The 548069-nt window shown below is 43.4% G+C and overlaps 4 protein-coding genes across 11 annotated transcripts; 2 read left to right on the forward strand and 2 right to left on the reverse strand.

Annotated features, from left to right (window-relative positions):
* The first annotated feature begins 6032 nt into the window (after positions 1–6032).
* On the forward strand, positions 6033–151956 carry PPEF1 (protein phosphatase with EF-hand domain 1). Its single transcript, XM_074391743.1, has 18 exons — positions 6033–6254; positions 15874–15978; positions 24165–24332; positions 45594–45721; positions 48891–48951; positions 60831–60988; positions 70670–70784; positions 74697–74743; positions 91501–91667; positions 94983–95019; positions 96583–96732; positions 101995–102147; positions 126161–126346; positions 128674–128816; positions 142636–142742; positions 147424–147587; positions 149575–149659; positions 150907–151956. The coding sequence occupies exons 3-18, from the start codon at positions 24287–24289 to the stop codon at positions 151116–151118; spliced, it is 1959 nt and encodes a 652-aa protein (XP_074247844.1). The 5' UTR covers positions 6033–6254; positions 15874–15978; positions 24165–24286; the 3' UTR covers positions 151119–151956.
* Positions 151957–217758: 65802 nt separating this feature from the next.
* PHKA2 (phosphorylase kinase regulatory subunit alpha 2) lies at positions 217759–314027 on the reverse strand. Of its 5 annotated transcripts, none has more exons than XM_003924127.4 (33): positions 313012–314026; positions 282975–283133; positions 281232–281279; positions 279835–280003; positions 276169–276251; positions 271906–271986; positions 270565–270663; positions 267940–268086; positions 266046–266099; positions 265023–265145; positions 262412–262507; positions 257884–257991; positions 255498–255576; positions 252179–252313; positions 251082–251191; positions 249763–249907; positions 249427–249505; positions 244637–244806; positions 243268–243441; positions 235462–235550; positions 233408–233541; positions 232558–232714; positions 231376–231455; positions 230794–230872; positions 230554–230683; positions 229819–229920; positions 226468–226586; positions 225726–225755; positions 223926–223979; positions 221959–222129; positions 219891–219944; positions 218977–219177; positions 217759–218460 (listed from the first exon to the last, which is right to left on the reverse strand). In XM_003924127.4, the coding sequence occupies exons 1-33, from the start codon at positions 313087–313089 to the stop codon at positions 218290–218292; spliced, it is 3708 nt and encodes a 1235-aa protein (XP_003924176.1). In that variant the 5' UTR covers positions 313090–314026; the 3' UTR covers positions 217759–218289. The 5 variants fall into 5 exon arrangements, with proteins under 5 accessions (XP_003924176.1, XP_010333192.1, XP_010333193.1 ...); XM_010334890.3 differs by having other exon boundaries at positions 223902–223979; XM_010334891.2 differs by lacking the exon at positions 223926–223979.
* Positions 314028–319018: 4991 nt separating this feature from the next.
* Positions 319019–448569, reverse strand: ADGRG2 (adhesion G protein-coupled receptor G2). 4 transcript variants are annotated; one of them, XM_074391522.1, is made up of 28 exons: positions 448505–448569; positions 414349–414393; positions 399614–399732; positions 370261–370296; positions 367396–367434; positions 367265–367288; positions 365716–365754; positions 360815–360868; positions 357980–358035; positions 356744–356799; positions 353270–353309; positions 352781–352818; positions 350359–350453; positions 348371–348437; positions 343897–344285; positions 340814–340979; positions 340137–340293; positions 338494–338637; positions 337755–337877; positions 336770–336815; positions 336553–336656; positions 335331–335452; positions 333090–333358; positions 330129–330228; positions 328972–329255; positions 326052–326153; positions 324911–325063; positions 319019–320755 (listed from the first exon to the last, which is right to left on the reverse strand). In XM_074391522.1, exons 3-28 carry the CDS (start codon positions 399729–399731, stop codon positions 320571–320573), a joined length of 3006 nt encoding a protein of 1001 aa, XP_074247623.1. In that variant the 5' UTR covers position 399732; positions 414349–414393; positions 448505–448569; the 3' UTR covers positions 319019–320570. The 4 variants fall into 4 exon arrangements, with proteins under 4 accessions (XP_074247623.1, XP_074247624.1, XP_074247625.1 ...); XM_074391523.1 differs by lacking the exon at positions 414349–414393; XM_074391524.1 differs by lacking the exon at positions 367396–367434.
* Positions 448570–477611: 29042 nt separating this feature from the next.
* On the forward strand, positions 477612–479050 carry LOC120366567 (RNA-binding motif protein, X chromosome-like). Its single transcript, XM_039475452.2, has one exon. The coding sequence runs from the start codon at positions 477776–477778 to the stop codon at positions 478949–478951; it is 1176 nt and encodes a 391-aa protein (XP_039331386.2). The 5' UTR covers positions 477612–477775; the 3' UTR covers positions 478952–479050.
* The last annotated feature ends 69019 nt before the right edge of the window (positions 479051–548069 follow it).

The following is a 548069-nucleotide window of genomic DNA, read 5'->3' on the forward strand; positions in this document are numbered from 1 at the left end:
TTCCACAGCACTTACTGTCTGATTTAGGTTTCCACGTGGATTCAGCTGGGCACACAATGAAGACTTGCCTCTAAGCTGTTCTCCACAGTCTGAGAGAAAGATTTCAAGAGTGGTGCAGGTATTAAACTCCAATCATATTGTGTATTTTTACTAGTGATTTCAAGAATTGGAGATCTTTTAGATACAATTAGGGTAGAATCTGAAGGCCATCTACAATAATGAAAGCAAAACCAATTAGTAGCTAGTTTTACTCATTTAGAGGCTATCTGCAGGCTAGCAGTTTTCCTCTGCTAAATCCTGTTAAGATGCAGTGGGTTCTATTTTGTGCAGAAGGAGCAGGCTGCCATGACAACTGTCTGTGAATATTATTTCAATATTAGTCATACATTTCCAGTGTCTGCCTCTGGGCTCAGCGTTCTAAAGCCTGAATACACATTTATTAATTGACCTCTCCTGGACATGTTTACAAAAAGAACAAAAACCAAACACTTTCAACTGCTGACTTTTTTTTTTCTTTTGGAAGAGAAATTTAAATGAATTCACACAATTGCAAATTGATTGTGGATCTTCTTGTCATTTTTTCTTTTAGAAAGGTGATTTCGATGTGAACTTACATTGTGCCGGACTATAGATTTTATTGAATAGGCATACTACAGCAGGATTTGGAAAGTTCTGCAGGCATGTAGTCCTTACAGAAAAATTATTTTTTTTTTCATCTAACAGTATCAGAAAGAATGTTGTGGTTGCCTGTGGCAGAAGATCCAACCCAAACTGAGTTAGCAAAACCAGTTTCCAACGAATCTGCTTTGAAAATTCCAAAGGTAAGATTTGATCCAGAGACTTAGGATGGAGGGCTTGCGCTCATTTCCGTACCCTTCTCTTGGTTGGCCCTTCTCCATGTATCACTTTTACCCCCTGGACTCCTGGACTGGCTCTTCTCATAGTGACGCCTTGCTCAGACCACCACACTAGGGACAGATGAGTGAGTCTGTCCCAGCACTCTCTCCAGGTACCCCAAGATTCCCTCATATTATCTTTCTTTAGCTGTGTGCCCACCCCAAACACTCTTTTTTGCCAGGAGAAGAGAATGTGCTGTCTTAGGCCTGAGTTATGTGCTTGTTCCTGGAAAGTTGCTGTGGCTTGGGGAGTGGGCTCTGGTAATTGGCTTAAGTCAGCCGGGGCCCACACTTAGAGTTGGGGGCTGCATCAATCCCACACAAACCACATGGTAAAAACAGGGAGCGGGGTTGATTTCAAAAAGGAAAATTGTGCTTCTATTACAAGGCAGTTAGGGGACTATTTGCTAGCCACCTGGTTAGGGAACAGAATGCTGGCCTGATGATAATAACAATAGCTAACATTTACTGAATACTCTGAGCCAGGCACCAAACTGCTTTACAGTTGCATTGCTTAGAGAATGTGTTTGGCTGCCTGGAATAAGGTAAATGGAAGCAGGGGCTTAACACAGAGTGGTTGGTTTTCGTCCCACATGATACAAAGCCAGGAGATACACAGTGTCACATTGTCATCGAGGTCTCAAGCTGGTCCCTCCATCCTCCTGCATCATTATTTTGGTATTCTCAATGTGAGGCTTTCTTCCTAGTGTGTACAAGGTGGCTGCTCCTCCTTCAGGCATTGTATCCTGGTTCCAGGCAAATGGGGGGAAGGACAAAGAGAAGAGGCTTGTGCCAGCTGAGTCTTTTCTTTTTGTATCAGAAAAATAGCTTTTCTGGAAGCCTCAGCCTGTAGATTTCTGCTTATATCTCAAAGGCTAGAGCTGTGTCACATGACTACCCTTAGCTGCAAGGGAGCCTAGCAAATCAAGTTTTGTTGGCTGAACACTGCCACCTAGAACAAAACTGGGGTTTTATTAGGAAGAGGGGGAGAATGGACAGTAATGATCAGTGGCTGCTACAATGTGTATTAACCCATTCATTCGTTACATCAACCCAGTGTGATCAGTGCTATCACTAGCCTGTTTTATAGTTGAAGCAACAGGCACAGAGAGGTTATGTAATTTGCCCAGGCTCACATAGAGCTGTTAAGTGGTGGGGCAAGAACTTGAACCCAAGCAAGCTCCTAGAACCTAATTCTGTTATGTTCCTGGACATATCCTGACCCACTGGGAAGACCACATTTCTTCTCTAGGATGTATATCCACTCAGGAAATGCAGGCTTCTCCTAGAAATGCCAACTAATATTTGTTTAGCACTTTATAGTTTACAAAGAGATTGCCACTTAAATTATTCCCTTTAAATAGTATTCTCTTTCTTTTTTTTTTTTGAGACAGAGTTTCACTCTGTTGCCCAGGCTGGAGTACAGTGGCATGATCTCAGCTCATTACAACCTCTGCCTCCCAGGTTCAAGCAATTCTTGTGCCTTAGCCTCCGGAGTAGCTGAGACTGCAGGCACACACCACCGCACCCTGCTAATTTTTGTATTTTTAGTAGAGATGGGGTTTTACCATGTTGTCCAGGTTGGTCTTGAACTCCTGGCCTCAAGTGATCAGCCTGCCTTGGCCTCCAAAAGAGCTGGGATTACAGGCGTGAGTCACTGCACCCGGCCTATTCTCATTTTTAAAATGAGGAAACTCAGGTTTAAGAGAAGTTATGTAAGTTGCCTGAGTTCCTCAGGTTGAAAGTGGCAGAGCTGATATTCCCTCAAAATTATAAAAACTTACTCCTATTTCCCTTTCTTCATCTTCCTACTCTTCTCTGCACAGAGGAGTTCATGTCTAGTTTTTTAAAATGACAATATTTCACTCTAGGCCCTGTATGAACTTCATAACCTTCTCAGGAAAACCATTTCTCTATGAAAAAGAGAAATCTTGGCCCTCTCACCTGCTTGTTTTCACGTAGCCTGCCAGCAGGAATGTGGTACATCAGTGGGAACTGTGACAGAAGGAACGGAGACCTGGAAAGGGAGGTGGTTTTTCTCTCACATCATGTAAAACCCAGAGCTCCGTCAGAAAATGAAAGTGTTAGTTATAGATAGCTCTTATTGACCTGTTAAAGAGTCATTAAACATATAGACACTTCTTGTCATTAGTTACATCAGATTACTTTGTTACTTTTCTTTAAAACGATTTCATAAATTGAACTTGTCACTAAGAATGACAGCCCACTGCACTGGGATAAATTAGAAGTTTTACTACATTACTGGCACCTCAGTTTGCTTATAACTATTATTTCTCTCATTCTTTGAAATCTTTAGCTTTTGGCATTACTTTATTTACGTATCACAACATTCCTCTGTTTTGGTGTTACTACTGAGTAAACCATAAAAATTGCAAGAACATTGTAGAATTAAAACATTTTAGGGAGGCATGAGACCACAATCAAATACATTTAAGAAATACATTGGTTCACTGGGCACAGTGGCTCACGCCTGTAATCCCAGCACTTTGGAAGGCCAAGGCAGGCAGATCACCTGAGGTCAGGAGTTCGAGACCAGCTTGACCAACATGGAGAAACCCTGTCTCTACTAAAAAAACACAAAATTAGCCAGATATGGTGGTACATTCCTGTAATCCCAGCTACTTGGGAGGCTGAGGCAGGAGAATCACTGGAACCAAGGAAGCAGAATTTTTGGTGAGCTGAGATTGCACCATTGCACTCCAGCCTGGGCAACAAGAGCGAAACTCCGTCTCCAAAAAAAAGAACGAAATATACTGGTTCAGTCCGGAAAGGCGGGACAACTTGAATCAAGTAGGAGGAGGAGGAGTGGCTTCTGGGTTATAGGTAGATTTAAAAATGTTCTAGTTAACAATTGGTTGAGTTTATCCAAAGACCTGGGATCAATAGAAAGGAAATGTCTGGGTTAAGGGACTGTGGAGACCAAAGTTCTTATTGTGCAGATGAAGCCTTCAGGTAGCAGGCTTCAGAGAGAATAGACTGTAAATGTTTCTTTTCTTTCTTTCTTTTTTTCTTTTTTTTAGATGGATTCTTGCTCTGTCGCCCAGGCTGGAGTTCAGTGGCACAATCTCAGCTCACTGCAACCTCTGCCTCCTGGGTTCAAGCAATTTTCCTGCCTCAGCCTTCTGAGTAGCTAGGATTACAGGTACCTGCCACCACACCTGGCTATTTTTTGTATTTTTAGTAGAGACGAGGTTACACCATATTGGTCGGGCTGGTCTCGAACTCCTCACCTCGTGATCTGTTCGCCTTGGCCTCCCAAAGCACTGGGATTACAGGCGTAAGCCACCGCTCCCAGCCCTGTAAATGTTTCTTGTCAGACCTAAGGTCTGTGTTGCTATTAATGCTGGGGAGGTAGAATGAGGCATGTCCGACTCCTGTTTCTCATCATGGCCTGAACCCGTCTTTTAGGTTAAAATTTAAAGTGCCCTGGCCTAGGAAGAAGTCCATTCCAATGGTTGGGGGGCCTAAAAAGGAATAAGACGTAAGTGTGGTGGCTTGCACCTGTAATTCCAGAGCTTTGGGAGCCCAGTAATTTGAGACCAGCCTGGGGTAGATGGTGAAACACCGTCTCCATAGAAAATAAAAAATTAGCTGAGTGTGGTGGAGGATACCTGTAGTCCCAGCTAACTGGGAGGCTGAGCAAGGAGGATTACTTGAGCCCTGGAGGTGGAGGCTGCAGTGAGCTATGATCATGCCACTGCGCTCCAGCTTGGGCACGATCATAGCTCACTCTTGATAGAGTGAGACCCTGTCTCAAACAAATAAAAAATAAAAAACAGTACTGTGTTATAGAGCAGTGCCACTCAAAGTATGCTTTATGGTCATCTAGGAGCTTATTAGAAATGTAGCTTCACAGCCTCACCCCAGACCTACTGAATCAGAGCCTCTAGGAATTGGGCCCAGGAATCTGGGTTTTGACGAGATCGCTAGGTGACTTGTAAGTACATTCAAGTTTGAGAAGTGCTGTTTTAGAGTTTTACACAAGTGAGTTGTAAGACTGACAGATTGTGCACTCTTTGAATGTTGGTGAAAATAAGAGCTTCGGCTTTAGTAAATTCGACCTATATTGAACTCTGGATTCTCCTTTGAAAGTCCCCAAATCCTAGCCTCCAGTTAGCTACTCCAGGTCACAAGCCTTAGCTCAAGTGTTTGTTTGACTCCATCCTTTATCATCACCTTCACCTGATTAATCCATGTTCCACCTTCTGCTGTCAGGTCACAGATGACTTCCTCAGAGAAGCCTTTGCTCGACCTCCCAACTTCCTCCCATAAAATGAATTCCTTTCCTTTGCAATTTCACATTTATTTTTTATGATTTAATTAATATTTACATCTCCTACTAGGCTATAAGCTTTAGGAGGGAAGAGACCTTATCAGTTTTGCTAATTGGCATATCCCCAGGGTGCAGAACAGTACCTCACACATAATAGATACTCAACAAATATTTAGTTAATGAATATGTGAATGAAACCAAGCCAGGAGTAAGTTCACAAAAGAAAATGTTCTACAAGTTTTTTCCGGAGGCTTCTCCGTAAACTCTTAGTCATCTGAGGCAGTAATAGTGAGGGTTTTGAAAATAAAGCCCTGGATATTTTCTAGGCCTTGTTTTTTCTTTTTCTTTTCTTTTTTTTTGGTGGGGGGGGGGGGACAGTGTCTTACTCTGTCGCCCAGACTGGAGTGCAGTGGCACGATCTCAGCTCACTGCAACCGCCGTCTCCCAGGTTCAAGTGATTCTCCAGCCTCAGCCTCCTGAGTAGCTGGGATTACAGGTGCCCACCACCATGCCTGGCTAATTTTTGTATTTTTAGTAGAGACCGGGTTTCACTATGTTGGCCAGGCTGGTCTCGAACTCCTGACCTCAGGTGATCCGCCTGCCTTGACCTCCCAAAGTACTGGGATTACAGGCATGAGCCACCGCACCTGGCCCAGGCCTTGTTTTATCAACATTCCTCCAAGAAACAAACTTTTCTTTGTTTACTGTGTTCATGAACACAAAAATGGTTGACAGGGAGGCAATGGTGGCAAAAAACTGGAATGTGCCTTTCAATAAGCAAGAAGTAGTCCCCTCATCGAGGTCATCTTGTCCACATTCCATTGGCAGGTGTTGTCATATCTGCATCATCCATTGTGGGGTCACCAAGGCAACCTAGTAATCATTCTAGAATCTACCTGTTGACTCCAGATGAGACTGGGCAGCCATCTTCAGTAAGACCTGTGTGATGAAGGTTGTGTCCTGAGCCTGCCGGTCAGGCTGAAAGAGTCAGCAACCAACAAATGAAGATCCAGGAGTCTGCCTCTCTCGAACCTGTGTGGATCTAATCAAACCTCGTGGGAAAGGTAAGAGCACTTAGTGGACCAGACGGATTGAATGTGATCTGGGTAGGCACGGGACAGTGATTGAAAGTTAACCTGTTGCCTCTGTTTAGTTGTTTAGCCCAACTCTTGTGGTCTTTATGTTTTATGTACAAAGTTTGTTATGCTTTAATAGATATGTATAGGGTGGAATTGGGTCACCTTAATATACTGGAAAAAGTATATCAAAGTACTGAGTCACAGGACTGTGACTTTGGGGAGGCCACCTAACTTCTCTGGGCCTGGTTTCTCTCCTATAAAATGAAGATGTCTGAGGGACTTTCTGGATAAGTCCAAAGGATCAGAGTATCTTACCACATTTCAGGCTCACCGGTTCCAGAGCTCTGGACAGAGAACCTCATGATGGTCTTGCAGTGTGACTGCATTCTCTGCCTAGATCAGTTTTGCTCAATTCCCAGTGCTTTGATGTGAGAGGTAGTTGCATAAATGTGTATTCTTTGTTTTACTTTTGTTCTTGGAATGGCAGATCATAGCTCCTGCAGAAGAAAAAGAAGGAAAAATAAGGAATTACCATTGCTTTACATTGACTCGTGCTAGATGTCAATCTGAGATACATGCAAAACACAAGCACATACAAGATAAAGGAACAGATTGTGGCAATATTTAAAAATATCCTAGCTTTCTAAATTAGAAGCAGTTCTGATAAGCCTATTTGGAATTCATGCAAAACATCCATAACTCTGACAGTCTGAACTGTACATGGCCAAGGCAAATTGCTTCTAGGCAGTAATTGTAGGTGCAGGTCTAGGCAGACTATATGGTAGTCTCCATTGCTTTACAGATAGCCCTCAGTCCTTGGCCTCTTACTTTCCAGGTTGCTTCTTTGTTAGCCTCCTTGTTGACTCCTTCATCTTTTCATTCTCTTTAATGTCTCTATTCCCCAGTGTTCTGCTTTTGCCTCTAGAGCCTTACTCTACAAGCTCTCCCTGGCTATTTTATCTTCTGTAATCACTTCAGCTATTGTCAGCAACCTGATGACCTCTTTAATCTGACTCTCCAGTCCCAGATTTATTTCCTGAGTTCCGAACCCAGGCTGTTACTGCCTATGGGATATTTCAACAGTGAGGTCTCCCAAGTACTCAAATTTAGCACACCACTAACTGAACTTACAATTTTTCTCCACCATAAACTCACTTGTCCCGCTTGATGTCTGACTCTTGTACCCTTTAATACCCTATTGCAATGAATAGCATCATCTCCTAGACTGTAAATTACAAGAAGGCAGAGACCATGTCTATCTTGTTCACCCTTGTAACCACAGCGCCTAGCATAGTGCCTGGCTCATGGTAGACACCCTGTCAATATTGTTGAATAAATGTTGAATCCATTTATTCTTCCAAACCAAAAACCTTGGAATCCTCCTTGATGTCTCTGTCTCTCTCACTCTCCACGCGCAGTCTGCGACCTGTAGGGTTTGTTACATAAACCTTTTACATTTGACTCTTCCCTCCTCTTCATCCCTGTTGCCATGACTTTAATTCAGCCCTTACCATGTATCACCTGGATTATTGCAGGAGTCTCATCATTGGTCTTTCTGTTACCTGCTTTTCCCCATTCATCACCATCCGATCCCTAGAGTGATCTTCTTGCAGCTTGAATCTAATCAGCTTACCCTCAGGCTCTCCCCTTGACTTAAACTAAGAGTTTGCAATTTGGCAGCTTTAGGCAGAATCCACGCAGTCTATATGGTGTGTTGAGAAAATGAGAATGGCTGTATTTTGTTGATTCTAAGATGCGTGTTTTTTTCACATTTTATCAGCTCTGATACTGGGATGTGTCTTGAAATGGACAGAATGTCAGAGTTTGATCAGTGGTGGTGTTCTCTCTTATTGGTACATAAAACAGCAGTGCACCCTGTAATCAGTGGCTTCTTAAGTTTACTGAAAAAGACTCATGCTAACATTTAAAGATAAGGAGATCGAACATAGAACTATCTTCAGCTTCTCTTGGAAAATTGCATCAGGCAACACTGGGCTGCAATTTCTGGATAGCAGCCGAAGATGGAGCTACCAGTAAGTAGCAGCTACCTCATTTAGACAAAAACTTGTTACAGCGTCTCATGGTTTCCACCCAGGCTCCTTTAGTCATTTGTATTATCTGCTCCAGCCCATTAAGCATTTGAAAGGACAATCCCTGACTGATAGATCGAAGTCCAGATTCTTTGCTGTAATTTATAAGAACACACAGTTGGCACCAGCCTACCTCCCCCAGGTTAACGTTCCCAACCTTCGCTCTGTACTCCCTCTATCCCCCAACCTCAAGTATAACAAGCTCCCATATTCCCTGGAATGTCTTTCTGCATCTTTTATGCCCTATGAAACATTTCCTGGCGTTTCCAGGTCGAGCTCATTTCTTTCTGGACTGCAGTAGTACATGGGCATATCTCTGCAAAAACCGCAGTTACTTTTGCACCAACCTAAAGTACAGTTCTGTGAATGTTTTGGGGGGATGGGGACAGAGTCTTGTTCTATTGCCCAGGCTAGAGTGCAATGGCACAACCTTAGGTCACTGCAACATCCATCTCCTGGGCTCAAGGGATTCTCCTGCCTCAGCCTCCTGAGTAGCTGGGATTACAGGCGCCTGCCACCATGCCCGCCTAATTTTTTGTATTTTTAGTAGAGACGGGGTTTCACATTTTGGTCAGGCTGGTCTCAGACTCCTGACCTCAGGTAATCCACCTGCCTTGGCCCCCCCAAGTGCTTACAAAGAGATTACAGGCGTGAGCCACCATGCTCAGCCAGTTCTGTGAATTTTAACACATGGATAGATTAGCATGACCACCATCATCATCAGGATATAGAACCTGCCCCTCAAAACTCCCTTTTGCTGGCCCTTTGTAGTCACTCCCCTCCCTCAACCATAAAACCCCTGGTAACCACTGATCAGTTCTCTGTCACTATAGTTTTGTCTTTTTGAGAATGCCACATAACTGTCTGTATCTCTTTCAGCCTGGCTTCTTCCACTCAGTAATGCCTTTGAGACCCATCCAGGTTGTGTGTATTAGCTTCATTCATTTTTATTCCTAAGTAGCGTTTCATTGTATGGATGTCCCACAGTTTGTATATCCATTCACTCATTGAAGGACATTTAAGCTGTTTTCAGTGTTTGACCTTATGAACCTGTATACACGTTTTTGCATGAATAGAAAATTTTATTTCTCTAGAATAACTACCCAGGAGCAGGATTGCTGTCATATGGTAGGTACATGTTCAACTTTATAAGAAACTACCAAACTCTTGTTCAGAGTGGCTGTGCCACTTTGCATTCCTGTCAGCACAATGTTAGAGTTCGAGATGCTCCACATTCTAGCTAGCACTGGATATTGTATTGAAAAAAATTTAGCTGGGCACGGTGGCTCATGCCTATAATACGAATACTTTGGGAGGCTAAAGCAGGTGGATAGCTAGAGACCAGAGGCAGATAGCTAGAGACCAATATGGGCAACATGGCAAAACCCTGTTCCCTACAAAAAATATAAAAATTAGCTAGGCATGGTGGCACGTGCCTGTAATCCCAGCTACTTGGGAGGCTGAGGTGGGAGGATCACTTGAGCCCAGGAAGTCGAAGTTGCATTGAGCTGTGATTGTGTCACTGTGTTCCAGCCTGGTGACAGAGTGAGATACTGTCTCAACGCCCCCACCCGAATTTAGCCATATTCATAGACATATAGTGGTATCTCATGGTGGTTTTAATTTTAATTTCTGCTTCCTTGAATCTGGTCTGGAGGAACTGCTGTACACAAAAGGTAAATTCACTGCCAGTTCAGTGGTACTTCCAACTTTGATCCGTTTCCTTCATCTGTCTTCTGTTATCTGCTTTTCAGAGTCTTCATGTTACTTGTTTGTTACAGTGGAACAGATTACCAAGAAAAACCTAGTGGCTTAAAACAACACATGTTTATGATCTTACAGTTTCTGTGGTGCAGAAACCCGGGTGTGGCTTTACTTGGCCCTCTACTTCAGCATCTGTTGTGAGCTGCTGCACGCAATGTGTTGACTGGGCTGCTGTCATCTGAAGGCTTGACTGGGGAGGGGTCTACTTCCAAGCCCATATGGTTGTTGGCAAGAGTCAGTTCCTCATGGTCTGTTTGATGGAGGGCCTGAGTTCCTTGCTGGCTTTTGGCCAGAGACTTACCCCAGTCCTTTGCCACATGGACTTCTCCCACATGGCAGCTTACTTCATTGAAAGCATGCAAGCTGTGAAGCCAATAGGGTCTGTTAGTAAGACAGAAAGTCATAATCTTTTATAACCTAGTCATAGAAGTGACATCCCAATACTGTTGCCATATTTAATTGATTAGAAGCAAGTTGCTGGAACCAGCTTATGCTGAAGAGGAGGGATGACACAAGGGTGTGAATTTACCAGGAGGAAGGGATTACTGGGGACAGCTTAGAGTCTGTCTGCCATAGTCCTCAAATAGCTGCTCCATGGATTCCGCCCAGGTTTTACAGCTTTGTCCCGTGGGAGAGAAAGAGTAGAGTGGGTAGAATGTCCTTTTTCCATCTTACCTAGACCAGAACCTTCTGTGAAGCTTTTTGATTTGGTTTATGAACATTCAGGGTTAATTTAAGGAATTTCTTTAAACTCAAGCTATCGAGGACCAAATTAGGGTTGGATTAAGCAGTGGTCTGAATTAAAATTCTGAGATATATTAATCTATTTATTAAATCATGACCAAGGAACGCTCAACTTTTGTATCTAAGATGGAGTCTTTTGAAAGCTGAACTTCCATGCCTTAAAACATAACAGGTATTTCAGCCTGTCATTGTGGCTGCTCACCAGGTGACCCCAACAGACACATCTGGCAAGCACTGACCTTTATAAATTTCTTCCATCTGATGGTGACTCCTGACCCACTTTTAATTTCTTTTAATGACTTCCTAATGACTTGTCAGATCCGGCCTCTCTTTTCTCCTACTTAATGTGATTTTTCAGTACCGAGACCTCACCCTTGAAAATATGCTTGATCCTTTCTCTATTTAAGTGAAAAATTACTTGGTATTCCTTTCTTTTCTTCATGAAGGAGCTGGCCCTTTGAATTTGAGTCCCTTGATTTTTTTTTTTTTTTTTTTTTTTTTTGAGACAAGGTCTTGCTTTGTTGCCCAGGCTGGAGTACAGTGGCTCAATCATGGCTTACTGCAGCCTTGATCTTGCAAGCTCAAGTGATCCTCCTGCCTCAGCCTCCTGAGTAGCTGGGACAACAGACATGTCCCACCATACCTGGCTATTTTTTTTTTTTTTTTTTTGAGATGAGGTCTTGCTATGTTGCCCAGGCTGGTCTCCAGCTCATCAGCTCAAGCAATCCTCCCCACTCAGCCTCCCAAAGGGCTAGCATTACAGGTGTGAGCCACCACCCCCAGCCTTTTTGAACTTTGTTGATCATGGAGCCCTCACAGTAAGTTTTGTGAGAATGGACCAGGCATATTTATTTATTTACAGCTAATACTACCAAACTGATCTGTTTCGTACATGATCAAATATACATGGAAATAGAAAAGTTAACAAGACTAAGAAAATAGATAAAAATGTGAGTTCTGATATTTTGCTTTCTGATCTCTAGCAGATCTCTGTGTATCTGCTGTGGGGCAGCTACCCCAGTTTTGGAGACTACTGAGGGTTAGGAAGTGGTGATTGGGTGTGATTGCTTGCCAGTGGCCCCAGCATCAGGAGGATAAATCAGAGCCACCAGAGCTGGGAGGCCAGCCCTGTCTGAGCTTTCTCACTTTGGTGCTATGGGGCACTGAGGTATCAGGAGCCACAAGCAGACACCTTATGTACCTACCACCAAACAGATCTGCACATGCCGCTGTTTTCTTAGTCTCCTCTCCAGTCCGGCTACTTTGCCTCGATTCTAGCATACTCCTCAGGGTGTGTCATGATCCATTATGGGAGCTACCCATTAGAACTACTTTGCCTCTGCAGAAATTGGAACTGTGGCTGGCTCCAGGAAGCTTGTAAAATAGGAGAGACTTGCCTGCAATGCCATCTCTCTCCCTTGAGAGGTAGCCAGGCTTCTCCATTCCCCTCTGTCTTTCCATAGTTTGCTATTGCCATGGACTAGCTAAATGTCGTGGGTTGGGATGTCTCAGAAGAAGAGCCTGAGCTAAACATTTGAGAGCAAGAAGTTTATCTGGAAGGCAGGGAGAAAGGAAGTAGGGCAGTGGGGAAGTGAGAAAGGAAGGGAAGGCAATCAAGAGAGATTAAGTCCAGCCTGATGAGGTGGAGAGGGCAGCCATTTTTCAATCTTAACATCTGGGCGCCTTTCTTTATGTTATTGCAGCATTATCACAAGGAAAGAAGTTCATTTTGATTTCTAGTTCCCCTCTCCCATTTCACACCCTACTTAAGTACTATAGCAAATGCATAGCTCTGGAAGCCCCCTTCCCTCCTCTTTCCTCTGGCTCTGAGTTATCCTCCTGATGCTGGGGCCACTGGCAAGCAATCACACCCAATCACCACTTCCTAACCCTCAGTAGTCTCCAAAACTGGGGTTGCTGCCCCACAGCAGATACACAGAGATCTGCTGGAGATCAGAAAGCAAAACATCAGAACTCACATTTTTATCTATTTTCTTAGTCTTGTTAACTTTTCTATTTCCATGTATATTTGATCATGTACGAAATAGATCAGTTTGGCAGTATTAGCTGTAAATAAATAAATATGCCTGGTCCATTCTCACAAAACTTACTGTGAGGGGTCCATGATCAACAAAGTTCAAAAAGGCTGGGGGTGGTGGCTCACACCTGTAATGCTAGCCCTTTGGGAGGCTGAGTGGGGAGGATTGCTTGAGCTGATGAGCTGGAGACCAGCCTGGGCAACATAGCAAGACCTCATCTCTATTAAAAAAAAAAAAATAGCCAGGTATGGTGGGACATGTCTGTTGTCCCAGCTTCTCAGGAGGCTGAGGCAGGAGGATCACTTGAGCTTGCAAGATCAAGGCTGCAGTAAGCCATGATTGAGCCACTGTACTCCAGCTGTTTGACTCTAGGCTACAGTTCCTAATGGGTGAAGAGGGATCATAATAGTATATACCTCAGAGGATGGGGTGTGGATGAAATAAGGTTAACATATGTCAAATTTAAAAGTGCCTAGAACATGGTCAGTACTTGATAGATGTTATCATTATGGTGATTTATTCACTTACATCAATTTGGTTCATTTAACAATCGGAGGCTGACTGTAAGACCCCTGTGGTGCTCAAAGTAACATTTCAGTGTTCTTTGTACAATAGAAAAATACAGTGAAGTTGTTGATTTAAAGCAAATTCTAAGTTTTCAACAAATCACATAAAGGGCACAGCCAATCCAATTCATGGTCCAGGGGCTGGCCATTAAAATAACCACCTAAATCATGAGCTTTTTCTCTGCTTTCCTTTCTTTCTGTGGTTAAACAAATATTTGGTGAGTACCTCTTTTGCATTCAGTAACGAGTAGGTTTAAAACTGAGGATGTGACCAGGTGCAGTGCTTCATGCCTGTAATCCCAGCACTTTAGGAGGCCAAGGCGGATCACCCGAGGCCAGGAGTTTGAGACCAGCCTGGCCAACATGGTGAAATCCCGTCTCTACTAAAAATACAAAAATTAGCCAAGTGTGCTGGTGTATGCCTGTAATCCCAGCTACTTGGGAGGCTGAGACAGGAGAATCGCTTGAACCTGGGAGGTAGAGGTTGCAGTGAGCCCAGATCGTGTCACTGCACTCCAGCCTGGGCAACAGAGGGAGACTGTGTCTCAAAAAAAAAAAAAAAAAAAGAAAAAGAGAAAAAACACCACACAACTGGGGATGCCAACAGGAATGAAATAGATCCTTTCCCTTTAGGATTTCACATGTATAAAGGGCAAATTATATCACACATTGAGCAGCTCTATAATTGGACACACATATGGCTTTGAGAGCCAGAAGACAGAGTGACTAATTCCCCATTGGTGATTCAGGAAAGGCCTCACACAGAGGAGGTGACATTGGAATAACTGTATCTAGACATAGCCATCATTTAATGGCTGAGGATTGAATAGGCATTTGGCTGGGAGAGCCAGCTGTATAGCTACATTGTCCACTGTTTTTTCGAAGCCTCAGTAATTATGCTATCATTTTACAATTTGTGTGGCAGCCTCATCAGGTCCTACTCTTGGCGTCCCCACCGTGGAAACCTGAATGGTTGTATTGCCTCATAATGAGGCCCTCTGGTGATGTTTAATATACTAATAGGAGGGCAGAAGCCCAGAGCCACCTCACCGGTTATTTTTCAAGTGACTCCATCCGATTAAATGGCAAACTAGGTAACCACTTTACTAGATCTCCTGTGGCTCTCAATTGCAGAAAGGAATCTTGCTAAAGAGCAGCTTGGGTGGGGTTATGAAATGGTTATGGCTAGAGTCCTGTAAATTTTAGCTGGTGAAACCTAAGACCAGTAAGCTTGAAAACGTGGATGCTGTGTCACCAGCTAGGAGGAGTTTGCTAGGGAAAGTGCTGGCGGTGCAGCTGCGGTCAGCATGAGCCTCTGGGAACAAGACCACCGCTAGATTGCCTCGAACATAGCAGAACTGTGGCTGCTGGTGTTCATTACTGCCGGGGCACTTTGAATTTTCAAGTATGTCTTCCTCCTCTCCCAAACCCAGCAGCATTATAGGCCAACTTTCCTTCCCCTCTCTGCTGCAGAAGGGAGGTGATTCTCCCTTCACAGATAGGTCCTCCCACAAGGAGCTATTGAACAGCTGGTAGAGTATGTCTTAAGACCCAGTGGCTGCTCCCTTAAACCCACACCTTTCTAGAACCAAGCAAGAATGTTTAGTTTTTCCAGTTCCTTCTCTTAATTGTACCACGCCACTGTAACGTTTTCTGAAAATTATCCTCAGTTTACCTAAAGAATGCTTTTCTGGGCTGGGGGTGGTGGCTCACGCCTGTAATCCTAGCACTTTGGAAGGCCAAGGTGGGTAGATCACGAGGTCAAGAGATTGAGACCATCCTGGCCAACATGGTGAAACCCCGTCTCTACTAAAATACAAAAATTAGCTGGGCGTGGTGGCGCATGCCTGTAGTCCCAGCTACTCAGGAGGCTGAGGCAGGAGAATTGCTTGAAACTGGGAGCCAAGATTGCGCCACTGCACTCCAGCCTGGTGCCTAGTGACAGAGCAAGACTCTGTCTCAAAAAAAGAAAAAAAAAACAGTGCTTTTCTGCTCTTCTTTACTGAAATTCTCTTTTCTATTTTGTACGGATGGCAGATTATTCATGCAAACAGTAGCCTGGTCCTGCCCATACAGAGCCTGGTCCCTTTGGAAGCAGTCACGTGGCCGCTGACTTTGCAGCCCACTACTTGAGCTCATCTTCAGGCCAGTAACAGAGCAGGGCTGGGGCAGAGAGCTGCACTCACAGCCAGCGCACTGAATCCTAGATTCCTGGCTCTGGGCTTGCCTTCCAGGCTGAAAGGCAGAGCAGCCTGGCCCTGTTCTAATTATTTATTTTTGTATGAGTGTGTATATACGTTTGTTTGTTTGTTTAAGCAAGAGATCTCTCTGCAGAGTGGGGGGTGTGTGTGTGTTGGGGGGTGCTTCAGAGAGAGCTGAAATTGTACCTCTTTTCTTTTAGACCTCTACGTTCCACCATAAAGAAGTTTTCTTTCTCGTCTTCATTTCTTTTGAAACACCCGGGGTGAGAAAAAAAACCTCTGCATTGGCCAAACGGAAGAAACAGGTAATATGTTTGTTTTTTCTTAGGGATTTGGGGCAAGCAGAAGTCTACATCATAAACATATATTGTGTGGCAATGGAACAGGGAATGTGTATTCGTTGGAGTATATCTTACTGCTTTGCAATTTCTCGGAATGATTGTTCTCAGAGATGCTGGTTGTAAATCAATTGCCATCAGTTGAAGAAGATGTACAGATGACTTGGCAATCTGAAGGTTTGTGGCCTATTTCAAATGAACTTGATATTTGGAAAAACTCCATGGTCACTTGGGTTGAGAGCTAGAAAATGAGGGAAGGGATTCTTCCAGAAACCCTTCTAGGTCCCTTCAGGGAGTGTTCTCCAAACTCTACTGCATTCCTTCATATTTAGAAATCTTCCTTTAGCTCCCTTGGCTCCTTGGCACCTTAGAGGTTTCCAGCTATCTGTGAGACTGGAAACAGAATTCCTTACAGTGTCCAAAATTCTCTTTAGTGATTTAGTTATTATGCAAAGTGGTCAGATTAGATCCTGAAACCAAAGCATAGTCTTTTAGTGGGAAGACATTTTTGTTCTTTAATGATTAAACAGAGCGAGTCTTCAGTTCTGCCACTAAGCAGCTATGCCAGGGAGTATGGTATTTACCTCCTGAGTCTCAATTTTGTTCATCTGTAACATGGAGATGACAATACCACCTTGAAAGTTTGCTGTGAGAGTGAACTGAAATAATAGAAATATAAAGCACCCGCTGTGCTGGGTAAATAGTAGTCCCTTAATCAATAGTAGTGATTTTAGCTACCATTATGATTGCTGGTATAGCATTCGTTCAGATCTTAGAGCTCTCAAGGGAAAAGAGCCCATTGCTTTGTGACTCTCAGTTATCCCAGAACTTGTAGGTACCCAAGGGCTTTAGTCTTTGGGAGGCCCCAGACAAAGCATTCTAAAGAAAGAGACTTAAACAAATACAGTGGGTCCCCACCCATGCATGCCCCCTCCTAACTCATCAGCTAAAAAGAGTTGGTCTTTGTTCAAGCCAGTTTTTTCCCCGCCACTAAGTCCTCAGTACAAGTCAGCAAGATATGCATTATTATCTCTGTTTTCTTATGAGGAAACTGAGGTACAGAGGAATTAATGACTAGCTGAGAATTCAAACTCCTGTTGTCTGACTTCTAAACCCAAGGCTCCACTGGGCCAGCATTAGGCAGTTAGGAACAATAGTTCTTGAGATGCCTTACTTCAAAAGGGCTCCTTGCTAGGCTGTTTGGGAAATAGTGATCAGCTCTTTCTGAGAGATTCACAGTGTATGTTCATACATTAAAGGCTCTGAGAAGTGCTGCAATAAAGAAACCTTTTCAACCCTACATACCCTAAACTTATTATGCGATGGTGGGACCTTTATTTTGGCCTTAGTCCTAGAATCATAAACCACATAGAACTACTCTTCCACAAATACACTCTGGAAAACCTGGCACCAGGCCAAGCTGTTTCCTGATTACAGTCATGTCTGATATACCAGCAGATAGTTTCAGACACTTTCTTGTGGTCAGTATAATTCCCTCCATTTTCTTTTCTTTTCTTTTTTTGAGATGGGAGTCTTGCTCTTGTCACCCAGGCTGGAGTGCAATGGCATGATCTCGGCTCACTGCAACCTCTACCTCCTGGGTTCAAGTGATTCTCCTGCCTCAGCTTCCTGAGTAGCTGGGATTACAAGCACCCACCACCACACCTGGGTAATTTTTGTACTTTTAGTAGACACAGGGTTTCGCCACGTTGGCCAGGCTGGTCTTCAACTCCTGACCTCGTGATCTGCCCACCTCAGCCTCCCAAAGTGCTAGGATTACAGGTGTGAGCCATTGTACCCGGCCTCCTCCCTTTTCTTATCCTCTAATCTGGCGAGACCCAGGAAGAATCACCAGCTTAGTCTTATAGACATCCCCTTACTCATTTAATATCCCAGACATAAGCAATTGCTCCAGTATTCTGCTGGAAATGTAGTAGTAGAAGGGACCTCTCTGGTGCAGGCCGCCAGGGACTCCTCTGCCTCACCCTATGCCTCTTCACTATATTTAGGCCACAGATATCAGGCTATAAAACCTCTGTGGCAATGAATACCAAGCAGAATGCAATAGGGAGAGCCTGAGGAGGCATCTGTTCTCTACGCTAGCCCAGTCCAGTGGGGAAGAATTACACCTGCCTACTTCACCCTCACTGTGGTGGTTGGGGGCGAGGGTAGAGAGTATTGGTGTCAATTGAATGGCTATGGTTTCTAGGTTTTAGTTAATCAGGGCTAGAGCTAAAGCCAATTTCTTGCTGAAGCCAACATCTCTAGGAAAAGCTAAATTCTAGCGTGGGAAATTGTGAAGCTGACATCTAGAATGCCAGAGAGGGGTCGTGTCAGGGTGACTGAGCCAAGGTGTGGGAATGGGATAGAGATGAGCTTAGAAATCAAATCACCTTAGGAATGAGCAAGAACAACTCGGGGAGGCTGGGCTAGTGGTTGGAGGGTGCTTGGTGGCAGAGGGAGGTCATGTTGTCTCTGCAGCCTGTCTTTTGTTCTTCCCTTGTATTTTCAGCATTAGAAGTGAAAGATTAGGATGAAAAAAACTGAAAAATTATCAGTTCCACCCACTCACCCCCAACACACACACAGTAAAAACCTTTTAGCGGAAGTCTTTCCTTTTGCAGTTTGTAAGTGCATGCCAGTGATGATCCATTATTGCATACTTACCCTTTAAAACCATCCTTGGTATATATTGGAGGGGACTGCAGCACTTGCCAAGTTTCAAGCTGTTTTGTTTTTTTTGTTTTTTGCCAAGATCCATCCAGGGGCTTGTGTTACCCACTAGGGCCTTTTTGGGCCTTTGTGACCCCTGTGGACGCCCCCCACCTCTTTGGGCCTGAGAATCCTTTTCAGACCTCAGGGAATCACTTCTTCAGAGACTTCTTTAATGCACTAAGAGCTTTCCTAATACTGACAGAGGGTGGGAAATGGAAGAAGCTTAGATTTTATGAAGTCATGGAAAATCCCATCATTTTTATTAGCTTTACAGTCAGAGATGTCCTTAAAGGCACATGCATTGCTTACAAACTCACTTCCCTCGCTCCTGGAAGTCTAGGTGGGGCAGTACATGGGAGGGGTAAGTGGTACCTTGCTTTACCAGCTCATATTTTGGTGAGAATGTAAAAGAACTGACTTTTTTTTGTGACCTATTACCTGAGAGAAAAACAGGTAAAAAATAAATTGATAATAATGTAAAAAATTCTAATAGCCAATTTTTTTCTAATGGATAATAAAATTTTAGAATAATAATCACGTCTTTCCATCATGATTTAAAAGCTTTTTTTAAAAATTGATGTATAAGTACCACCCCTTTCTGATTTAATAAAATGCTTTTGTATAATCAAATAGCACACACCTGTATACAAAATGATGGATTAATAATGACTTTTAGCAACTAAATTTTTAAAGGACTCTGGCCTAGAAATATTGAGTCCTATATTCATTCATTCATTCATTCATTTAGCATTATCCAACATCTGCAATGTGAAGGGCACCATGTGGGTGCCAGAGATTCAAGGGATATTTAGGAAGTTGCCCATGGGGCAAATAGTCTAACAGAAATATACTCAAGTTTGATGCTTTTGAGTTCTTAATGAATCTTTTATATGAAATTGTGTTTGTTGTGTAATTTTGTTTGTTGTGAATTAACTGAGGGGTGACAGAACCAATTGCCTCTGGAGAGACATTGAGACATTGCTTTTTTTGTGTGGAAAAATAAAATTGGAATTGAAATATATCAATCAGTCCAATCAGTGTTTATGGCCTACCGAATGCTCAATTCTTTTTTTTCCCTGTTTTCTTTTTTAAATTAAAAAATATACTTTTTTTTGGGGGGGGGGGTCAGGGTCTCACTCTGTCGCCCAGGCTGGAATGCAGTGGTGTGATCACGGTTCACTGAAGCCTGGACCTCCCAGGCTCGGATGATCCTCCCGCCTCAGCCTCCTGAGTAGTTGGGACTACAGGTGTGTGCCACCATGCCTGGCTAATTGTATTTTTTATAGAGATGGTGTCTCCCTATGTTGCCCAGGCTGGTCTCAAGCTCCTGGGCTCAAAGGATCCGTCTGCTTCAGCCTCCCAAAGTGCCAGGATTATGAGTGACAGCCACTGCACCCAGCCCCAATTCTTATGTCTTCATAAAAAGGTATAGAAAAAATAGCATGAGGATGGAGCAAAGCCCAAGGGAGAGATGCATACTGTTAGAAAGTAGTGTTTCGCCGGGCGCGGTGGCTCAAGCCTGTAATCCCGGCACTTTGGGAGGCCGAGGCGGGTGGATCACGAGGTCGAGAGATCGAGACCATCCTGGTCAACATGGTGAAACCCCGTCTCTACTAAAAAATAGAAAAAATTAGCTGGGCATGGTGGCACGTGCCTGTAATCCCAGCTACTCAGGAGGCTGAGGCAGGAGAATTGCCTGAACCCAGGAGGCGGAGGTTGCACTGAGCCGAGATCGCGCCATTGCACTCCAGCCTAGGTAACAAGAGCGAAACTCCGTCTCAAAAAAAAAGTAGTGTTTCTCCAACTGAGATGTGGGGCTTGCTTACATCAAAGTTCCCGGAAGGGTGCACTTTAAATGCATATTCCAAGGCCCTGGACTTTTGAATCTGAGTATTGTCAGTAGAGCCTGGGAATCTGCATCCCCCTACCCCCAGTAAATCTTGTGAGCACTTGATTTGGAGAGCACTGATCTAGGTACCTGGACAGTGTTGCCACGACTAGATGAATTCCTAGATGAATAGTGCCCCAATTTCAAAAATGAGGAAAGAGTAGATGCTAGAAGCCACAGATTTGGTGGCCTGACATGACCTCTGGAAAAATTCAGCTTGAACTAGATGGAGCCACCAGACGCAGTGGCTCACACCTGTAATCCCAGCACTTTGGAAGGCTGCGGTGGGTGGATTACGAGGTCAGAAGTTCAAGACCAGCCTGGCCAAGATAGTAAAACTTTGTTTCTACTAAAATACAAAAATTAGCCAGGTGTGGTGGTGGGTGCCTGTAATCCCAGCTACTCAGGAGGCTGAGGCACAGAATTGCTTGAACCCGGGAGGCGGAGGTTGCAGAGAGCCGAGATCGTGCTACTGCACTTCAGCCCAGGCAAAGAAGCAAGTCTTCATCTCAAAAAAAAAAAAAAAAAAAAAAAAAAAAAAAAAAAAAAAAAAAAAAGATGGAATCAAAGCAGTTCTAGGAAAATGTGATCATCACTATGCAGCAGCATAGGTTTGCTAAGATATCATCTCTGTTAGAGATTGTCAAACTTTCCTGTGTATTAGAATCTGAAAAACTGAAAAAAATCTTAATGACCAATCCCTGACCCAGTACCAGTTACATCAAATTCTCTGGGGTTGGGACTTGGGCATCAGTATTTTTTAAACCCCAAGAGATTCTGACTTAATGAGGTGCAGGCTGAGTACGGGGAGTTTGAACAGCTCCCCAGGTGATACTAATATGCGACAAAGTATGACAACCACAGTTCCATATGACATGGGACAAGATGCTTAACTTCCATGCCCATTGTGTAAATACTAGGTAATTTTAAAAGTCTCTCTCACCTTAAAACCTCTATGATTTTGTTATTAACAATCTTCCCAAATTGATTTCCTTCCTTTATTCCTCCTCTGCCCTTCCTTTTCTCCTCCTCCTCTCTCTCTTCTTTTGCTGGAATAAGCTGAAATGTCAAAGTATCAAAATATATATCATCATTTTATTAAGATGTTTAGTAAAATTTTCCAGGATGTCTCACAGATAAATGAGAGTTATGATAGGCAAGTTTACCACCTAACTGAACAAATGTGCTCAGAGAGTTTGAAGGTAACAGATCTGTGGTGAACAGGGAGGATGGTTGTTAATTTTCTTTAGACATGATTTAGATAGGGAAGACACAAAAGAAGTGCCTATCAAATTTGGAAATAAGAGCCAAGCACAATGGCTCATGCCTGTAATCCCAGCACTTTGGGAGGCTGAGTTGGGCACGTTGTTTGAGGCCAGGAGTTTGAGACCAACTTGGGCAACATGGTGATGCCTCGTGTCAACAAAAAAAGTACAAAACTTAGCTGGGTATGGTGGCACATTCTTGTAGTTTCAGCTGCTCAGGAGGCTGAGGTGGGAGGATCACTTGAGCCCAGGAGGTGGAGGCTGCAGTGAGTCATGGTTGCACCACTGCACTCCAGCCTGGGTGACAGAGTGAGACTTTGTCTTAAAAAATAAATAAATAAAAATTTGGAAATAACCCAAAGTTTAGGAAGTTTAATTAATTCAATACATGAAATAATCAGGTTTACCTCCGGTCAGAAAATCTGTTTATTAAGCTTATTGTTATTTTCAAAATATTGCCATGGTTCAAATGTTTTGCTTATTTTACTTTCCCCTTTCTTCAGTTGAGTTGAAATTTTTAAGCTTTTAGTGTAGTACTAATGGAAAGATAGATATGTCAGTTGTTCTCCGACTTTGTTCCTGTCAAGAAATCAAACAGAGCTGGGCAAGATGGCTCAGACCTGTAATCCCAGCACTTTGGGAGGATGAGGTCGGAGAGTCACTTGAGCCCAGGAGTTTGAGACCAGCCTCAGTAACATAGGGAGACCCTGTCTTGATAAAAAACTAAATTAGCCGGGTGTCATGGTGCGTGCTTGAGAGATTAAGGCTGCAGTGAGCTGTGATTGTGCCACTACACTCCATCCTGGGTAACAGAGTGAGACCCTGTCTGGAAGAAAAAAACGGAATGCAAATATATTAGATCAGGTTGATTTGGAATATCTCAAAATAAAGGAAACACCACCCTAAAAAGTGACATGATGGTATACTATGGAAAGGAGTTTTGTTGAATACACCCATCAAGTGATTATGGGAGTCAGGGAGCTCATGGAATGACCGCAGAACACAAATTAGACTCCAGAGGGGCCTCGGCAGTGCCTGGAGAGCTTGTTTAAAAGGGCACTCTTGGCCAAGTGCAGTGGCTCATGCCTGTAATCCCAGCACTTTGTGAGGCGGAGGCAGGTGGATCACCTGAGGTCAAGAGTTCGAGACCATCCTGGCCAACCTGGCGAAACTCAGTCTCTACTAAAAATACAAAAAATTAGCCAAGCATGGTGGCGCACACCTGTAGTCCCAGCTACTCAGGAGGCTGAGGCGGGAGTATCATCTGAGCCTGGGAGGTTGAGGCTACAGTGAGCCGTGATCACACCATTGCACTCCAGCCTGGGCGACAGAGCGAGACTGCATCTGAAAAAATAAAAATAAAATAAAATAAAAGGGCATTCTCACAGATAACGATTCCTAAATTTGAGGAGTGGTTTCAAGCCTCCTTTTTTTGGTTGGTGTTTTTTTTTGTTTTGTTTTGTTTTTTTTTCTTTGAGACGGAGTTTTGCTCTTGTTACCCAGGCTGGAGTGCAATGGCACGATCTCGGCTCACCGCAACCTCCGCCTCCTGTGTTCAGGCAATTCTCCTGCCTCAGCCTCCTGAGTAGCTGGGATTATAGGCACGCACCACCATGCCCAGCTAATTTTTTGTATTTTTAGTAGAGATGGGGTTTCACCATGTTGACCAGGGTGGTCTCGATCTCTTGACCTCGTGATCCACCTGCCTCGGCCTCCCAAAGTGCTGGGATTACAGGCTTGAGCCACCACGCCCGGCCTCAAGCCTCCTTTTTTTAAAACAAGTCCCCAACCTATTCTGAGAAATACTGTCAAAGAACTCACTTTGAATTTTAGCGTAATTGTTTAAATATGTTGTTTTTGTCTCATAGTCAGCTTCTAATTTGTGTTTTTAAAAGCCTAGATAGGTTGAATTACTTTGAGCTGAAAACCGAAACAGTTAATTATGCTCCTCCACATCCCATTCCCTGTATTTAAATTAGAAAATCGTGCACTCTCATATTTCCATTTTTCTTTTCATTTTGAATGCTCTATTTTATACAGAGCTGGATGTGACCTAGACATGGTGAAACTCATTTATGTCTAGCAGAGAAGCAGCCTATAGCTGCTCTGTAGCTGCTACTGTGTTTTGGAAAATAAACCAGGATTAGATTATGTCTGATCACTTTCGACATCACATGATGAACAGCGATTCAGAAGAAGCATAAAATGAATCCTGCTGAGCAGCCCCTCAGCTACCATGTGGTTAACTGGCAATTTCCTTCCCTCCCTCCTGTCTTCCTCATTAGAATCTGTGACTGAAGAGGATCGGCTAAGAGTGGTTCCTTGCAGCTTAAAGGGAGGGACTTTTCACACTCTGTCTTAAAATCAGAAGTTGAATTTGTGAACACGTATGATTTAGATAGAAGTCATGGGATGCAACACTTCTTCAACGAGAATCAAGAATTCTCAGACATGTGAGTACTGGGAATGTGCCTGTGTTTATGAATGAAAAGGGGCAAATGAGCTGGTCTCACCCTCTCACCCTTTCTCATTTACTCCCACGATGCTCAAGCTGCCCTGTGTGATTTGCACAAGGCATCATTAGAGGAGCATAGGAAACTACATTTAGGAAGATGTAGCTTTGAATTTATGAAGTACCATAAAGTATTGTCTTAGAGATAGTTTATGATTGATTTAATTTCAGTTCAAAATGTACCAATATAAAATCTCAATTTAAAACTCAGTGGCAGGGAACAAGAAAGACATTGTAATTTATATATGTTTCTTTAATACTTTTACAAATAGCTATATGCATACTTTCGTGACATTTAGTAGCATCATTGAATTTTTATTAGATTTTATAACCCAATGATCACATTACTTCTATATCTGTTCAACACAGAACTTCATGAGATTTGCCTCTTGTTTTAAAAATATTCTAGGAGAATTGGGAGAATGCTAGATCATCTGTTTCCAAAAAAAGGTGTATTGTTTCTAAATAGATGACATGCCTTTCTTTACCCCCATATAATGAGAAGCTTAAATATTCACTTTGTTTATTTTGTACTGAGGTTCTTATGGCTATTGGCATCTAGTTAAAACAAACTTGAGTGTTTAAGGGATAGAGCTTCCAACGAGCAAATTAAAATAAAAACAAATAAGCCGAGACAATTACTGTGAGTAATTTCCTCTTAAACTCCACTTCTTTGATGTCTCAGTTACAGATAATTTCCCCAATTTCTGTTCCAGATCTTGCTTTTGGAAGTTTATTCAGGCTTAAGGTGGAGAGTTTAGGATGTAGAATGTGCTATACTAAATAGCATGGGATGTTTTCCTTTGGGAATCAAATGTTGTTCTCCTACCCAGCTGACTTGCGCTGATGATGTAGGAAACTCATCTCTGAAAGTAGGAAGGGACATAGGAGCTGTACTAACTCTTTCAAATCTTTAAGCATGACATGAAATAAATCTTTCAAAAACTCTGTCTGAACTCTACTACTATAGTAGCCATTTATTAGCAGAGAGTAAAGAGAAATTATCTTTTTATATTTAGGATCACTAGATATAAAAAAGTTCTTTAAATTTAGCCACATTTCTTAGGTTTAAAAAAAAAAGGCCAAGTCCAACTTGTAAAAACAAATTCTCTCTCTTTTTGAAATACTTTTCAACTTATAAGCCATTGCATGTAAATGGAAATATAAGCTTCAATTTCTGGATTGCTTTTTCTTTCAAATACCTGTGATTTATTGAGGGGAAATTCACCTAACATAAAATTAGCCATTGTAAAGTGAACAACTCAGTAGCAGTTGGTATGTTCACAGTGTTGTGCAATCACAACCCCTATCTACTTCTGAAACATTTCCAATACTCCAAAGTAAAATCCCTTATCCATTAAGTACTTTCTCTCTCCTCTCAGACCCTGGCAACCACAAATCTACGTTCAGCCTCTATGGATTTATCTATTATGGACATTTCATGTAAATGGAGTCATACATTACATGACCTTTTGTGTCTGGCTTTGTCCGTGTTGTGGCATGTATCAGTACTTTATTCCTTTTTATTGCAGAATAATATTTCATGGTATGAATAAGCCACATTATGTTTATTCATCAATTGATAGACATTTGGATTGTTTCAGCTTGGCTGTTTTTTGTTTTTTTTTTTTTGAGGCAGAGTCTTGCTCTGTCGCCCAGGCTGGATTACAGTGGGGTGATCTTGGCTCACTGCAACCTCTGCCTCCCAGGTTCAAGTGATTCTCCTGCCTCAGCTTCCAGAGTAGCTGGGATTACAAGCGCCTGCTGCTGCACCCAGCTAATTTTTGGTAGAGATGAGGTTTCGCCACATTGGCCAGGCTAGTCTCAAACTCCTGACCTCAGGTGATCTGCCCGCCTCGGCCTCCCAAAACGCTGAGATTATAGGTATGAGCCACCGTGCCCAGCCTGTTTCAGCTTTTCGACCATTATGAACAATGCTGTTGTGAGCAAATGTTTTCAGTTCTCTTGGGTATATACCTAGAAGTGGAATTGCTGGGTCATATGGTAGCTCTATGTTTAACATTTTTAGAAATTTCCAAGCTATTTTCCCAAGTGACTGTGCCATTCTACATTCCTACCAGCAATGTATAAGGGTTTCAGTTTCTCCACGTTATCGGCAATAGTTGTGACTGTCTATTCTTTTGATGATAGTCATCCTAGTGAGTATGAAGTGGTATCTCACTGTAGCTTTCATTTGGATTCCCTAATGAGTGATGACATTGAACATCTTTTCATGTTCAGATACAAGTTTCTTATCAAATATGTGATTCGTAAATCTTTTTTCCTATTCATTGGATACTCTTCATACTTTGTTGATGGTGTTCTTTGAAGCACAAAAGTTTTTAATTTTGATGAAGTTCACTTTATTTTTTCTTTAGTCACTTGTACTTTTGGTGTCATATCTAAGAATCCATCCCCAAATCCAAAAATATTTATGCTCATATATCTTACTTTAAGAGTTCTCTAATAATTCAACAAGAAAAAAAAATAACCCCATTAAAAAGTGGGCAAAGGTCACGAACAGACATTTTTCAAAAGAAGGCATACAAATGGCCAACAAACATAAGAAAAAAATGCTCAACATCACTAATCATCAGATAAATGCAAACTGAAACCACAGTGAGCTGCCCTCTTATATACCAGTCAGAATGGCTATTACTAAAAAGTCAAAAAACAAGAGATGTAGGCGAGAATGTAGGGAAAAGGGAATGCCTACCACTGCTGGCAGGAGTGTAAATTAGTACAACCTCTATGGAAAACATTACGGAGATTTCTCCAAGAACTAAAAATAGGACTACCAAACTACCGTTTCATCCAGCAATCCCACCATGGACTCTACCCAAAGGAAGTCATTATATCAAATAGATACCTGCACTCTTATGTTTACTGCAGCACTATTCACAATAGCAAAGATATGGAATCACTGTGTCTTTCAATGGGTGACTGGTTAAAGAAAACGTGGGGTTTGTGTGTGTGTGTGTGTGTGTGTGTGTGTTTGCATGTGTGTATGCCATGGAATACTACTCAGCCATAAAAAGGAATGAAATCATGTCTTTTGCAGCAACATGGATGGAACAAGATGCCATTATCCTAAGTGAAATTACTCAAAAACAGAAAGTCAAATACCCCACGTTCTTACATATAAGTGGGAGCTAAATCATGTGTACACATGGGCACAGAGAATAGAATAGAAGACACTGGAGACTCAGAAAGCTGGGAGGCTGGGAGGGGGGTGAGGGATGAGAAATTACTTAATGAGTACAGTGTACACTAAAAGCCCAGGCTTCATTATATGTGTAACAAAATTGCACTTGTACCCCCTAAATATATATATATTTAAAGGCAAAAAAGCCAGTTTTCTGGTTTTAGCTCTTACATTTAAGCTTTTGGACCATTCTGAGTTGTTGATTGTCACATATGGTATGAGGTAGAAGTACAAATTCATTTTTTGCATGTGGTTATCCAGATGTCCTAGCACCGTTTGTTGAAAAGACTGTTCTTTCCCCATTGAATGATCTTAGTACCATTGTCAAAAAATCAATTGACCATAAATGTTGTTTATTTCTGGGCTCTCACTTCTATTCCATTGATCTATACCTTTTTCTTATGCCAGTACCAGTGTCTGCGTTACTATAGCTTATTTTTAAATAAAGTTTCAAAATTGGGAAGTATGAATCCTTCAACTTTCTCTTTTTCAAGATTATTTTGGCTATTCTGGGTCTCTTACATTTCCATATAAATTTTAGAATCAGTGTGTTAATGTCTCAAAAGAAGCCAGCTGGAATGTTGACAGGGGTTGTGTTGAATCTGTAGATGAACTTGGGGAGTATTGCGATCTTAATTAAATAATCTGATCCATGAATATGGGATGCCTTTCCATCTATTTAGGTCTTTCTTTCACCAGTGTCTTGTAGTGTTCAGAGTGTAAGTTTTATACTTCTTTCATTAAATTTAACCTAGGTTTTAAAATTCTTTTTGATGATATACATGGATTTTTGTTAATTTCCTTTTTGAATTGTTTATTGCAAGTGTTTAAAAATCGATTTTTGTATATTGGTCTTGTATCCCAAAACCTTGCTGAACTCATTTATTAGCTCTAATCGATTTTTACTGGATATTTTAGAAATTTTTATTGACAAACCAGGTCATCCGCAAATATAGTTTTACTTGTTTGTTTCCAATGCCTTTTGTTTCATTTTCTTGCCTCCACTACAATGTCAAATAGAAATGCAAGAGTAGCCATCCTTGTCTTGTTACTGATCTTAGGGGAGAAGCATTCAGTCTTTCACCAGTAAGTCTTATTTTGGTTTTATCTTTATCATAGATGCTCTTTATCAGGTTGAGAAAACACACTCCTATTCCTAGTTTATTGATTTTTTAAATTATTACAAAGTGGTATTTAATTTTGTCAAGTACTTTTTCTGCATGTATTGAGATGATCATGTGGTTTTTGTCCTTTATTTTATGATATGGCATATTATGTTAATTGATATTAAACCAGCTTGGCCTTCCTAAGATAAATCCCCTCAGTCTTGGTGTATAATGCTTTTTATGTGTTGCTGAATTCAGTTTGCTGGTATTTTGTAGAGGAATTTTGCATCTATATTCATAAGAGATACTGGTGTCTAGTTTTTTTGTGATATCTTTGTCTAATTTAACTGTCAGGGCAATATTGGCCTTATAGAACAAGTTGGAAAGTGTTCCTTTCCCTTCCATTTTTTGGAAGAGTTTATGAATATTTGGTATTAATTCTTTAAATATTTGGTAGAATTCATAAGTGAAGCTATCTGGGTATGAAATTTTCTTTGTGTGTAGTTTCTTTGATTACGTATTCTGTCTCTTGTTATGTGCCAGTTTAGATTTTCTATTTCTTCTTGAGTCATTTGTGGTAGTTCTAGGAATTTGTCCATTTCATCTGTTATCTAATTTGTTAACATATACTTGTTCAGAGTATTCCCTTAAAATTCTTTTTTTTAACTGCTCCACTGCTCCTTATGGAGCAGGGCTAACCCCTATGGAGTGTGTCCAGAATAGCCTTTTAAAATTCTTTTTATTCTTTTATCTCTTGTTGAATATGCCAATCAAGGTTTATTATGAATTCATAATAATAACTCTGCTGAAAGAAAGCTGATGCAATGATGTTTACTTACATTTATCCATAGACATTTTATGCATAAAATTTTCTCTCATTCAGAAATTTGGAAAAAATATAGAAAAGCAGTTGGGAATAATGAATACTTCCTCATCGTTCCACTACCCAGAGATAATGACAACATCCTGATAATTTCCTTCAAGGTTTTTCTTTTTTTGTCTAGTATAGATTTCTGGTCATCCTAAATATTAGTTTTTTGTAGCCTCATTTTTAGCTCTAAAATATTATTATATAAACATTTCTCAATTTGTTAGACATGCTTTGTAAACATCATTTTAGTCATTACTAAATATTTTATTTGGTGGATATGGCATAATATGCTTAATTATTCTTCAAATATTGGACCTTTTAATGCTAATATAAATAATGCTTTGAAGAATTTCTTTGTGTAAAGCCTTTTCCTTATTTTGAATGAGTTCTATATTCAGGTGATTAGATATGAAATTACTGTGTCAAGGGCTATAAATATTTTGAAAGCAAGCTCTTGATAGAAAATGATAGATATTATTTCCTGATTACTAACCATATTTCAGAGTATTCAACCTAATCTACATATATTTTATTTAATCCTTGTAATAAACCTGAATGAAGTATTGTTATTCGTGTTTGTATAGTGGAAGCAGCTCATGCTCATCGAAGTAGGCACTTGTTAAGTTTATGCAGCTTACAGCTGCCAGAGTTGGGACTTGAACTCAAGGAGTTTTGAGGACAAAGTGTTTTTTGCTGTCACCCATCACACCGTTTTATGCTGCCTCCAAATGTTGCTGCTTCAGAAGCTAGCTTTAATTAAATTTACTTATATACAGTACCTTATATTTGCATAGTGCTTTTCATGGCCAGGACCGGTAACATACATTTGATCCTCACAGCCTTCTGAAGGGTTTTTCTTAATTTGCAGAAAAGGAAATGAGGCCTTGAAAGGCAAAGTAATTTCCTCCAGGTAACACAGCAAGTCGCAGAGCCAAGGCTCCTGCTTGATTCCTTGTTTCTACTGGTCTGACTAGTATTGAGGGTTTTTTGTCTTGCTAGGTCATTCCACCCAACCACAGTACTCTGCCTCCAGAGTATCATGGCAGTTTTGAGAAAGCCTAGCCTACATATAAAATCCAGGCTATTCCCTTTCTGGTGGTCTATCCACCTTCCATGTAGTGAAGTAGCATCAGCCTGGGCACGGTGACTCATGCTTTTAATCCCAGCACTTTGGGAGGTGGGTGGATCACTTGAGCCCAGGAGTTTGAGGTTACAGTGAGCTATGATTATGTGACTGCACTCGAGCCAGGACCACCACTGAATGAGGCCCTGACTCTTAAAAAAAAAAAAAAAATGGCAAGGCACAGTGGCTTACATCTGTAATCCCAGCACTTTGAGAGGCCAAGGTGGGTGGATCACTTGAGGTCAAGAGTTCAAGACCAGCCTGGCCAACATGGTGAGACCCTGTCTCTACTAAAAATATAGAAGTTAGCAGGGCATGATGGTGCACGCCTGTAATCCCAGTTACTTGGGAGGCTGAGGCAGGAGAATTGCTCAAACCCCAGGAGGGGGAGGTTGCAGTGGGCTGAGATCAAGCCACTGCACTCAAGCCTACCAAAAACAAAACAAAACAAAACAAAAAGATAGTGTCAATTTTATATTGTTATTGTTGTCATTTTATTTCTTTCGTGATATGTAACAGGTAAGAGTACTAATAATAGCTATCATATATTAGAGTGCCTACTACTCTCATTTCTCACCAAAATTCTCGGAGAAATCTTTGATTAGTCTCCCTCCTTTTATAAATGAGGAAACTGAGACTTAACTGCCCCAAGTTGCACACTCATGGTGGCAGAGCCTCAATCGGAACCAGATCTGGCAGATTCCAAAGTTCATGCCCCTTCTGATATGCTACCCTACTTGGAGAATTGAAATTTATCCACATAACAGAAATTAAATGTTTTAATTTTATTCTCCTGAATTTTACTTGACACTTAAAATTTTATGATAATGGATTTTCAATTAATAATCTATTGCCTTCGTTTTTTTCTCATGGAGCACTTTGGAAACACTGAGATATTTTATTTCTTCCCTTGAGACCACTTAGAAATGTATTTATTCAATTTCTGTAAGTGCTAAGAGGCTGACAAAGATAATCTGTGCTTTTTTGGCTTTGTGGTTTGATGCTTAAGCTATGACACATAGAAGTTTCCCTAATGGAAATCATTCATTTCAAAAGTACTCGTTCTTTATTTAAAAAGTTAAAAATACTAAATAGCAAACTAAATATTTCTTTAATTCTTGGCAAAACATCTAGTTAATTTAGTTGTTTAAAAATCTAACTATCAAGCCATTCACAGCTGCTTGAGAGCCCCCTTCTGCCACTCCATCCCCATGTCCCCCACCTCCGTCCTCCCAATTTGAAGTCCTTTACTGTGATGTGTATTTCAGTTTGAGACCTTCATGGAAAAATAACAAATGCCATTCTTTCATCTTTGGTGTTCCCTAAAGAATTTTCTCCAAGTTTAGAGGGCCTCTTGTCATTCTTCTTGCTATCGGTTCTCGGTGGGTTCTAGGTTATCATAGCCATCAAGCAGTCTTTACTGGCACTGTAGGGTATGTTGAAAATCCCTGTGAGCTGGGACCGCCCTCATTTTCCTCTTGAATGAGGAATGAACTGCAGACAGAGAAGATGCCCTTTCATGTCCACTGTCCCTCCAAGACTATCTGTATGCTCTGTAGGTGTAGGAAGGGGAGGGAAGGGAGGAAATTGGTTTTCCTTCTGCCTCTCCTGCTCTCTCCCCTAGCTGTTGCCCAGCGGTATCTTGACGTGCTCAGTGACTCTCCTCTTTTTTCCCTTTTTTTTGGTTTGCATATATCTTTTTTTCTCAAGCCATTTTGTTTTGCTTTAGTTTTCCTCCTCAACTATTTTTTAAAATTGCAAACCTACAGAGAATATGAAAGAATAGTACATGAACACCTGTATTGTATATCCGTTGCCTAGATTCACCAGCTGTTAACATTTGGCCATTCTTTCTCTCTCCCCGCCACCTTCTCCATTCAAAAGTAAGCTGTAGACATTATGGAATTAACCTCTATGTACTTTAGCATGCACCTTCTAAAAGAGGGATATTCTCTTATATAACTAGGATACTAGATCACACTGAAGAAACTTAACATTGATAGCGTAACATTATCTAACATATAGTCCATATTCAGAATTTCCCAGTTGTCCAAAATTGCCTTTTGTGACTATTCTTTCCTTCCCTCGAAAATAAGCCTTCTCTGACCCTCTTGTTCGCTCCAGTTCCTCTTGCCTCTTTCCTCCCCTTCAAGCTCACTCCTTAAGGGAGCATTCATACTGCTGTCTCCTACCTCCGCATCTATCCCAGCCCAGGGAAGGTGTTCTGTCAGGTTCTTAAATGATCTCAAAGTCCAATGGAGCATCTTCAGTGCTGATTTTGCTCACTTCCGGGCAGTCCTTGGCACTCCTGCCCACTCCCTTCTTACCACTCATTGCCCTTGGCTTCAGGGGCAACGCATTCTCCTGGTTTTTCTTTTGAGTCTCTGCTTGAACTGTTTATGTGGACTCCGCTTTCTCCTGGCTTTTAAGCGTTGGGGCTCCTCTGGGTTCCCCCTTGGCTCTCTGACCTTGTCACCCAAGCACTCTTCTTGGGGGCTTTATCGACTCCATGGTTTTGAGGTCAGTGTGTCAAAACTCCAAATCTTTATTTTCAGCTCACATTATATATTTTAATCCCTGATTTATTGGAAATCATTTTAAATAAGTACTTTTCTTTGTAAAAGGATACCATCTTCTTCATCTGAAATCATGGTTCCTATAGATAACAATCCTTAGGGAATATTCACCTTTTAATACAATGATGTGTTGACCTGCAGGTTAGTCTAGGATTGGTACTACAAACACATTTAATGCCTGTGCAAAACTGGGAAAACAAACCCATCCCAACAACCTTTTTATTCTTTACACCAATTAAATACATCATCTTTTTATTTGCCGTGTGATTAATTTACCTTTGCTTTAAAAATTTCAAGTATTTTGAGATTCTGATAGGGGCTTTTTAGATATCAGCTTTAGAATCATGAACCTTTAGAAGGCAGAAAAGCCAGGTGTAGTAGCCATGTTGGTAGTCCCAGCACTTTGGAAGGCTGAGGTGGGAGGATCACTTGAGGCTAGGAGTTTGAAACCAGCCTAGACAACATAGCAAGACCTCATTGATACCAAAAAAAAAAAAAAATAGTTGGACACTTGGACCTGTAGTCCCAGCAACACAGGAGGCTAAGGCAGGAGGATTGCTTGAGCCCAGGAGGTGGAGGCTGCAGTGAACCATGATCATACCACTGTACTCCAGCCTGGGCAACAGAGTAAGACCTTGTCTCAAAACAAAACAAACACACATGCACACACACACACACAGAGAACACAACAAAAAACCCCAAGAGAACAGAACCACCTCTTTGCTTAAATGACTTTTACTGGCTTCCAGCCTTACGAGGAAATTCACAAAGAAGCCAGCTTTCTAGTTAGGTCATGTTACTTATTAGAAAGTCTTGTTACAGAGAGACGTATTTCAACTAAGTTCAAGAAAGGACAATGCCTCAGCCCCATTTACCACTTATTTCCCATATTCAGAACACTTTTCTCATATGATTATGGCTTTAGATTTTACTAGCTTTTAGCAGCTGCAAAAGACAAAAATTTAATGCTGATCATATTTGACCTTGGATGAACAAATGTGGCAATGTAACACAGATTAGTAATTAATAACAAGGGAGACATAAAACAGAATTGTAGTCAAGATAGTATTTCCTGAGTGAAGATTAAATTTATTATTATTTAATTATTGAATAGAACACATTTCCTATAAGAGAATATTTTAATAATTAAAAATGATAGGAATTCTTTTATATAGCAAATTTTCTTTTACATACTTAAGAATACAATAGTTTTTAAAAATTAATATCTTCATAATAATAATTCTTTTGGAAAATTGGCAAAACGTAGTATGGTAGCGAGGTAACAGTTACTTGTAAACTATTGTTCTCTTGGTCTGAGTGTTACTGAGTTCACCTGTTATTTTCATTTGGTATAGATGAAGCATCACATTTTCCTGAAGTAGTGGTATAGCCAAGGATTACCACTCTTTTTTTTTTTTTTTTGACATAGGGTCTCACTCTGTTGCCCAGGCTAGAGTGCAGTGGCACCATCAAGGCTCACTGCAGCCTCAACTTCCTGGGCTCAAGTGAGCCTCCCACCTCAGCCTCCCAAGTAGCTGGGACTGCAGGCGGGGGCCACCATGCCCAGTTAATTTTTATAGTTTTGGTAGAGATGGGATTTCGCCATGTTGCCCAGGCTGGTCTTGAACTCCTAGGCTCAAGAGATCTGCCTACTTTGGCCTCCCAAAGTGCTAGAATTATAGACATGAGCCACTGGACCTAGTCTAAGGATCACAACTCTTATGGAACCTTTCATAAGATGACTTTATGTAATCTTTGTGTTGTTCTATTGCCCTGTTGAATAAAACAGGGCTTTAAATGGGCCATTTAAAAATCCTAATCCTAATAAATGTAGAAGGAATAACTTCAAAAATCACTGTTTTGCAACCACCATAGAAATAGTTGATTTAAGTGAAAATCATCAATGGATGTTTTGGAGAACAGAATATATACACAGTCTCAAAGTGTGTTCCTGCAAACTGTTTCTGAATTGTAAAGAGGAAAACACTTTACAGTAGAGAAGTTCACATGGACACCATCTTACCCAAGTGATCCAAGTTCACATCAGCAATAATGAGACAGATGAGCACCACATGCCTCCTGATGTCCCAATGCACTGAGAAAGACATACCACTTATCCTGCCAAAATAACAACCTGAATCTCATCACAAGGAAAGAGCAGACAGATTGAGGGATGTTTTACAATCAACTGGCCTGTACTGTTTGAAAACTTCGGTGTCATTGAAGAGAAAGGCAGAGGAATTATTCTAGAATAAAGGAGACTGAAGAAATGACTATGGTATATGTAGAGAGAGAGACTAATTATTAACAATTATACTATCGTTACTTTTTCATGCATTTGAAAATACTATGGCCGGGCGCAGTGGCTCACACCTGTATTCGCAACACTTTGGGAGGCTGAGGCAGGCAGATCACCTGAGGTCAGGAGTTTGAGACCAGGCTGGACAACATGGTGAAACCCCATCCCTACTAAAAATACATAAATTAGCTGGGCGTGGTGGCATATGCCTGTAATCCCAGCTACTCAGGAGGCTGAGGCAGGAGAATTGCTTAAACCAGGGAGGTGGAGGTTGCAGTGAACTGAGATTGTGCCACTGCACTCCAACCTGGGTGCCAGAGTCAGACTCCATCTCAAAAAATAATAAGAAAAAATATTTCAAAATAAAAGGAAAAAAATCCTAATCCTGTACATTCTGAAATAAGTTTACCAGGTTTGTAATGGTGGCAACCTAGGCTTATGTCCTTTGGTAGTACCATTTTTTAGCTCTTTCTTGTTTTTGCTGTCTGCCAACTTCATTCATTGAAGACTCTCTACCCACTCTCAGCCTCATACTGGATATCTTCACTGTACACTTGAATAAGCCCCAAACACTATGGTGTCTTGAGTTCCTTGATCTCCTGAGCCCCAGCAACTCCCTCATCTCCTCAACTTCAGCTGCTCATTCCCATTTCCTGGCCCCTATGGTCACCTGGAAAAGCCCCGCCTCTGGAATCTTCATGATTATCATCCTGCTCTCTGATTGCTTGGTCTTCTTTGAAACCTCTGAGCCTTAGATATGTCTCTATCACTTCCCATGTGTCTCTATCTCCCAGCCCCTAATTTTATATAGATTTTGGGCATTCAAGTGCATTTTTGTTCTATGGATACACAGCGTAGTGGTGAAGTCTGAGCCAGCCCTCTCTTGTCTTCACTTTCTTCCCATCCATCTTTCCCCATCTTTTGTTGGCTGTCACTTGAACCAGTTAACATATCATACACCTTAGTCATGTTTTAGTCAATTTAAAAAAAATAATATGTGAAATGTCAGTGTTCCCAAACCAATTGCTAACAAACTTTAGCTACAATTCCTTGATGGGAAAGCCAAAGATATTAGTAACTTGTATTTTTCTACAGGGATGATTTTGATTGATTGATTGATTGATTGATTGATTGATTTTCAAGTAGCCTTTAGTATTTGTCTTCTTTGACCAGAAGTTTCTGGTTTGAGTGTTCAGTTTTACACATCATGTTGTGTCCTTGGATGGTTATTTTCGGCTTTTCTATGTACAGTGATAGGTGGGCTGCAGCTATGGCACTAAAAACAAATAGATGGATGAGTTAGAATATTTGGTAACTGGAAAGAATTGTAGAGATCACACAATCCGAAGTTCTCATTGTTTGCATGAGAAACTGGGGAATGCAAAGGTTGAGTGATTTGCCTGAGGTTACATAGCTGGCAACTGGGTAAGTCAGGGCCCAAATGGAAGTATCTCAGTGACAAACTCAGAACTTATTTTTATTAACCCATGTGGATGGGGTTGGTGGGTGGGAGAGTGAATACATACAATGTAGAAATGACCTGGAGTTCTCGCTCTTGTCTCACTGGAAGGCCAGAGGTTTCTGAGAATGATACAATTATAATCTCTTTTGTCAATTAGTGAAAGTGATAGTTTTGTTTGAAATGTCTGGCATTGTTTGGAGACGGGACTTCATGCTTTACTTGCTTGTTTCAGAAAATTGTCTCCCAGGGACAAGGCCTTTGTGTTGTGGCCTTGCTCTGCAGGGATGTCAGAATTTGTGGCTGAGCAAGCCTTATAAGGTGTTTGCCTTGCTTGCTGCCCAAGAATCAGGCTTTGTGACCATTTCATGTTCATTGGGCATGTGCTTTGAGCTGTTTTTCCAATGAAATTAGAAGTCTCACTGGGACAGTAATACATTCTGTAGATGGCAAATATAGAATATCTGTAAACAAAAATAATAATGAAGACTGTGGTCCAAGGCCAGAGTTCAGCCATGCCCTCTCCTCATCATGCTTTGAGTAGCTGAGGTTATAAATGCTTCTCCTCTTTGCTTAAAGCCTTTTGCCATTAGATGATTGATTCCCTTTCTAGTTCATCCGAATTCATTTTAATCAGCTGTGTCACACTTGTGCCTGGCTCTCTTCTTGCCTGGATGCCAGGCCCCTTGAAGGTACATTAAATATTCGCTAATCCTGCTGCTTCCTCAGGAGGCCTCTGCCAGAAGAATTTCAAAAGCAGAGTCTTTACATACCTTATCATTCTGAATATGAAATGTCTTGTTTGAAGAACTGTCAAATAAACTCCTATTTAAAAACCAAAACCAAACCAAACATAAAGACTCTACCAGTCAACACAAAGAGAAATGTAAGACACAAAGTCTTAACTAAACAGTAATTTCATTCATTCAACAAATATTTATTAACCACCTGCTATGTTCCAGGGACTATTCCAGACTCAGGAAATACAACAGCTAAAATCCAGTTTTTTGGGGGATTATATTCTAGTGGGAGGACACAGACAATGACAAAGAAGTAAATAGATACTATGTCACATGGTGATAAGGGCTATGGAGAAAAAATAAGGAAGGAGGTAGGTGATGGGGGCAGGGGAAACCATGTAAGAGGTGGTCAGGAAAGGCCTTCCACAAAGGTGATGTCTGAGCAAAAGCTGGCTCTAACCCCATGCATCCCAGTTGGCCAGGGTCTTCTCGCTCTAGGCTCTTGGGTTCTGAGATGGTAGCCTGTTTGTCCACAGTAATTTGTGAAATTTCTTTTTCTTTCTTTCTTTTTTTTTTTTTTTTTTTTTAAGATGGAGTCTTGGTCTGTCACCCAGGCTGGAGTGCAGTGACGTGATCTTGGCTCACTGCAACCTCTGCCTCCCAGGTTCAAGCGATTCACCTGCCTCAGCCTCCCGAGTAGCTGGGATTATAGGTGCCCGTCACCACACCTGGCTAATTTTTGTATTTTTAGTAGAGATGAGGTTTTGCCATGTTGGCCAGGCTGGTCTCAAACTCCTGATCTCAGGTAATCTACCCACCTTGGCCTCCTGAAGTGCTGGGATTATAGGTGTGAACCACCATGCCTGGCCATAATTTGTGAAATTTTAATGAAATATTCTATATAATTAGGAAGTCTTTGGGACACTAGAATTTGTTAGCTTGGAGAGAGAGAATTTTTTAAAAAAATATCTCACATTTATAGTGCTTCATATATGACAGGCAGTGTGCTAAACATTTTATATTAATATATGAATATATTACTGATACCTGTATCAACAGATTGCTAATACATTATTATTTATTATTACAACACCCCTAGAAAGTGTTCATTCATTCATTCAACAAATATATAATACATTTCCAAGCCTTGCTCCAAGTGCTGGGGATGCAGCAATGAACAAAATGAAGTTCCTATTCCCATGTAGCTTAGCTAATAGGGGAAGATGGACAATAAACCCATACACATGTGACTGTAGAGAATGTCAGATGCTCAAAAGTGCTACAGAGAATAATAGAACAGGTGAAGGGGATAGGGAATGTGAGGTGGGGGAAGGTGTGGGAGGAGATACTATTCTATATACCGTCTTTTTTTTTTTTTTTTTTTTTTTTGAGACAGAGTCTTGCTCTGTCACCCAGGCTGGAGTGCAGTGGTGCAATCTTGGCTCACTGCACTCTCCGCCTCCCAGGTTCAAGCGATTCTCATGCCTCGTACCTCAGCTTCCCAAGTAGCTGGGATAGAGGCATGCACCACCATGCCTGGGTAGTTTTTTGTATTTTTAGTAGAGGCAGGGTTTTGCCATGTTGCCCAGGCTGGTCTCGAACTCCTGAGCTTAGGCAACCTGCCCGTCTCGGCCTACCAAAGTGCTAGGATTAAAGGTGTGAGCCACTGCGCCTGGCCCCATCTCGTTTTCTATGACTGATTCCAAATGCCATGTATAGCAAAAGGAGGATGAGCCCAGGGTCTGGAATTACAGATAATCTGGATTTGACTCTCCATTCTCCCTCTGACAAGTGACATAACCCCAGACATGTTGTTTCTGAGCCTCAGTTTCCTTATCTGTAAAATTAAGGATAGTGACACTTGAGAGGATTGTTGGGGGAGGACGAAATCAAATCAAGTTGAATTAGACGATCCACATAAAGCCCCAGGCCCAATGCCTGGCACCAAGCAATCACTCTGAATTCATTATCTGTCTTGCCCACTTACCCCCTACATGACTATTGAATTTCTTGCAAAATACCGTGATAGTGATTGCCACCAGAGAAAAGAATCTATTAAAACAAAACAAAAAACCAGCTTGGCAATAGAGAAACCACCTGCTGGGCACAGAAAATTGGCCAGGTAACTTACTGAATCTATGCTCTTGCTTCCTTCTAGAAACAAAAATAGAAGACCCTTGGTACACATACTCCTCACTAGCTTTTATTTATTTATTTATTTATTTATTTATTTATTCTGCATGGAATCAAAACAGGGAAGAGAAGCCCTGTTATCTGATGAAGCAGTAGGACCAGAAGTAGATCTAAGTTCTCTAGTAAGTTCATAACTGGATGAGGCAGATCTTCAACAATCTGGGCAGGGTGGGGGATTTTAGGGGCCAGCGACCCCCCTTGGGTAGTGTCTACGTCATGCCTGGGGTCTACCCTTTGCTATTTGGGAGGTTTCTTCTCAGGGGAGGGTCCTCAGCTGGCTAGTGCTGTCCCGTGGTGGAGGGGCCTTAGGAATTAGGTGAGGTTTTGGAGGTCTGATGCTGGTATGCCCAGCCTTTCTGGGCTCCTTCCCTCTCCTGGAAAGGTTTCTGCAGGAAATATATTCCCAACGGACAATAGCAGGATGTGGATCAAAGCCTGCTTTATCAACTGCTGCACAAGTAGCCCAAATCCCAACATAGAGCTCTAGTGAGGGCATGAGTTGGAGCCTACAGGAAGTCGGAGGCTTGAGGTTTTAGCAGGACCTGTTTTTCCCACCCCTCCGAGATGAACTCATCAGGCAGGGTTTAGTCAGGAGGCAGAAACCACAGAGTGATTTGAACAGAGAGAATTAAATGTAAAGAATTATAGCAACTGCAGGGAAGTTACCACCCGAGAGCTGAGAGAACAAAGGGAATAGAGTGGAATTATTCCAGTTTAGAAACTTGCAGGAGGGTCCCACAGAACTGAAGCTCAGACCTTTGAGAAGTGGTGTGCTCAGCCAGTGCTGATGTCTCCAGGGCAGCCATGAGACTGGCTTTGCAAGTGCTGGATGAACTGCAAACTGGATCCAGTGAGTGCTCCCTGGGTGAAGAGCAGTTGCTAGGTTACACTATCAGGAACAGGAAGCAGACAGGAAGGAGTGTGTCCCTTGTCCCTCCTCCAGCCTTGCAGTCTGCCTTTCCCACCCCTATTGGCAGAGCCTCACGGGGGGCAACTGACGAGGCTGAAATGGGGTCTGCAAAGTCCCAGCCTCAGCACCACTGTGCTGACTGGGAAGGGTGGGGTTAAGAGTTGAGACATGATAGCTTAATAAGTGGCATGTGTACTCAGGTACAGGCGTATGAGCATAGACAGAGATGGCTGCTTCCCAAGCTGGGGTGGGGTGGGGCAGTTCCGCTTCCTGACTTGGGAGTAGGAGTGGGAGGAGAAGACAGAGGGGACTGTGGATGTTTATAACCTCCTACAGCACAGCTTCCACACCTGCTAGTGGGACCCAATGAACGTATTGTTTGTTAACCAAACAAAACAGCAGCTCCTCCCTTGGAGAGTAGGGTGGGGATGGAAGCCAGGCAGAGATGGGAGGGGGCCTAGCTTGCCCCTTTCCCATATCAGGCAGGAGGAAAAGTGGTAGTAGATGTCAGGTGTCCAGCTAGTGCCAGCCACTTAGTAGGCATTCAAGAAATGGTGGCTGGCTGGCTGGTGGCTCACACCTGTAATCCCAGCACCTTGGGAGGCTGAGGCGGGTGGATCACAAGGTCAGGAGTTGAAGATCAGCCTAGCCAAGATGGTGAAACCCCATCTCTACTAAAAATACAAAAATTAGCTGGGCGTGATGGTAGTCACCTGTAGTCCCAGCTACTTGGAAGGGTGAGGCAGAGAATTGCCTGAACCCAGGAGGTGGAGGTTGCAGTGAGCCGAGATCTCACCACTGCACTCCAGCCTGGGTGACAGAGCCAGGCTCCGTCTCAAAAAAACAGAAAAGAAAGAAAGAAAGAAATGGTGGCCATTATTATTCAAAGGAAAGGAAGTGTAAATAGGTTAGGGAATGAAGTAACTGACTAGACTGGAGAGAGCCAGGGGACCTGAGTCCATACTAGGCAAGTGACTTGGAGCAAGAGACTCACCTTTCTGAACTCAGAATTTTCTTATGTGTAACATGGAGATGATGGCACTTGTGAGGACTGAATGTCTTATAATAGATCCTTAACATATGATAATTATTTTGTTCTGTTATTAATTAGAGAAATAATAATATGCTCCATTATTTATTTATTTTGAGATGGAGTCTTGCTCTGTCTCCCAGGCTGGAGTACAGTGGCATGATCTTGCCCTACTGTAACTTCTCTCTCCTAGGTTCAAGTGATCCTCCCACCTCATTCTCCCAAGTAGCTGGGATTACAAGCATGTACATACCACCACGCCTGGCTAATTTTTAATGAAGATGGGGTTTCACCACGTTAGCCAGGCTGTTCTCAAACTCCTGACCCAAGTGATTTGCCAACCTCAGCCTCCCAAAGTGTTTGGATTACAGGCGTGAGCCACCACACCTGGCCAAACTTGTTTATTTCTATTGATGTTCCTAATACCTAATGGAAGAGACTTTAGTGATCATTTATTCCACAACATCATTGTGCAGATGAAGAAGCAGAGGCACAGAAACAGATCAGTAGTGCTCTATGGAGGTTAAGAGTTAGGGCTATGGAGTCAGTCAGACCAGGGTTCGAATTCTCACTGTCCATTTCCACTTACCAGCTAAGTGAGCTTTAGTGAGTTCCTCAGTCTCTGTCAGCTTTGCAGTCCTGTGAGGACTGCAGGACTAATCAATGCCTGGCCTTTCATAAATGATCAAGAAGTGGCACTGGAAAGGCACCATTGTGCTTGTGAGTATGAGAACCCCTGAGGCCAGAGGGTGATTCATCGTGATAGCGACTGTCCCACAGAACAGGCCTTTCAGGTGACCCTAGACCCTCCATAATGCTATTGTGAGAACACTTGAGATTTCACCCATGCCACGGCCAGTTATTTGCTTTGCAAGGTTGAACATGTGTGTAGGGAAAAACTCTCTCCTCTAACCGTAATTTTCCTCCACTCTCACACCACAATAATTGTCAACACAGAAGACTTCTGTGACCAAATGTGTGGGGACTTTTCCCCACACACCAAGCAGCAGATACCAGCTGGGTGTCCTCTAGTTCAGATTCTGACACTATCTACCCAGAGATAGTGTCATATCCCACAGGTTGAGGGCTCAGTCCCCAGGACTGCATACCCACCCCATCCCAACACCAGTTGCAAGCCCAGACCTCCAGAACTTCTGACCGACCAGCTTCAAGTTGGGGGTTCCCATGACCCCCTTTTAGGTTCCATTATTTTGCTAGAGCAGCTCACAAAACTCAAAGAAACACTTCCTTACCTGTACTCGTTTATTATAAAGGATATTGTAAAGGAAACAGATAAAGAGATGCATAGGGTGAGGCATGAGGGAAGGGGCACACCACTTTTCCGGAACCTCAAATGTTCAGCTATCTGGAAGCTCACTGAACCAAGTTCTCTTGGGTGTTTATGAAGGCTTCAAGACAACAGTATTTCTTCTCCTAGGGCATAGAGCCTTAAGCCCACAATCAGAGAGTCAGGGGAAGATTAGAGCCTTGGGGCAGGTGAAAAGGGAACAGGAGAAGGTCAGGCTACCCCTGAGGCCTAACATACTGGACATCATAATAAAAGACTGTATCAGGGCTATGGATGAAAACATACACACACACACACACACACACACACACACATACACACGCATATACAGATATATATAGATATATATATATATATATATATATATATGTATTAGTCTATATATCTTGTATTAGTCGTTTTCATGCTGCTGATAAAGACATATCTGAGACTGGATAATTTATAAAGAAAAAGAGGTTTAATGGACTCATGGTTCCACTTGGCTGGGGAGGCCTCACAGTCATGGTGGAAGGCAAAAGGCACGTCTTACATGGTGGCAGACAAGAAAGAATCAGAGCCAAGTGAAAGGGGAAACCCCTTATAAAACCGTCAGATCTCATGAGACTTACTTCCACAAGAACAGTATGGGGGAAACCACCCCCATGATCAGTTATCTCCCACTGGGTCCCTCCCACAACACGTGGGAATTATGGGGGCTACAATTCAAGATGAGATTTGGGTGGAGACACAGCCAAATCATATCATATGTATATTATAACACCACAACACATCATCACTCTATTTCTTCTTCCTGTGGTTTTTCCCTGTAAGGCTCATGATGCGTGACCTTGTATCTGTTTCCTGGGGTTTTCTGGAAGCTGAATAATGGAAAGAGTCCCTGGAACCCAAGAACCTTGGGGAAGCTAATAAATCAACCTTCTCAGATACCAGATCCTGGCATATTCTGTGTACTGCAGCAATACTAACCCAGAGGATGCTGGGACTGGAGGCTGGATCCCTGCTTTCAGAACTCAAATTGTTCCTGTTTTAGTCAACTCCTAATTTTTATGCACCAACTGGGAAAAATGATAACATGAATAAAAGGAGCCAGCTGGTGTTGATTGCTCTTCACTCTAAAACTCCAGGAGGCATAAGAGACTGTATTTTAAATCTCATTACCTCTCACCTGATTTCTTTCTTCAATATGATGAAATTACAAGATGGTTCAAAGGCTACCTGCCTCAGGAGAGGGACAGTCTGCCTGGATACTCCACAAACAAGACAGTACTTCCAATTACTATTTACTTAGCATGTGCTTTTTACCAGGCATTGGGCTAAACTATTCCCTTGTAACATCTCATTTTCATCCTCATAGAAACTCTATGAGGGAGGAGTGTGTGTGTTTTTTCATCCACCTGCATTTTATCAATCGAATCTCAGGTGCAGAAGGTGGTATGAATCATACTTCTCCAACAGCTCATTGTACTTTATCGTAATTGGTCTGTGCAAGACCCATTCTTACGTTAGTTAGTTTATTCCCTTTTATTCATGTACCCCATGTTCATTCATCTCCCTATAAATAAAATAACTGGTCCATTATGTGCAATGTGCATCTTTCCCTCTGTACATGTTCTTATGAAATGTACATTGTGGTTTTGTGTGTATCAATATAGTTGATTGATTAAAGTAGTATTTCATTATGCTTCTGACTTTTTAGTAACCGTTCCAATGGAAGTACTATGTTTTTAAGACCTACTGGATAGGTTGCTATGGGTTTATTTCATCTATTCCTTCCAGTTGTGTTGTGCTACTCCATGGCATGTGCCCACCACGGGTACAGATTCTCTTGCCTCATAATGGGCAGCCAGACTCATTGGTATCAAACTTCCAACGGCCACAAAGAAGCAATTGCATCCCCATATGTCTCCTTGGTGGACTGTGTGAATTGCTTTGGGGTATGTAGTGAAGAGTGAAATTACTACTTCATAGGGTATACATAGATTCATAGATTTACTGTGCCTAAGTCATGCCAAAGGTAGGTGCTGTTATTATTCCCACTTTACAGATGAGGAAACTGAGGCTTTGAGAGTTTTAGTAACTTACCCAAAGTCACATAGACGGTAATTAGCAGAACTAGGATTCAAGTTCAGGCAGTCTTACTCCAAAACTTCTGTTCCTCATGGCTGTGCCATCATTATTCTCTGAGTGTTTGAGATGTGAGGACATTTTGTGAAAAAACATAAAAGTCAATCTCATTGTTTGGTGTTCTAATATTCTTAGAACCTAGAAATCCAGGTGGACTTTTTTTTTTTTTTTTTTTTTTTTTTTCACAAAGCACCTACTTCTCCCAATAGCTGCATAGTAACTTTTTTCTCTGACTTTTGTATTCTGTGGGTCTGCAGCACTAAGAGCTGTTTTGATCATCCAGAACTGGTACCGTGGTTACAAAGCTCGACTGAAGGCCAGGCAACAGTATGCGCTCACCATCTTCCAGTCCATCGAATATGCTGACGAACAAGACCAAATACAGGTCTGTTTTGCAAACTTGTCTCTTCTGTTGGTAAAATGATTCTCTTTACCCCTTGTTATTGAAAGAATGAAAGTTTGAGTCCATTTTAAGCTGAGGAACCTTGGTGAAAGGCTTTAACGGAACATATCATGACATTGTCTTGGAACTAGTTATTAAGAGAGAGTATGCTTTGGGAAAAGTGTTTTTCAGTTTTGAAATTAAGATTTTTGAGAGGGCTGCCCAATATCTGGTTAACTAATAAAAATAGCCTTATTCTACTTTGGGGCAGATGCCCTAATAGGAAATGAAGTTGTCATTTTATGAAAGAAAAAATACTTCAAGGAGTTAAAAAATGGTAGAATTTCCTAGGAACAAATCTCTGGAAGCTCTAGAAGAAAATATACATGGGTGAGGGAGGCCCTTTATTTTTTTTTATTTTGATTTGGAGTTTTGCTCTCGTAGCCCAGGCTGAAGTGCAATGGCATGATCTCGGCTCACTGCAACCTCCGTCTCCCAGGTTCAAGTGATTCTCCTGCCTCAGCCTCCTGAATAGCTGGGATTACAGGTGCCTGTCACCATGCCCAGCTAATTTTTGTATTTTTAGTAGAGACAGGGTTTCACCATGTTGGCCAGAATGGTTTCGAACCCCTGACCTCAGGTGATCCACCTACCTCGGCCTCCCAAAGTGCTGGGATTACAGGCATGAGCTACCACACCTGGCCGAGGAAGGCCTTTTTAAAGAATACGTAAATCTAGTTTTAATGCTCATTAATTTTAAAAAAGTACTTTTAACAATAAAAAGATCTTAGATCTTAGAAAGATCTACAATATAGTTGCTAATGAAAAAATCAGCTTATAAAACAATATGTAGAGTTTATCCCATTTATGTGAAGGAACATGAAACATACAGGAAAAGTCTGGAAAAAGGTACACAACAAATCGTTTACAGTAGTTCTGAGAACAGGAGTGGTATTGGTGGGGGTGGGTTCAGTTGTTAAGAGGGACTTCTCATTTTTATTTGATATTGTTTGTAGTTTTTAGCAATCATACATCTATGTATCACATTATAATCTTTAAAGATAATTAAGAACATTCCAAAAATAATTAAATTCCTGGATTTATTTTTGGCAGCTAGATAAATGAAATACTGTGATTCAATCAGACACTCCCTTTGTCTAGATTAGGAAGCTCAGCATAGGCGATCTTTTTAAGCACTGTAGAATACAGTGATAAATATAAAAGTAGAGTGAACCCCAAATTGGTGTGCTTTAGATACAAACATTCCATCACCAGTACGTCATTTTCTATTGATTTTTTATTGAGATGTAATTCACATACCAAACAATTAAACCATTTAAAGTGTGCAATTCAGTGGTTTTTACTATATGTACAGGGTTGTACAAACATCCCCACAGTCAATTTTAGGACATTTTCATTTTCCCCATCCCAAACTCTATACCCATTAGCAGTCACTCCCCCATTTCCTTCCCCTAGTCCCTGGCAACCACTAATCTCTTTTCTATTTCTATGGATTTGCCTATTCAGGCCATTTCATATAAATGGAATCATATAGTATGTGGTCTTTTGTGTCTGGTTTCTTTCTTTTTTTTGAGACGGAGTCTTGCTCTGTCACCAGGCTGGAGTCCAGTGGTGTGATCTCAGCTCACTGCAACCTCCGCCTCCTGGGTTCAAGCAATTCTCCTGCCTCAGCCTCCCAAGTAGCTGGGACTACAGGTGCATGCCACCACACCCAGCTAATTTTTGTATGTTTAGTAGAGACAGGGTTTCACCATGTTGGCCAGGATGGTCTCCATCTCTTCACCTTGTGATTTACCCGTCTTGGCATCCCAAAGTGCTGGGATTACAGATGTGAGCCACTGCACCCGGCCTGGCTTTACTTAGCATAATGCTTTCAAGCTTCACCTGTGTTGTAGCATGTATCAAGACTTCATTCCTTTTTATGGCTGAATAATATTCCATTGTATAGATGGACCACATTTTGTTAATCTTTTCCTCAGGTGATGGATCATTTGGGTTGTTTCCACCTTTTGACTATTATGAATAGCGCTGCTGTGAACATTTGTATGCAAGTTTTAGTGTGAAGATGTTTACAGTTCTCTTGGTTATAGACCTATGAATGAAATTGCTGTGTAATGTAATAACTTTGAGCTTAACTTTTTGAGGAGCTGCCAAACTGTGTTCTAAAGCAGCTCCATCATTTTGCCTTCCCACCAGCAGTGGATGAGGGCTCCAGTTTCTTTACATCTTTGGCAACCCTTATTATTGTCTCTTTTTGATTATAACTCTCATAGTGGGTGTGAACTGATATCTCATTGTCGTTTCTATTGACTGTTAATTGACAAACTTATCAACAGCATTAAAATCGTACATTTTGATAATTGTATGGAAAATCTTCCTTCTCTCAGTTCCCAACTGCCAGATCTACCCCCAGATTGATAAAGTGTTTACTTTTCATGAGAGGCCAGCCTTGAAAAAGAAGTTATTTGTGTTGTACAAACGCAGCTCTCTGGTGGTCATAGAGCCAGTACCCAGATCATGGCTAGAATGCTGGTGGATTTCCACCTTTCCCTTCCTTTATCTCCAAAACATATTTGATATTTAAAAATATTCCTTAACTCTTAATCTCACCACCAAAAACAAAAGAAGAGATTATAATGAACAAAATTTAGTAGCTGTCTCAGGTTGGCTTTCCTAGAAGCAGAGGCTGAGACAGGGATTCTGGTACAAGTGACTTACTGATGGTGTGTTTTCAGGGAAAGCTTGTAAGGGAGTGAGAAATGCAAGACAGGACGGGGAAGAAGCTAGGCCAAGATGCACTTTTTGAAGTCTGACCTCAGCCTGATCCCATCTGGAGCTGTCAAGTGTGCGATGCACTAGAGTTTGTCCCTGGCAGAGGCAAGGGAGGTGGGGAATGGGCCATTACACCCTTACTTCAGCCAGTGGTGGTCTATGGGCAGCCCCACAGGTGGGGCGTTCATGTGTTATCCTGTGTTGCTTGGGATGCAGGCGGTCCTCTGGAGGCAGGCATAGATGTGACCCTTAGCACCTGCAACAGCTGGGATAGGAATGCTCCAGAAGAGTAAGGGCACTCGGGTGGAACACCAACAGCATTTGCCACAGTGGCTGTTTGGCGTTCATTCATTGATTAATGTATTTTTATTTTGTCCAGTTATGCAACTTCTTTTCCTTCATGTTGGAAAACTACACACATATACGTAAGGAAGAGATAGGTAAGTAAAAAGTCTAGTCTTTTCAAAAGTAGTCATTAAATATTGAATTGTCCTCATCAAGAGCTGTAAATTCTGAAGATGGGAGAACACTAAGAAATTTAAAAGATGCCTTCCTCTTTTGTTTATGTGACACTCAAAAACTGGCACATCGGTTCAAGTGGCCTTTTTCCTTCTCTGGATGGTGTCAACTAAATTGGCCATTTAGTTTTTTCACTTTTCCAAAAACTGAATTCGAATTCATTCAATATTCCACTTGCTAAATGCCTTCTCTGAACTACAGTCTACCAGTGCACAACAGGAGCTTAGCAAAGGGAGCCTTATTTTTCATCCACATTCATGCAGCAGATCTGGGGAAAATGGCAGATTAAGCAGTTGGACCCATCGTGTCTGTTTTCTGTCCTCTCTCTCCTCTCTTTTATCTCTCTCTCTCTCTGTCTGTCTATCCATAATCTAGTCATTCTGAAGCAGAGACAGGCAATGGAGTTGTAGTTCAAAAATGACTTCAAAATTATAATTTTTTATAACCATGTATTTCTCCTGCAAATTAAGATCTGCCTGTTATTATCTCAAGACAGATCCCAGACTTAAAGGCTCATTTTGCTTTAATTGGGCCAACCACTTTTTTTTTTTTTTTTTTTTTTTTTGCTGTCATTAAAATGTGTATGGCATCTAGGAGCATCTTTTAAATAATCTGGTAAATACCCTTCAAAGTGAAGTGGTAAAAGAATGGTGTTTTAATGGGCATGATTTGAGCTAAGTGCATATGTATGAAACTAATTAAAGCATTTAATGATCTTTAGAAGCTTTCTGAATGGTGAAATAGCCAAACCTAAGGAGTGGGGAGTGGGTAGAAGTGGGTACTTTGCCATTTATTCTTTTAGATAACTGCAATTCAAAGACAGTTGTTTATGCTTCATATTCTTTGGCAAAGATGTTTTTGAGAGGAAATATGATAATGATGAAATAAAACAGCACTTTCTGCTAATGACCTAATACTTCAACCCAGGTTTACTTCATCAGAATCACATACGGAGTTTCAGAGCCACAGATGGCTGGGTTCCAGCCCAGAGATGTTTACTCAGACTGTTTTTTTAGTCTGCATTTTTAAAAAATCTGTAGGTGATTTTAAAATACAAGAAAAATACTTTTATTAAAGAAGGGGACAGTGGTTTAATCTTCTTATACAAACTTTTTTTGGAAGTATAACATATAACATATAATTTGTATACATTACAGGAAAGTATACAAATTATATGACTCAGTACATTTTCTCAAAATAAACACATCTGTGTAACTGGCACCTGGAACAAAAAATAATACATGATCAGAGCCACAGAAGCTTCCCATCCTGCCTTCTTGTAGCACTCCCCAACCCCCACTTCATTGCATAACTGCTTTCTTGACTTCTTTTTTTTTTTTTTTTTTTTTTTGAGACGGAGTTTCGCCCTTGTTACCCAGGCTGGAGTGCAATGGCACGATCTCGGCTCACCGCAACCTCCGCCTCCTGGGCTCAGGCAATTCTCCTGCCTCAGCCTCCTGAGTAGCTGGGATTATAGGCACGTGCCACCATGCCCAGCTAATTTTTTGCACTTTTTAGTAAAGACGGGGTTTCACCATGTTGACCAGGATGGTCTCGATCTCTCGACCTCGTGATCCACCCGCCTCGGCCTCCCAAAGTGCTGGGATTACAGGCTTGAGCCACCGCGCCCGGCTGCTTTCTTGACTTCTACACCCTAGATTAGTCTTTGAACTTCTTTATATAAATGGAAGCATATGGTATATACTCAGTTGAGTCTGGCTTTTTTTTTTTTTTAAATGTTTTGTTGTTGTTGTTGTTCTTGTTGTTGAGATGGAGTCTCGCTCTGTTGCCCAGGCTGGAGTACAGTGGCACAATCTCAGCTGGCTGCAACCTCCACCTCCCAGGTTCTAGTGATTCTCCTGCCTCAGCCTCCCAAGTAGCTGGGATTACAGGCATTTGCCACCACACCTGTCTAATTTTTGTATCCTTAGTAGAGGCAGGGTTTCCCCACGATGGCCAGGCTGGTCCCAAACTCCTTACCTCAAGTGATTTCCCGGCCTCAGCCTCCCAAAGTGCTGGGATTACAGGCATCAGTCACTGCACCTGGCCCTGAGTCTGGCTTCTTTTGCTCATCATTACATTTGTGAGAATCATCCTTGTAATTTGGTCATTTTTATTGCTGAATAATATTCCATTTTACTGATATACCATTATTGATCCATTTGATTGTGTATGGGCATTCAGGTTGTGTTCAGATTGGTGATTTAAATGGTGGTACCATGTACATTCTTGTACATGTCCCTTTTGGTAAAATATGTATGCATTTCTTTTGCTGTATACTCATTTTTCGTTATCTATTGCTACCTAACAAACCACCCCCACATTTAGTGGCTTAAAAACAACAGCCATTTTATTGCCTGTGATTCTGTGGGTCAGGCATTTGAACAGGGCTTGCTGGGAGCAACTTCCCTCTGTTCTGTGTGTTATCAGTCGAGCTCACTCATCTAGCTGGACTGGGCAGGAAACATCACATGGTTTTAATCACATGTCTAGGACTTCGGTATTGGCTATTAACGTGGTTACCTCGCAGCCAGGTGCAGTAACTCATGCCTGTACTTCCAGCACTTTGGGAGGCCAAGGCGGGTGGATCACCTGAGGTCAGGAGTTCAAGACCAGCCTGGCCAACATGGTGAAACCCCATCTATAGTAAAAATACAAAAATTAGTTGGGTGTATTGGTACGCACCTGTAATCCCAACTACTCAGGAGACTGGGGCACAAGAATCGCTTGAACCTGAGAGGCAGAGGTTGCAGTGAACCGAGATCGTGCTACTTTACTCCAGCCTGGGTGACAGAGTAAGACTCCATCTCAAAAACAAACAAACAAAAAAACGTGGTTACCTCTCTTCTTTCTCTTCTTTATTTTTTTATTTTTATTTTTTGAGACAGAGTTTCGCTCGTTACCCAGGCTGCAGTGCAATGGCGCGATCTCGGCTCACCGCAACCTCCGCCTCCTGGGCTCAGGGAATTCTCCTGCCTCAGCCTCCTGAGTAGCTGGGATTACAGGCACGCGCCACCATGCCCAGCTAATTTTTTTGGATTTTTTAGTAGAGACGGGGTTTCACCATGTTGACCAGGATGGTCTCGATCTCTTTTTTTTTTTTTTTTTTTTTTTTTTTGAGACGGAGTCTCGCTCTTGTTGCCCAGGCTGGAGTGCAATGGCGCGATCTCGGCTCACCACAACCTCCGCCTCCTGGGTTCAGGCAATTCTTCTGCCTCAGCCTCCTGAGTAGCTGGGATTACAGGCACGCACCACCATGCCCAGCTAATTTTTTTTGTATTTTTAGTAGAGACGGGGTTTCACCATGTTGACCAGGATGGTCTCGATCTCCTGACCTCGTGATCCACCCACCTCGGCCTCCCAAAGTGCTGGGATTACAGGCTTGAGCCACCGCGCCCGGCCCCTGGTCTCGATCTCTTGACCTCATGATCCACCCACCTCCGCCTCCCAAAGTGCTGGGATTACAGGCTTGAGCCACCGTGCCCAGCCTCTTCTTTATTGATGGCTGGGTCCAAGAGGGCAAAAAGCTTCATGGTCTCTTAAGGCCTATGTGCTAGAACTCTGGTAAATCAGTCTGCCATACTCTATTGGTTAAAACAAATCCCAAGGCCAGCCGTGAATTCAGAGGGGTTAAAGAAATATCCATCTCTTGTTGGGAGGAGTGGCAGTATTACAGTAGAAAGGGATGTGGACACAGGGAGGCATGATTCCTTGGGGAGCCATTACCATAAAAATGTACCACAAGCCAGGGGTAGAAGTTTGGGGTTATAAGGTTTATACCTGTTCAGTTTTATTAGATTCTGGCAGACATTTTTACAGGATGGTTGTTAACAACCTATACTCTCACCAGTTCAGTTCTTCCATATCCTCACCAACACTTGCAATAGTAGATTCTTTTCATTTTAGTCATTCTGGAGAGTATGTAGTGGTATTTCAGCTTTAATTTTCATTTCCCTGTGAGCAGTTAAGTTGGTCACCTTTTTTTTCTTTTATTTTTTGAGACAGAGTCTCACTCTGTCCCCCAGGCTGGAGTGCAGTGGTGCAATCTCAGCTTACTACAGCCTCTCTCTCCCAGGTTCAAGTGATTCTCCTGCCTCAGCCTCCTGAGTAGCTGGGACTGCAGGCATGTGCCACCACACCCAGCTAATTTTTGCATTTTTAGTAAAGATGGGGTTTCACCACATTGGCCAGACTGGTCTCAAACTCCTGACTTCAGGTGTTCTGCCTGTCTCAGCCTACCGAAGTGCTGGGATTACAGGTATGAGCCACTGCTCCCAGCGAAGTTGCTCACCTTTTTGTATGTTTGTTGGTCATGTGGAGATCTCATGTAGTGAAGTGCCTGTTCAGGTTTTTTGTCCATTTTTCTATTGGGTTATCTGTCTTTTTCTTATAAATTTGGAAGGGTTTTCTGACTATTCTTATTTTATTTTTTTGAGACAGAGTCTTGTTCTGTTGCCCGGGCTGGAGTGCAGTGGCATGACCTTGGCTCACTGCAACCTCCCCGCTGCCAGGTTCAAGCGATTCTCATGCCTCAGCCTCTCAAGTAGCTGGATTTACAGGCACCTGCCATCATGCCCAGCTAATTTTTGTATTTTTGACAGAGATGGGGTTTCACCAGGTTGGCCAGGCTTGTCTTGAACTCCTAGCCTCAAGTGATCCACCTGCCTTGGCCTCCCAAAGTGCTGGGATTACAGGCATGAGCCACTACGCCCAGCCCTAACTATTCTAAATGCGAGTCTTTGTTAGATAAATGTACTACAAATATCTTCTCCCAGTCTTTGGCTTTGTCCTCCAATCATTAAATGCTATCTTGATGAAGAGACATTCTTACTTTTCATGTAGTACGTTTGTTTTCCTTTATGGTTAGTGCTTTCTGTATTCTGTTTAAGAAATCTTTCCCTGATATGAGATTATATATGTATCTATAAAAGTATATACATATATTATATATATAAACATATATATTTAATATATACACATATATGCATATTCATTTGTGCAAAAATAAATACAGAATAAACCTATAGAATAAACCAGAAATTAATGACATTGTTTACCTGTAGAGAATGGGTGGGAACAGGGCAGAAAGAATAGGAAATGGGATTGGTAGAAGGGATGAGGGAGAAGGACACTTTTCTGAGTACACCTTTTTGTAATTCTGACTCTTAGAACCATGGTAATGTTTCACATTCCACCCACCAAATGATAATTTCGTTGCAAATGAATAACATAATCACCCGAAAGAGGTGAGGAAGAAACATAGTAATTTAAAACATTGGAAAACAGCACTTTCACCCTAATATGTCTTGATGAGATTTCATTTTTACTTATCCTGCTTGGGGTTTGCAGAGCTTCTGTGATATCTAAGTTCATACTTTTCATCAGGCTCAGGAAATTTTCATCCATTAATTAAAATATCTTTTTTTAATAAGTCTAAATATCTTTGTGTGACATGTCCTTCTGCTTTTAGACTTAGAAGGCCCTGAAATTTTTTTAATGTGTATCACTGTATCTGTATTTTTAGATATTTTTCTGGTTTGACTTTAAACCATAAAGTTTGGATTATTTATATTAAATGAAACAGGAAAATTTTAATGCCCAGTAGTTAAGAATAATTAAAAAACGACTACAAAGAAAATTTCATAGTAAGTTAACCAATTATTCTCCCCAATGTTTATTTGATAATAGATCTTTTCAGCAGTGATTTGTAATACTTCCCTCATAACACATTTATTTACAAATGTATCATCAGACATATTCTTGAGCTGTCTATTCTCTCTCTCTCTTTTTTTTTTTTGTCTATTCTTGTATACATCTCTCTGTTATAGAGTTCTAGAATCACACCAGTTTAATTATCGTAGCACAGCAGAAAAAGATTCACAGGTCATTGCTGTAGGTTGATTTCTGAAGGGCCCCTTTGGTGGGAGGATTCCAGACAGCCTCCACCTCTGCCTGTTTAACTGAAGTGCTGTGATCCCTAAATAGGGCATTTTGGGAACCAGAAGGTTATTTAACATTTCCAGATATTGGGGCCACCAGATTAACAGTTTTAACTCTGAGGTGCAGAGGATCTCGAGACACATTGGGTGTTCAGAAGGTAAGAGGTGACCTTGAAGCCATCATACTTGTCTTTGTAATCCTACCATCTCATAACAATCAATTATAACAGTTGATCTTCCTGTGCTACTACTTTAAGTACTCAAAATCAGTGCATAGGATTCCATGGGGAGTAGAGACTCCACAGAATCATTCCCAGTTCACTTTTCACACGTCAGCCTCCTCCCACAGGCAGAAAGCCGAAGCTGCCATACATAGCCATAGGTTTAAACAGACACTGGCGGAAGTGGGGAGTGGGATGGAGTGTGTGGAAGTGTTGTTTTCACTTCACTTTCTGCTTCTCAGATCAGCTAAAATGTCCTGTCAGACCAGGTATTTTATATTTTTGTTGCTATGGTGAATAGAACATTTTCCCCATTATATCCACCATTGGTTATTGGTAGTGTTTAGTAAAGCTTTTGAATTATGTCAATTTATCTTATATTGTGCTACTATTAAGTAATATTATTTTTATTGCTGACATTTGTTACATGTTTACCATGTGAAATGTCTTTAAGTGCTTTAAATAGATCATTTCATTTAGTCTTCATGACAAACCAGAGAGTTTAGTAGTATTATCATCCCCTTTTTGTAGATACGGAATCTGAGGCTTAGAAGGTAATCTCCCAAGGTTATTCATCTTGTTGGTGGAGAAGCTGTAATTTAAACCAGTGTGATTAACATCAGTATTATTTATATATTTATTATGGTATTTTTATATATATTATATATTATATATATTTTATTATTATTATTATTATTTTTTGAGGCGGAGTTTCGCTCTTGTTACCCAGGCTGGAGTGCAATGGCGCGACCTCGGCTCACCGCAGCCTCCGCCTCCTGGATTCAAGCAATTCTCCTGCCTCAGCCTCCTGAGTAGCTGGGATTACAGGCACACGCCGCCATGCCCAGCTAATTTTTAGTATTTTTAGTAGAGACGGGGTTTCACCATGTTGACCAGGATGGTCTTGATCTCTTGACCTCGTGATCCACCCGCTTCGGCCTCCCAAAGTGCTGGGATTACAGGCTTGAGCCACCGCGCCCGGCTATTTTTTATTTTTTTTGAGACAGGGTCTCACTTTGTCACCCAGACCAGAGTACAGTATTGTGATCATGGCTCACTGCAGCCTCGATCTCCTGGGCTCAGATGATCCTCCCACCTCAGCCTCCAGAGTAACTGGGACTAGAGGCACACACCACCACTCCCAGCTAATATTTCACATTTTTTTGTAGAGACAGGGTTTTGCCAAAATGTCTGGACTCAAGAAATTCTCCTGCCTTGGCCTCCCAAAGTGCTGGGATTACACATGTGAGCTACCATGCCCAGTCTCTGTATTATATTTAATTCTCCTATTGCTTCTTGGAGTTTTTCAATTGACTTTCTTGGGTGTAGGTATTTAATCACATTGGCCACAAGTAACTTTATTTTTATATCTTTTTATACAATAATTACTGCTCTTATTTCAGCTTCCTGTCTTATTGCATTGACCGAAGATAGTGGAACAGTGTTAATGAATGAAACAATGAAAGTGGGCATCCTTCTTTTGTTAATGACTTAATGGAAAAACTGTTATTGTTGATTGAATTTTATAAAGCTGTGTTAAGGAAATATCCATCCATTCCTAGTTTCTGAGTTTTTAAAAAATCGGGAACAGATGTTGAATTTCATGAAATGTCATTTTGGCATCTATTGAATTTATTATATGGACACCAATGGTTCTGATCCAGATTCATAATTGAGAAGGGAAAGTAACTATAAATGTAGTTCAATTGGTGCTTTTCTTTTTCCAGCAATATCTGGAGCTTGTTTTCAAAGTGACATGTGGGTGGTAGAGGCAGAAATTGTTTTATAAAAATTTATGGCTTTAAATTTTTCCCTGTCCAGATTTTAAGTCTGTACTGGGTAAAAGAAAAGATTATGTGTAGGGGATATTTTTGAGGTATTTTCTTTAGAACAACTTGTAAAGGTATCATTTGGTTATAATTCAAGATTTTATTATACTTAATTAGTTTAGATTCATGTTGACAAAATTGTAAATCAAATAGGTAAGGATTAATTCTAATTACATGTTGCACAAATCTTTATATATTGTTGGTATTCATTATATTATTGTTATTATGATAGTTATGGCCCACAAGAACAGTATATGCATTAGAAATGTTAAAGCCTTTCATTGTTTTCATACATGACACATTAGCTACTGGAAGAGAACTTATGTTATTCTTTTTTGTGTTGCTAAAATCCAGCAGAAGAATTATGATTTGATACTGACTAGTACTTCGTATTGAGTAGTTTTAACTAAGAATCAGTTTAGGGAACTGGTGTTTTTCATATATTTGTCACTGAACTTTTAGTCAATGAGGGTCATCAGATCTATGGAAGGGAGGGTAGACCAACCTTATCTTCTTCTTAAAAAATGAAAACAATATTTCAATTTTGTTCTTAAGTAACCAGACTAAGTCTTCATAAGTGGAAGGAATGAAATTGATTTGCTGTGTCAGTTAGCCAATGGGAAAGGGAGAGATGACAGAGCACGGGTGGAGGCAATGATTGGGAAAATACAATGATTTTTGGTTTATTGCTCACAGAGTTGGGATTACTAAAGAAACTGGTTATAAGTACATAAATAATACTATAGGTATCATGTAGCATAGTTACATTTTAATATGTAGTAAAAGCGTAATGATTAAGAGTTTGAGCTTGAAGCCAGCTTCTCTGGGATCAAGTTCCATCTCTCCCACTTACATGCTGCACCCCATTTTCCTCATATATAAAATGGGGATACCAACAATATTTATCTCATAGGGTAGTTTCAGTCATTACATGAATACATGTATGTAAGGTGCTTAGAACAGTGCCTGGCACATCAGTAACTGGGAGCTCCCGTCTTTGTCATTATCAGCATAATGCCTTGGAAAAGGTTTGGCCTGGGGTTCAACCTGGGCAGGGGTTGCTGAGTTTTGAAGAATGAGGAGAAATTGTCCAAAGAAGAGAAAGCAAGGGTAGTCCAGGGAGAGGGAAGAGTGGGAACAATGAAGACAGAGTGCTGGGGTGGGAGAGGAAAGCATCCCCAGTGTGGGGCAGATGCAAGGTCCAGGAGTGACATCTTAGATCCGAGGAGTCTCCGACTATGTTTAATTGTGTTACAGATCCTCCTCTGAAGAGAGGATCATGCCGGAGATACAGGCAAGCGAGGGAGTGACTGCTGAAGTTGCCAGGCCTCTCAGGATTTGGAAGGGAGAAAGGGGGCGGGGAAGAGCTCCGTAGGTGATCTTCTGTGCTCATCTACATCCACAGCTGCATCCGCAACTTAATTTTTTCTTTCCCTCCAGCATCTGACCTTTTAAATCAGGCGTGCTTCAAGCTATGCTACCTTTCTTTTTTTCTTTTTGAGGCAGGGTCTTGCTGTGTTGCCCAGGCTGTAGTGCAGTGGCACAATCACGCCTCACTGCAGCCTTGACCTCCTGGGCTCATCCTCCTGCCTCAGCCTCCTGGGTAGCTGGGATTATAGGTGCACACCACTATGCTCACCTAGTTTTTTGTATTTTTTGTAGAGACGGGGTTTCACCATGTTGCACAGGCTGATTTATTGCCTTTCTCTTGAACACTGCAATCATATCATAAATTCCTCCCCCATCTAAAAAACAAAATTCCCTAGTTTTGACCATGTGTTCCATATTCACTTTATTTTTTAGAGTCTATAACAAAAAATAACCTTTATAATTCTGTTAGATGTTGTAGTGAAATGACTGTGGTGTGTGTGTGTGTGTGTGTGTGTGTGTGTGTGTGTTTTGCTGTTATTTGTTTTTTCTAAAAGTTGCTTGGTATTTCAGTTTGTATAGTCAGGAAAAGGAACGTTTTCATTTGGAGCAAGATTTATATCCAAGAATGACTACCAAATTGAAAAGGGTATCCTGAGCACTAAAGACAGTGAATATTTTGGCTTTGCTGCCTACATAATGAATCTGAGATAAAGTTATCAAGATGCTCTGCCTGTCTAGTCTCTAAATATAAATCAAAATAATTAAGTTATTCTTAAATCTCAAACCAAACCCAAATGAGAAAAACAACCACTTCTGGAACATATTAAAGACAGACATTAGAACTCCTAAATTTAACTTCTTATAAAACATCATCAACTACCACCAGAAAATACTGTGGTACACAATAATTTTGAAAATATTTTTTAAAATTGCCAAATAGTATGACTTTAGAAAACATTTTTCACATTTAGTTCTTAACTGTAATCTCTCAGCATAACTGGATCATGAAAAAAATGTTTTCTGTCTGTATCTGCTAACATTATACCTTCTAAACTGACCACTCCAATATTTAAAAAGCTAGAAACTGCAGAGAACTTCTGAAGAACGGCCTTTGTAACAATTCAGTGTTAGTGAGTTGAAGAGTATGTCATCATCCTCTGGGTCATTATCTGCAAGAATATTGTGTATTAAACAACCACCATACCTCAGTGGCATGTAATAAGCATTTCTTTTTGCTAAAAAGTCTACAGATTAACTGAACACTCCTGCTGATCTTGGCAGGCTTGATTTGGCAGTTTTTTGGGTCTTGGCTGGAGTTCACTCATGTATCCGGAGTGAACACTGGTAGCTGCTGGCTAGGGGCTGATCTAGGACAACCTTGGCTAGGATGACTCAGCCCAGTTCCACGTGGTCTTGGATCTTTCTGAAGCCTAGTTTAGGCTTTGTGGTAGTGGTATCATTCCTAAAGAGAGCGTGGAAGCATACAAGGCCTCTAGAGACCTGGGCTTGGAACTGGTACATAGCACTACCATCACATTCTCTGGGTCTATACAAGTCATGAGCCCAGCCCAGTTTGAAGGGATGGGGAAACACACTCTTGACAGGAGTAGCTGCAAAAGCACATTACAAAGACCATGGATAGAAGGTGGGATAGAGAATTGGGATCACTTTTGAAATCAGTCTACCATGTTTCCTTTCATCTTTCTCTATCTGAATTGTCTCAATTTCTGTACTGGGGCTGACTGTTTCATGGGCAATCTAGCAAGCAGGGACCCTGAGTCTCAGTACCCACTAAAATGGACAATGCAGGCCCTCAGTAACGTAGAACTGTCTCTCTGACACTGAGAGGTTCTTTGGGTATTTCTGCCTGTGGTTTGTCATTTAACTTTATCTGTTTTGTTACCAAGAAAGAACAAAAATCATATCAGAAAATTTATTTTTATGTGAAGAGAAAAACAAATCCATTACAGCTAAGTAGAATCCTCTGAAGTGTATAACAGGGGAAAAATTGAATGTTGCAGTTAAATTTTCTGTAGGTTCTGAATAGCAGCAGATGTTTGAACCAAATATAATGTATTGTTCTGTTTTCAGCCCTATTTGTAAAAAACTGAGCTGTAAGAGTGGGCAAAAAACTTAGAGCTAGAGCTTTGATCATCCAAATACCCTAATTGGCCACTTTTTCCTGTGCTTCTCCCTCCCCTTCTCACTGGCCATGGACCCACTGCTGTGGTAAAACATCTGTCCAGAAAGGGATGATGGTGACCCATGTGAATGTACTGGTCACAGGATCAGTCATTCCTCGTGGTTATATGTGGGCTATGTTGGTATGCATACCATTTAGCACAGCGCCTTATATGGGCTAGGTATTCAAGAAGATATTTATTAAATTTAAGTATTGAAATGTTGATTCCCATCCTCCCTTCTGTCCTTCCTTTTCCAGAATTAAGTCAACTTACTGAAAGCAAACAGGACATGAGGGATAAACAGGATTATATACACTTGATAGATGTCCCAGACTCCTATCAAGGTCCTCGGCTACAATTTCCTCTCACTTGTGCTGATATTGATTTACTTCTTGAGGCCTTTAAGGGAAAACAGGTAAGTGGAAGCAGATGCTGCCTTGATTTTTGTACATAACAGGTACATGATAACTGTTGAAAGAATGGATGGACATACTACAGCAGAAATGCATTTCTTTGGGAAAACAGTTTACATTAAGTGAGAGCTACCCTCTGTTACCCGTTCAATAGAAGTCTCCTCAGGTGCCTGGCAAGCTCCTATCTGTAGGCTTACAGCATTTCATTTGCCATTTTCTGAGATATCATTCACACACCATAAAATTTACCACTTAACAGTGGACAACTCAGTGATTTTTTTGTGCATTCATAAGATTGTGCAACCATCACCAATGTCTAATTTCAGAACATTTTCATCACTCCCAATAGAAAGGCCATTTCTATTATCATTTCCTCCTCCCCACCCCTGGCAACCACTATTCTACTTTCTGTCTCTATGGATTTGCCTACTCTAGCTTTTTCATATAAATGAAATCATCTAATCTGTGGCCTTTTGTATTTGGCTTCTTTCACTTAACTTAGTGTTTTAAAGGTTCATTCATGTCATAGCATGTATCATTAATTTCTTTTTATGGCTGATAATATTCCATTGTATATTACATTTTGTTTATCCATTTATCAGTGAATAGACATTCGGATTGTTTCCACCTTTTGGCTATTATGAACAATGCTGCTATGAATTTTCATGTACAAATTTTCATTTACATATGTGTCCTCCATTCTCTTAGGTATATACCTAGGAATGTTTCACTGGGTCTATGGTAACTCTATGCTGGATTATGTGGTAACCCTATGTTTAAATTTTCCAGTAATTGCTAAACCGCTTCCCACAGTAGTGGTACCATTTTGCATTTCTACCAGCAACGTATGAAGGTTCTAATTTCTTCATGTTTTTGCCGTCACTTGTTATTTTGTTTTTATTTTTATTACGGCCATCCTAGTGTGTGTGACATGGTATTTCATTGTTGTTTTCATTTGCATTTCCCTAATGACTAATGATGCTGAGCATCTTTTAGTGTATTTGTTGGCCATTTGTATAGAAATGTCTGTGCAGATTCTTTGCCCATTTAAAATCAGGCTGTCTTTTTTTTTTTTTTTTTTTTTTTTTTTGAGATGGAGTCTCACTCTGTCCCCCAGGCTGGAGTGCAACGGTGCAATCTCAACTCACTGCAACCTCCACCTCCCAGGTTCAAGTGATTCTCCTGCCTCAGCCTCCCGAGTAGCTGGGATTACAGGCACGTGCCACCATGCCCTGCTAATTTTTGTATTTTTAGTAGAGGGGGGGTTTCACCATCTTGTCCAGGCTGGTCTTGAACTCCTGACCTCATGATCCACCCACCTCAGCCTCTCAAAGTGCTGGGATTATAGGCATGAGCCACTGAATCTGGCCCAGACTTTTTATTATTGAATTATAAGAGTTCTTTCTGGATATAAATTCCTTATCAGATACATGATTTGCAAATATTTGCTCCCATTCTGTAGATTGTCTTATCATTTTCTTGTTAATGTACTTTGATGCATAAGAGCATTAAATTTTGATAAAGTCCAGTTTATCCATGTTTTTTCTTGGTTGCTTGTGCTTTTGATGTCATATCTAAGAATGCATTGTCAAATCTAAGGTCATGAAGACTTGTCTCTATGTTTTCCTCTAAGAGTTTTATAGTTTTAGCTTTTACACTTATGTCTGTGAATGATTTTAAGTTAGTTTCTATATATGGTATGAAGTCAAAATTAATTTTTTGCATATGGATATGCAGTTGTCCCAGCACCATCTGTTGAAGAGACTGTTCTTTCCCCATTGAGTGATCTTTGCACCCTTGTGAAAAATCAATAGGCCAGGCCAGGTACAGTGGCTATGCTTGTAATCCCAGTACTTTGGAAGGCCAAGGCGGGCAGATAACCTGAGGTCAGGAGTTTAAGACCAGCCTGGCCAACATTGTAAAACCCCGTCTCTACTAAAAATACAAAAATTAGCCAGGCATGGTAGCTTGTGACTGTAATACCAGCTACTTGAGAGGCTGAGGCTGGAGAATCACTTGAACCCAAAAGGTGGAAGTTGCAGTGAGCCAAGATCATGCTGCTGCACTCTAGCCTGGGTGAGAAAGTAAGACTCTGTCTCAGAAAAGGAAAAGAATCTATAGACCATAAACATATGGGTTTTTTACTGGACTCTCAGTTCTGTTCTGTTGATCTATGTGTCTATGCCAGTACCACACTGTCTTGATTGCTGTAGCTTTGTAACAAGTTTTGAAATAGGGAAGTGTGAGTCCTTCAACTTTATTCTTTTTTAATGTTGAAGTTGTTCTTTATTATTGTTTGTCTATTTGGGGCCCCTTGCAATGAATTTGAGGATCAAATTTTCCATTTCTGCAAAAAAGCCTGTTGGGAGTTTGATAGGGATTGCATTGAATTGCTGTATCACTTCGGGTAATATTGCCATCTTGACAATTTAAGTCTTTCAATCCATAGTGTCTTTCCATTTATTTATATCTTTAATTTTTTTTCAGCAATGTTTTGTAGTTTTTAGTGGACAAGTCTTTCATTACCTTGGTTAAATTTATTCTTAATTTATTCTTTTGATTGATATTATAAAAGGAATTATTTTCTTAATTCCTTTTTTGATTGTTTATTATTTGTGTGTTGATCTTATACTCTGGAGCTTTGATGAATATACTTGTTAGCTCTAGTAGTTTGTGTGTGTGTGTGTGTGTGTGTGTGTGTGTGTGTGTGTGTGTGGTGTATTCTTTGGAATAGTCTATATACCAGATCATGTTATCTGTGAAAATAGTTTTATTTCCTTCTTTCTGATTTGGATGTCTTTTGTTTCTTTTTCTTGCTCAATTGCTCTGACTAGAAGTTCTACCACAATATTGAATAGCAGTGTGAAAGTAGGCATGTTTATCTTGTTCCTCATCATAGGGGAAAAGCTTTCAGTCTTTCATCACTGATTTTAATGTTAGTTTTAGGTTTTTCATAAAAGTCTTTTATTATGTTGAGGAAACTTCCTTCAATTCTTAGTTTTCTGAGTGTTTTTATCATGAAAAGGTGTTGGATGTTGTCAGATGCTTTTTTTTTTTTTTTCCTGCATCGATTGAGCTGCAATTGATTCTATTAATGTGGTGCAATATATTGATTAATTTTCTTATATTGAACCAACCTTGCATTTCTGGGATAAATCCCTCTTGGCCATGGTATATAATCCCTTTAAAATGCTGTTGTATTTGGTTTGCTGGAATTATGTTGAGAATTTGTGCATCCATTTCATAAGGGATATTGGTCTGTAATTTTCTTTTCTTGTAATGTTTTTGCCTGGCTTTGGTATCAGGGTAATACTGATCTCATAGAGTGAGTTAGGAATTGCTTCCTTTTATTCTATTTTTTGGAAGAGTTTGAGAAGGATTGGTGTTAATTCTAATTTAAATGTTTAATAGAGTTTACCACTGAAGCCATTTGGTCTTGGACTTTTCTTTGTTAGGAGGTTTTTGATGACTGATCTAATCTCTTCACTTGTTCTAGATCTATTAAGATTTTTTATTTCTTCTTGAGTCTATTTTGGTAATTTGTGAGTTTCTAAGAATTTGTTCGTCTCCTCTAAGTTATCTAATTTGTTGGTGTACCATTGTTCATAGTATTCTCTCATAACCCTTTTATATTTCTTTAAGGTTGATGGTAATGTCCCCACTTTAGTTTCTGATTTTAGTTATTTTCATTTTCTCTCTTTTTTTTCCCTAGTCAGTCTAGTTTAAAGGTTTGTTAATTTTGTAGATCTTTTCAAAGAACCAACTTTTGGTTTTGTTGATTTTCTCTTTTGTTTTTCTGTTTCTCTCTATTGTTTTTCTATTCTTTATTTCATTTATCTCCACTCTAATTTTTATTTTCTTTTTCAAAATATTCAGTTAGTTTATTGATTTGAGATCCTTCTTTTTTAATGCATGCATTTACAGCTACAAATTTCCCTCTGAACACTGCTTTTGCTGTAATCCCATAAGTTTTGGTATGTTGTGTTTTCATTTTTATTCATCTCAAAGTATTTTCTAATTTCCTTTGTGATCTATTTTTTTTTTACCCATGGGTTTTTTTTTAAAGAATATGTTGTGTAATTTCTATATATTTATGAATTTTCCAGTTTTGCTTCTGTTATTGATTTCTAGTTTCATTCCATTGTGGTCAAAGAAGATACTTTGCATGATTTCAGTCTTTTTAAATTTGATGAGGTTTATTTTATGGCCTAACATCTGGTCTATCCTGGAGAATGTTCCATGTGTCCTTGAGAACAATGTATAGTCTGCTTTTGTCGGGTAGAGTGTTTAGTAGATATCTGTTAGATCTAGTTGTGTGTGGTCTCTGAAAGCTCTGTTCCTTTAGCTTGTGTTAAGTTAGTGTTTTGACGGAGATTTCCTTGAACACCAGAAGTGATTTTTAAAAAAAGAAAGAAAAGAAAAAAAAAATATTTGCAGATTGGCTATGTGTTGGAGCCCTCCTTCAACTCCTTGGGCCATTTACAAATCTTAGTCTTTACTTCCTGCTTGCACTGAACCATTGTTCAGTTTCCTTTTCCTTGATTCACTGTTTGTTTGGTTACTATAAACTTTGAGTATTTTCCAGAGTTCTGACAAAGTTGATTCTGACAGAATTTTTTTTGTTTTTTGTGTTTTTTTTCTTGATATTTCAATGTTTTTGTGGAGGAATGGGACCTTAGAGCTGCCTAAATGACCATTTTCTCTGATATCACCCCAATACTCTCATTCTCAAGTTAGGACCCTAAAGGGCATACCTAGGAGTAAGAGTGAACCAGAAGACTGACTTTTCAGGGATCAAATCATGTAATTCCTGAGACTGAATTGAGATCATCTTGGATCAGGCGTCCCTAAACTACGGCCCACGGGCCGCATCCGGCCCCCCCGCTGCACTTCAGGAAGGGGCACCTCTTTCATTGGTGGTCAGTGAGAGGAGCACAGTATGTAGCAGCCCTCCAATGGTCTGAGGGACAGTGAACTGACCCCCTGTGTAAAAAGTTTGGGGACGCCTGTCTTAGATAGCTAATGCTCCTAACCACCTGCCAAGAGCAAATTTAAGTCCTCTCTGCAAGACAATAGACCTGAGATTAATTCTTAAGTTTTTCTTTTCTTTTTTTTTTTTTTTTTTTTTTTTGAGATGGAGTCTCATTCTGTTGCCCAGGCTGGAGTCTAGTGGTAAGATCTCGGCTCACTGCAACCTCCGCCTCTCGGATTCAAGCGACTCTCCTGCCTCAGTCTCCTGAGTAGCTGGGACTACAGGCGCATGCCACCACGCCCAGCTAATTTTTTATATTTTTAGTAGAGATGGGGTTTCACAGTGTTAGCGAGGATGGTCTTGACCTCCTGACTTCGTGATCCACCCACATCGACCTCCTAAAGTGCTGGGATTACCAGCGTGAGCCACTGAACCCAGCCTATTGGTTCCGTTTTTCTTTTTTTCTTTCTCTTTCTTTCTTTCTCTTCCTTTCTTTTTTTCTTTCTTTCTTTCTTCTTTCTTTCTTTCTTTCTTTCTTTCTATCTTTCTTTCTTTCTTTCTTTCAACAGGGTCACACTCTGTCACCCATGCTGGAGAGTGGTGGCACTATCATAGCTCACTGCAGCCTTGATCTTCTGAGCTCAAGCAATCCTCCCCTCTCTGCCTCTCAAGTAGCTGGGACTGTAGGGGCACATGCCATCATCCCCAGATAATTTTTTATTAGTTTTTGGTAGAGACAAGGTTTCACTGTGTTGCCCAGGCTGGTCTCGAACTGGCCTCAAGTGATCCTCCCACCTCAGCTTCCCAAAGTACTGCGATTATAGGCATGAGCCACTGCATCTGGCCTCAGTTTTTCATATGCAATTTCCAGTATTCAATACAAATATAACCAAGCACAGGAGGTTATAATACACATGAAAGAAAACAGAGGCAAACAACAAACAATGGAAACAGACCTGTAGGATATTTAGTTAGTGGCATTTTCTGACTCAGAGTTTAAAATAAATATGCTTAATACATTCAAGGAGATAAAAGATGCATCGGTCCAAGGAGCCATAATAGAGAAGATTGATAAATCTGACTTTATAAAAATGAAAAGACTGTGTTATTAAGGGAAGAATAAAAGGTTCAACACATTGTACAGAGTAAAAAAAAAAGATTGTGTATATTTTGATTTTTTAAAATTGAGGAAAAATTCATCTAATATAAAAGTGATCATTTAAATCATTTTAAAGTGTATGAGGCCAGGTGCAGTGGCTCACGCCTGTAATGTCAGCACTCTGGTAGGCCGAGGCAGGTGGATCACTTGAGGTCAGGAGTTTGAGACCAGCCTGGCCAACATGGTAAAACCCCATCTGTACTAAAAATACAAAAATCAGCTGAGCGTGGTGTCAGGTGCCTGTAATCCCAGCTGTTAGGGAGACTGAGGCACGAGAATCACTTGAACCTGAGAGACACAGGTTACAGTGAGCCAAGATCATGCCACTGCAATCCAGCATGGGCGACAGAGCGAGATTCTGGTTCCCCCTCCAAAAAGAGTGTACGATTCAATAGCTTTTAGTATATTAAAAGTGTTGTGCAGGGTGCCACGCCTGTAATCCTAGCACTTTGGGAGGCTGAGGCGGGTGGATCATGAGGTCAGAAGATCGAGACCATCCTGGCCAACATGGTGAACCCCATCTCTGCTAAAATACAAAAAGTTAGCTGGGTGTGTTGGCGCGTGCCTGTAATCCCAGCTATTCAGGCGGCTGAGGCAGGGGAACTTGGGAGGCAGAGATTGCAGTGAGACGAGAACACGCTACTGCGCTCCAGCCTAGGCAACAGAACCAGACTCAGTCTCACACAGACACACAAAAATGTCATGCAACCATCACCACTATGTAATTCTAGAACATTTTCATCATCCCCAAATAAAACCCTTTACCCATTAGCAATCAATCCCATTGGCTTCTTCCCCCAGCCCCTGGCAATCCTAATTTACCTTCTGTCTCTATGGATTTGTCTTATATGAACATTTCCCATGAGTGGAATCATACAATATATGTGGCCTTTTGTGCCTAGCTTCTGTTGCTTGGCATGTTTTTAGGGTTCATCCATGGTAGCATGGATCAGTACTTTCTTCCTATTTTTAGCTAAACAGTGTTACTTTGTATGGATATAGCACATTGTATTTAAGGGATTACATATTTATACATGCATTTTCATATTCATCTGTGGTTATATTGATTTCTGTATGCTTGTAAATACATAGAATATTTCTGGGAATGATACCCAAGATACTTCTAACAGTGGCTGTTTCTAGGGACAGGGATTAGGGGAATAGGATCTGAGGGAGACGGAAAATGACTTTTCATTATTTTACCCCTTTCCACTATTTAAAATTTTATGTCAACTAAAAAAATGAGTTGCTTCTCCATTTTAAAACTACTTTTATTTTTAAGAGAGAGTCTTGTTCTGTTGCCCAGGCTGGAGTGCAATGGCGTGATCTCAGCTCACTGCAACCGCTGCCTCCTGGGTTTAAGTGATTCTCCTGCCTCAGCCTCCCAAGTAGCTGGGACTACAGATGCTCGCCACCATGCCTGGCTAATTTTTGTATTTTTAATAGAGACGGGGTTTCACCATGTTACCCAGGCTGGTCTCAAACTCCTGATCTCAGTGATCTCCCCTCCTTGGCCTTCCAAAGTGCTGGGATTACAGGCGTGAGCCACTGTGCCTGGCCCTGAAACTACTTTTTTAAAAAGAAATATTCTTTAAAGGTAGTATTTTTTTCCAACTTAAAAGAATGTGACTATTTTAAGTGGTTATTTAACCTGAATATATAAATGGAGAAACTGCCATCTGAGTTAACAATCTTGCATATTTAATATTGCAGTTGTAAATATAATTCTGATGCTAAGGAAAGACAGCCTTATAGGCAAGGACTAGTATGAACAAAATGATTTTAGTCAATCCAAAGACCCAGATAAACTATTTTCTTTTTTTTTTTCTTTTTTATGACTTGATACCAATGAATATTTTCATAATAATTTTTCTTTTGTTGTAATATATTCTCAATGAATATTTGTTAATTTAGCTTTTTTAAAAACCAAATAATATATTTTGGGGTCTGGGATAGAAAATAACTATATTATTTTAATAGCTATAGAAATGGAAATTTCAGGACATCATGAGACAAGATTGGTCCAAAGGGCTCCATCCACCTGCCCTTAATCCCGTACTCAAAGCGGTATCTGAGCAATATGTAGATATGACCCCTTTCTCGGCCTTCGGTAATCTAAACCAGTGCTGTCCAATAGAAATACAATGTGAGCCACATGCATAATTTAGAATTTTTTGATAGTCTTATTAAAACAGTTTTAATCTATTTTATAAATTCGGCATATAAAATATTGTCATTTAAATAAGTAATTATGTTAACAGTGATTAATGAGACATTTTACTTATTTTCTTCATACTAAGGCTTTGAAATCTAGTGTGAATTTTTCACTTGGAGCATGTTTCAATTCAGACTAGCTCCAGTTTACATGCTCAAGAACCCCGTGTGGCTAGTGGCTGCCATGTTGGACAACATAGGTCCAATATGGCAATAGGTCTAAATAGTTTTGACCTATTAAAATATGTTACATTTGTGTGGTAGTCACATCTCTGCTATATTATATTTTGGAGTACATATTTAGAATATATATATTTTTTTGAGGCAGAGTCTCGCTCTGTTGCCCAGGCTGGAGTCCAGTAGTGCAATCTCGGCTCACTGCGACCTCTGCCTCCTGGGTTCAACGGATTCTCGTGCCTCAGCCTCTGGAGTAGCTGGGATTACAGGTGTGCACCACCACACCCAGCTAAGTTTTTATATTTTTAGTGGAGACAGGATTTTGCTGTGTTGGCCAGGCTGGTCCTGAACTCCTGGCCTCAAGTGATCTGCCCACCTCAGCCTCCCAAAGTGCTGGGATTATAGGCATGAGCCATTGCACCCGGCCATTGATTGGAATATTTTATAATTAAAAAAAGGGAGAATGACACACTGGATTTAAAAACAGTCCCGGGGAGAAAACAGAGCAAATCTAACAAAACAATAATCTCATAAACACTGTGACTGGAGGAGAGCAATGGGATGAATAGTCATAAATAGGAGACAATCCAAGTGTGTTATCTGCATTTGGAATATGGTTTATACTTAGACTTTTATATAAATGTACTTGCCATTCTGAAAATTCTCGAGGCTGTACACCAAATATTGGGGCCACACCTGGGAGGCCTGACTCAGGAGTTTCTTAGAAGCTGGTGTGGCTGCCTCATGCGTCTCCCAGCCCAGCAACACCTAGTTTCCATCCCAGGTGGCAGGATGTCCCAACAAATGCAGACTGTCGCTGTTTTTCTGTCTCTTTCTCATTCTTCCTCTGCTTTTTCTTTTTCTCTTTTATTATTATGATCAGCTTTTTTTTCCAGCTCGTTTCCTTAGGGCAAGGGCGTGCCTTCCTTCACTTCTCTTGGGCTCTAAGGACCTGGGATGATCATTCATTTATTCAGTTGCACTCATCCACTGAGGTCTTACTATGTGGCAGACACTGTTAGAGTGATCTAATAATTGAGAGATTATCCTGAAATGCAGTGACCTGACATATGCGCATGTGCTCTACCTTTACAGTTTTCTATACAGTCATGTTTTTCTTCCTTGTTCATTACATCTATTTCCTCTGCTTCTCCCTCACAGATACTTCATGCCCGTTATGTCTTAGAGGTGCTATTTGAAACCCAGAAACTCCTGAAGCAAATGCCAAATTTCACTCAAATACAAACTTCTCCCTCCAAAGAGGTAACAGTCTGCGGTGAGTTTCAGAGCAGAGTTGTCAAATTAATATTTAGGAGCCTCTTGGTCCTATATCATTTGCCTAGCTTGAAAACTGTGTAAATTGAACTGTGTTAAGGGAAAAATGTTAATATAGAATTATCTATCATGATAATACTGTTCCCCATCTTGTCTTTGTTTTGGATACCAGCTGGCAGGAATTAATTATGTGAGAAATTAAAGAGCTCATAGCTTTTTATAAAGGCAGACAGCATTTTAATATGGAAAAACCACCCATGGGTGGAATAAGCATTCTTTGCCCTCTGTCTAGCTCTCATTATCTTTGTTCCACGTTGCTTTTTCTAGGTGGGCCTCTGCATACCACTTATGCTGGGAAGAGAAAAGCCCGTGGTGGGGTGGAGATTAAATTCTTCTCTGCCCTTGGCTGCTGTTTTAGATTTTTCCAACTGGTCTCTGCAGCTTTTAGAAGAGTGGGAATGTCCCAGAAATCTGTTTCTTGTTCTTTTAAATAACAAGATTGGAGATTTTGCTATCATATAGGCCAGCCTGGCAGGATATTGCTTCAAGAAACAGTACACATTGAAATTCATCACAGTTGGTGCTCAGCATGCTTGCAACTGTTTGAGAGTGGGGTGCATGGAAGGAACAGCAATTCCCTTAACTTCTAATTAAGCCTTTAGGTTACAAAACAGTGATTGTTATTTTCCAAATCAATTTTTAGCCTGCATTTCTCTTATTCTGGCAGGTAGAAGAGAATTTGACAATCTAATTAAACTACTTCAATTTCTAGCATCTGATAGTGGTGGCAGGGAGTTGATGTAGCAGTACCTACCTCGTGGCATGCCTTGACTCAGGGTTTTGAAGAGTCTCTAATGGTTCAATTCCAACCTTATCAGGCTATCATGTCTCTGACTAGCAGATGATGCATCTCAGCAGTGGGGGGCTTTTCTTCAAGGTCTCACTTGGCCTTACTTTTCATGGGAAATAGAGACTTTTGGGTTATGAGGCTCAGAAGGCCATGCCAACCTGTGAAGCCTATGAGGCCAGGGCTAGGTTTGCTCTCAGGATATGTAGAATAGCCCAAACTGAGATGGGTTCTGCTCCCCTGTGTTTCACTGTTAGCCCCTACAGACTCATCCTTGCCTAAAAGGATCTGGAAGAAGACACACGTTAATTACAGGGCAGGGCAGTCCTGGAATCCCACAGTGTGAGAACTGAAGGATTCTCTAGTCTATTTCTTGCTCTTATGAGTGAAATTGAACCCCAGAGAGAAAAGTGGCAGGATCAGGATTAAAATCAGGTCTTCCATATCCCAGGTTAGAGGCAGGCCACTTCTGCTATCCAGACTCGCATTATGTACCTGATGGTTTATTTTCCATCATGAGGCAAGGATGAGGGAATGACTTAATTGGACAGCTCCATTAATTAAAGATTTCTACATGTTGGCATTTATTTCTAGTCTTTTTCACGTAGCACCATTGGTAGAGGGAAAAGACAAGGGCAGTGGGTTTTCTTAACATGGAAATATTATTATTTTCCATTTTTAATAGCTCATTGAACTTCAAAACTTTTGCGATTATTTACAATAAAATTTAAAATTGGGACCATAACTTCAAAACCCATCTTCTGTTTAAGACGGTGTTAGGAAAGGGAGAGAGATTGTGATGAAAATTTGCTATGATTTTAATTGTGAGATGCATTTTTTACATGTACATCTAAATATGCCCCATAGTTTTCAGCATGCATGAAATATAAGAGGTTTTTTAGTCTACAGTTATATTATAAATGATAACCAATTCCACACTCATGATTTTGTTGGCAGTGGAAATATCTTTCTGTCCTTCTTCCCATGATACAAGTTTTTCTTTCGCTGTCCAACTAGAAGTTAAAAATATTTTATAGCCTCCACTTTTAGTATGCTGAAACAAGTTCATTTTTTAGCATGTCAGCTATAATAGTCCTGTATACCCAAGTCTTTGAGAGACAAATCACCCTGAAGAAAATTAGGAAAATTACATAAATAAGAAGATATATTAAACTAAGAGTCCTCCCATCTTTATGTCCTTAGATTTAGAGTGAGACCATATGAAAGCAATGAGATTTAAGCATGCATTGACATTAATATGCTAATCATATTGTAGTAATATTTTATAAATAAGTGCTGGTCGTATAGAATTTATATTTTATTATTCTCAGTATATTTGGAGTCTTCTGTTGCATATCTTTGGTTAATCTTCGTTGTGGGATTTTAAGCAAACTGAGGGAAAAGTATTCCTAAATTAAATTCTATACTAATTAAGTTGGATACAAAGAATAAAAATTTATGAGCAGAACTTATGAAAGATATTTTACTTAGAAATAGTTTTTTTGTTTTCTTTGAGACAGAGCCCAGGCTGGAGTGCAGTGGTACAATCTCAGCTCACTACAACCTCTGCCTCAAAGCGGTTCTCGTGCCTTAGGCTCCCAAGTAGCTGGGAGTACAGGCATGTGCCACCATGCCCAGCTAATTTTTGTATTTTAAGTAGAGACAGGGTCTAACCATGTTGACCAGGCTGGCCTTGAACTCCTGTCCTCAAGTGATCCGCCTGCCTCTCAGCCTCCCAAAGTACTGAGATAACAGGCATGAGCCACCATGCCCGGCCTTATTTTTTAATTAATGGCTTCAGATACTCACATGATTTCCCTTAGATGGCTTTCATTTTTTCTATGTCTCATCAAAAAATGTCAACTATCTACTCACAATTTTTAAACTTCATTTGCTGCTGCTGGAGTATATTGAAAATATGGCTTTAAAAAGCTATGTGCTCAGGCAAGAAATGTATTTATTGAGTGCTTCTTATCCATTGGGTACTATGGTAGGCACTTGGGGATTCAACACTAACTGAAATAGATACTGTTGCTGCTCTCCTAGGGATTACAGTGTGGGCGTATAGAGTAATTGCTAAGAGGCTGAGGGGTTGTTTTTCTTTTTTTTTTTTTTTTTTTTTTTTTTTTTTTTTTTTTTTTTGAGATGGGGTCTCACTTTGTCACCCAGGCTGGAGTGTGGTGGCATGATCACAGCTCATGCAGCCTCGACTTCCCAGGGTCAGGCAATCCTCCCACCTCAGTCAGCCTCCTGAGTAGCTAGGATCACAGGTGCCTGCCTCCACACCTGGCTAATTTTTATTTATTTATTTATTTTGAGACAGAGTCTTGCTCTGTCGCCCAAGCTGGAGTGCAGTGCCACAATCTCAGCTCACTGCAACCTCCCCCTCCTGGGTTCAAGCAATTCTTGTGCCTCGGCCTCCTGAGTAGCTGGGATTGCAGCCGTGTGCCACCATGCACGGCTAATTTTTGTATTTTAATAGTGACAGGGTTTCGTCATGTTGACCAGGCTGGTCTTGAACTCCTAGACTCAAGCGATTCGTTTACCTCGGCCTCCCAAAGTGCTGGATTAACAGGTGTGAGCCATCACACCGGGCCAAGCTTGAGGTTTGAAGTGAGTTAAAGTTGGGTTTGAATTCCAGCTCTGGTACTTGGTGGCTGAGTAACTTTGCTTAACTTACTTAACTACTCTGAGCCTCATTTGTAGGATGAAGATAAAACCCATCTCACAGAGTGGTTATTAGGATTGAACAAGGTAAAGGTCATGTAAAACCCTTATCACAGTGCTTGGCCCAGAGTAATTGAAGCCCTGTCCAAATTACTGCATATAGAAAACTGACTGCATATAGGAAACTGATCATGATAGCATGCCCCCACTATAGGAGAGGAAGAAAAGAGTGCTATGGAGACAAATTGCCTGTCAAATTAACATTGTCATAGGGTAAAAACCCAATGCCCTGAGAACACTTGGAGTGGATCAGCAGTATTTCACTTTTATAAGTCTGTAACAAAACAGGCATTGCATCCTGTTTTCTACCAAATACTGATTTTTTCATTTGCACTGCAGGTGATTTGCATGGGAAACTGGATGATCTTTTTTTGATCTTCTACAAGGTAAATGATGATTTTGCTAAATATTAGCATTTTTCTTGGGGGAGGGCAGTCTTAGAGCAGCTAGCACGATTAATTTTACTAGAGATATGTACAAATGCAGATGTGATGTAACTGTTTTCAACCAGGAAGCTCAAAGATTTGTAGAGCCATATCTTTTTTTTAACATATATCTCATAAATTTCAAAAAAATTTAATTTGGGTCTTCATTCTACATTATCGTTGTCTATATATCCATTAGGATTAGTACCTGATTGTATTTATTGTCTTTATGACATCATAAATGTCTAGATGATACAGGATGGGGAGGGATGTAGTCTGTTTTATTTTATTCAGGAATGAGCATGTCACATACCAGTCTTCTCTTCCAGTGCACACTAATTATGCATGAGTGGAGTTTCCTATAATAAGGAATAGTTCCAGCATGTTCTCTTTCCTCCCCTGATTCACCATCCATGGGCTCAGTTGCTCTTCCAATGCTGTGCCTTCTCCATTTATTGCATTTGGCTTGTGAGAGCCAGCACAGAGGACACAAAACAGCTTGGTTGGCATAGAGTTTCTCTGCATCTCTTTGGATTTTTTTTTTTTTCTCTCTGAGCCAAGAGTTGCAGCCTGAATGTTTGCTTTGGGGCCAACTAACTGCATGTAGAAAACTGATCCTGAGGTCCCTGCCCTCACAGTGGTACCCCTTTACATTTGTCTTCTGAATGTCTATTTTTGATTAATGCATTTATTGTTCACCTACCCCTGTCATCCCCACAACTACCATGTTAAATAATTGGGCATAGCATAGGTGTCTCAGATGGGTTGAAAGAAAATGTACTCTGATTATTAATGTTACCAGAAAGGGGTCCCAATCCAGACCCCAAGAGAGGGTTCTTGGATCTCATGCAAGAAAGAATTCAGGGAGAATCCATAGAGTAAAGTGAAAGCAAGTTTATTAAGAAAGGAGAGGAATAAAAGAGTGTTTATTCCATAGACAGAGCAGCCCTGAGGGCTGCTGGTTGCCCGTTTTTATGGTTATTTCTTGGTGATATGCTAAACAAGGGGTGGATTATTCACGCCTCCCCTTTTTAGACCATATAAGGTAACTTCCCGAGATGCCATGGCATTTGTAAACTGTCATGTGCTGGTGGGAATGTAGCAGCGAGGATGACCAGAGGTCACTCTTGTTGCCATCTTGATTTTAGTGGGTTTTAGCTGGCTTCTTTACTGACACTGTTTTATTAGGTTGGTGCAAAAGTAATTGCGGTTTTTGCCATTACTTTTAATGCTCTGGTTCAAATGCCTCTAATGTTATTGTTACCAGACCAAACTGAGGCTGGGGCTGCTATTTCTTGTGGCCCAATAACGAGATGCAGATGAACTAGGGAGGAAGAGAGTTTTTATTTCTGCAAATGGCTACAGGGAGAAGGCCTGGAAATTATCACCAGGCCAACTCAAAACTACAAAGTTTTCCAGAGCTTATATACCTTCTAAGCTATATTAAGTGTGCATTCATCTAAGGACATAAGTGATTGACTTCTATTAATCTATAAGTAAGTTCTGAGTCCTGAAGACCTTCCTCTGGCATCTCAGTAAATTTACTTAATCTAAATGGTCCAGGTGCTGAGGTGATTACCCTTATCTTGTCTCCTGCTAAATCATGGAGGTTTGTGTGTGTGTGGGGGGGGCGGGGGGGAGGTTTCCTTCAGACTTCCAGTAAACTTGTTTGTGGAGGTCTGGGGAGTTTCTTCAGACCCCCAGTAAAACTTGTTTAATCCTAAATGGGTCCTGTTAGGAATTCCTTCATTATCTTGCCATGCTTTAAGGCCTAGGAACGGCCTAGGCAAAACTCTCGGTTGGCCTTTGTTACATTCCAGCCTTTGTATAGGGGACTGGCTCTTTCAGCTTTTACTATTTAACTTAACCACTCAGTTAGTACTGAAACAGTTGTAATGGAGGCCTGCGTTAGTGAGGCCTGGCCTGCCACATTATGATGACCAACCAGTTCCACCCTTTGAGGCTGTGAGAGCTTGAGTGAGCCATACAACCTCCATGAACTGCAATTTTTTTTTCAATTGCAATATTATCTTGAACTTCCACCCCATAAGAGGTTGTCTTGTGGATAACATCAGCATCCCAAAGCATTTTTAAAATAATAAACTATAATAGAAATATAAGGTTTTCAATTTATGCATTAGACTAGCAGCTTGGAAGGGAAGGGGACAGGGCAAACCAGGAGTGGGTGGAGCCAGCCCCTAGGAAGAGGTTGCACTGAGACTGCAGTGGGCCCAAGCCAGGACATAGAGTGTGACTGCCAGAGAGTGAAGTCCGGGGAAGCAGGAGGTGTCCTGGGTAGCAGGTTGGTGTAGGAAGTCCAGGCAAAGGTTTGCTGGCAGGGAGCCAACGGGGCTGGTGAAAGCAATTCAGGACATCAGCCATAGAATCCAAGCTGGATAGGGAAGAAAGAGAAGCCAGAAGGGGCCAGTCAACTGGAAGAAGCAGGAGGATAGTAAGACTGGAATGCTGGCTGACTGCGTCAGGGAGCAGGCTGACTGCACTGAGGGCCTTCGGAGGTGGGATAATGGGAACGGCAGCGGGAGCAGACCTGGGGGAAGGGAAGCCCTGGGATGGAGCCTAGAAAGTGGGTGGCCCAAGTGAGCAAAAGAGAATAATGGCGATGGGGTGGGCAAGGACCTGGAAAGCAAGTGTGTTCAACAGTCGGTGGCACCACCTGGACCCAGATGAGGAGCAGGGAAAGGAAGCCTAGTCAGAGGTCATGGGCCTGAAAGGAGGGTGATGTGGTATTGCTCTGTGAGCAGCGCTGCGGGCAAGCGGAGCCTCCCCTGCTCCTGGGCCTGAGGTGTGCATCCTGGGGAGGTGCAGGTCCTTTGCTTCAGAAGGGCATGAGTCTGGAGGCCCTCTGCGCTCTGGAGGGAGCCCAGGCCTATGGAGGAAAGAAGGCTTTCTGAGTAAATTCAAGGCAGAAGGGGCTCCATTGACCATGAGATGAGGATTCTACTGGCCCCACAGGAGTGCCATGGGAAAGGGGGAAGGATGGATGGGGAATGGATGGACAGGGGATGGGATTGATTTAACTTGGGACGGAGCTCCACACCATATGTTCAGAAGTTCGGTCCTGCTATTGTTGACAATTACAGTGTGAGGAAGGAGGAGGGGGTGGGGTATGTGGAGAACAACAAACCTGGGTATGCTTTCTCTAGAGGCTCGGGAAATACATAAAAGGGAAAATAGTTGAGTAAATTAAATTGGGAACATAGTCACTAAATTCCAAGGCATTAGAAAAGAAAATTTCTTTATTTCATGTGAAGGTGCGATCAGGGATAAGACTCTGGAGTAGACAGATGAGAAAAGAGATTTCTAACATGTTTCTTTAATTCTGTCTGCAAAACTATATGGAACATAGAAAACTGGAAGGTGCCAATGTAAAGACTGAACAGGAGGAGGTGGGTGGTAAGAAGTACTATAAAAGGAACTAAAGGTGAAAATATAGCATTCAAATGCAAGCAAGATATATTTGGAGAGCTAACCAATGACAGTGCTCAGGAAATGGAGATTGCTAACCCAGTGATGAAAGACTAGGGCACTATTATATTTGGGATGGATTTGGGTCGAGAGGTGAGGGGGATGTCTGGAAAACAGACGTGTGCAAGAGCCATGGGTTGGAATTCTGGCAGGCGTGAGTGAGAAGAAGGTAAAATGCATCCTCAACATAGAATGAACCGCGTACACCAGAATCTCGAAATTGCTTGGTTTAAGGGGGAAACTGAGGGAAAAGCCATTGATAACAGCAAGTTTCCACTTTAAGAAACTGAAAAGAGATCTAAGGTACAACATGAGGACTATAGGTAATAAAATTGTCCCATATATGGGATTTATGCCATATGAGTAGATTTTAGCTAATGCTGCCACAAAAAACAAAAAATAGGTAACTATGTCAGATGATGGATATGTTAGTTTGCTTCACTATAGCAACCTTTTTACTGTCTGTATGTATTCTGTAACATCATGATATATTACACCTTAAATGTACATGGTAAAATTTATTTTTTAAAAAAGAAGAAAGTAGCAACAATGATAAAGCAATGGGGAAAACAGCTGATCAACAATATCATTTGTATTTTCAACAGTGGTACAGCAAAAATCCCAGAAACTATATTAGTATTTTAAAGGAATTTGTAATAAGTGAATAAATACATTGCTTTCATTTATTTAAAAAAATTTTAAAAAAGGCCGAGTGTGGTAGCTCACGCCTGTCATCCCAGCACTTTAGGAGGCTGAGGTGGGTGGATCACTTGAGGTCAGGAGTTCGAGACCAGCCTGGCCAACATGATGAAACCCCGTCTCTACTGAAAATACGAAAATTAGCCAGGTGTGGTGGCATGTGCCTGTAGTCCCAGCTACATAGGAGGCTGAGGCAGGAGAATCGCTTGAACCCGGGAGGTAGAGGTTGCAGTGAGCCGAGATTGCACCATTGCACTTCGGCCTGAGGGACAAGAGCAAAGCTCCATCACAAAAAAAGAAATAAAAAAGGAAAAAGAAACTGGAAAGATAGTGTAGTTAGTGGTGTCTGAGAAGGGAGAATGACGTGGAGAGCTTGGGCTGATAGTGCTTGGTCACTTAGCTTGTAGCAAAAGAATGTCCTAAGTTAAAAGCAGGAAAATGAAAGGGCAGGACACAGAGATATCTGGGAAGCCTCGGCCATCTGATGATCTCTGACTTGCCGAAGTCGGCATTTTGCCCTTTTCTGTCTCATTTATTTTTGTCTGCAGTTTAAGTGCAGAATGAAGATAGATTGCATGAATGAACTGCAGCCTAAAAGCATGAATACAAACTGTTCTGGAAACAGTGTTTCTATATAAATAAAATGACAGTGATACCCCACTTATCCTGATGTCAAACTTCTGTCTACTTTACTCATCTTCACTTATCACTCATGTCCCAAACCCAGAAATAAGTAAAAAGGGTCTCTGAGCACTTGAAATTGTTGTCAGGAATCCAATGAACCCTACTCACAGGACAGGCCTTAGACCCCTAACTCAAAGACCCCTAAACTTTCTTTTCAGTGAAACCTCTCACACAAGGTTCATGTGAGCTTGCCTGTCTGGCTACCCATTCCACAGCAGATTAGCAAGTGGGAGGGGAAGAGGCAAAAGTCAGAGATAATGACAGCAATGAAAATGAAAAGTTCTGGCTGGACACAGTGGCTCACGCCTGTAATCCCAGCACTTTGGGAGGCTAAGGAGGGTATTCCTGAGGTCAGGAGTTCGAGACCAGCCTGGCCAACATGGTGGAAACCTGTTCTCTACTAAATACAAAAAATTAGTTGGGCATGGTAGTGCATGCCCGTAATCCCAGCTATTGGGAGGCTGAGGCAGGAGAATCACTTGAACCCAGGAGGCAGAGGTTGCAGTGAACCAAGATTGTGCCATTGCATTCCAGCCTGGGCAACAAGAGCAAAACTCTGTGTCAAAAAAAAAAGAAAGAAAGAAAAAATTAAAAGACAGAACTATAAAAATAAGATAAAAAATGAAATAGTAATTCTCAGCTATCTGGAGCTGTGGAGTGTAGGGAAGAGAGTTCTTGCCTTCTCAGAAGTGCCTGAGGGGATGTTTAGAACCATGAGCCTGCAAGGTCAAGAGCGTTTCAAGTTATATGGTGTATACTTTTAAGAAGTAAAGGGAACAAATGGCACATTTTTAAAACTTGCAACAAAATGGTTAAAGTAATGTTAAAAGGCATTTCAGCTTTCAAAGGAATAAGCTTCAGTGATCTGGAAAATCCATTTAAGCAATGCTTACAGTACAAATGAGGATATTGGGTCTTAGGCAGAGGAGGATGAGAGAGCATGAAAAAAGAGAAAGTTCAGTTAAGAGAAGACTAATGGGCCAGAAAAATAGATAAGGAAGAAAGGAAGAACATTTCAGAGGAGGAGAGCAGTCGGGGGGTGGTGGATTTCTCTTGGTGGCAGACACATGAAGATTGCTTGCTCAGATTAAAGGAGGTGCATAACTATGACCTAAGCAATCACTTGATTGCTTTGAGAAGTGGTAGAATTTCTGTGATGGTCTTTGTTTCTCACTGTAATACTTTGTGCTAATGAATTCATCAACAACTGATTGAATCCCAGATACGTGTCATACCTGACTCTGGCTCATTGGTAGAAGCCACAATTGAGTCACATCAGTGTAACCTCAGGCTCCCAGTCTTTTGTTTAGAAGTAGCTAGTGGCCGTGCTTTCACGTCTCTCTATTTCATTATTGTTTCTAAGAGCAATAGATCTTGAATTGTGGGGAGTAGTTTGGCAAACTACATCCTGTTGGAGATTTTTGGAGCTTTAAGTGACCAAAGTTTATGTTATACTATGACTAACTGATTCTCTCCATCACCCAAAAGAGAAAGCATGAAAACTTTAGGTTTTGAATTAAGACAAAATTTTAATTCATCTCTATTGGTGATTTGCTAGACACTTTTTTCCTCATCAGTTCTTTTATACAGCATAGCATGAATAGGCTCTAAGGCTGGAGCTGGCCCAAAACCAACCAAGAGCACAGCCTGAAGAATGTTCTAATGTAGGGTCACTGAGAGGTGTCACCATATTACTCTTTTCATCCAAGTGGTTGGATTGGTTCAAGACTTCTGTCATTATAACTTACCATATGCAAAAGTGAATCTGTCTACTAATGTATTCAGTAAACTTTTATCCTGGTTCCTATAGTGTTCAAGGTATCATATAAAAACTATAGGAATATACAAAGATGAATACAAAGTTGATTTCACATATACTTATGAAACACCTGTTGTGAATGAGGCACTCTACTAAGGGTTGGAAATACAGTATGACTAAAACACAGTTGTTGGCCTCAAAGACATCACGGTTTAGTGGGGAAGGTTGGCCGATAAAAAGATAAGGGGGTTCAGGGTTGGACATGGTATGATTGGGATCAGCATGGAGCTCCAAGGGAACCCACTGGCAGAGCACCTAACCTTATGGAGGGCTTCCTGGAAGAGATGACATTTCTGACGATCCCTTCAAAGAATTTTAGTAATTTAGTAAGTGCCTAAATCATGAAGGGAAGTTTTGGAGGATCATGAAAAATTTTATTCTCACATACTTTTTATGGTGCCCTGCAATAAATGACAGGATTTATAGCAATTATTCTTCTTTGTTGATTGTTTTGAGATTTTAGTTTCTTTAATATTTGGTTGTCCTTAAAAATTGTATCAGCTAGCACCTTAATACTAAGGGAAACATTTTCAGCTCAGAATCGCATCTGGATATGAAAAGGACTCTTCCCCTGACCCCCACACCACACTCTTAACCATAACAGACCTTTGCTAAAAGGGCATCTCAACTTTACACGGCTTCAAATATAATTTTATCGTCAAGTGAAGCAATTTACATATCATTACTTAGGTCATATTTTTAGACTTTATTTTCTGGAAAGGTTAGTTTTAATCCGCCACTTGTGCTTAATTAGAGTGACCAACTTGAAATACTTCATTTGGAGCCTCAGCCTTGGTAAAATTACAAGACATTTTTCCCTTATTGACTAGAAAGCTTCAAATTTTAGATCAAGTATCACCAAATTAGTCTGTTAAATTGATGCCATGAGTGGCGACCTCTTGTCGCTGAAAAAGAGAAGCATGTGAACCGAGAGACGCTGATTAACTCTTAACCCTGTGGGTACCATCCTGATGCTATCCCGTGGAAGACCGGCCGCCTTGCTTTCCTTTTCTTCCTCTCTTCCCCACCATCCTCCACCCACTCCACCCATAATTTTCCAGCTGTGAAGGTAATCAAACATTTTCTTTATTTTCTATCACTGAAATGCTTCACACTGCCACAGTGGCCAATTGTTTTCCTTTTGAGGTGAAGATAGAGTGTTACAATCAGAACAGACCTCTGAAATTGCAGAAGAAAAAAATTAAAGTAACATGGAGTTGAGAACCAGAGCTTATTGTTTGATGTGCCTTCGGGAAACATCCAAATTCATTGGGATAACTTCCAGATGTCCGTTTTAAAATGCTTCCGTAGGAAATAGGTGAGACTGCAGGGAAACATCTGGTTTTTGTCTCTGTTTACGTTAATTAATTATGGTCTGCTATTTTTTCCCGCTGCAGTTCATCTGACTGCAGTTCAGAGTTGTAGCTACTCTGAGTTTTCTGTATTTGTCAACTTATTCACCATGTCATAGATGGTTTCTTGCCTATCCGCTGCAGAATAAGCCAGAGGGTTTAGTTTACTGGAACTGGGTGAAGCATTGTTTATGCCATGAGGTTTGTTTTTTTTTTTTTTTTTTTTTTTTGCTTCTTTGAAGGAAACCCAGAGAAATGTCAATAGCCAGAAGCCGAAATATCCCAGACACTCATGTCCCATGAGACTAGTTCCTCTTCATCCTGTGTGCTTTTAGTTCTTTTATAATTCTGAGACTAAAGTGGATTCAAACCTAAACTCTATAAAGTAATATTAACTAATCCTGGAACAACAGGGCAGATTTTACACATCCAAGTAAGTCTGGCCCTCTTTGATGCAGTTGTCTTGAGGTGCTTAACACTGAAAGCAGTGCAGTATACATTCAGGACTCCTTTTAGAATCATTTTCAGAGATGGTGACATATTTTGTTGAATGAGCTTTATTATCACAAGTCTTAATCTCTTGACGTGGGAGATTCTTGAAGTAAATCTTGAAGAAGATTTTCTGAAAAGGTTAAAACTTGTTGAGTGTCAAGTATGCTACATAAGGTGGATGGACTAGTTGACCATTACTATTTTGGGCTTAAAATGAGGTTTAACTGCCGGTTGCAGTGGCTCACGCCTGTAATCCCACCACTTTGGGAGGTTGAGGTGGGCGGATCACGGGGTCAGGAAATCAAGAACATCCTGGCTAACACGGTGAAACCCCATCTTTACTAAAAATACAAAAATGAGGTTTAACTGAAGAAATTCATTACCCTTTGCTCATAGCAAAGGTGAAATAAGACATCACAGAGGTAGCAAACAATTTACCTACAACAAATTCGGGTTTAATTGAAGATAAGAAGTTTTAATAAAAGAAAATCTGTCATCGCAATGGCAAATGTGTTTACCATTCAAACATAATAAATATAACTTTAGACTATTGGATGCTTTCCTCAGATTTTGAAATTAAGATTATACTGGTTTCATAAAATGAGTTGGAGAAATTTTTATCTTTTTCTATTATTTGGAATAATTTGAATCCCTGGGTTGCAAACTCAAACTTGGCTATACATTGCAATCACCCAGGTGATTCTAATGTTCTGCCAAAGTTGAGAATCATGGGTTTAAGTAACATTAAAACTATTTGCTTGTGAAAACTGAAATAGAGTTCTGCTAGAAAGCCACATGGGGCCAGTACACTGTTCACATTTTCATCTTCTTTTGAATCAGTTTCAAGAAAATCGTAAAATCGGTTCAAAGAAAGAACCAATAAAATTTGGGTTTATATAAACCAAACTTTCCTTTTTGTTTTCTGTTTCCTTAGTTTCAGCTCTTCTCTTTACTTGATGGGTTTTATTGTTGTTTTTCTAATTTTTTAAAGATGAATACCGTCTTTCCTGAATGTCTTTAATAATGAAGGCATTTAAAGCTACATATCTTTTCTGGTTTTAGTTTTACGTAAGCCTTCTATTGCACTGGTAATTTTGCTTTTAATTTTCTCTTTTATACAATGCTTAAGATGATAATTTTTAATTTCCAAGAATCTTAATTCAAGGACCTAGACTTTTTTTCTAATCATATCTTTATGAGAATGTATCTTGTGACATTTTTCTTATCTTGAATTTCTTAAGAGTTCTTTGAAGTTAAGTATGATATTGATTCTCATAAAAGCTCCATGGACATATAAAAAATTAATTATACAGTTGAGCCTTGAACAATGTTGGGGTTAGGGATACCAATTCCCCACACAGCTGAAAATCCACATATAATTTTGACTCTCCCAAAACTTGACAACTAATAGCTTACTGTTGACTGGAAGCCTTAGCAATAACATAAACAGTTGATTAACACATATTTTGTATGTTTTATGCATTATAGACTGTATTCTTACAATAAAGTAAGCTAGAGAAAGAAAATATTATTAAGAAAATCTTAGGCCAGGTGTGATGGCTCATGCCTGTAATCCTAGCACCTTGGGAGGCCAAGGTGGGCAGATCACTTGCGGCCAGGAGATCGAGACCAGCCTGGCCAATATGGCAAAACTTCATTTCTACTAAAAATACAAAAATTAGCCAGGCATGTTGGCACAGACCTGTAATTCCAGCTAATACAGAGGCTGAGGCAGGAGAATCGCTTGAGACTGGGAGGCAGAGGTTGCAGTGAGCCGAGATTGCATCACTGCACTCCAGTGTAAGCAACAGAGCAAGACTCTCTCTCAAAAAAAAAGAAAACAATTAAAGAAAAGAAAATATATTTACTACTCTTTAAGTGGAAGTGGATTATCACCAAGGTATTCATCATCTTCATGTTGAGTAGGCTGAGGAGCAAGAAGAGGGGTTGGTCTTGCTGTCTAGGGGTGGTAGAGGCAGAAGAAGAGCCACGTATAAGTGGACCCATACAGTTCAAACCTGTGTTGTTTAAGGGTCAACTGGATTCTCTTATTTGTAATACACAAAGTTCTTCATACATCTTATCAAATCAAGCTTATTGGTTGTATCTTTAATTTTCCCATATTTTGTCTATTATGTATACCTAAATATGTCTATTATATGTTGCTGTGCAACAAATTACTCCAATACTTAATGACTTAACACTATAAACATTTAGTATCTCACAGTTTCTGTGGGTCAGAAATTTGGGTCAAGCTTAGCTGGATGGATTCTTTCTCAGGGTCTCTCATGGGGTGGCAGTCAAACTATTGGCCAGAGCTCCAGTCATCTGAAAGTTTGACTGGGGCTAGAAGACCCATTTCCAAGATGATTCACTCATGTGGCTATAGACACAGCATTTCAGTTCCTCACTGACTGTTGGCAAAACAGCCACCTGGGCTTCTCCACAAGGCTGCCTGATAATTCTTGTGACAGAGCAGCTGACCTTCCCCAAAGTGAGTGAGTGAAGAAAGAAAGCATACAGGAAGCTGCAGTGTCTTTTATGACCTAATCTCCAAGGTTGCACATCATCACTTTTGCTTTTTTTTTCTCTCTTCATGAGAAGCAAGTCAGTAAGTCTTGCCTGCACTCAAGGGGAGGCAAATTAGGCTTTACCTTGTAAACAGAGTGCCAAAGAATTTATGGACATTATTTTAAACCAGTAACTCAGTCTGAATAATGCACTGTGTATTTTTAAACAATTTCTTCTTGTGTTTAGTAGTGCAACAAAAATGTGTTCTTTTGTTTATTGACTACAAGTTCATGAGTTGTATTTTTTTCATAAAGTACCTTTTATTATGACATAATGTTGCTTTGTGATCCTGTTTAGAGCTTTAATCTTAAACTCTACTTTGTCCAGTATTAATATTTCCATTGTTGCTTTCTTTTTGTTACATTTACCTTGTTTTCAACCTTCTCTTATCTACTTTTTAATGTATATTTCTCACAAAGAATGTATTAAACACAGCCTGGTAATCTTGATATTTTAATGAGAGAATTTAATCCATTCACATTTAGTATAACAACAGATATATTTGAAATTTTTATTCTACTTTGCTATTTCACTTTGCTTCACCCTTTAACTTTTCTTTTTGCTGTTTTGGTAAAGTTTTCTTTTTTATTGTTGTTTTATTTGGAATTTTTACTGTGCTTTTCCATTCACTAGTGGTTACCTTCCCAATTCTGACATTTCTAGTAAATAATGTGTATGTGTGTATTTCTCATAGCTATAATTTTATTCTTCCACTGTGATCCTCTCTCTCTCTCTCAATAAGATAACTGTTTTCACACTCCATGTCCCCCATTCAGTTAAGATTTCTACAGCATTTTATTTTTCTCTTCTCAGCTCCCTTGGAAATCCTAGCTATTGCTCATGCCATATTTTTAGTTCTTGACCATTATTAAGTTTTCCTTCATAGCATGTCTCTTCTACTTCTGGAATCCTTGCTTAGTACTTAAATCCAAGTTTCATATTGTCATATTTATATTTAACTATATATTTCACAATTCATTGTTCATATCTGTATTTTTTCCTCTTGATCTTTCCCTGGCTTGAGGACTTCTAATTGTTAGTATGGTTATTTAGTTATTTTCTTGAGTGTTTTCTTCAGCGGGGCATGTGGATGCTATCTTCTCTGAATGCAGGCTCCTTGAATACAGGAACTTTATATTGTTTACTTCTGTGTTCCTAGCACCTAAAACTGTGCCTGGTACATAACAAGCAATCAATATATGTTTGCTGTTTTTATGGTATTAAATACTACATATTTGCATGTCTGTCTTTCACGCTGAGCATTTATGTTGTTGGTGATAGTTGACCTCTTACACATCTGCAAATATTTTTCTACCACGCTGAGAACTTAATGTCTTGGCCACGGTAGAAATCTTGGTTCAACGTCCTTTTTTCCCTTTAATTTGTGGATTTTGTTCTGCCATCTCCTACTTCCCACTGCTATAGATGAGAAGTCTGATGCTAGGCTAATTCTTTTCCTTTTGTAACTTGTTCTTTCTCTCTGGCCTCTTCTAATCTTTTTACTATGTAGCAGGGATTTTACCCCCATCAATTGTGCGCAGAAATCATGAACTGTTTCAAGCTTCAGATTGAAGTCTTCTTTTTAACCATAGAAAATGTTCTCTCTTATTTTTGTAATTATTGCCTCTTCTTTATCTGTTCCTTTTTCCTGATTTTGGAATGCTTATTATTGGCATATTAAGTCTCTTGGCTTTGAATGCTAGTCTCTTAATTATTCTTCCTGATTTTCATAATTTTGCTTTTACTCTGTGTGAGAGATTTTTCATCTGCTTTTTCTTTCAGGTCAATAATGTATTTTCCCAACCATTCTTTCTTTTAGTTAGCCTTAACCCATTGATTTTTCTTTTTTCTTTTTCTTTTTTTTTTTTTTTTTTTTTTGATCCAGAGCCTCGCTATGTTGCCTAGGCTGGAGTGCAATGGTGCAATCTCAGCTCACTGCAACCTCTGCCTCCCAGGTTCAAGTGACTCTCCTGCCTCAGCCTCAGCCTCCCTAGTAGCTGGATCACAGATGTGTGCCACCATGCCTGGCTAATTTTTTGTATTTTCAGTAGAGATGGGGTTTTACCATGTTGGCCAGGCTGGTCTTGAACTTCTGACCTTAAGTGTTCCACCCATCTCAGCCTCCCAAAGTGTTGAGATTACAGGCATGAGCCACTGCGCCCAGCCAACTCGTTGATATTTAAAGTTTGAATACCATATTCTTAATGCCCCAAATTGATAAGTTTTTGTGTTTTCTTGTTTGCTCTTCTTATTATTTTAAAAATAAACTTGTGCTCTGTTTCCTCCAGCAGTCCTGTTTTATTAGGGACCATCTGCTTTAGTAGCTCTAATTGGTCTGTCTCTCTCTGGTTGCTGGATCCTCTTAGGCACTAGCTTATTTCCATTTTCTATTTTCTGCTTAAGCTAGGTTAAGCCTTTCCATAGTTAGAGGTACAACAATTTGTACTCTGGCATTGAGTGTGAAGTCTCTGTGTTTCTAGGTACCCCTAAATGCAAGTGATCCTGTTCTTTTAGTTTCAGGGATGTGGAAGACATCTTCCTACACTTTTTCTAGTAGGATCCAACATTTTATCTCCCCCTGCCTACAAACCAAGACCACATACACACATGCTCTGGAGGCAGAGCCACCCCTTAATCTAGTGTCCACAGTCCCCTCAGGCCTAGTTCTTCCATGTTTTCACCCCAGGGCTCCCTGCTCTTGCTCCTCTAGTCCCCCTCAGACCTGTTGGACATCCCCACAGAGTCTGTAGCCTTCAACAGTCCTCAGGTTCCTCCAGCTCACTCACCCTAGACAGCTGAAGGCTGGGGGAAGGAAGAGTAGCAGAGATCAGAGATGCAGAATCCTTACCCCTTTCTTTATGTTTTTGTTTGTTTGTTTGTTTGTTTGTTTGTTTGTTTTAGATGGGATCTCAGCATGTCATCCAGGCTGGAGTGCAGTGGTGTGATCTCAGCTCTGCTGCAGCCTCAACCTCCCTGGGCTCAGGCAATCCTCCTACCTCAGGCTCCTGAGTAGCTGGGACTACAGGTGCACACCATAACACCCAGCTAATTTTTTGTACTTTTTGTAGAGAAGGGGTTTCGCTATGTTTCCCAATCTGATCTTGAACTCCTGGGCTCAAGCAATCCGCCTACCTTGGCTTCCCAAAATGTTAGGATTACAGATGTGAGCCACTGTGCCCTGCCTTCTTTAAGTTTTGATAAACAATAGCCTATATTTTTGCAACTGCTTTACACTAAACCCAGTGTGAATAAGGTTATGTGAATTAATGCGTAAGAAAATATTGGAATCTTAGAATTAGAAATAATATGGTTGGCTGGGCACCATGGCTCACGCCTGTAATCCCAACACTTTGGGAGGCCAAGGCAGGCAGATCACCTGAGGTCAGGAGTTCGAGACCAGCCTGGCCAACATGGTGAAACCCTGCCTCTACTAAAAATACAAAAATTAGCCAGGCATGGTAGCAGGCATCTGTAATCCCAGCTACTTGGGAGGCTGAGGCAGAATTGCTTGAACCTGGGAGGGAGAGGTTGCAGTGAGCCGAGATCACACCACTACACTCCAGCTTGGGCAACAGAGTAAGACTCCATCTCAAAAAAAAAAAAAAAAAAAAAAAAAAAAAGAGTATTAAAATGAGTCTCTTAATTTTATGTTGCTTTACCAATTTAATGCAGTTTCATACACATGGTCTCATTTGAGTTCCAAAATAGCCCTGTGTGGTAAGTATGGAAGTTATCATCCCCATTTGACAGATAAGGAAACTACAGCTCATACAGGTTAAATAACTTGCCCAAGGACACATGGGTAATGAATGGACCTGGACCCAGGTGTTCATCTTCGTATAACACTATGCCACTGCTTGTTTATTTGTTTGTTTACAGTTGCCTTCAGAACATGTTACATTGTATAAATGATTTCTAAAATCCCTAAATTATATGCTGTAACCTGTGTTATATTTTTCCAATTATTTCCATTATATTGATATGAGCAATTTAAAATGTGTATACATAGTAGGATATAGAGTATAAGGTAATAAGATTTTAAAATGTAGTTTGAAATCTAACAAAAGAGGAATTTGAAAATCATTTGCGGCCTGGCGCGGAGGCTCACGCCTGTAATCCCAGCACTTTGCGAGGCCGAGGTAGGCAGATCACAAGGTCAAGAGATAAAGACCATCCTGACCAACATGATGAAACCTCATCTCTACTAAAAATACAAAAACTATCTGGGCATGGTGATGCATGCCTGTAATCCCAGCTACTCAGGATGCTGAGAAAAAAAAAGAAAATCATCTGAAAAAGATTAATATTACTAGAATATATTACGTATTATTTCCTGAAGATTGCCTTTTTGTTTTTCTTTTTTCTTTTTTTTAGACATAGTCCTATTCTGTTGCCCAGGCTGGAGTGCAGTGGTACAATCTTGGTTCACTGCAACCTCCGCCTCCCAGGATCAAGCAATTCTCCTGCCTCAGCCACCTGAGTAGCTGGGATTACAGGTGTGCCCCACCACACCTGGCTAATTTTTGTATTTTTAGTAGAGATGGGGTTTCATCACGTTGGCCAGGCTGGTCTCAAACTCCTGACCTCAAGTGATCGGCCTGCCTCGGCCTCCCAAAGTGCTGGGATTAAAGGCATGAGCCACCATTCCTGGTGAAGGTAACCTTTTTAAAAGGTTATATATGCATTTTTATATATGAGTACTGAAATTTGTCTCTTTGTAATATATTTTTAAAACATTTGAATTTGTCTTATGCAGTAGAAGCCATGCAATAGAGAAATAGCCATTTCCCTATCAAACATGACATTGAGAAAATGTAACCATGTTACATGAGTTTGTTTTGTCTTAGAGCTTTGTAGTCTAGGACTAAATGAATTATTAGCTGTTATAAAGACCAGACCTTTGATCTGATCTCTGCTGCTTTTTATGCTAACACTGTGTTTAAAAGTATTATCTCATACTCAAGAGTGATATTAAGAATACTTAAAAACCAATATGGCCCGGTCAGTGATCATTGAGAATATATGCTGGCTCTGCACACCTGGTGTAGTTGCTCACTGGCTATACATCCGACCTGCTCAGTCACATCACATAGCACCTTTCACTTGCATGAGTACTTTCATTTCCATTCTCTCAGGTGATCTGGAAAGGGATATAGTGCCATCCCCATTTTGCAAATTGGGGGAATCACATCCCCAAGAAGCTGATGATACGGACCCTTTAGAATAAAAGATTTCTGGCTCTTAGTTTGGTGTTCTTCCTTGGGTAGAAGTTTTCCTCTTTTCAGAGGAGAAGGAAGAGGTGAGAATAGCCATGTTTGATAGGATAAATATCAGCTCCTTTCAAAGAAAACTCATAGTAGGTAGTGGGTAGAATGAGCACGCCCCCATCCTCCCTGGAATCTTCCATTCCCAAATGAATTTGTCCCTTTCAGGGCCTTTCCAGGAGATGCCTGCCCTGAAAGAGTAAAACTGGCTCAAGCGAGAGAGCAGATTTTTCCTGGTGGAAGAACCTGACTCAGCCTCTTTTCTCCAAATTAACAGGGATGTTATGTGCACAGCCTTACTTTAAAAATATATTCGTTCAATTGCTTGTTTTTCCCTTTCTCCTTCCACAGAATGGTCTCCCCTCAGGGAGCAACCCATATGTTTTTAATGGTGACTTTGTAGATCGAGGAAGGAATTCCATAGAGGTCCTAATGATCCTGTGTGTGAGTTTTCTTGTCTACCCCAATGACCTGCACTTGAACAGAGGGAACCATGAAGATTATATGATGAATCTGAGGTAACTTAGGCCTTTTGATTTCCTCTTTTAAAAGTTTCCCACTCTGGGAAATGCTGCCATATCTAGTTCCTAACAGAGATAAAAGTGAGTATATTGGAAGAGGGATGAGGGAAATCTCAAGGAGGACCTCCATTCTTCCCCCTTTCCCCACCCCCATTCTTCTGCTGAGCGTCAGTTGCTCTGAAACTCCCTTCTTTTATTTTCTTCCAGTTCTGTCCTTTCTTTTCCCTTCTATTATGTTCTTTCTCTTGCTTCCATGTCCAACCTTCACAGGCTAAATTGTGTTTTGGGTAGGTGTGTTACGCTGGGTTTGGGGGTGTGGTAGGTTCTCCAAGCGGACTTGGATGGAATCGTTCTGTTGCTACTCTTGGCTGGCCTCAGGTGTTGTCTCAGAAACTAGTTCCATACTTTTCACGGATGTGTGTATTTTTTGATGGCATGGTAATTGCTGCTGGCATTGTTGCTCATAAACATATTTACGAACACAGCATTTCAACTATCTAACCCACTGGAAACGTGAGAAATAAAGATGGGTTAGATGGTTTAAGGGTCTTTGCTGAAAAGCACAGGTGACAAATGTTCCCTTTTCCCTTCTGTTTTTCTTCTTCTTTAAAAAAATCTCTTGTTTTATGAAAAACAGAAACCAGTTTGCTCTAGGGCAGTGGAAGATAGGGCATGTCTCATGCTTTTGGTCCTGGGCTTTTGGGTGCCTTGGTCAAAGCTCAGCAACTGATTAGTTTTGTCTTTGGGGAAGTTTTGGTATCTGGCTTGAGTACAGAGTTTCAATTCTAATTCTCAAGATATGGAAGCAAATGCTAAAACTAGGAAGGAAAAAATCCGAGGACTATTATCAGAGGCCCATTATATGTAATATAGTTCAATACATTTATTTAGGCATGCTATTTACCCTTACAGCCTATCATATTTATAATGGTTAACGAAGGAGACATGGCCCCTGCCCTCAAAGAATTTACATCTAGCAGGGAAGAAACATGTTGAGGAGATTTTTCAAGTGTGATGAGTTTGTAAAGGGGGAATTCAACCTTGTCTGAAAGATGATGGAAGGTTTCGCTGTAGAAATATGGCGTTAGCCTGAGATCTGAAGAATGAAGTAGGCATTCAAGAAAGAGCCATAGAGGGGATGGGAATGTGTTCTGCAGTGAGGGGACAACTTATGCAGAGCTTAGGACAAGACTGTTTAGACGTGAAAGAAGTTCAGGAGGGCAGGGGCATAGACTGAGGGACAGGGTGGTGCCTGATAGGGCTGGAGACATAAGAAATGATTGGATGGTTCAGAGGAATTTGGACGGACTTCTAAGGACAACAGAATGTCACCAAAGAATGTCATAAAATTTGTGTTTTAAAATGCAGTAGGAGGAGAGAGTTGGAGAGGGGCAAGAGTGGATACATGCTGGTCAATTAGGAAGTAGTTGAAGGTTAAAGAGATAGATAACGGGTTCTCATTTAGACTAGGGTGGTGGTGATGGAGATGCAGAGAAATAGATTCAAGAGGAGTTTAGACAATTATTTAAGGCTCAATAACTTGATAGGGGGGAGCTGAAAGAGGAGGGAATCAAGGATGACCTCCAGGTTCCCGACTTGAGTTTGGGGGTACAGCAGCATCATTCACTGATATTGGGAATGTAGAAAGAGGAGAGAGGTTGGGATGAGGGGGAATGATGAGTTCAGTTTGGAGTATGCTGATTTGAGGTACTACTGAGTAGGCGGTTGAATATACATATGTGTCCAGAGATGAGAAACGAAGTGTGGCCTGGAACGTCAACCTGTGGTATTGACACTAGATAATAACTGAAACCCCGGGCAGGGATGAGATTCCCAAAGGAGAAAATGAGAGGAGAAAAGAGCCTAGGATGGAATCTGAAGGAACTGCAACATTTAAGGTGAGGTAGAGGAGAGCTTGCAAAAGAGGCTCAGAAGAGCCAAGAGGAAAACCAAGAGAGCTTATGGTCACAGAATCCAAGGAAAGAAAAGTTTTCTAGAAGGATGGTGGAGTCAGCTGTATTTAGTGTTTCAGAGAAAGGTGAGGACTGCAAGGCATCTGTTGGACTGAACAATGTGGACACCTTAGTACAGGATGGAATTCATCTCAGAAAACATGATGTGGGCCGGGCGCGGTGGCTCACACCTGTAATCCCAGCACTTTGGGAGGCTGAGGCAGGTGGATCACGAGGTCAAGAGATGGAGACCATCCTGGCCAACATGGTGAAACCTCGTCTCTACTAAAAATACATTAAAAAAATAAAGAAGGAAAGAAAGAAAGAAAACATGGCGTTACACTGTAGAAGCCTGACATAACATGATTTGTGTGGAAAGCTGGAGTGAGTGTGTTGCATTTCATCTTCACAGTGTTGGATATTAAGGGCACGTACTGTTATCCTAAAGCAAAGAAAAGTAACAAACACCAGGCTCGGTGGCTCAAGCATGTAATCCCAGCACTTTGGGAGGCCGAGGCGGGTGGATCACGAGGTCGAGAGATCGAGACCATCCTGGTCAACATGCTGAAACCCCGTCTCTACTCAAAATACAAAAAATTAGCTGGGCATGGTGGCACGTGCCTGTAATCCCAGCTACTCAGGAGGCTGAGGCAGGAGAATTGCCTGAACCCAGGAGGCGGAGGTTGCGGTGAGCCGAGATCGCGCCATTGCACTCCAGCCTGGGTAACAAGAGTGAAACTATGTCTCAAAAAAAAAAAAAAAAGAAAAGAAAAAAGAAAAGTAACAGAAACATTGTCATCATTGAATCTCCCTTGGCTACTGCTATTCAAGCATTAAGATTCCTGACACTTTCTATTAAAACCCTCAAGACCGGACCTATATCAGAGAGAGCATAACAAGCCAACTTATTACTTTCTAGGCTTTTCTCTTTTTCAGTCTTTTCTTTTTTCCAATCATTTACTATATCGGATGTCTGAGAAATTCTGTCTAATGAAAAGCCTTCTCCCGCACGGCTTCCCCCAGCTCCCAGCATGCTTCTCTGCATACCTGTAGTGTTTACACAGCCTGTGCCTACCACATACTTCTTAAGTCAGCTTGTAATTGTTTCATAGAAATCTGTCTTCTTTCCCCATCTATACTATAAGCTCCTTGAGAGTAGGGATGATGTCATTGGTTGGTTTTATTCTTTCCAGTCATGCCTAGCAAAGACTCAGGTAAGTGATACTTCCAACTGAAGTCTAGTTTCTTAAGTTCTTGGTGCTTGTGATACTGAGATGCCAAGGGCTCCCTTTTTTGCATGATTCATGGAAGTAGGAGTTATCAACAATCAATTAAATCATTGAAATCCCATTTTTTTTAGGTATGGCTTCACAAAAGAAATTTTGCATAAATATAAGGTAAGACATTCTTTTTTTTTTTTTTTAAGTATTCACTTTGCTGTTTCTATAGAGAAATTTAAAAAGAGCCAATAAAGACCAGATTGATGCTTTAGGAAAGGTGATGAGCCAGCTAGTCAGAATGCATGCCAATAAAATACGAGCACAGCAGGAAGCCCTGGCCACAGTAGAGTCTTATATTTTCTTTCTGGATTAAACCACACTTTTTCATTGTGCATTTTGTATAAGTTTTAACATAGATAATATTTCATTGCTTTAAGGGTACCAAGGATTTGTTTTACTTAGGTGTGGTAAAACATGCAGGCACAGAAATGACTGTCATGAAGGAAGAGATTTTTATTTACAGCTCTCTAGAAAAGGGAAGTACTACATACCACTCTGGGGGACAGGGTGGGGAAGCACCAGAGTTGGTCAGAAGGCAGAGGGAGGCTGGGCACAGTGGCTGATGCCTGTAATCCCAACACTTTGGGAGGCCAAGGCAGGTGGATTGCTTGAGGTCAGGAGTTCAAGACCAGCCTGACCAACATGGTGAAACCCTGTCTCTACTAAAAATAGAAAGATTAGCTGGGTGTGATGGTGTGCGCCTGTAATCCCAGCTACCCAGGAGGCTGAGGCAGGAGAATTACTTGAACCTGGGAGGTGGATGTTGCAGTGAGCCGAGAAAGCGCCACTGCACTCCAGCCTGGGTGACAGAGCAACACTCCATCTCAAAAAAAAAAAAAAAAAAAAGAAGGCAGAGGGAGAGAGGGGAAAACATGGGCGACAGCCTTGCTTGTGGTTTTTATGGGAGGGAAGGCAGAGGGGAGCATCTGAGGGTAATCTGGTTTAGGACTGACCAGTTTGAGTAATTTCAGGCTGCTCTGGGCCGTAGAGGTTGTCTCTAGTTGTCTGGTACCTGGCCGGGATGAGGAGGGCAGGGGAAGAGTGGCCCTGAGTGTGAGCTCCATGAAGAAGGTAGCTGGGGTGTGGGCTCTGTGTTGGTTGGTTTGCATATGAAGGGCGAGTCATTGACTATCTAGGAATTAGCTAGCCCTGGGAAGGACAGTCTCTCCTCCAGAGTCAGCAAGATCCCAAGATGTCATAGTACCAAAAATACAAAATAAAGGGCCGGGCGCGGTGGCTCATGCCTGTAATCCCAGCACTTTGGGAAGCCGAGGCAGGAGGATCACCTGAGTTCAGGAGTTCAAGAGCAGCCTGGCCAACATGGTAAAACGTTGTCTCTACTGAAAATATAAAAATTAGCCAGGCATGGTGGCGCATGCCTGTAGTCCCAGCTACTTGGGAGGTTGAGGCAGGAGAATCGCTTGAATCTGGGAGCAGAGGTTGCAGTGAGCCAAGGTGGTACCACTGCACTCCAGCCTGAGTGACAGAGTGAGACTCTGGTTCAAAAAAAAATAAAAACCCAGAATAAAAAGACATGATGAGTACATGCTAATTGGTTAGTGACTCCTTGCTGACTTTCTCTGGGTGGCCTGAAAACCGTTACTTTTTATCCATATGTGGAAACTATTCAATAAACTGAACCTACAGAAAAACAAAACTTACTCAAGCTCTTACTTACAGGTACATGGAAAAAAAATCTTACAAACCTTGGAAGAACTCTATACCTGGCTCCCAATTGGTACCATCATTGACAATGAAATTCTGGTCGTACATGGTGGGATATCAGAGACCACAGACTTGAATTTACTCCACCGTGTAGAGAGAAACAAAGTAAGAAGTAATGTTGGCACAAATCTTCTCTCAGGGACTTAGAAGGGAATATCCCTCTTTTCATTTATTATTTTGAATTCATTTGTGTTTTAGTGGTTATAACTCTAAATAAAGACTAGAGTATAAATTTTATTAGAGTATATAAAAGTGTAAATTTTAAGAAAAATCTATAACTGCATGATAAAGAACTAAGTGGGTAACTTCTATATATGGAAAAATAATTCATGAGAGGGTGGAAAAATGAGGAAATGTTGGCATTTTATGTGGTTTCTAAAAGCAAAATATCCTAATTTTTAAAATTAAAATCTCAATTCATTCATTTATATTGTAAGATATACATAACATAAAATTTGCCACTGTAACCATTTTTAAGTGTATAGTTCAGAGGTATTAAGTATATTCACATTGTTGTGCAACTATCACCATCACTACCATGAATTTACAGAATTTTCCATCATCCCAAACTGAAACTCTGGACCCATTAAACACTAACTCCCCATTCTCTCCTTCTCACAGCCCCTGGCAACCACCATTCTACCTTCTGTCTACGAATCTAACTACTCTAGGTACCTTAGATAAGTGGAGTCACTTATATAAGTGCAATTGAGTTCTGAGCTGATATGATTTCCTGCCTAATACACATCAAATAGGATAATTTTTTTGAAATAGTTTTTTTTGAAAACAAATTTTTTTTTTTTGAGACAGAGTTTCACTCTTGTCACCCAGGCTGGAGTGCAATGGTGCGATCTTGGCTCACTGCAACCTCCACCTCCTGGGTTCAAGTGATTCTCATGCCTCAGCCTCCCAAGTAGCTGGGACTACAGGAGTGTGGCACCATGCCTGGCTAATTTTTTTGTATTTTTAGTAGAGACGAGGTTTTACCATGTTGGCCAGGCTGGTTTCAAACTCCTAACCTCAGGTGATCCATCCGCCTTGGCCTCCCAAAGTGCTGGGATTATAGGTGTGAGCCACCACTGTGCCCGGCCCCCATCTTTTTAATTAAAGCTTAATAAGTCTGACCCCCAGACCAGACGAGATCCTCTTTTATATACTGTCAAGCCCCTTGTACATATCCTTCATCACAGTTACCAAATTTAAATAAGAAATTGTGGTACTGTTTCTTTACTGTTGTTCTCTGCTTTTCTAGTCTACTTATACAAAACCCCAGCACCTGGTATGTAGTAAGTACTTAATATTTGTTGACTGTCTCCTGGTTTAAGATCAAAGCAGGGCAAACCTAAGACAAAACTGGATAGAAACTTTATTTATTTATTTATTTTTGAAATGGAGTCTCACTCTGTCTCCCAGGCTGGAGTACAATGGCATGATCTTGACTCACTGCAGCCTCTGCCTCCCAGGTTCAAGCAGTTCTTATGTCTCAGCCTCCCGAGTAGCTGGGATTACAGGCACCTGCCATGACACCTGGCTAATTTCTGAATTTTCAGTAGAGATGGGGTTTCACCATTTTGGCCAAGCTGGTCTCAAACTACTGACCTCAAGTAATCCACCCGCCTTGGCCTCCCAAAGTGCTGGGATTACAGGCATGAGCCACCATGCCCGGCCGGATAGAAACTTTTTTACAGCCCTTTCCTGATTCTGTGGTGATTTTACATACCACCCTTCCCCACCTCCCCAACTGATGACCATGTTTCCTGGCTTACACCTGTTGTCCTGGTGTAATTATTAATGGCACCTCCTTTTACTCTAAAAAAAAAAAAAAGGCAGCCTTGGTAGCCCATGTCTGTAATTCCAGCACTTTGGGAGGCTGAGGTGGCCAGTAGTTTGAGGCCAGGAGTTTGAAAGCAGCCTGGTCAACATTGCAAGACCCTATCTCTACAAAAAAGAAAAAATTCGCCAGGTGTGGTGGTACACACCTGTGGTCCCAGCTGCTGAAGCATGAGGATTGCTTGAACCCAGGAGTTTGAGATTGCAGTGAGCTATGATCATGCCACTGCACTCCAGCCTGCATGATAGGGAGAGACCTTGTCTGACAAAAACAAAACAAAACAAAAAAAAAAAAAACCAGTTGCAATAAAAGTTAAGCCCACCCTAAGTTTTAGGTACCTTTCTCGTGATATCAGTAAGTAGTCAAGCCAATAAGACATTTTGATCAAGATAAAATAGTCAGTATTAACATCGTGAGTGGATGAGATTCTTGCTAAGAGCATAAGGGAACACGATGTCTTTGTCAGTCAAATATTGGTGAACACGGGGCATGAATGCCACACTCCATCGGCACCTGCCCTATGACTGTGGTGCTAATCAGTCATGGCAGCTCTTCCAATTGATCAGATTGAAAACGTTTGCTTTCCTGAGGTTAGCCTGAGCAGCCAGCTCTATCGAGGGCTTTCTGGGATATTGAGAAGATGCCTCTGGGATGTCCCTCACTAGCTCTGTGGAGATCCCAAGTTGAGAGCCACCTTAACATAGTGAAGACTGTGAGGGTCTAACATTAGACAGACAGAACTAGGTTAACATCCTGCCTCTGCCACTTCCTGAGTGACTGGGCAACATACTGAAGTTTTCTAATTCTTGGTTTCTACACATATAAACTGAAGATAAAAATACCTAACTACAGGCCTGGTGCAGTGGCTCATGCTTGTAATCCCAGCACTTTGGAAGGCTGAGGTGGGTGGATCACAAGGTCAAGAGTTCAAGACCAGCCTGGCCATTGTGGTGAAACCCCATATCTACAAAAAATACAAAAATTAGCTGGACGTGGTGGTGAGCCCCTGTAATCCCAGCCACTTGGGAGGCTGAGGCAGGGAATTGCTTGAACCTGGAAGGCAGAGGTTACAGCTGAGATCATGCCACTGCACTCCAGCCTGGGTGACAGAGTGAGACTCTATCTCAAAAAAAAAAACCAAAAAACAAACAAACAAAAAACCCTATCATCTTACTATATTGGATTGTTGGGAGGATTAACTGTAATTATCTATATGAAGAAAATGGTGGCCAGGTGTGGTGGGTCACACCTGTAATCCTAGCACTTTGGGAGGCTGAGGCAGGTGAATCATTTGAGGCTAGGAGTTCAAGACCAGCCTGGCCAACATGGTGAAACCCTGTCTCTACTAAACTACAAAAAAAATAGCTGGGCATGGTGGCGCACACCTGTAATCCTAGCTACTTGGGAGGCTGAGGCAGGAGGATTACGTGAACCTGGGAGGCAGAGGCTGCAGTGAGCCAAGATCAAGCCACTGTACTCCAGCCTGGATGACAGAGTGACATACTGCCTCAAAAAAAAAAAAAAAAAAAAAAAGAAAGAAAGAAAGAAAAAGAAAATAGCATATAGTACTAAACATATAGCTCTCTTCTCTTCTTTTTTCCTGATACTTGGATCTGAGGTTTGTGTTTCAGTCACCAAGACAGACCCTGGGGAGGAGTTTGTGGGCTAGCAATTTTCTCAGGATACCTCAAGTTTCAACTGCTTCAGGGATCACTGTTCTAACCGCTCATGAGACTGGTTTTAAAGATAGAAATTCGACTCGTATATTGTTTGTCTTCTGCCTTTCCTTGAGTGAGATTGAACTGGTAACACATACTTGTATTAGAAACTATAGTGAAAATAACAGGTTCAGCCATTTGGAACTCTATCAGATGAAACATAAAAGTAGATTGTTACAGTCCAATTTTATAACTGCCACTTTCCCATCCCATAGGACCCTCCAGCCCTCTGTGGTAGGAGGGTTCATACTTCCTGGTTTACACGTGGTGGTTATGGTTTCATTGTTAACAGGGGAGGGGAAGGGTTGGGAGAATTTGATGACAACCTCTAGTCTAGGTTTATTTAAGGCATTTTGTAAGGTGGGCAGGTTGAGGGGGGCTCAATGCAGAGGGACTATGGAAGGAAGGAAGATTTTGTAAGACTAAGATTCTGGTTTAGTGTTCTTCAAACTCGCTATCAAGGCATGTGGGGAAAGATGGCTACTAGGACTCCCCGGGGGAAAATGGTGGTGTAGTGCCTTAGGGAGAGCTGGGACGAAGTATCCTGATCCCAAGTGGCCTTGAAAACTTCACAGCCACATATATTTAAGAGACCATGTGACCCTTGCTCAGTGAGCTCATCAGAAATGAGTTGTGTACAGCTGGGCATGGTGGCTCATGCTTGTAGTCCCAGCACATTGGGAGGCTGAAGTGAGAGAATCTCTTGAGATCAGGAGTTCGAGACCAGGCTGAGTAACATAGCAAGATCCCATCTCTACAAAAAAAAAAAAAAAAAAAGAAAAAGAAAAAGAAGAAGAAGAAGTGAGTTGTGTGAACCCAAGTCTAGAGGGTCCTCCCAGAATATTCTGCTCTACCTAAGACCTGCAGACATTTGCTGGCAGGAAACAGGGCAGGTAGGCTGTGAAGTCGCTAGTAATAGCTGAGATTGAATTTCTACCTAGCTCCATGAGACAGGACCTCAGAATAAGATTCAGTTTTATTTTTTAAAAATAAAGGTAAGATTTCCTACATGCCCTGGTTTGTAAAAGAAACTAAGTGGCTACCACAGAGAATTTGTCTATCACTGAACCATGGCCACCAGTGTAACAGAAGTATTGTTTAACATTGTTTTGTTTAAAGAGATGGTCCTACAAAGAAACAAGTATAAAATGACAGTCTCTGCTTGTGTAAGGGAACAAGAGGGATTCTAGTAATTGATGCTTTATCAGAAAGACATCTTGTTTTCCAAAGAAACACAGCCGTTTTGTTGCCAGGATTAGAGAACGTTGTCAATGGCTGGCAGAGTCAGGCTGAGAACCACATTGCATTTAGGTTGAAGGGCTTCTGAAGTTTTCAACCTATGTCCCCTTTAAGAACTTTCTTGGACACAGATGTACCTTTTCTCATTTCTTCTGGAAAGCATAACAAAATGCACAGCAGCCACCCTCTTAAGAGGTGTTTCTGAACTCCTAAGACCCTATGGCTAGATAAAGGCTCAACAGGAGCCTAGTTGCCCCTACCTTAGCATCTTCCATTTTCTGTATGGATGCCACAGAATGTATCTAACACCTACATAGAAACTCCAGTGAAGCACAGAAACTCTTTCTTTATAGGGCAATGACTGTAGTTGGAAGATGTACCAACAGACTGTAACAGAGCCACCTTACTGACATCAGTGGATCAGTGAGATGTAGGAGGTGGGCGAGATGCAAAAAGTGACCGTGTGTTTTTCATTGGGTTGTGGCACCACAATATAGACAAAATCCCAACTGGGACTGAAGTCTCTGTATGCGGCAGAATAAGCAGAGGGTTGGACTAATGCATGAATCTGTTTTATAGATGAAATCTGTGCTGATGCCACCAAAAGAAATAAACAAAGACTGTAACAACGACTCGAAGCCCAGTAAAGTAGGCGTGACTATCAGTGCACATGGGAGAATTAAAGCAAGTGGATGTCCTTCTGAACACTTACCAAAGCATGAATGGGAACAGGTAGGTAATCAAGGTGTTCACTGGACTGGCAACAATGACACCAACATACATGTCCCTTACAATATAAAGATAAAAGGTGACTTTACAAGCAGACCACATGATTTTCTCGGAATTCATCACTATGTATCTATATCTATATATAGATATAGATACTTTTTTGGGGGGATGAAATCTTGCTCTGTCGCCCAGGCTGGAGTGCAGTAGCGTGATCTTGGCTCACTGCAACCTCTGTCTCCCAGGTTCAGGCAATTCTCCTGCCTCAGTCTCCCGAGTAGCTGGAATTATAAGCCCATACCACCATGCCTGGCTAATTTTTGTATTTTTAGTAGAGACAGGGTTTCACCATATTGGCCAGGTTGGTCTTGAACTCCTGACCTTGTGATCTGCCTGCCTCAGCCTCCTAAAGTGCTGGGATTACAGGCGTGAGCCACTGTGCCTGACCATCACTATATTTTTAACAGCTTTATTGAGATATAATTCACATACTATGTAACTCACCCATTTAAATTGTATAATTCAATGGTTTTTAGTATATTCAGTGTTGTACAACTAGCATCACAATTTATTTTTGAACGTTTTCATCATCTGAAACAGTAACTACATACCTATTAGCATTATTCCCCATTCCCTTCTGTAGCCACCCAGTGCCACCTAACAGCCGTAGGCAACCATGAATTTACTGTTTTTATAGATTTGCCTATTCTGAACATGCTGTAGAAATGAACACATGTGATCTTTTGTGTCTGGCTTCTTTCACTCAGCACAATGTTCTGGAGGCTCATCTATGTTGTAGCATGTCAGTACTGACTGTCTATTTGTTGCTGAATAATATTTTATTTTATGGATATACGCATTGTATTTATTCATTCATAAGTTGATGGACATTTGGATTGTTTCCACTTTTTGGCTATTATGAATAATGCTTCTATGAACCATCACATACAAGTTTTTCTGTGCATGTATGTTTTTATTTCTCTTAAATGTATACCTAGGAGTAGAAGTACTGAGTTATAAGGTAACTCTAAGTAAAGTTTACCATTTTGAAAAAGTCCCAAACTGTTTTCCCAAGTGGTTGCACCATTTTATATTTCCACTAGCAATGTATGAAGGTTCCAATTTCTCGACATCCTCTCTAACACTTGCTATTGTCTATCGTTTTGATTATAGCCATCCCAGAGGGCATGAGATGGAATCTCATTGTGATTTTCATTTGCATTTCCCTAATGACTAATGATGTCAAGCATCTTTTCATATGTTTATTAGATATTTGCAGATTTTCTTTGGAGAAGTGTCTATTCAGATCCTTTGCCCATCTTTAAAATTGAGTTATTTATCTTTTTATTATTGCATTGTAAGAGATTTTTAAAATATATTATAAATACAAATCCTTTATCAGGTATATTATTGGCAAATGCCTTCTCTCATTCTGTGGGTTGTCTTTTCCCGTTTCTTGATGGTGTCCTTTGCAATACAGCAGTTTTTAATTTTGATGACACCCAGTCAGAATGGTATCTTTTTTCTCTTTGGTTGCTCATGTTTTTGGTGTTGTATCTAAACCATTGCCTAACCCAAAGTCACAAAGATCTGTTACTTTGTTTTCTTCTAATAGTTTTATACGTTTAGCTCCTAAATTTAGGTATCTGATCCATTTTGAGTTAATTTTTGTGTGTGGTGGGAGGTAAGATTCCAAATTCATTCTGTTTTATGTGGATATTTAGTTTTCCCAGTACCATTTCTTTCTTTTCTTTTTCTTTTTTTTTTTTTTGAGACAGAATCTGGCTCTGTCACCCAGGCTAGAGTGCAGTGGCGTGATCTCAGCTCACTGCAACCCATGCCTCCTGAGTGCTTGGATTAGAGGAGTGCATTGCCACACCCAGCTAATTTTTGTATTTTTAGTGGACACAAGGTTTCACAATGTTGGCCAGGCCAGTCTCAAACTCCTGACCTCAGGTGATCCACCTGCCTCGGCCTCCCAGAGTGCTGGGATTACAGGCATGAGCCACCACCCCCAGCCACCAGCACCATTTCTTAAAAAGACTGTACTTTCCTACATTTTCTTGACACCCTTTTCAATCAGTTAACCATAATAAAAGTTTATTTCTAGACTCTTAATTATATTTCACAATCTCTATGTTTATCCTTATGTCAATATTGTACAATTTTGATTACTGTAGCTTTGTGGGAGGTTTTAAAATTAGGAAGTGCCAGTTCTCCAACTTTGTTCTTTTTCCAGATTGTTTTGGTGATTCTGGGTCCCTTGAATTTCCATATGAATTTTAGGATTAGTTTGTCAATATCTACCAAAAAGCAGCTGAGTTATTGGTAGGGTTGCCTGGAATCTGTAGATCAACTTGAGCACTATGGGTGTCTTGGGATGTCTGTTTATTTAGATCTTTAATTTCAACAGTGTTTTGTACTTTTCAGTATACACGTCTTGCTCTTGTTTTGTTGAATTTGTTAAATTTTGATGCTATTGTAAATAGAGTTGTTAATTACATTTTGGATTGTTCATTGCTAGTGTATAGAAATATAACTTTTATATACTGACATTGTGTTGTGAACTTCGATAAACTTGTTAGTTTTAATAGTTTTAGTGGATTTCATGTTATCTGTGAATAATTTTCCTTCTTCCTTTCCAATCTGCCTTTTCTTTTCCTTTTCGCTTAATTGCCTTATCTAGAACCTCCAGTACACTGTTGAATAAAAATGATGAGAGTACATATCTTTGTCTTGTTCATGATACTGGGGAAAGCATTCAGTCTTTCATCAAGTATATTAGCTGTGTATTTGTTTGTAGTGGCCTTTTATTACATTGAAGAAGTTTCCTTCTGTGCTTAGTTTGCTGAGTGTTTTTATTGTGAAAGTATTACATTTTGTCAAATGCTTTTTCTGAATACATTAAAATGATCATGTGTTCTTTCCCTTCATTCTATTAATATAGTATATTACATGTATTGATTTCAGTTGTTAAACCAACCTTACATTCCTGGGATAAATCCCACTTGGTCATAATGTATAATCCACTTTATTTTATTTGTTTACACTTTATTTTTTATTTTTTCCCTTACATTCCTGGGATAAATCCCACTTGGTCATGATATATAATACACTTTATTTGTTGCCTGGGCTAGAGTGCAGTGGCATGATCTCAGCTCACTGCAACCTCTGCCTCCCGGGTTCAAGTGATTCTCCTGTCTCAGCCTCCCAAGTAGCTGGGATTACAGGTGCCTGCCACTACGCCCAGCTAATTTTTTGTATTTTTAGAATAGACTGGGTTTTACCATGTTGGCCAGGCTGGTATCAAACTCTTGACCTCAGTTGATCTGACCGCCTTGGCCTTGCAAAGTGCTGGGATTGCAGGCATGAGCCACCATGCCTGGCCTTATAATCCACTTTATATGTTGCTGGCTTCCATTTGCTAGTATTTTCTGAAGATTTTTGCATCTATATGCATAAGCACTATTGGTCTATGGTTTCTTGTGATAGCTTTGTCTGATTTTGATGTAAGTTTAGCCTCATAAGAGGAATTGGGAAGTATTGTCTCCTCTTCTATATTTTAGAAGAATCTGTCAAGGATTGATTTTCGTTCTTCTTCAAATGTTTGATAGAATCCATCAGTGAAGCCATGTGGGCCTGGGCTTTTCTTTGTAGGAAGTTTTAAAATTACTAATTTCAGTCTTTTTCCTTGCTATAGTTGTATTCAAGTGTTTCATTTCCTTTTGAGTAGTTTGTGTCTTGGTAGTTGTGTCTTTCTTGGATTTTGTTCATTTCATCTAATTTATCTAATTTTTTGGCCTAAAGTTGTTTGTAGTACTCCTTTATATTTCTTTTTCTCCTGAAAGTTTGGTAGTAATACTCCTTCTTTCATTTCTGATATTAATAATGAGTCTCCTCTTTATTATAATGAGTCTCCTCCTTTTTTCTTGGTCAGTCTTACTAAGGTTCGTCAATTTTCTTGGTCTTTTGGAAGAACCAACTTTTAGTTTTATTGATTTTTCTGTATTGTTGTCTGTTCTCTTATTTCACTTATTTCTGCTCTAATTGCTAACAGTGGAGGCTGTCCAAGTTCTTGGTGTCTTGAACAATGAATTAGACAAAATGCACAAACAAAGCAAGGGAGGAATGAAGGGTTTTATTGAAAATGAAAGTACACTCCACAGTGTGGGAGCAGGCCCTAGCATAGGGGCTCAAAGGCCCTGTTACAGAATTTTTGGGAGTTTCAGTATACCCTAGAGGATCTCATTGGTTACTTGGGTACACCCTATGTAAATGAAGAGTTTGAAATGAAGTTACAAAGTCATTTTCAGCTTAAGCCCTATGGAGAGGATATTTCCTGTTATAGCTGAAGTGTGAATTGGCCTTATGTTCCCTGCCTCCAGACCCTATTTTCCTGCTGCTTTTATTTTAATGGAGATGTGATCCCCATAAATCTTTATGGGAGCCAGAAGGACTGATGGTCTTTTTCTGTAACTGCTTCATGCTGGTTTGGGGCATAGTCCCTTCCTATTGGGGATCACAGAACTCTCACCCTGCTCTATCTAGTGGAGACAGAGTAGTTTCTTGATGGCCAGAGTAGCTTCTTCACCTGGAACTGGCTGGAGCCTTTGTTGCATGATTATCTGAAGCTTGATGGTCTCTAGGTGAGAGGAAATGAATTTGGTTAAAAGATTTAATGGGAACTTCAAGGGGTTGATACCTATGCTGTCAGAAATGTTTGTTACAGAGATTTGCATGTAAAAAAACCAAATCTGGTCTGTTCTAGATTCTGTGTTTCCTTAAAGTCTTAGCACGAGTGACTCCATTTTGGTTTGGTTTGGTTTGTTGGGGCTTAGTGCATGAGCTCAGTCCAAAACAATGGTGTCCCAGAATTTTGCTGAAAAAAAAAAAATTCTCCTTTTTTGGTCAGGTTCTTATTTAGCTGAGAGTATGACCAAAACTTAGGACCTCAGTGCTTCTCTCAGCTCTCATTTTGGGTTTCCGGTCTTAGCACATAATTGATAGATTATGGTGTCCTCATGGTTGCACATTTCTTTCAGCTCCTGTTATTCCAGTTGAAGAGAGACCATATGACATTCTAGAGATGGTTGCATGCAAGCATTTAAAACCTTTGAGAGAACACAGTGTACTAGGGAGACTATTATTATAACTATTGGGAGGATAATATCAAGAGTTTGGAGTATGCCTCTTACCCAAGGTCCCCATAAACCAAACCTCCTAAAACCAAAGAGATCAAAGAATGAGCTAGATAGTTTACTCACTTGAATAAGCAGTTTCTTTGTCAATCCCCTACCACTGAATTTCTGTAATCTTCATTTGATGTATTTCCCCATGGGCCACAAGTGCTAGCGGCTGCACCGATACTTTTCTGTTTAGCCAATTTTTTCATAATGTTCACAGGAAAATTTAGAGTTTATTGTGTAACTGTAGCCTTTACAGTAGAATTTGCTATAGAGCCTATCATGAGGGATACATTTCTAATCATTGCTTCTTTTACTTTAAACCATGGGAAAAGGACCTAACAAACGATACCCTTTTAGAAGAGTGAAGGCCTTCTGGCAATGTTCTCTTTAACCCATGATGTGAGTTAAGAGAAGGGAACTAGTGTTTTCTTTTTGACTGATTATGAGGCAACACATGTAGCATTAAAGTAAGTTACCTACATTGGGCCTTTATCTTTATCAAAATATAAGGGTATCCATGTATAAGGCTGACTGCAAACTCCTTCACAAATAAAAATACACCCCATTAGTACACATAACAGACCCCTTTTCCACTTCTATTGTTCATAGAGGCATAAGCAAGAAAAAATAATTCTGAGAGTTTCATGATAGTAGAGATTTTAATCTGTAAATTTGGGAAAAGCTATTCACATCAAAGATGCCATTTTCTTCTTGGGAGAAATTTCCCTGGTTAGTTTTACCCTATGGGTTCCAATGGGTGCACAGTTCTAAAAGTGCGGAGGGACCCTTTTCAGTTGCGAGACCATGAACCCAAAGCCCAAGGTCTTGAAGTTTTGTTTTAGTGTGGATGGCAAGGACAGTCTTTCTTTGATGTTTCCAGAAGATCCAAACCATGAAAAGCTTTTTTACCTCACGAAAATACACTGTAGCATAATAATATACTGTTGTAACATCAGCCCTCTTGCATGGGAAAGCTTTTAAACAACCAGAAAACATGCATTGAAAATAATAATTTAATCAAATCCCTTTATAAAATGTTTCAATAGCCCATCAGGTGACCAAATGTACCTAAAGCTTTGTTTTCCCAGGAGTATGGGATCAAGCATTGGTTATAAACTATTTTAAACAATTTCTAAGTCATTACACCAATGTATTCAATTTGGATTATTTTATTTTTGTCATGATGATTTCCATGGAATGCAGATTTTTTTTTTTTTTTTTTTGAGGTGGAGTTTTGCTTTTGTTGTCCAGGCTGGAGTGCAATGGCGTGATCTCAGCTCACTGCAACATCCGCCTCCCGGGTTCAAGCAATTCTCCTGCCTCAGCCTCCCAAGTAGTTGGGATTACAGGGATGTGCCACCATGCCAGGCTAATTTTTTGTATTTTTAGTAGAGATGGGGTTTCACTATGTTGGCCGGGCTGGTCTTGAACTCCTGACCTCAGTGATCCACCTGTCTTGGCCTCCCAAAGTGCTGGGATTATACAAGCTTCAAGAACTCAGGAAGAAAAAAAAGGAACTCAGGAACGACAAGGTGGCCATCTTGGTTCTCCATGAGTTCATGCTTATATCTTCTTGGATACCAGTTGTTTTTCCAAATTAGGTGCATAGCACTGACAAGAAAATTTTGTTATTTTTGTGGTTTACAATAACTTAGCATAATAACCATAATTATAATTAATAGCATATAGACATTAGAATTTTATAAATTCCATACAATTTAGGAATATATATATTAATATTACTCACAAAAATATAACCTAAAGGAGGTTGAACACATTTTGGCAATCCCATGTACCTGAAGATGTCAAATAATTCTGCTTACCTCCTTTTTGGATGTTTTCGGGAGCCCTCTGATTCATTCAAAAAGCCAGTCATTAGGAAAGACAATTTTGAAACTGAAGTTTGATTTTGGAATTCCAGATTACCATAAACTACTTACTTTGCCAAAATGATGACTGAGAAAGTTTAAAGAAGTAAAAACGTAGGCCGGGTGCAGTGGCTCATGCCTGTAATCCCAGCACTTTGGGAGGCTGAGATGGGTAGATCACCTTAGGTCAGAAGTTCAAGACCAGCCTGGCCAACATGGTGAAACCCCTATCTTTTTTTTTTTTTTTAAAGTAAAAACCTTTTATAACCTTTAAAAAAAAAAAAAAAACCCTCACATTCTACTATTGTCACACATCTTGCACATACCCAGCACTTTGGGAGGCCAAGATGGGTGGATCACCTGAGGTCAGGAGTTTGAGACCAGCCTGGCCAACATGGTGACACACCATCTCTAAAAATTAAAAAAAAAAAAACTGTTTCTAGTAGTCTTAATTGCATGTTACAATGGGGACTCTTAGCATTTTTAACTTTAATGTAAAACCTGGTGAATTGTGTTCTGATAAGGTTTGACTGTTTCCAGCATAGCTAGGGGCGTGGCCAACTCCACACATCCCCAGGCCTTACCTAGCTAGAAAGCAGGCAAGTTAAACAAATTCAAAAGTCAAAGAAGCGGTTTATTACCTTAAAGTATTTTGCAAACTTAATATTTGAACATAATTTAAACCACATGTTTACATTTGGAAGACAATTGTATTTCACCAACGATCTTTAAAACCATCTTTATTTCCCAAAGATTACTCAAGTCACATGAACTAAATAAAATGCATTACGTTTTTCACTTTTCTGACTAAATATTGGACTTAAGCTCTTATTATTATTAAGCCAATTAATTAAAAAAAAACTTTACAGAGGAGATATACAGTGACTTTTACTTTATATTTAACCAGTTTGTGCAGAGAGAAAGAGGCCAGAGACTGGTAAAAAAGTTTTTACCCTTGGCCAAGCATGGCAGCTCACACCTGTAATTCCAGCTATTTGGGAGGCCAAGGCGGGTGGATTACTTGAGGTCAGGAGTTCGAGAGTAGCCTGGTCAACATGGTGAAACCCCGTCTCTACTACAAATACAAAAATTAGCCAGGCATGGTTGTGGGTGCCTGTAATCCCAGCTATGTGGGAGGCTGAAGCATGAGAATCACTTGAACCTGGGAGGCAGAGGTTGCAGTGAGATGAGATCTATTTTTACCCCTCTGCTGGTATGCCAGGTTTCTGGGTTCTCTCTCCCTGAGAGGCCCTGGCGACCCTGCTTGACTATATGCAAACAAACACATTGCTGTGAACTACAAATATTCACATACACTTTACAAATTTTGGAGAGATTAGGCAGAGAGAGAAATATGACTTAAATTCTATTTGTGAGAGTATACTTAACACATTTAAAGTATCAGGAAGCCTAAAATCCAAAATGTTAGTTTAAGGATAAAAAGCTGGTGTTGGCCCGGCGTGATGGCTCACACCTGTAATCCCAGCACTTTGGGAGGCCAAGGCGGGCAGATCACCTGAGGTTGGGAGTTTGAGACCAGCCTGACCAACATGGAGAAACCCCGTTTCTACTAAAAATACAAAATTAGCCGGGTATGATGGCGCATGCCTGTAATCCCAGCTACTCAGAAGGCTGAGGCAGGAGAATCACTTCAACCTGGGAGGTGGACGTTTGGGTGAGCCAAGATGGAGCCATTGCACTCCAGCCTTGGCAACAAGAGTGAAATTTCATCTCAAAAACAAACAAACAAACAAAAAAAAACGCTGGTGTGCTCCATTAATTCCTGTAGGCCCAAGAAGGGTAGCTTAGGAATTCCAGGTAAATGGAATGAATGATGACTTGCTGGAAGTGAACACAGAACAAAATAAAAGCCTTCCACTAGGAACTAAAAAACATCATGTTTTATATATGTATCCACACACAAGCAAAGCCACAAGATAATAAACAGCAAACAAGAACAAGCAAGAAACCAACGCGAAATTTTCCTACTCAATTTATCCTGGAGGTTATAGTGTTACCTAGGGCCCCCCAAAACCCACGTAATGAATATTGCATCCCCGATGCAAAATTAAGTATCCTTAAGTTCACTAATATTATTATACATTCTGTACAATTAAGAAACTCACTTCAGGCACATGACCAATAAGCACTCCAGCACCATCCACAAAAAACAGTAAATAAACAGTGTGAAGCAGTGCAGGCATGTATGTGAAATGCAGCTCCACACTACTTAACTCTATTAAAAAAAAAGAATTGCCAAACTGCTGGTGCATTTTTACAATACTTATTTTACTTTAATCAAGACTAAAAGCTTTAACTATGGGCCAGGCATGGTGGCTCATGCCTATAATCCCAGCACTTTGGGAGGCTGAGGAGGGCGGATCACGTGGTCAAGAGAGTGAGACCATCCTGGCCAACATGATGAAACCCCATCTCTACTAAAAATACAAAAATTAGCCGGGCGTGGCAGTGCATGCCTGTAGTTTCAGCTACTCGGGAGACTGAGGTAGGGGAATCATGTGAACCTGGGAGGCGGAGGCTGCAGTGAGTCGAGATTGCATCACTGCACTCCAGCCTGGGCAACAGAGCAAGACTTGTCTCAAAATGTAAAAAAGAAAGAAAAGCTTTAACTATGAAAATGTTAATTACCCAAATGCCTCCAATTCTCTATCAGGTTTTAAAGGATATTTTATTACTTAAACTTTTCCACATCTTTCTCCCCTACTTAATGATTCCTTACTACGTTGTTTCCTAAATAACGTTTTTAAATCTGTAATTTGAATTTTAGATAACTTCTGGATTAGACAAAATTTTTCCTTTTTTTCACTAATAACCCTTTCTGGCACATTTTGTATACAGAATCACATGTTAACTAGAATTTTATCCTTGGTGATCTAAAACTCTAGTGAAACCTTAAAAGGCAAGAAATCTTGAACTATTAGATATGGGCATTTATACATAAGAACAATTCCACATTTTAGAAACATATTTCCCCATATTACAGCCCTTTCTTAATTGGAAATGACCCAGAAATTAAATGAATGTCAAAAATAAGATTTTAATTTACACAAAATGTTTACCTAAAACATTTATCTCATTTACTGTAAGCATGATATTTACTTTTTTTTTTTTTTTTTGAGACGGAGTTTTGCTCTTGTTGCCCAGGCTGGAGTGCAATGGTGCAATCTCGGCTCACCGCAACCTCCGCCTCCTGGGTTCAAGTGATTCTCCTGCCTCAGTCTCCCAAGTAGCTGGGATTACAGGCATGTGCCACCACACCTGGCTAATTTTGTACTTTTAGTAGAGGTGGGGTTTCTCCATTGTTGGTCAGGCTGGTCTCGAGCTCCCAATCTCAGGTGATCTGCCCACCTTGGTTTTCCAAAATGCTGGGATTACAGGCATGAGCCACCCACACCTGGCCAACTTTTACTTTTAACAAGGGAGACAGTAGACATCAATCAACATATGTAAAATGAACATTGGTTTGGCTTAGATCACAGGTGGGAGACAAACTGTTGCCTTATTTTGAGTTTCTGATTAGCCTTTCCAAAGGAAGCAATCAGTTATGAGACTTTGAATAGAATGGGAGCCAGGCTGGCCCTCAGCAGCTCCCAGCTTGAATTAACACTGACATTTTAAAATATCTAGCAAAGACAAACATAAAATTTAGACAAAATGTATGCTGACAATTCTGAAGGCCTATTTTTATTCCACCAATAATTTTAAAGCTAGATTCTTTAGTAAAGTTATACTTAAGTCACATGAACTTGAAAAGTACTTAGACTTACTTACCTAATTTCTAAGTGCACTTTTACTTATAAGCCAGTTTAGTAGACATAACACATTACAATAAGTGTACATACAAATAAACATTTAGACATGTATACACACACATAACAAAGATCCAGTAGCTTGGAACCTTAGCCACGAGACAGCAATATAGCTTGCTGGTTTTACTTTGCCCCAATAGATAATTCAAGGAAGGCTGTGAACCAAAATTTCGGGTAAAGCAGTTTCCATGGCAGTTTGATTTTTTAAAACCTTCCCAGACTCCTAGGAGCACTGGGGCCAAGCAGTACCAAAGGAGGGCTCCACACGTTAACCAGGCCCCCTGCTTCGAACAGCAGCACGAAAGCCTGGATACTTGCAATGCCACCTCACTTTCCCGTTAGACAGGTACACTTCAGATTCTAAACAATTTTGGGCCAAGCAGCATTGCAACTGCAAGAGAAGAGTCTAAGGAGGGTTTAATACGAGACTCAGGGCCAGGCACAGTGGTTCACACCTGTAATCCCAGCATTTTGGGAGGCTGAGGTGGGTGGATCCTAAGGTCAGGGATTCAAGACCAGCCTGGCCAAAATGTTGAAACCCCATCTCTACTAAAAAGAAACTATAAAAATTAGCCAGGTGTGGTGACAGGCACCTGTAATCCCAGCTACTTGGGAGGCTGAGGCAGGAGAATCACTTGAACCCAGGCAGCAGAGGTTGCATTGAGTTGAGATCCTGCCACTACACTCCAGCCTTGGCCACAGAATAAGACTCCATCTCAAAAAAAAAAAAAAAATACTACACCTCAGAACCTCTGCCAAGGGCATCCCCTTTGGGCAGGTTGAGGTCCACAGGATCCCCGGGAGTGCCCTCCTGTGGAGTCCAACCTTAGAGTTCCAGACATCTCTGGCATTACTTAGGTGGGCACTGGTGCCACTTTGCATGTGTTCCCTCCAGAGCCTGCTCTGAACGTTGTAAGAATAGCCATGAACTGTGGTAAGAACTGGATGCTGGATGGGCCTTTTTGTTCCTAAGCCAGTAGAGTATGATTAGGGAAGAATTAAGAATAGGAAAAGAAGGTTTAAGTCTCCTGAAACAAGTGCGAGTTTGCTGTGAGCTGCAGTGCAGGTAGGAATGAGGGACTACGTGCAGAAAATATTTTTATAAAAGAAAAAAAGAAGTCCCTCCCCATTCCGGGCAGGGCAGTTATTCCCATTCCTTCAGACAGTATGGCAGTACTGGGGAGTGACCCCAGCCAGTTGCCCTTAATTTCCAAGGAACTATTAAGAAACAGCTGCTCAAAGAGTGAAATAGAATGAGATAAAAAAATGAAAAAGACCCTGGTCCCTTAAGCAAAGCAGCGGTGGCAGTAAGGCTTCTCCACGTAGACACCCCTTAGTTTCACTGACTTCCATGAGTCCCAGGTTGGAAAGGAAGGGGGGAGAGAGAGAGAGAGAGAGAGAGAGACAGAGAGAGAGACAGAGAGAGAGACAGAGAGAGAAAATGAGTCCCAAACTTTGGGCTTACCTCCTCTTCCTGGTTGGCCCACCAAAATATATTAACGGTGATGGGTGTCCAGATTCTTGGTGTCTTGAACAAAGAATTGGGCAAAACACACAAAGCAAGGAAGGAATGAGGGGTTTTATTGAAATGAAAGTACACTCCACAGTGCTGGGAGCAGACCAAGCACAGGAGCTCTAAGGCCCAGTTACTGAATTTTTGGGAGTTTAAATATCCCCTAGAGGATTCCATTGGTTACTTGGGGTACACCCTATGTAAATGGAGAGGATGAAGTAAAGTTACAAAGTGATTTGCAGTGTAAGCCCTGTAGAGAAGAGGTTTCCTGTTATAGCACAAGTGTGAATTGGCCTTTGTTCCCTGCCTCCAGACCCTATTTTCCTGCCTCATAATCTTTATCATTTCCTTCCTTCTGCTTGTTTTAGGTTTACTTTGCTCGTCTTTTTTTAGTTTCTTTAGAAGGTAATATTATTGATTTAAGATCTTTTTTATTTTTTAATAAAGATACAAATTTCCCTCTAAGTACTGCTTTAGCTCCATCCCTTAAGTTTGCAATGTTATTAAACAATTACTGCTGACTTTAAAAAGAGTTTTGCTATGTTGGGCTTTTATTTTCAATAGTATATTCTAAATATCCTTGTGATTTCTTTAACTTATCTGTTATTTGGTAGTATGTTATTTAATTTCTACATATTTATGAATTCCCCATATTTCTTTCTTTTATTGAGTTCAAATTTAATTTGATTGTGGTCAGGGAACACATGCTTTGCCTGATTCAAATTCCTTTTAAACTTTTTTCTTTTTTTGGTAAATCCTTTTAAAATTTGTTGAGGCTTTTTTTGTGGCCTAGCATATGGTTTATCCTGGAGAATGCTCCATGTGCACTTTAGAAGACTATATATTTCACTCTTATTGGGTGGAGTGTTTTATATATGTCTCTGAACATACTTATAATAGTTGCTTTGAAATCTTCGTCTGCTAAGTCAATGTCTAGTCACTTCAAAAGCAGTTTTTATTGCCTGCTTCCCCCGTATGAGTCAGTTTTTTCTTTGCTTATCTTGTAATCTTACATTGTAGTAACCCTAGGTAGTTAATCCCATGCCCCTCTGGGGCTTGTTGGTATTTTTTGTTTGTTTGTTGAGTGACTTGTCTGGACTAGTTCAGTGAAATCTATTCCCGTTCAGCGTGCCGCCTCTGATGTCACTCTTCATAGAGTGTTGCCTTGGGCATGCATGCAGTTTCTCGGACCACCAGGGCTGGTGTGGTTTTAATTGGGCTCTCTTTGACCTTCTCTTTCCCTGATCTCTCCTTTAAGCTTCTGACCCATCTGCCTCTATTGAAGTAGTCCCAGCTGTTAGCCTTCCCTAATTGCTAGCTGATTGCTCGATTGTTTTTATCAATGCCCTGGCCCACAGATTGCTCTACAGTCGGATCCAATTAAGTTAGACCCCTTTGCAGGGGCAGGGCTTTGACCATGTTGGAGGCTTACTCCAACCTCCGCAAAGGCTCTTTTCTCATCTCTCCTTTCCCTGATTCAGTCTGTTAAACTTCTTCTAGCTGGTGTCCTGCTGTTACTAGCATCTCAGCGGGACCATCCTCCTCATAAATGCTTACTCCCAGCATCTCCATTGTTTTCAATAGTGCCTTTAGGCATGAACTTCCTTATACTCAGTGCCCAGTAAGGCCAGTTCGCTTTAGGCAGAGTGGCAGCGCTCTGTTGTTGACCTGCCTTTCCCCCTGGGCCAAACCTCTGTGCCATTGCACTGCAGCTTGGAGCAGGGGCAGCGGCCCACTTCTACTCAAGTGACCGTCTCATTCCACAAGTGGGGTGGTGGGCAGGGATAATAGCCCTTGGGCTTCTTGGCTTGACCTTCCTGGCATGGCATCTCCTCATAGCTGCACAAGCATGGGCGCAGTTGGGGTCTAGCATTTGCAGGCTGCCATACCTACCATAGGGCTTCTGCTCAATGAGTGAGGGAAGTGAACCCCAGTCCTCTCTGCTGTGCTTGCCTGGAATCCAGCTTCTGTAATGCAGAGCTGGGGGGCATAAGGGATGACCATCAGCTTGCTCCTTCTGGGGCAACCGTAGCCCTCTGCTGGGAGCTGGAGGAAAGAGGAGACCCGCCTTGGATGCGCCCACTTGAAGCAGAGCATCCTTCACACTGATCCGTGAAGGGGGTTAGAGTAGATCACGGCTCACATGCCACAAATTCTCTCTGTTGGTATCAAAATTTAGTAAGGTTTCTTAAATGTTTCTCCACATGCTGTATGCCATTAGTACAATGTCCAGTGGCTTTAACTGTTTTTAATTTTTTTAAGTGATGTTCTGCTAGGTGTGGTGGCTCACGCCTATAATCCCAGCACTTTAGGAGGCTGAGGTGGGGGGATTGCTTGAGCCCAGGAGTTGGAGACCAGCCTTGGCAACCTGGCGAAACGCCATCTCTACAAAAAGTACAAAAATAGGACCAGGCACGGTGGCTCACGCCTGTAACCCCAGCTACTCAGGAGGCTGAGGCAGGAGAATCGCTTGAAGCCAGGAGGCAGACGTTGCAGTGACCTGAGATCGTGTCATTGCACTCCAGCCTGGGCAACAAGAGCGAAAGTCTGTATTAAAAAAAGCACAAAAATTAGCTGAGCTTGGTGGTACATGCCTATAGTACCAGCTACTCGGGAGGCCAAAGCAGGAGCATGGCTTGAACCCAGGAGGCAGAGGCTGCAGTGAACTGAGATCGCACCACTGCACTCCAGCCTAGGCAACACAGTGGGACCCTGTCTTAAAAAAAAAAAGATGTTCACAAGATAAATAGTTATTTCACTGGAGAGAGGGTCTGCCAAGCCGCTAAGACTGCCATTCCTGTCATTATGTTGTCATTTTGAGAATGGTACTGAGTACATCTATAAACAAGGATGTAAAGGCAATAAGCCATGTACTCATTCTTTGTGACAGTGTACATATCCTGGAGCTGCGTGTCTGGAGCCTCTGGCAGCTTCGGGCATGTAGTAAGATCTATAAATATTCCTCCCATTCATTCATCCATTATGTATTGATCACTCCTGAGTACTCTTGCTCATTTATCTTGGTGAAATTTGGCGTTTTTCTAAATTTCCAGTCCTACATTTTAACTGCTTTCCTGTCAGTTTTTACCCCATATGGCAGGGATGAGTTCTTAAGAATAACAGCATATGTATTATCTCATTAAATCCTCAAAGCAACCTGATGATGTAGGTGATATTATTCCTTTTTCCCAAGAGAGGCCACTGAAGCTCACATAAGTTGAATAACTTGCTAAATGATGGGTCTGGATTTGATTCCAAATTTGTTGGACTCTAAATTTCTCATTGTTAACTGCTAGGTCATACCATGTCTCGCACTGTAGGAAAAGATGTTACAGGACACTGGGGCTCTTTTTTTAGTTTTTTGTTTGTTTGTTTTTTGAAGATGGAGTCTCGTTTGTCGCCCAGGTGGAAGTGCAATAGTGCGATCTCGGCTCACTGCAACTTCCACCTCCTGGGTTCAAGCAATTCTTCTGTCTCAGCCTCCAGAGTAGCTGGGATTACAGGCACATGCCACCACGCCCTGCTAATTTTTGTATTTTCAGTAGAGACTCAATTTCACCATATTGGTCAAGCTGGTCTTGAACTCCTGACCTCCACTCCAGGGTGTGGTGGTGCATGCCTGTAGTCAGCCTGCCTCAGCCTCCCAAAGTGCTGGGATTATAGGCATGAGCCACCACGCCTGGCCCCAGAAAACTGTTTTTCAACTTTTCAGATAGGAATGTTACGACCTCTTAGAAAGGTCTTTTGTAGACTTTTCTTCAGGTTTCCTGTTTTGAAAGAGGTGAATTAAAATTATTGGAAATGGACTAATGCTTAATGATAAAATTGTTCTTCCTGCAGATAGAATCATAATCATAATAAGTACCTTTCTTTTTCAGATATAAATACTAATACTTACATTTCCATACCTGTGCTCACAAGTACACATAGACACATGCCCGCCTGATGTTGGTTACATCTGTAGCTGGAAAACATAATTAACAATTACCAGGCCGGGTGTGGTGGCTCAAGCCTGTAATCCCAGCACTGTGGGAGGCCAAGGCGGGTGGATCACGAGGTCAAGAGATCGAGACCATCCTGGTCAACATGGTGAAACCCCGTCTCTACTAAAAATACAAAAATTAGCTGGACATGGTGGTGCTTGCCTGTAATCCTAGCTACTCAGGAGGCTGAGGCAGGAGAATTGCCTGAACCCGGGTGGCGGAGGTTGCGGTGAGCCGAGATCGTGCCATTGCACTCCAGCCTGGGTAACAAGAGCGAAACGCCATCTCACCAAAAAAAACAAAAAAAAAACAATTACCAAACAGTGGTGAATTTCTTCCTTCCCTTCAGTAACGGTTAAAGAAATCTCTGTTTCTTGATTTGGCACCCTTATACCTTGATTGCTGAAAATGCTGACTAAAATGTGATTTTTGGTATAAAACATACCCTAATCAATGAGGACAGAGAGAGGCGGGGAGAGGGACAGAGGGAGAAATGCAATTCATCATTGGCTGTGCATCCAAAATATTTAAAAAGCAAGTAAGCATGAGAGGCAAGCAAGTAGGAAAGGATGCCTCCTTAAACCTTGGGATTTGACATCCAAATCCCAAAGACTGAAGGTTAGATAGAACAAGCTCTGCTAGGATCATGGTGAATAAAGAAAATAATGCTAAAGAAATTGGAGTTGCACAAAAAGAAAACTGTGGCCTCTGGAAGCCTAGATGAGGTAGAGCATTAAGAAGTGGGAGAGAAATAAATAAATATAAATATAAATAAATAAATAAATAAAACAAAAGAAGCGGGAAAGAGGAGGCTGGGGCTGGTTATTCTGCAATGGAACCGCCCACTCCCACAACAATAGAGACACAGCAACTTGCAGACCCCACACACATGATTAGAGTTGGCACTGGGTAAAATGGGCCAGAACCTCATTTCTGATGTTTAATCATTTCAGTTGTGCCCCTAATTTTCTTTCCTCAGTTCCTGGTACATAGTGGATAAACACACACATAAGTTATGCTAGAGCAGAAATTTCCAGATAAAAAGAGAGCTCATAATTACTTTCATTTCTTAATATCTGTGAGCTATTTTGTATGAAGATCATATATTCTTTATTTTGTCTTGTAGTCATGGAAATTCATCATTCTTGGCAGAGTGCTATAGTTTAAATTTTCCCTTATGTTCACTGAAATGTGGGGATATATTTAATCAGAGTTAAGTCACTGTACAGAGATGAATAGTCTTTAAGACAGACTTACAAGGAGAGAGAGGCCAGAGAGGTTTCAAAAATAATTTTAATTATTTATAGCCTGAATGACTCCCTTCTCTTTATTCATTCATTTAACAGGTATTTATTGAGCACCTATTATGTGTCAGACACTGTTCTAGGCTTCTGGGAAATGTCAATGACCAAATAAAGATGTCAATGACCAAATTACCTTGCAGAGCTTACATTTGAGGGGGAGGAGTTAGATGATAAACAATACAATAATAAGTAAATGATATGATAAGTGATAAGTTCTGTGGGAAGAATCAAAACTAGAGCAGAGTTAGGGAGAACAGGAAAACTGGACTTGGGAACAAAATTGCAATTTTTTATTTTTTCTGAGACCGGGTCTCACTCATGCAGTCCAGGTGGGAGTGCAGTAGTACAATTATGGCTCATTGCAACCCTGACCCCTGGGCTCAAGTGATTCTCCCACCTCATTTTTTTATTTTTCGTAGAGACGAGGTCTCACTATATTGCCCAGACTGGTGTTGAACTCCTGGGTTCAAGGGATCCTTCCGCCTCTGCCTCCCAAAGTGCTGGGATTACAGGCATGAGCCATGGCGCGCAGCCAAAATTTCAATTTTAAGTAACGCAGTCAGCTGCATTGAGGAGGCTCCCAAGAGGGAAATGACTTGATTGAGGTCTCTTGGCTAGTCAGGGAGCGATAGAGTAGGATTTGATCCTGAGGTTGACTCGAATGTCCTTGCCTTTTCTGAAGGGATACATGAGAGTGATAGGCGGTCTCAGGAAGGACTTGACCTACTTTAGTTAGCCCTCATTCAGTGAGGCCTAGAGGGTAGATAGGGAGCAGGAGGAAGGCATCTAAAGAAATCTGGCTGGGCACAGTGGCTCACACCTGTAATCCCAGCACTTTGGGAGGCCAAAGCGGGTGGATCACGAGGTCAAGAGATCGAGACCTTCCTGGTCAACATGGTGAAACCCCGTCTCTACTAAAAATACAAAAAAAATAGCTGGACGTGGTGGCAGGCACCAGTAATCCCAGCTACTGTGGAGGCAGAGAATTGCTTGAACCCAGGAGGAAGAGGTTGCAGTGATCCGAGATTGTACCACTGCACTCCAGCCTGTGTGACAGAATGAGACTCCGTCTCAGAAAAGAGGAAAAGAAAGAAAGAAATCTAAGAAATCTAGGTACTTGGCTGGAAGATTTGGGCTGAGCATAGCTTTTAAAATGACATGGTCTAGCTGGGCATGGTGACACTTGCCTGTAATCCCAGCTACTCAGGAGGCTAAAGCAGGAGAATTGCTTGAACCCAGGAGGCACAGGTTGCAGTGAGCTGAGATTGCACCATTGCACTCCAGCCTGGGCAACAATGAACGAAATTCTGTCTCAAAAAATAAATTTAAAAATTAATTAAATAAAAATGACATTGTCAAAAGCTGGAAGGGAGGATATATAACTAAGGGAAAATATGAAAGGATAGTGAGTCTATAGTATTGTTTTAGAAGAAAAGCATTCGGATACACCTTCCAGAGCTATTAACTCTCTCTCAAAGCACACTTTTGGAAACTGGATTACTTAGAACTGCAGACATGCACAAGGTACTTCTTGAATGATTTATTTTAGATTGAGGAGATTTAAAAGGCTGACACACACGTAGATTTTTGTTGACCAGGTCATATAAAAGCTGTAATTCAGTAAAACGTTCCCGTTTTTTGGTTTGAAAATTTTCAGGAAAGACTTGTAAATAATTAATTAGTTACTTGGTATATTGTCTGTAGTTTTTGGCAAAAAGAAGAAAAAAAAAACTAAACAACAAAAAAAGAATGTCTTTCATGCAGTGATCACCCCAAGGCGCCTGCAGTTCAGAGGATAATGTTTAGTTGAGATGAAAGAGATGGTTTCTACTGAGGAATTTGTTTGACCAACAAAGGGGCCTTTATGCACGTTTGTGAGTTCTGGAATTAATCTTACAGTACCACTACGATCTGGGTAAACCTAGCCAAGTAAATGATTTCTAGACAGAAAAAAGAAATCCAGAACTCATGGAATACATTCTGAAGGACAAGCTCAGTTCTTAAAAACTGTTAAGCCTTATGACTTAGAATCAAATAAAAATGAGTGTTAGATATCTCTTCCTCATTTCTTTGATGATGACTAAGGCCTGAATGTGTTAAGCAATTTGACCAAGGTGACTTGGGTAATTACTTAAAGTGCCAACTCCTTGGCCAGTGCTTATTGTAGTTCAACAGAGTCCCATCATACATACATTGAATTTCTGTAAATTTCAATTATTGCACATGGCAAAAAAGGAGAAAAATACTGGAAAATTTTATTTTCATATAGTTTATCACATACATAAAATATTCATATATCCATATTATCTATATAATATATATAAAATATTCACATATCCATATGATTTTTTTGTTTTTTTTTTTTTACACATGTCCTTTAAACCAATGCAGTACACATATCCATATGATTGTATAGGGTTGTATACATACAATCATGTACAGTCAACCCTCCGTATCCATGGGTTCTGCATTATGGATTCAACCAACCACAGATTGAAAATATTTGGGAAAAAATCCAAGAAAACAATATAACAATACAATATAATATAAATTTTAAAATATGGCATAACAACTATTTACATAGCACTTGCATTGTAGTAGGCATTATAAGTAATCAAGAAATGATTTAAAGTACACATGCTCTTTGACTTATGGGTTTAGCTGGACATGATTCCATCATGTCAAGTAGCTTATTGAATGCTGGCTGCTTTTGCACCATTGTGAAGCTGAAAATCATAAGTCAGGGACAATTTGTAGACAGGAGGATGTGTGTGGGTTATATGCAAATACTATGCCATTTGATACGAGGGACTTAAGCATCCACAGACTTTAGTATCCTGTATGTAGGAGGTGGTCCTGGAACCAGTCCCTCTTGGATACTGAGGGGTGACTGTATACATTAAGTGTAACTTAAGAGGTTTCCCAGGGGTAATTTTGGCTATAAATGATTTGCATCCCATGTAGAAATTGAAAACCTAATCCCCTCCTAATAAAGCACAATGCCTTGATTTCCATATTCCTTCCATCATTATATTACAGGTCAAACCATGTCTCTAAAACATGACATCATGTTATAAGAGCCAGGTTTGACTCAGTTTAAAATGCATGTGTGATTTTTGTCATAAACACCAGCAAAGTTCCATCATATTTATTCATAGAGTAGGGTTGTGCTAATTTTGAATTCAGTGTGGAGAAAGGAGCCCACTGGGCTGACCCTTCTTTGGGTGGTTTTAACTGTCACTTCAATCACCAAAAGCTCTGCAGGTGTCTGATGTGGGGCCTGTGCAGGCTTTCTCTTTTCTCTAGTTCTGACCAGGTGCTTACCATTCCAGGATAGCTCTCCTGCCAGTTCTGCTGGCCTCTCCACCTCACTGTCCTTTTTCTCACTTATTTCTAGCTCCTCTTCCATGCAAGTCTTATAAATGGCAGTCTTATTATTATTTTTTAATTGCATTTTAGGTTTTGGGGTACATGTAAGATTGTTGCATAGGTACACACATGGCAGCGTGATGTGGTACCTTCCTCCCCATCACCTATATCTGGCATTTCTCCCCATGCTATCTCTCCCCAACTCCCCAGCCCCCACTGTCCCTCCCCTATTTCCCCCCAACAGACCCCAGTGTGTGATGCTCCCCTCCCTGTGTCCATGTGTTCTCATTGTTCAACACCCACCTATGAGTGAGAACATGCGGTGTTTGATTTTCTGCTCTTGTGTCCGTCTGCTGAGAATGATGATTTCCAGGTTCATCCATGTCCCTACAAAGGACACGAACTCATCATTTTTGAAGGGCTGCATAGTATTCCATGGTGTATATGTGCCACATTTTCCCTGTCCAGTGTATCATCGATGGGCATTTGGGTTGGTTCCAGGTCTTTGCTATTGTAAACAGTGCTGCAATGAACATTCATGTGCATGTGTCCTTATAGTAGAATGATTTATAATCCTTTGGATATATACCCAGTAATGGGATTGCTGGGTCAAGTGGAATTTCTATTTCTAGGTCCTTGAGGAATCACCACACTGTCTTCCACAATGGTTGAACTAATTTACACTCCCACCAACAGTGTAAAAGTGTTCCTATTTCTCCACATCCTCTCCAGCATCTATTGTCTCCAGATTTTTTAATGATCGCCATTCTAACTGGCATGAGATGGTATCTCAATGTGGTTTTGATTTGCATTTCTCTAATGACCAGTGATGATGAGCATTTTTTCATATGTTTGTTGGCCTCCTGTATGTCTTCTTTTGTAAAGTGTCTGTTCATGTCCTTTGCCCACTTTTGAATTGGCTCATTTGTTTTTTTCTTGTAAATCTGTTTTAGTTCTTTGTAGATTCTGGATATCAGCCCTTTGTCAGATGGGTAGATTGCAAAAATTTTTTTCCCATTCTGTTGGTTGCCGATTCACTCTAATGGCTTTTTCTTTTGCTGTGCAGAAGCTGTGGAGTTTGATTAGGTCCCATTTGTGTATTTTGACTTTTGTTGCCAATTGTAGCACACCTTTTCAATCACGGCTATTTGGGAGGCTGAGGCAGGAGAACCGCTTGAACCCGGGAAGGAGAGGTTGCAGTGAGCCAAGATCATGCCACTGCACTCCAGTCTGGGCGACAGAGCGAGACTCTGTCACAAAAGATAAAAGAAGAAACATTACAGATAAATGAGAACCACAAAGAGGGAGCTTCCAATTTTTATGAAAAATATTATTTTTTGTTTGTTTGTTTGTTTGTTTTTAGATGGTGTCTTGCTCTATTGCCCAGGCTGCAGTGCAGTGGCATGAACATGGCTCACTGCGGCCTCAACCTCCTGGGCTCAAGCAATCCTCTCACCTCAGCCTCCCAAGTAGCTGGGAACACATGTGTGCACCACCACACCTGGCTAATGTTTATTTTTAAATTTTTTGTAGAGATGGGGTTTCGCCATGTTTACCCAGGCTGCTCTTGAACTCCTGGGCTCAAGTAATCCTCTTGACTCAGCCTCCAAAAGTGCTGGGATTACAGGCATAAGCCGCTGTAATATGGTGGCAGAAAAATGTTCTTAAAAATTTGGATCTTTAGTCCTGGACATCATGTCACCTGCATTTGCCTCTCCTGGGCCCCAGAGGAAATGTTACACTAATATAACACTTGTGGATTTAGGAGAACACATTGTGGAAACTAGTCAGTTGCTAAATGTATTGCTGAAGCTGAGAATGTACTTATCATGGAGCGGGTAAAAGGTGCAGGCGATACTTTAGGAGACACCCTCAGATGAATATGTTTCCACATTTGTGTTGGGAAACAGCAAGGGCTTCCTCAGGCTTGTGCTCAAGAGGACAAAAACCTGGCTGAGAGCCACAGCAGGAGATTTACCTTACCTCTTTGAATACGTTAAGACACTTGTAATGTGTGGTCATTGTGGGGATTTAATTTCTCCCCTGAATGTGACAGTGAAGTTCTTATTTATTTATTATTTATTTTGAGATAGAGTCTTAGTTGCCCAGGCTGGAGTACAATAGCGCAATTTCGGCTCACTGCATCCTCTGCCTCCTGGGTTCGAGCAATTCTCCTGCCTCAGCCTCCTGAGTAGCAGGGATTGCGGACGTGTGCCACCACACCCAGCTAATTCTTTGTAATTTTAGTAGAGATGGGGTTTCACCATATTGGTCAGGCTGGTCTCAAACTTTTGACCTCGTGGTCTGCCGGTCTTTGCCTCACAAAGTACTGGGATTACAGGCGTGAGCCACCGTGCCCAGCATGGCAATGAAGTTTTTTTTAAGAGAAAAGAACATTGTAGCTTCAACAATTGTCAAACAATTGTGATGGAATTTTTAAAGGGGGGACAAGAGCTGATTCTTTGTTATTGCTATTGCTCTGTTGACTGTTCATGGAGGAGATGAGTATGAAACAGTGTTGTTTTTTGTTCTTTTTTTTTTTTTTTTTTTTTGAGACAGGGTCTCCATCTGTCACCCAGGCTGGAGTGCAGTGGAGTGATCATGGCTCACTGCAGCCTCGACCTCCCAGGCTCAAGCGATGCTCCCAGCTCATCTCCCTACTAGCTGAGACTACAGGCATGTACCACCATGCCCGCCTAAGTTTTCTATTTTTTGTAGAGATGAGGTCTCACCATGTTGCCCGGGCTGGGGTTGAACTCCTGGCCTCAAGTAATCCTCCCACCCTGGCCTCCCAAAGTGCTGGGATTACAGGTGTGAGCCACCATGCCAGGCCTGAAACAATTTTTAAGGAAGAATGAGAAGTACTTTGGGATACCTTGGGTTAATATTTCTGGCAAATAAGTTGGAATCTAGAAAGTTATACTCTCATTTGTAAGTTATAGCCAAATCTGGTTTCTTGTTCCAAGGTTGTTGATATTCTGTGGAGTGATCCCAGAGGCAAAAAAGGCTGTTTTCCAAATACGGGTCGAGGAGGGGGCTGCTATTTTGGACCAGATATTACTTCCAAGATTCTTAATAAATTCCAGTTGAAGATGATCATCAGGTCTCATGAATGTAAGCCCGAAGGATATGAAATCTGTCATGGTGGGAAGGTAAGCTTAAATTGTTGTTGACATTCCAATGGACATCCTTCCTCCAAGCACAATCTTTCCTTCGCAGAGTATGTCTGACCTAGAAGCCCTTGAGAAGATGTCTTCCCTAGCACCAAACAGAAACCAGAGAAGGCAGGGTCCATCTAGGTTGTCTGAAGGGGCCTTACTATCCCTTGTCCTAAAAGATATTTGGTTCATTTCCCTGATCTTCCATAATCCCAGAAATTCTTTTTTTTTTTTTTTTTTTTTTTTTTTTTTGAGGCGGTGTCTCACTCTGTCACCCAGGCTGGAGTGCAGTGGCATGATCTCGGCTCACTGCAACCTCTGCCTTCTGGGTTCATGTTACTTTTGTGCCTCAGCCACCCAAGTAGCTGGAATTACAGGTGTGCGCCACTATGCCCAGCTAATTTTTATAATTTTAGTAGAGACGAGGTTTCACCGTGTTAGCCAGGTTGGTCTTGAACTCCTGAACTCAGGTGATCTGCCCACCTCAGCCTCCCAAAGTGCTGGGATTACAGGCATGAGCCACTGCGCCCGGCTGCAGAAACAGAAATTCTGATACATGGCAGTAAGAAGACATAGAAAGGCTTGGTTCTTTACTACTTGTAAGGCAACTGTCCCATACAGTGGGGTTGAGAATGTCCTTTTCCTCACAGAGCGCATAAAAGGCAGCAGTGAATCCAGTTTACTCTTGCACTTTTTACATGTTCCCTGTGCTGGGCCCAAAACACAAAACACACTTGCCTTCAGCTCCCTGAGTGGGGACCTCCAGCAGGTTGCTCACTATAGTCAGTTTAGCCGCAGCCGCTAAAATGGAAGGTGTGGTGCTCCTTCATGGTTCTGATAAGGCTAAAAGAGGTGAGGACCAAGGAGCTGGTTTCTTGTCCAAAGTTTTTCTGGAATGCACTCTTTTTCTTTTTCTTTTTTTTTTTCTTTCTTTTGTTTGATACGGGAATCTCACTCTGTCGTCCAGGCTAGAGGGCAATGACGCGATCTCGGCTCACTGCAACCTCCGCCTCCCACATTCAAGTGATTCTCATGCCTCATGCTCCCAAGTAGCTGGGATTGCAGGCGCCTGACACTGCGTCCAGCTAATTTTTGTATTTTTCGTAGAGACAAGGTTTCATCATGTTGGCCAGGCTGGTCTCAAACTCCTGACCTCAGGTGATCTGCAAGCCTCAGCCTCCCAAAGTGCTAGGATTACAGATGTGAACCACCACACCTGGCCTGGGATGTACCTTTTTCTATAGTGAACAGCAATAAAGAAAAATGGATACCAAGTTATGTGGCATTTCCTGCTGTGTCAGCATTTTGCTTTTCTGAACTCTATTAATTCATTTTCAGCTCATACTAACATTGCAAGATGAGTAAGGCAAGTATCATTTAGCGTTTCTTTGTAATAAGAAAATAGAGAACAGCAGTGGCTTGTCTGAAGTGACATTCTCATTGGGAAAGAACGGGGCCTAAGCCAGGTTCCCCGTAACCCACAAATATTGTTATTCTACCATAGCCCCAAGGCTAGTTCCTTCACAAGACAGTGGTTGTGGTCCCTTATTCTAACCACTGCATCTCTGCCCTTAAAGCACTGACTTTCTGGGGCCCTGAACCCTCTAAATCACTCAGCTCCAACCAGAAGAAAAAAACTGAAATACTAGACAAATTTTGTTCTGAATACTCAAGTATTACAAGGCAAGAAGATAGGGGATTTAAACCTTGGAAAAAGAATTTGCAAAATCAGGCTGGGTGCGGTGGCTCACACCTGTAATCCCAGCACTTTGGGAGACCAAGGCAGGGAGATCACAAGGTCAGGAGTTTGAGAACAGTCTGATCAACATGGTGAAACCCTGTCTCTACTGAAAATACAAAAATTAGCCGGGCATGGTAGGGTGCACCTGTAATCCCAGCTACTCAGGAGGCTGTGGTAGGAGAATCACTTGATCCCAGGAGGCAGAGATTGCAGTGAGCTGAGATCGCACCACTGCACTCCAGCCTGGGTGACAGGGTGAGACTGCGTCTCAAAAAAAAAAAAGCAAACTCAGACATTAAAGAGGATTCTGAGATTTGGCACTAAAATTGTACACAGGATTACAGGGCATGCACTGAGGGTGTTGGCTGAGTGGCCAGGCGTCAGTGCTCCTGGGGACACAGTAGTGGCCTTGCTCTCCTCTGATGCAGTCACAGGAAATCACATCAGACGTGGATGATTTGCAGAGATTATGAACTTTCTTTGATGTTTACTTTTTAAGAATTGAGCTATTTCTGACTTTATTGAATGACCTTTTGAGAATTAATTTTTCGTGAACCTGACCCTCTTTTTTTTTAACCAGGTTGTGACTATATTTTCTGCTTCTAATTATTACGAAGAAGACAGCAATCGAGGAGCTTACGTCAAACTATGTTCTGGTGCAAATCCTCGATTTTTCCAGTACCAAGTAACTGATGCAACGTGCTTTCAACCTCTTCACCAAAGGTGGGTATACTCTATGGAGAATACCGAGCACTGGTATCATGGATCCATTAGAACCAGTCCCAAATCACTAAGAGCAGCCATGTGAGTGAAGACAGCCATTTATAGGTTACTCATTAGTATCAACAACATGGAAATCGTTCTAGACACCAAGTGGTGAATGCACTCATATTTGAAACAAAAAGGAGCAATTTAAAATTCATACATCCTTTTTTTTTCTTTGAGACTGAGTCTCACTGTCGCCAGGCTGGAGTGCAGTGGCGTGATCTTGGCTCACTGCAACCTCCCACCTCCTGGGTTCAAGTGATTCTCCTGTGTCAACCTCCTGAGTAGCTGGGACTACAGGCACATGCCACCACACTAGCTAATTTTTTGTATTTTTAGTAGAGATCCAGTTTTACCATGTTAGCCAGCGTGGTCTCGATCTCCTGACCTTGTGATCCACTTGCCTTGGCCTCCCAAAGTGCTGGGATTACAGGCGTGAGCCACCACACCCAGCCCATACATCTTTTTAGATAGATACGGCAGTCAGTCCCCAGAAACATAGCTGAATGGAAAGAAAAGAAGATTCCCATACCCACTCGGTCCCCTAACCTACAACCTTCTCTCATCCACAAAGAGCCCTGTCTGGTTTTGCCCCAGAAGTGTATGTGACTCAAATAGTGTGTCTCTCCATGTGATGGCATTCATAGCTTATCTTCCTATCTTCCTTTTCTCCCTTTAACATTATCTTTTTAAGATTTTTTTTTTTTTTTTTTTTTTTTTTTTTTTTTTGAGACAGAGTCTCACTCTGTGGCCCAGGCTAGAGGGCAGTAGCGTGATTTTGGCTCACTGCAACCTCCTCCTCCCTGGTTCAAGTGATTCTTCTGCCTCAGCCTCCCCAGTGGCTGGGATTACAGAAGTGTGCCACCACACCCAGCTAATTTTGGTATTTTTAGTAGATTCAGGGTTTCACCATGTTGGCCAGGCTGGTATTGAACTCCTGACCCCATGTGATCAGCCCGCCTCAGCCTCTCAAAGTGCTGGGATTACACGTGTGAGCCACTGCACCCAGCGTAAGATTTTTTACATTATAAAACTAACATGTTAGTTAACAACTGAAAAAAAAAAAAAAAAAAAAGCAAAGAAGAATAAAGAAAACGTTAATGATCTCCTCTCCCTTCTCAATTAGCCTTTTCCCCAGAGGTAATTAAAACTAACAGCTAACTAGTTTTAATTACTAGACTAAAACTAGACCTAACTCATTCATTAGAATTGCCCCTTCCATCCTCTTATTGCTCCTACAAAAATAGACAAGCAATTATTCAGTCATTGAATTTAAAAAAAACCTTTGAGTACTACCATGTGTCAGATACTGTTCGAGGCATATATAATACAAGATGGGTCAAAGTCCCCTCATCGAACACATATATCAGAGTGAAGAGAAAGATGATAAACAATGTACATACTTTTTTGTTTTTTGAGAAGAAGTCTTCCTCTGTCACCCAGGCTGGAGTGCGATCTTGGCTCACTGCAACCTCTGCCTCCTGGGTTCAAGTGATTCTCCTACCTCAGCCTCTCGAGTAGCTGGGACCATAGGAGTGCGCCACTATGCTCGGCTAATTTTTGTATTTTTAGTAGAGATGGAGTTTTACCATGTTGGCCAGGCTGATCTTGAACTCTTGACCTCGGGTGATTTGCCCACCTCAGCCTCCCAAAGTGCTGAGATTACAGGTGTGAGCCACTGCGCCCAGCCTGTACATACATTTTTTTTAAAAGAAAGATAGAATCACCCTGCACACTGTATTCTGCACCTGAATTTTCCCCTAAAAATTATATCATGAACATCACCCCAAGTTAGTAAAGATAGACCTAACTCATTCTTTTTAGTACATGCATAATATTCTGTAGTATACATGTACCATAACAATTATGGAGCAACTAAATCTTATCCAGTTGCTAGACATCCAGATTGATTCCAGGATTCTGCATTTAAAAACAGTGCTATAACTAGCATTCCTACATAAAAGGAACTCATACAACTCAGCAGCAAAAAAACCAAGTAATCCAATTTTTAAAATGGGCAAAGAACCTGAATAGACATTTTCCCAGAAAAGACATACAAATGGCCAACAGGTTTATGAAAAGGTGCTCAATGTCACTCATCATCAGGGAAATGCAAATCAAAACCACAATGAGATACCATCTCACACCAATTAGAATGGCTGTTAAGAAAAAGTTAAGTGTTGGCCAGGGTGTGGAGAAAGGGAACGCTTGTACTCTCTTGGTAGGAATGTGGATTATTACAGCCATTACTATAGAAAACAGAACAGAGATTCCTCAAAAAGTTAAAAATAGAAGTACCATATGGTCCAGCAATCCCACTACTGGGATTATGTATCCAAAGGAAATGAAATCAGTATCTCGAAGAGATACTTGCACTCCCATGCTCAGTGTGGCATTATTCATGATAGTCAAGATATGGTAACAACACAAGTGTCTAGCAAGACAGAGAAAGAAAATGTGACTGATGTCGGTGAGTGGATTTATATATCCTATTTACATTGTATATATTGTATGTATCACATTATCTGTCTATCTATCTATCTATCTATCTATCTATCTAGTCATTCCTTGATATTTGTAGGGAATTGGTTCCAGAAGCCCTCTCGGATACCAAAATCCCTGCAGGCTCAAGTCCCTTATATAAAATAGCAATAAAACCTATGCGGATCCTTCTATATACTTTAAATCATCTCTACATTACTTATAACACTGAATGCAATGTAAATACTATGTCAATAGTTGTTATACTGTATTGTTTAGGGAATAATGACAAGAAAAAGTCTGTACGTGTTAAGTACAGGTACAACCATCTGTTTAAAAAATAAATTTCGCCAAGCATAGTGGCTCATGCTTGTAGTCCCAGCACTTTGGGAGGCTGAGGCAGGAGGATCACCTGAGCCCAGGAGTTCAAGACTACCTGGGCAACATGGTAAGAACCCATCTCTACAAAAAAATACAAAAATTAGCTGGACATGGTGGTGCACTCCTGTAATCCCAGCTACTCTGGAGGCTGAGGCAGAAGAACCACTTGAGCCTGGGTGGCCAAGGTTGCAGTGAGTCAAGATCATGCCACTGCACTCCACGCTGGGAAACAGAGTTAGACCCTGTCTCAAAAAAAAAAAAAAAAAATCCATTGATGAGAAACCCACAGATACAGAGGGCTGATGGTACATGCACAATGGAATATTATTCCAACATAAAAAAGAAATCCTGACATTTATGACAACATGGGTGAACCTGGAAGGCATTTTGCTAAGTGAAATAAGTCAGACAAATACTGTATGACCTCACTTATATATGAAATCTAAAAAAGTTGAACTCATAGAAACAGAGAGTAGTATGTGTTTGCCAGAGGCTGAGAGGTGGAGGATATCTGGAGACATTGGTCAAAGAGCACAAACTTTCAGTTATAAGATGAATAAGTTCTGGGGATCTAACATACTGCATGGGGACCATAGCTAATAGGCATGTACTGTATACCTGAGGGGTTGGAGGAGAAGAGAACAAAAATACAAACAAACAAATGGATCAGGTGCGGTGGCTCATGCCTGTAATCCCAGCACTTTGGGAGACCAAGGCGGGTGCATCACGAGGTCAAGAGATCAAGACCATCCTGGCCAACATGGTGAAACCCCGTCTCTACTAAAAACAAATTAGCCTGGCGTTGTGACGCACACCTATAGTCCCAGCTACCTGAGAGGCTGAGGCAGGAGAATCGCTTGAACCCAGGAGGCGGAGGTTGCAGTGAGTCGAGATCGTGCCACTGCACTCCAACCTGGCAACAGAGTGAGACTCCGTCTCAAAAAAACAAATGTACAAAACAAATATATTGAACAAAAAAAGAATGTATTGTACACCTAAAATTTGCTAGGAGAGTAGATCTCAAATGTTCTCACCACACATACATGTAACTATGTTAGGTGACAGATGTATTAACTGACTCGATTGTGGTAATCATTCCATAATATATATCTCTGTATATCAAATCATCACATTGTATACCTTAAATATATAAAATTTTATTTGCCAGTTATAAATATGTTATAGTTTTATGTCAATAAAGCTGGAAGAAATTCCTCTGTGTGTGTACATATATATCCATAAGTTTTAGTGACTTTTTAAATGTAAGATTTTAAAATGTAGAATTTATGAAATTTATATGTTTAAAATTTTAATAGCTACTTCAAAAAGGTTGTAACAGTGGGCAATCTGAAAATAACATACCATATTTATTGATAATTTTATTATAAGTTTGGGAGTTTTACCTTTGTTTAGAAAATTTATTTATCTGTCTCTGTCTCTCTCACACACATACCTCAAATTCTTAAATTTAACAGCTACATTGAGATGTAATTTACATACCACAAAGTTTACTCATTTACAATTCAATGACAGTATATGTACAGAGTTGTGCAGCTATCACCATTATTTAACTTTTGAACATTTTTCCCATCCTAAAAAGAAAACTCATAGCCATTGAACAGTCATTTCCCAGTCACCTCCTCCCATCACAGCCCTAGGCAACCACTAATCTATTTTCTGTCTCTGTGGATTTGCCTGTTCTTGGCATTTTGTATAAATGAGATAACACAACATGTGGTCTTTTGTGGCTGGCTTCTTTCACTCAGCACAATGTTTTTGAGGTTATTCATGCTGTATTCTATATCAGTATTTCATTCCTTTTTTATGGGTGAATAATATTCCATTTTATGGATAGACCACATTTTGTTTATTCTTGAGTTGACAGACATTTAGGGTGTTTCCACTTTTTGGCTATTATAAACAATGGTGTTATGAACATTCATGGGCAAGTTTTTGTGTGTACATGTTTCAGTTCTCTTAAGTAAATACTTGATCATGGAATTGCTGGGTTATATGGTAACTCTGTGTTTAACATTTTGAGGAACTTGTAAACTTTTTTCCCAAGGGGCTGAATAATTTACCATTTTCAGCATCAGTGTGTGAAGATTCCAAGTGTTCTACATCATTGCCTGTACTTGTTATGATCTCTCTCTCTTTCTCTCTTTTTTTTTGAGAAAGAGTTTCACTCTTGTTGCCCAGGCTGGAGTGCAGTGGCACAGTCTCGGCTCATTGCAACCTCCACTTCCTGGGTTCAAGTGATTCTCCTGCCTCAGCCTCCCAAGTAGCTAGAATTACAGGCATCTGCCACCACGCCCAGCTAATTTTTGTATTTTTAGTAGATATGAGGTTTCACTACATTGGCCAGGCTGGTCTTGACTCCTGACCTCAGGTGATCTGCCCACCTCAGCCTCCCAAAGTGCTGGGATTACAGGCATGAGCCACCACGCCTGGCCTGATCTCTCTTTTTTATTATTGTTCTCTTAGTGGTGTGAGGTAGAATCTCATTGTAGTGTTGAGTTGTATTTCCCTAATGATTAATGGTGTTGAACATCTTTCCATGTGCTTATTGGATGTTTGTACATTATCTTTGGAAATACTGTATTTCAGATTCATTTTCCATTTTTAATTGTTATCACTTTATTTTTGCATTGCAAGAGTTCTTTATTCTATATACACATCACTTATTCAGTATATGTATTTGGAGACAGGGTCTTACTCTGTTGCCCAGGCTGTTGTGCAGTGGTGCAATCATAGCTCACTGCAGCCTTGGCCTGCAGGGCTCAATCGATCCTCCTGCCTCAGCCTCCAAAGTAGGCGGGGCTACAGGCACAAGCCAGCACATTTGGCTAATTTTTGTATTTTTGTTGAGAAAAGATTTCACCATGTTGCCCAGGCTGATCTTGAACTTCTGGGCTCAAGCAGTCCACCCACTTTAGCTTCTCAAAGTGCTGAGATTCCAGGCGTGAGCCACCATGACTGGCCACTTGTTTGATATTTGATCTGCAAATATTCTCTCCCATTCGGTCGGATGTCTTCTCCCTTTCTCTATGATATTATTTGTAGTGCAAATTTTTTTTTCATTTTGATGAAATCCAATTTATCTTTTTCTTTTCTTTTCTTTTGTGGCTTGTGCTTTTTTGGTGTTGTATCTAAGAAAGCATCGCCTAACTCAGAGTCACAAGGATTTATTCCTGTGTTCTCTTCTAAGAGTTTTATAGGTTTAGCTCCTACATTTAGGATTTTGAGCTAATTTTTTTTTTTTTTTTTTTTTTTGAGACAGAGTTTCACTCTTGTTGCCAGGTTGGAGTGTAGTGGCGTAATCTTGGCTCACTACAACCTCCACCTCCCAGGTTCAAGCGATTCTCCTGCCTCAGCCTCCCGAGTAGCTAGGATTACAGGTGTCCACCACCATGCCCGGCTAATTTTTGCATTTTTAGTACAGACAGAGTTTCACCATGTTGGCCAGGCTGGTCTCGAACTCCTGACCTCAGGTGATCCAACCACCTTGGCCTCCCAGAGTGCTGGGATTACAGGCATGAGCTACTGCACCCAGCCAAGCTAATTTTTGTGCATTGTGTGATGGAAGGGTTCAGCTTTATTATTTTACATGTGGATATCCAGTTGTCCCAGAACCATGACTTGAAGACTATGCTTTCCCTCTTGGCACTATTGTCAAAAATCTGTTGACCATAATGTAAAGGTTTGTTTCTGGCCTTTAAATTGTATGATATTTGTCTATGTCTATGTCTATCCTATTGTGAGTACCACACTGTCCTAATTATTGTAACTTTACAAACTTACTACAGTTTTAAAACTGGTAAATATGAGTTAAACTTTTACTTCTTTTTTTATTATTATTATTTGAGATGTAATTTCACTCTTGTTACCCAGGCTGGAGTGCAATGGCGCGATCTCAGCTCACTGCAACATCTGCCTCCTGGGTTCAAGCAATTCTCCTGCCTCAGCCTCCCGAGTAGCTGGGACTACAGGCGCGTGCCACCATGCCCAGCTAATTTTTGTATTTTTAGTAGACACGGGGTTTCACATGTTGACCAGGATGGTCTCAATCTCTTGATCTCGTGATCCACCCACCTTGCTTTGGCTATCGTGGGTCCCTTGCATTTTCATGTGAATTTCAGAATCAGCTTGTCAATTTGCAAAAATACCAGCTGGGATTTTGATAGGGATTATGTTGAGTCCATAGATCATTTGAAGGCTATTACCGTCTTAACAATATTAAGTTGTCCAATCCATGAATGTGAAATATTCTATTTATTTAAATCTTCTTTAATTTCCTTCAATAATATTTTGTACTTTTCAGTGTACAAGTCTAGGACTTATTTTGCTTAATTTATTTCTAAATATTACTTTTGCTGCGATAGTAAATGGAATTGTTTTTCTTCTCTTTTCATTTTCCTTTTCTTTTTTTGGAGACAGGGTCTTACTCTGTCACCCAGGCTGGAGTGCAGTGATGCGATCATGGCTCACTGCAGTCTCAACTTCCTGGGCTCAAGTGATCCTCCCATCTCAGTATCCCAGGTGACTGGGACCACAGTCATGCACCACCATACCCGGCTAATTTTTTCAATTTTCTGTAGAGACAGGGTCTCACTATGTTGCCTAGGCTGGGTCTCGAATTCCTGGGCTCAAGTGATCTTCCAGTCTTGGCTTCCCAAAGTGCTGGGATTACAGATGTGAGCCACTGCACCTGGTGTGTTTTCTTTTCTTTTTTGAGATAGAGTCTTGCTCTGTTGCTCAGGCTGGAGTGCAGTGGTGCGATCTCAGCTCACTGCAACCTCCGTCTTCCAGGTTCAGGCGATTCTCCTGCCTCAGCTTCCTGAGTAGCTGGGACTGCAGGCATGCACTACCATGCCTGGCTAATTTTTGTGTTTTTTAGTAGAGACAGGGGTTTACCATGTTGGTCAGGCTGGTCTCAAACTCCTGACCTCGTGATCCACCTGCCTCGGCCTCCCAAAGTGCTGGAATTACAGGCATGAGCCACCATGCCTGGCCCTGTTTTCTTAATTATATTTTTAGATTTTTGATCTCTAGTGTGTAGAAATACAATTGATTTTTGGATATTGATCTTACACAATCTTGATGAACTTGTTAGTTTTAATCTTTTTCTAGTAGAGTCCTTGAGATTTTCTGTATACTAGATGTTAATGGAGATAGTTTTACTTCTTTTCCAATCTGGATTCCTTGTATTTATTTTTCTTGTATAATCAACCTGGCTAAAACCTCCAGTACAGTGTTGAATAAAATTGGTGGGCAAATATACTTGTCTTATTTCTGATGTTAAGGGGATGCATTCACTCTTTCACAATTTAGTATGATGTTAGCTGTGTATTTTTGTAGATGCTTCATCAAGTGGAAGAATTTCCTTTCTATACCTAGTTTGGTTAGTGTTTTTATCATCAAAGAGTGTTGAATTTCATCAGATAAATTTTTCTGCATCTATTGAGGTGATCATGTGATTTTTAAAAATTTCAATTTTCTAGATTCAAGGAGTACATGTGCAGGTTTGTTACGTGGGTATATTGTGTGATGTTGAGATTTGATGTATGAGTGATCTCATCACGCAGGTAGTGAGAATAGTACCCAATTAGTTAGTTGTTTAGCCCCTGCTCTCCTCTCTCCCTCCCACTCTGGTAGTTCCCAGTGTCTGTTGTTCTCATCTTTATGTCCATGTGTACCCAATGTCGAGCTCCCACTTACAAGTGAGAACACATGGTATTTGGTTTTCTATTCCTATGTTGATTCACTTAGGAGAATGGCTTCCATCTGCATCCATGTTGCTGCAAAGGAAATGATTTTGTTTTTTCTTTTTTAATGGCTGTGTAGTATTTCATGGTGTATATGTATTGCATTTTCATTATCCAGTCCACTATTGATGGACACCTGGGTTGATTCCGTGGTTTTGCTATTGAGAATAGTTCTATGGTGAACATACAAGTGCATGTGTTTTTTTGGTGCAATGATGTATTTTCCTTTGGGTATATACCTAGTAATGGGATTCCTGGGTCCAATGGTAGTTCTAATTTTAGTTCTTTGAGAAATCTCCAAACTGCTTTCTACAGTGACTGAACTCATTTGCACTTCCACCAACGGTGTATAAGCCTTCCCTTTTCTCTGCAGCCTTGCCAATGTTAGTTACTTTTTGACTTCTCTATAATAGCCATTCTGATTGATGTGAGATGGTATCCCATTGTGGTTTTGATTTGCATTTCTCTCATGTTCACCGATGCTGAGCATTTTTTCATGTTTGTTGGCCGTCTGTATGTCTTGTTTTGAGAAGTGTCTGTTCATGTCCTTGGCCTGCTTTTTAATGGGGCTATTTGATTTTTGCTGGTTGAATACTTTAAGTTCTTTATAAATTCTGAATATTAGACGTTGGCTGCATATATAGTTTGTGAAGATTTTCTCCCATTCTTGAGGTTGCATGCTTACTTTGTTGATACTTTCTTTTGCTGTGCAGAAGCTCTTTAGTTTAATTAGTTCTCATTTGTCAATGTTTGTTTTTGTTACAATTGCTTTTGAGGATGTAGTCATAAATTCTTTGCTGAGGCTGATGTCTAGAAGGGTATTTCCTAGGTTTTCTTCTAAAGTTTTTTTTTACTTTTTATTTTTTAGAGACTGGGTTTCTCCATATTGGTCAGGCCAGTCTTGAACTCCTGACCTCAGGTGATCCACCTGCCTTGGCCTCCCAAAGTGCTGGGATTACAAGCATGAGCCACCACGCCCAGCCTAAAATTTTTATAGCTTAAGGTCTTACATTTATTAATAAGTCGAATCCATCTTGAGTTAATTTTTGCATATGGTGATAGGTAGAGGTCCAGTTTCATTCTTCTGCATATGAGTAGCTAGTTATCCCAATGTCATTTATTGAATAGGGAGTCCTTTCTCCATTGTTCGTTCATCCTGTGTTAATATGGTATATTACGTTGGTCAATTTCAGATATTAGACAAAGCTTGCATTCCTAGAATAAATCCCACTTACCCATGGTGTATAATCCATTTTATATGTTGCTGGATGCTATTTGCTAGTATTTTGTTGTAGATTTTGTATCTATATTCATAAGAGATACTGGTCTATAGTTTTCTTGTGATCTTTATCTGATTTTTGTATCAAGGTAATACTAGTTTCTAAGTGGGCAGTATTCCTACCTCTTCTTTTTATAAGAGTGTGTGAGTGATTGGTATTAATTCTTTCTTAAATGTTTCATAGAATTCACCAGTGAAGCCATCTGGCTCAGGACTTGTCTTTGTGAATCATTTGATTACTTAGTCTTTTGACTTGTTACAGGCATGTTCAGTTTTTCAGTTTCTTCCTAGTCAGTTTTGATCATTTGTGTCATTCTAGCAATTTGTCCTTTTCATCTAGGTTATCTAATTTGTTGGTCTACAGTTGTTCTTAGTATTCCTTTATAATCTTTTTTACTTTTGTAAGGTCAGTAGTGATGTCCCTTCTTTGACTCTTGATTTTAGAAATTTAAATCTTTTTTCTTTGTTTTTTCTTGGACATTATAAAGGTTTGACAATTTTGTTGATTTTTCAAAGAACCAATTTTTAGTTTTGTTGATTTTTCTTTATTATCTTTCCATTCTCTATTTCATTTCTTACTGCTCTGTTCTTTATTATTTCCTTTTATCTGCTTATGTTGGGTTCAGTTTACTCTTTTTTCCAATTTTTTATTTTATTATTATTATTTTTATTTTTGAGATGGAGTTTTGTTCTTGTTGCCCAGGCCGGAGTGCAATGGCACAATCTCAGCTCACTGCAACCTCTGCCTCTTAGGTTCAAGCAATTCTCCTGCCTCAGCCTCCCAAGTAGCTGGGATTACATACCCAGCTAATTTTGTGTTTTTAGTAGAGATGGGGTTTCACCATGTTGGTCAGGCTGGCCTCGAACTCCTGACCTCAAGTGATCCACCCACCTCGGTCTCCCAAAGATGACAGGCGTGAGCCACCACATCCAGCCTTTTTCCACTTTTTTAAAAGTGGAAGATTATGTTATCGATTTGAGATCTTTTTTCTTTTTTAATACAGGCATCTACAGCTATACATTTTCCTCTAAGCACTACTTAAGTGTATGCCATATGTTTTGGTATGTCGTATTTTCATTTTCACTCATCTTAAAGTATTTTCTGACTTCTCCTCTGATTTCTTCTTTGACCTATTGGTTATTTAAGATTTTGTTGTTTCATTTCCTTATATTTGTGACTTGCTCAAATTTCTTTCTGTTCTTAATTTTTAATGTATTTCTTTCCCAAATTACTTTCTGTTATTAATATCCTTCTTTCAATAAATTCCTATTTTTTTCAAAGTAAAGATACTTTGATCTTAATCCTTTTAAACCTATTAAGGCTTATATTATGGCCTAGCATAAAGTCTACTGTGGAGAATGTTCCGCATATACTATAGAAGAATGTAATTCTCAGGCCAGACACAGTGGCTCACACCTGTAATCCCAGCACTTTGGGAGCCCAAGTTAGGAGGATCACAAGGTCAGGAGTTCAAGACCAGCCTGGCCAATATAGTGAAACCCTGTCTCTACTAAAATACAAAAATTAGCTGGGCATGATGGTGCATGCCTGTAGTCCCAGCTACTCAGGAGGCTGAGGCAGGAGAATCGCTTGAACCCTGGAGGCGGAGGTTACAGGGAGCCAAGATAGTGCTACTGCACTCCAGCCTGGGTGACAGAGTGAAGACTCCATCTCAAAAAAAAATGTAATTCTCTTGTTGTTGGGTGGAATGTTTTAAATACATCCGTGAGGTCTAGTTGGTTTGAGTACTGTTCAAGTCTTCTAAGTTCGTGTTGATTTTCCACCTAGTTGTTTCATCCTTTACTGAAAGTTGACTATTGAAGTCTCTATAGTATTGTTGAATTGTCTATGTCTCCCTTCAGTTCTGTCCATTTTTGCTTCATGTAGTTTTGGGCTCTGTTGTTAGGTTCTCATGTGTTTATGATTGTTTTATCTTCTTTTTTTTTTTTTTTTTTTTTGAGATGGAGTTTCGCTCTTGTTGCCCAGGCTGGAGGGCAATGGCGTGATCTCGGCTCACCGCAACCTCCACCTCCCAGGTTCAAGAGATTTTCCTGCCTCAGCCTCCCAAGTAGCTGGGATTACAGGCATGCACCACCATGTCCAAATAATTTTGTATTTTTAGTGGAGATGGGGTTTCTCTATGCTGGTCATGCTGGTCTCTAACTTCCGACCTCAGGTGATCCACCTGCCTTGGCCCCCCAAAGTGCTGGGATTACAGGCATGAGCCACCGAGTCTGACTATTTTATCTTCTTGATGTACTGTTTTATCATTATAAAATATCCCTCTTTGTCTCTGGTAACAATTTTTGTCTTTTTTTTTTTTTGGATATGGAGTTTCCCTCTTGTTGCCCAGGCTGGAGGCTGGAGTGCAATGGTGCAATCTCAGCTCACTGCAACTTTTGCCTCCCGGGTTCAAGCGATTCTTCTGCCTCAGCCTCCCAAGTAGCTGGGATTACAGGTATGCGCTACCATGCCTGGCTAATATTGTATTTTTAGTAGAGACAGGGTTTCTCCATGTTGGTCAGGCTGGTGTTGAACTCCCAACCTCAGGTGATCCGCCCACCTCAGCCTCCCAAAGTGCTGGGGTTACAGGTGTGAGCCACCACTCCCGGCAACAATTTTTGTCTTAAAGTCCATTTTGTCGCTATTGGTATGGCCACACCCAGCTCTTATGCTTGCTGTTTGCATGGTATTTTTTTGCGTCCTTTTCCTTTTAAACTCTGTATCTTTGAAACTAAAGTGTTCTCCTGTAGACAACATATAGTTGGATCTTGTTTTGTTGTTTTTATCCAGTTTCACAATCTCTGCCTCTTAATTTGATTATTTAATCCATTCTCATATGATGTTATTACTGATATGCTTGGATTTACTACATCTACCATTTTGCCATATGTGTGTGTGTGTATGTGTTTGTGTGTGTGTACACACAAAAAAAGAGGAACAAACTAGTTATTATGTATGTATGTGTGTGACTATTTTGTTCCTCTGTTCCTCCTTTATTTGAAAATTTATTTTTGGCCAGGCGTGGTGGCTCAAGCCTATAATCCCAGCACTTTGGGAGGCCGAGGCGGGTGGATCACGAGGTCGAGAGATCGAGACCATCCTGGTCAACATGGTGAAACCCCATCTCTACTAAAAATACAAAAAATTAGCTGGGCATGGTGGCACGTGCCTGTAATCCCAGCTACTCAGGAGGCTGAGGCAGGAGAATTGCCTGAACCCAGGAGGCGGAGGTTGCGGTGAGCCGAGATCGCGCCATTGCACTCCAGCCTGGGTAACAAGAGTGAAACTCCATCTCAAAAAAAAAAAAAAAAGAAAATTTATTTTTGTAAATTGTCTGAGGTAGAGGTTGAAGTCCAGGTAGTTAGCTAACTGTGCTGGCACTCTTTTCAAAAACTGTCCTTTTCTACTGAATTGCAATACCTCTGTATTATATATATATATTATTCTCATACATAGTTTGATATATTTATGAAATTTCTCTTATGTTCTATTCATGTATCAGTCTTCTCTTGTCAATATTTGTTGTTTTATCTCGGTAATTAAATGATAAATTTAAATATCTGGTATAGTAAGTTCCTCCTTATTTTCCTTCTTTTCAAATGATTGTTCATGTGAATTTTTGACATTCAAAAGGAAATACTATTTGTAATCCTTTTAAAACTTCACAAAATGCATGTGTGCATGCACACATACATATACATACACACATAGATACATATGCATACATTTGCCGTCTAGTAGTGATATGTGTGAATCTAGGCAACTCATTTAAAGTAAAAATTCATAAATAGTAATATTGCACATTAAAATGAAACACAACAGGATGATTTATGTTACTTTCACCTAATTATTTTTTTCTTTACATAGAGTGAGTACTATGGAAAACAGTGCCATCAAGATATTAAGAGAGAGAATGATTTCACGAAAAACTGACCTCATTCATGCTTTCCAACATCAAGACCGCAGAAAATCAGGTAATAAAATTGTTTAACACTTACCGTTTCTTAACACACCAAGTTATGTACAGATCACTTTTCACTTTCTTTGCTTCCTTAGGATGTCAGTTCTCCATTTTTACTAAGAAGGAAGAATAGAGATAAAAAATATATAATCCATTATTTGTGCAAAAAAAGGCACATTCCTCCCTTTTAGCAAGCTATTTTCAATTTGGAAAACTAACATCAACCCTGAATTAAACTTCTATTCTGATAGTATGCTAGACTAGACATTCTGGGGGGCCTTCCTATTAACAGACAGCTAGATTCTGGAAGATGCAGAATTTAATGCTTTTACCAGCCTCATAGTAAGGTGACTCTTCCAGCTGCATCTTCACTCTCCATGAAAGATGATTTGAAACCACACATGGGAGCATGGAGCAACAAGAAAGCACAAAAGGCTAGATTGTCCTGGGGCCCAATGCTGATATTGGTATAGCAATCAATCCTGAAACTAAATTATAATATATTAGAAAGATAGAAAAGCTGCATTTGAGGCCTCCATTATCATGCTTGCACCCTCAAAGTGGCTACAGTTGTCCTAAGTCTGTAATGCTCCCTGGCTCCTGGCAAGCAAATGCAAATTTATCTTTGAGGGAAGCATCCCCAGTTTTGGCCACTCGTATATCCAGAGATTAAGATCAACTCACATGAGTTCACAATCAAAAATTACCAAACAAGGATACAAACTACCATCAGTGAAAGTCAGCAGAAACAACAGTTACTTCCCTGAGGACATCAGATATTAGAATTATCAAATAAAAAATATGTTTAAAGGAACTATGAAATCAGAAACATGCATTTGGGAATGATTTGAAGAAGAACTAAATAGAAAATATACTTGTTAAAAAAAGAAAAAGCATAATGGATCAGTTAAACAGAAAATTAGACACTTCTCAAGAAAGAATTAGAGAGATTAGGAGTATAAACAGGCCAGGCACAGTGGCTCACACCTGTAATCCCAGCACTTTGGGAGACCAAGGTGAGTGAATCACCTGAGGTCAGGAGTTTGAGACCAGCCTGTTCAACATGGTAAAACCCTATCTCTACTAGAAATACAAAAAAAAAAAAAAAAAAAAAAAAAAAAAAAAAAAAAATTAGCTGGGTGTGGTGGCAGGCACCTATAATCCCAGCTACCTGGGAGGCTGAGACAGGAGAATTGCTTGAACCCAGGAAGCGGAGGTTGCAGTGAACAAAGATCGCACCATTGCACCCCAGCCTGGGTGACAAGAGTGAAACTCCATCTCAAAGAAAGAAAGAAAGAAAAAAAAAAGAGTTATGAACAGTAGAACGAGAAGTTTACATACACCTACTCAGGGCACTGGGAGGAGAGAATAGAATGTGAGAGACCATATATTTGACATGGTAATGGCTGAGACATTTCCAGAATTGATAAAAGACTCAAATTCATAAAGAGGAACAGTGATTCACAAGCAGAATAAATAAAGTTAAACCCACACCTACACACATTGGTGGTGAAACTCCAGAGCACCAGTGGCAAAGAAAAACATCTTTAAAAAGCAGGCAGAGAGGAAACACATATTGCTACAAAGAGATAAGAATTAGACTGATAGATTTCTCCACAGTTGCAAAATTAGACTGTAGAATCATATACGCAAAACATTAGAAGTTAAATTTAGAAAAAGATATGCCATGAAAACACTAACAAAAATAAAGCTAAGGTAGCTTTATTAGTGTCAGACAAAGTAGACTCTAAGGAAGTATATATTCCTAGAAATGAAAAAGAACATTTCATAATGATAAAATATTAATTATGCCAATTGAATACATTCTAAATGTGTATGTACCTACTAATATAGCTTCAAAAATATTCAAAACAAGAACTGACAGAAGAAAAAGTAGAAGTAAAAACATCTACCACCATAGTGAGAGGTATTAATACTCCTCTCTCAGGAACTAAAAAAGCAGATGAAAGATTAGCATACTTTTTTCTTGAAAGATGACATAGAACTCAGCACCCAGCATTTCAGAATGCATATACTTATCAAACACAAACGGATCGTTTACAAAAAGTGACCACACACTGGAACATACAGTGAATCTCAATGGGTTTTGAAGTAGCGGAAACATTACAAAATAAATGATCTGATATAGTGACTTGAGCTACAACTCAATAATATAAGATAGTCATAAAATTGCCCTTTGGCTTGGAAATGAGAAGTAAACTTATAAATAATCCTTGTCTCAAAGAGAATCACGGTGGAAATTAGAATGCTGAAACTGAATGACAATGAAAATGTAACTTACTAGAACTTACAGGATGCAAATTAGAAAGGCACTGATGATAACCTGAAATGTAAAAGATGAAGTTATGATTAACAAAGGAAAAAAAAAGTTGTTGTTGTTGTTGTTATTGTTGTTGTTTTTGAGATGGAGTCTCCCTCTGTCACCCAGGCTGAAGTGTAGTGATGCAGTCTCGGCTCACTGTAACCTCTGCCTCCTGGGTTCAAGTGATTCTCCTGCCTCAGCCTCCCGAGTAGCTGGGACTACAGGTACACACCACCATGCCCAGCTAATTTTTTTAAATTTTATTTTTAGTAGAGATTAGATTTCATCATGTTAGCCAGGCTGATCTCAAACTCTTGACCTCAGGTGATCTGCCTGCCTTGGCCTCCCAAAGTGCTGGGATTACAGGTGTGAGCCACTGCGCCTAGCCAAAAAATGGTTCTTTGACAAAACCGTTAAAGTTGACAAAACCATGGTGAGACAGAGAGAAAGAGAAAACAAATAACCAATGTGATTGTAGGGAGGAGCTGCTGTCTAAGGTTGAGAGAGAGGAGCCATGGAAGGAAAAACTTGAAAGAAACCCCTACTCCCAATCAAGAAATGAGATCATGCCCTCATTGGTGAGGATGTGGCTGTGGTCCGCTGGGTAGGACAGAAGTTCACTGAGGTGTCTCAAGTTAGAGTTGAGTCTCTGGCTAGTGGGCCAGGACTGGAGAGGATAGAGCCACCCACTGGGGTGCCAGCAACACCTTCTTAGGCTGTGCTACACTGCGTCACCCACACACTGATGACACGTGCTGTGGTATCAGTGAAATTTGCTAGAAGGTGGGTGCCACTGCATTTCCCACACACCTCTGCTAACCATGCTGTGCTATAGAAACAAAAAGCAGGGTACACCAGAACCAGAAAGAAAGCCTTTTCTTTGCTATTCTTTGCAGTATTCTTCCTGCACTGTCTACTAACAAAGCCTAACGTTATAGGAGCTGCCAAAGAAGCAATGATTACAGGGTCCAGTTCTAGTATCACAAAACGTGGCAAGAAAAAAATAAAAAGAATAGTTTTGGAGCTAAGTGGGAATAAATTGATAGCTGGGGTAGCCAGAAGTTAGCTTTTAGATAAGAAAAATCTTAAAAGATACCATTCACAATAGATAAGTACTCAGGAGAAACCTAATGAATGAGGTATGAGAGCTCTAAGATATTATTAAGATAAATCAAAGGGAACTGAAATATGTGGGTAGGTATTACTGTGTTCGAGGACTAGAAGGGTTGAAGTTGTCAAGATATAAATTCCTCCCAAATTGAGCTGTAGGTTGAATGCAATCTCAGTTAAAATCCCAAAGTGGGGATTTTTCAGTATATCTTGAGAATCTGCATCTAAAACTCATGTGGAATTACCAAAGGCCCAAAATAGCCAAGATGTTCTTGAAGAAAAAGAATAAGGTGGGAAGACTTTCTTTATTATATATCAAGATCTGTTATAAAAGTACAGTAATTAGAATGGTATATAATCAGCACACAGATACCCGTATAGACAATGGAAGCAAATAGAGAATCCTGAAACAGATTCATGCAGTTATAGACACTTGAAGGCACCACTGCTGAGCAGTGGGCAAAGGAGTCTTCAATAAACGATTCTGGGCCAAATGGATATCCATCTAAAAATAGAAACAGCCTACATGTAATAAAGATATTTGTGTTTGGAAAAATTACATGTATTAGGAGGAAAAGGATATTAGTTGTGAAATGACAGGTAAATAATACATCTTTTATTCTTTGTATTCTTTTCTGTTTTCAAATCTTCTATAATAAGCATACCTAGGCCGGGCACAGTGGCTCACACCTGTAATCCCAGCACTTTGGGAGGCCAAGGCGGGTGGATCACTTGAGGTCAGGAGTTCAAGACCAGCCTGGCCAACATGGTGAAACCCCTTCTCTACTAAAAATACAAAAAAAAATAAAAAATAAAAAATAGCCGGGTATGGTAGTGTGCACCTGTAACCCCACGTACTTGGAGGCTGAGTCAGGAGAATCGCTTGAACCCAGGAGGTGGACATTTCAGTGAGCCAAGATGGCACCACTGCACTCCAGCCTGGACAACAAGAGCCACACTCCTTCTCCAAAAATAAATAAATAAATAGGCATACCTTACTTTGTTAATCAGAAAAAGGAAAAACAAATAATCTAACAACCAAAGTCTGATTTCTTACAGGTGACAGGAAGGACATGATCTGTGGAATACTAAAGATATTCTTGAGTTACTTCTCCTTCAGGACTACAGGGCCTGGGAGCATAAATTATGACAGAGAGCAGCTGGCCCCATGCTGCCCTGGCTCTCCCAAGGAGGTTGCATTCTTTAAAATCATATCATAAACAAATCATTTGGGCTTTTTTGTTGTTGTTGTTGTTGTTAGGAAAACTTCCTGTGAGCCAGTGGGCTTTTTGCATGGAGAGCATTTTGGGACTGCACTTACCATGGAGATCCCTGAGTTCGAATCTGGCAACCATAGACGAAAATGGAAACATTGAATACATGTCCAGCTTCCGGAATATCCACATTGAAAAACCTATAAAAGAGGCAAGTGAAACATAGCCCCAGCTAAAACCTGGGCAGGGCAAAACATAACTTAGTCCTTTGAAAAGCTGGGAGTGGCCAGGTGCAGTGGCTCATGCCTGTAATCCCAGCACTCTGGGAGGCCGACGCAGGCGGATCATGAGGTCAGGAGTCTGAGACCAGCCTGACCAACAAGGTGAAACCCCATGTCTGTCTACTAAAAATACAAAAATCAGTGGGGCATGATGGCGCATGCCTGTAATCCCAGCTACTTAGGAGGCTGAGGCAGGAGAATCCTTTTAACCCAGGAGGCGGAGGTTGCAGTGAGCTGAGATGGTGCCACAGCCTGGGCAACAGAGCAAGACTCCCTCTCAAAAAAAAAAAAGAAAGGAAAAGAAAAAGAAAAAAGAAAATCTAGGAGTGGAATAATCTAATAGATGGAGTTGCAGTCTTAGGAAAGGCTGAAGGGGAATCTCCCAGGTACACTGTGGTCTGTTCAGCAAATTTCTGTGTTCCTAGGATAAGAAAAAAGAATAATTAAAAAAAAAAAAAAAGCTTCAACAAACAAGTCCACATCAAATACTGGATTTTTGTTTTTTTAAGATCGGAGTCTCACTCTGTCGTTCAGGCTGGAGTGCAGTGGTGCAATCTTGGCTCACTGAAACCTCTGACTGCCGGGTTCAAAGGATTGTCCTGCCTCAGCCTCCCAAGTGGCTGGGACTACAGGTGCATGCCACCACACCCAGCTAATGTTTTGTATTTTTAGTAGAGATGGGGTTTCACCGTGTTAGCCAGGATGGTCTTGATCTCCTGACCTTGTGATCTGTCCACCTCGGCCTCCCAAAGTGCTGGGATTAGAGGTATGAGCCACTGAGCCTGGCTTGGATTTTTAAGAGCTGTCTAGCAGAAGGGTAGATCTGACATCTATGCTTTTTGTTTGTTTGTTTTTTGAAGCAGAGTCTTGCTCTGTTGCCCAGGCTGGAGTGCAGTGGTACAATCTCAGTTCACTGCAACTTCTCCCTCCCAGGCTCAAGCGACTCTCCTGCCTCAGCCTCCCGAGCAACTGAGATTACAGGTCTCTGCCACCATACTCGGCTGATTTTTTATTTTTAGTGGAGATGGGGTTTCACTGTGTTGGCCAGGCTGGTCTTGAACTCTTAACCTCAAGTGATCTGCCTGCCTCAGCCTCCCAAAGTGCTGGGATTACAGGCATGATCCCCTGCGCCTGGTCTGACATCCATGCTTTTATACAACATACCATTTAGAACACTTAATCTAGCCCTTGTTAAATTAGAGTGTAGACTTGCTGACATGACCCAGAATATGTCTGAAAGATTTTTGAAATGTAGAATCTCTTGTTAGAATGTGAATATCAGGGAGATTTATTGGATCCCTGTACTTATTACTTAACAATTCATCAGCAGTGAGATATAACATTGAGCTGAAAGGGAGCTGGTTGGAGCCAGGACTTGGGTGATCATTTGCAGGGAAGATGAGAAGGTAAGAGCAGAGAGAAGGGAAGTAAAGGTAGGTTAGAGACTAAAATATCCCCAGGAAGGAGGCTTTTGACTTCACTTCAGAGGCACTTTACCATGGTAACTAAGATCACAGGCCGTAGCTTCAGGCAGCCGAAATTTAAATCCCACTTCCCAGCTCTGTGACCCCTGGGAAAGTTCCGTTATCTCCCTTTTTTCAAAATTGTGAAATGGACATAATAATAGTTCTGTTCTTGTTCCTTCTTGTTGTAGAGGACCAAATGAAATAATCCACATGAACTTCTCTGTAAATGGTGGCTCTTGTTAGTTACTGCTGCCTTATTCACTTTGGCCCTGTCCCCTGAGGATCACAGACTGGATGAAGAGGGTGGGGCCTCCACGGGAAGGCTGGCCTTCTTAGATTTGTCTAAATCACATCATTTGAATTGGTGATGTTTTGTGTTTGTTATATTTGCTAAAAGTGATCTGTGTCATGAATTCGATATGTTCTAACACTTGGAAAATCTTTATTGTAGGCTAATTCAGCTCTCGTTGAAATTCTGTACAGATACCGATCTGACCTGGAAATCATATTTAATGCCATTGACACTGATCACTCAGGTAAATAAATGAACTTTGATGAGTTCATTTAAAAAACATATTTGTGTTTGTGTGTATTTTGGAGATACAAAGTGAGTACACTTGGATTGAGCTCTATAATTAAGATGGTTTGACCCCTTCATTGGTAAGACGGGCCTTGCTTATACATGCTGTTTAATGAAAATTGCAGGAGCCCATTGTTTTCGACTCAGCTCCTGCCCTAGGCCCCAACAGGCTAGACTACAGGTCAAAATGGAGGTAGCAGTAGTAGAAAGCAGAAGCTAGTCTGGTTCTCTGAAATCAGAACTCTGCTTTATCTATTTCATTCTTCATTAACATGACAAAACTTGAGAGGAAAAACAAACTTGTTTAATATTATTGTTATTTCGGTTTGGCTGCAGTCTCTGTATTCAAGATGGTAGAGTCCTACAGAAGCCTATGTAGCCATCAGTCAAACTGGAATAACTCTTTTTATAAATCACCAGTACAAATGAAGAGGCGATTTACCATCCATTTCAGTATCTCATTCCTAGAATTCTGATTCTGTTTTGGGGATTAAGAGCTATGAAAACTCATTTTCTGCCTTTAGCTTTAATGTACAATTACTGATTTTTCAAATTTTTTAAAACTCATCAGATAATTCCCTACTGCAGAGACCTTTGAACACCAAAAAAAAGATCAACAAATTAAATTATTGCCTATAAAAAAGGCAGCGCCATTGTTTGTAATCCTCTTATTGACCCCCAGAGCCTCTTCTCCCTCTTCTTTGATGTCACTTTCCTCTCTGCCCTCCTCCCATGCACCTCACCCTTCTATTTTAGATCCTATCATTTCTATACCACAATTAGTCCCACAGTTCACAGCCCCATCCCCATTTCTTCACTGTTTGCTCGTTCTGGCTTTAGAATAAGTTCGGGATCCCTTGGGAGTTGAAAGTGACATATTGTTTCTTACATTTATTTTTATGTTTTTATTTTTCTTTTTAAAGACAGGGTTTCACCATGTTGGCCAGGCTGGTCTTGAACTCCTGACCTCAGGTGATCCGCCCGCCTTGGCCTCCCAAAGTGCTGAGATTACAGGCGTGAGCCACCACGCCCGGCCTGTTTCTTACATTTATAATCTTACTCTTCCATATCCTTCAGTATCTTCATGGTCAGGCATTTTAGTGAGTTTCTATTTGGGACTATTCAATCAGTGTGGCTTCTGCAACCCCTGCCTTAGGTGGGTCTTAAAATGAACATTCATAACCTTCTTTTATATTCTTTTAGGGCTGATCTCCATGGAAGAATTTCGTACCATGTGGAAACTTTTTAGTTCTCACTACAATCTTCATATTGATGATTCCCAAGTCAATAAGATTGCCAACATAATGGACCTGAACAGAGACGGAAGCATTGACTTTACTGAGTTTTTAAAGGCTTTCTATGTAGTGCATAAATATGAGGCTATGATAAAACCCGAGGCCACCAACCTTGGCTGAACAACACAAATGAGAGCTTCCCTCAGGCCCCTTGTAAACAGCTGGGCCGAAATCACAAGCACAGTCCTTTCCAGCACCCCTGAAATTCATGGTTGGTAGCAGAGAAAAACAGATCCCAATTCAGTCCACAAGCAAATGCATAGTATGGGGTTTGGAAGTCCTTAGCAAGCTGTTATTGGTAAGATTAGGTTAAATGTCAGTAATAGGATTTGGTTCCAGCATTAGTACCCACATGTTGCCAGTGAGAAACTGGGTTTGAACCTAGTGTTGTTCTCCTGAGTGCCACCTAACCAGCAGCCCAGAGAGGTTTGAGAACATCTTGAAAGGAACCTGCACTGCACAGCAAGAGAAAACTACTAAGCGCAACATCTGTGAGTTACAGAGAGAGGGGAGGAATACCAGGTCGTTAATGGAATAAAGCATTTCCATCTTCAAACTGTGATCTTCTGTGGAGATTTTATAAGCCAGTGATCCTCAATTAATGGATCCACCCTTCAGGGATGAGAGCCATGTTGGATTCTTGGGGGGAATCTATGGGAGTGAATTGTTTGAAAAAGCATATTTGTGTGTGTGTGTGTGTGTGTGTGTGTGTGTGTGTGTAGGAGATACAAAGTGAATACACTTGGATTGAGCCCTATACTTAATATGGTTTGACACCTTCGTAGGTAAGATGGGGCCTTGCTTATGCATGCTGTTAAATTAAAATCATAGGAGCCCATTGTTTTGGACTCAGCTACTGTCCTAGGCCCCAATAGACTAGACTACAGGTCAAAATGGGGTCACCCATGTTGAGGTGCTATATCACCAAACTGAAAATGAGCTGTTATCTGACCTACTCGGAAATCAGGAGATAAAAACAGCCCAATTTCCCAAACCGGCCAGCTTCAGTTGGCATAATAATGCAGTTCCGTCTGCCTTACAACAAAAAGTAACCTGAAGTAACCTGGTGGGAACCAGTCAATGATTTGTCTATTATTATTTCCTTGCTCCTGTCTTACAAGGAAGGTAACTCTGAAATGACCAGTCTGCTTTCTGTGCTTTGGTTCTGCTTTCTTCAGTTTTTCAGTCTGTAAAAGCAACCTCTTCTGCTCAGCTTATCAGAACACTGTATTTTTATGGAAGGAAGTATTGCCTGATTCTAGACCCACAAACAAAGCCACTTAAGATATTTAAATGTTACCTTTTGACCAATCTGGTGGCCATGCCATCAAAGGGACCATAAGGAGACTACGGATTACTTTTTTTTTTTTGAGACGGAGTTTTGCTCTTATTGCCCAGGTTGGTATGCAGTGGTGCTCGGGTTCAAGTGATTCTCCTGCCTCAGCCTTCCAAGTAGCTGGGATTACAGGCATGTGCCACCACTCCTGGCTAATTTTTGTATTTTTAGTAGAGATGGGATTTTACCATGTTGGCCAAGCTGGTCTTGAACTGACCTCAGGCGATCCACCCACCTCAGCCTCCAAAAGTGCTAGGATTATAGGCATGAGCCACCATGCCTGGCCTCTACTAATCACTCTTAAGGACCTCTTGAGGAATGCAGGAGAGGTTCTGCTGACTCCTTTCAGGTCCTCTGTCTTCCTCACAGAGTCCTGGGTGTTGTAAATAAGTTCCTTTTGGGCCATACTCTGTTCTTTTTGCATTGAGACTCCTGAATTTTTTGGCTTTCAAATCCAAGGTAAATGCCATGAGTGAGCATTTGACCTCAGGGTACTGCTATGATTTGAATATGATGTGGCCCTCTGAAACTCATACTAAAATTTTATTGCCATTGTGGCCATGTTGGGAGGTGGGGTCTTTAAGAAGTGATTAAGTCTGGCTGGGTGCGATGGCTTACACCTGTAATCTCAGCACTTTGGGAGGCCGAGGCCAGCAAATCACCTGAGGTTGGAAGTTCTAGAGCAGCCTGACCAACATGGAGAAACCCTGTCTCTATAAAAATACAAAATTAGCTGGACGTGTTAGCATGTACCTGTAATCCCAGCTACTTGGGAGGCTGAGGCAGGAGAATCCTTTGCTCTTAGGAGATGGAGGTTGCGGTGAGCCAAGATCATGCCATTACACTCCAGCCTGGGCAACAAGAGCAAAACCCCATCTCAAAAAAAAAAAGTTATTAGGTCTTTAAGAGGGATTAGTGGCCGGGCATGGTAGCTCACACCTGTAATCCCAGCACTTTGGGAGCCTGAGGTGGGCGGATCACAAGGTCACGAGGTCAGGAGATCCAGACCATCCTAGCTAACACAGTTAAAACCCATCCCTACTAAAAACACAAAAATTTAGCTGGGTGTGGTGGTATGCACCTGTATTCCCAGCTACTTGGGAGGCTGAGGCAGGAGAATCGCTTTAACCTGGGAGGTGAAGGTTGCAGCGAGCTGAGATCACGCCATTGCACTCCAGCCTGGGCGACAGAGTGAGACTCTGTCAAAAAAAAAAAAAAAAAAGAGGAATTAGTGCCTTTCTCATAGGAACAAGTTAGTGATTGAAAAAGTTCAGCCCCCTTTTCTCTGGTGTGTGAGTGCTCTCTCCCCCTACCTTTCACTTTTCTACCATGCCATAAAACAGCATGAGGGCCTCATTGGATGCAGCCACCCAATCTTGGACTTCCCAGCCATGAGCTAAATAAACCTCCATTCTTTATAAATTACCCAGTCTTACGTATTCTGTTATAGCAACACAAAACAGACTATGACAGATATCAAGGGTTTGTGCCATGAGAGGACACATGACTTTTGGGTTTGCAGTAGATGATGAGTCACCTGCAAAGGCTGTGTTTTAGAGGTAACTGATAGTAGTTGCAGTAACTGATTGCTACTGTTGGAGTGAGCCTGGCTTTCAGAATTCACAGCTATCTATCCACTTTATTTCTTCTCTTCTTGTGTGCTGAGATAAGAAAAATCATTAGCTTGGCTGGGTGTGGTGGCTTGTGCCTGTAATCTCAGCACTTTGGGAGGCCTAGGCGGGCAGATCATGAGATCAGGAGTTCGAGACCAGCCTGGCCAACATGGTTAAACCCCATCTCTACTAAAAATACAAAAATTAGCTGGGTATGGTGGTGCATGCCTGTAATCCCAGCTATTCAGGAGGCTGAGGCAGGAGAATCACTTGAACCCGGGAGGTGGAGGTTGCAGTGAGCCAAGACCATGCCATTGCACTCCAGCCTGGGTGATAGAGTGAGACTATCTCAAGAAAAAAGAAAAAGAAAAAGAATAGAAAAAATTAGCCAAGCGTGGTGGCACACACCTGTAATCCCAGCTGCTCAGGAGGCTGAAGCAGGAGAATTGCTGCAACCCAGGAGGCGGAGGTTGCAGTGAGCCAAAATTGCACCACTGCACTCTAGCCTGGGTGACAGAGTGAGACTCCATCTCAAAAAAAAAAAAAAAAAAAAAAAAAAAAAAAAAAAAAAAGTTAAAGAAGAAAAATCGTTAGCTAAATTGGGTAAGGGGATTTCAGAGCCAAAGCCAACTTGGCTCTGAGAGACCCAAGTTCCAACATAAAAATAGAATCCTTAACTTTGAAAGAACTGAGTCCTCTTGGCTTTAGGGTACACAGGTGTCAGTGATTCTTCCCCTCCCATGCACAGCTGTTGTTTTCCTATTTGTTATGTTTTTGTGTCCTGAGAACTTGGTCAATCAACCAAAGGTTGGGAGTTGCCAAGAATATGGCTAAACAGAAATGTGGGTTGCTCCCTGTTTGTGACTAGCGTACTGACTGTTATATCTAAATCTTTCTTTCTTTTCGCTGTCTTTGGTACTCTGGATTTTGATCTAGAAAGATTAATAAGAAACATAATGGACACCCCAAGTTCTAATGCATGCAAATATAGTTCCCCTTTAGGGACTCCAGCCAGCTATATGTTCAAACATTATGGTCCATTCTTGTGGACATTTTTAAACCTATGGGCAGATTATACCAAGGGCTTGGCCAGGCGTGGTGGCTCATGCCTGTAATCCCAGCGCTGTGGGAGGCCGAGGTGTGTGGATCACTTGAGGTCAGGAGTTTGAGAGCAACCTGACCAACATGGTGAAACACTATCTCTAATAAAAATACAAAATTAGCCGAGCATGGCGGCACACACCTGTAATCCTAGCTACTTGGGAGGCTGAGGCAGGAGGATCACTTGAACCCAGGAGTCAGAGTTCGCAGTGACCCAAGATCATACCATTGCATGCCAGCCTGGGCAACAAGAGTGAAACTCCTTCACACACATGCACACACACACACACACACACACACACACACTCAAAAACCAAAAAAAGATTATACCAAGGACCATTTGGAGCTCCAGTGGCCTTTTTGTGGACTGTTCAAACCTCCCAAGTGTGTTGTTTGTTTGTTTTTGTTTTGAGAGGGACTCTTGCCCTGTCACCCAGGCTGCAGTTCAATGGTGCAATCTCGGCTTACTGCAGCCTCCGCCTCCTGGGTTCAAGCAATTCTCCCGCCTCAGCATCCCAAGTAGCTGGGACTACAGGTGCACACCACCACGCCTGGCTAATTTTTTTTGTATCTTTAGTAGAGATGGGGTTTCACCGTGTTGACCAGACTGGTCTCAAACTCCTGAACTTGTGATCTACCTGCCTTGGCCTCCCTAAGTTCTGGGATTATAGGCATGAGCCACTGCACCTGGCCTGTTTTTATTCTTAGAACTAAATTAGAAGACTGTAGCTATAGGGTTAAAGTCTGAATAGGATGTATATAATTGATTAGCGTGTAGAGCCTTCTAAGCTCTCTTTCTCGCTGCCCTCCCCTGCCTACTTAGAATCTGCTGACTTTTTTGCTTGGTTACCTGCCCAGGATTCCAAAATAGTCTTTTTAAAAGATTCATTGCAAAGAGCTAATGAAAGGCTAGAAATGGAAGATATCCCCCACACCAAGGATGGTAAAACTGATGTAATTCCTACTGCTGCTCTCTAGCCTACTTTGCCTGAATATTTAGACTATTCATACTCTGTCTGATTTGCCTTTCTTCTGTGAAAAATTAAAAAAAAAACTTGAAACAGTTAAACAGTTTCCTTGTAGCATAAAACCACCTGAAAATTTCGGAGATAATCCTGGAGTGATTTACATTCCCTGTATAAAAACAGCTCAGAGCCATAGGTTAAAAATTTTGCAAACCCAGGAAAGATCTTTAAAAGTTTTCTGAAGGCTGGGCACGGTGGCTCACCCCTGTAATCCCAACACTTTGGGAGGCCAAGGTGGGTGGATCACGAGGTAAGGAGTTTGAGACCAGCCTGGCCAAGATAGTCTTGAAACCTGTCTCTGAAACCCTGTCTCTACTAAAAATACAAAAACATTAGCTGGCACAGTGGCAGGCGCCTATCATCCCAGCTACTTGGCAGGCTGAGGCAGGAGAATCACTTGAACCTGGGAGGTGGAAGTTGCAGTGAGCCAAGATGGTGTGACTGCATTCTAGCCTGGGTAACATCAAGACTCCATCTCAAAAAAAAAAAAAAAAAAAGTTTTCTGAAAAATTCAGCCTTTTTTTTTTTTTTTTTTTTGTGACTGAGTCATGCTGTTGTCACCCAGGCTGGAGTGCAATGGCACAATCTCAGCTCACTGCAACTTCTGCCTCCTGGGTTCAAGTGATTCTCCTGCCTCAGCCTCCTGAGTAGCTGGGATTACAGGTGCCCACCACTACACTTGGCTAATTTTTGTACTTTTAGTAGAGACGGGATTTCGCCATGTTGGCCAGGCTAGTCTTGAACTCCTGACCTTGTGATCCACCCACCTTGGCCTCCCAAAGTGCTGGGATTACAGGGGTGAGCCACCGCGCCCAGCCAGAATTCAGTCTTTTTTTTTTTTTTTCATATTCTGTTCATAACAATATTCTTTTTTTATTGCATTTTAGGTTTTGGGGTACATATATAACTTAAGATCCCAGGATACCTCATCTATGCCAACTAATATGCATATTGGTGGGATCTGGAAAGCCCAAAAATGGATGAAAGAGGCAGAATGGTATTTTCCTAAGAGTGATTATCAGTGACCTGACAAGCCCCACCTGGTCCATTCACAGGTCAGACAAATGCTGAAAGCTTGCAAATGAGCCCTAGGAGAGCCATTTCCAAAGTACTTCAGCTCTGTGGCAACCAACAACCTAGATGACTTGTGGGCCTGCCCCAGGGCGTGCCAGTAAGCAACCCCTAGAACTGCAGTTTCCAAAATATTGTTGTAATTTGTCCAAATGATCAAAACATTGAAAAAGGGACTGCTTCCAAAGAATCTGAGAAGAGCCCCTCAAAACAGGCTGCCTACCTCTGATAACCTCCATGTTCACCACCAAGACTGGCAGGCCTCTGATGACAGCTCTAAGTTTCTACTGGTTATTTTTTGCCCTGTTTGTTAAAAAGCTCTGCCCTGAAGGCAATGATGTAAGTAAGGAACAAGATTTTGAAATTCTTTGTAAAAGAAATTTGTATCTATAAAGGAAATCTTCCTTTGTAAGGATACCTCCGCCTCTGCACCTAGACCATTAGAAACTTTTACAATGAGAAAGGCATTGGCTTAAAAGCTTGCTTAACAAGCTACCTTTGCTTAAGGTGCTTTTCCTGGCCAACTTGCCCTTTGTCTAAGCCCTTCTTTATCTTGGCAAATAACGGTGTTTGTATCTAAGTTCTGTGCCTTTGAGATGTACATTTTCTACCTTGTTTCACTGAAGAGTCATCCCTTTGGAAGCACAAATTTGTGGTTGTCTGGCTAACAAATTTCTCAGGGCAGTGGAATGAATGGTTGAAGAATTGATGGCCTCAAGGGGAAGAGAAAAACTATTTCAAAGTTGGCAAATGAATCTTAATGAAAGCATTAAGATCTGCTTTTGTGTGTCTGTATGTCTGCATATCTATGTGTTGTGTATGTGATATTTTTATACCAAAATACATAAAATAGCTATTTAATTGGCTTGAAGAAAAAAGTATTTAAAGTCATTAATTATATAAAGCAAGCATATTTTCCCCCTAGATTTACTAGTCAAACAAGCTCGTTATCTCCTAGATGTATAATAAAGCTATAAAGCCACCCAGAAGAGTCAAATACGTGATGAAAAAATATCTTGATACCTGTCAGTCATGGTGGTAAGAGGAGGGCTGGGCTCCTGGCCAGACCCCATCCATCAGCCCAGAACCTCAGCCCTAAGTGAAAACAGCTGACCCCATTTTTCCACCCAAATGTTGCCTTTTTTGGCCTGCCCTGCCCCTATCCTGTACCCATAAGACTTCAGCTGGCAGAGCAACACAAGTGGCTGAATGTCAAGGACACAAGCAGCTGAGCATCAGAGATTATGGATAAATGCCACTAACTTCAGATGGTGCAAGAAGGGCCCAGCCGGAGACAGCCGGGCTTCCGGGAGATACTACCTTCCCATCCCCTTTCAGGCCTCCCTGTCTGCTGAGAGCCACCCACCTCTCAATAAAGTCTTCATTCATCACCTTTCAAACAGTTCCTGTGACCTGGACTCTGGACAAGAACTCGGGTTCCAAGAGGGCAGGGTCTGTCACCCTGACCCTCCACTGAGCTGGTTGGCACTTGGTCATCCCGGATGGCAGCGCTGAAAGAGCATTGGTTGTAACGTGCTTGGACGCTACGGCAGGGCCCACACAGAGCCTGCTCCCACCACGGAAGAGTGACCAGTCGGTTCCAGCATTCATTTGCTCCGGTTCCTGCACTCGCTTGCTTGCACGATCCCACGCTCCCTCCCTCGAAGAGTGCAATGAGCCACTCCGGTTCCTGCCCACCAAGGAGTTCAAGAGAACTATCCAGTCTCAGTGGGGGGGGGGGGGGGGGGGGGGGAAGCAGGGTGGAAGAACCATGTTTAACCTGTTAGTCTTTTTGCTTCTGTAATATTTTAAATACTTTCCTGATTTTTTGAAAAATAATGAGATGATGGCTAGCTTTATTTAATGAACAACTCAAGCATAATTGTTAAAAATGAGTAAATGGGATACAAATGGATAACTGAACTTTTCAGTTTTGAAAACCTTTTACAGTAACTTTAAGTCCTGTTATTAAGTGATATTCATGAAATGTCTGAGTCATTTTCAATTAAGTTAGAATACTGAAACATTCATTTGAACATAACTTTAAACTTATTTTTGGCTTCTTAAATTTTAAAGAAAGACTAAATATGGCCGGGTACCATGGCTCACCTGTAATCCCAGCACTTTGGGAGGGTGAGGCAGGTGGATCATGAGGTCAAGAGTTCGAGATCAGTCTGGCCAAGATGGTGAACCCTCATCTCTACTAAAAGTACAAAAATTAGCTGGGTGTGGTGGTGGGTGCCTATAATCTCAGCTACTCAGGAGGCTGAGTCAGGAGAATTACTTGAATCCAGGAGGTGGAGGTTGCAGTGAGCTGAGATTGCACCACTACACTCCAGCCTGGGCAACAGAGCAAGACTCTGTCTCAAAACAAAAAAGGCTAAATATATTTTGGTCTGTTAATATGAAAAATTGTACTTTGAGAAAGTGCATATTCTGGAAATTATGAAACTTAAGTTGTAGAATACTGATTCACAATTGCTAAGGATTAAAACTACTGTAAAGGAAACAATTATATATATGCAAACTATATAAAGAAAGTAAGATGTGTTTTGGTGAGGAAAAAATAAAAGACATGAGGATACTTTTCTCTTAAAAAGAATAATTTCACCTAATTTGGAGATTATTTAAAAGTTGTTTCAAAATAAGGATTTAGAAAGGAAATAGAAACAAGGTAGGAAGGAACCAGTAAGAGAGATGTGAAGAAAATTCTAAGTATGAAAATGTATGTTTAGTTTTTTTAAAAGTTGAAAAGAGAAAAAGTAATATTTGTTGTATAAAGATGAATTTTTGTGATCAAAATAAGGGAAAAAGGAAAGTCAATTTTTGTCATAAAGTAGAATGATTGGCTGTTCCAATATGAAAAAGAAGGAAGTATAGAACAAAACTGAAAGTTTAAGCAAGTTGTACAAGATTTGAGCAAGTTCTAAGAGATCTGAGCAAGTTGTGGAAGGTGTATAGGAGATAAATCCTATGAAAAGAATTTTATAGGCCAGGCACAGTGGCTCACACCTGTAATCCCAGCATTTTGGGAGGCCAAGGCAGGCTGATCACTTGAGGTCAGGAATTCAAGACCAGCCTGGCCAACAGGGTAAAACCCTGTCTCCACTAAAAATAAAAAATTAGCCAGATGTGGTGGTGCATGCCTATAGTCCCAGCTACTCAGGAGGCTGAGGCAGGAGAATCACTTGAACCCAGGAGGCAGAGGCTGCAGTGAGCCAAGATTGCACCACTGCACTTCAGCCTGGGCAACAGAGCAAGACCCTATCTCAAAAAAAAGAAAAAAAAAAGAATTTTGTATGTGATCAAATTGGAAAAAATTAGAAGGGAATTATTTATAGGGTTTTCTAAAAAGCTTTGAGATCAAAAGTACACTAATACAAAACTAAAATTTACTCCCCTGTGTTAAAACAAGGTTTTTTTGGTGTATTCATCTGCTTTTTTTTTTTTCCACAGACTTTTTTTTTTTTTGCATTAAATATGTAAAAAGTAGTCCTCATTTTACAAACTCAAAATCAGACAAATGTATGAGGGTATATAATTGGTATATTCATAAACTGTATCACCCCAAAACCCACTGTGGACACAATCTATATTACAGTCAAGGTTTGCATATTCACATAATACTTACTGCAAAGTAAATACAAAATGAACTCTTACCATCTTAGTTTAGAACACAAATGCTATAATTTCAAATAAAAGGCAGATTAAAAAAAAAAAACCTCAGAAGTCTCCCAAGTACCAATTCACTATTTTGTGAAAAAATACAGAAAGACTAATTATAAGAGTTCTGGCCAGGCACAGTGGCTCACACCTGTAATCCCAGCACTTTGGGAGGCCTAGGAGGGTGGATCATAAGGTCAGGAGTTTGAGACCAGCCTGGCCAACATGGTGAAACCCCGTCTCTACTAAAAATACAAAAATTAGCTGGACACAGTGGCACGTGCCTGTGATTCCAGCTAGTCAGGAGGCTGAGTGAGGAGAATCGCTTGAACCTGGGAGGTGGAGGTTGCAGTGAGCTGAGATTGCATCACTGCACTCCAGCCTGGGCAACAGAATAAGACGCCATCTCAAAACAAAAAAAAAAAGTTCCATTCAGGTGTAGTCAGTAAGATATGTTCTTTATTTTGTTTTGAGAGACAGGGTCTCACTCTGTCATCCGGGCCAGAATGCAGTGGTGCAATTATAGCTCACTGCAGCCTCGAACTCCTGGGCTCAAAGAATCCTCCCACCTCAGCCTCCTAAAGCACTGGGATTACAGGCATGAGCCACCACACTCAGTCTAGTAAGAGATGTTTTTGTTACTGAAATGCAACTAAAGTTTTAGATTTTAATCACCAAGATAACAGTACTTCTGGTTTATAATTGACCTTAAAGTAATGGATACTAATATATATATATAGACATTTTTTAAAGTCTTCAATACTTAAATAATACAATTCTGAAAGTATATGTGCCTGGCCATTCATTCAAGAAACTTGATTTATTTTTATACAGGCCACAGAAGTTCAATTAACCAGAATTCTATATCTCTTGCCTGCCTGCTAGGGTTCAGTCATAAGTCTGACTATATCAAAAACAGCAGTTCAGAATTTATTTCATAAAATGAATCCCAAGTTACTGAGTAGCTTTTAAAGTATTTTATTGCTTATAATACAACTCACTAGATAGTCTATACCAGTGGTTCCTGACATCAGAATTATCTGGATAACTCTTTAAAAAAAAAATATGGGATCCACATCATCACTAATTACACTAAGAATCGAGAATGTCTGTTGTTAATGTTCCCAGGTGATAATGCTATGCAGCCTAGTGTGGGAAACCCTGACCTACCACTAAGCCTGTGGTTCTCAATTTTTCAGGTGCATTCGAATCACCAGGGGAAACGTGAAAAGCAAAGCAGAACAACCTCCGCCTCCTAGGTTCAAGAAGTTCTCTGGCCTCAGCCTTGCAAGTAGCTGGGATTACAGGCATGTGCCATGATGCTCAGCTAATTTTGTATTTTCAGTAGAAACAGGGTTTTGCCATGTTGGTCAGGCTGGTCTCGAACTCCTTACCTCAAGTGATCCACCTGGCTCAGCCTCCCAAAGTGCTGGGATCAGGCGTGAGCCACTGCGCCCAGGCTAGATGTAATGTTCTTTGGACCCAAAAGCTTCGGAAGCCGTGACAACGACACTACAAAGCAGGAGTATCTGGTTAGTAGAATCTATCTGGCATCTTGCTCACCTGAATTATACCTAAAGTGCTGTTATGTCCTGTGCGTGTGCACTTTTCCATCATGTTCTTCACAAAGGCTCACCTCTCTTCCAGGGGTAGATGTGATTTAACAGCTGACATTTCTTCTTAACTAAGCAATGAAAAGACAGTTACTAAAAATCAGCATTGTATTGCCAGAAAGGCAAGCCAGTTCATAAAATAAGAACTGGAGGCCAGGCGCAGTGGCTCGTACCTGTAATCCCAACACTGGGAGGCCGAGGTGGGTGGATCATGAGGTCAGAAGTTCAAGACCAGCCTGGCCAACATGGCGAAACCCTGTCTCTACTACAAATACAAAAATTAGCTGGGCATGGTGGCAGGTGCCTATAATCTCAGCTACTGAGGAGGCTGAGGCAGGAGAATCACTTGAACCCAGGAGGCGGAGGTTGTAGCTGAGATCGCACCACTTCACTCCAGACTGGGCAACAGAGCAAGACTCCATCTCAAAAACAAAAATAACTGGAACGTTTTAAATCTATATTAAGAAGCTAAAAAAAAAAAATCATATGAATTTTTAACCACTTAGAGTCTAGACTTGTAATAATCAGATCATTTTTCAGTTTATAAATGATTCAAGGTCAAAATAATACATTTTAAAATTAAACACAATTTGAAAAACTTATGAATATAAAAAACTAAGCGATATGATGTCTGCTACTGAGGAAGAAAGGCATGGAGACACAGTGATCCCGGAATAAGGATTTCAAGATAGATAGGACATCATGGTATAAGGCACTCCCTCAAGTTCAGGCTACACTTCAGTCATCTTAATCCACATATGGGATAGAAGAAAGCACACAAACACAACTCTTCATGTCCTTTGAGCTGGTCTGGCAGTTAAGTACTTTTCTCTTTCAAACTCCTCTCATTGCCACTCTTCTCCAAACTCTTCTTTTTGCCTCCTTTCCTTCAGTTTAAGTGCTTTTTTTTTTTTTTTGAGTCAGAGTCTTGCTCTGTCACTCTGGCTGGAGTACAATGGCACAATCTCGGCTCACTGCAATCTCCACCTCCCAGGTTCAAGTGATTCTTCTGCCTCAGCCTCCAAAGTAGCTGGGACTACAGGCATGCACCACCACGCCTGGCTAATTTTTGTATTTTTAGGAGAGATGGAGTTTCACCATGTTGGCCAGGCTGGTCTCAAACTCCTGACCTCAAGTGATCCACCCACCTCAGCCTCCCAAAGTGTTGGGATTACAGGCATGAGCCACCATACCCAGCTCCTCTTTATTTTTTTCAGTAAAATAAAAATTATAAATAGGATCTTGCTATTTTGCCCAGGCTGGTCTCAAACGCCTGGGCTCAAGTGAATATCCTCCCTCAGCCTCCCAAAGTGCTGGGATTGCAGGCATGAGCCACTGTGCCCAGCTGCCTCTTTTTACTTTTTTTTTTTTTTTTGAGACGGAGTCTCACTCTGTCACCCAGGCTGGAGTACAGTAAATATACTATTAAATAGGGCCAGGTGCGGTGGGTCACGCCTGTAGCCCCAGCACTTTCGGAGGTTAAGGTGGGAGGATTGCTTGGATTGCTTGATTCCTGGAGCTTGAGATCGTACCCAGTGGTACAATCTCAGCTCACTGCAACCTCTACCTCCCAGGTTCAAGGGATTCTCCTGCCTCAGTCTCCTAAGTAGCTAGGATTGCAGGCACATGTTACCATGACTGGCTAATTTTTGTATTTTTAGTAGAGATAGGGTTTCACCATGTTGGCCAGGCTGGTCTCAAACTGCTGGTCTCAAGCAATCCACCTGCCTCAGCTTCCTAAAGTGCTGAGATTACAAGTATGAGCCATCGCACCTGGTCCTCTTTTTCCTCTTGATGTTAAATGTTACTTCAACATGGAGCCTGGGTGCGGTGGCTCATGCCGGTAATCCCAGCACTTTGGGTAGGCCAAGGCAGGTGGATCATTTGCAGTCAGGAGTTGGGGACCAACCTGGCCAACATAGTGAAAACACATCTCTACTAAAAATGTGGAGGCTGCAGTGAGCCAAGATCATGCCACTGCACTTCAGCTTGGACAACAGAGACTCCGTCTCAAAAAAAAAAAAAAAAATGTTGTGGAATATTTAACCTATAACATTTCTATATTGATTAAATGTATTAAGTGTAGTATTATGGGCCAGGTGGGGTGGCTCACGCCTTTAACCCCAGCACTTTGGGAGGTTAAGGTGGGAGGATTGATTTCAGGAGTTTGTGACGAGCCTGGGCAACATAGTGAGACACCGTCTCTATTTTTAAAATAACAATAATAAAATAGAAAAAACAAGGAAAAAAATGTATATTATTGTATTCGGTTTGCAATATTGACTGACCTTTGGAGAGGCTTGAGCCTGTGTGCTCATGTCTCTGAGCAGAGTGACCAAAAGGTAATAAGGAAAACTGCCTCTTTAGGAACTCCACGTAGCTCGTGCTTTTTGTGGCTGAGACCACATCAATAAAAGCCCAACACTGTGGAAAGACGAAAATGTGCGTGGACCTGGTTATCTCTGACATTGCACCGCTCCTGACACTTACTGTAAACTTTATTTAACAAATCTTCTTTCAGGTACGGCCTGGCTGGGTGCAGCGGCTCCTGCCTGTAATCCCAGCACTTTGGGAAGCTGGGGCAGGAGGATTGCTTGAGCTCAGGAGTTTGAGACCAGCCTGGGCAACCTAGCTACCAAAAAAATACAGAAAATTAGCCAGGTGTGGTGGTGCACACCTATAGTCCCAGCTACTCAGGAAGCTGAGCTGGGAGAATCACCTGAGCCTGGGGAGGTCGATGCTGCAGTGAGCTGTGATCGCAGCATTGCACTCCAGCCTGGGTGACAGAGTCAGGCCCTGCCTCCAAAAAAATAAAAGTATGGCCTTCCTAAATTGGAATTGGTTCAACAATGTCCATTTTTTCTGATGTAATTTCTATTAAGTCATCGGTAAAATGTATTATGCCTGGATTTACTTAAAAGAGCCTCTTGTGAACTCTGTCCCCGCCCCCCCTTCCCCCCGCATTCCTACGTGCTGTGAGGAAGGCATGTCGCCCAGCAATTCCAAGTGGTGACTCTGTGCCTGTGTGCACTGCCTCCTGCCTCCAGCAAGCACACACAGTGTGTCCATCAAGATAACAACCAGAGGAGCAACTCGCTGCTCTTTTTTTTTGAGGCAAAGTCTTGCTCTGTTGCTGAGGCTGGAGTGCAATGGTGTGATCTCGGCTCACTGCAACCTCCTTCTCCTGGGTTCAAGTGATTCTCCTGCCTCAGCCTCCTGAGTAGCTGGGATTACAGGCGCCCACCACCATGCCTGGCTAATTTTTGTACTTTTAGTAGAGATGAGGTTTCACTATGTTGGCCAGACTGGTCTCGAACTCCTGACCTCATGATCCGCCCACCTCGAACTCCCAAAGTGCCACGACGCCCAGTCCCCACCACTCTTTTAAAAGACTGTGACCTTTAAAACTCTTTTAACAATCAGAAGCCCACTGTGTGCCAACATGGAAGTCTGAGCATCTCTGGGGGTGGAGAGTGAGGCAGCAGACTGCGTGGGACGGCCCAGGTGCACGTTGTCAATTATCTGAATCAGAAAGTGAATTGAAGATGAGTGTGAAGGAAGAGAATAAAAACCCGACCCAGCTCTGGGAGCCAGCTCTGCAGGGCGTCTGTGGGCTCTGCCTGGGCGGCTGGCTCTCACCTTTCTGCCCGCAGTGCTGGGCAAGAATGTGGGAGTCCTGCCCTGCCTCTCCGGGGGCCAGAGGCCTGCTGGGTACCCCCCACCGTGGGCAGCGTGACTGGGACCTCCACAGCCCCTCTCAGGTAGGCTGCCCTTCCGATATTGAAGACTTATCACCCACGACCACTGTCTCCAGGCCTCCACTCCGTTGGGGACCGACATCTTCCTGCGGCTCTCATGGGACTTGGGCGGGTCGCTTTCTCAGGACTGAATTGAAACCGCTTTTGCAAAATGTATGACTGAGGAAATTAGGACAGTAAAAGAGACAGGCCTAACCGACTCCATCTTGCTTCTAACCTTTAAGCTGCCCTTGTTCATTTCTGGGAGTAGGTTGAACTAACTTTGGGATGGAATTCAGTTTGAGGACTAAACTCTGATTTTTTTTCCTTGTTTTTTTTTCCTTGCTTCTCTCCTTCCCGCCTCCTTTCTCTGGCTCTGTCACCTGGGATGGAGTGCTCACTGCAGCCTCCGCCTCCCAGGTTCAAGCGATTCTCCTGCCTCAAGTAGCTGGGACTACAGGTGCCCACCACCACGCCCGGCTAATTTTTGTATATTTAGTAGAGATGGGGTTTCACCACGTTGATCAGGCTGATCTCAAACCCCTGATCTTGTGATCTGCCCACCTCAGCCTCCCAAAGTGCTGAAATTACAGGTGTAAGCTAAGCACTGGCCAGCTCTTTTTTTTTAATTTGATGTCTTTTCACAAAGGATCCGCATTTCTTATATTCACCAACTCAGCGGATAGTGTTTAACCTCAGCAAACAAAGCATTAATATCCAACATAGAATGACAGTCTTTAAATTTTGAAATCTCTTGTTCCAATGTGTCGACAATACAACTTGGTTCTGTGTGAGTTCCTGTAGGGCTTGTTTTGATCTCTGCAGATCTGGCAAGTAATGAGAAAGCGGTCCTCCTGCCAGTGGCTCTGCAGCTTTGTCTTATAGTCAAGTCCTCTGTTAACCCTTCATCTGCAGAAGTGTCACTTAAACCCCACATGGGTTCCCAGACCTCTAGGCTGTCAGGTAGCCTTATCAGGGCCCCATTCAGGGACGATGGCCCAAAGACACTCATGTCCCTCCAGCTAGGAACAGAGAAGGGGCCTCATCTGCTTTTAATAGAAAATAATGAAAGTGATCTCTTAACCTTTTAGGTAGTTGGCCTAGGGAACAAAAATTATGTTTTTTAGCAAAATAATTTCCTGTGTTGTTGTTTTCTTTTTTTTTAAGTTCTGGGGTACATGTGCAGAACATGCAGGTTCGTTACATAGGTATACAGGTGTCACGGTGACTTGCATCCATCCCCCTGTCATCTACATTAGGTATTTCTCCTAATGCTATCCCTCCCCTAGCCCCCCACCCACCAACAGGCCCTGGTGTGTGATGTTCCCCTCCCTGTGCCCATGTGTTCTCATTGTTCAACACCAACTTCTGAGAACATGCAGTGTTTGGTTTTCTGTTCTTGTGTCAGTTTGCTGAGAATGATGGTTTCCAGCTTCATCCATCTCCCTGCAAAGGACATGAACTCATCATTTGTTATGGCTGCATGGTATTCCATGGTGTATGTGTGCCACAGTTTCCCTGTCCAGTCTATCTTTGGCAGGCATTTGGGTTGGTTCCAAGTCTTTGCTATTGTAAACAGTGCCACAATGAACATCTGTGTCTTTATAACAGAATGATTTATACTCCTTTGGCTATATACCCAGTAATGGGATTGCTGGGTCAAATGATATTTCTAGTTCTAGATCCTTGAGGAATCACCACACTGTCTTCCACGATGGTTGAACTAATTTACATTCCCACCAACAGTGTAAAAGTGTTCCTGTTTCTCCACATCCTCTCCAGCATCTGTTGTCTCCAGAATTTTTAATGATCGCCATTCTAACTGGTGTGAGATGGTATCTCAGTGTGGTTTTGATTTGCATTTCTCTAATGACCAATGATGATGAGCATTTTTTCATGTGTTTGTTGGCTGCATACATGTCTCCTTTTGAAAAGTGTCTGTTTATATCCTTCGCCCACATTTTGATGGAGTTTTTTTTTTTTTCTTGTAAATTTGTTTAAGTTCTTTGTGGATTCTGGATAATAGCCCTTTGTCAGATGGAGAGATTGCAAAAATGTTATCCCATTCTGTAGGTTGCCTGTTCACTCTGATGATAGTTTCTTTTGCTGTGAAGAAGCTTTTGATTTTAATTAAATTCCATTTGTCTATTTTGGCTTTTGTTGACATTGTTTTTGGTGTTTTAGTCATGAAGTTTTGCTCATGCCTATGTCCTGAATGGTATTGCCTAGGTTTTCTTCTAGGGATTTTATGGTTTTAGGTCTTACATTTAAGTCTTTAATCTATCTTGAGTTAATTTTTGTATAAGGTGTAATGAAGGGATCCAGTTTCAGTCTGCATATGATTAGCCAGTTTTCCTAACACCATTTATTGAATAGGGAATCCTTTCCCCATTGCTTGTTTTTGTCAGGTTTGTCAAAGATCAGATGGTTGTAGCTGTGTGGTGATATTTCTGAGGCCTCTGTTCTGTTCCATTGGTCTATATATTGTTTTGGTATTAGTACCATGCTGTTTTGATTACTATAGCCTTGCAGTATAGTTTGAAGTCAGGTAGTGTGATGCCTCCAGCTTTTTTTTTTTTTTTTTTTTTTTTTTTTTTTTTTTTTTGCTTTGAATTATCTTGGCTATGTGGGCTCTTTTTGGTTCCATATGAAGTTTAAGGTGGTTTTTCCAATTTTGTGAAGAAAGTCAATGGTAGCTTGATGGGGATAGCATTGAGTCTATAAATTACTTTGGGCAGTATGGCCATTTTCATGATATTGATTCTTCCTAACCATGAGCATGGGATGTTTTTCTATTTGTTTGTGTCCTCTCTTATTTCCTTGAGCAGTAGTTTGTAGTTCTCCTTGAAGAGGTCCTTCACATCCCTTGTAACTTGTATTCCTAGCTATTTTATTCTCCTTGTAGCAATTGTGAATGGGAGGTCACTCATGATTTGGCTGTAGACATTCCCAGTTGCTACAAAGAGTTATTGGTGTATAGCAATACTTGTGATTTTTGCACATTGATTTTGTGTCCTGAGACTTTGCTGAAGTTGCTTATCCGCTTAAGGAGCTTTGGGCTGAGACAATGGGATCTTCTAAATAGACAATCATGTCATCTGCAAATAGAGACAATTTGACTTCCTCTTTTTGTAATTGAATACCCTTTATTTCTTTCTCTTCCCTGATTGCCCTGGCCAAAACTTCCAATACTATGTTGAATAGGAGTGGTGAGAAGGGGGCATCCTTGTCTTGTGCCAGTTTACAAAGGGAATGCTTCCAGTTTTTGCTCATTCAGTATGATGTGGGCTGTGGGTTTGTCATATATAGCTCTTATTATTTTGAGATATGTTCCATCAATACCTAGTTCATTGAGAGGTTTTAGCATGAAGGGCTGTTGTCAAATTTTGTCAAAGGCCTTCTCTGCATCTATGGAGAAAATCGTGGTTTTTGTTTATGTGATGGAGTTTTTGTTTATGTGATGGATTACGTTTATTGATTTGAGTATATTAAACCAGCCTTGCATCCTAGGGATGAAGCTGACTTGATCATGGTGGATAAGCTTTATGATGTGCTGCTGGATGTGGTTTGCTAGTATTTTATGGAGGATTTTCTTTTCTTTTCTTTTCTTTTAAGACAGTTTCACTCTTGTTACCCAGGCTGGAGTGCAATGGCGCGATTTCGGCTCACCGCAACCTCCGCCTCCTAGGTTCAAGCAATTCTCCTGCCTCAGCCTCCCTAGTAGCTGGGACTACAGGCGTGCGCCACCATGCCCAGCTAGTTTTTGTGTTTTTAGTAGAAACAGGGTTTCACCATGTTGACCAGGATGGTCTCGATCTATGGAGGATTTTCACATCAAGTTCAGCGGTGAAATTGGCCTGAAATTTTATTTTTTATTTTTTGTCTCTGCCAGGTTTTGGTATCAGGACAATGCTGGCCTCATAAAATGAGTTAGGGAGGATTCCCTCTTTTTCTATTGTTTGGAATAGTTTCAGAAGCAAGGGTACCAGCTCCTCTTTGTACCTCTGGTAGAATTCGGCTGTGAAACTGTCTGGTCTTGGTCGTTTTTGGTTGGTAGGCTATTAATTGCTGCCTCAATTTCAGAACTTGTTATTAGTCTTTTCAGGGATTCACCTTTTTCCTGGTTTAGTCTTGGGAGGGTGTAATTGTCCTGGAATTTATCCATTTCTTCTAAGTTTTCTGGTTTATTTGCATAGAGGTGTTTATAGTAATTTCTGATGGTAGTTTGTATTTCTGTGGGATAGGTGGTATCTCTTTATCATTTTTTATTGCATCTATTTGATTCTTCTCTTTTCTTCTTTATTAGTCTGGCTACCAATCTATCTATTTGGTTGATCTTTTCCAAAAAACCAGCTCCTGGATTTTTTTTTTTTTTTTTTGAAGGGTTTTTTTGGTCTCTATCTCCTTCATTTCTGCTCTGATCTAGGTTATTTCTTGTCTTCTGCTAGCTTTGAATTTGTTTGCTCTTGCTTCTCTAGTTCTTTTAATTGTGATGTTAGCATGTCAATTTTAGATATTTCCTGCTTTCTCTTGTGGGGATTTAGTGCTATAAATTTCCCTCTACACATTGCTATAAATGTGTCCCAGAGATTCTGGTACATTGTGTCTTTGTTCTCATTGGTTTCAAAGAACATCTTTATTTCTGCCTTCATTTCATTATTTATCCAGTGGTCATTCAGGAGCAAGTTGTTCAGTTTCCATGTTGCTGTGCAGTTTTGAGTGAGTTTTTAAATCCTGACTTCTAATTTGATTGCACTGTGATCTGAGAGACTCTTTGTTGATTTCCATTCTTTTGCATTTGCTGAGTAGTGTTTTATTTCCAATTATGTAGTCAATTTTAGAATAAGTGCAAGGTGGTGCTGAGAAGAATGTATATTCTGTGGATTTGGGGTGGAGAGTTCTGTAGATGTCTATTAGGTCTGCTTGGTCCAGAGCTGAGTTCAAGTCCGGGATATCCTTGTTAATTTTCTGTCTCATTGATCTGTCTAATATTGACAGTGGGGTGTTAAAGTCTCCCACTGTTATTGTGTGGGAGTCTAAGTCTCTTTGTAGGTCTCTAAGAACTTGCTTTATGTATCTGGGTGCTCCTGTATTGGATGTGTGTATATTTAGGATCCTTAGCTCTTCTTCTTGCATTGATCCTTTTACCATTATGTAATGCCCTTCTTTGTCTCTTTTTATCTTTGTTGGTTTAAAGTCCATTTTATCAGAGACCAGGATTGCAACCCCTGCTTTTATTTTGCCTTCCATTTGCTTGGTAAATCCTCTTCCATCCCTTTATTTTGAGCCTATGCATGTCTTTGTACATGAGATGGGTCTTCTGAATATAGCACACTGATGGGTCTTGACTCTTTATCCAACTTGCCAGTCTGTGTCATTTAATTGGCACATTTAGTCTATTTACATTTAAGGTTAATATTGTTATTTATTTATTTAGAGATGGAATTTCACTCTTGTTGCCCAGGCTGGAGTGCAATGGCGCGATCTCGGCTCACTGCAACCTCCACCTCCCGGGTTCAAGCAGTTCTTCAGCCTCAGCCTCCCTAGTAGCTGGGATTATAGGCATACACCACCACTCCTGGCTAATTTTCTAATTTTTTAGTAGAGATAGGGTTTCTTGGCTGGGTGCAGTGGCTCAAGCCTGTAATCCCAGCACTTTGGGAGGCCGAGGCGGGTGGATCATGAGGTCAAGAGATCGAGACCATCCTGGTCAACATGATAAAACCCCGTCTCTACTAAAAATACAAAAAAAATTAGCTGGGCATGGTGGCACGTGCCTATAATCCCAGCTACTCAGGAGGCTGAGGCAGGAGAATTGCCTGAACCCAGGAGGCGGAGGTTGCGGTGAGCCGAGATCGCGCCATTGCACTCCAGCCTGGGAAACAAGAGCTAAACTTGGACTCAAAAAAAAAAAAAAAAAAAAAAAAAAAAAAAAGAGAGAGAGAGATAGGGTTTCTCCATGTTGATCAGGCTGGTCTGGAACTCCTGACCTCAGGTGATCTGCCTGCCTTGGCCTCCCAAAGTGCTGGGATTACAAGCATGAGCCACCACTTCTGGCCAAGGTTAATATTATGTGTGAATTTGAGCCTGTCATTATGATGCTAGCTGGTTATTTTGCCCATTAGTTGATACAGTTTCTTCCTAGTGTCTTTGGTCTTTACAATTTGGTATGTTTTTGCAGTGGCTGGTACTGGTTGTTCTTTTCCATGTTTGGTGCTTCCTGCAGGAGCTCTTGTAAGGCAGGCCTGGTGACAAAATCTGTCAGCACTTGCTTGTCCGTAAAGGATTTTTATTTCTCCTTTGCTTATAAAGCTTAGTTTGGCTGGATATGAAATTTTGGGTTGAAAATTCTTTAAGAATGTTGAATATTGGCCCCCACTCTCTTCTGGCTTGTAGGGTTTCTGCAGAGAGATCTGCTGTGAGTCTGATCGGCTTCCCTTTGTGGGTAACCTGACTTCTCTCTCTGGCTGCTGTTAGCACTTTTTCCTCATTTCAACCTTGGTGAATCTGACAATTATGTGTCTATGTGTCTTGTGGTTGCTCTTCCCGAGGAGTATCTTTGTGGTGGTCTCTGCATTTCCTGAATTTGAATGTTGGACTGTCTTGCTAGGTTGGGGAGGTTCTCCTGGATAATACCCTGAAGAGGGTTTTCCAACTTGGCTTCATTCTCCCTATCACTTTCAGATACATCAATCAAACGTAGCTTTGGTCTTTTCATGTGGTCCCATATTTCTTAGAGGCTTTGTTCATTTCTTTTCACTCTTTTTTTTTTTTTTTTTTTTTTGAGACGGAGTTTCGCTTTTGTTACCCAGGCTGGAGTGCAATGGCACGATCTCGGCTCACCGCAACCTCCGCCTCCTGGGTTCAGGCAATTCTCCTGCCTCAGCCTCCTGAGTAGCTGGGATTGCAGGCACGCACCACCATGCCCAGCTATTTTTTTTTGTATTTTTAGTAGAGACGGGGTTTCACCATGTTGACCAGGATGGTCTCGATCTCTTGACCTTGTGATCCACCTGCCTCGGCCTCCCAAAGTGCTGGGATTACAGGCTTGAGCCACCGCGCCCGGCCACTCTTTTTTCTCTAATCTTGTTTTCTCACTTTATTTCATTGAGTTGATCTTCAATCTCTGATATCCTTTCTTCTACTTGATCAATTCAGCTGTTGAAATTTGTGTATGCTTCAGGAAGTTCTTGTGCTGTGTTTTCAGCTCCATCAGGTTGTTTATGTTCTTCTCTAAACTGGTTATTCTAGCTACCAATTCGTCTACCCTTTTTTCAAGGTTCTTAGCTTCCTTGCATTGAGTTAGAACCTGCTCCTTTAGCTCAGAGGAGTTTGTTATTACCCACCTTCAGAAGCCTACTTCTGTCATTTTATCAAACTCATTCTCCTTCCAGGTTTGTTCCCTTGCTGGCAAGGAGCTGTTATCCCTTGGAGGAGAAAAGGTGTTCTGGTTTTTGGAATTTTCAGCCTTTTTGCACGGGTTTCTTCCCATCTTCATGGATTTATCTACCTTTGGTCACTGAAGTCGGTGACTTTTAGATAGGGTCTCTGAGTGGATGTACTTTTTGTTGATGTTGAAACTATTCCTTTCTGTTTGTTTTCCTTCTAACAGTGAGGTCCCTCTGCTGCAGGTCTGCTGGAGTTTGCTGGAGGTCCAGACCCTGCTTGCCTGGGTATCACTGGAGGAGGCTGCAGAACAGCAAAGATTGCTCAGCCTGTTCCTTCCTTTGGTAGCTTCATTCCAGAGGGGTGCTTGCCAGATGCCAGCCAGAGCTCTCCTGTATGAGGTGTCTGTCAGCCCCTACTGGGAGGTGTCTCCCAGTCAGGATACATGGGGATCAGGGAGCCACTTCAGGAGGCAGTCTGTCCTTTATCAGAGCTTGAACACTGTCCTGGGAGGTCTGCTGCTCTCTTCAGAGCTGCCAGGCAGGGAGGTTTAAGTTTGCTGAAGCTGTGCCCACAACTGCCCCTTTTCCCAGATGATCTGTCCCAGGAAGGTGGGGGCTTTATTTATAAGTCCCTGGGGCTACTGCCTGTTTTTAGAGATGCCCTGCCCAGCGAGGAGGGAATCTAGTGACAGTCTGCCTCCAGTGGCCTTGCTGAGTTATGGTGGGCTCTGCCCAGTTCAAACTTCCCAGCAGCTTTGTTTACACTGTAAGGTTAAAACCTTCTACTTGAGACTCAGCAATGGCAGACGGCCCTCCCCCTACCAAGCTTGTATCCCAGGTTGAGCTCAGACCGCTGTGCTGGCAGCAAGAATTTCAGTCCAGTGGATCTTAGCTTGCCAGTGTCCATGGGGGTGGGACCTGCCAAGTCAGACCACTTGGCTCCCTGGCTTCAGCCTTCTTTCCAGGGGAGTGAACATTTCTGTCTTGCTGGCCTTCCAGGTGCCACTGGAGTATGAAGGAAAAAAAAGGGTTGCTGCAGCTAGCTTGGTGTCTGCGTAAACAGCTGGAAACCCAGGCCCTGGTGGTGATGTAGGGACCGGGGTGAATCTCCTGGTTTGTGAGTGGCAAAGGCTGTGGGAAAAGCATGATATCTGGGCCGGAGTGCTGGAAACAGTCCCTAATGACTTCCCTTGGCTAGGAGAGGGAGTTCCTTGGCCCCTTGCACTTCCTGGGTGAGGCAACACCCCACCCTGCTTGGGCTGCACCCACTGTCTGTCCAGTCGCCATGAGATTAACCATGTACCTCAGTTGGAGATGCAGAAATCGCCCGCCTTCTGTGCCAATCTCACTGGGAGCTGCACACTGGAGCTGTTCCTATTTGGCCATCTTGCCATCAATCTCCTTTTCTTTATTATATCATTGATTACTTTGATTACATTGATGACATTGAAAGCAGATTGGTCACCTCCAAGTAACTTTCCTTGTAAGGCACAGAGAAACAGAACACTAGACAAATAACTGATTGCAACTGGTTGGTTAATGACAGGTTACTTCAGATTACCTTTTCTTTTTTTCTTTTTTCTTTCTTTTTTTTTTTTTTTGAGATGGAGTTTCACTCTTATTGCCCAGGCTGGAGTACAGTGACATATAACAATATTTATTGCAGCTTTGCTTTAGTGGTCAAGAACAGGAAACAAAGTAAACACCTAATAAAAGTATGATGGCTGAATAAAGGGTGGTCCTCCATAGCAAAGAATATTATACAGCCATTAAAAAGAATCAATTAATGAACAAAAATGTTCATGGTAGCACTGGCCATAATAACCTCAATGCCTATTAGAAGGAGAATACATCTATAAATTCTGGTATATTCACACAATGGGATCATATGCAGCAACTAGAATGAACAAACCACAACCACATATAACATTATAAATGTCATGAATATAATGTACAAAAAAGTATGTACCGAATGTCTCTTATATAAGGCACAAAACAGGCTAAAGAAATCCATGCGGTTACAGGTCAGGAGGATGGATATCCCTGGGGAGGTGGGAGGGCAATGGAAGGAGACGTGTTCGGACAGGTAGCAGTTCTCGGGCACCGGTAATATTTTGTGTCTTGATCTGGGGACTGGTTACGTGGGTGCATTCACTGTGGAAATGCATCAAAATGCAAAAAATTAGCCAGAGGTGGTGGCACATGCCTATAATTCCTTGGGAGGGTGAGCCAGGAGAATTGCTTGAACCCGGGAGGCAGAGGTTGCAGTGAGCTGAGATAATGCCATTGCACTCCAGCCTGGGAGGACAGAGTGAGACTCTGCCTCAAAAAAAAAAAAAAAAAAGTTGCGGGGGTGCAGGCACGGTGGCTCATGCCTGTAATCCCAGCACTTTGGGAGGCTGAGGCAGGCAGATCACCTGGGGTCAGGAGTTTAAGAGCAGCCTGACCAACATGGAGAAAACCCATCTCTACTAAAAGAACAAAATTAGCTGGGCATGGTGGCGCATGCCTGAAATCCCAGCTACTCGGGAGGAGGCAGGAGAATCACCTGAACCCAGGAGGCAGAGGTTGCAGTGAGCCGAGATCATGCCATTGCACTCCAGCCTGGGCAACAAGAGCAAGACTTCATCTCAAAAAAAAAAAAAGTATAGAAGGCCATATACCAGGTTAAAATGGCCTCCCTAAGGAGAAGGGAGGATGAGAGCCGTGCTGATGCTGGGGAAGCAAAGGGAAAAGGGAAAGTAATATGTCCTTGTTTAAAAACGACAACAACAAAGTATAGGCCAGGTGTGGTGGCATGTGCCTGTAATCCCAGCTACTTGGGAGGGTAAGGCAAGAGGATTGCTTGAGTCCAGGAGTTCAAGACCAGCCTGGGCAACATAGCAAGACCCTACCTCAAAAAATACATATATGATGCCATTTATGTAAAAAAGATACGGAAACTCAGAACTAAGTCTTACCAAGATTTAATAATTGAGACTCAGGAAATGATTTACATTGCATAACATGGCATATTATGAACATTCTATCATTAGCTGGAAAAAAAATATGAGGCCTAAAGATTATTAACAAACAGCAAAGAATATAAAAAGTCTACTTATCAGCTGCTAGCAATATGGTGGACTCAGACAACCTGAAAATCCTTTTACTATAATCACCTAGAAATACTGGGGAAAATTGAACATAATTATTTCAGATGCAGATCCAGGCCCACAAATAATAAAATCAAATCCCCAGGTGCCAAAAGCAAAGAGGGAAATGAAAAAGCAGAAGGATGAGTGCCTGATTAATGTGGGGCAATTGTCTGCAGATCCTGGAGGAATGAATGCCCACACGGGGGCAGGAAATGAGGCTTTGGGGCCCTGGGAGCTAGAGAATTGCATGGGAGCTTTGCTTACAACGGAGATCCTGAAAAAGCAATTCTATATATGAAAGGATTTAAAAACAAGAGGGACCACAGGACACACGGCTTTTGGTGGGAAAAAAATAAAAGCTCTCTGAGAAGTCAAAACCACAAGACCACAATTTACACTGCTTTTACTCTACCCACATAGTTCAGAAACTGCAGACTAAAAAGTGCCGTGAGAATTATTCATCAAGCAGTGATACTCCTGGGGCACAAGGCAGAAGCAAACAAAATACTTATTTGAAGAGAAGCTCCCACATCCCGAATATCATGGAATGTTCACACACAAAAAACTCTGCTAATGAGGAATTCCCAGTCAAATATTACGAAGCCCACTGGTGACTAATCCAACTCCATCAGGAGTCTACACATAGTACATACAATTATACCCCCCCCCAACTCCAAATGCACAGATAACCAGAAAGAGATTATTTTAAAAATACATATAAAGTTATTCATCTGTAGGGTTTTTTCTTGTAATTTGTCTAGTTTTGGTAGCAGAATAAGCCTGCCTCATTGGCTGAGTTGATAATTTTGCATCCTCATCAATTTCCTGGAAGAGTTTATGTAGAATTGGTATTATTCCTTCCCTAAATGTTTAGTAGAATTAATCAGTGAAGCTGAGTGGGCCTAGAGTTTTCCTTGCACAAAGGTTTTTTAACTACCAATTCAATTTCTTTAATAGACATAGGAATATTCAAATTTTTGATTTTGTCTTGGGTAAGCTTTGGTAGTGTGTGTCTTTGAAAGAATATATCCATTTTATTTAAATTGCCAAATGTATTTGTTGGCACAAAGTTGTTCATAATATACCTTTATTATGTCTGTTCAATACCAGTGATTATAACACTAATTAGTGGGACAGAGCTTTATTCTGGGCCGTAAGTAAGCAGTGGGTGGTTCTTTCTCTGGCCTCAGGTAATTTCCCCATGTGCATGCCCTGCTTAGCCTTCTGCTGACACCTTGAGGGAGAATCCGCTGCAGATTTCCAGAGTTCCTTCTCTATGCAGCTGTCTCCTCTCCAGGACTATGTCCTACAAACTCTAGCCACCTTCCTCTCCCAATTTAGGGATTCTTCTGGCTTTCCCCTCCTTGAGCAATAGCCTGTAAACTCTCTGAAGGGAGTAAGCTAGAGCAGTCGTAGGGTTTGCCTCATTCATTCTCATCGCTCCAGGATGACTGTTCTTTATTGCCTCAGGTCCAGTGTTTTGGAAATCACTGTTTCATACCTTTTGTCTTTTTGTTTTCGTTGTATCAGGAGGATACATCTGGTCCCTGTAACTCCATGTTGGCTAGAAGCAAAAGCTGACTTCACGTTTTCATTTACTTTGAAAATCTTCTGCTAGCTGGATGATAGAGATTCCAAATACTTTTACTTTCCAACCCAGCCTGCCTTGGCCTTTTTATAGTCCTCAGAAATCCTGCTTGAAAACTGAACAATTTTTCTTTGGCTCATCTCTCTTTTCTTATACTCTATTATATACGGCTAGGACCAGTCAGCTGTCACTTTCAACATTTTGCCAGTAGACCTCCTTAGTCAAAGCCGAAGTTTATTAAGAAGCTTTTCCACTTTCCATATTATCACAGACTACACTTTTGGAAATTGTTTCAAAATCACGGAACATGTGTTACCATGTTCGGTGGCCTGCAATAGCAGCTTCCTAGCTGATTCCACAGCCTCTGCCCTAATGTAGCAGGCCAAGTGTCACTAACGCAGGCCTCCACAACAAACGTTTCACTACTGAGTGAGTGGTTAGGTTAAATATTAAAAGCTAAAAAGCCAGTGCCCATATACAGAGGCTGGGATGTAACAAAAGCCCACCAAGAGTTGTGCCTAGGCCTTTCCTGGGCCCTAAAGCATGACTAAAAGATGAAGGAATTCCTAACAGGACTCATTCAGGATTAAACAAGTTTTACTGTGGGTCTCAAGAAATTCCCCAGGCCTCCACAAACAAGTTTATTGGGGGTCTGAAGGAACTCCCCATACCTCTGTAATTTAGCCGGAGACAAGATAAGTAAGGGTAAGTCACCCCAGCACCTGGACCCATTTAGATTAAGTAAATTTACTGAAGCTCCGGAGGAAGGTCTTCAGGACTCAGACCTTAGGTATAAATTAAAAGAAGTTAATTACTTAGGTCTTTAGATGAATGCCCACTTACACATAAACATATAACTTAGAAGGTGGCCGGGCGCGGTGGCTCAAGCCTGTAATCCCAGCACTTTGGGAGGCCGAGGCGGGTGGATCACGAGGTCGAGAGATCGAGACCATCCTGGTCAACATGGTGAAACCCCATCTCTACTAAAAAAATACAAAAAATTAGCTGGGCATGGTGGCACATGCCTGTAATCCCAGCTACTCAGGAGGCTGAGGCAGGAGAATTGCCTGAACCCAGGAGGCGGAGGTTGCGGTGAGCCGAGATCGCGCCATTGCACTCCAGCCTGGGTAACAAGAGCGAAACTCCGTCTCAAAAAAAAAAAAAAAAAAAAAAAGAAGGTATGTAAGGCCTGGAAAACTTTGTCATTTTGAGTTGGCTTGGCGATAATTTCCAGGCCTTCTCCCTGTAGCCATTTGCAGAAATAAGAACTCTCTTCCTGCCCAGTTTATCTGCATTTCTTTACTGGGCCACAAGAAATAGCAGCCGCAGCCTCAGTTTGGTCCAGGGACACTAACACCTCGTCCCAAAGTCACTGACACGTATTTCAGTTTTTGTTAGGATGGCACTCCACTTGTAGCTATCCGTTTCCTTATCATTTAATTTCTGCCACATTATAAACTACTCTAAAATTTAATGTCTTAAAAACAGCAATCACGTATTTAGATCGTGAAAGGAAAATGTCTTGGACCTCTAAAATCAGTAAGCTAAAGGGAAGATTCAAGCTGGGAACTGCTTAGGGTAAACCCGGCTTCCATTCTATTCAAAGTCATACCTCTGCTGGCTGAAATGAATGCATATTTGATTGCCTCCTTTGGAAAGGCTAATCAGAAACTCAAAAGGATTTAATCGTTTGCCTGTAGCCTACCTGTGACCTGGAAGCCCCCTCCTGAGTTATCCTGCTTTTGCTTGGAGTTGTCCCCCCTTTCTGGACAAAACCAACGTCCATCTTACATGTGTTGATTATGTCTCATGTCCCCCTACGATGTATTAAACCAAGCTTTGCCCTGACCACCTTAGGCACACATCACCAGGACCTCCTGAGGCTGTGTCACGGACATGTCCCCTCAACCTCAGCAAAATAAACTTTCTAAATTGAGACCTGTCTCAAATTTTGGGGGTTCACAAGACCATAACTTTGTACATCAGCAATTTGGGCTAGCTTCAACGGTGCAGTTCTTCTGGCCTGGATGGGTTCAAGTAATCTCAGCTGAACTCATTCATGCATCTTCGGTCAGCTGGCGGGTTAGCTGGGGCTGGCTACCTTATGATGAATTCAATTGGGATGACTGGACCTTCCTCCAGAGGCCTGAGTTTGTTTAGCTGGAAATGGTCCTAAAGCATCAAAGGTGATTGTTTCCTCCACTGAGGGCAATTAATCAATTTATACTCAATATTTGGATTTAAATCTACCATATTACTGTCTGGCGTATCTCTTCTATGTTCTTTTTTCCCTCTTACCGACTTCTTTTTAAAACTGTTATTATTCCAGCTCTCTAAAGTTATATAATTGTCAGTTATTTTAGAGATTACAACATGCATTTTTGTTATCACAATCTAATGTTAAGTGTTGCTTTGACCCTGTTTTTTGGACAATAAAATGACCTTAGACCCCTTTCACTTCATTTATTCTCTCATCAACTTAGGTACTGTTATCATTTAGTCCCTGTAATTTCACTCTTATTTTAAGATCTTATAAGAGGTTATTATTCATTTAGTTTTACCTACACATTTACTATTTCAATACTCCAAGTCCTTCGAGCACTTCTGATCTTTCATATAGGGTCACAGTAGCACACCCCAATAGAGAGAGGTGGTAGGAATAGGCCTTGAGAAGGATCAGTGGCAAGGCAGCTAACTCCAAGGAGGCCATCACAGGTCCTCCAGGCCCGAAAAAGGGAAAACTACCCTCCTGAGGCAGGGGTGGAAGGGCTGCTCTTCCTGGAAAGGAAAATAAGAATCAAAATCTGCTGGTAGGTCCCCATTCCAATTTTCAGGCTGCCATGCCTTCCCAATCAATGTCTTTTCAGCAACACACCCAAAGAGGCTGGGAATCCAATTTGTATCATCATTCAGGCATTCACAGGATTAGACTTCGGGTTTGGCATTCAGAAATCTAAGCCTTGTGGCTGTAAGAGTTTTTTCCCTCGTAGTTATAGAAACATTCAGGTCCTTTCTGTAGGCTTTGAGCTGGGAATTTAAGCCTTGAGCTGATCACTTTCTTTACCCAAGTTCTTCAGCAATCAACCAACCAACCCACCCACCCTATTATACTCATTATGTTGACTCAACTGTTAAAGGTAGCAAAGACTTGTTCTCCCGGAGGCTTGCCTTCTATAGGTACTTGATTGCAAGTATCCAAAGGTGATCATTTGTGTAACCATTTTGCCACTTCATGCTGTGGAGTGCAAGCACCTCTTTATCACTGGAAATAGGGTGTTCTGTGCCTTTAAATCAAATCAGAGTAGGGAACCAATTTCAGAAAACCCAGAACCAATTCAGAGCACTTATCTTTAAGATTCTGTTCTTCTGAAACCACTCTCAGTACTAAATTCCGTATCAGTCTGGGTTCAACCAGAGGCAGAACTAGTAGAAGATACAGACAGGTAGGTAGGCAGATAGATGATTGATGATTCACGGGTAGAGAACCAGTAGAAATGGCTTGTGCAAATGTAGGAGCTGCTTAAGCTGCCTCTGTAAGGCTGTGGTCTCCATAGCTCATGCTGGAGCTCAAAGTCTACAGGGCAGATAGTCAGAAAGGAGGATCACAAACAGGCTAAAACCCACAAGCCCGAGCTGGCAAGCCACGAGAATCAACTGAAGCCTACGTCCTTTCTTACCGTCTGGGACCTTGGCCATCGAGCTGCCCTGCAGAAGCCAAGGCTTTTTGTCATGGAGCTAAGCACAAGTACACAGCCCAGAAACCAGAGACGCTGACAGGATCCAGGGGAAGGCAGAGCCATTGCAGGCCTAGCTACTGTTTCACACCAGCGAGGGCAATCAGCAGATCAGCCGCAGCATGTGTAAGCTGCAAGATAGCAAGTGCTTTCCCTTTGCCTCCCAAATCGCCCGGCCCACGCCAACCAGAAACACCCAGGAGAGGGAATTCTGAGAAAGGTAGCTGAGCCTAGCCAAACTGACACAATTACAAAGCCATCACATTCTCTAATGGTTTTCTGTCTCTTCAGACATTCCTTTTGTTTGTTATATTTTTTCCATAGAAAATAGTCCATGGTTTTGTTTTTCTGTTTTAGAGATGGAGTCTTGCTCTGTCACCCAGGTTGGAGTCCATTGGCATGATCACAGCTCACTGCGGCCTCGAACTTGTGGGCTCAGGTGATCCTCCCATCTCAGCATCCCAAGTAGCTGCGACTACATGCACACACCACCACGCCTGGCTAATTTTTTTATTTTTTGTAGAGACAAGGTCTCACTGTGTTGCCCAGACTGGTCTTGAACTCTTGGCTTTAAGTGATCCTCCTGCCTCAACCATTCACCTAGTTTTAAAAATGACTGATATAAAGCTAGTCACAGTACTCTTGTGAACTTTTTTTGGTCATTTTCTGGTAGATCTAGAGTTATATCCTTTTTCACTCATTTATTAATATGGTTATCTTTTTATACTTGTTTATAATTTTATTGCATATGATCAGAGACTGTAGTGGGTTTTTTGGGTCTAATTCATAATCAATTTTTATAAATGTTTCATGTGTACTTGAAAATGTGTATTCTCTAAAATTGATTGCAGTTGTACGTGTACACATATACACACATATATGCACAGTATAAATTATAAACATATTTATACACAATTAGGTGAATTAATTGGGTTATCCAATCTTCTATACATGAATTTTTAAAATTTTTATCAATTACTGACAGAGGTATATTAAAAATCCCCCTCTACCAATTTAGCTGGCAAGTTATGTCGATTCTTGCATTACACATTTTAAAGCTATATTATTAGATGCATATGTTTATTATATTTTGCTGGTGAATTATTCCTTTCAGTATTCAGTAATGACCATTTTTTAATCCCTAATGATATTCTTTGCCTTAAAGTCGATCCTGTCTGGTGTTAATATTGCTGTGGTTTTAATTATGCTCTTTTTTCTGCTCCCTGGGGGTTTCTTTCACTTTTCTGCAAGCTTAGTTGTGCACTTATAAAAGATGTTTGTATATTTTATTCATTACTTCCGGTGTGTATAGCAGGCAGGATTGCAGGATAGCTAATGGGGTATATTGCTGGATCTTGAAGGTCTCAAAAACAAAGAAAAATACACTCTTCTTTAAACATACCTGCTCTTATGTTTGATACATAATTCAATATAAATTGCACAATGGGCCGGGCGCGGTGGCTCAAGCCTGTAATCCCAGCACTTTGGGAGGCCGAGATGGGTGGATCACGAGGTCAAGAGATCGAGACCATTCTGGTCAACATGGTGAAACCCCATCTCTACTAAAAATACAAAAAATTAGCTGGGCATGGTGGCACGTGCCTGTAATTCCAGCTACTCAGGAGGCTGTTGACTTTTGTTCATGTTACCTTTTGCCATTGAGAACTCAAAATCCACAGCCCCACTCACCAACTGAGTGGAATCCCTTTGGCCAAGGGCACACCAGAAAGACCTTAAAAACTGTGTTCCCTGCCATGAAAGATGGGAGGCTGGAAATGTCTCATTATACCATCTCCCTTTGCAGTTTAGAACAACCAACCAGAATTAATGGTGAGACAGAGATCATAAGACTGATGGAATGGACTCTGTGTGGCAACAAGATACCAAATTATCAAGAAGACCTAAAGCCATGCCAGGCAAGGATTAAGTCACACTCTCTACACTTAAAGAATCAACTGTGTTCTCGTTGCCAGGAGGTTTTTTCTTTTCCCTTTTATTCTAGCAGCTAAACAAGCACTGGTTTTGAGATAAATAATGTTGAAGCAATTCCAGGTCACCCACCACCAAACACTAGGTGACCCCCAGCCCTGGTTCCACCAGCCATCACTACAGCTTTTATAGGATCTAATTGTTATGCATTTAAATGTTAAGTCTCCACCCCAAAGTGAACATGGGATGCAACCCGTTCAGCATAAATCCCTCTTGCCTACTCCCTTGAAGTGTCTGCTGGAGGCTACACTTCCCAGCCTGCAGGCTATAGAACCCTTTATCAGAAATAAAGTCTCCTTTCCTGTCTGGGCTGGAGGCTCATGCCTGTAATACCAGCGCTTTGAGACGCTGAGGCGGGCAGTCCCCTGAGGTCAGGAGTTCGAGACCAGTCTGGCCAACATGGAGGAACCTGTCTCTACAAAAATGCAAAAATTAGCTGGGCATGGTGGCACATGCCCATAGTCCCAGCTACCCAGGAGGCTGAGACAGGAGAATCGCTCGAACCTAGGAGATGGAGGTTGCAGTGAGCTGAGATCATGCCATTGCACTCCAGCGTGGGTGACAGAGTCAGACTCTGCCTCAAGAAAAAAAATAAAATAACATGAGGCTAGGCTAACTTTTCTAGACAAGGTTGATTAAGACATGCCCAGAAAGGTTGGGCAGAAGGGAGACAGTGCAGGACTCCAGCTGCCTCTGAGGGGCGCGCACTGTGGTGTCTTAAGGAGGGTGACAATCATAATTCATGAGGTTAGAGGATTGTCTACACATGTAGGGTAGAATTCGGGAAGCATAGGTTTAGTGAGGGGTTATGCTAATATGTCACATGATCAGAAAATGGCAGATAAGCCCCTCCTTGCGCAGGAAGTTTACGTGAAGATCAGTCTGGTCTTGGGCACATGTGGGTGATAGGGTTAACTCTTTTGAGTGAGATTTATGTTAGGATTTTGCTTATTTTAGTTTTTCAAGGTCCCGTGATCAGCGGGTATGGAGCCTTGAGTAAGATTTATTGGGAGTTACTGTTTATGTTAGTTTCTTCAGACAGCTTGAGCTTGGTCCTACTACCTCATTGGTACTTATTCAAAAAAGGCTATTTATTTATTTATTTATTTAGAGACAGAGTTTCACTCTTGTTACCCAGGCTGGAGTGCAATGGCACGATCTCGGCTCACCACAACCTCCGCCTCCTGGGTTCAGGCAATTCTCCTGCCTCAGCCTCCTGAGTAGCTGGATTTACAGGCACGTGCCACCATGCCCAGTTTTTTTTGTATTTTTAGTAGAGACGGGGTTTCACCATGTTGACCAGGATGGTCTCGATCTCTTGACCTCGTGATCCACCCACCTTGGCCTCCCAAAGTGCTGGGATTACAGGCGTGAACCACCGCACCTGGCAAAAAAGGCTATTTATTATTGCAATGTATCTGGTATCCAGTTTCCAGAGTTTTGCTCTTGTAGCCCAGGCTGGAATGTAATGGTGCGATCTCGGCTCACCGAAACTTCTGCGTCCTGGGTTCAAATGATTCTCCTGCCTCAGCCTCCCTAGTAGCTGGGATTACAGGCATGCACCACCCCGCCCAACTAGTTATCTTTTCTATTTTTTTTTTTTTTTTTCCTTTTTTTGAGACGGAGTTTAGCTCTTGTTACCCAGGCTGGAGTGCAATGGCGCGATCTCGGCTCACCGCAACTTCCGCCTCCTGGGTTCAGGCAATTCTCCTGCCTCAGCCTCCTGAGTAGCTGGGATTACAGGCACGCGCCACCATGCCCAGCTAATTTTTTGTATTTTTAGTAGAGACGGGGCTTCACCACGTTGACCAGGATGGTCTTGATCTCTTGACCTCGTGATCCACCTGCCTCGGCCTCCCAAAGTGCTGGGATTACAGGCGTGAGCCACCGTGCGCGGCCCAACCCTGAAAGTTTTTTAATAGAGTTGTTACAGTAGTAGCTAGTCAGACATAAACAGGGCAGGAGAACACCCCTCCCCTTCCCTGCCAACCACCACCAAGAATGTCAGATGTCAGGTGATCATCAGGTGATGGTCAGTCGGTTGTTAACTGTCTAAAATAATAATTGGTCACAGCCAGCTCCAGGGAAAAGCAGTTTCCCAATAGATAAAAAACACCTGAAAATGATGATCAGCAGCTTCACAATAAGATCTCAGGAATTGAGTGAATGGGCTTAAGCATGCGCATTAAGGGGCAAAATGGTGACTTTTAAGAATGGTAGATGACCTTCTGGGGGCATTCTATTGGTAAAGGGAAGAACACGTCAGGTGAGCATGCGCACACCTCCAGTAAACACACTGCGCAGGCTCACCTCCCGCGGGCAAGCAGCTGTGCATGTCAGCAGCCCCCGCTAAGGGAAGAATCAAGGGAAAAGGGATGCAAGATTTGGGAAGTAGGCCGGCGTATACAACCGCAAGTCCAAGATCAAATGAGGCACTTTATCTCCAAGATGCCCTCTTGGCCTCTTCCAAGTGTCCTTTACAGCGAGTGCTCGACTTAACGACCATGATTAGTTCTGACAGACCTGTCATAACACAATTTGGTCGTAAGTTGAGTAGGCTATATGTACAGTACTGTGAAATGATGTTACAAAAATCTTTGTCATATTTTATCATAATTTTCTTTCATTATTGTTATATATAATTTTCTTTGTTCATTTTATGCCATTTGTATCATCTCTACACCATTTTTTCTTACTGTATTTTTACATTCATCAGGTTTAAGTAAAACACTACATTACCAGTACAACTGGTTTAATATTTGCAAAACATCCAAAATTACAAAATACAGGTGTAAAAAATACCATAGGAAACATTTTCCCAATTGCAAAACATATCAAAATATATAAACATGTACGGAACATTTTATTGGCCGCTGGTGCTTGGCTGTGGATCGTTGATGTTGTCATCTGAGGCAGCAGTTGGGGTTACCGGAGTTGATTTTTTTTCATAAACATGGTGAGCTTTGTCTGAATTGTATGTTTCTTTTTTCCTTCATAAATTTCACGATACGGACGAAATGCATCGTGCGCCATCCGTTCAATCCTTGCAAATCGTTCGATGTTTGGGTCCATTGCTTCGAAATGTATAAGAAGTTTATTCAGTAAAGATAAACCGTCTGATAATCCCTTAGTGGTGAACTTTCTTTCTGGCTCCTCCTCTTCTTTCTCTGCTTCTCTTCTTTCTTCTTCCACCATTCTTTCTTCTTCCAGTTCGATTAGCTCTTCATTTGTAAGTTCATCAACATTGAAAATCTGTTCTGCTAGATATCCCTCATCTGTAATTAATTCATCCAGACTATCAACAAACTTACGTGCTCCTTATCTGCACTCGCTGCTTCTCCAGTCACTTGAACACTATGCATTTGGAATCTTTTCTTGAATCTCTGGAACCAGCCAGTGCTTGCTACAAATTCTTGACTGTAATCTTCTCCAGCACACTCCTTCAGAGTCTGAAATAGACTTCTCGCCTTCATCTGCTCAGTAAAAAGACTTAATGGTGTCCGTTTTTTAATTTGATCTTCCATCCAAATACATAGCAATTTCTCCATTTCATGGGTGGGCTCGCTTCGTTGCTTTGTTATAATTGTTGATCGCATGGGTGCAGAACCTTTCACAGCTTCACAAATTCTTTCTTTATCTTTCAAAATCGTCAACACAGTCGAGTGTGATAACTTCGTATCACGTGCGATCACACTCACTCTCTTTCCTCCTTCGTACTGCTTAATTACCTTCATTTTCGTGTCGAGATCGATGGCCTTTCTTCTTGGCAGGCTGAGGCGTAGACAAAGACAATTTCCTCTTGGTAGACATCTTGGGAGGGGTTTGATGAAAAATATCCAAGACACAAAACACAAATTGCTGTACCGAGTCTGGGATAACAGTTGAAATGGTGCACGTGGAGATGGTAGAGCGCACTGTCGTACGCCCAGCTGGGCAACGTTTGTGCTGCCAGACGCGGAGCAGTCGTGGCTAGCGATTGTGGTCGTAAAGTCGAATGGTCGTAAGTTGCATAGGTTGTAAGTCGATCAATACCTGTACTTTCTTTACATTCCTGCTCTAAAGCTTTTATTATTATTATCATTATTACTACTGAGACAGGGTCTCACTCTGTTGCCCAGGATGGAGTGCACTGGTACAATCCCGGCTCACTACAGCCTCTGCCTCCCAGATTCAAGCAATTCTTGTGCCTCAGCCTTCTGAGTAGTTGAGATTACAGGCACATGCCACCACACCTGGCTCATTTTTGTATTTTTGTAGAGACAGGGTTTTGCCGTGTTGCCCAGGCTGGTCTCAAACTCCTGGACTTAAATGATCTGCCCACCTCAGCCTCCCAAAGTGCTGGGATTACAGGCGTGAGCCACTGCACCCATCTGGCTCTAAAGATTTTTAATAAACTTTCACTCCTGCTCTGAAACTTGCCTCTTGCCTCAGTCCCCTTTTCTGCCTTATGCCACTCAGTTGAATTCTTTTTTTTTTTTTTTTTGAGATGGAGTTTCACTCTTGTTTCCCAGGCTGGAGTGCAATGGCGCGATCTTGGCTCACCACAACCTCCGCCTCCTGGGTTCAGGCAATTCTCCTGCTTTAGCCTCCTGAGTAGCTGGAATTACAGGCACGTGCCACAATGCCCAGCTAATTTTTTGTATTTTTAGTAGAGACGGGGTTTCACCATGTTGGCCAGGATGGTCTCGATCTCTTGAGCTCATGATCCACCTGCCTCAGCCTCCCAAAGTGCTGGGATTACAGGCGTGAGCCACCGTGCCCGGCCCGAATTCTTTCTTCTAAGGAGGCAAGAACTGAGGTTGCTGCAGAACCGTATGGATTCACTGCCAGTAACAGGGTCTCTTGGGTTTTCAAGGTAGACAATTATAGCATCAGCAAATAGAATTCATTTATATCTCTTCTTTTAAAGTTGCCAGCTTTAGCAAACAAAAATACAGAATGCCCAGCTAAGTATGAATCTCAGATAAATGGGGAATAATTGTATAAGTATGTCCCAAGTACCATATGGGACATACTTATATCAAAAAGTGATGAATGATTCATGTGAAAATCAAATTTACCTGGGTGTGCTGTAGTTTATCGAACAACCTTCTTTCTTTCCCAGTGTGGTTGCCTGCTGCTTTATTTTCTTTTTATGTTGCATTTGCTGAAGCCTGTAAGACTGGTTCTTACTCTGGGCTACACATTAGCATCAGCCAGGAGGAAGCTTAAAAAAAAAAAAACAAAAACTCCAATGGCAGACCCTTAGGCTCAGAGGTTTAATTGGTGTATATACACATATATTTAAAAGCTTCCCAGGTGATTCTAATGGGCATCTGGGGTTGAGAACCGCTGCCTTAAAACAATGTTAAATAATAATGTTAGTAAGCATCAAGAATCTTGTTGTTAATTTTAATGAAATATTTCCAGTGTTTTGACATTTAAAATAACACTTGTTGTTGGTTGTTAGTAAATAACCTTAGTTTTGTTGACATAGTTTCTATCTAGCACTGTTGAAGTTTTGATTAGGAATGGTTGTTTTTAGCACCTGTTAATATGATTATGTGGTTTTCAGAAAAGAAAAATTGAACAGTTTGGGCTATGTGAGGTCTGCAGGCCCAGAAAGACATGAATATGGGACTTTAGTCATTCCTCCCTGTTCCCCCTGCTCCATGCCTGGGGGCAATTGTTTGAAGTCATTTTGTTCCCAACCAGCTGTCTCACCCTTGCCTTCTTGTTCCTGGAATTTGGGTTGGTTTGTTTGTTCGAGATAGGATCTCTTTGACCCAGGCTGGAGTGCAGTGGCTCGGCCTCAGATCACTCCAGCCTCTACTGCTCAGGCTCAAGCGATCCTCCTGCCTCAGACTCCCAAGTAGCTGGGACCACAAATGTACACGACCATGCCTAGCTAATCTTTGTGGAGGCAGAGGTCTCCCCATGTTGCCCAGGCTGATGTTGAATTCCTGAGCTCAAGCAGTTTGCCTGCCTCGGCTTCCCAAAGTATTGGGATTACAGGTATGAGCCACCTCCTGGCCTAGAATTGGTAATGCAAAGAATGATGTATGTAGCCAGTCAGTAGTTTATGTTATTTTAATGTAAATTCTTGGCAAACAACTGAGGAATTTCCTCTTCCTTTCCTTTAAAAATCCACTTGTAACTGCTGCTAATCCAGAGTGTATATTCAGGGCAACTTGAGTCTATTCTCTTGAGGACTAATCTCTGACCTTCTTTTCTTCTTGCCCGAATTCCTATGTAAGGGACCCGGAAAGTTACAACATAGCATCACACACATCACAAACCATAACATTTCATCAGGTGAGTTTTATGTGTAACCCTATATCACGTGTTACTTTCCGACCTGACTTTGATGTACCACCACCTGACAGATAAGAAAATGAAAATATTTTATCCCAAAATATGTTTCTTTGCCATATTTTGAAATGGCTCTGCAAAGCCACCTTTGGTGGGGGAAAACTCACATTTGTAAAGACTCTCCATTCATATACCTAGATCTCTCCCCTTCCAGACCCTCCTAGTCCTGAAGAGATTAATGGAGAGTGTGGCACCTTGTTGTTGTTGTTGTTGTTGAGACGGAGTTTTGCTCTCGTTGCCCAGGTTGGAGTGCAATGGTGCAATCTTGGCTCACTGCCACCTCCGCCTCCCGGGTTCAAGTGATTCTCCTGCCTCAGCCTCTCAAGTAGCTGGGATTACAGGCATGTGCCACTACGCCCAGCTAATTTTGTATTTTTAGTACAGATGGGGTTTCGCCATGTTGGCCAGGCTGGTCTTGAACTCCTGACCTCAGGTGATCCCCCGCCTCAGCCTCTCAAAGTGCTGGGATTACAGGCATGAGCCACTACACCCAGCCGAGTCTGGCACCTTTTAAAGGCCTAAATATGTGACATTTGCCATCTGTTGTCTCTAAGAGCATCCATCTATGACACTTCCTAACAACCTTGGTCTCCAGAACCCCTTATCTATTTTTTTTTTTCCTGAGACGGAGTTTCACTCTTGTTACCCAGGCTGGAGTGCAATGGCTTGATCTCAGCTCACCGCAGCCTCCACCTCCTGGGTTCAGGCAATTCTCCTGCCTCAACCTCCTGAGTAGCTAGGATTACAGGCACGCGCCACCATGCCCAGCTAATGTTTTGTATTTTTAGTAGAGACGGGATTTCACCATGTTGACCAGGATGGTCTTGATCTCTTGACCTCGTGATCCACCCGCCTTGGCCTCCCAAAGTGCTGGGATTACAGGCTTGAGCCACCGCGCCGGGCCAGAACCCCTTATCTTAACCCAGACACTCCTTTCTGTTGATACCAGGTCTTTAGATAATAATTTAACTCTTTCAACCAATTGCCAATCAGAAAATCTTTGAATCCACCTATGACTTGAAAGCCCCCCACTTTGAGTTGTCCCATCCTTCCAGATCCAACCATGTATATCTCACATGTATTGATTGATGTCCTATGTCTCCCTAAAACGTATAAAACTAAGCTGTAGGCTGGGCGCGGTGGCTCAAGCCTGTAATCCCAGCACTTTGGGAGGCCAATGTGGGCGGATCATGAGGTCAAGAGATGGAGACCATCCTGGCCAACATGGTGAAACTCCATCTCTACTAGAAATACAAAAATTAGCTAGGCGTGGTGGCGCACACCTGTAATCCCAGCTACTGGGGAGGCTGAGGCAGGAGAATTGCTTGAACTCGGGAGGCAGAGGTTGCGGTGAGCCGAGAGCGCACCATTGCACTCCAGCCTGGTGACAGAGTGACTCTGTCTCAAAGAAAAAAACAAAAATACTAAGCTATAACCCAACCACCTTGGGCACATGTTCTCAGGACCTCGAGACTGTGCCCCAAGCCATGGGCACTCATATTTGGCTCAGAAGAAATCTCTTTAAATATTGTATAGAGTTTCACTCTTTTTGTCTACACTCTGGGTTGCAGTCCTTATCTTTGGCACAAATAAAGTCTCTAGTCAGATGAATTTTACATCAGATGCTGGGCACGGTGGCTCACGCCTGTAATCCCAACACTTTGGGAGGCTGAGATGGGAGGATCACCTAAGCCCACGAGTTTGACACCAACCTGGGCAATATCGTGAGACCCCATTTCCAAAAAGAAAAAACAAAGTATTAAAAAATGAGCCTCAGCTTCTTCCTTTTAGGTTGGCAGTTTTCTCCTTTTGTTCATTGATGCAAAGAATCATATTGCTAGGTTTCTTCATACTGAAGAACTTCCTAATTCTGTTGTTCAGTGCCAAAGTCTGTATGGTAATATCTTATTAGACTTTGCATCTATATTTATAAATGAAATTGAAGCTGAGGATCTGCTGTTATTGTTGGAATCACCGTTGTCTGGTTTTGGCGTTTAAGTAATGCTGGCTTCCTAAAATGAACTGGCCAACTTTGTAACATTTTTCCCCCAACTTTCTGAAATAGTTTAAATTGTTACTACTCAAAGTGTGGCCCATGAACCGTGTGATAGAGCTGGGGTGGGGCCCTAGACCCTGCATTTCTGGAAGGTTGCTGGAAATGCCCCAGCTCTATTGCATCTGAATTTGCATTTTAACAAGAGCCACAGGTTATCTGTGTACACATTCATTTTGAGAGAAGTGGGTACAAATACCACCGGACTCATTTGTTCACTAAAGGTTAGATAAAAATCAGTGGGGGCGATGCGGTCCTGGTGCCTTTTTCGTGGTGGATTGCTACTCCCCTTCCCAGTCTCTTCTGTGATAGTTGGTCTATTTCAGTCATTGATCTATTTTGGTAACTTTAATTTTGCAAAGAAATCATCCATTTCCTCTAAATTTTTAAAATTTACTTGTTACTGCTTCTTATGATTTTTTAAATCTGCGGTTATGTCACCGTTCTTACTCCTCCTCTTGTGAACTTTTGCTTTCTCTTTTTCTTGATCTGGCTTGTAAGGTTTTTCTCTATCCTCAGTCTTCTGTAAGTACTAGTTTTGTGTTTAACCTTTGAGCTATTTGGAGGGAGGGTATTTTCTATTTTACTTGTTTCGGCTTTTATCTGTACGAATTCTCTGCTGATTTCTGTTGGGTTATTTTGCTGTTTTTCCCCCTAATTTCTATGATTGGTACAGGTTATTAATTTTTAGAAATTTGTGAAAATAATAAAGACATTTAAGGCTATACATTTTCCTGTAAGCCCTGCTTTCACTGTGTGGTCAGTTTGAGTGTGAAGTGTGCTTTTCATTAGTTTCTAGCCAGTAATTTCCCTTTTAATCTCCTCTTTATTCTAAGGAGTTTCCAGGAGTGTTTACTCTCCACATTTAAAAAATTTCATACTTCACAATTTCACTGTTACACGTGAATTTTTGGTGCCACAGAAGAAGTAGCACTCGAATATAAATTTAATTTTCTTAGCAAGGCAATTTTACTTTCTGCAGAAAGAGTGCTCCTGTTAGCCATCTTGCCACAAGAGGACACTGAACAAAGGAGACAGAGCCATTTATACCTAACGTATCCGCCCTGCTATTGTGTCCTGATTCCATTGGCTAGACCTGGAGTTCACAGTCTAGGCTGCACCCAGTTGGCTAACAACTGAAAACTTTTCTAAAGAGGTAAAGGCAGAGGAGAACAAAGAAAAAGAGGAAGTAAGTTGAGGAATGCTTAGAGAAGTGATAACATTTCCAAATGAGGAAGGGGAATAAGCTGTAACCTAAGACTTCCCTGGGCTTGTCCAGGCATGTCAGGGCAAGTATCTAGGTTAGAGTGTAGGAACTAAGTACACAGGATACACTTATTTCTTTCTTATGACTAACAGCTACTTTAAGATTATTAGCAAAAGCTTTAAAATCAGTTAACCTTTGAAGAAATTATTTATTCATAATGAACTAAGAGGCAAGCTTTGAAGAGGAACCTTTTATTTATTCTTATTTCCTACATTCACTCTTCTATTATTCCTTAAAATTTTAATAAGATTTTCCCTGCACCTGATCTGTTTCTGTAAATGTTTCAGGGACATACAAACAAAATGTGTATTTTCCATTTGAAGAATGTAAGGATCTCTATGCATTTGTTACACTAAATTGTTGGTTGGATCAATCACTTTGTCTATGCCCTTACTTTTTTGCTTATAATAAGGTATATCCAGTTCTGAAAGAAGGGAATTGAAACATCCTACTAAAACTGTATTTTGGCTGGGTGTGATGGCTCGTGCTTGTAATCCCAGCACTTTGCGAGGCCAAGGCAGGAAGATCACTTGAGATCAGGAGTTCAAGACCAGCCTGGCCAACACAGGGAAACCCCGTCTCTACTAAAAATACAAGAATTAGCTGGGCATGGTAGCAGGTGCCAGTAGTCGCAAGTATGCGGGAGGCTGAGGCAGGAGAATCGCTTGAACCTGGGAGGTGGAGGTTGTACTCCAGCCTGGGTGATAGACGGAAACTCCATCTCGGAAAAAAACAAAACTGTATTTTTATTATATTCTGTTTGTACTTCTATATTTTTTCCTTTTATAATTTTAGCATCTATGTTTAGTGTACATAAGTTTATGAATATTGTATATTCTTAATTGTACATTCTTATTATACACAAGTTCTTATTCATCCTGTTTAGGGTTTTGAACTTAAACTTTCTCCTGCTTCTGCTCATCCTGCTTGCTTCTTATTGGCATTTTTCTGATATCATTTTGGCATTTTATTTTCAATTTTTCTCTGCCATTTTATTTTTGCATTTTTCCCTCTGAGCAGCATATACCTAGATTTTTACTTTTAACTCTGATAGTCTCTGTCTTTTCTTGAGTGAATTCAGTTTAATCACCTCTAGTAAGTTGACTGCTATACTTGATTTTATTTTCTTCTTATTCTACTAAACCATTGGGGGTTTTTTCTTCTATTTTTTCTAGTTTAAATTGCCACTCATTCCATCTCCCCCTTTGTGAATACCTACTATTGATATTGATAGACTCTTAATGGAAGTTATAGGTATATGGGCTTTAAAACAAGGCTTTCATATGAGACTTTAAGTGATAAAGTAACAGATACATTTGTGGAGCTGAAAGACAAATTAGTGTCTTTTTGACTGTAATTCAAGTGATCATTCCACAATACCACGGCTTTGGAGCAAAACCAAGAATTTCCTTTCTTCTCTTTTCTTTCTTTCTTTCTTTTTCTTTTCTTTTCTTTTCTTTTCTTTTCTTTTCTTTTCTTTTCTTTTTTTTTTTTTTTTTTTTTTTTGAGACAGAGATTCTCTCTGTTGCCCAGGCTGGAGTGCAGTGGTGTGATCTCAGCTCACTGAAACCTCCACCTCCTGGTTTCAAGTGATTCTCCTGTTTCGACATCCTGAGTAGCCGAGATGACAAGCATGCACCACCACACCCCCGCTGGCCAGGCTGGTCTTAATAAACTCCTGTCCTTGTGATCTGCCTGCCTCTGCCTCCCAAAGTGCTGGGATTACAGGCATGAGCCACCACGCCTGGCCCCAAACCAAGTATCTCTAACTGAAAAACATGGCTCATGCTCAGCCCAGCTTAGGGTCAGAGTTCTCACTCTATCTGGGCACAAATCTCATCTTGAATTGTAGCTCCCACAATTCCCCTGTGTTGTGGGAGAGACCCAGTGGGAGGCAATTGACTCACGGGGGCGGGCCTTTCCTGTGCTGTTCTTGTGACAGTGAATAAGTCTCACGAGATCTGATGGTTTTATAAAGGGGACTTCCCCTGCACATTCTCTCTTGCCTGCTGCCATGTAAGATGTCTCTTTGCTCTTCCTTCGTTTTCTGCCATGATTGTGAGACCTCCCCAGCCATGTGGAACTGTAAGCCCATTAAACATCTTCCCTTTATAAATTATCCAGTGTCAGTTAGTTCCTTTTTTTTGAGATGGAGTTTTGCCCTTCTTGCCCAGGCTGGAGTACAATGGTGTGATCTCGGCTCACTGCAACCTCCACCTCCTGGATTCTAGCGATTCTCCTCCCCAGCCTCCTGAGTAGCTGGGCTTACAGTAGTGTGCTGCCCGGCCTGGCTAATTTTGTATTTTTAGTAGAGATGGGGTTTCTCCATGTTGGTTAGGCTGGTCTCAAACTCCTGACCTCAGGTGATCTGCCCGCCTTGGCCTCCCAAGGTGCTGGAATTACAAGCGTGAGCCACTGTGCCTGGCCGTTAGTTAGTTCTTTCTTAGCAGCGTGAGAACAGACTGATACAGGCCCTTACCCAGGCATTGACCTAGAGGAGTTAGACTGCCATAGTGGGATCGTGGTCCCCGATGACTCCCTTCCTGGAGTCCCTGGGCCTGTGTGGAGGAACCTGTCTGATGTTGTCATTTTAGAAAGCCTTCTGGAGAATGTACATAGAGCTCCTAATAAGATATCTTGGGCCAAGGAAAATGTCACGTTTCTTTGCTCTTGGCAGGAATCCCAGCTTCTCAGCTTGGGGGCACCCTTTCTGCCATGCCGAACAGAAACTTCATTTGGCCATTATGTTCATCGCCAATTAATAAATTATAGGAGAACAAATTAATTTACTTATCACTCGCAGCTTGGGAGATAAACTCGTTCAAAGCAGGGACTGTGGGGCCATAAAAAGATCCCTGCAGGAAAAACGTGGGGGATCCCCGGGGCCACTTCCATGTTGGGTCTGTGTGAGTGAAATCCCTCTTCATTACGAAGCTCTCAGAGGACCCGCAGCAGGGGCAGGGCACCTTCTCCACCCCTCCCCCAAACCCCACTGGCCTCCAAACATTGCGGTGAGGTTCCAAATGAGGTGACAGTGTTGGAACTTGCTGCACCCTGAACGTGTGCACTGAATGATGAGGGTTCTGTGGTCATGGGGATGCTGACTCCATAGCTCTGAGTGTCGCTCAAAATGACAGTCTCCCACTGCCTCCCAGCGCTACAGACCCCACTCTGCCAATTTTCCAAAGGGAGATGCCTGCTTCCCACTCCAAGCATGTGGGCGCAGTAGGATACCTGGGAACACAGAGAGCGTGCTGGGTGGGGTCGGAAGGCTCAGTTGTGTCTGCTCGGGCGCACCGCTAATGTGTGTGAGCTGGGGCTTGCAGTTCCTCGCCTACAATGAAAATGATGGACAGGATGCAGGGAAGGCCCCCTTCCTGTCAGATCCGCCTCCACCTGCGCTCCTGCCTGTGGGTTGTGTGAAAAGCACGGGAGACCCTGTCCTCTGTGCTCAGCGATGCCACTAGGGGTCTGAGACGATGGTGATGGTGATAGTGATGAAAACTCACACAGCAGCACTTCCACCCGGCCAGTTGGTGTTCTAAGCCCTTCACCCATTTAACTCATTAATCTTCACAGCCAGGCTATGAGATTACTGTTATTGTCACTCCTATTTTGCAGAGAAAGAAACAGACACAGAGAGGTGAAGCCACTGGTCCGCACTGTGCAGCTAGTACGGCCGGGGCAGGGCTTAGGGCCCAGTCAGGCTCTGGGGCCTGTGTGCGGGCCTTACTGTGTGCTGTCTGGTCTGTCCTGGGAGCCGCGTTCACCAAAAACAGCACAGAGATCATGAAATTTCATTCTAACCTGAGATTTCAACCTCCTCCCTCTTATTAAATTTTACTTAAAAAAAAAAAAAAAATTCAGGCCAGGCTCGGTGGCTCACACCTGTAATCCCAGCACTTTGGGAGGCTGAGGTGGGCGGATCACCAGGTCAAGAGATTGAAACCATCCTGGCCAACATGGTGAAACACCATCTCTACTAAAAAATACAAAACTTAGCTGGGTGTGGTGGCGCGTGCCTGTAGTCCCAGCTACTCAGGAGGCGGAGGCAGGAGAATTGCTTGAACCTGGAAGGCGGAGGTTGCGGTGAGCCGAGATCACACCACTGCACTGTAGCCTGGCACCTGGTGGCAGAGCAAGACTGTCTGAAAAAAAAATTATTTTTCAGATACTAGCAAGAGTCAAAATGGCCTGATTTCCCCTCCTTCTGTTTCTTCTGCCCCTCATCCCCATGGCCCTGGGGGCTTCTGCAGAGGGAGGTGCCCCTGGGACTGGGGGGAGGATTCTTCTGGTGTTTGCTCTTTTTCCTGCCTGTCCAGGTGCACACTTGGCCATGTCCAGGCCTCAGGTTTTCCCCAAGAGGGAGAAGAACGGGGCGTGGGCCAAAATCCTGAGCCGAAGTATAAAGGCCCCAAATAAAGCAATTATAAATGGAAACTCTGAGGCTGTGATTCACTCAAGCAACATGACTCATGTTCTGCTGAGGTTTCCGTGAACAATATGTTCACAGTCTGATTTAATTATAGCCTAGATTTACTGCTGCCTGGGGAGCCTCTGAAGCTCACCCCATCCCTGCTATCCCCAGAGCGGCGCCTGGTAAAACGCCTCCCAGCGCGAGAGCGGGAGCAGGCATCGGGAATGGTTTTCTGCAGGTGCTATGTGTCACATCGTGCACAGTGGACAGCTCTCGAGGGAAGCTGGGCGGGGAGGCAGGGCCCTCAAGTTAGAAGAGCTCTGGGGTTCAGCTCAAGCCCTGGGGGGTGGGGGGGCTTGTGCTTCCTGGGCTTCCCCTCCGTGCAGAGGCTCCTGCAGAGTTGAGGTTTGTCAGTGGGGAGTGTGGGCGCCTGGAGTGATCGATTGAGAGGGAGGATCCAGCCACAGCTCCCTCATGAGAGGGTGGAGGGAAGCCCGGGGAGCTCAGGGGCGTTCCCGTTGGGACCCGATAACACCAGACAGAACAGTCCCACTTCTCACCGCTTCGTGCTTTCAGTGAGAACCCTCGTAGGTACTGCATTGAAAGGGGATCATTTCATAAACCTGGCAATGTGGCCACAATTACATCCTCGTTAGCAGGCAACTATAGGTCCCCTCCCTCTGCAAAGCCAGAAAGCATTTGTGCGGGTTTCAGTGTAACAGAACGCTGTCCCCTAGTATCTGGCGCTGTGTTCACTTTCCACCCCCATCCCCCTCCCCCCGGGCTATTTGTTTGAGTAATGAGGGTGGAAGAGGGCAGCCCGCTACAGTGGGCTTTAGGATTGTCAGCTAAAATACAGGCCGCCCCGCTAATTTGCATGTCACATAAGCGATGCATAATGGCTTCATATGTGCATGTCCCAAATACTGCCTGGGACATGCTCATGCTAAAAACAGATTCGTTGTTTACCTGAAATCCAAATGTATTTATTTATTTATTTATTTATGACACAGAGCCATACTCTGTCGCCCAGGTTGGCGCAATCTCAGCTCGCTGCAACCTCTGCCTCCTGGGTTCAAGTGATTTTCCTGCCTCAACCTCCAAGTAGCTGGGACTGCAGGCATGTGTCACCATGCCTGCCTAATTTTTGTGTTTCTAGGTAGAGACAGGATTTTATCATGTTAGTCAGGGTGGTCTCAAACTTCTGACCTCAGGTGATCCTTCTACCTTGGCCTCCCAAAGTGTTGAGATTTCAGGCGTGAGCCATGGAGCTAGGCCTTAAATACAAATATAACTGGGCATTTTGTGTGTGTGTGTGTGTGTGTGTGTGTGTATACATATATATATACATATATATATATATATATATATATATATATATATATATATATATTTACATATATTTTTGAGACAGAGTCTCACTCTGTCACCCAGGCTGGAGTACAGTGGTGTGATCTCTGCTCACTGCAACCTCTGCCTTCTGGGTTCAAGTGATTCTCCTGCCTCAGCCTCCTGAGTAGCTGGGACTACAGGTGTGTGCCACCATGCCCGGCTAATTTTTGTTTTTTAATAGAGATGCGGTTTCACCGTGTTGGCCAGGCTGGTCTGGAACTCCTGGCCTCAAGTGATCCGCCCACCTCAGCCTCCCAAAGTGCTGGGATTATAGGCGTGAGCCACCGCGCCTAGCCAGCGTTTCGTATTTTTAGTTGTCCACTCTGGCCACCCTACGTGGACTCTGAAGTCATACAACCTGACTTCAGATGCTCCTCTGCCATCAAGGGTAGGGGAAGCTCTCCACAAATGACTTGAGCATTCGGAGTCTCCGTTTCTCATCCAGCAAAAGGAGCATAACCGCAAGCACATCCCGGGACTGTAGCAAAGACAGGCGCGAATGTACCTGAGGCACGCGGCACAGGAAGCGGTAGCTTGTCGTAGTGGGAGCTGCTGGCCCAGTTGTGTCCGCTTTATTGGCAGGTGGACTCATCCTCCAGCTTCTAGGAATGTTGGGTGCCAGCAGTGCACAGCGACCCCCTTTCCTGGTGCACTGCCCTGGGTTGATGGGAGGTGCCTGCGTCCCACCCGTGCCCCCACCCCCAACTCCGCCCATCGCAACCTGTGTGCAGCTAGCAGCCACTGGCTAACTAGTGGCAGAAGCTGCCTGCATTATTATTTTTATTTTATTTTTGTGGGGGAGTCTCACTCTGTCCCCCAGGCTGGAGTGCAGGGGCGCCATCTCAGCTCAGTGCAACCTCCGCCTTCTGGGATCATGCAATTCTTCTGCCTCAGCCTCCCGCCTGCCACCATGCCCAGCTAATTTTTGTATTTTTAGTAGAGATGGGGTTTCACACTGTTGGCCAGGCTGGTCTTGAACTCCTGACCTCATATGATCTGCCTGCCTTGGCCTCCCAAAGTGCTGAGATTACAGGTGTGAGCCACCACGCCAGGCTGGCTGCCTGCATGCTCACTCCAGAGCCCTCTGTGGAGTTGGGCTGGCTGGGCTCCACCTGGCACCATGCCCTGCTCAGCTCCCTCCCCGTCACTCTTACTTCCTCCAGGTTGCTCCCAGGTGCACACTCTTGGCATCTCACTATACAGCATGCCCGGCCCTGGCTCGCTGCTGATGCTGGTGCACACACTGATCGCTTAAGCTTGTGTGCTTTCACTGCGGAACCCAAGGATGCCTCGTGCCTGCAGAATGGGGTCTGCTGGGGGCAGGAGGGACTTGGGGCCAGGGTACATTGCTGGGGAGGAGACAAGAGATTTGTCCCCTCCTGGGAAGCTGGGAAATGGTGTGGGGTGTGGGTGAGTGGGAGAGGATGGCCAGGGACAGCTTCCGGCCCAGAGTCCTGCAGAGCCTGACACCTAGCAGATGGGAAGATGCAGCTGAGGCTACGTCCTCCCAGAGCCAGGCTGAGGAGGCCACGTGGGCCCAGGAGGCTCAGCCTCTGTTGGGCAGTGCTTGGGGAAATCATCCGGACTCAGTGAAATGCAGAAAAATGGCGTAAGCGAGGGGGCTCGCCTGGGTGCCGCGTGAACTTCTCCCTGTGTCTCCACCTTACACATATGCTTTTGAGTGCTGATGCATGTTCCTCCAGGGAGAGTGGGGGAAAGGAGGGACCCTTTGGCCTCCAACCCTGGGAGAAGGCGTATACTTTTAAAGGGTAAGGCCTGGCTTTGAATTCAGCTCTGCCACTTCTCCCTCCTTTTTTTCTTTTCTTTTTTCTTTTCTCTCTCTCTTTCCTTCTCTCTCTCTCCCTTCCTCTCTCCCTCAACAGAGTCTTGCTCTGTCTGTTGCCCAGGCTGCAGTGCAGTGACATGCTCTCTGCGCACTGCAACCTCCTCCTGAGTTCAGGAGATTCTCCTGCCTCAGCCTCCTGAGTAGCTGGGACTACAAGCACGTGCCATCACACCCGGCTAATTTTTGTGTTTTTAGTAGAGATGGGGTTTCACTGTGTTGGCCAGGCTGGTCTCGAACTCCTGACCTGAAATTATCTGCCTGCTTTGGCCTCCCAAAGTGCTGGGATTACAGGCGTGAGCTACTGCGCCCGGCCCCATCTCTGCCACTTCTATACAGGTGCTGGAATCCAGACCATCTTCTGAATGTCTCTAAGCCTCAGTTTCCCTGTCCACAGAAGGGGGTGATAATGCCTTCTGTCAGAGACGTAGCATGAGGAACTAACGGCATGTGACAGATGAGTGTGCCTAGGACATGGGGAAATGGACGTTCTGCTTGTTTTCTTTGCTGTTGAAGTCAATCTATTTCAACCTGAATTTCCAAACATTGTCAGACACCTAAAGACCACTTGAATAAAGTTGAATTTTGATAATTGAAATTTATCTGTTGCCAATCACAGTACAGTTGCTTACTTTTTTTTTTTTTAAAGATGGGGTCTTGCTATGTTGCCCAGGTTGGTCCCAAACTCCTGGGCTCACATCATCCTCTCGCCTCAGCCTCCTGAGCAGCTGTAACTATGGGTGTGTGCCACCACACCCAGCTAATTTTTAAATTTTTGGTAGAGATGGGGTCTCAGTATGTTGCCCAAGCTGGTCTCGAACTGCTAGGCTCAAGTGATCTTCCTCCCTCAGCTTCCCAAAGTGCTGGGATTACAGGCACAAGCCATGGTGCCAGGTCAGTCGCTTATTATTATTATTATTATTATTATTATGAGATGGAGTGTTGCTATTTCTCCCAGGCTGGAGTGCAGTGGTGTGATCTCGGCTCACTGCAATCTCTGCCTCCCGGGTTCAAGCAATTCTCTTGCCTCAGCCTCCCGAGTAGCTGGGATTACAGGCACACACCACCCACACCCAGCTAATTTTTTATATTTTTAGTAGAGACAGGGTTTCAGCTTGTTGGCCATGCTAGTCTTGAACTCTTGACCTCGGGTGCTCCACTTGCCTCAGCTTCCCAAAGCACTGGGATTATAGGTGTGAGCTTTTTTTGAGACAGGACATCCAAGTCCAAGGAGACACCCGGATCATAGGGAGGCTCTGGGTCAGAAAGCCAAAGGTCACCAAGGTCCAGGGCCCTGATAGGGTGGGGCAGTCTTTGAGACCAGGAGTGCCCTTGGTACTCCCGGAGGCACTGTCCCATCTGTCCCACTTGCCCATCTGTTGCCCAGGCTGGAGTGCAGTGGCTCCTTCCCAGTTTACTGCAGCCTCCACCTCCTGGGCTCAAGCAATCCTCCCTCCTCAGCCTGTTGAGTAGCTGGGATCACAGGCGTGTGCCACCACACCTGGGTCCGCTCTGCCTCTGCTACGAGTGCCTTCACCCTGTGGCCGTGCGGCCCTTTCCCTCAAGCATTTCCAGTCTTCCCTCAGATCTTTCTTGACAAGCCCTAGCCTCAGCAGCCTATTTGATGCTGCTGCCTGCCTCCCTCACTCCAGTCTTTCTTTGTCCTTTGGTCCCGAGCTGGTCTCACTGTGGAACTGGCTGCATAACATCCCGATTTGTTAGGGTCGTTGCTTATCTGTCTCTGCCCGAACTTAGGCTCTGAGATGGGAGGAATCACTGTTTTGCTCATGGATTCTCCCATGTGTCTGACTGAATCAGTGCGTGGCATGTAGTAGGTGCTCACTAAATATGTGTCCAGTGGACTGACTGAGGAAACTTGGGCATGTTATGTGACCTGCCCAAGGCCATCCAGCATACTGCGGAAGGAGCAAACTCAATACCTTTCTGCCTTTTTTTTCTTCCAGTCAACCTCTCTTATTTATTTGCTTATTTGAGTCAGTATCTTGCTCTGTCACCCGGCTGGAGTACAGTGGTACGATCACAGCTCATTGCAGCCTCAACCTCCCAGGCTCAAGCGATCCTCCTACCTAAGACTCTCAAGTAGCTAGGACTACAGGTGGGCACCACCACACCTGGCTAATTTTTATGTAGAGACGGGGGTCTCATCATGTTGTCCAGGCTGGTCTCGAACTCCTGAGCTCTGGTGATCCACCTGCCTCAGCCTCCCAAAGTGCTGAGATCACAGGCTTGAGCTACCACGCCCAGTCCTGCATCTTTCTTTATGGCTTAGTAAATAACTGAAATGTAATACTCCAAGTGTGCGTGCAGGATCCAAATGTGTATTCTCAAGTCGGGCAGACATGTCCTCAGGTCTGTTAGCTCAAAGTTGTTAACTGTGTTATTCAGATCTTCTGTGTCTTTGATGATATTCTGGTCAGCTTGACCTACCAGTAGTAAAAAACGATGTGTTGAAATCTCACACTACCGTGATAAAGTCATCCTGTTCTCCTGTACTTTTGTCAATGTTTCCTGCATTTGTTTCAAAGTTGTTTACTGGATAAAGACATGTTTAAAATGGAAATGTCTCCTTGGTGAATTTCATCTTTTGTCATCGTCTTGTCCCCTTTCTCATCCTTCATACCACTTTTGGTCCTGAAGTCTATTTTACCTGACAGTGACGGAGGGAGATCAGCTCGCTTTCCGATAGCATTTGCCTGTCTTTTCTTGACTTTTTCCTTGCGACCGTCTGCATCTGGATGCCTACAAAGAGCAGACATCTTTCTGCATGAACCCACGTGAACCCGATCTGTCAACATTTGTCATTTAACAGGGGTCTGGTCCCTTGACATTATTGTCACCATTGATCTAGGTAGCTCGTTTTGAACACATTCATGTGCATGGGTGCTTTTCCTACCTGGTCCTTCTGATTTTAGAGAGTAATATATAGCTTGTCACGTATCATCTGTGTAACAGACAGACACACAGGCACTCTGTCCTGCCTTCAGGATGGAAATTCTGTGTTTCCATATTTCTCGTCTTGCTTTTTGTTTGCTTGTTTTTTGAGACACAGTCTCACTCTGTCGCTCAGGCTGGAGTACAGTGGCACGATACTGGCTCACTGCAACCTCCACCTCCTGGGTTCAAGTGATTCTCCTGTGTCAGCCTCCTGAGTAGCTGGGACTACAGGCATGCACCACCACACCAGGCTAATTTTTGTATTTTTAGTAGAGACAGGGTTTCACCATGTTGGCCAGGCTGGTCTCGAACTCAGACCTCAGGTGATCTGCCCTCCTTGGCCTCCCAAAGTGTTGGGATTACAGGTGTGAGCCATTGCACCCAGCCTCTCATCTTGTTTTGGAATTGATCTCTTTCTCACCTCTTATATTCGAAAAGAACATCTGCATATTTCACATCCCACAGTGTCTACCCCCCTCCTCAAATTCTACCATGCTGATTTTATCTAGACTTTTCATTCCGGGTAATTATTAATATATTTGTTCTTTTGCTTTGGTTTTGGTTACTCTCTGAAGACAATAAAAAATCTTACTAAGGGCCCAACTCAGTGGCCCAAGCCTATAATCGTAGCACTTGGAGAGGCCGAGGCGGGAGGATCGCGTGAGCCCCATTCCTCAGAACATCCTCTGGCTTCTGTGTGGGGATATTTTTGTTGGACCCTAGACCTGGCCATGCTGCCAGGTTCTCCCAGCCCAGGATGGATGCAGGGGGCCCTGGACAAGGCATAAGAAAATTTAGAAAGCACAAAAAAAGAGACCATGACCACGACCCAGGAGGCCTAGTGCTGCTTCAGACTCAGGGTCGCCCAGCAGCCACCTCCCTTCTTCACCACTATCAGGACCCTGAGTTTGTTGTGGGTATTTGACAGGTGAGGTCTCCAAATGTATCCCCCAACCTGCAAGGCCCATGATGGTTCCAGACTTAGAAATTCCTCCTGTTAATCCTTATGGCACTTGCCAGTGATTAGCTTAAAACAGGCTTACAACTCAGTCCTGGGCATTTAGAATTAAGGAAAAGTCTGCCAGAGGGCTTCTGGGAAAGACTTCCCTACTTGGAATGGGTTGATGTTGGGGTGGCGGGGGCAGTGGTGGGGAGGAGGAGAGAGAAGGAGAGAGACTGGAACAAAAGAGATAGAAGCCAAAAGCTAAAGAAGGAAGCCCTCACCGGACCGGGCGCCAAGGCTCACTCCTGTAATCCCAGTACTTTGGGAGGCCAAGGCGGGTGGATCACGAGGTCAGGAGTTCAAGACTAGCCTGGCCAAGATGGCAAAACCCCGTCTCTACTAAAAATACAAAAATCAGCTGGGCATGGTGGTGGGCGCCTATAATCCCAGCTACCTGGGAGGCTGAGGCAGGGAATTGCTTGAACCCAGGAGGCAGAGGTTGCAGTGAGCCCAAATCACACCACTGCACTCCAGCCTGGGCGACAGAGCAAGACTCAGTCTCAGAAAGAAAAAAAAAAAAATGCCCTGACCCTTCCCTCTAGGTTGGGATGTTGTCCTTTAAGGACGTGATGCTTGGAGTTGTTGCAGCCATCTTGCAACCATGAGAAGAGAAAGTGCCACTCTGAAGTTGACGGAGAAGATGGGTAGAGCATGGGTCCTTCGTGGCATTGTTGAGACACTGAACCAACCCTGCTGCCTCCCAGCTGCAGTCTTCTTCTTATGTGATGTGAGACATGTCTTCATTGGTTGAGTCATTGACAGGCTAGGTAGACTCAATGGACAGCTGAAAGTGTCCTGAGAGATTACTGAGGAATTTGTCCTCTTGTGTGATCCTGCCTACCATTTTATGTTATAGTTTATTTAACTTTTTTGAGATGAAGACTTGCTCTGTAGTCCAGGCTGGAGTGCAGTGGCGTGACCACGGCTCACTGCAGCTTCCGCCTTTGGGCTCAAGTGATCCTCCCACCTCAGCCTCCTGAGTAATGGGAATTGCAGGTGTCTGCCACCATGCCTGGCTTTTTTTATTTTTTGTAGAGACAGGGTCTCCTTATGTTGCCAAGGCCAGTCTGGAACTCCTGGGCTTAAGCGAGCCTCCCAACTCATCTTGGCCTCCCAAAGTGCTGGGATTAGTCATGAGCCACTGCACCCGGTCATTCCTGCCTTTTAGAGTCCTAGGAGGAGGCAGGTTGTCAGAACGTACACCCCAGGACAGGTGCAGTGGCTCACACCTGTAATCCTAGCATTTTGGGAGGCTGAGGCAGGTGGATCACCTGAGGTCAGGAGTTCAAGACCAGCCTGACCAACATGGCAAAACCCCGTCTCTACTAAAATACAAAAAATTAGCCAGGTGTGGTGGTGTGCGCCTGTAGTCCCAGCTACTCGGGAGGCTGAGGCAGGGGAATCGCTTGAACCCGGGAGGCAGAGGTTGCAGTGAGCTGAGATTGTGCCATTGCACTCCAGCCTGGGGCAACAAGAGTGAAACTCCATCTCAGAAAAAAAGAAAAGAACGTACACCCCAGGCAATACAGCCTGAACACGGGCAGAAAAGGTGACAGTTGGGAGTTAAGGACACTTTCCCCATTAAACTGTCCAGCTCAGGGGCTGAGAATTCTGCAGGTCAGAGCTTTCGCTGAAACTCACATGTGACTTGTGAAATGCAAACACTCTAGGGAGGCCTCTTTCCTGGAGCACCGTCCCCTGTGGCCTCTTTCCTGGAGCACCTGTCTCTCGGGTAGCGGGAGGCTGGCTGGCGAGAGCACAGCATGGGAGAGAAGGCATTCAGAGGCTGTTTTCACAGGAATGAATTGAATATTTGCTCATTCCAGCAGCTTTATCCCCACCATCTTTTTAAATTACATAGCATTTATTTAGCACACACTACGTGCCACGTGGTATCCAAGCACTTTAAAAATATGTCACGACCTTGTGACAGCCATGAGAGGCACAGGTGCTCTTACTACGCTGAAGTACAGAGTTGGTGGCCCTGGATGTGAGCCGGGCAGACCACTGCCAGCCCCAACGCCATGCTCTGAAACACCCAGCAGGCCAGGCAGCTCTCACAGTCTCAGACTGCTGTGCGGTAGTGACACCTCTGGTGAAGTGGCACCACTTCTTGCCAGCTCCCTGGGCCCAAGCCATCCCTAGTTGCCCACCTGGTAGGTCCTGAGTGGCCCAGGCAAAAGACAAACCCTGCTCCTCAGCCTTCCCCAGGGCCAGCCCCCATCCCAGGCTCTCTCCCTTCTTCTAAGGGCAGCCAGGCTTTTAGCAAGTGAGGGTGGGAGGCTCCGGACCCCTTTGCAACCCCAGGCCCTTGGGTGGCAAGTGTCAAGAGGAAGAAGGAATCCAGAGGTGAAGGATGAAGACAGAGCTTTTTTTTTTTTTTTTTTTTTTTTTTTTTTTTTTTTTTTTTTTTTTGAGATGGAGTCTCGTTCTTTTGCCCAGGCTGGAATGCAGTGGCGTGATCTCGCTTCACCACGACCTCCAACTCCCAGGTTCAAGCAATTCTCCGGCCTCAGCCTCCCGAGTAGCTGGGACTACAGGCACGCACTACCATGCCCGGCTAATTTTTATATTTTTAGTAGAGACAGAGTTTCACCATGTTAGCCATAATAGTCTCAATCTCCTGAGCTCGTGATCTGCCCACCTCAGCCTCCCAAAGTGTTGGGATTACAGGAGTGAGCCACCACGCCAGGCCACAAAGACAGGGCTTTTACGCTCTTTGCTTCTCTTCCCCAAAGTGCCGCCTCCTGCCTCTGTCTGCTCTGCTCTCTCCTTGGTCCGTATCACAGAGCTGTGCTCGGGGCAGTGCTGACTGCAACAACCTTGACCTTGAACTGGGCTCCTCTCAGGTGTGCCAGGCTGGAGTCCTCACAGACCTCTCTCTTGCTCTGTTTAAAATGGATGTATCCCCCTAGCTCGTTCTTAACAGTCCTCCAGAACCTTCCACCATGAGCACTGTCATCCCCATTTGACCAATGAGGGAATGAGGCTCAAAAAGTGACTTGCTATCCATGGCCAGGCAGCTCAAACGTTGCCTGTCTGATCCAAACTCACCTTCAGAAGCATCCTGGGCCCTCAGGGTGATCTGCAGCTGGCACTGCAGGTGGCGGTGACCTAGGCCAGCGCTACTGTGGGGTGGGAGAGTGGCAGCAACTTCTGTCTGCTGAGCCTCTGCTGGTGCCAGGGGCATACAAACGTGACTGTGACCTCATTACATATATGGTATTGTTACTGTTACATCCATTAGCTTGTTAATCTCTAGAAGCACCTCATGAAGATGGTTTATATAATCACCATCACATTTCACAGAGGAGGAAACTGAGGCACCAAGAGACTGTCTAATCAAAGGGTGCCTAGCTCTAAGTAGCACCATGGGAGGTCAGAATTCTGGCCCATCTGCCCCCTGAGCTCCTGGTGGTGACAGGAGTCCAGGAGGTGGCCAAAGCAAGGTGTGAGACGTCAAACCCAATGCTGCCTGCGTCACAATTTCACCAAAGGCTACCATCTGGTAGCTTAGGGTGGCTGTGTCCGCATCACAGCAGAGACTACTAAAGGGCTTTGCAGGCTCCAAAGCACAAGCCACATTTCTCCGAACCTTGAAATGGACTTTTTGAGAGAGGCAGGGTGGGACCTAGTGTCCCTACTTCCTATCTGGGGCCGCGGACTCGAAGAGCTGAGACTTGGCCACTGTCCGTGGTGCTGTGTCCCTGGCCTTGCTGTGCCGCCCAGTTGCAAGCGTGACTTCTATCACCCTGGCTGAATTTAGCTTCCTAACTAACCCCTGTATGCTAAGCTGAGAATTCCCTTCCCCTTCAATATTTCTCTCCATATCTACTATCCAAACCTTGAATAAGCTGAACAAATGAGTCTCTCTTCTGAGGTAAATTTGTTAGAGAAAGGCAAGGTTCTTTGCCTAGATCTAGGTAAACATGGAGGCTGGAAATGGAAATGGGCTTTTTCCTGATCTGCCACCGACACGTGTGAGTTTTGGAAATTCACAAGCCCTCTGGAGTCTTGATTTCCTCATCTGTAAAATCCAGGTGCTAACAGCGGCCCTAACTAAGCAGACATAGATGATGATCACGTGCTCTTCAGCACCTGTGGAATGTGTCCCTCGGCTGGAGTCACAGCTCAGGTCTTCACCTTCCTCTAGTTTCCAAGACGCCTGAGTTTACAGGAGGAAGATTCCCAGAGAACAAAGTCACTGATTCCAGGGACTCCTCTGAGCCAATCCTCTTGGCCTCACCTATCTCCTCCTATATTTCCTCTCCCCACGGGCTGGGGTACATACTCCCTGGCCAGCCTCCTGGAATGTTCCCCTGGTCCCCACCTCCCAGCAGGGTGCACCTCCCTCCCACTAGTGGCTGACTCACTACATTTCTTTTTCTTTTTTTTCCCCGATTGTGCTTTTTTTTTTAAGTTCAAAAAAGAAATGTGTCAAATTTAAAACTCAGCACAGCACATCTATTTAAAGCGTAGAGGAAGCAGCCTTTGAACAACTTGCAGAGTGTGGAGCCTTTAGAACCTTTCCAGTCCTCAGCCCCAAAGTCTGTCACTGTTGCTTCCTAAAGCCCCAATGTGAAGGGCAGTGGACGCTTGGGGACGTCAGGGGAGAGAGAGGTCTGATGTCTGCCTGGGGAGACATGAGAGGGCAAGTGAGAGCAGGAGAAGGCAGGGTGGAGGAGCGGGCCCTGCGGATGGAGTCCCAGCCACTGTTTCCTTTGCTGACCCATCCCCGAGGTATCGCCAGCAGACGCAGGTCTGTGGCTTTGTATGTGGGTGTGCTTGTGCACACGCATGTGCATGTCGGCTTGACTGTGGTGTAGGGACCACATAGTTTCAGGGCCCGAGCCAGCGGAGGGGGCTGAGGAAGGGAACAGACATCGCTTCTCTCTCCCTCTTCTGTCATTTCACCCCCTTTTTTCAGTTACTAGATTATCTCCCCTAAATAGCAGCAAAGCAGGGGCTGCTCCCGAAGGCTCTGGGCTGCTCCGGAAGGCTTTCGGCTCCTCAAAATAGGTAGAAGGAAGTCACACGGCCTCGGCACTGGCTCCCTTCCTGGCTCTGCGTCTCACACCCGTCCCTCCAGATCTGCACTGAAACCAACCCGTTCCCCCTCCGCCTCCGCCTCGGCTCCCTTGCCCCCTAACCTTTAATGCAGATCTCTGCGCAGGGTTGGCAATACTTGTGTTATTCCTCCCAGTGACTTGGGACGAAAGCCAAAGTCTAGACTCCGTGGTGGCTCCACTCTCGCCCCCTGCAGACGTGTTGGGTGCAGTCCTGCCTCATGCTTTCGCACTGGCGGTTCCGCTGCCCTGCGCCCTCTCCCCCAGGTAAAGCGAGGCTCAGGCCCTCACTTCCTTCAGGTGGCCGATCACATCCTGCCCACCGAGATGGTCTCCAGCTATCCCAGGGCACAGGCCTTCGGTGCTCCCAGGCCTCCCCGCTTCCTCAGCTTGTTCAGCCCCGGACATGCTGCAAAAATCCTCGCTCCATGTTCATTTCCCGGGGTGGGGAGGAGGAGGGGTAAGGGGTGGGTTTCTCACTCCCTCGGTTGAGCTGCGGGAAGGGAAGAGATGGCCTTGGCCTCGCCCAGCTGTGCTGTCCCCACCCAGCCAGCTGCTTTCACATTTAAAGGACTAGTCCCATCCTGCTGAGTGGGATTCTTGAGCAGCTCCTGCGCCTGGCGGGCACTTTTCAGAGGACTGACCGCTTTACTCAGCCTTTGCCTAGGAGGAGGCCGTCAGACCCAGGCAAGGGTTGGGAGGGTCAAACTTCCCGTCCAACTCATCTCGAGCCTCCACCCTCTTCCTCCTGCATGGCTGAACAAGCCGGGCTGGGGCTGGTAGAGGGGTGGCGCCGGGCATTCAGGGGCCAAAGACAGTGGCTCTGCTAAGGCCTCTCCACGCCCAGCCAAGTCCAGGAAGCCCCCTGCGTCCCCTCTACTTCCCCTCCACCGACTGTAGTTACCGGCCTGCCTGCCTCTCCCGGCGCTTTCTGCTGCTCCACACCCCCCATTCCCGGCTCCGGTCACTCCTCAGAGCCTCTGCTGACCCCGTGCTGGCAGTGAACTCCCCCACTCAGGCTCCACCTTGACCCCTCTTACATTGTAGACTTGCTTTTTTTTTTTTGCCTAGGCGTGGAACCCTTTGCTCTTCAACCGGCCAAGCCCAGCGCCACCCAGCCCACGCGTGGTCTCTGGGCCAGGATGAAGGTACACATCTTGTGGGAGCAGTGACCACCTTAGCACTAGGGAGTTCTCTGCTTGAGGGGATGGACAGCACAGAATCCTTTCTGGTGAGATTCACGAGGCAGTGCAATGGGCCACTTAGAATGGCTGTTTCATCTTCTGGCGTGAAGAGCTGCGTTAGCAGCCTTGTGTGCAATGCCCTCTCAAAACCTCCTCCCAGTCTGCTGGGCCACTTGCGCTCCAGATCTCTGTGGCTAATGAGGGAAAGGGGAGCAGGGAGCTGTTGCCTGCCACTCCAGAAGGGACGGACGGACGGACGGAGGGAAGGAGGGAGAGGCAGAGAGGGCCTCCTCACCTAGATGGCTGCACCTCGCTGGAGCCTGGGAGAGAGACTCCAGTACTTACGAGAACTCAGGACGATCCCTGGTGACAGCTGGGGGAAATTATACACACTGTCAGGAGAGACGTTTATACCACGAATGGTACCAATTCATTATTTTTAAATCCCCCAGCTGGCTAAAGACTTAAAAGAAAAGATGTGACAATCATTTGTGTCTTGACCCAGATGGGTTGTCACTCAAGGGCCACAAAAATCTAATGAGACTGGGCTGCTGGTCACAGAAACTGCAGGGTGCACTGGCAATTCTGGAGGGCTTTGCTGGGTGGTGAAAGGCAGTCTGGTGGGCTAGACTGGGCAAGAGTGGCCATCCAGCCCTTATGGCTCATAGCACTTCTACCCAGAGGAAGAATATGTCATTAATTGTCCAACCTCCAGCCCAGCAGTGGGTGCCAGGATGGCTTCCATGTGCTTGGGGTGGGGAGGGGTTCCTGCATACCCCTCTTGACTCCTGACGCATAGCCTTCTTCAAGGGCAAACGTGCCTGTGTCAGCTTTCCAGGGCAGACCCTGGTGAGGGCACAGGTCCTTGTTTTCTGGACAGAGGAATGAAAAGCAAGCATGCCGGCTGGAGCAGATGCTGAGTTTTGGATGCTCAGCATCTGAACCTCCTTCCTATGTTCAGGGGATCTCCACTTTGGAAGGCAGAATTCTCGGATGCTGGCTTCTTCTGAGACAGGGTCTTGTTCTGTCACCCAGGCTGGAGTACAGTGGTGCAATCACAGCTCACTGCAACCTCAACTTCCCAGGTTCAAGTAACCCTCCCATCTCAGCCTCCTGCGTAGCCAGGACCACAGGTACACACCACTGTGCCCGGCTGATTTTATTTCTTGTAGGGAGGTTCTCACATTGTTGCCAAGGCTGGTCTTGAGCTCCTGGGTTCAAGGGATCCTCCGCCTAGGCCTCCCAAAGCACCAGGATTACAGGCATGAGCCACTGTGCCTGGCTGGACGCTGGTTTTTCCTTTTCTTTTTTTTTTTGAGATGGAGTCTCACTCTGTTGCCTATGCTGGAGTGCAATGGCATGATCTTGGCTCACTGCAGCCTCTGCCTCCCAGGTTCAATCAATTCTCTGCCTTAGCCTCCCACGTAGCTAGGATTACAGGTGCCTGCCAACACGCCCGGCTAATTTTTTGTGCTTTTTAGTAGAGACGGGGTTTCACCATGTTGGCCAGTCTGGTCCTGAACGCCTGACCTCATGATCCACCCACCTCAGCCTCCCAAAGGGCTGGGATTACAGGCACAAGCACCTCACCCTGATGGATGCTGGTTTTTCTCACCTCTCCCCTCAGTCAAGGCAGCATGCTTGCCTGAGACCTTGAAGTGGCAGCTAGTGGCTGTTTAAAATCTCTTTTGGTGACAAGAAGCAGCCTCTACATTTAGTTTCCAAAAGAGCAGAGGCAGTGGCCCCAGTGACAGTGCTCAGCCTTGCGGGTGTCTGTGGTGCAAGCCCCAGGGTATGAACCCGGGAGTACTGGGGAGTGACATGGGATCTTGATCTTGGTCGTGGCTGGGGAACTGCTTAGGCTGGTGACCATGTGACCTATCCAATATTTTTTTTTTTTTTTTTTTTTTTTTTTTTTTCTGAGATGGAGTTTTGCTCTTGTTGCCCAGACTGGAGTGCAATGGCGGATCTCGGCTCACCGCAACCTCCGCTTCTTGGGTTCAAGCGATTCTCCTGCCTCAGCCTCCCGAGCCGCTGGGATTACAGGCATGCACCACCACACCCAGGTAATTGTTGTATTTTCAGTAGAGACAGGGTTTCTCTGTGTTGGTCAGCCTGGTCTTGAACTCCTGACCTCAGGTGATCCACCCACCTCAGCCTCCCAAAGTGCTAGGATTAAAAATAGGCGTGAGCCACAGTGCCTGGCCCAATATATACATATTTTTTTGAGATGGAGTTTCGCTCTTGTTACTCAGGCTGGAGTGCAATGGCGCGATCTCGGCTCACCACAACCTCCGCCTCCTGGGTTCAGGCAATTCTCCTGCCTCAGCCTCCCGAGTAGCTGGGATTACAGGCACGTGCCACCATGCCCAGCTAATTTTTTGTATTTTTAGTAGAGACAGGGTTTCACCATGTTGACCAGGATGGTCTCGATCTCTTGACCTCGTGATCCACCCGCCTCAGCCTCCCAAAGTGCTGGGATTACAGGCTTGAGCCACCGCGCCCGGCCCCCAACATTCTTTAGTAAACCTACTTTTCTGTTATTTGCAAATGAACTTGGATACAATGGTAGCTGATGGCACAGAGATTAGAGCCAGTTACTGGGATTTCTCTTCGGCAAGTCCATCATGGGTCTGTATCTGGGAAGGTCTTTCACAAAAAGGAGATGTGGAAGGTGCAACCATCCCCTCTTGCCCAATTCAGATGCAGCTTGCCCTTGGCAGAGCCTGGCACCTCAGCGGCACCAGCTGTAGGGGGAAGGGGTGGTGGCCACCTGCAAGGGTTGGGCCGATGCTGCACAGGGTTCTGGCTCAGGATGCCAACACCCTGCTAGGCCAGTGCCAGGCACACCACAGGAGCCCCCAGGGCTTCCTCAGGGGCCTTCAAACACAGAAGAGATGTTTTTCCACCCCCCACCCCCCGGACCAGGCTGTATTTCTGCCTGGCTCTCAGTGGACATGGCAGAAATGCTGGGATTCATGTTGGATTCATGCATTTTTCAGAAGTTTGAAGACTGCAAGAAGACAGAGGGACGAATTACGTGACTTCAGAGTTCACTGCTTCCAACGATTCCAGTCCTCCTAAGAAGGCATTTTTTGCCAAAAGTGCACATATGTTCCTCTAAAGAAAACCATGGTAGTTGTCTGATGGAGTTTTTCCCTCTCCCAGGCATCACCAGACACACCTAGCATTCAACTGCAGTGCAGACATTCTTGCAGTTTCTGGTCTTCTCATTTCTCGGAGAATTCTCTTGGTAAGTCAAGGCTGTGGCTTTCCTAAGTGGCTTTTTGAGGGAGAAAGCAGGGACTGGGCTAAGAGGGCCACAGCACAGCTTTCTTTTCCCCTCACAGTCAGAGCCATCAGCGGCCACGTCGGGGACAACAGAAGGCATTCTGGGAATGCGGTGTTCTCACATCCTGCAAAGTACAGGCCGGCGGAGCAGATGGCAGGGACTTCAAAAGCATAAGTAACCTTGAAAGATTATGGCGCAAAGGGCAGTGGAGGGTGTGGGGGGCTTTTGTACCCTTTGAACCCTTTGACAAGAAGAAAGCAGGAAAGACAAAAGCGATTTGCCAGCCTGATGTGGGAATCAATAGAATGGATGGTTCTGCTGCAATTTCCATCAAGGGTGGCCAAGCTGCCTGTCTTCTTGTCCAGAAACAAACGGCATCAACCACCTGCCAAACTGCGTTTCCTGCCTCCTGCTCTGGGGTCTTTTCCTTTTCTTTTCACACAGGGAGGATTTTCATCCTCTGTCCAGGCAGCTGAGCCCTGATGGTCTCTCCTCACCTTCACCACCCACCAACTCACCTCCTAATGGAGCCCCACCCCTCAAGCCCCAGGGCCTGAAAGGCCGGGTCTCCCTCTCCTCCTCCCCTCAGCCCCCCACAACTCCAGGCAGGGTTGCCATAGGGCATATCTGGTTTCCTCTAAGCAGAAAGCCTTCAGCCAGAGATGAGGGGGAGTTCAGGTCACGCCTTCACATTTAGTCCTGGGCTGCTCCGTCGGCCTTTTGCACTTTTTTGTGGATGGGTAAACTGAGGTACACAGTGGTCGGCTCACTTGCACAGGATCACAGAGGCACTGGCAGGGTGGCAGGGATGCTGAATTCACCTCTGGTGAGAGCCAGGGACAGCAGCAGGTGGGGTGCCAGCTGTTTTTCAGCTGAAGTTGTTAAAAGCAATGCTTGTTCTTGGCCCCACCACCTTGGCCTCCAAGACAGAACATGCTAATTTGGAGCCCCGGCAAAGGTTCAAATTGACTTCTTGGCTCCGAGGCGGAAGGCAGAAGTTCCTGGCTGCAGCTCCCCAACCCCCAGGCTCAAGGTGGCTGCCAGGCCACTCTCACCTGGCCTAGAAATCAAGTCCCGAGACCCCTCCCACCCCTGCACTTCCCTCCCCCCGCCCCCGCAGGTGCTGTCAGGACAGGCCCTCTGCCCTCAAACATCTGCTCCTCTCCTCGGGCAGGAGCCAGGCCTCAGAAGCCTGTTTTCCTTTGAAGCTGACAGCTTGATGCCTGTGGAAATGCGGTCCTATTGCAGCATTTCATTTTAAAGAGGTTTCAAAGGAGTGGCTGGAAGGCTCAGTGGAATCGCTTATTACGGCTCCTCTCCCAGCCCGGGGCTCAGTGGCTGAGCATGTCATCGTCATCGGCAGGCAAGTGACTGTTCTAAATTAGCACCTGGCTCATTCTGGAGGGCTCTCTTCCTGAGCTGCTTCCAAGAAAACCTTTCATGTCTTAAACCTTCTTATACCTTGCCCGCATCATCTGAAATGATCCACCCAGCAGGTGAATTACATGTCGTCCCCAAGACTCTTGTTTCTGTCTGGCACATTTTAAAGACACACGTATGAAGGCTATGAAAATGTGACCCCCAGACCTGGGAGGCTGCGCCCCATGGAGCCTCAGGAGCAAAGGGAGCAAACCAGCTTGCGAGGGAAGAGCTGTTCGGGTCAGTGGCTGTTGTCCTGCGTGTCCCTCCAGCTCCACCACCACTGTGGCCCGCCAGGATGGGGAGGGAACGGGGTGGCCTCAAGGGGCAAGGGCCTGGTGTCATGCCTGCCCATGTGCTGCCCTCCTGGTCTCTGGGATCTGCCCCTCAAATGCAAGAAACGCATAAGTCCACTGTAGGAAGATAAGGAGACTCCAAGGGATTTTCCTTTACCTAACTACTCTGCACCTCTGCAAGGGAGCGTCACAGTTTGGAAGAAATGGAAACAAAGGCACGGCACGGAAGTCACCTGTGGCCAGAGCCTGCACACCAAGATGGGAGTGCTGAGACTCTTCTAGACTGCAAAGGGTTTGGCTCAGCCCGAAGAGGACTCTGCCGGGAAGCTGTCAGGCATCTGATGCCACCTGCCTCTCCTCTGCTTCAGGAATAACCAGCAATCTTGGCTCTGAGGGGCACTGGGCATCATGATGCCCACTCAAAGCAGCTAGGGCATGGTGATCGCTTCACCTCCACACAGATGTCCAGGGAAATGATCCCACAGCCTTGTTTCCATTTCAGAGGCAGCGTCACCACCGTCTAGCCAATTGCTCTCAACCAGACAGAGCGCGCCTTCTGGCCATTGGGTAAGCATTTGTCTTCCAAGGTTTATTATTTACAGAAACTGTTTTCCCATTGCTTTAGTTTCCTTCCCCCAAGGTAAGACAGTGCTCCGAGAGAAACTCCATTGCCAGGACCTTGGCAAAAGATTTGCCAGACCCTAGCACCTGACTCAACATTGCTCCCTTCCAATTGGTGCCTCTGACCACACCCACCAGAGAGAGTGAAGACCAAACTGCTTCTGCCAAGAGGGCGCAGGTTCCCACCTGGCTCTGCTTTTCAGAGGGAAGCATTGTTTCTGCAGTGACACGCCCGCTCAGTACCACGGCACTGCTGACTCGTGCTCACCCCGTGACTCCTCGCCCAGAGCACGGGAGGAAAGTATCCTCTGCGGGGCACTCACCCGACACGAGTGGGGCCCCAGGCCTAGCCCCGAAACAACTGCTTGCCTGGCTACACAAAGAGTCTCGCCTTTTCCCCCTGGATTCCAGAAGATTCGGGATTTTTCCTAAGGCAAGAGAAAACCCCAGTTCATGGGAAGCCAGGATAAAAACCCTTTAAGACCAGGAGCCAAGGTGAATGAAGAGGAATTTTCTAAGTCTTAGGAATAGAGAATTATGCTACATGAAGGCAGCCGTGCCAGTACAACACAAGGCTACGAAAGCAAGCAAGGCACAAGAAAACCCCAGTTCCACAGCAACGCACGCATTCTATTTGGTGAAGAGTTTGGTGCACAGACTGACTGCATCCTGTGAAGAGGTGGCCCTTGTCAAGGTCTGCTTGTCTGGCTACTGCCTCCAGAGAATCTTTGCATCTTAGGATGTGGCACTAGCTCATCGAAACTATTTCTGTAACTCTCTGCAAGAGCCAATTTAAGCTGGCTTCTCAGTTCCCTCTGCACTCAAAAGAGACCAATTTCCAATTCCTCCTCAGAGTCCGTAAGACCAGATGCTGCGACAAATGTTCCAGCGAAATGAACCTAGAAAATGATCCCAGGCGCTCGCTAGGGGAGCAGAGGATTCCTCAGCTCTATCTATCTCTGAGGCTTTAACAGACATCAGTCACAGGGTGAGTGCTGCCAGCGCCCCGCTGTGAGTGTTTTTGATGGGACATGCTTTCCTGATAGCCCAGGGGATCTTGGGGGGGGGATAAGAAGGTTCCCAATAAGGCTAGGTGCCATGTGACAGATTCAGAGTGTGGTCATGTTTCTAGGCGAGACCCTACTGCATCTGGCAGCCCGAATTGGGCAACAATTCCTGCAGATGAGAAGCCACTGCTTTTGTTAGGTAGGTCATGGTCCCATAAGCCCCACTCGGTGCACTGTCGTAAAAGAAGTGGCAGATTCCCGTGGCTTGGTCTTTCTCCAGGGTGTCCATGGCTCCGATCGACACCTGCAGTAGGAAAGGGCAGAGGGGACAATGAGCAGAGCCCTCACTCCCCGTCACGCTTCTGCGTGTTGGCGGCGGGTCAACATGGGCAGGGTGAGGGTTGCTAGAGGCCCTTGTTCTCCTGAGAAGCTCCAATGCTGAAGGTGCACAGCCAGCGCTGCCGGGGGGATGCCCCACCTCTCCTCTGGGCCCTGCACTCTGTCATCACGCACCCTAGTTTGCAGCTCTTCACTGACTATGATGAGAGGACCACTTTGCTGAACTTGGCTTTGCATACAGGATAAGGGGTTCGGCCCGGGTCGTGTGTGGATAAAACCTGCACTGAGACAGGCCTATCCATCTCCAAAGGTCCTGAGATTTCCCAAGTGGCCACTGTACCATTCTCTAACCAAGTGGTTGACATTTTTTCCCCATCTGTGATGACATTTTCTTAGTTCAAGTATATTCTTTCCTATTGGACACAGAAGCTCCAGCCTCAACAGATAAATGCCAGCCAACCCGGCTCCCTGGCACCCCCACCTGGTCCTGCAAGAACAGCTGACTGGCCATCTGCACAATCTGGTCCACGTGGATGATGCCCCCGATGCTGGTCATCTCCGTGTCCGAGAGCAGCGTCAGCACCATGATGGCCTCCACCAGCAGCTGCCGGTACTCGGGCTGGGGCACGCGGTTCAGCACTGACTCGACATGGACAGCAAACTTGATCTCATGCGGGGTCATCTAGCAAAGGGACGGGCAGGTGACCACCAGTGAGAGACAGGACAGAGGCAGCCCTATCACCAAGTAACCAAGGGTGACAGTATCACTGCCTGGGCTCGGGGCTCAGCACCACTGCTGCCCCCCTTCTGGTCACTGTCTGGATTCTGCTGGTGGCAGCCCTCAGAGCAAGAGTCAGCCTGTCTGAGCCTGATTTATCTACCTTTCCCACCATGGACTACAGCTTCCAAGGAGCAGTGACCAATTCTGCTTTCTCTTTCCTCTTCATTATTCCTTGCAGCATAAAGCATGGTGCTTTGGGTGGGGGAAGACTAGCAAAATCCACACTAAAAAGGATGACAAATCACCTAGGGACACTGACTGTTTGTTTTTAGTTGGAGAAAAGGGCCGAGAAGGCTGGCTTGGGGGCAGGCCAGTGTGGCGTGGAGATCAGCTCCTTTCTTTCAACAGGGGTCTAAGGGGTGTCTGGCAAAGGAAAACAGCTTGCTAGCCCAGAAATGCTTAGTCTCAGGTGAAGAAAAGAAAAAGGCTGAGGCTCATAAATGCAGGAAAGACATTTTGCAACATGTAAGGGTGCAGTGGCTAGACAGCTCAGACCTGCAAATGGCCTGTCAATTAGAATGAGCTTGAAAGAAGCATAGGAGGTCAGATCCATGCAATGAAGCCCTTGTTGTGAACCCAGAGAGGGGCCCGCACCTGCATTTTTCTCATCGTACCTCTCGGGTCGTCGAGGATGGTAGGACGTAACCATCGATGGAGAGACCGTGGCACTGGAGGCAGAACACAGCACATTTCAGATTCCAGAACAAGATCATAAGCACATGCATGTATGTACACACACACACACATACATACACACAGGCGTGCGTGCACACACAGCCCTCTCTGACCTGGAAACCCGTATGAGGGCTGGGACCCGTCAGGCTGTCAGTTATTTTTAGAGCTTGTTCTCACTGCCCACGGGCTGTTTTCGATGGAACAATTCTAGGGAACCCAGCAGGCATCTTTCAGATCTCCCCAGAACAATGCCCTAGGGGGCTGTGGGGTCCTCCCGGGAGGCTCCACACTGTACTTGCCAACTGGGCCCTGGCGGCTGCGAGGCCCCTTTGGTGCCATAATAAAGGGAGATTTTCATGGCTCCTTCTGGGGAAGGGATGCTTCTGCGCCTTTGCAGGCATCTATTTTTGAGATTTCTATAATAAGCCCCAATCACAAAAGCCTCCAGCACATGCACAGACATGCACATGCTCACCCATGTATATAAATACCGAGTGCCAGCTCAACACTCAAGGCTGCTTTTTCATAATAAAAGTGGACTGGGATTGGGCCAGCAAGTCTGAGTGGAAGCATGTGATGCCCCAGGAAGAGTGGGGAGATTTTCTAGGAACAGCTTGTTCTAGTCTAACTGGCCACCTTCTAAATACCAGCACCCTGGCCTGCTGCATACCTGGTGGGCTGAGGTGAGAACAGCGATGGCCGCTCCCACCCCCGCCCCCCCCATGAGAGGCAGGAAAGGGAGCAAACACCATGAGCCCCTGCAGGCTCCTGCCTGGGTCCCAGGAGTCCAGCTGCTCGGGCAGGGCCTGCTTCAACCTGCTCACCCGCCTCTGTGGTGGCCATGAAGACCTTGGGCCCCATGAAGCACAGGGGCTAATGATACAGAAAGAACCTTCAGCCAGCACTGCCATGGCTTTGGGAAGGGGTGCTATCTGCTGTCACTGGGATTCTTTTTCTCTCCTCTCACACTGAAATGAGCTAAAAAAAAAAAAAAAAAAAAGTTCTGAGGCAAAAGAATGTCTTGGTTTGCACAGCTTTGAAGCAAGGCAGACTGTCCCTCCATGCAAGGGAAAAGACACGGCCTGCTGGGGTCAGGGAGCTGCACAAACTCTGGGGCCAAGACAGGAGGGAGGCAGAATGCGAGGTGCAGAGAATGCCACCCCCTCCTTGGCAACAGGCGCTCAGAGAGGTGCTGCTGGGCTCAGGTGCATGCATTGCAGTTCCCAAGGACAACAGAACAGCCTCAGGCGCATGGGAAGCGCAGCAGCTGGCTGAGATGAGAGGCGTCCCTAGGGGGGAGGCAGGGCGTGAGGGAGATTGTGCCTTCAGGGCCCACAGGACCCGGGGGCCAGACTGGAAGCTTTCCAACTCTGTACACCCTGGGACCCAACATGGCAGGTACTATCTGAGGGTGGGGCTCAGTCCCATCGCTGAACAGCAGGGACACCATTCCTGCCTGGATGTGCAGGAGGCCGGGGGCTGGCCCACCCAGGCCCCTACTGAACTGTCATTCCGGGTCCCAGGCCTGTGGAAGCTGTTTGGGGTTGTCTGTCTTACGGGGTTTTCAGCTGAAGCCTACCGGCCTTTCCCTGTTCTTCTACCGTCTGGCTTTTCTATGTTCCTAAGATATGTGCAAGTTGGTCCCACACAACTACAACGTGGACTGCCACCTTGTCTTACTTGCTGTGGTTCTCAACCAGGGTGATCTCCCTCCCATGGGACATGTGATTATGTCTGGAGACACTTTTGGTTGTCACACTGCGTGGGAGAGATGGCATGTGGTGGGTAGAGGCCAGGGATGCTGTACACATCCCACCACGCACAGGCCTCTAGCAGAGGGTGCCTCAGCCCCAGGTGTCAACACAATGAAGGCAGAGAAGCTGTACTCTAGGCTGTTTGCTTGCCTGGGGGTGCCACCATGCCTCACCAGGGCAGTAAGGGGACGGTTCGCTTCCGAGAGAGCACACGTCTCCTGGCACCAATGCAGAAGAGTGCAACTGGGCTTACCTTCTGGAGGATCTTCCACACCTTCTGGTAGAATCCCACGGGGACCCTGTTGATGGCCCCATCCAGCCTTCTCCGGCGCAGCCACTGGCCCTGCCGCTCCCCCCAGCCGATGTGATGTCCTCCCGAGTCTGAGGATGATGTCCCAGTGGGTGAGGATGGGGTGCTGGACCTCTGCAAGACAGACAGCTCGGGGCCTCAGAAGCCACTCAGCGGGTACCCCAGGCAAAGCTCACCATCACAAAGGGCGGCCCCACAACCCAGACCCAAATGCCAGAACACCACTTGCCAGAGAGGAACACAGTGCCTGCAGTACACCTTGCCTGTTTCCTGATGCGGGAGGATGCGCACACTTTAGGCTGGTCACTTTACTCCATGCTGCACTCTGCCTGGACCCTGAGAGGTGGTCCCGCCCCCAAAGCTAGCACCCATAGGGAGGAGGCCGAGCAGGGCAGGCACAGGCTCCAGACTGCCAGAACACTAATCCCCACTTAATGCCAGTGGCACCAAGGACACACCTGAGGCCCTCTGGCCCTGCCATGAACACTAATTCCGGGCCTCAGTCCCATCTGCACAGTGGGGACACAGTTGGGCATCCTTCAGAGAGTCGCCTGGGAGCCTTCACCACGTGGAGACACAGGAGCCCCTGAGGCACGCCTGGTGTGCGCTAAGTGCCCACGAGGGGCAGCTGTCACTGGCGTGCGGAGTGGGAGAGCTCTGAGAGTGACAACAGGCCCTAGGAGCAGATACCCGTGGCCCAGGGAGACAAACTCCAAAGTGCCCACGTCACTGCTGCAGTGCCACAGAGAAGTAACAGTCACCTTTCCATAGAGCAGAAACCAGAGAATGCAACACACAACATCGGGGAGGACAAACAGTAAAGCTCATGTTTAGTGGTGGGGACCGTGAGGATCGGGGTCCATCCGCCCACCCTTTGCAATCTCACTTCCTGCTTGCCCTGTTCATGGCACTGGGCTTTATCTTAATTTGCGGCAATGGCTGCCTCTGAACTGGGGGTACTTGGCTGAAGTGAGGGAAGAGGGCGTCATCTCCTTCCCACCTCTTCAACACTGGCGGGATGGATTCAGGCTCCAGACGGGAGCGCTGTCCCAGAGGCTCCCCGCAGCTGGGGCGGGAGGGGGGGGGCGGGGAAGGGGCAGGCCTCTGCGTGGGGGCACATCCTCTCCCTGCAGCAAAGCTCCCGGCCTTCGGTCTTGCCCTGTGGGGCTTCTAGCTTTGTGACCTCTAGGTTGAGAGGGGCTAACTTTCACGCTCACACATGTCTTTGCCTGGGACCATGTGGCACTTTGATTTCTCAATGCGCACAGTCAAATGTAAAGGGTTAAAAGTGGAATCGAAACAGGAAGCGCGCGCAGGGCAGGCGGTGGAGTGTGCCTTTTTGCCGCACTTGGACTTCAACAGATCTTATTTTGAAAGGAAGTTCGGCTGGGTTATTCCACTGGACTCATTACTGCCACTTAAGGCAACAATTAAGACATAAATAAAAGTAATTACAGCTGCACTCCTCAATGACTCAGCTGATCTGGGCACTTCAGTTTCAGGAGCAAGACAGCCTCCGCTGTGTGGTAAGTGCAATTGGAGTCCCGCACGGGACCTGGGGCACGGTGGGTGCAGGCTGCTAGTCGGCACGTGCGGGCAAGGGCTAACCATCCTGGCTCCATAAAGAGGCGCGGAACTAATGCTCCGAAGTTTCCGGAAGCCCTGGGAATTGGTGAGAAGGACGCTCCTCACCCACACGGAGCCGAAGAGCTCAAGATGGAGAATAAAGCTCAGTGCAAGCACTTTGGGGCCTTCTTTCTACCCTCCTTAGAATTCCCGTTGGAGGAGCCTGTGAGCATCCGCTGAAAACAGCCCTGCTCGAATCCTCACAAGTTGGGCATGAGGTGGCAACACGAGGAAGGACGCGAGGAGGAGCGGGGACGGACACAATGATCCCGAGGCACGGTTACCGCAGACTTGGAGGAATGCGCACTGCTGGACGCAGCCTGGCCCACAGAAAACAACTACAAAACAAAAAGAATCCATTCAGTCGTGAGCAATGACACCAAGAGACACGGCAGAGGAGGGTCACGGAGCAGCATTCGAAATGCCCACAGAAAGCAGCAGCAGCAAACGCGGGTGCAGAGAAGTTCCCACAGCAACACACACAGGCAGCTCAGGTGCAGGCGCACCTGCAAGCACCCCTCTGGACTTCGATTCCACACGGAACTTGCTAACCGCTCTTTTTAAAAACATGAACTGTGGCCGGGAGCAGTGGTTCATGCCTGTAATCCCAGCACTTTGTGAGGCCGAGGTGGGCAAATCATGAGGTCAAGAGTTCAAGACCAGCCTGGTCAACATGGTGAAACCCCGTCTCTACTAAAAATACAAAAATTTAGCTGTGAGTGGTGGCAGGCACCTGTAATCCCAGCTGCTCGGCAGGCTGAGGCTGGAGAATTGCTTGAACTCGGGAGGCGGAGGTTGCAGTGAGCCGAGATCGCACCACTGCACTCCAACCTGGGTGACAGAGCAAACTCCATCTCAAAACAAAAAACAAAACCCCATGAACTGTTACCACTGAACATAAATGAGGTAAATGTTCCCAAAGTATGTGGAGGGTACCTCATCAAGTTAGGACACAATTTATTTTCCAAACTCACAGCCATGAAATGCTCATATTTTAGGGTAAGAATTGTGAAAATCTACAGATGAACCAAATATCCACAGTTGGCAGTAACATCCTGCATGTAACAGACATTCAGTAGATATTTGTTAAAGGAATGAAAATGATCAGGCTGACCGTTTGTCCAAGTAAGTATCTCCTCGTCTAAAAATCTAGAACGTACCCTTAATTTGCAAGGGCACACTGTGCTATCTACACGGTGTTCTTGCAACAGGGACTAGAAATTGAAAATCCTATAATACCTATTACAGTTTGAAGAAATAATATGCTCTTTGACATAAGTGGTCAAATACAAAGTTTGTACTGGCGAGGTGACTCCAAACCCAGCAAAGAACAGGTGATCACTTTGTCCCCGTAACACGCCAGAACAGCATGAAATGGAGGTGGAAGGAACTGCTCAGATTCGCCCACGGTCAGGCCATTGGGATGTGGGGACAGAGGGACGGTGCCACCGAGTGGCTGGCGAAGGAAGATGTTTGGAAAGCCAGTTCCTTACTTGGAAACAGCATAAATTAGGAGAGAGAAAACATATTTTACCTCTGGACAACATATGGAATCTGCCTTTACATGTCATTAAGACGCCTCCTCCAGGCTCTTGCGGTAATAGAGACATCAAAATGTTAGAAATGCGACTCAGAGGGGGAGGAGAAAGTATGTCGCAAGGGTGATAGAAAAGAGCGGCATCCTTACATGTTTTTCCTTCCAGGCTAAGTCCCCCCGGGTGATCTGAGGACAGGAATAGCAGTATTCTTTTTACGGATATAACTGATGACCACATTTCCCCCTATTTAGTTTCCTATTTAGTTCCCTCTTTTTGAACAGAAACTCCCACTGAGGCAGAACCTGGATGATCTCTTTTACAAAGTATCCTACAAAGCCCAAGAGTTTGAGAAACAGACTGTTTTTAAAGGCATGGGGCAAAGTCCTCTCTCCTGCCCTCAAGCCCCGCTCTCTGCCTGCGCCTGAGCCTGCTGGCTGGGTAGAGCCGCCCTGCACACATTCACATGCTGCAGTCACAGCCTCTCTTTCCACATGCAAGCCAGAAAGAACAGGAAGTAAAGGATGAAACAAGGCAAAGGGGCATCACCTGTTCATCAGCACTAAATCGCCTAGTCATCTGAAAGCAAAAATACATCAGGAAATCAAAACCAGCTTTGAGTCAAGAAGGCGTGCTGCTTCTGTCACCCTCTCTCAATCCAGGGCTGTGTTGGTCAAATGGCAGGGGGTGACCCATGAGTACATCAGGGACTCGATCTAGTGGGTCACGACCAGTATTTAAAATAGAGCAGACAATCTGAGTGCATTTCTCATGGTCAGAAGGAAACTCGTTCCCATCATGGATCCCGAGCAAGGGCTAGCGCAGTACTTGGCACATTGACAGTGATGCTAAGCTGCTGACCTGTATGGTCACTTCAAATGGATTTTTACCAGGAATTAAAGGTGAACTAAAAAAGAGACCAGACCCTTGTGACTGGTGGAGAATCCAAGTATCATGGGCATTCCGGTCTATTTCCAGAGTCCTCTTGCTATTTCATTTGAAGGACACAGATGACTCGGTGACTTTTTGCATGGCTGTGGCCCACTCCAAAGAGTGGTTCTCAGGAACAGAGGCAACCCTGGACAAGGGTATTTTCTGGAACGTTCATGTGAACATCACATTTCTGGGCAGCTCTGGGATATCTATCTGGGGACAGGGTGTGTTCAGATCCTAGACAGAAGGGACCTCACATTCTCTACAGACAGTGGGATCTAGGTTTCTGTCGCTTTCTAGCGGGGAGCCAGGTAGGGAGAGCACCACTCTCCCCTCGCTGCCACCGAGGTATTCTTACCTGTTTCATCTCACTCCTCAGTCTGTTAATGCCACTCCTCTCGGTTTTGGTGACTCCGGTATGGCCCACCTCGTGGATGGAGATGGCAGGGCTGGATGTTGAGGAGTGGATAGGGCGCACTGGAGGGGAAACACATACACGTGCTTCTTAGGAAATCTATCGCATCCATCCTGAAGGAGGATCTGCCCGTTTCCCCAACTTGACAACGAGGATCTTCTCTGCCCTGCCAGTGCCGTGTCTCCAGCACCGAGAGCAGCACAGGCACAGCACTCAGTGCTTAAAGGAGTGGATGGAAGCATGCAGAGTACTTAAGCACCATTACAACACAGTGGCCACGAAGTCCCTTACACAGTGCGATCCGTTTTTAAAAAATTTTTTGAGACAGGGTCTTGCTCTGTTCTCTAGGCTGGAGCCCATGATCTTGGCTCACTGCAAACTTCTCCTAGGCTGAAGCGATCCTTCCGCTTGAGCCTCCCAAGTAGCTAGGGCCACTGGCATGCGCCACCACCCCTGGCTCATTTTTGTATGTTTTGTGAAGACGGGGTTTTGCCATGTTGCCCACGCTAGTCTTGAGCTCTTGGGCTCAAGCGATCTGCCTCCCTCAACCTCCCAAAGTGCTGGGATTACAGGCATGAACTTCTGTGCCCAGCCTTGCTTTTGGATAAGTAAAAAATTATTCTCAAAGAACATACCTGAAGCCAGGCATAGTGGCTCATGCCTGTAATCCCAGCACTTTGGGAGGCTGAGGTGGGAAGACTGCTTGAGCCTAGGAGTTCAAGACCAGCCTGGGCAACATGGTGAGACCTCGTGTCTACATTTATTACAAATAAATACATAAATAAAAATTTAACAAATACCACTGCACACCTTCCTTGTAGAAGACTGAGACCAATGAACTACAGAAGCTGGAATTAACATCGCTTGATATTTTAGTTATCTTTCCAGTTTTTTTCCCTATGACTGTATGTTTTTAATAAGACAGAATCATCACATACATATGTATAGATACAGAAACATATGAGATGGATACATACATTCTGTGGACATAGGTATGGTTCTGTGACCTGCCTTATTGCACTTACGTCGGAATGTCTCTCCCTGGCATTAATTTCTGTCACATCATGTTTCATGACAGCATGGAGTTTGATCTGATAAGTGAGGACTGCTCAACAATATACCTAATCCTGTTTGTATTAATATTTTTCTAAAGAGTTCGTCATGACTAACATGTAGGACCCACATGGGCCTTGCTGGGCTCTGTCCCAGTCCTGTGTGACTCTCAGAATGTCCCCAGGAAATGACAAAATTTCTGTGGGCCCCCAAGGGGCTGGCACCCTCGGCAGCTGTGGCCGTGGGTTGGGTGATCCAGAAGGGCCTCCTGGTGCCAGGCCCTGTCTGGGCACCAGGTGCAGGTGTGACTGCAGGAGAATCCAGTGCCGCAGTGGTGCCTGGAGGAGAGCCCAGGCCCAGGCCTGAGGGCGAGGCGCCAAATGAAATGATGGTGGCAGCCAGAGGAGAGCCTCAGACTGGAGGGGGAAGTGCTTGGAAAGCCAGGCTGCCAGGGGCTAGAGAGGGAGGCAACTGGAGGCCACCGACGCACAGCACCAGGCTACCACCTCTCACTTCTGACCTATTGCACCAGCCTCGGGACTCAAACTTGTCCCCAGCCCCACCGCCCACCAGCCTGGCCTCTGTGCTGTGGTCACAGCAATCATTCTAAAAGGCAAGTGTGATCGGATCGATGCCCACTCCAAAGCCCCCTAGGTCTAGCTGTCTTCAGGACAAAGCCCAAACAGTCCTCCCAGCATCACCTGAAACTCTACCAGTGGAGCCCCACCTCCCCCAACACTCCCGGCCACCCGCGCCACACTGAGTATCTGCCTGGGCCAGCAAGCCAGGCCCAGCTCAAAGGTCACCTCCTAGGGCAGCATCCCTTGCAAGCCTCACCATCCCACCTGACCCTACTGGACCCCACTGGGAGTAGAGGGCACTGTCCATGGGGAGTAGTGACAAATAAGGAACCTGGGGACACCAACATTTAAAAAATAGCAGAGAGGCAGGAGCCCACAGAGGAGGCTCAGTGATGAGCTGGAGAGGAAGGAAGGATCCAGGAAAACAGAACGAGAAGGGTCTAGAAGCTACAAGAGGGCCTGTCCAGGGTGGGTGTTTGCTGGAAACATTAATCTTCTTAATTTCAGGATTTAATCAACATTCTAAGCCTATTTGGGCTTCCTAATTTACAAAAATCGAACAATTACAAAAGACAGCTAACAAATGATGTTATATGTTAAAAAGACAGCATGTCTTCTGTTCTTGCTTGCAATCAGACATATTTATGGCTTTCAAATGACATGACTCAGTTCCTAGTTTCATAGCATCTGTAGCTGTACATCTAATGACAAATTTTTAGTAATTATCTGTGTCAAGCTATGAATACTGTAATGATGAGCAGAACACATTAAATATTTATCTTGTACATTACCATTTCAAGGACTCTGCCTTGGAAAGAACTGGAAATTACTGTTGCAGAAGCATTTTGAGCACCCCTCCTTCGGGAAAGGAGGAAAACCACCAAAACACATCTGATTGCTCGATGCCGTCTTTGTTTGCGGCCGGCATATGCCCAGGAAACCTACAAAGTACCCAATGTCCTTCTTATTAAATAAATGGAATGATAACCCATAGCTCATTTCTTTGGCATAATGAAATAAATTCACCAACGTGCCTGCAAATCATTTAGCTTTTTTATGACAAGTAGAAATGATAATTGCTTCAATTATAATTAGGGAACATTTGAGAACAAGAATCATGCCAGGACTTGGGCGATTATGTTTTCCAGCACTGCAAGCAGGGTTCTGGTTCAGATACAAACAGAGTGAGTGAGGCAGGACAAAGCAAACTACATTAGCTCAAGCATGCTGTGAGGTCACAGAGGGGTCCCCTCCTTGCCCTATGGAGGGTGATGTGAGGCTGGGTCGAGAATGTTTTCACCCAAACCAAAGGCCAGGACACTCAGGTGGTTTGAAAGGACAGCCCTTTCATCTTGGCACCCGGGGTCCCCCACACTTTTACACAAGTGATGGTACCAGGTGCTTATGGCTACAGGAGGCAGCATACCACACCCACGTGTCATGCCAACCTGGGGAAGAAAAGCTCGCCCAGCACACCGCAGTGAGTCCCAAAGCCCCCAAAGCCCCCAAGGCAGGAAACTGGAGCCAAGGACTCTGTCCCTCTCCTTCAGGTAGGAGCCTTTCCTTCCCGCATTCCCTATGCCCCCCAGCGCTGGTTCTGATGTCTTTGGCATGTAAAGGGGGCAGCTCCCTGAAGAGGTAATAGGAGCATGGGACTTACCGCTTCTTTCAACACCAAACTCTTTCCCACTTAGAATATGGTGCAGGAGATTTTTCATATCGAAAGGGCTGAGGTTCATTAAACTTTCAGAAGCTTCTTCTCCTAAAAACAAATGTCTTGTAAGTGTCCCAGACACAGGGCTGGTGGCTGAAGGTAGGGTCAGGTGGACCCGGGTGGGGAGGGAAGTGACACTGGATGCCGTGGCAGGTCCCCCTTTCAGGAGAACCTCGCTATTTGGAGCTGAAATGCACTGTTCCATGGGGATTCTGAATGCTGCTGCTTAAATCATCTACCTGTTTCATTCTTAGACACAAGATTTTGTGTCTAAGAATGTATGATCCCCCACGTTGGATGCCTCATGATGGATTTTTATATTCAAATTGGTAGGGTTTCTCCCAGTGAAGGTGTTATGAAATGGGGGTGACATCTCCCAGCAAGGGCATCCAGGAAGGAGCTTAGATGTCAGTTACAGGGCAAAAGATTCTGCATCGCCTTTGAGGCTCTAATGGTAAATGTCACCAGGGCCCCATTCTCCCTGACTTAGGAACTTTAGCTCCATGTCACGTGGATGGGAGTTCCATCTAAATGAGAGAACCTGGTCAGGCCTGAGCTTGCCCACAGGCTTGGATGCTAGGTTCAAGATAACCTAAGCAGGGCTTCCCGTGAGCACGGAGGCGATGGCTAGGTGGCCGGGGTGAGGTATGTCGGGAGCTGCACGAGCTGCGGGCCTCTCACCTGAGCAGTTCAGGCTCCGTGCCAGCTCTGTGGCCATCACCTGAATGATCAGTCCAATCCGGAGTCTCAGCATCTCCACAAAGAGGCTGGGCTGTGCTCTCACATACATGGCCAGGTAAACCACAATCTCCTGACGCAGACACACATGGTGATCGGGTTTCAGAGACCAGTGGGTGGCTGAGGGGTCCCTTCCACTCTCAGGAAGGCTGTGGCTCATCCCCTCCCATACCAGCCCCTGACCTGTGTGAGGACGGCGATGCTGATGTCCTGCCCGCTGGCCTCGTAGATGAGTTTTGTGAGCTCCTCCGGGGGAAGGGGCCTAGGAAGGAGCATTGTCCCATAAACATGATGAGGTGTCTTGAGGCAGTGCCTCCTCGCCCTCCATGGAACACCCTTATTTTCTGTGCTAGATGCACCCATGTGACAGAGTGTCTTTTTTTGGAGACAGTTTTGCTCTGTCGCCGAGACTGGAGTGCAGTGCCACAATCTCAGCTCACTGCAACCCCTACCTCCCACGTTCAGGTGATTCTCCTGCCTCAGCTTCCTGAGTAGCTGGAATTACAGGCGTCTGCCACCACACCCAGCTAATTTTTGTATTTTTAGTACAGATGGAGTTTCACCATGTTGACCAGGCTGGTCTTGAACTCCTGACCTTGTGATCTGCCCACCTCGGCCTCACAAAGTACTGAGATTACAGGTGTGAGCCACCATGCCCAGCCATGACAGAGTGTCTTTAAAAAGCCCCTCCTCTGAACACTGGGAAGCACTGTTTTCCCCGCAGCTCCCCCAAAAAACCTGAGGTCCCCAGGGCTGAGGACTTACGCAGAGATGATCTTCTCCCGGGGCTCGGGTGGCAGGCCCACGGTGAGCTGCTTCTGGTGTGATAGCAGGTCCGTGCAGGCCTGCGCAGTTAGGAGACAGGGTGAGAAACAGGGCACGAGAGAGACTTGCAAAGATGATGGGGGGTGGGGCGAAGCACTGCCGATCAGATTGTACATTTACCTTTACAAACTTTATGACCCACGTTGCCCTTGATTTGAAAAATTCATACCTAGACCCCAGACTAAGCAACCCAGTCAGGGCTGGGTGTCTGTGGGCTCTGTCTCCAATGTGTGGCCCAGGCCTGGCTCTGCAGGGCCCGTCAGTGGGCGATGAATGCCCATCCACTGTAGCAAACACACTAGACTCCCTGCTATTCAGTGAGACAGGGATGAGTCCTAAGATACTGATGGTAAGAGTTAATAACCATATTCAATTCTGAAATTACCCGTTTCCCCATTATTCACATCTAATAAATGCCATCATCTTAGCATCACGACTGAACTCGAGCTTCTTAGAAAGAGGCTCTGGATTTTGCCTGGCTTTGGTGTTATAAATATTAATGATCACCGTACTGTGGATGTGTGAAAAAAGAGAGCTCTAAGAGGCTGCCAGGCCACAGAGCACTCTCGTTTGATTTCCTGGCAAGCCTTTTTCTGTAGCTAAGAAAGAACAAAACAAATCCACTTTCATTTCCTTCTCTCTACTCACCTTCCTGGGGCAGTGAGCAGGTAGGAGAGCAGGGCCTGCTCTACCTGTAGGTTAAACAATGGGGCTCTAGGCCGGGTGTGGTGGCTTATGCCTGTAATCCCAGCACTTGGGTGGGTTGAGGTGGGTGGATCACAAGGTCAGGAGATGGAGACCATGCTGGCTAACACGGGTGAAACCCCGTCTCTACTAAAAATATAAAAAATTAGCTGGGTGTGGTGGCACATGCCTATAGTCCCAGCTGTTTGGGAGGCTGAGGCAAGAGAATTGCTTGAACCCGGGAGGCAGAGGTTGCAGTGAACCGAGATCACACCATTGCACTCCAGCCTGGGCATGGAGCGAGACTCCATCTCAGAGAAAAAAAAGAGAGAATGGGGCTCCTTCACAAGTAAGAGGTGTAACTGGAAGACTGGAAGTGGAAGAGGAAGGGGGCATGAGCTAATGAGCACACATGGGCCGGCACATAGTCTCACTGACCTCGGCCAGGACCTCCACTTTCTTCCTGAGCAGGCCTGAGATGTAGCGAATCAGACCCCACTCCTGGTTCAAGCCAGCTTTCCCATAGAGCTCGCTGAGAAGGTTTTGAACGGTGACCCCGTGCTGTCCAGAGAGATTTGTGTCCCAGCTGGGACCCCTGCCAAGAGGTAGAAAAACCCAGAAATATGGTCCAGAATGTTTAAAGACTGGGAGAGGAACAGATCACTGTGCATTTTGCAAAGTGCTTGGGCTCTCCCAGTGCCCAAGTCTCACTGAGAGGGTTACATCTGACCAAAGCTTCCCTACGTCCTTTGAAACAGAAGCCTGACATCAGGAGATTGTGGCCTCCTGGCCTCACGCAGCCTTCTCATCCTGGGGGACCAGCATCAGTAGGCAGAGAAGGGGATAGAAGTCTCATTTCTGGTGATCCTGGGTAACTGGGGTGAATATAATCATGACCTGGACTGGCTAGAAGGCCAAGAATACTAGGGAAAAAATTAAAGAAAACAGGGAAAGCTCAACCCGGTAAAGACCATCAGCTTACTGCTATGGCTTGAGTGTTTGTTTCCACCCAATTCCTATGTTGAAATCTTAACCCCCAAAATGATGACATTAGGAGACATTGGGAGGTCATCAGGTCATGGGACAGAGCCCTCCTGAATGAGATGAGTGCCCTTATATAAACAACTCCCGAGAGCTCACTCGCCCCTTCCACCCATGTGAGGACGCAATGAGAAGATGCCATCTATGAGAAAGCAGGCCCTCCCAGACATCAATTTGGCCTTGAGTTTGAACTTCCCAGCCTCTGGAACTGTAAGAAATACATTTCTGTTGTTTATAAGACACGTACTTGATGACATAAAGAATGTACAGAATGTCTGCTTGGTCCTGTAGGTTCGAACAATCTTTCAGCTGCTCAACCAGCTTCTCACAGTCCACGTCACCATGGTCATCTCTGGGCCACTGGAAGTCACTTTCAGGAACCTGCTCATACAAGAGCCAAAAAGCAGGGAGATGGGCTAGGCATGGAACTTTTGGAAGATCAAGAAGTGAAACGCCAATCTGGTCTTGGATCTCTATCGCTGTGCTGTGCTCCAGTTTTCAATAACTTTTTTGTACCTTTTTATTTATAGGCTTTTATGATTTTTGATCAGTGGATCACCATGCTGGTCAACATCTGCAAGAGACTGGACTGAACTGGTTAAAATATATGTGAGTTTTATTTATGGAAGGTTCACAGACAAGCAAAACTAACCTCCGGTGTTAGGAATCATGATGGCAGTTATCTCTGGACTAGAAAAGGATAAAGAGATGGGAGGGGGTCACAGAAGGTGGTCACTGATCTAGGTATACTGGTTCAGTGATCATTCACTGAGCTGAAAGTGTGAAGGATATGCTATCCCCAAATATGCCAAGTTGGTATATTGACTATTTTGAGTTGAAAACGTTGGAAAAATTGTAGTTTCAGAAAGGGGTAGCTGACCTGTCTCTTTTTGCAGGCAGCAAGCCATAAAGATGCCTTTGGGAGGGGGGCACTCCCAGGGCACGAAAATAGCCCATATCACTAAAGCCTGGGAACTGGGGGTGGGTGGCAATGGACCTGTATAAACATACTTACCCAAGGAACCCTTATCTTCCACTAGTTCTACACGCCCCCATGGATCTCCTAGTAACTGCCTCTAGCCAGATTTTTTCTTGTCCTGTCTAGCTTCTCAAATTTATCACTCTTTGTTTAAAAACTATGAAAGCATCTTGCTTGGACCACTTCTTCAGACCTCAAGCTCTTGTGAAGATCCCCATGTACCCAGAAAACAAATCACCTTTGTAATGCTTTTTCTTGTTAACCTGCCTGGTGTCAAGCTGGCTTTCTAGATGGAGCTGAAAAGCCCTCACAACAGCTAAGGAGGGGTTGGAGGTGACCTGTCGCTCCTCTGTTCCTGCTTTCTGCACCGTGCTGCATATATAGTATAGTTATTTGGAAGCAAAACAAACAGAAAAAGTATGTTTTAAACAACCTAAAATTGAAATCGGGGTAAAATCTTCTCCAACAGGCACTGAGTCTATTTGTGTGGGGTAGAATCAGGGAAGAGTACTGGATAAAATAAACTGGGAATCCATGGAACACCCTGAGATTTTATTCTCCTGAAGAATCTTAATTTTTAATTTTTTAGATGTTCATCTTTTTCCTGCAGTATCCTAAAGAATCTTTTACTCGTTTTTCTTACATAAAGAGCATTAGGGGCTGGGCGCAGAGGTTCACGCCTGTAATCCCAGCACTTTGGGAGGCTAAGGCAAGAGGATTCCTTGAGCCCAGGATTCCAGACCAGTGTGGGCAACATGGTGAAACCCTGTCTCTACAAAAAATACAAAAATTAGCTGGGCATGGTGGTGCACGCTGGCATTCCCAGCTATTTGGGAGGCTGAGGTGGGAGGAGTACCTGAGCCTGGAGGTTGAGGCTGCAGTGAGCTATGATCACACCACTGAACTCTATCCTGGGTGACAGAGCGAGACCCTGTCTAAGAAAAATTTTAAAAAGGCCATTAGGAACAAAGAATCCTATACCCTGTTTCACAGCTTGGCTACACAGGGGGGGCTAGGTAGTGAGGGATTTCCTCTAGTGACTACATAGACTCTGATGAGAAGGCAGTGAGGCAGTAGCCTTTTTTTCCTACAGGCAAAACGTAAAGGTTTGCATCAAATTTAATGTACATATTGATGCAAGTCAGATTCCAGACAATGAAGTGATTGAGTTCATATCCAAGCCCAGAGGTTCTAAACCTAAAGGTCCCAGGTAACAATAGGCTGTTTCTTTCTTTTGAGCTGAACCATTTGAAAGAGTTGGGGGACTAATCCCGCATTGCAGGACACCATACTTTTTCAAAAAGCTATTCCATATACTTTACCTTTCCTAGCAGTGGCTGAGGAGAATCGACAAGATTCAGTGATTTACGGTGGGCACTTAGAACTTTAGTCGGTAAAGTCATGGGAACAACTGGAAAACAAAATAAAGAGTTCTGAGGAGGAAGAACGATAAAATACTTTTTTGTTTTGTTTTGTTTTTTGAGATGGAGTCTTGCTCTGTCACCCAGGCTGGAGTGCAGTGGCGTGATCTCAACTCACTGCAACCTCTGCCTCCCAGGTTCAAGTGATTCTCCTGCCTTAGGCTCCTGAGTAGCTGGGACTACAGGCATGTGCCACCACGCCCGGCTAATTTTGTATTTTTAGTAGAGATGAGGTTTCTCTATGTTGGTCAGGCTGGTCTCAAACTCCCGACCTCAGGTGGTCCGCCTGCCTCAGACTCCCAAAGTGCTGGGATTACAGGCATGCACCACCATGCCTGGCCTAATTTTTATATTTTTAATAGAGGTGGGGTTTCGCCATGTTGGTCAGGCTGGTCTTGAACTCCTGACCTCAGGTGATCCACCCACATTGGCTTCTCAAAGTGTTGGGATTACAGGCGTGAGCCACTGCACCTGGCCAATACTTCTTTTGAGAAGTATGGTGGCTACTCCTTATTTAACACAAACCGACCAAAGGAAAGATCACTTATTTAGTTTCAGTAAGAATTTATCATGTAGCCACCTCATGTGCTAAATCTGGGAAAAAGAAGTGAGCAGGAAATAGATCTTGCTTTGATAATTGGATTTTGCTTTTCCCTTCTGGAATTCAGGGAAAATGATACAATGTCCTAGGACTGGAAAGAGGCTCAGAAGTAATTGCGCCTCAACTCTTTTTCTTTCAGATGAGGAAACTGAGAGACCCAGAGAGCGTAGACCATTTGTCTAAGGTCACTGGGGCTCCCATAATCAAGGTGTCTGGGCTTCCGGTCCAGTATGTATCTTACTCCGCCACTGCTGGGTGGTAGGGCTTGTTTTTCAACCACCTCTGGATATGATCATTATTGATATTTATTCATTAAGCCCTTTCTGTCTTCCAGGCTATAGCATGCTATCTCAGGAGAATAGGAAGTTTTCAAGGTAAACATGATGCATATTTAAACGGCACTTATAGACCTCCAGGTTATACTGGTAAATTGAATACACACTGTCATTTTACTTCCTTCCAACCCTCCACTAACATTACAGAAAATATACACAGTTATGTGTTGTTTAATGACAGGGATACGTTCTGAGAAATATGTTGTTAAGCAATTTCCTCGCTGCATGAACATTACAGAGTGTACTTACAGAAGTCTAGATGGTGCAACCTACTACACACCTAGGTTGGATCATAAAGGCGATTGCTCCTAGGCTACAAATCTGCATGTATGTTCCTATATGCAATACGGTTGGTAATTCTAATACAATGGTAAGTATTTGTGTGTCTAAACATAGAAAAGGTACGATAGAAATACGGTATAGGCCAGGCATGGTGGCTCATGCCTGTAATCCCAGCACTTTGGGAGGCTGAAGTGACAAGACTGCTTGAGCTCAGGAGTTCAAGACAGGCCTAGGCAACATAGTGAGACCTCATCTCTACTAAAATTAAAAAAAAAAAAAAATGAGCTTGGTGTGTTGGCGCATGGCTGTAGTCCCAGCTACTGGTAGTGGGGGCTAAAGCAGAAGGATTGCTTGAGCCCAGGAGGTTGAGGCTGTAGTAAGCCCTGATTGTGCCACTGAACTCCAGCCTGGGTGACAGAGCAAAAACCCTGATTAAAAAAAAATGTGGTTTATAAGATGAAAAATGGTTTATCTCCATAGGGCCCTTGCCATGAATGAAGCTTGCAGGGCTGGAAGTTTGCTCTGGGTGAGTGGTGAGTGAATGTAAAGGCCTAGGGCAGGACTCTACACTGCTGTAGACTTCATAAAGACTCTACACTCAAGCTGCACTGAATTCATCACAGCATTTTCTTTATTTTTTATTTTTTTATTTTTATTTTTTTATTTTTTTGAGACGGAGTTTCGCTCTTGTTACCCAGGCTGGAGTGCAATGGCGCGATCTCGGCTCACCGCAACCTCCGCCTCCTGGGTTCAGGCAATTCTCCTGCCTCAGCCTCCTGAGTAGCTGGGATTACAGGCACGAGCCACCATGCCCAGCTAATTTTTTGTGTGTTTTTAGTAGAGACGGGGTTTCACCTTGTTGACCAGGATGGTCTTGATCTCTCGACCTCGTGATCCACCCGCCTCGGCCTCCCAAAGTGCTGGGATTACAGGCTTGAGCCACTGCGCCCGGCTTCTTTCTTTAATAAATTAATCTCAACTTACTGTAACTTTTTAATCAAATTTTTAAATTTTTTAAATTTTTAAATTTTAAATTTTAAATTTTTAAAAATTTGGCTCTTCTGTAATAACAGCTTAAAACAGATTGTATGGCTGTACAAAGATATTTTCTTTCTTTATATCCTTATTCTATAAGCTTTGTTCTATTTTTTCATTTATTTATTTTACTTTTTAAACTTTTTTGAAAAAATGAAGACACAGGCCAGGTGCAGCGCCTCACGCCTGTAATCCCAGCACTTTGGGAGGCTGAGGCGGGTAGATCTCAAGGTCAGGAGATCGAGACCATCTTGGCTAACATGGTGAAACCCCATCTCTACTAAAAATACAAAAAATTAGCTGGGTGTGATGGCAGGTGCCTGTAGTCACAGCTACTTGGAAGGCTGAGGCAGGAGAATCGCTTCAACCCAGGAGGCGGAGGTTGCAGTGAGCCAAGATTGTGCCACTGCACTCCAGCCCGAGTGAGAGTGAGACTCTGTCTCAGGGGAAAAAAAAAAAAAAAAAAAAAAAAAAAGACACAAACGCACACATTAGCCTAGGCCTATATAGGGCCAGGATCATCAATCTCACTGTCTTTCACCTCCACAGCTTGTCCCATTGGAAGGTCTTCAGGGGCAGTAACATACATGGAGCTGTCATCTCCTAAGATAACAATGCCTTCTCCTATAATCCCTCATGAAGAACCTATCTGTGGCTGTTTTACAGTTAACTTTTTTTAATAAGTAGAGGAGTATACTCTAAAATAATGATAAAAGTATAGTATAGTACATACACAAACCAGCAACGTAGTTATGTATTGTCATTATCAAGTACTATGTGCTATACATAATTATATGTGTTTAACTTATACGACAGGCAGTGCAGGAGGTTTGTTGATACTGGCATTGCCACAGACATGTGAGCAGTGCATTGTGCTACAACATCACTACAGCTATGATGTCACAAGGTGACAGAAAGGTTTCAGCTCCATTATAATCTTAGAAGACCACCACCATATATACGGTCTGCCATTGACCAAAACATTGTTATGTGGTGCATGACTGTATATATATTTAAAAAAAGACAAATCTTTGAGAATGAAGAAAAGCAACAGAGAAGATGACAGAAACAGAATTCAGAAGTGGGAAAGCTGATGGATGAAAGATAGGTGATTTAGCTGATACAAGGCCACAGTTCCCAAGTCTGCAGTGGAGAAATCCGAGAGCTTGTCAGTTATACCCGAGGGTCCTCAGAAGTCTCTGGAGCCTGCTGCACCACGTGGTTCTGGAACTGAAGTCTAGAAGGGGTGTCCAAAACAAGGAGGGCTGGGAAGAAGCTGTTTGAGAAGCAGTAGAGCCGCCTGGACACCCTCTTCAACGACACCCAGCTTGATGACCACCTCACTCACTCTGACAGAAGGCTGGAGGGTCTCTCAGAGAGGGTAGAAGAGGAAGGGGCTTGAAGAGAGGGGGCTGCTGACTAGCACATCTGAAGGCCTGGATACATTCCTTAAGGGAATTATAAGTAACTACATAGCTCCAGGCAACTAGACCCTAGCCCTTGAAACAGGAAATCCACTTGGAGATTGTAGAGTATCTCTGGGAAATAAAATAACTCTGAGTCAACAAGCCTCACTCATGGGCTTGGAGATTCTCATGCATGACCAGGTGAGCGAGGAGCAGCAGGGCACTGGAAGAAGGACTCTCATGTGGAAGACAGAAACCTAAGCAAACCAGAAAAAGTGACTTGGGGGAATGGAAAACATTCCAAGAGAAAAAAAGGGTAAATACAAACCAAAACAAAAAGGTCTGCCATTAATATTCTTAGAGTATTAACAAATTGGCAGGCACGGTGGCTCATGCCTGTAATCCCTGCACTTTGGGAAGCCAAGGCAGGCAGATTGTTTGAGGCCAAATTCTGAGACTAGCCTGGGTAACATGGCAAAACCCTGTCTCTACGAAAATAAAAATAAAAATTAGCCGGGTGTGGTGGCACGCACTTGTGGTCCCAGCTACTTGGGAGGTTGAGGTAGGAGGATCGCTTGGACCTGGGAGGTGAAGGCTGCAGTAAGTTGTAATTGCACCACTACACTTGAGCCTGGGTGACAGAGAAAGACCCCCCTTTTTTTTTCTCTCTCTCTCATAAAAAGAAATTATATTGTATTTTTATTATCTTTTTGAGACAGAATCTCGCTCTGTCACCCAGGCTGGAGTGCGCTGACATGACAATGGTTCATAGCAGCCTCAACCTCCCGGACTCATTCGATCCTTCCACCTCAGCCTCCCAAGTACCTGGGATCACAGGCATGCACCACCATGCCCGGCTAATTTTTTTTTGTTGTTGACACAGTGCCTTGCTATGTTGCCCAGGCTGGTCTGAAGCTCTTGGACTCAAGCGATTTGCCTGTCTCAGCCTCCCAAAGTGCTGGGATTATAGGCATGAGCCACTGCGTCTGGCCAAGAAATTATATTGTAAACATGAAACAAAAACAGATGCAAATTGGGGAACAAAGATTTAAAACATGATAGCAAAAGTGGCTCAATTGAGGGAGTAGAACAAAAAGTTGAGACACTGGCTCTCGGGACAGACAGAGAAATGGAAAACAGAGAGGAAAGATAGAGTCTTCTCCAGGAAGTCAACTTTGGAATCACAGAAACAGTGGAAAGAGAGAACAGAAAAAATGCAGGGAAGGAAATGAGTCGAGAAACTTTTCAGGAAAACAGTACAGGACTGGAGAACATACATTTCCAGATTGGAAAGGCCTACTGTGTATCCAATACAATGAATGAAAACACACCCAGCTAGAGATTAAGGTGTAGCATTGAAATGTCAGAAGCTGGGTGCAGAGAAGATCCTAAACACTTTCAAAGAGAAAAATAGCTCATTCTGATTTTGAAGTATCAAAAATCAGAATGAGCTGTGTGTGGTGGCTCACATCTGTAATCCCAGCACTTTGAGAGGCCCAGGAGGGCAGATCGCCTGAGGTCAGGGGTTCAAGACCAGTCTGGCCAAAACGGCGAAACCCCGTCTCTACAAAAAATACAAAAATTAGCTGGGTGTGGTGGTAGACGCCTGTAATCCCAGCTACTTGGGAGGCTGAGGCAGGAAAACTGCTTGAACCTGGGAGGCAGAAGGTGCAGTGAACTGAGATCACAACACTATACTCTAGCCTGGGCGACAGAGTGATATGATACTCTTGTCTCAAAAAAAAAAAAAAAAAAAAAAGAAAAAGAAAAAGAAAAAACCAGAATGGGTTTAGATTTCCGGTATGGTTTGGATGTCCCACTCAAATCTCATGTTGAAATGTAATCCCCAGTCTTGGAGATGGGGCCCAGTGGGAGGTGTCTGTATCATGGGGGTGGGTCCCTCGTGAATGGCTTGGGCCATCCCCTTGGTGATAAGTGAGCTCTCACTCTGAGTTCACAAGATATCTGAGGTCTGGTTGTTTAAAAGAGTGTGGCCCCTCCCCTGCCACTCTCTCTTTTGTTCCTACTGTCGCCATGTCAAGTGTCTGATCCCCCTTTGTCTTCCACCATGATTGGAAGCTTCCTGAGGCCTCCCTGGAAGCTGAGTAGATGCCAGCATCATGCTTCCTGTACAGCCTACAGAACCTTGGGCCAGTTAAACCGCTTTTCTTTATAAATTACCTAGCTTTAGGTATTTCTTTATGGCAATGCTAGGCTAGACTTTTTTTTTTTTTTTTTTTTTTTCTTTTTTGAGACAGCGTCTTGTTCTGTTACTCAGGCTGGAGTGCAGTGGTGTGATCACAGCTCATTGCAGCCTCAACCTCCCTAAGCTCAAGTGATCCTCCTGCCTCAGACTCCCAAGTAGCTGGGACTACAGGCATGTGTCACCATGCCTGGCTATTTTTTCTATTTTTTGTAGAGGCAGGGTCTCACCATGTTGCCCAGGCTGGTCTCAAATTCCTGGACTCAAGCAATCATCCTGCCTCAGCTTCCCAGAGTACTCAGATTATAGGCATGAGCCACTGTGTCTGGCCGGGTTTAGATTTCTCAATAGCAACACTGATACACTGATAGCAGGAAGACAATGAAATAGTACTTTCAAAAATCTGAAAAAAGAAATGTATTTTCTTTCTTTTTTTTTTTTTGAGATAGAGTCTTGCTCTGTTGCCCAGGCTAGAGTGCAGTGGCACAATCTCAGCTCACTACAACCTCTGCCTTCTGGGTTCAAGCAATTCTCCTGCCTCAACCTTTGGAGTGGCTGGGATTACAGGTGCAGGCCACCACACCTGGCTCACTTTTATATTTTTAGTAGGGACAGTGCTTCACCATGTTGACCAGGCTGGTCTTGAACTCCTGACCTCAGGTGATCTGCCCACTTCAGCCTCCCAAAGTGCTGAGCCATCACACCTGGCCAAAAACATTTATTTTCAATCTAGAGTTCTATACCCAGCCAAACTCTCAAATGGGTCTGGAACATTCGTAGACATTTTTTAAATTGCAAGGTTTCAACAATTTTGCCCAGCGTGCACTGTTTCTCAGGAAACTACTGCATGTCCTCTATCAAAATAAGGGTGAACCAAGAAAGAAGAGTTGAGATACAGAACACAGGAGAACCATCCCAGGAGACAAGCCAAGGAACTCTCTAGGGAAGATCCCAGGGTAAAAAGCACCTCAGACATGGAAGGCAACTAAGCCAGAAGGCGGGCAGTGGGCAGTGTAGTTCAAAAACAAGCAAGTTGAGAGCTGTCACCATCGTACCCTCTTCCACTGCACCCTTTTTTTTTAAACCTACTGAAACTTTCTAGAATGTGCTACACCAAAACAGAAGAATACATTGAGAAAGGAGAACACACCAGATTCAGGAACTATGGAATCCAACTAAAGAGACAAACCAGGGAAATTCCCAGGATGACAGATACGCAACAGGCCTAGATCACAGTCAGCCCAGAGAGAAGGAGTCTCATGGCCTCTAAGAAAGGCAGTGGAATTGAGAGATTCACTGATACGGCTGAGCCTGTGGAAATTTGTATTGGGAGGCCACTGGAAAGATATAGTAAGAAAGCAAAGCAAATGAAAAGCTAGGGTAACTTTACCTTACAAGAAAACAAAGAGTAAAAATGGGCATATAATCAGAGTATAATATAATGCTCAGTTGCAAGTCAATATTTGCATAAATACAATGAGATAAAGAGTGAATACTGATTGAACTAAACTTTAACCCCTTGATGGGTGAGGGGAAGTGAAGCAGAGGAGTGGCGATTTTAGACAGCCAGATCCTTACTCACATAATAGAAAGTCAATAGGTACCGAATCAAGTCAATGCATGCGAAGACAGAAGTATCCTCACATTATCTGTGAAATATGGAGATATGCATGTACCAGAAGAAAGAGCTGAAAGAGTTGAAAGTGGTTACCTCTAAGTAGAAGGACACTGGTGGTGGTGGGGGCATTTTGTTGTCTTCTAGGATTCTTTGGCTTTTAAATTATGTCTCTGCATTACTTTGATAAAAGAGGTATTTTAACAGGCAGAAAAGAGTTAATAACATACATGGAACTTCCAAACCCTTTGCTTTTGCCATCACAGAAAGTATGTCCCGCGTGGAGTGGATAGCACTGAAGACATGGCGGTCTTCTGTGTTCTTACGAAGAGGAGGCAGATAGCACCTCAAGGATGTGCTCTGCAGAAGGTGGTTGATATACTGGTCAAGTTCGTCTTGGCTTTCTGTAATTGGACAAGCAAGAAAAAGAGCCAATGAAACCAAGCTGCAGAAATATGACTGCACAATAGTGACCGTGGGTAGCAAGTGGCACTGAGTAGGCTTAGCAGACGACGACACTGAGTTATCAATATTTGCACTCCCACTCACCCCCGAAGAGTAAGAAGAGATTTACAGAGATAATATATACATGTAGAAATGTATCGTTTGGAGAAACTTCATCCCAAGAAAAAAAAAAAACAACAACAACTTCAGGTCAAGGTAGTGTTTATATTTCATCCTCCCAAGATAAACTCAGTAATATGTAAGACAACCTGAAGGATAGCAGCCGAAATCGGGGCTTTTAAATTTGTCATGAGTGAGCTAAGCCTTATGGAACTCCCAGCCCTAATTCCAACTACTATCTAAAAGTGAAAAACAGATCACCCCAAAACCTTGTTCAGACTGAGAAATGTTATATACATAGGGTTTCATCACTCATATCCAAACAAACCTAGATCACTCTACCACTCCTTTGAAAATTCAAGCTGTATGTTTTTTGTCTTCAGAATGTATTCTGTGCAAAGTCCCCATTCCTGGCCAGCCACAGTGGCTCATGCCTGTAATCCCAGCACTTTGGGAGGCTGAGGCAGGCTGATCAACTGAGCCCAGGAGTTCAAGACCAGCGAGGACAATATAAGGAGACCCCATCTGTATAAAATACAAAACAATTAGCTGGGTGTGGTGGTGCTTCCCTGTAGGTGTATAGTCTTAGCCAGTTGGGAGGCTGAGGTGGAAGGATCACTTGAGCTCACCCAGGAGGTCGAGGCGGCAGTGAGCTATGATCATGCCACTGCATTCCAGCCTGGGCAACAGAGTGAGACTCTGTCTCAAAAACAAACAACAACAACAACAACCACAAAAAAAAAAAAAGAGAAGAAGAAAAAAAGGAAAAAGAAAAAAAAGTCCCCATTCCCGAAAGTCCCCCCTTTGTTCTTCTAGTTTTAAAAATGACCCACTTTTAAGGACATCATTTGCATTTTAGGTTTTTAAACTGGCATTTTATTCATTTTAATATATGGAAGTTTCAGAAGCCTCTTTTTTGTTTTGTTTTTCCTTGTTTTTAATTATAATTGTATTTGAGTCTTAGGGCAATTTTATCACAATGCTAAAGTTTAAATAAATTTAGCAAACTGTCCACAAAAGCATTCCAAGCCGTACCTTGATTACAGGTGTCTTCCCGATATCCTCCCAAATCTGAATCACTATCGGGACTAAAAGTCCCTTCACTGTCATAGTCAAACAACTTCTCATCACAGTCTGGATCCAGGAAGGTCAGATATGTATAGAACGATGTGGTGAGAAATTCCGAAAGGTTCCCCAATTTTACTCTGTCAAGAAGACACTGGGTTAGGGACATGGGTAGAGTGTGGACAAACTTCTACTATGCATCACTCGGAGATTTCTGCCCAACCAGGTGGCGCTTCTGCCAGAATCAATACATATATTACTCTGCAGATTGCCCCATATAAGCGGTCAGCCAAGACATTCATTGAAAAATTCAATAACAAGTATGAAGTGAACGTGCACAGCATATTAAAAGCCTATCACACTGACTTCTTACTCCCAACCCATCACAAATAAGAATCTATTTTAGTGAACCTACAGTGTGACAAAATATATCGAGCAAACTACTTTTAAACAGAACCCACCCATGTTTTTGTTTTGTTGTTTTCCCCCAAAACGACTGGACCGGAAGCCACGATTCTCTGGGCACTCTCGTTCTATTATTTGAGTCCCTACCATGAAATACCATCACACAGGGACAGGAGTGCTATGATGGAAGAGGCCAGGTTCCTTCTAGAAGGAATTCGATGGGGAAGCTGTCCCCAGACTGGAGCAGAAGCCCTGAGTGGCCCTCTCACTTTAGGCTGGGCACAGTTCCACTGAAACCTGGAAGCTGGGCTTGGCAGCCTGGGGTCTGAGGTTCTGCAGGTCTAACCCCACATGCTGGGAGCTACTTCCACACTACAGAAAACAGTCTTAAAAGGTTACACTGGGGGCAGCAGAAAGCAACGGATCCCTCCCTCAGAGTTACCAGCACCAGACTGGGATTTAGTGAACCAACCCAAATGCCCACCAATGACAGACTGGATAAAGAAACTGTGGCACATATACACCATGGAATACTATGCAGCCATAGCAAACGATGAGTTCATGTCCTTTACAGGGACATGGATGAAGCTGAAAACCATCATTCTCAGCAAATTGACCCAAGAACAGAAAAGCAAACACTGCATGTTCTCACTCATAAGTTGGTGTTGAACAATGAGAACACATGGGCACAGGGAGGGGAACATCACACACCGTGGCCTGTAGGGGGGTGGGGGTCTAGGGGAGGGATAGCATTAGGAGAAATACCTAATGTAGATGACAGGGGGATGAATGCAGCAAACCACCATGGCACCTGTATACCTATGTAACAAACCTACATATTCTGCGCATGTACCCCAGAATTTGAAGTTAAAAAAAAAAGTCTGAGAAACATTTAAAGAGTCAATTGAGGCATATGCAATGCAAGAGTATGAGAGGTGCTGGAGCTTCAGCCTCAAAAGGGCTATCACCAGAATGATGGCCCAAGGGAAAGAAAAGCCTTCCTTTAATTGAGCACCCCCCAAGTGGATCTAGGGGGCATGTAGGGTGAGTTCAGCTTTTAAAAAACCCTCAGAAATAGGCTGGGCATGGTGGTTTATGCTTATTATCCCAGCAATTTGGGAGGCGGAGGTGGGCGGATCACCTGAGCTCAGGAGTTTGAGACCAGCCTGGCCAACATGGTGAAACCCCGTTTCTACTAAAAATTCAAAAATTATCAGGGCATGGTGGTGGGCACCTGTAATCCCAGCTATGCAGGAGGCTGAGGCAGGAGAATTGCTTCAACCCAGGAGACGGAGGTTGCAGCGAGCCGAGATCATGCCACTGCACTCCAACCTGGGTGAGAGAGTGAGACTCCGTCTCAAAAGAAAAAAAAAAAACCCTCAGAAATAGAGGAAAAGCCAAAGCTGGGATTCAACATTATCAAGAATTTAATTATCTTTGCAATATAATTTGTATTTTATAACGCTGTATTACATAGGTATAACTTCTATATGTAATCTATAAATTATAAATTAGATATAACTATATTAATTTTGTAATATAATTTATTAATTGTAAAGCTCTTAATGATCAAGAACTGAGCAGAAGTAGCCTAGGCGTTCCAGTCTCTTCTAAGGCTCTCTAAATCATCTGCCACGGTCTAGAACCAAGGGGCCCTCCTGACACCATGAAGCTGTCATCCAGCTCAGACCAGGGCTTAGAGGCCGGTTCTGGGCCCTCATCCAGCTCAGAAGAGGGCTTAGAGGCCGGGTTCTCGGTTCATGCAGAGTCGCTGCACCTATTCCTCTTCCACCCCTGGCTCTCTGAGTCTACAGCTCCTTGTCTATGAAATGGGAATGCCCCCAAGTCAAAAAGTAAAGCTTCAATGAGACAACACATTGTATACACTGCCAGTGCTCAGTGAACTGCAGACAGTATCCTTTTCACAATGGTTAGATCAAATGAATTTATTTTGCGTCTGGGTGTGGTGGCTCACGCCTGTAATCTTAGCACTTTGGGAGGCCGAGGGACATGAATCACTTGAGGTCAGGAGTTTGAGACCAGCCTGGCCAACACGGTGAAACCCCATCTCTACTAAAAATACAAAATCAGCCAGGTGTGGTGGTGCATGCCTGTGATCCCGGCTATTTGGGAGGTTGAGGCAGGAGAACTGCTTGAACCTGGGAGGTGGAGGTTGCAGTGAGCCGAGATCACACCACTGCACTCCAGCCTGGGCAACAAGAGTGAAATTCCATCTCAAAAAAAGGGAAAAAAAAGAATTTATTTTGCAAAATGGTTAATGATAGGCCTTTGGTATTCTCTGTCCATTACGATGCCATGTACCAGGTGGTAACTGAAGCGAATTGAAGGTAAAATGTGCAGAAGCAGATGCGGATTGCTGGTATGGCATTAGTTCTGGAGGTGTACATGGCAAAACACTGGGGACAGTCTCGTGAGAAAGGCCAGAAGAAGCTTGGATCAAGGGTGGCTTCAAGTCTACAGCAAAATCTGCAACAAGCTCTGTGGGCAGAGAGACCAACCTCAGCAGGCTCTTCAAATCGCTGGAGGCCAGGGTTAGAAATAACAGGGACTTAAGCTTGGGGACATTATATGAAATGAGTCAGTCATAAAATGATAAATAGTGTGTGATGCCACTTATTTGAGCTATCTGGAGCAGTCAAACTCATGGAGACAGAAGGCTGGTGGTTGCTAGGGGCTGGGAGGAGGGAAATAGAGTTGCTATTAATGGGTCCACGGTTTTACTTGTTGCAAGATGAAGAGTTCTGGAGACTGGCTGCATAACAATGTGAATGTACTTAACACTACTGAACTGTACACTTACGAGTCGTTAAGATAATGTTACAGGTAAATTACCATAATTTTAAAAAATGACAGTGATTTTGCCATGGTAGTAGTATACCTGGGGTGAGAGAATGCGAGAAGAAAGGGCAACTTCAACAGTTTTAGCAACTGGCATTCCATCAGGGACCAAACAAAAGCCTCCTGAGCCCTGGAAAGGCTATACTGGGGCTGGGCTACACAGTGAAATTCTCTCTCTCTCTCTTTTTTTTTTTTTTTAGCCGGAATCTTGCTCTGTCACTCAGGCTGGAGTACAGTGGCGCAATCTTGGCTCACTGCAGCCTCCACCTCCCGGGTTCAAGCAATTCTCCTGCCCCAGTCTCGGGAGTAGCTGGGATAATAGGCATCCACCACCATGCCCAGCTAAATTTTATATTTTTAGTAGAGACAGAGTTTCACCATTTTGGCCAGGCTGGTCTCAAACTCCTGACCTCAGGTGATCCACCCGCCTTGGCCTCCCAAAGTGCTGAGATTACAGGCGTGAGCCACTGTGCCTGGCCCACGGTGTCTCTTGGGGCCCTTCTGGTATATCCTAGGGGATGCAGGGAGATGAGAGAAGAGACACTACAGAGAAAACCTCTGCCTTGTGACAGTGGGCACAAAAATAGAAGGGGCTTTCCTGGAGGGTAAGCCCTCTACCACTTAAGGTGCTTAAGTAGAAAATCTGGGTGCCGTCTGCCCTACTCCAGGCCTGTAAACCAGAAGGTGGCTCATTCCACAGAGGGTGAGGGAACAGTGACCTATGCAGGCTCATTCAGGTGCTCTGCTCCCAGGGCTCTAAGGAATTTACCAAGGCCTGCAAATGAATTTTTTTTTTTTTTTTTGAGACGGAGTCTCGCTCTGTTGCCCAGGCTGGAGTGCAGTGGTGCACTCTCCACTCACTGCAACCTCCGCCTCCCGGGTTCAAGCGAGTCTCCTGCCTCAGCCTACCAAGTAGCTGCGATTACAGGTGTGTGCCACCATGCCTGGCTAATTTTTTGCATTTTTAGTAGAGGTGAGGTTTCACTGTGTTAGCCAGGATGGTCTTGATCTCCTGACCTCATAATCCACCCGCCTCAGCCTCCCAAAGTGCTGGAATTATAGGCATGAGCCACTATGCCCAGCCTGCAAATGAATCTTAGTGTGATAGCATACTAAAGTTGGTACGAGGAGTGTTTATTGGGCCCCTGCCAGATTCTAGGCACTATTTTCTTCCACGCCTTTTAAGAGAAACATACACAGAATCCCATACATGTGTTCCAAGAAGAATGGACACTTCAGAGGGACTTGATGGGTTCACCTCCCTGTGTCTGAGGCCTTCTCGTGCCTGTAAAGCTTAAAAGATACCAGCTGAGTGCTATTTCAGAGCTAAGCCAAGTTTCACACAGCAGACTGGATTAGAGAAGTGTTAAATTCCTGCTTACTCTAAAACTCCATGCTTTTAGGTTCAACAATTAATATGAAAAACGGGACAAGGGCAAGCAGGACTTTAAGAAAGGTCAGCGCTACTCTTACTTTTTTTTTAAATTACAAATTACCTGGCTCCTCCAAAATACCCATCCTCTAGTTTTCTAATTGTGGAAAGCACAGCAGAATGAATGTCTGAACCATCATTTGCTAAGGAAAAAAAAGAAAGGGATGAATTAGTTTAGTCTGGGAAGACTTTTTTTTTCCCGCTGGTATACACTGAAACATTTTCATCAACACCATCTAATTAAAATACTTCTGGCCTAGAAGATTCCCAAGATAAGAAACCAAACTGCTAAGAAGCCCCTTCAGTGCTTTGTTGTGGTCATGGGAGCCATTTCAAACATTTGTAAAAGCCCAAACCACCCCTGGGGCAGGAGAGAGCCTGCTGAAATCCCTGGAGTTACTGAGCATGGTGCGGCTGATGGGGAAGGTGAGCGTGGGTCTGCCCGTCATCCTCCAGCAGGTGCACAGGTAGGCCAGCTCGATCCTCAGCATCTCCACGATCATCTCATTATCGAGGGCCAGGTAGAAGTGATGCTGGTCAGTGAACTGAAAGTCAGAAGAGGCCAGGTCAACGGCCACCCTTCGTTTACCTGAAACACCAGCTGACACTCAGGGCAGCACTAATCCTGGGGTTTTATCGCCAGGCAAGAAACTCAGTGCTGGTTTCAATCCACTAGGTCATTGGGCTGCCCTGCTCAAGATCAGACAAATCAGTCTGCTGCCGGCCCAGGAGCAGTCGCTATAGTGTGGAAGGGAAAGGTGAGGTGCTAGATTTATTTTCAGCTCCTCAGATGGGGATTTAAGCATCTTGCCCAAAACCACGGTCTCTAAAAGCAAATCAATAACTCCTTAATTCCTATTCTTTCCAGGGCTATGGGTTCGAAGATGCTTTCCAAGTGGGGGTACCGTGAGCAGGTCAGAGGTGGACACTCTGTTTACCTGATTGATGGCTTTGGTTAATGTCACCTAAAGACACTGCTGCCAGATGTTGAGAACAAATCAAATTGTTCTCTTGGCCTCTGGACTAGCGCAGGCTCAGCTCTGAACTGAAATCTGTTACTAAAGGAAATAGCTCGCAAGATTTCAGTGAGGAGCAGGGGCTAGGATGAAAAAGAGCAGTTTCGGACTAGTGATCCAAGACCCCATGACCACCCCTGTGCCCAGGTGAGTGGGGGCTGTGCCCCGCGCGGCCAAAGTGATCCCACCGTTGGTCTTTCTAGCTGCCCAAATGGGTGAAAAACATTTTCTAGGTACTTCCACAGGACTAGTTTTCTTTGGAACCCAAAGCTCTGCAGGTAAGTTCCATAATCAGTATACTCAGTATCCCAGTAAGGGGATTGGGGCCAGAAAATCAGCCTGGCTGTGTGTTAGCAGAGGGTCTGATGACAGCTTGCATAAGGGTCAGAGATGATTGTGATTAGGGGCGCAAGGACTGTGAGTCAAGTGTCAAGTGACATGTCAACAGCAAACCTCTAAAACAGTCTGAATTTCACTACTATTTATGACCAGAAGTGATGGCATACCTGACTCAATCAACATTTACTGAGTACCTACTATGGGCAGACTTGTACCAGGCACTGTGTGTCATTTCTCATGTCTCTATTTGAACCTATGCATGCAGAATTCTGCCATATTCATAGGGGAAAAGCTTACCAGACAGCCAAGAGAATGTAAGTAAAAAAAGAAGCTCATTGGCTTGCCGTTGGCCTGCTCTCCTCACCTGGGGGGTAAAAGTAAAGATTTGGTTCCTAATCACATATAGTTTAGAAGTTCCAAGGACGCCAATATGTCGATATGGTCGCCCACTCAAATTCATATTCTTATTCCGTCCTGTTTGAAGAGTAAAAGAGAAATCGGAGTTAGAGGAAATACAGTAACAAGTAATCCAGGCGACTCAGGCTAACATTGAGCTCATTTCTAGATTAGACAACCTACTTTGGGGCTTGGTTCTTCTATTGCCATCATCCTTTAAAATGGCACAAAGCTGAATATAAAAACAAATCCTGCCCCCCTTCTTTTCATGAATGTATAGGAACAGTACTCAGTTGGAACTGCATGGAATAAAACTACTAAAAGGATTATAGAACGTTTACTTTTGATTTATTTAGTATTGAGCCATCATAGTAAACAAAGTCAGATTCTAGAAAAAGCAGGGAGGCTAGGTGTGGTGGCTCATGCCTGTAATCCCAGCACTTTGGGAGGCCAAGGCAGGTATATCACAAGGTCAAGAGATTGAGACAGTCCTGGCCAACATGGTGAAAGCCCATCTCTATTAAACATACAAAAATGAGCCAGGCATGGTTGTGCACGCCTGTAATCCCAGCTACTTGGGAGGCTGAGGCAGGAGAATCGCTTGAACCCAGGAGGCAGACGTTGCAGTGAGCTGAGATCATGCCACTGCACTCTAATCTGGTGACAGAGCGAGACTGCACCTCAAAAAAATAAATAAAAGAAAAAGCATAGAGAACTTCCTCCCATTTTAATAGGTAAATGAGCATTTTCTGATACTAAAGGTAAACATGAGAAGCATCATCAAGACACAAATGACTTTTCCAATTGTGAATTTTCCAAGGTGGCTCCTTACTTTACAAAAGATCCAGCAAATGCTGTGGCTACCTGTGCCGGTACCCACTGAATGGGTATGGGAAGAACGTGCTGGTTCGCCTGTTCCTCTTCACACCGAAGCATGGAACCACCCGCGTTAGTATTTTGTCCAACTCCTTAGAACTTACGTATATCACAGTTTCCCTGAGACCCCAAATCTAGAACCGAGGTGCCCCCAAGCCAAAAATGCCCTAGTAATTTCCACAAACCTACCAAGCTTGGCATATATGTGACTAAGAATCCGGCCTGGCTGGACTTGAATTGGATGAATGTCCGCGATACTCTGGACGTTCACCCCGTGTTTCCTCAGCAAGTCCTTAATGTGATTGTTTTCTGCCAAAACAGTAACTGTAAACAAGAGGACAGAATGAGTGGTAGCTCATGAGTTTTGTCTCTTATGGACACACGTTCCTTACTGCCCTCTTCTGCCTGGTGACATACACATTAGCTTGCTCTTCCATGCCATGACTGGCTTTGGAAATTACAGCATTTGTCCTGCTGCTCCTCCCCGTTCTGTCCTTGCCACCCCTCAACACCCCTGAGGCCTATTTATCAAGTGCCCTCAATGTGCAAGACAGTCTGATAAGAGACTTCTAGAAACTATCCTCAGTAAGTCCCAAGCCAAGTCACCCAGTCTCATGTAATGTCCTGCCTCCCTCTGGGTCTGCATCTGTTCTAAACCTGCCTGGTGTCCCTTTTCATGTAGGGTCAGGAGTGGAAACAGCTCTGCTTGGAGGATGCCAGAAGCCTGTGCCCCTGATCCCAAAGGACGGGGAAAAGAAGAGTAAGATGGGGTGTCTGCTGGCAGGGGAAGCTCTGACTGAGGGGGCGAGAAGGAAGAGACATCCCTCTAGAGAAAGCAAAGTGGGCCTGCGAGTGGGGATGCTGGTGGTAGTGGAACAGCCTGGCCCATTCAGAACCCCTGCACAGGGCCCCACTGGTGGGGAAAAATCACCCCAGGGCTGGCCTGGGCCCCATCTCTGGGAGGCTGGGCACCTGGCTCTCCAGCAGACAGGGAGCTCATAGTGCCTGGGACCTGGGGGCCCATGGAAGAGGGAGGCTGTCACTGGGGACCCCCCAGGATCGGCTAAGGCTGCACCTGCTGTACTAGTATTGCTAGCCTTTCTCTGAAGGGACAGCGCTTTGGCAAAGGGAAGGACTCCAGGGACGGGACTGGAAAAGGGGAGCACGGCCACAGGGAGAGAGGTTGGTGCCATGTCCAGCTGTGGTGGGGGCTGGAGAGGCTCAGGGCAGTGCAGGATTGGCTACCAGTAAGTACAATCACTGAACCCACGGGCTGGCAGGGTGGAATGTACAATACATATACATGCAGTTGAGAGCTGAGTGCCACCTTCTATTTACATGGCACTTGATGCCTTTTCAAGTATTTTCATAGCCATTATCTCATCTGACCTTCACAACAAGGTCTGAGGGAAGCCTTGCATATGCAACTGGCCAGTGACAGCTGCACGTGGACTGAAACCTCATCTCCCAGGCCCTCAGCAAATGGGAGCATCAGCCATGCAGGGCTGGCTGGGTGGCTTCCCTGAACACCTATCTCTTCTAAAGCTTCCAAGGACATGTGAGACTCCACACTGATCAGAACCCCAGCAGCCACTCTCTGTAGGATTAACTCCTTTAGAGCAGTGGTTTTGGGGGAGGCCTGGGAGCCTCACAATCTGTGCAGCTGGATGTGGCTATGGGTCTAAAACTGCACTTCCCCTACTCTATGCCTGACCTTCTGGGAATTTCTTTTTTTTTTTTTTTTTTGAGACGGAGTTTCGCTCTTGTTACCCAGGCTGGAGTGCAATGGCACGATCTTGGCTCACCACAACCTTCGCCTCCTGGGTTCAGGCAATTCTCCTGCCTCAGCCTCCTGAGTAGCCGGAATTACAGGCACATGCCACCATGCCCAGCTAATTTTTTGTATTTTTAGTAGAGATGGGGTTTCACCATGTTGACCAGGATGGTCTCGATCTCTTGGCCTCGTGATCTACCCGCCTCGGCCTCCCAAAGTGCTGGGATTACAGGCTTGAGCCACCGCGCCCAGCCCCTTCTGCGAATTTCTACGATGTTCTGTTACACTAAACAAATGCTAGGGAACACCCATCAAAGTGCCCCAGTCTGCAGTTAGAAAAACGGTCTTGTCGATTCAAGGGATTAATTAGCGGGCTGTGCTCTGGCTTAGTGCAGGGACAATGGAGTCCGGCTGGATCAGTCCACCTGGAAGTCAGGAACAGGTTCACACCTGCAGCTATCAGCTGTGGCTCCTTGAGGGAGGTGAACTTCTAAGCCTCGTGTATAAGGTGGAGATGATGATCATCCTCACAAACTTTACCTCATCAGAATGTTGTGACAGGTGTATCTCATGGTTCTACTGACTGGGTGATATCAGCTCATCTCACCACAGCATGAGCCCCTGAAGCAAAATGAACCAGTGGCCAGAGAGAAATGCTTGTCATTTTGTTCAATCACTGTTATCAACGTATGGGTGTGTATGTGCCAATCAATATAGAAACTGCAAGAATGATATGAGCCTTGTCATTAAGAAATGTACAGTCTCATTCAGGGGCAATAAGGTGTACACACAACGTGCTATGACATTAGAACTCTAGCCAATGGAGCTCAAACACAGCAATAAGGACAGCCCCAAATGCGTAAGGGCTAAATTTGTGTGTGTTCTTTGTTCTTTGTACTCTCATGGCAACATGGCTAGTGAGTACTCTTCCTGCAGTCCAGGAAGTAAAAAAACTGTGTTGCTGAAAGATCCTTTGTCTCAGTGCTAATTTTTCTTTATGGCACCAAGCATCTACTTTCAACATCTATTTCCAACAGATGGTGTGCTCTATGGGGCGCACAGAATGTTACCGGACTGCCAGGAGGTCCTCCCTAAGAGGGAAGGTAGGAAGAGGAACTGCGGCACCCGGGTGTACACCATACGCCAGGCACCACACCAAGCACTTTCCCCACTGCAATCTCAGTCCATCTTAGGAAGCCCCAGCGAGGGAGCTCAAGTCTTGATGACCCTGAGGCACAGAAGGGTGAAATCACTTGCTGGGTGGATGGCAGCAGTAGCCCGGGCCGGTGTCCCACCTCTCCAGGAGAAGGGTTGGCTGGAGAGGAGGGGGAGGAAAGGTAGATATAGGCAAAAGGCGGAAAGACGTCAGGACTCCAAGGGAGGAATGAATGACCCTCAGTTGGCTTCTGTGTTTTCACCAGGCTTAGGCTCTATTTTTTCAAAGAATAACGATTATGAAAAATGATGCACAACGAATCACTTATGCCCAACTTGCAATCAAGGTTTATATTCAAGAAAACAACTGCTTTGTAGAAAGTCATTTTGTGGTTGGGAAGAATTCTGTTGCCTTTGGGAGCCACTGAGTTATACAAGGCATCTCACAAAACTGCTACATGCTAAAGCATAGGCACGTACAGACTTCTAAAAAATGAAATAAGAAACTAGGAAACACTATGAATTAAAATAACATTGGTTTTACAAAGTTAAACATAAATAATAAACACAGTCACAAACCTTGTACCACAACATCAGGTTTGACTGAAGTGGAAAATCTTCTATTTAAGGGATCGATTTCACCAGTGGCAAGGAATCCCTATGAAAATAGGAACATTAACAATATGAAATATTTAGTAAAATTTCATCTTGAAGTGTGAAAATGAAATATTTTGAGGCTCAACATATTCAATTCTTTATATTTTTCGAGTCAACTGCTTATTTTCTGTGAAACAGAGTAACATTGTTCAAATCGCCACTGATAAACATATTGCATTTTTGCACTTAGCTCTCTAGGGCTCATCGAATAATATGCCACCATCTTGTATGAGCAAAAAGAATGATAACAAATACTATCTGAGCTCTCAGTAACATGCCAGGCATTCTGTTGAGTCACTGTATGTGGACCGTCACATTTATGCCTCCTGACAGGTAGGCACTACTGTTGGGGCTCGGAAAACACCCCCAAAATGAAGGCCTCAGCAGCAGCTTCAGAAGCAAAAGCTTTTCTCTGACCTCCTGTCTTCCTTGCTCAGTCCATTCTCCCGGAGGCACCATGGAAACTAGAATCCCTCTTCCCAAAGGCGGGGCATGGAAACCAGAATCCCTTTTTCCCAGAGCCAGCCAAAAAAACCCTAAAAATATTATCTGTAAAAACTAGCCATATAAAATTCCCTGACCTACCTTGTTTGGCTATAGGTCATAAGGGTCCCACATCCAGCAGGAAGGAGCACTGCACAGAGAGGCCAAGAAGAATCTAGACAGAAAGCCCTCGCTGGGTTTCCCCACTCAGTCCATTGGTATTCAATTGGGCCCTTTTTGGGTAATCACATTTATACACAGCTGTCCATACTTTGTTGAAACTATGTGTAAAAATGGACAATTTCCCCTAGATCCTGGGGTCTTCATTCTGAAGGCTGCCCTGTATACATGTTAAGTACATCTGCATGCACTTTTTTCTTATAAATCAATCTGCTGTGTGTCAGTGATTTTCCATCAAATCTTTAGGGGAACGCCTTGGCCCCTACACTACCACCATCACCACTGTACAGGTGGGAAAACCACGGTAATGACTCAAGGGAAGTGGCAGAGTGGGAACTTGGCCCCACCACCCCCACTCGCTTGCAAAGTATTCTCTTCGAATACGGACCTCCTTGCACTTTCTACAAATGATCTGAGCCCCTAGAGGGAGGATCAAGGTGTTCTGGGAGTTCTGAGGAGAAACAGGCCTAGTACTGGGCCCAGAGAAAGCCTTTATATCGGAGAGCAGAAGGCAGGGGAAGGGAGTTACTGGTTTCCCATCTCACTGATACAGAAATCAGAGCTGGAAGGTATCGCAGAGGTGATCAAGTCCAACCTTTTCACTTTACAGATGAGGAAACCGAGGCCCACAGAGGTTAGAAACTTGCCCAGAGTTAGAGAACTACTGAGAGACAGGGCTGGCTTTCAAAGGAGATACATGTGTTTTTCCTACTAATAAACACAGGAGTGGAAGACACGGCCCCTACTCCAAGGACATGACCAGGACCCTGGGGAGTCTAGAGGTACCCACGAAACAACTGCTCCAGCTCAGCTGCTAGAGTTCCAGAGGGCTGCTTCCACGGTGCTATCTTTCATCCTGGGCTTCGACACTCTGGGAACCTGGTGGCATGCTGACCCACCACCCTTTCGGCCTTTTCTAGAGCCTGGCAGCCCCTTGACCCTTCCCTGGGCTCCTTCCCCTCCCCACTTCTCCTCGCACTCAGCTGAGTGGGACCCTCTCAGGAAGGACATCTGATAAGGTAACTCACACTGAGGACTGGGGGATTCATTCTGAGGCAACTCCAGAGTATTGCGTATTAAAACAAAAGCCTGGGACAAGTCAATGTGGAACAAAAAGAGGTGTCCAGAGGCAGTTGTCTACAGAAGGAAGGGTGCTGTGGGTTGTCTGAGGAGATACCTGACACAAAATCCACCAGAGAAAATCTGGCCCGCCGCCTCTTTCTGTAGAGAAATCTGTGGTTCTTGCACTTCCTGCACCTAGGACTGGGGCGGGGGCAGCTGGGGCCAATCTAGTCATTTCCCAACTCTTGTATCTTCTAGGATCAGATGTGCTAATAATCCCGGCCAAGAAGCTTCCAGCTCCTCTAACCATCACGTGAAACAGGTTCCAACCACAGAGGTGGAATGCTGGCAGGGGCGATGGGGAGAGCTGGGCCTGCCTGGACCTGAGCTGGTTTTATGGAAATATGGACACACAAGGCCAGGAGTTGAGCCCTGGAGCCAACATGGTCCGGATGACCTTAAATGCATGAAGATGCAAAAGACATCCGCATGCACCCCTGGCAGAGAGTCCCTGTGCCCTTTTGGGGTTCCCTGCACCTCCAATCACATGGTTTCCAGTCTGTGAGGCCACCAAGCCCCCTACCTCTGCCAACAGTGAGCTGAGGATGTACAAGGATTGGCCCCACAGATGAGGCACCTTCCCCATAGGAACTCGGTCCACAGTGTGAGGGTTCTTGTACTCTTCATCTACCTGGAAAGAGAAACAAATCCAAAGTCAGAAACTCAGAGGATAAAATGTCCATGATACCTGACCCTGGAGAGTGCGCTGACGATTTACGGAATGGTATTCATCCTCCAGGCCAATTCCATGCAGGCGCTAGGATACTGGGACGCAAGCTCCTTCCTCAGGCTGCAAGGCTATATATAAAGCAGCAGAGGTGGAAGTCAAATTGCGGCCTGGTTCTGGACAAGTGCCCTTCCTACAGGCAAACACAAGGCCATGAGCACTGGATGTCTGGCCTGCCTTCTTTGTGGCACGGCTCTGGCCATGAGAATGCTCACAGCTCATGCTTACATTTGGCTGCATTACAGGTGAAATGATGGCAAACATCAGCCTCCAGCTGTGGCGGTGCATCGCTGGAAGCCATCCCCAGGGGTTTATAAACTGTGCGCCTAACGCAAGAGAACTGCCAGAAGGTGGCACTATTTACCGTGGAAAAACACTTGCACTACTAACCTGCAACTGCTCCTTCAGGGCCTCAAAAAGCTCAATCACGGGGGCTTCTGTCTCAGCTAAATCAGCTTTGGTGCTTTCTGGAGGACAGAGCTGGCTATGCATTGTAAGCTAGTCCACAACCTTCTCTCTTCTAAACTCCATGCTGCGCTTTGCCATTTTAGCCATCACATCATTGGTTGGGGGTAATGTCAGTGACTGCTTTTTTCCTCCAGAAAACATAAGTCAACCAAAGGAAATAGGAAACATCTTTCTCCCAAGGGGAACATCACACCACAGGGGAGTCATTTTCTGCTTGTGGATTAATCAGTGATGTTATTAATATTTTAGTAAAAGTGCAGCAAACCACCTTGCCATGTGTGTACCTATGCAACAATCCTGCATGATCTGCACATGTGCCCCAGAACCTAAAGTACAATTTAAAAAAAGATGGGTTTAAAAACTAAAACTAAGAACTTTTTTTTTTTAAAAAAGAAAAACTTAAGTGCATGAACTGAACAGAATTAAATGTCATTAGTAATCAAATAATCCAATAGGATAATAGTGTGGAAGATTCTCCAAAATGTCATAATCTTTGGGCAGTAGAATTAGAGATGTTTTCTTCTTTCTACAGAATCCAGAGGTTTTGTAGTGTACAGAATTACTTGTATGATACTCAGGTAGTATGTGAAAACTATTTGAAATATAAGTCGTGTTAAAAAAGACTGCTAGGTTGGCACGGTGGCTCACGCCTATAATCCCAGCACTTTGGGAAGCCGAAGTGGGCGGATCACCTGAGGCTAGGAGTTTAAGACCAGCCTGGCCAACACGGCAAAAGCCTGTCTCGACTAAAAATACAAAAATCAGTTGGGCATGGTGGCAAATGCCTGTAGTTCCAGATACTCGGGAGGCTGAGGCAGGAGAATCGCTTGAACCCAGGAGACGGAGGTTGTAGTGAGCCAAGATTGTGCCACTGCACTCTAGCCTGGGTGACAGAGGGAGACTCTGTCTCAAAAACAAACAACTGCAAAGATCTAGAATGAGAAATATTCAATGCAAAGAACAGAGAGCAGACAAGGTGTCCAGTTCATAAGACAGCCTGGCTTTGCACTCTTCCTACCCATAAGCCAGCTCCTGCCCCACATGGAGGCGTCCCTCTCTGCCTCTCCGCACACTGGTCCTTCTGAACTGCCCACAGGTCCTCAAAGGTGCCATGCCTTTGCTGCCGCCTCTGCTGTGGCTGCCCTCCATTTTACAGGCCAGCTCCTCTGGCGCCCGCTAACCTGCAAGCTCATGGGGAAAGAGCTGGTGCTGTAGCCACCCTTGTGCCCCAGTAGCTAGCCTGGTGCCTGCCACGGAGCGGGTGCTCAATCCATGTTTGCAGGCAGTTTCACTGGTCTCCAGTTGTCCACGGAGGGCCTCATACAGGGCGATGCCCTGTGCAAGCACGTCCAGCTGAGGAAATGAGTGGGGCTGACATCCAAGGTGCATGCCACCCTGGCCCGGGGCTGCTGCCACTCTGATGAGCCCCTTTATCTAGTTTGCACACAGGTGCCACATGGGCCCATGGTGGCCCTGTGTGCAGAAATCCTACCCGGCGGTCTCTACATCTTATTGATGTGACTGAGGAACCTTCCCAGCTGTCATCTGGAAGCAGTCAACACAAAATGCAATCAGTGTCAAAGTGTGTGCAAAACTGGTGCCTGGCACACCTGCACAAATACACTAAGGACATTGTAATGACAAGCAGAAACCCAAAGGTCAGTGTGGAGTTTAGAAGAGAGAAAGTCGTAGAGCAATTTTTTACAATGTGTAGTCAGCACTGCTCATCGGAAAGAAAGAAAAGGGTAGCTCATAACATCTAGCATTTACCATAGTCAGTAAAACGTGCCCTCTAGTTTGCATGGCTCTTCTCTACTATAGAATAAGTAAAATACCCCTGAAGGCATTTATTTTCCCTTGCTCTGCTTCCAGGTTCCAAATGACCTCTCATTACTAATTCTGTTTTGCCAAATGCCTCAATACTGGGAAAGGAGCAACCTGAAGGGGGATATTAACATGTAGCTGCTAGGTCACCGAGCCTCCACTGCCAGCCCCGCCCCAACCCACACACTGCAGCACGTGTACTAAAAAGAATGCACTCATTTGCAGGGAATCTAGGCTGAGGACACATACAGGGAACAGCCCCAGCAGGCTCCCTGGACTGATCTGCAGAGTGAGGGAAGACAGTTCCTGTCCAAAGTCTGGCCCTTAACCCTGGAACAAAATCTGTCCTGAGAGAGCTCGGATGATGTGGGCTGTCGGTTCATGATGGGATGAGGGGCCATCAACATCCCGGAGCTCAGTGCTAAGGGTCCAGGCTGGTGGGACTTGGTGAGCTCATCTGGAACAAGTGGCCACCTCAAGTGGCCCAGTGAACCGGATGGGCTAATATAAATGCAAAAAACTGAATACTTCTGGCGACAGCACATTCTACTCACGGAAACTCAACTCTTTCCTTTGATTTTCTACTTGGTTTAACTGGTTCAATGATCTAACGCATAATAGTTCCTTTTAGATGAAAATAATGGCCAAAGTGATACACGGTGGTACCTTTTTTGCTTTAAGGATCAAGTATCAGACTCCTGGAAAAGTAAAGAAGTCCACTATACCACTGCTTTCAGAAGCCTAGTGAGAGTATCCACTGTGGATACTTCCATTACCCAGAAATGTACCACCCAATAGGAGGCAGCATGGGGTGGCAGCAAGGCCCTGAACCTGGGTTCTGGACCCAGGGCAGAGCCCAGTGCTATGTGAGCTCTGACAGGTTCCACAGCCTCACTGAGCTGAGGCAGACACTTTAAAAGGCCCTGCCAGTTCTATGGCCATGTGCGTGTGGGCCTGATTTAGCCACAGAACACCTAAACCCAAGTCGCTGTATGCTAGGCCTCTGCTGGCTTAAGACCTCCTCCAGGCCCTGGTGATTTGGGGGAAGACACAGCCCTCTGAAGGCCTTTTCATCCCACAAACACAATAATCAAGCTTTGAGGCACCAAGAACATACGAGGGACAGCCTGGAACCAAGCACTCTTCTCTCTTAACCATGAGATATTGACAGAGAAATCTTCCTGCCAAGACAATAGGTCCATCCTGACCCAATTTAGAAAATTTGAAAGAATAAAACTATGTTTGGGCATTTTCTTGGAACTGGACTGTTTTTCTCTCCTGGATGTAGAATAGCTTCTAATTGATTACTCAAACTTTAGCTTGCAAACTGCTTGAATCAAAGGAAGAGATTCTCAATACCCCTGTACATCTGGCTTCTTCGTCTGTGGAAGTGTGTAAAAACATGGTGCACAACAGAGGTTTACGTTCTTTAGAGAGCCTGTGTCAGGGTTGCGGGAGGGACAGGTATCCTTTGAAGGTCTTCCACTGCTGCCTCCCCATGATACCCATGGTCAAGCATGTTCCACATATTTTTCCAAAGCCATGTTTCCTTGGGATAGACAGGAACACTACCTAGTGTTTTTGTTTGTTTGTTTTTTGAGATGGAGTCTTGCTCTGTAGCCTAGGCTGGAGTGCAGTGGCATGATCTCAGCTCACTGCAACCTCCACCTCCTGGGATCGAACGACTCTCTTGCCTCAGCCTCCTCAGAAGCTGGGACTACAGGCATGTTCCACCATGCCTGGTTAATTTTTTTTTTTTTTTTTTTAAGTAGAGATGGGAGATGGGGTTTCACCATGTTGGCCAGGCTGGTCTCAAACTGCTGACCTCAAGTAATCCACCCGCCTTAGCCTCCCAAAGTGCTGGGATTATAGGCATGAGCCACAGTGCCCAGCCTACCTGAGGCTTTGAAACCACATTTGGAGAAAAGGTGTTTATTGGATTAAAAAGGGGGATAAAGAATACCAACAGACCAAGGAACGAGTTATTTAGTTCTAGATAAGCAGTGCAAAGGGCTCCCTGCCACCGGGTTACCTTGTTAGGTGGGACAGCATAGAGTTCTGGCACCAGGCGGATCCCATTCTTGCCTCTGATGAGTATTCCCTCTAGGGCCTCTCGGTACTCTTGGACCTGGAAAACAGCCCCATCATCCATGGAAGGAAGGAGGTCTGGTCATGAATGCTCTAACAGCGGTGCAACATAGACAAAAAACTCTCATGGCAACAGAGTAGAGTTCGGATACAGGGCACAAATACCCTCAGCTCCAGGAGTGCAGGAGGCACACTTACAGTGTTAGGAGGAGCTAAACACGATCAGCTGTTCTGCCCAGGACTGTGTCTAAGCTCAGCCCCACCTGTCACGCTTCCAGAAAAGGGACAGAGCACCCATCATGCAGTAGCTGTTTCTTCCTCAACATTCCTCCAGTAGTCACATCGACACTGTGTATCAGATGTCTTTCCCATGTTGTCTTTAACTCATTATGTAATTATTTCACTCTTAACCTATCATATATTTAAAATTTTGTCTTAGCGACCGGATTATAAACTTCTTGTGGGGGAAGCAGTATCTTAAGCAGTGTATCCCATTTCTACCTCTTGGGAAGTTTTCCACTTAAGAGGCATTCATTACTATTCAGCCATAACAAAAGAATAACATTCTGTCATTTGCAGTAACATGGATGAAACTGGAGGTCATTGTGTTAATTTCACTTAACATTGTGTTAATTTCACTTATTTCCCTAAGCCAGGCACAGAAAGATGCCGCATGTTCTCACTCATATGTGGGAGCTAAAAAAGTTGACCCCATATTAAAAATGTCACTGGGCAACAAGTGGGAGAGACAACACACGTGGTAGTAGGAAAGATTACATGAGGCTTAAACAAGATGCTAAGCACAGTTATTTTCTTCCCCTGAGTGTTCTTTCCCCCCATCATTGCTAAGCCTGTTCACAATGGAAATTCGAAGTCAGTTCTTTTGAGATCTTTCAATTCTGGGATAAAATGACAGATAATCTAAGACAGTCACTGAAGCCTAAGAGAAAGCATCAACAGTGGGGGAATATTAACATTTCCAGCTGACTTCTGGTTCTGAAGCCCCCAGCATTCCTGAGCAGAACTTTCAAGAGCTAAAATAGATCTCTGACTGATCATCCGCACTCCCACCAAACGTGATCAAAACCAGTTGAAAAAAATGGCAAAGCATCTGTGATGTCAGTCATTCATGTAAGTTGCACAAGGACAGGTTGGTTCTGCTCAACGAAGTAGGGTCAGGGCTCAGCACAGAGCATGGTACCAAGTAGAAGCTAAAGAGATAGGTCTTGAACAAATGAGTGTTGCTTATGTTTACTGTGCATGTACAATGCACTAGGCACAGGGATTATACCCGTGAACTGGAGAGAGATGGCCTCTACCAGGGTCCTTTAACAGGTAAGTGGGAGATACAATATAGTGTGACCCATGCTGTTACAGTTGTTATGGGGCACAGGGGCACCTGCCCCAGCTTTAAAGATCAGAGAAGGCTTTCCAAAAGAAGACACACTCACATTGAACCAAGGGAAGGGGGAGGGACAACTGGGGAAGAAAAGAATGTCCTAGGCCTTTGAGAAGACAGGAGGGCACATGGCCTGTTTAAAGGACTGAAAGGATTTCAGTGTGCTTGGATCACAGAACTCAAGAAAAGAAAGAAGCACTGAGAAAGGAGGCTAAAGGGGTGAAAACAGGGATCAGATCATATGAAACCCCACAAAACGCATGAAGTGCTTGCACTTCATCCCAAAAGCAACCAGAAAGCCATTCATAGCTTTCAAGTAAGGCAGTAGCATAACCTAATTTGCCTTTTAATAAGATCACTCTGGCATGGGTGAGAAGAATGGAAACAGCAGGGAGCCAGGCCAGAGGTTGAGATTCAAGTTAGGAGGCTGTTTCACAAAGTAAGATGTTATCTAAGAGCTCCCCAAACTAGGGCTAAAGACAGCAAAACCACTGGCTGATCTGGAAAGAACAACAGCAACAACAAAACCTGTCTATGATGGACCGTTCTTGCCGGACCCCAGGGAACCACGCCTCCTAGGACTGATGCCCTTGTCTAGTCCCCTCCCGCTTGAATATGGGATGGCCCTTGAACCAACAGAATGTGATGAAAGTGACATTTTGTCACTTCCGGGCCTAACACTTAAGGAAGCTTGGCAGCTTCTGCTTTTGTGTTCTGGGGAGAAAACAACCAACATGTAAAACTAATGGCCCAGAGACTACAATATTGTGAGAAGCCCAAGCTAGCCATGTGGAGGAGAACCATGGCCCCAGCCAACAGCACAGCTGAGCTCCCAGCGTCGGCTGCTGGCCAGCATCAACTGGCCATGTGAGTGAGGCTATCTTGGAAATGGATTCTCTACTTCCATGGAACCATCCCAGCTGACAGCAGGTAAAGTAGAGACAGTCTGTCCCTGCTGGGCTCTGCCCAAATCGCAGAATCATGAGCAAATAAATAAAATACTGTTGTTTTAATTCACTCAGTTATGGGAAAGTTTAAGTGGGAACAGATAAACCAAAACAGTGACCTAAATTCTTGTATTACCCTATGTTGTAATAATAATCGTACAACAGTGGAATGAAAATAATTATCAACATAACACCCAGCATTGTCTCACCTGAACAGCATCACCATTGAAGACTCCATCTATTATAAAATATGTCCAGAACACAGGCCACTCACATTCAATGTTTTCAAAGAGCTTGAGTTCAGCAGGGTCATAATGCAGTCGATTAGGGTCCTAGAATCAAATAAGTCAAACTTTTTAAAGGTGAAATCAGAGTACATACGTAACACCCTGTGCCTCACAGGGTTTCCCATGCTTGTCTGATTTTTACAGCTTTGAGGCTGGCATGAGTAGAATTTTACTATAATGAGGAGATGCTGTTTTTGGTAGTTTTCCATGGTAACATTTCAGAAAGTAAGTCAGAAACATACACAAGACTCCTTGGTAGTTTATTATACTAAAGCTTCCTATACCTCTAACAAAGAAGTAGCAATACGTCTATCACCAAGTTTGGAAGATGATCTGATTTATATCATTATATTAGTCACTGTGGCAAAGAAACCCAAGGAGGAGACCACAGTTGGTCTTTAAGAAAAATGTGTGAGCCACAGAATCGGTTGTCCTTGTCTACAAGCTGGTTTTATTTATTTTTAAAATTTTAAAGAAATTTTTATTTTTTGAGACAGGGTCTCACTCTGTCACCCAGGCTCAAGTGCAATGGTGTGATCTCTGCTCATTGCAGCCCTGACTTCCTGGGCTCAAGTGATCCTCCCACCTCAGCCTCCCGAGTTGCTGGGACCACAGGTACATGCCATCACGCCTGGCTAATTTTGTTTATTTTTTTGTAGAGACAAGGTCTCACTATGTTGCCCAGACTGGTCTCAAACTTCTGGGCTCAAGCGATCCTCCCTCCTCAGCCTCCCCAAGCATTGGGATTATAGGCCACTGCACCTGGCCTATAAGCTGGTTTTAAATGACCAGCACACTGTCCCTACTGAAGACACTATTCTATTGCCTGGCTCCAGGCTTACTGACTCCAAAATTAACACTTCCCTTTCCAGTATTCCAACATATAATCAATAGAGGGAGAACAACACAGTGGCAACTTAGAGATGAAACAATTTTAAATACAACCTCTCTTGGAGTTTTATAACCATCTCGAAGGAAGCGACAGCATCCATAACGCCCCTAACAAGAGAAAGTACATTTGATGAGCTCAGAGGAATTTCATTGCCTTTTTAATTCAAGTCAGCCCTGCACCCTCTTTCCCATGAATCTTTTAGTAATGAATTTTATACCTAGTGTTCTTTGCTGTCAGTATAGTTATTAATATATTTAAGTAATAAGCAAAATCAATTCCAGTTTCATCAGTACTTAGAAGGGAATGCCAAAACTTTCCATTGGAGTATCAGGGCTGCAAGAGTAATTACCAAGAGTTCAGTAAATGACCATGCCTTCATTCTGATTTACTGTATTACATAGAGACCTAAAAGGACCCTCACTATTTAGAAAAGCCACTAAGGCAGATACTTGGATTGGTTTGCTCCTACTTGCAAGATTGGAAAGCTAAAAGGACATTCCCCAGACTCCCAGAAGTTAGGCTTCGGCTGCAGAGGCGGCTCTGCAGGTCAGATGCACCCCCACAAGGGTTAGCAGAAGGTGGGGGTGGGGGGGTTCCTGCACTTAGGACTGCCGCTGCTGGTTTTGGGCTGCAGGTTCCAGGGTTCTGCCCCAGCTTCCTGGATGTTAAGAAAGGAGGGCAGGGACAGCACTCTCTTAATTTGACCCTCTAATCCATAGATCACAGCTTTGGGTGTCCATTCTCCAGTCTGTAGGTGTGTGGAGGCTGCTACAGCAGATGTGGCTCTTGCGAGGGTCATGGAGGCAACCATGCCCCCAGCCCTAGCGGCTAGCACTGCACTTTCCTGGGAGTCATCCCAGGAGGCTCAGCCTAGAACCTCCTCTTCTTGTAAACACTTCATTCCCTGCATTCATTCCCTTCCTACTTCAACTACCTAAAGGGGTTCCCCTTTTCCCCCTGAACCCTGAGACAGCTTTCTTTTTTATTTTTATTTATTTATTTATTTATTTTTGAGAGTCTTACTCTGACACCCAGGCTGGAGTGTAGTGGTGCGATCTTGGCTCTGTGCAACCTCCACCTCCCGAGTTCAAGCAATTCTCCTGCCTCAGCCTCCCAGGTAGCTGGGATTATAGGTATATGCCACCACGCCTGGCTATTTTTTGTATTTTTAGTAGAGACGGGGTTACACCACGTTGGCCATGCTGGTCTTGAACTCCTGACCTCAGGTGATCCGCCCGCCTCGGCCTCCCAAAGTGCTAGATTATGGGTGTGAGCCATCGTGCCCGGCCAACGGCTGCTTTCTTTTGGGAATGTGATTGGAGACATAGGGACTCCAAGGGACAAAAACATTTTTCATGGAACCTAAGTAGGACAATCAACATGCAGATTTCAGCTTAGGGAAACTTACATTCTTGATAATTTTACTGACAGTTTTAAATGGCTGGAGTATTTAATAAAATAAAATATTTAATAAAATATTCTCAGTTTAGTGTATCATGGTTACTGCATTTCACCTCAAAACGGGGATTTTTTTTAACCTAAAAGTAACTTTGGGATTGCCAAGTCCACTGAAATTGTGTGTAAAGTTTGAGGATATTGGGACACATGCACTTTTTTTTTTTCCTGGCAGTGACTCTGTATACTGTTTGTGACCTCTAAAGGGTTAAGTAGCTCTGCCTTAGAAGTATGGTACTGGTATAAATTGTGGTTCACAGGTACCTCCTGGGTGCAAGTTCTGTGACTCAAGGAGAGAACCAAGTCACTAAATCAAATCACTTCGAGACTGTTTTCTTGCCTGTAGACTCAGCTCTGAACACTTTATGAGTCAGCTTAGATAAATCAAGCCATTAACCTCATGGGGAACTGAGGCATGGGTGAGCCGCTCCATGCCATCATGTCAAAGTGCACATCACACAGGACAGAAGGGCGCCAGTGACTAATGCTTACCTGGAGCTTAGAAATAATTTCATTTTTGGTCACATTCACAAGGTTTACATCTTCTACTGCAAAGGCCGGAAAGGAAATAATGGAAAGAAGTCCAGCATCAATCTCTTTAGATGTTGATGCTCTTGGCAGCATGGAGAACAGAATAGACTGAATGAAAAACAAAGAGGTAGTTTAACCTGGAGATGCAGTAATAGGCACAGTGTCTAGGGACCATGAGTTTAGCCCCAAGGGAACATTCAAACATGGTTGCCAATTTTGAGTACAGCTTTGTCTTACCAACATGGACCCTGCTAGCCAACCCTGTATACCCAGAGCAATTATTCATCTTCCTCAGGGACTGGTGAGAGCATGGTATTGCCTGGAGCCCATACTGAGAACTGCTTGTCTCCCTTCTTTTTTTTTTTTGAGACAGAGTCTTGCTCTGTAGATAGGCTGGAGTACAGTGGCACAATCTCAGCTCATGGCAACCTCTACCTCCCAGGTTCAAGTGATTCCCCTGCCTTAGCCTCCCGAGTAGCTGGGACTACAGGAACGTGCCACCATGCCTCGCTAATTTTTTGTATTTTAGTAGAGACAGGGTTTCACTATGTTGGCTGGGATTGTCTTGATCTTCTGACCTCATGGTCCGCCTACCTTGGCCTCCCAAAGTGCTGGGATTAGAGGCGTGAGCCACCTCGCCCTGCCTGTCTCCCTTCTTTCCATGCCCTAGGGGAGGAACTATAGGGCCACCTGTGTCAGTAGGCTAAGGTGTCTAGTTATGAAGACAGAGACCAGAAAAGAACACATACATGGGGCCAGCTTGGAGAAATGTCTAGCTTCTGTGGAATGTGACCAATTGGACTGGGTGACCCAGAAATCACTTAAAAGAGGAGACAAATCCAGAAGATCTCATAAACACTCAGACAAAATGGTAACCCACAGAATTAGTTTAGTCCTAGAATCTTTCTAGGGTTACTTAGAGGCACTATAATATGGCCTCAATGATAAGATGGCTAGATTGGGGACTGGAAACTTGGACAGCAGTTGAAATTATCAGGAAAAGTTTGGGAAAGGAAGGAGTTAATACTGAGATCTAACATGTACAGACATGAGGCTAGACTCCTGCAAACAGAAGCTCATTGAGTCTTTCATATGAAGAAGGATTTAGGGTACCATGTCCAATTCACACCTGAGGACCCTGAGACTTTGAGATAGAGACTCATGTCTAAGGCGTGCAGCTAGTAAGTGACAGAACTAGGATTCTAACTCAGGCCCAGCTGGCTGCAAAGCTCATGCATTTCCACTGGATTGCACATCTATTAAGATGCACACCACGTCCAGGCACAGTGGCTCATGCCTGCAGCCCCAGAGCTTTGGGAGGCTGAGGTGGGAAGATCACTTGAGGCCAGGAGTTGGAGACCAGCCTGGGCAACAGAGCGAGATTTTGTCTTTACAAAAAAATTTTTTAAAAATTAGCTGAGAGTGTGGGTGACACATGCCTGTAGTCCTAGCTACTTGGGAAACTGAGGCGGGAGGACTGCTTGAGCCCAGGAGTTTGAGGTTACAGGGAGCTATGATTGCACCACTGCACTCCAGCCTAGGTGACAGAGTAAGACCTCCTCTTAAACAAACAAACAAACAAATACACCATCTTGGTTCCATTAGATTACACCCCAAGAAATACCAGGACTACTTAAAGGGGAAAAACTGAGTGAGCTGGAAGGTAGAATCAAGATGAGTGGAACCCTTCAGCTTCAGAATGAAGCTTTATTTTCTATAGCCAACCGAGCCTGGAGCCCTGTTCTGTAACTTACTCTTCCCTAGGGTTTCTCTGCCTGGAAACACAAACTTCTACCAAAAGCTGTCCATTCAAAAGTCTTTATGTATCTGACCCACTTTAGCCCTGGCAACGTACTTGGCACCCAGTGGGCCCTCACTGAATAAGAGTTTGCTGAGGGTCTAGCAGTTGATGACTTGCACTCTGCTCAATACAATCCCCCAATCTGTATTAGATCACTCCTTTCTCTGATCTGTATTTCACAGAGGTTCTACTCATTTCCCATCTCTCCTGTCTCATTTCTTCCCCACTACCTATTCCACCTATCCCCAACCCCACACCCCCAAGTGAACTAGTGCTTGCTCGTCATTCACTTTGGGAGCACTGTGAAATAAGCCTGAAAGAAAACCACCTTTGTGCTCAAAACACAAAAAACAGACTTTGCCTCTAGCAAAACAAGGCTGCTTGGTTCCATCTACACAGCATCACGGTGTCTTACATTTGCATAGTACTTTCTGGCTTAAAAAGTGCTTAGACTAAGTTGACTGATTCTTTTTTTTTTCATTTTTTTTAATTGCATTTTAGGTTTTGGGGTACATGTGAAGAACATGCAAGATTGTTGCATAGGTACACATGTGGCAGTGTGATTTGCTGCCTTCCTCCCCCTCACCTATATCTGACTGATTCTTACAACTATCTTGTGAGGCCAGAGGAGAGGGTCCCAGGATGCCCATTTTATAGGTGAGGAAACTGAAGCTCAAAGAAGCAAAGTATCACCAAGCTAGAAAGGTGGGGAATCTGCACTGGATCCCAGGCCTTCCACGCCAGAACTCTCCTTCCCTACTCTCCGGAATGCTAGAGGCTATTACCTGGCAGTGCTCGACCTCATCCGGCAGGACGTGAATCACTGACTTGCGTCCTCCATGGGCTCCAAAAAGGTCCAGTTCATCAATTGCCTCAAGAGCTGCCTGCAAACACAGGTATAAATTACTTTTTCTTTCTAATAAACATATACTCCAATATCTGGTGCTCCTTTTTCATTAAGCAATCTAGTATACACGTTTTCCCAAAGGTAATGACACACATTTTAAAAATCCAGCTAGAATCCTATAGTCGCGTTCTAGTCTTTTTTTTTTTTTTTTTTTTTTTTGTAGAGACAGGGTCTTGCCATTTTGCTGGGGCTGGTCTTGAACTCCTGGGCTCAGGTTATCCTTCCACCTCAGCCTCCCAAAGTGCTGGGATTACAGGCATGAGCCACTGTGCCCCACCCTATTCTTATTTACACTGGATCAGAGCTCTCCTGTACAATTGCTGCTCATTACAGAAACAAAAAAGAGAAAACAGAAAAACATTTTCCAAAGTGAAGTTAGTGTTCTACCAAAAAATGAATTAACAAGTTCATAACACTGTGTGCACTAAATTCATGAGTCTTTTCTCTCACATGTTTTAACAGTTATCTTCAAACATCTGGCACTCCAGAAAGTTAATTCTTTTAGTAATAAGTACATTTTCTGTCTGTTTACCTCAACAGAGTACGTTTGTTGTTGCTTTAAAAATTATAGCCCTGGAGGCTCTACCCTGTCCAAAAAATATACTTCATCCTGGAGGAGGGAAGGAAGGAGGCACCCTATAAGTCTATGGCAAGAGAAGCAAACTGGTAATGCGCAATTGAATCTGCCCTATAGGTGTGTTTTGTTTGGCTTGAAGAGTATTTTACATGAGTTTGGATCGGAATACCTTTAGGGAAAGCTTCCCAGTGTCCCCAATACCTCCACCACCCCCAGTTTGCTGTCTGGCTAGTTTCACTCTGCATCCATTACTTGCCTGACCTTGTAGACTTTTGAACTTGTGAGCCCAACCTACAAAGTGGTGATATTCTTCAGTCCTCTCTGTGACCCAGAAAGGAAGACCGGACATTATACATGCAGCTTATTTAGCAACAGCAAGAGCTTAGACCCGTGGATGATGGCAGCGGCTGACCAGGATGGAGCACTCTTACTTTCTGCCACGTGCAGATTTCAGCACTGGAAACCTACCCCCTTTACCTAGAATTTCAGGTGGCTGGGGTACCTGTGCCACTTGAATTTCACATACTTGCTATCGACTTTTGAAAAATATGCTAATCAGATTAAATCCAAACTCCTGATGAAGGGAACAGAATCAAAGCAGTAAAAACGTGCAGAAGGAAGAACAAGCAGGGCGACTGTTACCTTGGCCATTCCTACGGAGCTTGCGTTCAACTCCGGGATGCCCTGATTAGTCTTATCTCCACGCTCCCACATTCCATAATCCTGGGGGAGAAAAAGGTAGGAATCAGACGGGAGGGAGAGGTATATGAGAAGTGCTATGTGAAAAATGCTTCCTTTATGTTCCTGCAGGCACACTAAAACATAAGTGGATCTTCTCGGAGGCCCTGGAGACTCATACTGTGTTCTTCCTCAATTTCAGTTCCTGCGACCTCTGTGCAGAATTTTAGAAGAAAATACTCAAATGGGACAAAAGTGCACGCCACAACACTCTCAAATTTCTTACTTCTAGAAGGTATTCATTTGTAAGAAACTCTGGATATATGGAGAACAAAATATTTTATCTTCTTAAAATCAAATACAATGCTGCCTCTCTATTTAGTCAATGCCTTTGAACTTATATTAAGTTGTAAGATAGAATACAGAAACTTTAGCACATGGCTCATAACTAGTCGAAGCCAACAAAAGCATTGAAAATAATTTAGTACCTATTTTTAGCATTACCTCTTGGGGGAAAAAACGCTCAGCAAGTAACTGGAGCCAAAGTCACGACTCAGACACAGAACACGAACCTATGTGGTATTTACAAACCGATTACCAGGGACTGATTCAGAATGCTGGCACACAGAGGACTTGGTATGTGTGTACATAACCTATCATTCATATTTTCATTGAAAAACCCACATATGGGATGCTGTTTTGAAACAATGCTATGTGCACTACTGAAAGCTGACCACCTAACATAAACAGGACTGATGCCAACAATTCAGTCTTTATTTTTATCTCCAAAAAATAATATATATATTTTTTGAGACGGAGTCTGGCTCTGTCACCTAGGCTAGAGTGCAGTGGCGCGATCTTGGCTCACTGCAACCACCATGTCCCAGGTTCAAGCGATTCTCCTGTCTCAGCCTCCCAAGTAGCTGGGACTACAGGCACACACCACCACGTCTGGCTAATTTTTGTATTTTTAGTAGAGATGGAGTTTCACCATATTGGTCTGACTGGTCTCAAACTCTCGGCTTCCCAATGTGCTGGGATTAGAGGCATGAGCCACTGTGCTCGGCCAGAACATTTTCAAAATGTGGAGATGGAGACTCGAGCATCCTAGAGCAACTTCCCCACTGAGCGTGCCTGGTGACTGAAACTGACTTCTTTCCTTGAGTACTCCTCTCAGCTGCGCCTTCCTGAGGCCCAACCCACCTTTCTTCCAACCCCAGTGCTGGGTGATTCATCCTCAAAAACTGCATCAATCACTGCTTCCACCTGCTTCAGGGTCTAAACTGATGAATGGTGAATTTCCTAGTGGATCATATTCACATCTCTCTCTCTGGATGGCCATATGCCCCATGATCTGGTCTTCTTGGACACACCCACAAGCTGGGTTTATTTTCTACTCTTTTCCAAGTCAGCTTTCCCCCTAAGTCTACTCCTTTACTCTGTACCCTTTTCTTCAAGCACCCCCTAGCCCACCCAGCCACACTCAGAGCCTGTTCCTGCCTCTGGGACTGCACAAGCTATTCCTGCACCCAAACTCCCTTTCTCTTCCCTTCTGCTGATCTAGACTCTGCTCAGCTTCCAAGGTCCAACTCAATGCCCACCCTTTCCACAGACTTCTCAAGTTCCTTCAGACCAGGGTTTGTCAACTTCAGCAGTATTGCATTTCGAGCCAGGTAATCTGCATCGTCGGGGACTGGCCTGTGCGTGGAAGGATGTCTAGCAGCAGTCCTAGTCTCAGCCCACTAGATGCCAGTAACATCTACTGCCCAGATGTGACAACCAAAAATGTCTCCAGACGTCGCCACATGTCTCCTGGGAGGAGAAGACTGCCTCTGGTTGGGAATCACTGCTTTAGACTGGGAGTCAGCGAACTCCAGCCTTTGGACCAAATTTAGTTTGCCACCTATTTTTGCAAAGTCTATCTGGGGCACAGCCATGCTTATTTGTTTATGTGCTGTCTAACGCTGCTTTTATGCTCGAAAGGCAGAGCCAAGTACCTAGGAAAGAGACACTAGATCCTGTAGAGCCGAAAATATTTACTCTCTGGCCCTTTACAGAAAACTTTTGCTGACCTTCCTTTAGACCACAGTGGCGTGTTTTTTTTTTTTTTTTTTTTTTTTTTTTTTTTTTTTGAGATGGAGTCTTGCACTGTCACCCAGGCTGGGGTGCAATGGCACGATCTCAGCTCACTGCAACCTCCACCTTCCAGGTTCAAGCGATTCTCCTGCCTCAGCCTCCCAAGTAGCTGGAATTACAGGGGCCTGCCACCATGCCTGGCTAAGTTTTGTATTTTTAATAGAGACAGGGTTTCACTATGTTGGCCAGGCTGGTCTCAAACTCCTGACTTTGTGATCTGCCTGCCTTGGCCTCCCAAAGTTCTGGAATTATAGGCCTGAGCCACCACGCCTAGCCTCACAGTGGCTTTTTTAAAACAAACAAACAAACAAACAAACAAACAAACAATCTTTTACCCTTTCCCTCCTTCCTCGACAGCTTTGCACACTGGGGTTGTTGTGTAAAGGTCCCTCAGGCTTTGCCTTCCAAACCAGACAGAAGCTGGGAGGAAAGGGGGTTTATATACATTTATACCCAGCAAGTCTGGCCCAGGTTGGGGTTCTACCTGGCTTGAGCCCCTTTACCTGTGGCCCAGTTGGGGTGATACTCATGGCACCCCAGCGCCCACCAAGGTGCTAATGCTACTACCTCTTCAACCCCAACTCAGGCCAGCACAAATGTATCCCGCAGGACATTTTAGGGTCTTATTTCAAACAAGTATAATGGGAACTACCATTTAATCCAGCAATCCCACTCCTGGGTATCTACCCAGAGGAAAAGAAGTCATTATGTGAAAAAGATACTTGCACATGCATGTTCACAGCAGCATAATTCACAACTGCAAAAACGTGGAACCAACCCAAACTCCCATCAGCCAATGAATAGATAAAGAAACTGTTAGGTATATGATAGAATACTACTCAGCCATAGAAAAGAATGAAATAATGGCATTTGCAGCAACCGGGATGAGACTGGAGAAAATTATTCTAAGTGAAGTAAGTCAGGAATGGAAAACCAAACATCGTATGTTCTCCCTGGTATGTCGGAGCTAAGCTATGAGGATGCAAAGGCATAGGAATGACACAATGGACTTTGGGGACTCGGGGGAAGGGTGGGAAGGGGGAGAGGAATAAAAGACTACAAATAGGGTGTGGTATATACTGCCCAGGTGATGAGTGCACCAAAATCTCACAAATCACCACTAAAGGACTTGAAAGTAACCAAACACCACCTGTTCCCCAATTACCTATGGAAATAAAAAAAAAATGTAAAAAATAAAATAAAATAAAACAAGCATAACGGGCCGGGAGCTGTGGCTCAGGCCTATAATCCCAGCACTTTGGGAGATCAAGGCAGGAGGATTACCTGAGGTCAGGCATTTGAGACCAGCCTGGCCAACATGGCAAAACCCATTTCTACTAAAAATACAAAACTTAGCCAGGCGTGGTGGCAGGCACCTGTAATCCCAGCTAATTGGGAGGCTGAGGCAGGAGAATCACTTGAACCTGGGAGGCGGAGGCTGCAGCGAGCTGAGATCACACCACTGTACACCAGCCAGGGTGACAGACTCTGGCTCAAAATAAATAAATAGAAATAAGACAAGCATAATGGATTCAGACAGAGCACAGAGTACATTTCAAAATCATGAAACCCCCAATCCTATTCCAGGATAAAAATACGCACTTTGTGTGTGGAGGTGACACAATCTCATAGCTCTAGTCTCGCTAACCTTTTGGTCAGCTGCAAACAGCCTGGCCCTCAAAAAAACTGTGATTTTTATTCTTTTTTTTTTTTTTGAGACAGAGTCTCACTCTGTCGCCCAGGCTGGAGTGCAGTGGCATGATATCGGCTCACTGCAACCTTGGCCTCCCACTTCTGCTTCAAGCGATTCTCAGCTTCCTGCCTCTGCCTCAAGTGATTCTCCTGCCTCAGCCTCCCAAGTTGCTGGGATTACGGGCTCACGCCAGCATGCCTGGCTAATTTTTGTATTTTTAGTAGAGACAGGGTTTCACCACGCTGGCCAGGCTGGTCTCAAACTCCTGACCTCGTGATCCGCCCGCCTTGGCCTCCCAAAGTGCTGGGATTACAGGCATGAGCCAACCGCACCTGGCATGATTTTTATTCTTTTCGAAGACTGGCACATCGGAAAAGGCTACCAGGGTTGATACTTACAGCAACTTTATATGCAGCTTCTATGTAAAAGACAAGATTCTGTATGAAGGCCACCTCGTCGAGGGTAAAAATGATACGTAAGCCTAGCAAAGAAAAACAATGAGGTTATGAAGTCATGTCGCAGAAAGCTGCCCATCACAAATTACAACTATCACACTAGGAAATAAACCCTTTTAACTTCATTTTCATTTTTCTTCCAAAGGCATCTCTGAAGTAAGTCATAACCATTAATGTCTAATCTCAGAAAAAGGAAGAAGAGAAGGAGGGAGGGAAGGAGGGAGGCAGGGAAGGAAGGAGAAAGGGAGGGAGGGAGGGAAGGAAGGAAGGAAGGGAGAAAGGGAGAAAGGGAGAAAGGGAGGAAGGGAGGAAGGAGAGAGGGAGGGCTCCACTTTCCTGTGTGTGCCTGAGTAGAAAGGGCTGAGAGAGGTTTGGGACCTCTGGTACAGGTTGGATTGGTGCAGAGAAGGGTCTAACAAAGCAAGGATTTTAGCCCAGAAGAACCAGAGACACTGATCCTATCTTTGAGTGGGCCAAAGAGAAGGGCAAATACTTTTCCCAGTGGGAGACAAGGAAAGCAGTCGCCAGCTCCAGGAGCTGGCCTTTAACCCTGCGTAAAAATACAGTCAGCTACAACAAATACAGGTATTTTTAATGTATGAATTCTGGAAGCTGCTATGGATGTAATAGAAAATGGACACTTACATCAATGAGGGAAGCTTAACTAATAAGCCAGATTAGAAGTTGAATCTGAACTAAGTTTAGCTAGAAACTGAAAACAATTTGGCAATATGTGAGTTACCTTTAAGTGATATCTAACTCTCAGAAGGAATTAAATAAAGATGGGGTCAAGGTTGGTATTGCAACATTAGTTATAATAGCAAAATAAAAGGGGCCAGGTAGTAGCTCACGCCTGTAATCCCAGCACTTTGGGAGGCTGAGGCAGGCGGATCACGAGGTCAAGAGATGGAGACCATTCTGGCCAACATGGTGAAACCCTGTCTCTACTTAAAACTACAAAAATTAGCTAGGTGTGGTAGCAGACGTCCGTTGTCCCAGCTACTTGGGAGGCTGAGGCAGGAGCATTGCTTGAACCCAGGAGGTGGAGGTTGTAGTGAGCTAAGCTCACGCCACTGCACTCCAGCCTGGTGCCTGGCAACAGAGCGAGACTCTGCCTCAAAAAAATAAATAAATAAATAAATAAAAGAAGGGAGCTGGGCATGCTAGCTTACGCCTGTAATCCCAGCACTCTGGGAGGCCGAGGTGGGCGGATCACCTGAGGTTGGGAATTTGAGACCAGCCTGACCAACATGGAGAAACCTCGTCTCTACTAAAACTACACACATATAGTGGCACATGCCTATAATCCCAGCTACTTAGAGGCTGAGGCAGGAGAATTGCTTAAACCCAGGAGGTGGAGGTTGCGGTGAGCTGAGATCACACAATTGCATTCCAGCCTGGGCAACAAGAATGAAACTCTGTCTCAAAAGAAAATAAAAATAAATAATAATAAAAATAAATAAAGAAGGAATCAAGGAATAGTTAAATTAATTATGGTATATTCATTGATAAACTCATTAAAATAATCTTTATGAAGAAGCTTGTTATATCATGGGAGAAATGCTTGTTATGCTATGTAATAAAAAGACTATGTTTATGTATACAATGTGACCTTAAACATGTAAAAAAAATGCACAGAAAAAAAGACTTGGAGGAGATGCAGCAAAATGAAAGTTGGCAGTGGAATCTTTTTCTTTATATTCTGTTACATTTTCAAAAGTATCTACAGTGAGCTCATATTAACTTTCATAGCCAAAAAGTAATTGCATAAATGTGTGATTTATTCACACAGCCATAACAATACTGCTTACTGATTTTTGGCATTTTGAGAGTTTCACATTTGCAGTCTGCAGTGAATGGGAGGCCTCAGGTACATCAGTTGACTGGACAGGTGGGTGATAAGAACTCCAAGAAACAGGCGCTCAGTGCCCTAACCTAGGGCAGCATCTGTGGCACATGCCATTGTGGGAGAGAGGGATCACCTGGTGTGAGACCCTAGTCGGGGAGACAGAGGCCTGGGGTCCAGGCTGCCACAGAGGCCAGCGGCTCCAGCTTCAAGAGGAACAAGGCACGCTGCCGTGAGCCTACTCACAGCACAGGCGCTGCAGGCTGCTCAGCTCACTCTGGGCACACTGCCAAGTGGTGGAAATGGTGTTGATCAGATATAATTTGGAAAAGTGAGGGTGTGTCTAAAAGAGGGTGACCAGGGTAGTGAGCAGGAGAGCTGAAAGGGCAGGGCTTCTGATCCTAGAGGAGAACACTCTAAGAGCAGGTGGGGGATGGTCTCCAGACAGCTAAGTGTCAGTTAGACCTGACCTATATAGCTCTAGGAACTAGGAGAGAGTGACAGTAAGGAGGCTGTGTGCCCAACAGAGGGAAGCTAAGACAGCCAGCTCCACGGCCTTCACCCTGCTGGGGCCCAGGCAGAGGTTGACTGTCCTCTCTGCAGGTTACAGACAGGGTTCCTGCACTCCCTGCCCTATCACAGAGGAGAATGCACAGAATATGGAGAAGCATGCTTTTCTTTCTTTTTTTTTTTTTTTTTTTGAGACAGAGTCTCACTCTGCTGCCAGGCACCAGGCTGGAGCGCAGTGGTGTGATCTTGGCTCACTGTAACCTCTGCCTCCAGGGTTCAAGCAATTCTCCTGCCTCAGCCTCTCAAGTAGCTGGGACTACAGGCACATGCCACCACACCCAGCTAACTTTTTCTGTATTTTTAGTAGAGACAGTGTTTCACCATGTTGGCCAGGACGGTCTCAATCTCTTGACTTCGTGATCTGCCCACCTTGGCCTCCCAAAGTACTGGGATTACAGACAGCATGCTTTTCTTTTGTGTAAACTGATTTAAAATACTGATTGCTATGGTCTGAATGGGTCCCCTCCAAAATCGAGGTGCGGCCAATGTGATGATATTAAGAGGCGGGCCATTAAGAGATCAGGCCCTGAGGACTCCTCCCATCATGTGTGGGATGAAGGCATTTTCTTTCTTTTTTTTCAGACAGAGTTTCGCGTTTTGTTCTTGTTGCCCAGGCTGGAGTGCAATGGCACAATCTTGGCTCACGGCAACCTCTGCATCCCAGGTTCAAGTGATTCTCCTGCCTCAGCCTCCTGAATAGCTGGGATTACAGGCATGCGCCACCACACCTGACTAATTTTTGTATTTTTAGTAGAGATGGGGTTTCTCCATGTTGGTCAGGCTGGTCTTGAACTCCCGACCTCAGGTGATTCACCTGCCTCAGCTTCCCAAAGTGCTGGGATTACAGGCATGAGCCACTGTGCCCAGCTATAGGCTCTTTCAAAACAGGCTTCATGGAGCCTTTGGCTTTCTTGCCTTTCTGGCTTCCCCCAGGTGAGGGCACAGCGATCCTCCTCTTTGGAGGATGGAGCCTCTACCAGACAACTGAGCCTGGTAGTGCCTTGGTCATGGACTTCCCAGCCTCCAGAACTGTGAGAAAACACATTTTGGTTCTGTAGAACTGGCCTCGTCTGAGGTATTTTATTAAAGCAGTGACGCAGCACAAATGGTCTAAGACCCTGACCGCTGCCTGCCCTCCTCCCACCTCTGGATTGTCATTCCCTACACAATGGGCTCCAGCGACCCCGGCTCACCTGAGGCAGTCATCTGGGCCAGGGACAGGAGGAAGAGAGAGGTGGCATCCACCTGGAGGTGGCCCCACTGGTCATCGCCCACCACTGTGCCACAGGTGGCGGTGTTGTACTTGGCGTGCAGGCTGTCCTTGGTGCTCTGAGTGTGTTTGAACTTCTCCACTTTGGCCACCTAAGGGAGAAGGCAAGCCCACTCTGCACAGTTACCGGGGTTCATGGCTGGCAGAGGTCACGGCCAAGGCCAGCTACCTGGATCTAGAGCTCATATCTACCGCTTCTGGGAGCCAGAGGGAGGGAAGGCAGCTGCTAGGGGGCACCACACAGAGGGGCTGTGCTGGCGATTCTTCTCGTCCACTCGCCTGAAATGTACCAGCCTGGGGAGAATCTCATCTGCAGGAGTGATGGGTCATGCCAAGGGGTGTCCTTGTCTACGTATCCCCAGCTGTGACACATGGTAGATACTCAAGGAGAGATGGAGGGAAAGTAAAAGGGAGAAAAAGAGGGGAGAAAAGGGACCTGTTTAAATTTCAGCTTCTTGTTTCTTAATGTCGAAAGGAAAAGAGCTAGTATGTTTTTGCTCATGCTGACTAAGGGTGGGGACTGTGTCATCTTCATCTTTGAATCTGTGGAGATCCTAGCATAATGTTCTATATGCAGTACATGCTCAATGAACTGTTTTATTTACCTCTCACTGAAAATACCACTAAACAATATCAAGTTTTCAAAACTCAAGCATTTCATCTCAATGAAAATATACCTTTTATAAGCATGATGGAATAAATGGTACTGTATGGCTTTCTAGAAGTGCCTTTAAAAAAAGTTATCTTCCCCATTTTAAAAAAAAGCATGTTCTCCTTTTACTCATGTAACTCTTCAAAATAGATTCTTAGAAAGTGTCCTTTGAGACTGTGGTTCAATAGCAAAGTTACTGAAAATAATTCTTAAAAAAGAAAGTAGCTGGGCATGGTAGCTCATGCCTGTAATCCCAGCACTTTGGGAGGCCAAGGGACAGGGGAATCACTTGCATCTAGGTGTTCAAGACCAGCCTGGGCAACATAGTGAGGTGTCGTGTCTACAAAAAATAAAAAATAAAAATTAGCCAGGTGTGGTGGTACACGCCTGTAGTCCCAGCTACTCGGGAGGCTGAGGTGGAAGAACCACTTGAGCTTAGGAGTTTGAGGTTGTAGTGAGCCGTGATCACACCACTGTACTCAGCCTGGGTGACAGTGTGAGACCCTGTCTCAAAAAAAAAAAAAAAGAGAGAGAGAAAGTAAGCAAAATATTTTCAATTTCTCTTCCTCTTGAGAAGAAAAGTAAAAGACGTCTTAAGCATGTTAACTGTCACGATTACAACGACATGGAATGCCCATTTGGCAAGCACGCGTGTGCATTCTGCCTACCTGTCTCATCATGCACTGGAGAAGACCTCGCATCAGCTTCACCACGTTCTGTGGAGATAAAGCAGAATCAGGAACAAGGCCCAGGGCCCTTGCTGCAGGAAAACCACCTCTTGACCTCCGTGGCTGGCAAGCCAGGGCTGCCCAGCAACTCCCCTGAAAAGGCCAGTCCTGAACCTATGTGAGTGTTCTGATGGTTCATGTTCTCTCCACTCCATCACAAAGAAAGAAAAATCTGGACAAAGTGACTTACCTCACATAAAGGGGCCAGATCATATATTATCGGCCAGCTCTGAAATTCAGTGACTCCTCGCTAATACCTTAGCAACACAATTTTTGTAAGGCTAGTACTCTGGAGCTTTATGTCACATTTTTTGGTAATGTATTTTTGTTACACTGAGTCCACCATGCCTACCCAAAAGTACTGTTTGCCCAAATGGCCATTTGCGAAACCATCACTGAATTACTGAGTAAAGCTCTAACAAAATGCAAGTGACAGCCAAGGTTTCTGAATAATCTGATTTACTGTAACCAATTACAAGTCTTATTCTCATTATAAATAACAATAATAATGCTATATTAATGAATGAGAAACCATGCCAGATGATCCACTGACTGTCAGATCATCAAAGAAAAATCCCAAGAGCTCTCATGCCAAGAGAATGATTTTTATATTTCAGTGCTCCCTACTTCAATGCTACCCCTCAAAACACTTGGAAAATACCGCCTGTGTTCAGGGATGGATTATTTTGTTACAAACTTAGTGATAGCAAATCTTAGATAGGTGTCTTGGTTCTAGATTTTGGACAACAATAAAAGGACTTCATTGCTGCAGAAAAACCACCTTCTCATGGTGAATAATATAGGCTCCCAAACTGGATACACCAATTTGGTTCAAAATTAAAGGGTGACCATAAATTAATAAGATTGCTTTCCTGGAATGGCTCAAATTAGAAAGGTATTTTTAAGGGAAGTTTCAAAAATATTTTATGCAGCAGCAATAATGTTTGGATAAATATCCTTTCAATGTGACTACTCTGAAGAATACATGCTTTGGAATGTGAAGCCGTGGTGAGATGACTTGTAAAAACATATCAGTTTATGATGATACCTCATGTATAAATATGCATAAAATGGATAAAGCACATGTGGGAGAAATGTAACTAATTACGCAAATTGACACTTTGGGGTTAGAAATGTGGATTCGGCCAAGCACAGTGGCTCATGCCTGTAATTCCAGCATTTTGGGAGGCCGAGGCAGGCTGATCACCAGAGGCCAGGAGTTCGAGACCAGCCTGGCTAATGTGGTAAAACCCTGTCTCTACTAAAAATACAAAATAAGCTGGGCGTGGTGGCAGGTGCCTGTAATCCCAGCTACTCGGGAGGCTGAAGCAGGAGAATCACTTGAAACCAGGAGGCAGAGGTTGCAGTGAGCCACTGCTGCACTCCAGCCTGGGGAAAAGAGTGAGACTCCATCTCAAAAAAAAAAGAAATGTGGACACCTTCATTTTCTATTTGCTGTGATTCTGGATGCTGTCATTGTTTTATGGGGGATGTCCAATCTCAAACAGAAAGACAAATGTGAGGATGAGACCATGTAAGTGCCTCCCCAAAATATTCTAAAGCGGAAATGGAGGCGAGGCCTGTACCCAAACAGTTCTGCGCACACAGCTACCTCTCTGTGGGTTTTCCAGTTGAAGGACAAGGTGGCTGAGCAGCTGAGATATAGCCGTCAGTCACCATTACCTGCTCCAGCTCGTAGGCCTTGGCCTTGTCCTCATCGCGGTCCGCATTCTTGCGGTAGGCCATGCCCAGGCCCCACACGGCCAGGATACTGTAGATGTTATCCCGCACCCAGGCATCCTTCTGCTCATGGCTGGCTGACAGCAGCCCCGTGACGGGATTCTATCAGAGAAGAGACAAAAAATGGCTCAGTGCCACCCTTCATGCAGTCCCTGGGTAACAGATGCTTGTCCTAACAGGGGAGATGAGGACCAGGACCTGGAGCAGAGAGACCGAAATTCCAGTCCTTGATCTGCCACTAACAGTGTGATCTTGGGTGAGACATCACATTCCTTCTTGGCACCTCAGTTTCCTCACTTGTATCACAAGGATACGCGACTAGAAAATCTCTAAGGGCTGGGCGCGGTGGCTCACGCCTGTAATCCCAGCACTTTGGGAGGCCGAGGTGGGCAGATCACAAGGTCAGGAGTTCGAGACCAGGTTGGCCAGCATGGTGAAACCCCGTTTCTACTAAAAATACAAAAATTAGCCAGATGTGGTGGCACACATCTGTAATCCCAGCTACTCGGGAGGCTGAGGCAGGGGAGTCGCTTGGACCTGGGAGGCAGAGGTTGCAGTGAACAGAGATCGCACTACTGCACTCCAGCCTGGGCAAGACTCCATCTCAAAACAAAACAAAAAAAAGAAAATATCTAAGGAAGATTCCAGCTCTTCTGCTTTCAGACAAGACCACACTGTTGTAAGTGGTAAAACAGAAGAAACATCAAGCAGAAAAAGCCTGCGAGGCTTTCACAAAGTGGCATATTGCAGACTTTAGGTCTTCTTCAGCCTTCATGTGTCCATATCAATAGGTAAAGCACTGAACCTGAGAGCAAGAAGCCTGGAGGCAGGACCCTACTCCACTCTCTAGTTCTGTGTGCCAGGGAAGCGACATTCCCTCTCTGGGGAATCCAGACCTTCATGTGCCTAAACAGAAGGTGCCAAGCAAGAGGACATCTGGAAGTCCTATTTAGCTATGATATCATGGGAATTTAAAAGGGCAACTGAGTCACTAAAAAGCCAGACCTTGCCACACAAAATTATACATAAATGTTCACAGCAGCATTGCTCATAGAAGCCATAAAGTGGAAAGAAGCCAAATACACATTAACCGATACATGGATAAATGAAATGTGATCTATACAAACAATGAAATATTATTTGGCAGAAAAAGGAAGTACTGATGCATGCTACCACAGGGATGGACCTTGAAGACATCATGCTAAGTGAAAGAAGCCAGACGCCAAAGGCTACATATTGTGTGACTCCATGTGTATGAAATGTCCAGAAAAGGCAAAGCTATAGGGATAGAAAGTAGATTAGTGGTGGACTGTGCTGGGAGTAGAGGTAGAATCTGGGAGTCAGTGGCTGCTAGTAGTTTTTGGTTTTTTAGGTGATGAAAATGCTCAAAAATGGATTGTGGTGATGAATGTGCAATTCTGTGAATATGCCAAAAACCATTCAGTTGTACAGCTTAAATAGGTGAATTGTATGGTTAGTAAATAAAGCTATTAACTTTTTAAAAGGCAGTCCCAATAAACTCTGCCTAGAAATCAAAGAGTCATATAATGATAAAGCCTCTGTTGACATTTCCTGAAAATTTGTAGTTACCTAATAAAATGTATCATAATAATCAGAACCTTGTAAGCTTAAAAAAATTTACATTACTCAAAAGGGTACCATATTATTTATAAGAGAGCTCATGAAAACACTCCACTGGGTACTTTCATAACGATACTGCTGATATTAGGTAAAAAACACTGGCATGGTTTCACATGTTCCCACCTAAGAAATTAAATATTTGATTTTCTCCCCTAACAAATCTACGCCCTCTACCAAAGCATCTAAAACTCAACTGATATTACCCGCAGGGGCAACAGCATTCAATGAATTGACATGGTTCTACAGCTAACAACTGTGAATCACTGATTTAAAGTAAACCAGAACTGAAGCCTAGGAATGGCTGAGTCCAAGTACAAATCTTATTCCAATAGTAGACTAATGGTGCTCTTTTCAAAAATCACTATTCACCAATAACATATAACATAAGCATCTTGGCCTGGCGCGGTGGCTCACGCCTGTAATCCCAGCAGTCTGGGAGGCTGAGGCGGGTGGATCACTTGAGGACAGGAGTTTGAGACCAGCCTGGCCAACATAGTGAAACTCTGTCTCTACTAAAAATACAAAAATAAGCTGGGCATGGTGGCATACGCCTGTAATCCCAGCTACTCGGGAGGCTGAGACATGAGAATCACGTGAACCCAGGAGGCAGAGGTTGCAGTGAGCCAAGATTGTACCACTGCACTCCAGCCTGGGTGACAGAGTGTGACTCCGTCTCAAAAACAACAACAACATAAGCATCTTTATCTGTTCTGACGCCTGCTTAGTAAGCCAGGGACAGGGAAACAGGAGACCCAGAGTAAGAAACTCAATCCATTCATGGTGTGCCTGCCAACCATGTGCCTATTAAAACAAACAACCTTCCAGTGACACAGCAGTGATCGCTCACACATGGTGCCAAGTGTGGTTTGGATTATGAAATATCCCTGTCCTGTTAACTGAAAGTCATCTCTCTTATTCTTTAGACTGTGCTTAACTGTTAGAGTACATTAGTTTATCCTCACCCAAAGCTATGTTGTCTGTCCTCCTCATTCAACTACAGAGAAGCAGTCTGAGTGTTTCAGGGGATTCCCACACTCAGAAGCACACATATACCAACCATGTAAAATTAGGGTGTTACTTTACTCAGCAATAAGAATATTTACTTTTTGACTTGCTTCTCATGTTAAGTCTATAAAAGCCAATTCTTTGTGTTGGACGAATATGTAGGTGGTTCCATTTTGATGTGATTCATAAAAATTGAAATGACCACAGATTGGCAGATACTCTGCCACTTCTGTTCTGCTGTCCCTTCTAATAGGGATGACCCAGTGGTTTTGTCTTTGAGTCATTCATGCTTGGAAACCACCTACACAGGTCCATCTCTTTGGAGCTCCGGAGTCTTTCCTTTACTTTAAGTATGGCAATGGAGGAGGGAACAAGAAGCTGCCCTGATCCATTCTGGAAGCTAAACAAACACAGGCAAAGACAGACCACAGGAGGTCAGTGGGGAGATTGGTCCAAGCCAAACCTATGGTTTCAGATATGATCATTTTAACCATTGTTGCTTTCCAATCTCTGAAAAACATTATTTAGCTATATGTGCACCCACACAGAGCACTGCAGAAATACATAACCATAATCAGACAGATGTATCTTTTTCAGTTGTCTTTCTTCCTTCTTTCACTTGGTTCCCTCCTCCCCTCACCAATCCCACAAACACAGTCCATGTAACAACCTCATATACACATTTTTTCCACATTTTTTCCTATGTGTTACTAAAACCAGATTATACACACATACACACACACACACACACACACACACACACACACACAGTTGTATACCTTAAATAGGTGAAGTCTATATATATACAAACAGTTAAAATTCCTGTTCATGCACAGGTTTTCTTTTGGTGCAGTCTTGCCTCACTGCAACCCCTGCTTCACGGGTTCAAGCGATTCTCCTGCCTCAGCCTCCCAAGTAGATGGGATTACAGGCATGCACCACCATGCCTGGTTAATTTTTGTATTTTCAGTAGAGACAGGGTTTCACCATGTTGGCCAGGCTGGTCTCAAACTCCTGAATCTCAGGTGATCCGCCCACCTCGGCCTCCCAAAGTTCTGGGATTACAAGCGTGAGCCACCATGCCCAGCCAGGGCCACTGCTTTTAATGAGCATGACAGTGGGATCATATGATACATACTGCCGCACCCTGCATTTCTCTTTCAATAGAACCTTATGAGGTCCCTCCAAGTCATCTGGCATAATTCAAACTCATGAGTTTCAGAGGCTGCATCATATTCCAGAGGATACCTGTAATAAGAGGTTTTCATTTGTTTTCTGGGATTTTTAAAAATTTGGCAATACAAAGACTGCAATAAATATCTTTATATATTCAACAGTGCTTTTATTTCCATGAAACAGAATCCCCAAAATGGGACTGCTGGGTTGGCATGTTATATGCATACATACTTTAAATTTTAATAGCTATTCTTCATCTCTGCCACAAGTTATCAATAGTTTTAATTTTTTGTCAGTCTGATGGGTGTCAAGTGGTATCTCATAACCATTTTAATTTTATTTATGCCCACTAACACGCCCAGCTAATTTTTTGTATTTTTAGTAGAGACGAGGTTTCACTATGTTGGTCGGACTAGTCTCAAACTCCTGACCTCAGGCGATCCACCTGCCTCTGCCTCCCAAAGTGCTGGGATTACAGGCGTGAGGCACTGCACCCGACCAACCATTTTTATTTAAAAAAATTTTATTTCCCTGACTACCTATGAATTTAACCATCCAGTCATTCTTGTTTGGGAGGAAGGGCACCGGATTTGCTCTTTGGTGAGCTGATCAATTTTTAGTTTCTTTCTTTGTGTGTGTGATGGAGTCTTGCTTTGTCACCCAAGCTGGAGTGCAATGGCATGATCTCGGCTCACTGAAACCTCTGCCTCCAGGGTTCAAGCGATTCTCCTGCCTCAGTCACCTCAGTAGCTGGGATTACAGGTGCATGCCACCATGCCCAGCTAATTTTTGTACTTTTAGTAGAGACAGGGTTTCCCCATGTTGGCCTGGCTGCTATCGAATTCCTGACCTCAAGTGATCCACCCGCCTTGGCCTCCCAAAGTGCTGGGGATTATAGGCGTGAGCCACCGGACCTGGCATAGTTTCTTTTTAAACCAGGTAGTATGTCACCATTTCTACCTACAAAGAAAGGCAACCCTCCATGTATTGTGTTTAAGAGCAAGCTGGAATCAAACTGCCATGTTCAAAGCTCTACCATCACCCAGCTGTGACCTTGAGCAAATAACTTCCATGTCAACCTGTCAAATGGGGATTATAACAATGGGGACATCTCATAGGGTTATTTGTCAAGATTAAATGAATTAATTCGTATCAAGCTTCTTGGACTCTGTCTGCTTAATAATTGCAATGTTTAATATTACTGACCCATTTAAATGGCTTTCATTAACAGTATTTATTCTTCATATAATTACAATAATTTCAAGAAGTCAGATGATGTAGCTAGGGGAGGAATCTGCAAGTGAGGTTGATGTAACCATCATTTTTATTAGAAAAAACACCAAAGTGGCCGGGCGCGGTGGCTCAAGCCTGTAATCCCAGCACTTTGGGAGGCCGAGGCGGGTGGATCACGAGGTCAAGAGATCGAGACCATCCTGGTCAACATAGTGAAACCCCGTCTCTACTAAAAATACAAAAAATTAGCTGGGCATGGTGGTGCGTGCCTGTAGTCCCAGGTACTCAGGAGGCTGAGGCAGGAGAATTGCCTGAGCCCAGGAGGCGGAGGTTGCGGTGAGCCGAGATCACGCCATTGCACTCCACCCTGGGTAACAAGAGCGAAACTCCATCTCAAAAAGAAAAAAAGAAAAAACACCAAAGTTTGGGGTGCCCTCTTTTATCATTACTGTAAACATTACTGGTGAAGCTATTTTATCACATTAATATTTTTGAAACAAAAAACCTGGCACTCTGTCCTCTCCACACCCAGGTCTTGCCTTTTTCCTTCAAGTTTAGCCCTGAATTTTGCTCATTCATATAAATCTTCTCTGTTTACTTTGCTAAACTCTTTGTGTACTTTGCCTGAAAAAAAAATGACTAAATTAACATCAGTGGCAAATTCTGTAATAATACCCACTTTCCCACCTATATCAGGTGATCGGATGTGGAGTCCTGAAGGACAGCAAATGGGGCAGATCTCTAGAAATGGCAACTCTGAGGATAGCTAAGAATCATAAGCAGTAAGTATCACAAGCCGGTCTTAGTGGAGATAGCCCGAACCTGCACTGACAGTTAGCATCCCTGCTGCAGGAGAACCTGCCAATGATATCCTTAAACTCTGTGAGAAGGGGCCTGAGACAGAGGGGCCCAATATAAACTGTGTTTCACCAAAAGCAAGGGGCCAAAAGCTGAACAGCTTGTCCTTTATTTCCAGCCATGTGTTCACCTCTCTTACCTTATGCACCTCTTCTGGGTTTCTAATCTAGGAAAAGCACCCTTGTTGGCTCCTGTTCATGAAAAATAAAGGGCAGGCCCCTATGACCTAGAATGGATTGGGCCCAGAGCTTGGCCCCCATGGTCTGGTAACAAACAACACTAACATCTTAGTGGTTTATTACAACAAATGCTTATTTCTTGTCCATACCGTGTGTCTATCCCTGGACAGCTGTGGTTCTGTTCTGTGTTATCTTCCCTCTAGAAACCAGGTTACTAGAGCAACTTGCATCTAAAACACTGCTTGTATGAGGCCATTCTCACATTGCTATAGGGAAATAGCTGAAACTGGGTTTATAAGAAAAGAGGTTTAGTTGGCTCATGGTTCTGTAGGGTGTACAGGAAGCACAGCGGCATCTGCTTCTGGGGAGGTCTCGGAGCTTTTATTCATGGCGGAAGGCAAAACGGGAGCAGGCACTTCACATGGTGAGAGCAGGAGCAAGAAGGAGATGCGGGAGGCGCCACCTACTTTTAAACTACCAGATCTTGGGAAAACTCACTCACTATTGCAAGGACAACACCAAGGGGTGCTAAACCATTTCTCACAAATACTAAACCATTCATAAGAAATCCACCTGCATGATCCAATCACCTCCCACCAGGCCCCACCTCCAAAACTGGGGATTACATTTCAACATGAGACTTGGGCAGGGACAAACATCCAAACGATGTCACTGCTCATCTTGTGCACAGGAAAAGAAAGACACAGAGAACCATGAGGGTCAGTTCATCAAAATCCTAACAAGAGGTAAAGGAATAGACACATAGCTGGACAGAACAGAACAGAGTCCAGAAATAGATCCACATGAACAGAGCAAACTAATTTTTGACAAAGATCTAAAGACAATCCAAGAAAGAACAGCCTTTTTAACAAACAATGTTGGGACAAGTGGACATACATATGCAAGAAAAAGAACCTCAATCTCAATTCCACAGCTACAGACCAGTTTGGAAAATACTACCATCTCAACCATATTGAATTTATGATCCATGGACATGGGATGTCTTTCTGGCACAATCTTAAGCATGGTTTTCATATTACAAGATTCCTAAAGTCAAAGCCTATCTTTTTTGTTTACCACTCTAGCCCAAGGTCCTGGCCTAGTTAGGCACCTAATAAATAAATAAATGTCTGTATAATAAATCACTATATTTTTACTTATAGTCTGAAATATCTTTTCAAAGACACTTTTAAGTGTCATTCTTATATATACATAAAAATATATATAGACATTCTCTGTCTACATATATTTGTATTATACATAGCTAATACAAGTAATTTGCCACTTAAGAATGCTCATTTTATTATTATAATGTTCTTCTGTTCAGCCTTTCTTTAGGAAACCCAAAAGGAATAAATCAGACATGCAAAACATGAACCTTGGGAATGACTCAAGCAGAAGGTAAAGCCTCATTTTTGCTTTAAAAGTAGAAAAGTGGACAAAACAGGGGAGCTGCTTCAAATACAGGAAATGGTTCATTGCTCAAGTCAGAGCTGAGATGGGTGAAATAGAAAACAGTAACGTCACAGGATGGAGGCGAAGTTTAAGGAAGCGGAAGTCAAAGCAGTGAATTTCAGTGGGGGTCAGGGTGCAGTGGTAGAAGCTGACCAGAGAATACAGGATACACGACTCCCTAGGGTGGTGTGTTTGTAATTTAAAAACACATACACAACATTATAATTTTCTATTGTGAAGTGAAAAACAAAAGTCTTCATCACACAAGCTTGAGAAACAACACTTAAACAATCTTCTTGACTGGTGGCAATACAAAGATGATGATTCTCCAAGCAAGCAGGGGATGGGTTAGATTTTAACAACAGAAGGAGGGGGAGATGTTGAAATAGTGACATACACTGCTCCTTTATGGGTGCGTGCGTGTGCAAGGAGGGTCAGGTAAGGACTGCAAAATGGACGCTGAGCCAATACCGGAACAGCAGAATGCCAAGGACTTGGACAACAGATCGAAACAAACTAAATGACATTCAATAAGGATTTATTCATTGGGCTCATGTGTTTCATAAATTTTTGCCGAACTAATTTTATTAGCCATCACTCCCACATCTGAGTTGACTCAGCTCTCTTTACACATACACCCCCACCTTTGGGATCCCAATAAATCTTTAAACAGAGCTTCTCTTTTTGCCAAATCACTCTCCATCCCAGCAGCCATTCTGTGACCCAGCCACAGCTTGCCTAACACTTAGGTTCAAGAAAATTCATGAAGCCAGTCTACTAAACCCATCTTATACCACAGTCAAACAAACAAACAAAGAAAATTCAACTGGATGACACCGACTGCAAGTTTTAACAGCAACCTTGTACCAGCAGTGTGGGAGTACCACGTACCAAAAAGCCAATGCTGTGTGAATAGAAGTATTGTTTTCAGAACAAGGGAATTAAAACCCTCACCAAACGCCAGCCTGACAGAGCCCATCTGGTATATTCTGTTATCACTAAACACCATGTTTTAAAAGAGACATTCACTGCCTAGAGCATAGCCAGAGGAGGGTGATCAGGGCAATGAAAAAGCTAAAAGCCACATCTCATGGGAAGGAGGAAGAACACAAGTGTTATGGTGATGCTTCAAAGAGTTAAAAGGTTGTCCTCTGCAAGAGGGATTCAATTTTTCCCTTTCACTGAACTCTTCCAATTTCAACTCAGTGTGTCTCCTTGGGCCCTTCACTTTGTCCCCGTCCTGATGGAATGCTGTTGCTTCTGCCTGTCCAGCACCTGTTTTCCCGCTTTCTGGTGATGGCCTATAATATCCCCTGCTCTGCCCAGTGTGGCTCTGGTGGGGCTGACTTTGGACCTGGCCCAGCTGCAGGGAAGGATATGTGGCCCAAGCCTGGCCAATCTGGGCATGGTTGAGGGATGGGCAGACAACCCAAGCTGAACCACCTGAGAGCCATGCTCAGTCAGTCAGGACTTTCACTGGAGCCACTATAGGAAAAGCCTGCTTTCTGTGGAGGCTGCCACTCTGGAAGACTATGACCTGCCACCTCTGTTACCGCCTGGGACAAGCCTGCCAGAGAATAAAGCCCACTCAGAGTCAAACACGGCATTGTAAAGAGATATACTGTATTTGATGACTTGAGCTCCTGGATCCAGCCATGCCTGAATCTAGACCAATCCCCTGAACTTTTCAGTTATTTGAGCAATAAATTTCGCGCTTAAGGCTGTTTGAGGTGAGTTTCTGTCATTTCCAACTAAAAGAATCTGGAAAAACATAACCATTAATGCTTATATGGCCATGATGAACTAGACACCATAAAAACATGTGTTTGGTGCTATTAAAGACATGGACAATTGAGGCAATACCAAGGCAAAATACATATGCCTGATGGTAGCAGCAAACTACTTACGTCTAACAGTTTGCAATTCAATTTCTAGCTGGACACGGCACAGAGATGAACGTCGTCATCTATGCACCAGAAATAATACAAAGTAACAATTCCCTTTTTCCCCTACCTGTGTCCCACAAGAAAACTGAAATAGCGCCTCACTGATCTCCTTGCTTCTGGTATTGGTTCCTTCCAATCCATCCTCCTGATAGGGTGGTCACAGAAAGGCCACCCTTCCTGTGCCTCTAGGTCACAGACCTAGAATTCCAAGATTTCTGCCCTGCTCAGAATTCTCCAGTGCCTGCAAGAGAGAATCTAAATCCCTTTGATTGCCATCCAAGGCTCATGTGTTGGCTCTTCCCCTCACATCCAGCCTCATCACCTGACGCTCCCTCCTTAGACCCCAAGAAAACCTGAATTAGTGTTTCCTGCACACGCTCTGCTCTGGTACTTCCGGACCCATGCACACCCTTGCTCCTCCCTCCGCCTGTAAAGCCCTCCTGGCAAACTGTTCTCCTATGGGAGCTCCCTCCTCTGCGAAGCCTTCCCCAATCTCCCAGCCCTTTGGTTCCCTTTCCTTCACTCCATGGGACAGAGCTCAGAGGCCTCAGGCCAACGCTACCCTTGGTCTTTTTTCCTCTGGATTAAGAATCGCTAAGTGCATATCCCCACCTTGCTTGGTTTTGAGGGAGGAAAGTACAGTTCAATTATTCAAATAAAATGCGCAGAAGAGACCAGGATGAATGTTGAAAAGACATATCTCACCACCACTCTCCATGTTGGTAAAGCAAAAATAGAAAGCGAAAAATACTGTTACAATAATGCCAGCAACTGGTTAAATTCATTTGTTGTACCAGAATTCTGTTCCAGCTCCTACCTTCTGAAATACTAAAGAGGAGTGGGCAAGGGCAATGCTTTACACTTGAGATGTAAAAGGAGGAATTACAATAGCATTTACTTTAAGATGATTGTATCTATAACTGAGACTACTGGTTGTATAAGTAATAGTTTCTTTTTACATTAGCTGAAAAGATAGATTTTATACAATTTGGTAGGTAAACCTCAGGTGGTTTGGAGAATGATCTTGAAACCATAAGCTCTAACATGCCTCACGCTTTATTTAAAGGGAGCACAGGTGTGTAATTCCCACTTTCAAATGATATATTTTTGTCTAAATTGCTGCTTATTTGATTTTCCCTCCTGGGTTTACAAACAACGCACAAGCTGGAAGCTGTCCTGGTCCTAGGTGTTTGCAGCATCTGATATGATGAATGACGGCCCATAGAGAAATAAACTGGGTTGGAAGCCAAGCACTGCAGGCATCCATTTGGTTGCAGCTTCATTCCAGATCCCAAAGCTCATCTTAAAACTTCTGAAACTCACACAAACCGCTGTGGGCTCCTTAGCTACAATCAAATGTGTAAATGACTTTACCACTCTCCTAGGAGACTTTAATTCTTTGCCTCTCTTGCCAACTCCTGTAGTAAGAAGGGAGGATTACTGAAACGTAAGTCCTGAGCCTGGGGTTGTGGAAACCTACAGAACACATTCAGCTCAGGGGGATATCAGTTTCCTCCTGCCGAAACCTGAAATGTTAGGTACCGGGTGCTGCACTAGTCACTTTCAGCTGAACAGGGGTATTGCAGATGTCACTATCTGATATTTTCAATCCTAAGACTGACTTTTATTTCGAAAGTTTCAGGTTGGGGTTTGGGTTTGGAGCATGAAGATACCACACATGTCACTCCACGGTCGGGCTCTTAAGCTGGTGTCTCCAGAGGATCTGCTATGAGTCCACAGTTCAGCTTTGTGGGGTGTGTTGGTGGGAGGTTCGCATTGTGGACAGGGAGGTGGAAGGCTATGAAACTCCTGAAATTTCTGTGTGTTTTTTTCTCAGGAGAGCATTGGATAGTCAGCCTTTATCAAATTCTCAAATGGATCTGTAACCCATTTGGTTAAGAACCACTTCTCAAGATGTATTTTATGAACATTAATTATGTTCTCCCTACGCATTGTGAGACAGGTGTGATATTTATTTCCCTAATTAACAGTGATATTCAAATATAAGTGACAAGTAACAATATGACAGAACTAAATTTAGTGGAATATTTAAATAGCCTTTTAAAGTTTCACTATTTTAACACATAAAGTAAGGAGAATGCAACTTTGTTTGATACTCACAGCAATCTGGTGTATGTAAACTATCTCCACTCACCTGGCCTGGCCCAAGACACAGTGCTTATCACAGGGAAGGGTGACCTGGAAAAAGGTCCCCTCAACTCTCTTGATAGTGGCTCTTTTTTGTTATTTTTGAGACAGAGTCTTGCTCTGTCACCCAGGCTGAAGTGCAGTGGCGTGATCTTGGCTCACTGCAACCTCCGCCTCCCAGGTTCAAGCAATTCTTCTGCCTCTACCTCCAGAGTAGCTGGGATTACAGGTGTGCGCCATCACACTTGGCTAATTTTTTTTGTATTTTTAGTGGAGACAGGGTTTCACCATGTTGGCCAAGCTGGTCTTGAACTCCTGACCTCAAGTGCTGAGATTACAGGCATGAGCCACCACGCCTGGCCAGTTAGGGTTCTTTAACTATAAAAGGCAACTAAGTAATCCGACTAGATCTTCTGGATCCCTGCAAAGCTTGAAACAATTCTAAACTGCTTCTTTGTGTGAGTTACTGCAGTCCTTGATTTGTAAATGGAGGACTTGAGGACCTTTTTTCAAATGTTTGCATCTGACACTAAAATATTTAAATACTGTCCAGTTATTGCAGTCCTCGATTTGTAAATGGAGGATTCGAGGACTTCTTTTTCAAATGTTTTTATCTGACACTAAAATATTTAAACTCTGTCCAGAAAAGAGCAAAAGCCTTCCTCCTGGCTATCCCCAAAAAGAGCTGAAGCAGGAGGTGCAGAAGGCAAGGCCCTGGATTATCCCAGGAGGGGGAAAATGCTATCCATGGAGTGCTCCCTTTAACACAAAGACCAGATGACCATCTGTCAGACAGTCCCTGTCTAACTAGGGACTAAGAATGTCACCTCTGCCCCAATTGGACCCAGTGCTGCTCTGAAAGCTGGAGCTGGTCCTTGGAGGAGGGCACTTTGGCTTCAGTGGGGAGAAGTACCGGGAAGGGGCTGAGTGGATTCAGGAATAAGATGGGAGGGGAAGCTATTGCAGGAGGAGGGACAGCGAGGATGGTGGCTCAGACAAGGATGGTAGCGGTGACAGAGGAACAGAGGCAGCAGGTGGGCTGGAGGAATGTTTAGAATGTAAAATCAACAGAGCTTGGTAATGGATTGGATATAGGTGGGAGGGGGGGAAAAAAAGGGGTCAAAAGGACTCCTAGGATGCCGACTGGGTGGTGGTGCCAGACTTGTTGGCAAAGATCCAGGTTTCCTGGAAGGAATGAGAAATTGGGGGTGGCTTTCTCTCATTTTCTCCTGGGGTCACCCTTTTTCTTTTTTTTGAGTTGGAGTCTCACTCTGTTGTCCAGGCTGGAGTGCAGTGGCACAATCTTAGCTCACTGCAACCTCTACCTCCCAGGTTCAAGCAATTTTCCTGCCTCAGCCTTCTGAGTAGTTGAGAGTACAGGCACGTGCCACCATGCCTGGCTAATTTGTTGTATTTTTAGTAGAGGTGGTGTTTCACCGTGTTAGCCAGGATGGTCTCGATCTCCTGACCCCGTGATCCTCCTGCCTTGGCCTCCCAAAGTGGTGGGATTACAGGCACGAGCCACTTTGCTCAGCCCCTGGGGTCACTCTTGACAGAGAAGCAAAGTTTTCAAGTCAATGGAAGCCTGTTACTAAGCACTGAGCAGGACCCCACTGGTGGTGAGTGAAGGGACACTGGCAGCTGCTGGCTTGGCTGCAGGCAGCTCAAAGAGGCTGGTTGGTCACGGGAGAGCTCTGTATTTTATGTTCTAGAGCAGGCGTCCCCAAACTACAGCCCGCAGGCTGCATGCGGCCCCCTGAGGCCATTTATGCAGCCCCCCACTGCACTTCAGGAAGGGGCACCTCTTTCACTGGTGGTCAGTGAGAGGAACACAGTATGTGGCGGCCCTCCAACGGTCTGAGGGACAGTGAACTGGCCCCCTGTGTAAAAAGTTTGGGGACGCCTGTTCTAGAAGTTACAAAAGCCATGGGAAGTCTGCAAGAGGAAATTAGTGTAGTCTGGTGCCTGATGGAAGATCATGTACTACTTGGAGAGGAGAGGCTGGAAGTAGAAGCAGGGAATGAATCAGCAGACTAGAGGGGTGGTCCAGGCAAGAGGTGATGGTGGCTTCGACGAGGGTGGTGACAGTGAATCCAGACAGAAGTGGGTGGAGCTGAGATACATTTTGGTTTTCTTATCTGTTAGAAAATTCTCCCCATTCTAGGTGGGGAATTTCCTCCCATTCTAGGAGGAATCAAAGCTGACTTCTAGGTTATATTTATTAATATAGCCTTATTTTGGCCGGGCACGGTGGCTCACGCCTGTAAATCCCAGCACTGTGGGAGGCCAAGGCGGGTGGATCACCTGACATCTGGAGTTCAAGACCAACCTGACCAACATGGAGAAATCTCGTCTCTACTAAAAATATAAAATTAGCCAGGCGCAGTGGTGCATGCCTGTAATCCCAGCTACTCAGGAGGCTGAGGCAGGAGAACCACTTGAATGTGGGAGGTGAAGGTTGCAGTGAGACGAGATCATGCCATTGCACTCCAGCCTGGGCAACAAGAGCAAAACTCTGACTCAAAAATAAATAAATAAAAATAAACAAATAGCATTATTTTTGAAAAAATAAAACCTAAACATATATGGAAGCAAAGAGAAAGCAATATAGCCCATATCCTTATAAATGAAAGCATTCAGCTGTAACTGTGCAAGTCTTTCCTTTACTACGAAAAAGAAAGAAAAAGTTAAAGATCAAGTTGAAGCCTTTCTTGTGGTTTTCCCTAACAGTTTACAAACTTCCCAGCAGTTGTCAAACCTTTTGGTCTCAGGACCCCTTTACACTTAAAAATTACTGAAGACCCCTGAAGAGGTTTTGTTTATGTGCATTCTAGCTACTGATATTTACCATACTGGAAATTAAAACTGAAAAAATTTAAAATATTTACTAATTTGTTAACAAACACCTATTGCATGTGAACCTAAGTAAAAAATGTGTGTCATTTCAAAACAAAAACATTAAAAATTTTTTTCAGGCTGGGTGCAGTGGCTCACACCTGTAATCCCAGCACTTTCAGAGGCTGGGGCAGGAGGCTCACTTGAGGCCAGGAGCTTGAGACCAGCCTGGGCAAAACAGTGAGACCTTGGCTCTACAAAAAATAAAAAATAAAAAAATTCAAAACAAAAAAGTAACAAGAAGAATGGCAGTGATTAACATTTAAAACAATCTCGTCTGGCTTAATACAAGATAGTTATATTCTCGTATGTGCTTCTGTATTCACTTCATGGCATCGTTATTTTAGTTGACGTATATGAAGAAAATCCAGCTTCATACAAATACGTAGGGAGAAATATTTTAAGTCTTTTTGGATAATTAAGAATATTCTTTCATATCACCAAAACTCAACAAGTGATGGTTTCTTAAACGTCAGTTGAAATGTGGAATCTGAAGTTGTAACAGTGAGCTTTATGTACTCTGACGTTTTAAAATCCATTGGTCTATCTTGCGCTTTGAATGAATCATTTGGCCATATGTAATTTTGTAACATCAAGCATTGGTCATTTGGAAAATATCAGTTCAGTGAGTTATGCAGTTCGCCGAAATGTTGACATATTTCATTATCCACATTTGTTAATACCACCACCACCAATCTCATCAGAAAAGTTTTTAAGTATCAGGAAGCTTTAAATCAAGTATCAGGAGCTTTAAGTCAAGCTCACAGTGACTCACAAGCTCATACAAGTTTCCCCAGCATACCGGGCAGAGGCTCACGCCTGTAATCCCAGTACTTTGGGAGGCCGAGGTGAGTGGATCACCGGAGGTCAGGAGTTGGAGACCAGTATGACCAACATGGTGAAACCCCGTCACTACTAAAAATACAAAAAATTAGGTGGGCATGGTGGCGTATGCCTATAATCCCAGCTACTTGGAAGGCTGAGGCACATGTCTGTAATCCCAGCACTTTGGGATTATGTGTGAGATAATGGTGAGATTGTGCCATTGCAATTCAGCCGGGGCAACAAGAGCAAAACTTTTTACCAAAAAGAGTTTCTCCCAAATCTCATCTCAATCCAAAGATCAAATTTTATCATTGCAAAAAATATTGTCAGTTGTTTTCCTTAAAGCAACAGGCTCACTTTGTTCATTTTTGAGAAAATGTCTGCCAAATGCCCAAGTCTGAACGACCATAATTTGTCAATCTTTCAAGTAAAAATGGCGTCCAAGAAAAAAACCAAACTGCTAGTTCAGCTCACAACTTGGACAACTGTGCAAGTAATTATCCTAGAAGCAGCCACACTTCAGTTTGCAGTGGAAGTGCTTTATAGGTATTTTTCACGTCAACACAGAGAATATTTTTTTTTGAGACAGAGTTTCGCTCTTGTTGCCCAGACTGAAGTGCAATACCGTGATCTCAGGTCACCGCAACCTCTGCCTCTTGGGTTCAAGTGATTCACCTGCCTCAGCCTCCTGACTAGCTGGGATTACAGGCATATGCCACCATGCCCCAGTAATTTTGTATTTTTAGTAGAGACAGGGTTTCTCTATATTGGTCAGGCTGGTCTCGAACTCCCGATCTCAGGTGATCCACCTGCCTTGCCCTCCCAAAATGCTGGGATTACAGGCGTGAGCCATGGCGCCGGGCCCAACACACAGAATATTTTAAAGATTAGATAAAACTTAAACATGAAAAAATTTTTAATGCTTCAAAAAGGACATTCTGAAGTGTAACTGATTTTTTTCCTTTTCTTCTTTCTTTTGTTTTTTTTTGTAGTATATGACTCCTAGTCTAGTTTGGAGTCCCTGCCTTGATTTGTACTGAAGCACTAGCTTCCTACTACCACTGCAAATGTCAACACAGTGAAAAAAGGCAAATCACATGTTAGGAATGGGATGAAAATGGTTTTGACCTCACAGAGATCCTGAAAGGGTATCAGGGACCTTCAGGAATCTGGGGATCACCCTCTGTGAACTGTCACACTATTCCAAAGCTGGAGTGTATTTTTCTTGTTTATGGTTTTAAAATTTTTAGAAAAATACGTGTCCATAATCAAGATATAACCATATTTCAGGTGTTTTAGAAGTCCTACATACCTAGTAATATTCTATATTTATTCTTCTATAACTTGCTTTTTTAAAAACTCATCTTTAAATTTTTTAATAGACAAAAATTGGGCCAGGCATGGTGGCTCACACCTGTAACCCCAGCACTTTGGGAGGCTGAGGTGGGAGGATTGCTCAAGCCCAGGAGTTCGAGACCAGACTGGGCAATACAGTGAGACCTCGTCTCTACAAAAAATAAAACATTAGCCACGTGTGGAGGCATGTGCCTATAGTCCCAGCTACTGGGGAGGCTGAGGTGAAAAGATCACTTGAGCCCGGGAGGTTGAGACTACAAAGAGCCACGATGCTGTCAGTGCACTACAGCCTGGGTGACAGAGTGATACCCTGTCTCATAAAAAAACTATATATTTATCATATATAACATGTTTTGAAATGAGTGCATTGGGGCATGGCTAAATTGAATTAATTAACATATGTACTACCCCACATACTTATTTTTGTGGTGAGAACACTTAAAATCTTCTCTTAGTAATCTTCAAGAATACAATATATTGTTATTAAATACAGTCACCATTCAACTGTAAATGTTTGAGGGTTATCCAATTTGATATATGTAAATCTGGGTTATTCATTTTAATGGCTACATAGTAGTCCACTGTGTGGCTAGATCTCTTATTCGTCCATTTCCAAATTGATGAACAGTCAGATTTTTTCTAATTTTCCTCTTTTATAAACAATGCTTCAATAAATGTTGTTGTACAAGTCTCCTTGGGCAGTGGGTAAAAGCATATCATTAGTGTCTATATTTAGATATGGGCCTCCTGGGTCGTACAGCATGCATTGCTTCAGGTTCACCATCTCAAATTGCTTTCCAAAGTGATTGTACCAATTAACAGTCTGTAGTTTACATTTTGCAGCATAAACCACCACCTAATCCCCAATCTGATTTCCTCTTCTTCCTAGGCACTCAGTTATACTGTGTTTCCCATCATCCCTTGCAGTTCCACATGGCCCTGTGCTTGAGTTTTAGCCAAGGGAATGTGAACGAAAGTCAAGTACACAACTTCCAAGCCTTGCCGATAAAGCCTTCTCATGAATAATCTTTTGTACTTCCCTAGTACGCCAGCTGGATGTCTACATCCAGGGTGACCTTGGAAGCTGCACACTGAAGATGGTAAGGCCACTGGTAGTCCAGGTATCTGGGTGAACCCCCCATGACGTGGACCCACAAGGGGCTGTTATATGTGTACAAAATCAATTTCTGTGTTTAGCCAATGAAATTTTGGATTTTGTTTCTAACAGCAGTTAGCCTACCTTTATTAATACATCTTCTCATGAGTGATACATGAGAGTTACCTCTTCTTTACAACCTTGCCAACACTTGGAATTATGCTTTAAAATTGTTGCCATCTGTCAGTCTGAATTTGTTGTTTTAATTTGCTTTACTTTCTCAGATTGCTAGTGAAGTTGAGCCATCTTTTAGCCCATTTATTAGTTTCCTCCTCTGCAAATTGCTTGTTTACAGTGTAGAAAACATTATAGAAATATATAAAATTACTGTAAATGATGAAGGGAATCAACTTAAAGGGATAAAATGAAATCACCTGAATTTAAAATAGTTTTTGGTTATTCTGGTACTGTGTTGCAAATCCCTTCTCTTTGTAATGAAAAGAGAAGGGTTTTGCAAACCCAGAAGCTAAACAATGATGTTACCTGCCATCTCATCAAATTAAAACAGGCTCTCAACTAAGATGGAAACTTGAATCCAATCAACTACGTAAATGGCTGACTCTCTAAGGACACTCTTAGGATTAAGCTTTTGTATTAGTTACATATTGCTAAATAACAAACAATTCCAAAACTTGGTAACTTAAAACCAATAAACTTCTATTATCTCACAGTTTCTGTGGGTCGGCAATTCAGAAGCAGCTTTAACTGGGTGGGTCTGGCTCAAAGCCTCGCATAAGGTTTCAGTCAAGATGCTGGCCAGGGCTGCAGTCATGTGAGAGCTTGACTAGGGCAGAGGACCTGCTTCCAAGATGTGATTCAAGAACTGAATCTTCCCATTCAAGAACATGGTGTGTTTCTCCTCATATGCGCCTTCTTTCATTCTGTAGGTCATCTTTTAACCTTAAACTTCTTGTCATAAGACGTTTTGCTTTTGCATATAGTTGAATTTATCAATTTATTTTATGATTTATGATTTTTATGATTAGTTTAAGAAATCATTTCCTATCTCAAGACTATAACAGTGTTCTATTTCAAGTTTTATAGCTTTGCTTTTCACATGTAGCCCTTTATACCGTCTGGAATTTATTCTTACGTATAGTCAGAGAGACAGAATTTTTTCCATATAGACAGCCAATTGTCCTAACATTTTTTCTGAATAATCTATTCTTTCTGTTCCTGAGGTCTTTCTTCTTTTCCACTGGTCTATTTGTCTGCTGCTGTGCCTAAATCACACAATCTTAATGACCTTAGATTTACGTGTCGAAATCTGGCAAGGCAATCCTTCACCTTTTCTACTTAAAATGTATCTTGGCTATTCTTGGCCCCTTACTGCAGCATGTGAATTTTAGGATAAATTTCCTTGAAAAGGTCTCTTTGGGCTTGGATTGGCAGTCCACTGAATTTATACATTAATTTGGGGAGAATGTATCTTTACAACACTGAATCTCCCCATTCAAGAACATGGTGTGTTTCTCCTTGTATTTGTCTTCTTTTATATCCCTCAACAGAGCTTTATAACTTGCTCCAGGCATGTCTAGCCCTTGCATTAGATTTATTCAACAGTTTTCTGAATGCTTTTCTAAGAAATAACATTTACAAATTGTTTGTGACTGCCATAAAGGGGTACCTTGATCACTGCATATGGATTTTATATATGGCAAACTTGCTTGAAAAATGGAAAACACTAGTTTCAGTCACTTTGGGTTTTCTGTAGCACTTTTTTCTGCAATAATAATCTCTCTTACTTCCTTTTCATGTCTGTTACATGGGGGCATACTTACAATGCTGAATAGGAGGGGTGATGGGGAGAGCATTGAAGTTCTTGACTTTAAATCTTTCCCCAATACATTACTTATGAGGTTTGTAGATTTATTTGCACATTACTCTTTATCAAGATAATAAAATTCCACCGTATGCCTCGTTGTCTAAGAGGTGCTTTTTCTGAGACTGAGTCTCACTTTGTCACCCAGGCTGGAGTGCGGTAGCACGATTTTGGCTCAGTGAAACCTCCACCTCTCGGGTTCAAGCGATTCTCCTGCCTCAGCCTCCCAAGTATCTGGGATTACAGGCGCCCGCCACCATGCCCAGCTAATTTTTGTATTTTTAGTACAGACGCGGTTTCACCATGTTGGCCAGGCTGGTCTCAAACTCCTGACCGCAGGTGATCTACCCTCCTCAGCCTCCCAAACTGCTGGGATTATAGGCATGAGCCACTGCACCTGGCCTTAACAGGTGCTTTTAAAATCATTAATGGATACCGGATTTTATAAAATGCTTTTCTATATCTATTGAGATGATCACACTGTTTTTCTTCTCTAATTTATTAATGTGGTAAAAAATACATTAATAGATTTTATAGTAAATTTCCTTGTTTTGGGGGGATAAACCACACCTGATCATGATGTTTTATATACACTGCTTGATTCATTTTCTTAATATTTTACTTTGTGTCTTTAACATCAATATTCATAAGTGAATTTCCTTCTTAAGTTTTATGTCTTAGCATGCCTTGTTTGACTACGGCATCATGGGGTGTTGGTCTTCTGAAAAGAGTTGAGAGCTGTCTCTCTTTTATCTGAAACAGTTTAAGATAGGGATTATCTTTAATCCCCTGCCCCTCTGTCAACAACAATGAAGTCCTCGTACTCAATGGGCAAAAGGCCAGCTCTGGCTAAATCTGCCTCTGCCCGCTCTGAGGGTGCACCCATGCAGCTGAATGTGGCTGAAGAAAAACGCACAGCCACACTGACTGAACTCCTTTTAAATGAATGACCCTTAGTGCTGTCTAATGAATATCTAGAAATCCCTTGTCCATTCATTTCCTTATTCTCCTAAAGGACACTTTCATACCTTCTCTCTCAAACCTCCAATAGCTCCTCCCCATTCTTACTCTCAGCCAGTGACCGTGCTTCATGTTTTGCTGAGGAGGCAGAACCAATCAAAAGGGAACACGGTGGCGATGTACCCCGCATTCTGTCGTTTTGATGGATGAGCTATCTGTGCTCCTGTCTAAGGTCACCTATAATATGTACACTACCATCCATCTGCTCTCTTGCATGCCAGGACTTTGCTCCTTGCATGATCAGTTTTTCCCTGTCTACTAGATCATTCCCACCAGATATATAATTTCTCATATTAAAAAAAAAAAAAAAAACCCTCAGGCCGGGCAGGATGGCTCACACCTGTAATCCCGCACCTTGGAAGGCCGAGGTGAGCAAATCAGCTGAGGTTGGGAGTTGGAGACCAGTCTGACCAACATGGAGAAACCCTGTCTCTACTAAAAATACAAAATTAGCCGGGCATGGTGGCACATGCCTGTAATCCCAGCTACTTGGGAGGCTGAGGCCACAGAATTGCTTGAACCCAGGAGGCGGAGGTTGCAGTGAGCCGAGATTGTGCCATTGCACTATATATAGTCTGGGCAACAAGAGCAAAACTCCATCTCAAAAAACAAAAACAAACAAAACACCTCTCAACCCCATATCTCCACCCAACCACTGCTCTTATTTACAGCAGAACTCTTCAGAAGAACTGTTTAAACTCATAATCTTTAGTTTCTGTCCTTCCCTTCTGTCTTGAGTTCAATTTGCCCAATGTTTGTGTCTTATACTCCATATAAACTGTCAGACACGGTCACCAATAATCTCCACATTACCATATCTAATGGTCAACTCTCAGTCCTGAAGCTACTTGATCTTGTCTCATTATCAGCCTTTTCCTCATCTGATGACTTCCTCCTCCTTGAATCACTTTCCCAACTTCTATCTTAGTCAGTTTGGGTTGTTTTAACAAAATACCAAAGACAGGGTGGCCTAAACAACAGAAATATATTTCTCGCAATTCTGGAGGCTAGGAAATCCAAGCTCAGGGTGCCAGCAGGGTCAAATTCTAGTGAGGGCCCTCCTCCTGGCTTGCAGACGGCCACCTTCTTGCTGTGCACTCACATGGTGGTAGTGAAGAGAATCATCTCTCGTGTCTCTGCTCAGAAGGGCATTAATCCCATGCATCAGGACCCTACCCTTATGACCTAATCATCTCCCAAAGGCCCTGCCTCCTAACGCCATCACACTGAGATTAGGACTTCAACATAGGACTTTGGGGCACAGGGACCCTTAGCTGGTTTTCCTCCTACTTCCTGATGGCTTCTTCTCAGTCCCCCTTGGCAGCAACTCCCCCTCATAATCTGGATCTTTCCACTTCTGGGGGTCTCCTCTTTGAACCTCATGGCTTCTCTGTCTTGTACTTGTTTCTGTGATCTCGTCTCGTCTCAGGGCCTTTTAACTTCCACACATATACCAATGACTCCTATATTTCTGTCTCTGGCCCAGACCTCTCCCCTAACTTCTAGACTCACATATTCAACTGCCTACTTACCATTTCTACTTGGATGCTTATATGATTTGGCTTTGTGTCTCCACCCAAATCTCATCTTGAATTGTACTCCCATAATTCCCACATGTTGTGAGAGGAATCTGGTGGGAGGTAATTGGATCATGGGGGCAGCTCTTTCCCATGCTGTTCTCATAATGGCGAATCAGTCTCATGAGATCTGATGGCATAAAAAGGGGAGTTTCCCTGCACAAGCACCTCTCTTTGCCTGCCGCCATCCACATAAGATGGAACTTGCTCCTCCTTGCCTTCTGCCATGATTGTGAGGCTTCCTAGCCACGTGGAACTGTAAGTCCAATTCAACCTCTTTCTTTTGTAAATTGCCCAGTCTCAAGCATGTCTTTATCAGAAGCGTGAAAATGGACTAATACAGATAGATGCCTAACAGATACCTCAAACTTAACAAAACGCTATCTTCCCCCCCAAACTTGCTTCCCCACAATTTTCTCCAACGTAGTAAATGGTAATTCCCTCCTCCCAGTTGTGTAAGCCTAAAATCTTGAAGTCATTCTTGACTTTTCTTTATTCACACACCCAATACTCATTCCACCAGTAAATCCTGTTGTTTCTACCTTCAAAATTTACCCCAAATCTCACCATTCCGCACTATCTCCACCTGAACAACTCTTGTCTGAGTCATCAAGCTCCAACTGCAGAAGCTTCCTAACTGGTCATTCTGCTTTGCTCCTTGGTCCCCTACAGTCAATATTCCATGCAGCCAATGGAGTGATTTATTCTTTCCCTTTTTTTTTTTTTTTTTTTTTTGAGACAGAGTCTCGCTCTGTCATCCAGGCTGGAATGCAGTGGTACAATCTCAGTTTACTGCAACCTCTGCCTCCCGGGTTCAAGGAATTTTCTGCCTTAGCCTCTCAAGTAGCTGGGATTATACGCAGGTGCCACCATGCCCAGCTAATTTTTGTATTTTTAGTAGAGACGGGGTTTCACTATCTTGGTCAGGCTGGTCTTGAACTCCTGACCTCGTGATCCACCCACTTTGGCCTCCCAAAGTCCTGGGATTACAGGCGTGAGCCACTTCACCCAGCCAAAGTGATTCTTTTCAAACATGATTTGGATGACATCATTCCCCTGCTCAAAATTCTCTCAGGGCTTCCCTTCTTATTCAGAATAAAAGTCAAAATCTTTAACTTCCAAGACATATAAAGAAATAAATCTCTAAATGTTCCTTGGTCCTTCTCTGTAAAAGCATCTTGGACTAGGACTTTTGGACTCATTCCATTTTTTTAAGGGTTATAGGTCTAACAGGGATTTAATTTTTTCTTAACACTGGTAACACTTAGCTAGAAAACAGTCCACTCTTAATATAGTAGTCCTTCCCAACCCCGTTTCCTTTTCTATCATTTCAGTTACTGGTGGTCAACCGTGGTCTGAAAATACTACATACAGTAAGATATTTTGAGAGGGAGAGGCCACATTCACATAACTTTTATTACAGTATATTGTTATAACTGTTCTATTTTATTATTGTTGTTCTTAATCTCTTACTGTGCCTAATTCATAAACTTTATCATAGGCATCTATGTACAGGAAAAAACACAGTATATCTAGGTTGCTACTATGTGTTGTTTCAGGCATCCACCAGGGTCTGGAATGCATCCCCTGTGAAGAAGGGGGACTACTGTATGGTCCATTTGTCCCTCCTCCCTCCCTCATCCCTCCCATCAACCCTGCCAGAAGTCTGTCTCTTTACTAGTCTTTTCAAAAAATCAGCTTTTGGCTTTGCCCATCTTTGCTGTCTGTTTTATAGTACATTAATTGCTGCTTGTACCCTTACTATTTCCTTCTATTTTCTTGAATACACTCTGTTGTCCTTTTCACAACTGTGAGTTTATTAATTTTTAAATCTTTCTTCTTTTCCAACATATACATGTAAGAATATAAATTTCACCTCAAACCCCACTTTAGCTGTAATCCCATACATTTTCATTTGGAATGCTTTTGCTGTCATTCACTTCTCTTTCCTAATTTCCAATATAATTTCTTGTTCAATCCATGCATATTCAGAGGCAGGCTTGCTAAGTTTCCAAACATATATGGGAAGCATTAGCAATTGTTTGTTATTGTTCTCTAATTTTCTTGCATTTTGGCCAAAAAAAAAATGTGGCACACATAAAGTTGATCCTTCAGTATTTTTTGAATTTCCTTTATACCCTCATCTGTCATCACTTTTTGAAAAAAATATACCTTATGAGGCTGAAACAAGTAAGTATTTCCTATTGGGTCAGTGCAGAGTTCTATGTACAGGTACTTAATCAAATTTGTTTCTTACGGTGCTCCAATTTTCTATGGCCTAATTATTTCTCTGCTTGATCTAACAGTATCTGAGGGGGGTTTAAAAACTCTATGATTATGGATTTGACGACTTCTCCTACAGTTAGGTCAAGTTTTGCTTTACATGCTTTGAAGCTATGTTAGTACTCTGCAGATTTGAAATTGCTAATTTTCTTGGCGAATTAGCCTTTTGTCATCTAGCAATACCATTCTGTAACTCTAATATAATTAAAAAAATAATTTCAAAGTCTATTTGGTCTGATAGTCATACATCAATGTATTTTTGGTTAGTGTTTGCCAAGCATATTACTTTCAACCTCTCAGTATCCTGTGTTTTAGGTTTCGCATCTTATGACATACACCTTTTAAAAAGTTTTTAAAAACAACTATTATCTGGGTGAGCCTCGGTGGCTCATACCTGTAATCCCAGCACTTTGGGAGGCCAAGGCAGGCGGATCACCTGAGGTCAGGAGTTCGAGACCAGCCTGGCCAACATGGCGAAACCCTGTCTCTACTAAAAATATAAAAATTAGCTAGGCATAATGGTGCCTGTAATCCCAGCTACTCAGGAGGCTAAGGCAGGAGAATTGCCTGAACTTGGGAGGCAGAGGTTGTAGTGAGCCAAGATCATGCCACTGCAGTCCAGCTTGGGTGACAGAGCAAGACTCTGTCTCAAAATAATAATAATTTCTATTATCTAGTGGATTTCAGAATTTATACTTGTGACAGGCAGAGATCCTCACCACTACACTAACGAGAAAGACTCTTGTTGTGATTAATACTGTGCAGTTGGATTTATTTGCATCTTCTTATTTTGTACTTTATAATTGCCATATTTTTTTTACTTCCTACCCTCCCCAGCACTCTTTTCCTCCCTTCACTCAGATGATCAGATTTTCTTTATTCCTCTATCATTTTAAAAGTTATATATTCCACATATATTAATGGTACTGCTTAAACACAAACTCTTAACTTAAAAAAGCTATGATAACACCTTTATCCTCCTTCTTAATGGGATAAAGCCCTTAGGATGCTTTCACTTCTGGCCAGGAGAGGTGGCTCATGCCTGTAATCCCAGCACTTTGGGAGGCCAAGGTGGGCAGATCACTTGAGGTCAAAAGTTCAAGACCAGTTTGGCATGGTGAAATCCCATCTCTACTTAAAATACAAAAATTAGCCAGGTGTGGTGGCACACCCCTGTAATCCTAGCCACTCCGGAGGCTGAGGCAGGAGAATCGCTGGAACTCAGGAATTAGAGGCTACAGTGAGCTGAGATCATGCCACTGCACTCTAGGCTGGGCAACAGGGCCAGACTCCATCTCAAAAAAAAAAAAAAAAAAAAAAAAGGAATGCTTTCATTCCAGTCTCTTCCTATTCTTCTGCCATATTATTATTTTCTAGTACTTAATTATATCTTTTTTAACTCTCTCCCCAATTCCTCTTATTACTATTTGTTCCATACTCCATGTTTTACTTATTCCATTCTTCTCATTTTAAATTCCATGGCCATTTACAAGATTTACTGTCCCAGGCTCTTAGTTATTTGCTTTATTATCCCAAATAATCTGTCATTACAGGGAACACTGCCTTGATCATTGCTTCTCCTTCTGAACCATATTCTCTTATCACTACTTCATGCTTCATACTTTCATTAAGGAGCCTTCAAACAGTTGTTAGTAAAAAAGATGTATGAAGTTCGTATTTCTTACCTGAGCCAAAACAATCTAAAAATTTCTTCTTTTAAAGGCAACAATTTTTTTTTTTTTTAAGACGGGGGGGGGGAGGGGGGCGCGGTTTCACTATGTTGATCAGGCTGGTCTTGAACTCCTGACCTCAGGTGATCCGCCTGCCTTGGCCTCCTAAGTGCTTGGATTACAGGTGTGAGCCACCACGCCCGGCAAAGGCAAGAAATTTTTAAAGATACTTCCTAGAGTATATATTTACAAAATCAAACCTGCAAAAGAACCCTTTTGTAACCATAGCTCTTTCATTCTTTGCATTACAGTTTCAAATAATATTTAGCAGCAAGTCTATTTGGCAAATGACTAATGGGAAATGTTCTTCTCTTTCACAGATATAGAAAAAGGGATTAGTTAAGATGTTAGCTGATAGGAACCAACTATTGCCTCTAACAGAAGAATGATGATTAGCTTGACATATTTAACACAAATGATTTCTAGCAGATGAAACCAATGTAAATCAATCTCAATTTAAAAAGCAAATCAGAAACAGTTCAGAGCTTGTTACCAGCTGACATTAAAAAACGCCTCATAAACATCTTGCACATTATCTACAGAAGGTGGGGAGAGTCAGCATAAACTTTAGAAATCTTTCGTGCAGCTCATTCTTTTTTTAATTGTGGTAACACATACATAACATAAAAGTGCTTATTCCTTTTTCCAGAGTAGTTAGGTGACCTTCCTAAGATTTCTCAGCGGTAATGAGGCCTTGAATGGGTCAGGGTTCTCCCACTGTGAACACTAGTTGTGGGGGTGGATGGGTGCGATTCTGCACTTGTGGATGCATGGGATTTCCCTGCAGAACTGTGCTTGGAGTATTCTGGTTAGCCAGAAGAGCTTGACAACACAGGAAGGGAAAAGGAGGGCAAACACAAGGGCTACTCCCCAACTACCCCCAAAATAAATACAACTAAAGCCTCACACAACTTTTTTTTTAATCATTAAAATGCTGGGGAGGAAAGTCCAATCCCACAGATTTGCTTTAATGAGAAGACAATTCTTTTGCTTCTGAGGGAAGGCAAACCTGGACAGGTAACTGGGCCATTAGGATGGCTCAGATCCTGCAGGAAGTCTTTTATCATCAAGGACTTCAGAGTAGCTTTCAGCCAGGTGCGGCGGCTCACGCCTGTAATCCTAGCACTTTGGGAGGCTGAGATGGGTGGATTGCCTGAGCTCAGAAGTTAGAGACCAGCCTGGGCAACAGAGTGAAACCTGTCTCTACTAAAATATAAAAAGTTAGCTAGGCGTAGCAGTGTGCACCTGTGTTCCAGCTACTCAGGAGGCTGACCCAAGAAAATCACTTAAACCTGAGAGGCGGAGGTTGCAGTAAGCCAAGATCGAGCCGCTGCACTCCAGCCTGGGTGACAGAGCGAGACTCTGTCTCCAAAAAAAAAAAAAAAAAAGAGTACCTTTCATGCTTTGGGCCACTGCTTGACGCAAAGAAATTGATGAAGTCCTGTACTTAGGATCTGATGGCATCAATGGGGAGATATAATAACGCTCAAGGAATGAGTAGCTGTAGCAGGACCTTCAGGAAAGGGCCCGCAATAAGCCAGAGTACTCCTGCGAGGACCACAAGGCCTGGGGTTGGATTTTTTTTTCTTTTTTTTGAGACGAAGTCTTACTCTGTCGCTCAAGCTGAAGTGCAGTGGCATGATCTCGGCTTACTGCAATCTCCGCCTCCCGGATTCAAGCAATTCTGCCTCAGCCTCTCAAGTAGCTGGGACTACAGGTGCACGCCACCATGCCCGGCTAATTTTTGTATTTTTAGTAGAGATGGGGTTTCATTTTGTGGGCCAGGCTAGTCTTGATCTCCTGACCTTGGATCTGCCTGCCTCAGCCTCCCAAAGTATTGGGATTACAGGCGTGAGCCACCGCACCCAGCCCTCCATTTGGATTTTAAAACACTTTATAGATGTAATTATATTCCAAGGAGGAAGGGAAAAAATAACCTTCATTTGCCTGCCTACTTCTTCTCCTGCTCTCAACTTGAACTTCATTCCTTATAGGACTCCTCTCCTGCTCCCACAAACTGGGTGAGGGGTCCTTCCTCAAAGCTCCCAAAATAAAGACCATAATCCTTCATGTGCAATCTCAAAAGCCAGTAAGCTCTGAAAACTTAAAAGTGTTTTCCTAAGTTTGCAGCAAGCTCTCTGATGGCCAGAGATGAACCGAACTAATGTGAAACTCTCTTCAGCCTTTTCTTATCCCACTCAGTGTGAATACTCCTGTTCTGATGTGGAAGTAACAACCTGTTTGATGAAGGAGTACTGCTCAGATCTGGCTGTAGTTATTATGGCATACACAGTACGTTGTATGCATATTACCTTTCTAAAAGCCAAACATTTCTGACGGGCAAACCACAACTGATCCACAGGGTTTCAGATTAACGGACTCTGAGGCCAGGTGCAGTGGCTCATGCCTGTAATACCAGCCCTTTTGGGAGGCTGAGGTGAGAGGATGACTTGAGGTCAGGGGTTTGAGACCATTCTGGCCAGTGCAGTGAAACCCCCGTCACTACTAAAAATGCAAAAATTAGCCACGTGTGGTGGCACACACGTGTAGTCCCAGCTACTCGGGAGGCTGAGGCAGGAGAATCCCTTGAACCCAAGAGGGGGAGGCTGCAGTGACCCGAGATCACGCCACTGCATTGCAACCTGGGCGATAGAGTGAGATCCTGTCTCAAACAACAAAACCAAACCAAACCAGATAAGGGACTTTGGACCTATATCCTATGAATAAATGTTACTGCACTATGATTATTTATTCTTTGTAACCCCAGCACTTTGTCGAGTGCCTTGCATATAACAGATACACCACAAATATTTCCTAAGTGAGGAAGCAAGACTAAGAAATTAGCTAAGAAGGGAAAATGGTCAGTGCCTTGGAAATGACCATGGCTCCAAACTTGCAGGCCAGGCCTCTAAACCGTGAATGCCACTCCCTTCCTTTGACTTTGAAGGCCCTATAAATAGTTGCTGTTGATTGAGGGCAAGAAACATAGCTGCTGTCTTCACTGGGAATAAAAATAGTTCAGTGGTCTTACATTGATGGACCCACAAATAATTTTAGCCCAGGAACACAAAGCATAGCAGGCACATTCAGACCTCGGGCCACATGGGCAGTGTCATAGGGCCCTGTGAGTTTGGGAGATTTCGGGGCTGACCTGCTACATGTAGTGACCTTTCTGGCCTTACAATTTTCTTACCTGTAAAACAGCAATCAATGTAAAGGCCTCCCAGGTGGGTCTCTACCAAGGCAGCTCATGGGAGGGACAGAAGCTGTCGCCCCGCACTGCAGAGTCCTGTGTCAACTTAAGGAACTTCTTCACTCCTGTTTAGTGTTTTCATTCAGTGTTGTCTGTCCAACACCCCCATACCTCTTTTCTCGTCCAAAAAAAGCAGAGTAATGCAAAGAGGCAGTTTGGACCCAGGGCACAGGTGAGGCTCATTCTCATCCTGAACAATGGCCAAAGAATTCTGTGAAAAGTAGCCGTAGCAACAATTAGGTCCCCTGAATTTTAAGGAGCACAGGTGGCAATGGGGTCAATCACTGGCTAGCAAGGACTAGATTCAAATAGGAAACTCAATTGCAAGGTCTCAGGTCGCAAGAGGGCCAGAGGCCTGGGGAGGAGACTGAGTGACACGAGAGGGCAGTTCTAAGCGTTCCCTGTGGGCGGTCCGTCTTTACCTGGTAACACAGGATGGTTTGCTGCACCAGCCGCGCGTACCCGTCCAAGCGGACCCCGGAATTGCTCCTGCTCCGCATCTCCCCGAGTCTCCTGGGCCGCAGAGCCCACTCTGCCGCGTGGGCGCGGGACGTCGAGGCTCTGGCCTCCAAGCGGGCCTGGTTCCTGGACACTCACAGCCTCAGTCAGTTCTCGGGATGGGGCTGGGCCGGAGGAGGTCGAGACTTTTCTAAACGCTAGCCCCAAAGTCTGGCTGGAAAGCAAGCCAACCAGAGGCGCGGGGGAGGGGACGGGGGCTGGCGCGACAAAGGTCCCGCCTAGGCCGGGCCCGCTGGGCTCCCGACGCTGGCGGGACCCGGGACGCTAGAGCGAGGACGCCCCTGCCGAGCCCCTTTTACGTCCCGGCGGTCGGAAAGAGGTCCCCCGGGCGGGAAAAAGAGTCCAGCCCGCCCAGGCCGCGCTCAGACCCGTCCCTGGCCCCGCTCCCGCTGCAGAGCGGAACCCTCCAAGTCGTGGCCTGAGGGGGAAGGAAAAGGGGGCGGTCCGGGAGAGCCGCTGAGAAATCAGCAACCGGCGGGAACCACGTTCCTCCGAGTCCCTTCTCTCCCCAGCCGGCTGTCAGCCCCAGCCGAGGCCACCTGGGCGCCTTGGCCCCTCCTGCCCCGCCTCCACCCCACCTCCGCCCCTACCGCAGAGTGGAACCCTTGGAACCCTGAGGGGCACAGGTAAGGAGGCCGCCCCGCCTCCCGCCTGTGACGACGTCTGGCCCCGTACCCTCATTCCCGCCTCCGGTCCCGCCTCCGCCGCAGAGCGGAACCCTTAGAGTCGCGACACTGGGGGGTGGGGGACGAAAAAGGAGGCTGTCCGCGGGAGTTTAGGTGAACCTGGCTCTGGGCAGGGGACTAGTCGGCTTCGCTGCGTGGTAGTGAGGAGGCCTCCGAGACGGGTGCCAATCACACCCGAAGCAAAAGAAAGAGGGCCGCCCACCGCGGCCGCCTGGGCACCCCTCTGCGGGCAAGATTGGAGCCCCGCCCCTGGCGCCGTCTCCGCCGCCTAGCGGAACCGAAGTAGCGGGGCCCAGCCCGGAAGAAAAAGGGGGAGGCCCGGACAAGTGCCCCAGCGACACTTCTGGAGCCTGTGACCCCGCCCCTTGCCACCTGGGCGCCGCTTCCGCCGCCAGGTTCGCAGTTCATCGCTCACAGGTCTACAGCTTGAAACTTGGCATTCATTGTAATGTTTTGTGGCTGCTTTTAACTTACAGTTCACAATCTTCGGCCTGGTATTCAGTGTCCACCAAAATCTGGCCCACATAGGAATTCACTGGACAGCTAGACTAAAGTAATCATTGTTTCCACAAGCTCTTTGCCAGTCTCCAGACATTTACTCTACGCTTGAACCCTTCGGCCCTTCCTTTTCTCCTTGACCAACTGAAGCCTACCTTTCCTTAACGGCCAGGTCAGCATCTCTATTAGCCTTCCCTTTTTTTCTGAATTTCTATAGCCATTTCTTTCTTTTCTTTTTTTTGAGACGGAGTTTCGCTCTTGTTACCCAGGCTGGAGTGCAATGGCGCGATCTCGGCTCACCGAAACCTCCGCCTCCTGGGTTCACGCAATTCTCCTGCCTCAGCCTCCTGAGTAGCTGGGACTACAGGTGTGCGCCACAACGCCCAGCTAATTTTTGTATTTTTAGTAGAGACGGGGTTTCGCCATGTTGGCCAGGCTGGTCTCGATCTCTTGACCTCGTGATCCACCCGCCTCGGCCTCCCAAAGTGCTGGGATTACAGGCGTGAGCCACCGCGCCCGGCCTTCTATAGCCATTTCTTTAATAAGAGCTTAGGACTCGGAGTCAGTTCAGTTTGAGTTCAAATGTCAGTTCTGCTATTTACAAGTGGTATGACCTTTGGCATACTGTTTTGCATGTTTGAACTTCAGTGTTGTCATCTGTAAAATGAGGATAATCATAGCACCTACCTCACAGTATGACTTAAGATCAAAAGGATGAATATAAAGCATTTAGCACAAGCCTGGCTAGTATAAAAATATTTAATAAATCATAACTAATTTCATTGTCACTTGGCCGAAGTGTATTGCCTCCTGTCATTTATGTTTTCGTGTGTGGATGAGGCATATTTTCCTAATTGGAATGTACGTTACTCACTGAAACAGTCTTTGGTATCTCCTATCATGCCTCATTACAGAGTTGAGCATATAGTTGGAGCTCAATTAATGTTGCTCGCATGAATAAATGAAATCAGTCCTGCTTAGTTGCGTTCCTTTATGTTTGGTCCTTAATCAAGTTTATGTTAGATATTCCAGAACATAAATCTATTGCTTTACTCTGTCACTCAACTAAAGCACCAAACTCCTCATCAGCTCACATATTACTTCATGTAATACTTTTTTTTCTTAATATTGGCTCTTGAATTATGCAGCGATCCGTGTGATGTGCCTCCATGAAGAATTTGCTGTGGTCTAGGGGGTAAAACTAGACATTGTTATCATCATTAAATGTTTCGGAATCTGAATATGTACACTTGCTAGAATTGTCATGTATTCATCTGCATCTAAAATCTGGGATCATTGCTTCTTTTCACTGTGGCTTTTCTTTCCATTGGGTCCTCCTTTAGGAGTCGATTTTGCAGCTATATGGGAAATAACTGATGATCTTTGCTCCTTATCTGGCATTTCCGCCTATTACAGAAACATTTCGGTTTCTTGACTTCATTCTTTGCTATTCCTGCTGTACACATGTGCACCTCTTTTGGTGTACAGGCAGTCTGCAGGCTTAGGCTTTGGTCTATGCTTATTGCATAGCAACATGTAAGATATGTTCTTCAACAAGCTCCAGATTCTGGGATAAAACCAAGGAGGAAGGCTACTCTGTTTTAAGCTTTTAAATTCCAAGCAAACTTTAGTGATTCATTTTGGACCAGTAAGCTATACTATATAAGAATCAGCCTCATGTTTTAGTATCCTCATATCCTTGAGGTACAAAACTGCCATATCTGGTTTCCATGAAGCCATTCTCTGGTTATCACCCAATAGAAACTTGTCTCTGAGTCATTTCTCAAATATTTGTCAAGAATCAGATACAGTATATGATAGGGTTTATTACTGTTTCTGAAGCTAATTCATGATCTCCATAAAGATGAAAACTTAGCGCCAAGTGTGGTGGCTCACGCCTATAATCCCAGCAATTTGGGAGGCCAAGGCAGGTGAATCCCCTGAGGTCAGGAGTTCGAGACCAGCCTGGCCAACATGGTGAAACCCCTTCTCTACTAAAAATACAAAAATTAGCTGGGCATGGTGGTGGGTGCCTGTAATCTCAGCTACTCGGGAGGCTGAGGCAAGAGAATCACTTGAACCTGGGAGGTAGAGGTTGCAGTGAGCCAAGATCATGCCATTGTACTCCAGCCTGGGCAATAAACATCGAAACTCCATGTCAAAAAAAAAAAAAAAAAAAAAGATGGAAACCCAGAACTGGACCCTGGGGTAGCACCACATATGATTTTTCTGACCCCAACCAGAGGATCTGCCATCATTCTGCCACATGTTAACATCCAAGGTGGAAACCAATAAATGTTTCTTTTGTAGGGTTCAGGTCTTTGACTCTAAAGAAAAGCACTCCATCTTCGACCCAGAGGGTCAATTCTGAATGAATTTGCCAAAAATGACCAATTCACCAAATTTAGTTATTTCTATGATAATTTAGTTGACTTGAGATCATTTTGTTTTTCATTACATTTTAAAGCATGTTGAATTTGTCTTTGCTCCAGCTTCCTGTAGCTCAACTGAGACTCAGAGATAAAGAGAGGAAACAGCAGGGGACATAAGATTTCTTCACAGTGAGGAAGATGTTCATTAAATATATTTAAAAGAATGTATTCTAGAAGAACATATATTCCATTTTTGCCTGCTCTGACTTCTTGAATCTGTACCCGGAGACTAACGTGAAAAGAAAGAAGTCTACACTGGCCGGTCGCGGTGGCTCACACCAGTAATCCCAGCACTTTGAGAGGCCAAGGCGGGTGGATCACTTGAGGTCAGGAGTTTAAGACCAGCCTAGCCAATATGGTGAAACCCCACCTCTACGAAAAGTATCAAAATTAGCCAGGCATGGTGGTGGGTGCCTGTAATCCCAGCTACTCGGGAGTATGCGGCAAGAGAATCGCTTGAACCTGGGAGGCGGAGGGTGCAGTGAGCCGAGATCACACCATTGCACTCCAGCCTGAGTGACAGAGTGAGACTATTTGAAAACAAAACAAAAAGGATATACTGATAAGAGTTCTTCACATTGAAGCTTATGTTCTACTTAGGCCTACCCAGTCTTTCCTTTTTCCTGACCTTTGGACTCCAACTACAGCAGCAAGGAGCACAGACAGAGACAAACTAAATAGTCCTTAAAATGCTCTTATGGAGACAAATGACCAAACAAGCCTACTCTGTGAATTGGTTATTCAGTAAATTAGATCTTCCTCTAAACGGCCTTCAACAAACTACCTGACCTCATTAGACATACCCAGTCTCCCAGGTGAAGCTGCTTCACCATTTTTTGTTTGTTTGTTTGTTTGTTTTAAAGATACAAGGTCTTTCTGTGTTGCCCAAGCTGGACTCACTCCCAGGGCTTAAGCGATCCTCCTGCCTCAGCCTCCCAAGTAGCTGGGACTACAGGTGCTTGCCTGGCTTGCTTCACCGTTTTCAGTAAGAACAATCATGCTGCTGCTCACTGAAGTCGGCAGAGTTCCTTTGTGGGGTTAATGACTGCAGAGTGTTTTGTGAAAAACAAAACAAAACAAAACAACTAATATTTTGAGGAAATACTTCTTTAAATACTGGCCTGTGCCCTGACACTCCTTGCCTCCTAATATTGGCACCACCTCTGTTTCCTTACAGTAGAGTCTCAGATTGTGGGACCAATCTGAAACCCAAAGGAGGATGCTTCACAGAAACACTCTCTGTTCTGCCCTATGTCTGCCTAAAGTAAGAAATAGATGAGAGAATTCAGCTTAAGGACCACAGCACAGACACAATAGGAAAAATAAGGGGGGTAGAACCTAAAAGATACTGGACATTGTGCATCCTTTTATGTATATTTTGGTTATGTAATTTGCTTTGGGGGATTGATTTCTGAGGTCTCACCCCTCCCCCAATCTAGAGGCTCTCACATCCTCCTTATCAATTTAATACTTGGCATCTTTGTGGGAGCTGAGGACCTTGCAAGAAGAGCTTGCTCAGACCTCTTGGAAGGGTGAGGTCAGCTTCCCGTGTTTGGGGATCGCACATACTAACCAGCACCGCAGAAATCCCAAATCCTGTTCTCACTTTTCAGTAGTCCTACCTGTTTGACACCGAGGAAGTGGATACTTAGATGAGATTTGAACTGGGTCATGTACACTGCCTACAGGCCAAAGGCAATGTGTTGAAGAGATAATCTTCAAAGACTCATGGGAAAATGGAAAAGAGACCTCAGAAACTGATCTCATGAGGCAGAACAACCCTTGCTCTAATTTCACAGTCACAGTCTGAGATATAACATTCATTCACTTGAATGTTGCATCTGCTGGGTACCTGCTGTTTTCCAAAAGATGTTATTGTTATGTTTGTCTTTTTAAGAGATGGTGTCTCACTCTGTCGCCTAAGGTGGAGTGCAGTGGCACAATCATGGCTCATTGCATTGCAGCCTCAAACTTTCAGGCTCAAGCAATCCTCCATCCTCAGCCTCAAGAGAAGCTAGGGCTATAGGCACACAACACTATACCTAACTAATTTTTAATTTTTTGTAGAGACGGGAGTTTCCCTGTGGTTCCCAGGCTGGTCTCGAACTTACGCGCTCAAGCAGTCTGCCCACCTCAGCTTTCCAAAGTGCTGGGATTACAGTCGTGAGCCACCATGCCCGGCCAACTGTGTTTGTCTTAATCAGGACATCCTACCGCTTCCATGCCAGGCCACCAAGGAGAGAGACTGCAGATGTTTTCTCTTTGTGAAAATTACCAGACTTAAAGATCTTAACTGCAAATTTATTTCATTGATTTTGACATTTTTGATTTTAACATATAAATACAAGACAATTAAATAAATCAGAGAAGAACTATTGCAAAGACAAGTTAGCATTCACAGAACTGTGTATTACTACTATGGTTAGTCTGAGATACAACATTCACTTGAAATATATGCAAGGGAACATTAGTAAAAGATTTAAGTGAAAGGGGTTCAAAATGTTCCTAATAAGCACGTACTTGAGGCATTGCTCAAGCAGATGTAGGTGGGAAGCAAGACAGACCCCGTATATAACTAGGAGCAATCAAGGCTCAATACATGTAGCAACAACAGCAGTGCAGGACAGTCCCCTGTTCCCAATAGCTGCTCCCCTTGTCACTATGCATTCTTCAAGACATATTTAAAAAATAATGATAGCTCTGGCTGGGCCAGAGTGTACCAGTCATAACAATCAACCATGTACGTACCATGCAGTTGCCTTTTAAAGAACAGCCAATATGATTTTTTCCATATATATACATCTTTTTAAGAAAACGAATCCTAGTCTACTCTCCTGTTCTGAAAGGCTCTGGGGGATCTGAGAAGCGGCAGTGTATGTATTTCATCTACGTTCACAATTTTCCTGACACATGGTCTGGATGACAGTTCCATCCCCCTTTGTGGCCAAGGTATAAAGTTAAACATCTTGGTACAGATTCTATAATCTGACCACTGGGGATGAGGTCAGGAGGTGAGTATTCGTACCAGATGCTGTGTATGGCTGTATAGGTCGCATACCCGAGAAGGTGAGTGGGACTAAAATATGGTCTCCACTCTGTTTGCTAAACCGTGAGCCCATAGGGCTGTGTCTGCCCAGTGGGGACACAGGACACCCTTTTCTAACTTGCTCAAAGGCACTGTATGAGCTGTGGTACTGTCTGCTTACATTTTCCCAGTCTGGCTGGCATCATTATTTCTTGATTTCACTGAGACTTCTGTATTTCACATCCTATATCATCTCCAAAAGGAGCTTTAGAATTCGCAGAATGAGCAAGGATTTTCTGAATTATCACAAGAGACAAAACAACCACGATTCTACAAAGGAATACATTTACCCAGTAGAAAATAAATACAAAACAATGTAGAAGTAAGATTTTTGACACATGAGTCACTAGAATTTAGCTTATATACAACAAAGGCATGCACAGCTAAACTCACCAACAGGCTGAATCAACTGTTGCTTTATATAATGTTATCAAAGAGAGCCTAGCCTCTTTAAAAGGTGGCTGAAAGTTCACTACCTTTTTTTTGTTTCCTTTACAGGAGTTTTATTCTTAGTGTATTGTCTAAAACCAACCTTCTTATAAAATGAAAGATAAGAAACCAAATCACAAATGTCTAAAAACCATGGTGTAATGCCTTGGTTTTCTCTTGTAATAATAATCATTGCCCTTAATTAGCTTATGCGTCTCCATATGTTGCTGAGAATAAAATGAGTTGATTTTCATACATCTCACATTGTGTAAAAGGTAAAATTAGACATTTCACACTGTCAAGCATCATGCTTTGATTTTAGAAGAAAGGAATCACATTTGCTCAATAAAGTGTAAGCTTCCCCGCTTTGAAGTCCTTCTGAGAGCCATACGGCCTTTCCCATTGCAGGAATCTTCCTTCTCATTAAACATGTGCTGTTTTCCAGTGAAATCATGAAGGCACACATCTCCATTCTGAACACTAAAAGAAACCCCATTCCTCTCTGTAGAAGCATTTCCTGTGTAAGGAAACAGAAAGCAGGGCATGTGAAGTATCCACAGAAAGCATTAAAAAGCGAACACACTTAGACATTGCTTTATTCTTAAAGATATATTTGTTTTTTCTTTTTTTTTTAACTTGCTCTAACATGGATCATAGGAAACAAAACATATATTTGTAAAATGTTTTTAAAAACATGATATATGTTCATTTATGATATATATGTTCATATATGTTTATTTTTCATTCCTTCCCTAAGGCCACTCCAAGTAAGCATACCAAATTGGAGATTGCTTCAGAAACCAGTTCTCTTTGGCAGTTTTTTTGTTTTGCTTTGTTTTTAATGAAATGGTCAAAATCTGAAGCAAAACAATATATTAATAAAAGGCCCACTTCCGAACTCTGGTTGAATATATTTTGACTCCAAGTAGTAGCATATGTATAATATAAGCGAAGGTAATACTTTGGTCTCCCAAAAGGTTAATGTTAACAAAGACCCCATATGTACCCTTAGGAAGTTCTGGGTTCTCTAGGTTCCTACAAAGTCAAACTTCGTACCAGAGAAACCAGAGCAACCGGCCACAACAGTCAGGACAAGAAGAAATCATCTCTCCTGTAGACTAAACCAGCCCCTCTGACTAAATCAGGACAGGACCAGTTCTCAAGAGGAAACTAACAATTCCAACTTCAGAGTCCAGCCCAGGGAGCAGCTGGGCACTCAAGGGTAACTGTTGGTTTGGACGTGGGCCTTCCCTACCCCAAGCAGGATCTGAGTTGTAGGGAAGTGCAGGTGCTGGCATCCTCTAGCTACTTGGCACCATCCTTCTGACCATTAGATCATGGGGAGACTATATAGAAAGCTGAATAATAAGCCCATTTGTTAGTTCATGATATAATGATGATAACAATGATCATAACCGTACTGGGACACTTTATTATCTCATTTAGAGCCCACAGGGTGGGTACTACTATTATCCCCATTTCACAGATGAGGAAACGAAGGTTTCAAAAATTAAGTGCTCTGCCCAAGGTTACACAGCTCAGAAGTGATGGAGTTGACATGTGATGTTGCTTCCAAACTATGAGCTTGTAGTCCTGGGTACTACATGAGATGGCTGCTGGTACCCCACCCTCTAAGGCAGCTCAGACTGAACTGTGTAATATTCATGCAAACTAGGCGATGAATATGGTTAACGCAGCTCCATCTGTGACACAGATCAAATAGGTGGCTGTTTGAATTTAGGCATTTTGGCTTGAGGACATTTTGACACAAGAACAATTTGGCCTGGCATAATAAACAAATCAATAAACTTCTAGCTTTCCGTTTTTTTGTTTTTTTTTTTGAGACGGAGTTTCGCTCTTGTTACCCAGGCTGGAGTGCAATGGCGCAATCTCGGCTCACCGCAACCTCCGCCTCCTGGGCTCAGGCAATTCTCCTGCCTCAGCCTCCTAAGTAGCTGGGATTACACGCCCAGCTAGTTTTTTGTATTTTTAGTAGAGACGGGGTTTCACCATGTTGACCAGGATGGTCTCGATCTCTCGACCTCGTGATCCACCCGCCTCGGCCTCCCAAAGTGCTGGGATTACAGGCTTGAGCCACTGCGCCTGGCTTTTTTTTTTTTTTTAAGACAGTCTCACTCTGTCACCCAGGCTGGAGTGCAGAGGTGTGATCTCTGCTCACTGCAACCTCTGCCTCCTGGGTTCAAGTGATTCTCCTGCCTCAGCCTCCTGAGTAGCTGGGACTACAGGCATGTACCACCATGTCCCATTGATTTTTATATTTTTTATTAGAGATGGAGTTTTGCCTTGTTGGCCAGGCTGGTCTCAAACTCCTGACCTCAGGAGATCTGCCTGCTTTGGCCTCCCAAAGTGCTAGGGTAAGAGGCGTGAGCCACCGCCCCCAGCCCCAGCTTTCTTTTTTGAAACTGCCAATTCCATTCCTCATCTATCCCAGATGCTGGGCCGAGGACTGAGGAGTTAGGAATGTTTATCTGACATGCATATTATGTAATATTAAACACTGAGCCATTTTGGCAGCCTTAAAATGTACCCCCACCCTCACTGTCAAGCATCAAAAGTAGCTGTGTCAAATCAGCTGTATTAAACAACCATGTTAAAATGTGCTGTTTCTGTCACATCTGATTTCCCAAAGGATGACAACATTGATAGAGCTAAGCAGGTGAGGCTTCATCTCTGAGCTCTTTGGAGAATATGGAAAATCTGGTTTATGGATTTAGAGTCCCAAACACACCCAGCTAGTGCCTTTGATTTCTCTCCTTTCAATTTGCTTTCTCACGCTAACTTACTAACCTGCTGTGATCGTCACTGCCTCTCCTCTGTTTACGTCCATTGAATCATTCCTGATAGAGCTATTTGGTGTAGAGCCCAGAGCTTTTTTTCTGTTGTTGACAGTAAAGAGCTAAGGCTATATACAGCAGGTATTTCTCATCTTTTACAGCAGTGATTCTCAACTTCGGGCAATCTTACCCCCTTCTTGCCCCCACCCCCCTGGGACAGTTGGCAGTATCTGGAGACATTTTGGGTTGTCATAACTGGGGGCAGGGTGCTACTGGCTCTAGTTGATAGAGTCCAGGGATCCTGCTAAATGTCCTGCAATTCCACAAAAAAGAATTATCCAGCCCGAAATGTCAATTGTGCTTGAAGTTGAGAAACCTTGATTTTGAGGCATGCTATGGTATTTTAAAAGCCTGGATGGGTGGGGCTCAGTGGCTCACTCCTGTAATCCCAGCACTTTGGGAGGCTGAGGCGGAAGGATTGCTTGAGCCCAGGAGTTTGAGACCAACCTAAACAACACAGCAAGACCACATCTTAAAAAAAAAATTAGCCAGGCATGGTGGCATGCTCCCATAGTCCCAGCTACTTGGGTGGCTGAGGTGGGAGGATCACTTGAGCCTGGGAGGTCGAGACTACAGTGAGCTGTGATCGTACCACTGAACTCCAGCCTGGGCAATAGGAGGCCTTGTCTAAAAAAAAAAAAGTCTAGACAAACCAGTGGGAACTCCCTTCTTCGGGGAATTAGAAAACTATTTGGTAGGTATATGAACCTTCTCACGAATTTATTTGAATTAGTCATGAAAAGAACTAACATCCTAAAACAATGAATAAAGGCAAATTCTCCACGGAAGGAGAAACTCTACCAGCAGAGCTTATGTTTTTATAAGAATGCAAAAGATATATTAAGAAGCAAGAGAAGGTAAAAATAGATAAGGTAAGCTTTTATGAGTAATGAACAGCCTGGTCTTAAGAAAGGAAGAAAATGTAACAGAAGTTTTAGCTAGAAATGTCAGAATTAATGAGTAAAGGAGGCACAGCAGCAATATCTGTTCAGATATTGGTCACATATATGGTCACCAATACTGGTCACAAGTCATCTTCCAGTATTTGACTTATTCATGGGGATTTGGGTACTTTCACAAGACAGCCACATTGTGGGAAAGAATTAACAAACATGAAAAGCAAAAAATAGGAAGGTTTAAAAGTGTTGGCTGGGCGCGGTGGCTCTCACCTGTAATCCCAGCACTTTGGGAGGCTGACAGATCACTTGAGGTCAGGAGTTTGAGACTAGCCTGGCCAACATGGTGAAATCCCATATCCACTAAAAATACAAAAATTAGCTGGGCATGGTGGCGGTTGCCTGTTATTCCAGCTACTCAGGAGGCTGAGGCAGAATTGCTAGAACCCAGGAGGCAGAGGTTAGAGTGAGCTGAGATCACACCACTGCCGTCCAGGCTGGGCGACAAGAGTGAGAGTGTCTCAAAAAAAAAAAAGTGTTGAACATGTATATTATGACAGATATAATAAAAACTGCATAGTCTTATCAGCTATTTTAGGTACTACTCTCACAGAAATAGCACAGTACTGAAATCTTTGGACAATAGTTAAATGAGGATTTAAAATGTTGAAATTTTTAGGTCTTCATCAATCCCATTATGAAAAACCAAATCTTAAAAAAGATATTGTTCCAATGTTTGCTCTATAATAAATAAATTTGGATTAATAAACTTTCTCTTTTATAAGGGAACCACATTTTGATCCACTAGTCATATATGTATTAATAGTTACTCACTTTGCTTAGCCAAAATGCCATTAAAGGATAAAACCACTTTCAAAAATAAACACTAACTTGAGAAATACTATATTGAGATATACATACCATTCCCGCTTGCGTGCACTGAGCAATCATTATTCACTAGCAGTGTGGTGGAGTTAGTGGAGTTACTGTTTGACTGTAAGGAATTTGAAGAGCTGGACACTCCTTGGTTTACAGTCTGCTTCTTTAAACCATTAGTAGCAGTTTTACTCCAGTCTACAGCAGAATAAGCATTACAGAAAAACAGGGCAGTATGTTGAAGCTCAAACGCAAGAGACAGATCACAGTGTAATAAGTCCTAAGCACCTGAGTCCTCACTTCAGGATCTTATGGAGAAGTCACCTTCCACCAGTTGGCGTGATAACATGTATTTTCATTTGGATTGTTTACATTTATCCTTCAAATGACTGTGTGGTTAAAAGTAACCTATATTCTCCTAGAACTAAAGGCCAAGCTAATTTGATTATGTCTGCAACTATCCACAGAATTAGGTAGTAATTCAGAGCCTCACAACCTGTCCTAACAAGAACACAAATAGTCTGTGTTGTAATGACTCATTGTTCTTCAATCCATGAAAATGACTGAACTACATATACTGCCATTTTCTGAATACAGACTCCCGTGTCCCCCAGATACTGCAAAGGTGGGCATTCATGCAAAAGGAATATAGCTTTTCAAACAGCACTTTATTTTTCTCATTTTCTTTAAAAAAACGAGCTATGTGCTTTACTACCCAACCGGGCATAAGTGAAAATAACTTCAAAATAACCAAATGTATGTTACAACCAAATGTATGCTAAGGTTTATATCCCAGGTCTGGCTTACTAACAAATAAAGCAGCTGACGAGCAGGACCTGTAGAGAAAGGACTGAGTTGATATTTTTTAAATTACCAAGGTAAATATTAAAAATTACTTTTGGAAATAAAAAGCACGATCAGTAGAAAATTCTAAAAATTTCATTGTTGCCTCATTCAAGAGGCAGCCAGCCCAATAAATTTATTGCTCAAAAAATTCCCAGATATGAATAATTATTTTTTAATTCACTCGATTTTTTTTCTCCCTAATGTTCACAATATTTTCTGTTGAGCAGATTCCAGATTTGCTGTTTCACTGCTTTCTAGATTGGATTTGCTTTAGATCTTAATTTATACAATATTTTCCTTGAGATTTCAGAGGAAGAGAAAAAGTAAGGTAAATCTTTACCAGAATTTTCAGCCAGCCGCAACTTTCCACAACAAAGATACCGCCTCCATTGCTTCCTGACATTTTCTTTTGCTACACAGTAAAAGATGAATATGAAAAATCCTAAGGAGGGAAAAACAAAAACCACAATGAATTCCAAGCTATTAGCTGAATGTCATAAGCTCACTTTGCACAAAAAACATTAATAAATTCTTTGGTAGCTGTGGGCAATGTGAAATTTGGCAAATTGAATAAAAAGTCCAGAGTCCTAGGAAAGCTTGCTGTCAAAAGGCATCGGGGAATACCTTTCGAAAATCTTTGTGAGATGAAGATATTTATATGATAAGAGGAATCCTAACCTTACATTTCCACAATTAAATTCACGGTCTCCTCCCACCTCGTCCTCGGCCTTCCCTATCTTGGAATTACAAGCCATCTACTCAGGATCCCAGCTTGGACCTCGGCTCCTGCCTCTCCCATCCTCCTAATTTAGAATCCATTTCCAAGATCTGTCAAATGCTATCTCCTCCACACATCTTTCCCTTCCCTCTCTCCTCCTCTCCAGCCCACTGCCCTGTCCTTTGCTTGGATTTCTCTCCCCCACTCAAACCCAGTCAGTACAAGGATGTACTCACCTACCTGCCTGCCTCCTCCTGACCTGCTCCAGGTGCTGGCATGGAGAGCAAGCTAAAGACCTGAAGGAGCCCTGGGGCTCCACCCCTCACCCACCCGGGTGCCCAGTCAAGGCAGGCCGGGGCTCCCCCCCCAGCCCCATCGCTGCCACTCCCCAAGGCTTTTGCCAATAAATATTTGCTGAGTGAATGGATGAATTGTGGGTTCTCTGCTTTCTACGGAAAACCCCCCAATCTATTCACTTTAAACCTTCATTAAAAAATGCCAGGGGCCAGGCATGGTGGCTCACGCCTGTAATCCCAGCACTTTGGGAGGCTGAGGTGGCAGGATCACTTGAACCTGGGAGACAGAGGTTGCAGGGAGCCGAGATTGTGCCACTGCACTCCAGCCTGGGTGACAGAGCGAGACTCTGTCTCGAAAAACAAACAAACAAAACAGTTTTGCTTCTAGTAGGGTACCTGGCCCACCCTCAAGATCCATGTCTGAACATTACACAGCTTCACTCATGTGCCACCCTGGGTGTCCACCCTTGGTTGCATTAGGAGAGAAACAGCATATATAAGAGAGGCCAAAATCAGAACCTATATATACATTTAACCACCCCAAAAGCCCTGTGCATTAGGGTTAGTTTCCTTGTATAGATGAAGCAATACATTCATTCCTTTTATCCATTCATATTCTAATGAGATAATCTGGGGAAATGAAGACAAAGGCAGATTCAATTTCCACATTAAACATGTGAGGGTGGGTACCTTGCTTTCATGTCAATGATGAAAATGAGCGTGATGTGGGCATATATTTTTTTCTTTTAAAGTGATGTGGGCATATATTTTTTTCTTTTAAAGTATCTATTAGTATACCATGGTTGGAAAATAAAACTTCTTAAGACCCTTAAAAAGAATTTGCTCATGTTTTTTGGTTTAAATGTAATACCATGCAGCGTAACACCTGGATATACCAATTGAAGAACTGCTATAAGTAAAAATTAATAACCATATATAACTAAACAACCATCTCTGCTGGCTTCTTTCAAATTAAAATAAGAACCAACAACCAAATTCAGCATTTGAATTTAACCTCAGGCTGGGATTTCTTTGAAAACCAAGATGATCTATTGCCTGACAGAACTATAGAAGGACAACATGGGAGCAAAAGCAACAGGGAAGATGCAAACAAGCCGATGAGAAGGCAACGAAACGGCGTTCCAAAGGGGACTGGAGTAGAAGGAAAGCAAGGGACAGGGAATTCTTGTTATTGTAATGTAAACCTATTAGCCTGCTGGGCTTTTAATGTCATAGCACTTCCATTAAAAATTAACAGCGGACATGGCTTTCGTAACACTGCTCTAAAAGAATTAGTAATTTTCTAAAGAGTGCAACTATCAGGGTTCCAAGAATGAATGGGCTTCATTCACCAATGGGAAACCTGAAGCAGATGGTGACACACAGAACCTGCTCTCTTTCCCACTGAGTGTCCCAGGGCAGTAACTTCTTGGGATTAGCCTTCAAGTAAAACTGCTGCCACTCGGGTCTGCCTGTTGCCTTCCCATTTCTCACTGTCTCCAAATCTCTGACCTAGGAGGTGAAAGTGGTGAGCCCCCACAGCCACAGTCATGGTATGTGCTGTGTGAACACAACATTTTTAAAAGCAACCAAGTGAAGGAAGAATCATTGACTTTTTCAAAAAGAGTTCCTGGCAGGTTCCCCTCAGTATGGTCTCTCTAAGGAGATAACGATGAATAAGGAGGAAAAAAAAGGCACCATTTCTTGAATTTAGCGAGCACCTTTCCTCCAAAGATCTCAACGCACTCCCTCTCAAGGATACATCTGTTTTTAAATGAAAATATCTTAAGCCATGAAATAAGCTACTTTGCATATACAAGCATACCTCGTTTTATGGGGTTTCACAGACAGTGCATTTTTTTTTTCTTTTTTTTACAAATTGAAGGTTGCAGCAGCCGTGCGTTCGGCAAGTCTCTCAACGCCATTTTTCCAACAGCATGTACTCACCTTGTGTCTCTGTGTCAGCGTTTTTTAGCAATAAAGTATTTTTCAGTTAAGGTATGTACATTTGGTTTAGACATCACGCAATTGCACACTGAATAGACTACAGTCTTGCGTTACCATTACTTTTATACGTACTGGAAAACCAAACACTTGTGTGACTCACTTTCTTGCAATATTTGCTTTACTGCTGTGGTCTAGAACCAAACCCCAACATCTCCAAGGCATGCCTGTACTCTCTTAGTAGCTATATTCTTATATTCAACTAGGATCATTCAGTTTGTATTTAATACTGTAAAGATTACCTTGTAAGGTATTAAAGATGGCAAAAAGATACATGAAGGTCACGTTAACTGGTCCCCAGGCAAAGAAGGCAAAGCCCCAAGTTATTCCCAGTAAAAATGTAAGGCCAGCGATACTCCTGAGGTCTTGAATACTGGTTTTTCGCTGGGCTCCCAGTTGCTTCTTCTTTTTGATTCGACAGAGCTGAACCAGGACCACAATGAACATGCTGACGTTCAGCAAAAATATCACACAGAAATATCCCACCACCGTAATGTAGAACACTGCATTGCTGTTGATCCAGCAGCTGGAGTTGGTGGGGGGAAAACACATTACACTGATGACTTAGAGTTCAAAGAGACACAGTGAATCTATCACATTTTACTGAAACATTTTCTACCAGTACAAGAGAAAAAAAAAATGATAAAACTGCTATTCTCTACAACCATTTATAGTTCCTAGGGAAAAGAATCTAAGAGTTTATGTGAGGACACTTGGTGAGTTAAAGTATTTTAAAAATAGACCTTTTTTTTTAAACATTCAGGATATTGCCCCTGTAAATCCTAGCAACTCTGTTCCGTTAAGTCTTTATTAATCTAACTGGAATGTCATTTTATCAGAGGCTAATGAAAATATTTTCAAAATAGTTCCTCCTAATTCATTTTTCTTTTCGGAATAGCTCCTCCAAATTCATCACTTGAAGAGCAACACGGCACTTCCAGCTAGCTTCTCTCATCCATGACTGTGCCGGCTGCTGTGAAATATTGCTGGCTTTTATTAGGATGAGAGCAGGAGTCAATATGCTGATTAGATCCTCCATTTTCTTTCTTTCTTGAGACGGAGTCTCGCTTTGTTGCTCAGGCTGGAGTGCAATGGCGTGATCTTGGCTCACTGCAACCTCCGCCTCCTGGGTTCAAGCAGTTCTCCTACCTCAGCTTCCCAAGTAGCTGGGATTACAGACACCCACAACCATGCCTGGCTATTTTTTTTTTTTTTTGTATTTTTAGTAGAAATGGGGTTTCACCATGCTGGCCAGGCAGGTCTTGAACTCCCAATCTCAGGCAATCCACCCACCTCTGCCTCCCAAATTGCTGGGATTACAGGTGTGAGCCACCGCGCCTGGCCTAGGTCCTCTGTTTTCTAGTTCACTTAGCATTCCGTTAGGGGCCTTTGTACTCACAAGTCATCCGGTGACCCATTGGGGAATTTCCCATAGGATCCAAGCCCATAGTTATCTGGGGATATAGTCAGGATGATGGTCACAACCATCGCTGGTACCCCTGGAAGATGGGAAACACTGGTCACACATAGTTCTAATAACCAAAGTGGGTGACAAGACTAGAACTCACATCCTATTTACATCTTGTAGCAGAGACTGGCTAGCTGTTTACCAAGTTGGTTTCTTTTCCTCTTTGATACGTGACTAGATGCTCCCAGCCTCCCAGGCAGCTGGGTGTGCATGGCCACATGGCTCACTTTGGGCCCATGGAATATGGGCACAAGTGATTTGCTCCACTTCCAGCCCTGCCCTATAGAAACCTCCTGCGAGACACTCTACTCTCTCTTTCCCTGCAAACTTAGGGCAACCTGGAGACAGAGTCTTCACTAGCTTGGATCCCTGAATAACTGCAAGACCAGGGACTCCTCTACCCCTGCCAACTAGACTGCAGGTGAGTGAGAAATAATCTGCTCAGATTTCAAGGCTAATCTGTTACAGCTGCCAGTGTTGTCTTTAACTCTTTTCTTTTCTGAGACAGTCTTGCTCTGTCGCCCAGGCTGGAGTGTAGTGGCACAATCTCAGTTCACTGCAACCTCCGCCTCCCAGGTTCAAGCAATTCTTGTGCCTCAGTCTCCCCAGTAGCTGGGATTACAGGTGTGCACCACCACACCCGGCTAATCTTTGTACTTTTAGTAGAAACAGGGTTTCACCATGTTGGCTAGGCTGGTCTCGAATTCCTGATCTCAGGTGATCTGCCCACCTCGGCCTCCCAAAGTGCTGGGATTACAGGCATGAGCCGCCACACCAAGCCTTGTGCCTTTAACTTATACATATCTGGAATGTACATTTAAGAGTCAGAAACTCCTGGCAAATCTTTCATTATGAAACCAGAAGTCCCCAATTTGAGGACTTTGAGACCCAATGAAGGATGGAGGGTTCTGTCCTGGCTGATTTGGGGGCTGGTGACTGCTGCTATGCCAGCTCTCTCCAGAGCCCCTGGGCACTTCCCTTCAGGGAAGCTACAATGAGAAGTCTCCCCCAGGTTTAAAGTGGCTTTTGGTGGGGAAAGAATCCTATTCACAGATGCACACCATCACCTCCCAGCCCCACGCCACCACCCACACTCCGCACGCCGATCAGCAGACGTCCCATCTCAAGGCTCTGGTAAAGAAAAAGCAATTCCTTGTCACAGACCAGCCGCAGTGCCTGGTAAAATCCAATCTAACAGTTCATTTAATGCCTTTGTGCTTGTACCTTCTGGTGACCCTGACATATGATAATTTTCTAAGCGAGACACTTTGTTAAGAATAAAATACTGGGGGTGGGGGAACTTGTACTTCACAAGGGAATCTGACTTTCAGCCTTCTCTAAAGAAGACAGAATCCACGCCCAGTAACTGGAGCAGTGACTTCTCTTTCTGGGATGAGCAGGGAGAGGATGTTTTTCACAAAGACATAATGACATGAGATACAAGGCGGGCAGCAAGGGTGGTGATGTGTTCACAATCCTGATGTGTAGGAATATTTAGCCTGAAAATAGAGGGAGTCTGGTGGTGGGTGATGGCAGAAGGCTGCAGATAAAGAAGCAGAAAAGCAGGCTCACTGTTCTGTAGCTTTGTGAATTGGGGGGAATCAGATCATAACTTGGAGCCAGTTTCTTTACCTACGTTTGGAATGACTGCCTGGCTCACCTCACTGGTTTATCTTTCATGGGGTCACTTGTGTGCAAATATGTTGAAAAATAGGGGATTATACATACTGTTTTATATTACTTGTGGGTTATCTTTTTTTTTTTTTTTTTGAAACGGAGTCTCACTCTGTCGCCCAGGCTGGAGTGCAGTGGCACGCACGATCTCAGCTCACTGCAACCTCTGCCTCTGGGGTTCAAGTGATTCTCTGCCTCAGCCTCCCGAGTAGCTGGGATTATAGGCACCCGCCACCACACCCAGATAATTTTTGTATTTTTAGTAAAGACAGGGTTTCACCATCTTGGCCAGGCTGGTCTTGAACTCCTGACCTTGTAATCCACCTGCCTCAGCCTCCCAAAGTACTGGAATTAATTACAGGCGTGAGCCACTGCACCTAGCCTACTTGTGGATTATCTAAAGGACTGTCTGGCAGAAGAGATACCAATTTACTGTTTTCTGCCTGAGAGAGCAAAACCAAGACCACTGGTAAGTGCCACCAGGGAGCCAACAGAACTTAATGGAAAATCAGAACCATCGAGCTTTAGGACAAGGTTATTGGCTGCCTTGTAAGGTAATGAACTCTCTAGTAATAGAAGTAGTAAAGCAGAAGTTAGATTATCTTTAGTCAAGGATAAGTCAGGTAGAGTTAAGGGTTGAGGAGGCTTCTACATTGGGAATTGAATGAAGAAATCTTCAAGATCTTTGGGGAGTCTAAGGCCTTGTGACCTACCACCAGTAGGCTGCACAATCAGACATGTCGTGCCAGCGTGGCAGTGAAGTTACAATGGGTTTCATATGTACCTTATCTCACTCTGCCCTTCTGAGCATGCTGTCACATATGTCTGATATCTGGGAGGCACAAAGTAGAGTGAGGCTGGCCGGGAGCTCAGGGACTGAGAGTTTGGCCTCTTTAGTACCAAGCTAATGTTTTCAATATATCGAGCACCTTCTGTGCCAGCCCCCAGCCCCAAATTCTAGTTCCTGGAGATACAAAGAGGATTCATGGTTTAACCTTAAGGAATTTCATATTCGTAACAAATCCAGAGGAAATACACAAGTGTCCTGGAAGGAGACTTGACGAAGTTGCTCTTTGGGCAGGGCACATGTAAGAGTATAAGGCTGTCTTAGGACCTTGCTGAATGCGATCTGCTTCATCGTTTCCACCTGCTTACATATCAAAACACTGGAGAAAAACAGAGAAAGTCCAGGCAACATGCAGGCAAACTTATACATACCCCAACCCACAATGCAGAATTTAAGGATGTATTTTCGGATGTAAGTATTAAATACTTTGACAAGGGCTAGGTACATGTGGAATGCTTCCAGGCCCATCCATGTGAATGAGACCAAGAGAAAATAATGAAGAAATACAGCCACTGAGATGCAGAGGCCTCGCATCTTATACAGCGCAATCCACGAGTCCAGGAGGAAGGCCAGGTTCAGCAGCAGCAGAGCAGCACACAGCTGGATGAGGATTTTGGAAGGGTAATCCCTCCGGATCTTTCTAAAAGGAAAGGATGAGAACAAAAATTAGCATTCTACTCTGCCAACCACGACTCCCCCACCACCTGCTTTCTGGTTTAAGATAAGGTCTGGCTCTGTCACCCAGGTTGGAGTACAGCGGCTTGATCTCAGGTCACTATAACCTCTGCCTCCCGGGCTCAAGTGATCCTTCCACCTCAGCCTCCTGAGTGGCTGGGACTACAGGCAGTCACTACCACACCCTGCTAGTTATTTTGTATTTTTTTTTGTAGAGACGGGGTTTCATCATGTTGCGCAGGCTGGTCTCAAATTCCTGGGCTCAAGCAATCTTGCTGCCTTGGTCTCTCAACGTGTTGGGATTACAGGCATGAGTTACCACGCCCAGCACCAATCCTTATGTAAGCATATCTTTCAGGCTCTTTGAGTTTTAAGCAATTTATTTTTATTCTTTGGTAAACGTCTATATGCATAAATTTCCTCTGTGTGTGTGTGTGTGGGGGGGGGGCTTAAAACAAACAACAACAAAGGAAAAATCTAAACAGAATCATCTGTGATAACCATAAGGAGAATTTGTGTCTGTATTTCTATGGGACCTTTTACATGCTGACTGCTGACCCATACTTTAAAATAGTTTACAGTAGACTCTACTGAACACCCATCCTATTTCTCCCCAACTACTTCCAGAAGCTTTGGTGCTGCTTCTCATATAGCAGCCTTTAGGCTGCTGTATTCAGATCTTCAAATTTTACCCAGATTCCCATATTATTATATATTATTAGGTAAAATGAGATCATGGAAAGAAGAGTTTAAACTATAGCTAAATGTGATATCATAGGAAAAGCCGGCTAATTGATGGCATGTTCATGTTTATGTGTGCAAAATTGGATCTGGTGAAGTCATTCTGAGTAATGGCTGGCCTTACGGTTATTTAGTTTTACTATTAATATTTCCAAAGGCGCATTAGAAGATCTGTAGTCACAGCTAGACCCTAACTTTGGCACTGAAAAGAAATTTTTACATTTCCTGATCAGTGTCCAAAACTGAAATCCAAGAACCTACATATTGTTTCATTTAGTTAACACAATAAAAATGCCTATGTCCTTCTTTTCCATTAGAATTTGTTGGAATTACCCCCCAAAAATGACTAAAGGGACCTGTCTGGTAAGCCAAGAAGGAAAGGTTGTTATTTAGAATGGTGTTCTTGCTGCAGCGCTACACTCACTGAGTATCTATTTTTTTCAGTACAACTTTTATGCCCTTCTTTCTCTCCATCCCCACACCCATTAATGTATTAATCTTTTGTGTTGGCTTGGTATAATTTAGAAATTTAATTTATTAAACATAGTTCTTATGCTGTACCTTGTGCTGTGGTCTATTTCAGATTGTATGTCCCTGGGTTTCGGGGCCTGCATGCCTCTTTCATATTGCTTTTCTGTTTTGTTTTTGAGACGGAGTCTTGCTCTGTCACCCAGGCTGGAGTGCAGTGGCGTGATCTCAGCTCAGTGCAACCTCTGCCTCCTGGGTTCAAGCGATTCTCCTGCCTCAGCCTCCTGAGGAGCTGGGATTTACATGTGCTCGCCACCATGCCGAGCTAATTTTTGTTATTTTTAGTAGAGACAGGGTTTCCCTGTGTTGGGCAGGCTGGTCTCAAACTCCTGACCTCATGACCCACCTGTCTTGGCCTCCCAAAGTGCTGGGCTCACAAGCGTGAGCTACCGCACCCAGCCGCATCCCTCTTTCCGTTTCACAGGTACCAGGCATCATTCTGGGGTACAAAGATGATTATGACACAACCCCGGCCTTCAGTGAGTCCACAGACTAGTGGGAGGACACAAGCATATAAACCATAAAGGTCTCATAAAGTTGATACACAGGTGCTCCACTAGCTGGGTGTACAGGGTGAGGCAGGCTGAGGAAAGGGCTTGGTTAATAAATGTGGGCAATGGAGGGGAGTACTGAGTCCTAAATTCAAATTTCCACTTGTGGATACTCACTCAAAAGCTATGTAGGTTACAAGAGTAACTGACAGAAAAATGGATGAAAGCCCACAACCAATGTACGTAATAAACGTCAAAGCCATGGTTTGAGCAGGAAGCACAGATGTCCTAGATAGGTCCTGGAAAATGAAATATTGCTTTTAATAATCAAATATTTTAAAATAAACTCAAGACTTATGATTTACCAAATATTCTAGGGACCCATTCATAGTCTACTCAACAAACCTATGAGGTAGGCACAATTATTACTATCAGGTAAAGATAAGGAAACTGAGACACAGAGAGGTTAAGTAACTTGCTCAAGGACACACAGAAAGTAGAGAAGCGAAGATTCAAATTCAGGCCTGGCACACTCCAAAACCCACGTACTTGATCACTGCATTATAGTGCAATGGAAAGGAACTGGACTGACAGGCTAAAGACTGTGATTTAGCTCCTGTCTCTTACATTTCTTAGTTCTATGACCTAACAAATGAGTCTTAGTTCTGATTTTAATAAAATGACAGTAGCAACTCCCCATTCTACCTATCTCGTAGGACTGTTGGGATAATTAAATAAGAGCATTTATGTCAAAGTGTTCTGTAAAAATCTTCAAGTGCATTGCAAACTAAACAATTTTTATTGCCCATCCTAATCTGAATTCTAGTTACCTTAAGTATTTAAAAGAGAAAAATGTAAAAAGAGAATGTGAAAAATACTTGTCTTTCATGTTCAAGTATTTTTCTTCAGGTGGATTTGCTTATTAGAAGAGGAGTCTCTCTCTCTCTCTCTCTCTCTCTCTCTCTCTCTCTCTCTCTCTTTTTTTGTTTTTTTGAGATGGCACCTCACTCTGTTGCCCAGGGTGGAGTACAATGGCATGATCTTGGCTCACTACAACCTCCCAGGGTCAGCTGATTCTCCTGCCTCGGCCTCCTGAGTAGCTGGGACTACAGGTGCACACCACCACTGCCTGACTAATTCTGTGTTTTTGGTAGAGATGGGTTTTTACCATGTTGGCCAGGCTGGTCTCGAACTCCTGACCTCAAGTGATCCACCCACCTCGGCCTCCCAAGCTGCTGGGGTTAGAGGCATGAGGTGATCTCACTGGTGTATAAATCAGCCACAATATCATATCTGCCGATCTGTCAAGGTTATCCATCCACCAGATTAGACATTGTAGTGTGATGCCCACCTACCCCTCAGACCCAGAATTTAAGGCTATGTGGCACGGGCATATTACCAGTAGAACGCCGAAGCTTGTTAGATGGCTACAGGTACAGATGGTTTCATTCAATCTCCTGTCTTTAACAGAGCAGCCATCGTCTGACCAGCCTCCTCTGCCACCTGTTGGTATTGGGAAGAGTATCTGTCCCATAAGCGAGGCCATAGCACCAGTAACTCCACAACCTCCCAATTTACCCGCTCAAGAGTTTGTAAAGGTTATGACTGGAACTTACCGTTTCTGCCCAAGTCCCAAAATACACATCTCATTGTTAACTCATCCTGTGGTAGAAAGATAAATCACAGATAATTAATTTACTGAACTAAAAAAAACCTGAAAGGCATTTGAAAAAATAACTGTGGTATTTTTTATTTCAGCATCTTAGGCTTAATTTTTGGAGAGTTCTTATTTTACAAGACCTCTAGAAGCAAATGAGCCCTAAATAGACCAGCTCTTCTTAAACTCATCAGTCGTGCACAGGAGTCACTTTGGGGCCTTGTGAAAACGGACATTCGGACTCAGTGGGTCTGAGTTGGGGCCTGAGACCCTGCATTTCTAGTGGACTCCCAGGTGATGCTGATGCTGGGGATGAGGACCACACTGTGAGTAGTGAGGTAGTAGATGATGCTCAGCGTGAATGGAGCTGAAAATCAGACCTGCAGCCACAGACCCACACACACTGGTAGCTGATATTTCACAGTTGCTAAGAGCTTGCTTTTGCACTGATTCTTCCTGGAAATTAGGTGGTCAATTTTTTTTCAGACAAGGTCTCACTTTGTCACTCAGGGTGGAATGCAGTGGCCCACACACAGCTCACTGCCGCCTTGACCTCCCAGGCTCAAGTGATCCTCCCGCCTCAGTCCCCCAAGTCACTGGAACTACAGGAGCCTGCCACCATGCCCAACTAATTTTTGTATCTTTTGGAGAGATAGGGTTTTGCCATGTTGCCCAGGCTGGTCTCGAACTCCTGAGCTCAGACAGTCCACCCATCTCAACCTCTCAAACTGCTGGGATGACAGCATGAACCACTGCACCCAGCCTGGTCAATTATTAAGTGTGTTAAAACCCAATGGAGAAACGTGATTCTAATCTTAACGGACTACACCAACTGAGCTGAAGGTTCTTTCTGCTGGATCTGCCTTTTGCAGGCCATGCCTTACAGACGTAGTTTGCACAAGGTCTTCCTGGTCATTGAACAGACGGCACTGGCCTCTCCCCACCTGGCTCGCGTTGATGTGCTTTAATGTGACTGTCACGTTTCTTGTCAAGTTCCTGATGGTCAGGTTTGCAACACTCGATGATATGACGTAGCTGATCAGAGAGAGGTTCTTCAGGGAAGGATCCTGGCACACCAAGATGGCAAGGGCAAATGAGATAGTGTCAGAGTTTTAGAACTAGAAGGAACACTAAGGATATTCAGTCCACACTGTTTATTTTCCAACATAGGTCAGAAATCGAGGGGTAGGGAGGAAAGCGACTTTCCCAAGGGATCACAATGAGAGAAACAGAGCTTGTTCTGTTTCAATGCTCTAAATACTCAGCTAAATTGCAGAGATTGACACAACAGGGTTTTGTGCTCTTTAAAGGGAACATAGCATTAAGCCATTTAAGCTGTGTGTCCCCAAGCAAGTCACTTAACCTCTCTCTGCACTTCCATGGTCTCATCTGTAAAATGGGATAATAATAGTTCCTTCCTCTCAGCATTGTTGAGAGGATTAGGGTTAACATTTGGAACTGCTTAGATAGTGCTCAGCAACTGGTAAATACAAATACTACATAACTGTCACTTACTGTTACTTATCATCACCAGTATCGTTAGGCTGTGTTTAAAAATGAATCACAGCATTTCAGCAATACATTTGACTTACAGCAGCCTTAAGGATATTCGAGCACTAAAAGAAATGAAATGACCCCATCTCCAAATAAAACCCAAGCCAAAAGCAGGAACAGCAGTTTTACCTGAAACAAGGCAGGGGTTTCAAAAAAATTGAACAGAACCCTGGAAGCTAGCTGCATGTCATTAGCTGGTAAATTACTCATTAGTGATGAAGGAAGAGTAATTTTGCCAATACTGTTCTCAGGAGCTTGGGTTTCCAGAGAAACCTGAAAATCAAGTGGAAAATAAGATTAAATGTCTGGAGCTAGTATAATGAGATGGAAAACACATCCATTAGGTTGGTGCAAAAGTAACTACAGCAGTTGCGTTCTTTTTAAAAAAAGTAAAATTACCATTACTTTTGCACCAACCTAATAATTAAGATACAGGGTCCTATGAGGACCTGATCTGTGGCATCTCTATGTAAAATAGCTTCTACTTCTATTACTGGGTTGCTACTAAATAAAGGAAGTGTAGGCCAGGTGCGGTGGCTCACGCCTGTAATCCCAACACTTTGGGAGGTCGAGTCAGGAGGATCACCTGAGGTCAGGCGTTTGAGATCAGCCTGGCCAACATGGCAAAACTCCATCTCTACTAAAAATACAAAAATTAGCCAGGCATGTTGGCAGGCACCTGTAATCCTAGCTACTAGGGAGGCTGAGGCAAGGGAATCACTTGAACCCGGGAGGCAGAGGTTGCAGTAACCTGAGACCACACCACTGCACCCCAGCCTGGGCGACAGAGCGTGACTCCATCTCAAAAAAAAAAAAAAAAAAAAAAAAAAAGAAAGAAAGAAAGCAAATGTAATAAGGAGGAGGAGGAGGCCTCCAAGAAGGAAAGGAAACATTTTAAGGATGCATAGAAATAAATGAAAAGTGCAAGATGACCGTGGACCCTGGGAGACTGTAGCAGCAAACATGCCAAGTTAGTCACCAGTTAGGGTAAGCCCTCACAGAACCACGTGCACTGCCCTTATAAAGGGAAGACTATGAAAATTAAAAAGCAAGACTTGGGTTCCTTGGGTGTTTGCAGCCCCCAATCCCTCTAAACAGGTGGACAGAAAACACTAGAAACAGAAATGATATTCAGCACCACTATATACATCAGTGTAGTTCTAAGACTTGTTATAATATTGAAATGTGATAAGTAGCTGACGCCCCTACCTACTCTCCCAACTGCCTAGACTCCTCTGCTGGACACCACCCATGCCAGCTCACAAAATTCAGCTGCTAAAGGGTGAACTCAGGGTGTAACAGGCACCTCCAACATCCTGCTCCAGCCAAGACCAACTTTTTTTTTTTTTTTTTTTGAGACAGAATATTACCCTATTGCCCAGGCTGGAGTGCAGTGGTGCAACTTGGCTCACCGCAACCTCTGCCTCCTGAGTTCAAGCAATTCTCCTGCCTCAGCCTCCTGAATATCTGGGATGACAGGCGCATGTATTTTTAGTAGAGATGGGGTTTTACCATGTTTCCCAGGCTGCTCTTGAACTCCTGACCTCCAGTGATCCGCATGCCCTGGCCTCCCAAAGTGTTGAGATTCCAGGCGTGAGCCACTGCGCCTGGCCAACATCTTTTTTGATTCTGTGTTGCCTCATTGTTCTAGATGCCAAATATTTTGAATATCACCCCTGACTATAAGCAGTAATTGCCTCAATCATGAAATACAATGGGAAGTACAATCACATACAAGATAATTTTTTTTCCTGCCATCAATTACAATGTACCTGAAGATTTGCAGGGTCTTGGGCTGCAAAGGTAGTCGTGCTGAAATTACTGGCATTCACTCTCATCACAGCCAGTGTCAAAGAAGGGGAGGTCAGACTTACGGTCTTGTTTGAAAAGTTCAGCTGTAAGCCAATGTCATCCACGACTTTCAGCAATCTGTAAAGAAAGGTTGGCAGGTTTTTTTTTTTATTTGTTTTTGATTTTTTGAGACAGAGTCTCATTCTGTCTCCCAGGCTGGAGTACAGTGGTGCCATCTCGGCTCACTGCAACCTCCACGTCCCGGGTTCAAGCGATTCTCCTGCCTCAGCCTCCTGCGTAGCTGGGACTACAGGTGCACATCACCATGCCTGGCTAATTTTCGTTTTTTTTTTTTAAAAATAGAGACGGGGGTTTCACCATGTTAGCCAGACTGGTCTCGAACCCCTGACCTGAAGTGATTCGCCCACCTCAGCCTCCCAAAGTGTTGGGATTACAGGCGTGAGCCACCGCGCCCAGCGTCAAGGTTGGCAGTCCCGCTCTGTCTCCTCATTCTAAGCAGAATACAGAGCAGCAACCTGAGAAACCATGTTGAACCTGGTACTTGGGAGAAAAAGACCTGAGGATACTAATCATGTGAGCAGCATCTTTATCTATGGAGGATCCCCTCTCACCGCCACTCCAGTTTGCTAAGTCATACCTTTGAGCCAGAGGGGCCAGCATGGCAGGCGGGGAATGAAGGAGCTTGCTGACTTGGTTTATCATTTCTCCTGCGAGGTTAGGCTCCAAGCTGCCCAAGGACAGAGCCTTCTCCATCTGTGACACTTGGTTCTCAAGATCAGACATACTGCTGGTGTTGACGATGTCTATATCAAAGAGCCAAATCATGTTATGAACACACAATGGAAAACTCACTAATGAAGATAAACGTACATAGACCCTGTGATATGGCCAACTCACTCCTGGGTATTGGCCCCAGATAAATGAAAACATACGTCTTAGGAAGACTTGTTCATGAATGTTTATAGTACCCTTTTTCATAACAGTCCCAAACTAGAAACAACCCAAATGCCCATCAACTGGAGAACAGGTCAACAATCTGTGGTACCTCCATACAGTGAAATATTATTCAGCAATAAAAAGGAACTAAATACACGCAATGGTATGGGTAGATCTGCAATTTTCCAATACATGATGCTAAATGAAAGAAGCCAAACTCAGAAGGCTGCATACTAAGTGACTCTCTTGATATGATATTCTAGAAAAATCCAAAAAACTGTAGGGAAACAAAACAGATCAGCAGTGGCCAGGGACTGAGAGTGATTGGGGTAGGTTTTCACTTCAACGGGACACAAGGGAACTTTGGGAGTAGTGGGAAACTTATCTATCTTGATTATGATGGTGGTTACATGACTGCGGGTGTTTCCAACTGCACAGAACTGCAAACATTTGATTTATCCATAAAATTGAATACATTTTACTGTATGTAAATTAGACTTCAATAAATCTAACCAAAAATATAAAGCACATCAGTATATTTAATATATACTCACATAAGCACAAGTATATTTATATTTAATTTGTATCATGTGTACAGGATTTTATGTGGATTGTTAGAAGCTCTTTTGTGAAAAAGAGAATATCATGGGCTGGGCACAGTGGCTCACACCTGTAATCCCAACACTTTGGGAGTCCGAGGCAGGTGGATCACCTGAGGTCAGGAGTTCAAGACCAGCCTGGCCAATATGGTGAAACCCTGTTTCTACTAAAAATATTTAAAAAATTAGCCGGGTGTGGTGGCATGCACTTGTTGTCCCAGCTACTCCAGAGGCTGAGGTACGAGAATCACTTGAACCCAGGAGACAGAAGTTGTGGTGAGCCAAAATTGCACCACTGCACTCCAGCCAGCTTGGGTGACAGAGCAAGACTCTGTCTCAAAAACAAACAAACAGAAAACCCAGAATATTATGAAAGCCACAGCCGGCCTATCACCTGTAAGTCTGATTTTTAATAGTGTTTTTAATTGGGAAACAATGATACAAACCTGTCTTTAACAGCAGACAGCTCTTAATTTCACCACTTAACACCCTATTTCTTATTTTGCCTATTCCCGTCAAATCTTGAGGCATGTGTATTTACTCTGTTTCAAACATTTGTTGTTGGGCTATTTTCACCTCATATCAAGACTTGAAGAAGGCCCACAAGTTTCTGTATATTTCTGTTTCTGTTCTAACGACTTACATGGTCGCATAGCAGGCATTGTGTTGCAGCAGCATATCTTATTTAATCATTCCTTTCTTATGGAACCATTAAGTTTATTCTAATTTTTAGCTCCTGGGTAACACCTCAACCTGTATCTTTTATGTATTGTCACTTTGCTTCTTGTCACCACGGGACAGCACAGGCACCAGAGGCCACCTTGATAGTGTTTTGTGCAGCCTGTTAGGCTGAGTCTAAGAGTCACTGGGAATGAGCTTTGGGAAGGTGGCCATCTTAGGCCCAGGCTAACGAACTTCAATTTTACTTTATTCTTCATCAGCCATTGGATCTTCCTTTGACTACAGCCCCAGTGCTTTTCTAATTTGGCCAAAAATATTTATATTTATAAAAAACTGTTGGCTGGGCACAGTGGTTCACACGTATAATCCCAACACTTTGGGAGGCTGAGGTAGGAGGATCGCTTGAGCCCAGGAGTTTAAAACTAGCCTAGGTAACATAACAAGACCCCAAATCTACCAAAAAAAAAAAAAAGAAAGAAAGAAAGAAAAGAAAAAAGAAACAATTTTAAAAATTTATTGAAGAGAGAGCAGTGCACATTTGAAAAAATATGAAGTCATGTGGCAAAAGCTCCTTATCTCCTGGTGAGGCTGGCACCAGGGTGGAGGAGGTAGGTACCACAACCAATGAGATGCCACCAAAACCTTGGCTTTGCCTTCCCTACCCTCCACATTCTAGAGGAAGATGTGCCTCTTACTCACAGAGCTGAAGCTCCAGTGAATCCAGATTTCTCCCTGCTTCCCTCCCTCTTGCCTTTATCTCTGTACCACTAAGCCTACTTCGGACCTGGGAGCCCTTGGTGGTTTCCATGGCGTTCTCATGCACACCTTCATTCTCAGCGTCGTGCAGTTAGTGTGATGATTTCAATACTCACATAGAACAGGCGGGGGAAGGAGCTTGTTCTAGATCCCGCTGTCTGTGAGGTCCGTGCAGACCCAAGCCTGGGTCTTCACAATGTTCCTCCCCTCCTCCCTACCTTGGCTCAGTCCCAGCCCTTTTCACTCGGCAACGGATTGAATTTCAGACCTCCCAATGTTTTCTTTTGTCTTCTGTCTAAACTGAACTGCTATGTTTAATAGATCAAAAGTTTACTCTTCAGGGCATTGAAAACTGTGTCCCAACCACCTTTTATAGGAGAAGGAAACCTAGAAAATCTCCATCTCCATCAAATGAGATCTGTGCTTGCCCTTAGAGCTACTTCTCCATCACCTGGGTCAAAACAATCGAACTCAGCCATAGCCAAGAGCAAAGTAACTGTATGAGATACCTGGGAGCTAAAAAGTAGAAAAAACGTAATGGTTTCAGAAGAAAGGAATGATTAAGTTAGATAGGCCACCTCAACACAATGTTTATTATGCAACCATGCAAGTCATTAGAACATTAGAAGGTCTAAAGGAACGCTCTAGAAATCAAGCGAACATCATACAAACAAAGGCTCAACATTGTCTTATCACAGATGTCTTGATTGGCAGATTGGCCACTGTTCAAGTGGCATCTTACACTTACCTGTCTGGACAGGATGCGCGCTGGTGGTGATGACATTCACAGAGGCAGACATGGTGGGAGAGGAAAGTGATGCTTTCACAGTAGGTGGGGTGCCGGAGACATGGGTTTGGGGCATAGGGGAAGAGATCGTTCCAGACTGTGGGGGCATGTCAATGGCAGGGCTGGAAGCTATGAGAGCTGAAGGCTGAGGTGAAGGGGGGTGCATCTCCCCTATTGTAGAGGGAACATTGTGGGTCACAGGTGAATAATCTGGGGGCTTAGCAAAAGAGGCGGCATTGGGGACCTGGGAAAACATAGTGACTCGGGACACCACTGGGATGGATTGGCTAGAAGAAAACGGTGGGCCACGTGGACTGTCCGCAAGACAGACAATGGGATCCTGCAGGTCACTAAAGGAACAAACCAGAGAGACAGACGTGAGACATGAATGAGCTCCAGAGGGGGTGAATCTTTCCTCTCTGGTAGTTATCTGACACTGTCAAGTTGACCTGTAGTTACATCAGGGACATGACACTTCCAGCCTCTGCCATTTCACACCCTCTGTGCACCTGCCACTAGCCCTCAACCCCTGCCCACTTCTACCACCTACTTCCTGGGAGAAGAATGAGCAAGGAGGAACGCTATTCTGCGACTCCCCAGTTCTGCCTCACTAGTTCACTGCTGCTCTGTGGCTCTATGTCTCATGGTCACTCAATTAAGGGGATCCTCTCTGTCCTCCCAGGGGAGGGGAACTGTGAAATGCCTCGGGACCCAACTGGTTTCCATATACTAGGAATCTGTCTTAATCAACTTCACACTGTGATAGCCTGGCATAGTGGTAACTGACACATGGTAACCGACCAAGAAATACTGGTTGAAAGAAAACAATGAATCAAACTGGGGCAAAAGGAGTGGTCCTCAACTTCTACATTGGCTATGTCTTCAAGGTTCCTTTAGCTCAGTGCTTCTCAACCCTGGCTGTGCATGAGACCTACCCAGAGCACTTTTTTTTTTTTTTTTTTTGGAGATGGAGTCTCACTCTTGTCACCCAGGCTGGAATGCAGTGGCACGATCTCGGCTCACTGCAACCTCTGCCTCCCGGGTTCAAGCGATTCCCTTGCCTCAGCCTCCTACGTAGCAGGGTCTACAGGTGTCTGCCACCACGGCCAGCTAACTTTTGTACTTTTAGTAGAGATAGGGTTTCGCCATGTTGGCCAGGATGGTCTTGAACTCCTGACCTCTGGTGATCCAACCGCTTCGGCCTCTCAAAGTGCTGGGAATACAGGCATGAGCCACCGTGCCCGGCCCAGAACACTTTTTAAAACATATATGTGTATAGATTTCTGTGGTCTACTCCTCTGTGTTTGATTCAGTTGGTCTTGGGATGGGGCATGCGTATTTTCTAAACTCTCTGGTGATTTTCATGGACATCACGAATTTTATATATACTCACTACCTAGATCAAAACAGAGCATTTCTAGCACCCCAGAAGGCCACTCTGACACGTCAGTATGTTTTAAAAATACCCCAGGTATTTCTAATGTACAGCTAATCTTAAGAACCAATGCATGAGAAAGACCCTGAGTGGGCATCTAATTCTAGCCCAGTGTTTCTCAAACTTGGCTGCACATTAGAATCACCCCACCCAGTAGTTTTTAAAAACTGGGAAGCCCAGGCCGCATCCTAGACCGATCTCTGAGGGTAGGAGGCAGGCATCCGTGTTTGTATTTTTTGTTTTTTGTTTTTTCCCTTTTGTGGAGAACACATTCATTCATTCATTTAGAGACAGGGTCTTGTTTATTACCCAGGCTGGAATGCAGTGGCATGATCATGACTCACTGCAGCCTCCACTTCCCAGGCTCAAGTGATCCCTCCTGCCTCAGCCTCCCAGGTAGCTAGGGATTACAGGTGTATACAACCATGCCCGGCTAATTTTCAACAGCTTTTTGTAGAGATGGAGTCTCACTATGTTGCCCAGGCTGGTCGTGAACTCCTGGGCTCAAGCGATCCTCCCACGTTGGCCTCCCAAAGTGCTGGGATTACAGGCATGAGCCACCATGCCCGGCTGCTTCTATGTCTTTAAAACGCTCCAGAGGATTTCAGTATGTGGCCAGGATTGAGAACCACTGCACTGCTCTACAGTCTATAGATAGACCCTCGGTGCTCAAAGTGGGGTCCATGAACCAGCAACACTGGCTTCACTTGGGGAGCTGGTCAGAAATGCAGAATCTCAGACCCAGACCTTCCTGGATCAGAATCTGCATTTTAACAAGATCCTGAGTGATGGATCTAGTCCATTTCCTAATTTTACAGAGCTCTAACTCACTTCTTCATTTGACCTGAGATTTTGAAGGTAAAGAAGTGCCTGCTTTTGAATACGGATACAACTAGTTAATGATTGAGCCCTAGCTGGACATCAGTTTCACATCCTGCCCCCTTTTCTATATTCTGTTTCTTCTTAACCACTCTTTGAATGAGCAGCCACTAGGGGGCAATGGGGCTGCCTCAAAAGAGGGATGCTCTTCTGATCTGATCCCAGTGCTTCCAGAAATTCTATCCCCGAAATGGGGTTCAATGCTCCAGCTTAATGGGGTGTGTGATGCTCAATGGGGCATGTTACTCTTTACTTTTTATTGCAGAAAATGCTGCTACAATCCTTAACTAAAGACTTTTTCCTGTTCCTCAAGGCCCAATGTTTTAATATTAGTATATCCCAGAAATCTGGCCTACAAAGGGTGGACAGGCTACACTTAGCCTCCTCTTCCCATCCGAGAAGCTTCGCAGATTTTTTAAAAAGTCCTTTTCATATAAATACAATTTATATCTGATTGTAGAAGAATGTAGAAAATGCTTCAAAGTAAGAAAGAAAATAAAAAGTAAAAAAAAAATAATAACTTATAATGCTAGCAGGCAGGTCAGTCATGGGGAACCACAGTGAATATTTTCACTCATGTCCTTCCTGTTTCTTTCTGTGTATATTCCCATACATCTGTGGTCACATCATGTGTGACTTTCAGAGTCTGCTGCTATTTTGGAGCACCCATCTCCCAGTTTCCCGCCATTGGAACAATGACTCTAAGGCATCAATTATCAGCTTTGATGGCACGTTAGAATCGCCAGAAGGGCTTTTATTTTTTTGAGACAGGATATTGCTCTGTTGCCCAGGCTGGAGCGCAGTGGCTAGATCATAGCTCGCTGCAGCCTTGAGTTCCTGGGCTCAAGTGATTCTCCCATCTCAGACTACAGGCATGTGTCACCATGCCCAGCTTTCTTTTTCTTTTCTTTTTTTTTTTTTTCAAATTTTTAGTAGAAACAAGGTCTCGCCCAGGCTGATCTTGAACTCCTGAGCTCAAGCAGTTCTCCCATCTGGGCCTTCCAAAGTGCTGGGATTACAGAGATCCTGAGCCTGGTGACTGGGAATCAGTACTTTTTTAAACTTTTTATTTGAACTAATTTTAGGCTTAAAGAAATACTGTAAAAATAATACAAGCAGCTCTGTATACCCCTCACACAGCTTGGTCACCCAATGTTAACATCTAACATGCAAAATTAGACCCAAATGTCTATCAAAATTTAGTATATGACAAAGGTGACATCTGAGATCACTGAGGAAGAGATGAACTTTTTAATATTTAACTATTTAAAATTATTTCAAAATCTGCATGACAAAAACATGATAAAGTCAAAAGACAGCTGAAAAACTGGGAGAAAATATTTGCAACATATACCATAGATGTACAAATAAAGAGCTAATATGCACGATATATAAAATACTCTTAAATAATTGATCAAATATCAATTAGAAAAAATACAGAAAAGACATGAACATGTAATTCACAAAAAGATACAGAATAGCCCCCAAATATATGAAAAAAAGTTCAGACTCTGCCTTAGTAAGAGAAATGCTGATTAAAGTAACACTGAGATACCATTTCTCACCTATCAGACCGGCAAACATGTTTTTTAAATGATAAAACATTTAGATGGTGAATCTTGGGGAGTCAGAGTATGTTTAATGCTTCTCAGGTGATTCTAATATGCAGCTAAGATTTCAAACCACTGGTTTAAGGCCACGGTCCAAGGGGAAACTTCATAATGCAGAAAACTGCATTTTCCCTAAAATTGAAAGCCTCTACTCCATAATTCTAGAACTCCTTAGCTAGTATGGTGATTTTTTTTTTTTTGAGACGAAGTCTCACTCTGTCACCCAGGCTGCAGTGCAGTGGCACGATCTTGGCTCACCGCAACCTCCACCTCCCGGGTTCAAGTGATTCTCCTGCCTCAGCCTCTCAAGTAGCCATGCACGGTTAATTTTTTTGGTATTTTTAGTAGAGATGAGTTTTCGCTGTGTTAGCCAGGATGGTCTCGATCTCCTGACCTTGTGATTCTCCTGCCTTGGCCTCCCAAAGTGCTGGGATTACAGGCATGAGCCACCACGCCTGGCCTTATTATTTTTTCTTTTTGAAGGAGAAGGGTCAGCATGTTTGTTACATACCACTGCAGCTTTTCCAGCTCTTCTGGGGAGGAAGGGCAGGGTGTCTTGACAGAACAGCAGCAGTGTTCTAGGGGAGACAAAAGGAACAGGAACAAGAAAAATGCACAGTCAAGAACAAAGCAAGGTGGCAGCTCAGAACCATTAACTATCACTGTTCCTATACTGCCGGCATCGAAGAGAGTAATTGTCTAAACAGGTGACAAAATACACTGGATGCCGTCATATTGACAATTATATACTGTATACATAGTAGGTGCTCAAAAATATTTATTAATTTTTGGGGGGAGGTTATATGCATGTAGCACTAATCACTCTTCAGGAACTCCTAAGAAGAATCCACAAGTAAACATATCTTGGAGGACATGATGTTAAGTGAAGTAAGCTGGGCATGGAAAGACAAATACTGCATGATCTCACTCAGATGTGGAATCTAAAAAGTCAAACTCAGAAACAGGGTGAAATGGAGTTTACTGGGAGAGGGTCCAAGGCAGAAGGAATGGGGAAATGCTGGACAAAAGACACAAAATTTCAGTCAGGCAGGAGGCATAAAAGAGATCTACCATACAACATGGTGACTGCAGTTAATAATAACGTACTGTATGCTTGGAAAGTGCTAAGAGAGTAGATCTTAAACATTTTCACCACAAAAAATGACAGGTATGTGAGGTAATGCAGTGTTAAACAGTTGCTATAGCCATTCCATGCTGTATATCAAAACCTCACAGTGTACACCACAAATATGTACAATTTTTGCTTGTCAATTAAAAAGTGGACATATCCCAGTAGCAACCCACTGAACACTCCAAAAAGAATTCTCCTTCTCAATAGGGTTTATTTTATCATGTTATCAAATAAGACATATTAAAACTTTATTAGTGGTGAGGGAGAAGGTTAGGACAAATACCTAATGTGTGTGGGCTTAAAACCGATGATGGGTTAAGAGGTACAGTAAACCACCATGGCACAAAAGGCAGTCTTGGGCCAGGCACGGTGGCTCACGCCTGTAATCTCGGTGCTTTGGGAGGCCGAGGCAGGCAGATCACAAGGTCAAGATATCAAAACCATCCTGGCCAACATGGTGAAACCCCGTCTCTACTAAAAATACAAAAAATTAGCTGGGCATGGTGTGGTGGCACATGCCTGTAGTCCCAGCTACTTGGGAAGCTGAGGCAGGAAAATTGTTTGAACGCGGGAGGCAGAGGTTGCAGTGAGCCGAGATTGCGCCACTGCACTCCAGCCTGGGCAACAGAGTGAGACTAGGTCTCAAAATAAATAAATAAATAAATAAATAAATAAATAAATCTTTCTGGAAATTCTGTCTAGATTATCAGATAGCTAAGACTTGAAGACATTCTGTTTCTTTCTACTTTAGCCTTGGTTTCCGTGAAAAAAAATTAATGTTGCAAACCTGTACATTCTGCACATGTTATTTCAGAACTTAAAGTAAAATACAATACAATAAAATAATTGTATTAGCAAGCAGGAAAAATAACCTAGGGCTCTTTAAAAATTGCCCAATGGACAGGTGTGGTGGCTCATGCCTATAATCCTAGCACTGTGGTAGGCGGAGGCAGAAGGATCACTTGAGCCCAGGAGTTTGAGACCAACCTGGACAATATAAGGCGACTTCATCTCTACTAAAAATGTTAAAATTAGCTGGGTGTGGTGGTGCATGCCTGTAGTCCCAGCTACTCGGGAGGCTGAGGTGAGAGGCTCACTGGAGTCTGGGAAGTCGAGGCTGCAGTGAGCCATGAGTGCACCACTGCACTCCAGCCTGGAAACAGACTGAGACACTGTCGAGAGCGAGAGCGAGAGAGAGAGAGAGAGAGAGAGAGAGAGAGAGAGAGAGAGAAATTGCCCAAGGACAAAGGAGTCAAAACAGAAAGCTGTAACATATATAAATTTATTATATTTTCAATTAGAAAAATAACACATCAAAAGCCACATGAAGAGAAATGCAGCAATAATAACAATAATGGACAACTTACCCATTGGTCGAATCTTTACTCTTTCCAAAGCAGCTATTACAGCACATGCATTCATTGTATTATTCAGTTTTATTGTGAATGTGCAATTTAATGTGCTGTAAAGAGAAATACACATAACCAGAATGTTACTAAGTAGGAAACCTACCTACGTATCTGTAATTGCTCTTGCAAACTTAGAGCGAGGAAAGGGGACATTGATGCTGTTCACTTGTGATGTCACCCCAGTGAGCTTGTAAATACCCATTTACCATGGTTTGAATTTTACCCAAAAAGACTTTATATTAAGAGACATTTATGGAGGTTCACGTTCTCAGAGGTTGCAAACCAGAGACTCTCTGACCACACACAGGTGCTGGATCATTTTGCCTGCCTACACAATGAACAGGCAGGGTTGAAACTTGGTTGCAGAGACAAGCAAGCACCTTGACACCTTGAATCTCACCCCACAAACACTAGCTGGCCATTTGCCTGGTGTCTCTAAACATTTGAGCTTCCATCATGGGAGCCCTTTCACATACCAGCCTAGATGAACATCAAGATCTTTCTCTCTCTCTCTTTTTTTCTTTTTAGATGGAGTCTCACTCTGTCACCCAGGCTGGAGTGCAGTGGTGTGATCTTGGCTCCCTGCAACCTCCCTGCCTCCTGGGTTCAAATGATTCTCCTCCCTTAGTCTCCTTAGTATCTGGAATTACAGGTGTGTACCACCAAACTACACGAATTTTTGTATTTTTAGTAGAGATAGGGTTTTGCCATGTTGGCCAGGCTAGTCTCAAACTCCTGACCTCAGGTGATCCACCCACCTTGGCCTCCCAAAGTGCTGGGATTACAAGCATGAGCCATTGCACCCAGCCCATATCAAGATCTTTCAAATCCAAAATCTTTCTGTGGCCGGGTGCATTGGCTCACATCTGTAATTCCAGCACTTTGGGAGGCCGAGGCAGGTGGATCACTTGAGTCCAGGAGTTTGAGATCAGCCTGGCCAACATGCTGAAAACCTGTCTCTACTAAAAATACAAAAATTAGTTGTGTGTGGTGATGCATGCCTGTAATCCTAGCTACTCAGGAGGCTAAGGCAAGGAGAGTTGCTTTAACCTGGGAGGCAGAGGTTGCAGTGAGCCAAGATTGTGCCATTACACTCCAGCCTGGGCAACTGAGTAAGACTCTATCTAAAAAAAAAAAAAAAAAAAAAATCTCTTTGGAAATTCTATCTAGATTATCAGATAGCTAAGAATTAAAGACATTCTCTCTGTTTCTTTCTACCTTAGCCTTGGTTTAGGTGAAAGCAAATTAATGTTGCAATAATGAAAAGAGGTCACTGAAATGAACTAAATATGTATAGTGGATAGGGATTACAATTTCACAGAAGACTTGCCCTTATTTGAACCAATGAATAGTTTGATGAGTAGAAACTCTCAATTTCTAGGACTCTGACTGTCACAGAAAGCTTGGGGTCCAGGTAGTGAGAGTATTGCCCTATAAGCCATTGGTTTACACAGCCAGGATAGCCAATGGACACAATTTAAAATGATAATCTGTGCAACCTGAAACAATTGTTGGACAACCTCTGATTCACTCCTGCCTGTATGTGCTTCTTAATTTGTTCTTTTCTTTTCTTTCTTTCTTTCTCTCTCTCTCTTTCTTTTTTTTCTTTTCCTTTCCTTCCCCTTTCCCCTTTCCCCCTTTTTCTTTTCTTTTCTTTCATTCATTCATTTATTTGAGATAGTCTCACTCTTTTGCCCAGGCTATAGTGTAGTGGTGCAATCTCAGCTCATTGCAACCTCTGCCTCCCAGACTAAGTGATTCTTGTGCCCCAGCCTCCCAAGTAGCTGGGATTAAAAGCGCCCACCCCTATGCCCAGCTAACTTTTGTATTTTTAGTGGAGATGGGCTTCTACTTTGTTGGCCAGGCTGGTCTTGAACTCCTGACCTCAAGTGATCCAACCACCTTGGCCTCCCAAAGTGCTGGGATTACAGGCGTGAGGCACCACACCCAGCCATGTTCTTTTTTCTTTCTTTCCAATCTTTTCCTTCCCCCTCTCTCCTTCTTTTCCCAAGCTCCATGTTACGTTCCTTCTTTTTGGTCTGGCCTTCATCCTGCCTGGACCACTGGAAGCCATTTCTTGCTTATATCAGTGGCCCTCAGGGCTAAGGACACTGATGACCCTTAGCCTTGCGGAACCACAGGTAAATGGCCCAATACTACACACTTCTCTGTACTTCATAAAGAAACAAGAAGATAGATATGACAGAGGGATCAGTGTTTGGAAAAATAAAAATATTTAAATCCAAATATTTTTGGATTTAATATGTATTTACTTTAGAGGACCCCCTTTGCACTTGTAATTTAACTAAGATTTCTTAATACTTTATTTCTCATAAATGGAGAGAGAATGATATTTATGAAGGTATTAGAAATGACTGACCTTTGGGCCTCTGCTGTAGCACACATTATAAAATAAGTCTGAAACGAAACAAAAAACACGTAAACACATATATGTTACCTTGGACAGCTGGAAATAACAGAAAAGACCCAAGGCTAATGATAGAATTTTAGCATCATGAGAGCTGTTAGGGATTGTCCATTTCACGTTCCTACCGGATTCCCAGCCTATCATCATTGCTCTTCAGGCCATACAAACTCCGTGAGGTCACTATTACACAAGGAAGCTCATTTTCCTGGCGTTTATATTTTAAGGAACTCTTGGTCTTACATGAAGGAAAATCTACCTCCTTGTAATGTCTACCCATTGCTTCTAGTTGTGATTTTTGGAATTAAAAAACTAGTCCATTCATTCTTTTACATGACAAATATGGGAGAATTCGAATACATATCTCCCAGGAATGCAGAACCCTTTGCTTTACCCAAATCATAACAATAATTATAAATAAGCTACAGGGTGTACTATGATTACCTCACTTAGGGTTTGCAGGGTTTTGTTGAGCTCTGAGCGTCTGTAATAAAATGAAAGAAATTGACATCAAGGAGATAATTAGTGATATTAAATTCAAAACATGTTAGATTTTAGCAATTAAATCAAGCACATGATATACACCGCTTACAGGGTTCACTTTGAAGAAACAGAGAGCATAATAAGAGAGTCCTATGTGGCAAGAAAGTAAATTATTTATATGACAAGGGAAACCAACCAGACGGGAGCTATATCGGTTCTAGCCAAAATCGAGATACAAATTATGGTTGGACAATTTTGTTATTCATGAGGCTACTGCAACCTCAGGTGGCTTCTTCTGGCAGAGGGCCGGAGGAGAGCTGGCCCCAGGCAAAAATTTCTGAGAGGGGCAGGCCACTCACCCTGGGGACCCTGTGCATCTGATTTCTTCCTCACCCCGTCTCACAACACCCCCTTAGGAATTTCCCTTATTCCCCTCCTCCAATCCCACCCCAGCAACACTTTCATTTCTTCAAAGTGGCAGGGCTTCCCATGAAGCTGGGATGAAAGAAATCTAGTTAGGGAATGGTAGTTCTCAAACAGGGGTGACTCCACCCGCCAGGGGCTATTTGGCAATGTCTGAAGACACTTTTGGTTATCCCTGTGGAGGGTGCTACTGGCATTTGGTAGAGAGAGGCCAGGGATGCTGTTAGACACCTTACAATGCACAGGATACCCCAACAAAGGATGATCTAGCCCCAAAAGTCAAGAGTGTCAAGGTTGAGAAACCCTGCTCCTAGGAATGTTGGCACCAGGCAAGGTCTGGAAGGAAGGAAGGGTCATGGCAATAGCTGCTAACTCCTCAAGCCAGCAGGAGCCATTCCTCCATAACTGTGCTCAGAGACCCCCTCCTGGGCTCAGGTGATCCTAATGCCTCAGCCTCCTGAGTAGGTAGAACGACAGGCACATGCTACCATGCCCGGCTAATTTTCTATAGAGACCAGGTCTCGCCATCTTGCTCAGGCTGGTCTCAAACTTCTGGGCTCAAGTGATCTGCCTGCCTCGGTCTCCCACAGTGCTGGGATTACAGGCATGAGCCACCACGCTCAGCCTACAAGTCACCTTCTTTCTGGGGATTCCCCTGTCCCTCCCCTGCGGTCAAACCGGTTTAATTGCTCCTCCTGCTCTGTATTCAGAGACTTAGAACATTCATCCTTTGGTAGCCTATACAAGCCACCTTCAGTGCAGGGGTTGCACTGTATTGTTATTTGTTTCATCTTGTGTCTTCCCCACCAGATTCTAGAGGCCTGGTTCTCACAATTAGCTTCATGCTGGAAACCTGCTGATGTCTGGGGTCTTAGCCCCCAAATCCTGATTTGTTATAGAGCGTGCCTGGGCACTGGGATTTCTGAAAACTCCCCAGGTGATTTTAATATGCATGCAGCCAAGGATGAGAACCACTGTTCTTGACTTGGTTTTCCGTCTCAGAGAGTTAGGTTTATCCCTGTGGATCCCCAAGGGCCAGCACAAAGTAGGTGTTCAACAAATGCCTGGTGACCTTAAATGAACTCAGCTCTATTTCTAGTCTAGTAATTAAGCATAATTACAAGTATGCCAAGTTGTGTTCTAATTGTAAATTTGTGAGTTAAAAAAAAGAAAGTTTTGGCCGGGCGCAGTGGCATGCCTGTAATTCTAGCACTTTGGGAGGACGAGGTGGGCGAATCACTTGAGGTCGGGAGTTCAAGACAACCGTGGCCAACATGACAAAACCCCGTGTCTATTAAAAATACAAAAATTAGCCAGGTATAGTGGCACATGCCTGTAATCCCAGCTACTCAGGAGGCTGAGGGCCGAGAATTGCTTGAACCCAGGAGGGTAGAGGTTGCAGTGAGCCAAGATCGCACCATTGCACTCCAGCCTGGGTGACAGAGAGAGACTCCATCTCAAAAAAAAAAAAAAGTTTCTTCTTTTATTGCCCATCTAAAGTTCCAGATCCTTCCAGGGCATTGATCTCTTCTGCTTTTCATTTCACATCTATAACTGAATAGTTAGAAAAGTTAGATTTCATTAGGAGGTCAAAGAATAGGCATAAAGGACATGAGTAACACGCTGCTGCACTCCCAGTTCTCAGCAGCTGAACTCCTTGACCACTACAAACTCAGCAGGCCCTAGGGATGTTTGCTTTCTGCCAAATGCTTCTCTCTGCCTAGGCATTGCTGAATCATCAGACACAGCCAGGTCAAAATGCTAATTTGAAAGATGACCCATAAGAAGAGAAGTTTGTTTTGTTTTTAAAGGAAATGTTTTTCTTTTCAGTGTCATCACAGACACCAGAGCAGATTTGCTTCAAAAGTTTATACAGGCATCCCCAAACTACGGCCCTCGGGCTGCGTGTGGCCCCCTGAGGCCATTTATCTGGCCCCCCACCGCACTTCAGGAAGGGGCACCTCTTTTCATTGGTGGTCAGTGAGAGGAGCACAGTATGTGGCGGCCCTCCAACGGTCTGAGGGACAGTGAACTGGCTCCTTGTGTAAAAAGTTTGGGGACGCCTGGTTTATAACAATCTCATTTGTGAGGTAGTGGCAATGCTGAGAGTAGATGAATTTCATCTCTGATGCTGCTTCGCTGGCTGCTATGAGGGCAGAAATATGAAGTTGCCGCTTTCGGTGACAGACAGAGTAAGACCATCTCCTGGCCTAGGCCATCCTGGTGGCTGACATTTTGACTTACTGCTTAACTGGAGGCATCTATTTGGTTTTTTTTTTTTTTTTTTGAGACAGAGTTTTGCACTTGTTGCCCAGGCTGGAGTGCAATGGCATGATCTCAGCTCACTGCAACCTCCGCCTCCTGAGTTCAAGCATTTTTCCTGCCTCAGCCTCCCAAGTAGCTGGGATTATAGGCACCCGCCACCACACCTGGCTAATTTTTGTATTTTTAGTAGAGATGGGGTTTCACCATGTTTGCCAGGCTGGTCTTAAACTCCTGATCTCAGGTGATCCACCTGTCTCCGCCTCCCAAAGTGCTGGGATTACAGGCGTGAGCCGCCACCCCTGGCCAAGGAGGCATCTATTTGTAATGCATTTCTCATTGTCCGTGCTTGTCCTTGTAAGCCCAGGTCTACTTAACAAAGACTTCTCTCTGACTTATGAATCACTGATGCTTCACGAAAGCATGGACACTCACAAAAAGCATGAACATTCCATATATTTGGAGTCACACCTTGGACTCCTCTTTCAACCATGCTGGATAGCAAATCATATTAAAATTCAAATGCTAATTCAAATGAAGCTGTTATGTAACTTCAGAGCATCAAAGAGCCTCATAGGGATAAAGTTGATGGGATTATGGTTAGTTTGCAACAAAGTCAAGAACCAATTGGCTTTATAACCTTTAGGCCAGTCTCTTTCCCATTCTTAGTTTTCAACAGCAAACATGGCTCAACGAGTACCCTTCCATAGCTGACGTCTGAAGTGTTAAATCAAACGGCGGATTACTCACTTTGATTCACTTAGAGACAGGACTCTAGTTAAGGTGTCATTCATTTTATCTTGATTCTGTTAGAAGCACAAAATCATTAAGAATATGACAAACGTCGTTTTGTTGTTTGTTTGAACTCTCTAACAATAAGTTGTTCTTCAGTTTTGTTGGCCACCCAAATAACTATACCCCAAAGACTGAATCCTAACTGCAAGGAGCATTGTCTAGCCAATGACCAAGTTGCAGTTTTATAGAAAAGGGAGGGCAAAAAGTGGTTCTCAAAGGTTAGTCCACATTGGCTGAGCCATTTTTCTTTGAGATGGAGTCTCACTCCGTTACTCAGACTGGAGTGTGCGATCTCGGCTCACTGCAACCTCCACCTCCTGGGTTCAAGTGATTCTCCTGCCTCAGCCTCTGGAGTAGCTGGGATTACAGGCACATGCCACCACATCCGGCTAATTTTTTGTATTTTTAGTAGAGACAGGGTTTCACCATGTTAGCCAGGATGGTTTCAATCTCCTGACCTCATGATCCACCTGCCTCAGCCTCCCAATGTGCTGGGATTACAGGCGTGAACCACCAACCCCGGTCGCTATTTTTGTTTTATGTTTCCTTTAAAAAATATTCTAAGTCAGCAACTCTGATGTGATAATTTCTGTCTTTCTTCATTTCAAGAGTTCCCTCCAAAGAACACTATTAACATTCTTGTCATGAAAGGTCCTGGATCTAAGTAACAGACCCCAGTGTAAAAAGGAAAACTTGGTAACAGCCATTGCTGTATTTCTAGCAACCAGCGCATTGATTGCCTGGCACATAGTAGGTGCTCAGAAATAGTCATTGAGTGAATGAACCACATTTGGCTGGGATCCTCTAAATCAATCTAGGTTTAAAAAAGGCTGATACCACTGCATCAGAATCCCCCACATTCAGAATATTATTCTTAGATTCAATATATACATTTCTTGTTGCTAGGAGTTTCTAATATAATTTAAAATTTTAACTGGCCATAGAACTGCATCATCTTAACATTCTTATTCAGCAGCAAGCCTACTGAAAACTAAAATTATTAACAAAATACCACAATTATTATGAATTCAAGCCCTCGCTACAAAGTTAGAGACTCGACACATTTTATTTAAATTTGGTCATAACAATAAACATGCCAAATATCATAAATAATCTGAACCTTGAACAAATCTTTAAATACACATGAATTTGCCTTTTAAGATTGCAGTAAGAACAATCTTTAAAACTTACCTGGGGAATGGTGCTTTCTTCATCATATTGAAACATGATCTCACCTTTAAAAAATGCTAAAAAATAAATTTTCAAAAAGAAATGTGAGACTTGTATCTTTATAGCTTGAGGATTAATACCACATACAAAAAGATGATCAAATTATAAGGTTTCACTGAATTGTTTTTATTCACATTTACTCTGTCAGTAAGTTACTCAACTATTATCAATATAATTTTCAGAAACTATGAACTGCAAATTTTACGTGGGAATTCAGAAAGAGAAAACTTGCCCTCTTGTTAAGAAATTTTATTCCTAGGGGCTTTCACTCTATCTGGAAACAAATAAAATAGAGACTCCTAAACAGAAGGATATGGTGTGCACTTCACAATCTATATGCAGGGTTGTCCAGTCTTTTGGCTTCTCTGGGCCACACTGAAAGAAGAATTGTCTTGGGCCACATGTAAAACACACTAATGATAGCTGATGAGCTTTTAAAAAAAGGGCCCTGAATCAATCTTAAAATGTTTTAGGAAAGTTTACAAATTTGTGTTGGGCCACATACAAAGTGGTCCTGGGCCGCATGTGGCCCCTGGGCCGTGGGTTGAACAAGCTTGATCTATAGGAACCCCAAACTGGCCTTGTGAGTAAAGGGGCAAGGATGTCACATAAACAAGAGCCAGGGCTCAGCCAATGTTTTTGGTGATTGAGCAGGTAGTAAATATTTGAGGGTTTGCGGGCTGTATGGTCTATGTTGTAGCTACCCAACTCTGCCATTGTAGCATGAAAGCAGCCATAGACAATACGTAAGCGAACGGGCATAGGCTGTGTTCCAATAAAACTTTATTTACAAAAACAGGCCATATTTGGACTATGGCGAGCAGTGCCAACCCCTAAGCTAGAAGGCCTCCTCCTCTCATCATCTTTTATTGCACCCCAAAATACAGCAACTGATTCCTTTTTAAAAATGGCCAAGGAAGCTAAGAGACCAGTATCTGACATGATCTATTTAAGCAACTTTTCTACTGAGAACCTCACTTTCTGCATATTGACACTGAAATTTCAATTCATACAGTATGTAATTATTTTTAAAAATGCTATCTGCATAGAATTACTTATACATTTTAAAAAATCTTAACTTCTAAATGATTATTTAAATTGTGTGTGTGTGTACGTGCATGCTAACATCCACAACATCTCTGCCTCTTATTCTTACTGAGTGAATGCTGAGTTTCATGTATGTGCTGGGAGCACAGTGTGGCCAGAGCAACCAGGAAGCCACCACCTTCTGACCATCAGCCTAACTCTTAGCTCCCACTTTCTTCACCAGCCTCCATTTTTCTCTAGTGAACCCAGACTGGAACCTGCAAGAAGTGAAGGCTTCCAGTTTCTGGCAGGGTACCATGGCGCTTCTGGTGCCAAAAGAGCTGGTTCCCTGATGAGGCTGTTTTCACCGACACTAAGACAAATGGTCAATTTAGTCCCTTCACTGGGGAAAACATGACTGCAACCAGCTTGCTGGCATCTGTTCATCAAGATGACCAGTTGTTTGTTTGTTTGTTTTTTTTTAACTACATGTTCAATTTTCAAATAGTTATCAAACATCGTGTAGATACAACACTGAACTAGACATTAGTCATCAGCCCAAAACATAAATGAAGCACAAAAAAAATGACATTACGGGGAATTCGGTGAACAGAAGAGTCAGGAGGAAGAAGAAATGGAGGAGGAAAACAGAAGAGAGAGTTATACAATATACATAAATGAAATGTATCCAACACTTTGCTTTCTTTAATCAAAACCAACTAATATTTTCTTCCTATATTCGACCTGGACTGTAGTGTTAGCAGAAAGCTCAGATGAGCAAATCTTGCATTCACACAATAGAAAGTGTAAAACATTCTTTTCAATGGGATGTTTTCTTATTTTCTAAATTATCCAACCTTAACTTATTTTACTTGAAATTGTTACCTATGTTTTTCAAACAAATGATTAAACTGTTAAAAGGAATGGAATAAAGAAAACATTCCTGTCATGACTGCTTATTACTATAATCACAATAAGACTTTCATATCATAAAATACCGAGTTAACTTCCTCTTCTCGCTTTCTCACGATCTCCTGGCCAGTTCTGATCTGCCGCAGCATATTTTTCTGTTTTTCACATTTGCTTTCATTGGTTTTAACAAGGAAGGGAGCCCAGGGAGCCAAACTAAGGTGAGAAAAGTGGTTGTTTCGTTCCTTCTGGCCCATGACAGAAGGGAAAATATTCCCATTTCAAAAATAGCATGTTCTGAAGAGACTTCCATCTCAATTTTTAAAAATAGCAAATAGCCACAGTTAAAGATGGCAAAATACACTATGGACACTGCTAGAATTAGCATCCATTTAAACTAGGTGTACATGAGTTGTCAACATTCAACAGACTGATTGGCTTTATTCTTAGCAAGACGATATCCCATGTCTAAGCTCTCATACTTAAGGCCCTATGGAAAAGCTTGACAGATTTCTATATAAGAAGTGACTTTTAATAATTATTGTCATTATTAATTATGTTCATGAATTAATTCTAAGGATATTAGTTATGGATTTAAAGTTATAATGAAAAATATTTATTGTAGAGCTGTATGTCTCATATTAAGGAAGTGAATCCATCTTCTCACTAGGCAATGGGAAGATAATTTCAGCCAGATCTAAAATTTGCTTTTGTTTTTATTAGGGACTCCTAGTAGCCTGGTAGCATGAAAAGAGGAGGATCCAAGAGGCACATACCACATTCTCAAAAGAAAATAAAGCAAACCATTTTTCTCTATGGAGGAAATTTATCTGGTAATGTGTAATGTACACAAAAACCAACCTGAGTCACTGCAAATAGATGACAAATTGCAGATATTTCGCTGGGGTTTGACGCCTGCAAAGAAAACACAACCCAGACGGTTAAGCATGTCAAAGCCTGCGTTTATGTGTTACATTGTCAAGAGACTTAAAAAATGTAGGCAGCAAATGTGGACCAGAAATATTATAAGCTACATATAATTGGCTGGATGAATTCCATAAAGACTAAAGAAATGAGAGGGTTTTCGTTTGTTGGTTGATCAGCTATGGAACTTAATTCTTTACTAATCTTTAGTATGTCAATATCTGACCCCCAATTCCTCCCTAAAATTTTTATCCCCTTCCCAATTAATCTCTCTCCTATTCAATATAAACAGAGTGCCATGAACACACAACAAGTAGAGACTTTAAATGGAATAGCCCTTAAACACAGATCCTCCTTCTTTTCCTAGGTAGGGGAGTCCATGAACACCTCGTGTTAATCCTAGCTCTTTACTCGAATGCATGTGTGAAATAACATTAATGTCATAATATTGTTTCATGGGCAAAAACTACAAAAATCAAAACATGTTTGCTAAGCACCTACCATATTCTACAGGCTTTAGGAGTTTCCAAATATAGACCCTGCCCTCAAGGAGCTTACAATCTAGTGGATGATACTGGCCGGTATATAAAAAAGCATTTTTTATCTACTTATTGGTGAGGGCAAAAAGGAGTGATGACCAGGACAACAGACCACACAGACATACAAAGGAGACAGAGATGGCAGGGAGATAAAATGAGCATCAGAACAAAACTCTATGTGTATTAACCTGAGATAAACTTTACCCTTTGGTGAGAAGAGAATTATATCTCTTCTTCGATTTGAAAAGAGCTCAAGGTTTACTTCTCTGAAAAGCCTTCCCTCATTAATTGCATACTTTCAGCAAAGCATAAGAAACTCATAGAACATGGGAGGAGCAAATGTTGATAATGTATTAAACAAACTGCCAAGGGAAAAACCTGTTGTATTAAGACATTTTTTTGTCTCCTTGTTAGGTCTTGTTTGGTCAGAATTATGTGTGCAATGCCCAATTGCTAGTTCATTTCCATCGCACATTACGAATCCTTAGTTCGTTGCTATGAGAAAAACTAGTTTGGGTAGAAATTAAAATTACAATTTGAGTTAGTGCATGTGATATGATTTCTGCTAGTGTTGATTTATTGATATAAAGGCATCATGCTTTAGCAAAGATGCCTATAGCTATGAGTTTTAATTTTGAGAGAAAATTAAATTTAGGTACCCCAAATTACCAGATCTGTGGATTTTAAAAAAATTATTATACTCTAAGTTCTGGGGTACATGTGCAGATCGTGCAGGTTTGTTACACAAGTATACACGTGCCATGGTGGCTTGCTGCATCCATCACCCTGTCATCTACAGTAGGTATTTCTCCTGATGCTATCCCTCCACTACCCCTCCACCTCCGGCTATCCCTCCCCTAGCCCTCACCCCCTTGACAGGCCCCGGTGTGTGATGTTCCCTTCCCTGTGTCCATGTATTTTCTCATTGTTCAATACCCACTTAGATTTTTATATTGTTTCAAAGCAGTGTTACTCCCACCAGAAGAGAAAGATTTCTTATTCTGTCTATAAGCAGGGATATTTGCTTATAGACAGAACTCACTATAACATATATACCACGCAAATATAGAATTTATAGCTTCTATAATGGGTAGTTATGCTAAAAACATCATTTAAACCCTTGCTGTATTACTTACTAAGCTTTTCATTCGATCATCTCATCTATTTCTAAATTTTAGCCACACATCATTTCCAGTGACGTGTCTTCTTGCTGTTCATTCATTCTGAGAATTTTCTTTCCTATTGCTAGGAAATAGCAATCTCATCTGTAATCTCCTCTTTGTACATGGCCACAGGTCATTCCTTAAATTATGAGTGAGAAAACTTTCTAAAGGGTCAAATAGTAAGTATTTAAGCTTTGTGGGTCATATGGTCTCTGTTGCAACCACTCGTGTTTTATGCAGCGGAAAAATAGCTATAGAGAATATGTAAACAAAGGGGCACAGTAGTGTTCCAATAAAACTTTATTCACAAAACAGGCAGTGAGCCCAATTTGGCCCATTGGTGATAGTTTGCCAACCCCTGCTTGAAATCAATCAGAAGGCTTTGTGTGCCTAGTCTTGTATAGAAACTTAAAAGTATACATTTTCTTTGATTTAAAAAGAATTTGGCCAGGTACAGTGGCTCATGCCTACAATCCTAGCACTTTGGGAGGCTGGGGTGGGCAGATCACTTGAGCCCAGGAGTTTGAGACCAGCCTGGGAAATATGGCGAAATCTTATCTCTACAAAAATATACACAAATTAGCCGGGCTTGGTGGCACAAGCCTACAGCTCCAGCTACTCAGGAGGCTGAGGTGGGAGGATCACCTGAGCAAAGGAGGTCGAGGCTGCAGTGAGCTATGATTGCACCACTACACTGCAGCCTGGGTGACAGAGTGAGACCTTGTCTCAGAAAAAAAATAAATTGAGGTTCATTCCTCTAACTTCTTCCTTAATTGCATCCCACTCTACTCCTATGCCTCTTAACCATGTCAGTAATACTTGTATAATCATTGCCTTTATCTGCATGCATGTTCGTATTAGTTACCTATTTGTTTGCCTTGTCTTCCCCCATAGACAGGAAGATTCTTGAGGGTGGGCTCTGTGTCTGATCATTATTATATAGCCCCAAACACCTAGTACAACTTCAGGTACCCAGTGCATACACATCTATTCATTAAGAACAGAATTTTATCTTGAAAGGGTTGGAAAAAAAGAGAAAGAAATCATAAACACCAGCCATTTGTTTACTTTGATTTTAGTCATAAGAAAGTCTTGATATTGATAATAAGTCATACCTGATGCATTGAAGGTTTTTACTATAGTGATTTTAGTTTTTTCTGCAAAGAAACAACTTAAATATTAGAGCAAAATTATTGCTTGTTTTTTAAAAACAAATTTGCCATGAGTATCATTTTAGTGAAGTGCTGGAAAAAGTCACACTGTTGACATCTTTAAGACACTATCGATCATCTCAGCAGCAGAATGAATGGGAACCGCATCCACGGCTCATGTAGCGTTGGCACAGGGTGGGTCTGGGAGTTGGAGTTCCATGTTTACCCAGCTAGAGTACACCCAGTACACACCCCACTGCTTGTGTAATCCTACTTTAGAATTTCATTTCCATGCACTGCTGCTAGACAAATGATATGGATACACTTCAAATATGTCAAATTAAGCCACTATCAGGACCTTCGGGTAATAGGTTATAAAGAGCAGGTGATTCAGAGTTAAAATTAACATGAAACAGTCACATGGGATTTAAAATATTGTTACTATACAATCAAGTTCTTAATATCTTCTTGTGGAGTTAACATAATACTATCCCCAGTGTATTGATGAAGAATGCTATTCTCGGAGAGGTCGGGATCATCCATACACATCCATACAGTCACATAACATGCCCACAGCAGAACCAGGACTGTTCGAAGTCAGTGACTCACAGGCAAATATTAACAGGCCCCGAAGGAGCAAACTGTAAAAATGTCTTCCAAACACTTTTTCGGGACAGAGCCCATGGTTCATTCCCCAAATAATGGAGAACCGGGTACAGAAATCTTTGCCGTAAAAATGGCCGATGGAAAGAGGCTGAGTTCAGGGCATAGATTTGCACAGAAGCTCTGTCACCTAGGGTGGATGGGCAAATTCTGAAGAAAAGGCCAAGCTCAGAGATTGGATACATACTTAAGAATGATGATGTTCTTCCGGCAGAAACTTATCGGTAACAAAGACACACAAATGAGGTTTCTGAAACTGTCAGGTTTCAATGTGTGACCCATGGGCAATGACGGGTGGTAATTAGGAAGGCTGACAGCACTTGGCACTGTCATTAAGAATCTTTTAAATATATTATTTTGTTTGCTCTGATAGTTTCCTTTCCAGAGCAAACAAAATACAACTGTGAAATGAACTTCTGGTTTTGGTAACTGAAGTGCTCTTGGGTAACCTCGTTGATAATCAAGAATGAAAAATAAAATCTAAGAGTTAAGAGAAATATTTAATAATATATGATACAGTCTCAGCAAAAGTACAGTGACAGCGACATTTTCATCCACTGTGGATGGGAATGTCACTGGACACAACCTTTCTAGAAGGTAACTGGGCAGTAGGTATCAAGGGTCTTACAATACTTATACTGCTGACCCTTAGAATGCAATCCTTGCATATTCCAATCCTTGGAATGTATCCTATAGAAATCAGAGATGAATGCAAAGATGTTGGCGCCAGAATGTTCATTGCAATAACTTCTATTAAAAAGATAGAAACAACTTTAAAGTTCAACATATGGTACACAATAGAATATTATCAAGTCATAATAGTAAGGGCCACTGGAAGATACTTCTAATGTAATATTAAGTCAAAAGGGCAAGATACAAAAATCTCTGTAAATTTTGCAAAGAATATGAGGAGATATATATATATATAAATATATGTATAAATGATACTGAATGGAAATAGACCAAATTGTTAACACTCATAATCTTAGGAAAGTAACATTAAAGATGATTTGTATTTTCTGCTTTGTATTTCTCTGTGTTCCTCATTTTTATGAGCTAATGTGTATCACTATTATAATCACAAAAATAATACATGCTATTTAAAATGGAGTGCTATGGCCATCATCGTCTGGAAGTGTGGGAGGGTGGTGACAATTATCGTTGAATGTCAAAGTAAAAGCGGTCATAAATGAATGGTTGAAGGCACAGGAAAGAGGTCAAGGAGACAAAAGAAGACTCTTTAGTAACCAGTAGACCACACAAGTGAGAAACTCAAGAGTCTGCAGAAGCAGCTATTACATTTAGAAATCACTTGGCATTACCTGTTTGGTTTAAAGTAGATAAGAAGGTTGAAGTAACATCTGAAATAAAAGAATAAAAATTAGCATAACTACCGGCATGGTTTACAAATATGTGTGTCTCCCTACATTCTTTAAACATTTCCCTTTTCCCCGAATCCGGAAGAAGTTAGTTTTGCAAAAGTCAACTGACACCACTGAATGTTTTTGCTACCCATCCTGTCACTACTCCATTCTCCAACCCCCGACACAATTCCTGAGCAAATACTCATTCATGCAAATGCAAATTACATCTCTAAACACTTAGTAACACTCCTGTAACTATTAGATTTAAATAAACTCATCTATATTGTTAATATTTTGCCTCTTTTTTCTCTATTATAATGAAAGTCCCTAAGGAATATGGTATTTCCAACATTAATACTGATTTTAATATATAGCCCTGTGGAGGCATAATACATTTTTACCAGCAGTATACTCTTATAAAGCAATTTTAAATAATTCTAGCTTAAATTTGGAGTAAATGACCATTATATTCTACTAACTTTTAAGAAAATCTCATTTGGATCCTGTTTGATTTAAAATCTATTCTACTGGCATTTCTTTAAATGCAAATCATTCCAGAATTTATGATTCTGGATGAAATTTTAGGAAAAAACCAAAAGGCACTTAATACATGATCATACTTAAAACACACACACACACACACACACACACACACACACACACACACAAACACACACACAATGGAATCCCAAAACTGCACCAGAGCTAAATTGAAGATATTATTTTCACTGTGAAAAGTAACTGTACAAAAAAATGATAACATCTGGCCCTTCCCATTGAGCCAAATATGAATTTAAACCAGTTTTCATCAGTATGAGGTACATCTATGATTGTTTAGCTCCTTAACCACCAACTACATGGTAAGATTTGATTTTAACCAAGGGCTTGTAAAAAGCGTTGGGGTTTCATCGCAATGAGACGGAAGGAAGGCTGTCTGCCATTCCGCTCATGTATTAGAGGGAACAGCATGTACTGCTCGGCCCCCTTCCCTTGAATACAGCCCACTTCTTTGCCCTTTTCTCTAGCATGATGGGAAGGCCTTTCTTTTTTTTCCATTTCAAACTATTTAAAAATTGATCAAATCACCTGTAAAAAGGCTGTCTTTGAACGCGCTGTGCCTCCAAATCCATGCTGAATCATATTCAATTACTGGATGTGCTTTCACATTTAAACAATCTGTCATGTGAAACTTGCTAGCATTGTGTTGGATGGCAAGGGAAATGGAGAATTCGAAATGTGATCAATATTTCTTTTCTTTTTTAGCTAACAATTAGAGTGATGGAAGGCTCTCTTCCCTCCATGATTGCAAGAATGTTATCATTGAACCAGAAAGTTTAGGTCACCCCTCCAGGGTTGACAAGTTTTGTTTTGGGTTTTTGTTTGGGGTTATTTGACACCACTCAATGTATTCAGAAATAATTTAGAAATGGAAACTTCAACACCATTCATTATACTTCTATTCATATTAACGGTTATCAGTTTTCACTTGCTTCAGAAAAATTCTTACCATTGAGGCTTGTCGTTTCAACCTCTTTTTGTCCCGAAGAGAAAAACAATACAAAGGTATAATTAAAACAAAACTTTGACAAATTGGGCTAAATCTAGGTTTAAATTTTTTCAAAATCTTGCCTGGAGTACCATTGGAGGAGGGGGCAAAACTGACAACAGATAATTTAGCTGCAGGAGAAAAAAAAATTTAAATAAATACTTTGAAACAATTGTCAAATTTCAAAGAGTTAAAACTTTTGAGATGTAATTATGAAAAGAAGTAGAAAACACACTAGCAGACCAAGATGTCATTAAATCTGCATGTCCCATAAACACTCGGTGAGTACACATTTAATCAGATAATTACAGAAAAAGAACCCAAGATGAGTGAACCTGAGACCCATGATCATGAAGCTTGCTAACTAACTGCTTATGGAATCCCAGCCCAAAATACAAGAAACACTACTTTAAAATTTTTTCAGCCAGAGCATTCTAGAAAACATTTGAAATAACTCGCTGAATTACAATCATGAAATATATTGGCACACTGGTACCATTCTGTTATAAGGATGCCTAGCAACTCTTCCCACAGTAAATTTAGGATTTAAAAAATGGTTACCACTCAATACTGTCCTACCAAACTGGATTTCCTGGTAAGTTACTTTAAAATATGGCTGCTATTGAGGCAATTAATGAAGTGATAAACTTCCTGTGGAATGACTCCACTTAAGCTAAGAAGCCAATCTACTACACACATTTTGCATGTTTAAATATTTAAAAGATCCAATGGCTAGACCTCTACCTAAACATGAGGAGAACAAACACAAAAATTTTACAAGTAAAATAAGTTTTGCAGTAGGGAGCCTGATTTTCAGCTGGTATGGACAAAATCTGGGTGTGTCAAGGCACTTTGGCTGGCCTGTCTTACACTGCTCATGCATTGGCTGAAACACACACACCCTGTCTGTCCACATTATTGTTTCCATATTTTGTCATTTACTACCTTTATTTATTTCTTAAATTACCAAGGATATTTCCTGAGAAGTAAGACAGTTCCTGAGCAATAAGATTCAAAGCATAGATATAGAATCCTTTGCCCTTGGGGCAGAACAAAATAATCGGCGACAACTAGTTTTTAAGGAATGACTATTAATTCTTCTGAATGTTAATGAATGGTGACACTCTCTCCAAAGAAGAGACTTGTGGGCACGGCTGCCCATCCATCCCTCGATGCTACACTGGCTCCTACCTGCCAGTTTGCACTGTTCTCCCCCAGGGCACCCAGAACCCAGGCTGTGACTAGATCCAGTGTGTCCCCCCAAGAGCCCCGTTCCCTATTCCATGCAAACAAGATTTTGCAGATTATCACCATGATTCAGTTTGCTGAGGGCAATTCTATTGGAAGAAAAATACAGTGGTACATAGTGTCCTAGAAGCTTAACAACTAGGAAGCAAACTGGCAAGATCAAAATTGCTTGGGCTTTGAAGGCTTGCAGTCTTGGGTTTGAATCTTTGCCCCACTACTCAAAAACTGGTAAAAATAATAGTTACTACTTACCAAGGGTTTACACTGTGCCTGGCACATGTGTTATCTCATTCCGTCTTCGCAACTACCTGACGAGCAGGTACTATTATTCTCCCCAATTTACAGGCAAGGAAACTGAGGCACAGGAAGGTTAAAGGAACTAGCCCAAAACCACACAGCTACCAATGAAGGTGGGATAGTGGCCAAATTAAAACTCCAGTCGTCTGGCTCCAGAGAATGTGTGAACATGAGCATGCCTTATCTTTCCTAAGCCTCAGTTTTCTCATCTATAACACGAATATTTCCTATGTTGCAAGATTGAGAGGAGAAGGAGATGTCTAGAGACTTCCAGGAACATAGTAGTACATGAAAAGTAATAGTTATTTTCATTAATTGGACTTAAGTAATGAATCAATAACAGTAGAAGCTCATTTGCACACAACTACAGATAGAACGTGAGTTGACTCATTCCTTATCATAAAAAATTGTTCTGAAATAGATGGTGTACCCAAAAGAATACAGAAGTAGGAGTCAGAGAAGCCATGTGCTGCCTCTGTGTGACGTGGAGCAAGGAGCTGTGTGGTCTTAGAGAAGTTCCTCAGCCACTCCAGGCTTCATTATCTCATCAACTTAGGGAGAGGGCTGGGCCACTTGATCCCTAAGGTCCCATTCCAGCTAGCGGTATTGAATTCTGGTTCTGTTCCTGGCTCCTGCCGGTCTGGGTTCTTTTTACAGCAAGTGCTCGACTTATGACCGCGGTCGGGACCACGGAACGGTCATAACACGATTTGGTCGTAAGTTGAGTAGGCTATATGTACAGTTGAAATGGTGCACGCGGAGATGGTAGTGCTGCCAGAAGCTGGTCCACACTGTCGTACGCCCAGCTGGGCAACATTTGCGCTGCCAGACGCGGAGCAGTCGTGGCTAGTGACTGTGGTTGTAAAGTCGAATGGTCGTAAGTTGCATAGGTCGTAAGTCGATCAATACCTGTATAAATCTCTCTCTCGTGTATTTGGCTTCCTGTTCTAGCGAGTGCAAAGCCCTTAGATTCCTAGTGAAAAATATCCTTTCAGTGGAGGTACTGAGGGTGTATATTTAAGTGAACATCTCATCTCCTCCTTTAAATGTAAAAACATCTGGCATGTTTATGTTCTTGATACTCTTCAAGAGACTTGTGAACTCGAATAGTAAAAAATAACTGATGAGCTTAAGTAGTTACTGTAAAGAAAACTCACCATTTATCCCCTGTGATTTGAGGCCTGGCTTTGCCCAGCAACATGGACGGATCAATATGGCTGTCCTCTGGTCTGTGTTTGCTATTGATTTTTCAGGTGTAGGCTTAATGACATCATTTAATTAAGTTTTCTTGGAGGAAAACAATTTTGTTGTACCTGACTACATGTCATGTTTCATAGAGAACTTATAGAATAATATTTTCCTGAAGTTCCCCAAAGTTCTTAAAAAACAAAAAACAAACAAAAAAAACTTACCAGGTGGTGATGACGAACTGGAATTATCAGTATCATCTGTTGAGGAAAAGAGGCGATTTAGAATTAGTTTAGTTTCCTGAGGACTAATAATCAACAAAACTGTATTGTATTAAGGATTTTTTGTCAAGTAAGTAGGTTTTAGCTACTCGTCACTAAAAACAGTGAGATAGATCTGTTTATCAGCCTCATCAGTGTAACCATTTCACTGTCCACATGTACTCCATCCCATCATGTCATCAACCTCAAATGTGCCCAATACTTTAAAAAATAAAATTAGCTTAACTCATGCACACCTTTGTAGGAGATAAACAACTTTAATGGAAGTGAATGGAAGCTGAATTACAAATAGCTACCAAAAGAGGGCAGTATGTTAATTTACTACTATTTTCAACAGCCTAATCAACGCTTTTTTTTTTTTTTTTTTTTTTTTTGAGACGGAGTTTCGCTCTTGTTGCCCAGGCTGGAGTGCAATGGCATGATCTCGGCTCACCGCAACCTCCGCAGGGTTCAGGCAATTCTCCTGCCTCAGCCTCCTGAGTAGCTGGGATTACAGGCACACGCCACCATGCCCAGCTAATTTTTAGTATTTTTAGTAGAGACGGGGTTTCACCATGTTGACCAGGATGGTCTCGATCTCTTGACCTCGTGATCCACCCACCTCGGCCTCCCAAAGTGCTGGGATTACAGGCTTGAGCCACCGCGCCCGGCCTTAATCAACGCTTTTTAATTCTGTACAAAGACCTACCCTTGGTGAGGCCATCCTTCCAATTTTGAGGTGTTGCTGGTGCTCCATATATTTTGTTATTTAATGGTTTAGCTCATTTCAAAGTGAAAATGATGACTGAACTTCAGTTGTTGGCTAATATTCATAAAAATGTGGAAAAGTAAATGCGTATGTTTGCATAAATTAAACCTCCATTAACTGTGCTGCTTTTGAGCGCAGACACCATGTCTATTAAGTAATTTCTTTCTTATGAGTTAAACTAGATTAGACACCTCTGGGTTTATAAACCGCAAGAGCTGCTGAGTTATTTATTTGGGGAAAATGCTCAGATCCCCTAAAGGAAAAGTAATTCTCTATTTCTATCTATGAAAATAATACATGCTTATTGGAGAAACTTTAGAAATTACAGATAAGCAAGAAGAAAATTAAAACCACCTATAATTTCACCACCCAGAGAAAAATGACACTAACATGTTAGTATATATTATTTTCTATGTGTGTATATATCCACATATACAGATACATGCATATATGTTTATATGTGTATATATGTATGTATATGTGTGATAAAGACTATATCACACACAAGTATTTATAACTTGATTTTTCTTATGACAATATATCCTGAAAATCATTCTATATCATCAGTTTTCCACACCACCAGCTATGATGGCTGAATAGCACTTCAATTATTGTATGTATCATTGATCTATATAACAAATTTCCCCTTAATGGGCATTTTGGTGTGTACGATTTTTCATGATTACAAACAACACTGCAGTAAATCCTTTTGGCAAAATGTTTACATACACATGTGGCTATTTCTTTCAGAAATCCCATAAATGTTGTTTGCAAAATGCCCTAGAGAAAATCTGGACCAATTTACACTACCCTTTGAAGTGTTACATCCCCAAACACTGACCCACATGGGTTTTGTACATTTTTAAAAAATTAATTACAAAGGCATAATTATTTTCACAATGGTATCTTGAGATTTAATTAATAGGAAAGAATAAGTATGTGTGCAAACTAACATTGCACAGTGAAACGTACCTGGTAGGCTCCAGGAGCCTATTTTTCTGAAATGATGGTAGGGTACTGATTATTTTCTGGGATAACTACAGTCGTAGTTCTGCTTGAAAGCAGGACTGAATGAGTGCTCAAAGTCCCCAATGACCCTGCAGCCAATAAGGCAAATGTAGGCAAGTGGTTAGGTGCTTTGGTGCCCTGTTTTAATGGGAGTTACTTCTTCCTTAGTCTCTGTTCTTCCATATCTCTCATGCTACTTTAATATTCCACTAATCAGAGTCTGTTGAGTTAGCTTTTAAAGGGTTTTGTTTTTGAGACAGGGTCTCACTCTGCTGCCCAAGCTGGAGTACAGTGGTGCAATTGTGGCTCACTGCAGCCTCAGACCTCTCAGGCTCAAGTGACCCTCCCATTCAGCCTCTTGAGTAGGTGGGACCATAGGTATGCACCACACCTGGCTAATTAAAAAAATTTTTTTTGTAGAGACAGGGGTCTCACTATGTTGCCAGGGCTGGTCTTGAACTCCTGAGGCTCAAGCAATCCTCCCACCTCGGCCTCCCAAAGTGCTGTGATTATAGGTGTGAGCCACCATGCCCAGCCTGAAAGGGTTAATTTAAAAAATACCTTTGGGAGCACTTAAGGCAGGCGCCCCCAAACTACAGCCCAGCCAGCAGGCCACATGCGGCCCCCTGAGGCCATTTATCCGGCCCCCCGCCGCACTTCAGGAAGGGGCACCTCTTTCATTGGTGGTGAGAGGAGCACAGTATGTGGTGGCCCTCCAACGGTCTGAGGGACAGTGAACTGGCCCCCTGTGTAAAAAGTTTGGGGATGCCTGACTTAAGGGGTCATCAGTCATTCACATCTTAGTATGAGTTCATCTGAATTGGGTGAATTCATATCATCATCCAGCAAAGAGCTACCACATTGGGCATCATGGAGAGGCCTTAGGAAAAATGAAAATTCAATACGGACTACCCTCAGAATGACACCTGTGAGTGTGGGCGGGTAAACTGAAGAGGGGCAGGCACCTGGCAAAGACGGGAAGCAGGAAGAAGGCACCTGGGAAGAGTTAGGTACCAGAGAAGAGGGATGGAGAGTGCCATTGAAGAGTGACAGAGGCTAACACTGCTTTACTGACAATTTTGCCCAGTGGCTGGCCATAGTTCCAACCTTCTCCACTGCCAAATCTGTTGATTTGTTTACACACGGGGGTCTGATTCGAGTTTCACCTCTTTCTTACTTATTAGAAAAAAACAGTCAACTCAAAGGTAAGAGAAGAGCCAGAGCAGAGAAGGAAGTTTTCTGGGAAACTCATAAAAGTGGTCTGCCATCCCTGAGTAGACAGGTTTGATAGGCATGGACTCATAATCAAGAGCTGAAACTTGATCAAAATGTACATGAGTCCGGGCGCAGTGACTCACCTGTAATCCCAGCACTTTAGGAGGCCAAGGTGGGAGGATCGCTTGAGGCCAGGAGTTTGAGATCGGCCTGGCGAATATGGCAAAACCCTGTCTCTACTAAAAATACAAAAATTAACCAGGCATGGTGGTGCACATCTGTGATCCCAGCTACTCGGGAGCCTGAGGCGTGAGAATCACTTGAACCCAGGAGCCGAGATCACGTCACTGCACTCCAGCCGGGGTGACAGAGCCAGACTCTTTAAAAAAAAAAAAAAAATGGAGACGAGGGGTTGGACCAGCCCAGGGCTGGTCTCTTTCATCGTGAAATGTGCAGGGCTCTCGGTAACTCCAGACACGAAAGACACAGTCTACTTTGATGAAGGGAGGGAATCTAGTAAATTAAAGCTGGAGATTTAAAAATTTTTTGCTGTTTTTTTTTTTTTTCTTTTGGCATTTCTTTTTCCTTTAGGAACCCAGCTGCTCAGTGACTAACATTTATTCACTTTTTCTGTCTCTCATTATGATGCTCCACCTCATTCCTGGTCCAATCTAGAGGTATCTCCACAGGCCTTACACTTTCCTGAGAATCAGCTTATGTTTCTCCTGGGCCCACTCCTAACTCATTTCACATTTGTTTCAACTAAGAAGGTGGTCGTCATGTCCAGTGAGTCACATATTTGAGCTCCATGCCACTCTTAGGAGACAAAACATTTCCATTGTTAAAAAGATTCATAAACAAAGAAAGGAAAAACATTTAAAATTTTCAGATTTTCCTTTGGAACCTACAAAGAGCCAATTATCAAGCATTATTCATTTATGGAAGTCTCAATTTAAGTCAATAAATAAAATTATGGTGCTGTGTCTATAAAATTTACTCAGTACGACTCCCTAGTGATTTTTTTTTTTAAACAAAGTCCATATATTCCAATTAGGATGAGCAGGAGTTTGGCTAGAATGGAAGCCAAATGGAGCCAGACGAACTGGAAACTCAAGAAACTGGCCCCTTTGATGGAGTCTCTTTCCCTACATCCCCTCCCAGGCACTTTTTTTTTTTTTTTTTTTTTTTCTTCAGTTATTGCCACTACCTTCCAAACTCTAATCCCACATGGCCAAGTGTGGTTTGAGCACTGCCATATGAATGTCTCACTGTCACTGCTTCTCCAACTCAGTATGTCCAAGAACTCATCCCTCATCACCCCAGATCATTTCCACACTTGATCGGTTCCTGAACTCTATAGTATTGCCAGGAACACCAGCCAAACATTTAAGTTCCTCAGTACTGGTTTGCTGCTGCTGCTGTACCATTAACTTAGTGGCTTCAAACACAAAATTGTTATCATAGAGTTCTGCAGGCCGTATGTCCAGTAGGGGTCTCTCCAGACTGAAATCAATCCTGCCAATGACACTAGGCCACATTCTTTTCTGGAAACTCTAGGGAAGAATCCGTTTCCTGCTGATTCAGGATGAGCAGAATTCAAATCCTTGTGGTTGTAGGACCGAGGTTCTCATTTTCTTGCTAGCAATAAATTGAGGGCCATTCCCTCAATTGCCAGAGTCTGGAAGCCCCCCACATTTCTTGGCTCATGCCCCATTCCTCCATCTTCAAAGCCAGTCATGATGGGACAGGGCCAGGGAGTCTTTCTCAGGTGGCATCACTCTGACTCCTCTTCACTTTTAAGAGCTGGTGTGATTCTATTAGCACCACCCAAGCAATCCACGATAACCTCATGGTCTTTCATTTTAATCACACCTGCAAAGTCCCTTTTGCCATGTAAGGTAACATATTTACAGCTTCCGGGGATTTTAGGATATGGACATCTTTGGGGAGCCATTAGTCTTTCTACCATACTCGGAAACCCAGTTTCCTAAATTATGGAAAATAAGTTGCCAGGAACCGCCCTTCAAGAGTGAAAATCCTACAGGGGTCAAGTGGAGAGCCCAGAAACAAAGTTACTTTTAACAATAGAGCCGAGTCTACAAACCAAGATGCTAACTCTCTGGGCACTCCCCCCGACTCCTCCGCATCCCCGCCTCCCACCTCCATATCCACTCATTGCATCCTGGACAGTCTTCTCATTGTAGCATGGGGCTGTTGCAAGGATTCTCAGAGAGAACATACATGGCATAACAGGAATAGCAAAAACTGATCCACACTTCCTGTGATCCAGGCTTACCATGTGACGGACTTCAAATAACTTTATTATTTACCCAGCCAACAACTTTGCAAACGTGATGGACACTGAGGATCCTGAGACAGATTGATTATCCTGGATTACCTGGGTGGGCTCAATCTAGTCCAAGAGTTCTTAAAAGTGGAAGAGGAAGGCAGAAGAGTGGGTCAGAGTGATGCCACGGAAAGATTCCTCAACCCTGGAGAGGTAGGTGACATCAGTATCATTCCTTGTTAGTGCTCGAGAAACTGAGGCTGGGTGAGGTTTAGAAACTTGTTCAAGGCCTCACAGATCATTGCTTGTAGGCCTGAATTTGAATGAAGGCAGCTTGACTTCTGAACCTAACCTCTGAGGCTCTACTGTATCCCAGTTCCAATGACAAACTCTGTAGACCATAAATGAATACAGAAATGTGGGGCATTATTATTATTCTGAGACAGAGTCTTGCTCTGTCGCCCAGGCTGGAGTGCAATGATGTGATCTCGGCTCACTGCAAGCTCTGCCTGCCAGGTTCAAGCAATTCTCCTGCCTCAGCCTCCCAAGTAGCTGGGATTACAGGCACCTCCCACTACACCGGCTAATTTTGAATTTTTAGTAGAGATGGGGTTTCACCATGTTGGTCAGGCTGGTCTCGAACTCCTGACTTCAAGTGAACTGCCCACTTCTGCCTCCCAAAGTGCTGCGATTACAGGTGTGAGCCACCGCACCTGGCCTTAGGGTCTTATTAGTAGTCTTCCTTAATCTCTCATCTGTCCCTTCTCCCCATGCTCACTACCCTCTTCCACACCCAGGCCATCGTTGCCTTATACTTAGGTGAAAAATTAGAACCCTCGAACCTTCTCATTGGAAAGAATCCTAACATTCTTTGCATCCAGTTTCTTCCCCCATATAGTAATCCATCTACCAATTGTACACCCACAGTCTCAATTCAGCCTCCAAACAAGTTTTATCTTGTCTACACAGTGGGAATCATGCTGGAGTTTTTCGTTATTATTATTTTTTTAGTGATGGGGTCTTGCTCTGTTGCCCAGGCTGGAGTGCAGTGGTGCAGTCGTAGCTCACTGCAGCCTACCACTCATGGACTCAAGGGATCCTCCCTCATCAGCTTCCTGAGTAGCTGGGACTATAGGTGCATACCACTACACCTGGCTATTTAAAAAAATTTTTTTTCAGAGATGTTTCAAACTCCTGGGCTCAAGTGATCCTCCTGCCTTAGCCTCCTGAGTAGCTGGGACCACAGAAGTGTGCCACCATGCCCAGCTCCAAGTTTTTGAAAATTTGAATTACTCACCAACATTTAAAAATCAAGAAATTTCAAATAAAATTCCAATTTTTCACCTTGTTTTACAAAACTGTAAGTTTTGGGAGATGACCGCTTTATGTCAGCTCCCCGGCCCTCTAAAGCATGCCCTAGTTAGAAAAGATGATGGAGCTGGCTCTCTCCTCTCTATATATTCAGTTATTCGTTGACTACACCATTCTTCCACTTACGTGGACAGATGTCATGTAACTTTTCCACTGTGTGCCTTGTTTACCCAACTAGATGCTAAGCTGTTTGATTATTTATTACCCTCCAGGAATCCAGTCCAGTGTCTTGTTTGTGGTTGATGTCCTAAAATACTTTTGCAATGACTAATGAAATCCTTAAGAAATCTCCATCATTCAGAGATTGGTCGGGGACCCATGATGGGTAGTTCAAGAGCAGGAATGTAACACAGGGAAATGGTGCACAGGTGAAGAACTGGAACAATCCCGAGGTCAGCAACAGCAAGAAGACGCTGGAAGAGCAAAGAAGGGAGGTGATGTTACCAGATCCCAGTGAACAAAGCCATGGGGCAGGAGTTCAGGCCACAGGATGTTGGAGGGGGTCTGTCCAGTGAGACTGGAATCATGAAAGAGGTACAGTCCCCATTAGATGCCAGCCAAACTGAGAGAGGAGGAGAAATCCCCTGAGTTCCCCTTTCCTCTTTCACTCCAGTCTCCTGTCCCTGCCATCCACTGGCTGAACCTAGCTGGAAGCCAGTTGGTAAGGAGACATGAAAGATACTGCAAGCAGTCAGGTCCCTGTGAAACAGAGTAAGGGAGGGATGGGGAATGGATCTGAAAGTAACAAGGCAAAATGACTAATGCAGAGTCAAGAAGGAAAGACTCGAGAATACTTCTTGGATGACTATGACTCAGATTCTGAACTTTGAGTAGTTATAGTGGGCGATCACAGCAGATAGATGCCTTAACAGGTCTTCCAAATGTATGCTGAAATGCCCACCCAAATACATTTCGGAAATGGCATGAAAAAGTCAGCCATTGTGAGCCCCCACTGCCTACAGCGGTGACCTCAATAACATCCCTGGTACTGACCTTTCCTCTTTTCCTATGCCTGCTCCTTCACTTCCCATTCCTGGGATCACCTCCCAAATAAACCACCTGCACCAAAGTTATGCAAGGTTATGTCTGGGTGTTTCTGAAGTTTTCATTTTTCTCCCTGCTGTTTGACACTGTGGTAGATATTAAGACTTGAAATTTGAGATGGTTATCTTACAGCTATGATTGTGGTTATACTATGAGTATTTACTTCTAGCACATTCTTCCCCAAGTTGGATGGGAAAGATAAAGGCTTAGTCTTTGGGAGTGGATCTAAAAAGATTACGACTAGCCCTCCTTGAATGAATATTTTAAACCCGACTGAAACTTGTAATCTGGTGGCAGTCCTCCTCTGGATTGAATTACTGCTCCACAGAGAGATAATTAAAAACAAGCCACCACGCCTAGGCACTCTTATATGGGAACCCCAAACAGAACAATATTTTTGTTGGTATTACACTGGCTCTTCAGGGCTTGGGATAACAGACTGTCTTCCAGGAACTGCATTTTCAGAGTTTACTACATAACCCCCAAAACTGAATGAAAACATTTCTAATTTGGCACATCCGAAACATGTTTACTCGTGCTGTGACACTGCTCAATAAGTACTCTTACATAATGTATTTATTAAATGATTAATAATGACATCATTAAAGAAAACTTCAGCTTCTTAGCTGACGGAACTTCCCAAAGTTCAAGTGATCAGCAGTTCTAGGTGGGCTCTGGCCAGAACGGGAAGAAGGTGAAATGTGTTCTTGAGCCCTCAATTCTTGCTTTTCTCCTGCCTTTGCACAGTATCGCCCACCCATCCCCCCTGGCTCTTAACCCCTACAGAACTCATCCTGGTTCTCTTGGGGCGTTATGAACTGCTCCTTCCCCAAGGGTCCACGGGATGCATTTTGGAGTGTCCATAAATGCCCCGAAATAAAATGCTCATGTGTTCATATGCATTTTTTCCTGGGAAGAGTAGAGTCCCAAAAGGGAGACTATTTTTAATTAACAAGCACTTAGGCACCATTACTATATGACCAGGCACTGCATAAATATGAGCTCATTTAGTCCTCATAACAGCCCTATGAGGTATGTTATCCCCATTTTCCAGATAGGGAAATGGAGGAAAAGAGCGGTCAAGTAACTTGCCCAAGAAGACATGTAAAAGGACAGAAATAGGATGTGAGGCAAGCTCTCCAGCTCCACTACACTAGGCTGCTTCTCATCCTGGGGTGTGGGCTGAAGAGAAGGAAGAGCCAGTGACCTACTGGGTGTCCACGGAGCTCCACCGGGAGGGATGTGCACTTTAGGAAGAATGAGAGCCTTGAAATGAACTCTTTCTGACCAGTAGAGGATACAGGGGGATCATTCCCCTTTCCCAGTGCCCCTGAAACTAGACACATGGCTGGCAATCTAGGCTGCTGGTCCTGGCCAGTGCTGATAATGGAGTGTCTTGGCTGTGCTTTCCATTTGCGAATGCTCGCCATGATTTGCGTTCACTTCTGAAGTGATTGGTTTAACTTCCGAAGGCTGGTAGCTTCTAGAGCTATTTCAGTCTGATGACTGTAAATAACGTTTGGCACTTCAGGGGTGGGGAAGGCGGGAGGCAGACTTGCCTTTATTGGACACTGCGGACACTGGCCTTACACCTGTGCTCCTCAATGGACTCTCCCCATCATTCCCATGAAACAGACAGCTCTCTACCCTAACCTCATCTTCTGCCCTCCCCTCACTCAGCCATCCTGGAGACTCCCTGCCATTTCTCCAACACACCAAGCATATTCCCGCCTCAGGGCCTTTGCCTTTGCTGTTCCACCTGCCTGGAACACTTTTCCCCCAGAGGGCCGTTTGGTTTGCTCCAACGCCTCCTACTCATTTGACTCAAATGTTACCTTCTCTGAGAGGCTGTTCCAGACCAGTCTATTTCAAATTGGAACACCTTCTGCCTCTGCCTGATCCTTTTCATCTCTTTATGCACAGGCTCCTTGCCATCGAGCAAGTTAACATGTTCATGAATGTGCGGACATGCACAGCCCTGGGAGTGCCTGTATCCTTAATATTTTCTTCCCTGGTCCCCTGACTTGCCTCACCCTAGTCCTGGCCCTGTGTAATACATAAGCTGTATTTTTTTCCTTTTGCTACCAAGTACCAGTTTTTACCCCAACAGGATGATAGTGTCCCCATTGAGAATGCATGCCCTAGGCAAGCTTCTCCAACCCGCAGCCCACGGGCCACATGTGGTCCAACACAAATTCATCAACTTTCTTAAAACATTATGAGATGTTTTTGGCCGGACGCAGTGGCTCACACCTGTAATCCCAGCACTTTGGGAGGCTGAGGCAGGCGGATCACGAGGTCAAGAGATCGAGACCATCCTGGCCAACATGGTGAAACCCCGTCTCTACTAAAAATACAAAAATTAGCTGGGTGTGGTGGCACATGCCTGTGGTCCCAGCTACTCGGGAGGCTGAGGTAGAAGAATCGCTTGAACCCAGGAGGCAGAGGTTGCGCCACTGCACTCCAGACTGGTGACAGAGCAATACTCCTCAAAAAAAAAAAAAAAATTATGAGATTATTTTGCGATTTTTTTTTTAAGTTCATCAGCTATCATTCGTGTTAGTGTATTTTATGTTTGGCCCAAGACAATTTTTCTTGTAATGTGGTCCCAAAAGATTGGACATTCCTGCTCTCGGGTTACCTCTGCTTCCTCCAGAAGAGATATAGCGTGAAGAAAGAAACCTTCTCCTCCCCAACCCCGCTAAGTGTCTAAAGTGATTCTGCTGCTGGCCAGCTGGCATGATCCTTCTCACCAAAGCATCTATCATGTATGGGTTAGCAAGACTCCCTTATGGAAGTTTTAAGTGCAGAAGCGCCTGGAAAGGTGGCGGGGGGGTGGGCACTAGTGGTTCCGGTGTGGAGAGTAGTTTTCCCTAAGCTCTTTGCCAGTTCACCATAGAGCCGTGATCACTTGGCATCTTAGTGTAGGTTCTCTGGGTTGCAGGGCCTAAGATCAAGACTGGCATGCAAGCAAATTATTTGGGAGGTAATTCCAAGAGACAGGGGTGAGGGAGCAGGAAGAAAGAGACAGGGAAGGATGGAAGCCAAGTTTTGGGCCATTTGTTGTGGACAGTGGGAGCTTAAATCCAAGGGGACCTCTGAAAAGCATACAGAATGCCTTCCAGAATTGTCTATAGGAAGGGCAGGAGGCTGCGGCGTTTATCCAGGGCCCCCCTCTCCAACAGTTGACATCTGCTCCTGGGCCATTACTTCCCCGGCACTCCTGGGCTCTTCCTGTGACAGCTGAGCAGGCTGCCATGGCTCAAGGGAAACACCAGAGGCAGGCAGGAGAAGCCTTCGAGCACAGAACTGTCCATACACTCTGGGACTGATCTCACAGATGGCTCAAAGGGATGTGACGGGCACGAAGAGCAACTGCTACACTTGGGTTCCTTGACTGACTTCTTGTACACACTTAGACGGACACAGTGGTGGAGCTCAGCGATTCTCAACCCTGGCCTGTTGTTAATATCACTCCCAGGGAGCTTTTAAAAATTACTGATGTAGCCAGTCATGGTGGCTTATGCCTCAAGTCCCAGCTACTCTGGAGGCTTAGGTGGGAGCATCATTTGAGGCCAGGAGTTTAAGATCAGCCTGGGCAACACAGCAAGACCCCATCTCTAAAAAAAATTTTTCTTTAAATTAAATGACTGATGTCCAGATCCCACCCCTGATCATTTCAACCTGGGCATCTGCATTTTTGACAGCTCTTCTAGCAATTCTGATGTGAAAAGAGGATAGATGGAGAAGCACTGATTCAGCCACAGCTGACCTGTCAAAATTGGAATGGACAGTGCCTGGACCTCACAATCTTAGAGAACTGGAGGAGAATAAAGCTGAAGAGGGCATCATCTGGTTACAAACGACAACTCCAGGGCTCCAGGTGAGTGCTTTGTGTAAGAAGAGACTGCTGCGTGGTGACAGGATTAAAACTCATGTCCCCTACCTCCTGGTTCCATGTCGCACATGCTGCTCATGACACTCTTTAAACCTCAGAAACCACTTCCCTATGGATTCCAAGTCCAAAGCCTTACTAGAAGCTGAAAACTCCTGGTGGCAAACTGCATTTTCCATTAATGGCCACCATAATATTTCTTATCCCATAAGTTCTTCCAGAACTTTGCCACTCTTCTGTCAAGAGGTGGAATCTATGTCCCCTTCTCTTAATCCTAGGGGGGCCTTGACTGAGAGAATATGGTGCAAGTAACACTATGGGCTTCAGAGGATGGGTCACAAAAGGCAGCAGAGCTTCTGCCTGCTTCCTCTCACTCTCTCTCTTTCTCCCTCCCTCTTATCCTTGGAACCCATGCCATGTAGAGAGGCCACGTGGGAACTAAGGTTCTCTAGTCGTCAGCTTCCACTGAACTCCCAGCCAACAGCCAGCAATAACTTGACAGACATGTGCGTGGGCCATCTTGGAAGCAGAACATCCAGCCCTCAGCCAAAATGCCCCAGCTGATTCCACGTGAACCAGAAACGAGCCTTCCTGCTGAGCTCTGCTCAAAATTACAGACCTGTGAGCAAATGAAATGACATTGTATTAAGCTACCAAGTTTGGGGTAGTTTGTAACACAGAAATAGACAACTGGACTACCGCCTATGTCTTACTTTCCAAACTTAGTTAACTGAGTCTGTGCTAAAGAGAATTCACAATATGTATCTTACAACTGAATATATGCTATATTTGGGACATGATCGCTAATAATCCTCACAACAGCCCTACAACAGGAGATGATCATCCTCATTTCATAGAAAGTTTAATGGTAAGCCTGAACTCAAACTCAGGTTCGTTTGACTTCAGAGCCCACATCTCTTCTACCAAGCCATAGCATCTCCATTCACTCTAGGCCAGTTGTCCCCAAACTTTTTACACAGGGGGCCAGGGCCAGTTCACTGTCCCTCAGACCGTTGGAGGGCCGCCACATAGTGTGCTCTTCTCACTGACCACCAATGAAAGAGGTGCCCCCTCCTGAAGTGCGACGGGGGGGCTGGATAAATGGCCTCAGGGGGCCGCATGCAGCCCACGGGCCGTAGTTTGGGGACACCTGCTCTAGGCTGTTTGGTCACCTGAGAGGCTGTCTGTGAGTCTATCTCCTTATTAATCCATCATTCCTGCTACTTCCTTGGTAATCGGCAAGGCTGGATAACAGCTCTCAGTTCTATGGTGTCTTTCCAGGAGAAAGGCCAAAGAGGAGTGGCTGATCACAAGGTTATCTGCACAAAAAGATGGTGGCCAAGCTAGAGTCCTGCATGGCACATGAGCCAGACGATCAAGTACTGAAAGCTATGCTAAGAAATGTGGGCTTTATCTTGTGGAGGAGGAGGAGCAGTAGAGCCTTTTAAAGGTACATTTCAGGACAATTATACTATTTTACATTTATTATACATTACTTACATATATAAAACCACAATTATATGTTACATATATATACATGTTTTATACATATATTTTTATGTCTATATATACACTTACATATGTTTTAATGTATATATATATATATATATATATATACACACACATATGTATATGCAACACATAAAATTTACCATCTTAACCTTTTTTTTTTTTTTTGAGATGGAGTCTGATTCTGTTGCCCTGCCTGGAGTGCAGTGGTGTGATCTCGGCTCACTGCAACCTCTACCTCCCAAGTTCAAGTGATTCTCGTGCCTCAGCCTCCCTAGTAGCTGGGATTACAGGTGCCTGCCACCATGCTCTGCTAATCTTTGTATTTTCAGTAGAGACAGGGTTTCACTATGTTGGCCAGGCTAGTGTTGAACTCTTGACCTCAGATGATCTGCGCACCTCAGCCTCCCAAACTGCTGGGATTACAGGCATGAGCCACTGCCCCGGCCTCATCTTAACCATTTTTAAGCGTACGGTTTGGATACATTAAGTATGTTCACATTTTCATGTAACCTTCACCACTTTCTATCTTTAGAACTGCTGCATCTTCCCAAACCAAAACTGTATACCTATTAAACAATAACTCCCCATTCTCCCCTCCCCCTTGCCCTTGTTGCAGACATAAAACAATGTTTTTTATATAACTATGAAATAAATGAGGGAAATGTCAAGTGGGAAGGCCAGAGAGTAAGCTACTGGAGTACATCGGGCAAGACATGATGAGGACTTGAACCCATGCTTGGGAAGCTGGCATGAAAAGAGAGGTTCAACAGCTTCTTCTAAGGCAAAAGTGAGGGGGTTTGGGGCATCACTGGGATGTGAGAGTGGGGAAGAAACAGGAATCGGCCTGCCAGCAGTTAATCTATTGAGCTCCCCCAGTCCATGTGACCCTGTCCTGTACCCTGGAAGAAGGCAATATGGCAGGTAGGTTAAGAGCCTAGATTCCAAAGCCCAGGATGGCCTAGGTCCAAATCCTGGCTCTGCCATTTGCTAACTATGTAACTTTGACGACTTACTTAACGCATCTGTACTTCAGTTTCCCAGCTGAAAAACAGGGATGAAGATAACTGTAATAGGACATACTTTATAGGTAGTGTTAAAGTATTGAGAGGAATACACAGTAATTACTGCTTATGTTGGTAGTTAATACAATGACTGTATTGGTCTGTTTTCATGCTGTTGATAAAGACATACCCAAGACTGGGTAATTTATAAAGGAAAGAGGTTTAATTGACTCACACTTCCACATGGCTGGGGAGGCCTCACAGTCATGGTGGAATACAAAGGAAGAGCAAAGGCACGTCTTACGTGGCAGCAGGCAAAAGAGAGAGCCAAGTGAAAAGGGAAATCCCATATAAAAACATCAGATCTTGAGAGACTTATTCACTACCACAAGAACAGTACAGGGGAAACTGCTTCCATTGTTTGACTATCTCCCACCGGATCCCTCCCACAACATGTAGGAATTATAGGAGTTGCAATTCAAGATGAGATTTGGGTGGGAACACAGCTAAATCACATCAATGACGCTCTCTCTATTCTTCATTTTCCCAGTGACTTATCTAAAAATGACTTCTCCCTTGTGTGTGCAAGACTTCCACTCCAGTTTCTTTTCTCCTTGTATTATTTGCTTCCAATTTCTAAAATGGCCTTGGGATCACTTTGAAAACATGGGAGGAGAAAGGCAGAGTGCTTCAGGAGATCTGATGACCATAACTTACAGTTTTATAAGTTCTTGTACAAAGTCAGGACCAGGTGAAATTTCCAGGAAGAATATGGAAGGCACAGTTAATCACGATGTTATTGGGGTGCCCTTAAGTGGGATGCACGGTCTCCCTAGGGGTCATAGGCTGGCGTTCAAAAAGTAACATTAATTTTTTTTTCTGTATAATCATAATGTGGTTTTATGTGGGAAGAATTCTAAGCCACAGAAAAATATAAAGAAAAACTTGAAAAATACTCCTAATCTTACCTCTCAAAGATAATGTTAGCTGGCTGCAAAGATTGTCAGAATTCTCTGGGCCAGTTGCAGAACTGAAACAACTAAACAGAGCTTTGGGAGACATTAGCTTCATGTTTTATTTAGAAGTATTAACGGATATGGAATTGAGCTTATTAGCATGCTAATATGTGTGGTGGCTCTGTAATGCATCATCTTTGCTAGACTAACTACATTTCCCAAAATTCCCCTTCCTGCATGTTTATAATTAATGCAGGACAGAAGAGAGTTTCCTGTGGGAGAGCTGGGCAGATGTGGGCAGCAGCCATGCTGGAACTCACATAGGTTGGCAATGATCAGCTGCCTTGTCTTATTAGGACCAGGGAGGTGCCGAACCCGTAACTGCTCTACCTTCCCCTGGGTCTTCTTTCAGCTTCTTCGATTCCTGGGCCATGTGTGTAGTTTATGTTGAAGGGTCCAGCTTCTGCAGGACATCCATACTGCCAAGGTCAAAAGCAACAAGAAGCGATGTGGGGTTTAGTCTGTTCTCGTGGGCTACAATGCACGCTTCTGGTTTCCAGGTTCCCTATTTTACATTCATCCTTCCTTCCCAACTGCCTGTTCCGTACATGTCGAGTTCCAGCATCAGATGTGAAGATAAGAGCTTTATAGAGATTGCTTAACCAGCTCCCACAGTTGTATTAGGACAAATCTCTGTAGCAAATCCATCTGTGTGTGTATATATGTGTACGTGTGTGTGTGTGTATGTGTGTGTATGTGTGTATGTGTGTATGTGTATGTGTGTATGTGTATGTGTGTATGTGTGCATGTGTATGTGTGTGTATGTGTATGTGTGTATGTGTGCATGTGTATGTGTGTATGTGTATGTGTGTGTATGTGTATGTGTGTGTGTGTATGTGTGTATGTGTATGTGTGTATGTGTATGTGTGTGTATGTATGTATGTGTGTCTGTGTGCGTATGTGCCTTAGTGGTTCTCCTTCTGTGATTGAACCCTGACTTACACAGTTTGAGATAGAAACCTTCTGAAGCAATTAGATTAAATGGTCTATAACTGTGCTGCCCAACATGGTAGCCATTAGCTACATGTAGCTATTTAAATTTAAATTACTTCAATATAATTAAAATGTAGTACCCCAGTCTGGTTTCAAGTGGTCAATACTGTGGTCACATGTGACTGGTGGCCACTGTTTTGGGCAGCACAGATATAGAGCATTTCCATTATTGCAAAAAAAAAAAAAAGTTCTATTAGCACTGGTCTATAGTGATAATTACTAGTATTTACTGAGTTCTTACCATATGTCAGGTCAAAAATGCATTCGAGGCATTTATTTTACATGCATTAATTCAGGAGTCCCTGACCTCCAGGCCAGGGATTGATATCAGTCCATGGCCTGCTAGCAACCGGGCCACACAGCAGGAAGGGAGTGGCGGGTGAGCATTACCACGTGAGCTCTGCCTCCTGGCAGATCAGCATTAGATTCTCATAGGAGTATTACCCCTGTTATGAACTGCACATGTGCGGGATCTAGGTTGTCCACTCACTATGAGAAGCTAATGTCTGATGATCGGAGGTGGAACAGTTTCATCCTGAAACCATTCCCCCTTCTCCCGCTCCAACCCCCACCTGTGGAAAAATTGTCTTCCACCAAGCCAGTCCCTGGTGCCAAAAAGCTTGGGGACTGCTGCATTAGCTCATTTAATCTGCGTATAACTATGGAACAGAAAGTGCAACTTTACCTGTAAGGAAACTGAAGCACAATGATTAAATGTCTTGTTAACATTTGACCACAGAGCCTATGGTCTTAACCTGTGCCATATTGTGAAGGTCTAGGTAGCCTGGCTTGGCACAAAAGGAGTGGGTGGCTCTGGTAGTGCCTCCTGCCCTCAAATGACTCTCTACAGTTTGGACAATAGGCATTTCAGTAGCAACCATAATGGATTCCTCCAGTTGTCTTAGATTATATGAACTTCAAACATGCCCTGAAATCTCAGGGGCTTTAAAAAATCAAAGTTATTTTCCATGTACAAAGTTTCATCAGCAGCCTAGAGTGAAGGGGTGGGAGGCCAGGGAAGAGGAGTGTCATTCAGGGACCCATGTTGACAGAGGTACTGCTGTCTTCAACATGAAGATTCCAAGTTTGCTTTGGAGAGCACCATCCAGCCAACAAGCAGGGAAAGATAGAGAGTAATGGGAATCAGGTGGGAGGTTTTTTGTTTGTTTGTTTGTTTTTTAAGATGGGGTCTCACTCTGTCACCCAGGCTGGAGTACAGTGGCATGATCTTAGCTCACTGAAATCTCCACCTCCTGGGTTCCAGTGATTCTCCTGCCTCAGCCTCCCGAGTAGCTGGGATTACAGGCTTGCACCACCACACCTGGCTAATTTTTGTATTTTTAGTAGAGACAAGGTTTCACCATGTTGGGCCAGGCTGGTGTTGAACCCCTGACCCCAGGGGATCCACCCGCCTTGGTCTCCCAAAGTGCTGGGATTATAGGTGTGAGCCACCGCACCCGGCCAGGTGGGAGATTTTTAATGGCCAGGCCTGGAGTTGGCACACATCACTTATACCCAGTCCATTGGCCAACACTCAGTCAAAAGGCCACTTCTAACTACAAGGGAGGCTAGGAAATGTAGCCTAGCTGGATGCTGAGGAAGAAAAAGTAAAAGCTTTGGTGCCAGCCAGTCTCTGCCACGTCAGCCTTAATTTGAGTGCTGTGAAGTAATTAATGCCCATTAAACTAAGAGTAGGACAAGATTAATGCTAAAATCACTTTCTCCAGCCACCATTTTCTCCCTTGTTCTTTGTCATGATATTGACAAGGTCAAAAATCTGGCAGTCAGCATGAACCACAGGAAGAGAAGTCCTTGCCACTTTGTTTATGTATTCTGAATATAAACAACTCCTTCTTTGCGACTCACCCTATCAGCTTCGCTCCTAGCAAATGTTCCTATCATGGTTCTTCTGGGACCCTTGAGAGTGGGACTCCCATGTGTGGAACTAGTTCTGTAAACAACTACGTGCTAGTAAAAATCAAGAGAGTTGGAATTAGGCACAGTCCTGCTGCATAGAAATCCTACTTAGTTGGAAAAGCTGTATTTTTAAGTTGCCTCTGTTTTGAAGCCACTTTAACCCTTAACCTTCAGAAAATCCTTAGCCAGCCTTTATACATTGGTAGCTCCTATTCTAATGATGTCTTCTCATCATATTTTCTTTGGCTTGTCGTGAGCTTTGAAAGTCTGATCTGAGACTTCTCACTTTTAATAATCTGTAACTCTGACTTGGTAATCTCCTACATCTGAATAAAATGCTTGCGTTTACTTCTAATGAGTAAATGAACATGCCTGCTTTGCCAGGCCTTAAATGTGATTAAGGGCCTGGGCTCTCCAGGGAGACTGACTTGGGTTCAGATGCTGGCTTTGCCTTGAGTAAGTTTCTAACATTTCTCTGCTTGTATTTCCTTATCTGTAAAATGGGAGTGATTACTTTGAATGAAATTATATTATGTTTATCAAGCATAATCAAGTGTGAGGCTGAGGCTGGCTGCAATGACTCATGCCTGTAATTCCAGCGCTTTGGGAGGCTGAGGCAGGCAGATCACTTGAGCCCAGGAGTTTGAGACCAGCCTGGACTTCATTGCTACTAAAAATGTTAAAATTAGCTGGGTTTGGTGGTGCATGCCTGTAGTCCCAGCTACTTGGGAGGCTGAGGTGGGAGGTGCGCTTGAGCCCAGGAGCTAGAGACTGCAGTGAGCTATGACTCTACCACTGTACTCCAGCCTGGGTGACAGAGCAAGAACCTGTCTCTAAAAAAATTAAAATTAAAATAGAGTATGATGTTTGCACCATCTGGTATTTTATCAATACTGGTTTTCTACTGCTCATCGTAAACACCGAATACCATCATATATGTTTTTACTCAGCACCAAAAATGAGAACAAACTTACTTAAATAAATTGTGTAAAAGCATCTTTTAGGACTTGGAGTTCACTGGAGGAAAAGAATTATAAAATAGGTCATGAGTGGGGAAAATACCAGATACCAAAATAGTCCAACCCCTTCAGTCTACAAGCAAGGAAACACAAGCTCAGAAATGTGAAGTCATTTGCCAAAGTTTATTCTTTTAATCCCATTTTTGAAGGCCTACTGTGTGCCAGGCACTGGGGTTACAGCACAGAATAAAACAAAAGTCCCTCCTGGCCTCAAAGAGAATTTAGATTCTAGTCATATTATACAACTCACTTGAAAGTTTTTTAAAATTCTACTTTGAAAACATCCTGTAACTGAAAACTTCTCACTAATTCAAAGCCATCTCCTGCCTGTATACACCAAGACACAGAATTTGTTAGACTTCACTGTGAATCCAAATCTGTGTAATATCAAATCATATTTCATGTTAGGAGCAAGGCAAAAATGTCTACATAATTGAAAGACAACAGAACTATGTGTTCAATTCCTGTTCATTCAATTAATCAGATAATTATAAGCAATTGTAATTTACACACTAAAGCAAAATTACTGCCATTTTATATTTTCATTTATCTCTTCTAAAGAATCTATGTTAGTATACATAGTACTGGTACTAATGACACTATGAAGAAGGCCAGGCATGGTGGCTCATGCCTGTAATCCCAGTACTTTGAGAGGCCAAAGTAGGCTGACCACCTGAGGTCAGGAGTTCAAGACCAACCTGGCCAACTTTGCAAAATTCCATCTCTACTGAAAATACAACAATTAGCCAGGTGTGATGGTGTGAGCCTGTAATTGCAGCTACTCGGGAGGCTGAGGTGGGAGAACTGCTTGAACCTGGCAGGGTGGAGTTTGCAGTGAGCTGAGATCATGCCACTGCACTCAAGCCTGGGCAACAGAGTAAGACTCTGTCTCAAAAGCAAACAAAAATAGATACTATGAAGAGACACTGGAATTCTTCAATGAAGAGTAAGGCAAGGACAGCAATGACAACTTGGTATTTGCCAGTCAGCAAGAGCCACTTCTAGAGGGTTCATCCATTTTGAAATTAAGAGATTATTGGCTTCATTATAACTTTAAAAGCCTTTGAAATTGCCTCATGTAATAAATGTAGTTCGAAAAAATATGACTTTTAAATTGTTTCCAATTTCACATTAGGAACTTTGAACAGGAGAACAGCCTTAAAATGGGACTAGGGAGGTGAGTGGTTCTTGGTTCTGCTAGAATCACTTGGGGTACTTTGAAGAATGCCAATATACAGGCTGTACCCCCAGACCAATAATGTAAGAATCTCTGGGGGTGGGAGGCAGGTGTGTTTTGTTTTGTTTTGTTTTTTTGAGATGGAGTCTCACTCTGTCACCCAGGCTGGAGTGCAGTGGAACGATCTCAGCTCACTGCAACCTCTGCTCCCAGGTTCAAGTGATTTTCCTGCCTCAGCCTCCTGAATAGCTAATATTACAGGCACCCACCACCACGCCCCACTAGATTTTATATGTTTAGTAGTGATAGGGTTTCACCATGGTGGCCAGGCTGGTCTCGAACTCTGAACCTCAAATGATGCACCTGCCTAGGCCTCCCAAAGTGCTGGGTTTACAGGTGTGAGCCATCGTACCCGGCCAAGACAGGTGTTCTTAAAGTCCCCCAGGTGATGCCAATGTGCAGCCAAGTGTGAGAACGTGGCATAAATAATCAACAGCTCAGATATTACCCAAGGATTTCCAGAATGGCATTATGTCCGAGGATCCCTGGTATTCTAGGGCAAGGCATGAAGAATCTGAAGACGGTCCCTACTGGCTGATTGCACTCACAGAATATCAGACTGCGAAGGAATCTTAACAGGCAATCAATCAATTGAGCCCCTTCCTCATATGGAGGAGGGGAAACATATTCTTCAAGGGTAATCCTCGCCAAGGTACTGCCGCCTCACTGAAGTCTATGAAGAAGTTCGCAGTAGTCTATGCTGTATTAGAACTCGCTGGGTTCAGATGAGAATAATACTGCTGATGTGAGCTGAGAGGGAGGCCCATTTTCTGCAATATCTAGGGTTTAGACTAGAGTCACAAATCAAAACCAATCAGACAACCACAGTTTACTGAGTACTTACTATGTGGTAGGCAATATTGAAGCTACAAAGAGAGAAAAGATGTCACCATCACCCTCAAGGACCTGAATGATGTCTCTACATACCTGAAAAGAGAAAACCTAGAGGAGGATCAGAGTTCCAGAGGTGGTGACGGCCTCCCACAATTCCTAGTGGAGTGTCCTGCCCCATCATTCTGTGTTCAATATGTATTCATTGTAGGGCAAGTTTAAAATTTATAGATGCAATTTAGATGTAGAAACAATAGCACCAAAAACACACACAAAAATTCCTGAGTGGCCTTTGATATCCAGGGTGCCTCCTTTCCAGAGCCTCCACTCCAGAAATATAGCAAAGAGATCCTTAAGTCTGATGATTGAAGGTAGCTTTGTCTCCTTTGCTCTATGGTCTCTACTTAACCCAATGACTTGCAAACAAATGCACCATCTTTGTTCGTCCTCCTCTTCCTTCTGGTAGTCAAGATGGCGCCTGGGCTGAGAATGGTGTGCTAGTGCCTTTCCTTCAGTAGGGAGAAGGGGCCTGGGTCTGTGAGCTCACCCAGGGCTGAGCCCTGAGTTCTCACTGGCCTCTCCAGGGAGCTCCCTCATCTAGGACTCCTGGGTGCCCAACTGGTGTCCACTGCTGAAGGCTGCATCCAGTGGACCCCATGGTCTATCCTTCAGAATCCCATCCGGGCCTGCAAGTCCTTCTCTTGCTGATCCAGCTCCCTTGAGCTCTCAGCACTGAGTGTCTGTCTCATCCTCCATCTGACCCCTGGCCTAGGCTGTCCACGCCATAGTCTTTGCAGCCCTGTCCCCACCCCTGCCTTTCATCAAAGCTACCCACTAGGAAGTTGAGGGTACTTTAGAGTCCCTACTCTGCCACATGAGAGCTGACAGAGACTTGGAGGGGACATCATCTCCAGGGGAAACAGTTTTGCCATCTCATCTCTGCAGCTTCCCTGGGCTGACACACAGGCCCCATGAGGAGTCGTTACCCAAAATCCCAAGTGGAAAGTGGGACCCAGTGCCCTCTGCTCTCAGTTTCCCCTGCAACCTATCTACGACAGACTCTCCATCACTCCTCATCATGACTTCCACCTGCTAGGGAAACAGCCAGCGTCCAACAGACATGGCCTCATACATGGGTGCGGGGAGGAAGGCTTGGCAGGGTCAGGGGGAGTTGCGATTGCCATGGTAAGCATTTATAAGTAACCTCATTTGTACAGACAGGGGGGTTGAGAGAGCATGAGGAGACCAGCACAGGGTCTGGTGTTGGAGGACAAAGTGAAACAGGACAGGTGTCCTGCCTTTCAGGAGCACGCAGCCCACTTCCTCCCGCTCTACCAACTTCCTCGCAGGGATGACTAAGGACTCAGCTGGACCCAGCATGAGCGGACAGGAAGGAATCAGACAGCCAGGCCTCGGAGAAGGGAATTATAGAGGGACTCACTGCTGGAAATGCCTGCAGCACAGAAACATCTAGACCCAGCCCAGAGACAAAGTTGGGGATTATAGCTCATGAGATCACCAAACTGGCTCAGATGTGTAATTGTTTCCAAATGAGGAAGACAACTCTGCAAGAATGAAATTATAACCATCTTCCACTATTATGTCATCTGCCCCTCTGGAAAATAGAATTGTTGTACATAAAAGAAGACCTCCTTCAAAGATTAAAAAAAAAAGCGGGGTGGGGGGCACTGTACCACCCAGGAGAGCTGGAGGCTGGAGGTGAGTCTAGCGACCTGTCAAAGCCCATTCCGGTTTCTTGTAGACCAAGAATAAGCCCCTCAAATGTCACAACATCACACAACTGAAAGTGTTAAGGTCTACGGGCTCTCTCTGTTGGCCAGTGGCCTAACAAGAGTGTCATCCTACCTCTCCCTGCCGTCAAGAGCTACTGAGTCACCTCTCAGGCTTCCAGGGTGAAGCTACTGTTTACAGTCCAGATCTCCCAGAGCCCAGGGCGGGGGAGCAGCTGCTCTCTAACAGCTCACCCCAGCTCCCTGTCCACTCCCCAGGCCCTGCGCCTCAGTGACACATTCATTCAGTCCTCAGACACTTACTGAGGGTGCCCCAGGCCGCCTGGTGTCCTGTGAGCGGTACAGGCTACAGATTCTGATGGGGAATCTTCCTAGCTGTGTGACCTCTGGGAAAATGCCTTCATTTATTTGACAGTTTCTTCACCTGTAAACCGAAATGAAAATTACTCACTGGAAAGAGGTTTTGTAAGGATTAAATGAGATCAGTATGTAAAGCACCTGGAAGAGTGGCCCGCTCAGGCTCTTGGTGCCTATCAGCTTCCCTCCCGTGAGTTCGCCACCCGCCTCGCCAACCCTTCATCTGGCACTGACTGCACACTGCAAGGACTCACGGTGCAAAGAAAGCCTGTAATGAGTGTGACAAAAACAGGTAAGGATGGATAAAGAGAAGCAAGCACTGGGGAGGGGGGTTAATTCTTCTGAGGTCAGGGCAGGTTTTCCAGAGGTAGTAAGATTTGGCCTCAACTTTGGAAGGGCAGTTTCCCAACGGGGAGGGTCCTGGGAAGCAGAGGAGGGGAATATGCAAATAAGACAGATCCGGAAATGGGCACATTCATGAGCAGGTGAGTATTATGGGGAGTACGATGGGCATATTCATGAGCAGGTGAGTATTATGGGGAGTATGATGGGCACATTCATGAGCAGGTGAGCAACTGGGGAACTCTGGAAGATGACGTAGAACACACCTGATAGAACACACCTGAGTGTGGTCCCACCAAGGGACAAGGAAGCTGGCATATTTAAACAGCAACTCCCATCACTCACTGTTTGGGGGTATTGTCTCCCTGGGACTTCTGGTTTGTCCCGCACACAGGCCAAGCACATTCCCATGGGCATAGATCATTCTCAGAGAGACATGAAAGCTGTCAGCATCCACAGGAACTGTCTGCAGGTGACCCCTGGGGTGGACCAAGGGGATATGGGCAGGACACCAAGAGCATCTGCTACCAGTGGCTTAGCATGGAGCTAGACTAATCCATGATCTGGCCGTGGGCCATATGTGAGCGCCCAATAGCACTGACTCACACTTTAAGGCTCAGTTATAGTTTGTATTGTTCTCATGCATCACAGTCACGGCCCTCCAGCTGTGGTGTAAATTCCCTGGAGTCAGAGACGAGGTTCTCAGCAGCCAGTACTGCTGGGTGCAGATCAGGCCATCATTATCGCACAATTGATAACCCAATGGAGAAGTGGCAGGTCAGTCCCCTTGGCTTCAAAGACCAGGCCCGAGCCATCTGGAACTAAAAGAACCCCTGCCCCAGTCCAAAGCTATCAGGGGAAGTGGTGCCTATGAGGCACCTAGGTGATCCAGAATGACATTCAGTGATTCTCACAATTACAGATTCCATCTTTTAATCTACATATTCACAACTACCAAGCAACTGAGCCTGGCATAGCAGAGAAGTTCAGAATGCCAAAAGGCCCCATCATACAAGCTTTGGAGCCAGATGGCCTGAGTTTGAATTGTAACTGTGCAACCTCTTAATTATTTGACCTAAGGCAGGTTGTTTACCTCCTCTGTGCCTCAGTTTCCTCACCTGTAAAATGAGCTCATAATACTGCCTTTTTCAAGGGGTTATAAAGTGGGCTTTAAATGAGGTAGCCATTTGTAAGGGCTTAGAACAGTGGCTGGGACGTGGTAAGTGCTAGCAAGGTGATTATTCAGTAACGTGATCAGGGCATGGGGGCTCACACCTGTAATCCCAGAACTTTGGGAAGTGAGGTGGGAGCATGGCTTGAGCCCAGGAATTCGGGACCACCCTGGGCAATATAATGAGACCCCCATCTCTACAAGAAATTTTAAAAATTAGCTAGGCGTGGTGGCACGCGCCTGCAGTCGCAGCTACTCTGGAGATTGAGATGGAAGGATCACTTGAGCCCAGGAGGTTGAGGCTACAGTGAGCTGAGATCATGCACTCCAGTCTGGATAACAGAACAAGATCCTGTCTAAAAAAAAAAAAAAAAAGAAAAAGAAAAACTAAAATAAATAAGAGGAATAAATACTCTTACTGGGCGTTTTGAGAGACAGCTGACACCAGTGCTACTTGTCTGCCACATTTGGGGAGCCACTGCTTTAAGAAATCAATTCATCAGAGATCTGGAGCAAGAAATACATTCAGCTGCCTTAAGCCATCACTCAGCTTTTCTTAGGTTTGTTTCAGAGCCAAGCACTTTCCTATTTACCTGCCTCTGTTGCTGGCATTTTAAAACATAATTTTTGAAAAAGACATATTTCTAACAGCTTTCACTTGGATGTGTTTTTTCCCTTGTGCTCCACTTTCTTGCCTCATCTACCCTTGCGGTGGAAAAAACACTGAAACGTGAGACTGAAGATCTAGCGTCTAGTGTGGGCTCTGCCACTTCCTAACCAATAACCTCCCTGGGGCATTTACTCATCAGTAAAGTGGGGACACAGTGATGTTTTAGTGCCCTAAGGAGATGATGTGCGTGAGAATAGTTTAGATTATTTTATTTTTTGTTTGAGACAGTCTCGCTCTGTCACTCCGAGTTTGACATATATATATATATATATCAGGAAGAGATTTCTCTCCCCATTTCTGTCTTCCACCAGTTGTGTAGTAGTGGTTCTCAAAGTGTAAGTCCCTAGACTATATCGTCAGAATCACCTCGGAGCTTGTTAGAGCTGTCAATTCTTCGGTCCCACCCCAGACCTATTGAAGTACAATTCCGGGGTCTGGGCCCTGTGAACAGCACCTCCGTAAGCCCTCCAGGGGATTCTGATGCATGCTCAAGTTTGAGAACTTGATTTTGTGGTTACAAGCACAAAATCTAGAAGCTGGCCACTGGGTTCAAAATCCAGCTCTGCCGCTTCTTAAGGGCTAACAGCCTTGGGCAAGTTACTTATCTCTCTGAGCCTCAGCTTCCTGATCTGGAAAATGGGGATACAATTAGCAACTCCCCTTCAGAGAAGGGATTTAGAAGATTAAGGGAGTGGATGTCTCTTAAGCATGTAGGAACCTGGCATGTTATAAGTCTTCAAAATACAGTTAGTCCTTATCATTTCTTTTCTTTTCTTTTTGAGATGGAATCTCACTCTGTGGCTCAGGTTGGAGTGCAATGGCACAATCTCGGCTCACTACAACCTCCGCCTCCCAGGTTCAAGCAATTCCCCTGCCTCAGCCTCCCGAGTAGCTGAGATCACAGGCGCACGCCACTATGCCCAGCTAATTTTTTTTGCATTTTTCGTAGAGACAGGGTTTCACCATATTGGCCAGGCTGGTCTTGTACTCCTGACCGCAGGTGATCCACCCACCTCAGCCTCCCAAAGTGCTGGGATTAGAGGCATGAGCCATCATTTCTTTTCTTAAAGAATGGTGGCTTCTGGACAACATGCCCCAGTACCTACTTGTTAAAGGATCGCCAATTGTGTTTTAGCTTGTTGGGACGTTTTCCATTTAGTCTGTGTATTTGTGTGTGTATTTTATTTGTCCGTATGTTCTGTTGTTTGCTGCCAGTAGATTTTTATCTTATGCAATAAGGATGCCTTGGTCCTGCCACCCACTTCTGAGTAAGAAAGATATTTCTCTGTGTGTCCTTGATATCTTCTTAAGTAACAATCATTTCCTACTCTCTTTCCTAATGAGGATTCTTTTTGTTGTTCCTCTGTTTTTGTTTTTGTTTTTAAGATAGGGTTGCACTCTGCCACCCAGGCTGGACAGCAGTGGTACGATCACTGCTCACTGCAACCTCTGACTCCTGGGCTCAAGTGATCCTCCCACCTCAGCCTCCTGAGTAGCTGAGAATACAGCCAACCAGCACCACGCCTGGCTAATTTTTTATGTCATTTCATTTTTGTAGAGACGGGGTCTCACTATGTCGCTCAGGCTTGTCTTGAATTCTTGGGTTCAAGTAATCCACCCTCCTCAGCCTCCAAAGTGCTGGGATACAGGCATGAACCTCCTAAGAAGGATTCTTTACACTTGCTTTTGGCAGCTGTGCCCACAGAAACTGCAGGTGCCTTTCATCTGCCTTCCTCAGGTACCTTTTTTTCTTGTCCCATGAGCTTCTAAAGATCCCCTTTCTGAAAATACCAGGCTGCTTCATTTGGCTGATTCTCTACTGCCTTTAAATTTCCATATGGTTGCGCCTTCAAGTAGATATATTTAGAAACAAGTGAACACCAGAAATAAACCCTCATCTATATAAATGGTCAAGTTGAGGTTGGAAAATAGGGTCTGGAGGCAGGGAACATAAGGCCATTCACACTTCAGCTATGACAGGAAATATCCTCTCCATAGGGTGTACACCGAGTAAATGACTTTGTAACTTTACTTCATCCTCTTCATGTACATAGGGCATACCCAAGTAACCAATGGAAACCCCCACAAATTCTGTAACAGGGCCTTTGAGCCCCTATGCTCGGGCCTGCTCCCACACTGAGGAGTTTTCAATTCATTTTCAATGAATCTCTTCCTTCCTTGCTTTGTTTGTGTGTTCTGTCCAATTCTTTGTTCAAGATGCCAAGAACCTAGAAACCCTCCACCAGTAACAAAGTGATTTTTGACAAAGGTACCAAGACCATTCAATGGCAACAGGGCAGTCTTTTCAATAAATGCTGCTGTAAAACGATATCCGCATGCATGAGAGTGGAGCTGGACCCTTACCTTACACCATATACAAAAATGAACTCAAAATTGATCAAAGGACCTATACATAAGAGCTAAAACTATAAAATTCTTGGACGAAAATATAAGAGAAAGCCTTCCTGATATTGGATTTGGCAGTGATTTCTTTGATATAACACCAAAACATAGACAACAAAAGTAAAAAGTAAATTAGACTACATTAAAATTAAAAGAATTCAGGCATGAAATGACACTATTAAGAGAGTGGAAAAAACACTCCACAGAATGGGAGAAAATATTTCCAAATTATATATCTGACAACAGATTAATATCCAGTATACACAAAGAACTCCAAAACTCAACCCCAACAAAAACAACCCAATTCAAAACTGAGCAAAGGACTTGAATAGACACTTCTCTAAAGAAGATATACGCGTGGCCAGCAAGTGCATGAAAAGATGCTCAACGTCACTCATCATTAAGGAAATACGCATCAAAACTACAATAAGACACCACCTCACACCCACTGCCCAAACAACAGGAAAATACAAGCATTGTCAAGAATGGGAGGAACTGGAATTCGGGTGTCTTGCTTGTAGGAATGTAAAGTGATACAGCCACTGCGGAAAACAGTTTAGCAGTTTTTCAAGATGTTAAACACAGAGTTACATGATCAAGCAATTCCCTCCAAGGTATATACCCTAAAGAAATGAAAGCAGGGACTCAAACAGTGATTTGTACACCCATGTTCATAGCAGCATTCTTCACAACAGCCGAAGGGGAAATGACACAAATGCCCATCGATGGATTAATGAATAGACCAAATGGGGTCAATGCACACAGTGAAACATTAGCCTTTAAAAATAAATTCTGGCCGGGCGCAGTGGCTCATGCCTGTAATCCCAGCACTTTGGGAGGCCAAGGAGGGTGGATCATGAGGTCAGGAGTTCAAGACCAGCCTGACCAACATGGTAAAACCCTGCCTCTACTAAAAATACAAAAATTAGCCAGATGTGGTGGCATGCATCTGTAATCCCAGCTACTCAGGAGGCTGAGGCAGGATAACTGCTTGAACCCGGGAGGTGGAGGTTGTGGTGAGCCGAGATCACACCACTGCACTCCAGCCTGGGTGACAAAGCGAGATTCTACCTCAAAATAAAAAAGAAGAATGAAATTCTGATACATGCTGCAACTTGAGTGAACCTTGAAAACATCCTAAGTCAAATAAGCTGGGCACAAAAAGACAAATATTATGTGATTCCACTTATCTGAGGCACCTGCAATAGGCAAATACATAGGAAAGGAACAGAGGTCACCAGGAACGGGTACAGGAAGGAAGTGGGGAGTTACTGTTTGATGGATATGGAGTTTCTATTTGGGATGATGAAAGCATTTTGGAAATGAATAGTGGTGACAGTTACACAAAATTGTGAATGTACTTAATGCCAATAAACTGTGCACTTAAAAATGGTTAAAATAATAAATACTGTTATTTTACTAGAGAAAAAAAATCCTAAATAACAAAAAAATACACACATATAAGCAGATAAACAGAAAAAAAAAAAGAGGATAAACAGACATGTTACCTTCTAGGGATGTTACCAGAACGATATGAAGACAAAGGATGACAAGGAATATCTTGAATGTCAGTAAAACTTCTTCAGTTCTGCCAACACGGCCATGCTGCCTGCCAGAGAAAGCCATCCTGGAATAAAGTAAGGAGAAGACAGATCACCACAGCTGCCATAATCACAGCACAGCAATACCTCAAAGGTCAGACAACAAGCCAACCTGTGATACTGTGCAGTTCGCATTACTATGGTTCCAGAGACTCAGAAATGCCGGGTGGGCACTGGTGACAACAAGCAAATCCCATGTTTATTATGGGAGGGTCACCTCCCATACTACTCAGAAGCAAGGCAGTCCATGTGGATTTATGGAAAACATCGACACATGCAAAATAACAAGAAATTAAGAACACAAAATGTTACATCATTATTACCACTACACAGAATCTTTTTTTTTTTTTTTTTTTTTGAGTTGGAGTTTTGCTCTTGTTCCCCAGGCTGGAGCGCAATGGCGTGATCTCGGCTCACCGCAACCTCTGCCTCCTGGGTTCAAGAGATTCTCCTGACTCAGCCTCTCAAGTAGCTGGGATTACAGGCTTGCCTCACCACGCCCAGCTAATTTTGTATTTTCAATAGAGATGGGGTTTCTCCATGTTCGTCACGCTGGTCTTGAGCTCCTGACCTCAGGTGATCTGCCCACCTTGGCCTCCCAAAGTGCTGGGATTACAGGTGTGAGCCACTGCACCCGGCCAATAGAATCTTTTAAATAATCTATCCTTCTTTATGTTATTTTTCCTCAAAATAAAAGTTTTTAAAGAGATGGGGTCTCGCTATGTTGCCCAGGCTGGAGTGCAATGGCTGTTCACAGGTGCAATCATACTGTGCTGTGGCTTTAAGCAATCTTCCTGCCTCAGGCAGCGCCACTTTGCCCAGCTTGTATTTATGTTTTTTGTTTGTTTGTTTGTTTGTTTTTGAGACAGAGTTTCACTCTTGTACGTTTTATACTGTAAAAGGATAAGTGATATGGACAGGAGGCAGGAAAATATTGGGTAGAAGAGGGTGGTCCCCGACAAGGGCCACATCCTCAAGCCTGGACCCGCAGTCCAATGTGAGAACATGCATTCCTTTTTCCCTGCCCAAATGTTGCCTTTTCCAAAACTACCCTGGCCTGCCCTGTGCCCCAATCCTGTACCCATAAAAACCCCAAGCCCCACCAGCAGAGTGGCAGAGAGGGGAGAAGAGAAGCAGCAATAGGCAAATATGTAGGATGTGAATTTTTAGTAGTTTAGTTTGTAGCAGTTTATGTCAGAATTGAATTTAAAAGCCTCATTTACGATTCATTCATTTATTCATTCAACAAATATTTATTGAGGGCCAATATGTATCAGGTGAGATGTGAGGGCTGAATAAGAGTAAACTAGATGAAATGCACATACTAGAGGTGGGGCAGGGGATAGGCGAGAGTTCAGCACACAGAGAGAATCGAAATGCTAAGACTGTCTGATCCTCTCACGTCTGGGAGTTGGCCTACATTACCCCGTGACAGGCAGTCAGCATTAGGAGCGAGGGTTGGTGTGCGGTGCCGAGAAAGGAACCACTCATGGGCACAGGCACCAGCAAGGGCGTGGTGAGAGCCAACTAGGCAGGCTCCCTCTACACAGCCAGAGGGAAGTGGCTGGGACAAACCAGGCTGTGTGTCCTTAGCTAGCAGAGTGCTCGGCCAAGGGCACTCTTGAATCCAGCCACCACTTGCAGCCCCTGCAAGCCCAAGATAGAGTGTGAATTCACAGTGATGAAGACTTAAGAGCATGAGTTCAAAGGTCCCAGCTAGACCACATAATATCTGAGTGACTATGGACAAGTTATTTCCAATGGTCATGTTTCCCCATCTAGCAAATCGAGATAGCAGCACCCACCTCCTAGTGCTGTTGTGGTGAGTAAACAAGAAATCTTTGCAAAGTGGCTGGCACTGTGAATGCACTGGAAATGTTAGCCGTACTCATTCATTCATTCATTTATTCATTCACTCAACAAATATCTATTTTTCACCTAGTTACATGCAGGGTCAGGCAGTGCTGGGATTAAGGGGTAGAGTGCATGGAAAGAAGGGGGATATATAAGCCAGAATTTCTGTCTTAAGGTAAAGCTGGCAATCTTTAAGAATTCTCTAATCGAATACTCATAACCAGCACTAGGAGAGTGTCTTTCCTGGACCTGACATGATGATGTTTTAGACCAGGAGGTGAATATTTCTCCTTCAAAAGAGGGCTTGCATGTCTTTAATCAATAAATTGTATTATGTAGTAATGTTATAATATGTTAATCAATTATAAAAAGCCTCTAATTTGTTCCTCTCCTTTTAACCTCTCTCTGGGCATAATAGCATGTTATTGATTTTCCCAAATGAGTCACTCAAATGGGGATGTTAACACAGTGGCATGAAGATGTATCGATGTCTCTCTGGAGGAAAGATCTGAGTGTCTGCTACAGCTGTATACAACAATCTCAATGCATCTCAGAAATATAGTGTTGGCCAAGGAAACCAGACAGAAAAGAGTACTTATTGTACATAATTCCATTCATGAGAAACCAAAGCAGAAGAAACCAATCGATACGGGGAGAAGTCAGGAGAAGGGTGATCCTTGGAAGGGAGGGAGTTTTAATAATATTGGACGTAGGCACAAGGGAGGCTTCTGAGGTACGGGGAATAGTCTGTCGGTTACATGGATATGTTCAGTTCATGAAATTCACTGAGTTGTACACTTATATGTATGCCATAAGTTCAATAAAATGTTTAGAAATTAAAATATTTTTTAAGTTTTTGAACTCTGTCCCCCCTCCAAAAGCACCGCATTTTGGTTTTTTTTGAGACAGAGTTTTGCTCTTGTTGCCTAGGCTGGAGGCTGGAGTGCAGTGGCACAATCTCGGCTCACCACAAACTCTGCCTCCCAGGTTCAAGCGATTCTCTTGCCTTTGCCTCCCAGGTAGCTAGGATCACAGGCATGCATCACCACGCCCAGCTAATTTTGTATTTTTAGTAGAGACTGAGTTTCTCTAAGTTGGTCAGGCTGGTCTTGAACTCCTGACCTCAGGTGATCTGCCCGCCTCGGCCTTCCAAGGTACTGGGATTACAGGCATGAGCCACCACACCTGGCCAACAAGGGCATTATTGAGTGAACTACAGCACCACAGAAAATGCTCTCCTCTACAAACGCCTTAGGCTTGACTCTACCTGAAACTGGTTGAGTTGACTTAGATTTAATTCACAAGTATTTAATTGTAGCCTGGGGAGAGAGTATCAGAGTGGTTTATTTCTATAAAGGAACTCAGACATCACCTATAATGAACCTTCATTCTACAAATGAAAGAGGCCCATCACTGCAAGCTTGTCCAACCCACGGCCCACGGGTCACATGTGGCCCAAGATGGTTTTGAATGTGGCCCAACAAAAATTCATTTCTTAAAACATTATGAGATTTCTTGGCAATTTTTTTTTTTAGCTCATCAGCAATATTTTTTTTAGCTCATTAGCATTTGTGTATTTTATGTGTGGCCCACAACAATTCTTCCAGTGTGGCCCAGAGAAGCCTAAAGATTGGACACCCCTACAAGTTTAGGGGATGGGTCCAGGTCATTCAGCTACTTGGCAGAACCCTTACTCTTTCTACCAGGACACAATGCCAGCCTCCCTAGACCTTGTCTCATTGTAAGTAAAATGTTTTGAGTCCATCAGGTGAAAGACATCAAATTCAAAATGCTATTACACAATTTTAAAATGTCTACAAACTCATTCTTGAGCTTTGCTAACTCGTAGGGCAGGACCTAAGTGGTGTGCAAGATATCAAAGGTGAATTCGTGTACTCAGTGTACATACAGAGTGAGTGCCTACTATGTGCTGTGTCTAGGACCTTTGATCAAAATCAACCATGCCTTTTCACTAAAGACAGGATCTACCCAACTTCCAAATGAGGGTAGGAAAGGCCAGAATGAAAGATGATTCCAGCAATCATCTTGGAAAAAAATATGGATCAAGAACTTAATGCAGACTGGTACCACTCAAAAGGCTGCTTTTAGTTGCCAGATCTGGAATGCTTCCTCAAGGCTGAACAGAAGGAGAAGCTTTATGGTATTTGAAATCATGTAGCTCCTACTGCCTTCTGCATAAACTGAGAATGTCTTATTAGGTCATAACATCTCTAGGATCACTGATGAAAGAGGGAAATCTGTGAAGTCTGAAACCTTTAGTCATTGTGCAGTAAAGCCATTTTTTCTCTTTTTCAGCTGGAACATTGACGTAGTTTGGATACGTGTCCCCATCCAAATCTCATGTTGAATGTTGAAGGTGTGACCTGGTGGGAAGTGTTTGGATCATAGTGGATCCTTCATGAATGGCTTGGGCCACCATTCCCTTGGTGATCAGTGACCTCCAGAAGCAAATGCCACTATGCTTCTTGCACAGCTCGCAGAACCAGGAGCCAATTAAACCCCTTTTCTTATAAATGACCCAGTCTTAGGGATTTCTTTATAGCAATGCAAGAACAGTCTAACACAAATATCTATTCATCTTCTGGTGCAATCTGAGTAGGCTCAGTGCTATCCAGATCATCATAAAGAGGATTTGAATGGCCACTGGTTCTTAGCAAATGTTTAAGGTACTAAGGATGGCTAGGAAGATAGCAACAATTACAGAGAAAACTATTTGCCAGCATTTCAACAGTGAAATCTGGACCTTGACACTAGATAGCCGCTCATTAAAGATGATCCCCAATTCATCTTTATGTAGGCCCCCTTTCAGGTTGGGAACTCTGACGTAAATGGCAACCTCCCTCTAGAGTTGTACAGTGTGTGAGCTACATGACCATACGCCGTGGTGCTTCCACTCTAAAAACTCATTCTAGAGCTCTTCAATCTCATTCAATAGGTTCAGTATCATATTTTTAAAATGTATATCATCGGTGCAACCTGTAACAGCGATAAATGATGAATCTTTTATCTACATATAGAATAATTAAAGAATAATATTAAAAGGGGAGAAATAGCTTGACACCACCATAGGGTGGGTCTGAGTGAGGGTTATCTCTGTTATCTCTGGTTAACTGGCATACTTTGATTATACCATAGCTACTATATCGGCAACAAGCAGTATTTTTGACCTGAGTTACAAGAGCTAAGATAATTGTTCCTCAAGTCTTCTAGAAACCTCTATGCTTTTGTGACAATTATATGGTGTCATATGTTGGCTTACAAGACCAGCACAAGGGAAATGTACAAAGGCAAGGACTGCAGGGGTGCTCAGTGTGGATAAAGCAAGAACGAAAAGTGAAGAAGCGATTGATTTGGACTGTTCAATTCTCATAGAAGTCAGAAAAATAATCAGGAAACTGGTAAGAAAAGCATAATTAAAGCCGGACGCGGTGGCTCATGCCTGTAATCCCAGCACTTTGGGAGGGCGAGATGGGTGGATCACTTGAGGCCAGGAGTTTGAGGTCAGTCTGGCCAGTGAAGTGGAACCCTGTCTCTACTAAAAATACATAAATTAGCTGGGTGTGTTGGAGCCCACCTATAGTCTCAGCTACTTGGGAGGCTGAGACAGGAGAATCGCTTGAATCTGGAAGGCAGAGATTGCAGTGAGCTGAGATCTGCCACTGCACTCCAGCCTGGGTGACAGAGCAAGATTCCACCTTAAAAAAAAAAAAAAAAAGAAAAAGAAAAAAGGCTATTAAGCAGCCGTTGTTAGACTGAAGCAACAATGGAAGCCGGAACCAGTGGAAGTCTATCTGCAGTGTGCTGGAAAGAAACTGCCAACTTAGAATTCTGCACTCAGGGAAAATATCTGTGAAGAATGGGGGCAAAATGAAGACATTTTCACACAAACAGAAACTGTGATGTTGTTCCCTACCTGCAGATCATTACTGAAGTCAGTCCTAAAACATGCGTTTAGGCAAAAGACGTAAGAGCTGAGATGCAAGGAGGAATGAGGAACAAAGAAAGTGGTGGGTTTGTGGCCAGGCCCACTGCAAACGTTTATAAAATACAGATCAAGAGCTGAAAAGAAGGCTTTGCCTGTATTCTTCCCCTAAGGCTTCATTCTGGGCTGTAAGAGGCTTTGTGCACACGCATGTGATCACCACAGCCTGCACACCCCAAACCCCTTTTTTCAATGCATGTACCCCTTGGTCATCCCTTGGGTCTGGGGCATGTACACCTGTAGTATGGCTTGGCATGATGAGAAAGGGGAGGGCCCAGGTCTTGGAATTTGGTACAGAATGTCTGGGCTGGGAATTCCAGGGTCCTGGATTCCCGCTGTATGATCTAGAAGCAAAGGTGAGGGGAAGAGGGAGGCAGGCCCCGGGTAGGCATGTCTTCTTGGTGCCACAGACTTCTTACCATTTGGAGAGGAGTGGAGCTAGAGAAGGGCCAGAGAGGGGACCTCTAAATCATAAATCACAGGCCAGAGGCCCCAGTTGCCCAGAACTAGGGGTAGTACTCTCTACTGGCAAATCCAAATGAACTTTAACTAGATAAAACAGTGCCAGGAACGGTGGCTCACGCCTGTAATCCCAGCACTTTGGGAGGCTGAGGCGGAAGGATCACTTGAGGTCAGGAGTTGAAGACCGGCCCGGCCAACATGGTGAAACCCCATCTCTTTTAAAAATACAAAAATTAGCCGGGTGTGGTGGCCGGTGCCTATAACACTAGCTTCTTGGGAGGCTGAGGTAGGAGAATCGCTTGAACACAGGAGGCAGAGGTTGCCGTGAGCCAAGACGGTGCCACTGCACTCCAGCCTGGGCGACAGAGGGAGGTTCTGTCTCAAAACAAAACAAAACAAAACTACTATATAAAACAATAACATCTTGTAGGGATTAGTGAAACATCATAGAATAAAAACACATGGCAACTAACTCATATATATAAACACAGGAGATAATATATATACAATATGTAATATAAGTAAGGAGATGACAAAATGAAATTCAGAAATTCAAGTCTCCCAAGGTCCTTGAATTATCCTAGAGGAAGCTAAAGGTATTGCTTATCTTTACACATTGAAAAGTTGAGTAGACATGTAATTTCTACAGGTTGTAATCTCTTTAGTAACTAAAGAACAGAAATGGTACATATAACTTCCTAACTAGCGGAGGAGAAAAACAATTTTTAACATATTCAGTCTGTCTGAAAAAAGGCAAGAAAGAGGAGAAACAACAACAAAGAATGGTTAGGAAAAAGAGAAAGTCATACATTTAAAACCAAATGCAGACCAGTGCCGTGGCCCATGCTTGTAATCAATCCCAGCGCTTTGGGAGGCTGAGGAGGGTAGATCACCTGAGGTCAGGAGTTCGAGACCAGTCTGGGTAACATGATGAAACCCCATTTCTACCAAAAAAACAATACAAAACATTAGCCAGGAGTGGTGTCAGGCGCCTGTGATCCCAGCTACTCAGGAGGCTAAGGCAGGAGAATCACTTGAACCGAGGAGGTAGAGGTTGCAGTGAGCCAAGATCGTGCCACCATACTCCAGCCTGGTGACAAGAGTGAAACTCCATCTCAAAAGGGAGATTGGGGAGGGATAATATTGGGAGAAATACCTGATGTAGGGGATTGGGGGATGGAGGCAGCAAACCACCATGGCAAGTGTATACCTACATAACAATCCTGCAAGATCTGCGCAGGTACCCTGGAAATCATCAAGTATAATAAAAAATGTATTAAAAATGCAGATCAAGGATTCATGAAATATAAATGGACTCAATGATTCCATTACAAGGCAAAGATTATCAGACTGGAAAAAAATACAAACTCCAATTATATGCCGTTTACAATGACACAAATAGAACCCAATGATTCAGAAAGTTTGAAAGAGATGGAAAAGATATGCTATGCTCACACTACTCAAAAGAAAATGAATGTGTTTATACTAATATCAAATTATATTTTAAAGCAAAATACTTTACCTAGAAATAAAACTGTTCATTCATAAAAGATTCAATTCTGAATTGAAGATTGAAGAAATTCACAAGTGAATGCAACTACTAGAGCCTCAAAATACACCCAACGGCATTGACAGAATATAAGGAAAAATAGAACAAATTCAGGATCATAAGGAGAGATCTCTATCAGCAACTGGTAAAAATTAAGAAAGTCATTAAGGATATGGAATATTTGAAGGACACATTTAACCAACAACATGAAGACCACATCTAGAAGCCCCAATTCAACAACTGCGGCATACACAATCTTACAAGTGCACATGGAATGTCTGTGAAAACCATCCAGACCATTGAAAAAGTTTCTAAAGCTTTTTAAAGAAAACAGGGAGAGAGATCCAAGATGGCTGATCACTAGCAGCTCGGGATTGTAGCTCCCAGTGAAAGCACAAAGAATGAGAGGATGCCATACCTTCACATGAATTCTTGTTGCTCACGCACCAGGAGATTCCCAGCGGAGGAGCCCCACGGGTCGCCAGCGCGACTCTTGTGACCGGCGAGGCGGTTTTGCCGGCGCCTCGGAGCGTCGGTTCTTGGTGCAGAGTCAGAAAAGCACCATCAATCTTAACGCCGCTGATTTAGTCGGCACAGTGGGTTGCTCAGATTTCGGCGCTGAGAATCAGTAAGTTGGACGTCCACTTGGAAGCCCAATTACAAAGACAGTAATTATAAAGACCACAGATGGATAAATCTACAACGAAGGGAAGAAAACAGCCAAAAAAGGCTGAGGATACCCAAGATCAGAACGCCTCTCCCTCAGCGGGGGATCACAGTTCCTCATCAGCAATGAAACAAGCTTAATGGAGAACGAGTGTGTTCCAATTACAGAAACAGGCTTCAAAATGTGGATAATAAGAAACTTCTGTGAATTAAAAGAACTTGTTCAAACCCAATCCAAAGAAACTAAGCACTTTGAAAAAAGGTTTGACGAAATGTTAACAAGAATACACAATTTAGAGAGGAATATAAGTGAATTGATGGAGCTGAAAAACACAATACGAGAACTACGTGAAGTATGCACAAGTTTTAACAGCCGAATTGATCAAGCAGAAGAAAGGATATCAGAGGTCGAAGACCAACTCAATGAAATAAAACAAGAAGACAAGATTAGAGAAAAAAGGATAAAAAGGAACGAGCAAAGTCTCCAAGAAATACGGGACTATGTGAAAAGACCTAATCTACGCTTGATAGGTGTACCTGAATGTGATGAAGAGAATGAATCCAAGCTGGAAAACATGCTTCAGGATATTATTCAGGAAAATTTTCCCAACCTAGTAAGGCAGGATAATATTCAGCTCCAGGTAATACGGAGAACACCACAAAGATATTCCTCAAGAAGAGCAACTCCAAGGCACATAATCGTCAGATTCACCAGGGTTGAACTGAAGGAGAAAATACTAAGGGCAGCCAGAGAGAAAGGTCAGGTTACCCACAAAGGGAAGCCTCTTAGACTTACAGCAGATCTCTCAGCAGAAACCCTACAGGCCAGAAGAGAGTGGGGACCAATATTCAACATCCTTAAAGAAAAGAACTTTCAACCAAGAATTTCACATCCAGCCAAACTGAGCTTCATAAGTGAAGGAAAAATAAGGTTTTTTGTGAACAAGCAAGCACTCAGAGATTTCATCACCACCAGGCCGGCTTTACAAGAGCTTCTGAAAGAACCACTACACATAGAAAGGAACAAACAGTATCAGCCTTTCTAAAAAATACCAAAAAGAGCATCAATATAATGAAGAATTTACATCAACTAATGGGCAAAATAGCCAGCTAATATTAAATGGCAGTATTAAACTCACATATATCATTATTAATTCTAAATTTAAATTGACTAAATCCCCCAATCCAAAGACAGGCAATTTGAGTAAAAAACTAAAACCCATCAGTATGCTGCATCCAGACCCATCTCATATTCAAGGATACACAAAGACTCAAAACAAGGGATGGAGAAAGATTTACCAACCAGAGAGCTAAAATATATAAAAGCAGAAGTTACAATTTTTGCCTCTGATAAAATAGTCGTTAAAGCAACAAAGATCAAAAGAAGCAAAGAAGGACATTATATAATGATAAAAGGATCAATGCAACAACAAGAAGAGCTAAAGATCCTAAATATATATGCACCCAATACAGGAATGCCCAGACATACAAGACTAATAAAGAGACTTAGACTCCCACACAGTAATAGTGGGAGACTTCAACATTAATATTAGACAGATCAATGAGACAGAAAATTAACAACGATATCCAGGACTTGAACTCAGATCTGGAACAAGTAAACGTAATTAACATTTATAGAACTCTCCACTTTAAATACACAAAATATACACTCTTATCAGTACCACATCATATCAACTTAGAAGTTTAAACGAAATGTTGGTTGGCTCCTTGTTTGTTATTCTCTTCCCTCATTTTCTTTTATGTCTCCATTATTAAGGACAATTATAGGCATACCCATATTTAGACTGCATTCTAGCCCGGGCAATAAAGCAATACCCCCATCCTCTCTCCCTCTTCCTCTTTCTCTTTCTTCCTCTTCTTTATTCTTTTTCTTATTAAAAAAACAAACAAACAAACAAACAAAAAAAACAAAAAAACCCTTCTGTAAAAATCATTAATCACGTTAAAAAAAAAAAAAAAAGAAAAAAAAGTAAAGAAAAGAGGAAAGCAGCCTGTTCTGTGACCACAAGTTGTAATAACAAAAAGTTAGATTTGGCCAGGCATGGTGGCTCACTCCCGTAATCTAAGCACTTTGGGAGGACAAGGCGGGTGGATCACAAGGTCAGGAGTTCGAGACCAGTCTGGCTAATGTGGTAAAACCCCATCTCTACTAAAAATACAAAAATTAGCTGGGTGTGGTGGTGTGTGCCTGTAGTCCCAGCTGCTTGGGAGGCTGAGGCATGAGAAATGATTGAACCTGGGAGGCTGAGGTTGCTGTGAGCCAAGATTGCGCCACTGCACTCCAGACTGGGGGACAGAGCAAGACTTCATCACACACACACACACACACACACACACACACGTTAGGTCTGTTATTTAACAAATAACCTATGGGTCAAAGAAGAAGTCATGATGTTTATTAGAAAATATCTGCCAGGTGTGGTGGCTCACACCTGTAATCCCAGCACTTTGGGAGGCCAAGGCAGGAGGCTCACTTGAGCCCAGGAGTTCAATCCCAGCCTGGGCAACAAAGTGGGACCACATCTCTACAGAAAAGTAAAAAAATTAGCCGGGCACGATGGTATGTGCCTATGGTCCCAGCTGCATGGGAGGCTGAGGCAAGAGGATTGCTTGAGACAAGGAGGTAGAGGCTGTAGTGAAACATGATCACACCAATGCACTGCAGCCTGGGCAACAGGGCAAGACCTTGTCTCAAAAAAAGACAGAAGAAAATATTTGACCTGCTCAGTAATAAAAACACTCTATAGCAAAACACATAGGATACAGCTCAAGATGGAGTTAAAATTCTATTTTAAACATACATATTAGAAAAAGAGAAAGGCTTAAAATTAAGGCATTAAGGTTCTTAAGAAGTGTGGACAAGTACAGCAAAATAAACCCAAAGAAGGAGAAGAAAGGTGATGAAAAAAATGAAGGCACAAAATAAAGATAGAAAAAAAGACATAAAAATTAACAAAGCCAAGGTTGCTCTTTGAAAAGACAATTATGGCAAAATTAAGAGACTGAGGGAGGGGAGGGAGATGAGAGGAAAAGAGAGAGGCAGGGAGTGAATAAGGAGCCATAGGAGGGGTGGAAAGAGCAATACACCTGCCAATGTTATAAACGTGATGAAGGATCTTAGGGACAACTTTCTTCAATAATTTGGAAATCTAGATAGAAAGGGACAAATTTCTAGAAAAAAGTACCAATTATCAAGAAGGAATCAGTAGAAACAGTAAACATCAATAGTAGGTATATCTGTTAAAAGTCTCAAAACTTGTCCCACAAAGAAAACTCCAGGCCCAGATGGTCTCACTGATGATTCTATCAAATATTTAAGGAATAAGAGTTCCAATCGCACAGAAACTCCAGCAAAAGAGCACATCTGAGCTCACTTTTACTAGGCTACCATAATCCTGATGCCAAAACCAGGCAAGGAAAGAAAATCCCGAGATTTTTACCTATGATATAAATCAAATGAGACTGTTTTCAGATTTCTCCAAAATGCTCACAGAAATGTCTAGCAGCAATTTCAAATCTTGGAAATTGAGGGAGTTTGAATAAATATTGGACAAAAGGAACTATTCTGAATTTCAGCAACAACATTTTATGACGATAAGATCACCAAGAACCAAAGCCAGTAGTACTGCAGTAAGAGAAACAACATGGTAAGTGCTGAGTGGGAACTCTAAAATGGCAGCCGTGGGTGGCATTTGTCACAGCACAAAGTAAGTCAACGCTGAGCCACATGGCATCATGGCAGTGTGAAACTCACGTCTCTAGAATCGAATGGAAGGAAATGATTTATTTGGTCTTTACAATGCAAAATCATTTTCTTAATAAGCGTTAAGTGCTTTCTGATGCAGAAAAAGGAAGCTTTATTCAATAAAACAAGTGAATCACTATCAGACGTGCAAGATTAGAACTGAATTGTGTGCCTAATGCAAACATGTACTCACCAAACCTGCTGAGGGGTGCTCTGTGTTTTGGCTCCCTTGCCCATCTCCAAATTTCTCCACTCTCCTACATCTGCAATCTACCATACTATTGATTCACTATGGTGAATTATCCAAGGCAAGGCGAAAGTGTTAGCTATGATTACAAGCATAATTAGAAGACAAGTTTTTGCTTTTTTGTTGTTTTTTGGCTGTTGCTGTTTGCTTCTTTTTTTTTTTTTTTTTTTTTTTGAGACAGGGTCTCGCTCTGTCACCCAGGCTGGAGTGCACTGGTGCAATCTCGGCTCACTGCAACCTCTACCTCCCTGGCTCAAGAGATCCTCCTGTCTCAGGCTCCCAAGTAGCTGGGACTACAGGCATGTGCCACCACACCCAGTTGAAGAAGATAAGTTTAGAATACACTCCAGTCCTAAATGTAAACAGATTTTGGAATTATGTCCAAAATAATTGACATTCATTCATCTAGTTGATGCATTATTTATTGACGTTCTATTACAAACAAGATCCTATGCCAGGGACTCGAGATACTCCAATAAACAAGGCAGATATCTTTCCTGCCCTCGAGAGCTTAATAGTCACTACTCAGAATCGTTGTTGATTGGCATGGCCAAATAAATAGTGATTTTTAAAAACAACAAACAAAAGATACTTTCTCTTCATGGTCCATCAGACTTGACTTGGCCTAAAAACAATAATAAGGAACCAGAACACAATAGCCTCTCCCACAGAGGCTTGATCTACACCTCACCCCCACACCCACAGCAGGTACTAGGCAAGGATGTTTTCATTGATTTGGTCCAGAATCTACTGCTGCAAAATAATTCTATCAATATGGAGGGGAGGAAAATAAGAGACTCTTCTTCAAAGCCTCCTGGGACACGGATCTACCCTGCAGGTCTGGTTTCCAGGAAACCATGCTGCAGAGGAAGCGAGGAACTCGGGAAATGAACCCGCCGAGCCCACCACAGCCCCCGCTGCCAGGATCCCATGCCCGTCCTTGGTTTTCTCATAACACCATACCACTTCCTGCTTTAGGTGCCAGCCGGGCCATTTACTGGCTGTGTGATCCCGCTCAGGTATTGTAACCTTATTTACAGCAATAACTTACTAGTATCTATTGTAATAATGATGTTATTTATCATGTTATAATAAGATCATTCTAATTTGTATTCATTATGATAGATACTTACATTGTTTACAAAACTTTGATAATTTATGTCTGTGAATTCCCAGAAATAACCACTATCTATGAGTCTGAAAAGAAATAGGCTGGGTGCAGTGGCTCAGGCCTGTAATTCCAGCACTTTGGGAGGCTGAGGCGGGAGGATCAATTGAGGCCAGGAGTTTGAGACCAGTCTGGGCAGCATAGGGAGATCCCATCTCTACAAAAACTAAAAAAGTAGCCATGCGTGGTGGCACGCACCTGTGGTCTCAGCTACTCAGGAGGCTGAGGTGGGAGGATCACTTGAGCTTGGGGGTCAAGACTGCAGTTAGCTGTGATCGTGCCATTGCACTCCAACCTGGGTGACAAAGGGAGACGCTGTCTCAAAAAAGAGGAACGAGAAAGGGAAAGGGAAAGGAAGGAGGGAGGGAAAGAGTGAAAGCAGCAGCTTGAGGACTTCTAACCAGAGGAGGGCCATCAGCAGAAATCTGGTTGGAAGGATCCTTTGACAACTGCATTTGCACAGCACTTAGGTCAGAGAGAAAACAAACACTTCCTTGATCCATTTCAAAACATGACAAAAACTGTTAGAACCAGGGACACAAGTCCAGGGAGCAGGAACGGGGAAAACAGTGAAACAGAGTCCCAAATAATTCCACACAAATGATCATTCTCCTTCCCCAGCTTTCACTGCACCATGTAACTTCAAAATCGGTACCTGTTTCTAAATGTCCATTCGAAAGCAATTGGGTTACCAAGAAGAAACTGGTCAACAATAGAATCCCCAAGGAAAAGAGAGTGTCTGAAGAAAACATCACTCCAAGTGGAGTGAGGAGTTAAAACAAAACCAACCAAACAAAAAAGAATAAAGTTGGTAGGGCGATGGGAACTTGTAATGAAGGAGGGAAAATAGGAAAGAAAAAAAAAAAAACCCAAGCCAACATGTTCCTCATTTCTACAACATGATCTCATAGAAACAGCCTCACTCACCTGACAGTGAGTTCAGAGAAAAATGTGGAGAACCTCTGTGCACATCTGAAAATGAAAAGAAAAAAGCAAAGAAAATTAGACCAATGGAAAGTGGATTTTCTTGCTAGCATAATACTTCAATGCTGCAGTGAGCTCATCAGCCAAGGCCCCCTGGGTTCCCTGCTGCACATCACAGCTTGAACTTAGCAGTGGAGTTACAGAAAAAAACAGATGTAAACCCTGCTCTTGAGGAACTTATATATAAAGTGGAAGCATAACCCTAAAGCCACTTTGGGGACTGATCTTATTAATGTTTTTTTTTTTTTTTTGGTTTGGTTTAGTTTCAAGACGAGGTCTCGCTCTGTCACCTAGGCTGGAGTGCAGTGGCATGATCTCGGCTCACTGCAGGCTCCACCTCCCGGGTTCAAGTGATTCTCCTGCCTCGGCCTCTTGAGTAGCTGGTATTACAGGCACACGCTACCACGCCTGGCTAATTTTTTTTTCCTTTTTTTAGTAGACACAGGGTTTCACCATGTTGGCCAGGCTGGTCTCGAACTCCTGACCTCAGGTGATCCACCCATCTCAGCTTCCCAAATTGCTGGGATTACAGGCGTGAGCCACCATGCCCATCCTTGTTAATATTTTTGTGGCATGAATTACTGCTCAGTCAAAGGTTTCATTAACAGCATCACAGGGTACTGGACAATGAAGCGATTGGACCAGACCTGGGCTGGGGTGGTCCCTTCTAGAGGCCCTGCTTGGTTAGATACTTCTTCATGTGTTTGTGACTTCACTTCCTTAGAAACTAAACTCCTTGATACCAAGGACTGGGACATTTAGGTCTCTTGTGCCAGGGGCAGAATTCTTTCTCCACTAAAGGGCTGACTCTCAGTTAATTACCGAGAGTTTGGCTCAGAGTTGAAAGGAACATGGGAGTATTGGCAATGACAGAAATGAGGGAAAACTCAGATGCGTGCTGGGGAAAGGAAATAGGGTATCTACCCAAGGCAGAGAGCACTGCTGACAACCTGACTTGTATCTTTTAGAATATTCCAACATGCCTTACTTCTGAACCAAAACATTGGTACAGCTATTAGCTTGAAGATGACAGTCGCTTCACATAATGGTGTCTTCTCATGTGAATAGGACATAATGACTTTCAAATGAAGATCTGTGAGAAGAAACCATCTCTAAGGCCATGGTGGAACCAGCTGACCTACTACTGGCCTCTGTCAACAGACTGTCATAACAGCAGTTCAGTGCCCAGCAATCCCATTACTGGGTATATACCCAAAGGAATAGAAATCATTCTATTATAAAAATACATGTGCACATATATTCACTGCAGCACAATTCACAATAGCAAAGACATGGAATCAACCTAAATGCCCATCAATGATAGACCGGATAAAGAAAATACGGTACATATACACCATGGAATACTATGCAGCCATAAAAAGGAATGAGATAATGTCCTTTGCAGGGACATGGATGGAGCTGGAAGCCATTATCCTCAGCAAACTAACGCAGAAACAGAAAAGCAAACAGCACATGTTCCCATTCATAAGTGGGAGCTGAACAATGTGAACACACAGACACATGGAGGGGAACAACACACACTGGGTTTGTTGGGGAGGGTAGCGGGGTAGAGCATCAGGAAGAATAGCTAATGCATGCTGGGCTTAATACCTAGGTGACAGGTTGACAGGAACAAATCACCATGGCACACGTTTACCTATGTAACAAGCATGCACACCCTGCACATGTACCCCAGAACGTAAAAACAAAAATAAAGGCCAACCACATTCTCCCGTCCTACAATGAACAACTGCAAACTCACGTCCCAGTGCTGAATGTGGAATAAACGTATGGTTAACAACAGGAAGACATTTAAATAATCAAAGCAAGGAAGAAGTCGATTATGACTTGAGTATCGAAAGCAGTTAATTTAACATTTGTGAAAATGAGGATTTTCTACATAGGGATTTCTGATACTATTTTGATGAAATTTCCCAACCCAAGCACACTACCTCTTCCAAAACCTACTGATGACCACAATAAAGCACACTTAATGGTTCCTGGGAATCCAGTTCATGGATGAACAGCAGGGGGCTCTGTTTGCTCCCTTTGAATACTTACAGGCAGAAAAGTAGGGCAAGCAACATGACATTTGTTTTTCCCAGTGGATGAAAAAATTGAAAAGCCTAATAATATCCAAAGCCGGAGAGCATGTGGGGAAGTAAACACTTGCTTACACCATTGGTGGAAACATAAACTTTGAGTAATTTAGCTATGTTTTACAATTTTAAATGGGCATGCTTATTGATAGAGAAATTCTAATTCTAGGTTGGGCACCGTGGCTCACACCTGTAATTCCAGCACTTTTGGAGGCCAAAATGGGCGGATCACAAGGTCAAGAGGTCGAGACCATCCTGGCCAACATGGTGAAACCCCGTCTCTACTAAAAAAATACAAAAATTAGTTGGGCATGGTTGTGCACACCTGTAGTCCCAGCTACTCGGGAGGCTGAGGCAGGAGAATCGCTTGAACCAGGGAGGCAGAGGTTGCAGTGAGCTGAGAAAGCACCACTGCACTCCAGCCTGGCGACAGAATGAGCCTCTATCTCAAAAAAAAAAAAAAAAAAAAAAAAAAGAAATTCTAATTCCAGAGATTGTCCCCACAGAAATACTGACACATATATACAAAAATACGCTTGCAAACACTGTCATTGCAGCTGTGTGTGTGGTGGGGGAAGGCTAAATTTCCATTAGCAGATGAAGAGCTAAGCGATGGCACATCTGTGTTATGGAATATTATGCAAGACTTAAAAGTGAAGTTGATTTAGATGTATTGACATATAGGGACTGTAGGCAAGTGAAAAAACCAAGTTTCTGAATAATATATATATACTTAGGACATGTTAAGAAACAATCAAAGTTATATATGTATGCTTATTTATTTATTTATTTATTTATGATTAGAAATGGGGTCTTGCTCTGTCACCCAGGCTGAAGTGCAGTGGCTGAATCATAGCTCACTGCAGCCTCCCACTCCTGGGTTCAAGTGGTCCTCCCATCTGAGTCTCCCAGGTAGGTAAGACTATAGTCACGTGCAACCATGCTTGGCTAATTTGTTAGTTATTTTGTAGAGATGAGGTCTCTCCATGCTTCCCAGGCTGGTCTCAAATTCCTGGGCTCAAGCAGTCCTCCCACCGTAACCTCCCAGAGTACTGAGATTACAGGGGTGAGCCACCACACCTGGCCTATCCTTATTAATACAGTGACGTGGGTGGATACATACAAAATAGCCTGGAAGGAAACCCACCAACAACCCAGGAGTGTGATGAGGGAAAGGATGAAGCCAAATTGCTACTCCATAGGATACAGACATGCCTTCACATAGTACTTACACAATTAGGTAGATTTCGTCTAATGAAGAAAAGCAGAACAGAAAGAGGGCCGAACAGAGCTCCTCCATTAAGCTCAGGGGCAGGGAATGGGAGGGAAAGCCATCACTTGCTCAGCTCAATGTCATCTCCCCTCCGCTCTACCCCAGTTAGAAAGGCCCAACTGGGAGCACAAAGACTTCTGGTTTCAGGGCCAAGAAACCAGCTTCCCAGCCATGGAGCAGGAGCTCACTTCAGCAAGTTGCGGCAAAATCAATGATGCTAAAATGCCTGACAGATATTGAGGCCTCAGCTTCAGAGAAGAAGAGCCCATCCTTCAGCCCCCAGATCCCTCCTTGCCCCTGTGGCCACCACACACCCACCAGCCTTTATCTCCTATAGAAGCAGAACAGGAATGAGGGTCTGATGAGCACCAGCAATCTAGTGACAAAACACAGCGACTGCCAGTGTTTGGGGTTGTTACATCACTGAAGGGAAGGGGCAAGTCACAAAAGGAACCACATCAACTTATGTAAGACATGGCATGGAACAGACAAATTTTGCAGGGAAGAACAGCAAACTCACCACTTGCAAGGATTCATGGAAACCTCCCACAGTTGCAGATTGCCCCAAAGCATGACATCAGGGAGGCTGGGAAGGCGTCCAACTTCCTCTATTTATCAAGCTGGCTAAAACCCAGGGTAATACCAGCGTGACCCAAAAAATAAATTTTAAAAAAGGCAGGCAGACTTTACATGTGGTTTTGGTGGGAAGGAAACGATCTCTGGGTGAACTTAAGAGCCCTGCTCCAGTTCAGGGCCACTTTCAGGGAGGCTGCGTCCAAGAGTCAGAACTCCCATCCTGGGCACCTGGCCATGGCACCCACACATCCTGGGGATAATCTGCAACCCACTGGGGAAAGAGCACAGGTAACAGCAGCCCCAGGCAGTTGTCCCACTGCCCTCCAAGGAAGGACCAACCAAAAAACCAAAACCAACCAAAACCGAACCACGACATACAGCATCGTGGAGGGCTCGGCACTTCGTTAGGAACCTAATGATTCATTAGTGACGCAGACCGACAGGCACAGACTGGCTCAAAGTTCCTGGCGATGACACCAACACCATGGAAGAAATGACCAGAGGACAAAGAGGCCTTGATACATTGGGAATGGGGCCAGAAAGAAGGAAAGAGGAGTTTCTTCACACTAGTAGGAAAAACAAATTGCACAAATGGAGATGATGGGGAAGGCGAAGTTATATACAGGAGAAGGCTGGGGATATGCATTCTTGGTTTTAGAGTGGTAGGTACTGCCATCGAGGAACAAACAGGAGTGGTTCTAGTACCTTGTGGTGGACCCATTACTGATCGGACCCTGCTTAATAGGACTCTGACTTATACAGACTGGTTTGTTCAGTTCTGGCTGCTACCACTCAAGAGGAGTTAAATAGTGCAATGGCTCTGGAAAACTAAAGAAAATTCATTCAACAAACATTTAACTGGATGCCCACTATGTGCCAAAAAACAAGGCCACTCTGTACGGTTGTACAGGTTGTGCCCTGCACAAAGGCTCATGGCCAAAGGGACCGGCAAACCTGAATCCAGAATGCCAGGCTTTGGCATCAGCTGCAGGCAGTAATGGGAGCACTGAGGAAGGGCACCTAACCCAATGTGGGGAAACGGATCCAGGAGAGTCTCATCGAGGATGTCATCATCAGGCTGAAGCCTAAAGGGTGCAACTCCTTTTACATGAAGGCGAGAGCATTCCAAAGAGAGGAAATGGCTGAAACCAAGGCACAGACAAAGAGCTTAAAGTGGAAGGACAGTGTCCTGGCGTCCATCCTTGTTAAATGGTAGAAGTGACTAAGAGAGCTTTCGGAATTGCTTCGTGAAACATCTCCAAAGATGACCTCTGGTCATCAGTCTGGCGGGACTGCATGCTGAGGTGGAAAGCAGCAGCCAGGAGAAGTCAGTGGGCCTCTTCCCCTGTTGCTACCACGCTATTTTCCAGCAGCACGAGACCCTTTCTTTTCTCTCTTCCCCTCCCTCCAGTCTTCTCTCCCTCTTGTCCCCTTTTCTCTTCTACTCTCCTTCACCTTCACAGTGTCCCCCTTTTCATTCCCTCCCCTTACCTAGCTTGAGGCTTGCCATGTGTATTCCGGGGGCTAGAATGCTGCTGGTCACCTCTGCCCAGAGTGGAGAAGAGAGTATCAAAGACCACACGGTGAGAGCCGTACCTTCAAATGACTCCCAGACCTCCAGTCCCAATGGTCTGGGTGAGGCAACGACCAACTCTCTACCCAAGATGGCAGAACTAAGGCATTCCAAAATGGCACATGACTTTCCTTAGGGTATAAACACTTGTCACTTCCATAAATGCATAGGCAAGAATGTACCAATTCTTTTACAAAAACATTAATTATTTCACAAAAATAACACTTATATACTTCATTTTTTAAATGCAAGTCTGACATTAAGCTGTATTCATACGAAGTTCACCAGCGTGAACTTTCTTCCATTAATATGAAAACATTTCACAGGAAAACTGAATTTACATCACCACAGCCTAAATCAATCCCAGTGAGATGACCGACATTTCCTAAATAACTCTGAACTTCTCTTTCCACTGAGTAGCAACAAACACTGGCCATTTCCCTCTATTTAAACTATGTTTTGATATTTTCTTTTCTCTTTTTTGAGACAGGGTCTCTGTTGCTCAGGCTGAAGTGCTGTGGGGCAATCACAGCTTAACGCAGCCTCAATATCCCAGGGTCAAGTGATGCTGCCACCTCAGCCTCCTGAGTAGCTGGGACTACAGACACATGCCACCATGCCCAGCTTCTTGAGGGGGTTTTACTATGCTGCCCAGGCTGGTGTCCACTTCCTGGGCTCAAGCAATCCTTCTCCCTCTGCCTCCCAAAGTGCTGGGATTACAGGTGTGAGCCACTGAACCCGGCCTGCTATTGTATTTTCAATGACGAGAGAAAATATGACCAAAAGCTACACAGATGTGGAGAGAACAATTGTTCATATAGCCTGGGTCTCACTGAGTAGTAACTAAGAAAATCACACACAGAAACGTTTCCTTTGTTTAGTAAGCCTTTGTTGTATATTGGACACTTGGGCTAGAAAATAAGGCTGGTGCATTAAAATTTTTCTGTTTCCATATATATCTGCCACTTGAGATGTAATAAACCTTAACTCCAGGAAATAAAAGACTTGGAAACCCTTGCCTATAAAGCTGTTACTATTCTTACTGGAAATGATTAAGAAGTTACATTATTATCTAGCCCGATTTGACAGAAAAACTGTGGAAAATAGGAATCTAGTGATTAACAACATTTTAAAAATTCAATATGAGGGCCTCAAACTCCACCTCAAAACTGCTGTGTCTCTTCCAACTTTGCCAGCAAGAGAAGTTTCTAGCTCCTCCCTTTTGTGGTTGATTGCAAAGCTGCTCATAAACTCTTCCTAGGGTGGAGGGTGAGAGGAGAGAGAGGATCAGGAAAAATAACTAGTGTGTACTAGGCTTAATACCTGAGTGATGAAATCATATGCATGACGAACCCCCATGACACAACTTTACTCATATAACAAACCTGCACACATATACTTGAACTTAAAATAAAAGTTAGATAAAAATAAAAACCAGACTCTTCCTATTCCGGTTTGCCTATCCATTTGCAGTGTGATTTTGCAGCTCCTTCTATCAAAAGGTAAATTCTGTTGCTCCACCCCTTGAATACTCCACCCCTTGAATGTAGCAAATATGATACAACAGGAAGCATGAAAAGTGCTTGAGTATGGAATCTGCTCTCTCTTGCTGCTCTTCGAGGCTCAAGTCACCATTTAAGAGTATAAATCAGCCTGAGCTAGCTGGCCAGATGATGAAAGACACATGCCTGGTCAGACATTGCTCCAACCAAGAGCTGGCCAACCCCCAGGCAAAGGGTCATCTGATAGACTGGCAGCTGACAGCAGATGCACGAGTGAGCCCAACTGAGACCAGCAGAAGAACCACTCTGCTCAGCCCCACCAAGACTGTAGACTCAAAAATTTGATTGTTGTTGCTTTAAGCTGCTAAGTTTGGGGCTGTTTCGTTATGTGGAAAAAACTAACATATAGACTTTCTTTCTTCTTATCCTTCCTCCTTATTCTTTTATCCTGCTTATCCTGTCTATCTACCCTTTCTCCCTTTCATTCTTTCTCCGCACTTGTCTTCCTTTCGTCTTTTCCTTCCGTAAGTACTACAAGTACCCATTTAAGAGAAGATCCCATTGTGTATAAGATGCTGGCCTACGCTGATTCTAATTCAAAGCCTGCCTCATTTTCTTTTATACCCTCCCTCTGAAACCCACATAAGCAGATTCTGCAGACCTTGCGTGGTCTGGCAGCCCTATTTATAAAGAGATAAACTAAGATGTTTCTGGTGACCAGCAGGCTGTAGGGTGGACACCTGGCAGTCTGCAGACAGCTTCTGGGCATTTGCTGGTGATAATCTCCCTGAAAGAAATATTTGTCACTGTGACCTTTGGAGTGTGTTCTAGCCCTCCCTTCTACCCATTGTTCCTAGCCACTGGAGGGGAGAATAAAATGGGCCTTCAAGCCAGACACTCAAGAGTTAAGGGGCATGGTTTAAGACCCCTTCCCTCACATGGCTGCCCAGGCTAAGAAAGAAGACAATATACTTATAACTACAGGAGACAGTGCACAGTGAGTGGGAAAATGCTTAGATTTCTATTTGTTTACTATACAAATAAGAGAAAATCAATATGTTCATCTTGCTAATGACATCAAACCACTCCATACAACTCAGAAGCCGGAAGGTCATTTCTTAAAATGCTTGTCTTTCCTCTTCTGCATTTCTAATTTATTCTTTATTCTCACTCTATTTTTTTCTCCTGAATATTTTTTTCAGACATAAAAAGTTGATTTTTCTTTGGTGTCTCAGAACCTATTTGTCTGTGGTTATGACGATAACGTTTAGAAAGGTCAAAGAAGATGTCGAGGTTGGGTAGGGTGTTCATTTTCTAATGGGGAAACAAGGAGGTGATCCACAAATTTACACCAAGAAAGGCAATACTGCAATTATGGCAAGTGCCACAAAGCAATGCATCAGGAGCTCTGGGTGAAGACAGTGGGACTGGGGAAGACTTCCCTGTGGCAGTGATGCTAAAACTGGAAGAATAAGTGAGAGGAACTTGCCCAGCAAAGAGGCAGGGGAAGACCGTGTCAAGTAGAGGAACTATGTGCAAAGGAACCGTAGCAAGAGGGAACGTCACCCATGTAAGGCACCGAAGAAAGGTAGGAGTGGGCGGGACATGCCGCGGCCAAGAGAGGACAGTGAAAGATGAGGCTGGAGAGACAGAAAAGGCCCAGCTCCAAGGGGGCTTGGTGGCCAAGATAAGGATTTGTGCCTTTGAAAGCCACTGAAAGTCACTGAAGGATTTTAAACAGTGGGCACTGTGTTCAGATTTACATTTTGAAAAGACTGTTCTAGCAATTTTTGCATGGAAAATGAATAGGAGGGGATCTGAGTGGAAGTAGGGGTCCAGTTTGGAATTTCAGCTCTCCATTCCAAAACATTGTTCTGAAGGTCTGAGCAATTCAATAAAATGAAAATCCAAAGCAAGAGTCAAGAAATGGAGACTGCAGATTTGTTTATGTCTTTCTTTCTCTCTCTCTCTCTCTCTCTCTCTCTCTCTCTCTCTCTCTCACACACACACACACACACACACACACACACACAGACATGAAAATCTATTAAAATAAAAGGGGAATTAGAGTTTAGAAAAGAAGATTCAGAATAATTATACAAATAAGGTTTTCCTCTACACTAGGGGTCTGCAGACCTTCTCTGTAAGGGTAAGCTAGTAAATATTTCCAGCTTTGCAGGCTGTAGGATTTCTGTTGCAACTACTCAACTCCACCATTGCAGCACAGAAACAGCCACAGTAAATGAATGGGTGTGGCTGTGTGCTAATAAAGTTTTATTTACAAACACAGGCAGCTTGTGGGATTTGGCCTGCCGGCACTAGTTTGCCCTGCTCTCTACCAATGAGGAAGTAAATTATAGTATCGGAGGTGACACACAAGGCTAGATGAAGATGGTGGTGGTGATGATGAATAATGGACATATTGAGCAGTATTTGGGAGGAGGCATTGACATAGCTGGGGTCTGGGTTGATATGAAGGGTGAAAGAGTGGCAGGCACTGCCTAGAGTTCAGCTAAGGCAAGTGGGGATCAAAGGCAGTAGGTGGCTTCGTGTGCACTGGAACACAAGTCATCTGACAACCTGTCCACCTTTGGGGTCTGGTGTGCCTTCCCACCACAGCCACCAGCCCTCTGTCAGCCCAATCCATAGCCTCTGATCCCAGCCCCTACAGCATCCCAGCATCCCGCTGTTGCTAGGTCACAAGTGTATAGGATGCTTTCTCAAAATGCTTTTGGCCTTCATAGTCACATATAATTTCTACAGAGTTAACAACACCTCCCAGCTTTTCCCATCACATCAGTCCCCATGCAACAACCTGAAAGTAAGTCAGGTATCAATGACAACCAATTAGCAGAGTAGACAGTCAATGCCTAATTTGATGGGAGCAGAGAATAAAATTGTCGGGGAGGTGAAACTAACCAGAGAGAACAGCTTTAGAAAGATGAGCTTGGAGTCAGCTGTCCGGAGAAGATGAGGAGGGTCAAAGGCAGGAGAGGGAGAGGAAACCGAAACGGGCAGGTGTGAGGACAGTGGCTTCCACAGCCAGGTCCGGTAAGAGAGGGAAAGCAGTCCTGCAGCGACAACTGGGGTGTGCACGGGCCCTTTTTGACCTGCACCCTCCAGCCTCACCCTCCTCACTCAGCCTCTTAAAATTTGGTCCCTGCCCCTGTCTGCAGCGACTGCACAAACCCATCCTGAACCAGTTCTCTGGGGAGATGGAAGACCTTCATGTTGACTGTGTTAGAGTCTTCAGTTGTCCTTGTTCTGTGAAGGCTGAGACAATTACCAACCAAACCAAGACCACGGATGACAAAATGGCACTTTGTACTCCCCTCCTCACCCCCTGCAAAGCAAGGCAGACTCAAAGAGAATATAAATTAGAGAAGGACATCAGGACCGAGGAGGGAGACTGGAAAGCAGGTGAGTAGGTCACGGGGCCTTCGCCTTTGTATTACCAAACCACAAAGGTGGCTCTTTGGTGCCCAAACAGAAAAGGTGATCAGGTTTTATTCTGAAGTCTTATCCATGAACAAGAGAAAACATGACAAATCCTTAGAGAAGCCCATGCTTTTCCTCGCAACGAGTCCTCATCTGCACCTGCTAGGGCCTGGCCTCCTGCGGCACCCCCACTTCCTCTTCCCAGCCTCTCTGGAACAGATTTCAATCGCGCTTTTGTGTTGCTCTTCTCAACATCGCAACTTCTATCTTGGCACACTTCTCGGATCTCAGTTTCTCCCCCTCTCAATGGTCTTGAATGGTAGATCCCACAGTCGGCAGGAAGTCGTGGCCCTTGACTGAAACCCTCTTCTAAATGAGGCCAGTCTATGGGCACAAGGAGAGGAAAGGGGAACGTTCTGAGAAAGCAAGAAACTCACACGGTCACTCCTGTGTATGGATGAACAACAGGAGAAGACGTGCTCATGGCCATAAGAACACTGGTTTGAGGACACAAAGAAGGGAGCGACTGACTGTATCTTTTGTCTGTTCGGGGAAGTGGTGGGCAGGGAATCAGGTTCTGTGCCAGAGAGTCTGAAGACGCTGATGACCTAGAAAGTCTATGAAGGCTTCACTAGCATTGGACTCCTCTTGCACCCCAAAAGTTGATTTCAATTTTTGACTAGCATCTAAAAGTCCGCCTCTCAAGGCTTGTCTTGTTTGTTTGCTTTTTTGGTAAGGCATTGCACTCAATAAAAATGCAAATTTCAATGGCTGTGGCCATGAATGGGCAAGGGTGACAATTTATCAAGTCAGACTATTCGCAATAGCAAAGATATAGAATCAACCTAAGTGTCCATCAATGGTGGACATAACTGTGGCATGTATTTATACACATGTCTCACACACACACACACACACACACACACACACACACACCATGGAATACTACCCAGCTGTAAAGAAGAATGAAATCACGACCTTTGCAGCAACACGGATGAAACTGTAGGCCATTATCTTAACTCAGAAACAGAAAGTCAAATACCACACGTTCTTACCTATAATTGGGAGCTAACTAATGTGACATGGACATAGAGTATAAATACATAGATACAAATTATAGATAGAAAGAAGGGAGGCTGAGAGGGAGGTGAGGGATGAGAAGTTACCTAATGGCTATAATGTACACTATCCGGGTGATGGTGACGCTCAAAGCCCGGACTTCAGCACTACACAATACCTCCATGTAACAAAACCGTGTGTACCTCCTAAATCTATTTTTTCAAATGATCAGGTCAGTTTGGGTGGTGAACAGGGATATGGGAGGCCTCACGGACAGGGCAGAGCCTAGTGGGGTCAGGCATGATTGACACAGGAGCATTGGGATGGGAAGGCCTGCTGTTAGCTGGGAGAGGGTAGAGGAGGAGGGATGGGGATGACTCCCCAGGAGAGGCTTTGCCTACCTTGATAGGTTTGCTAGGCTGCGCCTCAGAAACTGGAAGTCAGCACCATTCTCACCAGTGCTCCCGGAGCCAGGCAAGTCTCGCAGTGGCTGGCTGGCCTTCCTGTTGGACTTTCTTTCCTCGCTCATCAAAACACTTTCTCCCAGCATCAACGCTACCTGCTTCTTGTGCTTACCACGCCTTCCAATGACTCTGCCCGGCTGCACCAGAAGCAGAGTTATTTTGGGAGGCTGGAGGGTGTGCAGCAGGGTGGAGGGCGCCAGGACGGGAAGCCTCGGATGGTGGAAACTCCTCTATCACCAGGGAACTTGGCTGCAGCCCCAAGCCCTGGCCTCCCACCAGAGCAGGGCCATCCACTTTCTCCTTTTTTTAGTCCTCTCCTCTTTGACCCACCCAGGGCTGGGATGTTGCAGTGTCTTTTTCCAGGAGACCCGGCAAACAGCAGCTTGACAGCTTCAATGGTTCCCATTGACAGCCTGAACGGCCTCCTCTGAAGACTACCAAAACTGAACACAAAACAGCCCATAAAAATCCTGCCTCCTGCAGGCGTCTGGACGCTGCCTTTTCCCAAATGACCCTCCAGCAGCACGGATGTCGCATGGGTGGTTGAGCAGCACTTTTTGAGTGGTTTTTCCAAAAGTGGGGTGTTCCAAGTCGTGTGGGAGTATTATTTTTTTTCTCTGGCAGGAAGAGACTAACTCACCAGATATTGTGAGAAAATGGGAGACTATATGAGTCCAGTTACTCCCAAAGCTAATCACTCGCCACCAGACCCCAGAGCCTCCACGAACTGTGAGTGCCCTGGGCCTGCCTGTTACGAGGTCTGGGAGTCACTTTAATATACTGCAGGGAAGGCAGTGTGACATTTGTGTGTGCCGGTTAGTTTAAGCCTGAACTTGATGACTGCTCCACAAACTTTACAGCACAAAGGCCACTCTCTCAAGGTAGCTCCTACAAGTCCCTCTGCCACTGCGAACCTGACCTATAATCTGCACTTCATCAGTCAGCATATCGCATGCCAAAAGCATTTTCTTAGTGGAACTGGTCACTTGTTAATGAGAATGCTAAATAGAATGCTGAGGAAAAAATAAACATCACTTCTCTCATCCAAAATAAAATAGTCACATAATCTAGTCTCAGGGACAGCTGAAAAATGTATACTAAAAACAGTACCGGGGGGGCTAGATACAGTGGCTCATGTCTGTTATCCCAGCACTTCGGGAGGCCAAAGTGGGAGGATCACTCGAGTCCAGGAGTTAGAGTGCAGCCTAGGCAACACAGTGAGACCCCCACTTAAGTCTCAACAAAAAATACAGAAATTAGCTGGGTGTGGTGGCATGTGCCAGTAGCCCCAGCTACTGGGGAGGCTGAGATGGGAGGACTGCTTGAGCCCAGAAGGTTAAGGCTGCAGTGAGCCAAGACCGTGCCACTGCACTCTAGCCTGGGCAACAGAGGGAGGCCCTGTTTCAAAAAATCAAATTAAATTTAAAAAATTTTTAGGCCCGGCTCCGTGCTCACCACTTTAATCCCAGCACTTTGGGAGGCCAAGGCAGGCAGATCACAAGGTCAAAAGATAGAGACTATCCTGGCCAACATGGTGAAACCCAGTCTCTACTAAAAATACAAAAATTAGCTGGGCGTGGTGGTGTGCACCTGTAGTTCCAGCTACTTGGGAGGCTGAGGCAGGAGAATCTCTTGAACCTGGGAGGTGGAGGTTGCAGTGAGCTGAGATCGCGCCACTGCACTCCAGCCTGCTGACAGTGCGAGACTCCAACTCAAAAAAAAAAAAAAAATTAAAGTGCAGGGTACATATGAAATGGAATATTTTAGTCATCTCCCAGGTTCTCATTGGAAAGGGTAGGATCAAAAGGAAATGAACCAGTCCGGGTGCGGTGGCTCACACCTGTAATCCCAGCACTTTGGGAGGCTGAGGTGGATGGATCATGAAGTCAGGAGTTGAAGGTCAGCCAGCCTGGTCAACATAGTGAAACCCTGTCTCTACTAAAAATACAAAAAACTAGCTGGGCGTGGTAGCAGACACCAGCAATCCCAGCTACTTGAGAGGCTGAGGCAGGGAGAATTACTTGAGCTTGGGAGGCGAAGTCTGCAGTGAGCCAATATTGCGCCACTGCAGTCCAGCCTGGGTAAGAGAGTGAGACTCTGTCTTAAAAAAAAAAAAAAAAATCTGTATTGTAATTAGCAATAGGCTGAAAAAATACTGTTTGATAGAAAAATGATTCTGCCTGGATAAAGATGTAATGTGCTCATGCAAGTAAAAGCAACTGTACAATATCAAAAGATCTGCTTTTAAAACTCCCTTGCCAGAAATATTACAAGCTGCTTTTGTTTATCCTATAGTACTAATGCCACATTATTGACAAAATAGTCAAAGCCTTTTCACTATTACAGAACAAAAAGGGAGGCATGGGGAGGTAGTGAGATATTTTCAGTGAGTCATGATGATAATGGCCAGTGTTTAATTGTAGCCTGTTGTAACCGGGTTTTTCTTGGGTGCTAGTGAGGCACGGCTCCCCCGAGAGAATGCTGTGGGTTCTTGGTCTCCGATTTCTTAAGAATAAGCGATGGGACCACTGCAGGTGCGCCATACGCTTGTAAAAGCAAATATTGGCCCCGAGAAGTATTGCAGAAAGATGATTTTATTTAGGTAGAGAAAAGAGAAGAAAAAGAGAAGAAGAGAAAAACTTCCACGAAGAGTGTGGAAGGGGATTCCAGAGGGGAAATCTGGCCAGATGTGTGGACACTGACTTTTTTTTAAAGGAGTTCCTTTAAACTTTCACTAGAGTGATGGACTCTTTCTTCCCGCGCTCTAGAAATTCAAACATAAACTGTTAAATCTCCTGGATGGAGAGAGATGGGAGGGGGGCATGGCGCTAGGAAATTCTTGCCCCTAAAACTGCGCCCCCTTGTGGACCCGGAAAGAGAACACATTCCCTCATTGTCACGTCATGGGATAAAGTAATTGCTGATATTTACTGCCTCCATACCTGGGATTCTTCACCCATCAAATGGGGATAATCTTCTTATTTGTGTCCTAAAATTCTTAGGAATAATGAGCCAGTCACCACAGGAAAAGTGCTTAGCAGACTTTGGCTTAGAGCACATGCTCAAAAATATTAGCTGTGAATGTCAGAGCCATCATTAATTGCTTCTGGGCACCAGGCACTCTGCAAATTGCTCCACATACATTGCAATGGGTGAGGTTTCACGTGCTTTTCTAGAAGAGAAGAGGTGTGGTATGGGCCTGCTGCGCTTTCTGCATGCTTTCCTCCTTGGCCGTGCCACCCCATCCAACCCCTCTCTGCCTCCCCTCCTTGCGTTTTTCTTTCCACTCCCACTTGATCACAGCTGTCCCCGGGAATGGAGCTAATGTCACACTTGACCTCTTTGTGTAAAGGTCCTATTGTGCTTGCTCTCTCAAAAGGTAACTCTTCTTTGGCTGAGCGTGGTAGCTCACACCTGTAATCTCAGCACTTTGGGAAGCCAAGGCAGGCAGATCACCTGAGGTGAGGAGTTGGAGACCAGCCTGGCCGACATGGTGAAACCCCGTCTCTACTAAAAATACAAAAGTCAACCAGGCATGGTGGCAGGTGCCTGTCATCTCAGCTACTAAGGACTCTGAGGCAGGACAATCTCTTGAACTCGGGAAGTGGAGGTTGCAGGAAGCTGAGACAGTGCTACTGTTGCCTGGGCAACAGGGTGAGACTCCGTCTCAAAAATAAAAAGGCATCTATTCTTTCAGCCAACTCGGAGGACTGAATTAATGACTTTGTCCTTTGTTAAAGGAACCCAGGGCCTGGGGGAGAAAGTGTGAATGCTATTTGAGAAACACCAAGACCACATTTTGGAGGTTTACTCTCTCGCAGCTGAGAGCCTTATACATGGGTCATCTCCTCTCCATCCTGGCCCCAGAGGCAGGACACCCTCACTGCATGAAGGGCGAGTGTGCTCTGTTGAGCTCAGGCACCTTCCCATTCAACAAATATTTCTTAAGTAAATACCATGTGCTAGGCACTACGGGAGGTGCTAGGACTGCAGTGGTGAACAAGACAGACACAACTGTGCCCTTTGGGGTCATACGGCAATTCAAACAAATAAAACGGTCAATGGATGAAGCTGTGAAACACTGACAGTTTTAAAGAGAGCTATAAAGCAAACATATAAGAGGCTGGATCATATTCTTGGAGGAGACAATGATGCAAAAAGCAACTTGCTCAATATTAGAAAGAAAGTTAGCATTTCAAAGGAATGTCGCCCAGACGGGTGGCTCACGCCTATAATCCTAGCACTTTGGGAGGCCGAGGCGGGCGGATTGCCTGAGCTCGGGAGTTCAGGACCAGCCTAGGCAACACAATAAAACCCTGTCTCTACTAAAACACACACACACACACAAATTAGACGGGCATGGCGATGTGCACCTGTAGTCCCAGCTACTTAGGAGGCTGAGGAAGGAGAACTGCTTGAAGCCGGGAGGCAGAGGTTGCTGTGAGCTGAGATCATGCCACTACACTCCAGCCTGGGTGACAGAGTGAGACTCCATCTCAAAAACAAAAAAAAACAAAAAAAAAAAAGAAAGAAAGAAAGAAAAGAAAAAGAAAATTAAGTGATAGGCTGGCATGGCATTGACAAGAAACAACAGCCAAAGTCTAGCAAATGCTTCCTATAGTTGGGCATGGATTGAACTGCTTTATTTGCATTAACTCAGTCTCTGCAATGACCCTAGTTAGGGCATGCATATAATTTAGTGTCCAAACGGGGATATGTGAGAGTAAAATGGGGCACTACTGATTAATGTGGAAAAAAACAGGCATAAATCAGGGCTGCCTTGGGCAAACCAGGATGCAGCACCACCCTACCTAGAAGGCATACAATTATGACTGCTTTATAGACAAGGAAACTGAGGCAGGGCACAGAGAGGTTAAATAACTTGCCTGATGTCACAAAGGTAAGTGGCAGAGCAAGCATTTGAACTTGGGCTGCCAAGCTTCTGAGCCCAGTATTGCCTTTCCGTGTTTCATGCACTAGGAAGCTCGTCATGCTAAAAACCTGGGTTGTATTTGTCACTGGAAAGTACAAAATGCACTTTTACAGTTGAACACTACCACTAGGCCAGGCACAGTGGCTGATGCCTATAAACCCGGCACTTTGGAAGCCTGAGCTGGAAGGATTGCTTGAACCAAGGGATTCAAGACCAGCCTGGGCAACACAGAGAAACCCCATCTCTACAAAAAATTTAAACATTAGCTGGGCATGGTGGTGCATGCCTGTGTCCCAGCTACTTGGGAGGCTGAGGTGGGAGGATCACTTGAGCCCAGGAGGCTGAGACTGTGTTCACTGCACTCCAGCCTGGACGACAGGGCGAGACCCTGTCTCAAAGAAATACCAAAACCACAACTACTTTACAAGGTCAGCAACCCTGGACAACCATAACAACCTCTTCAAGCCTCAGTTGGGTCATCTGCAGAACAAAGCTACTGAGACGTACCTACTTCAACAGTCAGATGAGCTCATGTTCCTGACAATGCTTTAGAAGCTGAAAAGCATAACATGGGTATTAATCCTCAACAGTTATCATAGATCAAAATCTGCATTTCCTTGCAAAGGGTCAAATAGTAAATGTTTTCTGTAAAAGGCCAAATATGAACTATGTTAGGCTTTCCAGCCAAAATGGTCTCTACTACAGTGACCGAACCCTGCTGTTGCAATGCAAAAGCAGCCACGGAAAACATGTAAGTGACTGAGCGTGGCTTCGTGCCAACAGACCTTCAGTTACAGAAACAGATGGAGGGCCTCAGGCCATAGTTTGCCAAACCCTAGCCTATAAAAATGCTATGTAAAATTGCAGCCCCTCAAGGCTTCCTGTGCCTCTTTCCCAAGATTCATTTTCCTCCACAGACACCACCTAACACCATCCAACCAACTGTATATACTCAAATACTATCTGTTTCCCTCACTAGAAGATAAGCTTCTTTGTTGAAGGCAGAAGTTTTGTCTGCTTGGTTCACTGTTGAGTCCCCAGCACCTGGAAAAGTGCCTGGCACATACTAGGGACGTTATAAATATATGTGGAAAGAATGCATGGCTGAATGAATGAATGGAGAGGTTTTGAAGGAGTTGGCCATACTATTGGGAAAGGACGACAAATCTATGCCGAGTTAAAAAAGGCAACAGAGCCAGGCGCAGTGGCTCACACCTGTAATTACGGCACTTTGGGAGGCTAAGGCGGGCGGATCACAAGGTCAGGAGTTCAAGACCAGCCTGACCAACATGGTGAAACTCTGTCTCTACTAAAAATATAAAAAATTAGCTGCGTGTGGTAGTGCATGCCTGTAATCCCAGCTACTCAGGAGGCTGAGGGAGGAGAATTGCTTGAACCTGGGAGGAGGAGGTTGCAGTGAGCTGAGATCTCACTACTGCACTCCAGCCTGGATGACAGAGCGAGACTCCATCTCAAAAAAAAAAAAAAAAAAAAAAAAAGGAAACAGAAAGATAACGACAGCTGAAAACAGGGGAAGAAAAGTGACTGCAAATGAAACCAAACTCAGCTTCGCAATTCCTTATGGGCAAAGGGTAAAAGGATTATTTGCAAAACCAATTTTGTGGGTTGTGAACATATGGAAGAACTAAAGCCTTACAAAACAATTTCCAAAGTTGGCTGGTTAAAATCTAAAGGAATTATTGGCTGGATTAAGATTTAGTTAGGAGAACAGCTTGAGGTGTGTTTTAGATCAAGTAATTATGAGAGTATGTGTGTTGGGGGGGGGTGCACACGTGTGTGTGTGTGTGTGTGTGTGTGTGTGTGTGTGTGTAATTCCTGCTCTTCCCCCACCTGGCAATTGTGAGTTGAGTTGTTCTCTGGGAGTGGTTTGTGGATAAAGCAAAATAAGAAAAATGAGCTAGAGCTACATGTAGCGATGAGGATAAATCTCACAAAAATAGTGCTGAATGAGATGAAATTTGCAAAATATGAAAGTAAAAAACATACCAATCTTATAAAGTTTAAAAGCATGCAAGGAGCATTCTCTTATTTAAGGACATATTCCTATGTAGGAAAATATAAAGAAATGTATGAGATGGCTAGCTGGGCACAGCAGCTCACACCTGTAATCCCAGAACTTTGGAAGGCCGAGGTGGGCAAATCACTTGAGTCTAGGAGTTTGAGACCAGTCTGGGCAACGTGGTGAAACCTCGTCTCCATGAAAAATACATACATTAGCTAACCCCAGTGGTGTGCACCTGTAGTCTCAGCTACTCAGGAGGCTGAGGCAGGAGAATCGCTTGAACCCAGAAACCAGAGGTTGCAGTGAACCCAGATCGTACCACTGCGCTCTAGCCTGGCGACACAGCCAGACTCCATGTCAAAGCAAAACAAAACAAAACAAAAAAAGGCAGTATCTTTCACATCATTCATAGATGCAAGAAACCAAGATGAAGGAAGGACTCATTTTCATTTTAAGGGCCAATTTGGAGGAACTGATATGACAGTAACTCTGAGTACCAGGACAGGCCTTGGCAAAGTTAACAAGCTCCACCTTGCTTGAAGAAAATCCACTTCCTCTGTCGCACTCTTTGTGTCTTCCAGGTGGCGGCCATTCCCAGCTTGTAGGTGCCCAGTGACCTCACACTTGTTCACTGGCTCTCAGGAAAAGGTCTTGCTCTCACGGAGGCCCATCAAACAGGTTCTGTGCCAGTTTACATTACAACACTTTAAACCAAGGAAACGAATCTCTAATTTTGGAATTTCAGTTTTTGGGCAAATCAGCTCAGGGGCAGGTACGAGGGTGGAGCTGTGCACAGTTACTGCTATGGATTGTGTGTCCCTCCTGCCAAATTCATATTTTGAAGCCCTAACCCCCAGGGTAACTGACATACTCTCTCTCTCTCTCTCTCTCTCTCTCACCTCCCTCCCCCTTCCCCCTCTCTCTCTCTTGTCCAGCTGAGGATACAGTGAGAAGGCAGCTGTCTATAAGCCCAGAAGAGGTCACTCGCCAGAACCTGACCTTGCTGGCATGTTGATCTTGAACTTCCCAGCCTCCAGAACTGTGAGAAATAAATTTCTGTTGTTTAGGCCACTTAGTCTACGGTATTTTGTTCTGGCAGCCCAAGCTGACTAAGAAAGTCACAGGGCAGTGTTAGAGGCATTTGAGCCAGAGTGACTCCATGTTGAATAGGAGCTGGGTAAAATAAGGCTGACACCTGTTGGGCTGCATTCCCAGGAGGTTTAAGGCATTTTTAGTCACAGGATGAGATAGGAGGTGGTGCAAGATACAGGTCACAAAGACCCTACTGATAAAACAGGATGCAGTAAAGAGGCTGGCCAAAGCAACCAAAAACCAATATGACAATAAAAATGACCTCCGGTCATCCTCACTGCTCATTATACGTTAATTATAATGCATTACGTGCTAAAAAACACTCCCACCAGTGCCGTGACAGTTTACAAATGCCATGGCAACACCAGGAAGCTACTCTACACAGTCTAAAAAATGGGGGGAACCCTCAGTTCCAGAAATTCCCTGCCCCATTCCAGAAAACTCATGAATAATCCCACCCCTTGTTTAGCATATAATCAAGAAATAACTGTAAGTATTATCAGTCAAGCGGCTCATGCCACTTCTTTGCCTATGCAGCAGCCATTCTTTATTCCTTTACTTTCTTAATAAACTTACTTTCACTTTACTCTATGGACTTGTCCCAAATTCCTTCTTGCATGAGGTCCAAGAAACTTCTTTTGGTATCCGGATCCGGACCCCTTTCCAGGAACAGTAACCTAGCCATCTACCCTTAATTATTTTGTTTGTTTGTTTGTTTTTTGAGACGGAGTCTTGCTCTGTTACCCAGCGTGGAGTGCAATGTCACAATCTTGGCTCGCTGCAACCTCTGCCACCCCCATTCAAGTGATTCTCCTGCCTCAGCCTCCCGAGTAGCTGGGATTACAGGCACCTGCCATTGCATCCAGCTAACTTTTTTTTTTTTTTTTTGTAGTTTTAGTAGAGACAGGGTTCACCATCTTGGCCAGGCTGGTCTTGAACTCCTGACCTCATGATCCACCCGCCTCAGCCTCCCAAAGTGCTGGGATTACAGGTGTGAGCCACCGCGCCCGGCCACTTTTAATGTTTTAATAGATGTTTAACATTAAAGCTAGCCCTGTTGTTATAGCGTGTACTCTTAAAATACCAAGGCCAAAGGACCAAGTGTCTAATTAGGACCCCCAAGATGCCCAAAAAGAGAGATAGGAGTCTGGCCTGGAGTTGCAGAGCCTGGCAGAGGTATGGCAAAACTGTGAGACATCCAGGCCAGTGTGCCAAGTGAGGTCACCCTGCCAAACATCTCTGCCTGGTGTGGGTTCCGAAGATGAGACGGCCACTGAATGGGGAACTTCAAATCCAAGGTGTCTTGAGGGGAAAAGCCTGGGTCCTATCACACATCTGAACGTATAAAAGGACCAACTGGGGCCCAGGCAGCCCTAAAGTCCCCCAAAATGCACTAAGTGGCATAGATTGTGCCAAGGTTTGGATCCACTTAAGACTGGGGAAGACAGGAAGAGGAGAAAGCTGGGATAAGGGTAGGAGGCGCAGTGGCCATCGATGCAAAGCTTGGGAAACTGGCGCGGGGAGTCCATTGAAACTGAGTGTGAGGGGCTCTGCTCTGCAGAGGTCTTGAGGGACTGTTAACTTCTCTTCCTAAGTCCACAAGGGGCATGGTTTCAAAGGCAAGAGTTTTCCAGCGCAATACCTCCACCCACCTCCCCATCTGGAAGACTAGTTCTTTGTCTAACTTTCGCAAGTATGGGAAAGGTAGACTGCCCAGGTGAGCTTCCTTTGTTTATAAAAGCCCACGAAAAGCCCTGGAAGGAGAAGCTCTGTTGTGGGCCAGGCAGCCAATCCGACATCAGCGTTGAAGATCAATCACTCCAGTGGAAGTTTGAGGGAACTCCTCTAATGGGACAGGGACTTGAATGGGGTGGGAGGAACTCCCAGATTAAAAGTCCCCCTGCCCCTTACCTATGTGGATTCCATCTCTGGATCCCTTCCCATGACAGCATGGGAACTTGCTCACTCTCTCTATTTCTCTTTCTCTCTCTCTCTGCCTAACAAATCGCTTTTCTGCAAAGCTCTTTGGGTCTGATATTTACTTGAACAATATCACTGCCGCCAGGGTCTCCTACCCATTCTTGGGTGAGTTAGAGCCCAAGGACCTGGAAAAAACACATCTGATGGGGGAACAGTGAGCGCCTTTTGGGATACCCCTGCAACCTGCTCCAGTCCCCCAAGTTACAGTCTGAGAAGGACTCCTCGTCCCAAGGGGCTATGCAGAGAGCCCACTACAGAGAAACCCAGTGAGGGAGGCTATGGAAGGGAGTTGGCTGCAGCCAGGATGTGGTTTGCAGGGGCCCCCGGGATGTGATCAAGCTTCTGAGGCAGAACTCAGAGATATATCCTCTGGGCCTGGGTCAGAAAGACCTGAACTAGCTTGACTGGGGCCTCCAGAAAATCAATTCTGTTGACCAGATCCCAAAACAGCCCAAGGAACACAGAAGCATTCCCTCCATGGCCGGGCTTATTTCCAGCCATCTGAATGTTTGGTGTCCTGCAGACAAAATATCCAGATACTGGTGAGACGCCCCTTAGAAGAAACCCCACAGGGCTCCCATTTTTTTAAATAATAGGATTTTATTAAAATTAACAAAAGGAGTTACTGACTGTTGGCCACTATGGCCACTTTGGCTCACAACTGTAATGCCAGCACTTCGGGAGACCGAGGTGGGCGGATCACTTGAAGCCAGAAATTCAAGACCAGCCTGGCCAATATGGCCAAACCCCGTCTCTACTAAAAATACAGAAACTAGCCAGGTGTGGTGGCAGGTACCTCTAATTCCAGCTACTCAGGAGGCTGAGGCAGGAGAATCACTTGAACCCAGGAGGCAGAGGTTGCAGTGAGCCAAGATCGTGCCACTACTCTCCAGGCGACAGAGCAAGACCGTATCAAAAAAAAAAAAAAATGAAGGTAACAAGGTAACTCTGAGGCTGGGCGTGGTGGCTCACGCCTGTAATGCCAGCACATTGGGAGGTGGAGGCAGGCAGATTGTTTGAGGCCAGGAGTTTGAGACCAGCCTGGCCAACGTGGTGAAACTCCATCTCCACTAAAAATACAAAAATTAGCTGAAAGACCCCGTCTCTACTAAAAATACAGAAATTAGCGTGGTGGCGTGCACCTGTAATTCCAGCTACTGGGGTGGGAGAATCACTTGAACCTGGGAGGTGAAGGTTGCAGTGAGCCAAGATTGCGCCTCTGCACTCCAGTCTAGGCGACAGAGGGAGACTGTCTAAAAAAAAAAAAAAAAAAAAGGTAACCACTTGGCACATATTCGAGATCAGGTAGTTTATTTAGGATGTAACCCCAGGAAACACAGATAGGAGAATGGAGACGTGAGTTGGGGCATGAAGGCAGCCACTAGAAGGCGTTATCAAGCCAGTCACCACTGGGGGCATGGGGAGCTTAGTCTTCCTGGGGAAGTCTGGGAGCCAGTGTACAACACCGGTCTGAATTATCCCACTCGACAGCAAAAGAGCTGGGGTATGGATCGACTGACTTGCATCAGGCATTGGTGGAGGGCGGCTCCTGGGGTGGGGCGGAGGCTGTTAATCCCTGGGCACTTGCAGCCACAGCATGGATGTATACAGAGGGCCCCCACAGAGAAATGTGCAGCTCCTGGCTGGAAGGCAGCTGGTGCGTACCACAATGATGAGGCCAGGGATGTTGAAACAGATACCTAGTTGCTCTGGAATGAATGAGGAAGTGTGCAATAGTGAAGAGCCAAGAGAAAAGAGGGTGGCTTCATGCCTGCCCACCACCCACTCCTTTCTCCATGTCAGTAACTGGGAGTGTGTGTGTGTGCGTGTGTGTGTGTGTGTGTGTGTGTGTGTGTGTGTATGTGTGTGTGTTTTGGTTTGGCATGTGTTTGAGAAAGTTAGTGGTTTCTCTTCAGGTGTATGAGACATTTAAGGAGAATCCAGGTGAGGGAGGTTTGAAAGAAGTTGTTACTCAGCGTTAAAAAGGAGCACTGCCACTGGGCACAGCGGCTCCCGCCTGTAATCCCAGCACTTTGGGAGGCCGAGGTGAGTGGATCACTTGAGCCCAGGCAACATGGTGAAACCCCGTCTCTACAAAAAATACAAAAATTAGCTAGGCATGGTGGCAGGAACCTGTAATCCCAGCTACTCAGGAGGCTGAAACGCAAGAATCACTTGAATCCGGGAGGCAGAAGTTGCAGTGAGCCAAGATCGTGCCACTGCACTCCAGCCTCAGAGACCGAGTGAGACTCTGCCTCAAAAAAAAAAAAAAAAAAAAAGCACTGGGCTTTGTCTGCTGCTTTAATGCAGGCTACACACAACCTGGTTCTGCAGCCAGTGCTGCAAAGACAAGCCCAGAGGAGCACTTGGGAGAGCTGCTTATCATCCATCAGTGGACAACGGCAAATGCTCCCCAGGAACATTGAGGCAGCTGTGTGCTAAACCTTCGCTACTCAAAGTGCAGCCCCCCCACCACCCCCACAGCAGCAGCATCTCACCTAGGAGCTGCAATGCAGAAATCTCTAACCAGTCCCAAAGCTGCTGAAACCGCACATGCATTTTAACCAGATCCCCAGGAGATCATTTTGCATGTTGGCATTTGAAAGGCACTGCTGTGCATGACACTATCTGCTCTCTGTTCTCTCTGCCTAAAAATTTGTCCCCCACCAAAATCAAATGGAATGTATTTGCTTCATTTCAGGCAATATTGGCTCGATGCAGTTGGTCAAATGACCAGATTTGCTGAGTGGAGACAAAGAGAAAAATACTACTGTCAACCGACTGGCCTCTGTTTACACCACAAAGTAGAGTATTATTTAGTTTTTTAAACCTCCTTCTTTTTTCCTGTCTTTGTCCTTTTTACTTTTCCTTGGCAAAACTAGGAGTCAGTGCTGAATAAGCCTGTACCATTCTAAGGCTATTCGGGTGGTAAACCTTTGCCTCTGGATCTGTAAAATACATTCAGCAGTCCCAGGAGTGGCTTTTTCATTTCCAAAGAAATACAGCTGGAGGTGGGGATGGTGGAGATAGGCAGGAAAAGAAAGAGCAAGCTAAAATTCTTAAGATATTTTAAAATGATGTTATGATATAGGTCCTTGGTAAAGGAATAAATGAGCGTAGAAACCAATTATTAGGGAAAAAATTAATGTATCAACTTAATGCTAGAACTAATGCTAGAACTTAATAAAAACGTTACAGAAAGCTTGGCACAGTGGCTCATGCCTATAATCCCAGCAGTTTGGGAGGCTGAGGTGGGCAGATTGCTTGAGAAGTTAGAGAAAAAGTTACAGAAAGAAAGCCTCATCATTGTCTATGGATACAGATGTGGGAGTTATGTCAAGTGGCTACTAGTCCTAATTGCATTCAGAGGAGAAAGTAATTGACAGCAACCATAAAAACTATTAATAATATATTTAAAGCATTCTTTTAGGGTATTTACCTGGTAGTAATGCACATGTATGTTCACCACAAGATATGCAAGAGTGTTACCCATGCTATAAGTAGAATTTTCAATGCTGCAAAAGAAGTAGTACTCAAATATAAATTTCCTCAGCAAGGCAATTTACTTATTAGAAGGGTGCAGCTCACAGATGGAACAATAGGAGGCACACACCTGGACGAGGAGGGGAAGGAGTACTTATGCCCTGACAGAGGTTGCCCCTACTGCTGTGTCATTCCCCTATTGGCTAGGGTTAGACTGCATGGTCTAGTCTAATTCTGATTGGCTATTTTAAAGGGAGCAGTGGTACAAGTCAGAGTGGCAGGGTGGGTAGTTTGGCGGGAAAAACAGTTAAGGTCAGAGCAGGTAAACAGGGGTCAAAGCAGGTAACCAGAGCAGGTGATGGGAGCAGGTGACTGGGATGAGTCAGGATGGGGCAGGGGACCAGAGGAACAGATGTGAACTACTGATTAGAGCTGGTGAAAAGGTTGTTTACTGAAACTACAAGGAAGTTAAACTTTAAAATAGATAATTAAAGAATAAAAGAGCTGAACATACTGACATACTGATTCTTTGAAGAGAAACCGGGGGTTCACTGTATCTGATACCCATAGTACCATTCATAAAAGCCAAAAACTAGAAACCAAAGACCATCAGCAGTAGAAAGGATAAACCATGGTAGTCACGCAATGAAATATTATTGGGCTGTGACAATGATCCAACTATAACCACATGCAACAATATGGAGGCAATTCACAAACAACACTGACCAGAAGCCGGGTAGCCTGTCTGATACCATATACAGGAAATTTAAGAACAGGCACAACTAACATGTGGCATTCGAGTGAGAACAGTAGTTACTCTTGGGGGGCAGCGAGAGGCAAGGGGAGGGCTTCTAAGGCTGTTCATATTGGATTCTTGATCTGGGGACTGGTGACAGGGGTATGCACAGTTTGTGAAAATTCATCGAGCTGTACATTTATAATGTATATAATTTGTACTTCAATAAAAGTTTAATTGAAAAAAATTATGTAGACACATTGGATCCACTTTCATGGATAAGTCAAAGAGAATAACATGCAGGCTGAGGTAGAAGGATCACTTGAGCCCAGGAGTTCAGGACCAGCCTGGGTAATATAGGGAGACCCCATCTCAAAAAAGAAGAAGAACAAAGAAGAAGAAGGAAGAAGAACCCTCTAAATATGTCCATGAAATGCTACTTGACACACTTGCCTGCTTTCCTAAGGATGGTTGCTAGAAATGAGGAATCGTGATGAACAGGTGATCAATATCACAAGCATGAGTAATGACACCCAGCTCTTGACTCATGTATGAACTGCGAATACAATAAATATCTGGCCCAGTTAAAAAAAAAATCCTACTGGGTCAAGGGTGATGGTTTTTCCAAATACCCCAAAAACGTGGTACATTTCTGTCAAAAAGTGAGTCATCTGGTGACGAACTCATTATTCTTGTTCATTTGTACTGATTTTTTCCTGGAAACTTTAAAATCCAGTGCAAGGGCTTTCTCAAAAATCACAACTAACCTTCAAATAATACCTCAAAGGGAAACCACTTTGGTATATATCTTCCCAATCTTCCTCACTCTCTACCCACATCTTCAAGTCATGAATTTTAGACCAGTACAAAGTACTGAACATTTTTTGGTGTCCTGTTCTCAGATTCCAATAACACACACAGCTTACCACTTGTCTTATATCAGAGCTAACGCTGAAATGGGCACAGGGAATGATACTATTAACAAAGGCAGAGAAGAATGTCACTTCCTTTGCTATCCCCTTCTTCCCTCCTAAAAATCCACATGTGATCCTCCCAAATGAAGTGTTTCAAAAATGTGCATGTCAGAATCTCAAGATAAAACATGTCAATTTTGTGGAATCTGAGAACCAGTCTTACAGTTAGGAGGGCCAGGAAAGTCCCACATTGAAAAATGTGACACTAATGATCCCTGGAATTCTATCACTGCCTTTTTCTTGGTAAAATGTAATTCCCCTTTGTCTAGAAACCCTAATAATCAGGATCCTAACACAAAAATATGAATTTCTTTATCAGAGGACTGTCCTCACTGGAAACATCTAGGCTAGCTCCAGACACAAGAATGTACTCTTGGGGAAAGAGAACAAGAGGACATTTACTGAGTGTCTTCCATGTGCCGAGAATCATGTATGATGGATTAAATGTATCATTTATTCATCAAGCATTTATTAAACACCAAAATTGAATACTATACACCAAATACTATTCTAGGCACTGGGGGTAAAGATGTGGACCCCGCTCACATTCTAGTGTGAGGAGGGTGGAAGGAGGAGAACAATAAATGTACAAATCAACAAGGAAATTGACAGATAATGAACACAGCATTGAGAATTAAAGTAGTGAGATGATACAGAAGGTACTTCTTGTGAATGGTGGGCAAAAAAAGTTTGAACAACACTGGAAAAAGCTACTTTATCTATACATGAGTAGGTTATGAATTATCTCTTGATTCTGTCTCTTCCTTGGTACACCCAGTATTTCCCTCAAATAAGAACATTATAAAAACCTCCAAAGGTAGATTCTTCATCATCTAAATAAAGTGAAATGCCAGGCACAGTGGCTCACACCTGTAATCTCAGCACTTTGGAAGGCTGAGGCGGGCAGATCACTTGAGGTCAGGAGTTCAAGACCAGCCTGGCCAACATGCCAAAACCCTGTCTCTACTAAAAACACAAAAATTAGCCAGGCATGGTGGTGCGCACCTGTAATCCCAACAACTCAGGAGGCTGAGACAGAAGAATCACCTCAACCCAGGAGGCAGAGGTTGCAGTGAGCCGAGATTGCAACTACAGCTCTCCAGCCTAAATGACAGAGCAAGACTCCATCTAAATAAAATAAAATAAAGTAAAATAAAATAAAATGAATTGATTTAATGCTACATTAACTTCTCCTCCAGGAAGATCAAAATATGAACTTCCAAAGTCAAGAAGTGAACTAACTGGTCCTAAACCTCTTAAGCTTTCAATGGAAAAAAAAAAAAAAAAAGAATGCCAAGCAGTACAAGAAATTTTAAAATTAAACTTTAGACTTTTAGTAAGCTAACAATGGAAAAGAAACCTCCAGAGGATAATGAAGGTAGCTATTAGAACCCTATGGTAAGCATAATACTTAACGGGAAAATATTAGCAACTACTACTCAGCATTATCTACAGGGAAGCCTAGCCACTAAAGCAATAAAATAAAATGAGCTAAAAATACTGGAGGGAAAATTCCCTATACTATTGCCATTTGCAGACAATTTGACTGTCTACTTTGAAAATCCAAAAAAAAAGAAAAAACAAAACCTGAAAAAGTATTAGAACTAAGAGAAGTTCAGTAAAATGGCTTGAATATAAAATAAATGTACAAAAAAAAACCCCAAAACCTTCCTACTCACTACTATAGAAAATGAAGTGGGGAAAAAAAAGATACAATTTCTTTTTCTTTTCTTTCTTTTTTTTTTGAGACAGTTTCCCCCTTGTCACCCAGGCTGGAATGCAATGCGTGATCTCGGCTCACTGCAACCTCTGCCTCCCGGGTTCAAGTGATTCTCCTGCCTCAGCCTCCCGAGTAGCTGGGATTACAGGCATGTGCCACCACATCTGGCTAATTTTGTATTGTTTTAGTAGAGATGGGGTTTCACCATGTTAGACAGGCTGGTCTTGAACTCCTGACCTCAAGGTGATCCACCCACCTCAGCCTCCCAAAGTGCTGGGATTACACTGCACTCGGCCTCTAATTTTTAAAAGCAATAAACACACACACACACACACACACACACACACACACACACAATCTAGCAATTTACCTATCAATAATGCATAAGACCTATATTGGTGTAAGGACAGACATAGACATCAATGGAACAGAATAGAGAGATCAAAAATAGACCCACACATACACAGTTGAGTTTTGACAAAGGGGCAGGGGAATATGATGATGGAAAAGTAGAGTCTTCTTAGTAAATGTTAGTGGAACTACTGGACACCTATAAAGAAAAATGTCAGCCTGACCCTTACTTCACACAAAAATGAATTTGAAAATGAAGTCAGAACTACATACAAATGACAAAACTATAAAGTGTCTAGAAGTAAGCACAGGAGAATATCTTGGTGAACCTGGGGTAGACAAATATTTACTAGACAGGTTATTTAAAATGCTATCCACAGAAGGAAGAAATCCTAATAGATTGGGCTTTTTCAAAATTAAAAATGTCTGCTCTTCAAAGTAACATCATTAGGAAAATGAAAAGGCAAGCCACAGACAAAAAGAAAATATTTGCAATTTCCAGTACATACATGACAGAGAACATGTATCCAGATACATGAAGAACTCTATGATTCAATAATCACATAAACATAATGAGGGATAAAATAAAGACACTTCACAAAAGAAGATAAACAAATGACCAAAAAGCATGTGAAAAGATGCTCAGCATCATTCATCATAAGGGAAGACCAAACTAAAACCAAAAAGAAATGCCACCATAAATCTGCTGGAATGACTAAAATAAACCAACAGTACCAAGTACTAGCGAAGATACCAAGCAACTGGATTTCTCATGCATTGATGGTGAGAATGAAAAATGGTGCAGCCACTTTGGAAAAGTTGGGCAGTTTTTATTAGTATTTTGTTAGGGATGGGGGTCTCATTCTGTTACCTAGTTTGGAGCGCAGTGACCCAATCCTAGCTCACCGCAGGCTCAAACTCCCCAGCTTAAGAGATCCTTCTGCCTCATCCTCCTGAGTAGCTGGGACTACAGGTGCATGTTACCATGCCCAGAAAATTTTTAAATTTTTTTGTAGGGATGGGGATGTTGCTATGTTGCCCAGGCTGTTCTTGAACTCCTGGCCTCAAGCAATCCTCCCACCTTAGCCTCCTGAGTAGCTGGGAATACAGGCCGGAGCCATTGTGCCAGCTACCAGTTTTTGATAAAGCTAACATACAACAGAGCAATCTTCTACATATTTACCTGAGTGAAATAAAAGTTTATATTCATGCAAAAAGCCATATGTGAATATTTATACTGGCTTTATTCATAATCATCAACAGTTGGTGAGTGGATAAACAAACCGTGGGATACTGCTCAGCAACAATAAGGAATGAAGTATTGATCCCCACAACACAGATAAACCCCAAATGCACTCTGCTAGGTGAAAGAAGCCAGGCTCAGAAACCCATAGAATACATCAGTTCTTTTTACAGGACATTCTGAAAAGAACAAAATTATGGGAACAGCAAACAAATCAGCGGTGGCCAGGGGCTGAGATTTGGGGGAGTCAACAGGGAATTCCTTGGAGTGGTAGAATTCTTCTACATGGTGATATGGTGGTAGTTACAATGACTATCTACATTTGGCCAAACTTCTAGAACTGTACACTGAAGAGAGTGAATTTGACTGCAATAAGTTACACTTCAATTTGAAAAACATGAAGTAGACTGAAGAATTCATTAAATCGATTTGTGAAATGGGACAGTGTTTACCAGAATTCATTTGATTGAGAGAATTTATTTTATGATAGCTTTCCCCAAACATTAGCTCATTTCTTAAATTCCACTACCCACTACCTCATACCATAATGCCAAAATAAGTTCCATGCAGATTAAATACCTACACATTTTTGAAACCATAAACATTTTAAAAGAACTTTTTTTTTTCCTGTCTTGCAGTCAGGATAACCTTTCTCAGTAAAGCAAAAAAACCAGCTCCCAGGTTTTGAGTAAAGGCAGAATCCCTCCTTTCTATCTTTTGAACCAACAACATTACAAAAACACCTTCCTCTCCCTCCTTTTGTTAATTTAATAGCTCTCTTCCCAGTTTGTATCATGTATTTGAAAGTGACTTGGCACTCTCAGGCAGAAAAATGGAAAAGTGTGTTTGTCAGTTTCATCTGAGCCATCAAAGCACCAAGAACATATGTCGTGATGTCCTCTGAGTCCCCACAATGATCACATGAGCCATGGAAAATCAGCTTCTTTGCTGGCTCTTCCTTGCACCTGAGCAAACTCACTTTGCCATTTCTGGAAGGCTGTTCATGGTATCAAAAACACAGCAGCTTCCCTTTCCCTGCCAAACTCGTCAATGAAATGCCACTTCTCAGACTTTTTCTCCCTCTGCTGAACAAAATCATATCCATAGAGTACAATCTTTTTCTTTTCTGTATTTCCAACATTTCTTTTTTTCTAGAAAAGTACACACACCTGGAATCTGTGGTTTTCTGGCAAGATTTCTTCACAGACAAAATACTGATGCCGGCCCTGCCTTTCTTCAGTGTTTTTCAGTAGCTAAATCTGCTCTATACCCCTTTTAATGAAGGTCACCTTGCAGGGATGTGGGAATGATAAAAGCAGAAGGGAATCCGATCCAGACTGGCATCACACCGAGGCCTTGTAAAACAATACTTCTGAAGAGCTACAAAATTTGGCCACTTTTTGTTTTCCAGCTTTGCATTTGAGCTGTGAAAGCTGCCAAACCAAGCAATGTCCAGCTCATCTTAGATCTTAACTAAGCAAAATTTTATGAGATGATAAATAAAGCCTTCCCAATCCTTTGGAAAAAACAAACACCTTGTCGATACACTTAAAAAAATTATTTCAATATCAAACTTAATTGTATTGTCTATCAATAACAAAGCTCCTAATAAATTGTTAACTATTGATATCAATAAAGCAATATAGTTTATCACACTATGCATGCCTGGGTATGCTCTTAGACTAATTCAGATAGCCAAAGAGAAGTTGAGAAAAACTGGAGAAACTGCAACATCTCTAGCTAGTCTTCCTGTAATAAACCTTTACTCTCCATCACCCACCATCACGACCCCTGATGAAAAAATGGGTTCTCTTTCCACCTATGGTGACTATTAGGATCAGCTACATAATTTGTGGGACCCCGTGCAAAATGAAAAGGAGAGGCCCCTTGTTCAAAAATTAAGAATTTCGGCACTAAACCAAGTGCAGGATGCGTGTCCATGAAGCCATTCGTGCTATCAGATCGTGTATTTGGCTAGAAAGTTGGTAAGAAAAGTAAAGCATTTCGCTATTAAATGAGTAGGGAAGGAAATCTAAATATTTTACCCCGAAATCTATTTCTTTGACATATTTTGAGATGGTCGTTTAGGGGGCTAGTCAACAGAGCTAATGCAAAGCTGTCCTTGGTGCAAGAGATTTGCATGTGTAGAGAATCTGCATGGATGTGGCCAGGCTTTACCGAGGTCCCTGGTCAGGATCTAGGAGAAATTAACTGAGAGTCTGACACCTTTAAAGGTCTGAAAGAAATATCCCCCGTCCATTCTCTCTGAGGGCTGCCACCTGTGAGGTTTCATTGACATCTTCAGACCACTTTTGCTAGCCAGGCCTCCTCTTCTCCATCTCTCACAGCCTCTTTTACCACCGTCCCCTATTTGGGGCCATGCGTTGAGCCGCCTTTCTGTAACCTCAAGATAATCTGTCAACGAGCTTCTGTACCCCACTTGGGGGCTGGGGGTAATCACCCTATGGTTCTCTCCCTGTGGACACGTTAATATATTTGCATGCTTTTTCTCCAAGCACTCTGCCTTTGCCAGTTAATTTTTCAAGCGAACCTTCAGAGGGCAAAGGGAAAGTTTCCCTTGGCCTCTATAGTAGCAAGTGTTTTTGTATGCGTTTGGGGGTAGAGGTGACAAAGAGATATTAGAGCTATATATGTTGTAAAGTCTTAGGTCCTCACCTCCTGATCTCCCACTTTGCAGCCTGTTGGACAAAAGGTACTTCTGTAGGGCCTGCGGGATAAAGCGTGGTCGACGGAACAGCATCAGCAGCCCCTGGGAGCTTCTCAGACATGCAGACGCTCGGCCCCCACCCCAGACCTGCGCGGGATCAGAATCTCATTTTAACCGGATCCCCGGGGGATTCTCGTGCACAGTACAGACGGTCACTGTCGAAGCAGCCACGGAAAACCTGTCCCCTGCTTCGTCTGGCTCTAGGGAGGTCACCTCTCTTCTTCCCCCTCACTTTTTATCTGGTTCCTGAGCCTCGAAAGTCGAGTACCTGCCGAAATGCGCTCACTCCGAGACCACGAGCCCCCTCCTTTCCCGGCGTGCTCACCCCTGGCTCTTGGGCCGCCTCTCGGTCCCTCCGCGCGCGGGGCCACCTGTTCGGGGCCGCGCCGGGTGGTGCAGCCCCAAGCCGTCTAGGACCCGAGTGCGTTCGCGCTTCGCCAGTACCGCCGCTGCCGGGCCAGGCGCGGGGAGCTGGACTCCCGGGAGTTAGCGTCTCGCACACTGCCCGCGCCAGTCAGGCTCGTGGTTCCGTTTCCCGCGGGATGGGGAGAGTCCGGGTCCGTCCGAAGGTTTTGGAGACGCGCGTCTCCCCTCGGAGCCCCCTTTCCCACAGCGCGCGGGCTCCCCCAGTCGGGGAACCGGCCCCGGGCTGGGCGCTCCGCCTCCGCCTTTCAGGACGGTCCCGGGCCCCGGCTCGGAGCCGCAGGCTGGCGGAAGGCGCGTTCGTTCCGCCTGCCCACGGCCCTCAGGGGCTAGACGCTGCGCCCGAGCCTCCCGCGTCGGTGACCGGCTGAGCGGGTCTGGGTCTCCGGAGCCCAAGGGGCCAGACCCGTCCCGGCGCCTCGCGCTTACCTGCCGCTCGCGTCCTCTGGGCTGGCTGCTGGCGCCGTCCGGCCCGCCTTCTCCCCTCTCCTGGGCCGCGGCCCTCCTCCCCCCGCCCGCGGCCTGGGCGCCGCCCCCGCCGCTCCCGGCCCGCTCAGCAGTCTCCCCTCCAGCTGCCCAGCGCGGCGTGGCGCGTCCGGCGCTCGCCGGCGGCGAGGCTGGGCGCGGAGGTGGGGAGCGGGCGGGGCGCAGAGGGCGGGGGAGCGGGCGGCGCGGCCGGCCCAGGCCCAGCGAGGAGCTCGGGGCCGGGGGCCGGGGCCCGGGGAGAAGCGGGAAAGCCTAGCTAGTCCGCCCACCCCACAGCGGCCGGGGCCTCCGCGACGCTCCTGGGCTCCCGGCACTCCCAGACCCTCGCATGCCCGGCGTCCAGCCCAGGGCGCTCCTTGGGGACCCCAACCTCTAGAGTCCGCAGCTCACCTTTAGGGGTCTCCCCGGTACCCAAATACCCGTTTCAGTGTCGGACGCTGTGATGGGTGGGAGCTCCTCCGAGGGCGCCCCTCTGCCAGGATATTCCTGAATTCGGAGATCAGAAGTCAGACCACTTGAGAGGGGGATTTGGAGAGAGCAGCAAATGAGAAATGTCCCAGTAAAGGATTAGCTTGGTGGTTTCCTGGTGAAGGACTGGAAATACACCGGGTACCCAGAAACCGGCATCTCCGGCGCTGTGCCTGCTGGGGGTCGAGGTGGAGGGGATATATAAAGTGAGTTGTCCCTGGTCCTCTTTAGCTTTCTGTCTCAGCATCTCTCCTGCTGCACGGGCATAGAACAAAAACTAGATCTGGATAGGACTTATAGATCCCTTAAGCAATTTGTCAAAGTACCGTATTTTACAGATGGGAAAATGGAGATTCAATTCTACAACACGAATTAGTTGTAGAGACCAGGGGAAAAAAAAATCAGCGGTCTTATTTCCCTCTCCCGCTTCTTTTACTGAGTCCCACCCGCCACCATTATAGTCAAATAACACCTGTATTTGCAAAATGCTTCATCATTTTAAAAGCATCGTTCTCTTTTATTAATACCTTCACGAGAATATACTATTTTTTTCTTTACAACTAGAGCAAAATTCTGGATTCCGAATTGCATTCATAGCCCTGGAGACGCGATGCTTATCAAGTACAGATCAGGGCACATCCCGGCTGACTCTGCCATTTTAGACAGATGATGGGTGAGATTTATATTTTGCTTTGCAGGAGGGGTTGAATTTGTTTTGCAAACACCAATTTATTAACACTCACAACATTCTAAGTGAATAAATGAATGAACAGTGTTTTCAGAGAGACTTTTAACTGGTCGGATTAATGGAGAGTAGAGGTCGGGAGGCTCATCCAGGTTACATAAATTAAAAGTTTTGACGAAGGGAAAAATGGTGTATTTAATAAACACACTCAGCATTACTCCAAAGGGTTAAATTCGTTCCATTTGAATGAACTTAACATGTATCTTTTCAAACTTCCATATTATTTTTTCATATTAACTTATTTTTATTTTACATAGACTGCATATCTAAAGAACGCTCATACACCACTAGTGGAAGTGTAAGTTGCTGCAAGCATTTTGGAAAACTCTTTGGCAGAATCTATTAAAGCTGAATACAACTACCGTCTGACCAGCAATTCCCCTTCTGAGTGTATACACAACCACAATCAGTGTATATGTTTACCAAAGGATATGAACTACAATATCATACCACTATATTTGCAATAGGCCAGATTGGAAACGACCCAGATGGTCCACCAACAGACTGGATCGCAGATACTGTAGTGGTATCATCACAAAACAGACTCCCAGACAGCAGTGAGACTGCATGAGCCACTACTATGCTTAATATAGATGAACCTCTGAAACAATGTTGAGTGAAGACACCAGGCACAAAAACGCAGATACTATGTGATTCTGTTTCTTTAAAGAATAAAACAGGCAAAACTAACCTATGCTGTTAGAAGTCAAGATAGCAGCCACTGGAGGGAATTTACAAGGAAGAATAAGAAAGGCTTATGGGTAATGTCTGGTTTTTTGATCTGGGTACAGTTTAAACAGCTCTATGAGCACTTTTCTGTATGTACGTTTCACGTCAATAACAAGTTAAAATATGTCTAGCTCATATTAATTTCTAATGTTAAGAGTGATACCAGAGTAAATATGATTTTCCTTTAAACAAACTTGCTGTTTAAAAAAGGACTTGAAGGCACTTTGGGAGGCTGGTGTGGGAGGATGGCTCGAGCCCAGGAGTTCCAGACCAGCCTGAGCAACATAGTGAGACTCCATCTCTGTAAAAATAAAAAATAATGAAAAATTAGGCAGGCATGGTGGCACGTGCCTATAGCCCCAGCTGTTGATTATTATGAATAAAGGCAATATAAATATTCACATGCACCTTTTGTGTGAATATAAACTTTTATTTCACCTAGGTAAATACCTAGAAGTAAGATTGCTATGCCGTATGGTAAGTTTAGCTTTATCAAAAACTGGTAGCCAGGCACAGTGGCTTGCCCCTGTAATCCCAGCTACTCAGGAGGCTGATGCAGGAGGACTGCTTGAGCCCAGAAGTTGGAGGCTACCATGAACTGTGATCATGCCACTGAACTTCAGCCTGGGTGACAGAATGAGATCCTGTCTCCAAAAAAAAAAGAAAGAAACAAAGAAAAGAAATATGTCTAAAATTCATATTTTGCTGCACTTTCAGCCAAAGTTTTATTCTTCTTGACACACACTCTCAGATTCACATAACTCTGACATCAGGGCCTATGGAAGAGGAAAGAGGTTGGGATTAAGAAGGGGACCCCAGCCCTCCAGCCACAGGGTTTTCTGCCTTTTCTGAGAGAGGGAGCCCTGGTCGCATACCTTCTACATGGGTCCTATCTGGAGATATGAAGGAAGGCTGTGGCTGCTCACAATTTGCAGGTAAATATTTATCCAAAGCCTGTGGGCTGATGCCCCAGCAACTGAAGAGTGGGTGACTTTGGCTGTAGTTCCACAGGGTCTTTGAGTCAGTGATGGAGCTTGATCAGCAGGCATCAATCAGGCAGCAAACATGTCAGAGACAGAATAGAGACAAGACAAAAGTCCTTGTCACCTTGACCTCCTCCCCTCTCTAGGTCCCTTTAGTGTAGGCTCTCGGCAAAGGGAGGTGGCAGAGGAGGACAGCTCACCAGTGCTCAGGGCACAGCTCTCCTTAGAACTTCAAATGTAATTGACCTGTGGTCAAATAGTCTACAAATAGAGCAAGGATGTTCTGAAACAGGTTCATTCTTTCCCAAGGGAAGCAGCATGAAGACAACATGGGCTCAGGTACAAATCAAGACAGTGGGATGGGATGGGCACAGTGGCTCACACCTGTAATCCCGCACTTTGGGAGACTGAGGCAAGAGGATCGCTTGAGCCCAGGAGTTTGAGACCAGCCTGGCCAACATGGTGAAGCTTCGTCTATGCCAAAAACAGTACAAAAATCGGCTGGGCGTGGTGACGTGTATCTGTCGTCCCATCCACTCAGGAGGCTGAAGTAGGAGGATCACTTGAGCCCAGGAGGCTAAGGCTGCAGTGAGCTGGGATTGCACCACTGTACTCCAGCCTGGGTGACAGAGTGAGACCCCATCTCAAAAAAAAAAAAAAAAAAAAAAAAAAAAACACCAAAAACCAAAAAACAAACAAACAAAAAACAGTGGGATGGGATGAGGGTTTAGGATAATAGTTACAATCAACTTATACTGCTAGATCTTTACATACTTTATACTTGATTTCACAAAATCCTCATGGCAACCCACGGAGGACTGTACAGCTGAGGAAACCAAGGCGCAGATAGGTTAAGTCACTTTTCCTAAGGTCCACCACTAATAAGTGGCAGAGCCAGGAGTGGAGTAAGTCAGAGCATGACTCTCAAGCCCCTGCTCTCTTAAAACCTCACACCTGGGTGTGAAAGGTGGCATGGTGGCATAGCAAAAGCACCAGGTAGACAATTAGGAAATGAGGGAATTGCTGTTTACCAGTGTTGCCACTAACTAATGGGTATTGTCACCTAGACAGTCTGGGTCTCAGTTTCCCCATTTGTAAAATACATAGGAGGTGACAAGGTCAATTGAAACTTCAGTGGTAATGCCAAGGTTTGGTTTGGGGAGCTTTAGGCCCCCCATAATCCCCATCGGCATCCCATACCCTAAATAAAAGACATGTAATAAAAATAGTGTGCTATGCAAACAAAACAAGAAAAGTCCCGTCGCCAACATGGTCCTCGCTTCCCACACACCCATAGTCAGATTACCGCGTCTGAATCTCTTCTTTATAAAAAGAAATTCTGCAGCAGCACTGCTCAGCAGTCTCTTCTGGCTTAGGACATTCATTCATGCAACAAACATTTATTTTATGCATATGGTATCAGTGAGGATAGCCTAGGTTATGCTGCAGTAACAACCCTCAAAATCTCAGTGGTTAGTGTAAACAAAGGGGTTTTGTTTGTTTTTGTTTTGTTTTGAGATGGAGTCTCACTCTGTCACCCAGGCTGGAGTGCAGTGGTGCACTCTGCAACTTCTGCCTCCGGGTTCAACAATTCTCCTGCCTCAGCCTCCCGAGTAGCTGGGATGACAGGCGTGCACCACCACACCTGGCTAATTTTTGTATTTTTAGTAGAGATGGGGGTTTCACCCTGTTGGCCAGGCTGGTCTTGAACTCCTGACCTCAAGTCATCTGCCTGCCTCGACCTCCCAAAATGCAGAGATTTCAGGCATGAGCCACCGCGCCGGGCCATAAAGATTTTTTTTTTTAACTCACACTACATGTGCATTGTGGGTTAGAAGCGGGTGTCTACCTATTACAGTCAATCAGGGATCCGGGATGACTGAGTACCGACCTTCTCAAACATTGCTGCTTGCTGAGCTAGAAGGAAAAGAGAGCTCTGGACCACAAGTATTTACACGCTATAGCCTAGGAGTGGTGTACAACGCTTCTGCACTGCAGTTCAGCTGGAACTGTGCACGTAGTTGCACCCACACATAGAGGGCCAGGAAATGCAGCCCTACAAGGGCCTGTGAAGTGAAGAGCTGGAAATATGTGGTGGACAGCACTGATGACTGCCATACCTACTGTGTGCCAGACCCAGGGCAGATGAAGATGGGCAGTCCCAGCCCTGTAGGACCCCCACAATAAAACCAGAGAAGTCTCTGGTGATGCAATTCTACCACCCTGGTGTAGGCTTTGGTGGATCTAGGTGAGAGACCAATCACTGCCAACTTGAGTGATGTCACTATGTGATACAGCATTTTTTTCTGGAACACGGTGTTAGTTGCAATGGTGGTCAATCTATTGCACAATAGACGTGATAAATAAATCACACACTCTCTCATGGGAGGCAAAAAGGCCCTCTCTTGGGAAAACACTGAACGAAGACAGTTGGACATGTCATTCTCTTCGATGAAAGTTACAAATGGCAGTTTAATGAAAAATGAAACCAGATCTTGTCCTCCACCAAGATGAGGATGGTTGAGACCAGCCCTTTCTGAGAATGTGTTCCAACTTGGGAAGAGCTGGTGGCCCCGTGCCAACACAAATAGGCCGAAAATCCAGAGGAAACTAAAGGCAGCACAGGCAATCTGCACGCTGGGATTCGTTTGTGAAACTCACCACCACCCTGCTTGGCTGTGAGCGAGCCCAGGGCTTGGGGTTTGGAGGAGGGAGTTGAGGGAGGAGGGCAAGCACAGGGGCTCTTTAGTAGTGACAAGAGACAACTCTCAGAGCCAGGTCACATCCAGCTCAGTCCAAATTTGAACAGCAATGGCTCTTTCTGTTTCTTGGAGAAACCCATGAACTCCTGGCCACGCGATTTTAAACTGAATCTCTTGCTTTTCCTGTCTCTGAAACCACAGGGCATGTTTTGGGAGAAAACTCTGGACAGGCACATCCCTATAGCACCCTAGTTTGCCTTCTATATCCATTTTCCCCTGGAGGAAGATACTTTGAGACTATGCAAATATCCCGTTTCTCCCTCAACCTTGTACCACTAAATTTAGGATCCATCGGTAGTTCATGCATGCAACAATTATTCCTGTGGCGTTCTGAGGGTGATTTTCTATTTCCCTCATTCCTTCTATGTGAATTCATTGGAATTCTTCTATAGGGAAGAGCCATACCTTTTCTCCCGTTTCTTTCTTTATTCGATTACTTTTTGATGTCAATATGGACTCATGGATAATGATTTTAGTCTTTGGGTTAGGATCCAATGTTGTTATTATTTACTTTATTGTCAGTGTCCCAGCTTCAGTCATTGTGAGCTCTTTCAGGCAGGCTCCTCCGTCTCCATCCTTTCTTGAGCACTTTCTCACTTTCTGGCGCCAGAATATACTCCACGCTCCTTTGTATATTACCCTATTTTTTTTTTGTTTGTTTCACCTAAGAATATGCCTGATCTTAAAGCCACTTCCTTTCTTTTTTCTTCTTTTAGCCATTTTTCTTTTCTTTCTTTCTTTCTTTCTCTCTCTCTCTCTCTCTCTCTCTCTCTCTCTCTTTCTCTCTCTCTCTCTCTTTCTTTCTTTCTTATGTTTTGGAGTCTCACTCTTTTGCCCAGGTTGGAGTGCGACGGCGCCATCTCTTCCCTCAGCCTCTGGAGTAGCTGGGACTACAGGGCGTGCCCCACCATACCCGGCTAATTTTTGTATTTTTAGTAGAGACGGGGTTTCACCATGTTGCCCAGGCCGGTTTCAAACTCCTGACCTCAAGTGATCTGCCCGCCTCAGCCACCCAAAGTGCTGGGATTATAGGGAAGAGCCACTGCGCCCGTCCTCCATTTGTGTGTTTTTAACCAATTCTCTAATTAGGGACCCACTGCATAAAGTAATGCTCCATTTTATTTGTATTAAGTTGCTTTTGTTGTAACAGTTGTGCTACCTGAATCTCGTTTTAGAATTTGGGGGAGAAATGCCTGTTAATTACATCATCATCATATTCAAATATTTTTGGTATCCCCATTGGCCTCATACTTCCTTACTCTCATCTGTCGTTACAACACTTTTGGCTACAAGGATCAGAAACCACAAAGCCACTGGTTTAAATCATAAGGGCATACATTGTTCAGGGAACAGGAAGGCCAGAGGCATAGTGCAAAGATTCTGGCTCCTTTTTGCTGTAGTTCTTTCAGCTCTGCCCTTGGCTTGGTTTTTCTCATGGTCATATGCTGGCAGTCCGTGGCAAGGAAGGCAACACACACCTTGGATGTGTGCATCAAGCGGGGTAGGGCAAGGGGCAAGAGGGGGAGAAAACTCCAACTGCAGAGTAAATAACTTTCCTTTCAGCCCGACTGGACCAAGGTAGGTCACATGACCACCTCTGGATCAATTACAGATGTCAGGGGAAGGCCAGAAATGGATTGGCCTAAGCCTGAGTTCATAAACCAATAATTATCAAGGGGGATGTACTGTAATCCGTGAAGATCAGTGGTTCTCCAATGTCAGGCTGCATCAGAACCACCAGGAGGGCTTGTTAAGATACAGATTGCTGGACTGGCCCCAGAGTTCCCCATTCAGTAGTCTTGGGTGATGTTTGAGAATTTACATACCTGATCGTATCTTCCTTTCCCCCTCCCTTCCTCCCTTCCTTCCTCCCTTCTTCCCTTCCTCCCTTCCTCCTTTCCTCCCTCCCTCCCTCACTCCCTCCCTCTCTCTCTTCTTTCTTTTCTTTCTTTCTCTCTCTCTTTCTTTCTTTCCCTTTCGCTCTTGTTACCCAGGCTGGAGTGCAATGGCGCAATCTCGGCTCACTGCAACCTCCGCCTCCTGGGTTCAGGCAATTCTCCTGCCTCAGCCTCCTGAGTAGCTGGGATTACAGGCACGCGCCACCATGCCCAGCTAATTTTTTGTATTTTTAGTAGAGACGGGGTTTCACCATGTTGGCCAGGCTGGCCTCAATCTCTTGACCTCGTGATCCACCCGCCTCGGCCTCCCAAAGTGCTGAGATTACAGGCTTGAGCCACCGTGCCCGGCCTCTTTCTCTCTTTCTTGAGACAGAGTTTCAGAGTTTCACTTTTGTCGCCCAGGCTGGAGTGCAATTGAGTGATCTCAGCTTACTGCAACCTCCTCCACCTCCCAGGTTCAAGCAATTCTGCCTCAGCCTCCCCAGTAGCTGGGATTACAGGCATGCGCCACCATGCCTGGCTAATTTTGTATTTTTAGTAGAGATGGGGTTTCACCACGTTGGCCAAGCTGGTCTCGAACTCCTGAACTCAGGTGATCGGCCCACCTCAGCCTCCCAAGGTGCTGGGATTACAGGTGTGAGCCACCTCATCTAGCCTCATTTCTAACAAATTCCCAAGTGATACTGATCTTGTTAGTCTGGGAACCACCCTTAGAGACCATACCATAGCAGTGGTCTACCCTGAACCCATTCCTCCCTGCACCCCACCTCCATGCAGCCATGTGACTTAGGGTCCACTGACTACTTCTGCAGCTGGGGATGGAATCAGTGGACCCTGAGTCACATGGGCTGCGTGGAGGTGGGGTGCAGGGAGGAATGGGTTCAGGGTAGACCGCTGCTATGGTATGAACGTTTGTGTCCAATAAAAAATGTTTATTTTGAAATATAATCACCAATGTGATAGTATTAGGGAGTGGGGGCTTTGGGAAGGGATTGGATCATGAGGCCAGAGCTCTCATGAATGGGCTTAGTGCTCTTCTAGAAGAGACCCGAGAGAACTAGTCATGTGAGGACACAGCTAGAATGTGCCATCTATGAACCAGCAGGTCCTCGCTAGACACGGAATCTGCTGGCACCTTGATTATGAATTTCCCAGCCTCCAGAACTGCGAGCAGTGAGTTTTTGTTGTTTATAAGTACCCAGTCTAAGGCACTGGTTATAGTGGCCCCAATGGACTGAGACAACCATGCACTGTCGTCCACTGGATTAGCACATCTCAAAGTTCAATGTGCACATGAACCACCTAGGAGTCTTGTTAAGATGCAGATTCTGTTTCAGTAGCCCTGGGGTGGGGCCTGAGATTCTGCATTTCTATTGAGCAATGCTGATGCTGCTGGTCCGGGGACCCCACTCTGATGGGAAAGATACTCCGCTGCTCTCTCATCTATTGATTCTACAATGATCTGCCAATGCTGGGATGCCAGACAGCATCATATGTCCTTCCCTCCACTGAATTCCCAAAGCCTTCAACATCTGCACCACTCATTAAGCACAGATGACTCATGGCCTTGAATGATGGATTTAAGTCACAGTTTTCATCTTCAACTAGAATATAAGGGCCTTGAGAGCAAGCCTTGCTGCCTCATTTTCCCCTAAGTCTTCATTCCTGTATCTGGGTAGACTAGATGTATTTGTCAAATAAAGTTAGCCTACGCTGCAGTGACAACCCTGAGATTCAGTGGCTTGACTCCACAGAGATCTATTTCTCCTTACATGAAGTCTGAGGCAGGACAGGATACCTCTCTCGACCTTAAAGGCAGGGCATCAGGAACATATGCCCCCAAGATGGAAAAGAAGGGTGGGAGATGCATTGGGCTTTTAAATGCCTCAGTCCAGAAGTGACACGTATCACTCCTGCTCATGATTGATTAGCCAGTCCTAGGCCTGTAGCCCCAATGTAACTGCAAGGGAGGTTGGGAAATGTAGGAAAGCATATGGAATATTTGATACCAACTGTACCATGCCAGGCTACTTTTTTGTATGTTTTGTAGAGATGGGGTTTCACCATGTTGCCAAAGCTGGTCTTGAACTCCTGACCTCAAGTGATCCACCCGCCTCAGCCTCCAAAAGTGCTGGGATTACAGACGTGAGCCACTGAGCCTGGCCTAGTAGTTACTTCTTGATTGATAATTTGAGTCTCTTTCTCAGGGTCTTTCCTAGTTTCAACAGATCTTTCTTGAGAGTTCATGACCAAGACCACATTAGATTCCAGTAATGTCTTCCCTGACCAACTTATTTATGCTTTAAACTCCTTCCCTCACTGCTCCTGGCTGAATCACTGTTTCCCTGCTTAATTTTTCTCCACAGCATTAATCACCAGCTAACACACTTTACTTGTTTTGTTTATTGTTTGTCTCCCAAAAAGACAAGACAGGAGGTCAGTTCCATGAGACCAAGGCTTATTTTTCTTTTCTTTTTTTTTTTGAGACAGAGCCTTGCTCTGTAGCCCAGGCTGGAGTGCAGTAGTGAAGTATTGGCTCACCGCAACCTCCGCCTCCTGGGTTCAAGTGATTCTCCTGCCTCAGCCTCCCTAGTAGCTGGAATTACAGGCACCTGCCACCATGCCCCGCTAATTTTTGTATTTTTAGTAGAGACGGGGTTTCACCATGTTGGCCAGGGGTCTTGAACTCCTGGCCTCAAGTGATCCACCTACCTAGGCCTCCCAAAGTGCTGGGATTACAGGCATGAGCCACCACACTGGCCTCTTTTTTTTTTTTTTAATGGAGTCTCGCTCTGTTGCCCAGGCTGGAGTGCAGTGGCGCGATCTTGGCTCACTGCAACCTCCGCCTCCTGGGTTCAAGCAATTCTCCTGTCTCAGCCCTCCCAAGCAGCTGGGATCACAGGTGCTTGTCACCACATCCAGCTAATTTTAGTATTTTCAGTAGAGACAGGGTTTCACCATACTGGCCAGGATGGTCTCAATCTCCCGACCTCCTGATCTGCCCACCTCAGCCTCCCAAAGTGCTAAGACTACAGGTGTGAGCCACTGCACCCAGCCTTTTTTTAAAAACTATTTTTGTGGTTATTGTTTGTGTCCCCAGTACCTGGATCTGTGCCTAACACATAGTTGATATTCAATAATTATTAATGAATGCATGGATCATGGGTTTCTGTAAGAGATGGTCATGCTTTTGTTTTGCTTTGTTTTTTAACAGTGCCTTCCCAGATGGCACTGGCCATGCTCGAGCAGATGTAGTCTATACTAACTACCAGAAGCCTGCACTCTCTAATGCTGGCGGTGCCAGCAACTTCTTTTGGTCTTGTGCTCTGCTCCTCCCTTTGCCCATCTGACCACTCAAGAGTGGAAGAAGAAACTAAACAGAAAGCTTGAGAAATACTGGTGCCAAGCCCTTTCCTCTCTTAGGTTTGCCTCTGGATGGACCACGTCCCTGGGGCAGGCTGGGCAGATCATCGGAAAGCAGCCTACTGAATTGAGTTTCCAGGGCCACGCTGGAACACTGCTGCACTTTCCCTCCACCTGAAAAAGAAAGTTCAAAACCACAAGTTACTCTCCAAGTGACCAGGTTAGGTGCCCAGTTTCCCCCCGAGGAACCGCTGCCCTGGCAAGAACAATCAAATCCCTTTCTTGCAACCGGAGAGGTGAGGCTCTTAGGAATCGTTTCAGCCCCTTGCCTTTGTTTCACCCTCCTATTCCTCCACTCCGCAAAGCGAAATATGATAGTTGCAGAATTTCTGTAGCTTTTCTAAGAAATTCCTCTTTGCTGGCACTTAAAAAGGACGCTCTTGGATTTCTGCCATTGGCTGTGGAGCTTTAACACATTGCTGTTGGCTCAGCTGGGGAGCCAAGATGAGTAAAATATTCTCCAAACTCCTGTGGAAACACACAGCAAGTGTTTCCAACCATACTGTATTATTTGACCCAAAATATTTTCCCCCCTCCTCTTTGCCAATCCATGTATGACTTCCCTCAAAACTCCAAGTGGCCCTCCTTCCCCAAACCCCACAGCTCTTGGATTGCTAAGAGGCTCTGGGGCCACACTAACTCGTTTTGTGGCCTTCAGCAAGTTAACTCCCTTTTCTGGGCCTCTAGTTTCACATCTCATGGAAAGGATGTATTCGAACAGTGTTTCTCAAACTTTAGAGCCGATCAAAATCATCTGGAGGGCTTGTTCAAATTCATTGCTGGCCCCGCCTCCAGACTTCCTGGTTCAGTCGTTTTGGGGAGGGACCCCAGGAGTTGCATCTCTAACGAAAGTTTCCAGGCGAGGCTGATACTGATGGTTCAGCAACCACACTTTGAGAGCCATTGTGTTAGATGAACTCAGAGGTTCTTGTAGCTTGTTCATTCCATGAGTCTAAGATCAGTCTGAGTCAGGGTTCTTTTGGTTGCAAGTGACAAAAACTTGACTCAAACTAGCTTAAGTAAGAAAGGGAACTTGTCTGGGTGCCGTGACTCACACCTGTAATCCTAACACTTTGGGAGATTGAGGCAGGAGGATTGCTTGAGGCCAAGAGTTTGAGGTCAGCCTGGGCAACACAGCAAGACCCTGTCTCTACAAAAAACAAAAAATTAGCTGGGCATGGTTATGCATGCCTGTGGTCCCAGCTACTCAGGAGGCTGAGGCAGAAGGATCACTTCAGCCCAGGAGTTGGAGGCTGCAGTGACCTATGATCGTACCATTGCACTTTAACCTGGGCAACAGAATGAGACTCTGTCTCGAGAAACAAACAAATGAACAAAGGAAAGAAAGAGAAAAAGAAAGAGTAAAAGAAAAAAAGAAAGGGAATTTATCAGCTCACATATCCAGGAAGGGCACAAGTGAAGTGGATTCTGGATACAGTAATTCAAATGATGTCATTGGATTCCTTTCTTACTCTCTTTTCCTTTCTTCGTCTTCCTCTCCCTTCCCTCTGCCTCCTACCTCTCAGCAGCTGGTCCCCATCTTTCTCCACAAGGGTTTATATTGGCCCTGGTAGCAATCCTAGAGAAGAAAGAGAACTCCTGATCCGTGCTTCAGCGTATATTCATCCCAGAGACAGACACTCCTTGGCCTGGCTTGAACCACCATATGGTGAGGATAATGGAGCATTATGATTGGCTAAGCCTAGGTCACACGCCTCCTCTTGAAGTCAAGGAGTAGGACATTACGATGGGCAGCTCTCTTTTTATATTATAACCTCTAGATCTGTCTTGTTCATTGCCAAACTTTCAGGATCAAGTGCCTAAAGCATAGCAGATGCTGAACAAATATTTGTCAAATGAATAACTCAATCACTTCATGAATAGTGTAAACTTTTAGTGAATCCAGCAATCTTTAAAATTGGTGATCCTAGGCACTCTGGGAGTAGATGTGAAATTTCTTGAGATTTTCACTTTTTTTTTTTTGAGACAGAGTCTCACACTGTCATCCAGGTGGTAGGGCAGTGGTGTGATCTCTGCTCACTGCAATCCCCGCCTCCTGGGTTCAAGCGATTCCCCTGCCTCAGCCTCCCGAGTAGCTGGGACTATAGGTGTGTGCCACCATACCCAGCTAATTTTTTTGTATTTTTAGTAGAGATAGGGTTTCATCATATTGGCCAGGATGGTCTCAATCTCCTGACCTCGTGATTCACCCACCTCGGCCTCCCAAAGTGCTGGGATTACAGGCGTGAGCCACTGCGCCCGGCTCAAGATTTTCACAATTTTTTTCTGCACCCAATGAAAGTACAGTTTCTTGTTCTTTTCTTTTTTTCACAACGAACTGTTGATGCTTAGATCCCTTCCTCAGAGAATCGGATTGATATGGTGGAGGCATTGTGTATTTTTAAAAACTCTCTAGGTGAATTTAAGGTGCTGCCATAGTTGAGAACAACTAGCTAGATAATTCTAATTTTAAAATGTAGACAAAGTCATCATGGCAGCCCGACTGCTGGGGCAAATTATTTTATCTCCTTGGTGCTTGGTTTTCTTCTCTGTAAAATGAAGATATTAATTGTACACAGGGTTATTGTGAGGCTGAAATGAGATTATCCAACTAGAACCTTGCCATTCAAAGTGTGGTTCATAACACAGTGGTATCTGCATATAATAAGTGCTTGTTAGATATGCAAAATCTAACTGGGCATGGTGGCTTACACCTGTAATCCCAGCACTTTGGGAGGCTGACAGAGGAGGATCACTTGAGCTCAGAAGTTTGAGACCAGCCTAAGCAACATAGTGAGACCCTGCCTCCCCATCTTTACAAAAAGAAAAATTTTTAAATTAGAGGGGTATGGGTGTGAGCATCTGTAGTTACTCAAGAGGCTGAAGCGGAAGGATCACTTGAGCCTGAGAGGTAGAGGCTGCAGTGAGCTGTTATCAAGCCACTACATTCCAGCCGGGGCAATGGAGAGAGACGCTATCTCAAAAAAAAAACAAAAACAAAAACAAAAATAAAAAACACAGAACCCAAACCTGAGACAAGAATTTGACTGTAAGTAGTTACAACTAATGAGTGCACAAACAAAATATGATAGATCCATATAATAAAATATTACATGGCCATTAAAAAGGAACAAAGCCGGGCGCGGTGGCTCAAGCCTGTAATCCCAGCACTTTGGGAGGCCAAGGCGGGTGGATCACGAGGTCAAGAGATCGAGACCATCCTGGTCAACATTGTGAAACCCCGTCTCTACTAAAAATACAAAACATTAGCTGGGCATGGTGGTGCGTGCCTGTAATCCCAGCTACTCGGGAGGCTGAGGCAGGAGAATTGCCTGAACCCAGGAGGCGGAGGTTGCGGTGAGCCAAGATCACGCCATTGCACTCCAGTCTGGGTAACAAGAGCGAAACTCCATCTCAAAAAAAAATAAAAATAAATAAAAATAAATAAAAAGGAACAAAAGGGATTAAAAAGGTGATCAAAATTGTAGAGCCCAACACAGGTGCTTCCTTTTAGGTTATTTCTATAGTATAGCAAAACATCTGTCAGTTACTAACCTTGATCCAATCTAAGAGAGTTGATAATGGCTGCTGATATCCACACCTCCGAGGACAGGAGCCTCAATATGTGAATGAATGAAGAAAGTCACCAGCAAAGACCCTCCCCATTCCTTTGCCTGCCTCTATGAGGGCAGAAGTCCCTTTGGGATTTGCCCATGAAAGTTACAGACATTCCTTGTCTTTAGTGAAGAGAATGATAATGCCTCGCCTTCTGGCTTCTTGCTAGTGGTTTTGGAACCAGGATTGACACCAACACCTGGGAGCTTGTTTGAGGTGCAGAATCTGAGGCCCTCACTCCAGACCTTCTGCATCAGAACTGGGATTTGGTTAAGATTCCCAAGTGATTTGTATGCACATTAAAATTTAAGAAACACTGTTCTAGATACTTTACACAATATTGTCCTAGTCTGTATTCCTAAAAATTGATTTAGGAGAGGAGAATATTGACACCTTCTCCTGAATTTTCTCCCCTCAAAATGAATTTTTAGAACCCCAAAGCTTTAATGTTTTTCATTTGTCTTCATTTTTGGGAAATGCTTTTCCCTACATTATCCCCCTTGATTTACACATTTTCAGTCATACATTTTATTAATCATTCCACAGAGTGATTTTTTGAAATAAGAAGAGGACTATGTAAGACTGTTCCCCAGAGCCCCCTGGGACTATGTGAAAAACCATCACACCCCTTATGAGACAACTAACTTCTCATTGTCAATATGAAGCTGTGTCCTCAAGGATGGCTTTTGTATACAAAAATATTATTCAGAGGCTAAGTGGTTCTTGGAAATACCATAATATTCAATTCAAATGCAACTAACAAACTTTAAAACTGAAATCCTTCTTAAATGTTTAAGTTCAACTTACAAATACTATTGTTTTCTTTATCAATAAAATTGTATTTTATCAATCATTTTACAGGTACTTTCATAATTAAGTTCTCTTAAATCAATTACATCAAATTTATACTTTTAATATATTTTATTTTCTGTTCAGGTACATTGTTCCCTAACAAACAGCTTCCTTAAGAATGTCACTGATTCTAATAAATCTAATAAATTAAACTTGTAAATCTGTTCTTTTAAATGTCCTAATACTGTTGACAAGCATGATAAACTGGTCATCACAAGCCTAAATCGATTAATTACCCACCTACACACTTTAACTACAAGTACAAGGTTAACCTGTTAGATAATCAAAGTTATCTTGGACATTGCAAGTAAATATACACAGAGAATTCCCACATGTAACATGAAAATATGAATACTATAGGTTTGGCATATTTATTTAGTTCTTCTTAGGGTTAAAGGTTCTCAAGAGAGGGCGATTTTTGCCTTTTGGGGCAGATTTAACAATGTCCAGAGACATTTTTGTTTGTTGTCCTATCTCAGGGGCTGAAACACTCAAATGCATCCCACTGGATTTTTATCTTATATTTTTTTGAGATGGAGTCCTGCTCTGTCACCCAGGCTGGAGTGCAGTGGTACGATCTCGGCTCACCGCAACCTCTGCCTCCCAGGTTCCAGCAATTCTCTTGCCTCAGCCTCCTGAGTAACTGGGATTACAGGCACCTACCACCATGCCCAGCTAATTTTTTTTTATTTTTAGTAGAGATGGGTTTTGCCATGTTGGCCAGGCTGTTCTTGAATCCCTGACCTCAAGTTATCCACCTGCCTCGGTCTCCCAAAGTGCTGGGATTACAGGCATGAGCCACTGCGTCTGGCCTTCCCATTGGATTCTGAATCCAAATCCCATTGGATTCAGGTTTTTTTCTGGCTAGATGGTCAAGTTCTAAAGTCATTCTAATGCCAGTTATAGTAAGGAACATATATATTTATATAAATAAGTTAGTAAAATTATGCTATAATAAAGTATTTAATAAATTTATACATAATATATAATACATGATATACAGTGCATATATATGTATTAATATATAAATAGTGCCAAGCACTGATGTTTTATTTTACATTTATTAGTGCTCTAGACATAAGAACTATGGCTTAAACTGCTGATAGACTTGCAAATCCTTCTCATTGATCCAGATTGTCTAATCATTCAGCAAGTATTTATTATGTATTAACTGTCAGATACTGCAGAGGTGCTGGGGATGGGGAGGTAACCAGGATATACATATATACATATTCTCCACTCTCATTGACATTACACTCCCACTCTAAGGTTGTTTTTAGGATTAAATGAGATTATATATATATATATTTATACAGAGTCTTATTCTGTCACCCAGGCTGGAGTGCAGTGGCACAATCTCAGCTCACTATGACCTCTGCCTCCTGGGTTCAAGCGATTTTCCTGCCTTAGTCTCCTGAGGAGCTGAGATTACAGGCACGTGCCACCATGCCTGGCTAATTTTTGTATTTTTAGTAGAGATGGGGTTTCACCATGTTGCCCAGGCTGGTCTTGAACTCTTGACCTCAGGTGATCTGCCCACCTTGGCCTCCCAAAGTGTTGGAATGACAGGTGTGAGCCACTGCGCCTGGCTACCTGGCCAGCCCTTTATACTTTATAAATCACCTTGCGAATTCTAAAGACTCAGGCACATATAAGCTATCCTGGCTTCAAGTGGGAAGACTTTGCATCTCTGGGGTGTAGAGCCATCTCAGAGTTGAAGCCTATAAAGTTACAATTCTTTCTTCTTTATGACAAATACCACAAAAGAACTTAGTTGCACTGCTCTTGAGTGCGGCTGCATTTGGTAGACAGAGCCAGTAAGGGAGGCTCTGCCATCTACAGCCTGTAGTTCTCCAGGTTGCCTTGGGGTCCAACATCTAGCTGTTGGCTGGGGGTGGGGTGGGGTGGGCGGGGGGAATGGAGAGAGGAATGTGGATGGGTAGTTGTTATGGGTCACACCTAGGTAGTACATGTCATTTTCACTTGCATTTCATTGGCGAGGCTAGAGCTCAATCATATATGGTCATACCTAACTGCAGGGAGGCTGGGAAATGCAGTCCACCTAGGTGCTCGGGAGGAAGAGGATCTAGTTTTAGTGACCAGCTAGCCACTCTCTAATGCACGTGCTAACACATGATTAATTATGGTGACAGGATTATATGAAAACCCTGGACTATGCATTTTAAATCTTAATAGTTGGTTCATTTTATATTCTAAAGCTTAAAACTTACCTTTAAAGGGAAAGGTAAAATATTTTATTAGTTAATTCCCTAGGGTAACTCTCTTTACCTCTTAGCATCAGAGTTTTTTCATCCATAAAAGAGGGTATTGAAATAATAAACATTAAAGCATAAAGTAATACAACAGAAAATATAAAAACAATAGAGAAAAATCAATAAAATCAAAAGTTGTCTCTTCAACAAGATCTACAGAGTTCTTTGACGAACCTTTAGCTACACTGACCAAGAAAAAGAGAGAAGACTCGAATTACTAAATCAGAAATGGAAGGAAGGGACATTATTACAGACTCAAGAAGAAATAAAAAATGTGAGTAGACCTGTATAACAAGTAAAGAGACTGAATAATCCATCAAAACAACTTCCCTCAAAGAAAAGGCCAGGCCCAGATAGCTTCACTGCTGAATTCTACCAAATATTTAAAGAAGTTATACCAATTCTTCACAAACTCTTCAAAAAAACAAAAGAGGAGGGTACACTTTGGAAAGTGTATAAGGCCTCATTCTATAAGGCCAATATTACCCTGATAATGAAACTAGACTAAGATATCATAAGGAAAGAAAGCCACAGACCAGTATCTTTCCTAAATATAGATGTAAAAATCCACAACAAAATACTAGCAAAACTAATCCAGCAACATATTAAAAGGATTATACATGATTTATCCCAGAAATGTAAAGTTTGTTTAACATGCAAAAATAAATTACTGTGATACACTATATACATAAAATAAAAAGGTCAGGCATGGTGGCTCACACCTGTAATCCCAGCACTTTGGGAGACTGAGGCAGGAGGATTACTTGAGGTCAGGAGTTCGAGAACAGCCTGACCAACATGCCAAAACACCATCTCTGTTAAAAATACAAAAATTAGCCAGGCGTGGTGGCGCAAACCTGTAATCCCAGCTACGTGGGAGGCTGAGGCAGGAGAATTGCTTGAACCCCCCAGGAGGTGAGGTTGCAGTGACCCAAGATTGCACTACTGCACTCCAGCCTGGGTAACAGAGCAAGACTGTCTCAAAAGTAAAAAATAAAAATAAAAGATAAAAACCACATGATCATCTCAATAAATGCAGAAAAGCATTTGATTAAATGCTTTCACGATATAAATACTCAAATTCTTTCATGATAAAAATATTTGACAAATTTAGAATGGAACTTTCTCAACCTGATTTTTAAAAAAATACTATGAAAAACCAATAGATAACATCATACTTAATGGTGAAAGACTGAATGGTTTCCCCTAAAATCAGGAATGAGACAAGAATGTCTGCCTTTTTTTTTTTTTTTTTTTTTTTGAGACAGGGTCTCACTCTGTCACTTGGGCTGGAGTGCAGTGGCACCATTTCAGCTCACTGCAACCTCCGCCTTGCAGGTTCAAGTGAATCTCTTGCCTTAGCCTCCTGAGGAGCTGGGATTTCAGGTACTCACCACCACACCCAGCCAAATTTTGTAACTTTTTAATTTTTTGGTAGAGACAGGGTTTTCACCATGTTGACCAGGGTGGTGTCTGCTCTTGATACTTCAATTCAACATTATACTGGAGGTTCTAGCCAAGAACATTAGGCAAGAAAAAGAAAGAAAAGGCAGCCAGGTCAGAAAGAAAGAAGCAAAATTATCTCTAATCACAGATAACATGAGCTTGTATATAGAAAATCCCAAGAAATCCAGCAAGAAATCACTAGAACTAATACACAAGTTCAGAAAATTTGAGGATAAAAGATCAATATACAAAAATAAATTGTATTTCTATATACTTGCAGTGAACAATCAGAAAATGAAATTAGTAAAGTAATTCCATTTACTATAGCACCAAACAAAATAAAACACTCAGGAACAAAATTAAAGAAAGAAATGTTAAAAGCCGGGCACGGTGGCTCAAGCCTGTAATCCCAGCACTTTGGGAGGCTGAGGCGGGTGGATCACGAGGTCAAGAGATCGAGACCATCCCAGTCAACATGGTGAAACCCCGTCTCTACTAAAAATACAAGAAATTAGCTGGGCATGGTGGCGCGTGCCTGTAATCCCAGCTACTCAGGAGGCTGAGGCAGGAGAATTGCCTGAACCCAGGAGACGGAGGTTGCGGTGAGCCGAGATCGCGCCATCGCACTCCAGCCTGGGTAACAAGAGCAAAACTCCGTCTCAAAAAAAAAAAAGAAATGTTAAACTCATACTCTGAAAACTGTAAAACATTGTTGAAAGATCTAAATAAATAGACAGACAATCATGTTCATGGATTGGGAAAATTAATATTCTTAAGATGGTAATCATCCAAAGGTGACCTACAGATTCAATGCAATCTCTATCATAGTCTAGATTGACTTTTTGATAGAAATTGACAAGCTGATCTGAAGATTCATATGGGAATGCAAGGGATCCAGAATAGCCAAAACAATCTTGAAAAAGAAGAATAAATTTAGACTCAAACGTACCAGTTTCAAAACTTACTACAAAGCTATGTTAATCAACACAGTATAGTATTAGCCTAAGGACAGACATATAGATCAATGCAATAGAAGAGTCCAAAATAAACTCTTATATTTATGGCCAATTGATTTTCAACAAAGGTGCCAAAACAAGTCAATAGGGCAAGAATTGTCTTTTTCAACAAATGGTGCTGGGACAACTGGATATCCACATGCAAGAATTAAATTGGATCCCTACTTTATACCATATACAAAAATTAACTCAAAGTGGATCGAAGACCTAAATACTAGATTAAAATGGTAAAACTTTCGGAAGAAAACATAGGCCTAAACCTTCCTGGACTTGGATTAGGCAATGGTTTCTTGGTTATGATATCAAAAGCAGAAAAACATTACAAAAAGATAAATTGGACTTTATCAAAATTAAAAACTATTGTGCTTCAAAGAAAAGCATCAAGAAAATGAAAAGGCAACCCACAAAATGAAAGACGGTATTTGCAAACCATATGTCTGACAAGAGACGTGTGGCTAGAAAGGACAAGTTCTTACAACTTAACAGTAAAAAGACAACCTAATTTTAAAATGGGCAAAGGATCTGAATAGATGATATCTATCCAAAGAAGAAAATGGTCAATAAGCACATGAAAAGTTATTCATGCTCATTAGCCATCAAGCAAATGTAAATCAAAACTACAGTGAGATACCACCTCACGCCCACTACTGTGGCTATAAAAGGAGAGATAACAACAAGTGTTGGTGAAGATATGGAGAAATTAAAACCCTCATACACTGCTGGAGGGAATGTAAAATGATGCAGCTGTTTTGGAAAACACTCCAGCAATTCTCCAAAAGGTGACAGATGGAATTACCATATGACCCAGCAATTCTACTCTTTGGTATATATCCAAGAGAAATGAAAATGTATGTCCACCCAAAAACTTGCACATAAATGTTCATAGCAGCATTATTTATAATAGCTCAAAAGTAGAAACACCCCAAATTTCTATCAACTAATGAATGAATTTTAAAAAAATGATACATCCAAGGCCAGGTGCAGTGGCTCACACCTGCAATCCCAGCACTTTGGTAGGCCAAGGTGGGAGGGTTGCTTGAGCTCAGGAGTTCAAGACCAGCCTGGGCAACATAGTGAGAACTCTTCTTTACCAAAATGCAAAAAAAAAAAACAAGTAGCCCTACATGGTGGCACATGCCTGTAGTTCAAGCTACTTGGAGGGCTGGACGGGGGAGGATTGCTTGAGCCTGGGAAGTTGAGCCCTGATCATGCCACTGCACTCCAGCCTGGGTATGGAGTGAGACCCTGTCTCAAAAAAAAATGATATATCCATACAATAAATATTATTTGGCCATGAAAAGAAATGAAGGCAATTTTTTAAAAAGGCAATCAAAATTGTAAAGCCAGAAATGAAGAAAATAAAATAATTCATTAATGCTTTCACTAAAAAAAGAAAGAAAGAAATTGTAAAGCCCTACAAATGTGCTTCCTTTTAGGTTATTTCTATAGCATGGCAAAACATCTGTCAGCTGTGTGGTGTGTGTATTTATTTATATACAATTTGCATTTAGTCCATATATTCAAACGATCACACATCAAAACTCCAAAAATTTTGGGAGAATCTGCTTCAAATAATATATTACGTAATAAATAACTTTCAGATTTGCTTCAGTATTGCAAAAGACAAATGATTTTTGAAGTTTCCATGCCTTCCTGGGGGAAAAAGTACTAAAATAGAAGAGAGAATAGGAAAATAAATAAAGAGATAGATGGGGATAGAAATCTTTCCACATTCCATACTTTGGCCTTTTACTTTCCATTCTTTTAGTACTTTTAGAACCAATATTTCATTTTCACTCCTTTTCTCCTGCTTAAATGCTGCCTTCATCTTTGTTCTCTCTTTTATTAACTATCTTTGCATCTACCTATGTACCAGGATGAATGAAATGTATTCATACAAAGATAGGCAGATGGAATTCATTTGCTGTCTGGCACAGTTGGTGAGGGGAGGGGTTAGGGCCAGCCCCAAACTGTGATATAACAAAATATTTATTTGTCTCTTTGAATACTTCCCTATCAAGCTGTCCCTCAGGACATTTAGCATTGATTCAACATTCACTTACCCACTGGGTACCAGATACTGTGCTAGGTTCTGGGAACATAAAACGAGTGAGATTTCTTTCCAGACCTCAAGGAACTCATAGTTTAGTGCAATGTTTCTCAACCTTTTTTCATTATTGGCCCCCAAAGGAGCCTCTTTAGACCCTTTGTACCCTAATCAATCCCCATCCCCCATGAAATTTTAAATCCACAGATACGCTGTGTATCTGTTTTTATATTTGTGGCCTTTTGGAGGGCCACCAACCATTGTCACATCTAAGATTTTTGTACCTCCCCTCCCAGGAACCAAGTTTTGCCCTCTTGGGGGCCACATTGATTCCACCAAGGATACATGATTTAGTGGGGGAGAATGATGTAAACAAGACGACAAAATGATGTAACATCATCAAGGCAGAGCAAAATGTATCCGATCTCGAAGAAAGACCTTACATCCAAAGCTACTTAGATGGCAAGAGCCTGAGCTGGGGGCTTCTAAAAATAGAAAAATCAAGGCAGAGCAAAATGTATCTGATCTCAAAGAGAGACCTTCCATCCAAAGCTACTTGGGTGTCGAGAGTCTCAGCTGGGGGCTTTTAGAAATAGAAAAATCAATACAACAAGGTCTCTACCTCCAAAGCATTTTCCAAAGAGCAATTCTTCCTTCTTCCTTTGTTCCTTCTTCTATCTCTTCCCCCTTTCCTCAACAAATTCTTGAGTAACTAGTACGTGTTGAGCACTGAAGCCCCTTCTCAAACTTTCCTTCCCTAGTCCAGTTTTGCTTTCTGTTTTCTTTGTTTGTTTGTTTGAGACAGAGTCTCACTCTGTCATCCAGGCTGGAGTGTAGTGGTAGGATCTCGGCTCACTGCAACCTCCACCTCCTGGGTTCAAGCGATTCTCCTGCCTCAGCCTCCTGAGTAGCTGGAATTACAGGTGCATGCCACCACACCCGGCTAATTTTTGTATTTTTAGTAGAGATGGGGTTTCACCATGTTGGTCAGGTTGGTCTCGAACTCCTGATCTCATAATCCGCCTGCCTCAGCCTCCCAAAGTGCTGGGATTACGGGCGTGAGCCACGGCACCCGAACTTTTGCTTCCTTTTTTTTCTACTTTTTTCAGATCCCAGTGCTTTTCTACTTTCTCTTAATTTACTCAGGTCCCTTATCTCCACTAATGCGTAAACGACTAAGGAAAGTTGAAAATACTACCTTTCTGTGGTCAAGACAATTTATTATCTTACATTCTTAGGTACAGAATCTTAGTTTTAGTCTAGAGTGCAATGGAACCAGTGACAAGACTACACTACCCAATGTACCTTGCAGCTAGGGTTGACAGATGTAGTGTAAAGAGAAGTGGTTGGATGGGATGTTCAGGAAGCCTCTTTAAAAGGGGATAGAAGCTGGCATGTGCTTTTGTCTTTTCCTCTTAATGTTTCCTGCTGGCCGGAATATATATATATGACAACTTGAGCTCCAGCAGCCATCTTGGAACTCTGAGTGGAACTTGGAGGTGAAATGTACATACTTAGAATTATAAAGCAAAAAGACTAAGAGGGCTTGGATTCTTGATGACCACGGGATTTCCCCTCTAACATAGGATTGCACCCTTCTGTATTTACTGTACATAGGGGGGAAATCAGCTCTTAAGGGTTTAAGCCACTGCTATTTTGAGTTTTCTGTTTCATGCCACCAAATCCAAGACTAATACCTTCCAGTGGTGGTATCTGCATTTCAACAGGCATTGAAAGTTTAACCTAAAAAATGAAACTCTGTCCCCAAGTATCAGGGAGAAATTAGCCGCAGGATTTTGAGATCTTAGATCTTCTTTGGGATTTTGAGATCCTTGTTGGGATGCATCTCTAATATCTACAAAAATAAGAGCTGTATTTTGTAATTACCTTCTACTTGAGCAACTCTGCAATGTTAATCAATCTATAAAATAACATTAAAATGTTACTTTCTTAGGGAACTATTCATTTAAGCGTTAATTATTCATTTAAATGAGTTAAGTACAAAAAAATTTTTTAAACCCTTTAAAATAAGTATATAGAGCCAAGCATTGTGGCTCATGCCTGTGATCCCAAGTGTTTTGGGAGGCTGGGGCAGGAGGATCACTTGAGCCCAGGAGTTTGAGACCAGCCTAGGCAACACAGCAAGACCTTGTTTCTATAGAAGAAAAAAATTAGCCTGGTGTAGTGGCATTAGCCTGCAGTCCCAGCTATTCAAGAGCCTGAGGTGGGAGGATCATTTGAGCTCAAGATTTGGAGGCTATAGTGAGCTATGATAGCGCCACTGCACTTCCATCTATGCAACAGAGCAAGACCCTGTCTCAAAAAAAAAGAGAGAGAGAAAAATATATAAATGTTTAACTACTACGTTGATTGCTTTTAATGAAAATCAAATACCTCTTCAAAAGCATAATTCAGACTTACTTTTGGGCACTCTTATAACCTGTTGTTTTTGTTTGTTTCCTGGGTCTGTGCTGAGGAAACAAAAATCTACAAGTGGACTTTGATAAGCCACATTATTTTAACATACACGTGCCCATGGTAGAATGTGACTCAGGTGGTGAGTTGGTGCTTAGAGCAATGTAGCACTAACAAGAAGCTATCTCTGCTTAGTCATATCACTGTTAAAAAATTTCAATCCTATCTATTTGGAAATGGCATGTAAGAATTCCAGTGGCTAAGAAAACATGAATCATGAGGGTTGGGGAAAGAAACATTGCATTATGCTAATGTGATATTGAAAATCTATTATGTGTGTGGTTATCTTACACATTATTTGATACCAAGTTATGTCTAGGGATTTAGATCCCAGGACAAGTATTTAAATGAATTTTTAAACTTAACCTCTAACAAATTGGGAGACAGTATGAAGCTGCAATTCAAGCCCCTATTTCTTCTCTTTTTCTTTCTTTCTTTCTTTTTTTTTTTTTTAATTGAGATAGTCTTGTTCTGTTGCCCAGGCTGGAGTGCAGCAGTGCCTTCTCAGCTCCCTGCAACCTCTGTTTCCTGGGTTGAAGCAATTCTCGTGCCTCAGCTTCCTAAGTAGCTGGGATTACAGGGGTGAACCACGACACCCAGCTAATTTTTACATTTTTAGTAGAGACGGGGTTTCACCACATTGCCCAGGCTGATTTCCAACTCATCACCTCAAGCAATCCACCTACCTCAGCCTCCCAAAGTGCTGGGATTACGGGTGAGACCCACCGTGCCCAGCCCAAGTCCCTATTTCTGATCTCTGCCCTCATTGCAAACATGCATTAATTTACCCAAACAGAAAGACATTTATTCATCTATAAAATTATAGCATAAATATCCAAGTTTTCCAAAGAGTGCATTTGAGCTGCTGAACCCCTTAAGCTACCAATAAAAAACTCCTTCTCCACACAGACCTCACTCAAGCCATGAACAGCATCTTGCTGAGATTTGCCTAATCACATTTTCCAGAAATGCATCTAAATGTTTATTACGGTTCATAGGGATAAAAATTGCTTGCTCTTTACAATAATGTGTGCTTGTATAAAACTGAATACCAGTCCTCGAAACTTTCTAATTACACATTCATGCATAAGGAGTAATCTTACGGAAAGAATCAATATTCATGAATAAATATATTCACAAATATGTATATACAGCTACAGAAGACAGTTCTTACAGTCAAAGGTCAAAATAATCTGTACCCACCTGGAAAATCGGTAACTTTATATGTAAGATTAGTGATAATTGTTTGGCTCTGTGTCCCCATCCAAATCTCATCTTGTAGCTCTCATAATTTCTGTGTGTTGTGGGAGGGACCCAGTGGGAAATGACTGAATCATGGGGATGGGTCTTTCCCTTGCTGTTCTCATGATAGTTAATGGGTCTCATGAGATCTGATAGTTTTAAAAATGGGAGTTTCCCTGCACAAGCTCTCTTCTCTTGTCTGTTGCCGTGTGAGATGTGCCTTTCACCTTCCACCATGATTGTGAGGTCTCCCCAGCCAAGTGGAACTGTAAGTCTAATAAACCTTTCTTTTGTAAATTGTCCAGTGTTGGGTGTGTCTTCATCATAGTATGAAAATGGACAAACACAATCAGCTCCCCTCAAATAAAGCTAAACTGAAGTTTCAGAACAAATAAATGAAAATATAGCATTTGGAAGAAGGCAGAAAGTATAGAAGTTGAGTGAAGAGGACCCATAACTGATTGTTCTGAGGTCAAATATGACTTATTAGTCGGGGTTCCAGCAGGAAACAGAAGGTGCACTTAGCTGGGATCTGTGAAGACAATTTGACAAAGAGAATATTTATGGAGGTATGGGCAGTGTTAAAGAAACCAAGAGATGTCAGAGCACCCAGAGACTAGCAGTACCTGGAAGCTGTTTCTCCCCCTGTGTTGGAAAAGGCAAGGAGAAGAAATGATGATACCAGCTTCCAGTAGGAGCCAGAGCTATGGAGAGGGGATGACTGACAGAAGCTACAGTTACAGGGAGACAGCAGCTGCCATAGCCAGGTAGAGAGCAGAGAGAGACAGAGCTGGGAAGAAATAGCCCAACATCTCTGTCTCTTTCCTCCCACCCTTCAATATCCTATGGTAGCTCCCACTGGCCGAACCCAAACAGAATTCAAGGATCAGGGAGTCCAGGGCACAGAGCAGGGCCCAGAGGGGCCCAGGGTGGGTTAAGAAGAGAGACTGAAAAAGAGAATACCAGCATGCTGGAAAATATGCAGATGGGGATAAAAATAGTACCTACCTCCAAAATTTGTCTCGAGGATTAAATGAGACAGTGCATATAGAATACTGAGCACAGTGCCAGGCAGAGAAGAAGCATCCAATTAATGTTAGCTATTTTTTTTTTTTTTGAGACGGAGTTTCGCTCTTGTTACCCAGGCTGGAGTGCAATGGCACGATCTCGGCTCGCCGCAACCTCCGCCTCCTGGGTTCAAGCAATTCTCCTGCCTCAGCCTCCTGAGTAGCTGGGATTACAGGCACGCGCCACCATGCCCAGTTAATTTTTTGTATTTTTAGTAGAGACGGGGTTTCACCATGTTGACTAGGATGGTCTCGATCTCTCGACCTTGTGATCCACCCGCCTCGGCCTCCCAAAGTGCTGGGATTACAGGCTTGAGCCACTGTGCCCGGCCAATGTTAGCTATTTTTTTTAATTGTATGGGCTATTGAAGATACAGACATGTTTGTTTCAAGTCATGGCCAGTTTATCAATCAGTATTAAGATGTCTGACCTCTTAAAGCTGGCTTGCACAGATATCTTTGCAAGCTGCCTTCTTCTCATTAAATTGCATGCCTTTATACTCCATAACATAACCAGTGATGTATCAGACAGCAGTTTCATCTCCCTGAAGCCTGCAAACTCACACGATCTATTAAAATAATAACACACACACCAAAAAATGTAGAGGAACTTCTCCTTCCCCTTTGGAAAAAGGATATATTAGTTTTCTTCTCTTTTGATCTCCAGGTGGACTCATAAAACATTCACATTCTAGACTCCTCAGCTCCCAAAAATTCTTCCCCACCTGCCTTTGATGCCTGAAATTCTTCTATAAAGAAATAAAGCTTTTCCTTCTGCAACTGAAGTCGAGACATGAAACAAAAATGGCCCTTGGGAAAAGAGCATGTTGGCCAAGAGTTCAGACACTTCCCAGGCAGCAAGTTTTGATATAGGCAGAAAGGGTGAGAACAGGCTTCCTTTAACTACCCAGGCCCTGCTGAGACTGACATAGGCAAGAGAAGTGGGCGTGTTCCCCACTGCTGTGCCAGGGAAGGAAGGTCCCGAGGCCTGTGCTGAATTAAAAGGGGTGTGACTCGAAGCAGTGCAGCCAGCTGCAGGGGAGAACTGGAACAGTTCTTGATGAGCACCAAGGTCAGAGCTGGGAAGTCAATTTCATGTGTGCCGTCCAAAAGGTGAGGCCAGGACAGCAAACTAGTATGGAATGTTAGTTGTGCCTGGGGGCAATGGTCAAAATCTGTAACAGGTATAGTAATATAGAGATATGGATATAGAAACACAATAGATGGAGATGGCGATAAAGACATATTTGGATATATTTGTACATATTATGTAATATATTAAAGTGAAAATACATAGAATTTCTTTTATTCGCTAACTAAATGCTACATGTTTATATATCACAAAACTGGTTATTGAATCATTCATCAAATAGTTCTAATAATCTCTAAATTTTTTGTTGACTTTTTTTTTTTTTTTTTTTTTTGCCATGGAGTCTCGCTCTGTCACCCAGGCTAGAGTTCAGTGGCACGATCTCAGCTTAGTAACCTCCACCTCCTGGGTTCAGGTAATTCTCCTGCCTCAGTCTCCCAAGCAGCTGGGATTACAGGTGTGCAGCACCACACACTGGTTGGGCACAGTGGCTCATGCCTATAATCCCAGCACTTTGGGAGGCCAAGGTGGGTGGATCATGCAAGGTCAGGAGTTTGAGACCAGCCTGGCCAACACAGTGAAATCCCATCTCTACTAAAAATACAGAAATTAGGCCAGGTGTTGTGGCTCACACCTGCAATCCCAACCCTTTAGGAGGCCGAGGCAGGAGGATCACCTGATGGCAGGAGTTTGAGATCAGCCTGGCCAACATGGCAAAACCCCATCTCTACTAAAAAAAAAAAAGAAATACAAAAATTAGTGGGGGCTGGTGGCAGGTATCTGTAATCCCAGCTACTTGGGAGGCTGAGGGACAAGAGTCACTTGAACCCAGGAGGCTGAGGTTGTAGATCTTGCCACTGCACTCCAGCCTGGGCGACAGAGCAAGACTTCGTCTCATAAAAAACAAAAACAGGTTGCGCAGTAGTGCTAGCGGCTTCGCGTTTCGGTACTCGGACCCGGCAGCCGCTTTTGGTGCTAAGCTGCTAGGAAGCCTCTCTCGGCGAGCTCGTTGGAGCTTGAACCCATTGTCACTCCTCCGACTTACCGGCAAAAAAACAAAAAACAAACAAACAAACAAAAAAAATGGTTGAAGCAGATCGCCCAGGAAAGCGCTTCATTGGTGGGCTTAATACGGAAACAAATGAGAAAGCTCTTGAAGCAGTATTTGGCAAATATGGACGAATAGTGGAAGTACTCTTGATGAAAGACCGTGAAACCAACACATCAAGAGGATTTGCTTTTGTCACCTTTGAAAGCCCAGCAGACGCTAAGGATGCAGCCAGAGACATGAATGGAAAGTCATTAGACGGAAAAGCCATCGAAGTGGAACAAGCCACCCAACCATCATTTGAAAGTGGTAGACGTGGGCCGCCTCCACCTCCAAGAAGTAGAGGCCCTCCAAGAGGTCTTAGAGGTGGAAGAGGGGGAAGTGGAGGGACCAGGGGATCTCCCTCACGGGGAGGACACGTGGATGACGGTGGCTATTCCATGAATTTGAACATGAGTTCTTCCAGGGGACCACTCCCAGTAAAAAGAGGACCAGCACCAAGAAGTGGGGGTCCTCCTCCTAAGAGATCTGCACCTTCAGGACCAGTTCGCAGCCGCAGTGGAATGGGAGGAAGAGCTCCTGTATCACGTGGAAGAGATAGTTACGGAGGTCCACCTCGAAGAGAACCGCTGCCTTCTCGTAGAGATGTGTATTTGTCCCCAAGAGATGATGGGTATTCTACTAAAGACAGCTATTCCAGCAGAGATTACCCAAGTTCTCGTGATACAAGAGATTATGCACCACCACCACGAGGTTATACTTACCGTGACTATGGTCATTCCAGTTCACGTGATGACTATCCCTCAAGAGGCTATAGCGATAGAGATGGATATGGTCGTGATCGTGACTATTCAGATCATCCAAGTGGAGGTTCCTACAGAGACTCATATGAGAGTTATGGTAACTCACGTAGTGCTCCACCTACACGAGGGCCCCCGCCATCTCATGGTGGAAGCAGTCGCTATGATGATTACAGCAGCTCACGTGGCGGGTATGGTGGAAGTCGAGACAGTTACTCAAGCAGCCGAAGTGATCTCTACTCAAGTGGTCGTGATCGGGTTGGCAGACAAGACAGAGGGCTTCCCCCTTCTATGGAAAGGGGGTACCCTCCTCCACGTGATTCCTACAGCAGTTCAAGCCGCGGAGCACCAAGAGGTGGTGGCCGTGGAGGAAGCCGATCTGATAGAGGGGGAGGCAGAAGCAGATACTAGAAACAAACAAAACTTTGGACCAAAATCCCAGTTCAAAGAAACAAACAAAAAGTGGAAACTATTCTGTCATAACTACCCAAGGACTACTAAAAAGAAAAATTGTGTTACCTTTTTTAAATTCCCTGTTAAGTTCCCCTCCATAATTTTTATGTTCTTGTGAGGAAAAAAGTAAAAATATTATTTGATTTTATGACATTGCTTTTCAACAAGCAAATGTTAAATGTGTTAAGACTTGTTGTACTAGTGTTGTAACTTTCCAAGTTAAAGTGTTCCTAAAGGCCACTTCCTATATGATTTTTCCCAGTAAGTGAGGCAAGCAATTCTAAGATCTTCCACAAAACATCTAGCCATCTAAAATGGAGAGATGAATCATTCTGCCTATACAAACAAACTAGCTGTTAGAGGGTGGTTGGGGTATGCTACTCATAAGATTTCAGGGTGTCTTCCAACTAAAACCTCCATGATCTCAGTATGAAAAACCTGAAATCAGATGCCTATGTAAGGAAATAATCACCCAGTAAACCCAAAAATGCAAATGGATAATGCTGGCCATTTTGCCTTTCTGACATTTCCTTGGGAATCTGCAAGAACCTCCCCTTCCCCCTCCCCCAATAAGACCATTTAAGTGTGTGTTAAACAACTACAGAATACTAAATAAAAAGTTTGGCCAAAACCAAAAAAAAAAAACAAAAACAAAAACAAAAAATGCTTCTGTAGCTTTGGCCCTACAGGCTGCCTCAGGAGATTCAAATATTCTTCCCATTTTCGTTACTTTAATTTACAGATGTTTTATGTAATTATTTCCAATTATTATTTTTGTATGGTAGTGCATCATCAAATTTATTGAATTGAATTTATTTAAATCTTTTACTTCAGGGATCACTAAAGGTTTTCTGTAATGAGGTGGCAGGTCAATATTTTAGGATTTGCAGGACACATGGTGTCCTTAGCAACTGCTCGATTCTGCTGTGGTAGTAAGAGAGCAGTCACAGGCAATTTAGAAACGAATGGGTGTGCTATGTTCCAATACAACTCTACTCGTGGACACTGGAATTTGAATTTTAGATAATTTTCACTTGTCAACAGATATTTTTCTTCTTTAGTTCACAGATTGTAGAAAATTAGGGAGCAGACTAGACTTGGCTCGTGTGCCCAAGGAACAATCTCTGTTTGACCTGATTTATATGTTTAGTGTATCATCCAAAGATAATTGAATGCAGTGGCTTATTTTCAGTTTAAAATATCCAGAAAGATTTCTAAATTTTTGACTGAAGCTCCATTTATTTTTTGAGAGATAAGAAGGTCTTACTCTGCTGCCTAGAATGGAGTGCCGGAGAGCAGTGGTGCAATCAGAGCTCACTGCAGCCTTGACCTCCTGGGCTCAAACGATTCTCCCACCTCAGCTTCCCAAGTAGCTAGCACTACAGGTGTGTGCCACCATGCCACGCTAATTAAAATTTGTTTTTTGTAGAGATGGGGTCTCGCTATGTTGCCCAGGCTAGTCTTGAACTACTGGGCCTCAGTCGACCCTCCTGCTTTGGCCTCCCAAAGTGCTGGGATTACAGGCATGAGCCACTGAACCCAGAAGAAGCTCTATTCTTTTTATCAGGCAACAATGTTTTGCTTTAAATATTTGTCATTTAAGTAACTTTTTTCAAATGCCAACAATAGAGTTTATTATTCCTTTTGCTTCTATAATATCAACAAAATCTGTTCAACTATGCTCAAAGTCTTGAATTTCACAATTTAGGAAAGTTATTAAAATACTTTTTTTGTGGCTGGGCACCGTGGCTCATGCCTATAGTCCCCAGCACTTTGGGAGGCTAAGACAGGTGGCTTGCTCAAGGTCAGGAGCTCGAGATCAGCCTGGCCAACATGGCAAAACCCTCGTCTCTACTAAAAATACAAAAATTAGCCAGGTGTGGGGGCATGTGCCTGTAATCCCAGCTACACGGGAGGCTGAGGCACAAGTATGTCTTGAACTTGGGAGGTGGCGGCTGCGGTAAGCTAAGATCGCACCACTGCACTCTAGTCTGAGCGACAGACCAAGACTAGGTCTCAAACAAACAAACAAACAAACAAACAAAAATACTTTTTTTGTGAAACAGTTGAGGCACCTTTGATAACTTCTGACATTTTAATCTTGTTTCAGCTGTTTTCCTAGAAATTATTTTCTCATTTCACTAGCTAAGTTCTGCAATAAGAAGGACCTTAGCTTTCAATTGCATTGATATGCTCATATCAGTATATTATTTTCTTTGAAGTTCTCATAAAAATCTCCCTTTTGAAAAGTTTGCTTTATTTATTTATTTATTTATTTATTTAAGAAGTAGTTTCACTCTGTTGCCAGGCTGGAGTGCAGTGGCGCCATCTCGGCTCAGTGCAACCTCCATCTCCCAGGTTTAAGTGATTCTCCTGCCTCAGCCTCCCAAATAGCTGGGACTACAGGTGCACACCACCACACCCAGCTAATTTTTGTATTTTTAGTAGAGTTGGGGTTTCACCATGTTGGCCAGGATGGTCTCGATCTCTTGATCTCGTGATCCACCCACCTCAGCCTCCCAAAGTGCTGGGATTACAGGCATGCGCCACTGTGCCTGGCCAAGTTTGATTATTTTTAACTACTCAGTTGACATGAAACAGATTAAGAATGAGAAGTCAAAGACGAGGAAGGACCCAAGGAGAAGACGGATAAGTGGAGAGTGTGGGGAGGAGGCAGGGGCCAGCACTATCATGTGAACTGGATTTGGCCCTTACTGCTTTTGTGTGAGCAGTTTCAGGGGCTTGCCAGGGGCTGAGGGAAAATTGCAGTGGTTTGCATAACGAATGGGGAGGGAGAAGTGAAGATCATAATAAAGTGAATGGAAAGGAAAGGAAAAAATTGGCCCTGGCAAGATGGGAGAGGGGGCAAAAAGAGAGTTTGAGGCCAGGCACGGTGGCTCACGCCTGTAATCCCAGCACTTTGGGAGGCCAAGGTGGGTTAACCACTTGAGGTCAGGAGTTTGAGACCAGCCTGACCAACATGGTGAAACCCCGTCTCTACCAAAGTACAAAAATTAGCCAGGCGTGGTGGTGTGTGCCTGTAATCCCAAGTACTCAGGAGGCTAAGACCTGAGAATCATTTGAACCTGGAGGTGGAGGTTGCAGTGAGCCGAGATCATGCCACTGCACTCCAGCCTGGGGGACAGAGTGAGACTCAGTCTCAAAAAAAAAAAAAGAGGGTTTGATTTGAAAGTGTTTCTATCCTAGATGAGTATTAGGTGCTTTCCTTCGGTGGCAGCTCCTTGGATGGGGGTAGTGCCGGAAGTGGCCTGTGGGGCACCTCCCCTGTCCTTACATCCCACAGATAAGCAGACCTCTGCTCGGGTCGCCCAGAGTCCTGTGGCTCCAGGATGGGACCCAGCCCAGCCAGGTGGTATAGTCATACTCCCTGGCCTCCGGGATGCTCCATGCTCCATCTGCAGGGCATCCATTCTCTCGCTCTGTCTCCAGAGCCCATGGAGGCAGTTGGACAGTTGCTAAGGTACTTTGCCATGGAATACCTATTTCTTCTGAGAAGCAGGCCTGCCAAGTTACAGCTGCAGGCCTTCCAACTGACCAAAGGTCTGCATTTCAGCATGCAATTGCAAGATGTCCTTCCACCTCCATGTCCTATCTACCAGTCAAGGCAGAGGCTAAATGCCACTTCCTCCATGCAGCATTCTCTCACGCCTGTGATTGTCTTTTTTTTTTTTTTTTTTCTTCTCTGAACAGCCACAGAGCCTCACCAGGGCTTCAAGTTTGTTCATTCATTTGTTCAATACATATTTATTAAGAATCTTAATGAAGCCAGGTGCGGTGGCTTATGCCTGTAACCCCAGCACTTTGGTAGGCCAAGGCAGGCGGATCACCTGAGGTCAGGAGTTCAAGACCAGCTTGGCCAACATGGCGAAACCCCATCTCTACTAAAAATACAAAAAATAGCCAAGTGTAGTGGCACATACCTGTAGTCCCAGCTACTCGCTACTCGGGAGGCTGAGGCAGGAGAATCGCTTGAACCCGTGAGGCAGAGGTTGCAGTGAGCTGAGATGGCACCACTACACTCCAGCCTGGGCAACAGAGCAAGACTCTGTCTCGAAACAAACACTGGATCTTAATGAATATGCTGGGACCAGGCTCTATGTGCCATGTACTAGAACATAAGCATGAAAATGTAAGTCCTCTACCTCATGGAATTTTCCAAAGTAACTGAGAGATGGCTGTATACCTGAACAATCTAATATTAAAACAATCATTGTGTGGTAGGTAGTATAGTGATTAAGAACATGAGCTCTGCAGCCAGATTGCTTGGATTTGAATCTCAGCTCTACCACTAGTCATCCAGGCTGGAGAGCATGGGCCATCTCCTGGGCTCAAGTGATTCTCCCTTCCAAGTAGATGGGACTACAGGCATACCGCCACATCCAGCTAATTCTTAATTTTTTGTAGAGATAGGGTTTTGCCACATTGCTCTGGCAGGTCTCAAACTCTTAGATTCAAGTGATCCTCCCGCCTCCGCCTCCGAAGTGCTGGGGTTACAGGCGTGGGTCCCTGCACCCGGGCGGGACCCTTTTGACAGTTACAGGTATGACGGGAAGTTATAGCATGGCAACAGCGCTGCATCCTCGGAACTCCTCACCTCCGCCATCGAATTCTAAGGTCCTCCAGGGCCGACTTACCTTTACCAATTGCAAAGAGCTTGACTCCATCCCTGGCACTCAGTAGGTGCTCAATGACCGTCTACTGGTTTAATGAAAATGCGGTCACCCAGATTTGGGTCAGCCCCCAGGCCACTCTAACTGGGTGTGAAAGTAACAGGAGCCGCCCCCTGCCTCCCAGACCAGATCCTGAGGGGCTGCGAGGGACTGTGGTCAAAGGAAAGGGACCAGAGAAAATGAAGAGAATGCTCCCTCGCTAAGACGTGCCACGTTTTTGTTCTGGGCTTTACATTTATTCCCTCTCTTGAAGGCTAGCTGGGGTTTGGCTTTTCTACTTCCATGATGTAAACGTATTTTCAAGTGTTGGTTACTTGGCTCGGGAGTTCACTGGGTGGACCTCAGCACTGAAAAATCCACCCTGGGAGCTGTTAGCACTTTCTCACTCCCTTCCCCCTTAATCAACTAATTGCAAGAGAACAGAAAAGGACAGTTTTAAGGTCCACAGATGCAAGCAACTTACGGTTTCCCGAAGAAAGTCACTTCTTTTTTCTTGGAGTTAAATCGTCATTGACTTCTTATGGAATTTTTTAGAAATTCCTCAAATTTCTTCAATTTCTTCAATTTTGAGTTGTTTGGTCCTGAAGAGAAAACATGTCATGCTGGTTTTCATGCTGAATTGTCTCCAATATGAAGTCCTGGCAAGTTTCTCTTCTCGGTTGAACCCTAGCCGGACTTTGAATTAATTCTAGTAAATGATGGAGATGGATGGCTTGCTGGTTGCCAGCTTCACTGGAGTAAGTTATGGTAAGTTGACTTAATGTGTTTTTCTTTCCTACCTTGGGTATCACATGCCTGGATAATACCTTCATTACTATAATTCCCAGTCTTCTGCAATCTCATTAGAGAAGTGTTTTAAAAATACAATTCCACAAAAGATATGCAGAAATGCTAATTGCACGTTCCTCAAGGAAATATGTATTATGGAGTAGAATTAAAAGGGGCATGGATTAAAAACTGGGACTCAATGCATGCAAGAATGTAATCTGTGTGTATAGCGTGGCCTGTTATTGAAGATGAAGGAAGCACAGAATTTAGAGAAGAAAGTCAAATCAGAATCTTTCTGCCCGACTACTCAGAGAGCTAAGTCCCGTTTACAAGATCCAGGACTGCCTGAGTATCTCCAGGGAGAAACAGGCATCTGTGTGAGGCCCTGTTTTTGCTCTACCCGATTCCCTTGACATTCACCTCTCCATGCCCAAGGCTGTTCATTGCAGACACCTGTGACTCTCTTCCTGCAGGCAGTTTGTTGGAGTACATTTGGCCCACGTGCAGGGTGAATCTGGAATGCTGGGGGGTGCTTATGGAAGCAGTTCTTCACCAATGGTTGGCGGGGAATGGATGAATAAATCCCCACCTTCCTTGTCTCTTGCAGGGGGAACTCTGAGGTGCCGTCTAGGTAGTCTCCCAGGGCTCCCCATCAGGATCGAGCTCTAATTGCCCACAGCAGTAGCTGACTTGCTAACACTCACTTACTTTCTTTCCCTCTCACTGCCTCTCTCTGCAATCTGTGTTGATCGGGATCATCTCCCAATAAACTGCTTGCATACTTGAACCGGAACCCTTGTCTCAGGGCCTGCTTCTGGGGGCACCTGAATTAAGATAATTCCTAGTTCTGAAAGCCTAGTTCAGGTATTAGTCCATTTTCACACTGCTGATAAAGACATACCAGAGACTGGGCAAATTATAAAGAATAAAGAGATTTAATGGACTCACAGTTCCACGTGGCTAGGGAGGCCTCACGATCACGGTGGAAGGTGGAAGACACGTCTTACATAGCAGCAGACAAGAGACGGAATGATAGCTAAGCAAAAGGAATTTCTTCTTATAAAACCATCAGATCTCATGAGACTTATTCACTACCACGAGAACAGTATGGGGGAAACCCATCCCCATGATTCAGTCACCTCCCACTGGTCCCTCACACAATAAGTGGGAATTATGGGAGTTACAATTCAAGATGAGATTTGGGTGGAGACGTAGCGAAACCATATCACCCGCCCTCTCCTTAATGATTTCACCTGCTCCCCACCTGGCCTCCCAGCCTGCAGCGTCTTCTCCTTTCCCGAATCACCACACATTGCTTCCAGCGCATCCTGCTCCTAAAGCATTATTCAGATTTGTCATTCTCCCTGCTCAAAATCCTTTACTATTACCCCACATGCTAGGCGGGAACAAAAGTCCAAACCCCTCTCATAAATCTAATCCATACCCAGCGTCTGGCTTGCAACAGCCTTGAATGTTTCACGTGCTTCTGCCGACCTCCCTATTCACAGCTGCTAAATATTTGCAGAATAGGAAGGTTTCGGGCAGGACGAAAAAAGTCATCTGGGCATTACATTATACCTTTACCTTCTTCCTATTTAAGAGAACTTCAAAGCACTTCTTTGCTTTTCTGAATATACTATAAAGAGCTTAGAAGCAACTTTTTCTTCCCCAATTCCTTCATTCCAGAAATAGGGCTCTTCTTAGTCTGATTAGAACCAAATTCTGCACGTGAGTGTCCTCCTGTAGTTCCTTAGACTGGAATTTAATTCCAGGAGAGATTTAAGCCACTGATTTTTCCAGTTGCTTTTCTGTTTTGTCTAAAGCCCAGCCAATGAACACCATAAAGCTGAACATTGCACACAGGCAGACGGAAGGAGGCTGTGGCGAAGGTCCATTTAGAGCTAACATGGGGCTAACAAGCTCCCGTGATTTGAAGGTGATTGGCAGGAATGAGTAGGTGGGCATATTCAAAGACTCAGAGATGAATCGAAATGCGTTCATATATCCCATGGTTTTTGTTTAGTCAGTCCCAAAAGCCACTTACTGTTTAAGTCCATAAAAACGGTCAATGATTGTTACCCATCAGGCTGTGAACGAAAGTCTGCCACAGTCTGCTTCCCCAAGAAGCTGCTGCCTCCCCCACTCTACCAATACCTCCCTGACCTTTGGACTGGATGACTCTCACATGCTTAATCTAGTCCTGGCTTCCTCTTGAGAAAAATAAATATTAAATGTGAAATGAAAATGAAAACCACACATGTAATAATATTGGGATTAATGGGGTGCTGAATTGTATCCGTACTTTGCTATGGTTGGCAAGTAGAGTATTCAGCTGAATTCAAAACTGTGGAAACATTCGTAAAACAAAAATGTTAGCCCAAAGTCTTGTGTTCACCATGTGGCTTTTATCTTACCCAATCAGCATGGCAGGGGCCTTCCACATCTGGGAGGCAGGGCAGGCAGTGGTGTGGACTGGGGGTTCTGGGGGTCCTTCAGCCTCCATCCTCGGTAGTCAAAAGAAGACCAACGATTGTTCTCACTGGTGCAGTTTGCTGGGGAGAGTTGCTGTCGGACCATTACTGGTCATTAGCATGTAAACGCTCATTGGATTCCAAGAGTAACTAGTGTCCAAGCAGAGCTGAAAGGGGATGTGAGTTAACCTTCATGGGTGCAGTTTCTCATGTCTTCATTCCAATACCTCTATTGGGAAGGTGTGATTAGTCCCATTAGACATGAGAAAAAATCAAGTCTTAGAAAAGTAAGTGACCCACTGCAGTTATGCAGTTGGCAAGCCAGGGTTTAAACCGAGTCTGTAACTCCAGGGGTCCGTGCAGCCACCACTCATCCACACCCTTAGAAACACAGGGATGCATTCTCAAATGTGCCTTTTTGACTGTCCTATGTGAAAGGTGTGCATGACAGTTGGAACCATCTTTATGAAAAGCAATTTGTACTATGGCTCAAGACCCTTTTAAATGTGTATACTTTTTGACAGCATAATTCCACCGTTAGGAATCCTCCTGAAAGAAATGACCAGAGATGTGGATGATTAGCGGAGATTTATACAAACAGATGTTCATTACAGTAATATTTATAATAAAGAAGTGCTCTATGATTTTCTTACAAGGGAAGGGCTAAGTCACTGTAGCAGAGGTTCCAGTTAGGCCAGAACAGAGACTCAAATATTTTGGGCGTTCCCAGCCTCTGGGTATAGGTTTCAATTAACTGATGGGCACCGGCATCAAAGCAGAAGCTGCATTGACTCGAGGCCACAGCTGGAGTTTGGATATAGACAGACACGTCAGGTAGACTTGGTAGGGTGGAAGAGGAGGCCAACAGAAGCCGCTTGCAAGACGGGATGGGGGCAGGGGAGAATCTTAAAAAAAAGAATTAATCCCAGAAAAGAAGGTAATTTGGTGTGATCGCTTGGATTCGGCAACACAACTTGAGATTCCAAGAGAGGCAGCGGATGCAGCTGTGACTCCGTAGGGGAGGAGCCGCGGGAAGGCTGACTGTGTGAACCAAGGGGGCCCAACACAGAGTGTCTCACACGGGAAAAGGCTGCTGGGTAATTAAAGGGTACCAGCGGTCAGACTGAATCTTCCTGAATTTGTCCCTTTATGGGGCAGAGGCTGGTGAAGCAGAGATCCCTTCAAAGGAGGGCTCAGATGGCTGAGAGAGAATTCAGAGAAGCAGAAGCCGACTGAGCCCTGTGGCCCAGACTAATGGTTGCAAACACACGAAGTGTCTCCTATTTTTCCCCGGACACTCAAGAAAGAATTCACAAGCGACTGGGATTTCTGAGTGAGTAAGTGGGGCTGAGAACACATGAGATGCAGGGATTCACAGAAAAGCTACCTCTCTGCACCCACCGTCTACAAGCCTAGGATTCGGAGTTGATCTCTTCTGGCTCGTTTTGCCCATTTCGGCGCATTCAATTTCCTGGAACGAATGCTCCCCTCCCCCGCATTCCACCCCACAGGTCATTAAGCAGGAGTTTAGGATCTTCTCTTGGTCTGATGTCCTGGTGACCACCTTGGCTGGTTTGTGGACTACCCTCTTGGCTTGAGTTTCACCCTGGACTGCCATCTTCCCATTTCCACTGGACTAACTTAAAGCAATGTCTAGTAGCCAGGAAAGAATAATGCTTTGAGGTTTTGAGTGGAATGGATATAATAAGAAGCAAGAAGTACAGGATAAAAACACTACATATACAGTATGATTCTCATTATAAAAATGCACCGAAATATTAGAAGGAAATATGCCAAAGCCTGAAAGTAGATAGTGGGGTTACAGATGACCTATATTTCATCTTTATTTAACTTCTTTTATTTTCTGTGAGCTGGAAGGTATTATTTTATACTTACAAAGGGGAGTATTAAAAATGTGTTCCTTTTCTCTCTCCAGAGTCTAACAAATGAAAAAGGCAGGCAGTGCACAAATCTATTAAATTTGAGTTGAAAAATAGATGGAGTTGGCCTGGAAGTCGCGAAAGCAGCCCATCTGGTTTAGCTGTATTGGATGAGAACCAGCTGATTTCTTAATTTAGCATTAGCTTGGGTCACTGATGCTTTGATTCTCAGACAGAATTGAGCGGTTCTGTATCTGGAAAACTAAGATAGTACCATACTGATATAGGTGGCCCGAGGGGAATGATTTTGTAAGATGTGGCAAGTTAATGTTTGCAAAGAAAATGCTGTCTGTTCTTTAATTGTTGTCAAAAATAGCATGTTGAGACTAGACAGCATCCCCATCCAATTGCAAAAGAACTTCCAGTTCTCATTTATGATAAGTGAACCTTGAGTGAAATATTGATTGGTAAGCCAAATGTGTGCATGAGGATTTTTATTAGACATTCGTATCAGCAAGCACACGCATTTATATTTTAAATTCAGAATTTATGATTTGAACCTAGCCAAGTTCTCTTGTCACTAAGATAGCAGTAATTTATTTGTAGCATGCTTTATGCTCTCATTTTTTTTCTGGAGCCTGAGAACCTTCAGCACTCATGTATTAAGTTTGGCATTGTGGTTTTGCGTAACTGCTGTCCCACCAAAATTCATATGTTGAAGTCTCAACCCCGAGTACCTAAGAATGTCACCACCTCCTTAAAGAGGTGATTATGTTAAAATGAGGCCATTAGCATGGGCTCTGATCCAATGTGACTGGAAGAAGAAAACCAGGAGCACTGTCCATGCACAGAGAGACAGCCACATGAAGATGCAGCGGGAGAGTGGCTATCTGTGAGCCAAGGAGAGAGGTCTCAGAAGAACCCAACCCTGCAGCCACCTTGATCTTGGACTTCCAGCCTCCAGAACCATGAGAAAATAAATTTCTGTTGTTTCAACCATCCAGCCTGTGGTATTTCCTGATGGCAGCCCTAGCAAACTAATCCAGCCTCCAGCCCTGTTTGTTTCTGAAGCCCAACACTCACAAGTCACCCCTCTTCCCTCTGACTCTCAAATCCAAAATCTGGTGTTTGCAGACTGGAACCCAATAGTGGGTCTGGAAGATAATTTAGTGAATCTTGACCAGTAGATGGAAAATGAAATAGACTAAAATACAACAGAATGGCACAGAAGAGGATAGAATAAAATACAGACTATCAAAATGCTACACGTAAGAAAGGTAAAGTATAGCTCTAGTGAAGTCTTTATTTCCATTATGTATGTTTTTATGTGTATGCTGGTCCATGCTGTACGCTGAATTTCATACTGTGGGTCATAGTAAAAATTAATGTGGAAGTCACTGACCTCAGTGGACTCTGCATTTTGTCTCTCTCCAGCTTCCAAAGCATTTTCATTCTGGTTGATCATCAGCAAAATTCCCGATGCACTTAACTTCCTCCAAATGTTCCATTTAACTGGGTAAAACCAAACAGGTCTCATCAACGCAATCCATCTGTGGCATGCTCTAAGCAAGAAACCTGCTTTGTCTCAACCTTCATTGGATTTACATAGAATAACTCTATATTCATTTTTGAAGGAAAGAACAAAATTTAAAACTATTTATGAAAGGCTGGAAATATAAAAAATTAAGTCTAACATTAAATTTAATAATTTCTCACTGAACTTCCTCTTTTCTAACATGCCATTAATTGTAAGATGGACCATTAATTTAAAAATGGCTTTCCAAGCAAGAAAGACACCCTACAGAGTTGTGCTGTTCAATATGGTAGCCACTAGCCACAGGTGGCAACTTACATTCAAATTAATTAACATGTAAAATTCAGTTCCTTAGTCTCACTAGCGACATGGCAAGTGCCTGGAGCTCCATGTTCTGTATGATAGAACATTTCTGCTGTCACACAAAGTTCTGCTGGACAGCACCGCTCTGGTTTTGATGAATGAGGACTCAACAGAAAGGTTTCAGGGTAGCTGCGGTTCGCAAAAGCAGTGGTGACCAAATTGCTTTGGAGAAAATAAATTACAAAGGATTGTGAGTGTGAGGAGTAGCTGGATCTTTACTTCCTCCAAGAGAAGGAAGTAAAAATTAGAATTGCATAAAGAAGGAGCCCTACAACAATAGACATGTCGATATGAAATAGCAATTATAATAATTTTGATTAAGAACTTGCTGTTGTCAAGCACTGTGCTGAGTGCTTTACAGATTATCTGTGATTACAACCCTATGAAGTAAGAATTAATCGTTTTCACTGATGGGAAAATTGACAGTCAAAGATTCAGGTTGTTCAAAAACTGACCAAGGAGTTGACAGTAAGGATTTAAAGCCAGTTTCCAAGCCTCATTCTCTTTCTGTTATACCAGCAGTTCTCAATTGGACACTGGAAAGGTGAACGTGGGGGTCAAGAGGTGCTTTCATCAGCAGCAGGACCTACTGGGAAACCAGGAACACTCCCTCTTCCCAGGAAACCTTTCCCCAAAGCCCTTCTCCATCCCACCCCCATCTTGTCTCCCACAATGCTCTCTGCAGCCATCCTCAGCCTACAATCGCAAGGCTGAGGCCAGAGTGGGCATCAGGCGAAGACTGTCGTAGACCCCTAGGGTTAGAAGCTCTAAGTGGAATGCAGAGCCAGGGAATGTGAAATTACAAACAACTCTCCAGGTGATTCTCATACATATGCTCCAGTTGAAAAAACCAGGCTGGCCGCCGTGGCACAGGCCTGTAATCCCAGCACCTTGGGAGGCCGAGATGGGAGCATCACTTGAGCCCAGAAGTTCGAGACTAGCTTGGGCAACATGGCAAAACCCCATCTCTACAAAATATACAAAAATTAGCCGGGTGTGGTGGCACACACCTGTGGTCCCAGCTACTCGGGAGGCTGAGGTGGAAGGATCACTTGAGCCCAGGAGTCCGAGGATACGGTGAACTGTGATCATGCCACTGTTCTCCAGCCCGGGCTACAGAGTGAGATCCTGTCTCAGGAAAAAAAAAAAAAAAAGAAAGAAAAGAAAAAGAGAGAGAGAAAGAAAAAAAAAATCGTGCTACCTGGAAGACAGTTAAATGTTTAGTTGGATGAAAATAATTGTAACTATAGTTACTGAATTAAATGCAAAATTCAAAAACAATTCTTGAAAAAAAAAACACATAAGGATATAATATAATAATTATCTGAGTTTTACAGCCAAAGATTATGTTACTAAAGATAGGACTTCATAGAGGATTAAAACAAAACAAAATAAACATAAGTAAAACCCACTCAATTGTTAGAAGGCTGCTATAAAAAATTATGCTTTTTTCATTTAGACAATTAGAGAAATATAGGTTTAGGGCTACATTTAGTAAACTTCAAGGTAACCACATCTTAATAAAAAGCACAATATACAAATAAATTTTTAAAATTCAGAAAACAGAGTAACCACTAGCAGAATTAAGAACCACCTTCTAAATTACCGCTGAAGAAAACAAAAACACAGTGCAAATAACATAGGCAAGAAAATAGTGAAAAACCTGGCTAGGTGCAGTGGCTTATGCCTATAATCCCAGCACTTAGGGAGGCCAAGGCAGGCGGATCACCTGAGGTCAGGAGTTCAAGACCAGCCTGGCCAACATTGTGAAACCCTATCTCTACTAAAAATACAAAAATTAGCCGAGTGTGGTGGCACATGCCTGTAATCCCAGCTACTCGGGAGGCTGAGGCAGGAGAATTGCTTGAACCCAGGAGGTGGAGGTTGCAGTGAGCCAAGATGGTGCCATTGCACTCCAGCCTGAGCAACAAGAGCGAAACTCCATAAAAAAAAAAGAAAGAAAGAAAGAAAGAAAATAACAAACCTAAAAGAGAATACAAAAAAACATGCCAGAAATCAGAACATATGCATCCATTTTTAGACTAATAGTCAATGTGTGACACTCTGTAATAAAAAGCAGAGATGGGCCTGGGTGCAGTGGCTAATGCCGGTAATCCTAGCACTTTGGGAGTCAGAGGCAGGAGGATCACTTGAGGCCAGGAGTTTGAGACCAGCCTGGGCAACATGGCAAAACCTTGTCTCTATAAAAATACAAAAATTGGCCAGGTGTGGTGGCATGCACCTGTAGTACAAGCTACTTGAGAGGCTGAGGCAAGAGAATTGTTTGAACCCGGGAAGTGGAGGTTGCAGTGAGTCAAGATTGCACCACTGCACTCCAGCCTGGGCAACAGAGTGAGACTCTGCCCTCCCCTCCAAAATAAAAGAGCAGACGTGCTCACATTGGGCTAAAACGAAACAAAACGTGATTGTGCACTGCCTATAAAAGACAACCTAAAACAAAATGGAATCAAAAAGTTAAAATTAGAAGGTGAATAAAGACACACCAGTCAAAGGTGGGCAGAAAAAAGCTCCTATGGTAGTATTGCTAAAGAAAGGATTCAAGACAAAATACTATTCAAAATGAATATTTATCAAACACTGAGATCAAGGAGGACTTGACAAGTTTAAAACCACAAAGAACTTCTTTTTTTTTTTTTTTTTTTTTTTTTTGAGACGGAGTTTCGCTCTTGTTACCCAGGCCGGAGTGCAATGGCGCGATCTCGGCTCACCGCAACCTCCGCCTCCTGGGTTCAGGCAATTCTCCTGCCTCAGCCTCCTGAGTAGCTGGGATTACAGGCACGCGCCACCATGCCCAGCTAATTTTTTGTATTTTTAGTAGAGACGGGGTTTCACCATGTTGACCAGGATGGTCTCGATCTCTCAACCTCGTGATCCACCCGCCTCGGCCTCCCAAAGTGCTGGGATTACAGGCTTGAGCCACCGCGCCCGGCCACACAAAGAACTTCTTGAAGGTCTCTTCACAAGGACAAATTTTGCTAGATTTAATGATATAAAAATTTTAAGCATTTGAATAGCTAAAAGCAACACAATCAGATGGAAAAAAGTAAATGAACTGATACAAACGTTTTCAACAAATGTAACACAGGATTATTAGATTTAATATATAGAGTTCGTGCAAATCCCCATGAAAAATATTAATGCAAAGATAGACAATTCAGAAAGAAGAAAACGGAATTAATATAAATCAAATAATTTAGATTAGCAATAACTTGCTTCTCTTAAATCGATCATTTTGTAAAATCCCATTAAGAGTACTGGTGGAAATATAAATTGGTATATTATTATTTGGAGATGATTCCGGCAGAAGCTTTCCAAAGCTTTTAAAAAGTGTTCACTCCTTTCGAAACAATAACTCCACTGTGGGAATCAAGCGGATGGACAGAATCAGAACTGTCAGACCAAGATTTATGAACAAAGATGTTCAGGAAACTCTTCTCTATGATAGAGAGAATTTTGAGAGAAGCCAGAATGTTAAATGATGGCAGCAGTTTTTAGAAAAGTATGATACATCCGTAAGACTATTATGAATCATCTAAATAATATTTAAGAAGTTGTTGTTCCTGTAGTCCCAGCTAGTCAGGAGGCTGAGGTACAAGAATCCCTTGAACCTGCGAGGCAGAGGCTGCAGTGAGCAGAGATAGCGCTATTGCACTCCAAACTGGGCGACAGAGTAAGATCCTGTCTCAAAGGAAGAAGAAGAAGAAGAAGAAAGAAGAAGGAGAAGGAGGAGGAGAAGTTACAAAGAAATGCATGGTGTATGTGAAGTAATTTTAAAAAAGAAACCAAAAAATGGAATGTCGAATTCTATATGCTGGATATTAAATTGCATACACAGTATCATCTCAACTAAATTAATAGTGTCTGCCTTTGAGTAATGGGATTATGTGATCTTTTTTTCTGCTTCTAACTACTTTCTGTGCTTTCTCATTTTTCTGCATTGAGCACAGGTTACTTTTATAATCAGAAAAAAAGTTGAGGAGAAAAAAATGACTCTCAGCTATCATCAGATCTTTAGTTCTAGCCCTCTTTTTTATTAATCAGGATTCTTGGCTGCAGAAACTGCTTCTGGCAATCTTGAACAGAAGTTAATTTGTTGCAGGGATTTGGGAGGCAAAAAAAAGAAGGCTTGGGGGAGCCTGATTAGCACTGGGCTGCCTCATAAATGACCTCTAACCAGTCTTCAAATCACATCACTCAGGCTTCCAAGACCAGGGAGAAGGCGTCCCATGGTTCCCTAGCGTAGGTCACCTGCTTGCATCCGGGTGAGGTAGCTGGCTCATTAAAATCCACCAGAGGAGACAGACACCACCTCCCTCCAAGACAAGACAGAGTAGGAGAAAGGTGAGCCCCCCCCAAACTATTAGGGTGCTATTAGGAAGCGGGGTATGAGATCCTGTTGAAGTGACACATGATGTCACCACTGTTTATCTCTTCTGTGGGTCACTTTGCAATGGAAGTGTCTTCTCCATCGTTTCTTTCTTATCCATTAAAAAACAAAACAAAACAAAAAAAACCTCCCTGAAATGCAATCTCTCTTCCCTCTGCTCCATTTCAACTTTCTCCCTCAGGTTCACCGATCAAACTGTCAGAGTCAGAGACTGTTTCTCAGGTTTGATCTTCCTAAATATTCTAGTTTGGGTTTTCTTAAAAGCGGAACCTGAGACAAGAATTTGACTGTAAGTCATTTATTTGGGAGGTGACCCGAGGAAACACTGGTAAACGAGTGAAGAAATGAGAAGGAAAGGAAAGGAAGTCAACACAGTGTGTCATTAACAAGTTACCGCGGTGGGCAAATGAGGCTCAATCCCGCGGGGAACCCTGGGAAACGGTGTTGAACACGCATCTGAGTCATGTCACCCAAGGGGCAAGGGGGCTGGAGTAGTTATACACCAGCTTCTGTCAAGCATTGGTCGAGGGCTGCTTGGCGGAGAGGGGGCATTCCCTGGCACTTCCAACCTGTCATGCCCACGGACAGAGCAGGCTCTGGAAGCCAGAGAAAGAGAGTTGAAGCGATGCAGCTTCTAGCAGTTGAAGTCTGGCACAGGCACTGGTAAAGGCCGAGGGAATGTGGGTGGGGCCCCAGCCGTCTTTGCTTTGCTAGACATTTCTGTGTGTGGTTTCACATCAGGGATGACTCTTCCTGACTCGCTTCCCTTCCGTGGATGCGGGAACACCCCACCCCACTTGTTTTCTGCCCTCTTCTCTTGCCACTTCTTTCCAGTCTTCCTCATAGATTCCTTGGTTGGTTTTTTGTCCCCCTGTACTTAGATGTTGATAATTAGCTATTGTCTTCTCATTCCACATACTTTCCTTGGCAATCTCCAACACGTTGTGGGAAGTAGAAAAGTTCCTTTTTGAAGTTTCCTGTCTTCTTAAAGAATAAGTGTGCTAATAACTTTGTGAAGCCCTATCCTAGGTAGCTGTTAGACACGCCACGCTTACAGGCACGTAGTACATTCTATGTCCTCGTACTTTAACCAAGATATCTGTGCTGGACATGCTCACAGGCATGTCCCAGCTCTCCATTGCTTTTACTTGTTTAAAAAAGTTTTAACTTGTTAGCCAATCGGGTTTTAGTTTAGACTGTGGGTCTGGCTCCAGCCAACGGAGATCAGACACAGCAGTAAGGACGACCTCAAATGCGTAAGGAATAAATTTGTGTATTTTCCTTTGTTCATTGTACTCTCATGACAAGATGGCTATTGAGAGTACCCTTCCTGCAGTTCAGGAAGTAAAACTTTCCTTGCTGAAAGATCCTTAGTCTCAGTGCTCATATAACAAATAACGAAGATGTTATTTCCAACAACATCTTTGTCATCAAAGCCCATCTATAGCCTGACTAGTCCACATTGACATTCGTAGCCCTGCTCTCTTTCGTGGAGTCTAGACCCAATCGCCTAATGAATGCCTCCACTTTGGGTCTCCTATGAGCCCCAACAGGTCTAAAACTTACCTCTCCAAATCTTTCTCCTCCACTGAACGCCCTCTCTCAAAATGGCAGCACTAGCCAACCAGGTTCCTAAGCCAGAGATCCGGAGTCATCCTTCCCTCCCTCTCCCTGCTCCTTGCCCGTGATGTCTACTTGGCCACAATCCTAACCTCACATCTTCTCTTTTCTGCCTTCTCAACCTTTAAGGCAGACTACTGTTGTGCACCGTGGTTAATAAAGTCAAGGTGTAGAAGGTGCTCCTGGCTTTGCCCCCAACCTTCTTTTTGCTCCTGATTGGCTCAGCCCACTTTCTGAACCGTTGCTGACTTCGTTCCTGCCCCTTGGCTTGCAAAGACCTCAGTCTTGCTGGCTCACCTCAGAGTGTTTGCTACAGCCTCAGAGTTGCATTTATTCTCAGGATCCTCCCACTTTGGGTAGCATTCCAAATCAGTTAGGGTCCAGTTCACTTGTGAAGTTCACAAACCCAAAAGAACTGGGCCTTAAATAAGACAGAAGTATATTCATTTCTTGTGTTTAAAAAAAAAAAATGTCTGAAGGAAGTCAGTCCAGGGCTGGTGTGGTCCCCCAGAGGGACTCAGTTTCTGCTTCTAAGGGAACCCAAACTTGGACAGGAGTAAAAATACACTTGGGGCATTTGAGTCAAGACAAGAATTCTCCTGAGCATAGTTCTCAGACAACTTGGTTAAATGTCAGGCGTCCATAAATCTGAGGAGGGCAGAAGCCCTAGGAAAGTTTTCTTTTCTCTTTTTTTTTTTTTTTTTTTTTTTGAGACGAAGTCTTGCTCTGTTGCCCAGGCTGGAGTGCAGTGGCGCGATCTCGGCTCACTGCAACCTCTCTCTCCTGGGTTGAATTGATTTTCCTGCCTCAGCCTCCCAAGTAGCTGGGATTACAGGCGTGAGCCCAGCCTGGCTAATTTATTTTTGTATTTTTATTAGAAACGGCATTTTACCATGTTGGTCCGGCTGGTCTTGAACTCCTGAGTTCAAATAAACCCTAGGAAGGTTTTCAACAAATGACTTGTCCTCCTCCAGGTGGAACTATGACATGACGCTGCTGTGCAGCAGCCTAGAAGAAGCTAGAAGAAGCCTAGAAGAAGCTGGGAATCAGAGAACTTGAGGCTGGAGAACTTTTTCCTCCTGGAGTTCCCTGGGACACTCCTGCCCACAATACCCCCCACCACCATCTGTCTCCCAACTCGTCAGCATCTTTCTTCCCTCCTCCCTTCAGACCTACTCACAGTGGAGCCCAGTGACCAGCTCACAGGCTTCCCACCATCTTACCCTACCCTGGCTCCCCAAGCTCCCAAACTCGCCTACCACTGGAGGGAGGTGCCACTGGGCAACCAGAGCCTTAAGAGCTTATCTGGAAACACCTGAGGTGTTAAGAGTTGAAACTACCTTGTTGAGTTAACCCCTCCGAGGGGATATTTGCATCTTAACTGGAAACAATCATGAACCAGTGTTTTTTGATCACGTGGCTCTCGAAGAAAGCGACAATTATCTGAATCCTAGGGCACACAGATGAGGCCACTCATGGTTGTAGGCTACTAGTGCAGGATTCTGGCCACTCGGAGCCCCACCCTCTGCCTTAGGTCCCACTGGTGGCTCCAAGGGCTGAGGGGATCCTTATCTCAGCTACACTTGTAAGGCCACCCCCTGCCCCCCATCCAGCACTTGGGCAGGAAAACCACCTTCCATTGTTGAGGGAGGGATGTGTGAATAAGCTGCCCAGAGGGCCGAGACAAGATTGAGAATCAGTGCCTTGAAACTGAAAAATATGCTTTTAAAACTTTTTCTTGGGAAAATTTCTGGAATGACACAAAAGTAGAGAAGGCAAGTAATCCCTTCATAGCCACCATTCAGATTCAATAACAACTCATATGTTGCCATTCTTTGTTTTTTTTTTTTCAGGTATACATCCCCCAACACCAGTTGCAAATGTCAGTTGTCTTGTCATTTCATTTCAATAGGCATCTGAGGGAGGAAGGGAGCGAGGGAGGGAAGGAGAGAGGGAGGGAGAGAGGGAGGGACGGAGAGAGGAAGGAAGGGAGGGAGGAAGGAAGGAAGGAAGGATGAACGGAAGAAGGAAGGAAGGAAGGAGAGTTTTCTTTGTAACCACAATGCTATCTTCACAATTAACAAAACTAACAATTTACAAATGTCATCCGTCACTCAGTCCATAATTAAATTTCTAAACAATTGGGAACACAGAGGAATACTTTTTAAACGGTGCAATGCTTTTTACGACATCAGAGCAGGTATGTGTAGGAATAAATGAGGACTGGAGGCCTTGTACTCACATCCTCTCACAGCATCCAGTTGACCCAAACTAGTATGGAGTTTTGTTAAGCTGAAAAAGTAAATTATCTCCTGTGGGAAGTAGAAAAGTTCCTTTTACAAGTTTCCATTCTTGTTAAAGAATAAATCATAAGTGTGGTAATAACTTGGTTAAACCCTACCTATGTACCTATGTAGCTGTTAGACATGCTTACAGACACGTAGTACATTCTGTGTCTTTGTACTTTAACCTAGATTTCTGTGCTGGACGTGCTCACAGGCATGTCCCAGCTCACAGCCTATGCCCCTTGCCTGTTTAGAAAAGTTTTAAGTTGTTAGCCAATTGGGTTTTAGTTTAGACTGTGAGGTCTGGCTCCAGCCAATGGAGAACAGACACAGCAGTAAGGACAACCCCAAATGCATAAGGGATAAATTTGTGTGTTTTCCTTTGTTCATTGTACTCTTGTGGCAAAATGGCTAGTGAGAGTACCCTTCCTGTAGTGCAGGAAGTAAAAATTGCATTGCTGAGAGATCCTTTGTCTCAGTGCTGATTTTTCTTTGCGGCACCAAGCATTTGTTTCCAACAGCTCCTTATATTTCATCAGTGCAATAAAAAGGAAAAATGTGCATGCCAGTTTTGCCCTGTGCTTCTAATCTCAGGATTTCAAAGGTACTGGAGGGTCACATTCACCCCCTTCAACGGGCACGTATTGGTCTCCCTGTGAAATGATGTGAATGAAAGACTCCATGTCCATTCGGAGGGAACATTACAGTGCCTACTTGTTGTTCCTTACATCAAAGGCTCAGGAAAAAAAAAAAAATGATGAGGATTTGTACAGTTGTCCATAAGCCAGGAACTGTCCATTAACTTTGTAAGTGATTCAGTCACAGTCTACTGAATTTGGAAGAACTGCCAAGGATGAAATAGCTTTTTCTGCTCAACTGGAACTAAGGAAAAGTGGCTTGAGACAGAGAGTGACAAATGAGAGAAAGATCAAAATCACCGCATCGCCTACAGCTTGCTTAGAAGAGACTTGGCTTTCATCTTATCTGGTAGAGCTCCTCCTAGCTTGAAAATGAGTACTTTTAGTTACAGCTAACATTTTTTGAGCTTTCCCTCCAGCCCAGGCACTATTCTCAAGGCCCCATATGCCTTAGCTTGTTTAATCCACACAACCCTTTGAAGTAGGTACAATTATCATGCTCACTTTTACAAAAAGGGAACTGAGACGCAGAGACGTTAATGTATAATTTGTCCAAGATTACACAGCCAGTAATTGGAAGAGGCAGGGCTTGAACTGAGGGCATCTAGCTCTGGCCTCCACTCATAACCACTGTGTTATACCATGTTGGGAGGAAAGACTGATTTTTATATGCGTAGACTCATCTGATATCATTGCCTCCTTTGTTTACCTCTATCTCGATGCTTTTTCCACTCTCCTCATTAATCTCTGCTTACCCACCTGTCTTTCTAAATGAAGCTGTGAGCTCCTTGAAAGCAGGGACTGCTATGTCCCCACAGTGCTTAGCAATAGCAGACGTTCATTAGCTGGGCATCCAACATAACAGGTCCAGGACTCAGGTGACACAGTGAGGCACTGACCTCTGGTGCAAGGCTGAAGGGGGCTCAAAACACTTAGTCATCAATATCAATCATATTTTAATACGTATTTTGAGACAGAATTTCACTCTTGTTGTCCAGGCTAGAGTGCAATGGTGCGATCTCAGCTTACCACCTCCCAGGTTCAAGCAATTCTTCTGCCTCAATCTCCTGAGTAGCTGGGATTACAGATGCCCGCCACCATTCTTGGCTACTTTCTTGTATTTTTAGTAGAGATGGGGTTTCACCACACTGTCCAGGCTGGTTTCGAACTCCTGACCTCAAATAATCCACATGCCTCAGCCTCCTAAAGTGCTGGGATTACAGGCGTGAGCCACTGCACCCAGCCCAAACTGAATATCCTAAAAACGGAATTTATGCTTTAGCTGAGAACGTTGAATGGCAGAAATAAATGAAACAGGTGGGTAAAAAAAATGAAACTCAATGGCTTTGGAGGTTGCTAACTAATACATTGTCAGCTGCTTATATATGATATTGAAAACTATGACTTTACTGCCACCATTTTGAAAGAATTCATAACTTATTCAACAAATATTTAGTCAGTATGAACCAAGGAGTCTTAACCTTTTAAATTTTTTAACAGAACTTCAAATGGGCCACAAAATAACACCAAACACTGGTAATCAAGTAATTTAGTAGCCACCAGATAAACCAACATTAAGTGAAATGGTCAAAAAAAAATCAAAAAACAATAAAAAAAATCAAAAACAAAAAAATCAAAACAAACTTACTCTCAATCAATAATGAAAAGCCAAATAAACCAACACATTCAGTCAACAAATTTTAAAGTTATAAGAAACATCAGTTCTAGGAAATTCTTTATGCTGGCTTGAGTCATCTGAGGTTGGTCCTGTTACTGCAAGCAGATTGGTGTTGAGGTGACAGCATTTACCATTTTTTTTTTTTTTTGAGACAGTCTCACTCTGTTGCCTAGGCTGGCATACAGTGGTGCAGTCTTGGCTCGCTGCAACCTCTGCCTCCCGGGTTCAAGTGATTCTCCTGCCTCAGCCTCCCAAGTAGCTGGGACAGCAGGCGCCTGCCACCATGCCTGGCTAATTTTCTGTATTTTTAGTAGAGATGGGGTTTCATTGTGTTAGCCAGGATGGTCTCGATCTCCTGAGCTTGTGATCTGCCTGCCTTGGCCTCCCAAAGCGCTGGAATTACAGGCGTGAGCCACCGTGCCCGGCAGGGCTCTATTTTTAAGTGGGGTGGGTGTGGGAGAAGGTCAGCAGGAAACAGGTATAAAACTTACAGGTCTACCGAGAGGGATCCAGGAAAGACTTCTCAGAAGGGCTAGCCGCATGCCAGGGTGAAGCTGTCGTGTTGGAAAGGGCCCAATAGAAAGTCCTTCCCCACTTGAGACCTGAATCACTTGAGGACTAAGACAAAGAAGTTGACAGTTCGAGAACAAAATATCATCTTTATCACTGATAGGACTGGCATCAGAGAAAGTGGCTTCCGCCTGCCAACAAGTGGCCTCCCTCTCCCAATACTGACCCCCGCAAATTAGACTGACCACCCATCCAGCATCCTTGAATCAGGGCAGACCTTGCCCACTGCAGGGACAGAGCCTGCCTCTGGAGCAGTGGAAAATGGTGGCTCCTTGGGGCAGCTTGTACCCAAACAGGACAGGTTGCATGACACACGCCCGCATGTTGTCTGTAGGGTATGAATAGTGTGATATAAATGTGCATGTGTGTATAAGTAAACTTTAACTCCTAGAGGTAGTTAGCACTTGAAATACCTACTCAGACATCCATATTCCAGAGATGTCGAGGTGCTGCAAATATTGTGTTTTGTTTGTTTGCTTTTTTTGAGACGGAGTCTCGTTTTGTCACCAGGCTGGAGTGCAGTGGTGCAATCTCACCTCACTGCAACCTCCACCTCCCAGGTTCAAGCAATTCTTCTGCCTCAGCCTCCCGAGTAGCTGGGATTACAGGCACACGCCACAATGCCCAGCTAATTTTTGTATTTTCAGTAGAGATGGGGTTTCACCATGTTAGCCAGGGTGGTCTCCATCTCTTGACCTTGTGATCTGCCCGCCTTGGCCCCACAAAGTCCTGGGATTACAGGTGTGAGCCACTGTGCCTGGCCCACAAATATTGTTATCTAAATCTATAACCAGAGAATTTGTTAATACATACATTATAAATAATTATATTGGTAAATGGTGCTTGATCTGTATCTGTTAATATATGTACGTGTGTGTGTGCATATATATGTATGTATCTCAGGTATATCAGGCTAGAAAGATTTTGCTGGCCCAACTGCCTTGGCACAAATGAAGTATAAGGATCTGGCAAGCTGAGTCATCCAACATCTTTGGAGAAGTAGCCTGGTTTGAAATTCTCATGGGTTCTGTGCCCCCCATGTCATGGAGGACTCGGCTGGAGACTTAACTATAGGATTGGCCAGTCCCATCATCAGAATTATGTTGCATCCATCTTGGAGTGAACCCTTCCTGTACTGTGCTTGCTGGAATGCGTAAGGACAGAGAGTGGAACGCCCACGAGTTTATGAGACCATGTTCCTGTGCCTACTTGCTGATAAACAGACATTTGGTAGGATTTGTTCTAAGACCGGCATTTATTAGAACAGACCACTTAGTAGATAGGTTGTCGGGTGGGGATGTATACTCCATCCTGCTTTTCTCTGCTAGAGCTTACCCAAAGGAAACACAAGAGACTGAGCACTGAAGAATGGCCAAATTGGACGGGGTCAACTCACTGCAGCCTTTCCAAACTCACCAATCAGGTGAGTCACTCCTCCCTAATCCCAGGGCTGGGGAGGGCAGGTATATTACAGTCATTGCTGTCCCTTCACAGGGAAGGGAAAATCAGTAGCAGGGAAGAAGAGTTTCTCACTAACGGGGGATAAACTAGCGTTCCAGGCAATAGAAACTGCACGTATGAAACACAGAGGCCAGACGAGCACGTTCAGGAAATCATAAATCATTCAAGAGTCCCGGAGTATGAAAGGCAACGGGGGAATGGCGGGTGATGAAAGCAGACATCTAGGCAGGGATCTATCACAGATACATACAAATAATTTAAGAACCATGGAGCAATTCTAAGTAGGATGCAAACAGGATGGGCTCTGCATATTAAGAACATCACTTTGCTGGCAGTGTGCAGCAGAGGGGGCGGCGGCAAGAGTAGAGGCAGGGATACCAAGAAAGTAAGCAAATGCCAAAAAGAGATGGAGAAATGGCCTGAACTGAAAGAGCAGAAGGGAGATGGTGAAGGAGGAAAGAACATGGATGCTACTTATTTAATTATTTATTTATTATTTTTTGAGCTAGGGTTTTACTTTGTCGTCCAAGCTGGAGTACAGTTGCTCACCTCCCAAGCTCAAGTGATCCTTGTACCTCAGCCTCCAGAGTAGCTGGGACTATAGGCACGTGCCACTGCGACTGGCTAATTTTTGTATTTTTTGTAGAGACGGGGTTTCGCCATGTTGGCCAGGCTGGTCTCGAACTCTTGACCTCAAGTGATCCGCCTGCCTTGGCCTCCCAAAGTGCTGGGATTATAGGTGTGAACCACCATGCCCGGCCCATGAATGATATTTAGAAAGGAGACTAGGAAAGGTCTAATGATTGAGTAGATCAGGCGTCACCATACTTTTTACACAGGGGGCCAGTTCACTGTCCCTCAGACCGTTGGAGGGCCGCCACATACTGTGCTCCTCTCACTGACCACCAATGAAAGAGGTGCCCCTTCCTGAAGTGCGGCGGGGGACAGGATAAATGGCCTCGGGGGCCGCATGCGGCCCGCAGGCTATAGTTTGGGGACACCTGGAGTAGATATACAGGGTAAGGAAGAAAGACACGTAAGGGCATCTTCATTTTTGAAGTCCGTAAGTAGGCACAAGTCATAGAGAAGCATTCAATCTACACATATTTACTGAGCCACTAATGTCTAAATAGTAGCAAATTTATAGCAGTAGCTATAAATGGTAATATGTGGAAATAGTAGATTGTATTTCCAAAGATGACAAAGATGACTGCTACAAACACAAATTCCCAAGTGTGAAATCCTTCTCTCTGCTGTCTAGAGAGTGCCTAGAAGCCAGGAATCCCTTAATAGGTGTTCCTTACGTTCAATAGATGATTAACTTCTGCTTAGGTAGTGCCTGGGATGCAGCAGTCTCTCAATAAACACCTGCCGAACTAATAAGAGGATAAATCTAGAAGGTAGAATGATCTTGGATGTTAGTTATCCATTGCTGTGTCGCAGATTACCCCAAAACTTGGCATCTTAAAGAATACTGATTATCTCACAGTTTGTTTGGGTGAAGAATCAGGAGACAGCTTGGCTGGGTGGTTCTGGCTCAAGGTCTCCTACAAGGCCACCATCAAGGCATTGGCTTGGACTCCAGCCATCTGAGACAGACTTGATGAGGCTAGAGGTTCCCCTTCCAAGCATACTCATGTGGCTGTTGGCTGGAGGCCTCAGTTGCTTGTCTTGTGGGCCTCTCCAAATCGCTGCTCACCCATGGCAGCTGGCTTGCCCCTGAACAGATGATGATGATGATGATGATGATGATGATGATGATGATGATGAATGTGTGTACGTGAGCAAGAGAGAAAGAGAGCCGTACCACCTTGCCTTTTCTAATCAAGTTTCAAGTCACACACCATCACTCACGTCTTATTCTATTCATTAGAAATGAGTCACTACCAAGGCCAGCCATCACTGTCAGGATAAGGGACCACACAATATCAGGAGGTGGAGATCATCGGAGACCATCCTGGAGGCCACCTACTGCACCTTGTGAATTGTTAACAGAATACACAAATAGGGGCTCCCGAATGCTCAGACAAATGTGTTCTTTATGGGTAAAGTGATTATAAATGATCTGTTAACCTTTCTCTCATAGTATTGCAAACATGGTAACACTATCACCTCTTTGCTCTTCAAATGCAAAAGGCACTCACTCCAGGAGGAAGTGAACGGTAATAACAACTACCTTTGCACTGCAGATAGTCCAGTGCTTGGAGGTTGTTTTCGTTTGTGTGTTTTGAAGCACAAGATTGTTCCTTGACTAAAAGAACAAGTTCGATTTATTTTCCTCAACCCCATCTTCACCAACCCAGCAAAACAAGATTATCAGGTCAAGCATAAAAAGAGACCAATAGACTCTGATAGTCCATTTGATTTAAACCTTTGTTCTGAGATGACCTGTGATAAGGCAAGCGAAGTGTCTCTGTAATCGGGAATTTTCCTGTGAAAGTGGTCGGTGTTTTCCAAAGATCAAAATGTGAATTTGCTTCAGGGAAGGAAAAAAAAAATCATTTTCTTGGTTAAAATGCTCACACTTTCTGTCTCATGAAAAATTTAAAGAAAAGCTAAATGCTTTGTTTGTTAATGAACTTACTAAACAGAGATATGGGCTGTTTGCCAGAAGCAAAAGCTGGTCTCCTGGGAGTATTTTCTAGTTGGTAAGCCTATATGGTCATTGGAGTTAGAGATTGCTGCTTATTTTTAGCCCATTATTTCTGCCGACTCAGCCAGCGCCTGCAGAGCTCCTCATTCCACGGGGTGCATTTCTTCATGCCTGTTCCAGATAAAAGCCTCAGGGTAAGCAATTAAACCTTCCCCGGGAGCAAACAAAGCAAAGTGGAGAAAACCATTTTTCCCTCATACAGGGCCTTTGAATAAAGCGTTCCCAATAGAGAAATGAAATTTGTCCACTTGGTATCAAATAAACTACGAACATTTCCTGAAATTATGCTGTGGGTGTGAACATTTTCACACTGCCTTTCTCCCCAAACGGTTTTGCACGGCGCTGCCAAAGCTGACCCAGATGTTTGACGTCAGTCTTCCATGATGACATCTTTGCCTTGGCTGACCGGAGCTCAGTGTTTGCTCTAGCTGATTTTTCCTAAACTCTGTACCCCAAGACCAAATGCATCTTAGGCCTTTACCGTTCTGTATCACCTTGGCAAACTCTGTGTGACTGGTAACCTTAGCCATAAAAAAAAGGCTTTTAAAACATTTGTTTCATGAAGTGTGTCCTTCGAAGTGTGCCTCTAGTTGGCATTTTGAATATCATGTAACAAACTCAGACTCGGCTTTTGTGCTCAGGTTGGCCACGTGGCCACAGGGCGTCTTAAGTTTTGAGTCTGAGGCAGATTAATTGCTAGAAGCAAGTTAATCGCCACCGACAGATCTTTGAAGAAACGTGCTTTTATCAGGTAGCATTTCTCCTTTTCTTTACCAGCTACCTTTTCTAGCAAATGTTTAAGTAACAATTTACGTTGGCGCCGGCTAGTACTTCTCCAACAGTAACATGCAGTGGATCCCAGACATCTTGTTAAAATGCAGATTCCGATTTCGTTAGGCCTGGGGTGGACACTGAAATTTTGCCTTTCTAATGAGTTCCCAGATGATGCTGATGTTGCTAGTCCCAGACCAATTTTGAGTTTCAAGGCCCTAGAGTTCGCCCAACAGTGATTAGAGGCAACAATTGATTGGCTTTCACAGAAATTTAGTCCTTGCTCTCAGACGAGCAGTCCTGGGGTTGAGAAACAACAGCTTCTCACCTAAAGAGATTTTCTCTGTCTCAGGGCAAACTCTTAAATATCCCTCTGGCTAATCAGCTTGAATAAAGAAAATAGTGTTCGGGCCACTGTTAATCTAACAGTTTAGATCAATAAACACATTCCTTTCTTCTAATAACTTGTAGTAAGAAATGGAAATTGGGTGGACATTTTCAGTGGCTTGTCTTCTCTCTGCAAAACGTCAGCACATTAGCTGTGGCTTATTTACTTCGTTTGAAGTGACCTCAAACGCTGCTCAGGAAACACTCTACAAGCTACTTTAAGGTAATTAATCACATTGAACTAGTGATTGGATTTTAAAAGCCTTTCTAAAGCCAGCACATTCTCAAGGACTTGGTGTCATTTCATCAACCTCCTCCCCTCTCTCAACTGGCTCTTGGCCTGCAGACTGCAGAAAGCTTCCCAGACTCAATGAGTAATACTAGTAATTGCAAGCAGCAAGATGGAGGAGCCCATTTCTTTAAGGATGCTTCATCTAGCTTCAAGAAGCAAACTAGCTAAAAGAGACTGCCAGCAGGGCACCAGCTGTCAGAGAATTAGCAGCAGACTACAGAAAAATTCCTTCTGTGGGTCACTGGACAGCTGTCGGCAAACCTAGAAGACTGGCCACACTTAGTCCAACATACACGACTGAATTTAGCAGAACATGTTTGCTTTGGGGTCTTTCTTGTCACTTGGAGAATACGGGGTCTACCTGTGATTCCCACTGGGTCTCTCTCTCTTGGATTGGATTGATTTGCCAAGATCCTGTCGGAGCAGATACCCAGGACAGAAATAATGCAATTTCACAATTTCTATCTAAGTCACTCCAATGTCTTGGGCGCATTAGAACCTGTTTGTTTTCTAGTAAGGCAGGGAGATTTACCTTAATTTTAGGGAAAATTTGCTACCTACCCTAGATAGAGAAGCCTCAGGAACCACACTGTCTGGCTTCAAATCCTAGCACTTCTTTATTACTAGCTATGTGGCCTTCATTTAAGGTGACTTAAGTCACATAGCCTCCGTTTCTATATCTGAAAAATGGGGATAATAAAAGTACCTCCTCTATAGAGAGTTTGAAGGAATACCCCCTGGCACAGAGGAAATGCCCAATAAAAGTTACCTATTATTTGATTACCATCCAACACAATTAACTGCGAAATGTCCAACATAGAGGATTGCAACATAACCCACTATAAGTTCCTGTCTGTGTCATTCTAAAACAGCAGATGGTCTGCACCAAGTCAAGCTAATGGTTTGGTGATGTGATAAGGTAGTTGTGTCTGCCCATCATCAGAGGATAGCAGATGTCAGTGCTTCTGTCCACCCTTCCCACCCATGAGGGCTTGAGTGAGAACATAACTGATGAAAAATTCTTTGAAAAGTTGAATGTCCCACACCAAAAAAAACCTCACGTACACAGTAATAATTACTATAAATGGCACTAACGTACTACAACCCTGAATTTTAGTTTGGGTTTTGATTTTCTAAAAACCCCATGTGGAATAGGATGACCAATATCCAAGTGTGTTTTCGTTCTACTGCCCCGAGGCTGGTGCGGTAGCTCACGCCTGGAATCCCAGCACTTTGGGGGGCCGAGGAAGGTGGATTGCCCGAGTTCAGGAGTTAAAGACCAGCCTGGGCAACCCGGTGAAATCCCGTCTCTACTAAAATACAAAAAGTTAGCTGAGCGTGGCAGCATGCGCCTGTCGGCCCTGCTACTTGGGAGGCTGAGGCAGGAGAATTGCTCGAACCCTGGAGGTGGAAGGTGCAGTGGGCTGAGATCACGCCACTACACTCCAGCCTGGGCGACAGAGCGAGACTCCAAAAAACGAAAAAAGAAAAAAGAAAAACATTAATCTACTGCCCTGAATTAGGTGCTGTGGGAACTTTAAAGATGATGTAAGGCAAAATTTCTGCTCTCGAAGGTTTGGCTATATACGTTGGAGAGACCAAGTGACTGCAATTCACTAGGAGGACGGGGAGCTGTGCTCCATCCAGTACGGATTCAGAGAGTCCTGGGAGATTTTCTAAACGCCATCATAAGAATATAATATCAACTGGCTTGTCTCTATTTGAAACTCAGCTTTGTATCTTAATGAATTCCAGTTCACTCCTACAATGGTCAAAAATTGTGTTCGTGTATGTGTGTGCAAATTTGCTGCCCTAGTCTAGTTTAAAGCCACTATTTTTCTTGTTTTCATTAATTTAGCAAACACTGATTGAGCGTATGTATGCCAGGAATTGTGCCCTAATTATTCTAGTTACAATTGTATACACAAGCCTGGAGTCCCTCCCGCAGTCGTACAAACTTTTCACTCTTCAATTAGGCGAAATATCTAGGTAGGCTAATTTTAAGGCACAGGATTAGTTTTAGAAGCAGTCATTGAGACACTGGCAGAGAAGTCCAAAATTTAATTATGCATAGATGGGTACCAAAACCAGAAGAGGGTCTCAGTATCTTTACAGTAAAAGCAGAGAGTCTGTTGCCTGTCTGAACGTTCCAATGTCATTCCATTGATAATTACTGTATTATTATAGTATTAACAGTAACCTGGTTGGTTACATTCAGACGCTCCCTTCAGGAACCCTGTAATAATATCCCAAGCTGCAGGATGCTGAGGGTGAAAAAATCACTGAGCAACTGCACAGCTGGAGCCATTTTATGTTCAGCTAGGGCACACAACCTTCGACACTAGAATCTTGTCATGGGTAGTGACTATCTGGGGCTGGTGGCCCAGGTGGTGAAGGGATTTACCAAGACAGTAGTAGGTAAAGAAAGGCAGATTTATTAGAGAAGGTATGAAAATATGTTGCAAGGCTGCAATGGGCAGCACAGCAGAGAAGGGGCTGTCCGCAAAGAGGCAGGGGCTGGAGGGAAGTTTTGGAGGGTCATGCTGGAGGAGACTACACGTGGAACAAGGCTGTGCCCACAGGTTGTTTGTGATTAGCCATGTCTTAGAATTATTATTTCTTGTTCTTCCTCACCTGGGGCCCCATCCTCATTGTTGCTTACTTATCACGACTCCGCACATCAAGAAATGTTACCGTTTAAATCCCAGGGCTCCCCTGCCCCCAACAACTCTCTGAAAAATGCTGGAGGACATGTTGAGGCAAGCAGGCTAGAAAAGCTCAAAATGGAAACGAAGGCTTGCTGAGTGTACAACAACTATTAACATTTCAGCCCTGTGATAAAGTAGCTGGACCTGCCCATCATCAGAGGATAGCAGATGTCATTGTTTCTACCAATCCTTCCAACCCATGAGGGCTTGAGTGAGAACATACGTGATGAAAAATGTTATGAAAAGTTGAATGTCTCACACCAAAGAAAACCCTCGTATACAGGGAAGATCAGTATCAGGGAAGGGAAGTCGGAGAAGATCTTGCTATTTTACAGGGAAATCTTCTTCTCCCTTGAAATCACTTAGGAGATAATTATTATTACAATTTTTTTTTGCCATTCAAAAAAATTCTTTACTTATAAAATAGACTGAAAAAACTGAGCCCAAACACACAAAAGCCTTAAAGTCATGTTTCTTATCATTACCTTTCCCACTGTCGTTCTGCTAGTTTTTACATTTCATGCTGCTCAAATTCCCTTTTTTGCATTTCTTCTCTAGGTTTTCTCCCTCTCTGAGCAACGGTTGCCAGAGTCTTTTAGAATGACTTGTATTTGCTAATTGGATTAAAGGCCTGATAACGGCACAGATTTTTTTTTTTTTTTTCAACATCCTGGTTATACATTCTTAATCTGGGAAACAGATGTTCCCACACCTTTTTGCATCTTTGTATTCAGTGATGAAGGTAAGGACCTCCCAGAATCTTCTAAATGATTCAAATTCATTTTCCATGCAGTTGAAAGTGGCAAGTCATTAAGATAAAGGCTTTGAACCTTAAATGTTATAAACAGGAGGTGAAAGAAGGTAGAAAGGGAGGGGGAGGCTGCCCTCTTGTTCTTACTGTTTTCTATATTTCTTTCAGTTCTCAGAACCATCCTTCCATTTAATTTATTTATTGAAGCAGTTAATGGCTTTTATTATCCCATGTACGTGGATAAAAATATTAAAATGCACTTACTAAGTGGAAAAGGAAAGATAATTCTAACTTAGGTGGTGACACCACTTTCATTGTTGCGAGTTCACACACCTAAAATACCATAAAAAGGCAGGAAAAATTTTTTTCCCAGCAGAAAAAGAATGTACCAAATTAAATACATAAATAAACCTTCCCCCATTCCTCACAGTAATTGTGTCTCAACTTGCTTTTCTTTCATTCAATATTTACATGTTTTGTAAACAAGCCATTCGTATTTGAGAAAATGGGAGGAAAATGATTATTTATTTAAGAGGGAGTCTTGCTCTATCACGCAGGCTAGAGTGCAGTGGCGCTATCTCGGCTCACTGAAGCCTCCGCCTCCTGGGTTCAAGCAGTTCTCCTGTCTCAGCCTCCCGAGTAACTGGGATTACTGGTGCACGCCACCATGCCCAGCTAATTTTTTGTATTTTCAGTAGAGAAGGGGTTTCACCATGTTGGCTGGGCTGGTCTTGAACTCCTGACCTCAAGTGATCCACCCGCCTTGGCCTCCCAAAGTGCTGGGATTACAGATGTGAGCCACTGTGCCCAGCCAAAAATGATTATTTTAATATCAAAGTAGAGGTCTAAATGAAAAAATATGGTTTCTAATGTTCAAGTCATGTTTTTAAATAAAGCACAAAAATCTTGTTATAGAAGCACTCTGGTTGGATATTTTAACAAAAAAAAATTTTTTAGGTTAAGTACTACTAAGGATGGGAAGAATCCTTCGGCTGTGTTTATCAGTGAGACTGATTAATCTGGCATTACAAAACCTCACCTTTCCACAACCAATACTTGGAATAAAAGATATGTGGGGCCTCTGTCTACGTTGATTTGATCTAAAAGCCTTGGTGTGCATCAAGACATGGAGATTCTTGGATCCTGCACCCAGAGACTCCAATTCAATACATCTGAAGTTTGCCTGGGAATCTGCATTTTTAAATAACAGCCCTAGATGATTTTGATGTTGGTAGTCCAGAGACCATGCCTGGAGAAGCCTGATTCTCTAGCTTGACTTAAGATCTGCAACAATGCAACCCGACCTGACATCCTTCAACAAAGACCCTCAGGGAGTTGACTCGAAAATGGTTTGGTATCTTGAAATATATTCAGAATTATCCTCAATTATGACAGTTGTATTTTGCTAAATACCTTTATCTTGTTACCAAACTCCTCTTGCAATTAGTGTGTATGCAGGGACATGTCTGGTAATGCTTTATTAAGTACATTGCATGTTTGGCCAGAACTCTCCGCACATGCTGGAGTGCAGTGGCGCAATCTTGGCTCACTGCAACCTCCACCTCCCGGGTTCAAGCAATTCTTCTGCCTCAGCCTCTTGAGTAGCTGGGACTCCAGGCACGTGCAACCATACCTGGCTTATTTTTGTATTTTTAGTAGACATGGGGTTTCACCATGCTGGCCAGGATGGTCTCCATCTTTTGACCTCATGATCTGCCCACCTCGCCCTCCCAAAGTGCTGGGATTACAGGTGTGAGCCACTGTGCTGGCCGACATTTACATATTAAAAATGTCAAAAGGCCAAAGGGAGGGTGTTGAAGACCCAGTGATTTTGACAATCAGTATATAGTATAGCCGTTTTGCAAGACTTCATCAGCTATTGCTTCTGTTTCTTTTTCAAAATCAGTTTTGATCTCTTCATGCAAGTAAAATTGGAGGCTTCTGGTGAATCCTAGAGTTCTGGATGGCCTCTGAGTCCTTTGTCCCTCATCGCAAACACTTGGAGGCAGGGAAGAGCAGAAAGGGAGCGGCCCCAAGAGAGAATGGCTTTTCTTCCCCTACATGAGTGCTGGGGCACCTCTACACGTGAGACCAAACAAGCTCTCACAAATGAGGCGGACGGTGGAGCTCCTGCGGGAGCCAGCTATTTCCTTCCTCCATACTTACCCCTCTTTTCTGCTCTGTTGCCACCCTGGACGAAGGAAGGGCAATGTGGCAGGAGATACGATATGCTCACAATTTCTTCCCTTCACCAGCCAGGGCTTCGCTGGGAGAGCATGCTTCTCTGTCCCATTGACTTTGGCCACATGACTTGCTCTGAAATTGGGAGGAAATGATAATGAATAAGTTCTAGGTTAAATCGGGTTTGTTTGTTTGTTTGTTTAGAGGCAAGGTCTTGCTCTGTTACCCAGGCTGGAATGCAGTGGCACGGTCATAGCTCACTGCAGCTTCGAACTCCTTGGATGGCTCAAGCCATCCTCCTGCCTTAGCCTTCTGAGTAGCTGGGATGACAGGCATACACCACCATGTCGGGCTTATTTTTAAAAAAATTGTTTTTGGGCCAGGTGTGGTGGCTCAGGCCTGTAATCCTAGCACTTTGAGAGGCCGAGATGGGAGGATCACCTGAGGTCAGGAGTTCAAGACCAGCCTGGCCAACATGGCCAAAACCCATCTTTACTAAAAATACAAAAATGAGCTGGCAGTGGTGGCTTGCATCTGTAATCCCAGCTACTTGGGAGGCTGAAGCATGAGAATCGCTTGAACCTGGGAGGTGGAGGTTGCAGTGAGATGAGATCGCACCACTGCACTCCAGCCTGGGAGACGAAGTGAGACTCCATCTCAAAAAAAAAAAAAAAAATTGTTTTTGTAGAGGTGGGGTCTCACTATGTTGCCCAGGCTGGTCTTGAGTCCTGGCCTCAAGTGGTCTTCCCGCCTCAGCCTCCCAAAGTGCTGGGATTACAGGCCTGAGCCACCACACCTGGCCCTGGGCTGAATGGTTAAAAGGCATTAGACATTTCTGCCAGGCCCTTCTTGCACCCCTGTCATCTACCAGGAGAAGAGCATGCCCCAAGGAACTGCTGGCTCCAGAATGAGACACTGTGGAATAGGCCTCAGTCTGACTTGTAGGCAGCCTTAAGCAGAGCCTTAAGATGGGATTCAGCTCAGCTTCATGTGCCCTTGAACTTCCTACAACCAGTTCACAGATACGTGAGTGAGAAAAATAAATATTTTGGTAAGCGGCTAAGATTTAAGGGATTGTTCATTATGCAGCAGCAACATAGCATTAGCTGACTAATACAGAAGGGTAATTACTGTAAGGGTTATTGCCGAGTTTAAAATGAGGAAAGTGAGACCAGCATAAGAAAATTAAATGCCAATTTATTCAACTCCCGGGTGAGGTTCCATGGTCCCAGGGAAAGGGGCCAGGGAAGTTGTGCCAAATTCCTGGGGCATGGGGTTTTTATGGCTAGGAGGAACGAGCAACAGCTGGGTGCTCTGATTGACTCCAGAGGAGCAGGATTGAGACGGGGTGTGCCGCTATTGGTTGTTGGGCAGGTTTTACAGTGGGAGAGTCGGCCAGGAGCCTTGCATCAGCTGGAGCCTTCCAGGGGAGCTATGCGGTAGAGCTAGGTGCTGAGTGCAGAGCCTGGTGCTGGATGCAGAGGTGGGTGTGTCCAATCTCCTGGTGAGGCAACCGGCCTTATAATTACTGTTTACCAGTGGCTCATTCCTTGCCAAGCACCATTTACATTAGCACCTGTAATCTACAAAATTTCTTTCTGAAGTGTACTGATCCTCCCACCTTTCATAAAATATAAGCTAAGCTAAAGCCAGGCCCCAGTGCTAATCACTCAGTGGCTAAACCAGCAATTCCAAGTCACATGTGCTCATATACAAACATGGTGATTATTCCACGACCCTCTTCTACCTTCCTGCAGTTTACATCACACGTAGTAGCAGCAACAACAACATAAAAAAAGATCTCACTCTTTTATGAAGGGCTCTACAGTTCAATGCACTTTCATGTATCTTCTTTCTTCAATAAGAAAATAACCAATTACTAATTGGGACAACATCTCGTCCTGTTTAATTCTATTGTAGATTGAATCATAGCCCATTCGATTGGAAATGGTAAGTCTTTGACTCAGAAAGTATCATGCTTTAAAAACCACAGGAAGGATTAAAATAGACTGGAATATCTGGAGGTGACAGATATGAAAGAAAATGCACCAGATGAAACCCGTTCAGCCACTGTTTGGAGCGTTAGTTAACCAAAGCAGACCAATGCCATAGAAACTACTCAGGACCTCACTCTCCTGCCCCACTGGAAGACATAACCACTCAGAAGACACCAGCAGCATTGTCACTATTGCCACTCAGCGGGAGCAGCATTTTTCAACTCTGACTGCGCACTGGAATCACCTGGAGAGCTTAAGAAAAAGAAATAGTTGGGCCCTGCTTCCAAGCAAACTGAATCAGAATTTATGGGTTTGAGGCTGGGCACCTGCGGTTGAGAAAGCTCCCCAGGTGATTCTAATATACAGTCAGGGTTGAGTCCCACTAATCTGAAAGACACAGGCTGTGTATTTGCTGACGTTTATCATTAAAAACCAATCCCACGCAACAACCTACACCTGGTGCAGCGCAGCTTTGCGTGCCTTTGAACTTCCTACTCAGACTCCCCTATCACCATTTCTTCCCTACCACTTCCCTTTCTTGCATTGACTGTTGATGAAATCTACATTTATTTACTGAAATCCGTATGTATGTCAATTTCTAAAACAGTGTTCGCCAAGGGATAAATATATAGGATTTGTAAGGAATTCACAAACACTGAGGTCTTATATATAGTAAGTTACCTTAATAAATGTCACTGGCCTCCCTAGCAAATAAATAAATAAAATAAAGACTGTCATTTATATTGCTTCTATATAGGGTTCACACTTTGCCATAAATATTTTCGCGCACTGACATTCTGGTTTAATTTGCACATTCAAGTTCCCAATAATTCACTTTGATTTGCATAGTCAAAGAGTACATGCTGACATACCCCTCGCATAGAGACTCCTTGTGGCGTGCACCTGACTGCCTCCTCAGTTTGTGCGGGAAATGTTTCATTTCCTTTCATTCTTTTTTCTTTTTTTTGAGACAAAGTCTTCCTCTGTCACCCAGGCTGGAGTGCAATAGCGTGATCTCCATCCACCACAACCTCCGCCTCCTGGGTTCAAGCGATTTTCCTGCCTCAGCCTCCAGAGTAGCTGGAATTACAGGCATGCACCACCATGCCCAGCTAATTTTTTGTATTTTTAGTAGAGATGGGGTTTCACCATGTTGACCAGCCTTGTCTCGAACTCCTGACCTGGTGATCCGCCCGCCTTGGCCTCCCAAAGTGCTGGGATTACAGGCGTGAGCCGCCATGCCAGGCCCCACTTCTTTTACAGTCATATGCATAGCTCCTTTACTGTACTTGTAGTAGTTAATTTCAATACATTTGAATAAAAATAACATCTAACATTTATGGACTATTTTCTATGTGCCAAGTACGGTCCTTTTTGTTTTTGTTTGAGACAGTGTCACTCTGTCACCCAGGCTACAGTGCAGTGGACGATCACGCCTCACTGCAGTCTTGACCTCTAGGGCTCAAGCAATCCTCCCATCTCAGCCCCCTGAATAGATGAGACTACAGGTGCCCACCACCATGCCTGGCTAATTTTTTAATATTTTGTAGAAATGGAGTTTTGCCATGTTGCCCAGGCTGATCTCGAATTCCTGGGCTCAAGTGATCTGCCTGCCTCGGCCACTCAAAGTTTTAGGAGGGCACAGGTGTGAGCCACTGTGCCCTGCCGGGCACCATTCTGAATGATCTATATGCATTCGTTCATTTAATTCCTAACCCTATGAAGAAGACAATGATTCCCATTTTATAGGCGAAAAAACTGCGGCACAGAGAAGTCTCCAGGGTCACACACTTATTAAATAATAAAGCTAGAAGTGGAACTCAGATCATCTAGTTCTAAAATCTGGACTTTTGGCCACTAGCATATACCATATCCCTCAGTAGGTAGGGCACCTGTTTAGGTACATTTTAGGAGAAGGTGTGGAGCCGCTGGTACTCTCATCACTTTTGGTGGAAGCGTAAATTGATACGACTACAAACAAATTGTTTGGCAGGAGCTCCTAGAGTTGAACATATGTCTACCCTATGACCTAGTAGCTTCTGAGCATATACCCACCAAAAATGTAAACCCATGTTGGTGAAAAGACATGAACTTGAACGTTTATAGCAGCACTACTGATAACAAGACTGAACCAGAAACTACCTGAATGTCTATCAACAGGAAGATGAGTAAATAATTTCTGGTGTATTTATACCGCCATGCAGCAATGAGAATGAACAGTCTCCAACTATGTGGGGCAAGATGGGTGAATCTCATGAACAGGCAGAAAGAAACCAGGAAAAAAGTAAATGCTGGATGATTCTATTTATATGTAGTCCAAAGACAGGCAAGAAAGAACCTCTGCCTTTAGGGGCCAAGCCAGGCGTCCCCAAACTACTGCCCGCGGGCCGCATGTGGCCCCCTGACGCCATTTATCCGGCCCCCCACCACACTTCAGGAAGGGGCACCTCTTTCATTGGTGGCCAGTGAGAGGAGCACAGTATGTGGCGGCCCTCCAACGGTCTGAGGGACTGTGAACTGGCCCCCTGTGTAAAAAGTTTGGGGATGCCTGGGCCAAGCTATTGGCTACCCTTGGGGGTAGAGTTGTGACTGGAAGGAGTAATTGGGATAGGGGCTTCTAGGGTGGGGGTAAAGCCCTGTTTCTTCATCTGGTTACTAGCAGCAGGCAGGTTTCGGTTTTGAAAATTCAAAAAGCTGTAGATTGAGGTTAGATACACTTTTCTGAGTGTATAGTGTGTCACTAAGAAGTTTGAAAGGGTGCTATGCTATCTGCAATCAGATATTATCTTGGTTAGAAGAGTTAGGTAAATATCTTCAAATAAACAGTCTATTTCTAAGGAAAATTGTCACTGCAGGCAATCAGTTTGCAACATCTCTCGTGTCTTCCCTACTTTTCTACTTCTTATCAAAACGCCCACCCGATGAGTTAATAATTCTAAGAGAAGATGATCGGCTCTCTCAGGCGTTCAGGACAGTTCAATGTGCTGGTACTCGCCCCCAGGCAGGGGCTCAGAGTGACTCATGCGGGTTGTATGAAGGTCCTGTTGCTAGGAGCCATCAGAGCAAAGCGTCCTGACTTGCTGACCTCGGCGTCTTCTGGAGCACCCACTTACAGGGATGCGGAGAGCAAGCAAAAGCAGGGCATAGGTATCTCCTGTAGAAATCTTCAAGAATGAGGAAATTGAGATCTGGGATGAGAAGCAACTCTACGTGACATTCTGCTGAAGGGCAGCCCCTCTTAGGAAGGATTCAATGGAAGCAGGTGGGAGCTGCTTCAGCTAAGAATTCTCACTCCTCCTGCACATGTGAAATCAACCAATAACCCACCCTCCTACGGCGCAATCCACAATGCCGCATTTACCCCACTTCTGCCTTTGAGAGAGAGAAAGAGAGAGAAAAATTTCATCAATAAGTCACACAGGCTAAGCTTTGCCAGGAAAACTGTTAACTTTTATTTGCTTGAGAAACATGCCTACAAAAAGCTTTTATTAACCCGGATGCCTTCAGCCAAGTTCTTTCCAGTAAATTATATAGGTAGGGAGGAGCTTTCAAATCCAGATCAGAAATGATAATCAAACAGCCACAAAATTAACCTCTGTATTAGGCAAAACTATGGCTCCCCACCTCACCCCAGCCTATGACCCAGACGATGTTGCCAGATACATAGAAATCGGGAAGTCAAACCTCTGACTTCCATCTCTTCCTCCGTGTGTGTCACAGAATTGCAATAATTAAATGAGATAACTTTGGCAAAGAGTTTTCTTAGAGCGATGCTGGTTATTCTCAGGGGGGAAAATCACAGTAAAAGGAACTAGGTGAATTGAATTACTGGATTCATTTATCATTCATTTTCTGAATTTGCTCCCAGGTCTGATTTCCAGTTGAACTTTTAATCTCAAGCTATTTCCAGAATGGGATTTCTTCTCACCTCGTTCTCTCCATCACCTCTCCTGTTTGTCTCCCCCTTTCTCACCACTACACACCTGAAGGTCCCACAAGGGCTTAGTGGGACTGAAACTGAGAGAATCCCAACGTGACTTCAGTGGCAGGAATATTTTCAAAGATTTCTCTGTAGATGGGTCTGCATACTCAACTATTGCCAAAAGGCCTCGGCTTCCTTCTGGGCTACTGCCCCGGGACATTGATCACCACCTCAGCCCAGAGGCTCAGTGCCCTTGAGTTGAACATGGGAACAATCACCAACTTTCAGAGCCTTTTCAACGTCCTTATGATGGCAGAGTTGAGGCTCCCAACTCCCACCACTACTGCAGACTGGATTCACTGAGGAGCTTTAGATGGGGTATGAAGGGTCCTCATGAAGGAAGGTGTCCCAGCTGAGTTCCAAACCAGGAAGCAGTCTGTTGGCAGAACCACCCAGCTGGGCATTCCTGCAGCCCTGGTCTTCTCTGAGTTGATTTCAAGTGCTTTACACTTGAAAGTGAAAAGAGGAGGAAAAATACCTGGAGAGAAGGGGAGATGAATTCTAGGCCTGGTGTCTGCCCCGTGTCTGATCTGATGAAGGTTCTGAGACTCTAGAAAGATAGAAGTCAGGACCTAAGGCTGAGGAATTCCACTCATCAAAGACTCTCTGACATGCTGGGCTCGAGAGGGGTCATGACCCTCATCCCTAGTCTGCCACAGACCACCACATAGCATTGGCACCCTGGGCCTTGGGATGGCCACTGATAGAGGGTGGCAAAAAGCAGGTACCTACGCAGCAACTGTCAGGAGCTAGGGACCCTGCCAGCAAAACAGATCGGAAGAATGTGAGCAAGTCCCTTCTTGAATACCTACAAGATACTTGTCCTGTGAAGTTCCAGAAACATTAGAGGAGGGTTTTTTTGTGGGGGTGGGGAAGGTGCAGTGGGCTAGAGGTCCTCACAATTTGGGCATAAATGTTAATATGCTATCATTATCCCAAACTGCTAACATTTGGGAATATTTCAATTATTCTAAAAAAGGATATGCTCCCCAATCTCCTTAAAAATTAAACAGATTGTCAGCCGGGCACGGTGGCTCAAGCCTGTAATCCCAGCACTTTGGGAGGCGGAGGCGGGTGGATCACGAGGTCAAGAGATCGAGACCATCCTGGTCAACATGGTGAAACCCCGTCTCTACTAAAGGTGCAAAAAATTAGCTGGGCATGGTGGCGCGTGCCTGTAATCCCAGCTACTCCAGAGGCTGAGGCAGGAGAATTGCCTGAACCCAGGGGGCGGAGGTTGCGGTGAGCCGAGATCGCGCCATTGCACTCCAGCCTGGATAACAAGAGCGAAACTCCGTCTCAAAAAAGAACCAAAAAAAAAAAAAAAATTAAACAGATTGTGTTTCATGAAGCTACTTTCAAAATATATTAAAGATGCACTGTATAAAGAATAGATTGTCAAAATAGTTTAAGAAATACTGTATCAAATATAATATTAAGCAAGTTTCTTTCTTTTTTTTTTTTTTTTTTTTTTTTTTTTTTTGAGACAGAGTCTCACTTTGTTGCCCAGGCTGGAGTGCAGTGGCATGATCTCGGCTCACTGCAATCACCACCTCCCAGGTTCAAGCTATTCTCTTGCCTCAGCCTCCCCAGTAGGTGGGACCACAGGCGTGCACCACCATGCCTGGCTAATTTTTGTATCTTTGGTAGAGACAAGGTTTCACCATGTTGGCCAGGCTGGTCTTGAACTCCTGACCTCATGATTCATCCTCCTTGGCCTCCCAAAGTTCTGGGATTACAAGCGTGTTTGAAACAGATGATCGGTGCTGCAAAAACGTTAGCACTGAGACAAAGGATTTTTCAGCAAGCAATTATTACTTCCTGGATTGCAGGAAGGGTTCTCTCACTAGCCATTTTGCCACAAAAGTACAATGAACAAAGGAAAAGCAGACATATTTATCCCTTATGCATTTGGAGCCGTCCTTACTTCTGTGTCTGAAAGTAAGTCTCCATATGTAGAAAGTAAGACTCTGAAGTCTCTGTTGGCTGGAGCCAGACCTCACAATCTAACAACTTAAAACTTTTCTAAACAGGTAAGAGGCATAGGCTGCATGCTGGGACATGCCTGTGAGCACGTCCAGCACAAATATCTTGGTTAAAGTACAAGGATGTAGAATGTACTACGTGCCTGTAAGCATGTCTAACAGCTACATAAAATAGGGCTTAACAAAGAGCCACTAGCAAAAAGCAAGAAGGCTTTGAAGAAAGTGTTTAAAACCAACGATTATTTCTAACACTTAGGATTTTTCTTAAATGAGAAAGGAAACCTTAAAGAGGAACTTTTCTACTTTCCACAAATTGTCAGCCACCATGCCTGGCCCAAGCAGGTTTCTTTACTGAAAAACTTCTCAGATTTTTGATGTGCCAGTGGGACGAGCCCCCGTATCAATCAGGATGGGCTAGGTTATGCTGCAATCACAAAGGACCCCACAGTCTCAGTGGCTTACATGGACAAAGGTTTACTCCTCACTGCTTTTGCTGCACACTGTCTTCACTCTGGGACTCACACTGGAGGAAGAGACTCTAGTGTTTGTTTTGTTTATTTCTTGTTTTTACATATAATATAATAAACAGAGCTTATGAATTTTGACAAGTGTATGCACCAGTGTAACCACCACCCCAATCAAGATACAAAGTATTTCCATCATCACACAAAGTTCCTGAGTCCCCCTTTCCAGCCAGTTCCTCTCCTGGCCTCTGGCCACCACTTATCTGATTTCTATCACTATAGATTAGTTTTACCTGTTCTAGAACGTCGTAGAAGTGAAATGATGTAGTATATATTCTAGAGTCTGATGTTTTAGACTTGGGACTTTTTTGAGAGTGATTTCTGCTATTGTATGTACCGGTTGTCTGTTTCTTTTTCTTTCTTGCTGAAGGGTAGTCCACAGAACACATATATCACAGTTTGTTTATCTATTCACGTGTTGATGGACATTTGGGTTGTTTTCAGCTTGGGCTGCTATGAATAAAACTGTTACAAACACTCCTCTACCAGTCTTTTGTAGACATAAGGTTTCATTTCTTTTGGGTAGATATCTAAGAGTGGAATGGCTGGTCATGTGTTTGGTGTAGGTTTAATTTTATAAGACAAAGATATTGACCACGTTCTCCAAAGTGGTTGTACCGTTTTACATCCCCACCAGCAGCATATAAAAGTTTCCACTGCTTCACATCCTTGCAATCAGTCTTTGTACATTTTAGCCATTCTAGTGGGTGTGAAGTGGCATCTCACTGCAGTTTGAATTTGCACTTTCCTGCTGACTGATGCTGTTCAGCATGTTTTCATGCACATCCCTTTTCCTTCTTCTGTGAAACCCCTGGAACAGCCTCTGTCTAAGATGTTATTGGTCTCTGGCAAAGGAAAATAAGAGGCATGGTGAATCTGGAGCAGATCCTGAAGCTTCTGCTCCGAAATGATACACATTATTTCTGTCTACATGTCATTGACTAAAGCAAGGTACATGGCCACTTCTGAGTCCCACAGGGCAGGGAAGTCCAATTGTCCCTTGAGGAGTGTCACTGGAATGTTTGGCAAACAGGAATATAATATACTCTGGTCCCAAAGAAGGATATCCTAGTGGAATTTATTTTCTCAACAGCACTGTCCGGTGCCTTTACTCTCCTACTTCCTCAGTGTACCCAATGTATAATAAATGCCAATCAAAATTGTCCAGTCTGCTCACACTTGCATGGACAGCCCTGCACCACCCTCTTCTTTGAGTTTGCTATGTGCCATTGTACTCATTTCAAGAAAAGATGAGGGGCAGCTTGACTGATGCTGGGCAAGCAGGCATCCAGAAAAGAGAAAAACGAGATCCTAGGTGTTCCTTCCACCAGTTCTAGAAAACGATAAAAAAATCCCCCATCACCATGAGAAAGACAAGACCACAGTTAGGACCTTGCTTACCTCTTGGAAAGATCTGTTTGTGCACTGTGGTGGGTCAAGCTGGTCTGAGGAAGTTGGCTTTTATATCCACTGGTCTTATCAGTTGTCTTTATCCCCTCTTTCCCTCTCTAAGGAGCTTGACATACATTGTTTTAAAGTTTACGAATTTGCGGCCGGGCGCGGTGGCTCAAGCCTGTAATCCCAGCACTTTGGGAGGCCGAGGCGGGTGGATCACGAGGTCGAGAGATCGAGACCATCCTGGTCAACATGGTGAAACCCTGTCTCTACTAAAAATACAAAAAATTAGCTGGGCATGGTGGCGCGTGCCTGTCATCCCAGCTACTCAGGAGGCTGAGGCAGGAGAATTGCCTGAACCCAGGAGGCGGAGGCTGCGGTGAGCCGAGATTGCGCCATTGCACTGCAGCCTGCGTAACAAAAGTGACACTCCGTCTAAAAAAAAAAAAAAAGTTTACTAATCTGTTATTTATTGCAGGTTTATTTGCAATTGTAAAATATCGGAAACATTATTAATACCCAAGCATCAGAGAGTGGCACGTACACAATGGAGCACCGCGCAGCTCTGATGCAAAAGATCTCTACAAACTGATACAGAGTGATTTCTGGGAGCTACTATTGTAAAAAAGGAACTTGAAAAAGCATGTATAGGTTGGTAGTTTCGTATAACAAAGAAAACATACATATTTTTTGCTTATCTTTACAGAAAGAAACACAAGAGGGATAAACCAGAAAACTTTGCAGTCGGTATCCTCCAAGTAGGAAGCGGGTGAAGGGATACACGAGGGAGTGACACTTCCTTGAATGTAGCTTTTGGGGTAGTTTCAGCTTTCAAAAGCATGCTAATATTCTACATATTTGAAAAATTAAATGAAATCCCTAAGAATGGGAAAGGAAAAAATCAAAATGAAAGCGAATGGAAATAAATGAACTACTTTGTATCAGTGAACATCAAATGAACATCATAATTAATACAGGAGGGAAGAAAGCAAAGAGAACACTAATCCGAGTAATTTAAGAATACAGTATTTGACTACAAACTCTTGGTGTCGGACAGGGTAGAGTGAGAGGTGAGGGGACAATCACAACCAATTCCAAAATCATTTTGTAGAGCTGTCTGTTGTAGGATGAGTGAAATAATGCTGAAGCTATTTTAGAGGTGTTACAGGGCTAAACAAATGAGTAAATGTGTTGATGTCATTGACGGCCAGCATTCTCACTGTGGACGAAGGGACATAAAAATATGCAAAGAAGGAGGCAAGAAATAATCCTGTGGTGATAAGCTGAAATTGGAGGCATCAGTGCACACTCATGACTTCTGGAATGTGCACATTTATGTAATATATGCATGTTTACATACACACACTATATATGTGCACATGTGTAGGCATGTATGTGTATATATACATGCATATATCTCTTAACTTCTTCCAATGAAAGGGTCAAGAAGCAACTATAAAATTAACACAACTAGTATTGAGATCTTAGTATCTAATACCATTCACCAGTAAAAGGAACCAGAGCTCCTAGGAGAAATAGCTGATTCCAGGGCTGGGAAAGGTTAGGTACGAGATAATCCTGGAGTATTCTGTTATGTCAGAGAGTAAGGAAGTGCTCAAAAACATGATGGTGGCCTGTCACAAAGATTCAAGAACCAGCTTGAAGGGGCTACCACTGGCTAAATCTGGGACAATTCATGAGTTCATAATGGTCAGATAGACAGACAAGTGTAGATGCAGAAAAAGGACAAAGGGTAAAGATTCTTCTACTTATAGTTGAATGTCAAGAACCAGAAGGTCGAGGTGACCAGTGTGTTAGAATCAGAAAAATCATCTATTTTTGTGTGAGGCAGGGTGTCTCACTCTGTCACCCAAGCTGGAGTTCAGTGGCATGATCACGGCTCACTGCAGCCTCAACCTCCTGGGTTCAGGTGATGCCTCCCACCCTCTCAGCCTCTCAGGTCACTGAGATGATAGGTGTGCACCACCATGCCTGGCTAATTTTTGTATTTTAGTAGATGGGGTTTTCTTGTGTTGCCCAAAGTGCTGGGATTACAGGCATAAGCCACCATGCCCGGACAGAAAAATCATCATTTTGTAAACTTCATGGTAAACATTGGCTTGAGCAAGAATCATCAGTGAATTGTAAAGCTAGGAGACTTTGAAGAAAAGCATGATATTTGCATGAATTTAAAGAGTCTCCTTACAGAGTGTATATTTGATGCTAGGGGGAGGGATCCAGTGACATTATAATGGAGAAACTGAACAACACTCTGGGTGATCAAAATTAATTTTCCCATGAAGAGCAGATGGACATCACATACCTCCAGATGTGATGCCTTAGGAAAGGCACACTATCAGTGCAAGAATACACAACCTAAATCTCACCAGGAGGAATCAAGACAAACTCCAAAAGTTCTAGAAAGGAACATGTACCCAACCTGTCCAACCACAAAGCTCATTTCAATGAACGAGTAATTAAATATGGTGGAATACAGTGTTCTGAGGACTTGATATAGGAAGCTATGTGCCAGAAAAGGGGACATAACATGATCAGAAAGGGTTTTTACTGGGGGAGAAGGGCTTGCAGAAGAAAACACCAGTTCCAGGACCAGCTCCTTTCCAGGGTGCAGCAAGGGTGACACAGTTTGTGCCTCCTCCTTCTAGGATTTAGACCCTGAAGAAATGTCAGCCAACATCTTCACCTTCTTGCCTGTGTGTCTAGGAGCCTGGCATGAGCCATTAAGAAGGGGTTAAGCCAGGTGTCAGCTGCTCATTTTAGGATTCCCACACAGTCTGATTTGTGACACCTGAGATCTTCGATGTCATCATTGCTAGGTACAAATAACCTTGGTTCCTGAAAGTAAACATTGCCAAATGTGATTCTTCTCAAAGGCTAAAGTGGTAAAGATCAGTAGTTGTCATTTCAGGTATGCATCTGTAGTGAACGTATTTAGGACTGCACAGATCCTCTGAGGCTCAATGGTCTTCTGACTTTCTTGACCCAGCTTGCTTTCACAGACACTCATGCATTGAGGACCTGCTGCCTGCCACGCCCCCTAGAGTTTCTGGTTCCTCCCTCTATTTCTAGACAAAGCTCTATTTCTTTATTTGGCTTCCCTGGTGGCGGCCAAAAGAGCAGGTAACTTATCCTAGAAGTACAGGGAAGTTAATGCCTGTGGGGCAAACGCAGTGGGGAGATGACCAGGGGGAGATGGGAGGAAGTCAACATATAAGCTCCCTATCTATTCCCCTCTGATGACCTGTAGGGAGGTCCAGTTCTCTCATTTGGCCATGAGGCCAAGTGGGTGCACCTAAAAGCCTGAGCTGTCTGGCGCATGCCTTGTTGGGAAGCTGTGGTCAGGCCATAGGCATCACTTTGTATTTGAAACTCATGCTTTCCTATTCTCATTTTAGCTGCCCTGGATTATACCTCTCATGAAAACATCAGTATTTAAGCCCTGCCTCAGGGTCTTTTCCCAGGGTACCCAGATAACACGGTGTGGAAAAACACGGGGGATTTCTTGACTCATAGTCAGACCAGTGGAGTTACTATCTTAGGCCTCCTTGCTATTCTTAAAACTTGCAAGGCACACTCCCAGTTTGGCATATGAAGTTTCTTTATCTGGAACATTCTTCCTTTAGACACATGTATAGCTTACTCCCTCTCCTCCTGAGGCCTTCCCTGGTCTCCTATTTAAAATTGCACACACACTACACTATATTTTCTCACCCCCACTTATTTTTCTCTGTAACTCCATATTATATCTTCATTTATCACTTTCTAAGATTGATATACTTGCCTATTTGGTAAACTCCATGAGGTCAGGGGCATTCAATAAGTATTTGTGAGTCAGATGGATGGATGGATGGATGGATGAATGGATGGATAGACAGGCAGACAGACCAATGGAAGGATGGATGGATGGAGGGATGGACAGATGGATGGGCAGATGGATGGATGGATGGACAGACGGATAGATGGATAGATGAATGGACAGATAAATGGATGGATGGATGGATGGACAAGTAGATGGACAGACAGACAGATGGACAGATGGATGGATGGACAGATGGACAAATAGATGGATGGAGAGATGGATGGATGGATAGATGGGTGGGTGGGTAGACGGATGGATGGACAGGTAGATAGACAGAAGAATGGACAGATGGATGGATGGGCAGATGAACAGATGGATACAAACATCCTGGTTTGATATAAGCATCCTATGTGACCTTGGACAAGGACAATCATTTACATTTGAACTGGGCTTTAAAGTTTGCAATGTGCCTGTATTAGTCAGTTCTCAGACTGCTATGAAGAAATACCCGAGAATGGGTAATTTATGAAGAAAAGAGGTTTAATTGACTCACAGTTCCACACAGCTGGGGAGGCCTCAGGAAACTTACAATTATGGCAGAAGGCACCTCTTCACAGGGCAGCAGGAGAGAGAATGAGTGTTGCGCAAAGGGGGAAAGGCCCCTTATAAAACCATCAGGTCTTGTGAGAACTCGCTCACTGTCATGAGAACAGCATGAGAATAACCTCCCCCATGATTCAACTACCTTCCACTTGGTTTCCCCCAACAACACATGGAGATTATGGGAACTACAATTCAAGATGAGATTTGGGTGGGGACACAGCCAAACCATATCAGTGCCTTAACTCACATTTTCTCCTTAGATCCTGAAAATAATTCTGTGGGATGGGTGAGTCTTAGCTTTGTTTTACAGATGAAGAAACTGGGGTTCAGGTGGCTGCATCTGTGTCACACACACCATGACAGAAAAATATCACATGTGGACATAGCCTCCAGAGACTTTACGACCCCTTCCCATCTGAACCATGATCAGATATATAAACAGAGGAGGACACCCTTTATACATGGGGAGTGTTTTGGGGACCCAACTTCCATGGTAACTTTGCAAAATAATATCAAGCATCTCATGATCACATTGATATCAAACAAATATCAGGAAAAAAGTATAAAATTGCCAAACTCAAATGACGTACAAGGCAGAAAATGAATTTACTCTGTCCTAACAGTATATCAAATGCACTCTATGCAATGTGATGCTGTATTTCACAAATGATACAGTTTCTCTGTCAAGTTCATTGTCTTTGAAAGCTGGGGCAATGGACTGCCAAGCGCAGACAGAAGAGTCGGTCAGTGGTAAACAACGTTGGGCTTATTTATTTAATAATTCAGTTATCACAGAATTCTCTCAGTGCTTTGGAAATGCCTTTAATGATGATAAAGAAGGGCTGTTAGAGAACTTGTGAGGGGCTCTGGTTGAGACCCAGTTGGTTGAAAGGGAATTTAGTGGATATAGACAGAAGTCAAAGCAGCAGGCTCTAAGGTTCTGGTGACACCAATACTGGTGTGAGAAACCAACAGATTAGAGAGGTTTCATGTCATCAAAACTTCCCATGAGCAAATGCAATCAAAACCCAAAGCTCCCCATTTGAAAGGCCTATGAAAATAGGTTAATTAGGATCTAGAAAATCCTGTGTGAAGAATACTCAAAATATTTAAGAGTTTGTTAGTGGACGATTTATTCCCTTAACTCTAGCCAGGTTAATAGGGGGTGAATTTGGGGAAAAAAGTAAGAATTTGGAGTCTGCAGACTTTTAAAATTCTCTTGGTTCGTTGGTTAGTGTCACCCCTGCAAGGCTTTATTTGGGAACATTTTTAAAGACTACAGCATGAGCAGCTTAACAAGTGTCTAACCAGTGCAATGACACAGGGTCCTGTGCTCAGAAAAGCCCTGTCTAGAGTGTAATGCTCAATTGTAATTGTATTGAAATTCTTGATAATTTTTTCTTCCCATTTGTGTTTTGTAAGTGAAGCCCCATGGGATGGGACAATGGAGAAACCACTGTGGTGAGCTTGGAGCCTGGCCCACCTTGGGGCCACCTCTTGCTGCTCCCCATCTTTCCCAATGGATTCTTGGCCACCCCTTCTCCCCTACCCATTGGAGCCCCAGCCCTACCTGGCTGCCTCCTATCCACCCTGTGACCGACCACTGCCACCATTTATCTGAGGCAGTGCCCAGGTAGCATTGTGGGAAGGGGGTAGCGTGGTAGGGGTAGGGTGGGGTAGGGAGCTGGGGGAAAGAGTTGGAGACCCATGTTGTACCAGGCATAGGTGCCAGGAATGTCAGGGTGGGAGTTAAGTGTGGGTATGTGCCACCCAGAGCCTCTGGTCAGGCATAGCCACAGCTGTCCCTGCTCTGGGCTGGCAGCATCATGGTGGGATCTGTGGGCCACTTGGTAGGTGCAAGCCTCTAATCCACCCCAATCCAGTTACTGAGGTTGCAACTTACTGAGGGTTGGCCACCTGCCATGGGTGGGGGCAGTGGGCTGTGGGAAGGGGGGATTAACTCCCCTGGGGCCAGGGCACCGCATGCACACTGGTCTTGTGGCTGGTGGGAGGAGGAACTTGGCAGGCAGTGGACCATGTGGACCGCATCACAGGATGGGGCCCCAAGTGCCTGTGAGGCTTTAGGATGACACTAAGTCAGAAGTAAAATACACCATGACAGAGAGAGGGAGAGAGAGAGTAGGCATAGAGGAAAGGAAACATTTTATATTTGAGTACATAAAGCAGCATTCTTTTGCTGCCTTTTTTTTTTTTTTTTTTTTTTTTTTTTTTTTTTTTTTAAGAAACAGAGTCTTATTATGTTGTCCAGACTGGAGTGGAGCAGCACAATCATAGCTCATGGCAACCTCCAATTCTTGGCCTCCAGCAATCCTCCCACCTCAGCCTCCCACCTTATCCTGCTTTACGGAGAAGGTGTTCTCCATTTTGATTTTGCACCAGGTCCTGCAAACTATGTAGCCAACCTAGGTTACAGAATATGTTTTCAATAGTTACAATTAAGGGAAAGGAAGCCATATCCACTGGCTGGTCTGGAGAGTGAGGCCACTCCCACTTGGCTAGATACCAGTGAGCATAAAGCAGCTGCTCTCACCCTGACCTTCTTACACATTTTGGTCCTGTGTCCTGTTGGTTATGGGCATATAATGTTGCCTGCTACAAGATCTGGGAGAAAGGGTTTGGAGCTGTACTTGCTGCTGGTCCTGATCTTAAAATTTGACATTCTAAATGTCATCATTTTGCATTTAAACCATTTTGGGCTCTCTCCAGCTTCCTCTCACCTTCCTGCCTTCAGTGGGTATGTGCCTTGCTTGTCTACCTTGCAAACCAGCTGGAAATGGTGCTCACACCCAGGTACAGGCAAAACCTTTGCATTTCAAATGGTTTTGCCCCACAAGTGGGTCACAGCAGGACAGAAACGTTCCTGAGACTGTACTGAAAAGCCATGCTTTGCAGGAGGAGGAAGGGAAGGGCAACCCATTTGTAAAAAATATACAGTTACCTTTTTTTCTTCAAGTTTGAAAATGGAAGCCTAGTAATTCATCTAACAATGAATCAAACACACGCTTCAATGGGCAAGCCTAATGAAACCGGATGAGGTCTGGCAGCGGGAGGAAAGAAGCTCCCTGCATTGAGAGAATCAGAAGCAATTCCCGTCTTGAATTTAAAAAAAAAAAACAAACCATAAACCAATAAACTCCAAGTGAACTCCAGTTTCAGGATTTACGAGTAGTTCAGTTCAGGAAAGAACTGTTATCTCAGCTGTACTGAACATTTTCTTTGGTTACTCCCATCAACGGTGGAGATCATCAATATTGGAAGGTATCCTAGTATGTTTCATTAGGCTGTTTGAAACTGTTGATGTCAGAACACATCACTCTGCCCCTTTACTTTTTCATCGATAATTAATGGATGAGAAGGCCACTATGATAGTGTTAGAATCTACAGCCCAGGAAGAAGTTGGTCCTGGACTGCTGCCTGATTGCATCTGACACCATCCATGCTGCCAATGCCTGGCCACCAGCATGCACTATGAGACAAACGACAAAAACCCACCAAGGATCCATTGGGAGTGCTTGCTAAGTTTAGAGGCATCCATTAGCGGACTCTCGTTAGTGAAATGGAAGTTTGTTATTTAGAAATTTTGTCTTGAATTATTAATTTACGCGGAAATAAAAAATACTCAGGGTTTTAAGCCACATCAGCTTTGATCCAGAGTCATTCTGACTATTTTAAGATTAGGAAAGGCTGTTTGTCTGGAAGAGAACTGACTAGCGCTCGAGTACCTTATAAAGTAGCGAATGATGGGCTGTTTGAAGTGGCTTGGGTTTAGTGATATCTACAGCCTAGTCAATATTTTCACTCTCTACTTAGAGACTTTGCCTGTGACGTTGTGAAAAGATTGCTGTAGTGCTGGGTGGCATCTGGCTGCTCCTGGCCTTGACTTAGGACTTTTGCCAGTCACAGCTTCCATTACTCAGTGCTTTCTCCAAGCCAGCAATAACATTAGATGCTCTTTACATGTTGTTTTATCTTCACAGTCATCTTATGAGTTAAATGCCATTATGCTCATTTTACAGATCAGGAAACTTCCATTTGACAGGGTTAAGTCACCTACCCCGAGCCTCACAGCTGCTAAGGAACAGATATATGCTCCTTATTACATCTGCACACTCCTAAATCCAGAGTATGGGGTTTGAAGAAAAAGGGAAAAGGCCATATAAAAATTACTTAGACAATTGCCATAGAACCAATTATTCTGCAGTATTTTCAAACCTTGCAGAATCTACCTTGTTCAGGAGGATGAGTGCACGCACGAGCACACACACACACACACACACACACACACACACAATATCCCGTGGCCATTCACACCAGGGCTGTCAGTGGACACCCTCATTTTGGGATCTTTTATGCTCAGAGCCAGGTTAAAAGGTAGGCTAACTGGGTATGTGCTCTGAGCGCCAATCTTTAATGACAACAACATCCCCAATAGAAATCCGTGGTACCATTTAACTCAGACTCACATGTGACTATTTACATAACCATCAAAATCTAAACTGGTTCCACTCCAGCCAAGTACACAGTAGAAATGAACAAAAATGATCTTGGTGCCAGCTCGGCTTCCCAGCTAAAGAACTGTTGCATCGATGTTGAAACACTATCATCCGAAACTCATCAAATGGTTAGTTTCCTTGAGTTCCAACATGTCCAGAACTGTTGTGCCATGGGTTTCTGCCTGGGCAGTAGAACACACTTCCGGTCTCTGAGTTCCGGATTCTCAAGCACTACGCCTAGTCTTCCATTTCAGCTACACTGTCCACTTTCTCTCTCGTGTGGTCCAATGCGTGGGGTCCAGTGCTTGCCTCTGCACTTGGACTTTTTCTGATTCACTATGGAATTTGGGGAGCAGATATGGATTGCCCTGCTGGCCCTCGAGCCTGTCCTGAGTTTGACTTTATATACTAGATTTTGATTTTGGCTTGGGGCAAACTACTCTTCTGGTTACATGGCCAGCAGGCACACCGCTGAGTCCATCCAGGCTGGGCTTGGCCTGGCCTATTTGCCCACCTGGGACTAGCAGCCTTCTCTTGCTTCCCAGCCATCCTGAGAATGCTCCCAGGATGCCCCTGCTTGCTGCTGGTCCAACATCTGTCCTGTCCTCTGGATGTGAGCTCTTTCTTCACCACTATCCCCAGCACCTAGTATGGTGCCTGTCATGTAAAAGGTGATCAACAAATATTTGTTGAATAAATGAATGGATGGGTATTTATTTACTTAGCAGTTACATGGGCAGATTTTTTTTCAAGAGACAGAATCTCGTAAAACGTGATCAACAAATATCTGTTGAATAAATGAATGGATGGATATTTTTTACTTAGCAGTTACATGGGCAGTTTTTTTGTTTTGTTTTGTTTTGTTTAAAGTGACAGAATCTTGCTCTGTCAGCCAGGCTCAAGTGCAGTGGCACCATCATGACTCACTGCAGCCTCAAACTCCTGGGCTCAAGTGATCCTCCTGTTTCAGCCTCCCAAGTAGCTAGGACTACAGGCATGCACCATTATGCCTGGCTATTTTTTTTTTAATTTTGTAGAGATGAGGTCTCACTATGTTGCCCAGGTTGCCCTCAAATTCCTGGCTTCAAGGGATCCTCCCCCTCAGCCTCCTAAAGTACTGATTTACAGATGTGAGTCACTGTGCCCAGCAAGACTTCTTAATAGGACATTAGAAGCTCAATATTTCAATAAATTGGACTTAATCAAAATTTAAAAAAAACTTATCATTTAAAAGGCAGCTACAAATACAAAAAGGCAAGCCACAGACTGTGAGAAGATATTTGCAAAACGTATACCTGACAATAGACTTACATATAAAACATTTTAGGAACTCTCATAATAAGAAGACAAGCAATCTAATTTAAAAATTGGCAAAACATTTGAACAGGTACTTTACCCAAGTTGTTGTTGGGATTACAGGCGTAAGCCACCTACCTGGCAGTTACATGGCACTCAATATGTACCTGGCAATGGTTGTAGGATTTTATACATATTAAACTCATTTAAAGTATTTTTTGAAACCTTCCCCTTACAACTATATTATATGTTTTTTGAGGACAGAGATTGTGCTTGTCTCTTGCACGATGTCTGACAATAAATGTATAGTGATTACATGAAGATATCTATTATTTTTCTTAGATGGAGTTTTACTCTTGTTGCCCAGGCTGGAGTGCAATGGTGTGATCTCAGCTCACCACAACCTCTGCCTCCTAGGTTCAAGGAATTCTCCCACCTCAGCCTTCCAAGTAGCTAGGATTACAGGCATTTGCCACCGTGCCTGGCTAATTTTGTGTTTTTGGTAGAGCCGGGGTTTCTCCATGTTGGTCAGGCTGGTCTCAAACTCCTGATCTCAGATGATCCACCCACCTCAGCCTCCCAAAGTGCTGGGATTATAGGCGTGAGCCCCTGCACCTGGCTGAAGATACCTATGGTTTTCACAATTAAAGTCAGATTTCTGAATCTACATCTTTGTATTAGAAGCAATGTGAAGAATCACATCTCTTAGGGCAGAGTATGGGACCCATATTAGAAAATTCTCACATACAGGAGAGAGATCCAAGATGGCTGATCACTAGCAGCTCGGGATTGTAGCTCCCAGTGAAAGCACAAAGAACGAGAGGACGCCATACCTTCACATGAATTCTTGTTGCTCATGCACCAGGAGATTCCCAGCGGAGGAGCCCCACGGGTTGCCAGCGCGACTCTTGTGACTGGCAAGGCGGTTTTGCCGGTGCCTCGGAGCGTCGGTTCTTGGTGCAGAGTCAGAAAAGCACCATCAATCTTAACGCTGCTGTTTTGGTCGGCACAGTGGGTTGCTCAGATTTCGGCACTGAGAATCAATAAGTTGGACGTCCACTCAGAAACTCAACTACAAAGACGGTAATTATAAAGACCACAGATGGATAAATCTACAACGAAGGGAAGAAAACAGCCAAAAAAGGCTGAGAATATCCAAGATCAGAACGCCTCTCCCTCAGCAGGGGATCACAGTTCCTCATCAGCAACGAAACAAGGCTTGATGGAGAACGAGTGTGTTCCAATTACAGAAACAGGCTTGAAAAGGTGGATAATAAGAAACTTCTGTGAATTAAAAGAACTTGTTCTAACCCAATCCAAAGAAACTAAGAACTTTGAAAAAAGGTTTGATGAAATGCTAACAAGAATACACAATTTAGAGAGGAATATAAGTGAATTGATGGAGCTGAAAAACACAATACGAGAACTACGTGAAGTATGCACAAGTTTTAACAGCCGAATTGATCAAGCAGAAGAAAGGATATCAGAGGTCGAAGACCAACTCAGTGAAATAAAACAAGAAGACAAGATTAGAGAAAAAAGGATAAAAACGAACGAGCAAAGTCTCCAAGAATTATGGGACTATGTGAAAAGACCTAATCTCCGCTTGATAGGTGTACCTGAATGTGACGAAGAGAATGAATCCAAGCTGGAAAATACGCTTCAGGATATTATTCAGGAAAATTTTCCCAACCTAGTAAGGCAGGATAATATTCAACTCCAGGTAATACAGAGAACACCACAAAGATATTCCTCAAGAAGAGCAACTCCAAGGCACATAATCGTCAGATTCACCAGGGTTGAAATGAAGGAGAAAATACTAAGGGCAGCCAGAGAGAAAGGTCAGGTTACCCACAAAGGGAAGCCTCTTAGACTTACAGCAGATCTCTCAGCAGAAACCCTACAGGCCAGAAGAGAGTGGGGACCAATATTAAACATCCTTATAGAAAAGAACTTTCAACCAAGAATTTCACATCCAGCCAAACTAAGCTTCATAAGCGAAGGAAAAATAAAGTTTTTTATGAACAAGCAAGCACTCAGAGATTTCATCACCACCAGGCCTGCTTTACAAGAGCTTCTGAAAGAACCACTACACATAGAAAGGAACAAACAGTATCAGCCTTTCTAAAAAATACCAAAAAGTAAAGAGCATCAATATAATGAAGAATTTACATCAACTAATGGGCAAAAGAGCCAGCTAATATTAAATGGCAGTATTAAACTCACATATATCATTATTAATTCTAAATTTAAATTGACTAAATCCCCCAATCCAAAGACAGACAGGCAATTTGAATAAAAAACTAAAACCCATCAGTATGCTGCATCCAGACCCATCTCACATTCAAGGATACACAAAGACTCAAAACAAGGGATGGAGAAAGATTTACCAACCAAATAGAGAGCTAAAATATATAAACAAAAAGCAGAAGTTACAATTTTTGCCTTTGATAAAATAGTCGTTAAAGCAACAAAGATCAAAAGAAGCAAAGAAGGACATTATATAATGATAAAAGGATCAATGCAACAACAAGAAGAGCTAAAGATCCTAAATATATACGCACCCAATACAGGAATACCCAGACCTACAAGACTAATAAAGAGACTTAGACTCCCACACAATAATAGTGGGAGACTTCAACATTAATATTAGACAGATCAATGAGACAGAAAATTAACGATATCCAGGACTTGAACTCAGATCTGGAACAAGTAAACGTAATTAACATTTATAGAACTCTCCACTTTAAATACACAAAATATACACTCTTATCAGTACCGCATCATATCAACTTAGAAGTTTAAACGAAATGTTGGTTGGCTCCTTGTTTGTTATTCTCTTCCCTCATTTTCTTTCATGTCTCCATTATTAAGGACAATTATAGGCATACCCATATTTAGACTACATTCTAGCCGGGGCAATAAAGCAATACTCCCATCCTCTCTCCCTCTTCCTCTTTCTCTTTCTTCCTCTTCTTTATTCTTTTTCTTATTATTCTTTTTCTTCTTTCTCAAAAAAAAAAAAAGAAAGAAAAAAGAAAAAAAAAAGAAAATTCTCACATATAAATGGGCTGTGTCTTGGCCAAATTATTTTAATAATTGATTCTCTAGCATGGCAAGTTCTGCTGCTGCTACATTTTACATTATTTTCTTTCCTTATCTTGAGCTCTATTTTGTCAATATCTTTTGCTTTGGGCCAAAAAACGTGAAATAAAGAACATTTTCAGAAGGCACTTCAGCAGCCAATTGTAAATAACGTGGACCATGAGACTTCAAAAGATGCTGTGTTTTCTCCTGTTTTGCTTCCATGATTGTTATATACAACTTCTAGGCCCTATTAATCTGGAAAATTCTTATTGTTACAGAAAGGTCTCTGCTTCATCACAGGTGAGGTATGCTCAACATGTGTCAAAAACGTAACAATTTGTCAGGTGCAGTGGCTCATGCCTGTAATCCCAGCACCGTGAGAGGCCGAGGTGGGCGGATCACTAGGTCAGGAGATCGAGACCATCCTGGCCAACATGGTGAAACCCTGTCTCTACTAAAATACAAAAAAAAAAAAAAAAAAATTAGTGCATTGTGGCGCATCTGTAGTCCCAGCTACTTGGGAGGCTGAGGCAGGGGAATCGCTTGAACCAGGAGGTAGAGGTTGCAGTGAGCCAAGATTGTGTCACTGCACTCCAGTCTGGCAACAGACCGAGACTCCGCCTAAAAAAAAAAAACACTTTAGATGGGTGGCTCAGTGAAATGCTAATTTACTTCTCTCGCAACATGTTTTGCTAAGATATTCAGAAACATTTTATTTAATTGATGTTAGGTGTTCCCTTCTTACCCCCAAAATATGATTTCCAAGAGAATATGAGGGTGTTATTTCATAGTCATTGCTTTGAGACAATGTCTCCAACGAAAGAAGGCAAAAATTTGAAATCAAGGACTATGTTTTTGGAAGATCTGCCAGAACCTGCCTCTTCTCTTTCTCTTGAGACAGAAAATTTTGAAAGAGTATTTTAAAGACATTTTATCAGGTGAGGAGCCTTTTAGCTTTTGCTGAAAACAAACCTTCTGAGCTTTTTTAAAAGGCCAGAATATTGTTTAAAAACATGATACATACTCTAGTTACCTGCTGCTGCAAAATAAATTACCCCCAGATTTAGGGGCTTAACACAATCATTTGCTCACCATTTTGTGGGTCCAGAATTCAGGGACGGCTCAGCTGAACACTCACTGGGGTCTAATACGTGATTGCAGTCAGATGTCTCCTGTACCTATGGTCAGCAGAATCTCAGCTAGGCTGGAAATCCACGATGGCTGGCTTGCAAGTTGATATGGTCTAGCTGTGTCCTCACCCAGATCTCATCTTGAATTGTAGCTCCCATTATTCCCATGTGCTTTGGGAGGGACTTGGTGGGAGATAACTGAATCATGGGGGCACTTTCCCCCCATACTGTTCTCGTGGTAGTGAATACGTGTCACGAGATCTGATGGTTTTATAAGGGGAAACCCCTTTTGCTTGGTTCTCATTCTCTCTTGTCTGCCGCCATGTAAGATTTGCCTTTCATCTTCTGCCATGATTGTGAAGCCTCCCCAGCCATGTGGAACCGTGAGTCCATTAAAACTTGTTCTTTGTAAATTACTCAGTCTCAGGTAAGTCTTTACCAGCTCCATGAAAATGGACTAATACACAAGTTGAGTAGTTGATCCTGGCTGTTGGCTGGGAGTTCAGCTGGGGCTGTCCACTGGGACACCTACACCTGCCTCTCCACGTGATCTGGACTTTTCACAGCTTGGTGGCTAAGTCCCAAGAAGGAGGCAGCTGGAGAGCAATGTTCAAAGAGACTTAGGAAGAAGTTTCAAGGGCCCTTCCCACAAGGTCATGGAAGTCACATAGCATCATTTCTGCCACGTTCTATTGCTTCCAAGGTTGGCCCAGATTAAAGATGGTAGAAGGAAAGAATTGGATGCTACCAATTTATGGGAGGGATGTCAAGAATTTGTGGTTGTCTTTGAAAATGGCCACAAGATTAGCAACGGACACATAAATGAATGAATGATTGAATGAATACCTACCTAAGCACACCTGGAACACATGCCCTCAAAAGTCTCTACTCTTTTAAAAAAAATTTCATTTCTTTTGTAGCATTCTTAGGTTCAAAATCAAGTGATTTTACCATGAGAAAGAGTTAATTACACTAACTTTTTGGCATACGGGGAAGAAGAGGCAGAGCTGGGGTCTACCAACCTGGCAGGTATCCCCTTTAAAAAAAAAAAAACCACTCCTCTTTTTACCTATTTCCATGCCTGAAATCTTTCCAATAAAGACTTTTCCTTCTATTGGGTCTTGAGAAATTTCTGTCTTTAGAAATCTCCTGGTGACACAGATGCCACTTGTAGAAGATTAACATCTTAGTCTTCTCACATCTCAGCCCTTGGGGGAGTTAGTCAGAGTGAGGGGAAATTGGAAATATTGGATGGTGGGAGATAGTGAAGGGGTCAGAGCTTTTCCCACTTCAGTGGTTGAGAACAAGGACCTCCTTACCCTGGGAGTATGATATACGGCAGGCTAGAGGTAAGAGAATGAAACTTAATGGGGTGATAAAAAGAAACTGAAGGTTACCTTCATGTTACAAAATCCCCAGAGCAAGCTTGGTGTGGTGCGTAGATAGGTTAGCAATAGAGTTTCTCCCGATCTATCAGAGAAACTCCTAACAAAGAGAAGGGAGAAAGAAATGTACACCACCTCCTCCTATGGATCGAGCCATGTGCTGAGTCCTTGACCTGCATTCACACATTTAATCTTTAGGTGACCCTTTGCAAGAATATTATCACTGAATCATTTTATAGATGAGGAGGGCAGAACCTGAATGTGGAAGGGCCCTGCGTCCCTGAAAAACCTTGTAGGAGGATGCACAAGCAGGAATGCCAACATTAGACTATGACGGCAGTGATAAGTAAATCTGCTGAGTATTCAAGGGTTATTTGCTACAGAACCAATGCTCCCTTCAGCAAATGCAGCCTTGGTTAATTCTGCCTCTCCATCAGTCACATAGACAACATATACCCATTGGTAACAACTCTCATTAGATGCAGTAATTCTCTAGGTGGAAGGAGAGAGCGAGATGGAGAGGAGGTGAGATGCAGAAGGATCTCTTAGGAAAGGTGTATGTACAAAGACCCCCACCTCTGACTTCAGTCTGTACCCTGTCTCATTAATCCCCCTCCTCCTGCCACAACACCATGTCTCCTACCTACCCTGGGATTCCAGGTCACTGCATTTAAGGTTTTAAGATTCCTCTTAAGAGCAGGAGCACCATACCACTTAGGAAAGGGGATGAGGTGGTGGGGTGCTGAGTGGAAGCAGAGCAGCAGGAAAGGAGCATCGGGTAACAGTTCCGGTGAAAGGGCTGCGGGTGGATTTGGAGCACCAGGTGGGGGAAGACTATCAAAGGGCACGATGCAGTAAAGAGCAGGCCGGTAGAAACACACAAGAGTACTGACTGGGCAGGGGGTCCGAGGAGAGAAGAGCTTTAGCACCCTGGGGACTGGGAAAATGGAGTCAGTCTTGCTCAATAGATGGGTTGTATAATGTATATGAATGATTTGGGACAAAGATTTTACAGATCATTTGATTAAAAGGAGGGCAACAACCAGCCTCTACAACAGCTGAAGGAATCTGTTTAATTCTTTCCACTAGAAACCTGAAAAAGCTGCTCTCTTCCCTCTAGGGGATCCCCCAAAGGACAGAACCCAAATAAGCCACGAGGCCCTCACCTGATCCCTGAGGGGTACTCTTATATCCCTTGACTTGACAAAATCGGGATTTTGAGCCCATTCGACAAAGTAGCCCTTTCCTTACCCAGTCCCCAGAGCAACTGATCAATCCTTCAATAGTGTTCTAGATGCCCCGGGTCCCCGCCCTCCACCTCGGCTTCCTTAGGTGTGAGTTAGGCACTGTTTATCCACATCTCTGCAGGAAACACTTTCCAGAGCCCCCAAGCAGCCTTCCAGAAGTCTCCCTCACAAGGCTAAAAGTGAAGGAGGTTGTGATCCTTTCGTCCTTGAAGCACAGCAAGAGCTCTCTCCAAAGAAACTTCTTCACAATCCCCTCCCTTTTCCATGCCCTGACCTCTTTTGATACCTTTGATCCCGGTTGAGAGGCCCAGAGTTGTACAACAAAATTTGAATGCTTCTCCTGTAATTTCTACCCATGGAAGTTTGCTTCCTGTTCACTTTGGTGTCTGATATTTGTTGTATTAACACTTCAGCTGAAACTGAGGCAGAGAAACTTCTGTTCTAACCATCTGTTCCATAGATTACACTATTGTATTAAAACTAGGCAAAAATTGATTTTTAAAAATCATATTTCCCGCATTAAAAAAAAAAATCTCAGCCACCATTTTACCAAGTTCGATGTTGTATAAAATTCCTGCTTCTTCAGCTCAGTCCTATCAATATGCTGACGGCCAGCGGAATTTTTCTCCAATCTTTGGCAATTTTGTAGCTAGAGATCACTTTTCATAGTGTAACTGATACAGTCATTCCCAAGCCATCCCTGAGATTTGCAGAACTAAGTACAGTGCCTTATATTTTTGCATTTCTTAATCTAAATGAAAAAGCAATCTATTAGGAAACAACTTTCTGAGAAACAAAAGCAATTTTCAGGTAGACTGTCTCAATCACCTCCAATGCTCAAAACTATTTTGTGTAGATTCATTTACCAATGGAATGTTTAATATAAATTGTGATATGTTCATAAAAGTCGTGCCTAAGGAGATGTTTTAATTCTAGAGAAAAGAATGTGTACATCTGGGTATTTTTCTTTCCTGGTGATTTTTACATATTCTACTTTTAAAAAGAGAACATGCATTATTTTGATAATCACATTATCTACGTGTGTATGTTTTCATTTGAAGAAAGAGAGTGGGCTGGAAAACTCAAATGGCCTTTACAGTGCGATCCAATAGAAATATGATGCCAATACATTTGTAATTTTAAGTTTTCTAGTAGTCACATTAGAAAAGTAAAAAGAGGCCGGGCATGGTGGTTCATGCCTGTAGTCCCAGCACTTTGGGAGGCCAAGGCAGGTGGATCACCTGAGGTCAGGAGTTCGAGACTAGCCTGACCAGCATGGTGAAACTCCATCTCTACTAAAAATACAAAATTAGCCGGGTGTGGAGGCGTGTGCCTGTATCCCAGCTACTCAGGAGGCTAAGGCAGAAAAATTGCTTGAACCTGGGAGATGGAGGTTGCAGTGAGCCGAGATCATGCCACTGCACTCCAGCCTGGGTGACAGAGCCGGACTCCGTCTCATTTAAAAAAAAAAAGAAAAGAAAAGAAAAAGAAACAGACCAACTTAATTTCAATAATATATTCTATTGAATCTGATGATCTAAAGTATTACCAATTTTAACATACAATCAACATCAAAATTACTAATGAAATATTTTACATTTTTTATACTAAATCTTTGAAATCTAGCCACATTTCAAGTGCCCAAGAGCCTCAATGATGATATCTTTGTAAGAGATGAATTTTAGAGTTCTTCTTATTAGGCCTTGTTGGTTGAACATGGATTTCTTTTTATGTGCTTGATCAAAATTCTGGGAAAACGCAAAATCACACGAAAAAATACCTCAGTTTTTTGAGTAGAGCATTTTTGTATTTGTCACCCGACAAAAGCTATATTTATAAATGGAAACTCCCATTCCCTTTAATGGTTTGTTAAATCCCAAAGCAGTGTCTAGATAAGCAATAAATTGCATCTCAAAAGCATGAGTCAACCCTAACGGAGAATAGATTAGTTCACATTATGGAGACCACTGCACTCCAGTATTTCTTGGTACTTATCTCTCGAGGTAACACCTTCAAATCAATAGTTCTTTTCTATTTTTAATGTCCTTCTGCCACTAATCTGTTCTTATGTTCATTTTTCTTGCCCAGCCAAGAGTTATGCAGGGATCTGAGTGTGTTTTTAGGGGTTTTTCCCCATTTGTAGGAGCAGATTGTATTTCATCTGGAGTGTGTTAAGTCATACTGGGATTTAAAGGTTGGCAACATACCTCATTTTTAGACTAAAGGAAGACAATTCTCAGGTCTGCTGCATTAAGAAAAACACCTGAGCCTAATGTGTCTTTTTCTATTGTGGTAAAAAACAAACCCACATAACATTAAATTTATCATCTTAAAAGTGTTCAGTCCAGCAGTTTTAATTACATTCACATCGTTGTGCAACGTTAGGTGTCGTTGTGTACCTTTTTTAAAATGCATCTTAGTCAAAGAAACAAGTAACCTCTCACCCTATGTAGATAGGTTCATTTGTTGTCTCAAGCTTCAGAGATTGTTGGATGAGGAATTTACAACTAGGTTATGGGCCCATAAAGAACCAGGGAGGCGTGAACTCTGTCTGACACCTTGTGTGATGGAGGCAGACAAGCTGTCCTGTCTTCGTCATTATGAGATTCCAGGATGTGGTGTTATCTTTACATGTCTGCTGGAGTTGCAAAACACTCTATGCAAGGGTCAGGATGGTCACCTGAGTCCCTAAGGTTTCTCTTGTGAAGTGGGCAGCTCACCCCCGCTTGCTTTTAGTTATCAGCAGATGTAAGATTCATTCGATGGTGACAAAGATCATGAAAAGCTCAGATCTTTCTGTTAAATCAGATGTTCATACCACCTGTTCAGAGTGACCCGACGTACTTTTCTTAGACACTGTTGTTCAGGAATTTGCATTTTAATAGGCTCCCACGTTAAACAATGTTCGATTGTGACTCTCCTAAAAAGTGATTTTCATTGCTAGACAACTTACTGGCTAGTAAAGCCATAGCTGTTTCTATATTTGACATGGCAGTGATCAAATGACACAGATTGAACTGTATGTATTTTAGACTACAGGTGTTGACGTCAATTTAGTGATCTCATCGAATTATTTCCTTGCTTTCTAGAGACACTTTTTGTTTTGTCAATTTTTTATTTTGAAAAATCTTCAACCTAACAGAAAAGTTGCCAGGCTAGCACCATGAACTCCTGAATGGCCCACACCTTGATCTCCAAATTGCTAAGTTTGCCACATTTGCTTTCTCTCTTTCAGCTTCCGGGCTGAGGCGTCGTAGGGCTCCTGTGGCGACTGGGGGCTGCCAGCTTTCTCTCTCTCACTAGAGATACATTTTTTAAAATTGAAGTGAAATTTACATGACATAAAATGAACCACTTTAAAGTGAACAATTCCGTGGTATTTAACGCATTTCACAATGTTGTGTAATCACCACCTCTATCTAGTTCCAAAACATTTTCATGACCCCAAGTTGAAGCCTGTATTGATTGAAGTAGTCACTCCCCATTTGCCCTCTCCCAGTCCCCGGGAACCACCAATCTGCTTTCTGTGTCTATGAATTTAGTTACTCTGGACATTTCATATAAATACAATCATATAATTTGTGGCCTTTTGCACCTGGCTTCTTGGCATACTGTTCTTAAGGTTCATTCACAATGCAGCACGTTTCAGTAATTTCACCAGAGACCCTTTAAATTGAGGTTGTAAACTGAGGATGGGGGAGCTTTCTGTTACCTATGTTCCCCTGCTTTCACTTCAACTCACAAGCAGGCTGGAGGGGGTTGTAATCTCTTAAATTTCATAGTTCCTTTTCAATCTAGCATGTCTTTGGCCACAGGGTAGTTGTTTATTCAGGTTCACATCCTATAAGCTTATTTAATAGTTTAAAATGGGCATAAAGAAGAAAATACCCAAAGATAACCACACCAAATAGCTGTAACATCCTGGATACATCGCTTAATCTATCTTGCCTCAGTTTCTTTATCTACAGAACGACCAGACTGGCTTCAAGCCCTAAGAGTCATTGTAATGAAAATGGTATGATTTGATTCCTTGGACAATTCAGCTTACACTTTTCTGAAATCTGTTACTCCAAAGAGCTACTCTCTTCCTGTGGTTAATGAAAGCAAAATTGATATTGATGAGCCAGTGAGTGTGTGACCCTGGAGGTTACAAACTGTAGCTTGGATGAGTTTACAATTCAGCTGGGGCTAAGAGATAGATGAGCAAGTGACAACAGGGATATTCATAGCCAAAGGACAAATCTTGTTAGGAGAGATTAAATATTCAATATTGAACCACACATACGCCCTGTAGGGAAACTGGTATAAATGCCAGCAAGAAGTATCAGCCTGTCCTCACCTCTTCACGTATCACTGCCCTCTTTGATTTGACCAGTCATCTGTGGGTCAAATGGCTACAGAATGCTCTGGAAAGCAGGGGGCAGTTCAAGATGAAAGGGTACCTAGCTGGTACACCAGACAGAACGTTCTTTATTGAATTTCTTTTGAGCATTGCATTTCTTTTTAATTGTTCCAACATTTTATTACAAAACATTTCAAACATAGCAAAATTGAAAGAATTTTACAGTGAACACCTGTATATTGCCTTTCAGATTCTACTATCAACATTTTACTATACTTGCTTTATCACGTATCTCTCCATCCTTCTATTCATCCATTGGTCTATCTTATTTTTTAAAGAATTAGAAAGTAAATAATTTTTTTTTTTTTTTTGAGACGGAGTTTAGCTCTTGTTTCCCAGGCTGGAGTGCAATGGCACGATCTCGGCTCACTGCAACCTCCGCCTCCTGGGTTCAGGCAATTCTCCTGCCTCAGCCTCCTGAGTAGCTGGGATTACAGGCACGTGCCACCATGCCCAGCTAATTTTTTGTATTTTTAGTAGAGACGAGGTTTCACCATGTTGACCAGGATGGTCTCGATCTCTTGACCTTGTGATCCACCCGCCTCGGCCTCCCAAAGTGCTGGGATTACAGGCTTGAGCCACCGCGCCCGGCCAAAAAAATTTAAAAAATTAAAAAATAAAGTAAATTATAGACATTGCACATACATTATTCATTAGAGTTCAATATTTACTTACTGATTTTTCTTTGGTATACAATGCAATACACAAATCTAATGTGTACATTCATTGAGTTTTGACAAATGCATATACCTGGGTAATATAAGCTCCTAACAAGGTAGTGAACATTGCATTTATTTCTTAAATTTTTAATATAAATATGTTGTTTTAAAAAATAAAAGTCGATTTCCAATTTTATTCCACTGTGATCTGAGAAAGTGCTTGATATATATAATACATATATATTATACATTTTCTTAAATTTATTGAGTCTTTTACGGCCTATCATGTGGTCTGTCTTGGAGAAAGTTCCACGCACTGTTGAATAGAATGTGTGTTCTGCAGTTGTTGGATGAAGTGTTCTGTATATAACTGTTAAGTTCATTTGTTCCAAGGTATAGTTTGAGTCCACTGTTTCTTTGTGAAATTTCTGTCTTGATGACCTGTCTAGTGCTGTCAGTGGCATATTGACATCCCCCACTATTACTGTGTTGCTGTGTATCTCATTTCTTGGGTCTATTAGTAATTGTTTTATAAATTTGGGAGCTCCAGTGTTAGGTGCATATATCTTTAGAATTGTGATATTTTCCTGTTGGACAAGTCCTTTTACCATTAATATACTGTCCCTCTTTGTGTCTCTCTTTTTTTTTGAGATCGATTTTCTCTCTTTTTGCCCAGGCTGGAGTGCAATGGCATGCTTTTGGCTCACTGCAACCTCCGCATCCCAGGTTCAAGCGATTCTCCTGCCTCAGCCTCCCAAATAACTGGGATTACAGGCTTGCACCACCATGTGTGGCTAATTTTGTATTTTTAGTAGAGAAGGGGTTTCTCCATGTTGGTCAGGCTGGTCTTGAATACCCGACCTCGGGTGATATGCCTGCCTTGGCCTCCCAAAGTGCTGGGATTATAGGCCTGAGCCACCTCACCTGGCCCTTTGTCTCTTTTAACTGCTGTTGCTTTAAAGTTTGTTTGTTTTGGTATAAGAATAGATACTCCTGCTTGCTTTTAGTGTCCATTTGCATGCAATGCCTTTTTTCACCCCTTTTAAGTTTATGAGAGTCCTTATGCGGTAGGTGAGTCTCCTGAAGGCAGCTGATAGTTGGTTGGAGAGTTCTTATCCATTACGCAGTTCCATATCTTTTAAGTGGAGCATGCAGGCTATTTACATTCAGTGTTAGTATTGAAATGTGAGGTACCATTGCTTTCCTCATGCTCTTTGCTGCCTTTGTACTTTGTTTTTGTTTTTGCTTTTTAACTTGTATTTCTGTTTTATAGGTCCTGTGTCATTTATGCTTTAAAGAGGTTCTGTTTTGATATGTTTCCAGGATCTGTTTCAAGATTTAGAGCTCGTTTAAGCAGTTCTTGTAGTGGTGGCTTGGTAACGGTGAATTCCCTCAGCATTTGTCTGAAAATGACTGTATATTTCCTTCATATATGATGCTTAGTTTCGATGGATACAAAATTCTTGGCTGATAATTGTTTTGTTTGAGGAGGCTGAAGATAAGTCCTCAATCCCTTCTAGCTCATAGGGTTTCTGCTGAGAAATCTGCTGTTAATCTGATAGGTTTTCCTTTATAGGTTACCTGGTGCTTTTGTCTCACAGCTCTTAAGATTCTTTCCTTCCTCTTAATTTTGGATAACCTGATGACAATGTGCCTAGGCTAAGATCTTTTTGCAGTTAATTTCCCAGGTGGTTTTGCTTCTTGTATTTAGCTGTCTAGGTCTCTTGCAAGGCTGGGGAAGTTGACCTTGATTATTCCCCCAAATATGTTTTCCAGACTTTTAGAATTCTCTTCTTCCTCAGATATACCGATTATTCTTAGGTTTGGTCATTTAACATAATCCCAGACTTCTTGGAAGCTTTGTTCATATTTTCTTATTCTTGTTTCTTTGTCTTTATTGGATTAGGTTAATTCGAAGACCTTGTCTTCAAGCTCTGAATTTCTTTCTTCTACTTGTCCAATTTTATTGCTAAGCCTTTCCAGAGCATTTCACAAAGTTTCTTGAATTTTTGATTATTTTTTGCTATCTATTTCCCTGAATATTTCTCCCTTCACTTCTTGTATCATTGTTTGGATTTCCTTGCACTGGGCTTCGCCTTTCTCTGGTTCCTCCCTGATTAGCTTAATAGCTAACCTCCTGAACTCTTTTTCAGGTGAATCAGAGATTTCTTCTTGGTTTGGATCCATTGCTGGGGAACTAGTGTGATTTTTGCGGGGGTGTTGAAGAGCCTTGTTTTGTCATATTACCAGGATTGGTTTTCTGGTTCCTTCTTATTTGGGTAGGCTCTGTCAGAGGAAAGGTCTGGGGCTGAAGGCTGTTGCTCACATTCTTTTGTCCCACGGGGTGTTGCCTTGATGTAGTACTCGCCCCCGTTTCCTATGCATGTGGCTTCTCATGAGCCCAGCTGCAGTGATTATTGCCTCTCTTCTGGGTCTAGCCACCCAGCGAGTCTACCCGGCCCTAGGCTAGTACTGGGGGTTGTCTGCACAGAGTCCTGTGATGTGAACCGTTTATGGGTCTCTCAACTGTGGATACCAGCGCCTGTTCTGGTGGAGGTGGCTGGGGTGCAGTGGACTTCTTGAGGGTTCTTAGCTTTGGTGGTTTAAGGTTCTATTGTTGTGCTGTTTGGCCTCCTGCCAGGAGGTGGCGCTTTCCAAAGCGTATCGGCTATGGTAGAATGGAGAGGGACTGCAGTGGGTAGGGCCCTAGAACTCCCAAGGTTATATGTCCTTTGTCTTCTGCTACCAGGGTGCGTAGGGAATGATCATCAGGTGGGTGCGGGGCTAGGCATTGTCTGAGCTCAGACTCTCCTTGGGTTGGTCTCGCTGTGGCTGCTGTGGTGGATGGTGGTGGGGATTCCTAGGTCATGGAAGTTATGGACCTAGGCAGATTATGGCTGTCTCTGCTGAGTCATGCAGGTTGTCAGGGAAGTGGGGGAA

Source organism: Saimiri boliviensis, chromosome X (genome assembly GCF_048565385.1).
Source record: "Saimiri boliviensis isolate mSaiBol1 chromosome X, mSaiBol1.pri, whole genome shotgun sequence".
Lineage (NCBI taxonomy): Eukaryota > Metazoa > Chordata > Mammalia > Primates > Cebidae > Saimiri > Saimiri boliviensis.

Bases quoted from the DNA above. Each gene is read 5' to 3' on its own strand.
- PPEF1 (XM_074391743.1), top strand. From the start codon at position 24,287: ATGGGATGCAACACTTCTTCAACGAGAATCAAGAATTCTCAGACAT. The intron at 128,817-142,635 runs GTGGGTATACTC...TTCTTTACATAG, and splicing joins TTTCAACCTCTTCACCAAAG to AGTGAGTACTATGGAAAACA. The intron at 147,588-149,574 runs GCAAGTGAAACA...TCTTTATTGTAG, and splicing joins TTGAAAAACCTATAAAAGAG to GCTAATTCAGCTCTCGTTGA.
- PHKA2 (XM_010334890.3), bottom strand. From the start codon at position 313,089: ATGCGGAGCAGGAGCAATTCCGGGGTCCGCTTGGACGGGTACGCGCGG. The intron at 249,908-251,081 runs GTGAGGAGAGCA...TCTGACTTTCAG, and splicing joins TCTTTACTTTTACCCCCCAG to TTCACTGACCAGCATCACTT. The intron at 219,945-221,958 runs GTAAGCCCAGTT...TTCTGCCTCCAG, and splicing joins TGTGGAAGATCCTCCAGAAG to TGCCACGGTCTCTCCATCGA.
- ADGRG2 (XM_074391523.1), bottom strand. From the start codon at position 399,731: ATGGCTTTCTCTGGCAGGCAGCATGGCCGTGTTGGCAGAACTGAAGAA. The intron at 348,438-350,358 runs GTAAGTTGTCCA...TGTCTCCCCTAG, and splicing joins AGTAAAGATTCGACCAATGG to AACACTGCTGCTGTTCTGTC. The intron at 340,980-343,896 runs GTAAGTGTAAGA...TCTTTGATATAG, and splicing joins CGCGCATCCTGTCCAGACAG to ACATCGTCAACACCAGCAGT.
- LOC120366567 (XM_039475452.2), top strand. From the start codon at position 477,776: ATGGTTGAAGCAGATCGCCCAGGAAAGCGCTTCATTGGTGGGCTTAAT.